At 31.5% G+C, this 473135-nt stretch overlaps 19 protein-coding genes and 2 long non-coding RNA genes across 32 annotated transcripts; 12 read left to right on the forward strand and 9 right to left on the reverse strand.

Annotated features, from left to right (window-relative positions):
• Window positions 1–7208: 7208 nt before the first annotated feature.
• Window positions 7209–47103, reverse strand: LOC130900865 (protein Gawky). Of its 4 annotated transcripts, none has more exons than XM_057811782.1 (16): window positions 46934–47103; window positions 24534–25209; window positions 22026–22255; window positions 21498–21825; window positions 20037–20258; window positions 19715–19927; window positions 18315–18607; window positions 16687–17130; window positions 16413–16607; window positions 16096–16248; window positions 15829–15971; window positions 15103–15256; window positions 14832–15049; window positions 14078–14330; window positions 8017–8136; window positions 7209–7956 (listed from the first exon to the last, which is right to left on the reverse strand). In XM_057811782.1, the coding sequence occupies exons 2-16, from the start codon at window positions 25168–25170 to the stop codon at window positions 7645–7647; spliced, it is 3915 nt and encodes a 1304-aa protein (XP_057667765.1). In that variant the 5' UTR covers window positions 25171–25209; window positions 46934–47103; the 3' UTR covers window positions 7209–7644. The 4 variants fall into 4 exon arrangements, with proteins under 4 accessions (XP_057667765.1, XP_057667764.1, XP_057667766.1 ...); XM_057811781.1 differs by having other exon boundaries at window positions 18315–18634; XM_057811783.1 differs by lacking the exon at window positions 46934–47103 and adding an exon at window positions 35931–36215.
• On the forward strand, window positions 35289–39003 carry LOC130900866 (uncharacterized). Its single transcript, XR_009060227.1, has 2 exons — window positions 35289–35501; window positions 36496–39003. It is a non-coding gene; the product is annotated as an uncharacterized LOC130900866 (long non-coding RNA).
• Window positions 47104–47589: 486 nt separating the features above from the next.
• Window positions 47590–49063, forward strand: LOC130900867 (uncharacterized). The gene is made up of 2 exons (XR_009060228.1): window positions 47590–47901; window positions 48846–49063. It is a non-coding gene; the product is annotated as an uncharacterized LOC130900867 (long non-coding RNA).
• Window positions 49064–51079: 2016 nt separating this feature from the next.
• LOC130900870 (uncharacterized) lies at window positions 51080–52129 on the forward strand. The gene has a single exon (XM_057811787.1). It carries the CDS (start codon window positions 51233–51235, stop codon window positions 51722–51724), a length of 492 nt encoding a protein of 163 aa, XP_057667770.1. The 5' UTR covers window positions 51080–51232; the 3' UTR covers window positions 51725–52129.
• LOC130900869 (N-sulphoglucosamine sulphohydrolase) lies at window positions 51101–66145 on the forward strand. Its single transcript, XM_057811786.1, has 10 exons — window positions 51101–51190; window positions 55852–56137; window positions 57245–57456; window positions 57544–57673; window positions 59239–59375; window positions 59699–59843; window positions 61083–61321; window positions 61901–62212; window positions 63432–63604; window positions 65762–66145. The coding sequence occupies exons 3-10, from the start codon at window positions 57375–57377 to the stop codon at window positions 66050–66052; spliced, it is 1509 nt and encodes a 502-aa protein (XP_057667769.1). The 5' UTR covers window positions 51101–51190; window positions 55852–56137; window positions 57245–57374; the 3' UTR covers window positions 66053–66145.
• LOC130900868 (zinc finger protein 883-like) lies at window positions 54147–57134 on the reverse strand. The gene is made up of 2 exons (XM_057811785.1): window positions 56298–57134; window positions 54147–55703 (listed from the first exon to the last, which is right to left on the reverse strand). The coding sequence occupies exons 1-2, from the start codon at window positions 56751–56753 to the stop codon at window positions 54231–54233; spliced, it is 1929 nt and encodes a 642-aa protein (XP_057667768.1). The 5' UTR covers window positions 56754–57134; the 3' UTR covers window positions 54147–54230.
• Window positions 66146–68523: 2378 nt separating the features above from the next.
• Window positions 68524–76303, reverse strand: LOC130900871 (BAG domain-containing protein Samui). The gene is made up of 2 exons (XM_057811788.1): window positions 75952–76303; window positions 68524–72708 (listed from the first exon to the last, which is right to left on the reverse strand). The coding sequence occupies exons 1-2, from the start codon at window positions 75973–75975 to the stop codon at window positions 71107–71109; spliced, it is 1626 nt and encodes a 541-aa protein (XP_057667771.1). The 5' UTR covers window positions 75976–76303; the 3' UTR covers window positions 68524–71106.
• An 816-nt stretch (window positions 76304–77119) lies between these two features.
• On the forward strand, window positions 77120–92813 carry LOC130900872 (WD repeat-containing protein 81). 2 transcript variants are annotated; one of them, XM_057811789.1, is made up of 14 exons: window positions 77120–77402; window positions 78605–79515; window positions 79837–80344; window positions 80937–81121; window positions 82042–83727; window positions 83832–84239; window positions 85083–85258; window positions 85455–85694; window positions 87037–87409; window positions 88025–88168; window positions 90356–90608; window positions 90666–90879; window positions 91830–92086; window positions 92509–92813. In XM_057811789.1, the coding sequence occupies exons 1-14, from the start codon at window positions 77302–77304 to the stop codon at window positions 92738–92740; spliced, it is 5688 nt and encodes a 1895-aa protein (XP_057667772.1). In that variant the 5' UTR covers window positions 77120–77301; the 3' UTR covers window positions 92741–92813. The 2 variants fall into 2 exon arrangements, with proteins under 2 accessions (XP_057667772.1, XP_057667773.1); XM_057811790.1 differs by having other exon boundaries at window positions 77125–77402; window positions 90666–90870.
• Window positions 92814–93765: 952 nt separating this feature from the next.
• Window positions 93766–102074, reverse strand: LOC130900873 (GMP synthase [glutamine-hydrolyzing]). Of its 3 annotated transcripts, none has more exons than XM_057811794.1 (10): window positions 101901–102074; window positions 100628–100929; window positions 97521–97638; window positions 97045–97325; window positions 96703–96884; window positions 95614–95938; window positions 95254–95524; window positions 94773–95079; window positions 94301–94489; window positions 93766–94023 (listed from the first exon to the last, which is right to left on the reverse strand). In XM_057811794.1, exons 2-10 carry the CDS (start codon window positions 100911–100913, stop codon window positions 93922–93924), a joined length of 2061 nt encoding a protein of 686 aa, XP_057667777.1. In that variant the 5' UTR covers window positions 100914–100929; window positions 101901–102074; the 3' UTR covers window positions 93766–93921. The 3 variants fall into 3 exon arrangements, with proteins under 3 accessions (XP_057667777.1, XP_057667774.1, XP_057667776.1); XM_057811791.1 differs by lacking the exon at window positions 101901–102074 and adding an exon at window positions 101191–101509; XM_057811793.1 differs by lacking the exon at window positions 101901–102074 and having other exon boundaries at window positions 100628–101200.
• A 466-nt stretch (window positions 102075–102540) lies between these two features.
• On the forward strand, window positions 102541–105644 carry LOC130900876 (enoyl-[acyl-carrier-protein] reductase, mitochondrial-like). Its single transcript, XM_057811797.1, has 3 exons — window positions 102541–103654; window positions 104715–104996; window positions 105128–105644. Exons 1-3 carry the CDS (start codon window positions 103384–103386, stop codon window positions 105583–105585), a joined length of 1011 nt encoding a protein of 336 aa, XP_057667780.1. The 5' UTR covers window positions 102541–103383; the 3' UTR covers window positions 105586–105644.
• LOC130900875 (zinc finger protein weckle-like) lies at window positions 105537–109672 on the reverse strand. 2 transcript variants are annotated; one of them, XM_057811796.1, is made up of 3 exons: window positions 109406–109630; window positions 109185–109350; window positions 105996–108082 (listed from the first exon to the last, which is right to left on the reverse strand). In XM_057811796.1, the coding sequence occupies exons 1-3, from the start codon at window positions 109443–109445 to the stop codon at window positions 107347–107349; spliced, it is 942 nt and encodes a 313-aa protein (XP_057667779.1). In that variant the 5' UTR covers window positions 109446–109630; the 3' UTR covers window positions 105996–107346. The 2 variants fall into 2 exon arrangements, with proteins under 2 accessions (XP_057667778.1, XP_057667779.1); XM_057811795.1 differs by having other exon boundaries at window positions 105537–108082; window positions 109185–109672.
• Window positions 109673–109772: 100 nt separating this feature from the next.
• On the reverse strand, window positions 109773–135041 carry LOC130902441 (neuropeptide Y receptor type 2-like). The gene is made up of 6 exons (XM_057814586.1): window positions 134961–135041; window positions 131323–131626; window positions 127749–127927; window positions 125326–125469; window positions 120193–120381; window positions 109773–110093 (listed from the first exon to the last, which is right to left on the reverse strand). Exons 1-6 carry the CDS (start codon window positions 135039–135041, stop codon window positions 109773–109775), a joined length of 1218 nt encoding a protein of 405 aa, XP_057670569.1.
• Window positions 111927–120191, forward strand: LOC130900877 (structural maintenance of chromosomes protein 5). Its single transcript, XM_057811798.1, has 6 exons — window positions 111927–112357; window positions 113333–113658; window positions 113727–114181; window positions 115109–116244; window positions 117434–118136; window positions 119019–120191. The coding sequence occupies exons 1-6, from the start codon at window positions 112085–112087 to the stop codon at window positions 119240–119242; spliced, it is 3117 nt and encodes a 1038-aa protein (XP_057667781.1). The 5' UTR covers window positions 111927–112084; the 3' UTR covers window positions 119243–120191.
• Window positions 135042–143510: 8469 nt separating the features above from the next.
• On the forward strand, window positions 143511–164473 carry LOC130900879 (uncharacterized). The gene is made up of 12 exons (XM_057811803.1): window positions 143511–143618; window positions 146287–146451; window positions 146561–146682; window positions 146750–146915; window positions 147118–147312; window positions 148455–148613; window positions 152308–152532; window positions 154060–154249; window positions 154458–154594; window positions 155630–155833; window positions 156521–156571; window positions 164238–164473. Exons 1-12 carry the CDS (start codon window positions 143553–143555, stop codon window positions 164271–164273), a joined length of 1716 nt encoding a protein of 571 aa, XP_057667786.1. The 5' UTR covers window positions 143511–143552; the 3' UTR covers window positions 164274–164473.
• Window positions 161547–438029, reverse strand: LOC130900878 (putative polypeptide N-acetylgalactosaminyltransferase 9). Of its 3 annotated transcripts, none has more exons than XM_057811799.1 (11): window positions 437868–438029; window positions 428111–428194; window positions 336468–336529; window positions 201045–201608; window positions 186273–186381; window positions 171131–171408; window positions 170214–170530; window positions 169501–169640; window positions 165784–166036; window positions 162059–162169; window positions 161547–161852 (listed from the first exon to the last, which is right to left on the reverse strand). In XM_057811799.1, exons 4-11 carry the CDS (start codon window positions 201373–201375, stop codon window positions 161583–161585), a joined length of 1809 nt encoding a protein of 602 aa, XP_057667782.1. In that variant the 5' UTR covers window positions 201376–201608; window positions 336468–336529; window positions 428111–428194; window positions 437868–438029; the 3' UTR covers window positions 161547–161582. The 3 variants fall into 3 exon arrangements, with proteins under 3 accessions (XP_057667782.1, XP_057667785.1, XP_057667783.1); XM_057811802.1 differs by having other exon boundaries at window positions 437757–438029; XM_057811800.1 differs by lacking the exons at window positions 336468–336529; window positions 428111–428194; window positions 437868–438029 and adding an exon at window positions 276715–277121.
• LOC130902454 (hippocampus abundant transcript 1 protein-like) lies at window positions 363157–389849 on the forward strand. Its single transcript, XM_057814611.1, has 8 exons — window positions 363157–363258; window positions 367639–367723; window positions 371073–371333; window positions 372572–372743; window positions 379162–379342; window positions 383928–384303; window positions 388153–388396; window positions 389683–389849. The coding sequence occupies exons 2-8, from the start codon at window positions 367654–367656 to the stop codon at window positions 389771–389773; spliced, it is 1395 nt and encodes a 464-aa protein (XP_057670594.1). The 5' UTR covers window positions 363157–363258; window positions 367639–367653; the 3' UTR covers window positions 389774–389849.
• A 3858-nt stretch (window positions 438030–441887) lies between the features above and the next one.
• Window positions 441888–448812, forward strand: LOC130900880 (40-kDa huntingtin-associated protein-like). Of its 2 annotated transcripts, none has more exons than XM_057811805.1 (5): window positions 441888–442353; window positions 442414–442663; window positions 444632–444848; window positions 445095–445313; window positions 447137–447460. In XM_057811805.1, exons 1-5 carry the CDS (start codon window positions 442286–442288, stop codon window positions 447166–447168), a joined length of 786 nt encoding a protein of 261 aa, XP_057667788.1. In that variant the 5' UTR covers window positions 441888–442285; the 3' UTR covers window positions 447169–447460. The 2 variants fall into 2 exon arrangements, with proteins under 2 accessions (XP_057667788.1, XP_057667787.1); XM_057811804.1 differs by lacking the exon at window positions 447137–447460 and adding an exon at window positions 448409–448812 and having other exon boundaries at window positions 441892–442353.
• A 4679-nt stretch (window positions 448813–453491) lies between these two features.
• LOC130900881 (nuclear pore complex protein Nup98-Nup96) lies at window positions 453492–460714 on the reverse strand. Its single transcript, XM_057811806.1, has 17 exons — window positions 460449–460714; window positions 460009–460224; window positions 459460–459867; window positions 459192–459395; window positions 458875–459071; window positions 458500–458779; window positions 458292–458445; window positions 458004–458232; window positions 457608–457938; window positions 457179–457525; window positions 456672–457043; window positions 456255–456594; window positions 455895–456088; window positions 455510–455766; window positions 455114–455452; window positions 454557–454793; window positions 453492–454496 (listed from the first exon to the last, which is right to left on the reverse strand). The coding sequence occupies exons 1-17, from the start codon at window positions 460504–460506 to the stop codon at window positions 453695–453697; spliced, it is 4965 nt and encodes a 1654-aa protein (XP_057667789.1). The 5' UTR covers window positions 460507–460714; the 3' UTR covers window positions 453492–453694.
• A 940-nt stretch (window positions 460715–461654) lies between these two features.
• Window positions 461655–463972, forward strand: LOC130900882 (serine/threonine-protein phosphatase 6 regulatory ankyrin repeat subunit A-like). The gene has a single exon (XM_057811807.1). It carries the CDS (start codon window positions 462606–462608, stop codon window positions 463584–463586), a length of 981 nt encoding a protein of 326 aa, XP_057667790.1. The 5' UTR covers window positions 461655–462605; the 3' UTR covers window positions 463587–463972.
• Window positions 463973–464748: 776 nt separating this feature from the next.
• LOC130900885 (mitochondrial import receptor subunit TOM7 homolog) lies at window positions 464749–465286 on the forward strand. The gene is made up of 3 exons (XM_057811812.1): window positions 464749–464922; window positions 465067–465115; window positions 465185–465286. Exons 1-3 carry the CDS (start codon window positions 464823–464825, stop codon window positions 465195–465197), a joined length of 162 nt encoding a protein of 53 aa, XP_057667795.1. The 5' UTR covers window positions 464749–464822; the 3' UTR covers window positions 465198–465286.
• A 500-nt stretch (window positions 465287–465786) lies between these two features.
• On the reverse strand, window positions 465787–469779 carry LOC130900884 (adhesive plaque matrix protein 2). 2 transcript variants are annotated; one of them, XM_057811810.1, is made up of 8 exons: window positions 469457–469779; window positions 468929–469163; window positions 468038–468170; window positions 467634–467821; window positions 467280–467539; window positions 466985–467207; window positions 466738–466927; window positions 465787–465998 (listed from the first exon to the last, which is right to left on the reverse strand). In XM_057811810.1, the coding sequence occupies exons 1-8, from the start codon at window positions 469478–469480 to the stop codon at window positions 465842–465844; spliced, it is 1410 nt and encodes a 469-aa protein (XP_057667793.1). In that variant the 5' UTR covers window positions 469481–469779; the 3' UTR covers window positions 465787–465841. The 2 variants fall into 2 exon arrangements, with proteins under 2 accessions (XP_057667793.1, XP_057667794.1); XM_057811811.1 differs by having other exon boundaries at window positions 469100–469163; window positions 469457–469695.
• Window positions 469780–473135: the final 3356 nt, after the last annotated feature.

Here is a 473135-nt window from a genome sequence, read left to right on the forward strand (position 1 = left end):
TGAGCAACTTAACCTAAGATGTTTAGTTATATACTATTTTTTTCTATTTAAATAAACACTAAAACTAATTTTCAGAAGGTACACAATATCAGACATAGAATATTTTTTAAGAGTTTCGAAAAGTTTTCCGGTTACCTAAACAAGAGTAATCGTGAAACTTTCATATCTCTACCTTTAAAGCACACGCCATATTTTAATATGTATAAGATCTGAATTAGTAAGTAAATCACAATGGCAGTCTCGGCCAGTTAATTTCTCACTGGCGAGGCGCTAGCTGCAGCTCCAGCAACGCCCAATGAATACCAATTCCGGCAGTTTTTTTAGAGAGTAATCAGATATTCGTCCACATTACAGTCTAAGTTGGTTTTTACTTTTTAATTGGAAACACGACTGAAAAATCTTTCAATTGTCAAAGCAAATGTAAAAAAATCAACATGATTCGTATTTATATAATGCAATTGAATCAGCATTACTTGATTGGTGCCAATAATGCAGACTTAGTTGCTTTTATAAGAAACTTGGATATGAATTCGTTTGTGTGTGTATTTCATCATTATTAAAATATGTACTTTCCACTACATGATTTAATGACAATTAAGAGTATGTAACAAACATCGTATTTCTAACAGTATTGCTAAAAATTTACATTTAAAATAAAAAAAATGTTCTCAGTATTGTGCACGATTTTTTAAGATAACTTTACACATTTTCAATATTTAAAAGTAGTGTCGATGAATACAAAAAAAACAGTGGACAATTGGTCCTCCAATATTAAACATCATAGAAAAATGACTAATCTGCTTCCATTATTGTATACATGTATTCATTACAATCACGTAATAAAATTAATTTGTAGATATTTTATTTTGATATGCCAGATGTTGATGATTTTTATTGACAAAATCTTCTAAATCGAAACCATTATGCTTGACAAAATAACACATAATATAAATATTGCAGTCGGTATTAATTTTAAGTATTTAAGTAAAATTTTCTAATCGGTTTTCCAATTAAAAATAATTCTATACTACACTTTCATTCTATTTTGAATTAGCAAATTACACCCTCTACATTACGTCTATCATTCCATGATTAAAAGGTTCATTTATTAATTTTTGTTTTGTTTTTGGTGACAAACTAGGATTCCAGTACTTGAAGTCTACATCAGAATTACTTGTACATCAATCATTGCCTTTACATTATTGGTGAATTAAACGTGATACCATTAGTCCATCCAAGTCAGCACATGTATGTATACAAATCTTCATAAAATCTATCAACTTTTCTTTCACACTTACTTTTTGTAATTGAGTATGCAGTACAGTCAAAATTTGATCAGTAAAGTTAGAATGAGTACTTAAGTTTGCAAAAAAGTCAAAGTTTGATTAAAAATGGAACAATTAAAAATATCACAACAACATTTAAAGATATGGCTTGTAATATTCGAGATATCTTAATAGTGGACAAATGGTGTCACGCTCATTATACAAATTGGTAGGAATCAGGTTTTCCACACCTAGGAAACAATTAGGCAGTAAATAGGCATAACTGCTTAATGGTAGTGGCGACACATTCAGATTGGTTGTCAATTATTTGAACACACAACATAAAACAATATATCCCTACTACCAAACTCCTTAAAAACCATTTTATATTGACACTTAAGGACTATATTATACACTATAGCTACAAAATTCAAATATTCAAATTGGCATTAAAATTCTAGTTTTAGATAGTTTTTACTGGAACTTATACATAGACTGCTTCAGGAGTTTACAAATGTCTCAGTATCTATTATCTTCCCAAAGCAGTCCAAAATTCTTGCACCATTTTTTAATATTAACAGTTACCACTTACTATCAAGACTAACTTCTCAATGAACTTATTGATAAACATTCATCTTCCACTAAGTAGTTTGAAAATTACTACATAAATAGCAAAATTTATTGCAATTTTGAGGGTCACTTTGTTGAAATAAGCAGATATCAACGATATTCAAATACTATCAAGTAAGAGTTAAAGCTCGGGTTATTAGCAAATTGACTTTTTTGGGCTATTGTTTTATTATTTTTTTTTATATGAAGTAATTTATTAAAATAACAGTGGCACTAGCATGTGAATAGATGTAGAAATAAAAAGTAGAAACCAGCTAAAAAGTATAAAAATATTTGAATTTGGAAAAATATAAACAACTGAAATTCTACGAAAAAAAATAGTCAAACAGGTCAAAAGCAGTACCTCTTCCCTTCAAGTATTACTAAGAAGTTAGCTTAAAACAGTACATATACAGAAATAAATCTGCTTAGGTTGTGAAGGATCTAAGTAAAATGTTCATGGTGAAATTATCTTGATAAATAACGGTTACATTTTAAAAGCTTTAATAATGAGAGCTCCTTAGAATATAATTTTTTATCATTTAAAAACTAAAAAGCCACTTAAGAGTCACAGCACAGTTGTGTACTTAAAACTTGATTAACTCTTAGAACCCTCAAAATATTTTCAGAGATGTAATAATAAAAAAGAAGCGTATATCCACTTACATCACATGACTTAACAGCTGTTTCAATACCGAATTACTTTAGACGCACCTCCTTAGAAACATGATTAAAAAGGCGTATAAGTTGAAAGTATAACAGTGTTTGTTTTTGTGTCTTTCAAACTCGGTGTTAAAATGTACACTGATGTTTAGCAACAGCTATCGCGTCAGAATCTATGAAGCAAATGTTTTTATACTTGAAAATACAAAATCTCTATTATTAACTTTTATTCAAAAAAGTTTGTTATTCTTAGATACGTATATCCTAAAATAGTAATGTTTTAAAAGTACTAATAGCGATCTTGTATTGAAGCCATTTCAATTTAACAAAAAAAAAACAATTGATAGTAATAAAAATCAAACATCTCTGATAAAAAAACTTTCCTTTTGACATGTCCAACAAAAAGATTATAAAAATGTTTAATTAAATGCAACAAAACAATTAATATCTCATTTTTTTCAGTCTTCACTTTTAACTAGCGTCGATTAACAAAGTGGAAATAAAAAGACTAGATGGTTGCAAAAATAATTATAGAAAGGAGAGCACCTATGTTCACATTTCCCTTAAAAGCTGCCGAAAATAGTCTCCACAAGATGAAGTTAATTTTCAACATCAAACTACACATATGAATATTTCAATAGATGCTATAGAAGTGATTGTTATATTCTTCGATCATCAGATTTAAGTAATCACAGAAAATTAGTTGACTTCAAATTAATGATATGTTATTAACCCAATATAAATAAGATTTCAAGTCCCAAAACTCAAATTATATATCCTGAGTCATTGAATTATATGTCTTCAGAAATTCGATATCTTAAGTATGTAATTATATGAGTAGGTATCCTTTTTAGTTTGACGGTTTCTCATAATGGTCATTGGTAAATAATGTCATTTCAAATTTTGATTTTAATAAAAATTTTATTAAAAATGCTCTCAAATTGTTCTATTCAAAAAATGGAATTCCGTTAGGTATCTAAAATCACAAAGATTTCATTCAACTTACGTCTTTTGGTTGTTATTTTGTTCACTTACGATGAAATTCTTTCCTCGTCCTGCTTAATACAATATTGTGCTTGAAATAGTCTTGTATATAGTTTAATTATTAATATTTAAATTTTGTTTCAGCCAAGAATCTGCAAATGATAGGAAACATTATTCTTTTTCTTAAGGTAACATTTAATGATTTATTGGAAGGACAATTAATCCACTTCCTCAAGTTTCGAGGTTAGAAAATTTTTTTATCTATCTTTGAAAGATTTTTGTACAATTTTTACCCCTCATAATTTGTCATTACAATAATTGATTATAGATTCCACTCATTATAGAAACGTTTGAAAATGAGTAAAATACAAATTTATCAGATCCTAAATAAAACAATACTGGAATGCAAACAAATACATATGGTTGCGAAAATGAAAATTTATAATGTGATAGTAGTACCACCTGAAATTATGAAGCAGAATATTGGACCAACAAGATGGAAGATGAAGGTGAATAATTTTCCTTTCAATCAAGTTTTCTGAATATGTATGAATGGAAATTCAAAGTAATGTTCAGCAATTATATTTATTAATTATATATTATTATATCAGATCGGGTCGCATATATGATAAATGATAATGTAAATTGACGAATACCTAAATATCTAAATAGATCGTGCCTGACATAAAGGGTAAGAAACGTTCAGTTAATATATGACATAAAGAAATAAAATGCAAAGAAGAAATAGACAAGTTATAAAAAAATATCAAACTCCATAAAACCATTAGAATGAAATATTTGATACACCAACGTTCGAATTTCGTATATTTGTAAAACAGAACTGTGCATTCAATTTATTATTTATTCAAATTCTTTTGGTGTGTTTTCTTAAAAATAAATTTTATAGTTATATCAAAAGGAAATTTCTTTTTTTTTAGATAAGTTGTAGAAAAATCAGTTTTTCTTCAATGAACACCATGACAAAAATTATGTGATTGTTATGTTCTATATGGGTTCTTCATAGTCTGTATCCCCTTAAGAACGCTAATCACAGTTTAAGACTAATAACATAGAAAAAAGTCTATGACTAAACATACATTACACATAAACACCAACGTTAATCTGATCTAGTCATTACGAGTCTCAAAAAAAAGAGGAGCGTAGCTTTTGATATAATTTTACCTTATACTAGGAGGTTCTAAGATAAGAGGACTACCGCGTTTTAATTTACCATTAGAGGCGCTAATGTTTAGCTAGGTCTCCAAAATGTCACTATTTATTGGGGGTCTTTAATGATTATTTATCGAGTAGATACCGTTATTAATACTATGCAGTACCTAATCATTTATGGCAAATTTTTAGCAGTTTGTTCTTTAGGCGGAAATATCGTCAAGGTTAAAATCTTATTTGCTAACACACGAAATTTTTGTGTCCCAGGAACTATGTTTCAATTTTTTCAAAACGAAACTGCGACATGCGCAATATTTTTTTCCAATTCCAATTTTACGCCGCTTTGATTATATATATATATATATATATATATATATATATATATATAATATATATATATATATATTATATATATATATATATATTATATATATATATATATATATAAATTTTGTTAGCTACACTTCCAAGGCTCCACTAGCCACTCGGTAGCCCTTATCAGCCATAATAATGTCGCATGTTGCTCCCCTTAAAATTGAGAACCCGCAACGATTTTGGCAAATTTTTGATCTATCACACAAATTCGATATATTTTTCATAAGGAAATATGTTACAATGTCGATATGTATTAAAATACTACAGTAAATACCAACACAATTAATAGGAATATTAACTAATTTTATATTATCTGGTTTACTGCTATTTTTGTCTGAAAATATGATATAATGCATTTTCTTCGTGAACAAATGAAGTAACAATTGCAATAGTAAAAATAGAGATTAACATTTCATAAAATTTTCTTCTGTTTTCAAGTACAGTTCTTGGTAAGGTGCAGTTTGATATCTATCTGACAACTATATATAACTCTGAAGAAAAGTGTAAAACACACTTAATATCAAACATCCTCATGTCAAAAAATAAATTACTAATCAAGACATTTCAATATCAATCGGAAAATATGAAAAGAAAAGTTTAAGAAACAATGTTCAATATACTCGGTGAAAAAAAAAATAGCTAATTTAGACATGTCAGTATAATTTGGAAAATGTATTAAATACTTAAATTCTTCATAAATCTAATTAAATTACATTAAAAGGTTCAAATATCCCTGCCTTGGGAGAAATTAGAAAACATTACACAACGTGTAACCATTAAAATCCAAAAGATTTATATTTATTTTTGGTCCTTAAATATTTAAAAAATATATTAATAAGACATTGTTAATTGGCTTTACAGTACAACCTTTAATTGACATTTGTAGCCAATCACAGTCATTTCAAAACACTTAGACAGATTATTTAAATTCTTCAAAAATACTTTTAGACAAGTCAATTCACTCGATTTGTAAGTAAGAATTTTGAATTTTTTTTACTTTACACATATTTTCTTAGGAAAATCGTCTACTACGAATTTGTGTGATTTAATAATTGTTACTGCCATAATAATTTCGTGAACAGTTTCAATTACAACATATAATAATGATAGGCTATTATTTAATTAATTAGTTATTACTGAAATTTATTTAAGAATAGTTCAGAACGTGCAGTCTAATTCTGATTGTGTGGTGTTACCGTGACGGTTGCCGAATTTATTTGAATCCGCACTTTTATTCAATAACAATAGTACATATAAAGGATTATTTTTTTGTATGTGTAATTCTACATGATATATAAGGAATCAGAGATCACAGGTTATGTGGGTTTAACAATTTTTATGTCATGACACACATCTCAAAAGAAACTCTGTTTAACAAGAAAAATAATATCACTCGATGTGTGTAATGAGATGATAAGACCACAAAGTAGGACAGTAGAACGAAGTTTGAAATTATAAAAAATATATGATTAATAAAAAGGTAAACAATCACAAAATGCCCTGATTTACAATAGACATTTATTGTCTTTTGTTGACATATAACGTCAGCAGCTAATATTTTCAGTAATATGTATGGTTATATGACGAAAATAAATACAGTCACAATGTTTAAACTTTAAATTTTGAGAATTATATAAGATCTGACTAGAATATGTCTTGAAAATTAGCGAAAATGATAAAATACAAGTTATAATACATATTTCATACTTCCAAAAACTGACAATTATATGAAATGTAAAACAGTTTGGTGAATATAATTTGGCTCTTTAAACCATTTTTGAAGGAAACATTATCAAATCATACTACTGTCCTACAGGAGAAACAAACACATACAAATAGTTTACGTGTAGGTACATTAAATTATTAAAAGTAACATTTATATACTAACCGTAATATACAGGAAAATATCTTATATGAAAGAACAAATTTTACAGTACTTAAAATAGTGAACTTATAATGAGTTTGGTCACATATATATTAATTAATATTATATAACTATGCATTTATATAATCTTGTTGATTGAGACTAGCTGGGTTTCTTCATGAATGTCACATTAAGTGCGTTATGAAATCTGAATTGAGCGTGATATCAAATGGAATACTATAACCGCTTGCAGTCCATAATTAATAAGTAAACAAGAATTGCGTCTAATTTGGTAAATGTCAAAATTTATTATTTTATTTGGGAACATTTATCCACAAATATACACCAAATAAAGAAACTGCTAAATTTTAAAAGGAAAATAATGTATGAATTCTACAAATTTTTCAATTGATAAATAATAATAGTGTACATTTGTTGAAATCCTTATATAAATAACTGAAAAAAAAAACAAAAAAACACCTTTAAAACAACAACTCTTAAATCACCATAAAAATTAAAAATAGAAATACATTTACAAATAACAATAAAAAAGATTGTTAAATAATACAATAAATATCATCAAAATTTCTTAAGACAATCGTTAAATTCAATATTATAAAACATTTAAAACATGCAATAAAACTTTTAGCAGAAAGCACAGAGAGATATCAACACTTTTAACTATGTTGGAATCATTTTGGTTTCATCCTAATTTTACATGGACTCACCACCTAAGAGGTCGTTAGGAAGAAAAGAATTTAGACTAGATGGAGTTCCACGTGCAGGATCGGAGTTGTCGAGTTGGGGAGCTGCCCACAAACTAGTTGAGGTTGGGTTATTTGGCCAACCGGTACTCCAAGTATCTGCCCCAGAGGGTTGCTTGCTTGAACCTCTCCAGGCTCCAGAAGAACCGCTCTGTTGACTGGCAGCAACTTGTTGAAGTAAAGTATTTGCGTCCCAATCAGTGGGATTTTCGGCTAATATTGTCGTATTACCCAAGACGCAGTTGTTGAGGGTGGTCTGAGCCTGTAGTAAAAATTAATTTGTGTGATATTTATTCTTAAATCATGATAAAAATGTACTTACTTTGATAGCTTCTTCACGAGATGAGTATTTGGCAAGTGCAAATCCTTGGTGTAAGTAAAGATGAAAACTTAGTAGTGGACCATGTTGTAAACATAATGTGCGTAGTGTCGAACCGTCAATCTAAAAATAGTTTCACTTCATTTCTCTAATAAAATACGCCAGTTATAATTTATGTATTAAGAACAGAAAGGATGAATAAATGAATTTTAGCAAAAATATTTTGCTATATATATTCTTCAACTGATTTGAGTGATTGGATTCACAAAAACATTAAAGAATAATCATTGAATCTCAAATGGATTAATCAAATTAAATCTTGTAAGTAATCATTTGGGTTGGATCCTTTTACAAAAATCTTCTTACAACATATGTTCATATATCAGACACAATCGACGAGTTTTTTTTATTTTCAAGAGGCACAATTAAAGGTGCGGTGCGTTAGAGATGGATTTTCATTTTAATAGGACCAATTTTTTTGAACATATGAACTAAACAACGTTTTTGAAAATCTCATGTTGTTTCTTATATGTCCGAAATCTTTCATATTCAAGTCTAGTACCGGGTAGGCAACTAAGAACAATACAAAATATATAAATTCCAAGCAATTTAACTTGCAAGTTCTCACATTGGTGTTAAACTATTCTCATAATAATCTTATTATTTTCGATGGATGGCATTAGCTAATTGTAAAGCTGATATTACTAACAATTAGAACATTAAATAATCTATATATATATATATATATATATATATATATATATATATATATATATATATATATATATAAACTTCTATCATTGTTGCGTCCATAAACATCCCAAACACATACACTATTGCTTCCTTCGAATTATTGCGTCCGAATATCGGACGCAACAATGTCAATCCATGTTTTTGTGGATTTTTGCCAACGTTTGTGAAAAATATTAACAAGAACAGTCAACAAAGGTTCCTACATTTCTATTTCTTTATAAAACTCAACGTCATCTAGTGATCTCTCTATGATTTTATTGGATTTTCTATTTGGAATTGGACGCAATAATATTACTAATATGGATGAAAATGTATATTGTTAGTTCATTGATTTTCCGGCAGAGTACCAAATATTGTATACACACTTAAGTATATATTTTAGAAACGTAATATGTTGTTGCGTCCGAGATATGGCAACACTGCTCTCTATTTTTAGACCCAAAATATTGTGTTTTAACGTTTCTTGTGCTTGTGAGATCGTGTTATTCTAAGACATTGTTGCTTCCAGTGTGCTAATATGACAAGGCGCATTGATAAAATATTTAGTAACTTGAGTTTTGATACTGAAGAAGGTAAGTATTTTTATAATATATATGAAATTATTACATTCGTGATTTTCTTATGACTTTTGTCTTTATAAAAATTTTCAGTTACCTCCAATTACTAATAATTATTGGTATTGTCACTCATTGTCTTTTAGTGAGTAAAAGTGATAGTTTTGAAATTTTGCAATTTAATTTAATTTTGTAGCTACTGAAAAACATGTTGTCATGTGTTAATTTTTCTACAAATATTTTTCAAATTCAAAATAGGTAAAACGCCTTCTCCTTCATTTTGTATTTTGTATTCCCAAACAAAACTAATAATTTCTCCATTATCCAAACGTTTTTTTGCTTTTTATATTTTAGTCAGAACTGAATATTACCTCAAACAAAATATTTGAATATGATAAAATTCAAATGAATACAGAGTCATCTCCATGTACACCGGAAGATCCTTTTAATGCTTCGTCAAGTGAAGATTCTCTATATTGTCCTAGTAGTGACGAAGTAAGTAAAATTTTTTTTCCATTTTCATTAAATTGTGAATATAGGTTTTGGACCTTGCCTGTGAGTAGATAAATATCCAGGCCCATACTGATTTCCCGGAAAACGTTTACTTTGTGTTGGGATTTGAAAGCGTCGAATTCTACTTTGTTAAGGGGTTTTAGAAAAACTAGTATTACTTTTGTTCTTAGTGATTATAAAAAATTGCAGAAATAGTCGATCGAAATTGCGGTGAGGGATCGAAGATAAAACCTTGTATATTATACATGGCATATTCTTGTTTTATAGTACTTTTGTCTGGTAAGAGAATTAGCATACAGCTCGTTCGGCAAACTTCCAGACGCGTACTATAAAACACTTATTATGGCACTAAGAACTTAAATAGCTATTCACTAAATTCTTTCTAGTTTTAGAAATTCTTATACATTTATCACCTAATTGGTTCACGAGATAATTCACGTTACATTTTTTTCGCAGGATAGCTGCTCAGATGTTGATGAGAATCCAGCACCGAAGAAGACTAAGAAACCTAATATAAACAAAAGCTCAACCCAGATGAAGATTACTACTGATTATGTTAATTCGCCCTTTATTGGAGTGTATGATACAGCTAAAGATAACGAATACGATTTAAATGTACCGAATACTTCAAGCAGTAGACAGTTGATTACTATTAAAACGATGGATAAAGACCAAGATTTATGTAACAATTCAAGGTAACCGAGTACTTTAAGTTGTACAAAACCAATAAAAACACCATATAAGAGAAAACCGGATCATTGTTATTATTGCGAAACTAAGGTTCTAAATTTCGGCCGCCATGTGATACGGAACCATTCAAACGAAATAGATGTAGCAAGAATTTTAGCAAAGCCCGTTAAAAGTAAAGAAAGAAAAGAGCTATTCAATGACCTTAGAAGAAAGGGAAATTATTTGGCCGACGGTGGCACTTGTTTTAAGCCTGTTAGGGAGGGTTATGTACCAGAGAGAGATAAAGTACCTTGTAACAACTGTTTAGGGTATTTTTCCTCGAAACTTTTATACAGACATAAGAAAAAATGTGTAAAGAGAGATTCTGGTAGCTCTCAAAATAGCAAACAGTTAAAACTATTCCATAATGCCAAAGTAGATCAACGACTGAAAGAGGAATTCGCGCATATGAGAGCGGACAAGTTGTCTTTGGAAGCTCAAAAAGATCCACTTATTTGCGAGTTCGGAGCTAAGTACTTAAAAACGCACCGTGAAAAACATTTTATTTACGTAACATCACGCAAAATGAGAGAACTTTCTAAAATCCTTTTGGAAATAAGAAAGTTGGATCCATCCATAACCACATTCATTTCAGCTTTGAAGCCAAAGTATTTCGACATTTTCGTGGAAGCCACAAAACGAATTGCTAAATATGATTCGGAACGAGATGTTTATCTGTCTCCAACTTTCGCCATGAATATTGTTACGTCTTTGAAACAGTGTTGCGATATTTACACTAAAAATAAAGGTACCACTTTATCTACTGCGGAAATAGAGGCGGACTCGAAAACGTTGATTCGTCTTTTTGAAACTAATTGGAGTTGTGAGATTTCTTCACATGCCAGTTACAACCTTAATCTTAACAAATGGAACAAAGTAACCATTGTACCTCTTGCCAGTGATTTGCGTTTATTAAGGAATCATCTCATCGACTTATCTGGAGAATCTTTAAGAGTCCTAATTAAAGGAGCTGAGGATATGAAATATATCATAGAAGATGATATCGACCATCAGCAATATCAAAAAAAGTCTGATATAATTCAAGCATTTAATAATCTGACATACAAGACAATATCAAAAAAATGTTAGAAGTTAGACACCATTTTGTGACCATGAATAACCCATATCTTTTCGCAATGGCGAATTCAAATTCACATTTGATAGGTTATAAAGTGTTAGCCAAACATGCTAAATTATGTGGAGCACAAAACCCATCATCAATTACGTCAACCCGACTGCGCAAACATCTTGCAACTTTATCGCAATTATTCAACTTATCAGATGGGGAAATAGAACAGTTGGCGACATTTATGGGACACACAAGTGGTGTTCACAGAAATTCCTATCGACTACCCGATGATGTTTATCAAACGGCGAAGATATCTAAACTGTTGATGGTAATGGAAAAAGGCGGAGCAGATCAATATAAAGGAAAATCTATTGATGAAATAAACATTGATATGGAAAAAAATCTTCTAAGTGACCGAGACTCTGATAATGATAGTGACGAGGATGAAAATCCAATAATAAGGGAACTGTTAGATACGTCAAAGCCATCTGCTCAAGATTTTGTTCCAACAAACAACGTTGATGGGAAACCTGTTGCAGGGACTAAAAAGAAAAAAACTCGTAAACTGGTTCCTTGGACAGATCACCAAAAAAAAGTCACACTAAACTATTTTAAAGATCATATTAAAACTAAGAAGCGCCCTAAAAGATTCGAATGTGAAGATCTGAAAACAAAATATGAAAAAATTCTAAACAAAGATTGGCTAAAAATCAAAGTATTTGTTCCAAATTATTATACTAAAAGCAGAAAATAGAGTTTATAGTGCATATAAAGGATTTCTATTATATTTTAAAAAATCAATAAAACTGGTATAAATTTAGCTTCATGATTTATTTGTACTGTTCCCTTTCTGTCCCTAGCTATTGTCTCAATTTCTGTTTTCTCTTTATCAATATCCATATTTTCGATTTGGTCAATCCATTTCCTCCTGGCTATTCTCTTTAAAATACGATCAAAAAGTTGGTAACAATTGACTTTGCACGATTTATGGTTATTGTTGGATTGCGATGTTTCACAAGTATAGTTATCACTTTCCTCTGGAGGTATATTTTAGAGGCATACCTGATCAATCCCCACATGCTTTCCATTTTTTTGAGTCGGAAAAAGTGTATACCAGTAGCTAATTATTAGAGTTATTGCGTATTTTACATTGTCTTTTCCATATTCTTAAAATCAGAGATATATTTCTACAAGGAAACTCTTTTAAGATTATATACATTTCATGTGATATTTAATGATAGTATATTATTGCGTCCTGGCGGTTTGACAACACCGCACGGATGCAGCAATGTATGGTGTAGTCATTATATGGAGCTGACAAAGTTACTTGTTATAAGGAAGCAGCATTGTTGTAGAATGAATGAAAATTTGTATATTTGAAAATTGTGAATATCAATTATCTACATATAGTCCTATCCATCTACTTCATTGGTAAACCAGTATACACAATAAGATCATGGTTAACTCTTGGTTTTCTTGAGGACGCAACAGTGTATGACTTTTGTACGGACGTAATAATGTTTATATTTATATATATATATATATATATATATATATAATCTAATAATTAACAACTTAAATAAATAACTACGTAATTAGTGACATCCTAGGTGTTCAAAATGTTGTCCATCATTTTCTATACATGAAATCAGTCGCGTGGATAGGACAGTAGTTTCAACTTCTGCCATTGAACTCTGCCACTTCATATTGCCTATCGTATTCTTTCAATCGTCTCTTGTCGTGAGCCTATTGGTGTAAACAAGATCTTTTATTGAGCCCCTAAATAAGCAAGTAAAGTCTGGAGATCTGGGTGGCCATATAAAATAACTTCCTCGTTTTATCCATCTATCAGGGTATATTTGATCTAAGAATGTCGAACCTCAATGGAAAAATGTGCCGGACAATCATCATGTTGTAAAAACATGTCATGACAAAAGGCTAAGGGTATGTCTTCAAAAAGAAGTGGCAATTCGTTTCTTAAAGTCTAAATATCTTTCTCCAGCTGTCTCGTTAAAAAAATGGTCCAATTATTTGTCACCCTAGAATCCGGCACCACAGACTTACAGACCAATGACCTTGATGTTGCATATCCTGTATCCTTGTTTGTTTTCATTAATTATTATTTCATATTGCAAATTTCACTTGCTGGTGTATGTTATATTTTATGCTGTGATTAACTGGCAAACAAATATAAACTTTGTTGAAGAATTCGTTATCATATATAAAGTGCCACTTAATTGAGTAAATTTTAAAAAAATTTCCTTTTTTATTTTATATTTTCAAATAAGCCCTAAATTTCTGAAAATAATTTCCACGTGTTTTTCAGGGCCACTTTTCAAATATTTTTTTTTCCTGAAGCTGAAACAACTGTTCCTAAAATATGGTTGGGTTTTGGTATTCGTTTGCACAAATATGTATAACCTTGATTTTTATAATTGTCAGTTACCTGAGCAGTCAAGTTTCTTAACAACAACCACTGAGATCCTCCCCAATTTCCAGAGCTCCTTTGCCCACCAGCCGCCCAAGGCATAGTGTTAACGCCTGACCAACCATTTGTTAAGCCACCAGTTCCTTTTGCTGATAAGCCCGGAGGAGGACCTCTGGATGATTTTGGTGCTCCCCAAAGCTCAGAAGTTACTGGAGTTGTGGGGTTCAAGTCGCTTAAAGCTCCTTTCGAAGTCGGTAGTTTATTCGGAGGACTGAAATATAAACACATTTAAATATATAAATTAAGGTACTTAACAATGATATAATGTATCAGTTCTTATATTTCACCTTACCCAAAATTTTAACTAAGATAACACATTGCATATGCTGGGTAACAATTACAAAAAATATATAAATTTACGCAACTAGTTAACAATGGAAATTTTATATCCAAAAAAAGTATAATTTGAAAGTAGTATTTTTGGAATTTCTCAAAAAAATATTTTTATCTGATTGAGTTGAAGTTGGCGACATTCATACTGAATACACTGTTTACAACACCACTAAACCAACACTCACTCAGTGGTGTAAATAGTGTATTTAATATTTTTATGTGATGATATAAAATTAACAAGCTATGTATAATTATATAAGTGAAGTTATGTAGGAAGTTTTGGAAAAAAAATATCAACTTTTTGAGCCTAGATACAAGTTAATCACTCTCACAAGTATCTTATTGAAATAATAGTTGTAAATATAAAAAATATACCTACCTAGTAAAAGCTGTTGAGGCTACTGATCCAGTTGGATTGAAGCTCCACGTAGATGAACTGAGGCTTAATGACTGAATACCATCAGTTACTGGAGGGCTTTTGCTGGGATTCATGTTAAATAATTCATTGTCTTTGATTGTTGCTATTGACAGAGGAGAACGCACCACTGAACCGGGTGTAATACTGGGGTCATCTTCAATTGATTTTATTTGATTGCCCTGAAGAGTACCATAGTTATAATAGAAATACTTTTGTTATATTTATACTTTACCTTCCAGGGCTTTCCAGGTTCAAATTCAGGTACAAGATCAGTCAGGGAAGGTTGAGTGGTGGTTGACCACTGTGCGTCTTTCACATCATTCGAGGTATCACTGGCTGCTGCATCTGGCCAACCAGTATCTCCTGTTCTTCCAGTCGACCATGGCCTGTAAAAGAAACATTTATCCAGTATCTACTATTGTCGTGTAATAAACGAATTAAAGTAATAAAGTAATTCAAGTGAAAAAGACAGCTACCAACTGGTAGAACTGTAAGAACTATTTACAAAAATAAGTATGTCAAGAGGAAACATCAAAATTGCAATTGAAAGTGGATAAACCTGCAAATATTTCGATATTCATAAAGCTACAAGTTCAAATCCTAAAAATCAATTCACAGAGGCTGTTATGCTTAATAAATTCAGATTTGACGAAAATCTAGTTCAAACAATTTAAAGATATGCAATTCCAGTTTTAAAATAGACCATCCTCAAGATTCTCAATTAGTTTGGACGGGATTCAAAGAACTACCTCAATTATTATGATTAAGAAAACAATAGAAATTTGCCAACACTTGGTAACTATCTTATACATGTTTGATTTTCATATGTACATCATTTATATCATTAGTTATAACAGAGAGAACAAACTTAGTATTTGTTACATTAATTCATATCATAATAATGACATTTATGCTATTCTAATTAATTGTATGGGATCTTACAATAAAAAATACTCACCCATCTGTTGAATTTAGAACAAGAGGATTCATATTGGGCGAGGTATTAAGTGGTTTAGAAACTGAACCAGGCGCTCTACTGAATTCTCCTACATCATCTTTGTCTTTATTAATCCACTGGGTGAGTCTAGATTGTTGAGGATTCTAGAACCACATAATATGAATATATTGTGTCCATCTGATAATACGTATTTATAAAAAAATCACATATTTAAATTGACCAGTTAATATCGTCAATGAAGTATAGTTATTTCAGGATGTGACTCACCAATTGAGGCTCCTTGTTAATTCCCAAATCGGAAAAATTACTTTGTAATGCATTGATTGAATCGTGCATGCTGTTTGTTTTGAATGTGTCATATATTCCACTTTGGTGTTGTTGCTGCTTTACATATGTGGCTTGTTGAGCAGCAATTTGATTCTGAAATATAGATATTGTTTCACTATATCTTACCTACATGATAGGGGCCATCCACTAATTATCACAGATTTAATTGAATTTTTCAATTATGATTAACACAAATATTCAATCTTTCCATTTGTTGTGCCGTCATTAAAAAGCATAATGAGGAAAACAATACTGACCTGTAAATTACCGATAGACTGCTTTGTTTTTGTAATTAATACAGAGAATTGCATGAAAGTGTTGCTTGGTTTACCATTCATTGTTGGGCCAGTATTGAGAGATTGCTGAGATATGAGCTGCTGTAAAGTCTTTATCTGTTGCAACAGTTGATTCAAGAGAACTAAAGTTTGTGGTGCCAATGGTTGATTAAGAATCTAAAAATTAATAATTATAATGATTTTTAATACATCACGAAATAAGAGTAATGAGTAAGTAATATAAAAATATACCCACCTGATGATTCAGATATCCGGCCTGAACTGCCATCTGTATTTGCTGCACCAACATCCTGAGTTGCTGAGTCGATGGCTGAGATTGTGGCTGGATATTTCTACCTGCGTTTGTAGAGGATCCTCCAAAACCTTGAGATCCTCCCCCTTGAGTCAATAATTTTTGTACTACTGCCGGAGCTATATTATTAATAAGAGAATTATTTGCTCCCGAATTTGACATACTGTTCAAGAGATTAGGGGCATTGTTTGCTGGAGGAAAACCACTTAATTGACCACCTGGCCCAGTGGGGAATCGTTGGCAAGCGAACGGTGGATGTTCGTAGTGATCATCGTGACGAGCATTCCAACCGTCGTTGCCACGATTATTGCGCATGGGACTAAGCAAGTCTAGAGCTTCCTCAAGATTCATGCTACGCATACGTAAAGCATTTTCAACATCCTCCTTCTGGAAATTATTTAAAAAATTGTAGTTACTAACAGTATAAATTTATTACGAAAGTCTAATTAAGATATCCACTAACAATGCTTAATACAATTGTTTCATTTAACACATAATTTTATCCTCTACAATCTAAACAAGTTCTACTTTATAATTGATGGTTCATGATATTGGAATTTATATTTTGGTAAGCTCTAAATGATTTGGAAATAAGGAAATCTTGATGAACAGACAGAAACTTAACATACTGCACAATTCTTTTTGGGTGTTTTTTTTCAAAAGTAATTCCTTGTTCTGAGATATTTAATATTTCCCACGGTATTTCTTCTTTATAAAGTTTGGAAAGATTTTTTGGAGAAAATTTTTTCATTAATTTTATACATTATGGCAGATTTTTGGTACTTTTGAGCTTTTAATTTTACAGTTGTTGTTTTCCAGAATGTGAACTTACAAAATAAACAATATAAAAAGCCCAAACCAAACTTTGCAAGAATTTCAAAAATTAATACGGAAATACTACCTATGTTAAGTATTATATCTTTTCTAAATATGCGAAGTAACTTCATATACTTGAAAAAATTGAAATTCCAAATAAAAAAAAAGGTTCCACAAATAGTACATGTGACTCATTCATATTCAAAATATTACCATGAAATAAATATCTAGCATCACTGAGAAATTCGCGTGGTCGTGATGATTTATTTAAAAATAGATTATTTATATTTTCTGAAAATAGCAATTGACACCATACCAGCTTTATAATGTTCAAGAACTCAGAACAATAATTGCTTTAATATACTAGATTCAGTTTATAGAATAAACAATTACATCTACTATCGAATATACAAACCTACTGAAGGTTTAAAAAAATGCACTTTCCAGCTTGGAAACTCATGTGAGCAAACAAAATTTGGTTGATTTTAAATTCAAACTAAGATCCAATGATGACATTCATTTTGTTCTCATTTTATGTATTATCAAATTAATAACCAAGAAATAGAGACAATAGTATACCTGACAGATTGATTGAACTTGTCAAAATATTACCACTGTTTTTTAGATAGATAGTGAATAAAAATAGTGTAGTTTTTGTAACTATAAATTTAAAGGTAACTGATACTTTTGTTAAATATGAATCCACCATTATTTGACCAACCATTGTTAATAACAAAAACAAACAATTTGCTCACCTTATGGCCCATATCAACTAACATTCTAAATTGTTTAGAGTTCCAAACCATTTCTTTGGTAAGCTGAGGCTTGTTCTGTTGTTTGTGACCCCATTCAGATTCATCCCATAAAGGATCTGGCATTTTTTGTTTCTGCCAAGAACTTGTTTCGTCCCAAGGAACACTAGGTCCAGTTTCATCCCAAGAACCGTTGCGTCCGTGTCCGCCCCACATCGCAACATCAGGCTTCATACCACGATTCTGTGACATACCAGGAGGTCCAGCAGCATTACCGCCACGGCTCATACCTCCCCCTGTGGGCAGATCTTTCCAGTGAGAGCCTATTGTGGAGTGCAAATGTATTAAGTGCTTCAAGGCAGATTTTTAAGAAAAATAATTATCTGGAAACTAACTACAAAATGTTTTGAACAATCTAAAAAACTAGAGGTACTAATGGTGAACAAGCTCTATAAGTGTTTATAAAGCTGAACAGAATTTACTTTTCAATATTTCATATTAGTGTCACCCAGGATTGTTTGCATATAATTTGATGTAAATAGTTGTGGATCATAAATATCTGAATTTATCTAAAATCAATAAAAGTTATGGCAAACAACTCCTGCAAAGATGTAAAATCGCTAACAAACTTAATTCCAATCCACCAATGGAAATTTCAATAGAACGTCTTGATAAATAACATTAAACTCAACAATCAAAATCACAACAAACATGAGGTTAGAAATTATTAGGAAAATACTTTTCCTATATTTTCCTTTATTTCTTTATGTGAATCACCAGAATTGTTTCCAAATATTTTTTTTGGATTATTTAAAACCAAATGTTTACATATGTGGTTCTAAAAGAGGAAAAAAATAATCAAACTAAAGATATGACACTCTCTCTTAAGAATATATTTGGATAGTGTTAAACTCTAAGAGAACAATTATTCAAGCCCTTATAAAATTTAGTTAAAATTATTTTTCATTTCAATTTTCAAGTTTGTTTTGATTTTTTTAGCACATATTATGGACTATTTTTCTTTGTAGGACTAGGAAATTCCACATTTAAAATATGAAACAATATGACTAATCACGTTCTTCGTCGCAAAACATAAAGAAGCAATAATGCACTTTATTTTCTGATCGCAAATATATATTTGGAACAGGTAGCTTTTTTAAAGGACTTGAGATGAAATCTTATATAGAGTGGTTACTAATTTTATAGTTTCATTTTACAGTTTGATCCCTTATTTTAGTTGACAGCTACTATAATTTAGTAGAAGAAAAGATCTACTTCAACATAATCATGATCGTGGGTGAATTAAGCAAGTGAATTATTAGTGATATTATCATTCTTTGGAATCTATCGATAGCGGCGACTATAGATTGGAAGCACTTATAAAAAGGCAAAACATAACTTACCTTGCTGAGGATTACCCCATAAAGAAGTTCCATCATCATAATTAGGCATGTTACGCCTTTGTGTAGGGGGTGAAGGTTCTTCCCAACCACCAGTACCATTACCTGGCGGTAATGTCATTTTGTTGTGATGATGTATTGGTTGAGAGGCGGCGTGTGGTGTACCTTGTCCCCAGAAAGCTTCAGCACCTGCACCATTCAATCTTCCAGTTATTCCTATAAATTTAAAGAACATTAAAAAAGAAAAATATTAACAAATACTACAGAAACATTTCCATTATATACGGATAATCAATTGTATTGAAGATGTTTCTTGATAACTCACCTCTTGGATCTCCTCTCATGTCGCTATTAGACATCTGCCTCATAGTTTCTCTTGGATCCATGATTCTCATTGCCTCCGAATTGCTTGTTCGCATGTCTCTTAGTTCTGGGCGAATTTCTCGAGGATCCATACCAGTTTGTCGAGGATCAGCAGATCGTGGATCGCCCCAACCAGCACCACTGTTGCTTGGACCTGCGCCCCAATCATTTTCTTTCTTGGGACCTAAGAAAAATTTTTTTAAAAAATATTAATGTGAGGAAAAATCAAACCCAATCCCAAACAAAAACTAATTAAAATTATCTTAGTAAAATATGAAATAATACACAGCTAACACTCTATAACCTGAGAAATGTGTCTATTTCTTTAATATTGGGTAGCATCACAACTGTGTACATTTTTCCACCCCAACCTATCAATAAGAAAATATTTGAATTTTATATTTTATACATTTTTTATTGCATTCCAATCATTTAATGAATTTTTGTTTTGAACTGTAATTTATAAATAGTTTATGTATGTATTTCCTGTATTTTAAAAATTTAAGACCATCTTTGCAACTCAAATTTGGGGAAATTAATAACCTTAATATGAAAATGACTTGTTAAGTTTGTTCTGCTCAATCTGCTTCGACCTAAAAGGCAGTAAATAATTTTCAGGATTTTATCAATGTAATTTATGAAACTTTTCCAAAACTGCACTATAACAAGATATCATTTCATCCAACTTTTGGCATCAAACTAGATTTATTTTGAGCGTCTGAAAAATATGACATTTTTCAGAAACTTTTGAAAAACATAAGTTGATATGGTGATTAAATATATTTAGAAATATGCTTCCAGTCATCTATGTAAATATAAAAATAATTTCAATTTTCACCTCAAATAACAATTCCTTAGTTTAATACAAACCAAAGACGCATTAATAAATAAAGAGAGTGTGGGTCTGTATTAATATGATGAATGATTATTTTCAAATAATAAAAAAGTAAAAAAAATCGTCGCACTTTCGGCGAAAGAGAATATAGCGCATTTTTGACCATTAGCAAAAACCTTATAAAACGAAGTTTCAATGAAAAACAAAATAAAAAACCGATAATTGTATTTATTCAGTGATTTTGTCCTAATTATTTATTAACAATTCTCATAATAATCGGTTTATGAAATTAAAAATGACCTGACATGAACTGACGTCCATTGAAGCCAATTGACGTCTATTTTCATTTGGAGTCGTCTTATGATGTCTACTGACGTCGATTCACGTCAATCAATGTCATTTGAGGTCATTTGGCCAATGAGATCACATTTAGCTACATGCTTCCTGTGAGGAGTTCTCTCTGATACAGACAGATGGACAATTTTTTTTTAATGCGCTACAAATGAACTTTCACTTGGTTAGACTATAACAGACTAATATGTAATGATAGTATAACTCAAAATATTATAGGAAAATATTACTACTAACCTCCCCACATAGCTCCATTATTAGTGTTACCACTGGCCCCACCCCATTGCGGTTGATTGGAAGGTGCACCCGTCCAAACGTTAGATGTATCAGCATCATCATCTTCACCCCAAGTACCACCTATGTTCGTAGAGGGCGTATGTCCCCATGGGGTTTTTTGTTGAGGTTGCGGAGGGGGCTGTCCGCCATTTCGAAGATTCGCTTCCCATAATTCAGTACCATTATTCACAGCCGGTTTCCATGGTGGAGGACCGCTAGAACCGTCCATCTTCAAAGGAGGCTCAGGACTGCTGGGAATGTCCCAGTTTGTATCTTGATTAACATGTTGCTAAAATATTAAAGAACAAAACAATCTTAAATGATGGTCATCTGTAAATTAGACTTTTTTATTCTTATTATTGTTATTATTTCTTCAAATGAAATGGAAGAATGTTCGTTAAGTTGCAGTGCACCAATTTGCTTTGAAATCATAGTGGTCTATTTATGCAGATGCTTGATACTTTTATAATAACAATATAAATTACTTACACCACCCCAGCCATCCTGACTGAAAATAGCTTCTCTCATACTATTCAATTGTTCTAATTGTTGTTTAGTAGAACTGTTGGTTGGCCCATTGTTATTCTGAGAATTTGAGGAAGATGTAGGAGGTTGACTACTAGGTGGTAATGCATTGTTAGTTGGTTTCGTTCCAGGTTGACCCCAACCAGTATTATTTGATTGGGAAGTAGGTGGCTGCTGGCCGTTGCTTTTGTTAGCTGTAAAAATATATTTTAAAAAATGCAGCTCATCTATCTAGAACCTAAAAATAGTTTTAACTTTTATTTGGGTTTTATTTCCTCTATAAATGAAGAGGGACACCTATTTCTTCCTCATTCCCTCATTAACCAAACTTGTTAATCCTCTGAAGATAGTATGTTACAGGAGTAATCCAATGAATTGTCATAGTTTTTTATATTATGTTATTCATGCTGATATTTGATCTCCGGTTATTTAAAAAATATACATAGTTAGGGTATTTACTTATTTGGATCAAAGTTACATAATTTTTATCAGAATCTCATCTCAACTACTATAATTATTTGATTTATTGAATCATTATTTTTATCAAATCATATTTTATCTTATCTTACTCATAAATATGTAAGTTAGGCTATATTTATCAGACCAATGTTGAAAATAACATTAATTTAAATGCAACTTAATATATTTTTATTATCATACAAAAACGTTATTCATAAACATATTCAAAAAAATAAAGGGATTCAAAATATGAAAATATAGGTATAATTCTTAGACTAGTTGTGACCAAAATGTCTAAATGTTTGTTTTCCAATAGCCATCAGGATCACATGCTAAATAACTGGAGATCCAAAAATAACGATTTTTGTATGAACAATGTAAAATTTTATACAAAAGACAATCTTGCTACCTATCAAAGGAAAAGAATTGATAACTCTTATTTGTACAACATAGTAATGGCAAAATTAATTATTACAAACCCGTAAATTTAAAATACCATAAACATAGCATGAAGCTGATATAAAAAGATCCAGCTGTTAAAGGAACGTGACACACAAATAAAAGATAATTAATAGCCAAAAGCGATATTGCTCCAACTGGTGGACATCGGTTGTGTCACTTTCTACAATTTACAATTTGAAAAATCAAATAATACTTTTTAAAAAGTTGGACAAAGAATTGAGAAAATATAATTTTATGTCAAAATCATTAAACTTCATAGCTTAAGAAAACCATTTTATTAGAATTAAATAAAGGGAACAAACAATCTTATACTTTAGAGACAGCAAAACAGCAGTTGCAGTTTTCAATTATATTACATCACTCAAAAAGTCGTGTGACTGACACACAGATGGCGCTGCCATTGTCAAATCCATATGACATTTATGAAGTACCAACTTCCAAAAGCTATGTATAAAATTTCATGACATTTCGATTAGTCAGAAAAAAGTGACAGCCATTTAAGTTAAGCTACTTTTGTTATTTTCAAAACAATTTTGTGAGTTAATTTATCATAACATCTTGATAAAAAAAAATATTGTAAAAGCGCAGCAAGAACAATTTGTTATTGGTTTGCTGAATTTAAACATGGTCGTACAGACACCAATAATGGTGAACGTTCTGGTCTTCCAATTGAGGTGGTTACTCCGGAAAACACCAAAAAAGTCCACAAAAGCCATTGGGTTTACATTATGCATGGACATATGACCATGAGAATGCTTCTTTCCAAGTGGGTACCACGTTTACTCACAGACGATCAAAAACAACACCGTATGGATAATTCAGAGCAGTGTTTGGCCATTTTTACTCTTAATAAATCAGATTTTTTCGTCGATATGTGACAATGGATGAAACATGGATCCTTCACTTCACTCCAGAATCAAAACGATCATCACCTGAGTGGACTGCATCCGGAGAACCACATCTGAAGCGTCCAAAGGCACAACAGTTAGCTGGGAAGGTTATTACTTCAGTATTTTAGGATGCAAATGGAATATTGTTCATCGACTATTTCCAAAAGGGAGAGGCGATCAATAACGAATACTAAATTCAGTTTTTGGATCGTTTGAATGCAAACATCAAGGAAAAACTGCCTGATATGTTGAAGAAAAAACCGATTCATAAGTCGATGGCAAAGATGGTTGAATTGAATCATTACACTTCCAATTGCTTCCTAGTCCAGATCTGGCCCTTAGTGACTACTGGCTATTCTCTGAACTCAAAAAAAATATTTGTCCGTAAGAAATTCAAATCAAATGAGGAAGCCTATTTGAGTCAAAAGACAAATCCTTCTACTAACACGGCATAGAGTAATTAGAGAAGCAATGAAATGATTGTATTCCTCTTGAAGTAGACTACATTGATGAATAAAATCTTTGCACATATTATACTTTATTAGTTTATCTATGTTCAATTTATGTAATACATAATTCTTCTACAGTCGAAAAGAGATGAAAGAAAGATGTTAATTAGATGTGTGGTATATACCTCAAAGTTAATAAAAAATGTAATTACCATTATTGTTGCCAGATTGCTGAGTAGGAGGAGTACCCCAGCCAGAAGTTCCAGTACTGAGGGAGCTTTCACCTCCACCTCTAAGCCTCAAAGGCGCATACAGCTTACTGTAGCTATTCAAGTCATTTGTGCTGGTGAGAGTTTGCATATTTGACATGTGGTATGCCTCATAGTCGTCATTTTCGTCGTTGTTATCGCAGTATTTTGAATCGTATTTAATGGTATTCAGTACATTGAGGTTATCGTGTAGTTCGAGGTCATCAGACTTTTGATTGGGAATGTCTCGTCCGGGGAGTAAAGCACCAAACTTACTGACTAACTTAAAGCTATTATTGTGGGTGACCATGCCATGGTCTATACGTTGCATATTTGGTACGGTAACAGAGTTCAGAAGACAATTTTCGGTCACAGATTGCATTCTAATATTAGAGTTGCCGATTGAACGGCAACTTGAGCCGGATATCACAGACAAAGCGCCTTCAATGACGCTATGGGTACTACTTGGGGAATCGGCTCGATCCCCCCAAGATGGCCCTGCAACTTGTACTGGGGGTGCGCTGCCCCTCATGGCTGACTTTTGAGGCACTTGGTAAGTAGGAAATATAGTCTTCGGCTCGGAGGGGGTAGGGGCGCGCATCTTCAACAGTGCTCCATATCAGTCTGGCCAGCCAGAGATCTGAAATAAAGAAAAATAACTAGGATTTACATCTGTTGCAATTTCAAAATCCCCTAAATATAAATTATGATTTAAATAAGATAGCCTGCAGTAACAATGTCTTCAATTCGGAGCGTCTAGCATATATTGTAATATAGATTGGTGAATGATGATAATTCAAATAATTTTTATCAAACTTGTAAATGTTGAAACAAAAATTCTAGAACGAATCTAATAATATACAATATTTATGCTAGTAGTGAACAAGGTTTATGTCATATAACACATAAAATAGTAATTAGGTTTATAATAATATTTGAAACTGAGGTTGTTGTTGTTATTGAAGAAGGAAAGAAAACAAGCTGACACAATCTTTGTTCACCTAATGAATTGTTTAATCATTATTAGATTTTTATTAGTGTATGAAGTAGCGTGAAACTTAACCGTTAACGAAATTTGCAGCTTCTACTTCGTGCTAATAATCAAGCGTGTCGCTAACAGTCACGTACAGTTAATTAATTTTTGTTCTTTGATACAAAGACTAATTATTTAATTCCATAATAGATAAACAGCCTTTTTTTCCGATAAACCATATAACTTATAATACATCTGTCTGTAATCAACATTTATTACAATTGAAATTGCTATTTTATGAAATTTTTACAATTTATCCATGGTCCAGAATCTAAATAACAACGTCCCTCAGAATACATATTTAAAAACCAATACACAGATTTAACCCTAGGATTTTCTTATTATTACAAGTTAAATATCTGTATTGGTTTTCAATACATCCTCGTAACCTGAACAATTTGAGCAAAATTCATATTTTATAAATATAACTATAAATAATTAAAATTCATAATTGCTTCTATTTCCTACAGCAGCATTTTTACAATTAAATATAGAAAAATGTTTGATTAATTGAAACAGATTCATGTGATAGGTAGGCCCAAACGAGGGTTGTTAAACTGCTCTAATGAGACGTAATGACGTCGAAACAAGTCAGTAGTTACAACCTCTCCTTACAATTGCGAGCCATTGGGGATGTTAATATCGACAAAAAGGTCGATTGACATCACACTCTTCAAATGAGTTGTAATTAAATACTCGTCGAGGCATTAGCCAGAAGAGTAGTTGTTTTCTCCATTCAAGAACGGCAAAATACATTTTCGAATTATTGAATTTCTAAATTATTTCAAGGGGGGAATAGTAGAAATCTTTTATTTTGATACATATTACACACCTCATTTACCATCGGAATATACATATATATATATATATATATATATATATATATATATATATATATATATACATATATAAATAAACCGCATAAATGTTGGTTCGCAGTCTATTGCTATGATATTTGAATGAGAAATGTCAAGGTCGACAATGAAGGTAAAACGTAAATAATATTTTACAGAGCGATAGGTTTTACTCGGTATAAACTAGCTGAAGTTTGTTTTTTCAATACTTTCGTTAAAAGGAATGTGTTAATTTTTTTCAGATCAACCAAACAAATTTAAATATTCAACGTTCATTATTATTATATCTTCTTTATAAATTCAATATTTACCTACTTATTTTATATTCAAATAGTTTTTTAGAACATTAAATGATTTCGAAAATACGTGGGCGATAGTAATTAATTTACAACTTTTTATTTAATAGAATAAAACCCGTTTTTTATTTGAAAAAAAAATTAAAAAAAGGAGAAATGTTCAATACATATACACAACATGCAACTTGGATAAGTGTTTACTTTAAACTTATGATTTAACCTAAAATTTAACCAAAAATTTTATTTATAATTATAAGAAAAAGCTAGGTTATTTTTTAATAGGAAATAGTTAATTTTTAAAACAAGTTACCTTAATGTAAAGCCAAATTTCGGAAGTTTTTATACATACATCTAGAAGAACACATTATGAAGGTTGTAATTATTGTGAAAATGAAATGTTGAAAATACCATCATTTTAAAAAGGTATAATGTCATATCGATATGTACAGATGAAAAAAAGAAATATGATACACGGTATTGGAAAAAGTTCTAGAAACATAGGCTTTTCAATAGATGGTGGCGTAAAATTATTAATCTTACAGTGGCTTGATTTAAACAGTGAAGCCACATGATAGTGGTCACCATGTTTAATCCAAACTCGGTTGATTTAGAGTTTGTTTTTCTCATAATAACGCTTATAAAATTGTAATTTATATTCTCAAATACTTAATCAAAAACTTTTCAAGGGCTCAATATTATGTTTAACTAAAAAAATACCTTATTATGAGGAGAACTAATGCTAAATCAGCCAGGTTTGGTTAAAAATGGCGGCCACTCTCATGTGGCCACACTGTCTCTATGAAGCCATTGAAATTTACCTCAATATCTTACAGTTTCACGATATGACCTACTTCTCTCCAACTCGTTTGATAGATATTCGAGATATAAAGTTCCAAATTAGCTTTCTACTATTCAGATTTTCGTGTTTTTGGATAAATTCATTTTGTTTTATCAATTCACTGTAATTGTGTTTTAGTTATGTTTGTAATTACGATTCGATTCCTGAGTGGTATTTTGGGATCTCTGTTTCCAGATATCTTTTGATCAAACGCAACGCATTACTATTGTTCATTGCAGTATTTAGATACCTTCCGATGAACAAAGCAAGCAATAGTACAGTATAGTACTTCAGTACAGTCTCGAGCCTGCGCCTAACTCCATCAAGGAATATTTATTATTTATTTCTTCAAGATAATTTTGAAACAAAAATCATTATTAAAAAATGTTTTGGGTATTAATGGGTGCTACGTGCGACCTTTTAGTTTTTAAAGCACCATTTTCCAGTCAGTTACTGTTGACCAAAAATGCGCTTAAAATGTTTTAGTGAGTGGATATGAATTCATACAGTATTTTTTTGATATGGTAATATATCCGCACCCATAGATTGGAGTGGCAAGGTTGTCTAATGAACCGGATACTCGATTGGTATGAACTTTTTTATTAGTTGATTACAACTCACTTTCGAGAAGTTAACATACAATATAAATTCTTCGTCTAATTAGCTTTTGCGGTTATAATGTGGGATCCAAAATATTTCATGTAAGACAGAACTATCGGAGACAGATTAGACAGAGATAATTGGTGTCCCAATAAGAAGAAATCATTTTAATTTGGTGCCGATAACCGAGTTCTTATTGAACACACTGCTCTCACCACAACTAGAACCCTACAATTACACTTTCTGACGTTTAGGTAACCAAGATATCGTCTTCAGAAACTGAAGGTAAACTAAGAACCGAGTTCGTGTTTATTAGCTACCCTATTCAAACAGATTCCTTGTTTGGTTCTGATTTAGACAAACATTTTTTTCTTTAGGGATAATAATGTAGTACTTTTTCTTTAGGGATAATAATGTAGTACTTTTTATTAGGAAGGTTTTCTGTGTGAAATTCGCTCATCGCTTGGGCGTCTGCCTACTATCGCGCGTGTATTCAATTTTGAAAGTGAGAATATTTATGCAAAATAAAATGGGTCGATGAAACAAACAGCTATTAAAGAGAATTTGGAGGGTACAGTGTGCAAGAGATGTCTTTATATGAATATTTTTTTCCATTTTATTTTTAGAAATTAAAAGCATATTATACGTGATAGAGAAAACTGCGATACTGTTGGGGGAAAGTGGTGAATAAAAAAAACTATTCTAAGTATCTGAATCTAAAATTTCAATGATTTTGTGTAGTTAAAACTTTTTAAATACTCAGTGAGATGTCTGTACATGATTATTTTTCCTATTTCTTTTTTTTTTTAATTAAAAGCATTATAGTATCAAAAAAAAAATCAAAATTGGTAATGAACTGTCGTAATGCACTCTCCTAGGTTCGTAACACTAAAGTATACCTCTGCTGGATACCTGGATGAAGTGGAAGAGAGCTTTAACGCGGATAAACTTACAAGAAGTGAAACGAAAGTAAAGGATGCCGACGACAGTTAAAATGCCACTACCGAATTGTTGAAAAATCACACAGAAATCGGAGCCAAACATACGGTCAAACAGAAGATATCGTATTCTCTTGCTATTTGGCCAAGGCTTAATGAAGACAAAACAAAAAAAATATCAAGATTCACGAAACACAATTCAGAAGAGATATGACTGGACATTGTACTGTTCGCTCAAGACCCCAGAAAATGGGAGTGAAATTGAACAGCTATTACATAGGGAAAAAAGATGGTAGGGTGGTTAGCTTAGTAACTAAATCTGATTCGTGAAAAATATAGGCTTCCGTTTGAACCACGTCCTATCTCAATCGAGATTGTCCGTACTAACTTAAGAGCATTAGCTTTTCTTTGTGGCATTATGTCTTTGAATTTTTTGTAATAAGTCAGGTCACAGAATATTGCAACTATGGCATTTTACACTCAGCCAAGGAGCATAAAATATACGAGATCTGGCTATTAAGTAACGAGAAGGTTATGGAAAAGGGTTCGAATGTACTCCCCTCTCCTTATCTTCGGAAACAAAAAAAGGCCCACGGTGCCAAATCTGGTGAGTACGGCGGGTGTTCGCTTACTGGCCAAATACTTTTAGTCAGGAGTCAGATTTTTTGGCACCAACCTCACACAGACTTTTGTCACATGTAATTCTTCTTCTTCCTCTTTCAACGTTAGGACTAGGTCCTGTATTTTCTTCAAGGGTTTGCCAGGAGTAGTTGGGATGCTGAGGACCAGCTTTCATACCACCTTATAGGTAGTCGTCCAGGAGGTCGAGTTGTGTCTTGTTTCTTTTCCTTTGCAACATGTAATTCCTCGTGTAAAATTTTTATCTGGGTTTATAGTCTCGGCAATCATCCGGATGCTCATTCGATCTGCACGTACAATTTGGTTGATTTTGGTCACTGTTTCCGGAGGTCATCTTCAGTGCTCTCTCAGCCATCACTAAAGCGCTTACACCACTTAAAAACACGCGCAAGAGATAGAGAATTGTCCCCATAGGCCTCTTGCAACAATTTATAGCACTCAGCCGGAGTTTTTTTCAATTTAACGAGAAATTTGAGATACGCTGCTTCTGTTTGTTTGTTTCAAACCGCTACTGCACAAACACTATAATAGTAACGGAAACGTGTTTTGAGACGTGCAAAGACAAGATATCTAGATACCCACCCATTTAGAGTGCCCTCTAGGCGCGCAGTCTCGTTATTTAATAGCCAGACCTCGTAGTCCCGTGCCGTCGCGGCCGTGCAATGTTTATATAGATGCACATGCATAAAAATGATATTTTGTAATTTATACAGGTATTGGAAATAAGTTAAAGTCTTTACATTGCAATTTCTATTTTCAGTAATTTTCTTTCAATTCTGTAAAGTATATTTCTGGCAGTTCAACGGTTCATTGACAAAAAAAACTATTATCCTGAACAATCCGATATTACACACTTCAATTAATAAGTTCAATTTATATTATAACTATAAACACTAAAGACTGAAACACAAACCACCAGACGTGACTAAATTAAATGTTTCCGCCACATTTCACAATCTTACAAATATTGTAAACAAAATGTGAGTACAATTTATTTCATCCTAACAACAATTATTATATAATTCGATTCATTTGAAATAAGAATGAGTTCCGAATAACACAAACGTTGTTAGTCATGTAAACAAACGAGGAATTTCAATATATCTATTTTTATCTTATAATTATTACTTTAAATTGCGGTGTGCTCGATAGGTATAACTCTATTTACATAAATTCGAGGTAGTTTTATAAAAAGGTGATACAATGCCTATAATAAAAACACAGAATATTAACTATAACAGAAAAATAAGGGTCATTGTTTCATTCGATTCCTAGAATACATTTTGAGCAGATTATTATTATGCCAATTCGTAATAATTATTACAAACAGAACACCTTGCAACATTAAAACAATCTGTAGTTTACCATAGATATATCTAAGCACTAGTGTACGTCTAAGATCGATTGGCTAGGCAAGTCAATTTATAATGCAATGTATTTTGCAAATGAAGCTCAGTTAAGGGATCTCAAAAATGTATAGGTTTGATGCCATTTCTATTGCCAACAAGATTCTAGTGAGAAATTTACAACAACCACAACTTTCTACCAGATAGTCTTTTAGTTTCAATCGCAACCACCAGGACTTACCGGGAAGAAGAATTTGATGACAACTTTCAGAGAAATAATTCTAATGAAGCAAGAATACTGCATGCAAATCTGATTATATAAAACACTAAGATGAGAAGTGGGCTAGAAAACATGTTTTAAAATTATTCGCCTACTGCAATATCACTGAAAACTAACCCTTCCATGATGATGCCTTCCAAAACTTCACGGAAGGAACATAGCAAAAAGCAATGCATTATGTATTGAAAGAAGAAAGGCCAATGTGTGATCATGATGTGTCTAAGTAAAAGATGGTAAAAGACAGTGTCAATGGAGATAGCTCTAAATCTTCACATAGAGTATGCTTGACATAACAAATAATTCTACTTATGTATATTATTTACCAGTTGAGACCACAACATCATCCAAGTTAATAAAAAGTTCATTTTCTTTACTATACCAGTGCAATACAATTACATTTGCTACAAAGAAGACGAATCATTATCCACCACGACAATAAGAGCTCACTTCAAACAGAAACGTTTTAGAACAGTCAAAACATCGAATTGATTGGTCGTCCGCCGTACAGTTTGTTTAGCACCCAATTTTATTCAAATTCCCGTAGATCAAAAAAAAATTGCGAAATCAACGTTTTTTTACACCTTAAGAAGTTGTTCAAATTACATGTTTTGTTTTCATTTGTCTATATCCACCCTCGTACGTCCTCTTAGTCATACAAACATTAACAAAAAAAATATCAACAATAAACAAACAAACAAATGAGAAAAACAATTGAAATAAAATTAACTGATTTGTAATGTTAACAGCAGCTAAAAACATCGGATTAACAAACAAATAACGAAAGCCATTTTTTCTACTAATTTAAAATTTAAATGTAACAGTTTCACAGAAATATTTTAATAAGCCCAAACTTATATAGGACTTTTTAACGAAATCAGATTGATTCTGTGGTTTCCAAATGGTGTGAAACTGCAACTTCGCAATTGATATAAGTAAAACGAGCAAAAGTATTGAACTCTTTGACAATTTTATACTTTCGCGGTCCCGTCGTTTTTTGGCTCTATAAAATCGAAAAATCATCCGATTTCGATGATTTTTTTAAATCTTCGTTTTTACGGCGCCCCACTCCCAATTCTCTTCAAAAGTCAACCTTAGCATTATACCATTTTTTTAATAAAAAAGGTACAAATGATTATACGTGAGAAAAGGACAATTTTAAGAGAAATTATTATTTTTAATTGTAAAAACATGATAAATCAACATTTTTGTATAAACTTTTTTTTTAAATTTGTTCGTTTACTTTGTGTAGATTATGACACAACTTCATCTGATTATTTGGAAAAAAATTATCAATAATTATACGTGAATGAATGCATTTTCATTAACATTTGAAAACCTGAAACCAATATAAGTTTTCATTTTTTTTATTCCCATAATTTTTTTCTTAAATCCGCCGTAAAAACGAAGATTTAAAAAAAAAATTCCTGGAAATCGGATGACTTTTCGATTTTCTAGAACGAAAAAACGGGGGGAGCCAGGAAAGTATTAATTACCAGCTCTCTAAATGACTTGTGCACAGAATAATAAAATTTTTCAATGTAATAATATTAATAAAGTTGCTCTGTGCACGAAACCATTTGCCGACGCTGAACTTGATACACAAGAATCAATTGGAACAAACTTCGGTTGTACGTCAAGTGTCAAATTTGAAATTATGTCACAAATTATTTATTTATTTTTTGGTGTCTCCGAAATATGAAAGCACTTCTTTGAAACCATATTTTATACTATTTACCTTCGTAAGTCATATGCATATTCCCCATTTATCTCTGAATCCAATTATATAAAAAAATTTTGTTTCAAGTAAACGCAAAAGTAAATCTAAAATTATTCATCTTACAGTGGCTTGATATAAACAGTGAAGCCACATGATAGTGGCCACCATGTTTAATCCAAACTCGGCTGATTTAGAGTTTGTTTCAAGTAAACGCAAAAGTAAATCTAAACAAATCAAAATGAATTTGAAATAAATGCTCATGGAACGTCAATTGTACAGTTTGTACAATTGTTCAGCGACTATTGTAATTGACCAAATTCTGATGTCACTTACCGATATGAATGTAACTTAACAAAAACAAGTATTATAGTATTTAATATAACTAATCAACTTGTGAAATGATATCAAAATTATATATCAACCAGAATCCCATAGTGAAATTTGGCCCTCCCAGGTTTGCAGAATGTCCCATTTTTGCACAATGTATTGAGAAAAATTAATTAAAGTACATAGTATTCAGTGAAAAATCAAATCATAAATTAATAAAAAATTCTTTCACGTATTTTTCTCTATAATTAACTATTAATATAATTTCTGTTGTTTACAGAATATTAAAAATATTGAATTTAAATATTGATTCAAAATGCGACATAATTAATTGGGATTGGTTACTGTTTATACGGACATAATTTATCTAACATATGGTAATCAATAGACAAAATACAAATATAAAATTTTTCTGTTCATGCAATTTCAACATAATAAAAAATATACCATAGAAATTAAAATCGATACATTTTATTATATTAAAAATACATTATAATTTTCATGTTTTGATTACAATAACTTTATAATACTGGCCAAAATATATAAAAGAATCATTATGTAACTATGTAGAATGTGGATGAAACAAAAAACTCGCTAAGCTAGATATTTGTTTTGACTGCAACTCTAGAGAAATAAGCAAAATTCCAAAAACTAACTTTGTGTTTAATACTCTATTTTTATGCCAACCATTATATATTTATTAAATATAATAAACCTCTCTAATTTGTGCCCATGTGACATTACAAACAAATGCTATGGTTATAAATATGTAATAAATTTAATAAAATGTAGGAAAATATGTGTGTCAGATTATATTGATGGGTTAGGTTCTATCAAACAAAAGGTTATTCCATGACATATAACATTAACCTACTTTACAAAGACGGCCACAATTAAAGGGCACAGTTACACTATTAAATTCTAATTGCAGATAAAACGTAATGTATTAATATAAAAGTAGGAAATTGGATATAAAGTTGAAAAACTACAAATACAATTGGAGAAAATGAAGCCATTTCGTTTACTAAATTTCTCATAATAGATGTGAATTGTATACGTTCTAAATAAGGCGGTGATGTACATGTACATTGTCTTATTGAAAATCAAATAACTAGATCAAAAAAGCACATGAAAGAAATGATTATAATAATGCTGGGAACATTAACATTTACAAAATTCTTTCCATAATTGTGTCAACGTGTGTAGTTTAGCAAAATAATACCAGTGAGATTTATTTTTGTACCAAATTATCTGATTTCAACTGCCTCCTTATTTTTTGTTGCAACACATTTATTTGAAAATGTATTAGTAGGTACTAAGTAACAAAAGAGATATTATGAAATATGAGAGAAATAGAGTCCGTTTATTTCCTGGTGAAGTAATCACAAATGAACTGTTTTTATCTGAAGTACTGGATGTGCTATGTAACCACCTCATTTGAAAGGATTTCAAATAGGATTTTTTTAATACCTAAATTAGATGAACTGCCCTTGAAGCGAAAATACAAAATGTATTTTTAATATGATGGATATTTATTACATTCAACTTTACTGATAAGAGAATGGTTGAATGAACGCCTTACTGAAAGATCGAGAGGTATGGACCAATATTTTTTCGCTTTGATCATTTAATTTAACAATTTTTGTATTACTAAAAACAGAAAATTTATTCGCTATCTTAGTATATTAAATATCAATTGTCTTCACTGAATCGTTTAAAATGCTCATTTAAATGCATTTTTGTACCTATTAAGTAAGTATTGCTTTTGTTAGATAAAATAAATAGATACAATTTACCTACACAAAAATAGACTTAAGATTTGTTATATTGAGCTGAATGAGAATAAATGTCAACAGTTAATGAAACAGGCAGCACATAACTGAATGAAAAATAAAGATTATAGTGTATTAATTAGTGGATAAGCATAGTTTATTGAAACTTGCACAGCCATAACAAATTTATCTTTGCAAACTTGGGGAAATGAGACTTTTGGGAGTACAACCCGTATTAATACTGCCAATATCATTTAGGAAGCAAAAATACCGATAGTAAGAAATACATGAAGTAAGTAGAAATTTGTTTCTATTTGTATTAGATGTATTTTTCTGATATTTATAATATTTAAAGTATGTTCCTATTAATTAAATGGCTTACAACAATAGTAGCAGCAGATTTTCTATTGAAAATGAATTATTTCGGCTGCATATGAGAATTATAATAAACAAGAAACTGGTTTCTAAATTTATAATCAAAACGTAAATTTTAATAAATTTTTCAGTAAACGATATCTCATGTTACTTTCATAGGTAAATAACTACTACCTACGTAATAACGAAATCATGAATCAAAGAAGGCATTATTTAAAACAATGCACAATATCGAATATGTTACAATCCCATAGATACAGAATTATAAATGGGATTAAAACTAAAAGATTATACAGTTATAATAGCAACAGCTGCTATTTATACATAATTATAAAAATAAACTTACACACAAATATGGACGCCAGGAGACCAACCAGCGAAACTTGTGCTAACGAGAGGCATCAAAATGTTTCAGAAACACGCAAGTCTGTTATCGAATGCACTTTTACGTTCACAGATAGAGAGTTAGTGTTTATATCACACAATACAAATGAGAATACTTAATATCACAATTTTTTTAAAAATTTGGCGTTAATACATGTATTTTGCGGCACCACAAACTTGTTTTAACTTATTGATCCATAATTACGTGGCAGCGTTGCTTGCTAAAAACCATCAACGATAAATACCCGATCTTGTACGACGAGAAACGATCAAGAAAAAACTGGCTAGTTTCCTCGCTTCGGTTAGGCGATGATTTGGCCTCGACCCGTTTCCAGTGTTGCCAGGTACTTCGATCGAGTAGTCTTTTATTTTAATTAAAAAATTCGAAACAGGATTTTCAAGGATAAATGTTCAAAATTTATTGAATTAATTTGAAAACAAAACCTATCTTACTATGTATAGAATTTTTGGCATTTACATGAATTTGCAAATATGTACTGGCAGATCTGGGGCATTTCTATTTTCAGGGCCGTCGCCATGCGGATTTCAAGGATGCATATTGAAGCAAAAAGAATTATACATCAAAAAAACGGATTAAGGTTATGGCAAAAAGGCACTCTGGAATATTTTGAGATTTGATCTTGTAAATATACTTCGTTGAAGCAGAATAAAATTATAATAAACAATGTACGATATACCTACATAGAAAATGTGTTTATTTACAACGATGATGATATGCTGTAAAAATATTTTCACGTTTATTCAAACATTCAGCGACAATTTTAGAGTATTGAGTAACAAGAAATCTTTTTTTATACAGTGAGCTTCTGAAGTAAGTTCCTACTTGATAGAAAAAAACCAATATATCTTTAAAATAAGGTTTGTTGGACTTAATTAAGTATCAATAAGTAGAGTTTATCGACCGGATGCAATGTTTTGGAGTTTGAGCGGAACGATGTAGCCACTAGAATGGTGAACCCGTTACAGCTCGAGATGTTTATGTTATTTTTTCTATTACCTTGCTGTAATAAACAATTGTAGAAATAGAATATTTTTAAAATGTTTTATACATAGTTATTAAAATTTCTCACTCTCGCAATAAAATATTTAAAAAAATATATTTTAATCCTGACTTAAGCGCTGAAACTACCCGACTGATCCACAACTGCGGTTTCTCGTTACTTCTACAGATATTATCCTTTTTTACAAAGGACAGGCCATATAGCTTTACAGAATGACCAGGTTACCATACATACTTTTCAATCTCATCGAAATCAGAACATTACGTAATTAATAATACTTTGCATTTCTGAAAATTTTTCTCTATAGCAAAGAAACAATTGTTTTTCATAATCGTTTTCGTTTTTATTTTTCAACATGGTCTCTTCTAAGTCTATACACTTAGTCTCTTCAAAATAAGCGTTTATATATGCAATATCATCTTCATTTGATGAAAACCTCTCCCCTCCAAGTGGAGCTTCAATGTTAAAAAATAGGAACAAGTTATTAGGGACCAAATCTGGTGAATAAGGTGGGTGATCACCCAATTCGTGAATTTTAGCTATGGCGATCAGCAAATGTATCTTCCATCTCTCTAACCTTAATCCGACGGCAGTTGAGTACCATTTGGTAAACTTTTTCGATTATATCACTTGTTGACGCAGTTTACAGCTGCCTTGAACGCTTGTGGTCAGTCAAGCTGATACGGGAACGAGCTGTCAAAAATTTTAGGTCGTAAATGATGGTGCAAAGTACACACGTACACAGTGTTTCACTACTCACTAGCTTTTACCCGCGGCTTCGCTCGCATCGAATCCATTAATAAGTATCAGAAATCATGTAGCTATATTAGAACCTGAGATACAGATCTCTGAATGTAGAAAAATTGCCAAAAACCTACAAAAATCCATAATTGGACATTGAATGTCCGCGCCTAGCTCCTCTCCAAATCAACCGATTTAAATGTTCAAAAACTCAAAAGAAAGAAGGTGTTTCAGCAGGTGTTCTTAAACCAAAACGAAGTCTCTCTCTTGAATAGAACCTGGGATATTGAGGATAGAACGTGTGTATATGAAAAACTCCCATAAGTAATGTACAGGGGGAAATCGCATTTGAGTATAACTTGAGAATGGCGAAAATTAGATGAAATCCAATGGTTGATGGCTGATCTGTGCATCAATACCTTTCATTGAAAAAAAAATTAAACAAATCGGTTGGGTAGAACGCCTGAACGGACTCGGATTGGAAATCATCAATTTTTTTAATTACCAACCCACCAAAAAACCTTCCTCGATATAGTGACGATTCTACGCAATAGAGTTTATGTTTTCGACATATGTATGAACGATTCTGTTTTGTGTTCCAACCAACTTTGTGATTGTACAGAAAATATCATTTCAATAAGCTTCCAAAAACAGTTCTAAGAACGGTCTAGATTAGTAGGATGGAACAAACTTTGCGTCTGCCAACAGGACAGTTACCTGAACAATTCTGTTTTGTGTTTCAACCGACTAGGCATCGTTTGTGAACTATTACCAGGACTATCCTTTCGATATTTGGCTAATATTAGATACAAGAACCGTTCATAACCGGAGATCGCGCGAACATATCATTTAAACGCTTTCAATAATCATTCCAAGAACGGCCTAGATTAGCAGGTTTGAACAAACTTTACGTGTTTTAACAGGGCAGCTACCGTTATAGGAACGATTCTATTTTGTGTTCCAACCGACTAGGCATCGTTTGTGAATAGTTACCAGAATATTCTTTCGATACTCGGCTGATGTTAGATACGTGAACTGTTCATAACCGAAGATTGCGCGAAAATATCATTTAAACGCTTTCAATAACCATTCCAAGAACGGTCCAGATTAGCAGGTCGGAACAAACCTATGACAATAAAATCTATCACCTCAAAAATTGTATGTTGATGTATTTTATGTAGGTATTAAAATTAGTTTTATTATAGTTAATTAATTAATAGTGAATACATGTTTACATAAATGCTCAGTTTTTATTTTATTTTAGTTCAATTAATCAATTCCTTATAATTATAAGCATATTAAACAATTAAAATCGATGTTAATACATAAATTTCAATATTTAATCTTGAAATAAATGATAGTTTGAGAATAAATTAAAAAACACGCTTTTATAATTAAGTAAACAATAAAAAAATGACTTTTAATGAAAGAAAAAAATAATTGTAGAGAAAATAAATGTCACTTTTCTAAAAGCTTGGGGTGCTTAATATAATCATAATTTCTAATTAGTTTTATTCCAAAATTCTGTTAATTTAAAAAAATGCATGCTTTTAGAACAGTGACATTAATTTTTTCTGTACTCACTTTAAACTTACTTATAGAATTTTTAAATCAAACATTGCAATTTCACTAATAGATGGCACAACAACAAAAGATTTAAGGCCACTTGACATGGTGCATGCAATTCCTCGAAAAATCAAAATATTACATAGACGAATATTGCATATTATTTGATATTATGCATTTCTCTTCCCACTGCATCATGGTGGCCACTAATCAAAATTTCAAATATAAAAGTAAACAATTTCCTAACCTCAAACCTTATTTATTATTTTGTGGGCAGTTTAAAATTGAAAATAACAAAGCTAATTAAAGCAAACAAAAAAAAGTGGCCACTGTATCACTATCAATAATTATACCTGCTTATCCCTTGCTTTTGGAGTCTGATGGACATATTAGCTAGAGAATTAGATGAGAAAACATAGAAAAATTAGTTGAGAATGGGTGCCAAACAAGGAATATACGGAGGATGACTCATCAATTCGATGTTTTGACTGTTCAAAGACGTTTTTGTTTGAACTGATGTGCGTCAAAGCTCGCATTGTCGTGGTGGAGAATGATTCGTTTTCTGCAATTGGTTTCCCTAATTTTTTCCAACACTTATGGCAAACAAATGCTAGTGTACCATTTAGAATTGATCCTTCTACGTTGCTCTAATGGAACGGTGGCGAAATGTCCAGTTATTCCGAAAAAAAAAACAGGCAACCATTTGCTTCGAAGTGCTTCGTGCGCGAACAACTTATGTTGGATTTGTCTCGTCTTGAAAAGCCCATACAGTCGATTGTTGTTTGGTTTCGGGTACATATGCATAGATCCATGATTGAATATTTCCAGCATTTCTTTGCACCAATAGACACGAGTTTTTTCGAGCGTTTGTCAAATTATGAGGTATCCAATGCAAACAAATCTTTTTGACAGCCGAATGTTCATGTAATAGCAATATCAGTTTACGCAGAGCATGGATGTTTTGGAGTTTGGACGAACTTCACGAAATTAATCTTGTAGCGAAGTTCGACTACGATTGATTTAGGAAAAATAGGAAAATACGGTGGCTCGAGATGGTTCTTCATCACCAACAATCGAAGCATGTTGATAGACACACTGCTGTTGGTTTAACCTACGGCGAAAGTTATCGCACGAAAATGTTCGCCATATAATTGACCAATTGTCTCAATATCCTGTAAACAACTCAAATAGCATTCTTATGACAACACGTTATGAGGTACGTTGATCATTAAAAATGATCATTATGATGGCAGTTTCAGATTTGACATATTCACATCAGTGTTGCCATATCTCAAAATTTAAGTAGCAACTTTCGTATACGATAAATCATAGATTATGTGTCATTATTTTACACTAATGCTGCGCGTATACATTTGAGAAAAGTTGATCAATTGAAGAATAAATGTCTTAAGCTAAGTATAGGATACTTGCCAAGCACTCCATTACATTTAAAAAGACAATTATTAAGTGATAGATCTGTCTTCAAGAGCCAAACATGCAAGTATTAATGAAAAAATCAGTATAGTAACAAACCTTGGTATTAACAATAATATTTTGGGAAAAAAAGTTACGAATATTCGTAGAATGTCTCATATTATCTGATCAATACACAATAAACATAAAAGTGAATACAAAATGGAAATAATATCAGTATACATTTACAGATGGATCAAACATTCATGGAAAAGTAGTTTGTGCTGTTTTTTGCACTCAAAAATATATAAAAATACTTTTTATCTAGATGGTTTATTGCCTACAAATACTGCAGACCTAATGACTATAAAATAATAAATATCATGTTTAAAACAGAAAATCACTTTATTAAATTTACAGGAAAAGAGCTTTAAGATCTTCAGGAATTCTGGAGCTCAATCTGAAAGCAATCGCCATAGGGAAACAGATTCATTTTCACAAGGATTAAGACACATGCAGGAATATCGCATAATGAAAGAGTTGACTATTTAGCAAAAGAAGCTACAGTATTTGGACTTATTAAAGAAAAACCACCGGTATCTAATATGCACAAAATTCTTGAGGCGAAGTTGTTAACAAGCTTACTTACTAAGCGTTAAAGGGCAAATCTTACATAGCAATCCAACCAACACCAAATAGAAAAATAGAAAAATTAAGAATAGGAGATAAACTAATCGATAACTCGTAATATTATAAAATCAAATGAAAAGGCACAAACAACAAAGCACTAACATATCAAATATTTTTCTGACTCTTTTGACTAGGTCCAGTGCCATCTACTCAGGAAAAAATAATCCTGAGAATACTTTTAAATCTGTCAGTTTAAATATTCAAATTTGTATTGTATGTACTAACTAGATTGTACGGACGCCGCGCCTTATTTAAAATTTAACGTGCTAGTGCAATAAAGCGAAGGTACTTGGTACTTTCTTCATGACAACACGTTCTATGTCAGATTAGACTTATTCATATCAGTGTTACCATATCTCAAAACTTAAGTAGCAGCATTCGTATAAAAATTATTTATAGCTTTATTCGCCTGTATAAATCCACTTGAAGTTGTTAAAATGGACTTTATTCTAGACTTCCTTATTAAACATACCACCATCTCATACTATTATCGAGTTATTGAACAGAATATTGATGAATATGTAATTAAAAACATTGTGAATGATAATTAATTAATATTTATCTAATGCAGTTATCAACATAGATCACAGTAAGGAAGACAAAATACAAATATTTATACAATACGGATAACAAAGATTTATATAATATATTCAGAATTCATAACATTAGGTAGTGCATTATCCTTTACATTCATTATTAGATAAATAAATTAATTACTAATTATAATACATAGTGAATGAGATTATCAGTTTTTTTTTAATTGAAACACCTCCCTTTTTTTAATTTGTGTATTTTCTTTGCTGAGCGGATTGCCAAGAAGTATCATAAGTTGATTACAATTGATAAAGATAAACAAAAGCGATTCAATTGTTAATGACGATTTATTATTTACAAAATATTGTTCACTAAATAATGGCAACCTGGTAATAGATTAGTCTACAATAAAACTGACCTCATTGTCAGTTACATAGTAAAATAAACTCGTTTAGGAATTACAGAATACTCAAACTGTATTTTCCACCCTTACAAGCATATGGAATTAAAACCATTTTCACCGACCACCCAATAGTTATAAGCGTACGACATCTACCAAACTGTTTTCACTCTATCTTTCAACTTCCACCTCACATTTGAATCATTGATGAAACTGAACTGATGGCAAGAAGAATGACTCCGAAAATAACGGCCCAGCTTGCAAATAATTTTCAAGCACAGTTTCAAAAAATGCATTCAAGAAACTTGGTGCTATATAGTACAAGAATTTAATTGGAAATAACAAATTTTGCTTTGGAAGAAATTTTCTTATCTATCATTGATCACCAAGTAAAGAATATTTATAACATTGTATACATCTGCCCTAAACAAGTTCAGTATAATACCGATTAAAAAAAGATCCAGTTGCCAAGCATTTTGACATGGTAAACTGACTATATTGAATATAGATCAACCTTGGTTTTTATCCAATTTTTTAATCATTAAATCACATCTAATTATCCTTGAATTTATTGTGCTAGCCAACATCTAAATATCTCAGGATCATGTAATGTTCAATATTATAATTATAACAATGTTTCAAAAAGAAAAGTTATGAATTCTAATAAAATATGTAAATACTTAATATCTTGTACAAAATAATCACCCATATCTATTTGTAAACATAGTTATCAATTTTTTTTTCATACTTTAATAATAATTGATAACCTATACAAAATTTAGATAATATAACAGATATATTGCAATACAACGTTTTTAATCTCATCTCTATTATTTTGAAATGCCGCTACTCATACATTTAGGTTCATAACAGTTACTTCTGATTTGCACGGAGGCTAGATGGCTACCTCTTTGATTTGGCAAAAAATTTCTTTTCCTTACTCAAGGACCAGCGATGGTTTGTGTGTTGACTGTACTTCTACTTTTATTTTACATAATATTTGATTCATTGACATTTACGTAAGATCAAACAGAAATAGCACTGAAATTATACGATACATATTCAAACTATGAACAAGCTCTATATATGGATAACATTTTTACGAGGGCTGTTTTTTTTCAACCTCCGATGGCTCCATGCAGACGCTAAGCGGGCAGAAGAAAGCGGACATGTGCTCTGCGAAGCTCTCGCACTACACACTCCGCCATTGTTGACATTAAGTCGTCAGTCGGCGTTGTGCTGCAGCCACGTAAACATGACCGCCATTATTGATGCTCCCGCCAAATGTGAATAGCGAAGTGTAATTGTGCTGCAGAAATCCATCGGAGAATGAGTCGTGTGTATGGGGAAAACTTTATGAGTGATGGTGTTGTGCGTGAATGGTGTCGAAAGTTTGAAGATGGCCGTAATGATGTGCATGATGAAGCGTGCCAAGGTTGCAAATCTGTCGTTTTAGATTACCTGGTTTAACAAGTTGACAGAATGGTTAAAGAAAACTGCAGATTCATCATTACTGCTTTGTGTACGGAATTTCCAGGAGTTTCAAGGTCTGTTTTGTACTCTAATTTAACTGAACGGTTAGGCTTGTCCACAGATATGACAAATGTCTCAATCTCTTCGGCGATTATGTCGAAAAGTAACCGTAAGTGTACCAATCTTTTGGTAATAAAATTATTGTTTTATATGAACTTGTCTTTTATCTGTAGCCTATCAGAGGTTGCCAGTGCCCTCGATGGTAAGTGACAGAACTAATATTTTTTCGTGGTTCATTTAAATTTACAATTAAGGATATCTACTGCATTCTATTATTCAGACAGTGCTGTAATTGTAATGAGCAATGTATCTTACCACAGCCATAGGGAAGAAAAGGGTTCCAACAATATCTACATAAGAAAAAGATATTGTCACGAACAAGCTCGCAAAATGGGTCCTTAGGCCGGCCCTGCTCAGCTACAATGAAATTTTAAAATTCGGTGAATTCGCGCGGCGCCTTTAATCTGTTTTTATAAATGGCGGACATGCTTTTGATAAACTTTTTATTAGAGAAGGCTGTTTATTTACAGTATTTCTTTTAAATAAATTCTAGGAGACTATTTATTTATTTCTTGTGTTTCTTTTTGTTCTAGAACTTTGTAGAATTTTATTTATGTGTATAAATGATTTGTGTAAACTCAGTTAGTTAATTATAAATAAATTGTCGTAGTGAAAAGAACGAATTAGTAAATGTAATCACAGAAATTATTTAAATTATATTTATAAGTGAATTATTATAAATAGTGGGTGGTGTGTAAATAAATTAGGGATGTAAGAGACAGTGTTTATTAATTCAACCCACAAATAGAAAGAGTAAAGAAATACGAAAATGAAGAAGAAGATGAAATATTCAAGTTAGATAGGATTGTGGATGATCTTATGGAACCAATAATCGATTCTTTTTCTAGTTATGATAATGAGGCAGATTCTCAGTGAATAATTATTAATTACAAAAACATTTAGAAACCTAAATATTATTTATAACTTTATATAAAGTTATTTAGTGTTAACAAATAATAGGCAATGTAATAATTAATAGTTCTGGTATACTATACAATATTTATTTTTTACAAATAATAGTATGACTGAACAGTACTTGAAATCCAGAATATACCAGCATGAATATGATTGTCAAGAACATAATAAGAACAAAAAAGATAAAATAGCTCTGGCTATAAGAACATAAATATGCAAAAAAAACCCATCAGCGAAATAATATGCATAAAACTGAATGATACAGTTAATAACCTTACAAATGTGGCCAATCTCGGGGCTCAATGTAACCATTTTTTTAATGTTTATAAGTCAAAATCCTCTGACTGGACTAGTACTTGATGGTAATAATTAGAATAATTCCAACAGTTTTTACTGTTCATGTTTTTGTTAATATTGGAAAAGTTTAGAAGTATTCATTCACTGATAGATGTATCTTAACAGGAAAACTATCTCTTTGTGTAGAATATGTGTATATGTATTTTATCTTTTGGCTGACATCTAATAATTTGAAAAGGTATCTTGTTTGCATAGTTTTTGACTTATATGTGTTTATACTAGTTTCTTTAAATGAATTTTTCTTTATCCTTTTATTCAACAATGTTCTTATTTGTTCATGTTATATAGTTTGTCAAACAGCCTTCATAAAAATTAAATAAAAAATCAAAACTTTGGCATTTTAGAAAACTCATGGATAGTTCTATTTTGAGTCCTCAACCTGCAACATCATTCGAAGAACTATTTTGAAATTTTCTATTCCACTAAAGGAACCTAATATTGCTATAAAGAAGAAATGATGACAAATACATGATTCTGCTAAACTGTATCACATATAAGTAGACATTCTTTCTATACTGCTACTACTATATAAACATCCTCTTGTCTCTGAATAATGATCAGAAACGACGCAGATCTCATCATTATTTTAAAATTTGTTTAACCAACAAATACTAAACTTTTCATAACTTCATGTGCCTTCAAATTTGATAACTCTTATGAACCTCCTTACAAAATATGTAGTCAACGACCCTGAAATTCTTAATAGATTTAATTTTACAATTCTTTGTATTTTTTGTTTTTAATTTGTGTCTATTAGGTCTATTATTATTTAGTGTGTGGTTCATCATTTCTAGACTGTATAATTTTAGTATGACTAAAATTTTATGTCATAGCTTTCAATCTAATAACTTTTTTAGTGATTTCTAGTGGTGTGATTCAGACTTCCTAAAATGGTCTTCCTAGTTTAAAAATAGGGTATAGTATCAAAAAGATAATACATGATCATTTGTTTCCGTCATATTAGACATAAGTTGACCAATGCTCAATAGCACGGTCTATGGTATTTAAGACCGTGCCCAATAGTGTATTGGTGTTGACTAACTATTAATATTGGCAAAGGTACTGTGTTTAAAATAACGCATTTAACGCTAAGATAGCAATAAACTTTATCTGTTTTTCAAGCAAAGTCAAATCCAACAAGAATTGTTTGCCAAAGTTCAGATCGAAACAAATGGTTGCCTTTTTTAGCGGTTTACGGTTATGTGTAAACAGTAACATTGCAGCAACGTAATACACTGCATTTCTTACTTTTAAATCAATCAAAAAGATAAAATTTGTTTATAGGAAAACGTAATATATATTTTCAGTTCGTTAATTATAGCAAGCAATGATCGAAAATATATATTATATATATATATATATATATATATATATATATATATATATATATATATATATAAATATATAAATTGTTGTCAAATTAAGATAAATTTCAATAAAGAATATAGTAAACAAAAAAAATGTAATATGCCTACCCCACAACACGCCATTGTATTTGTGTCAAAATCTAATAATCAAACCTTCATTACTTCCATAAAAAGATAAAAATAGATATTACCATTTTAAAATAACTCAACATTTTTATAATATACATCAAAATTAGAAAATAATATCAAGCTGCAAAGTTTTGGCAACATATATCAGTAACATTAACGAAAGACGTAAATTTCGTATACTAAGTACGTCCATGGAACTTAGCTGATATGTATATTAATATATTTACTAAAAACTTACCTATATCTTCAATATGTGATGCGATTAAATTTGAAGAGTATCACTAAAAAATCACATTAGCTAATAAATAATTGGTGAGATTAAGAATGAACCTGTGAATAACCATCACAATTCGCGACTTCAAAATACCATGTACAATAAGTGAATAGAATATGTAGGCGGAAATCCCATGTGACAGAGACGTTGCGTGAACTCTCACATCAAAAAGAGAAGGAATAAAGTATAATATGGGCAAGGTAAAAAACAAACTTTAGGGTTGAATAGGTGATCCTTGTCCCTCATTGTATTTTAATTTTAGCAATGGATAATAAACAATAATTTTTTATAGATACTTCGTCTGTAATAAAATCATAAAAATCTAGTAAAAATATTTTTGGTAATTTTCAACAATCAACGATAAATTGATTCTTGAAGGACAAAGAATTGCACATACCCACTAAATAGAGAGTAAAAAGTGGCGTTTGAATTTTATATTTTAAGCCAATGTTAAATTATAAGAAAGACACAATGATATATATATTGAAAAAAATAGAAGGTTGACATTATTATGATATTTTAAATATTTTCTCTACGCTTTATAATTAGCTAGAGTGTAGAAGACACGAACAAATCTCTATTTGAGAATTTTACGTCATTCTTATTTATAATTGTAAACCTAACCTGTTCATACGTAGTAAACACAAATAACTTTTTTGATTTAATTTAATAAAAGATGTGATTTGTGAAAATTCCAATGTTTTGTTAATATTCAAGAAACTTTGTAGGGTAGTTCCTGAGTTTTGTCAAGATATACCCTTACCACTATCTAACCATGTATAATCGTTGGGATGTTATTTAGATTCAGGCACATCCAAACAAATCACATGATTTGTTTATGTATTTTGATTTTGACTGGTCTAATATTTGGAATAAAATTCATTTTCTTGAAACACCAAAAAACATTAAGATTAAATGAATATAGCAAACAGGTAAATATTCATTATTTTATTTTAGCGAACATAATAACACTCCTGTTTGATCCTATGCCAAAGTATTATATTTTTTTTACACTATATGACAGCCGGAATTTCATTTGAAACCCTTCATGAAAAACATTATCAAAATGATTCACCTTTCAGTGTGAGCTTTTGATGACAGCAGTAATCATCAATATGAATTATTACCATTAAAATTTAACTATTAATAATTGTTGAATACTATACAGCAATAATCAACAGCTGATTGATTAAAAACATCTCATTCTTGACAACTCATTGTATTTAACATCTATTTTTATAATTTTTTTCCATGATTTGATGTTTTGATTTAATTTTTGAATTTGTATTTGATCTGAATAAAACAAGATTGAAACTTTTAACTAATAATTGATTTTTTTAAATTTTTTATCTCTTGGACCTCTTGATAGGTTTCTAAATGTTCTTGATTTTAGGTTAGTTTTTTTTATAATAATTTTTAAAATAAAAATTGAGGTTTTAACAAATTTTAAGCCTTTATCAAAATATATATATATATATGCAAATTGTCAGTGTCCATATCATATTTTGATAAAGATTTAAAATTAGTGGAAACGTCAATTTTTATCTATTTTTTAAAAATTATTAAAGAAAACTAATTTTGAAATAGAAGAGACCTGAAATCAAGAACATTTAGAAACATAAAACTGAATTGAATTTCTTATGATATAATGTATGTTTGATTCTTCTTTAATTTGAGGAAATGTCTTTAAATACAATCTAATTTAGTTTTATTAGGTATACACAATACTAATTTGAATTCATATTAGAGAACACATTTTTTTACACTATACAATTAGGAGGTACATAATTTATTATACCCCAAAATTCATGAAACAAGTATTAATTATTTTCAGTTGAAAATACTTCACGTCACAAGAACATATTTTTTGTTTTAGATTGATATTATTTTGGAAACAACCAACTTTGTTGAAAAAACAGAAAGACATACTACAATGCTTATGAAAAGACTAGGAACTATAATGAAATCTCACAAAAAGAGCAAAATAACTAAAAGAAAAGTATTGCCAAAGTAGTTAAAATGTTACCTTAGATATATTTTATTTATTAAAATGCTTTATATAATGAATTTATTGTAATATAATGTATTGTTAATTGTATTTAGTTTTATTGTAAGTCTATCTTTTTGACACAAAAGCAAGTAAATATTTTCCAAAAATACTTTACTTCCCGATATAAGTCATTTTAATATTAAGGCACTTATCATATCATGAGACCAACTTTAGTACTCAATCATTGAAGAAGATTGTCATCTGATTAGATAACCATTGTAACAATTTTCAAAAAAGCACATCTAGTTATAACAGGAAATTCTTCAGATAATCAGGAAATTGTGAATCTACTATTCTCTTTTACTATACAGTCAAATTTTTCAATCAGTTCATCCATAAATATTTAAAAGCACTAACCCATTGTATTCAACGGGATTCTTAATAGGTGGCGACATTTCAAAATAAAAATAAATAGTCTGATTTAGAATATAAAACGAATTTTATTAGAATAATATATAATTTTAATAGAATAATTTTGTACACAAGAGAATGCGCCTGTCCAGGGACTGTACAAATTATTTTCCATTATCCATTCATTTACCCATTTTCTTAATAAGCTCAAAATGACTTTAGGGTAAGATAAACCGGGTTTCTTGGTGAGTCTCTTATGTAGGTGACTGAAATATAAATGCGCTACGTATCTCTAGGATAGCTTAACTAGTTAAGCTTCTAGCTCCTGATCAATAGATCTGGGCCTGATTCCTATTTTGGGTCTTATTGAATATTACTCATTATGTCGATATTCCATTAACCTAAATCTCTAAAATTGGTGATATTGAAATTTAGGACTCGATGCCACTTCTTATAATTTTTTTCTAGTTTCATTCCTAAAGACAGAGTTGGTTTAAAAATGTTATAGTCATCAGTTATTTTATTTTTAGGTTAAGAATTATTTTTTACTTTTTAGTATAACTAACTCTAAAAGCGCGTTTCTAAACTGTATTCTATTTTTTGCTTTTTAGTTCAATTTGCTATTTTGATCCCTCTAGATGTGTTGATGGTTGCGTCTCAAGTTAATAAATGTGGTGCTGAATGCTTATGTAGTTAGCCCAGTAGCTATATCGTTCTTACTCTTATGCAAAAGATACAAAAGGAAATTGATGACTCCTGGCGAATATAATTAGATATTTTGATCGAACTATTTCATTGTAGTCAATCTCAAAATTTAAATTAAATCTGCTCGCTCAAAGTAAAGAAAAATCGTGGCCCAAAGTCACTTACCAACATACAGGTGAAACTAATAAAAGCGTGTTAAAAGATCCATACAATAACGACTTAAATCACTGTTCTGAATAAGTTGATTTTATCATACATTTAAAGGATTTATAGTTAGAATAGAATTGATATGATTAACAACTACTCCAAAAATCAGTTTATTGAAAATATCTCGTAAATGTAGAAAGTCACAAAAAAGTTCGAACATAAAATGTAGATATTTAAATTTTATATAAAATAATTTTAAATCATATTATTTTTTAAATATATGAAAGCGATGGTAAAATAACTAAATTAAAAAAATAAAATATTGGGGTTATCTGGTACACGAGATATCATAAAAAATATTTTCCATAGATAAAGGATAGTGGGATATTTTCAGTTCAGTTCAGCCCACTATCACACACATCGCTCCTATTGGTACTCTCACAGAACATACTCTATGTTCTGTGGGTACTCCTTAATGTTATAAATCCACAGATCACTAACACTATCTCTGAATAAACGTCTTGATGTTCATTTATTCTAGCCTCTTATTGGTCATTTAATCAAATGATTCGCGATGTTCATAGTAAAATGAAAAAATAGATTCCATTCAAATACATTGGAAGCGGCCAGAAACAAGCAGTAGTTTGAAGCGCAATTTCAAGTCTTTATTTTTGTTTTTCTATTCCCAACTTTTATTAACTCGATTCTTAAAATTATAATTATATTATTTTGGACCATAGAATTTACGTTTTGGGTATCTCCTGTATTATAAATTTATATATTTTATAGATAATCGTTTGCACTGAAGGGACATTTGGAGCGAGGCTAACATAAGAAGTAGAGACACAAACCAACTATATAGGATATAGGTGACCTGTGAGTAGAGGTTAAAGTATAGGTGGAGGAGGTTGTTGTATTTTTTGAACACAGCTGTCATGTGTGTATTGCTTAGATTTTAGATTGACCAGGTCAGTAATAAATCAAAATTATCTGTTTCATAAAATATAAAAATGGATAAAAATAATTTATTAGAAGTAGACATTTCTCAGTTAGAAATTGGAGAAGACAAAATAAAGGTCTGTGAAAATGATAGTGCTACATCTGAAGTAGAATGTGTAGCAGAAGCTACAAGACGATCAACTCGGAGGAAACAGCCCCCTGCGAATGATAAGAGAAGAGTACAATCCAAACCAAAAAAATTGCCAGATGATCTGAATTCTAAAATACTTATCAATTATTATTTGAATAAAAGAGTTAAAAGGCACCAAACACATTTAGAAACAATTTTTGAAGATCCAATCTCTACAGATATAATTATGAGCAGACGTAAATTTTCCAGAAGTATGCAATTTCCAATAGAAATTTCTTTAGTGAAAAATAAAAATAAAGTTAGGAAACGTAGTATGAAAGCTAAAGAGAGAGGAAGTATGAAGCCCAAAAAACTTTCAATGGAATTACTACTTGAAAAATTAGCTAATATTGATACAGAAGACAATTGTTAATATATGTACAGTTTAAAAGATATTATAACTTCAATATTTAAAATTGAATATAAACAAATTGTACAAGTGTAAATTGTAGCTCTTTTCATTATGATTAATGGAAATATGCTTATGACAACATAGTTATTCCAAATGAAAAGTTGACTATAAGATGTAAATAACTAGGCAGTATTAATGTTTTACAATTTTTAAATAGTTATTGATAATTTTAAAGTTATTTAGGCTAATACCACATGTCTATCATTTGCTTCTTGTTTATTGTGGCAATATATTGGTATCACCACTTTCTATGGTGTTAAATGTCTTAGATATCCAAAATATGTGAACCCATACTCATCAATAAGGTCAAAAATTTTTACTGATTCTAAACTTACATTAGGTAAATAAAATTTGTTTGAATATAAACTGTGAGTTAATTATTGACAAACATGTGATTTCTTAAAATTTAAAAGTATTATAAGTAATATTTAAAGAATATGTTCATTAGATGATTAAACAATCAGCTTGCTGTGATCAACTGTTCACAGAAAAAATCTATAATGAAATAGATCAGGCAGAAAAAGCGTTGAACTTTCTTATTAACTAATGTAGGTATATCATGCACTTTCTTTTGGTTTAAACAATATGAATATTTTAAATTGTTTCAGTAAAACTTTCCACTGTGTAATCATCCAAATATTAACTAGTGGACTGCTACTAACCAAACATCACTTTGGTTCCATAATCAGAATCACAAAATCTTTAGTTACTATTCTCATTACCTCTCGCATTTTTTATCTGAGCATGATATTTTTTTTGAATCCCCTAGACACCTGAAATGACTTGGTAGTGAAATTTTACGTTTAATTTGTTGATTTTCATATATTACGTCCTCCTTAGTTAAGGTAGGGCCCGCTTGGGCTAAACCCGCATTTTCGATGATGTCTCATTCATGCCCTTGAAACCTATCGTAGTTCAACCTCAAGAATTCTATTAGAAAACTAGAATGAGTTTTGATTAAATTATTATTATTATTCTAAAAAATATACCTCTGTTAATCTACAGTGGTAATTTACATAAAACTAATATTTAAAATTTCAAAAAATAATCATATTGAAATCTAGGAGGTATAATACCTCTTCTGTAACGAAGGTGTTAACTAGTATCAAAGTTTTTACCTGACGATGCTAATCCATTGTTCCTTCTCGTTTTATTATCATAAAGTATTTTACTTATGTAATTTTAACTTTGGTTATTAGTCTCAACAACTTTAGACTTTCTATGTCTACTTGCTACACTGAATAATTTTAATAATGTTCTCTCTAACAAATAAATGTCGCTTTTCTATTAAAGTTGAGCCTCAAAATGTATACACACTTCTTCATCGAACATAAGACTTCAAAAAAATTAATGCATCTCTCCTGGAAATCAGTATTTAATAATCTTATTGAAGTCTGATAATCAAATACATCCACTGTAACGCCCATATCAGTGACATTCTGGGTACTACTCTGTAAAAATGTTGCTTCTATTGAGGCATGGTCTGACTTTAATGGTTACTGCTAAGTAACACTATCTTATAAATTGTCCATTTTTCTCAATGATCAGACAATTTTAAACTTGAAATTTTTTGGTATATATTGCAGAATAGAAACTTCATTTTTGCTTCTCGCTAAAGCATTTTATCATATAATGAATATTTGTACTGCAATCTATAGTAGTAATATTCGTTTTTAACACGCTAATAGTAGCCTCATAGTAGTATGTGGATTTGTTTGATAGTGTTTGTAAATCTCCTTTGGACTAAAAGTAAGTGGCTCATTTAATCAAAAATTCGTTCGACAGATGATTCGAACCTTTTGATCTCCGTGCTGGAAATTAAGCACTTCGATAATCTTACCAACTATATCGTTATGGCTCGATATAAGTTTCGACGAGATGTAGGTATATAAGCAGCAATACCATTATAATAGGGTGGTATCATTTAAATATAGTATCGCGCTTTCATAGCATATGTAACTAAAAAGTGAAAAATAAATATCAAACTAAAAAGTTAAAAGAAAAAATCGTGGGGCGCTTCTATTCTCGTAGAATAAAAGTAGTATTTTTTTCATTAATTGTTTTAAGCTTATTTTAAAATTACTATTTAGTTTGATATGCTTTGAAAGCATGTTTTTTAGTTTTTTTAAACTACATATTTAATTGTTTGTGACTCATTATTCCAAAAGTTTTTCTCTTATTTCTATATTCTTCCTATTTAATTTATAATCTACTTTGTTATGTTTGTATGTTTTTATTTCTCTTGACGTTTCACATAAACGAATACTACACAACATTTAGGAAAATTCTTGTTTATTAAAAATATTTTCTATAATTTTTGTTTTATTTACCGTTGTTTTCCTTGAGAATTATAATTTTAATGGTAATAAAACATACTCTCTCAATATGTATATACTGTATTTTAATCAATTAATAAAAACGATAGAGAAGTATCTAAGATTAAACTATACACAATAGATTTTATACTTTATTTTAATATTTCTTCCGTGGCGCTTTCTTCTTCTTTTAATAAATTGTTTTCGTCGGTATCTTCAGTTTCTATTTCAACTAAAACTTCTTCTCCAGAATGTTGTGTTTTCATATGATCTTTAAGTGCAAATGCCCTGGCATAAGTAGCTCCACACAGCCAACAATCAAATTTTAAATTGTTTTCTCTCTTGTGGGTTTCCATATGTGCTCTAACAGCATACAGAGAAGCAAAAGGTCGGTTGCATTCTGTACAACTGAAAGGTTTAATGTGACTGTTTTTATGACCAGCCAATTGTACACTTGTTTTGAAAGTTTTTGGACAATAAGAACATTTATATGCTCTTACATCTGAATGTATAAGTAAATGATGGTTGTACACACTGTGGGATTTGAAGCGTTTATTACAGTGAGGACATTCGTATGGTCTTGTACCCGAATGAGTCCTCATATGTAGAGTAAGACAGTAACTTACCCTAAATGCTTTTCCACAAATTTGGCAAACGTGTGGTTTTTCGCCAGTGTGAATTCTTTCATGTTTAACTTTCTCATGAGGTCGGGAAAACCGTCTTCCACAATATTGACATTCATAATGCCTGTTTTGGCACTGATTACTCACATGGTCATGTAAAGCACCATAGGTGGTGAAAGCTTTTTTACAGTAAGAACATAGAAATTTTTTTGAATTATTATGAGCTTTCATGTGCATTTCAAGATTTTCTTGTGAATCAAATTGTCGATTACAGGTAGTACAAAAAAAATTGTCCTTATCAGAATGGGACTCCATATGAATTTTTTTAAATTCAAGGCCATAAGTTTCTCCGCATATATTACAAGTGAACATAGGTCGTCCATCAGGATCACCAGATCCTGGTGTGATTTCTTTACGTTTCATGGGTTCATGCATTCTTTTGTGCAATCGGAGACTTTTGAATGAAGGAAACATAGTATTGCAAATGTCACAAAGGTGTGGAGCTAGAGTGATGACCTTACTTGGTGTAGCATCTGAAGTTGGATTTATGTGAAAATTTAAATGGGTGTTAAGAGACTCTTGACTCTCAAACACTGCAGAACAATAAACACATTTATGCCTTTTTCGCATTTTACCAGGGATACAATTGTGTTTGATATAATGGTCAAATTTGGGAAATTGTAAATAACATTTAGGACATTGATGAATTTGAATTATTGAATTATGATCACTGATTTCAGCAGCCTCTTCTTCAGTTATTTTTCTAAGGTTTCCATTTTCTATTTGATAATTTTCTGTAAAAGGAGCAAGGTTGTGATTCTGCATTTCCCAAGTTGGATCTCTCGGTTCTTCATCTTGGTCATCATTGTCATCTTCAATAATATATTGTTCATTTTCATCAGCAGAATTTTGTGATAATTCAAAATTGTTTTCTTGTTCAACTTTTATGGACTGGTCTACTTCCAACTCTTGTTCACCTTCGGGATCAAACTCCTCAGTTTCCTATGAACATAAATATTATTTCAATTACATAGGTATATTAAGGAAAGAGTTATTAGAATTAATTAAAGTATCACTGCTTAACAACAATGGTTAGGTGTTATCAGTGTTAATGTCAAGAAAATTATTCATCAGAATTTTTATTTTTCAGCTAATTTAAATAATACAGAGAAATTTCATCGATAAGTCTTGATTTATAAGATTTGGAAAAAATGATGAACTAAGACTAAAATATTCTGTGGGAATAAAATTTGACTGATTTTTGCATTTAGAATAAAAATAATGAAGAGGGAATTTATTGATATGATTTACGTTCAGTGTTGTTCAAATGTATCTACTTATATTTTTTATTCTCAATTCAAATGATAAAAAGTTGAGTTATGTCATGAAGAAAAAATTGCATAATGGCATATATAGAAGAATACTTATGTTGTCATGTGAGTACAAAAAAACATTTAAGTAATGATGAAAATAGCACCGAATTTGGTTCTTAATTACGTATAAAAATATTTGCCTCCTTTTCAAGTTCTCATATATCCCTAATGGGTCATTGTATGAAGTTGATAAACTCCATCTAAAATGAAACAAGTAACTCACCAACATCACTTCTTCCCCATCATGATATTTAGCTAAATGCTCTTCAATAGAAGTAAACTGTACATTACACATTATACACATGTATGTAACTTGACCATTATCACCTTGGGTGTCAAAATTTACAGCATCTTCAGTTGTACAGTTCTCTGAATCGGTTTTACCTTGTTCTGTTTCAGTAACTTCATGAATTTCTTTATCAGAATGAACAACTGATCCTTCAGTTTCTTTCTCAATTCCATCATTATCTTGATTTTCATTTCTCCCATCCAAATTTGTCAATTGAGCATCACATTCTGTTTCTAAATGATTAGCTAATTCATTTATATTATTGAATCCTGAATTACAGATTGAACATGCTGGGTTGTTTATTACTTCGAGAATATGGTCCCTTAACAACTGACGAGATGAAAAATGTTCCCCACAACATAAAGGGCACTTCAAAGATAGCGTACCCATTATGAATATAAGTTGATTCTAATAATTTAGTTATAACATCCAAACATTGTTATTGTAAAGCTGTATGTATTAATTCGCTAAGTAATGTGTACTATTATGTATTTATTTTTGTAAACTACGATATTAGCAACAATCTTTTTCTTCTTCGTTCTTTTACTAGCTTGAACTTTGCTTCCACGAGTTTTCGAGTTGACAACGACTAACGACAAATGGTTAAAAGTAATGTGACGGCTGATATCGGCAGGACCGTAATTACATAAAATTTGGCAAATTAGTGAAAAAATGTTGTAAAAAGAACTTTATATCAATCCATTCAAAAATCAAAATGCAATGTGGTAGAAAGTAGGATAAGTTTGATAATTTCAATTTGATTATAGAACTGGTTCCAATCGAATTCACATTATATGTAAAATGTAGTCAAGCAATTGTTTTAACTATACATTAATAATAAAGCGTGATATTTAGATTCCAATGACTTACTGTATTTTTAGACTTTCTACTGAAACGATGCAAACATTTTTTACACAAAACTTTTAGTGATCTTTGTTGTCATCATCAATTTACTTCTTCATTGGTGATTATTCTAGGAACTAGTAAAAGACTTCAATTAAAATTGCAAAAATGTATCTGTTACATTTTTTTACTATTTTCATATGTGTGGATTCTAGTTTAACTAAAGCTTTGAATGCTGTTGTTATTTTGGGTAAGTAATTGAAAAAAAAAACATTAAGAACAGAGTCTGCAACTTTGATAATTCATTTTTTCATTAATTGAATATTTAATTATTTAGCTGATGATGGAGGCTTTGAAATGGGTACATACAGAAACAAAATTTGCCAAACGCCTAATTTGGATAAATTGGCAAAAGAAAGTTTAATTTTTAATAAAGCGTTTACTTCAGTGAGTAGCTGTTCTCCTAGGTAAGCAGTTTCGTAGTATAAATAGTGATAATTTTCTTTAATTTCTTATTTCTTAGACCTTTTGATATGTTTGTTTCTAAATCTTCTTGGTTTCAGGTCTCTTCTGTTTCATATTTTGATACTTAAAGAAAAGCCAAAACGTCAATTTTATCTATCTTTCAAAAATTATTTAAAAAAACTAATTTTGAAACAGAAGAGGCCTAAAATGAAAAAGATTTAGAAACCTAAATATAGTCTTAATTAGATGAAAATAATTTATTTCATGAAAATTGTTACATTGTAGTATATTGATAATTCAGTATTTTTAGTACGAAGTTAACACTTAAGATAAACTCGTATAAAAATAAGTTAAATATCTTGACAACTCTCAAATTTAAAAAATCAACATGGAAAAATTAACTGAAAAGGGAACAATTATTTGAATTAAAATATAGGTGATAATAAGTATATACCTGGTGGTTAGCAGAAAATATTAAGTTACAAACCAATTCTAATATGTACATTAAATAGCAAATTATATATCCAATTGATGCTCTTCATGATCAAGTGCCAATAAAGCAATTTCAATTATATAACTAATTTTAATCAACAAAATACATATTTCAATTTCTAAAGACTCATTAGTTCCAATTATTTTTTATATAATCCTCTTATTAGTAAATTTCAAATATATTTCTTTTTTCATTTATATAGTATCGATTAGTATATAATTTTTGCTTGAGTGAATTTTTGAATATGCATATGTTTTCCTTTAATGATTGTACAAGTTTGAAGACTCGAATAACTAACACTGTGAGACCTATCAACGTCCTGATTTTTTTTTCTATATACATCCAACTTTCAGAAATACCATTCTATAATTTCATCATAATGCCCCACTTATTTTGTGTGAGTGAATTTTTGAATATGCCTAGATTTTTCGTTAACGATTGAACAAGTTTGGAGCCTTGTATTACTAATAATATGAAACCTACCAACGTCTTTTTTTTCTACAAACATCTAACCTTCAGTAACACCATTTTATACTTTCAACTTTATGCTCCACTCAATAAAATTTTTTAAATGCATATGTTTTTCGTTAATGTTTGTACAAGTTTGGGATCTCGAATAACTAACATTGTGAAACCTATCAACGTCCCGATTTTTTTCTATATACATCCAACTTTCAGAAACACCATTCTATAATATCAGCTCAATGTTCCACTTATTTGGGTGTAAGTGAATGTTTAAATATGCATATGTTTTTCTTTAATGATGGAACAAGGTTGGAGCCCCATATTACTAACACTGGGAAACCTATTAAGTTCCTGATTTTTTCTACTTTAATCTAACGAAACACCATTCCATAATTTCAACTTAATTTGGTGTGAGTGAATTTTTGAATATACGTAGTTTTTTCGTTAACGATTGAACCTTCAAAAATACATTTATATCTACATGTAAATTAAAAAATATATTTATATGCTGGACTGTTAATGCATATGAATTAATTGAAAAGTTATGGTCACAAACTATGAAATCCTTTGACTCTTTTAGCATCTGTATAGTGTTTTTTTAATTTACAGTCGAGCAGCTTTGCTTACAGGAATGCCGTCACATCAGAATGGAATGTATGGATTACATCAAGGGGTTCATAATTTTAATTCTTTTAATAAAGTTAAGAGTATAACAAAAATTTTGAAAGATCAAGGCATTAGAACAGGTAAGAAGTTTTTCATTTATTAAGCTAATAAATAAATCTTGGAAGAACCTATTTTTATTGTTATCGAGATTTAATTATCAAAAAATATACTGTTCAAAGAGACACAATATTCAAAACATTACACAATATTCTACCATAATCAAAATATCCTCAAATAGTTCTACCTTTTAAAAACAGAGCTTTACTTCAAAAGTAATGAGTGAATAAGACAGAAATTGTTTACTCATTTAATGAGTTTGCTAAATTTTGAAAACAACTTTCATATATTCTATAATCATAGTTGTTTATAACTCTTAAATTTTTAATAAAAATTAATATTTTAGGCATTATTGGTAAGAAACATGTTGGTCCAGAAAATGTGTATCCATTTGATTATGCAGAAACTGAGGAGAATAATTCCATATTTCAGGTGGGGCGGAATATCACACATATTAAATTGTTGACTAGGACATTTTTGAATACGTCTGAGTAAGTTTAAATTTCAATTATTTTTTCAATATTATAACATTATTACTAACTTTTAATAGGTGGAAAACAGAAAGGGGTAGCCCATATTTTTACTGGCGTGTCGACGGGTTGGGGGATGACGGTACCTGACCCTTCAGAGCCAAAAAATATAATAATGTTCTATGAAAAAAATCAAATAATTTATATCTTGCAGGGTATAAATAGATTTCAATAGATATATGCCTAGTATACAGTGACACCCTTTCTTCCCCTGCCAAGTACCGAAGGTTTAAATTTAACCTTCCAGTACTTGAAAGATTACTTCAGAAACTCTTCTAATGAAACATGACTTAATCGTTTAGCTCTATTATTCATACATATTAATAACATTAGTGGGAAGGAAGGAAGTGTAAGTGAGGAAGTCATTCATGAACTTGCCAAAAAATCACAAAGGCTTATCATTAAGCTGTAAAAATCTTGAAGATTAAAGAAATAGTATGAAAACTAAAATTAAAACGAAAATAAACAATATTACAAAAATAAATAAAACTCCCTATCATTATTGTCCTTTTTTATTAATATATTGAATGGTTTTTTTGTCTTGTTACAATGTTACTCCAAGAAAGTTTCCGAACATTCTGTATCATAATAATATTTTGTGCAACCAATAATTTTGACTACGAGACTATGTCAGTACTTACTTTCTAGTTAAATAAATTAACTAACTTAAAATATGTCAAGGCTGACAATTTTGAGCCTAAGGATTATGTAGTAATTTTTTCTAAAGCTACAGATAGCACTCTCTGAAGGGACAAAACAGTTTTTTAAAGGCTACTAGACCAAAGGTTCTTCGGACTATATCCTAACCCACCGAGCAAAACTCTGGACTCGAAACTGCATATTTTGAATTTAGGATAAGGAGAATGAAGATAATGAAATAATGAAACATAAACCTGAATATTTCTTAGACATTAACAAATTATTTCAATTATTTGATTATGTGAATCCATTCTGGACTGCCATAAACACTGCCCTCACATTGTAAATGTGATTTACAATTATTCTAATCTTGAGAGTCTTTTTTTGAATCCCCAACATAGTATCAACTCCTCTCAAGATTGCCATTTTATAATAATACAGTTGAGTTTTCTTTCCCAGGATCACATATTCACAAAAAGAAAAAAATATAATTTAATATTTCATATTGTACGTATTTAGTGGACAAGGAAATAATTCAAATACTTTATATTTAATTTTTAGTCCTTTCTTTTTATATATTGCATTTCATGACCCACATCGTTGCGGTCATACAAATCCCGAATATGGAGAATTTTGTCAACGGTTTGGAAATGGTGAACCAGGTATGGGTTATATCCCCGATTGGCAACCAATTATCTACCAACCAGATGAGCTTGAACTACCTTATTTTATTCCAAATACTTGGGAAGCTAGAAAGGATGTTGCTAATCAATATACAACTATTTCAAGGCTTGATCAAGGTACTTACAAATTGAAATAAGTTAAATGCGAGATGGTAGTACAAAACTTTAGCAACTTCACCTCATATTTATTTAAACTATTTCTAATGGTGAGGTGAATTTATACACTGTCTCTTACTTAATTTATTTACACACTCACTCTAGACACTATTCATAATAACTACTTACTATTTATAATAATTAACTGGTTACTACTTGTATAATTCATTTAAATTCACCAGTTACTATTTCGTTCACTATGACATTCAAACATATGCTGACTTCTCGCTGCTAAATCTGCATGAATTTATACTAGAAAGGAATTTCTTAATAATTCTAGAAAGTAAACAAACAGACAAATAAAAACCTTATAAACAAATCGCCGCTGTGATAAGAACTTGTAGAAAAACAGTATCAAACGCTTTCCTAGATATTTGTTGCGCTTCACCAAATTTTAGACTCTTCCATTATAATCTGACAAGATCGACTTCACGGTCCATGTCATGGACATGTTAGTAATAATATATAATTTTTGCTGGTTGCTTTGATATATCTTCTGTATTAAAAACATGATGTATATTAACACAATCCCTTTTTTAGGAGTTGGCTTAATCATCGAAGAATTAAAAAACTCTGGTCATTATGATAATACTCTGATCATTTATTCAAGTGATAATGGCATACCCTTTCCAAATGGAAGGACAAATATGTATGATTCTGGAATACAAGAGCCTTTATTTATTTCATCCCCACTTCATAAAGAAAGACGAGGTCAAGTAACAAATTCTTTAACAAGTTTATTAGATATTGTCCCTACACTATTGGATTGGTATGGAATTAAAGGAGAAACTAATTCTGTTGAAGAATTTGATCATTTATATGGTAGAAGTTTACTTCCACTTCTTGTTAAAGGTATGTAGTATGCAAATGATTGTAATCCACTATCCACTTTATAAAAATTTGAAGGAACATCTGTTTTCCCATACAACTCTCTCTATACAACTCATGGTTACCACTCCTATTCTTTCAAATGCATTTTTTGGTTATGAATAATCTCAAATGAATCTGTTATGATCCATTCTTGAACTCCTGTAATGAATCAACTTAAACAATAAATTTGAATTTCCACTATAGATCCTGGTGCAAAATAAAATCTCTGAATGCTATTTCAAATATCACTGTTTATTTGGGGGCATAATGATCAAGTATCCCTTTGGCTAAATGGCTTCTCTCCCTATTACACCTAGCAAAACAGAAGAGGCATAACATTTATTTCATGATTTACGTCGACCAGTGGGGATTTTCGATTGAAAACTTGATTCTAATTCATGTAATGCTCAGGGGCTTGGTATTCTTGCTAAGTATGGGTGAAGCAATTCCGATTACTCTAGCTAGGGGAGTAAACACCTTGAACAAAACCGGTATCGAACGAGTGATGTGACTGTGTCACCAATAACCCTCCAAAAACTAGGCGATTGTAGTATCCAGACTCTGCTATTAGGGACGCTTTATTTCCTATGCTACTCTTTGGAGTAACAATGACTGAAATTTTAATAAAAAAATCATATATAGATGACCCACTTATGGAGGAACTAAAACCCTTCGCTAGGCGAGACTCATTGATCAGAATGCCACCAGTTGAAACTATGGGGCACCCAACCCCTACACGAAAAGACACCACAACATGGAAGAAAAAACAAACGGAAAGAGAAAGGCTGTAACTGACTGTATGCAACAAAAATTGATTGCAATTCATGTATTTCTATTCTTTTTACATTTCAATTATCAAAAGAGAATAGAAATTTACTTTCTATCTGCTCTTTTATTTTAATTTTTTTACTTCTGGAGAGATGTGCAATCTGTCCAGCAAGGTTTGATTTTTGGCTGGAATGTAGTTCATTTTCACACTTATAAAAATCTCAATTAATTAAGAATTGATCATTTAGTGCTAAATAATGGATCTTACAGATCTCTTACAGATAAGACCATGTCTTTTTAGCCTCCAGTCAATGGATAAATTCCCAAAGGGAAAACAAAAATTTCAAATATATTTTTTGCATTTGAATAATGACCACTTAGTGTACATTTATTTATTAATATATTTTATACATGAAATGCATTTTTCTTTTAGAACCAGATGATACATCAAAAGAAGTTATTTTTGGAAGTTATAATTTACATGAAATTACTATGTACTACCCTATGCGAATGGTTAGAACACAAAGATACAAACTTATACATAATATAAATTACTATTCACCTTTTCCTATAGACCAGGATTTATATTTGTCTCCAACATTCCAAGTAAGTTGAAAATAAATATAATCATCACTATAAATCATTAAGTCAAAAAGGAAATGAATAGATTTGGGAAAGACACATAGAAAAGGAAACCAAAAGCAATGTGTTAACTATAAAGGTAATATGTAGAATCTAAATAACAGACTAAAGCGAACAGAGTTGAAATTTTGTGTTTTTTAAACTAGAATTCGCAATGCGTTCTACTACTCAAACCATAAATGTGTGAAGATGCAATTTGAACAACGAGTAGTACGTTGTTACAGCAGTACGAGAATCGAGGTTTTCAGGTACAGATTTAATGGCAAAGCAAGCAGAGGTCAATTTTTTTGTCAGGTTTTCTATATGTATAGACCAATTAAGGGCACCGTCAATATGTAGATCAAGAAACATGATTGAATTTGAGGAACGTATTAAGTCACTGTTGAGTTTTAGAGCTGGTAAAGCTCCTTTATATGATAAAGTTAAAGTTTTCTCAATGTTTAAACAGAGACCATTCGAGTCAGACTTAATAGTAAAGAGATTTTTGCCTATGGTTAGACTGGTGTCATCTGCGAATAAAGTAAATTTACCATTAATTCGTAAGTCTGTAACATCATTAATGAATATCAAAAAAATAACTGAACCCTAAGGTACACCATTGTCAACTGGCAATTTACTTGAAACTTTTCCATTAGCTCGTACCAATTGTTTTCCATTTTCAATACTTTAGTTTATTAATAAGAACTAGCGCCGCACGTTCCGTGAGTCTTACATATTTTAATAAAAAGAAAAGAAAAAGTAATATTGCAAAATTTTTTTCTTAGGGTTTAGAATGTACCATTTTCTGACCTTTGACCTCTCATATCTCGAGAAGCCCTGAAGATATAAAAAAATTGCTTCTGGCCACCCCTGAGACTTAACCCTTTCCAACGATACCCCACTTGACTTTCTAACGTCAATAGTCTAGGAGGAGTTAGCGGGGACAAAAAAACCTTAATGTATTAAATATAAAGATTTCATGATCACAGGGCCGGATTAAGCTAGGGGCTTGGGGGGGCTATTGCCCCGGGCCCCAGGTCCAAGAAGGCCCCATCATTTGGAAAACATTTTGTATTTTTTGATGTGTTGATACCACAAATCTAACGTATTGATATTATTTTGTGAATTTTTCCGGGTTTTCGAATTCCTTAAGGGGGCCCCGTCATTATTTTAGCCCCGGGCCTTATAAATCTTAATCCGGCCCTGCATGATCAATACAATCTAAGGCATTAGTGAAATCACAAAAAACCGAAGCCGTATAAAATTTATTGTTAAGTGAGGTATATATTTCATAGGAAATCAAATCAAGATTTTATGTTTGAAAAGAAAGGGTAATAGACGGTTTTTCATTAGTCCTTCAATTATCTTCGATAGGATTGGTATAACGCAATAGGACGATAGTTACTAGTGTTATTTTTCTTGCCACCCTTGTACATAAAAACCTTAATTAATTACTAAGTGATTCACATCATGGGGTAGGAAGTCGGAAACAAATATTTACCAGAGACTTTCGAATTGCACAATCATTAGTAAGTCAATGTTAAAATCGCCGCATAGAATTCTTCTGCTCTTGGTAGACAAAAAAAAAGAATGAATTTTACATTTAGATGGCATACAAATACAAATAATATATAAATCGATAGTTTTGTTGTAAGTTATGGTAAATTCAAAAGAATTTTCTACTAGTAAAAAATCATAATTTGATACAGCTCAGAAGTCCTCGCCGGAAGACAAACAAATCGCCTACATATACATATACGGAATAGGAAGATCAGAAATAGGGAGTTCTCCGGATTGAGATTACAGTACCTATGGGATTAAATAGATATATAAAAGAGACTGTAAAAGATAAAATACAGATATCAAAAGATAAATTAGATGGAAAGAATAAGGAGACACTAATAACATAATAAACATGAAAATAGTAAAACTTTCTTTTGTTACCCTTTTTTGCTTCTTACCTTGCAGACCAGCTGAGATCCTAGTTATTTTATAATAGAGCTGAAGAAATAGATAACATAAAAATGATAAAACTTTCTTTTGTTAGAAGTAACAGAAAAACTATACAGTGTTATTATAATAAATAATATTTTAATATAGGCATGAATAAATGCATTTGGCAAATATATTTTTAATTTTTAGGATATTTTGAATAAAACCAGGACAAATGAAAACACTTTTTGGTATAAAACTTTACAGGAATATTACAAACGTCCAGAGTGGGAATTGTATGATTTGAAGTATGATCCAGAAGAACTTAATAATATTGCAAAAAAGAGTTCTCAACAACAAATTTTTAACGAGTTAAAAGAAAAATTGCATAAATGGCAAAAGGAGACCCAAGATCCTTGGATTTGTTCTCCACATGCGGTTTTGGAAGACGAGGGAAGTTTCAAACATAACCCACAATGTTTAGATTTGATTAATATTTGATGAAGTAAATTCGTTTCTCGATTTGATTTTTTAGCTCCATATTGGAAGCTGATTTTTCAAATAAGTAAAATATAGAAATTGTGGATTCTTAAACTGCTTTTTTATTTAAAACCACAATAACGTTTGATTTAATTGGAGTATAGAATGATTTTTTAGATTCCTTCTATAATCATAGATCCATGGCATTAATTTGAAAACTGGTATAATTTTATTTAGTTCTGTATCTACATTTTGTATTTTAATTGACTTTCAACATCTTTTATTTTTTATTAGAATACTTGTGATACCAGTTTTTTTCTCATTCTAAGTGTTCCTTTGATAGGTAACTCACCATCTTTTACGGTGATCAAATACCTCAAAGGAAGTAGTTTTAACATCTAACGAGTGTCCTTTGTCAAAATTAGGATTTCAATTTCGAATTTCAAAGCCAATGATTCGTGTGGAATTGCTCGGGGAAGATTTTGTTCACGTTACAATAATCGACGGTTATATGACGCCTTAAGTGAAGATTTGATTCGATCATCGGTGCGAAGGCTCCGAGCAACAAGTTCAGCAGAAAACAACTCACGACTGGTACCCAGCAGGACGTCAAGAACGAATGAATACATTGAACTCGTCGCGGCAAGTTTGCGCGATAATCCGCGTCAGTCCTTTCGCAAGAGAGCGGCTGCCTTGGGGCTTCCAAAAACTATAGTGCACGAAATATTGAAGAAAGATCTTAAATTTCATCCATTTAAAATTCAAAGTATGCAAGCGCCAATGTTGGAGCGATTTCGCACAGTGGACACTATCTTTTGGAGTTTATGAAGCCCATTTTCATTTGAATGGAAGTGTAAATTAGCAAAATTGTCGTTATTGGTCCTCTAAAAGACAAAACCCCCGCTTAAAAAATATCAACAACCACTTCACAATCCTAAAGTGACCTTTTTGTGTGCGTTTTCAAGCAGGGGAATAATTGGACCCTATTTCTTTGAAAACCGTCAAGGGCAACTAATTTCTGTAGATGGTGTTGCTTATAGGCGAATGTTTAACGATTATTTAGTTCCATCATTGAGAGAAAATCCCCACAGACACGGTTTCAGCAAGATGGCATCACACTACACACTGCTAGGGAGACCATAGCAAATTGATAAGCCGTTTCGGTGACATCCATTGGCCACCCAGGTCCTAGGATCTTACCCCATGGACTTTTTTCTGTGGGGGTATCTAAAAAGTAAAGTGTACGAAACAAGCCCGGCGACAATCTCTGAACTGAAAGGAAATATCGTTCACGAAGTCAATGGCATCTCGGCGGCACTTCTCCAGTGATAGGCAAGAAATACTGAAGCCAGGTTAAAAGAATGTGTCCGACATAACGGCCAACATTTGGACTATGTAATTTTAAAAAAATAAAAGTTGCATTTCTCTACCTTATATTGATTAAAACTAGAAATGTATATGTTCTGTAGTTTTGATGTTATATAGATTTTAAATCCTAATTTTGCCACCGGAGACCCTGTATATTTTTGATTCCATTACTTAGAGGAAACAGAATAATAATTCATTTTTCAACATGTATAAAAAGTATGACTTTACATTCCAGCTATTCAAAAAACCCCAATGGGTAGCTTAATTTCCTTGCATAGAAATAAATGGATAATTTGCAATTAAGCTAAAAGTTTGAAGAGCTTTAGGTTTATTTAACGGAATGAACATTGTTGCTCTCCAATATTTCTACCCGAAATAATTTATTTTATTAATATTTATATATATCTAGCACAATCATAGATTTAAAGGATATCAGAAGGGTCCAGAAGATGGCTGGACAAACCAACTCGGGACCGTGAACTTGTAACTGAAATCAGTAGCGATTTCTGATACTTCAAGTACTATGACCATTTCACTTCGCCAAAATTTTGTTCATTTACACTATTAACAAGAAATAAACAATTTTCGGAGCTCGATTTGAGGTCCAAAATGCCTGGAATTGAACCTAGGTTAACCTCTGTTAGATTATTTGAGCTGTACCATCCGGTGGTACATTTCGTTCAATTTGTACGAGAATAATTTTTATACATGCATCGTAATTTTTTTAAAAAATCCATCAAAGGTATGGTCAGCTAATACTTTTGATTTCAGTCCAATAATAATCAGTGATGTCATTCTTAGTAATCTTCCAAAAATTTACATTTTATTTATTCTTAGACTCATTGAAGAATTATTATCTAATGATCTCGATCAAAATATCACTCAAAGCACGTCAACTTGTAATTGATGCAAGTTGATAATTATATATCTAAAGATATTTTTTTCTAAATTTAGTCCAAATTTCTTTTTATATATTATTTGTCAAATATAAGTATTTCCAGATGGTTGAAATTTAGAATACATCAATTTTATTATTGTGCAGTTTTACTACCATTTTTTCAACATTAGAAAAATGATGCGACGGGAAGTGTATATTTATGGTTCAACTTGAGATAAATAATACATTTTATATGAAAAATCAACTTTTATTAACAAGTTAATGAGTACAATTTTAAATAATTGTAACATATATACAAAGGCAAAAATTAAAACACAAGAAACCTAAACAATCACAGTCAAAGTGCTGGACCTAAACAAAATATTTACACTGATGTTAAAATTATAAATATTCAAATTGACTGTTAAATGTAGTGCGGACTACAAAATAAATCAGTCTCACTAAATCTGTAGTGAATTATTATATTTTGCAAAAGCATCATTGTTGTTAATATAAAGCGTTTATCACAATGTAATATAAATAAGTAGTCAAACGTTGGGGTGGCATCACAAAATTTTCACTTTAATTATACTTGTATAATAATCACAGAAAAAATATGACAGATTCATAAATAATTTGAAAAAAGTTGATTTTTGTGTAGATCTTTTATATGTATCAGTCATGAATTATAAACAGATTAGATTAGTCCAAACAAAGTTACCATAAAACAATTGATTGAACAGAGGAAACAGCGAAGACAAGAAATATTATTTTTAATAGGACTCACAACTACTGGGTATTGTGTCTTTAAAGCTCATAACCCCTATTGAAGATGGCAAGTAACTTGTAATGTAAATGATAATTATTACTTAAAACGTTATAAAAGTTTAAAAAATCAATTTTCAATACAAAGACTCATGTTTAAGATACTCTAGGGTATATTTAGGAAAAATAAAAAATTTGTCTTTGTCGAAAATAATTAATGCTTTCAGTAAATCTAACAGTTACATACTTTTAATAAAAGTTTTTGGTATTGTCACATTCTATGAGAAGTAGGCATCAGTAGCTGATTTTTCACATATATTATGTGATAAATATGGTTCATAGATTCGACTAATAGACTTTTCTTCCAAATTTGCATAGATGAATTACACTCACAGTGTAAAGGTTAAAGACAGCCCTATAATCTATAGAAAAATCAATAGCGGGAGCTATGAGAGAAAAACTATTAAATGTATAGAAGTAAAATAAGCCGTCACTTAGTTTGAAAAATTAGGAAAAGTACATAAGATGTAAATAAGTGAAGTAGTTGAATGAATTTGAAGATGAAGTGGCGGGAGTACATCAATGTTTTATATTTTCAAAATTAACTATAGACTAAAACTATCATGAAAATTGTTTCAAACCAACCTTTTTATATGCATTTCATCGATTTTATGTTTTTGACAAGGCAGAAAAGTTCAGTTCAAGTAAAAAATATAAACTCAATGATCACACACTACCAGTACAATTATTATATTATAAATGTTGAAATATTTCCATTAATCTTCAACATAGCAAAATACATCTTCAAAATTGAAGTATAGTGAAGTTGTATTTTGATAAAACTGACCAAACTGGTTCTGTAGTGAACCATTACAAACCAATCTCGATACAAGGCGTACAATATATTTTTTACCATTTCCAAATTTATAAAGAGGACATGTTAATTTTAATTTTGTTTTAAACGCATTTCACCTACAACTCAAAACAATGAAATGCCTTTTGAAGATATTTAGTAGAACAACATGTATTTAGAAACCAACTTAATGTTACAAATATGTAAATATAATTTATTACTTGTTGTTTACTACAAAAAATAAACTTAGATTCGGAGATTAACAAAAAATGCAAGACCATTTGGAAGTGCTTTATCTGGCTCTTTGCCAAAAAAGTCGTCTTTGAAATGAAATATTTTTATTGGAAAAAAAAACGGTATTTACGAGAAAATGTCGTGACTCAATGAACATTGTTTTGGCAAATCGGATGAAATAGCTGTTAAGTTTATTTCAATAAATTCAATCACAATTAGTAAAACATTTTTATGTGACTAATAAATTGACGATTTCATTTTGAACACCAAAAGCAATCTCTATTTTTTTAGTAATTAAACTATTATTTTTACAATGTGATGTTACAATTTATATTAGACCTTTAGAGATTGTGTAGATAATGGTACCTCAAAAACTATCAATTCCAAATTAGATCAGTCATGTTGCCATCAACAAACCTTCACCACAACTTTTTTTAAGAACTCACTCTAAGGTCAAAACTAAAAAAATCACAATTGTTAATATAGTACGTCTATTCATCTATACCAATTAAACTTAGCCTCCATTTTATAGACCAGCATACAATATGGAAACAAAAAAACACCCTACTTGTACTAATTGTAAATGATTTTGCAAGAGATATTTTAACCCATAAATTTAAAATTTTTTTGGTAAATCTATAAGAAACAGTGAAATAACAAAAAAGTGACAGAGTAAAAACTGACAATAAACAATGTCACTTGGCGGGTTATACAAAATTCATTATATAATAATTACTAGTGTTCCTGATAAGTGAATCTCTCAATTTCTAGTAATGGCAAGCTTCTTTACACACACCTCAACTAAATATAATTACAATTATCTGTAGATATGAATATTAATGAATGTTGATACGCATACTGTTGATTACTTCAATTAAAATTTTTTGTTGCTTAGAAATTGTTTTGAGAAAAACGACATCACCCGCAACATGAACTACTTATTATATATTATACTGCTTATTGAAATATTTTAACAAATTAGTGCGGACTACAAGTTTTCTTTTCTCCTTTTTTACATTCTTCATTCTTCTGTTTTTCAACAGTATCCTGATTGCTCGGATCAACTACATCTTTATTTTCGTGTACATTATCATCTTTAGGGTTTACTAATACTGCTCTGGTTTCCTGATTAGTAGGTTCACAATTTTCCTCTTTAGAATCAGTTGTCTGATTTGGTTCAGTTGTGTTATTTTCTGTTATTTCCATTTTCTCAATGTCAGTGGAAGGTTGAGATTCTGGTATTTGTTGTCCATTTGAGTTACTAGTATCTTCGGGTTTAGTAGAGATACCATTATCAGGATTATTTGGAACAACCTGTTGTTTTTCTTCAGCAACAGCCTGTGAGTTTTCATCCACATTCATTTTTTCTTCTGAGTCTAATGAGGCCCTGCTTTCTAATAAAGAGATGGCTTGTTGTATACATTTTATAGCTTCCTTTCTAGATAGACGAATATTTTCTTGTCCTTGTGTATCTATATTATCCAGTTTTATTAAATTTCTAGTTAACATTTCATCTAAATATAAATATTGTTTGTCTTTAGATTTTCCTGTAAATTTTTCAACTTGTTCCATTAAATTAGAAACGTCCTTTTGTATTTCCTGAATCTGCTCTATAGGAGACACGCGTTTGCGTTCTGGAGGTGGAACTTTAGGCTCTTGGGTTTCAACTTTTTGAGATTGGGGAGCTGTTTGTTGAGGAGGTGCCTGTTGTTGGTGTTGTTCTGCAGCAGGCTTCTCCCTTTGTACAGGAATAGGTATTTCATCTTTAGGATGTTGTTGCTGAAAATTATGAGGAAATTTTTGACTGAAATGTTCGTCGGGAAACCCTGCCCTTGAAAAATGGTCATGTCTCTGTGGCATTTGATGTGAATGTGTCGGGGGTATATGAATGTTTTTAGGAATAACTGGAATATCTCGGCCCTCTACCTGAATTGGAATAATCCTTTCATTTGATTTTGGCTCCTGGTGCTGCTGCTGGTTGTGAGACATATTCTCGGAAGGTGTATTTACTGGGATATTAATACTAGATGTGTATCGCTTTTGAGTTTCTCCTGGTGGTGCAGACATAGATCTTTGATTTCTGTCATCAATAGGTTCCTGTTTCTGTCCTAAATCTACGGTATTGCTTTGTTGTATACTGATCTTTTCTTTTTCTGGAATTTGTGTACTTTGTGAGGCTGGAGAATTGTTTTCAGGTTGTGAGTGCTGTGGAGCGGCGGCTTCAGTTGGATTTTGTTGTGAATGTGTATTATTTTCTCCTTGATAAGAGCTTGTTTGAGGAAAATGTCCTTGAGGATCGTAAAATTCTCTAGGTTCACAAAATTTCTGAGCAAATTTTTTATCTATATCAAAATCGTCATCAAATGGAAAATGTTCTCCAAATGGTCTCCTGAATTTAGCTTTAAACTCTTCTGTCGGTCTATTTCGTGGTTTAGGACCTTGATTTAAGTTTTGAAAATGTTCAGCAAGTTCTGGATGACGTTTTGCTATGTCATCAAGAGTTGATTTCAAACTTCCTTGTCTGTTTCTGTTGAATGGAAATTCGTCTCTATCAGACTCTGCATTAAATGGAAATCCACTCTGAAATAAAAATATAACTTGTAGTTATACTATTACAAAATATGTTTAAATATCGACATTTACTTTGAATATGACCCACATAAAAATTTACTTGAATCGTCATTTACTAACAGTGTATTGGTCAAACTTATTGAAAAAGTGATATTTTAAATAAAATTAAAATTATAACCTAACAAATCAATGATGAATATTTACAGATAAGAATAAGAGAATGAACAAAAGTTAATAAAGAAGCAAACATAAGCAAGACTATACCAGGAATAGTGAGTAGGATGGTAAGAGTGGGGCGAAGAAAATAGAAGAACTATTATGACTCAAAAAATTGTTTAAAATATTATATGCAAAATGATTCATTACAATTAACAGAACACAACTATTTGAACATGCAAAACATAAAAGTTTTTTTCATTAGATATGGAAATCTGACAATCTTAATTGACTTGATAACTTTATAAGATGGAAAATTAAAACAAAAAAAAACAATAACAGACAAACGTTGTAAAGGTATTAACAGAATAAAATAATTTCTTTCATTATATCTCTATTTGACACAGGAAATATTTTCAAAACACCCTTTCTAGGCAATGAATTCTGTTCTCTTGTGAGATGTTTATCCTTTATAGGGCCCACCTTTTACCTTCAAATTTTCTCTAATATAGATTTTATCTAAAATTTCTATAGATGGATCTTGTTTTGCTGATCTGATATGCATATTAGTCGCACCTCGTATTTTTAATTACTTTTTTATTATTAAAAATCTGTTTTATAAATAAATAAATAAATATATAAAACTATATAAAGCATTTTTCTTGATAAAATATCTTAATTAGACCGATGATACATGCAACGAGACTCCCACCTAAATATCAAAACTCACAAAAAACATATATAAAGTATAACCTAAAATAGTTATCAATCATCTATTACAACACCTACTCATTCATGAGTAATTAAATTGCAATGTGTAATGGTTTCTAGAAAATATAATAATTTCAAAAACAATCTTACCCGTGACAAAGTAGAATCTATTGTTTTTAATATATTACATTTATATACTGGGTGAGATTGAAAAACAATACACCAAATTGTAAACAAAGCATCATGTTTCAAGGTTTTCTGTATATTAACATACTAAAATCAAGTAATTAAGAATATAGCTTAATATATTTTCAATATTATTAATAATAATTGCTGCCACATAAATGTATGAAATTCTCATGTCTAGAAGAAAATGCAATAAACTGAAAAATGAATAATGTAATAAGTAGGATTATTCCGAATAAAAAAGCCAAAAGAGGAAAAGAAAAGTGAAAATACACCAGACAGTTTAGCTATAATCATTATCATGGATTCTACTAGAAAAACTAAAATAATCTATCCCAAGTGGAATTGAAGTTTTAAAAATGATTTTTTCAATTAAATGGAAACTAAGATCAAACTACTTTAATTTAATTAAAATGAGGATCATTGAAGAAAAAGAATGTAGGACAGGAAAAATAATATAACCAAACAATTTCAATATAGAAGAAAAATGAGGAAATATGGATGTATAGGCCAAAGCTGTTGGTATGGGTGTTTACAATACCACCATGTACTATGCCCTACAAAAAAAACAAAGGACATAATGAAATATTAGCAAAATATAGTGCTTCAGAGCTAGAGTAAGTCTGATTTTTGTCACATTGGGTTTTTTACTGATTCTTATTTATTTTTTTCAAACTCTATCATGTCATTACAATTTACTTGATAAAACAATTTTTTGAATATAGCAATGATTATTAGAACTTGGTCCTTATGATTGTGTAAAGCCACAAATGTAACACCACTTACTATCCAACTTGGCATACCCACTGAGCTTCTATCTTAAGAAGCTCTGGACTTTAAACTGCACCTTCATGACAACATAAGCAATAAAAATTGATGCATGCTATGCTACCAAGTGACAACAAGGAGAGGAGGGAATTGAATGGCATTTCACCTTTACTTATTGCAACCAATAAGCTAACTGGTCAAATAACTACAATGGCGATACTGCAACATGAATGTAGTGTTGATGTACATTTGAATTCTAAAAACAAATTCACCTCACAACCTCACCGAAAAGAATCACAAAATTCACAAATATCTCTTAGCAAGCTATAAACATATAAAAGTTGATGGGCAACATAGTATCATAGAAATAATCAAGTGCCCTATATAGTTTTAACATTCAATGTTTTGGTAAATATTCAAGGTATAAAGTAACTGTATACAATTATTTGAAAGTTAAAAAATAATATACTACCAAGATATATCTTGGTCAAAAGCACAGGCAGATGAGGCTCATTTGATTGATTGAAGAAAAATCTCATATTTGCAACTACTAGCTTTTGGGTGCCACATTTTACATGCGAGTCGAATTTCTAGGGAAAAACGTAATATAATGTCAAAACTTGCAAGAGATTGCATTCAAATTCTTCTGCATTGTTTTGCTCTAGGTCAAGTGACCTTGAGATACTACTAATCTAAATAAGCAAATTTGGTTTAGCAATATTTTGTTTAAACCTGTAAATTTGATTTTTGTGAATGAATATTTTATATAAAAGCATAATCTTCAATTGACTTTAGTTACATTTATGCCTTTTGTAAATATCAAGATAAAAGTTTATTTTTGTGTAAATTAGGTGAATAATTAACAACAGGTATATCAATATAAAACCATGAGTAATTAACAAAAATGAATTTCATTGGTCAAAGCAAATTAGTATATTATTGTATACTAAGAATAAATGTTTTCTGAAAATAAATGCATCTATATGTTTATTTATATAGAAAAATTATTCCAAGGAACCATATCAATTTATATTTAATGAGTAGTAAAAAGTAACATGTACTAGCAGTACTCTTTTGTCAAAAAACTGGTAAATCAATCTACAAGATTCTAGAATATTCTAAAAAAGTCATTAATAAGGTTATAGTCAAAATCAGAGTGAAACCATTTAGTTACTGATTGAAATGTATTCAAAAATTAGCACAGATTACTTATTTAATTTCAAAAAATAACCAAATGAGAACTTTTAAAAAATATTAATCAAATTACAGATTTACAAAAAGATTTTCTATCTCTACATTTGGCACAAATATGCCAAAAATTTTAGATTGTATGATATACTATCATTGTAGCAAAAAATCTAAAAATAAATCTGAAATTATAGAATCATGTTGTGCAAAACCATATTTGGATTAATAAGTGAATTAACTTACATAATGAGACCTGGGAAAAGACATTTTGATAATAAAAAATCAACTTTTTACGAGAGAAAATTTAAACCACACACTTTTGATCAGACTATTTAAGCCACAGAATCATCTGGAAGCTTCCTATATATAACAATTTACACAACGCTTTGGAATAACTAAACTGTCTAAAAATATTTTCGACAGAAGTTCAAGTTAAAATTGTATAGCATTATGAAAGTGTGTCTTAGCTTATTTCATATATTTGAAGGACAACATTGAACGAAAACACTAAGAAAAAACATTAAAACTCTTTACAAGCAAACTGGTTCCTTCGAAATACATCCTTACACATTACATAACTACAATAAAAACAACTACCAGTTTCCAAAAAGCTTAAAAAATAAAACAAAATTAAAATACTAACCCACCTTTTCTCTCTTCAGAAACAGGAATATTGACAAATTACTGACAATGACAGATGACTAAGTATTGTTGCTTTAAATGAAAAATCCAAGAAAAACCACTCTTAGGCATAGAGTTAATAGCTCTATATGTACTTTGGTTAGTATTTCTAACAAAACTTTCAGTTTAGGTTCCGTCGCGGTTTCATGCATTCAAATTTTCAGCCAATTAAAAAATTGTTGAAACAAAGTTGGAAATTTTGAAATTTTCGCTCAAAGTAAATGATTGTCGATGTATTCTTCCAATTATATAAATTATGAATTAATGTATTGAATTTTATATAGTGATACTGTGTGCTGCTGTGATTATTCTGTAATACTAGTTTAATGGCAAATGGCAAAAAAATAAAAACGTCTCATATTGAGCGACTACATAAAGCCATATCTTTTTTTAAGACTTACCGTGGATTAACTGCTAGTGTTTCTTACGACGTTAGTAAAGAACTTTTTGATTACTTCTTTCAAACTATCAAAAGCACAAAATACCTTTTTTTGAGTGTAAACCACAGAACTAAACATATTTTGGTGATTTCCACTTAAGAGTTCAACTCTATTGTATTTACGAATTTCGGAAGATATGAAAATTTACGATATCTATATATCCACAGTAATGATTCTAAATTGAAATTCGGAATCAGTAATTTTGAATAAGATTTAATAATTCCATTGTCAATTATGATTCGATTTACACGTGGAATCGATTAGACAAAGCATAAAATGTCGCTTATTTACCTTTATGCATTGTCAAAATCTGTCAATTGATGGTTGACGTTAAAGTGAGTAATTAAAAATAAAAACAAAAAAAATGTAATTTATTACTTTATAAGATATAAACAAATTTACAAATAGTTCAATAGAGATTAATATTTACATTTAAAAATTATAACTGAAATATTTTTAAAAATGATTTGAAATGTTTGATGCTTTTGAGGAAATTGGAATACCCAAAAAGTATATAAAGAAAACTAATAAAGAAGATAGATTTGTTGCTTTTGTGAGTAAATTATGGCTTAAGTGAGTATATTTTATACTGTACTATGATTATATCAATCATGAGAATCAAACTATAGAATTATGATTTATACTCTTTTTGTGATGCATTCCACTAAGCACTCACGACTAGTCTTTCCCATTCCACGTAATCCAGAGCGTTATAATAATTGACCCAGTTGGAAGTAAATAAAAACAAATGGAGAAACAGACAAAATAAAATAAAAGCTCTAAGAAGTTATGTTGCAATTTGTAAGTCTTCTGTGGCAATAGTAAGATATTTGTTGATGTGTCACAAAAATGCTTCAAATGTACTTATAATATCCCACACCACATCAAATAATAAGATAGATTCTTATGGTTACAATCTTTGTTGCTTTTGAGTTTTGAAAATTTCACTAATTCTTTCAATGCTTACTTTGTACCACACCTTCACATGGGTGGTTGTGAGCCTTAGTTATGATGTGATGAGTGTTCTTGTTGCCACCACAATGATCGTATTTGCTATGTAGGGAACACACAAATATAATTCACCATGAATAACCTCTGTATTATATTAAATTATTTACCTGTTTCTCAAGATTACCTTTTGACAATTTTTCCAGTCAAGAGCTATTTTATTTTGTCAAAGTGGAGTAGCAACTGGTAATGTGTGTTTACTATGATGTGCTGTTTGAAATTTCAATTTATTTGAACACACTGAAAAATCATAAGAGTAGCTTGAATGTGAGTTTCTTCTGGAAATTCAACCAACGGTTATGTGATCCCTGATGTTTTAGATGTATTCTCTTTGGTTGTTTTTTTTTTGTAATCTTATGTGAAATATTTGTTCTTTTTTCTGTATTATGCACTAATTTCCTTTTTAAAAGCATGATTAGCCAAACATGTTTTGTTGCCATATCTAATCAGTTAAATAAATGGAACAATCAATGCTCATACTCTATCCATGTTTCAGTTCAGAGCAGGAAGATAATTAAAAATGGCTATTAAATGAGATTGGTCAGTTGAGCAAGACTTCATCAGTTTGTAGGATAAAAAAACCTTTTTGGACATTTTCACTAAAAATGTTTCTTCTTTATTTTAAATTTTTTTAAATGATTTATTATCTATAAATACATTTGAATTGTGTTATTTCAATGTGTCTTCCAACAATCTGTAAAAACATTTGTTTTCTATTTATTTTCACCTTCTTATATAATATAATTAAATTTTATTCTCTATTACAGGAATTTAATAAAGCATTTGAAGTTAACTGAGTTTATCGAAAAACCAAATTTTCAAGCATGGCCTACAGCAGAAGAAGAACTTGGTCCATCTTGGGTAAAAGTATTGATCTCTTATGTTCTAAAAAGAGATTGCAAAATATTTCCTCTCCCAAAGATTCGTTCATCACAAGATGAAAATCCCTTATTGTTTTCTTTACTGATGGAATATGTCAGTCAAACTAATTTTATCAACTTGTGGAAAAAAGCATATAAAAAATATGTTTCTAAAAACTCCAATCGTGAAACCAAAATTGTATTAACTGAATATAACATTGTTTTAAGAGAAATAGTAACAAGAATATATGGGTGTCCTATAATTAATACTTATGAGGAGAGTCTAAATGTAAGCCAGTCTGCTCAATTTCATGTACATCTCAATATTTTTCCTGCACTTTGTGCTGTGGAAACTCCAAAAGCAATGTTTATATTCCATTTACCTTATATAGAACACAATATTAATGATTGTGTAACATTTTCCCCTGCAATACTGGATAAAAGTCATACTAAGTCTCTGTTTATTGTTTATCAGTTACTTAATGTATTGAAAACTTTACATGAAAGAAGCCTAACTCTTGGAGATATAACGTTAAATGATATATTTGTAAGTGAAGATATGTGGATATATATTTTTCCTCAAATAACCTCAAACTTACATTGTGATGAAAATTTATATAAAGCTAGTGAAACAAATACTGCAAATAAATTGAATAGTATCAGGAACATTAATGGCAACAAGAACTATAGTTTTTACAGCTCTCACATTTATGATGTTGTACAAGTTAAAGATGAAAGTTTAAATGATTTGTGCCAGTTATGGATAAACGGATTAATTTCAAATTTTACTTACATATCAGCATTGAATAAATTATCTGGTGAGTATAGATATTTTTTAACTTCAAAGAAAGTTTGGTTAGATTGAGTTAATTCCTCTTTATTTTATGTTAACATTTGCAAAATTTATTTTATTTCATTACTTGGTAATGTGATACCAGTTTTTTATTTCATCTATTTTATCTTACCCTGAGTATAAATATGCATTTGTTTATTCATTGAAGATTAAACAAAAACAAGTAAGTGAATTTTTTTTAAGTATAATTGTACATAAAGAAAAAATTAGATTTTGTTATTAATTAAATTCACTCCACAATATGAGTGTTCCTCTATTAGTATTACTTATAATGTCTAGTTTTTAGGTAGAGTATTAGGAGATCCCAACTGCCATTATGTTTTTCCATGGGTTACCGATTTTACATCGGCATGTGGAAGAAATTGGAGAGACTTGAAAAAATCTAAATTTAGGTTAAATAAAGGAGACCACCAACTTGATCTCACATTTGATACCAGCCAATCTCAGGTTCCTCATCACGTTTCTGATGTATTATCTCCTATTACGTACTATGTATATATGGCTAGGAAAACCCTGAAATCAGTACTCTGTAAAAATGTTAGAACAATATGGGTGCCTGCTGAATATCCCAGCTCTATCCAAAGGATACAAGAGTGGACTCCGGATGAATGTATTCCAGAATTTTATACAGATCCAAGTATTTTTAGAAGTATACACGAAGATTTAGATGACTTATCTGTTCCTGCCTGGGCATCAGATCCAGAAGAATTTATAGAGAATCATAGGAAGGCTTTGGAAAGTCCAAATGTATCAGAGAAACTACATTATTGGATTGATCTTACTTTTGGCTATAAGTAAGTGTTGCATTTTGTAAAATGTATATAACACTCATAAAAGCCTATGAAATTTAAAACAAATATTTTCTCATTCTTTCATATTTACAAACAATCACAACCACATAGGTATATAATGGAATGAAAAGCCTGAGAAAGTTATTTCATTTGGTTGTGTTTTCTCATTATCTTAGTAACATCTTAAAGTTATTAAGCCAAAGTCACCAAAAGGTTTTGGATCATAAAAACCCCACATTTTAATAGCTAGTCTTTTTCAATATTTATACAATATGACACAAGTTACAGAATAACGTTTGGTACCTGCTTGGTACCAGTTACTTATTTTACAACATGTTAGTAATCAATGCTCTACTTAGTTAAAAATGACTTTAATCAGTAATATATTTCCCTGTACAATCAATCTAATCAAATATTACAATATATGTAATGGCTGAAAGCATTATTCACTTTTTTGTAAGAAATATAATAACAATGTCCCCTGTATGTAACAGTAATTTCTGAGATGTTTTGTATGTATATCCCTTGAAAATACGTGCAATACTCTGATCTAATAGTTGATTTATATTTATATCTAATAATATGATTTTTTTAGATTAAGTGGTAATCCAGCAATAAGATCCCGTAATGTATGCCTAAATTTAGCTGATGAACACGAGAATTTAACAAAATCCGGATTAGTTCAATTATTTTCTCATCCCCATCCACCAAGAGCCACTGATTCTCAGTATTTTGCCAAAATTCCTCCAAGAGTACTTGTGAATCAATATTGTAGACATAGTAAGTAATTTTATATATTTTGCTTCCTAAACTGATGGAATAATCAAGATCTAAAGAAATGTTACTTTTCAAGTAGTTTTTTTATACTGTATCTTATTCAACTTGTTTTTAATCTTTTAAATTTAATTCAAATATTGGGAAATTTTTTGGGAATAATTTCTATATATATCTAAATGTTTATATTGATTTGTTCCAAAGTTCTAAGTTGATTTTATCCTTATTTTGATATTCATGATGAAGGTGATCTATAGATCAATATAAATAAGCAAATTGTCAGTGTCAATATCATATTTTATTAAAGACTTGAAGAAAAGTCGAAACGTCATAATTTATCTTTCTTTTAAAAACTACCAAAAAAAACTAAGAAACAGAAGAGGCGATTCATAATTCATATTGTGTACTTCGTGATAGACATGAGTCGCTAATGAACATCTATCAGGATATAATCTGCTATCACTCTTGTGAGAAGTTATTCGACTGATCAGTGACCTTTTCGAATGTACTTTTTGTCACAATTTCAAGGTATTTCATATACTATGTTAGGCAATTTATTGATTGGTGTTTTATCTTTTACTTTAGTAAATATAGAGAAATAGAGTGAATATTAAGTGTTTGACTGTAGGCTACTTTAATATTATGCTGTTTAAAGATTTCAGAAAGCTTAGGAGTAACTGATTATATATATATATATATATATATATATATATATATATATATATATATATATATATACAAGTTTTAATCATATCAAAATTGTATTTGACCATAATTTCAGCCCCAGACGATGAATACATAAGTATTCGAAAGCTCGGAAAATATATTGAAGTTAGTCCACTTTGGTGTTTCCTTGCCACATTTCCAATAAAAAAACTACTCATAATTAGCTGGCAAAGAAATATAAATTGTTTTTGTTGTTGCAGGATCTAGAGTTCGCAACAATTCCGCAATAAGTACTCATGAATCAAACACCAGTGATGATGAAAGATTAACAAATGAAAATTCAAATAACATGCTTTTTTGTGGTCGATCTTCTTTGAATGAAGATGTTACAAATAAAGCAATTCGAAGTTCAAGTACACATCGAAGTGAATTATTGAGCATTATTAATAGACCTATTGAAACGCCTATTAATACCTTGGTATTATCTGAAACGATTAATTTGCCAAAGGATTATAAACCTGAATTTCTATTAGAAGCTTTTGAAAAAAAACATAATTTTCTCTCGAAGACGTTTTACCAAAACTACAATGGAAACATTCAGGATATTAAAACTGATAGGCATTATTCTCTACTAACCGATGATGAAATATATAGACAAAAGTTGAAATGTCGTCAATCAAACCAAATAATTAACCAAAATGATTTTATTGTAACATGCAATTATGTAGATATAATTACTTCTAGACGTATTAATGAATTAAAAGTATTAGGGTGTCTTATATTAGAAATATTTATGGCTAAACAATTGCGTCCAGTAGGCTCTATAAACTCCAGTACTACATTAGAGAATCGCTTAAAATGCTGTTTATCCATTTTGAACAGTTGTGATATACCTCCATGCATTTCGTATATTGTCAATTTATTATTACAACCAGAGAAAGAAGAATATACGGGTGTGACTGACATGGGATTACCACCACCCAGCGCTTATTTACTATTAGAACCGCTCATGCATATGACCATTCCATTTTCCAAACATTTTCCATATCTTTATGAACTCTTACAGAATCTCAAAGAATTTAAAAATGTATCTGTTGAATTAAGTATATTGTATCATTTTGATTGTGACGGTCAAATGTGTTCTGAGTATGAAAACTTGGAGAAAACAAAAATATTATTTGCTCAAAATATAGCGGAATGTAAAGTAAAGATGTGTGCCAAGCAATTAGATATTCTTCTGGATGATATCAATTATACTGACAATGAAATAGTGTACATAATTTTGCCACATATTAAAGAACTTATTGAAGACCCTCCTACTTCAGTGTTGGCAGCATGGTACCTCTTTGAACCTATTTCAAGAGTACTAGGCCCTCAGAAAACAGCAAAGTATTTATTAGATCCTATTTTAAAACTTTATGAAAATGAATGTGTCGATACTCATTTACCTTATATTAAAAAAATTGCCAAATTATACCACCACAGTTTTCTCCTATGTTTAATGGTGAGGCTAGGTTTAAAAAAGTTTTTAGAAAATTTTGTAGTACCACTTGTCGAGGCGGTTGGTGGTTATAAGGATTACGATTTAGTTGATTTTGTCTTACACAATCATTCAGAGAAAATTGCAAAAAGAAATTCTCACCTGAAGATAATAGAGTCCGACCAAATGGATGTTAATAAAAGTGATAATGGTGACCCCACTAATCAACAAAGTAGTAAACATTTACAAGGAAAAGATTACATTGTTAGGGAGGAGGTGTTTGAAATAGAAGAAGAAAAGAATAATGAGGATCAAATGAAATTTTTATTAGAACATCTTCAATTGAATGTCTCATCTGAATTACCATTTAATCATTCAACTGCAGAAGAAGCAATGGAAACGTTAATTCATACTAACGCTGAGCTAGTCTTACATTCAGAAGATGAAATTAGTGATTCTTCAGATAGTAAGTCTACTATCATTTGTCCTATAATTTCTTATTTGTACTCAACTTCAATTTTACTAAGAAATAGTATGCCCGTATAATAAATGAACTTTTTATTATTTCAGCCATGAAATCACCTACGATTCCTATTCCTCAAACTCTGTACAGTAATGTGACAAATATAACCTGTGAAGTTGGTAGCAAAAAGAGTGAAACCGAATTCAGTGAACAATCAGTGACTCCGAATTTTCCAAAAACTGAATTTCAAAGATCAAAATCTAGTACAAAAATATCTGAAATGAGCGCTGACAGTTTGGTATGGTTATCACATCGATTAGGGCCACTATTGTCAGCGAAATATTTATCTAGAAATTTGTTAAAAATGCTTACTCTTTGTTATATTGGTAAAGACAACATATCCTCTTATGTACCTGATGGTTTATATAATTTTAAGGATATTTCAATAACTTCGCATTTCATAAAAGGTGATCAAGCTACTATTAAGATCCTTGAATGCTTAACAAACATTTCAGGTAAGTTATTATAATAATTAGTATTCTACTTTAAGAAATACAAGATACAAACTTTTTACACAAAATTATTTTATGTAAGACAACTGCTTGCGATTTTTTTCTGTTAAATTAGATTCTAAGGAAAATGTATTCAGTGTAGTTTTGTATGGAATTTTCTGTAACTATTCATTTCTTTGTAATGTGTTTTGTAGAACTTATGTTTTCAGCTTGTTCATAGCAGGCTTCGAACCATTGAATGTTGACATGGAAGTGGAAGGATTGGAACTAATACTGCAATTAATACACATTAAAGTTTTAAAAGATTAATACGTTCATACAGATACTCGTCAACTTCTAAAAATAAAATTACTTCAAGTTTTTGTAGAACAATTAATTCAGTATGTACCAAATTTAAATGCTGAAGTGTAATGGAATTAATTTCATGATATATTTTAACTTTTATTATTTGATTTTGTAGAGCAGTGTAATTAACAAAATCAGCTTATAATTTATCAATTGTGAAGACAAGTGCTATATTTATAATTTATTTTTGTTAATAGTCTCTCCAATCTCCAATGAAACTTATTACTCTCATTCAGAATCATATTTAATTTCCTTTGTATCTTTTTATTTTTATCTTTATATTTTTTGAAATTGAAATATTTCTGTCAACAAGTATCCAATTGATGGAAACAAAAATGAATAGCAAAAGTGGAATTTCAATATAAAACTAAAGCGATAAAATGCACAAATAAAAACTGAATTAGCGTATTTAAGTATTTTTAGAAGTACTCACTACAATATTTATACTAGAAATGTTAAAATCACAATTTTATAAATTCAATAATTATCATTATATTTCAGCTCTTTACGGAGAACAAATAATAATATTTCAATACATTCCATACATGACTGAATTAATAACTCTTAGCAAAAAACGAATAACGCCTAATTTGGAAGGAGGGTTGATATCATGTTTGACCCTTTTGAAAAGTATAATTCCTTATCTAACAGATGGTACGCTGATGAATCAATTACAGGTATTTTGCCGTTTTTTTTATGGTAGCCACTTAATAGTTTAGTTCAGATATTTAGTTTTCAAAATTCTAAGTTTATTTTGTTTATATTAATACAGTTTAAACATAGCTGAAAATATGACGCATTCTCCAGACCAGCCAAAACTATGCTGAAAAGAGAAATTATTAAACTATACCGACTAATATCTGGTATTTTTAGGATGTGATATTAACATGTATACTCCACCCCATCATAAGATTGCTAAATTCAACAAATCATGTATTTCCTAGCGGTAGTACTGCGCGAAATACTTTGGCTAGAAAGTACTTAGATGTTATTTATATTCTCTCAATAAGGATAGGGGTTGATATGACTAAGAAATATTTATTAGTACCGGCGTTACAGAGATTCTTTTTGATTTTTGATAAGGTTTATACTAATTCTGATGAAAGCGAAAAGGTTAGTAAACATATTTATATATTATAGTAGAGCATCAATTATTCGAATACCAGTCATCCGGACGTCCGTTGGTTAAAATTTGTGTTAATGTAGCGCTCGTCGCAGTTCAGAATTTAGCTCCGAGCGCTCGTAATCCCTCTTGTCAAAACAAAAGATCGTCATTTTGTCGACAATCTTACGTTTACTGGTTAAGTTGTGATGTTTGTGATTACATGTTGTACTTTATTTACTGATAAATTAAGTTGTTGTAAATGATGTCGTCTAAACGTAAAAGTGTAGCTTTGTCAATTGTTTCAAATATTGGAAGAGCTAGATCAGGGAGCTAGTTTAGCACTTCTACGATTTCGGACATTAAAAAGCAGCATCAAACTATCAAAGACTATGCTTCCAAACTAGACAGTGAAGATGGGAGTACAAAAAGAAAATCAATGAAATCAGGAGCTAAACTTGGCAATGTATACTTAGTTTATGCAAATTAGAAGTCAAGGACAACACAATTAACTGACTGATCATTTGTGAAAAAACACTGCATATATACAAATGATGAATGGTGATCCTAATTTCAAAGCTACAACTGGCTGGCTTAAACTCTTTAAATCCATTTGAACGTTCCTACAGAAAGCAATTGCTTCAAATACTGCTTCTAGATATGGAGAATGGTTAATAATCTGTGCTAAGCAGTTACAAGATATTGAATTTAAAAGACACTGCCGGCGGATGCTTGGGCCACCGTAATAATAATACTGATCCAGATGACATTCAAGAACCACAAGAAAGCTATGAACCGGATGAATTAATAGAAATCATCAATGAAGCACCAGGTTTTGAGGAGTGTGACAATGCCAATATAAACGATTGGTTAAATTGCGACTTCGACGAACAGATTCTTTCTGACGATGAAATTGTGCATCAAATAAAGAACGATAATCAAGAAGACAGGAGGATGGAGAAGACACTGAAGTAGAAAACGATTTTCCAACCCACGATAAGGTGTCTAGGTGTATAGAGTTATTTAGCTGAGAAAAACGTGTTTGTAGTAGTCTTAAGCAAAAAAAATATCTGATTTCTTTTGTCAGCATCCTTAAACATACTGTATTGTAATTTGCAAAATTAGAGTTGTTCTGTTTTTGGTTAAAAAAATCATTCGTTTACAGTGTATATATTGATAAAAGAGTTGAATAACAGTATATTATTCATATTACAGTGCGAATAAGACTAAAATCGAGTCCAAATCAGTTATCCGGACACTGACATGCATCAATTACTCCGGATAATCGATTATGTATTTTGAAACTGATTACATAAACATGATATACAAATTAATTAAATAAATACCTTTTAGGCTTGTCATTTAGAATCAATAGGACAGTCAAACACAGAAGAAGAAACAATTAATGTATTGCAAAGAAGGGCATCTGAATTAACCGAAACCCCTCAAGCGTCCGAAGAAACTGTAGAAAAAAGGGCATTATTAGAGATTATCGACGTATTTACTAAGGAACTAGCACATACGGCCTATCTACCTTTCGTCAAACTTTTGGGTTTGAACTGCTTAGAAACTGCCTTAAATAATTATGATAAGATTTGTAAACTTTGTCAGGAATATGAGGATGAAATTAAAAATTCTAATGTTAAAACAGTTTCAACTCTTAAACTGTCAGATTTTAATGTATTTACCCCTTTAGTCACTTCTTCGAGTATTGGCAGTAACATAGGTAAGTAATTTCGCACTTTTGTTTTTGTTATTTTAAATAAATTAAATTTTACATATAAGATGGCCACATAAATAATCGAATAAGCAGTTCCTGAGAAAAGCAAAATAGAAACATTTGGAAAAATGTGAGAATAATCATTTTTTCCAATAGCTCATCTCCAACGAGCACGTCAGCTAATTTCCTCTAATTGTTTTTGAGAAGAGGACTTTATTGAGTTATTATTAATTTAGTTTTACATTTTTATTCTTCCCTGATTTTCCTTGAATTGTAACATTACTTTAAGATGAAAATCAAAAATATTTCTTATGAAATCTAGTTCTAATATTTTTACTTATTCTCTAATTTAGTAGACGAATGTCCCAGCCATCTCTAAGGATTTTAATATTAATTATAATTATATAAAACACATTGATCATTGATTGTTTTTGAAATGTTTTCTCTAATAATTTTCTCTTGATATTTTTTTGTCAATGATGATTATGATTTTTCTGATTATGTTGACAATGTTCCTATTTATTAAAGCTTTTTACTTTCTAATCTTTACATCTACATTTCGATAATAATATATAATATTGTTATACAAGAGATATTAACTGAAAATTGTTGTATTTCCAGCCCTTGTTGGGAATAGGATCGATATTCAATCTGAAAATGTAGATAGCATTAATATGGATTTATTAAGCTTGGTTAGTAATAGAATCGAAAATTCAAGTAGACATCTACGAGGAAATTGGTTAGCATATTGGGAGTATGAAATAGGTTTGCTATTTAAATTTAATAATAGTAATAATTTTTATTTATATCACTAAAGAACTCAATTCTGAGTTTCAGAAAAGTAGAATTACAATCAATAATAATACAAAACTACTATTGTAGTATTCCTTACCACCAATAAAGCTCTTGACTGTGTTTAAATTCCATATATTTGTCTGCCTAAGGTATTTGGTACATATATGACAAAAAGTACTAATCAACAGAAAATTAAAAGTAAAAGTGATGGACCACCAGAACCAGAACTCTCACAGGGATTACTATAATTTATTTCAGAAAGGTATAGAGTAATAAAACCTCATTAGGTATGCAAAGGGACCACAGAGTGACCCAACGAATATTTAAGCCACTTTCATAGTTTGGCATTGATTTCATTGTAAAATTCTTTCTTTTTATCAAGTGCAGGTAGTACCATCCGGGTTGGGGTCAATATATGGGTGTAGCATATTGTTATCCATTCACAAACATTGAAAATAATGTGCCAAAGGCGTGCCGGTAGGATACTCGTAAAAAGGAAAGTCGAATCTGAAATAGGGTTGAAATTAGGCAGAGGCCTAGAAGGTTAAACGTTACTTGTTAAACGCAAAACGTAACTGTATAATCTACTACCTAAGTAATCCCTACACAATATTTCGATATTGATACCGATTGAGCCGAACTGGACGGAATTTCCCATTTTATTACTCTATACCTTTCTGAAATGACTTCTGTTTTACAACTATTGTTACAATTCTGTTGAAATTATATGTACCATAATTTACAAATAACACAGCACTTGTAACATACAACAAAACAATGAATCATGCTATTGCCGGACTAGAAAACCAAAGAAAATAAATATATAAACAATAAATAACAATTTATTATACACGAAAAACAGCAAACATCAATCACTTTTATTGGTATATGTAGTAAAGCAAAATCTCTAAAGATTTTTGTTCCTCTGATAAAAATGTATGACAATGTAACTGAAACATTCAGTTCTTCTGTTTCCTAATTATTCGGCATTATATTAAGTTTCTTTTGGACTTTGAAGAGAACAGATTCATTAAGTTTTAAACGCTTAGCCATTTTTTCAAATGGTCAACTGTAAAAATAGTGTCAAATGATTCAACAAATTGAGGTTTAACCTAACCTATCTAAAATCGAATTTTATAGATTGAAACGCCTCTTTTTACCTATAATCTCTCCAATAAACCTTTATCATCACATATTACAACTATAAAATATTATTGAGTGGCTTTTACTCAATTATCAAAAAAATCTTACTTTCTGTTAAAACCTCAGTTGAAAGCATTGTAAGTCCAATGAAAATTAATACTAATGCTTGAGTCAGCAACTATCATAATTGATTTTATATTTAAATTTATTTGTATATGTTCCCAATTTTGGGACTAATTGTAGCGTTAGGAATAGGCTTGTCAGATTTTTTTCAGCCTATAAAGGGGAAATGCTTTTATAGGCAAAATTCAGTCCACTTAAATGCCATGTGTGAAAAAAACCCTATTCACGAAACAGTTTGAGCTAGGTATAATAAAAAATATATTCGGAAAATGTTCGGGATTTCGGTACTGGAAAACCATTTGATTACTTTCTCGTAAGCTTCAATCGCTCCCATACTCTTGCAATCAGTTCTATTAACATTATTCAGGCTTTTTCTGATTATTCGAAATTCTTCATACAAACAAGTAGTGTAGTTTTTTTCAGATTTAAAGTTAGTTTAAACATTACCTTGGAGAGAATATTATTTCCTGAAAAATCATATCGTGACAACAGATAGCCTGTAGCCAGCAGTTAATCCACGTATTATGTCGCTTGCTTGACTTTAGACAATGTTCTAATTTGGATATTGGTACATAGTGAAGGAATGGTTTTCAGAGTGCTAAATATTTTCTATTCCTCACAAATGCCCGTACAATCCCAAAACCAACATTTTCATCCTTGATGATGTTCTTTCGAGAAAAGAAAACGTTTAGGTTTATTCTAAAAAACTGCTAGGACCGGAGTTTGAAGATTTCATGAAAATTATCCGGATGTATGTCATAAGCAATATAATTTTTTATTTTCTACTTCCAACTTCCATCAGTTCAATCCGATTGAAATAAGTTTTTTATTGTTGATATATAATTATTGGTCTCTTGGAAGACCCCTGACTGATAAATACTATTATTTTAGGCCGATCAGAAAAAGACGTCCAATTGAATTTCAAGCAAATCAAACTTCAAACATTCGTTGGTCACACTCAAAGTGTAAAATGTTTGCATGTTTTGGACAATGAAAACAGCTTTATGTCAGGAAGTCGTGATAAAACTGTGAAACTCTGGTCTCTACGTAGTCAGGGAGACGGTTTCGCTACTTCTACGTGTCAATGGACATATAGTTCTCATAAAAAGTCCATTTTGTCAATAACATTTCTAGAAAGTTTGAGGTAAGTTTTATAGTTTTGATATATTAGTTTTATTTATCTTAATGTTATTTTTTGTAGGTTAGTCGCATCATGTGATAGCATAGTTCACATTTGGGATCCCTTCATGGGAGCAAATGTGGGTAATTTAGAATCTCCTAAATTTGCTCCTGTCAATACATTGAAAAGTATGCCAGCACCATCTACCTTGGTATTCGCAGCTACCACAGATGGTACTGTTAAAGTTCTAGATACTAGAGTTCTTAATTACATATATGAATTGAAAGTAAGTAGAGTAAGTATATTATTTAGTTATTTGTTTATTTGCTAATTTCTTTAGAACCTTATTACGAGGGTTGCCTTACGTTTCTATAATTGAACAACAGGTAATGTTAATGAGTTGTGGCACCACTCTATTTGTGAACATTGACGTTTGTTAGTGCAAAGCCAGTGGCAATTCAAACTATTAAAAGCAAGTTTGTGCAAAAATGGAAATCACCCGTGAAAGCTTACGTTGGATGATTTTAAAAAGGGCCTTACTCAACAAGAATTCATGAAATCGCTTTGTGCAACTTTTGGTAATGCAGCACCATCGAAGAAGACTGTTTTATCACCTCAAGAAGCTATTCAATACTATCTATCTACGATATTAGCTTCAGGGTGAAAAAAATGTTTCCAGAATTGGTTTGAGAGTATGCAAAAATGTATAAACCTTAGGGTGAATACTTCCAAAAACCAATAAAATACTTTGTTTCAAAATGGTTGGTTTCCGTTTCATTTTTTTTAAAAACTTGAGCAACCCTCGTATTTAAAAAAAAAAATATAATTCAACTATAAACTTTTCGGAAAAATGTACTCTAACAAGAATTAGTCATAGTTTTTGTGAATCATCAATTATATATGATATATATATATATATATATATATATATATATATATATATATATATATATATATATATATATATAAAGTTTCTTATTTAATTCTCGCCGCCAAAAGGCAGTCGATAAATAATCACAGAAACTTGAATTAATAAGGGGTACATAATAATATATCGAAAAATAATACCTACCAAGCTTTCTTCTGTAAAGATAATTGCTCATTATAATGAAAATTAAAGTTGAGGTTTGGAACTAATTCAATAAAATTTCAATTTATATACAGCGATAAATTTATTTCCTTTACAGTAATTAGCTAATTTATTATAATAAGTTATAATTTTCAAGTCAAAACCTCTTCTTGCAGATGAGTCCCAATCTTTCAAGTTTAATCCGTTGTTTAGCAATAGCACCATCTGGCAACTGGGTAGCAGCAGGGCAGTCGTCAGGTTTTATCACGATTTTAGATACTAGAACTGGCCTCATTATAGCGAATTGGCGAGCACACGAGAGTGAAGTATTACAACTGGAAGTTCACAATGAGGACAGTTTAGTTTCAAGTAGTTTGGATCAATCGACTAGTGTGTGGAATGCGTCAGATGGAAAACTAAAATTCCATATGAGGTTTGCTATCTTTTTCATTGTATAACGCAAGTTTTGACATGATTTTGTGTATTCTCGATACATCGTATCAATGTAAAATATAAATCCACATTTGTGGCCTACTTCTAGCTACTATTCTCAAAGTCATTTTTTCATGCTTTATTTCTAACACATCACTTATATGTATGACTGACTGAAAAAAAAAACATTTTTTGCCAAAAATCGATTTTATTCATCAATATAATATCCCTCGAGAGGCTTCAGTTTCAACAATTGCTTCTTCATTTGAGCTGAATTTCTCACTGGAAAGCATTTTGTTGAGATCAGCGAATAGACAGTAGTCATGGGGGGCAACATAACTTACAGTGTAATAGTGCAACATTAAATTCTAATGTACCTAAGCAGTTGAAGCACAAATAATTAGAATATATTTGTTGTTTTAGGGGGACTACAGAGCCTGTCCATTGTCTTAGTATCCACAATAATGAATTGATATCTGGAACAACAGGAAACCGTATAGGAGTTCACTCGTCAATAACTTGTGATGCATCCTTCTCAAATAATAAACTTAGAGGCGATTCTTTTAAGGGGCTTCTCACTTCTATGGATTATTTGCCTCTTAATCGTTTACTTCTATTAGGAGCTGATACAGGCAATATTAATTTGTTGTGTTAAACAAATAGTTTATATATTCGAAAATTTACGTATATACACAAAAGTATTTTAAATAAATAAATTTTAATAGTAATCATTTTTGTTATATCAAACAATATCACCTAACCTTTATCTATACACATATTGGCACCATATTAATCACAGCCTTTTATGACGTTAGCTTTGTGGGTCAAACCTGATCCAAAACTTAAATAACTGCATCGAGAACAGTCTGTAGGGCGTTATTATAGTACGGCACCTTTCATATAGTACTTTGGAATTTCTGGAACCATTGGTGATATTTATACTGAACACACTGTTTACACCAACACTCACAATTACACTATCTGACTCGCATTTCGATAACTAAGTTATTGTCTTCAGAGACTGAAGGTAAATTGGTTACGCGCGTCAGGCAATTATGGTGTAGTGATACTGTAAACAGTATAGTATCCCTTCCACAGCTTACTGTTTATGAATATTAAATAAGTCGTCTCATATGTATTGGAAAACGGCTAGCTTTATAGATCTACTGACAATATCGAATTAAAGGCATTATCCAACTTTTATCTATCAGCAAGTTAGTGAAAACTCAAAAATGTCCGACATTTATTCATACTTTTAGTTTTAAACCCATAATAACACGTGCTTGAGATAATACGTTTTTCTTAAAAATCGCTAGAAGAGCTAAAAAAATTACCAACTAGTAATTATTGGCATGATTAGAAAGTAAAAGAACTTTGATTGGAGTTTTTAGCTAATGAACGGTATATTTTCATCGATAATAGGTTTACTCAGATTCAAAACAGAATTTTATTTCTAATGAAAGGCAATTTTTAGAAAAGCCAACCATTAAAGCCGTACTTTCTTTTACAAATATTTTAGTCTTTTAGTACATGTAAACTTAGAAAAGTATTCTGACCGACTATTTTGAAGCATTTTCTATAATGTGCAAAATTTTTCGTGAAATAACTGTTTATCAAATAACAATAAATTATTATTACTTTGTTCTATTTTTAAGAATATGGCACACAAAACGGCGACGTGAGATAGAAATTTTAATGTGTGTAATACAAACTTATGTATTAATGAATAGAGAATAATCAAAATTACCTTGAACAATGAAACAAACTTTGATTAGATAAACAATTTGTCTTAACAAATTACATTAGTTCACAAATAATAATTACAATTAGTGAGTGTCATTCCCATTCAGTCGTTCCTGGTGGTTTTGGCGTTAAATCATATAGTACTCTAGAAATACCAGGTACTTGAACTACTTCCTGCACCATTTTTTGAACAACCTAAAAATACAAGTATGGTTTGAAACAACTGTATATGCAAAAAATAAAAATATATTACAATTGCACTAAAGGGAGAAATTAGTTCCCTAGATATTGACAAATCTAGAAATATCATAAGTGTGTGTTAAAGTAGAAAATCAATGGACCGAAATATGCTGGCCTGTTAATACATTAAAATCTACAATGTTAAGAAAACATTTCACTTGTAGTAAGTCTTAGCATTATCAAATTTGGAAACCCAATTGCTTCTAACAATAATTCAAAACCGGATACTTACATCTACAGGTATTTGTTTTCCAGGTATGGCTGGTACACCTGTCATAAAATCTTGAGTGCAGAATGGACGTAAAACAATTGATCTTTGGCAAGAAGGAATCCTCAATGCCTGATCTCTATCAAAATGTAAAGGTATTAGTACAACTGGCATTTGACTAATTGACTCAGCATGGCCACTATTGTGCAATATCTGGAAATGGAATTAATTATATGCTTAGGTTTAATTAAAATATGTATGTGGAAGGATAATGTGGAAGTATATGCACTAGGACAGAGGAACAATAGAAGGGTCAACTTGATATAGTTTTGATCGTAGATGATATAATAAATGAAAAATATTTTCGATTAATAATAAAAAACTATTTTGTAGAGAAATTACACAGAAAAATCTAAGAAGTATGATTTCAAAGACTTGAATAATCTAGAAATAATAAAAATGTATGATCAATACAAAAAGACAAAAATATACTCACAGATGTTGCTATATCATCACATTGTCTTAAAGTACTTAAAACGTTACTATTGAGATAAGTAGTTGTAACATCGGGTATTGGTTCCTTCACATTACCTCCAAATATATAACACACCCTATTTACATTTCGACATATTCTTGGTATAAGGCAGGACAAAAATGAGAGATCTTCCCAATCGGGTTCTTTATCAGCAGATATTCCAACAACGTAGTTATAAGAGCGACAATCACCTTGTACACCAACACTACGAATAGGAAGCAGTGTAGCTGTCAATTTCTGCTTACTTGAAATTTGTCTTAAATTATTCCTGCAAATTGTCAATTTATTATTAAATGAATATATATAGGAAGCGAAATGGTTTTGTATTGGTTAGGTAAAATTATAGTTTTGCATACTCTTGAAAATGTATTGTTTTGACATAATATTTAGAAGTTAAAATTAAAGCTTACGCATTTTATTGACATAGGAAAATGTTACTTACCTTTCTTCATCGCTGATAAAACCTTCTACTCTATTTAATAGTGCATGTTTCTTTTGTAACATTTGATGAAATTCTACTATAATTTTTACTAATACTTGAGTTTCAGAAAAATCATTTTCCACATATGGTTCTTCAGCACACAAAACTCTAATAGCCAGACCGGGACCAGGAAAAGGATGTCTCATTACAATTTCAGGTGGTAAACCCAAATCTCTTCCAATAGCTCGAACTTCATCTTTGTGAAAGTCTTTGAGTGGCTCAACAACCCTACCTAAAAATGATAATTCTAATTGAACTACCCAAAACATTGCACTATTTTAATTATGACATGATAAAAAAATGTTGCAGTAAAAAATATACCTTCATTCCTCAGTTTCCTGATAAGTTCAGAGTCGTTGTGATGTGTCTTGATAGTATCGGCACTAGATGAAACTAATTTAGAGGCAGATTCTATCAAATCTGGTCTTAAAGTTCCTTGAGCTAAAAATACCTCTTCTGTTTTAAGATTCAAATCAGCTACAATTTCATCTGCTATCTTAACAAATATGTCTCCAATAATTTTACGTTTTTCTTCGGGATTCGTTGTATTACACAACATTTTGGTTACCATAGTTCTACTACTTTCCTGTTTATCTACCGGAACTATCGTTGTACCTTCCATGAAATTTGATGCGGCTCTAATTACCTTTCAGAAAATAATTGATAATTATTATAATTTACAGTAACTAGGTCAGTAATTTCCTATACTGCTAATAAAAACATATCAGATTGGATAATATTTCTCAAGAATCTGATATGTACAACCTTTTCTCCCAAAATATAACTTATATATTAAATAATATAACATACATTCTTTATAAAGAATATAAAGTACAAAATTGATTTCAAAGTTCAACAATGCTTGAATTCAAATAACATAAAAGGTACTATATTCTAACATTTTTCAGTGAGGTTGACTCAACCAACCATATAAGAAACCTCGTTTAAATATTTGGGGATACTAATAAAGCTACACTCAAAAAAGTGCATAGGAAACAAGTAAAGTTCACTGATTATATTAAGTGATTCAATTACTAGTTGTTGCTTGTATTCAAAGGACCAATTTGTTAAAAATAATACGCACTCTATTTAGTTTATTGATGTATATTTCTAAGGATCGAACTAAGACTAGTTACATACTCTTATCTTTTTGACTATCCTGACTTAGTGAGATCCCCTCCTATATCTAAAGGTAGGGGATGCAATCCCCAATTGTTATATATCACAAGAATTTTGTACACTATTTTGTGAAAAAAACTGATAATAATAAAATATCACTTTTATATATTTTATGTTTTCCTTTTTCATGATGATATAACAAAACAGTTGTTTTAATAAATATAATTTACATTATATTTATAAAAATTTTTATAAATATAAAAAATATTACATTAATTTTCTTTCACTCACCTTCACATCTAATCCTATCTTTAAAAGGGAATTATGTACTTTTGAACTCTCATTTTTACGCATAAAGCCATTATCTATGTGTATAGCTATAATTTGATTAGGATTTAGAGCCTTGTGCAAAAGGGCAGCACAAACTGTACTGTCTACTCCTCCACTAAGTAACAGAAGTACTTTGTTGTTACCTACAACATACAATCAAATGTTATCTAATTAGTTATCTTTGAATTTTAAATTAAGAGAATCCATTTTTATAACTTCTATATTACATATAGATATTTCCGTAATTTTAAAATATTTGGATAGAAAGAAACTTTTTAATGGAACTGTCTTAAATACACATACCTACAGTTTTCTTAATATACTTTATGCATTCTACTTCTCGCCCTTCCATGGTGTAATTGCCTGTAAGGCCAGCAATATCGAATAAGAAGTTTTTTAACATAGTTTTACCATGGGTTGTTAAATCTACTTCGGGATGAAATTGGACGCCATACAATTGTAATTTTTCATTGAAGATACCGGCACAAAATGAGGAACTCTGTGCTACTGACTTGAAATTATCCGCTATCTTATCTATTGAGTCCCCATGAGTAAGTAGTACAGGCTGCATTTTGTCAAGACCTCTGGATAAATGCATTAATTGAGAAATAGAAACTTGATACATATAAGAGTTTTACTTCTTTTTGAATGGGATAGCAAAAGTAATACACAGGAACAATAATTGAAATCTGTCCTTTTTATTATGACTATTCTTAAAAAAACATATTTAAATTTCTTAAAGAAACTTAAAGATAATACTTATAATACCTAATACTCACTTAAATAGTAAGCAATTGGTATTCACTTCAATTGTATAGACACCATCTTCTCTAGTTTCTTTTCTGATAACAGTTCCACCAAATTCTTTATTCATCATCTGCATTCCGTAACAGATACCTAAAATCGATTAATTCTAAAGCAAATACAAGCTATAATCTTTACATAGATGTAACTCAAACTTGACACAATTGTACTTGAGTCTATTTTCAGAGATTTGGTATTTGTATACTAAGTTTAAAATTTATCACCCTGTTTGTTTTATTATTGGAATTTTAGCTACATTCAAACCAATAAGTGCCTAAATATAAAGTTTGTAACGAGGTTTGTGTAACAAAACATTTCAATTAGTCTTCTTCAAAGTACTGCCCTTATCTAGCAAAGTTGAATCCATGATTGTATTTCTGTAAGACTTTTTTGAGAATGGTTTTTATATGCTCTGCCATGCCCTCTTAATGTCAAGAATTGTGTCAAAACGTTTTCCTTTTGACAAATGTTTAATTATTTGGAAGAATCGCATGATACTAAACCTGGTAAATTAGGTGAATGTGCATATACAGATTTGTAGAGACTAAAAATTCAAAATTCGCGAATCAAAAGAAAATTGAGGTACAAAACATTATTATGATTAAGGCGAAAGCCATTGGTTCCATTTTTTAGATGCCTTTTTTAGCGCAAGGTTTTAGCAAACGTCTCAGTAGCCCAATCGACAGTTTGAATGAAAAATTTGTTCCCTTTTTGTACATTTTCATCATTTTTGTGCTTTTGTCGCAACTTCATGTTAGTGCGTTGTTCAACATTAATATTTTACAAGGAGTACTTCAAATTTAATAACCTGGAACAGATTCAAACTTGTCCATCTTGTTATAATAGATGAAAGTATGGCACATACTAGTTAAAATAGATGCGGGGTAAGTAAAATATTATAAAAATTCATTAACAACATTTTTTAATCACATCTTGCAAAGAAGGTGAATCAAAATTACAAAGCAGTGATTAAAAGTTAACTACATTGCTAAAATAATATCTACTCAATCAAGTTTGTTTGAGATGTGTACTTCTATATAATAAAATTAATCAATAATTGGTTGCATTAGTTATGCATGATATATTAGTATAGTTTTTCAAGCTCTACTTCTTGTATTCAAATACAGCTACTGAAAAGATAAATACAATAATTAAGTATTATAGATTATAATGTTTTTTGAGAAAAGGTCAAATTTTTAGTAAATAGAGATTTTGTATAATATCTACATAATCAAGTTTGTTTGAGATGTATACTTCTATATAATAAAATTAATCAATAATTGGTTGCATTAGTTATGCATAATATATTAGTATAGTTTTTCAAGCTCTACACCTTGTATTCAAATACAGCTACTGAAAAGATAAATACAATAATTAAGTATTATAGATTATAATGTTTTTTGTGAAAAGGTCAAATTTTTAGTAAATAGAGATTTTGTGCTATAAGTATTACTGAGACATATTTATATATAATAATTTATAAATATATATTTTGATCATTTTGTAGAACAAAAATGTAGGAATAATTCCACACATTGCCATTTGTCGAGTAACTATTTAGCCAATTAGTTTCATTTTTTACTTTCAATATTATTTGCAATCACAATCGTCAATAATCACCATGTTTTGCAATTATAAACATTAAAATTGTGTAATTCAATTATTTTCGAATGAATCTCAAGGTTATCTCTTAGAAATTTTCAAAACCAAATGAATTATTTATTCAACAATATATACCATTTTTGATTGTTTCTCCCATATTTCCTCTGTAATTTGTATAATAATATATTAAAACTACGTTTTTATATATATCTTATAGAGTAAAAATATATATTTTTATTAAAAAGATATACATTTTATTATATACCCTTATGATAAATATTTTGTATCAGTTATTTAATGCCAATTTTAGAAGAGGTTACAAAAGCATTGTCTTCTAGCATTTCTTGAATTGATCTGAAATTTTTATTTCAAGATATTACTGAAGATGATACTATGAGAATTAATCACTGAAGGTAATGTTCATTATATACTACCTTCTATTATTATTGGCATTTTCAAACGTAAACAATAATAAATAAATACTTTAAGATCTCTATTATCACACAGAGCAAGTACAAATGAAAAATATATTAAAACTAAGAATAGAGAGGGCTTATCAATCCTAGTTGCTTGGGTAATCCCTTTGCAGCCCCATTGGTCGCTTTCACCCTAGCCCATTGAGGCTGTCTAGAATAAGAGAATCCTGTGGGAGTTTCTAGCTTGAAAGCAAAACTCATTAGTTCAACTCCTAAGAATTTCCTTTATAAGCTAATATTGACAATTATATAGGATGAGTCATGAAATTTCCTTCTCTTTTTCACAGAAACTGCAGTCAAGATCAGCAGATCTGTGATTACTGACTATAGTATGCCTTTGCTTCTCTTTTGCTTATCTGCAGTATTTCCTTCATTGAATCTGTTTCACATATGAAACTTATGGCTTGTCTGCAACCACATGATTGGATACATTTACATTAAAATATGTAATCAAATGAGGATATTAATATGAAATGCATACAATATAAGAAAAAATTTTAATTTTGAATAGAGTCAAGATCAGCAGATCTGTGATTACTGACTATAGTATGCCTTTGCTTCTCTTTTGCTTATCAGCAGTATTTCCTTCATTGAATCTGTTTCACATATGAAACTTATGGCTTGTCTGCAACCACATGATTGGATACATTTACATTAAAATATGTAATCAAATGAGGATATTAATATGAAATGCATACAATATAAGAAAAAATTTTAATTTTGAATAGAGACATATATGCATCTGTTTTGCAATACCAAAAATATAAATCTATGAAAAAGTTGTAATACAAAGAAAAAATTTTATTTCAATTACATTGCACAATTAGAGTGGCTCTGTTTTACCAAAAAACAAATAATGTATTAAATAAATGCACTTGAAAATAATTGAATATTCTCACAATTCTAATTCAATAGGACTATATGAAATCAAAATAAAGACAAACACTAGAAACTTGTGTACAGGCAAAGAAAAGAATGAGGATCAGATTATTTAATATTCTTACCCAATACAGGTAAACCTATTCTGAATATATCTGCATCATATCTAGGAGCGTCTTCAGCATATACAGAATTCGGGCCACCAGAAATAATGATAGCTTTGTAACCAGATTCTTTGATGTTGAAAGCTGGTGTATCCAGTGGAATTATCTGAGATTCCACACATAATTCTCTCACTTTTCTATCAATAACTTTTCCATACTGTGCTCCTGCATCTAAAATGCACACTTTCTCTGAATTTGCTGCTCCATTCACATTGACATAATGACCTTCTGGGTTTAAATTGTGCATAGCTATTAATTACAGCCTAAAAACCAAAATTAATCATAACCACAATCACCGTTATCCACGAATTACTACGTTAACCAATATTAGTGAAGGATTCAACTATGTTTAAGTAAATTACTCTATTATATATACATTGTGTATATATATTTTAAAATAATTATTGGCACGTGTTAAACAACAAAGATGACGTCTATTACTTGACATTTTATACTTTTTAAACACAAATAGAAATATTATCTTCAAGTTTTGACTGTAATGTTAATTGGCAATTATACCGTACCTTTACTACTAACAAATTTAACTACTCCTGTTCATTAAATCTTATTTTTGGAGATAGGAAGAAAATTGCCTGAAGCGTCAAATGTCAATGTCAAATTTGTATTCATAGAAAATTTAGCGACCCCTCTTCTATTTTATATTAAGAATTAAAAGTTCAGAATTGTTAAAAGTAAATCACATTATAACAGTTTATCATCGAAATTGAATCTTCAATTATAGCTGTCTACTATTTCTTAAGGATAATGTGATTTCGTTAACTATCCTGTTTTGTTTGATATGAACAAGTTTGATCGTTAAGCTGTCAAAACTTACCTACCAACAAACAGATTTATTACATATTAAACACTAATAAAACAATAATCGACAATCGTCCTATCATAGTAAAAAAATTACAAATAAGTTAACCGAATTTTTCCTTATATCAATGTAAGAGTCGCCTAGTCGCCTAAGACATATATGAGTTATTAAGTACTCTCTGTGAGGCTTTGTTATGTTGGTTGCTGCTATTACAAATCTAAATATTGTTTCTAATTCTAAACAAGTTTTCTAAATAAACTTTTAATAATGCCTAAAATAAATGTAGTTTACTCCTGATCAAAATAGGTACATATTTCTTTTCATTCATTCAGACATTTACAACTCTAGGTATATTTATCTAATAGGCTACTTGCATACTATAAAATACTAGAATAAATTAAATTTGAATCTTACTTATATTAAAATGATCCTGGCAACAAAAATAATTACATTTCGCAGAATCGTTAAAATGACCAATATTTTCAAACCATTTTTGTTGTATATTCAAATTTCTTGGCATCATAAAAAAAACTTCAACAGGTGTTTTAGTCGTGGTATTTTTACATCCTGGCACAAAACACGATATATATATATATATATATATATATATATATATATATATATATATATATATATATATATATATATATATATATATATATATATATATATTATTTTTCAGATTAATCAAAGTTTAATAATAACGCTTATTTTAGGATAACCGAGAGAATAACTGTCGTTTTTATTTTGTATATGTTCAGTGTTTATTTTAAACCTATGAAGTCACGCGATATGGTGGTATTACTGATATATTTAAACTACCTAAAATTTTTTCAATTTTCAATAATATTTTTCTCTATAAATATTGATTAAAGAATATAAAAAACGTTATATTGAAAGTTGTATATAAACATCTAAAACTATTTTTTTCTCAAACCATGCCCTATTACCCTATTTCGGGTTAAACACCTGTCAAAAGTAAATTTGATAATTTTGGAACGTAGAATGAATGTTTCTCAGTGTAAATGCCCATTATTATAATTTTGGATCTAATAGTATGAGTGTAAGTATATACTTAATCTAAAGTTTGGTTTATGCACTCGAAACATTAAACTAAGCATCCTTGTTGATAATTTTTTGGGTAATTATAAATTACTTGTTAACCTATAGAAACTCCCTGATACGTCTTTTTTATCATTTAAATCTGGAAAGCTTTTGACAGTGTCTATCAGTGTTTTATCATATAAAGGACATTGCTTTTACCCATTTTTCTGATATCAGTTTTAAAAATAAAACACCACGGTGGAAATCGGCGCAATTACGTGAATAATATTTCCATAACCAAAGAAAAAGGATGTTGTAAACAAAACAATACCACAAATACAGACTAACCTAACGTATTCTGTGCACATAACCTCACAAAATTAAGGAATTAAACTAAGAAGTTAAAAGTTGGAGAACTCTTGGTTTAATTTTAATTCACTCTTAATTTTCTGCATGAACTACAAGTACCATTTCAGTGTCTTCCAACTAGTAATGGTAATTTTTTATTAAGGCTGCATAAACCAAGCTTAACAATTACATTAATATCCAAAGTCAAGAGTCCAAATCACTTATTGGGTCAAGGATCAGGTTAAATATGATAACTAAAAAATTGTATAGATAGGATGGTTTTATTCGGTATACAAAGTAATAAGTTATATTAATATAGCAGATGTAAATATTTTTTGATACAATTAAAATAGGGGTTCAGTAGTTATGTTCTACTCCATTTTTAAAATAATACATTTAAATTAGATCTTGATGTAGATTGAAATAGTAAAGTTATGTATATGTAGTTCGTAATAAAAATTTAATAACATATGTAACAGTGTAAAACATTAATATTGACTACAAAATGCCATTAAAATTAACTTTTGATACAAACGGAGATCCAGCTAAAGTTGTCTATATTACTGCGTATGATATGCCGATACCATCAGAAAAAGAGGTACTAATACAAACAATTGCAGCACCAGTGAATCCTGTAGATATAAATGTTGTACAAGGAAAATACACATTTAACTTTGAGCAAGTTGGGTTTGAAGGAATAGGAAGAGTCATTAAAACTGGTAAAGGAGTTAAGAATTTTAAAATTGGTGATCATGTCGTGCCTACAGTATATGCAGGTATAGAGTATTTTTTTCTTTTTTCCCAATCCTTCATACCAGTTATTTTATAGTACATGTATAATTTTCTGGAGATCTCTTACTAACTTATTTATTTTCTAATTCTATTTTATAATTGTGATAGTTTTTATAACCTCGATTTTTATGATTTCCAGTGTCATTGTTTTCGTTTGTTCCATTATTTCTGTGTGTCTTACCTGGTTTTGATGCTTTTATAGTTTTGTTTTAATTTCTTAATTTTTTTCCCTGTTTTTTATATGTTTTGGATTCTTCACAGCTTCTATCAACCAATTGAATAGTTGAGTATTACTAGAATTATAATATGTTTCCCTTCTCATCTTCATTAGTAAGGCTAATTGTTTTAAAACAGTTGTTATTCACTATATTGTTAAAAAAATTAGTAAGGTACATGCATAATAAAAGATTATTGATTCTATACCCTTCAATTCAGTGTTTCCCAACCTTTTTTGTGCCATGCCCAACTTTAGCCTTCCTAAAATTTTTATGCCCCCCCATGTAACACACATAAAATGAATCGTTTACTAAAGAAACTTAAATTAAAATATGTTTTAGGAAGAAATCACTAGGTAATTGTTAAGGAAGTATAGTAATTAGAAAGTAAATATTCAAAACATAGAATGAAAAACTGTAATTCAAATTCCAAATAATTTGAATAGGAATTTTTCTATATTTATTATTTTAATTTAGTTTATTTAATTTAATAAATCATTTACAGCACTTAATCCACTTTCAGCTAAATATGAAGATGCAAACGGTAGTAATAGTTTTATTGATTTTGTTGAATTTGTGTATTTGATTTTTCTTCCTCACAAAGCCATACAATCTCTTCTTTTATATTGAATAAAGTTTCAACTGACACATCATTTTGTAATTCTTCGAGTTCTTGATACTGAATATTTATTATACCATGCAAATCCACATTTAAGCTCGTGTCGACATTTTCGAATTGCTCCCTTGTGCGGCGTGGGCCCCACTGCTCTAGTTAGTTGCACCTTTGTTAATTTGACCTATCTGCTTTTAAATTTTAATTCCATTTTAGGTACATGGCGTACTCATTTCACATTACTTGAAGACAATTTGTTGCGAATCCCAAAAGATATGGACATTGCCTTGGCAGCTACTTTCTATGTAAATCCTGTAACTGTATATGCAATGTTGAAGGACTTTATAAAACTAGAACCTGGAGACACAGTTATTCAAAATGGTGCTAATTCTGCTTGTGGAGTGATTGTTATTCAAATGTGTAAAACTTGGGGTATAAACACGGTGAATGTTGTTAGGGACAGACCAAACATAAACGAGTTGAAACAATTTTTGAAAGGTATGTTGAATAACTCATATTTATATGGTATATACAAATATTGTAACATTCTCAAACAATGCATCGATGATAGTCTGTAAAAACCAGTAGTTATTTGTATGCAAAGGAGGTACTATTTTTTTTATTTTTAGACTTGGGTGCTACTTATGTGCTTACAGAAAAAGAAATCAAAGAAACTAATATATTCAAAACAGGACAACTGGATATGCCTTCCCTAGGTTTGAATTGCATTGGAGGAGATTTGGCTAACAACATTCTACGACATTTGAAAGATGAAGGAGTGTTAGTGACTTATGGAGGTATGTCTTTGGAGCCTATTAAAGTATCAACAACATCATTAGTTTTCAAAAACATCAAAATAGAAGGTTTTAATGTGACCAGATGGGTTAATAAAGAACAGAATGTTGTTAAGCTTCCTGCCATTTATAAAGATATAATTGACATGATTATGAATGGTGACTTGAAAGCTCCTCCACATGTATTTGTAAACTTTATGGATTATAAAAAAGCTTTAAGCAGTGTATTAACAAAAAATGGGATGGTTGGAAGTAAATATATTTTAGATTTTCGTACTCCACCAAAAATGTAAGAAGCTTTAAATACTGAATGATTTTATTTTTTGGAAATACATAATTTTGTTTTTATAAATTTGTTTCAAATATACCATTTATTCATACCTTTAACAGGAAGTGGTTGATATAAGTAAAATTATACTGGAAGGAAGAATTTGTCAAAACACCTTAATTTCTTGAATATAACATGTTCAGATATATGATCATGACACATTCTTATTTAAGAAAGTGGCTTGGTAAGGAATTTGAATTTATTACTCAAAATTAGATGAAAGAAATCCGAAATTCATTAAAATTAATTTTTTTTTTCTATTTCTTTGATTCTTCTTTTAACATAATTTAGATCATTTAATAACTTAAAAGAAGTCTCCATAACAACCCAATTTATTTGACAGGGGAATTAATGCATTTATTGGGTTTATAAGGATGTGAATCAGTCAAATGAAATATTAAGTAACTCAAAAATATATTCTTATAAAAATCAACATTCAAGTCTTAACAGTTTTCTTGTTAGTCAGTACAAATAAAAAAATATCAAAACTTAATATCCATCAAAAAAATATTGAACAAAAATTTATATTGACTATTCTAACAAAAATAAATATTGAAAGTGAAAGCACAGCTCTTATAAACATTTTGTTACTAAAACATAATAAAAATTTATGCAAATTACTTTTTAACCCAATTAAATTAATACTTGGCAATTTCTGAAGTATGAAGTATCAAAATTTGTGATAAATAGAGTAGTGATTTCCAAAAAAAAGAATACTTTTTAATATGAATTGAATCCCAACATATAATAATTTTGATTATCTTATTTATTTAACTCTAATATACTGTAACCATTTATCTTTAATGTAATTGAAATAAAATCATAATAAACAATAGGAAAGGATTTTATTTTGGTAGTGCTGGGAAATTTCTTTCGCTCTTTTATAGGCTACAATTTCTATTTAAAATTTTGTTCTTTGAAAACCACCATATGAACTATTTTAATTTTTTCTCCATATTATGGGGTATAATATTTTATTTATATATTAATGTAATTTTTCACATTCTTAATCTTAAAACTGAAATTTAAATGCCCTGTTCATAGGAGCAGTGGTTTCGAATTGAAGTAATCAATGTGGTAAGATACTCAAAGCGTAGTTAAAATATTGCCAGTCTTAACTTATACATTTCAAATGAACATATTTTTTAAATAAAAAAAAATATTTGAAGGATTCTCTCCTCTCATTTTTAAGGCTCCTACTAATTGGCATAATAGTATAAAGTAAAAGTTTAATTTTTTAATGAATGCTGATAATTTGCATTTGTATCTGCTCTGCTATGAAGAAAACTTAATTTTGAAGATATTTATGTAAAGGCTAGACATGAAATTTTCATTATTAGAGATTTCATTCATTATTATCATTATTACCTAAAGTTCGATTTTAACATGCAGCAGAAATAGTGCTGTTTCTTATTGTCAATAAACAATAAATAAATCTAAATAGAAAAAAAGAGGTTTAATAACTGTTACCAAATACATTCTGCTAAAATCTGCAAAGTGAGGAACCTGGGTTGGTGAATCAAGAAAATGCTGAAAATAATTATTAGAACCAAAGAAAAATGAGAAGAGGAAATGCTGATAAATTGGAAAAATCAGTCAAACAACAAATAATCAATAAGTCAAATATATAAAAATATCAAAAAAAATTTTAATTATCTCGAGAATGTAAATTAGAAAATCCCAATTTTTTTTGTATATTTCAGTATACATATATCTTTATCCTAGACTAATAACTATGAAATATCTGTAAATGAGCTTCGTATTCAGGAACTAATACTTCTTTGTAACAAATATCACAGATGGTTTTCATGAATTTATAGTTATAGTAATAATAATTTGGCCTATCTTTCAGGTAACACAAAATACTGTTTATGCTGGTATTATAATTGTTATTAACAAAACTAAACGGAAATGTTTTATATTCCTGTTCCATATCTAAAATATCATCAAACAATCTGTCCTCTGCATGACAGTCGAAATGTTTGAATAACATTTCTTTAAATGCAAATTCAGCACTACAAAGATGGCAAGCAAAAATTCTTATTTTATGTAGTTGCATATGTTGCTTAAAAATGAATTCATCTGGGAACCAAGTATTACATAGTCGACAAAAAGGTTCATGGATATACAAGTGTTCAGATAGCTCATTTTCAGTTTTATAACCACTACCGCACTTGGGACAAAACAATTTGGAATCTTCTATCTTAGAATTCTTACTAGTTTCTGAACATGATTCAGTATCAGATGTGACAAGTCTTGATTCATTTTTTTCATATGTTTCATTACCATTTTCAAAGATCACTGGAGATACCGGTTCTTTCAATTTTGTGGCATGAATTTCAAAAATAGGTTCCTTTTTTACTACTATATCTTCACTATTGATTTTCTTTTTTCTTATTATTTTCTTCTTCCTTAGTTTTTTTTTATTCACAGTCAGTTTTTTATTACTTGATTCTGCTATACTGTAAAATTAATTTTTTTTGTTAGGTCATAGTATACAATAAGCCCCCCAAAATTTGTTTTTTGTGGCAACATAAAGAGAAATTTTTTCAGAATCAGTAAAAAATAAATTTCTTATTTTATATTGATAGTGATCTGAATTTGGTTGCCTTTTAGTTTTCTAATTTGTATATTGGGTTTGATATGCAAATCCACAACTCACAAATGATATGATGAGATTTGTGATCTTTTGCCCACAAACCTATATTTCGTTTCATTTTTCGATTTGCTTTTGAAGCAGTTGAATTTGGAATTAAAATGTATCCTTCCCTATTTTATGATGATCTGATAATTTCTGAATAAAAATATATAATGTGAATGTTAGAAGCAGTGATTTTTATTATCCATCATTTATTGTTAGAAAATCTGCCAAGAATATTGGGTAGGTATAGCTTTAATCCTAAAACATTGCCGATTTTATGATTAAAACTAATTTCATTGTTTTATGATTCTTCATGTTATTACTTCTTTATGTGGTATAGTTAAATGTTTTATTTTGATGGGACGAATTGTTATTGTGGGAATTTGAGATGGCTGCCATACTGAATAACAAAAGTAGTGTTATTTTTTTATTATCTTGAGCATGACTTCCATACTAGTTTGATCACCTATTACTTTTGGATCAATAAGTGTTTTTTCTTAATAGAAAATGTGTAAAAATAAATTTTTATTGGACATGGCTTCAAGTAGGATAAATAATGATATAAACTTGTATTTAAGTGCCTTGAACTTGAATATTAACTTCTGTTTCAATAAATTTGAATCAATAAATATATAATATTGAAAATTTTTCAACAGAGTAATCAATTTCAATTTTATTGCTATAATCTTTCTCAAAACTCACAATTTAATAAATTTCAATAAAAATATAAATTAGTCTTGACATCTAATGCCTTTGTCTACTTAAAAAATATTTATTTTGACTAATTTCGTTTTTGAACATCATACTGAAAACACTTTTTTCAACTAACTAGAAAAAATTTCAATCCAAAATTTCGTAAATATTAAATTAAAAGTACAATGTTTAAAAATGTATATAATAATTTAATATATATAAAAACTTACCTTTCCAAATCCTTAATGGCAAGGCAGCATATTTCTTTACTTTCATTTTGATCATCTTCAAAAGATAGTTTGACACTATGTTTATTATCACCAATTCGGATTATTTCGTCTTGTCCACAAAATATTCTAATATTTTCACTGAGTACTAAAGATTCTGTTGGTAAATCTTTAATATTAAATGTATTATATTTTTTACAACATTTTTTAAGATCACTTTTTACCAGTCGTTTTGTCGTTTGATGAAATTTTATTAAACTGCATGCACTTGCTTCTAACAGTTTATGGATAATTTTATTCTTCTTATGCCAACGCCAATAATGTATAAATAGTTTTTTCAACTTTGAAAATTGTAATAAACATATTAAACAACGTACCATTATGTGAGCAAAGCTAATTTGTGTGCTTCCTCAAAAACTTTATGATTTGAAAGAATTCCTCAAAACAATGTTTTTTATACATAATTATCACAGAGCGTAGATTTCCAAAATGAGCTGTTTTTGGCGATCTTAATAATTATTGTATATAATTAAAACAATATCAACATTGACTTATAAAATTATTTATTGAATATTATGCATAATTGACTATTTAAAGATGAGTGATTATGGTTTTTTTAGTAGAAAGTACGGGTTCTGGATCTTCTGCGAGATGTGGATTATGTTTTCTTTTAAAAATAAGAAATATTTTCTGATTACTATTCTGTTCTGATCGGCCTGATTTCTTTTTATGAGTTGATTTAGCTGCCGATTGTTTCATACATGATGCACACATCCATTGAGCTATCTTGGTCGATTTAAACTCTTTTAGAAATCTTTCGTTTGTTACTCCATAAATTACTGGATTGACAGCTGAATTGATGAAAATTAAATATTTTGAAATGCACCATAATATATAGTACGGTTGATTCAACTAAAAAAATAGTAAATTGTTTAATTTCAGTATAATTACATGGAAAAACTCTTTCAACAAATGTTTGTTTTTAATTTAAAGCAACCTGATTTTTATTGGTAGCAAAAAGAGAACATATGAATATTCACAAAAGATATTAAATTTAAAGAAATCTCTTCAAATAATTAGTATAACTGTTTTCAGTAGTTTTTCATAATTTCTTTAAATAAATTTAAAGTAACTTTAGCAAATGTGATACTCATTTTATTTTCTCATAATAAGATATATGATAATCTATAAAAATGTCTTTAACGAAAAATTCTATAATTTCCTATATCTTGGAACAAGTTAGTCCGAATGTTACGATACGTTGAGGAATATATTTTTTGTCAGTTGCATGGTATTTATTTCATTAGGAAAACCTCAACGATGGTTTTTAAATAGGAGGCATTTTATTTTTCAAAGTAGGTATTCCCCGAGTTCGACTTTAGATATAAGCTTGTCAGAAAATATAATCGGCTTAACCCGATCATGATCTGAATGTTCGTAAAGTAATCCGGATCCTATTCACTGTTGTTCGGAAGCTGATCGAAGTAATCAGGATGTAGCAGTATTATTATATGGTTACATCCGATCTTTTATATCCTAGTATACAAGTGGGTAAATGCGATCAGCTTACAGTATGTTTCCTTCATTTTTGTGAACTTTAAAAACTATTTATTCTCACTATATTCAGATATTCTGTATGGATAGTACCTATCCAGCTCGGTTCTGTGCATTCTCATCCAAGCGCAACCTGTACGGGGTATCTGGAACGAGAGAGAAAATAATATTTTGTCGGCACCTTAATAGTGGGACATTCTTTCCCGTTTAAACTTTCTATATAGGGTGCATTCCACTAAGTACTCACGACAATCACGTTCACGATCACGATCTCTCTCGTTTCACTTAGTCTAGAGCGTTATAATCGTAAATCCAAGTGGAATGGATTACGAACCTTTTGAGCATTGAGATAAATATTAAGGAATAACTAAACAAATAAAATAAAGCGAAAGCGGTTATATTATAATTTTTATGTTATTGAATTTTTTAGTGCAGTGTTAAACTGATTTAAATTTAACGTAATCAAAATATCGATAGTAAAATATTTGGGGGTGCATCAATAAGATAGATTCTCATGGTTACAATCTCCGTTGCTTGAGTTTTGAAAATTCCGTAAATTATATTAAGGCTCGCTTCGACCCACTTCTTGACAAAGGTCGTTATGACGTCTTGAGTGACGTTTTCGCCGCGACCACAAAGATTGTATAGAATGCACCCATAGAAGTATTACAAATATGACAAGGGCATAGTTTCCGTAAATTATTTCTTATGATTGTTCTTATATTGTTCTTGTACTTTTTGTTCAATATAAAAATACCTTATTATTATATTATATTATAAAATTCGAGTAATTAGATTGCTAGTAACTCTTCAATACCAACTATTAGGCGACTAAAATTTATTACCCAACTGAATAAAGGTCTATAAAGACAGAAAAATCATAGAGAAATAAACGTGAAGTATCAGGGAAAAACTGAAGCATGAAACTAAAGCAATGAAAATTGTTTGTAGCTTGGGTTTTGAATTTGAAATTTTCACTTAAAACGGAAGTTGAGATTGAAAACCTGATGAAAAATCATTCTAGATTAGGATCTGCAATCAATTGATAAATGATTTACCTGATCTTAGATGATAGTTTCCGAAAAGCTCAATAGAAATACTAATATTAATCAATTTCCAATATTGTGAATGATGACGTCATAAAATGACTCTGCAACCGGTATTATTATTAGATAGTTCTTAAAAATGTTTAGATTTTGTATTTGGCGGTTATGAAAGTGTCAAATTCGCAATAATAATCTTTTATAAGTAAAATATTTATTTAAATTTAACGTGAAGATTGCAGTGATAATTATCAATGCAGTCATTTTGATAAGACATATTTTAATATGACATAAAATTTCTGCGTTATGTATCAACCTGGATCAATAAGAAAAATAGAAGTTAGAAACTTCGTTACTTATTCTCATGTTGAGTTATATCCTGGACCAAAATTAAATATGATAATAGGACCTAATGGCACAGGAAAATCAACTATGGTTGCTGCTATTATTTTAGGTCTAGGAGGAAATCCAAAAGTTGTTGGTAGAGGTCATAAAATATCAGAATATGTAAAACACAATTGTGAAGTTGCTGTTATTAACATCTCACTTCAAGACAATGAAGATAATAAATTTATAAAGGTGAATGTAAACTATATACTAATTTTTCTTTGAAATAACCTACGTCATATTGGACGATATTCTGATGATTTAAGCAAATTCAACATTTCACCCGAGACAAGTACAGCTAAAACACTTTAGTTATTGTCTAGCAACAAACAAAAAATAAGAGATAATCAAAAGTTGTAGTAAAACTGAGAACAAATTGGCCTTTAGTCAGAGTGATTATGTGATCAAACCTGCTCCTTATATGTTGAAAAGCACTTGAGAAACTAAAATGAAAATGAATGTTTTGTACAAAAGAAAATGTGACGAGCCATAAAAATCAATAAACTTTCACTATTTATTTTCAGTAATTTACTATAGTTGCTTTCAGCTTCCAAATGTATATCAACTACATTATAACTTTTCATGTTTATATTTGTGTTGTTATTTTTATTTATTTACGGTTGGGACATGCCAACTTTTTAAGCTTCACTTCATAGAACAAGTGGCCAAATCATTTTTAGTTGGGTGCTTTTATTTATACATAGGATCTTTTATAAGAAAATTTTCTTCATTTTCATTAAAACCCTATACCCTACAATTTTAATTAATATTTCAATCAGCAGTCACTTCATTTGAAGTTGAAAAACTCTTCAGTTTGAGCCTCTGTTTAATGTTTTCAAGTATTTTGAAAAACTTTTAGGAATTGTTATATTTTATTATGAAAAACAACTATATAGATTATAAGTTGAAATGCTGAAGGTTACATTTGTGTATGTGTTTTGCTAATTATACCATTTTTTAATTGGCACTATATATACACACTATAAGTATTATCAGAACTTTCAACTTTATTACTCACCTGTAGGGCAAATTGATACTTAAAATTTCATGATTTTTCTTTATGTGATAAGTTTCTTTTTAAATGAAACACAAAAAAGTCTTGGTGAAACGTTGTTTTCTAACAATTTATTTTCAAAGGAGAATATTTTATTTGGCAATGTTTTTTAGGTGACCAGAGAATTTGATATTAGAGATAGATCAACTTGGAAAATCAATGGTAAAACTGTTAAGTTGGATGTTGTTTTACAATGTATTAAAGAATTCAATGTTCAAGTTAACAACCTTTGTCAGTTTTTGCCACAAGACCGCGTACAAGATTTTGCCAAAATGAACAAATGTGAACTTTTAAGAGAGACACAACTGGCTCTTTGTAGATTTGATTTGATTGAGAAACAAGACATTTTAATAAAAAGTAGAGATCGACACAAACAATTGCAGGAGTCAATTGATAATAATCAAAAGAAATTGCAGGACTGTCAGGATTTAAACTCTAGGTATGTAATTGTAAAAATGCACATTTTAATGTACTTTAGAATAAGTTTTCAAAATATTATTTATACAGATTAGAAGGGAGAGTTGAAAGTTTCAATAAAAAGAAAAAGTATACTGAAGAAATTGAACACATTGAAAGGAAAATTGCATGGACCATGTATGAAGGTTCAAGAAGTCGATTAACAGAAATAAAAAAAGACAAAAAACAAGCACAAGAAATATATGACAAATATAAAAATGACATGCAACCTGTTGAAAAAGAAATGTCAGATAAAAAGAAAATGATTACAGAAGTACAGCAAAATAATAATAAAATTGCACAGGCAATAAAAAATTCAGAGTTGTCTATAAATGCAAATTTAGAAAAAATTGAATCTGTTAATGAATCAATAAAAACACTGAATGATGACATGGAAAGAAAATTGGCTGAAATTGAACAGTGGGATGAAGAGATTCAGACTGCTGTGAATAAATTAGAAGACATGAAAACTCTTCAAAAAGAGACATGTGCTAAAAGCAGTGAAAGTAAGTTGAATACAGTCTTATATTCATGAAACTCAAAAATTTTGTTTATTTAAATCGCTTTTTTGCTTATTTTTTCGGAATTATCTCTAAATACAAACTGGTCTTTAACTTATTCTATTAGTTTTTAAAAATTAAAAATCACTTAACAGTAGAGGATTATCCTTTTGAACTTTTCTTCATTTATTGGTTAGCCTCAATATTCACATGGTCTGAGTGCTTGTGGAGATTGTCTAGCTAAAAGTGTCAAAAGCTCTAATGGAATTAACAATTTTAAATACACCAAGGGATATTGATCATTATACTTAAAAGATTTCAAAAGCATTGAGATATCTGGATGTTAATTATTTTAGTACAAATTCATAGGTGATTATAAGAAGTTTCCAAAATAAATATATTTGCTTCCAAATTTACTTGTATAATGCTGTTTTCCTACTTTTATTCTGAATTATTTTCTTCTATTGTTGATATGGAGCTTCATTGGTTTGTGATACATCATCTTAGTGAAGTTTATATAGGATTATATCTAAATGTAACTTTAGAGTAGAACTCTGGTTAGGAATGCGATTAGTGTAAAATAGAAGTGGGCCTTCTTGTGGCACACCTGTTTTGATTTTTACAATTTTTGAATGTGTAGGAATGTTTCATTTTGTAATGAGTAACTCTAAATACATCTCACCTCACCTTATCAGAATTTATAATGGACAAGACAAGCTCTTATTCAATTCCTATCAATATTCTCAATTATTTTAGCATACTTGTACAATTGTATCATGGTAGTTACATTTTTGAGATTCAGAAGATCATTTCTAAATTTATTCTATTTAATCTTGACAGTCATTGAAAAATATAATTTATCTACATTATTATCACTAATGAGTGAAATTGTCTTTTTATCCTTTCTTACACTTTATTAATTTTCCATTATAGGTGAAAAAACCAAACAAATTCTTACCAATGAAATGACGAAACTATCAAAATTTCAACAAACGTACCAAGATAAAAAGGATGAATTACTTCAGAACAAGCAAGAAAGCATATTGAGAATCCGTGCTCTGGAAAACGAATCAAAACAATTGGAAAATATTAAACAAAACCGCCTCCAGTATCTTGAAAGATTGAACCCAGACGCTTACCAAGCTGTTAATTGGCTGAGAAACAATAAACACTTGTTTCAAGGAGAAATATTTGAACCTATTATGCTAGAACTGAATGTTATTGACAATCGACATGCAAAATATTTAGAAAATGTAATACCTTTAAGAGACAGAATAGCATTTACTTGTACTCATAAAGACGATATGAATTTATTGATCAAATCTTTAAGGGAGGGTAAACAGTTAAGTGTAAATGTGGTGCACTCTTGTAATAAAGAGAATAATTCCTTTGAACCTACCATAGCTATTGAATGCTTAAGAAAATATGGCTTTTACACTTACATGAATAGTTTGTTTACAGCCCCCGAGCCTATAATGAATTATCTTTGTAAAACATATCGTTTGCATAATATACCTCTAGGCGATAAAACAACAGATAAATACTATGAGGATCTGCCAGGAGAAATTAAACAATTTTTTAGTGAAAAATATAGGTATATTGTGAGCGTCTCTAAATATTCAGGTCAAAAGAGCATTAGACAAACTGAAGTAAGTTCGGATGGTAGCTTTTCACTAACTATGGATATAGTTAAAATGGATCAGTTGAGGGGACAAATAGAACAAATAAAAAGAAGCTTAACAAATTTTGACTCTGAAATCCGGGCTCATGATGTACAGTTTGAAAAGTTGAATGAGAAAATGAATGAGATCAGATCGAAATTGAAGGAAATTCAACAACAGAAACAAAATGCACAAACTATAACAACTAGGGTAGAAACATTGCAGAGGAAGTTGAAAGAAATGCAACAGCTTAAGAAAAGTCCAGACGAAATTAGGAGTGAAAGTCAAAGGAAAGGTGAAAAATATTTGAAAAGCATACCTGGGATATATTCTGCTATGCAGAAGGAAGTTGTCAAATTGCTAGAGTTGGAAAAGAAAAATGCGTTGAGTATCCGAAAAATTGGAGAGGTGAGTGTTTAATTTAATTTAATAGTATTGAAAAATGCTAACTACGGTTATTTTTTCAATATACCTGTTATATTATACGGGGGTGAAATTAGCAACCCTTCCTTTATTTCATATCAAAACTTTTTTTTAAGTTTTATGAAATAAAATTATAATTCAAAATCATTGTTTTATTTAAAAATATTTTTTATTCATTAATCTTTTTTGGAATTGAGTGAAAAACAGTAAAGATGTAAAATGTAAAATGATTCATAATAAAAGCTGGGAACAACCAACTTTAGCCAAAATACATTCCCGATAAAGCATACACTCAGATTTTGTCTATGTTAATCAAAGTTGCTATATAATGTCACTGTCATTGTCAATGACAGAAAACACAATAATTCATTTGAATTCACTTGAAGTAAAATGGGCTCCACACTTAACTGAAATTCAGAAAGTTGCCATTATTGCCAAATTGGAATATGGCTGGACTGAAAGGCTTAATCACTTTAGTATAATGCAAATTTTTTGTAAATACTTACCTGATGACTTAATCTTGGTGAGCATGGCAACAAATGTCAAGAAAATTTACACAGCTAAAAAATTGCAAAAATTTGTCCAAAGACTTGTATGCTATTTCAATAAACAGAAGTGTACTTATTCAGCAAAATGAAAATATTAAGATAACTGGAGTCTTGTTGATATTAAGAATTGTGCCTACATGTCATGAATTGCCGTACACGTTTAGAAAAAAAAAATGAATAAAAATTCAATTTTAGTCACCATCTTTTAAGAGTGATATCTCAGAAAGGGGTGGGCTGAGGAAATTTTGTTATAGGAAAGACCCATCTTAATTTCATACAAACAACCCCCTGTATATACAAAATGTGTAGTTTTGTATATGCTGTCAGTTTTATGAATACCAATTTGCTTTTTCAAATGATACTGTTCTGTCTATTCTTAAAGTTGAAATTAATGCAAGATGAAAGTCCTTTGCTAGATATTTCATAACTATATGCATATCTTTTGATTGAGAGAAATTAGTGTTAGTACTAACAAGTGCTTTTAATATAAGGTACCTAAACAAATACATGAAATTGAGACAGACTGTTAGTAGTTCTTTTGTCAAACTTGCTCTTATAGAACCCATTGTTTCCTAGTATTCATTTCATTTTATTGACTTTTGAACTTAATTTATGTTTTGTTTTAGATTCGTAAAAGGTTAGCATACTTGGAAAATGAAATCAATGACAAAAAACAGCAATGTAGAGAATCTGAGGAAAATTTGAACCGCATAAAAGAGATATATAATGATGTAATGGAGGAAGCTAAAGCATTGCTAGTTAAAGCAAAAGGACTTTCTAATGGATTGACCCCTGCTGATGATGGTTTTGATGAATTTAGATCTAAGTATGAAAGTTTAACAAGTGAAATAGATGCACTGAATGTACAAAAAGAACAATTGCAATCTCGAATTGCATGTTTAAATGTAGCCGACGATGGAGAAATGAGGGAATATGAATATAGACTCAAACAGATAGATGAATTTAGCAAAAATCTACAAAAGTTGAATGCTGATATGAATAAAATTACTACCAAGATGGGGAAGTGGGAAGTAGAATGGTTGAGTCCGTTAAAACAACTCTTATCTGAAATTAATTTGAAGTTTGCTACTGCATTTGAACGTATGGGATGTGCAGGAGAAGTCGGTATTTGCACGGGGGAAAACGATAAAGATTTTTCTCAATATGGTATTAGTATAAAAGTTACTTATCGTAATGGTGAGCCTCTGCAGGAACTAAACTCAAATATTCAGAGTGGCGGAGAAAGGGCAGTAGCCACAGCTGCATACATGTTAGCATTACAAGAACTTACACCAGTGCCCTTTAGATGTGTAGATGAAATTAATCAAGGTAAGTGACCACTTTTGTTATATGCTGATAAACCTCAATTATCATTTGTCTGCTTTTATATATATATATATATATATATATATATATATATATATATATATATATATATATATATCACTTTTGAAAAAAATTTCTTCTATGACTTCTCCGTTTTTTTTCAACTCCTTGTCCCATCCTGTCATTATTTTTTACTTTTTAGTGTACTTTTAGACCTTTTTAAAGAGTGGTTTTTGGAAAATTTTTTTTATAATATATCATTTTTACTTTTTAGTTTTGTAATAGTATTACCTAGTAAAATTTTGTAATCAATATTTTAAATATTGTTCTATTGCTCACTTCTGAACTTGCAAGAAAAATGGCCATCAGAGACCTTACCTTTTAGAATGTGATCAGGAAGCACAATATCAATTTGGTCATGTTTTGTCCGCAATTTGTCTGAAAACCTTACATAATTGGTTAAGATGTTTTAACTTTACACCATAAAATCATGAAGAAATTTTTCCATATGCAATATTAACTATAACCATCGGGATTAATCCTTTTTTTTTTATTTGTCATGATTTTTTGTCATTCTTTATTATAATCTAATTGAAACAAATTTGATTTCTTCTTCAACAGTGATCTAACTATCAGTTTGATTATTTCTCTAATTACATGATATTTGATAGTAAATTAGCAGGTTATTGTAATAGTAATCTCTTTGAGGTATATATCTCTCTATATAGGTATTCTTCTAGTTCTGTACTGTGTGACACAAAGATGTTAATATACCCAATTAACCCTAATTTGTAAAAAAGAGAAAACTAATGTTATAGTAGTAGTATAGTAAAACTAAAAGTAATGGTACTAAACAGTGTTATTTTTATAGATATTTATTTGTAGGAATGGATGCTAATAATGAACGAAGAATATTTGAATTGGTTGTAGACAGTACCTGCAATGAAGCATCATCACAGTATTTTCTAATTACACCAAAATTAATATCACATTTGAGATACGCCCCGAATATGGTAATACACATTGTACATAATGGACCATTTGTTGCTCCAGATAAAAAGTGGGGATTTTCAAAACTATGTAACCCACAAAAGATTCATATTGCGTAAACATGATTATTCACATAGTGGTATTGTATATGATACATAAAGGTGTATTTTTTGTGTTTTTCACAATGAATGTATTTATAACTCCAATTTTTTTCCTCAGAAGGATTTCTACATCAAAATGTTAATTTGCAATTACATTGAACTGGTTGTATTGTAAACTTTCCAAAAATTAGGATTTTCAATTTTTTATGATTACACCGATAACAAGTCCAAAATTTGAGATAATTGAGGTAATAATTATTTTAATTTTAAGTACATAAACACTTACTTAGGATTAAAAAATCAGAATTTCTTGTAATACATTTACGATGTTAAGTCATGGTCACATTTCGTTTTGAAGTGTTTAATTCATGACAAATTATGTAATGACGTTCACAATCTGCAGTTGTTACTTTTTGTGCATAATTTTGTTATTGTTTAAAGCTATTGCAAGTTGACCAATTTTGGATTGGTAGCTAATTTTATCCATTATTATAACACTCATTTGTTAGAGGTATCTTTAAAAAAAATCATGTCTTTATGGTAGCCTCTATAGACGTTTTCAGAAAGCTCTTACAACTAGGGCATATATATTTGAATTGAATAATTAAGGAAAAGCAAATCTTTGAAATGGCAATTTTGTGGCGCGATTGGATTTGATATTTTCGATATATTCGAATTCTTGAAATAAGAATAATTTTTACTTATCTGTTTAATATCCATTTTACTATAATTTCAGCCAATAGGATTTTTTGTCATCTTGGTCTGTAAGCACAACCTTTTGTACAGATGTCTCTCTATTATCACTGTGAAATTGTGATATGAATCTTATTAATATCATATTTAATTATATATTCTACGTTTTGTACCTATATAATTTTTTATGTAAGAAACTATTTGTGATTTTAAATTCTTAAGGAAATGTCTATATATGTATATCTGTTTTTAATAAAACTTACTTGAAATTTTACATCATTAGTAGACGCTGTAATTTTCTTTTCCTTGATAAGTTGATGTCTATACATGATATAACCTGTGAATGGTAATCTACATATCATAAATACAATAGTTACAATGAACATTGTAATAGCAGCTTTCTTCTTATAATTCATGTGATGATCGTTTAACTTCTTTTTGGTAATTCTCTCATATTTGTCTAACTAAAAAATATATTAAACATCCAACAAAATTTTTAACATTTGTATAAAACATTAAGACTATTATTAAATACAAGCAAATATAAATTTTCGAATAAAATAGTGTTTCATCTAAGTAAACATGACAACAGTGTTAACTGATTTTTAAACGAGCTTCATCTTTATCTTTATAGCTTATGTACAATGTCTTAATATTCCTGTATTTTTTTTCTAAAGCTTTTTCCGAGTTATTATTAATTATTTATTTAAGAAACAACTAATCAGATTCGAAATAAATTCTAGACTGATAATATAAACTTAACAACTAAAAAGGTTAAAAATGCAATACAAGCAAAAACTATATATATATATATATATATATAAATATAAACATTATTACGTCCGTACAAAAGTCATACACTGTTGCGTCCTCAAGAAAACCAAGAGTTAACCATGATCTTATTGTGTATACTGGTTTACCAATGAAGTAGATGGATAGGACTATATGTAGATAATTGATATTCACAATTTTCAAATATACAAATTTTCATTCATTCTACAACAATGCTGCTTCCTTATAACAAGTAACTTTGTCAGCTCCATATAATGACTACACCATACATTGCTGCATCCGTGCGGTGTTGTCAAACCGCCAGGACGCAATAATATACTATCATTAAATATCACATGAAATGTATATAATCTTAAAAGAGTTTCCTTGTAGAAATATATCTCTGATTTTAAGAATATGGAAAAGACAATGTAAAATACGCAATAACTCTAATAATTAGCTACTGGTATACACTTTTTCCGACTCAAAAAAATGGAAAGCATGTGGGGATTGATCAGGTATGCCTCTAAAATATACCTCCAGAGGAAAGTGATAACTATACTTGTGAAACATCGCAATCCAACAATAACCATAAATCGTGCAAAGTCAATTGTTACCAACTTTTTAATCGTATTTTAAAGAGAATAGCCAGGAGGAAATGGATTGACCAAATCGAAAATATGGATATTGATAAAGAGAAAACAGAAATTGAGACAATAGCTAGGGACAGAAAGGGAACAGTACAAATAAATCATGAAGCTAAATTTATACCAGTTTTATTGATTTTTTAAAATATAATAGAAATCCTTTATATGCACTATCAACTCTATTTTCTGCTTTTAGTATAATAATTTTGAACAAATACTTTGATTTTTAGCCAATCTTTGTTTAGAATTTTTTCATATTTTGTTTTCAGATCTTCACATTCGAATCTTTTAGGGGGCTTCTTAGTTTTAATATGATCTTTAAAATAGTTTAGTGTGACTTTTTTTTGGTCATCTGTCCAAGGAACCAGTTTACGAGTTTTTTTCTTTTTAGTCCCTGCAACAGGTTTCCCATCAACGTTGTTTGTTGGAACAAAATCTTGAGCAGATGGCTTTGACGTATCTAACAGTTCCCTTATTATTGGATTTTCATCCTCGTCACTATCATTATCAGAGTCTCGGTCACTTAGAAGATTTTTTTCCATATCAATGTTTATTTCATCAATAGATTTTCCTTTATATTGATCTGCTCCGCCTTTTTCCATTACCATCAACAGTTTAGATATCTTCGTCGTTTGATAAACATCATCGGGTAGTCGATAGGAATTTCTGTGAACACCACTTGTGTGTCCCATAAATGTCGCCAACTGTTCTATTTCCCCATCTGATAAGTTGAATAATTGCGATAAAGTTGCAAGATGTTTGCGCAGTCGGGTTGACGTAATTGATGATGGGTTTTGTGCTCAACATAATTTAGCATGTTTGGCTAACACTTTATAACCTATCAAATGTGAATTTGAATTCGCCATTGCGAAAAGATATGGGTTATTTATGGTCACAAAATGGTGTCTAACTTCTAACATTTTTTTGATATTGTCTTGTATGTCAGATTATTAAATGCTTGAATTGTATCAGACTTTTTTTGATATTGCTGATGGTCGATATCATCTTCTATGATATATTTCATATCCTCAGCTCCTTTAATTAGGACTCTTAAAGATTCTCCAGATAAGTCAATGAGATGATTCCTTAATAAACGCAAATCACTGGCAAGAGGTACAATGGTTACTTTGTTCCATTTGTTAAGATTAAGGTTGTAACTGGCATGTGAAGAAATCTCACAACTCCAATTAGTTTCAAAAAGACGAATCAACGTTTTCAAGTCCGCCTCTATTTCCGCAGTAGATAAAGTGGTACCTTTATTTTTAGTGTAAATATCGCAACACTGTTTCAAAGACGTAACAATATTCATGGCGAAAGTTGGAGACAGATAAACATCTCGTTCCGAATCATATTTAGCAATTCGTTTTGTGGCTTCCACGAAAATGTCGAAATACTTTGGCTTCAAAGCTGAAATGAATGTGGTTATGAATGGATCCAACTTTCTTATTTCCAAAAGGATTTTAGAAAGTTCTCTCATTTTGCGTGATGTTACGTAAATAAAATGTTTTTCACGGTGCGTTTTTAAGTACTTAGCTCCGAACTCGCAAATAAGTGGATCTTTTTGAGCTTCCAAAGACAACTTGTCCGCTCTCATATGCGGGAATTCCTCTTTCAGTCGTTGATCTACTTTGGCATTATGGAATAGTTTTAACTGTTTGCTATTTTGAGAGCTACCAGAATCTCTCTTTACACATTTTTTCTTATGTCTGTATAAAAGTTTCGAGGAAAAATACCCTAAACAGTTGTTACAAGGTACTTTATCTCTCTCTGGTACATAACCCTCCCTAACAGGCTTAAAACAAGTGCCACCGTCGGCCAAATAATTTCCCTTTCTTCTAAGGTCATTGGATAGCTCTTTTCTTTCTTTACTTTTAACGGGCTTTGCTAAAATTCTTGCTACATCTATTTCGTTTGAATGGTTCCGTATCACATGGCGGCCGAAATTTAGAACCTTAGTTTCGCAATAATAACAATGATCCGGTTTTCTCTTATATGGTGTTTTAATTGGTTTTGTACAACTTAAAGTACTCGGTAACCTTGAATTGTTACATAAATCTTGGTCTTTATCCATCGTTTTAGTAGTAATCAACTGTCTACTGCTTGAAGTATTCGGTACATTTAAATCGTATTCGTTATCTTTAGCTGTATCATACACACCAATAAAGGGCGAATTAACATAATCAGTAGTAATCTTCATCTGGGTTGAGCTTTTGTTATTAGGTTTCTTAGTCTTCTTCGGTGCTGGATTCTCATCAACATCTGAGCAGCTATCCTGCGAAAAAAATGTAACGTGAATTATCTCGTGAACCAATTAGGTGATAAATGTATAAGAATTTCTAAAACTAGAAAGAATTTAGTGAATAGCTATTTAAGTTCTTAGTGCCATAATAAGTGTTTTATAGTACGCGTCTGGAAGTTTGCCGAACGAGCTGTATGCTAATTCTCTTACCAGACAAAAGTACTATAAAACAAGAATATGCCATGTATAATATACAAGGTTTTATCTTCGATCCCTCACCGCAATTTCGATCGACTATTTCTGCAATTTTTTATAATCACTAAGAACAAAAGTAATACTAGTTTTTCTAAAACCCCTTAACAAAGTAGAATTCGACGCTTTCAAATCCCAACACAAAGTAAACGTTTTCCGGGAAATCAGTATGGGCCTGGATATTTATCTACTCACAGGCAAGGTCCAAAACCTATATTCACAATTTAATGAAAATGGAAAAAAAATTTTACTTACTTCGTCACTACTAGGACAATATAGAGAATCTTCACTTGACGAAGCATTAAAAGGATCTTCCGGTGTACATGGAGATGACTCTGTATTCATTTGAATTTTATCATATTCAAATATTTTGTTTGAGGTAATATTCAGTTCTGACTAAAATATAAAAAGCAAAAAAACGTTTGGATAATGGAGAAATTATTAGTTTTGTTTGGGAATACAAAATACAAAATGAAGGAGAAGGCGTTTTACCTATTTTGAATTTGAAAAATATTTTTAGAAAAATTAACACATGACAACATGTTTTTCAGTAGCTACAAAATTAAATTAAATTGCAAAATTTCAAAACTATCACTTTTACTCACTAAAAGACAATGAGTGACAATACCAATAATTATTAGTAATTGGAGGTAACTGAAAATTTTTATAAAGACAAAAGTCATAAGAAAATCACGAATGTAATAATTTCATATATATTATAAAAATACTTACCTTCTTCAGTATCAAAACTCAAGTTACTGAATATTTTATCAATGCGCCTTGTCATATTAGCACACTGGAAGCAACAATGTCTTAGAATAACACGATCTCACAAGCACAAGAAACGTTAAAACACAATATTTTGGGTCTAAAAATAGAGAGCAGTGTTGCCATATCTCGGACGCAACAACATATTACGTTTCTAAAATATATACTTAAGTGTGTATACAATATTTGGTACTCTGCCGGAAAATCAATGAACTAACAATATACATTTTCATCCATATTAGTAATATTATTGCGTCCAATTCCAAATAGAAAATCCAATAAAATCATAGAGAGATCACTAGATGACGTTGAGTTTTATAAAGAAATAGAAATGTAGGAACCTTTGTTGACTGTTCTTGTTAATATTTTTCACAAACGTTGGCAAAAATCCACAAAAACATGGATTGACATTGTTGCGTCCGATATTCGGACGCAATAATTCGAAGGAAGCAATAGTGTATGTGTTTGGGATGTTTATGGACGCAACAATGATAGAAGTTTATATATATATATATATATATATATATATATATATATATATATATAAACTAGTTAACTAAATATATATGAATTGGAATGAAGTCTTTGCCAGCTAGATTATGAGCGTTTTCGTAGTGGAATTGTGGCAAAATTAAACACCAAAGTGTACTAGCTCTAATTTAATTCATATTGCAGTGAAATTATGGTCAAGTACAATAGAAAAATTTTAATTTTATTAATACTCTACTTACTTTTACAAATATAGAAATGTAACAGATAAGTTGAATTGTCATAGGTAGCCATACCATTACTGTAATTATTACGTACCAATATATATTAATTACCAGGAGGTTCTCTGAGCAATACTTTTCTAAAAAGTTCAACCATTGACGTTCCTTAAAAATATTTTTCGTTCTAATAACCGACAAATGTTAATCAAAATAAATTCTTTCAACTGTTGAAACACAACAAACCTAATCTATAGATGCGTTTATTAGTAGTTATACTGTGTTACGGTTGAGTCATCTATATTTATATGAGCAAATGGTTACATTTTTCATTTTTTTTTGTGGCCATAGAACATCAATTACGCTTACGAAATAAAATTATTTTCAGCAAATCAAACATTTGATCAGTTTTTGAATCCCTACATACCGATCAAAAGTTTTTGACAACCCTACAATTTAAGTGATACACAACAAATAAAAACAATACGACCTATTTTGATATTCATATTTTTATGTAAATAAGAATATAGTATTAATAAAACTAAGTAACTAAGTGTAACTGTTAAATATTTAAATTTTTAATTCATCTATGTAACACCCTTTTGCTTTTATTTAATCGGTGCAAAATTTTGGCATTCTTTGTAACCATTTCGACAAATAATCGTCGACTATCTGGTTTCAGGATATTCCAAAGATGTGAAGTCGAAGTAGTAAGATGTCCAATTTGTCCGACAACAACTCAATCGGGTTGAGGTCGGGTGACTTTGACGGCCAAATCATTACTTTCAGTACATTCTTCCTTTCCAATTCTTTTAAATACTGTTTGTACAGCTTCGAGGAATTCTTAGGATCGTTGTCATGCTGAAAGATAAATTTTCTGCCTACCAGAACATACTACATTTACCTTTACTATTTTTTATATCCTCCTTTATTTAAAACCCCATCAATTTTTACTAGGTCTCCAGTTGCCCTTTCTTCAACACATCCCCAAACCATCACCGACCCTCTGCTGGATTTTACAGTCGGGATTACACATAGATTTAACATCCGTTCTTCCTTTGACCTGCATACAAACACTCTTCTGTTAGACCCAAAATCCTCAAACTTAGATTCATCCCCACTTTTCATGTGTCCAATTTTTATGTTCTTTAGTCCACTGCCACTCTTAATTTTATTTTGAAGTCTTGAATAAGGTTTTTTCACTGCCACTCTTTCAAAATAGCTAGGTTCTCTTAATTTCCTTTTCACTATAAAAGTACTCAAAGGCAGCTCCCTAGATTCATTGATCTGAGCTGAGATCTCTGAGCCCGTGAGTCGTCTGATCAATAAAATTCGTTAGCTATTGGTTGATGCATATTTTTTCACGTTGAAGTATTTTAAATTCAGCAACAATGGTACGGTTACTGTTGTCCAAACAATGCACATTTTAATTTGAATCAATTTGCGAGATCGAAAACAAAATGAACTTCATTAAAAGATGCCTTGGTCCGAAACGTATAAAACATAGCACGTTCTTGCGTCTCACAGGGTTAACTGGAACTAAACTACAATCGTAAACACCGAAGCAATTATTCTCAGCTGTAGAATGCACAAATCAGACGATACTTTCAAGTTTTAACTTGTCGCACTCATCGATCAAATATGAACATGCTCCCGTTTCGACCTTCGCTCGACATTATGGAAGAGAAATTAGTTGAAGTGTATTTTTTTGAAATTAAATGAATGGTAGTGTACATAGAAAATTATGCTACCATTGAAGGTTTCATGTACCTAGGTTTTGCTGGTCGTTAAATATTCTATTTCTATGGAAAGGAGGAGTTGTCGTAGAAGTTTAATCCTGGTGAATCCATTTAATTTAGACAGGTGTAGTTTACAACAGTTGTTTAAGATACCTTAAATTATCGATTGTTGTTGTTCTACTATTTCATAATAGGGTGTTTAAATATTGAAGGTCACTTTAGTCAAATTCAATTATTTTATTACTTTGAATAAGACATTCTCAGCTTTCCATCACAGTGCATAAGGGTCCTCTATACCTATAATTAACCGTTCTGAATTTATAAACACCCTAAGTAGGAATTTTTGGAGCCGTTGCAACAGTTTACCTTCAGTTTCCGAAGACTATAACTTGGTTATCGAAACGCGCGTCAGACAGTGTAATTGTAGTGATTGTGTAAATAGTGTGTTCATTATAAACAGCCTACTCAATGTTGATTTAATTTTTCATGGTGGAAGTGAATAAAATTGAATAATATCACCGTTTGCCCACTAGAGTCCATATAAATATAGGCTACTCACATTGTAGAAGTTTTTTTCCGATATACTTACTATAAAACCAATCTCACTTAGTAACAAATGTATTTTATTCTTTTAATCATGTTTGTAAGAAATATTTCTTTGAAGATAACACATATCAGTTAAGTATATGTCGAAAAATTTTTATATACCTTGTATTTTCTGTTGAATACCATAGGTAAAGATAATACCAAACCAATAATCCACATAATGGCTATGAGTGCTTTGGCTCGTTTTTTGGTAATTCTTGTTTCTTTTGGTAAAACTATTGCTGTTAGACGATCATAAGTAACTGCTGACATACTAACAACACTAGCCAATAATAGAGAACCTACAATAAAATAAAAGTATATGACAACTTAAGATTACAAGGTTTTAGAGCCTATTTATTTAATAATAACACCAACTGAAAGAACAATTATGTCCTATATTCTTATTGAGTGTAACTAGTTTTGATAGTTTGATTAATTCTTTCGTATATTGGAAAAAATCTTAGGAGGTAGTTTGGTCTAATTAATACATCCTGTAAGATTATCTGCTGTTTCTATCTCCACTTATATTTGTCTTTGTTTCAGCAATGAAATTGGGTGTCCATCATATTTACAAATAACAACTGTAGTTGACCTTTTAGGAAACATCGAATATCCGGTCCTTATTAATATGGATTTTGTTTTGGAACTTCATCATCAATACCGTGACATTATTTAGATACACGTTCTTGCTTAATCCACGCTATGGATCAAGACGGCATCAATACGAAGCCTATATAATAAGAAGCTGTTGAATACAATTTTGGTTAGGTTAGGTCGAACCAGCCTGTGCAGAAAGTGGTAGAAGAGGTGTGAAGATATTAGAGAATCATCAAAAAATGACATCGGATGATTCAAAATTTTGGAGATGCTGTGAAAGAATTAAGAACATCTTAAAAATAATGATGATTATAGACACTACTGGGCTGGAAACTGTAGATTTTAGAAGCAGCAACATTTTCTAAAAGAAAGACAACAGAAAATCAGCAGTGGAAGTAACACGTGAGAATGAGCCTGATCCTTCACGTTCTAAGAAGCTTTATCTCCTGTGGAGTTTTGTAATGCCGTTCTGGAACGAAATTTGATGCTACCAACAGAAGAAAACAATGAAGATGATCTTTATGGCAAATTTGTGTTGACAGACCTTTTTAGGATTCACTGATTATTAAATCCGAATCTATAGAAAAATGATGGATCAATTTTACTGAAATTGAAACACGATATCATTTCGGCTATCGATAGAATGTCTACGAATAATTTTGATAGTTTTTCGTCTCATTTACAATTATTTCGTAAAGTTGAGATTTTGAATTATTTATAAAACCTTAATACAAAATTGCATACCTCAACGAATAAATTTGAGCATTATAGGAAATTTTATCTCTTTTTGAGGTCGAAAGTTTCCCTTTCTTAACTAACTCCATTTTCAAATCCTGATACCACTTGTAAACAGTCTCCAAAATTACTAGTTCATAACCATAAACATTTCGTGACTTTCTTCAACTTCAAAGAAAACTTATGTGTTATTGAAGCTCTATGTTTTACGACAGATACACAATGTTTTTCATAAAACATTGTAAGTTTGTAAGAACTTGCTATTATAAAAATTTATTCACCATATTTTACATCACATCTCATATCTTTAAGATACCTAAAAATGCAGACATCTCTTGGTAACAACTATCGATGTATATGATAATCAAAGGTGTGGAAAATGATGTTGGAGATTTTGTGTTACGCATAGTGTTTTATAGTTCCTTTTCTTTGCTGAGAACACTGTTGAATGAATAACATATTTCGATATGCTAGAAAAATATATTTTTCCTCAGTTGGAAACAGATTTAAATCACTTCATATATTAGCAGGGAGATGTCCCACCACACTGTGAGATGATTGCTCTTATTTTATCTGTATCATCATTTTCTTGTGGCTCTTGATGGTCATCAGGATCAGCATTTTCTTGCTAGGTTTAGGACACAGCTTATTCCATGCTTTTTCAAGTGTGGTGTCTTTTACCGAGGCCCAAGCATCCGCCGCCATATGGACGGCGTCTTTTAAATTCAATTTCTTGTAACTATTTAGCACAGATTATTAACCATTCTCCATATCTAGAAGCAGTATTTGAAGCAATTGCTTTCTGTAGAAACGTTCAAACGTTTCTATCACATCCTGGTCCATTCGTTGTAGGACTGACGTTACATTTGGCGGAAGAAACAACACATTGAACTTGCCATCATGTGAGCATTAAACAACGTCTTATGGGTGAGTTAGTGCATTATCTATGAGTAAGAGCATTTTACCGTTTGAATCTGTTTTTTGTTGGTGTTTTTTCACATGTGGGATAAAAACGTTCTCATACCAGTCACCAAAAAATTCTGTTTTCATCCAGGAATTTGTTTGATTTTTGTATGCAACAGGAAACTTGCTTAAGGCCTTAAAGCCCTAGGCTGCGCAAACTCCCTTTTGGAAACAAGGGACTTGGTTGGCAGCTATTTCCAGCTGAGACCTGTTTCGTCCACATTGTAAATATTTTTGGGGTTCAAAACCACCAGCTTTGCGAAATTCTTTAAGCGTTTTCTTAGAATTGTCGGCAGATACTACGTCAGTCTCTCACCTTGTATGTCTAGTTCCCTTATCCCGTTCCTGGATTTAAAGTGCTGAAGCCAGTCAGCTGTAGCTTTGAAATTAGGATCACCAGTCCTAATTTCTATATATGCAGTGTTTTTTTATAAATAATCGGTCTGTTAATGGGTTGTCATGACTTCTAATTTGCATAAACCAAGTCCAGCTCCAGATTTTCTGCTGATTTCATTGTCTTTCTTTTTATAGTCTTCACTGTTTGGCAACATAGTCTTTGATAGTTTGCCTGCCGCGCTAAACTAACCTCACTTATATCACGATCTAGCTCTTCCAATATTTTAAGTTTTTATGTAATTGATAAAGCTACACGTTTACGCTTTATTGACATTATTTACAACAAAAACAACTTAATTTATCAGCAAATATAGTACAATATGTAATCACAAAAACACAATCACAACTTAACCAGCGAATGTGTGATTGTCGACAAAATAACGATCTTCTGTTTTGACTTAAGGAATTACAGGCGCTCATAGTGAGTAAATACTCAACTGCAACGAGCGCTACACAGTTTATTACTGATATACATCCTCAGAGATTGATCTTCCGTACTGGATCTAACGACTCTGCGTTACATCAGTGGCTTCTAATGTTTGTGAAAGACACTGTTCATATCCCTTCTCTACCAACAACATAGTTTGAACTAAAGAATCGCATCAGAGCAGTCATAGAATCCATCACTGAAGATATGAATTTTCGTATCAAATAGTCATATTAAGCACCTATAAATGGCATATAAAAACTTCAATAGTTGCCCTTTTATGTAATAGTAACACTATGTCCATATGATCATTAGTTTTAAAAATTTATAAATCGAACTCTCCAAGCAAAATGAAACATGTGATCAGTCCCTATGATCCTGTGCTATTTAGACTGGAAAAATCCAGGGCTCGCAATTTAGACAGAGGAATTTATGGTTAGCTCGGAAAGGCACTAGAATGTTCTATCCACCCGTATATAAATACAAACACTACAAGCAAGTGAATCTTTACAGTTTTAGAAGTCGTTTAATTTAGCATATTGTCGTTATATGTAACACAACTCTTTTGTAACTTACATTCTATTGGTCCTTCACCTTTACAGCCTACGACTCCTAATTGGTAATTTTGAAAGAAATCGTATGTCAGTACCACCCAAGGATGGATAGCTAGTGATAGTAAATCCGCTACTGCCATATTTCCTATTAGAAGATTAGTAGCTGTACGTAGTTTTATATTTTTACATAAGATGTATACAACCATAACGTTTCCAAATATACCAAAAATTACAACTGGTAACACGGCAGATGTCTTCAAAATTATTTCTATACAATCTTTGCATATCCAGATAGTATTGATAAATGGTATCTGTGAAACATCAATCTGAAAATATTCAAATTATAAGATACAACTTTAAAAAAGTTTATAGAGAAGTTTGTTGTGGTATTGACAGTTATATAGAATAACAGCAAAGGTTGGAAGATGCTTATAGCAATTCTTATAGCTGAAATATACCAAGGAGACAAGCCAAGTCCACATTTATTCAGTATAGGAATTGATATAATCATTAAAGAAATGAAAAAGGTAGGGTAAAGATATCACATATAAATCATATAAAAGTATGGTTAAGAAGATGCTGTAATCTTTATCTTAGACAATAAGGATTACTTCTATATGTAAAATTAAATCTTAGTAGTGGCAACTGACCCACACGATGTATAAAGACAGTAACGACATGGACACGATAATGATACCTCGAAAACATTGCTAGATAAAATCCTATATAATGAAATGAGAGAAGAGAAATATGGTTGTGGATTCAGCAAGGTACGTAGAGAAAATAAATTTCGGCGAAGAACATGCGAAATTCCTGTTAGTGGTTGTTTTCTAGAGCCCAAAAGATCTTACGACAGGGTGAACTGTTATACTGCGCTAACTTTTTAACACTTATGATCAGTGTACCCTTGCAAATTATCCTAAATGGATTGCTCCTTGATCAACGTTATTTATTTTGAAACTTAGTTATCTATTCACGCAAATTATAGACGACTACGTGATTTTTTAAGTGCACATAATCGTCCATTTGAACAGTGTATATATTTCATACCACATACTCTTTAAGCGAAGCAATATCACCAACTTATCAAGGAATGTGCGTACTTGGTGAATAAGTTCCAAATTTATTGATTCTTTGTCGGTTGAATGATTAGCGGTTTATGCGTGTACTACATGTCTGTACTACATAGCCTTGACTTACTTCAGTTAGTAAATGAATTGAAACCACTGGTGTTTTCCAACTTTTTTTGTGCTATGCCTCACCCAAGCCCTTCTAAAATTCTTATGCCCCCTTATATATACGTGATTTTTAATATTAAGAAATTTAATTGCTCAATTAAGAAACTAGGTTTTAGAAAGAAATTACTAGGAATTTGTGAACAAAACAAAAAAAAAGTGAATTTTCAAAACGTTTATCAAAAACTAAAATTCAAATTCGAAATAGTTTTAATGAAGATTTTAATTAAAATCAGAATCTTCCATTACTTCTTCAATTCCGTAAAAAATGATAACATTAATAAAAAAAAATTAATACGAAATCTACCACTAAATACACACGTGGTTGTGAAGAAAAGACATGCTTTTCAGACTCATTTGGCGTCAGTCAACTGACCCGTGACTTCTGAGAGTGATCTTGGCTTACAGCGCTATTTGTTTAACTTAACCACTTTCGGTAGTGTCCCAGCAGTGTACCACAAATTCTTTACGAGTCGCCTCAGCTTACCCTTTACAGATGCGAACAACTGCGTTGTTTAGTGAGACTTTAAAGCGTCCGAAGGTCCACGCGGAGCCTACCATCTGCCGCAGGGAGGTTAACTTAACGACGCCAAAAATACGAATTTATAATATTTCTTGACTGCAATTATTTATGAACCAGCCGATCCCGCTGACTTTGTACTGCCTCAATCGATAAATAAAAGAACTAAACTTTGTTTGTATAAAACAAACAAAAGGATTTTTTTTACTACTGGCTATTTATAAGTTTTCAATTTCATATTGACAGACACACACAGTTATGATACAGCATGTTAATCAAATTAAACCTTTCTAATAAACTATATTTTTGGTTCGGTTTTCTGGTGCGCAAATAAACAAAAATGACGGTTTTCTGACGCACAAACACCCCACCTATAATTGTCCAACCTCGAAACATGAAAACTAGATTCCGCAAACTTCCAACAACTGGACTTGCGATTTATTTATGGTCATCGCAAAGGCCAGACGTACCTGAAATTGTGAACCGTTGGAATCATCGATATACGCGAGATCAAGACATCCTCTCCTCGGTATTTTCTCTTTATGATTGTTGCCTCAATGCCATTATTGATCACATTTTCCTGGCAATTCCAGTGAATTTAAAAACTCCGTGGGATAGTTGACTACGTCATCCAGGTTCATAACGGAGTCGACTGATTTGAAGGAAATCAATTGTTCCGGAAGAAAATTCTGAATGGTCGCATTGAGATCTTCGATATTTTTATTTTCCGGCGCCAATATTTCTTGTTCGCTATATCTGGGAAAACACGCTGAATAAGCTCCTATTTTGAGTTTGTGATGTAACAGAAATCTGTGGGTAATATGATCAATCCAGTCGAGGTGTCTACTGCGACTTTATTCTTTCCATTGTCTAACAAGGGGCTTCGCAAACACATTTGCAGTTTCATCTGCAAAAATACTCGCATATTAGCAGTGTCACTATCATAAAAGATCAACAAAAAAAAGAGCACTTAACTTGAAATGTCACTATCACAAAGGTTCACCGAAGTAGACAAAGTTTGCGCGCACGTAGCGCTAATTGTCACTCACAAAGATGGAAGGATGTCTGAGGTATTGATCGACATAGATGATGGATCGACATATTAGTTGGTTGTCAAATGTCAAATATTATAGTTGCGTTCAGACATTTAATTTGTGAAAAAACATCAAGGAAAAATAAAATGTTTGTTTTTATTTAATTCCGAGCATCTTCATATCTATACACCTTGTTTTTCTTCCAATTGGGCACCAAAATCTAGCATCGCATTTAAATGGCCCAGAGTAGAAGGGTTAAACTCGTGTCGAGTCTATTTTCGAAGTGTCCACCTTTACAATCAAATAGCCTCCCTGTGGGGCGTGGGCCCCACGTTGGGAAACACGAAACACATTTCTGGTCTATTAATAAACAAAAGTGTCCAATACGATGGAAAACAAATCCGCTTTGTGCGGTTTAAATATTGGTTGTGCATTTCTTCAATAATTGGGGCGTTCATTACAGTAGGCAATTGTGGATTATTACTGCACCATCCTGGATGTCGTTAATCCTCGGAATACGGTTTTAACAGGATGGATCTATATGCTATACGGCGATAGCAAACATCGACTAATTGAAATCAAAATTATCGATATCGATACGTAAACTTTATATAAAATAATAAAATAAAATAAAAGCAATGATGTTTATATTATGTATGAACAATATTGTTATGATCAAGTTCTAAAATGAAAAAGTAACAAACAAATTAGCAGTTATATAATATTTTTTTAGGACATAACTAGGACATATTTTAACTTGGTGTTCTCCACATATTGTTTTTTGGCATTTTGAACAGTATATTGTTGTCATCTCTTCTCGTCTTTGATACATCCTCAATAATTTGTTTCCAATCATTATCATGTTTATTACCTTTTGTAATCGATTAGTTTGATGAGTCTCTTTTAGACCTTTATGTAGCTCTAGGATGTACATTAGCATGATTTGACACATGTTTTTTGGTGTATCTATCTTTGTTAGTAGTTCCAAATGATGTGTGCATTGTAGATAATAGAGTAACTATTTAGTTTTGCTTTGAAGAAGACCAATGTGCTATTGGAACTATATGCAAACAATGATATTCCTACCTGACGGTTTTTATCATTTTCGACCAATGCTAGCGGGATTATTCTTCCGAATTGTTCTAGTAAATGTTAAGTTGAAAGGCATAGAAATCAGTTTGTAACCAAAAGGTATATCAATAAATCAATTGTCCATTGTTCCATTCGGTTTGTATCATAAATCGAAGCAATTGAATTTCCCAGAGGACGCCCGTCAGTCTGAGTAGATTTGCCAATATATTTGCCAGCATTAATACGATATTCAGTTAGAAACGTCATACAATAAAACCAATTTCAGTCTGGACTTTGACGGCTTATTTGGAATGTACAACCGGATTAAAATCCTACAAGTTGCTCGTGTATTGTGACATCCTACCCAAACTTCAGATATGGGAGCAAAGACAGTAACATTCCTTCTTTCTGCTCTAGATTCCTTGTCATTAAACCTTAGACAAGCAATTAAAAAGTCAAATCTCGATTAACTCTTGGTTGCCTTGTAGGGTGTTCTACAGTAGGAAGTATTAAACATCATTTTCGTTGATACATGGTTGTCTTTCTTAGCTGCAGAAAGTATATACTCGTATATTCCAAATAGAGCTTTCAGTTCAACTAAATTTATGTCATAGAAAGTTGTGTTTGGCACTTTATAGTTTTTATTTGCTCTATTAATTTCTTGATTGGAGCATAACACTGGTTTATTTAGCATATCGTCCGACAAAAACATATGAAATACACGCAATGGATCTAAAATATGCCTTAATTTAGCGACAGGATGTATAAAATATCTACCAGGAATTTTTCTTTCTATTTTGGCTTTAGAACTCCATTTATAAATATTTTCTCTTTCCCAATTTTCAAATTCAGGTATCAAAATATGCTCTTGGGTTTCCTCAAAAGTTTTTATCAGACAATTGTTCTATAGGTGAGTAAATTATTTTATTCACATAACTTATTACTTCTTGAAAATGTAAAGGGAATTATGAGATGCTTGTCTAGGCTTTTAAGTATTATGGATTCTTCGGATAGCCTAGTAGAGTCTCTAGAAATAATAATAGGTAGGTAAAGTGTTCTATTTTTCACCATAACGAAAATACAGCTTCCTGAAATTATGATGTAGATGCAACTGGATCTACAGAAGCAGCAGATGCTCTTTTTACCTCCTTTTTAGCTCATGGAGGTTTATTGAACTTTTTATGTTCTCAAAGTTTCTCCAAGAATGTTTCCAGAGCTCCTTCTAGATCCTCTTCCGGCAAATAATCTGGGTCGCATAGCTATCATCAGATTTATTATCTGTAAACTTTTTTCGATCTCTATAGTATAGAGATAATATTATTATCTTCCAATACACTATCACCGCTTTCATATAAGCGTTCTTCAAGTTGGGCATCTGTTAGTACGTTTCTACTCTTTTTTGTGATTAGAAATAACACGCCAAACGTATTACGTGCTGAGATATAAATTATAGTAAGACCTAAACACCACCACTGGGAAAATTGTAGTAATCTATGCAGAACATTTGTAATAAACTGTGGGGAGAGAACTGCTAGCAATCGGAGCGGGAATGTGAATGGGTGGGGTTGCTATGGACGAGTTTTTGAAGAAATACGTAATTTTTACGTACGGGAGTATTTTAGGGTTACAGTAGATCATGTTATGATGTTAGTGATATGTATTGATCTTTTAATAAAACATTTTTTTTTAATGTTTGTATAATTTGATGTATTATCGGTAACTGTATCTTATGTCAATGAAATTGTAATATTACAACAGTTAACCAAGTTTTTTAATTTTTATATCAAATTCAACTGACGTTAGTCATAGCATACAGATCCATTTAAGGATATTTAGAACTTGTTTTTAATTATCTTAGTTTCATTAAAATAAGTAATAGGAAAAATTGTACCAAGCGAAATGTCTACAATTTTATTATTCGTAAAGATTCAGGGTGGCAACTAGAAATATTTGATGTTAAGTACCAAAACCTTCAACTGAAAGAGTCCGAAGAGTAGCTTTATATTCTATTAATGCATCTAAATGCTATATTATTATATTATATATGTTATCGACTTCTACATAAAACAACGATTTCTGAAAATCCTCACTTTTATTACTAATGTAGAAGTCAACTTTGGTTACAACAATGCATTTTTTAAAATGAAATTTCATATTATAATTTTAACTAGAAGGCTAAGAAATCAGAAAAAGTATAATTTGTTGAAAAATTATTAACGATTATTAAGTCTGAATATGGTTCATTCATTAATATAACAAACAATAATTATTCTAAAACATTGAAGTTTAATTTTTGAACGACTCAAACATTTAAGGTTGAAGAAAATTCTAAAATTATTAGTCCAGTGAACAATGGTAAAAATATGGTATCACCTCAGATTTCCATCCATGCATTTGCGTGAAATTTGGGAATTAAGTTCTAATTACCCTTAACTTCAATATCTATTCCACGCCAATATGTGCAAATTATTGTAGGGGGTCAAAACTACCCTTTGTCAAAATTCAATAAAATAAATAGAAGAAAGTTGAAAAAAAAATTGTAGGATTAAAATAAAGATCGCATGATGTTTCATATGATTATAATGTAAGTCTTAGTTCTACTCCAAAATTAATCTGCTTCGAAATTGAAAAAAAAATGTTTCAGTTTGTTTTAGGTATAATTCTCTTAATTTTTGAGCTAGGAAGTCAACTAAAAAACTATTTTATATGAAAATTTATAATCTATTAGGCTAACCCTTATTTTTAAAAGGGAAACGTTCAAAAGGCTCCAAAACAGTACCAACCACACGCTGCTGTGACCTTTCAAAGGTTATATCTTGGTTAATTCTGAAGTTGAAAAAAAACATTAAAAATAAACAAAATTTTAATTAAAAAAATTCAATTTTTTGTTTTCTAGAAGTTTTAACGTATATTTCATATTTTTAAGTTATTTTCAATAGAAGAAAATTTTTTTAACAAGTTTGAAAATGCTTCCTTCATTGTAACCATAATTTTTTTCGGAATCAAGCTCTCTAAATTATTCAAACTTCTTGATCCTATTATTTGTATTCAATTAAAGTGATTTATAATTTATAATAGTTCATTTTAATTAGTATAGCAATTTAAAGGGTAGAAATGACGTTTTGTTTCCATGGAATGAAGGGATTCTATCTTATTTTCGTCACCTACTTACTTCCTTCTTTTATGTTTCACAAAGGCTGATAAAATCTCTTGGATGGTATTTAAAGTTCTTTAAAAAATATGTAATACATTTTTTCGTAAAATTGCCCGCTTTCCGCTTAATCATATTTCCAAATTTTTCAAAATCTTCGATTCACTAAATAAGTTTCAGCTTTAATAAAGCAATACTCATATTAAGTCTATAACCATAAAAAATTCTTTATATTTTTTTCAAAAGATACATTTAACCTTCTTAAAGTTTTTGAGTTATTTTGAAAAATTGATTTTTTGTAACAAATATTCAAAATTTAAATCACGAATAACTCAAAAAGTATTGATCTTTCGAAAAAACTTGGAAGTAATTTGTGCTTAGAATGCTTTTTTTCTATAGATTTCTATGGTTAGTTTCAATAAAAAATTACTACCCCCTAGTTGAGGTGGTATTCACCTCCAGAGTAAAAGCATGGGGTAGACTTTGTTTATTGAGGTATTTACTACCTATTGTTAAAATTTCGTGCAAATCGATGTGTCTTGATGGAAATCTGGGATAAAAGCCGTTGTTCACGAAGCAAGAATTTTTATTTTTCTGTGGATTTTGAATAAGGTGTGATTTTAAAAAATCTTTTTCTACTTATAGTGTAAAAATCTACAACTTTTTTAAGAAAATTTTTTTAATCACATCCCTAAAGAAGTTGCGTTCTTGAACCATTGAGCTATCGAGCTATTTTACATATGAAACTTCGAATGACAAAATGCTCACTAAATGATTTATTATACAAAAAACGTTATGAAATTAGTAGAACGAAATTAATAGAATTACAAATAATATTATAAAATGACTACAATGCCAATAATTATTTGAAATATTTCATCACAGATTATTAATTTTTTTTATTATATATTTTATAAAAATTGATTGAAACTTGGTTAAAATTTGATTGATAAATTCTATATAAACAGAAAAACAACAACAAAGTAACAGGGTGGATTTCTACTTACATCATCTACATCTGTGTTATTGGTTTCGGACATTCTGAACAGGTTCATTAAAATCCTAAACGGAAAATTACAAATGTCGAATCGTGAACAAAATATCAGATGATAAGTATACTGTATTAGAGATTGAAATCGACGTTTCCATTAGGAGAAAATTGATTATTGTTTATACAACACTTTATTACCATATGTTTTTAAGACGAGCTTCACATAATATCAACATGATATAGGTTTGTCAATTAACAAAGTGGCAAACTATGGTTGTAATCAGGTGGAAAACATCAACATCAGTTGGTTTGATACCGTATATTTGATTATAGTGATTAGTTCACAGAAGCGAAAAGTACTGGGAATCGGTGAATCAAACTTGAAATATTTATTAGTTATTCAAATTTATCGTATCGTCCTCGATGATTTTTGAATCGCATTTTCAAGATTTGACTTTTACGCGAATTCTTGTTTTCGCTTCTACTGAAAATAAATGCCTTATAACTCTATATTAGGGTAATAGTTGGTTGATCGATAGATTGTGTATTATATAATACATTTTTTCAATATATTTTTTCAATACATTTTTATGTTTAATTGTATTTGTTTACAACACCGATATAATCGATTTTTTCTTGGTCTCCGACGCAGATACAAGATGACTACTTTCATGTTAAAAACCCATGCAAATTATATTTTTACTTTCTAAATAATGAATGAATTAAGTAATTTCAGCGTTTAAAATATATATATATATATATATATATATATATATATATATATATATATATATATATATATATATATATGCGCTATCACACCGCTCTTAGTTGAGATCCCAAAAACCTAATAAAAAAGTTTTGCGCGCGCACGTTATGAGGTTTTTCAGATGAGTTTTCCGGCTCTTTTGATCACTTCTTACAAGGGTTTTCCGGCCTGCAAAACTTCTTGCACTATTACACCGCTTTTATTTGAGCATTAAACCGCACGTAACAAAAGGTTTCGCGCGCGCCCGTTGTGAGGTTTTTCAGCCAATTTTTTCGTTCGGGAAAACCCTGGCGCTGGCATTTTCATATCCGACCTGTGCTGACCTTAAGAAGTGGCGTAAAAATACATAAAAATACACGATCGAACGAATTGTACTGACTATAATAAAAAATATATTTTTTGTTTCGACAAAACTTTTTCCAAAAACTTCATTCACAAAAATAAAAACAGTCTTTTTGCGTTTTAATTTTTAAAATCGTCCGGATTTTTCTAAATGTAACTGGCATCATTATTGCTTGAGACGATTTTCATGAATGTATCTTTATAGATCCTGAAGGTGCGTTTCCACTTGCAACAAAGCTGCGTACTAAACATTGCCGCGACAAAAGGGTATTTTTTAAGAAAAAACTTCAGGGTACGTACGTACGTACAGCACCCCGATCAGTGTAACGAACATAACAATTCGATTGCAAAACTGCATTGTATATCGTACGGTATCTTTTTCTAATCTTTTTGAAATGTAGCTTTTTTATATCCAAAGAGGAGGGAAATGCACTAGGCACCATCAGTGGCTACACGAAACCGACCAGTGTGTGGAGCTGTTCTACACTTGTACGACCTACTAAATCCTTTCTATTTAAGCTAAACCTTTCAACGTTTCCATACTGGACCGGTATTAGCCTTTCAAAGAATGGCTATCAAATGCTCAAGTTGAGTTTTCTGTTATTCATCAGCTGTTACTTCACGTGATTTGGTCATTGGACTAAATTATCTCGTGAGGCTCTCTATTTTTTCTCGTTTAAACCGGAAGGATCTTAAGTTCATATAAGTCACCCGTGACTTCTATCTCTGCCTCGTTGATCCGTATCATACCTTTCTTGCTACTGATCCATGATTACGACTCATTTTTCGTTCGTTTCGTTCGCGATTCTGGCTTTGTCGATGATTTTATCAGCCTTTTCCGTATTTTCTTGTATATTCTCCTGATCTCGAGAGCTAGCAGATTCTATTAGTGTAGTTCTCGCAATCGCTAATACTGCTGGTTCTGATACAAAGTGGTATGCACTGCAACTCTGCGATGCACTCTAAGAATTCTTTTGTAGTGGATCTCTTTTTGTGTAATCTCTTAATAGACCTCAGCTATTTTTTATGTGTTCTCTAGGTCATTCTAGGTCACTAGATATAGTGCTATGAAGTGCCGTGAGATCAGGGCTGCTACAAGAGAAACTGATATCGTCTGCAAATAGACATATTTTACCACATTCTATTGGCTTGCAAGAAGACATCGTTGTATCAACCTTTACAAGCTGACGGTAAGGTATAACTTTCCCCTGAAACTGCAATTTGTTGATTAAAATATTATGAATCGAGAGACTTAGAAAAATCACAAAGTTGTTGCAGTGGAGAGATGGCTGTTTAGGTCAATTTTGTTAATTAAAAACCCAAATTGATGGATAGTAAGTATTTTACTTTTAAACAGAAATGATAAAAGCCTCTTTTGGACCAATCTTTCTATGATTTTAGATTTAGATGATTCGATGCTTGATTTTTTTCTCCTCCTTTATGTAGAGGTATAATTATAGCCGTCTTAAGGCCAATTTGAAATGAAACGTTAATTAAAGTGGTGAGATGATTTATTGTGCAAACAGGCAGACTCGAAAACTTTTTTAATGAAAGTCCATCAGTTCCAGATAAGTTTTTATTTTTGATGTCATTAATAGTACTGCGAAGCTCTGCTAAAACTACGGGCATAAAGAAGAAGACTTAATTATGTTACCTCATTACTTCTATTCTTTATTGAACAAAGCTAATAAAATATGAGGTTTCATTAGATTACATCTTGAATAGGTGGAAAGTAAAAGTGCTTCTTTTTCTCCATCAAAAATTTGATTAGTCAACTTTCCACACTTTTTTTGGTTTGTTCTTTTCCAGATTCTTATTTTTTGTGGCATTTTTTACGTTTATGACGTTACAATTTTTTCGTCTGGAAATTGATGATCTTAGTATGTTTTTTTTCAATATTTTGGGAAAGGTGTTAACAGTATATTTGTTAAATCCTGTGTAGAGATAACTTATTTCTGTGCATAAAACTTCAGACTCACTCACAACCTGTTATGTTGCTGTTCTCTCATTAAGCAGGAGTTTTTTTATTTGCGATTGCAAACTCGTAGGCAAACTCGGAAAAAATTCGGCAGCGATAAATTTAGGATGCCTGGAGGACATCACCAGATTTCCTTCTCCAGAAGCAGAAGATCTCTACTTTTTTGAGCCCAGATAATATTTATTTTTCACGCCTAAGAAACCTGTGAAGAATAATTACTCGCTGTTTGATGCCGTCTTTTGTTTTTATTTATAAGCATTTCAATTAAAACAGAAGTACATTGGGTATAATAAAAACGGTATTATTTTATAAATAAAACAACAGTAAAAGATATATGATCCCAAGATCAAATGTCTCTTACAAAATGAAATCAAGTCTCCCGAAAAAGAATTTGATTTTTAAATAAGTCATTTACCTGCTGTAATTTTTTGAAAACACAAAACATAAAAATTCTTGCAAAGTTCCGTAATTTGTTTGTAGCAAGCCCAAGTGTCGTTAACCAATGAACTGAAAGTACCAGTCTCCAGTGCTACCAATATTCACGAAATAGGGATCAAGTCTTTCTAGAGATCAAATGACTAAACCTTCCTCTACATACAAAGACATTGTGTAACGTCTTGAAAGAAGTCAATCTACAGCTTCCAAAATTTTAGAACGAAAAGAAATTTGAAAGTTTACCACAAAAGGTGTACAATAACTACTGTCGATCACTCGTTGATATTTTTACTCGGATTCTCACATTACCAACAACGCACATAAACATTAACTCTATTAAACGTCGGCGTTGAAAAGACTGATGTAGGTTCTAGAATTCTTTAGAAGCCACTTAAAGCAGTAGATTCCAAACCAAAACGTTCTGCTTAATTTCCTGTTCTTTTCCTCGCGACGACCTACATGACATATCATTTGATATTTTGTATGTCTCTCGAAGTAAGTTGATAGCAAAAATCATATTTTCAATTTCTTTTCATGAATTATAGTATAAATAAGCGGTCATTATGAAATAGCTCTTTCACACAGTTAACGTCGACTCTTTTCAGAATTCGTATAACGTATTGAGAGAAAAAATTCCACAATGTTTGATCAATAATTAAGATATACATGTGTGTATAGTATCGATACAGCTCAAAATTTTTATTTTAAAACTATTTAGTGATAATCATGAAGATATCTAGTAAAACTGGTCTTATACCTAGTCCAACTAAGAAGATTAGACGATTTCAAGAGGTAGGAAATTTGCTTCTTTTCGTATTATTATTTTTTCCACATATTTACACATATTTTGTTCCATATAACTATTCATCCACTTCTTAAGGTGATGATTATACTGGCCGACAAGATTTTCGTAACACAGGCGAGACCTTTATTTTTAAAATGGAAATACCCGTCCAATAATAGAAAAAATATTTATTAAGCCCTAACACGTACCATTTTTCAATAGCTTAATTATCCCTGTTCACATTAACAGGTAGGTAATTTTATAAAGGGGCGGTTAATATCGGTAAATTTTATGGCCGAAAAAATACCTGAACTGTATTATTCAGAACAATAAACATGAAAAATTAGAATTCTGTTGAGTTTCATAGTAAGTGTTTCTCTGTTCATATTGCAAAAAGTGATTATAAAGACGAAAATGCCGAGTCAAACGCGGCGCAGTTGCAAACCTTCTCCTGACAAATTTTGCTTTATTTGTGGAGAATTTATGGTGAAATCGCAAGCAAGGCGAAAATATGAAAAAAGCCTATTTCAAATATTTTGGTACTTTAATTGGAGACCAAGACAAACAGTGATCCCCCCACGCGTGCTGTATTAGTTGTAACGTGTTATTGGTGCAGTGGATGAATGGGAAGTAAACAAGCATGCTTTTTGCAATTCCAATGGTATGGCGGGAACCTACTAACCATTTTGACTGCAATTTTTGTCTAACAAAGACTGAAGGTTATTCTAAGAAAGGAAAACACAAGATCCAGTATCTAAATATACCGTCTGCTATATGATTTGTTCCCCATAACGAAGATTTACCAGTACTGATTACGCCTTTAGATTCGCAAAATATTGTTTTAGAAGATACTGGAGACAACGTATCATCAGAAAGCTCCGAAGAACAATGCACCGACCCTATTTTTACGCCAAGTACCAGTTCCGGCGAGCCACATTTGATTGTTCAAAGTGAGTTGAATGATTTAGCACGTGATTTGGGGTTATCAAAGCAACAATCTTAACTTCCTCCTTCCCGTTTTAAGGAATGGAACTTGTTAGCCAAAGAGACGAAAATTAGAGACCTTTAGAAAAAGAAATGCTACACTTTCTGCATTCTACAGTATGGAAAATTCGTTGTGTGCGTGTACGCTCACTCGTCTGAATACAGTTTAGAAGCAGTGTTATTACACAATGGAAATTTAAAACTATACCAGCTGCTCATTCTGTGCTTGCTTTTACACAAAATTAGCTACAACAAGTGGGGACCTGAAGGTGATTGGAATTTTAATGGGACTTTAGGGAGGGTTTACGAAACATTGCTTTTTTCTTTGTCTATGGGACAGTCGGGCAGTAGATCAACACTATGTAAAAATTGGCACGCAAGAGGTGAGTTTCAACTGGAATCTCAAAATGTTAAGTTTATACCCCTTGTAGATCCCAAAAATGTCCTTCTCCTCATCTTCACATTAAACTTGGATTGATGAGAAACTTTGTAAAGGCTATGAATAACGAGGATGAAGGATGCAAATACCTTAGAGAAGTCTTTCTCCATTTGAGTGATGCCAAATTAAAGGAGGGTATTTTTATTGGCAACAAATAAGAAAATTGCTGGACTATTACAATTTTACAAAAAAGCTCACCAGACAGGAACTTAGAGCATGGAAGGCATTTATTAGTGTGGTGAGGGAATTTTAGGGCAACAATATGGATCCAAACTACCAACAGTTAGTTGATGAACTTCTAGACGTCTACAAATCCCTTAGTGCTCGAATGTCATTAAAAATTCATTTTCTCCATATTTGATATTTTTCCCCAAAAAATTTGGGAGATGTCAGTGATGAGCAGGCTGAAAGGTTTCATCAAGATTAGAACAATGGAAAGTGCAACCCCCCATAAAAGAAAAAGTAGAGCTAATTGATATTTAAAGTGATTTTATTCAAAGTTTTTGTTTTTAAAATATAAGAGGCATGTTTAATATGTGTAATATCACGTAAAAAATGTGAAATTATTTTTTAAATAAATATTAGATATTTCAACAATGAATATGGTTCCATCAATCTAACATAAAAACCTTACAATTATTTTTTCCATATTTTCGTATTTGTATAGGTCCATTTTGTCACAATATGCTATTAATTCTGTGTTACTACAGAAAAATTCTTTTGTCGACTTTTATTTTCGATTATTTCGATTATTTCGATTATTTTCATTTATTTTCGTATGTAAACATGATATTGAAATTGAGAGGTGAAAGGGACATCTTGAGCGCTAAAATATGATGATTATTTGATAAAGTGCAGTTTGCAATACATTTTTCGCATGTACTGTAACGAAATTTAATGCAACACGGATTTATGAATGAATTTATACCATGTTTTGATGGAAATTCGCAAACCAATAATACAAAGAAGGCTCGTCGTGATCATAAATAGTGACGACTACGTGCTTTGAGTGAAACCAAATAGAAAGGTAAAGAAGGTTTAACAATACTCGTTACTTGGACCGTACCCAGAGTGCTTATAATAAAGAATTTTCAGTCAACTTCCGGTATAGCTGTAAATGGCTTTAAATATTTTCATTTCCATCGAGTAGGTATCTCTGGGAATTTCATGCGTCATTACTCTGCATAAAAATCATGAATTCGTACTCGGCATTCATTGAATTTTTTAGGAATGAATTTATAACTTTGTTCCAGGAGACTCATTCTATTCAAATGATAACTATAGCTACACCAGCTCCATTTATAATGAAACCATATGCTGGATTATATAATCCTTTTCCATCTAATTGTTCTCTTCTTTGTAACCACCCCACTGATGTAGAAGCTAAAGAATTGTTGCAAGAAGCTAAAGATAGCGTGGTGAGCTAACGATTCAATATGTAGCATGGTTTTCTTCTATATTCAAAATGTTATTATGAAAATTGATAATTTTAGCTCTCTATAATTTCAATGAAACTATTAATTATAGAATTTGGATATTAAAAATGCCACTAAATCAAATTTCGAGTTAAATATAGGAGGAGAACAATTGACTCCTACAAATATTTACATTCCTCAAGTGGAAAGTGTGCCAGAAGAACTATTTCGAAGGTATGTATATATTATTTATTTTTTACAAATCATGATGGTGATTTTATTATTTATACTCCTCATATAGATACACAGACACAGATTCTAGGCCACAAACTCCTGCACCAACATTGATTAGTGGTATAACAAGATTATCAACATCAAGGAGATGTATCACACCTGATCCTTTACCGAGCTCCCAAGTAAAGGAAAAAACTCGACTTGTGCTCGATTTACGAAGAAGTCATAGCCAGGTAGAATTATTATTCCTTTTCTAAATAACTCGTTTATTTTTTCTAAGAGAAAATACAATTTGATACTTTAATTGTTATTTTGAATTTAGAATGTTTCGCCAAGTAAATGAAGAAATTTGAATTCATTGCTATAATCATTTTTTAATCATTTCTATTCAGAATAATAATCATTAAGTATAGAGTGAGGTAATATTGATTTTAGGATCACTTATCAATTTACGGTAGCTCGCCATTTTATCAAGAACCTCCATTAATTCGTATTCAACAAGCCCTCAGTAGATCTGCTAGCCTAGATGATGAAAAACATGTCGAATCGCAGAAGTTAATGGCTGTTTCTAATAAACATTCTAATTCTAGAAGACCTAACAGTGTAAAAAAAGCTGATAAATTGGATAATGTGAGTCATTTAGAACTAAAACTTTAGGTATTTTGTTTGCTTTTCAATATACCGGGTGCTTCAAAATGAATAGAATGATTTTAACACTAAACTTGCAGTTATACCAAAAAGCAACTCAATAGTTTCCGATACGAGCCTGCAAGTGATCAATTTGAGTACCATTCCAAACCTTAATGGGTATTTTTCGAGTAATGATTGTTTCAGTATTAATAGAAACGGTTACTTACGATTCTTTATGAATTCCCACAGTCCAACGGGCGGATACAATCGCGACCTTCGGTATGCCAATGAGGCACCACTCTGTTAAAAAATGAAGTTGTCGGTTCACCTAAATAAGGAATGTTAACGTTATGTTACTGATCCCTTGAAAATATTTTTAAATGAGGGTTTTCATGTTAATGTTCACATATACATCACGCCGCGTCAAGATTCTTATAAACAGTATTTTTAACTTAACGTTTGGTAATATTATCAAGCCAATTTTATTTTAATTTTATGTTATTTTAGTGTATGTATTGTCTACAAGATATCAGACTTTTATGTTGGAACTAGACGGAAGTTGTTTGAAACTATAGGGTCAAAGTATTTAGGTTTTTGGGCGATTTGTTTCTCCTCATTCAAAATCGGGGCCATTTTTTTTATAGTTTTGTCATGAAAAGGAAAAAACTCACCTCCAACAACTACTAATGCTATTAACGTTTGAGGTCGTTTTCTAGAAACACAAGATGTTAAGGGTGAATCGACAGCAAGATTAACGTGAAGTTGCGGCTCGGTGCGCAGCATTGATGTTACATAAAAGGCGAATTAACCTTTGAGGTTACTGAAAAACTCTCGCTCCGACAACACAACCCATAGAGTAACTTCTGATTGATTAAAAAAGTCTAGCCTCGAATAATGCAGACCATTTCACGTGCTCCAATTGTTGAATAACTATATTTGTAAAATTCTTACAGCGCGCGGTTCATCCGCGAGAAACGCTCCAAAGAGTTTCTATTCACAAGTGCCATGGTATCTTATCTAATGACCCTCAGTGGTTCTCATATTTTAAGTGTCAAAGACTTAATTAATGAAAATAAACTGTTTTTTGAGACTGTAATTATCAATACATCAAATTGACTACATTATAAATCTATCGACTATAGACTAGCAGCAAACAAAACGATCAGACCGAAGTTCAAGAGGAAGAAGATGATGACGATGAAGATTTCATTAAAAGACGTGGAAAAAGAAGACGAAAAAAGGGAAGGGATACATCCAGAGGTCCTCCGACTTTTCAAGCTTCACTTGATCCCGAAACACAAGTAGGTATATTTCAGCTATTTGTCAAATATTTCATTTTTTGTGGAAGCTGGAAAGAAAACTGAGAAAATTGAGAAATAATTTGGCTATTAAAAATAATATTTGAGTAAATTTTATATCGATAACAATGTATTATAGTATATAAAAATTGTCCTCCTAGATGATATCATAGTCCTATTGCTGGCGCCAGTAAGTGGAAGCCTGGTCCAAGAAGTCACACTACTTTTATCTCTTTCTACTTATTTCAACCATTGTTCGCAAGCACTTCGCTTCTATTAAGATCAAGAAGTTTTATTAATTTCTTTTATTAATATAGAAACGTTCTTCGAGACACTTTTTTAACTTTTAACAATAATTCATTCACAATAAAAGACTTTTAAATTTATACAGAAAGTAGCAAATCACTACTCTATTAGTTTAGGTTCTATTAAACCGATGGCAATGAAACAATTAATAAATCTTTATTAATTACATTGAACTTATAATTTTTTGATCCGTGTTTTGGAATCCGCTGGCCATGTGAATATTATTTATTGTTCTTTGGATTCCGCTGATCGTTAAGCATTGTCAGGGACCTTTCACATTTCTATATTCTATGGGCTAATGCTTTAATGAGGTTTGGTAAAAATTATGATGAATGATTTTATTAAAAGGAAATAGGTTATAGGAAATTTAGATCAATCCTCTAATCGTCTCCAAACTGCTAACGTTGCCTAGCAATCCACTTATTCCAACATCGAATACGTATTTTTTTCGGAATCTGCTTTTATATGTTCGAGTCGAGCCAAAAGTTGTATAGTATTTAATATGGTGAGTAAAATAAAGTGAAAGTCTTTTAGGGACCAAAAACTCGCGAATATACAACGACTTGTAGCATGGTTCGTTATTCCGACGAAGAAGAAATCCCTTGTTCCATGTTCCAGTTTCTTTTTTCGCACATCGTTTCGCAAATTTTCACAATCGACGAAAACAATGACCATAATCGCTGCCTTTAAAATATAATCACCGTATTTTTTATGTCTAAATCAGTTTTTCAACGTCCTACGTCTTCCGATGTTTCTTATCCAGCTTTCTTTATTAGTGTGATAGCATCTTAAGCCCATATCCTTGGTTCATTTATTTCGTTTATCCATCCTCTTCCCCGAACTTTTTTTTTCCCTGGTTTCCATTCGCTGATTCATCTTTGCATATGTCTAAATCAGACCTTTTGTCTATTTCTGATATCTTCCATTATTGTATGTTTAGATTATTCTGATATTATTTATGATCTCCATCCTAGATCTACCCGTGGCTCTCATTCAAATATTGATTTCAGTTATTATGTCAATAATCACAATAGCGTTTAAGTTCGTTTTTTATCCTCCTTACGTAGTATTTCGTTAAGCATTATAGATTTTTATACTATGAATAAGTTTATTGTGAAAATCAATGAACATATGCATAGATAAGGTAGATAAAAATTCAGTATTTGTTTATGAAATATTTCTTTTTCATTCTAAAGATATCTTGCTCCTGCTCAGAAGCATCAATTTGTTATACCAATTTTACTTATAAGATTTTGATTGACTTTTTTCCTTCCGGATACATTTTTCTTCTTCCCTTACTGATGTTGTACCAGCTTATGTCTATTTAATATCATTTTTCTTTTTTTATGTAGACTTTAATCGGAATTAATTACTTGGAATTATAGTCTTCTTTATTCGTTTTGAAAATGTATTATCTCTTACTAATTCTTTGTGAAAGTGCCTGACCCTTTTTTTTACAAAAAATGCGCCATTAATAGCGTTTTGTCCGTTCGTCCGTTGTCTGTAGCAGCGATATCTGCTCACAGGAAGCATGTAACGTGCTTGGGTTTTTACATTTCATTCCTGTATAGCCGTAGAGAGGCCGAAACGAAAGAAATTTTGTGCATTATTGAGAAAATAATTAAATAAAACTAACAAAAATGTGATTCTACCTGTTGCGGTCTTTATCAAAATATCTGTTTTAACCACAATAATGTTTCAGTTGATCTTCTCAATCTTCTCAAACCCTTTGTGAATCAATTTTTGGAAATTTCTCACTATAGGCATTTGTATAGAAAATTTTGCAGTAAACTATCTCTTATGCCTCTTATTCCTCTCTATTATCCCTATTTACAATGAATCTCAAAGAAAGTTCCCGAACTTTCTTATTTTGTAATAAAATAATTCATATACACTCATCACCAAAGTATTTACGTACTCAAAGTTGTTGCAATCAATCTTCTTAATCTATCCATGTAGCCAACAAGTACAAAACAATTATACTTTTTGTATATAACGCGACTTAACAGAATACACCGTTCGACATGTCGCCACCATCCAAATCAATAAGCATTTTTACTATAAGGATATATTGATATCTAGTTAGCATAGATAAACAAAATATTGCGTTACCATAGCAACGAACAATAACTTATTAGAAGTGTCAGTGTAAAGTTTGACGTCAAAAAAGTAAACCAGAGTTACGCAATAAATTAAAAGAAAAAAGATGTCCACCGAAATTGTGAAAATCGACAAATTGGAGTATCGAGCCATCAACAAGTACCTGTATTTAAAAGAGTTTAGAGGTAAGCAGATTTACGAAGATATGCTTAATACCCTTGGTGATCAATGTCCTTCGTATGCGACCGTAAAAAATTGGACTGCAAGCTTCAAAAAAGGTAAATTTTCCATTGAAGATGATGACCGATCTGGAAGGCCAGTTTCTGTGTCAGTCCCCGAATATATCGATGCAGTTCATGACATGATATTATCAGACCCTCGAATTGGGATAAAACGGATATCTGAAGCACTGAATATTTCATACGAACGCGTTCATCCTATAGTTCACGTCAACTTGGACAAATTGCTGCAAAATGGATCCCCAAATGTTTGAATGTTGACCAAAAGCGTGCAAGGGTAGAAGCATCGAGTTCGATCTGTGCTCGATTTGAAAACGATGTAGACTTCTTAAACCGAATTGTTACTATAGATGAGACTTGGGTACATTTCTACGATCCAGAAACAAAGCAACAATCGATGGAGTGGCGACACTTTGGTTTTCCAAGACCTTCAAGACCTTCAAGATCTGGAGATTACTATTCGACATTACTGATCAGGCTACGGAAAAATTAAAGAGAAAAGACGGGGAAAGCTATCCAAAGGTGTTTTGTTTTTGCAAGACAACGCCCCTGCGCACAAATCTCATGTTTTCATGCAAAAAATTCGTGATTTAGAGTTTGAATTACTACGACACCCCCTTATTCACCAGATTTGGCTCCGTCAGACTATCATCTCTTTCCTCAACTGAAAAAAAGTTGAAAAGGTCGTACATTTTCTTCCAACGAGGAGGTAATAAAAGCTGGGGATATCTGATTTGAAGAGCGAGAAGAAGGTCTAGAGACGTTGCAGGTTTCGCTGTAATAAATGTATCCAATTAAGAGGAGAATATGTTGAGTAATAAAATATTTCGACATTGAAATTTTGTTTGGTTCTATAGTAAGCTAAGAATTTTTCAATATATCCTCGTATTTTAACTAAAATAAAATTAGTTAGTGATATTATTGTATCCAGTTATTCTAACAACGTAATTTGAATCCCTTCAGTAATAAAAAATGTTACTTTGAGATCTTTTTGAGGAAACAAATGTAGTGGGTTGTGTAGTTTCAGTGTTAACGCGTTCAGATATTTTTAGGTTGCAACTATAGGTCCTGATTCTCATAATCCCAGTGCGAGGCATTCATTAGCTCCGGAAGGAGTCTCACCCCTAGAAATGTCATACGAAGAAATAAAACAGATTAAAAGTCCCCTTAAAAAATCAACAAGTTTAGAAATAAATTCATTTTTGAGCAAAGAGATTTTGAAACAACTAAGGAGGGAATTAAACGAAACTATTGTGGATTCTGAATTGGATTATAAGGTAATTAAGAAGATCATAGGATGTTTTTTCAAAATAGACCCGATATTATAACACAAGTACACCCGTAATTTGAGTTAGTATGTCTGAGTTTGCTTACCTACGTCTACGTAACTAAAAACGTATGTAAATCTACTAATGAATAAAAAAGTTAAAGCTTATAATTATTTCTGTGTTTATGTCTTATGTAAAGTAAGATGTTTATATTTTGAGATGCAAGAAAAGTACTTTTCTTTACGGGAAACTGATTTTATTTATTTTCAACATCTACATTAGTGCATGTTTGCAGTTGTTGCTTACTAATCTCAAAAGTTTGAAATTATTTCAAAAAGTTGATGAATTGCTTCATCTATCTCATCCTCTGTCGTCAAACATCGAACAACTAATGATTTCTTTGGGTTAAAAAATAATCAGAAATCATACATGGCCGAATCAGGCCAATAATGTGGATGTACTTTTCATTACCTAAGAAATTAATACGATACCAACTATTATCTAAAATTTTTAACGTTGGTGTATGTGACAATTTTTTTACATCATAATGATCATGTAGAATTGAATTTACTGCTGCGGATCTAACACCAAGAGTTGACTTAATCGCTAGATAGGTGCATCTTGCATCTTCTTCGATCATACGTCTCTTTCTCAATGTTCTAGTAACTGAAGAAGAGGGCCTACCAGCACGTGCTACATTACCAAGAGATATGCATATTTTAAACTTGCTTTACCAGCAAAACACAGTTGTTTTAATCGAGCACTTATCTCATATCACATATCAGATCGTAGCGCTCAGATTTCCTCTTAAAAATTCATATTTCGATGGCAAATTCAGTGTTGCGGCAGTTTCCTCATTGGCTTGATAGCTGTCTCAATGATGCCATTTCAGCTCCTCGTATTGTGGACCTCTTGTTTTTGCAGACGACACTGTTATCCTGAGCCCACGAAGACACAATTATTGCTCTTGACATTTATTATTATTGTACAAGACACTAATAATTCCAATGTCTGCATATATAATATCGAGCTATAAAGCTGTGTCAACTAGTTAATGATAATTTAATTTAAATGAGCACAATCAAAAGTTTATACACGGACGCACCATAATATCTTATCAGATTTCTAAATCGCAATAGTTTAATAGGTTTACTGCGTTTTTGAAATATATAAGCCCTGCAACTGTGCATTACCGGTCCCCTGGGACTGGTGGTTTGACGCGGAGGGAGAATAAAAAATATAGAACATAAACATTATAAGATATTAGAAACAGACAACAAGCATTCGATACTATATCAAAGATAACGATAATAAACGAAGATGGGAAGCAGATGAGGTGATAAGAGTTTTTCTGGATGGTACAAGCTAATACAGAGGACAAGTTAACTAGTTTCGTTGTGGAACAGAAATCTGCAAGTATTCAAAATTTCAATTGCTGTTGATTAACTTATTATAGATTCGTATATCTTGCCTCGATCTGTCATACTGCATTATAGGAATAATCATGTTGTAATATAATTTATATCATAATTTTAGAAAAAAATTGCATTAGAAGAAGCTTTGAAAACAGTTACAAAAGGTAAAGTAGTTTGTGATGAATTGGCTTTATTACAAAAAGAGTTGAAAGTGCCGCCTGTCAATGTAGATCTCTGGATTTCTCTTCCTAGAACATTTACAAGGTCTAGTGCTATATTTGAATTACCAATGGATAGTCGAACATTCAACAGTAAGTAAATAAATGTATCAGATAAAAAAAATGGAAAAAAATTCACATCTTTAAACTGGCAATCACATTCCACCGGACTATAACTGAACCTTAATCATTAGTAGTAGCATGCAATTATTGAAGCCTAAAATGTCAGTGTGTGCAGAAATATAATCAGTCTTTGTGAGATTTTGTTGAATAATAGATGACGATAGATATTCAATTTCAGCTATGACACCTATAGATTATGTTAAAGATAACGTACGAATTACTTCGGCAAGAAAACTTTTATATAATTGCATCTTTGAAAAATACAAAATAGAAATTGAGGATGAAACTGAATATGATAGACGACTACATTGTAAGGTAAATGAATTGCAATTATTGCCACAATTATTGAGAAACTGAGTTTTTTATTAGTTGGATAGATACTCTAACCTTTTTCGTGGGGTAAATTAATAAACACTGTCTCTTACGTTCTTAATTTATTTACACACTATACAATACACTTAACTTATAATAATTTACTTATAAATATCACTTAAAGAATTTTTGTGATTACTTTTACTAATTTATACTTTTCGCTACGACTATTTATTTAAAACTAACTCAACTGTGTCTACACAAATCATTTATATACCTGGATAAAATTCTACAAAGTTAACAAAAAAAAACAAAAGAAGTTATTTAAAAGAAATAGTTTAAATAAACCGCCTCCTATAATAAAAAGTTCATCAAATGCGCGTCCGCCATTTATAAAAAAACAGATGAAATGCGCCAGCGAATTCACCGAATTTTAAAATTTCATTGTAGCTGGACAGGGCCGGTTTAACGACCCATTTCGCGAGCTTATTCGTTACAATACTAAGATGAAATTTGATAGATCATAAAAGTTTATCCACTTTTACATGATATTGAAAATGAATTTTGCAAAATATAGTAGTTTGTCAAATAAATCAATGTTTCACAAAGATATTTGTCAGAATTTTGGATGTAATTACTACATCTCAGTTTGAAAAAGGACATTTTCGTAAAACGATTTCAAATACTTGTTTATGAAATATCTATTTAACTCATTCAAAGTCTAAGTAAGTAAAACCTGTTCCTAATTTCAGTACTGAAAAAATAACCGTATAAGCAAACTTACCAATTGTTATTATACAGTACAACATCGTAAATACAGAATCGCTGGGAAAGGACTGGTTCCAGATGATTGATTCCAGATGATTTTTCCGAATTTTAGATCATATGGTGTCGCTATCTAGTATCAAATACAAAAGCTAAAAATTACGATACGAACTAATTAGTCCGGATTATAGATATTCCATGTTTTAGAAGTCTGGATTTACGTTGTTCAACTGTATAAGTAATTTCTATTTTTTCCATCAATTATTGTTCTAGAATATGAGATCTTGTCTGGATCTGATTATGGGAAAACCTTTGAAAGATGAACATTTCAATTATTACAAGGATTTAATTAATTGGGAAGACAAAGACGTATTTGTATTTAAAATTTGCTGTGGTATTTTTGCTTTGTGCGAGCGTATATTAGCTCCAGAATTTTGCAGACAGTTGCCCAGCAAAAAAGAAGATCCTTGTCATGAGGTAAGTAGTAGTATCTAAACGTTTTTTTAAGTTATATTACCACCAATCATCTATTTTGTTTTATCCTAAATTATATATACGTTCCTTAAAACTAAGTTATCATCCATTGGTGTCACCCAGTCTTCTGTTTAGGTCGCTTTGGTACTTTTGGGCATATTGCTTGATCACTGTTGGTACCTTGAAATTGCTATGGGTTTTAAAATTTGCTTCTAAATAAGCAATTTATTATCTGCTGACATTTTCTACTTATAATCCTATAGGTTTTTCTGAATTTTACATCTAGTTTTTTATTTTTCTCTTTCACATGTTCCTTTCATTTCAGGTTAGCATCTAGAGTAATTTCTGGATATTTAGTTGGATTTCTATTTGTTAAATCGATTGGTAGCTCATTGCAGCTTTCGGGCAGCTTTTTTCATATTTGTTCCTATTGCAAAGAGAGCGGAATCTTTATTAATTATTGCACTTGTACTAAACCATATTGAAACTGTACAATGGACCTATTTTAAGTTGAAAACTGAACGTTAAATGTATTTTTACACGATGTGATCTGTACGAATACTTGATTAAGACTAATACGCTCTGTTATATGTTACCATAAGTTAACCATAGATCAGGCATCTCTCTTTTGAATATTATTTCATCTTTTGTACAGCGGAATTATTATATCATTATTATAATTTTTTTTAGATAGAGACGGCAGACTTCAATCTATTAGAAAAAAAGCTAAGCGCTAGAACGGTAAATGAAAAGCTGCGAACAATTTTATATAAAATAAAACATTCTTAATGACGATTTCATTCTACAAACTTTTCAAATTGTCATATCTGAAATGATGAATCAACTAATCACAATATTTGATAACTGTTAATTTGGTAATTATCTAGATTAAGTTACACCCCTCCGATTTCGTTAAAATTTTAGTAGTATGTTATATGAGATCATCCCTTCAAGTACGTTTTTCCGTTTAAAGAATCAAATAATTGTAATGATTTCTCAGTGATTGTAATATTTAAATTAATCGTAGAAACCTAACCTAACCTGCATACTTTTCTACAAAATGAAATCTTAACACAAGCAGGGGTTGCTGTTATCGAAAATTCTTCCATGGTTTTTTTTGGATGAAAAATTATTACGATTATTTGAATCTTTAAACGCAAAAAAGTACCTGAAGGGATGATTTCCGCGCCCTATATATACATATTCTTGTTCAGCGTAACTTTCTTTATAACATACTAAAATTTTAACGAAATCGAAGGGGTGTAAGCTAATCTAGATAATTACCGTTAATTTAATATAAATATTTTTACTAAAGATGTTTATAAATCTCTTTGTGCTATGAAAATCTTATTTTAAACCAGAATGAATACCCACATGTATCATAAAAAATTCATTATACCCGACTATGTAAGAGTTGTCCCCTCTTGAAGTCGACTGGGTTTCAGTTTCTGATGTATATGTGTCTTTGACACATTTTCAAAATTCATAGTTTGAAATAAAATTTTTAAGCAACGTGATTTTTGGGTAGGGAGATAATTTGTATTCTAGAAGAACACAATTACCTGTCAACTAGTCTTTCTGTATTGAGTTTTTTCTTGTAATAACAACATACTTCGTATCATAAACAACGGGTCAATGTTGGATATATATTTAGCTCTTCTGAGCTTATCTAGAGGTGTGTTGACAAAGAATAATGAAATTGCATCCTTCACAGAGACGGAGCTCACTTTCTGGAAGTCTATTCAGAACCTAGGCTTGTCATCCTTCTTATGGACGATGATTACTCTCTTTAATACTTTCCATCAACATCGTATCTACTTCCTCGTTTATTATTTGTTGTATCCGAAGAACGGTTGAGTTGCTTTATTTGTTCAGGATTTGAAATACGGATTCTATGCTTAACTTAAAGAGTTGAGGATTAGAGGTGGTCTAATCTAGGTGAACCCTATGGTGAAGTATGGTACGGGCTTCGTTTATTCTTCTTTTTTTATGACTGGACGGTGGTTCACTTCGATTTGTCTACTTCCTAGATCAAGATTAAATCGCCTTCTTTGTAGTGAGTCCATTTCCGTTACCACATCGAAGATAAGACCACAAAGATGTGTTAAAAATGCGTGGAAACCGTCTTCTCCAAGCCGTATCTCTACGTTATATGTAACTGTTCATTTGTTGGCCAGGGGGATGGGAGCTTGTTGGGTTTGAAACTTGCTTACTATGTAAGAATTTAAACACCTTTCCAGTGATCCAATGCTCATAATTGACAAGATTTTTTCGTATATCTGGCTTATTATAATTATATCAATTATTATTTTAAGTCCAACATATATAATGAGAATATACTGTACATTGTCCAATTATTTCGTTGATGACCTCGACCGCAGCGAAATTAAAAATGGGATATTAACTTGTAACCATTAACAGAAAACTTCAGCAAAGTAAAGAGCGAAAAGGCTTAATTTCTATAGAAGATAAGGTGAATCACAAAGAATATCAAATTCTTTTTTTTTTTAAATAGGATCTTTATAAAATGAATATATCTTGGGAAAAGGGCTTTCCAAAAGTTTGTTGGCCATCGTATGCTACTCCTACTTATTCTTATTAGGCAACAATGGTGGAAAATTGAATATTTTTATAATCAAATATAAAGTTACTTACCATTCTTTATCATTATCAAATCCCTTTATTAGGGTGGATTACTCCTCTTGTTCTTTATATTATAGTTTTTTGTTGGTCCTGGTTTCGTTTGTCAGCTTTCTCCATTCTTTTCTGTTTCTGCATTTGCATGGATTTTCTGCTTTCATTCCCAATCTAATATTTCTAGGATTCTAATATATTCCTCAATTTGGTTTCTCCAGGTATTTCGTGGTCTGCCTCTGCCTCTTGACCTTAGTGGTATCCATACAGTTTCAAATACGTATTTCTGTCTCCTATTCCTCTTTCGTTTTGTCTTGTTATCTTCATGTATTTGGTGTTTTCTTGGTTTATTTCTAGATCGACCTTTTTTGATGCTATTTCCAGTTTGTTGATTGCCTTCATTAGTTCTTCTCATGTATAACCCAATATTGTTACATCGTCTGCGTATGCTATAGCTTTTATTTGATTCGTGAGTACTTTTATCTTTATCAAATTGGCAACACCTTGCTGTGTATGTTGTCAACTGTCAGTGTGGGTGTAACCAAGTACACGTGTTTTTGTTTTATCAATAAAATATATGCAAAAAGAAAACGTGCTTCTGTAATGCTTCAAGAAACCTAAGATATACCAGCAGAGTTTTTATAACAGTTACAATATTTTTATTATTTAATTTTGCTGCTTTCCTAAAATCATATTGAAGAAGGGTTGGAGAGATCAAGTTGCCTTGTTTAACTCCTTTGTTTATTTTGATATTTTACTTGAGCTATCGTGTTTTGAAATATAATTTCTTTTAATATTTTTAATTTTATGGGTACCTTTATTGTTTCTAAATCTCCTATCATTTTTTGTCTATTTATTAAGTAAAACGCGCTTTTAAAACCTAGAAAGAATGTGTAACTTTCTATTGAGCTCTCATGTTTTTTAGACTATTTGGTCTATAGTGTGGATTGCGGTAATTATGGATCGTCCTGGTCTGTACCCATTTTGGTAGTTTCCCAGCTTTCTGTGTATGATTTCAGTTTATTTATTAAATTGGCTAGTATTTTGTATGTAATGTTAAGAAGTGTTATATCTCTATAGTTTTTACAGTTCTCTGTATCGCCTTTTTGTGTATTGGTATATACCATCCTATATGCAGAACCTTATAAAAATTTAGAAAATTTGTTTATTGAGTAAAATTAAATTTATTTGAATGTATATGCTATTTTTTATCACATACTTAAGATAATGGTATTTGGTCCGGTTCAAATTCTAACAATTTGAGAGAATTAAAATATGAGTGCTATTTAGAATATGAGGAGAGCTTTGGAATTCAGATGATTGAATATATTGTTAATTACCATCCTGTAAAGAACGTTCTAGAAACTTTTTGAACATTTTTTGTTTTAAGAAAAAATAGATTTTCTTGAACAGATATATCATTCATCACATAGTTAAGAAAATGGATTGTGGTATTATTTCAAACAATATGAGGGATTTAGGATATGCGGGGCTATTCAGAGAGTTTTGGAATTCAGCAGAATTCAACATGATATGATAACTTTTATAAAATTATTATATTATATTAGTAAGTATAGTTCATAATTGGATTGTGGGCAGTCAATAGGCGTTGAGCACATGGGCCTTCTGATAGGCCCGTTATGCCCAATTTGAAATTACCAAAGGCCGAAAACCCATTCAGGCACTTTGTCTTGAATCTTTTGATGTCACTAGGTAAACTGTGAGGCTTTTTGAGTGTTTGAACCTCGCATGTGTGAATACTGGGCACTCACGGATGACGAGGTCTGCAGTTTCTTTCTCCTCCATGCACCAGCGGCAATCGGGGTCCGTGATGCTTTTAGTGTGGAAAATGTGTTGTAACATACCATCCTACTTTCCTCTTCTTTCGAAAAATTCAATGAAGCCTCGGAATGTATTCGAATTCTTCCTTTACCTATCTACATTTGACTAAATTAAAGTAAATTTTAGTAAATTTGTGTTGATTTTATTCTTTATATTTGCTGATAAGTTTTTCTTTGCTTTTTTCACCGTGCTGAGAAAAAATTCCAGTTATCTTCATAGATTTCCTTTTGTTTTAAGCAAATTTTGTATAATAGACTCATATAAACTTGTATTTTCTATTTATTTGGGGAGCAGAACGAATAGAACAGATTTCTGTTTGGATATATTGAAAAAAAAATAGCTTCAGTTTTTTATATGTTAGCTTCTTTTACTCAAATCTATTCTTTCTACTCATTCCTTCTTCAGTAATTTCCTTCCTCTTTTTATTTTTTCCCCGCAGTTGCCTATAGCTGCCAAGTTGTAGTTTCAACCACACTTAAAGGGCTCAACCGGTACACCACAATCAATTTCAATTCAACTCCAACAAACATCCTGCATTTCCATAGATAAGCCCTATTGTTATATTTAATATGTATAAATCTGAGTTGTTTTAAATTTAACTTCTTTTATTCGTTGTGCTCTTTGGGACACGCAGTTAATGCGAATTTATTATTTATTTCAATAAATTTATTTGTTATTGAAACTTGTTTTCATTGTTCTTAGCAATAAATATTAATTTGGATTATTCATTTAAACGTTGCTCGTTAAAAAGCTGGTGGCGTCCAATTTTATATTAATTGTTCACCCTATCTAAGAACCAGTTATTTAAATACATTAACTAAGCCCGAATACCACTTCCCGAGGAAGAGTCTCCTGTCGGGGAATTAAGGTTATAGAGTCTTAGATAACAGTGTTCGGTTAAAAGTTGAGTCACCAGTCGAATTTTGCGCTTGTTTAAGAGGAGAAGTTATTTAGTAAGAGATGTAGAAGGTCCATCTATGTTTGGTTTAACTTGTCTCATGCCAAGTGAATTAGTAGGTATTTTCAAAGAAATTCGTTTTTCTCAAACTTTAGAGACAATGAAGAGTCGAGCAAACAATTTTAATAGAACTGAATACACTGTTTACACTTCCATTACACCAACATTTACAATTACCCTGTGTTATCGAAACGCACGTGAGAGAGTGAAATTGTGATTCCAGAAATTTCATTTTAAGGAATAAATATTTGTGAAACAAGTGTAAAAAAGAATATAGGAAGCTTTACAACAAATCATTTAATAATGTAAAACAAATAATCACAATTTTGTTCTGTCATAATTTTCCAAAGACCATTGCTGTCTTTCAATATTGGAATCGCACCTCTCCATAGTAAGTTTATTTTTAGCTTCGTTTATGGCTAAACATTTGTCACTGCTTCCATGTCGAAGTAGTTTCAGTTCTTCATCATAATCCCAATATTGATTACCTTTATTACCATGGCACGGATAAAGAATTACGTCCTGTCCACTATAATCTAGACAGGATTCATCTCTTCTTATTTCTCCTGCTTTACTGTACATCCAGAACTAAAAAATTAAACATATATTAAGTTGCTATCCCAAAATGAGCGTAAGAAAGTTCAGCAGCAATTCCAATTTACAATAGCTTTAGACAAAGTATTTTTATTCATTCTCGAAAATATATTCTTTACCTTAGAATATATCTTACTTGGATTGTACTGGGAATGTATTACTTTGAAATAATTATAATAAAATATTTGGTTGTTTCTTACCTGATTTCCTCCTTGTCGATGGCAAGGGTATAAACCAGCAGGTTTGTGCAAGTCTGAACGTCTAGCAGGAGAGTCTAAACATGTTTTTCCGCCTACGCCCAAGTTTCTTATCTACAAAGGAATATTCAGCTATGAAAAATGTAAGTGAAATAGATAATTTATTTTTTTGTTGGTAAATTGTCCTGCTTTCAGGTCTCTTCTGATTGAAAATTAGTTTTTGTAAAAGGTCAAAATTTTGACGTTTCGATCTATTTCATTTTTTTGAAAATGTGATTTTACATTGACTTCTTCGGTGATTATATCAATCGTCACATCATTTATTTATATATAAACAAACATTTAATTATAAAAATTAAAAAAGAGGTGGTTCACGTCATAGAAACGAAAAAGCTGTCAATAATAAAAAAGACAATTTGAGTAAATTGTATTCTATAAATTCCAATGCAACTATAAATAATTCATTTGATGGCTGCTATTTATTTTTGATATATGACAACAAAGGAAAATTATTTATTGTGGTTAAAGCAAATTTTTAATTTGACATTTATGTTATATACGAGGTCTGGCTATTAAATAATGAGACTGCGCGCCTAGAGGGTGCCCAAGGCGGGTGGGGTAAAAAGGAGTAGTGTGTTGGATATCTAGATATCTTGTTCTTGCACGTCACAAAACCAGGTTTCCGTCACTATTATAGTATTTGTGCAGTAGCGGTTTAAAACGAACGTGTTTTTTTTTCTTTCCGAAAACCATGTGTATTCGTGTATGTCAATCTCAAATTTCTCGTTAAATTGAAAAAAACTATAAATTGTTGCAAGTGGTCTATGGGGACAATTCTTTATCTCGTGCACGCGTTTTTGAGTGGTGTAAGCGCTTTAGTGATGACCGAGAGATCAAAATTCAAGGCAATGTTGATCGGTATCATGATGACTCAATGGATTCCAGAGGGTCAGAATGTCAACCAGACTTACTATTTATCAGTTTTGGCAACACTGCGAGAACGAGTTTGTAAAAAACGGCCGGAGTTGTGTAAGAACAACTCGTGAATTTTGCACCAGGACAAAACACCTGCCCATAACACTCTAGTGCTTTGGAAGGGACTCCTAAAGGCGCTCACCAAAGAAGACTTCCAGCACTGCTTCGATCAATGGAAAAAACGTATGGAAAGGTGTGTGGCGAAGGGAGGGGAGTATATTGAAGGAGAGCATTCGAATGTAGAATAATTTTTATAATAAAACCAGTCTCGTTATTTAAAAGCCAGACCTCTGATCTATCGATCAATATAATTATGCAAAATATCAATTCATCAACAAAAATATATAAAAATGTCTAAGAAGTGAGAAGTTGAAGAAATATAATCACATTATAAAAGAATATAACACATTTATTAATGAATGACTATTCTCTTTTTTGAGAACTCAGTTGGCCTCTTCGAGGGACTAGTTTTCAAACGATAGAAGACAAACAATTTACTCTAAGTATTAGATTTTATTCTTTTTCTTATTTATCTGGAGTAATTTTACTCGCCGTATGTAAATAATTCTTTGACACGTCAGACACTTTAAGAAATAAAATCATAATTTGAGTTACAAACATTTCAAAACGAATATGTCGCAGTAAAAATAGTAAGTTCAAAAGTGTATCGACAACATTGCACATATTATTTTTATTTCAAATGCTGCGAGATAGATCAATGAGGTGAATTGTACGTCTTCAATTTCATTTCTATACCTGATTAAACAATGTCTTCATTCTGTTTAAGTTTTCGTTATCAATGCACAATAAATCAGGTTTCCTATGAAATGTTAAATTTGTATGGTTGTGAAAAGAATACAAAACCAAACCATTACCGTGCCCAGAGATTTCAAACATTACATATCATCATTGTTCAAAGTAATCATCAATATTGTGATTAATTAAATACAATGAAAATACCATTTCTCTGTTATTCAATGTATAATTGATATTTTTATTGTACCTAAAAGACAATTTTGAATGACATTAAATTTGAAGTTCATGTCATTTCGCTATTATCCATTAAAGCCGTAGAAAATTGTAGTGTATAACTCACATGGAATGCTAATTTCCCACTCGTATGATTTGCACATCATACTCGTGGGAAATGACTATAATCCCTTGCTCGTTAAACAATATACTATTTTGTTATTCGTTTTAATTTTAGCAGTGCACACAATCAATTTGCATGCGAGAAGAATAGTTTGCCAGTGCTATTTATAATTTGAGTTTGCCAAGTAACCTTTTTGCATTCAGATAATAGTTTTAGTCACTTACACATTTTCAAATGGGTAAACAACTCTTTTTCAACGGCAACGGCGGCACAACGATATTACTTTTACCATATGAGTACTAAAATAAACTATTAAAATGTATTGGTTTAGTTTCTGTTTCAACGAGGGAATGTCATACATTTTTCGATACACTCTACATGTTCAATCTTTTTGCTTTACATGAAGACGTATGTAATAATTGTATTTTTGTTAGTGATTATTTTAATTTAATTAAAGCTGAATATCCAGTTTTTGAAAACTTCTTACATAAACGAATAGAGCACTTTGTAAGATAAATAAAGGATTTCTACCATTCACCTCTGAAATAATTTCGAAAATGTATTCAGCCGTTCTTCAAAAGGGAAAACAACTACTTTCCTGACTAATGCTTCGACGAATATTCGTTGAGGCATAAGCCAGAAAAGTAGTTGTTTTCTCCTTCGAAGAACGGCAGAATACACAAAACCTTTATTTCAATTGCTAGGCGTCTTTAATGTGGTTTATGAAACTAGTTTTAAAACACGCCATAGAATAATCAACACCTTCTATTTAAGTTATAGTTTTCTTTTCGGGTTTATTCGAAATATCGACGAATTCACAATAGAATATTTATCACATTTAGAAAAAGTATTGTTACGAACTTGACATAGACCAAGAAGTCGACCTTGTCCTCTTACAGTGACCTATGCTAAAGTCTGGCGGATGCGCAGGGCTTTTACTAGATCTGTTTACCTATTTTTTGTTACCTGTTTACGTTTTATTGTGACTGTTTTTAATGAAACAATTTCTAAGAAGGTCCCTTTATCTGTTTGCGGCAAACTAGTGATTTCCAATAAACGAAATTGTTGAAATGCGATAATACTATTTAAATGAGGCTCTAGCAGCCATAGCAATCAGTAAATTATGATGTTATAGTGAACACATCGGCATAGTAAGAAGTAAAACAAACGGTGATTCAGATAAATTGTTTGTAATAAGTGTTGGGGCGTAGTTTAGTGATTAGTTAATAGTTTGGTGTATAAAGTGTTAGTGCGAAAGATACACCGTGTGAATAAATTCACCCGCACCGTTTACGAACTGTTCAAAACTTGAGAAGAGCATTACATCATGCTCCAATTTGAAATCATTTTAAATATTCGGTTTAAATATTCCGCTAAAAGGCTCATTAGCAATACGTCGGTGCACTGACGTCAGTACATGTAAACAATTAACGGCATTGTTTAGTGTTCATTTGTGTTTCTGTTATAAAATATCATTCAATTTAATTATAAGTGGTGTATAGTGTATTATCGTTTTTAACAAATAATGAGGGAAAAAATATTTGTTTTAGGAATTTTTGATACTTCTAGCGATGAATGAAAATCAATATAAATTTATTTTCTACCACTGTCAATTACTTTTAACTTTTACTGAAACAGAAAATAAAATCAAGTGTCTTACCTCTCCTCTAGCTACAGCTTCCCCTGGAATGAACAACTCAGGATAAACATTATCCAAATACCATTTGAAACTTTTGCATCCTAAATTTTTCCTTAATTCTTTCCTTTTACTGATATCTCCGTAGTCACCTTTTTCGTCTCCTATTCTATCGTAATAATATTTGGCAAATTCGTCTAACCAAACTTCTGCAAGTCGAACTGAGTTCCTACGAAGTACGTTCACACCTGTTCTCCATTTGTACGGAGATCGTTTTCTAAAAAAAAAATAATACGTTTAAAATCTTTTCATATAAAAGGGTTAAGAGGTAAGCAGATTTACTAAGATATGCTTAATATCCTTGGTGATCAATATCCTTTGTATGCGACCGTGAAAAATTCGACTGTAAGCTTCGAAAGAGGTAAATTTTCCATTGAAGATGATTGACCAATCGGGAAGGCCAGTTTCTGTGTCAGTCCCCGATAATATCGATGTAGTTCATGACATGATTTTATCAGAACGTCGAATTGGGCTAAAACGGATATCTGAGGCACTTGATATTTCATACGAACGCGTTCATCATATAGATAACGTCCATTTGGACAAATTGTTGCAAAATGGATCCCCAAATATTTGAATGTTGACCAAAAGCGTGCAAGGGTAGAAGCATCGCGTTCGATCCGTGCTCGATTTGAAAACGATGTAGACTTCTTAAACCGAATTGTTACTAAGGATGAAACTTGGGTACATTCCTACGATCCAGAAACAAAGCAACAATCGATGGAATGGCAACACTTTGGTTTTCCAAGACCTTCAAGACCTTCAAGACCTGGAGATTACTATTCGACATTACTGATCAGGCTACGGGAAAAAATTAAAGAGAAAAGACGCGGAAAGCTATCCAAAGGTGTTTTGTTTTTGCAGGACAACGCCCCTGCACACAAATCTCATGTTTTCATTCAAAAAATTCGTGATTTAGAGTTTGAATTACTACGACACCTCCCTTATTAAACAGATTTGGCTCCGTTCGGTCGAAAATTTTCTTCCAACGAGGAGGTAATAAAAGCTGGGGATATCTGATTTGTAGAGCAAGAAGAAAAATTTTTTTTGACAGGTCTAGAAACGTTGCAGGTTCGCTGTAATAAATGTATCCAATTAAGAGGAGTTCTATAGTAGGCTAAGAATTTTTCAATATATTCCCGTATAATATTAAATGGATACACTTTACAGAAAGTGTCTGGCAACAAGTATTTTTATACCAGTTTATCGTTTGTAGGCCACTTGATATGGAGCAAGAATTGCATTCAAGGTCAATTGGTACATTGTATGACATTATGACATTAACTAAAACTATTGACTTTCTGTTATATGTAACGTTGCAAATGAGAGATTAGAAAAAATCTTCTAGTTCACGAAAATATGGCAGTACATGATGAAAAACTGTAATATGTATATGGATAATAATAACTGAAAGAAGGGTTAGAGTGTATGGCAATAAATTGTTAGGTTAGGCAATTACATCGACCTTGGACGAATAAAAAAAAATTAGTCCAAGAATATGACTCCAGGACTATTGATTGTTGACTAACTAGAGACCTGTTAGTGGAACCGGAAAATAGGGTTAACTATGAGTTTATGTCGAAGGCAACGCAGTGAATATCGAATATTGCTGTGATGTGATAACTAAAAACTACAGTACCTATATTTTTGTGCAGGAAACAATTATAGCTATTAAAGTTAGTGTAACCAATACTAAGTAACGTGCAGCTAATATGAGGAATTCATAAGATTTACAACACAGATGCAAATATTCTATTACGATTCTATTAATGTAAAGCGGTCCAAAAGTGTTGATTTTTGCAGTAAATAATTGGATATCAGTAATCCTAAATGGTCTGTGATCTAGTGGAATGATGCCATTTCTCCTCAACAAGAGGACTCGGGACCGGACATCATACACAAGAAGAAGTGGACTGAGAAATAGTTTTCTTTGTGTAGATTACATAATTTTGTTTGTTTTTTTTTCTAAATAACATAATTAATCAGCTTTGCTACCACATCATTATCCATAAAAACTTCAGCAGGTGTAGATCACCTCCTTTTGATATTTTCAAGTCCACAAAATTTTAATTGCTTTAAATTGTGTTTTCTTCTAGAAAAACTGCAATTTTAAACCTGTTTACAGAGATTTCCAGTAATTGTTTAGTTCCTTTTGAAGCTAAAGCTCATTTAAATTGTCGATAAATTATATAGTTCTTCCAATATCAATTGAAGATTATAAAAACCCTTGCCGACAATTTTGTTAGATTTACCATAAGCGTAAATATCTCATTTTATAAATTTATTATTTTTATACGTATACTTTAAAAATATGTATATCTTATGCGAGAAAGTATTCATTAAAAGGCAATCGAATCATTATAAATTGGACGGAATTATACGCCGTTATTTAGACAGATGTACTTGGAAAAATCATTATCATACCACGTTAACTTGCTACAATGGAATATTAAATTAAAAAACGTAAATAGACGAGTAAAATGTACCTGCCTTTGAGGGAGTTTGGTTTAAGCAGGGACCAGTCGTGAACTGAGCCTTTTTTGTACCCCATTCGTCGATTACAACTTCGGTAGTCTTTTATCTGACGCAAATAATCTTGTTGCCATCGAATTATCCTTGACGATTTCGTTATTGCCTCCCGTTTATTCAGTTTTTTGTGTTTAAAATCACATACTGACCAAACGCAATGTTTCTAATTTGGTATAATTGTATTCTGGATAATCTGCTACCCTTTGCTGTATTATTTCTAATGTGGCAAACCCAGTTCTCCATATATAAACTATAAATTGTCATACGTATAAAATCTTGAGTAGATTTGCCAACTGATTTCAGTTTTTCTTTACATGTTTTTTGGTACTGGAATGATCCACAGCAACCCCTTTCGTGACTACTCGAAAAATGGATAATTTATTTCCTCTAGTTAATTCAGCAATTCTTACTATGATTGCATTATCAGATTGCTGAATATTTTCCTTTTTAAAACATTCGATATAACTTTCTGTGTTTGTATATCTAAATCTTTATTCTGTCTTTATTCTCACTAGACTGTGGTATTTCATTGTCTTCCCATGGTCTGAAGAGCGGCATATTTCTATTTATTCAAAAAAAAATTAAAATCGCCAAACCACGCCAATGCTTATCGCGGACTTTCTGGTACGAATATTTCGAAGGAATTGTGTACATACGGCTTCGGTCACTAGAAATGTATTTATGTCTACGATTCGATGTTTTGATTGGTAAACAGTGGTGATGATGAGTCCACGTGGACTAACGGTTTGTTAAATATCCACCGAATTTTATACAGGGAGTAAACATTATTTTTCATTTCTTAATTAGGTATGAGTGCCGTGCGTATTCATAAAATATTGATTGTTCAACGCATAACTGTCTTCTGCAATTGATATTGGAAGAACTATACCTAAATTGGGTATATATTTTGTAAACTATTTGTTGGGAAGACTAGCATTTTCAGAGTGTATTACTATGTAATAAGAGGTTAACACAAAAAATACTTTTAGCTGAAGATTGTGTTTCAGGAGAAGGTGAGGATTTTGTCAGAAAATTTTTATGCGTTTTCGCATACTTTTCGGAGTTATTTAATAACCAGTTCAATGAGCTAATTGTCTATGTGAGTGAGAATACAAAATTTAAAGAGGATTTTTTTTCATCTATACCACTTACCTGAAAATATGTCCCACATGTGAACAAGGAATTATTTCGAGAGTACCACCACACATCCATGTTTTAAAAGAGAGTTCCAAATTTTCACCACCCCATATATCAAATCCATCATCGTAAGTACCTAATCTTTCAAAAAATTCCTGAAAAAGATAAGTAGCGTTAATTTAAAATAAACAAATGTGGTGTTAGATATAAATTACATTTTTTTGTGAGTCAGGTCAATAAAAAATAAAACTATGGAAATTGATTACATGAAAACTGACAAAATCAACGTAGTTACCAGGTGTATTTGACTTTTGATGACTTGTCCAAAAGTGGTATATTCTCGCTCTTACGGCGGCGGACCATAAACACAACGCTAAAAGTTTGGAGAGTACTTTGACAGTGGTGACCCTTAAATTTTTAGGTTCAATACACTAATATCTCTTTTTTATATAAAGATTCAAGGTTTTTGAGTGTTTTTTCATACACTCATTCATATTCAATTTTAATTCCCACAACTCTATGACATATAGCCATCCAATGGTCGGTTGCTGCCAAAAGTATATGAATCATTTATCAAGACGCAACGTCTTCTATGCTGAAGTCCGTTTTTCTGTGATTTGATTAAGTAAATAGGTAAAAGAATATCTGTGATACATTTTTTCTTGATTCTATTCTTATTCTCAAATTATTTTTAACGAAAATTCAATAAAATAATCAGATAATCTTACCCTATCAATACTAAACAATCCACCAGCCATAGTTGGACTCCATAATGGTTCGGCGGTATTTTTGTGCCTCTTCTTTTCGTGTTCTGGTACTGCGTGCCAATTAAATTGAAGATTCCAATCGAAACCGCCCACGTTTACGCCGCTGCTGTCGTGGTAATGATATTCTAAAGTATTGTCGTCGATCACGTCAATAACTGGACATACAACTGTCGTCGGATCTCTTGCTATCCTATCTAAGAGCGGTTCTAACCAACCGACTGTACATTCGCAGTGAGAATCGAGATAGGTGAGAACTTTTCCAGTAGCATGCGCAGCTCCTGAGACAAAGAACATTGATAAAGTCCATCATTTTCAAATTATATTTAACAAAGATAAGTAAAAGATTTAACACAGATTTGACAGTTTTAACTGTTGCCAATCAATGTCTAAAATTTTTGCGACAAAACACTTCATTCAAAAACAAAATAGTCAATCGGATTTCAGTGGATATAGAGTTTAACATAGCGTCAAAACAGTCCTTAATTTTCTTTCAACTGATGTTATATGAATTCTGATAAATAAGATTCCAAATTATGTCTCTCCTAGTCCTCCTACGTTTTTTGTTCCTCCATTAGTAATTAAATTGATGTAGTGGTTGAATATGAATGAAAAATGAAGTGTAAATATTTGGTGTATTTTTCATCAAAAAGATTTTATTCATATTTTATACAGAGACTAAATATAAAATATATTGCCAAACCTTTACGAGTCGAAGAATGAGAAACGCGTTTATGCCCCCAACCGAAGAACAACTAAATTATAATAAAAGATTGCAAATGCAAGCCGCCCATGTTAACTCCTTTCAGGATGGAGATGTGTGAAAAGAGAAATTTTGAATAAAATATTTAGATAATTCTTTAAGTTATACTATTATTCACCTAGCAATCTGGCTCTGATAAGTCCTTCTCTCTTCGAAGCTCTAACGATTTTAACTTTTGGTTCGTGTTCCCAATAATCTTCTAGTTGTTGTTTGGTATGCTGCATGTCTGAAAAATCATCTACCAGGATAATCTCATGGATAAGGCTTTCTGGAGATCTATCCAATACCGAATGAACGGTTCTAAGTAGTACAGACCACGCTTCGTTGTGGAAACATATAATTACAGACGTTGACGGTAATTTACTTTCTTCCAAAAAACGACCTTCTGCTTTACACCTAGAAATAAATACCAAATTATAGCTAGTATCAAGTGAATAAAAGTGTATATTAGCGCATTCATACCACGATCGTTTGTAAGTATATAAGAAAACGTTCAACTTGATATGATTATACTGCTATAATGCTAATCTTGAGCTCAAAATTTTTAGAATTCAACTATAATTAATAAGATAACGTGTAGTCTTTTTCTGATACCCACAAAATGTATATAGAGGGTGGGCACTATTGAAATAGGCATGGAAAAAGGAAAACGAATTGTATTCGAACCAATATTTATTTAAACATAAACTAAAAAAAATATAGTCTAACACACAACACATGACGCCGAGTATAATATTCATTCCTTGAGGAATATTCGTCTTCGATTGAGGTATGTTCTTGGTTCATTCAAGTATACTCGATTTATGAGAAAACTCCATTAAAGAAATAGTAGTATTTTCACATATTCTGCAAAGTTAATAACAACATTATCACAAAAGTACTAGCTACTTATGCTGTAAAGTTCCTTGGCGTTTTAATTTAGGTTTTTCTCATCACCAGAAGTTTCTGAAAGTGGGCTTCGTCAGAGAAGAAAATGTTATTAAAGTCGAAAAAACACTCGAACATCGTATCGACGAAGATTGACTCACTTTCTTTCGACGTCCCGCTACGTTTCTCCTGCTTCATGGCCACCCTGTTTGCTTAACCCATTATCCAATTAAACTTTCACGTGGATAGCGATTAATATTGTGTAATTGGTAATACGATCGAAATAACCGGTAAATATAAAGAGTTACACAGAACGCGCGTTGTTCTCCCGTGAAGCCATCCATTATATCTGAATTTCACACGCTACAAACGCTGTTACAAACGTGTAAAAATGTATGGCCCAATCTATATAAAAAGCAGAGACAGAGAGAGAAAAAGTATATACATATATAACTCAGCTTCTGAAATATATTTAATCAATTTCAGTCACAAATTTGTACAATCTGGCACAAAAAGTAAAAAAAGACCCTATCAAAATGACAAAATGCAAGTTTTTATCGTTTCGAGTAATCTACATTGATTAGTTATTTCCGTTTCCTCACTGAAAGAATATTTTTCATTATCTAACCTAAAAAAGTTTCACAAGAAGATTTTCTCTTTGTCTCTCGGACAATTCTGTCCAATTATCAGTAGATCCAAATGTAATCAAAATGTGTCAAATTAGTGAAGTTCTCTTAGATCCACTAATTTGATGTCGTTCGAATTTCTCTTAGTTAATTATTTCGTTTGATGTCACGTTCAATAAACATTCTGAGAGGCAGTAGCTAGGAAAAGAGAGTGTAGAAGAAAGCAGCTGAATTGACGAGAATAGTGAATTAAAATTAAAATTTCAACATTTTGTCAATAGAAACTTTTTCAAAGTACAAGACTATTAGAAAAGTTTATATAACAATTTCTAAAAACCCTGCAATTGATCACTCTGTTATTAGTTCTTTTTCATCGAAAAATACTACGAAGTTTTTTGTTTACTAAACAAGATTTTCATTATTTATGGATGGTATCCAATCCTGAAAATAGAAGTGAAAAGTTGAGCGTGAAGTTGCTCTAAGTAAGTTGGAGTTTATCAATAAATTAGTGGATTTTTAATTAAGAGGAGAGCAACTGACTATGTACAAATGAACCAAAATAGTTTAGCGAGTATACAAAAAATCGATAATAATAAGAAGAGACACACATACATTGGTAAATGATTTAATTTTTCAAAGTAATATGAGATTCAATATACAGAGTGAGTTTTAGGAAACGCATCAATTATCTCGGAAACGGCGTGTACGATTTTTATAAATTTTTGTCTACAAGGGTCTTGTGATACGGCCGGTATTATGGTGGTATCAACATTGTTGTCAGATCTTTTCTTTTTCCGAAAAAATAATGAACTTTGTTCTACTAACTTACTAACGCTAGACCTTGTCCCGAAAAAGGAGAGATCTGAAAACAATGTAAATACCACAATAATACCGGCAGTATCTCAAGACCTTTGTACACAAACATTTATAAAAATCGTACAAGTCGTTTCCGAGATAATTGAGGCGTTCCATACATAAAACTCACTCTGTATATAAAAAGATATAATAAGCACATGAAAACAGTTACAATGCCGCATATCAATATTAAATCAAAACTATAAAATAAGGAGAGAGGGGGACTGAGAAACAATTATAGAACAAATTAATAAAAAGAAGGCCATAGGAAAAGCATAAGAAAAGAAGGAAATGATGACTTAGGAAAACTTCACTAGAACTTATTATGTATAGGAGATGAGATATTAGTATAAAATAAATATAATCGAATAAAAGAGTACAAAATTTCAGGAGCACCTTTATCGAAATATATTGGGCGTTCAAATGTTTCAGTCAACTTCCGTGGTAAACAGAAATTGTATCAAGTTCTACATGGTTTGGATCATTTGGACTTTTCTAAAACAGGTAAATGGAACTGTTTACCTTGTACAAATATGACATTGCGTGGTCAGTAAATACTAGTAATGAAGAAATCCTTCACGTCTTTAGATTTGTTCCACGTAAACAGTATTTTTTCACCTTCTTGAATGTGCGATTTCTTTATAAATTAAGAAACCATGGGACATATAATAAAGAATCACTACATGGTTAATATTTTGTTCTGCTGATATGTAAGTGATAATATTCTTCTTCTTCTTCTTTTCATGCCGTCTTCTCATTGAATGTTGCGCCCACATTTTTAAATGCGTCATTTAAATGCAACATAAAACAATTTTCCGACGCTCAGAATTATCCATTCTCTAGCTAGGATTTCTTCTTCCTGCCGGTGCCTTTCTTTCCCTCTACTATTTCCTGTATTATTTTTTGTAGCAGTAGGTATTTGTTGTTGCGTAAGATGTGTCCTATGTAAGATGTTTTTCTTATATTAATAATTGTCAACAACTTTCATTTGACACCGATGCGTCTTAGTACTTCGTAGTTGGTAATTCTGTCAGTCCAAGGTATCTTCAGGATGCGTATATAGAGCCACATCTCAAAGCCTCAAGTTTTTTGATCATTTGAGCTTCAAGGTCCAAGTTTCCACATGTGGTAACCACACATAACATTCCATGAATCCTATTCTGACGAGGAGGTTTAGATTTCTGTTTGCAAACATTGGGGAGTACTTGACAAATGCCTTTCGAGTCATTTCAATTATGTTCTTGATTTCTTCGTCTGGATCTATTTGAGTGTTTATGAGTGAATCAAGATACTTATATTTTTGCACCCATTTTGCACACCTTCAGTGTGAGAATAGGGTTAATATTAATATTTTGGTAGTAACCTAACCAGTAGTAAAATTACTTGTGTGAAAATACGAATACGATAATAACGAAGTTGCTGATTTGTTATTTGATGGTCTATCTTTAGTATTTTATCTCTCAGTTCATCTCCCATTATCAGGTTTTGTTTTTTATACAATGTTTTTTAGATATCGTCATATCTGGAGACATGGTTGGCCATCATATCGTGCCTCCTTTAACAGTCCATTTATCTTGGAAAACTAATTTCGAACAGCAATGTCAATGTCATTGAAATTGTTACGAACTGCATTTCTTCTCGCAGAAAATATCCAAATATCAACTTTCAAAAGCTTTTATCTGAATATTGATTCCTAAGCTATGATTAGTATAATTATAGTTATCTATAATAGTGGCAATTAATTTTTTATTTCAGGGTTTCATAAAATTCCAATCTATTGTCACAATTTTTGTATCTATGCTATTTTATACGATTGAATTCCGAATGGATGTACAAGGGTTTTCTACAACACCATAGAGATTAAAATACTAGTAAGTTGATTTACGAACACACTGTATATACCATTACTATTTCTGTTTGATGAAGCATTAAAAAAATATAATATGATGGTGCTGTGTCGATATGAATCAATAAAAATTTTGTTTCTTAGAATTCTTCGATAAAAGAAATTGCATTAGAACTTCAAATATATGAAAATGAAATGTGTATATTACCCAGTTTTTGGAATACTTATACACGAATTATTATTATCAATAAAATGAATATACGAGAGATTACTATTCACTAGCTCTCATACAATAAGCTGAACATAAACACACCTGAGACATATGCACAATTCCGATCTGCTGCCAAATGAGGCTAATCTGAAACTGGCATGGTTAAATACCACTTTTTATGAACGTGGGAAGTTTTGGACGTATATGTACATTGTGATTCAACCACTATTGTCTAATAGCACAGATTCCACTTTAAGAGATTAATTAGATCTGAAATGTACACAATGTAGATCATATACAGAATGAGTTTTATGTATGAACGCCTCAATTATCTCGGAAACGGTTGTCCGATTTTTGTATTATGGTATTATGGTGGTATCTACATTGTTAGATATTTCCTTTTTCCGAAAAAATGATTATCTTTGTTATTTCAAATGGATCAACCTATACATTTTGTGTTTTTAGTAATCCTTAAAAAATAATGATTGTTTTTCATGTAATATTTTCTATACCTAAATGCTATAATTAACAGTAGTAGCAGAAAAATTACGAATTTTAGTAAACACACAGTAAATACGATTGCAGCAGATGCTCAAAATGTTAATCATCATCATCATCATCATCTATCAGCCATCTTCCATCCACTGCTGGATATAGGCCTCCTCTAGTTTAAACCATCTATCTCTATCTTGAGCTGTATGTATCCAATTTCCTACAATTTTCTTTACATCGTCACTCCATCTTGTTGGCGGCCTGCCTCTACTTCTCTTATCCATTCTTGGCCTCCACTCCAATATTCTTTTCGTCCATCTATTATCCGTCATTCGGGCTACATGGCCTGCCCATTTCCATTTCTTTTGGGCTATAATTTCAATAATGTCCTTAACGTTTGTTCTTCTTCTTATGTTCTCATTTGTAATTCTATCCCTTCTCGTAATTCCCAATATTGCCCTTTCCATTGCCCGTTGCGCCACTCTCATCTTTCCTGCAGTTTGTCTCGTGAGGGTAAGCGTCTCTGCCCCATAGGACATCACAGGTATAACACACTGCTCATATACTTTTCTCTTTAGGCTTATTGGTAAGTCTGATTTCAAGGTACTACTCAACTTGCCAAAAGCTATCCATCCTAACTGTATTCGACGCTTTATCTCACACGTTTGGTTATCTCTTACTATCCTCACTTCATGGCCTTGTAGAATTCTTCTACAATTTTTACCAATTCTCTCCTATTGTTTGTTTCTTTTTTGTTGTTATCCTTGAGTTTGATGATTTCCTTTTTCCCATCAGCTAGTCTCCTTCTAAGCACCTTCATACTTTTATTTTCTTCGATTACTTGTCTGGTTTTTTCTGTGTTATATTTCCTTAAATCTTTCCGTATTTCTTTTGAAATAGTCTTATTTAGTGTTCTTATTTCGCTTGTATCTTCCTTTTGTTGTTCTACTAGAAGTCTTCTTTGTCTAATTAGATCTTTTGTATTTTTGCTTATTTTTTCTTCTTTATCTCCATCTCTTTTACAGTATTTTTGTTGTGCTTTTAATATTGTTCCAGTGATTTCTTCATTTAATATGTTTATGTCTAGTGACTGGTTTGTGTTCAGGGATTCAGTTAAGAAAGTATTATACGCATCAATATCTTCTGGGGTCTCCCACTTTATTTGTTGTTTCTTTCTTATCATTTTTTGTCGTTCATTTCTGGCGTTTATTCTTACAGTTGCTCTTACAGCTCTATGATCACTCCCTATACCGAATTTATTTAGAACTGTAACATCTGTGACAAATCTTTTCCGCGTCGTGATAAAGAAGTCTATTTCATTTTTTGTTCTTCCATTTGGGTTTACCCAAGTCCATCGTCTATGCAATTTCTTTTGAAAGAAGCTGTTCATTACATATAACTTTTGATTGTGCAGGAAATCTATCAATGTCTGTCCTCTCTCATTTCGACCATCTATTCCAAAGCTTCCAATTGCCACCTCCGACATATCTGTTTGTTTTCCAATTTTGGCGTTAAAGTCCCCCATAATAAAAGTATAGTAGCATCGATTCTCTTTAAGTGCTATTTCTATGTCACCATAGAAGATGTCAACTTCCTCATCTGTGTGGGCTGTCGTAGGAGCGTATACTTGAATAATTTTAATTTCATACCTTTTACTTATGGAAAGTGTTATATATGCCACTCTGTCTGATATAGTCTTTAGAGTGACTATTGATTTTTCAAGTCGTTTGTTTATTAAGAATCCTATACCACCGTCAGGGCTGTTGGGATTTTCATTTTGATAAAATGTTAATATATGTCCTTAAATACAAAAAGTGGCCTGATCGCAAAACATAACATCACTTAAAAAATATATATCGTTTTGATTATAAAATGTTTCTATCATGAAGGGTTAGCAGACCTACTAACCCTTCACGTCTATTAAATTCGTCATCTAACAACTTTTGAACGTAAAATTTTCATTACGCATGTTTGCAAAATATCAAGTTCCCTGCATATTTGTCTAGTACTCAACTGTCAACGACCGTCTTCTGACATAACACAAACATCTAAAAATTTGTTTTCAGTTTTCGACGGTCTGATAAAATCATGTCATGAACTGCATCGATATTTTCGGGGACCGACACAGGCCATCCTGGAAACAGGAAACTGGCCATCCCGATCGGTCATCATCTTCAATCGAAAATGGACCTTTTGAAGGTTGCAGTCCAATTTTTCACGGTCGCATACGAAGGACATTGATCACCAAGCATATCTTCGATGGTTCGATGCTCCAATTTTTCGATTTTCACAATTTAGGTGGACATATTTTTTCTTTTAATTTATTGCGTTAATCTGGTTTACTTTTTTGACGTCAAACTTTACACTGACACTTCTAATAAGTTATTGTTCGTTGCTATTGTAACGCAATATTTTGTTTATAGATGGAACTGGTCCATGCTAACTAAATATTAATATATCCTCGTATGGTATTGCAACTTTTTCTTATATATCCATAAAGAGATGATCATCAGGATTGTGTTTTATTAGGTAAGGAATTTATTAGTTTGATTTTTGATAGCCTTGAGTTATCTGCAAGGGTTGGGTTGGGATGTTTTTAAATGGGTTATTTCGTATACGAGTATATATGCGGATACTTTTTGTATATATTCTTTGAGCTTAAACTTGGAAATTGTTCATTGAAACAAACTATATTAAGTAAATAGAGATGTGGGTACACCTGCGGCTGTATTATTTCGCAGGAAACCTATAATGTCGTCGATATATATGCACAATATCAACATACGTTTTGTTTGATAATTCAAAACATGATTTCTAATGAATAATTATTTAATATTAGTAGTGTTATTTTCAGAAACGGATCAGATAGTGTATAAAATTATCTGGAACAAGTAGAACAAGAAGAATACGAAATCTTATGTGGTCAATTATACCTTATATTTGATTAGTGACTATAAAAATGGAAAAATGATAAGATGACAAAACGCCAGACCACCAGAAATATGAAAGACAAGAGAACAGCCTATATCATAACAAGAAGTGAAGAAACCCATCCGAAATGTCGCACATACTAAAGCTGTTACCATAAATTATTCAAGACAATAGCGATGAACAGTTTGGTTTCCGAAGTGGATTTGGGATACAGGAAGCATTGATCAGTTTCATTATATTATTACAAAAATGCCGAGACCAGGAAAAGGTCCTCTTCTTATGTTTTATTGATTGTGAAAAGGCTTTCGACAAATTAAGACATGATAATCTGATGAACTTCCTTTACAGGAAGGAACCTCAAAATCATACGGGCGCTTTATGCTGCAGTGGTAAGAACTGAAACCGGTGACACAGAAACATACAGCATCAAAAGAGGCGTGCGACGACTCTTCAATATATATTCAGGAGAAGTCTTTGCCAGAGCGTTATATGAAGCAAGAGAAGGTGTTAAAATCAATGGAAAAATTCTTAATAATATAAGGTACGCTGATGATACGGTCTTAATTACAGACAGTGAACAGGATCTCCAAGTACTCTTAGATCGCATTAAAATTATAAGAGAAGACATCAACATCAAAAAGACCAAAACCATGATTGTCTCCAAAACATCCAAGCATCCTTCCATGTCTATCAACGTAAATGGTGGCATCATAGAAAATGTCGAGAAATTTAAATATCTGGGGTATTGGATAACAATAGATATAGACCCAGATATAGAAATAAGATCACGTATTTGAGCAATCAAGAAATGTCTTTCTAGAAATAAAACAATTGTTTACATCCCGAGCACTCGTCCTTAAAATCCGATATCAGATGATGAAATGCTATGTATACAGCACCTTATTATACGGAACGGAGGCTTGGAACTTTAAGGGGAACCCACTAAGGCGCTTAGAGAGAAAGCAAGATTTTTGCAACTTCTAATCAAAGAGAACATCGAGGAAAAACGTGGTCCAGGCAGACGACAGGCTTCTTGGCTGAAAAATATTCGCGTGTGGATTAGTTTAGATTCTCAGGCGCTGATAAGAAAGGCCAGAGACAGAAATGACTTTGTTGGGTCAATTACTAGCCTCGATTAGAAGAGGGCATCCAAAGAAGAAGAAGGTGATGTTATTGATATCTAAATAACAATTTTTATCTCAATTCTTTTATTTATTTTATATCTAGAATATTATTTTTTATTTTGTTAGATACATTACTATCATTTCATCAGGTAGTTTAGGTATCTAAACAGGGATAAAACGAAAGTGAAAGCAGTGTTAAGACTTGGTACAAGATTTATTAGTCACTGACGTGACGGAACAACGAATGATCGTTGATCTCGTGCAAGCAACGATATACTAAAGTAGCGTCTGATTCAATCAATAGTCTATGTCTCAACTATCTTAACCCAAAAAATATAGTTAAAATATAATTTTCACAGTCTCACAGTTTTAAAAGTATATAGGTGTTTAATCATCTTTTAAAGCTTTCTTGTTGACAAGAGTTCGTTCCAAACTCTTATAGATATCAGGTTGTAGAGTTATTTCGAAATATTCAGTGGATGTGCCGGGTAAAATTTCAATTTTTGTTTAATATTACAATTTTCTTTAAAGAATAATAAATTTCCTCTCAAAGTTTAATATAAGGAACTGAATGAAACGAAATTCCAACAACCGTAACTCAATTTAAACCCGTCTTGAAATTTGAAACAAGTAAATTTACAAAATACTATTGGATTTTGAATCGTTTCAAAATTTAAGGAGGAATTTTCAAAAAGAATAACAAAAACACAGGAAATTTTGAAATATAAGAAAATCCATAGGATTCAGAAGAAAATTTTAGTGCTTTACCGAACGATAGGTGCAATATTAGACAAAACATCGACTACAATCTCTAGGCCACAAAATAAATAATTATTTGTAGCAAATTATAGCCAACGTTTCAAAGAATTTACATTTTTGTTGTAATTGATACTAGTTTTTTCAACAAATAATCATCAAACAATATATATCATGAACATAAAAATTTAAAATACCTCTTCTCACCTTATATTCTTTTCAAACATAACTGTGATGCTATTTACATAGGACAGACATCTTTATAATTACAGAATAGATATGGAAGTCATCAATATGACAAAAACACTAAAATTGCATTAACTTGACCGTGAAAAAGCAGAAAATTGTAAAATTCCAAGAATTCAAAGATTCTTGAAGTAGAGTCAAAGATAAGATGAAAAAGAATTTTTTAAAATGGTAAATCCATAAATCAAGACTCAAAATGTCTAAGTAAAGAATATATATTGAATTATAGAAAATCTGTACGGTTACAACATATTCTATCCTGATATTCATGTAGAAGGTGATTTATTAATCCGTATAATTATCAGATTTGTGAATGTCGAGTTATATTTTGATAAAGATCGGAATTAGGTTGAAAGGTCAATATTTCCTATTCAAAAGTCCATGAAAACACGTCACAAAATAGAAAATAGTCAGTGAAACGAACATTTTATTTTCCAGCAATTGAAATTGCTGAAAATAGAACGATTTAGTTATTTTCCAAAACCGAATACAATAAAAATATTACACACAAATCTTGTTGAAAAGTTACAGTATCTGTCATCTTGTCCTTCAACAATAGCGGAACATTTCCTCATCGGTATGTAATATGCTATAACATTCTTGAGAAGCACTATAGCGACATCAATATGAAGGTTATCTCTAAAGTATTTTAGCGTTTTATAAGAGATCCCTTCTGAGAGCTAACATAAATTTGGGTCTAAGGGAGACTACTTACTACATTATATCGGAGTGAAACGTTGAGATTAGGGTAACCGAAGAAATGAAAATTGAGCGTTCAAAATGTGATATTACATGAATGTCATACAGAATAGAACAGGTGTTTGAAATTACCTCATAAACCGTCATGCTTCGTATAAAATTCGGTATAAGATTGAGATAAGTTATAAGGTTTTTTTAAATGTTTCATATTCGTCATTATACTGAGGCTTCAAAATTATACACAAAGTAACAAAGCTATTAACTAACGTAACGTCCGCGTCGAGAAACGTGATATTTAATACAATTGTCAAATGTAACGTTTTTCAAAGTAACAAATCTCCATTTACACCAAAATAAGAAGCAATAAAGAAAAATTTAGGTCATGGACGTGGAAATAATATTCCAGGATTATATTATATAACTTTCAATATTTTATCTCACTTGCATTATCCTAAACTCTTCAAATATATGAGTCTGAAGTAGAGGGCTTCCATCTTGTGCTTACAACAAATTCGTCGTTTGGAAGTAAAAAAGTGGGCACAATATGTTACAATAATCGTAGATAAAACTGTATGCAAAAAACCGGTGAATTATTACTATAATAATAATACTGGGGCTTCTACTTCTTAGATCTTTTTGTTTCTTTTTCTTGATAAATCGTCTTGATCTTAGATCTCTTTAATAAAAAATTAGTGTCAAAAACAAGTAAAAATGTTTTTACCCATATCGGTCTTTATCAAAATATAATCAAATAAATTATTCCTATTTATAATTATTCGTATTTATGAAAAAACTATAAATTTTACCTAAATTGTTTAGGACTTTTTTATATTTATTATTTGTATTTTTTGACAACTTTCTCTTTCCTATGTATGTGAACCGTTTCTAAATATTCTCTTTCCGTTGTATTTGATTTCGTTCCAAGAATTTTCATAATTGAATGTATGTTTTTATGATATTCATGGTTTGTTAATGAAGTTTTATTTGTTTTCCGTATTGATGACCTTTTACTCCATTTTCTAAATACTGAGATGACTGCCCAATCTAAATAGCGTCACAATCAATTTAAGGTACTTTTTGGGATTTTAGACTTTTGTTTAGTGAAATATTTTGATAATGTATTATCTCTTTTATAACTTATACCAATATCATTAATTAGAAAGTTGTTGGGAAAGTTTGTGCTAATAGTAAGAAAAAGTATTTTATACTTTGATGTTAGTTTCTATTTTGTTCCTTAACGCCTGTCAAGTGTTCGTTGGAAGTCCCGTGAAGAAATTCATATTTGTGCTCTTCGCAGAATTGTAACTAATAACTGATTCGAAACGCATTTCTGCGTTTTCAGCGGCTTCAGAGGCATTCAAGATCCAATTGCTTCAATTATTTCTGAACTTGAAGCTATTAGACTTTTTGAGAAACTTCAAAAGTTACTTACTACGGCAACAACATTATTGGACCCATCGAAGAAACCTGTGAATATAATTATACGCGTATAATTTTAGCGTGAATTATATAATAACAAAACCCTCTCTGGGGTTATAATAGAAAAATTCCTGCCCTATTTAAAAGAGAGTACTTAAAAAAAATGATGTTCAAAGTTTTGAATATAATAATTTGTTTTAATGTTTTCACACACTATTTTTTTTACGACTCTATTAACTAACGTAACGTCCGCGTTGGGAAACTATTAACTTCGAACAACTCTTTACGAAATGTAATTAATGTGATATTTAATACAACAGTCAAATATAACGTTTTTCAAAGTAACAAATCTCCATTTATATCAAAATAAGAAGCAATAAAGAAAAATTTAGGTCATGGATGTGGAAATGATATTCCAGGATTATGTTATATAACTTTCAATATTTTATCTCACTTGTATTATCCTGAATTCTTCAAATATATGAGTCTGAAGTAGAGGGCTTCCATTTTGTGCATAAAACAAATTCGTCGGGTCGTTGGGAAGTATAAAAGTTGGCATAATATGTTGCAATAATCGTAGAGAAAACTGTATGCAAACAATCCTTGAATTATTGTATGTAATGCCTGTGCAGGCATTTATTACAACATTTTTTGTCTCAATAATCCCATAGGGATTTTCATTATTCCCCAGTTCTCAATTATACCGTCACTGATGGAGAATGCTTCATCTGTAAATGGGACGCTTTCTAAGAAATCTCGGTCTCCCTATTGTCTTAAAACGTTAATTATTTCGAATACAAATAGTCCGAATAATGGAAAGCTAGAGATACGTACAATTTAGATTTGACATTTAAAAGTTTATATTGGTAACATTTTGATATTATACATACGTTTAACATTTTCATAATGGCAGTTACAAAAATAAAACCACAATAATTTATAACTTAATTGTTTCAATGTAAAGGCGTGAATATTTTGGATATAAAGAGTCGAATTTTCTCAACTAGTAGCTAAACTTAATTAAGTGGCGGAGCTGGCACAATGGCAAGGAACCGGCTGAGACTGTCGGTCTCAGAGCCGCGTAAAGTGCGTACTTCAGATTTCACGTACTAGGTGTAAAAAACATACTTCAGGAAGTAGTGCGTAAAAAACGTATTATTAAGGTCTTCGTAGCGTAGTGGCTACAGTACAGTTCTCCCATGCGGGAGGTCCCAGGTACTTATGTAGTACTTAATAATTATTTTTAAGGGACAAATTTAGTAACTTTAGTAACTTAGATAAGCAGATCAAGAAAGCAACTAGAATATCGGGATATTTACGAGACATTATATGGAGAAATAAATATATGAGCATAGAAAGTAAGACGCGAATCTACAAGACCTGTATCAGACCCATACTAACCTATGCCGCAGTAACAAGGGCAGACACAACATAAACAAAGAGAAAAATGAAAACAGCAGAGATGAAGATATTACGAACAATAAAGGGTACCACAGTCCACGATAGAATACCCAACACAGATACCTTAAGAGAACTGGGAGTACAAGATGTCGTTAGATGGGTAAGAGCAAGACGCCGACAATGGAGAGACCATGTAGAACGAATGGCTCCAGAACGGATTGCCAAATGGGCCAAAACACAGAAACCAGACACAAGACGCCCAATCGGCCCTCAAAACGCTGGTACGATAGCTGGACATCGGCGTCACAAGAGGGCAGATGACAGACCTGACAGGACCTCGTCCTACTACAAGAAGAAGAAGAAGAAGAAATTTAGTAACTGCACATATTCGTCTGTGGTTTTGTTAATTTGTTTTAATCTTGAAATGTTCAAAATGTTCAAAATATTAATAAACATATAATATATTTTAGGAGAAAAATTGCCATTAAATTTCTATATTTTGATAAAATTTTCGCTAGTAGAAAAAATATTGCATGCAATTCGTGTGTAAAGGCCTTTTTTCGACTCATTTGATTGTCGCAATCGTCGAAAAAAAGATATTTTACTACTACTACTTTACATACTTGTTACATAAATAGCTTTTAATTTAATTCAATTTAACAATTTTTTATTTTACCTTGACATTATAATTGTCGTTGTAAATTTTTGTTACTAGAGAAATAAGTACTGAATACACTGTTTATACCACCACAACACTAATACTCACAATTACACTGTCTGAGGCGCGTTTCGATAATCAAGTTATCGTCTTCAGAGACTGAAGGTGAACAGTTTACCTTGTCAAAAACCAAAAATGATAAAAAAACGTGTTTTCATTATTGTTGACAGACTGAAGAAATGAAGAGTGCTATATGGCTTTTAACCCAAAAGTCCACTCTACTGTAAAACCTATTGGAAAAAAACAAATTTCGGAAAATTCGGAAAGATGACTACGCTGAATCGCCATGGTGCATAGAAGACTATCATAGTTGCTAAATGGTATTTAGTGGATAACATATATTCAAAAAATGTTTCCATAAACAAATAATAAATCATAAGTCAACCTTTGCTGTAGGAAATTTAGTTATCAGCGGAACCTTCCAGCACTACCAATTCCATCTAAAAATACAACCAAATAATATATAAATGTAAATTAATGTTTTGTTAATAAGGAATGAGTAATATAATAATAATGATATACTATTATGAGATAGAATCAGTTAAGTTAAACATAAAGAATCATTATTCCATGCAGTTTCCCTGTGGTATGTTCTACAGTTATTTTGTTTGTTGATATTCTCGTTACTACGACTGGTGCTGAAAGATAATTTTCGAAACTAAAATTAATTAAAGATTATTTTAGAATCTTTAAAGCACAACACAGCCTACGTTAACTTGGATATTCTCTCTGTTGAAAATTCTATGGCTCATTCATCGAACTTTGATAATGTTATCGATACTTTTTGCGAAGCAGAAAGTTTGTAGACCAAATTTCATTCATAAATATCTCATTATTTCATTGAAATTGTGGAATACTTATACTTACTTTTGAAAATATTTGATTGACATGCACTAAATATTTTACTAATGCGACAGTTTTCAATGGTCCAATTAGTTTTTTCATGAGCCTCAGTTGGCATAGCTATGCCAATTTTCTCAACATTAAACGATAAATGATAACAAATATGTTAAAGTCTAAAACTATTGAAAATCTTCTTATTGCATTTACTAGATCGATTAAAACTCACCATTCGTCCCTTGGATCAGGCAAGCTCCTGTGCACGCTAATAAGATCACTAGCGTACTGATTGAAGGCGTTCTTCAACCATCCTTCGTCGACTAACTTTTTTACATCAGCTGAAACAATAGGGTTCATTTTTAACCTGTTGTTGATTGAGCTTAACATTCTGTCTAAATAAATACACTAATGTTTCTAAAGCTGTCCAAAAAAGAATTATGAGGTACCTAATTGCCATTATAAAATTGTTATAGGTCTTTCCATGTAAGTAAGAAAGGACGGAACAAGCACTTGAGCGCTAGAGGGAAGGCTGAGTATGGTTAACATATGGTAAAATACAACAGAGCTTATTAGTCTTTATCAAGTGTTCATACACATCACATGCTGTTAAAACGTTGAACGTTAAGTTTTCAACCTAAAAATGGTTCAGTGCAATAATAAATATCTCTCCAACCTAAATACATTATTCTTCCATGACGATGTTTCGATGCCGGATTTTCAGTGTTCTTTTAACAGCAACTTATAATGAAGTTAAAACCTTCCCCAGGTATCAGAACTAAGAAATGGATATTTTATGATTTATGTATCAAATATATAGGCAGGCAAACGATTGTGCACATGCCTTTTATTCAACAAAGTTTTGAGCAATGACTCTATGAAACCATCAAAGCTGGAAGTATTTTCAAATTTTGAAACAAAAATATGAAACCCACATCTACTAGAGAAACATTTGAGTGATATATTGCACCAATTGCCTCAATTTGTGATTAATGTAACAAAATTAGAAGCAATGCATTAAATACACGCTTATTTGCACAATTGTGTGATGAAGGCTTCCAACGATTGCTATTACATACTAATGTACGCTGGTCCGTCAATCATAAGCATGCTTATCAAGACTTTATTTACGTTTTCACTGTGTTTTAGAGTTTCTGGAACGTGAAGATCCTGATTTGAAAGAAAACCTGATCAATTTTAAAGCAGACATCGTGTATTTGACAGATTTGTTCAAAAATTTTGATGACCTCAGCTTACAATTACAAAGAGGCAGCCTCAATTTAATAAAAAACAAAGAGTGTAATTTTAGCTTTTCTTGGTTAATTGGAATATATGAAGGAAAATATTGGTCGGCGCGAATTTTCCCAGTTTTCAAACTTGTCACAGGTAGAATGCCTTCATGAAGATATTCAGACATTAGCTCAACATTTGATTCCCTGCAAGATGATTTTTAAATAAGATTTGAGGTATTCTGTCGATGGAAATACCACCATTTAATTAGATGAAACGGAAGTGGAGAATGTGATATTACATGAGGGGCTACTCGAGCTCAGCACTAATGGGGAGCTCGAAGTGACATTTAAGAGAGGGTAGAAATACCCGAAAAATATCTTGGACTGTAGGGAATTGTGCAAACGCTTCTAATCGCATTTCCTTTGTCATGTCTTGTGGAGAAAAGTTTTAGTGTCGTTACAAACTTTTCTTTATGTACTCGTTGGTGACAGACAAGCTTGACACAAATTTTCAACTTGTTGCTACGATCCATTTTACTCGTATTATAGTAGAACTGTATTATAGAAATGACAATTCAATCAAATTGTTCTAAAAAATGTCAAATTTAACTTCGCATTGGGTCGACAAACATTAGAAGATGACCCACGTGCGGGAGGTCCTGTGACAGTGAGTACTTTAGAAAACATTAAATTTGTGGAAGAAGTTGTTCTAAGTGACCGGCACCTAAAATCTATAGAAAATGCAGGATAGATGGACATTTCCAAAAGTGCTCGAAGCATCCCACATAAGCATTCAAATTTGACGAAAATTAGTTCCTAGGTGGGTGCCTCGATTTCTCAGCGCAGTGAAGAAGTAGCGTTGAGTAGAATTGGGTGTGTGATGGCTACAAGGGTATCGTTTTGATTGACTTTGAGGAATGAAATACAACCGTGAATGTAGTATATTACTTTGACTACTAAAGCAGTTGTGTTAAAAAATTATCGACAAAAAGCTCGGCAAAATCAGCGGATGTGTGTGTGTGTGTGTGTGCGTATGTGTGCTTCATGGTAATGGTTTCCAGAGCTACTGTAAACGAATGTTCTAAAAAGTGTGTGAAAATATTGAAAAATAAGTATAGTTTATTTTATCCATAACCTTTCTCTCTATGGTAGGCTAAGATTTTATTGACGCGTATATATTATAGTGCTTAGAATTCCAGAGATTTTCCTTATACTTCCGACTGGGTGTTGATTCCAAATATCTACGTAATATAATTTGTGAACGATTTCTTATTAGAGGAATTCAAACTCAAAATTCGAGTATAATCGCACGACATGGAAAATGACTCAAATTGTGGTATTTTTACATGGGAAAAACATAACTCAAGATGTGTCGAATTGAGCACACACTTTCAATTACAGCGTCCATTAGGAAATGGAAAAAAATGCGAAAAACGAATCACTTACTCACCGTTGAGTTTAAACCTACATTTCAGAACGTGAGTTTTCACGTCGTGGAGAGACGGAGAATCAGTTAAAGAAATGAAGAATGGTCTCTAAGGGATATGAAAAATATTTTGAAATATTATTTTAATAAAGGACGATCATAATAAAAGGCACAAGGAAAAATGATTGTACCAGCAGACGCGAGCAGAAATATTTACAGTGATTTACACACACAGTTTAACGAAATGTCAGACAATATTCTGCAACTGGGTAATCGGGATCAAGATTTTATTTTATTTAGTGTCAAGCAACGCTGGGTTTTTATTCTTATGTGTTCAAAACGATTCTTCAATATTTATGATAAGAGAAGTATGATAAACTAATATAGATGTAGGCGGCGTCGCAACAGCTAGGCTGCTTTTATTTCATTTCCAAGATCTATCCTACCGAACATTCTTGTTGGAGCTCCATTCGCTATATTCATTATATCCATAAACCTACGTCTCGTCACCAATAATAAACAGTTTGATGATTGTAAGTTCTTTACCTACGTTATTGAGCATCTCAGTTGCGACTTCTACTCGACGTTGTTTTTGCAAAAGATTTGGTACAAATCTAGCATTGACTTTTGTGGCAGCAATTTTTTATTCACGCTCCATACTCAAAATATTCAACAAAATATGTTAAGTCGATCCTTAAGAGATGTTGGTATATCTCGGATGCCGACACGACGACGATTTTTGATTTCCTCTCTATTTTTGATGTTATCGTCATTAATAGAGGTGGATGGGTGGTGTGCATGAGAAAAGTTTTCGACGATTTTACGACCTTCACTGAATACTTTGTGCTACTCATTGGAAACACAAAATTAATAATCAATATCACCAGTCAAACAGCTGACAAACACACTAATTGAAATATGGTGCTTAAACTTCATACGACCATCAAAAAAGGAACAAAAATGTTAAGGATTGGATTAACGCGCGCAGTTTAAATGCACCAGTCCGGGTTAAATAAAATCAGACCAAATATATGAAAATGGGAGGGGATTTTTGAGTAGCTTCAGCCATTTAAAAATGACGGTAGATCAAAACAGGGAGTTTAGATTTGATCAAGTTTAGGAATTCGAATACCTGGGAGTGACAGTGACAAACTAATGAGACGAAACCGGGGAAATAGACAAGAGACTGGCGAGAGGGAACAAAACCTTTGCAACCATTGAAAAACAATTAAGATCAAAAGATATTTCAGGAGCTGCCAAATTACGCACTCACAAGACAGTTATACAACCAACGGTACTGTGCGGCAGCAAGTGTGGGACCATGAGTAATAAAAAAGAAAACAAAATAAACATATGGTGTAGAAAGGTACTAGGAAGGATTTTTGAAGGAGTATAGGTGCAAAACAAGTGGAGGAGAAGAGCGAAGGCCGAGATCAAAGCATTGTATGGTCAAGTAGAGATGGGATATGTGGTCTGAGCAGAAAAACTCCGTTGGATGGAGCATACAGCTAGCATGCATATTCTATTTTTAAGAGAGACTCTTTGCGAAGCCCTCAACAAAATTTTTTCCTTAACGTTTACATGTTCTTTTTAGAACATGAAAGTGGTATATCGTCTTTAAAGGAGCCTCGCAAAGCGAGGAGGAGTGTGTTAGTTTCGATATTAGAATTAAAAAGTCTATGATTACTTAAAATCGAATACAACGCAGCTCTAAATACCACGATTCTTAGTATTTGCCCAGAGATCGTTTTTCAAAACGATGAATTTCTCATCCATATCATGATTGTGATAGAACACCGTTCATTTCTATGATTTCTTCTTATAGTGCCTTGCTAGGTCACTCTGTCTCATGCAATCACAATGGGGAGTTGATCCCTGTTCTCAGCTACTCTAAACTATTGTCCGATGCTATGTATGTATACTTGTCCATTCCCAAGGAGATTTGTTTCTTCTTACGCCCCTGTGGCCCTCTATTATGCCCTTCGTTATTAGATTACAATCCGATGAGGATTTTCTCTGAGGACATAACTAGGTAAGACAGTTCTCAGTGTTTAACTGTTTTCAAAAGTTCACGAACTACGTTTGCCCTGCTTAAAACTGCTCATTTCTTTGCATAGCCACCCATGATATCCTAAGCTAAGAATTCGTTTATGTAACTATCTAGAAAAATTGATTTGGTCTATCTTTTCAAAATATTTCAAAATGATTCATAAGTCTTAATGAAGACTACGGATTGAATTTATTTATTTCTTTCTAACTCGACAACCAAGGTTAAAATGAAAAGAAAGTATAATGAAACTGTACCAAAAATTTTAAATGAAGTGTGTTTAAAAATATGTATTCGCTACCAAACATTGATTACTTCATTATACAATATTGCTAGAAGTAATGTGCTCCACGTTCATACAAAATTTCATATTTTTTCTGTGATTTAAAATTTCCTTAATTCTTATTATCCTATGATCCTAAGATTGAATCCCCACCGGATATTTCTAGTTCTTTTTAAATAATTCAAATATCAAATTATTGTATAGAATTCCGAAGATACGCCAATCTGTGAATTAATCAGATTGGACAAATAATAGTGTGTGTGTAGTAAATTTTATTAGTAAATATTTATTGCTTATCTGCATATGTTTTTGTGAATTTCTCCAGGCAAAAAGAAATAATACAAACAGTTTTCTTTTCGAATTTTCTACACTAAACATATAATATAAAAAAAAATACTGATGGTTACGATACATCAGCGGAGAAAACGAAACTAGTGTATGTAAAATTTAGAATTTGTTGCTTCAACTTCCGACATCGACATCTGTTCAAATATTGATATTGGACATTTCTCCTTACTTAAAATCGATACTAAATTTATATTCATAAACTAGGCACAAATAGAAACGCTTTTATTAGAAATTGGGGGCGCCATAAAATATTTCCATAATCTGACAATCACCGTAAATATCACATTCACTTTTTATTAGTTTCCTACCATAAATGTTGAAATACATAATTAAAGGAAACTACTTTGAGTTCTTTCCAAATTATATGGAAGAACACATTTTTTTGCCAAAAATCGATTTCATTCATCAATGTAATCTCTTTCAAGAGCAATACAATCATTCCAACGCTTCTCTAACTACTCGATGCCGTGCCTGTAGAAGGATTTGTCTTTTGCAGTCAGTTTCAATAATTGCTTCTTCTTTTGAGTTGAATTTCTTACCGACGAACATTTTTTTGAGATCAGCGGATAGCCAGTAGTAACTGGGGGCCAGATCTGGACTGTAGGGTGTATGAGGAAGCAATTCGAAGTGTAATTCGTTCAATTTAACCATCGATGCCATTGACTTGTGAATCGGTGCATTGTTTTGATGAAATAGTGTTTCTTCGACATATGAAGCCGTTATTCCTTGACTTTTGCATTCAAACGATCCAACAATTCTATGTGATATTCGCTATTGATTGTCTCTCGCTTTTGTAGACAATCGATGAACAATATTCCATGCGCATTCGAAAATACTAAAGCCATAACCTTCCCAGCTGACTATTGTGCCTTTGGAAGCTTCGGACGTGGTTCACCGGCTGCATTCCACTCACATGATGATTCCGAAGTGAAGTGATGGATCCATACTGCTGTTATTTTTGATAGACTGTGACTAAACGCGGCACTCTCTTTGAAAAAAGTTTTTTCATGATCAAATGTTCATGCATAATTGTAAACACACTGCCTTCTGATATCTTTACAGCCTCAACTACCGAACACAATTTCAATTTACAATTAAATATAACCAATTTGTGTAGTTTAATGATGTTTTCTGGAGTAACCACCTGAATTGGCCGACCAGAACGTTCACCATCATCGGTGTCTATACGGGTTGACTCCATCATAGTTTCCGAAAAATTCTATAGGAAGAAATAATTTCTAAATGTTATGATATGATAATCCGAAGCAACAGTCAACCATGTTTTGTTACGACACATTTTTCATGTTGACGACGCTTAGCGCGCAATATCTACTTAAGCTATGCAAATATTTTCCGGCTTTTCCATAACAACACGACAAAAACACTTCTTAATTATTATTGCTGTCAACTTTCCGGTAATAGTTATATTGTTTTCACAGTTACAGGAGAATTCTACTAAATTCATAAAAATCTTCAAACATACACGGACTAGGCAAACTTTTTTTCAAATCACCAAAATGGCAATTATAAAGAACTACCAATGAGAATAGATAATATTTGGCCCTACAGCAAAAGATATAGGGAATATTTGACAATTATCGAATCAAAATTTATATACAAGTCGATGTTTCCGAAGATCATCTGATACTATTTTAGTTATGCAGGAGCAGATCCAGCAATATTATTGAATCCTGTATCTCTCTCTCATCAATTTCAACCTCGACATTGGCTAATATTTCGATATATGTAATGTGTATTGTGAATTATAATTCTGAATCTCGTTTTAAACTAAAACGTAGAAAAAGTTAGAGTGCACGACACGTGAGGAAATAATATATTTCTCCTTCATTTGACTGAAAAACATCTGCGCTCGGGAGAAATATGCAATTTTTCTCATTTGTTGTACAATATACTATTTATTGACGACTGCTGTATAATGTACCCATTATACTTTTGTTTGGTCAACCTTGATAATACCCATTAATCATTGCTGTCAGTGTTCCCATGATTTAGCTATAATTTTATATTGTTTTGCTGGAAAAAATGTCAATTTAGGAGATTGTCACAATGTTCTAGCAAGCTTCTCTATGCTCTAATCTGGTATAGAAATGTAGTAAGGTTACAGATGTGACAGATATAATCGCAAGCGCGATTCGTCTTTTTAAATAATCTTAGTGGAGGACTTTAGTTTTGTATACAATACTTTTGATATATCTAGTCTAATGGCATCAGGTCAGGAGATCGAGCTGGCCATTCTATGGTTGGTTCAGGCACTGCTGGACATTGATTCCGTAAAGGGGCGGTGTTGTAACTTGCTGAAACCATATTATATTCGTAGGAATTTGTGGACTTGCTAAGTCAGGATATGTGTGTTAAAATTGGCACGACATTATTTTGCACAATTCTAAATATTTATTTCCATCTTGAAGTTGTCATTTATGAAAAAGGCGACCTAAGATACGATTTCCAATGTTCTTCTTTCATCAATTAGACCAATAGCGACAATTTTGACGATTGACATGACCGTGTAAATGTGCCCTCATCAGAAAAAAACATCTACTTGGATCACCTTGTTATCTAACATTGCCATAATTTTGTTCACAAAAATAAGCTCTTCTTATTTGAGTTTGATATTATTTTTTACAGAAGTTTTTACTATAATATTCGATAAACAAATTTATGGCTAACGTTGATTAGTGAGGCTTGCTTTACGATCCGAATTATGTGGGTTTTCTTGAAACTCAAACATAATATTCAATTTAGTATCATCACTTACAGCATTTGATTTGTCAATAGTGTTTTAGTATTTTTTTGTCAAATTTTGTTAAGAAACCCACTAAAAATGGATATAAAAAATTAAAGTGTCTTTTTTTAAACACTACCAGAAATTAGAAAAGCTGCTGAACTTGCATCATTGAATTTCATTCCGAAAAAGTCAAGAAAAGCATATAATATGACCTATGATTTTTATTTGAACACGCAAAAGGAGATATTAATAACTATAGATGAATACCATCTTGTAAGATTAGATACAGAGTACTACACCTGGGAGCGTTTAAAACAGAAGACGAAGATCTCTTGCAATTACAGCCATTCTAGACTAGGTATAATTGATCAGCTGTAATCACTGGATTCTCCAGTATCGCAGCAAGAAAGAGGAGCACAATAGATCCTTTGGGTCGCAGTATATACGAGACACTAAATCTATATATACATATATACATTATTAGATACGTAATCTTTGTTAAGCTGAATACATAGATTTTTGTTTTAATGATTATGAGATATTATACGATTATTATATAATTTTCGATAAATATATGCTGTGTACAAATGAACAATAATATATTGTATGAAATCATATTTTGTTCGAATAAAATAATAGTGTTTGTGATAATTAACAACAAAAATATGTAGTAGTTGGGGATAAAGTATAGTAATCTACTCGCGTATAATGATTTATTCTACTGGTTAGCACTCGTCATTAATATACTAATTTTATAGTGGTATGATTTATTTGTCGAATACACTTGAAATTTTGATTGATGACATCAAAAATATTCCGGAACCTAACAATAAAATAGTAGTAAAAGTGTTGTCAACCTCTGAAAAGTCATTCTTCCGTCACATCGCCCTCGTACAATCAGTTCAAATTATGTATTCTAATAAATATAACAGTACATAATTCCTATTTAAATAAAATCGTATTGTGTGTTTATTATATTTACAAGCTATATTTGGTTCTTAAGCTGATTACAACAAATTGTTAATTAAAGCAGGTTCAATTAGTTCTTATCAGATTAGATAAGTCTCCTTCCTGATGATATCAAGTATAACAAGCTATTTTTTACAAAGTAGAGAATCAAAAACGAATCTAATTTCCACTTGATTTCTACAGAACAAAGTATAATAGACCAGGGTCGATAATTTTTGAAACCAAAAATAATAAATAGTAAGATTGCATTGCAAAAGGAAGAGATTATGATAAAAATAAAAGGAAAAAAATTATGGACGATCTTAAAGGAAAAGATTTAATCACACTTTTTTCACATAACCTCAAAATTTATGTGAAAAAGTAAAAAAATTCTTTATCTTTCCAAAAATATTTATTTTCCACGAAATTTTGTGAAATTTTAAGTTCCATATATACTGTAATTTATTTGATTTGAATTATTTATTTTTTCACGTTATTTTGACATAATATAGGAAAGCATCCTTATTTTCAAGCGAAAATTGTCCCGTCAGCTTTTTTAAAAAAGGTGAGATTTTATTCGTTGCAATTTCTACTTCCTGATGGTATGAAAAATATTACCATCACCATGGTATATTTTCTCAGAAAAGGCAAAAAATAAGACGAAAGAATTCGCATCCGAAATTATTTTTAAACATTACGTACAATTTTTAGTTTTTAATTAAATTTTTCCACTCTAATTCCACTAAAAAAGTGAGATTCCATTTTACATTGATGAACATAAGTAATTAGAGTCTAAAACATTAATAAACATCTAAAAATTGTACATAATGATTACACAAAAATTCGGATGCGTATTTTTTCGTGTCATTTCTTATCTTTTCTGAAAAAGCTTATCCTGGCCATCGTAATATTTTTTACACCATCATGAAATAAGGATTTCAACAAACCAAAGTCTCAAATACTTTTAGAAAAAATTGATATTGTGACGGGAGAATTTTCGTTCGAAAATTAGGACACAAAAACTTAATTTTTGACAAAATTTCGTGAAACAAAAATGGTTTTGTAAAAGGTAAAAATAAAAAACCAAAAATTCGATTTTATTAATTTTTCACATAAATTTTGAGGTTATGTGAAAAAAATTATACAAAAGTTGTACATTTTATTACCTACAGCTTTGCTATTTGACTATTTTCCATAATACTTGTAGTTTTCCCGGAAATCGAGATAAACCGTTTTTATTCTCAAAAACTTAACCTCTTTCCCTTTCCGACCTCAGATGGCCCGTAAATTATTTTTCCTTTTAATTTTTATTAAATTTTCCTCCTTTTCCAATAGGTTTCATCCTACTATTATTTTTTCACTTTTGTTTTAAAGGCTTCTACTTTGGTATATAATGCTAGTAAATAAAAATACGTGATGATGTTTAAAGCGGCTTAAACAGTGTTAATTCATATAAAGATTTCTTACAGTTTGAACTTTTACTATGGAATACGTGATGGAAAATTGGATGTATTTATTTCAAAATATTTTTAACGTGATATTGAAATATAATTTGCTGTTATAAAAACTTGAAATTATGAATGTACAATGCATATAAGTGGAAAGCAGGATTAAGAGATAAATAATTTAGATCCCCTCTTTGAATTGTAGAAGATTTCTGAAGACAAATAATGTCGTGCAAGATTGGTTTTATTTTCACTTAAATCCTTTTCTCCGTTTTCATTGAAAAAATATTAAAGTCAGTTTTTATTGTCAATTCCTGTCAATCCATTTTACTGACGTTCAGTGTTTGATGCAATGAAAATTACAACAGAACAATGGTACGTTCTCGTTCTTTGAAAGTTATAATGGGACCGACAAAACTTATTATGAAGAATTTTTGATGCCGAAAATCTTTGATTCAGCGTAGCGTGTGAATAAAATTCTAATCATTAATATTGTACAAGAATATGGGATGCTATTGTGAAACTAAATGCCGATTCATGAACTAAACGTTCCACTTCCAGTTGCGCTCACTGTTCTTTTCCCATTAAAATCATTGAAATGCTTAAGAGCATTCTGACATGAACCAATTCTATCTTTGCCGACTTCCGCTCGTAAAGCGAAATAAGAAGATAATAAAATTTATTTTCAATGGTCACATGTTATACGGTACGGGACACCCAAATGGAATAAATTCGTTAATAAACAAATGAGGTCGTGTTTGGGCAAAAGTGTTAAACACGTGGATTTGTATTTGGAAATGTTGTGTGTTTTTAGGTTTACTAACAAAATTAACATTTGAAAGAGAAAATTATTTTATTTAACAAAAGTGCTACATTATATCAAAAACTTAATAAGTAATACAGATTATTTCTCGATAATGTGAAAAAAAACGTTAATGTCAATGTAAGAGATTGTGAAAATGGTCTAGCAAACTTCTTGGCAATATGCTCCAATCTGGTATAGGTCATCTAAATTGAATGGTTTAGTTTTGTATACAATACATTTAATGTATCTCGTCTAATGGCGTAAGATCAGGACATCGTGCCTGGCCATTAAATTGCCGATTTGAAAAAATATAGTTCAAGTACCGCTGGACATTGATTTGGCAATGGAGCGGCGCTTTATCTTGCTAAAATCATATTATATTCGCAGGAACTTGTGGGTTTGGTGGATCAAAATATACCACAGTTTGCCAAAGTAGGCACGACCTTATTTTGGACTTTATCTAAATGCTTATCTCCATTCAAATTGCCATCTATGAAAAAGGAGATCTGCGATATGGTTTTTTAACAATCCCTGTCCAAATATGAACTTTTTCACGATATTGTATACGGTGCTTTTTATTTTCCTAGGTAATGTTGAACAGGGGCTTGCTTGTCGATAAGAATTATGTAAGTTTTCTTGAAACTCAAGCATAATATCTAATTTCGTATCATCACTTACTGTATTGGCAACTACTTTTTCTATCTGTCTCACATCACCAAGTTCACTAAATTGCCTTTCTATTTTGCTAATTGTTCCTTGCGATATGGGTGGCAAATTTGGCAGTTTTTCGTGAAATAAGCGAGAAATTTTTAGTTTTAATCGAGAATGTACTGTATAAATGAGTGTGTGAAAGAAAGAATTTATTTTGGATACCATTGACGATCAATGGCATATTACCATTAGAACATTATCTAGACAGGGTGGTATATCAAGGTCAACTGTATAATGAAGTGAGTGAAGTGAATGAAATGAGTAAAGTAATGCTTTTTTTCAAGAGTAGGACGGTTTGACAATTCCTACGAGTGAAAAAAGTTACTTTATTCACGAGTTTCATGTAAAATTTTTTCTACGTTCGACAAGACTTTTATCAATTTTTATTTTGTAATAGTAGTATTAAAAGTACAACTGTGAACATTATTAATTTCAAGTGAAATAACATCATCTATAACTGTATTAGTACTTTTTGGATTGTTAGAAGGATCCTGAACATTTACAATGTTGCTTGAAGTCGAACTAGTTATTCCCGTTAAAATTTTCACCGAGGAATCCTTTTTGTTTTTTATTACGTAACCCTCCGCAACTGTGTTGGATTTCAACCCACCGTGTTTCTTTGTTGAATTATATTACCACCGGAATTCACTGATAGAGAACCTGAAGAGCGTCGAAATGTATGCCCAATGTAGTGTTTTGAATTATGGAAATTCAAATATGCTGCGATAAGCGAGGGAATTTTTGAAAAGGTATTGATACCTACAACTTGGGTTTTGCATTTTCCATTTCTATACTGCAAAAAGAAATGATCTGTTTTGACATTTGTGGGTCGTTGTTTTTTATATTTTTAATAAATGTTGACTAAGTTTATTGTCAGATATTTCGCCAATAATAGTGAATCGACGTTGAGCATGAGTTTTTGTATCAGGTACTGTGATAATTAAAACATTTCCGGTATTATTAATATCGTTACACATTTTATATAATTCCTCCCTCTGCAGAGCTACTGCGAGTCCAAATATTAAAGCAACCTGAAAGATGTTACAAATCATATCTAAGCTTACTTAAAATTTTTTGCTGTCATACCTTGTGCATGAGATAATGACCGTCTGGAGGTTGCAACAGAAACTTATTAATTTCTTCTCGGGCAAATGTTTTAGATTTTTTGGGTCTATAGCCAACTGACTTATTTTCAAATATGCAATGAGTTCCTAGTATTTACAGATGTCTACGTCGTTATTTACTATTAGGGCGCCTTTCAGTTTTGAATAAGTCGACCAAAGTGTTGAAGACTTCCACATTTTGGATTTAGTTTCAAAGTAATCTAATAACATTCTTTCTGTGGAGCTGTTTATGCCTTTTTTAGTACGTCACTCCTTACAAGAATTATATTCTATTAAATACTGTTCCCTGGATTTCTCAGGGAGAAGATTCATAGTCACTGCAGTTGCCGATTCAACAACATCTTCTGGTGTATAGTTTAAACTTCTTCACTTTCACTCTCCATCACTAATAATAATACTACACTCCTTTTAATTAGACACAAAAGGGATTCTCTTGAACGAATATCAAGAAATAAAAGTCTAACAGTTTATCGGAGAAACGAATTGACATGAGAAAGAAAACGTTCACAGACTATTTTGATAGAAGAATTTTATAATTCCGTTAAAAGATGACACTTTGCGGCCTTTTTTTTTAACGCAAAAGCGTGAAAAAATTAACCGTTATGGTACTTTTTTACACGCTTTTGACCGATTCATAAATTATATTCTTTATGTATGCAAATGAATGAAAAAAAACGTGAATATTATAACGGACGTAGAAAAACTATTTATTCCATCGATATCATGCCCAAAAAGTGCAAGAGTTGTTATATCAAGACTTCGTACAGCAAGTGAATTTATGTCGATTTCTTTTAAGTGAAGAAATTCACTTTAAAAAAATAATCTTTTCACTACTGAGGTTTGCTTTACTCGTAGAAGTATTATAAATATGAATAACTATCATGTAATAACACCCCGACATTTCCAATAATTTAATTACTAGAAGAGGTGAATTGCAAATTGTCAAATTTGATGTATAAATTTATATACAAATCTTGACTTCCTATTTAAATGGCATTGTTGAAAAAAATTTTTTTTCTTTGAAAATGACAAAGTTCTATTAAAAATTACACGAGTGAAATAAGTTTTAAAATTAAATTATCCATGGTATGAAAATATAATACAGATAAAGAAACTGTGAAATTTTAATGTTAGGTCATACTAATTAGCCCTTGCTTTATAGTTACCATTACTTAATGCCCTCTTAATGCCTCAACAGTCTCATAAGTGTACCAAATTTGGTATTATTAAGTTGAAGTGTAGCAAAGAAATTATTTTTTTTAAATATAGGGCCCTATTCTGAGGTCTAATAACTCCTTAGAGATGCAACTCTGGGATAGAGGTAAATGGTCCCGAATGGTCATCTTTTGGGATCCTCTATTTATCTTTATATACATATATGAGTCGTATTTTTTAAAATAATGATAAATAACTAAAAAAAAATATAAATTCTGCATTACAGTGTCCGATTCTCTTTACCTCCCTAGCTATTCCCATTACTCGTTACACTTGCAAGACGTAAGGATATGTATTAACCAACTTCTGGTGGACAGTACATACCTATGACTACTTATCACGAAGTAGTTTGGATGAAATTTCATTATCAATAATTATTAACATTTTAAAACAATCAACTACTGAATTGTTTCAAGTCAGAAATATCCCTGTAAATTAATAAATTCAAAGGGACGCTTTACTCTCTTCATAAAAATTTTGTGTTTTTGTTTAAATTAATATATCTTTTATGTTTCATATTTTTGCGTTTTTTAAATAGTTTTACTAATACTATTTCTTTTATTTTTTTTTTGTTTTGCATTAAGAATTAGAAATATTACTGTAGCTTTGATTTAGATGTATTCTCATTGATTAAAGAAAAATAAATAAATAAAAAATATAAATTAAAATCATACCTGACAAATTTCTCGGCAAAATAACAGGTTTCCCCATTTCGCCTGCCACGTTATCCGGCGGCACAAGTACACCACCATAGTCCACATTAATATTTTTATTTTCTTTTTTTACTGAAGTCCTACTCGATGATTCTTTGAACGGCACCACTCTTTCAGGCACAATTTCATTGTTCATTAATAAATCGCCACTTTCTAAAGGTAACGCTATCTCTTCAGATGACCGCGGCGAAGAGTTGTCCGTATATAATAAAAACGCTATTGTAAACCACGCCGTAGTCACTATCACTGCTAATTTTAATAATAACGACCTCTTTCTCCACAACACTCCCATTTTTTAAGATGATTTACTAAACTACACGATATAAATGCTGACTAGATGACACTACTCGAAATGAGTTTTATCTATATTTGACTGTGAACATTTTTTGATAAAATAAAGTTATAATCAGATAACGTTCTGTGGATTACAACATTGATATGGACATTTTTGATATGCGTGCATTGGTATTGCTGATGATGTTGATAATGATTGAACCTTCCACGTTTTCTTCGATATGATCATACCTGAAACAAAATAATTTTTTTAGTGTGTTTTCTAGAAAATATTTATTTACAAAGAAAAGAAAAAATATGAGTGTGAGGGGCTATATTTTGAGATACAAGGAAACTATATGTCTTTTTAGGAAACTGATTTTATTTATGTTCAAAGTAATGAGTACCTACATGAATCAACTTTTGTAACCGAAGAAAAATAATCAGTAATCACACAAGGCCAAATCAGGAGAATAAGATAAATGTTCAATGGCTTTTACATTATTTTCACGTAAAAATTCAACTGTCTGCAGTGTGTGACGATTCATTTATTTTGATGAAAGATTAACCCGTCAATATTGACTGACGTAAGGGCTGCTGGTAAACATTTTAGGGTATAACTTAATTGTTTATAATAATACTATTCTACGAAAGACAACTGTGTACAGAACTTTCTTTTTAAATCTTTTCTTTTTTGCTATGGTAGGTATTAATGAATCTTAGTCACACACGACTCTCCCGACCGGTAGGAATATAATAAAACGGTAGGTACGTTTCATCATCAATTACTGTTTTGGAAACAATATGATGTCCATCACTATTTAAAATTTCCCGTTTTCCATGCTGTGCCTCTTAGAAATTGTTAAATCTAGCGTAGTACCCAACGGGTAACAATTTTTTTCATATGAATTTGATTATGTAAATTGAATTTACTGTCGCAGACCTTGGACCAAGAACTGCCTCACTCACTTGATAGCTGCAACTTGTTTCTTCTTCGATCTTAATACTCACTCTCTCAATGTTTCAGTAACTGATGAAAAGGGTCTACCAGCACATGCCTCATCACCAAGCACTTGCTTTTTTTTTAAGGTGACGGAGGCACGTTACAGCCATTCAAATATGTTGTCGGGGTTTAATGATACTTCTTGTATCTTTTATTTTGACTATGTAATGCTAAAAAAAACTGCGAAAGCATCAAAACAGAGTATGTGGCTAATGATAAGAGATAACTCTCGCGAGAATACGAATACCATAAATATTCATGGTATACTGATGAATAAGCGAGCAAAACAAATTTTTACAAAAAATATGAAATACCTGTATAATGATAGGGACTATCCTACTATATATCAAATACTCCCAAATTATCTAAAATCAAAAACACCGAGAACAAAACATTATCTGTGAGGTAATAATTTTGATGTTTACATAGAACGAACATCACAATAAATGGAAAATAGATAAAAAAGCCGACATTCCGATAAAAAAAATAATAGCGCTAATTAACCATGAGATTAATAATTACTATCTTGATTCATGAGATTATTAGAAGTTTACTATAAGGGTATAGGCTATCATAGTGAACGGACGTGGTGCGGAACGATAATAGAAATCGATATTGAAATCTTATCACAAGAATCGAAAGGAGGTAGATAAAATTTAACGACAAATTTCACGAGAAAAAAACCAAACAAACATTCGGTGTAATAACCGATTTAACCATTTTAGGACCGTGCTACTTGCTATAATTCATGACGTACGCCGTATGTTAAATATACGGTGTTATGATTTCAACTTGGATTTTTTTGCTTAAATTGAAAAACTATTTAGCAACAATAATTATTAATATTTGTATTCTTTGTATATGTTCCAGTATAATAGTTCTCCTCCTCCTCTGTCTTATTGGTCCGAGAAGCGGCCGGTTTCAGCCTAGCTGGCAAAGGCAATGGTTTTTAATTTTATTTATAATTAAAGTTCGGATTTTCAAGTATTCTAATTTCAAATTTTGATTTGAAGTACAGTCGTCGTTAAATTATTTATGCAAATACCTGCATTAAATTCTCCTCTAATCATGAGTGACATTGATTCAGACTCCGATTTTTTGTTCGACAATATTACATCTGACAGTAGTAGTGACGATGAAATTTCATCAGACCTTAGTAACACTTCATCTGCCGAAGAAAATCCACCTACATGGAATATAATAGTCGATACATTTGGGACTACTCGAACTGAAAATGTGCCAGAATTCCTTGGAATTGCAGGTCTAAATCCTGATGTGTTTCCTGATGAAGACGTATCTTTAAGATGTGTAGATGCCTTTTTGCCAGAGGAATTGTTTAATTTTATTGTGGAATGTACGAATACGAAAGCACAATTATATTTTGCAAATCAACCACATCTAGATTTTAAAATTCATGGTCTACAATGGCGCAATGTTACCACAAAAGAAATTAAAATATTCTTTGGATATCTACTGACTATGGGCCTGAATAAAAAACCACAAATGTATTGTGGTACGGGGTACGCGCTATTATCTAAATACTCCATGGTTTCAGAAAAGAAAGGTCTAAGTCGATTTTTATCAATATTAAGATTGGCTGATCCAAATGCTCCAAAAACAAATGATAGACAATTTTTAGAACGCTTAGAGAGAATTTCTCAACACAACTATCAACCAAATAAGAATGTTATTTTGATGAATTGTTTATGTTATACGAAGATCGCTTGCATTTCCGACAATATATGAAGTCAAAACGTTTCAGATTCGGAGTTAAAATTTTTAGTCTGATGGATATATGTACAGCTTTGAAATGTATACTGGACAAGGTCAGCAGCAGTTTCTTCATCCTGATGACGTTAATTATGCTAGATTATCGCCCTCAGAAAGAGTAGTAGTTGATCTTGGTAGAAACTTACTGAAAGAGAATGTAATTAATTTAAAATATTTTGATAATAGAGACGTGTACATTATTTCGACAAAATTTAGTGCGGAACTTGCCTAAAGAGAGAGATATCTTGAAGGTGGTAAGCGAGAATTTTTTATGAAGCCCGCATTAATTCAACAATACACTCAGTGTATGCGACGCGTCGATACAATCGATCAATTATTGCATGCCTTTAATTGCTACCATAAATCATACACCTGGTTCACTAAATTGGGAATACATTTTGTTCAACGTGCAATATTGAATTCACATTATGATTTCAAAGAAATGAGCCTAAATATGACATTATTGACCTACTCAAATTTTGTAATTGACTATTTCGGGGAGGTGCGTTTGAAATTGAAAGATTGAAAAACTTCGTAGACGCAACAAATTGAAGCTCGTGATGAACCTGTTGCTCATACTCTTTCAACCTAGTCGTCAGCGTCCACAACGAAGATGTGTTCTGTGTTCGTCAAATAACATCAGACGCGATACTAGATACTTTTGTAATTTGTGCCCTACAAGACCTGCACAAACTGCTGTATATGCCAAACTACTTCAACCGTTATAATCATTTTGTTTAAATTTTATGTAAAATAAATTACGTACAATAAATTTCAACAAAATATCGTTTTGTTTTGTATAAATTATTACAGCTTTCAGTGTAGATTCATTATTATGACGTACAGTGTACATTCGTTGGCATATAAGTATGAAAACGTACGTCGTACGCCCGAACTTAAAATCGCTGAGATTATAAAAATGTTAGCTGGGGCAGAAAAGGTTAAAATAAATGATGGTCATAAAGGAATCAAGCAAAAGCGGAGATTCATAATTCAAAAGAGAAGAATGCTTTATTTTCGAAAAATTATTAACAACAATAACAACAAATAAATACGATAAATAACATACATTGTCAAAACAAAACAAATTCAAAAAGGTATCATGAAAAATATACAAAGACCATACAAACCAGTGACATAAATTTAAAGAACAATGGTAAAAGGGGGTAGTGGAGATGAGATATTGAATACTGAGTACATTGTTTATTGTGACCATAGCAATATTTACACTTACATTGCCTTACGCGGGTTTCAAGAACCTGTAAATTCAAGACAATAATTTGATTATCAAAACGCGCGTCAATCAATGGAATAAAACTGAGGAAATAACTGGAGCAAAACAAATCCCATACAAAACGAAACAACGCGTCACCTGAGGGAAAATAAGATCTATAGAAAGCAGATGATATGTCAAACCATAGAATGGAGAAAAAAAATGTTGTTAAAGGAATGCATATATGTAAATGAATTGGCAAGATATTAAGACATGATTTTAAAGATCTATGGGATAAAATAAATAATAGAATTGATTCAAAAGAGAATAGAACTACAACGGAAATATTATTATTATATATTAAATGTTAGATTTGTTAGAATCAATTGAAATTTTTGAATGTATGGAAATACATTGAAAAAAATAGCAATTAGATGCATATACTTCAATCCAAAGCTCGAAAGAAATTATAAAATGATAAAAAGCAAATAAAACTGATAAGTAGTGGTCTGATAGTTAACGTCATATATATAACAGAGCCTTAAGGGGCGTATTTACTTGCAACAAAAGACTCCGAACGAACCACTCGCGCCGTGTACTCCAAACAAACATGCGGTCTGAACAATCTGCAACAAAACATTTGGCGCGCAGTGAGTGTTCCGATGTTCGCTTCGTTCTCACCAGCTTTTTGTCCACTGGTGATTCGTACAGAAGTCTACAATATTTATTCAAAATTTTGCACTTATACAAGAGTTTAAGGATAAAATAGAGGTTTGCAAATTTATGTATGTGATGTGATATGATTATTTCCACGTCCGATGAGGTGTTTCCTATATTACAAGTAATTGCTACCTAAGCATCATTCAAATTAATCAATTAACTGTAAACACTTTTCCCTGCTCCACTTCATAGATACGCACAGTTAAAAAGACGACAAACGCAACGAACGTTCAAGTATCCTTTGAACACCGGCGAACAAATAAGTTATTTTTGAGCAAGTCACCGTTCACCGATAAACATCCAAAAATATTTTGCGCGTTCTGTTCTGTTGGGCGTAACATACTGACTAGACGAATTTGTTTCGTTCGGAGTATTTTATTGCTAGTGAATATCCACCATTAGTCAATATACTTACATGAACTGCTAATTCTCCTATTCTCCGAAGTAAAACGGAAGTGGCAAAACGTCCTATTAAGACTAACATCAATTATTTGGGATTCTCTATTCGTTTCTTTAAAAATGGTAGTTCAATTCTTTAAAAATCGATACCAATTCATGTATTCCTATTATTTTTGCATTCAAATTATTAACAGAGAAATGAAACATTATTTTCTTATTCTCCGAATCCGAATTAAAAGTGTTTTCACTAGTAGTAAATGGACCGAAAATCTTTTTCCAACGATAAAAGCATTGAAAACGCATGTCTACTAATTTGGAGTTATAGCAGCAGCTAAAATAATATATAATTTTGCATGATTGTTTTGACGTAGGCCTTTTTGTATGTTTCGCCACTTTCTATCGTACCATGTATGGTCTAAGATCAATACAACCTATTCAGTTAGTTAACCTTCTAAATATAGATGTGGAAATTTTATGACAATGATTTATTTAGAAGCAATTTTAATTTAATGGTTGAAATGCTGTTGATTTTTTCATTTCATTGTTTACTGAATTTAAACGTGAGAATTTTTTTGAAGAAAATCACGACGAATTGATTATTTCGAGCACTATTTGAAGCATACATACCAATCTATTACTCGCTCGCTTCGCTCAAAATACTTAAAACCACAACAGAGTGCTTTCAACGTTTTAGTATTTTTGAGGTAACTACCTACGGTTGTCATTGAAAAATTTAGTTAATAGTCCAACTGGATTGTGTCGAAGTGGAGGTTGCGAAGAAAGAAAGTCTTTGTCTGCTATGACCTAAAAAGATGCTCTCTATAAAGAGATTTAGTTAGAACGAATAAGTGGTAGCATATCAAACACCTACATTGCAGTGAAGGAAAAATCGCTGTTAAAGGAAGCTTTTTTCTTCTTTATTATCCGTTTTCTCACGTTCTAACTTATTACTGTCTTTTACTTATGTATAATAAATTGCAATTTTGTGTTTTGGTGGTCTTTCTCGGCGTCTCTTGTTGTGGGATTTTCCTTATTTGAGTAGGGCTTCGTTATGATCTCTCAACCGACTTCGTCTTGTTTTGGTTCACTTTTGTTATCTATAAATTTCCGTTCGGAAGCTATAGTTTTCCACACTTTCCAAATTCGATTCAGTACTAACGTTTTCAAAATGTTCACTACCAACTTTGCATATTGACGTTTTAATGTCAAAACAATATTGAATACAGCGACTAATGTAGGCCAATCAGAGTAAACATCTATTATCTGTGGATGTAAATCTATAGCAAATTCTCCATATTCTGTCTTTTGACATTAATCGACGGTAGGGAAAAAACAGAGTATCTTTCACGAGAGAAAAGTTGTAAAAGCATACGATTAATAATAGTTCGAAAGCCTCCAAGAATGGCGTTGGTGTAGACAAAGGGTATGATATGAATGTAGCAATTCTAGATCATGATCATGAAGTATGTCAAGTTGCGATGTACAAAATAATGAAGTAAATCTAACCTTGAAAAAATTTACCACGATGCTAATATGGACCGATTGTTCATATACAATAAAGATTTTTCTCCCTCTCTCTAACATCCATATCTAAATTTGATTAAAGTAATCAGCATTTATAACAATTTTCTTGATGGCAGGATGAGAAAAATTAAAACAATTATTTTTAAAACTACGTTAAAAGTGATATTTTTAACTCACACTAACATGATTAAAAACTGAATTTTATAATAAAGCCCCGTATAAATACTTTTACCACTAGTAGTTATAATATTCCGAAGCAAAATACAATTCTAATTTTGGAAAATTTCAACGCTCAAAAGAGAAAGTACAATACATAAAAAAAAACAAATATAAATATGATTATCAGCAGTACCAAATTTCGACGCCTTAAAAACCACCAAATGACCTGGGTATCACTAGATAAAAAAAAACTTGCTCCCAAATAGACCACGTGATGATAATTAGAAGAGAGCACACATCAGTAAGTCAAAGTCAAATAGTACAGAAGAGCGTGTGTGGACTTCCAAATTTCTTGAAAAAAATTTGGAAAAATTCATAAAGAAAACATTCGGATAGAATATACTGCACGTATGGAAAATTTACTATCAGAAAATGAAGACGAAGGGGAAACTATCGAAAGGGAATGGAGTAATATAAAGAATAGTTTGCAAACTGCATCCAACAATCAGTTGGGTGGAACGAAGAAGAAAAAAGAATAGTTTAACGAAAGTTGTGGAAGTGTAGCAGAAATGGAAGTCAAAGCAAGACTAAACTGGACGAAAACAAAAAGAATTGAAGCCAGAAAACAATACAAATCATTCGGATGGAGAGTAGTGAGCTGAAAAGTAAACGCGATTAGATGAATAATTTTGTTGTTAGAGATATAGAAAACGAAACTGACAATAGAAATACAAAGCGTTTCTACAAGAACAAATTAAATAAAAGGAATAAAGAATAAACAATGCAACCTGACAGAAGAAGACCACCAATATAAACATAACATAAATATACCAGCAGGAGAATGATCAAGGAACTACATCAGAAGACATCACATTAAGAGAAGTTAAGGAAATCATAAATAAAAAGAGAAATGGAAAAGCACCTGGTGAAGATGAATTAAGCATAGAGATGATAAAGTATGGAGGAAACACACTTCATGAAAGAATATATCAACTAATTAAGAAGATATGATTTGTGGAAAAGATGCCAAAAGAAGGAAAATCGGATAAATCACTAAACATAAAACAGGTGATAAACGCTAATGAAGTAAATATAGGGGGATTACTGTGTTAAACAATTATCAACAGTAATTCAAAAATGACTAGCTATAAGTAGCACTCGAGAAATATTAGAACAATATCAATGCGGTTTCACACGGGGTACGTCAACAACAGACGCAATACATACAATAAAACAAATAATGGAAAAACTTATGTTTACTTAATAGACATAGATATGTACATAATCGATTTCCAACAGGCCTTTGACTCAATAAAAAAAGCACCTAGTGATAGCGAAGACAAATTGAGATAAGTAAGAGCGAAATAATGGTCAGCATACTAAGAACTCAATCTAATGAGTTTGTGATTAACAAACGAGTAAGACAAGACAATTCGCTATCGACAACTAAGCATTAGTATAAATAATGGGGAAAATTCATGAAGGGACTTTAATGTCAAGTGGTTGACAAATAATCGCCTACGCTGATAATATAGCACTAATAACCAAAAGAAGTTCTATAATGCAGACGATTTTAAACGAGATAGTTACAGAGAGATAGTAGATGGTTTCAAAAATCAATGAGAACAAAACAAAAATAATGAGATTTAGAAAGCAATGTCAACGGAGAAAAGTTAAAGTTGGCGAGTATGAATTTATGGAAGTAGAAAAAATTAAGTACCACGACATTATGACCAATAATAGAGGAGACAGGAGATTGAACAAATAATTAATACGGATAGAGCATACCACAGTAACAGGAAATTATTGTAAAGTACACTGATGTCAAAACGAATGAAGATCAATATATATGTAAAACGATTATTAGATCAGTAATTATGTATTCAGCGGAAACAATAACACTAACAAGAAATAATGACGAGAAATTGAGAAGAATGGAAAGAATCAAAATCAGAACAATAATGGGAGAAACAACTGACTAGCTCATTGGCAATTTAAAAAATCAAACGTCAACGAGTTAAGTGATTGAGGCATTAGAAAAGGGACAAAATCTATAGTATACCATACAATATGATGCAATGGGATCCTGGTGGTAAAAAAAGACGCGGCAGACCTAGGACACAAAGACGGAGGATGAGAAGAATAGAATAAATTGGCAGAACGTTATTTCAGGAAATAAATGTAGTTGTAGACATCTCAGCAAGAGGTTCCAGAGAGCATTTTTGCAGCGCAACTCCATTATGGTTAAGCCATTATTATTACAGTTAAAAGTATAATTTTATAAAAGATCCAATGTCGCTCTGTTCGGTGCCTGTTCGATGCCAAACGGAACAGAAGTGTCAGCCTCGACGTCGAACTCGGTACACACACGGTCAGTTTCAGTTTCGATTTTTTCATTATTCATCTTTGTTGTTGCGGTACAATAAAAATTATTAATAAAGAAACATCAAAGAAACTTACCTTCTTAAAAATTTGAATAAATTTTTGAATGTCATGATATATTGTCGTTATTGACATTATTAAAAAAATAATAAAATTGATGAAAATAACATCTACAAATTTCGTTATTAGGTAATTTTTCTACCTAAAGCAAAATCGAATTCCGTATTTTTCAGTCTATCAATTTTAGTAAATTATAATTAAATATCGCACATCAACGATTTCTAACTAATAAACCTCTTGACTAAGTACATTTTGAAAAAATTTTTTGTAATTTTTATAAGAAGAGTTTTATAAAAAATTATGTATGATATACGTGTTAAAAGTGATTTTATTTTGTCCGAGTTTTTTAGCATAACGAAATAAAATCTTACTTGTATCATACATACAACTATTTGATTTGAAAATGAAGGAACTATGAATAACACCGTATAAAAAGTTTTAAGCATTTTTTTCTTATGCTTAACATCAAGTCTCAAAAGTATTCAAAACTACGTATTAAATTATTTTAGCTGAAATGAGTTTTTTAATTAAAGTAGAACATTAGAAACAAAAAATACGCCCAAGTTAAGTATTCCAAGATTGAAAAGGATTTGAGTTATTTAATTACCCCAAAATTCATATCAAAATTGCGAGATTCCGGATTCACTTAAAAACAAACAAAGATATAACGAAGCACAGTGAAGAATTGAATGGGTAGATAATATTATCAACATATATTTGAGTATATTATCTCGTTTTGCATCTGTTTAATTATGTTTCTTCGTTATGAATATAATCCTTAGATAAGGACCATCGTTACTATGTATAATCGTAGAATGGAATTCGAAACTATGGTCGTTACTATCCGATTGAGGAAATACGAGTAGATGTTTTTGGGAAACTTCCTATATAATAGTTTAACTATCAAGCCAACAGTGATACTACTAGTATTTCCGGTTAACACAACCAGTGTATATACCTACTTATGTATTTGCATAGTTTCCGTTTTGTGAAGAGTTCTCTTGGATTACAACATTACAATACCAAATTAAGTTCTTTGATACTTTTTTTCTGGTAAATTAGTAAAATGCGCAACAAGGCAGATAATTTATTCCCTTAGATTGAGTTTTCAGAAGACTTACATCTTGTTTGCAAAGAGAAATATGTTAATATTTTCGGAGAAAGTCGGTGCATTTGATATAAATTATATAAGAATATTATACTATTCATTTCATCAATATGATGTAGTAATTTGTGTAATTATGTGAAATTTGAACTATTACACGGAATGCTGATTCGTTTTGTTACAAAAAAACAGCATATTCAATAATATTATTCATATAACACGAACTTTCGATGTTAGGAATTTAAATGCGAGAAGAATGAGAGCGTGAGGAATCACTAGCATTGAATTTGCATTTAAAAATTAAGAAGAACTTTCTCCATTAACGAACTTGAGCTCAAAATATTCACCAGACATATAGGTGGCTCCGTCAATAGAATAGGTGTAAAACTGAGAATTAATTGGGGTTTGTTTCATAAAAAATTCTCGCAACGCCATCCGTATTCAAGATAAAGGATGATGAATGAGTATTGGTAATGTGAAATAGGAGTATGTGCGATGTATTCCTTCCAGGAAATTGTTGGGCGTCTCATCGAAATGAAGCTATTCACAAAAAATTTGCTTGATTGTAATGATTAAACATGAAGCAAAGCAAAGAGCAAAGTGGACTATGAGTTTAATTTTAATAGAATTAATTCAATTGGATGAGAAAGTGTGATTAGTATGATGATTTTTTTGGTTGTATGTAAGGCAATAAGACAATTAGCAACACAGATCTCCATAAAAGTATAACATAACTGTTTTGTCCAGGATTTATCTCCGGATTTCTATATTTTCTAGTCCACCAAGTATATTTATGGTAGTGATGTTACTCTATGAAGATGAATGTTTTCTGGATCATGTTATCGTTAGTTGAAAATCGACTTTCATAGATATTTGAAGGATTCTAGGGTTCAAAAAATTGTTAACTCATGATATACCAGCAACGATATTCCCCTAAAAGCACGTTTTTTTTGTACCATATAAATTTTATGGTCTTCAACTTTCACCAGATCAGACGCCGTGATATTTCTACCTAAGGTTTATCGTTTTGGTATAGTGTATGACGGTCACATTCAATACTTGTAGGCGATTTTATGTGGAAATCTGCGAGTGGCTCTTTGCTTTGAGGTATTTATTTGTTATGTCTAGTTTAATGTGATCGATATTGGGAAAATATTGATTGTGAAATACGCGGTATTTGTGGAACGACAAACAACAAGATACCAAATCTCACATATTTTATCATGGGATTTTCCAAATCACACATTGAAAAACTAGATTCGCCATGAGGTTTATAGATTAACAGAGTACATAATGGAAAATTATTTCGAAAAGATGATGTTATTTAGATGGTGACCATTACTTTTGGTATTCTTCCAATCTGGAACAAAGTTTGGTTTGCTTTCGTTTAGGATTCTCCTTTGCCTAGTATCATACAATTTTGCTTGTTAGCATGATCATTACATAAATAAAAGCTTCGTATGTTTCTTTTATTAGAATATGATACAAGGCGATTTTTTTCATATTGAATACTTGACTTTGCTTCCCAAACTGAACGATGAGGACCAGAGTTTTGAATTTTCACAATCACGCCTTCCATTTTTTAATACTACCGTAAATTGTTTCTTGCGTCTACGATAGTCCTCAGGGTGAACCATAGCTACTGAATCAGCGTTACAATAATACGCTCGTTTGGAAGAGCACGATGCGTCCCCGGGGACTTTTCCACTGGTCCACTTTATATATTCCATCCCACATTAAAACATCAAAAGATAATTTGATAGTTTTATTCGGCACCTTTTGTTTGTTATATCATATGGGTAATCAACTGAGTCGAATTTACTCTGTATATATACTTGTTTATTTCGATATAATTACAAACCTTCTCTTATGCTTAATTTGAATTATCCTTGTTTGTGTCTAGGAATAGATAGAGTTAAAATTGATGCTAAAGTTGCTCCTTTGTGTACATTATGAAATTTTTTCAAAACCATCAATTAATAGATTACGAAGGAAACTTTGTTCTTCATATCTTCTAATAAAAACTTTCTAAAATAATCACATCTCTAAAAGTCTTGGCCCCCCTGGTTATTTCATAAAAAAATATTCTTCAATGTGCTCAATCTTATACTTTATTGTAATATATTACAAAAAAATTTAAATTTACGTAACTAAGAATATATAAATAAACCAAGTAACCAAAAATGTGCAAAATATTGAAGTGTGAAAATTTTTATGAGGTAAAATATATAATGTAATAAAAAAAAAACAATTAATAGTTCGTATGACCGCCTCTTCTTGCAATCCCTTGGCCAACGCGTCTCGGCATCCCGCGAATCAAGTTATCGATAATATGGTCAGCCACTCTTCTTGAATGGCAGCAGTCAGGTCTTGAAGGGTTTTCTCGATTGGATATTGCTTTGCCAATATAATCCCTTACATGTTCAATGGAATTCATGTCTGATGATTTTGCTGACCATTTCATTCTTTGGATATCTCCTTCCTCTAGGATGTTTTGTTCCATTTCCGTTATGATAGGGAACAATATATCTGGTGAAATTGACTCATTCCTGTTTACCTGGCCCTCTCCAGATCCTTTCGCGTCGACTATCGCTGTGGAAAGCAAATCGGAACGTTATACCATTGTTGTAAAACTCAATTCCTGTGCTCTTGAGCCCATTGGAAACGGGCACCTATGTGTCGTAGTGAAAGTCAAAGGTCTTCTTGCCCTTAGATTCGATTAATCTGATGGTACTTCTTAAAACTATCCTTTGGTTATGTTACTAAAAAGTGACTCGAACCACCGTTAGCGTTATGAATCGGATTCTTTGGATGAAATTAGCTATGTAACGGTCTTCCCTCTCTGATGTGACTCTGGGGCGCCCCGTGACCGGTCTTCGCGAAACACTACCAGTTTCTTGGAAAAGAGCCACTATCCGCCTCTCCGAAGTCCGTGACATATTCAGACGAATGGCAATGTGGAGATTAGATAAGCCTTCTTGATGTAAGGTCACTATTCTTGCTCGAGCAAACTCAGAAATCACATTACCCGGTATTTTCAACAAAATTTAAATGAACTCGCTGTCAAGTTAAATGGTTGAATCTGATTTCTTTTACATAAATTCATATATTTACGGACATAATTTTTTGTTACGATATTGTTTTTATTTTTATGATAAGGTGCCACAAAATTTAAAAAAAAATGGGCTCTATACCTAGGCAAATTTAAAAGTTTACAAGGGAGACCAAGACTTTTGGAGATGTGTAATATTCATATAAGTATATTATCCATCATCGTATTCTGTACATCATATGTATATCAATATATTAATTAAAAGTAAAGTATTGCATGGTATAATACATAGATAAAATGAATAATCATTTTTTTTGTGTTCACAATATGAATGATGGCATACTATTAATAAACTATCAATATTTATGAAAATAACTGATTAATATTTCCATTAAAGAAATTAGACGATTTTGTCAATATTTTACATACTGATGAGGCTCAATTAGGTTGCTGTTACCTATAAATAATCGGCTTGTTATATGAGTATGTAGTGCAAATAAATATTTATTTTATAAGGAATTCAACTATTATAAATATGTAAACGGTTTGAAAGATATGAGCAAATAAATATAGTACAAAAAACGTTATCAAAATAAGGCACATTACTTATCTTAGATGAGAATTAAGAGCAAATGGAGACTTGTTTACACAAAAACTGCTCTTGTGCGACTGTATCTTTCGAAAATGAAAAAACTGTTATTTCATCTTACGAAACTTGTGATTGTTTTATTCCAAACCAAAAAGAAAAACAAATAGTGCACTCTACTTTAACTCGTTTATTATTCAAAATCAACATTTAGTACTAAAAGCAAAAGTTTGTATTTCTACATACGTTACAGTTTGAAGTTCTTTTAACTTTTCAAGAAAGACTTTTATTTATTGTTCTGTACCTATAGATGTAGGTAGGTAGTCAAGAAAATATCAGCGATACCTTACATATCAGTAGCGACACATTTCGTAAATGATTACTTGGGCGACCAATTCACATCCATCCGGAAAAATAGAAGATCAAATTGATGAGATTACCGTTATAAATATATGGATAACGTATTTATATCTTTCAAGCTTTCAAAAGCTTCATATTCTGATTAAAGTGCTTCCTAGTTCAATCGCATGCAAAAGCATATACAATTTGAAGGCGAATGTTTTTAGAAACGATAAGAATCCTTTTGATTAAATTAATCTGTTTTTTCGTTATTTCCTTGACACATTAGTAGCATCTCTGCTAATATAAATCATAAAGATAATCGATTTTTTGTATTTTGATGTAAGGTAAGGGAGTGGAAAACAAAAAGTAGCAACAAACATGAAATGAAAATTATACGACCGTACTGTATATTAAATGTATTATTCAACACGGATGATCGATTGATTTTATATGAAACCACAATTCTAAGAAGGCGAGTGAGGTCGGTACATTGTTCTCTACTCAAAATGATGCCCTCTAGCATAAACCGAATAAGCAATTGGTGTTTCGTTGGGTTCTAAGAAAAACAATCAAAATTTTAATTTCAATCTTACATCTGTTCGCAACATAAGAATTACAATTTTTAAGATATTCATAATTCGCTATTACTATAGAACAAACACCATCGCAGCAAAGAGAATTAAATAAAAAAATATTAGTTATGAATATAATTAGAGTGAACCAAAAATGTAAGCCGGTTAATGAACTATTTAATTTTTACACGAATGGAGATATAACTGTTATTTCAGGTGCTATTTATTCGAGATAAAAATATCCCCGTGCAAAATACTTTGATATCAAGCAAAGAAATTCACACCCTAGTAGGTTACTTGCTTTTTATGAAAAGACTTTTAATGAAAGAGTAGCAAGTACAGAGTAATGTACTGATGTAATCAATTTTACTGTATGTTTTCTAAAATTCGTAATTTTTCTACCTCACAAATGTGGATGTACTTCTAACATGACACAAACATTTAAAGATTTGTCTTCAGTTGTTGAAGGTTTTCTGCGCCAGTATTTGGATAAATATTTTACTACACCAGTTTCGTTAAACTTTTTACTAACTTACTGACACTAGACCGAGATTTGTATCAGCACATAAATTATAAAAGAACGAGTTTATTCAATCGTAGCCGTCTAAATGTACAATAATTATTGTAACTTTGGTGGAGATACTGTAAATGTAGCTATAACAAAATTATGGCATTATGGCAACAAAATATATAGGGTGATCCATAATCCAAATAACAAAATTCATTATTTTCTGGAAAGAGGCAAGATCTGACAATAATGTAGATACCACCATAATACCAGCCGTATCATAAAAATTTATAAAAATCGTACAAGCCGTTTCTAAGATAATTGAGGCGTTCCGTACATAAAACTCACTCTGTATATATCATAAGAAAGTAGGTAATTTTGAAAAAACTGAACCAAATATACGATATATGAGAGAGGGAGGAATGAATTTTCTAGGGAAAAGTTACTTTACACAATATTTCAACTCCATACACTGATATAAAGGCGATAAATTGGGAAAGAATAAAACATCAAACATAAAAAAATTATATGTCATAACCGACTATCAAACAGGCATAAACCACAAGCTAATCTCGCTTAGAATTGAATAAAAAGTGAAATTCTAAACTCTGAGTCCACCGAGTTTGCAAATGATGAAAGTATTCAAACAATTATCTTTTGGAAGTTCTACAGAATACGCGTTTATTTCTTCCATTACCTATTTGTTTGAAATATTTTCATTTTTTATGTCCAAAAACGGCGGTAATCGCAGGGAGTCAAAAGATGTTAAGAACAAATATTATTTTATACAACAGAAAATTCCATAAACATGGCTTTACAATTAATGTACGTTTTCAGTTCATTTTAGATAAGATCTGTCAATTAATTAATATATCTTTATTCTTGGTCTATTCATGATATCTCTGTTCCGCTTAGTCTCAAATTTTTCGAGTGTATTTTCTTTTTTTTTATATTGTTTGGCAACTTGTTATATGATTCAGTTCCATCCAAATTTGTTCCTTGTTCTTGTTCATAATATATTCGACATTATAATGTATCTCTGTTTGTATTGTCTTATGTTTAAGTCACATCTATGTATATGTATAAGGACACAAACTAGTACAATTTGAAATTAAAAATTAAAAGGGATTTTGTAGAAATTAAAACTTGGTTTGACTATAGATTATTATCGGTGAATTTCAAAAAAACAGTTTATCTACAATCGTACTTTTTACATCGTACTTTTCGATGGAAAACTCGTGTGAACTATTTAACAAAAAAATTAAGGAGCATCTTGTATAGTTTTAAAAAAACTGTCAAATTCTTTGATATAAAAGAGAGAATTATGGTTTATCAGAGTTAAGTGGAAAAGTTGTGATTATCACTACACTAAAAAATAAAACAAAAGACACTAAGAAATCAAATATTATATATTCCATGTCATGTTTGAATTGTACTGAAAATTATATAGGAATGACTACACAATATTTAGAGAACAGAACAAATGGTCATAAATATACCAAAAATTCATCGACTGCTCTACATAAACACGAAAAAAATGAACATCATGAATTTGATTTAAAAAAAAACAAAAATCTTAGCTCAAGACACGAACTATCAAAAATTATTAATCAAAGAAATGATACACATAAAACAAGATAAATGTTCTGTATATGATAAAAGATATAAAAAACCTCAGCCAAATTTACTTTACAAGTTTCATTATTGTATCCATACAACCTACGAACCCAAGAAATTAGACAATTTGATAAGTGATATACCTGTGGTTGTTGTTTAGTGCTAAATTGAAAAATTTATTTTACGAAACTTGTATTACATTATAAAATGTTTTTGAAACACCTTGCCAGTCTATGACTCGACAACTTAAATGTGATTCTCTCATAAGCCATAATTCTTTCTTTTATATTTAAGAATTCAACAATTTTTGAAACCTGAATGCAATTCAAATTCTTTTTTGCGAAAACCCCATGTTTTTTCCATTTGTAGGAACGATCTAACATTATTTCAAAATGTCTAGTTTGATTCGCTGGTTTTATTATAAAAAAATTGTATGGTTATATAATATTTCTACAGAACTATCTCGAGGCTGCCAAATGATGGGTAAACTATTTTTCTTTGAAATTAATCCATAATAATCTGTAGTTCAATCAAGTTGGAATTTCGGCGAAGAATAGTGAAAAATAAATCAAACACCGTTCCTCGAGGTACACCACATGTTAGATTTTTTGGTTTGCTTATTCTGTTTTTCATTTAACCGATTGTTTCCGATTTTTCAAATAAAATAATTATGTGCTGAACATGTTATTCCAATGCCATCTAAGGTTCGTAATAGAGTAGAATAGTGGATGGTGGTTAATATCTGATTAACACTCGAAATTCTTTCTTCTTCATATTTACCTAACAACAAAATCCCTCTCTTTATATGAATAACTTATCTATATGTCAGATTTAAGTGAAAGATAGATAGAAACTAACAATATAATAACTGTAGCATTGTCACCTTCAACAGCACTCGTATCAGTTTTAATCGGTATCAATTAATATAGTTTGAAATCATCACGTGCGATTTTTGTTCAATATATTATATTTAAATAATGCCTAAAAACACGCTTATAACAATAATCAAACTAAAAAATGAAAAATAATTCTCGACATAAGAGTAAAATTAATGATGAGAAAATTATAAAATATAATAAAAGCGTGGGGTGCTTTGTATGATATTTTAAAATCAACTTTCCGTTTTGTAACCAATAGATTTATGTTGGATTTCCAGCTCGGGAACTGTCGGAATGATTTTTTCGATTACTGGAAATTAATCATTCAGTAGGTCTTCCCTTTCCATCATTTCTTTCATTCCCCATTTACTTAAAAATCTCGAAATGGCTCCCACGCTAAGATGGACGGTATAAATACGGTTTCGATTCCTATTGCTAATTATTTTTCTGTTACCGAAAATTAATCAAAATTTTCCCTTGCCTCTATTCTCCATTAATATAAAAATTATGAATTAGATGTCACTTATAATTTTTTTGGAAACACAGAGTTAGTTTAAAAATGTTATAGAAAGTAATCCACGCTTTTATAAAAATGACTTTATTCTTATGCCCAGAACTAGTTTTCCCTTTTTTGTTTAATCATTCGTAAATACGTGTTTTTAGTTTTTTTCAAACTATAAATTATTTTTTACTGTTTAATATATCTAACTCAATAAGCAAGTCTCTTAGTGTTTTCAAACTGTACTTTATTGTTTGGTTTTTAGAACAATTTACTATTTTAAACCTGTCTTTAGCATGTACAGATTTGTTGATGGTTGCATTTCGATTTTGTAAGTTCGCAACTGGCGATCAAGTAGTTCGCCCACTAGCACCCACATGCAAAGGATACAAAAAGAAATTTATAAATCCTGGCAAATCTTATTAGGACAATCAGATATTTTTATCGAATTATTGTATTGCCGTCAGTGTTTGACAAGTGTGCAACCTTTAAATTAAATCGAGGCCATTAAGTCAATTAGGTTCAAATATACAAACAAACAGGTGACACTAATAAAAGCGGGTTAAAAAGGTGTATAAAGTTTTTTCCCTAGATTTTTAGCCATAATTTCCTACCATTTTTAAATTTGAATATAATGTCTTTCATGAGGCTCTAATCATCCGGATCGATTTGCGTTAAAATTCTATTATAAATAGTATAACGTTTATACTCAATTTTCTTGTTTCGAATACCTGTTCGTTTACATACGACTTTTCTGTGATGACTTAGTCAAAAACAAGTTCTACATTGAGAATAGAACTTCATAAATAGCATATCCTACTCAACATAGTTACTGACCCATACAATAGTTGTTTATGTAGGATGTGGTTTGCCTGCGGTTTCCCCTTCATGATAACTAGAGTAGTGACCGCGAAAATCACATTCAAGCAATAATCCAACCAAGGTCATTACTTTCTTTCTTTTGAAAATTGACCGGATTGACTGTATTACTACTGGGTACATTATATTATGGAAAAATCATACCGGTGTAACAATTCCATCATTAAAAAATAGATTGAGGGGAGACACAATTTTACTACAAAAATATGAAAAAAACTAAATAGACTGTTAATCGCATTGTTTACTACTTTGATTTATCCCAATGTTATAATTTACATTTAGTTAATTGAACGTTTGTAATTTACAAAATTTTGTATTTTTTTTCATTTGTTGATTAACCAAATATTGATCTTAACAGCAAATCATCCTTTTTCTATTAGTGTAAGTACTTATAATAAATATTTTTGCATTATTAGTACTATTTATTATAAAGCTCAAAATCTTTTATAGTACATTGTGATTAACTTCATTTATATAGGAATGTTGGATACAACCTGGTGAATCTTTTCTGTTTTTCTGTCTATTGCAAGGTTTTTCCAGATCTTCATTTATGTATTGGGAACATTTTGGAACGTAGCTTCCTTCAATTTCCCCCTTTGTATTTCACTTTGTTTATATGTCACCACATTACCTTATTTGTATTCCTCTATCTTTCCAGATGGCCCAAGCATTGCAATCTTTTCGTTTTGAATACTTCCATTATTGTTGGCTATTATATAACGCTTATAATTCATTATTTGCACGTCTTTTCCACTCCACAGCTTCCACTCGGTATTTTCTGTTCCAAAATATCCAACTTGTTTTGGTGTGTTTTATTCAAAATCCAAATTTTGCTTCCATATATCTTATTATTGTTTTATATAGTCACTAACTCAATTATATTTTTAGCCAGTTTTGTCTTTAGTATTTGATGTAGTCCTCTTGCATATCATCTACCATTAGCTAGTCCTAGGACGATCTCCACTTCTTCATTGTATTTATTTAGACACCTAAATATATGTAGTTATCCATTTATTTAACTTTATTCTGTGGTTTTGGATTTCTAGTACCAGAAATTCATGTTTCATTTGTTTGGCATTTTAGTTGTCTTTCTTTATTCATAGCTAAGCCCATTTTTTGTTTCTTCCACTAATGGATTTTCTATCCTTTTTTCTTGCTACAAGAACGACATCGTCTGCACAATAATATCCATCACTAATTATAACAATTATAGAAAGGTTCTGATAAAACGGAAAAACAAGCAGTAAATTGGACAATAAGAATGTCAGAAATGTTAAAACAACTTCAATGATAATAATAGATTGATAATCACAAAAAACACTTTAAATTCAAGGTGTTTGCACGGTATAGGTAACGTAGTATAACATATATCAAAGCTACTTACACACAGGCGGAGCATTTACAATAGTTGGAAACTAATAGTTGGACTAAACGATTTTACAAAAACAAATTTACTATCACGATCATTAAGAAACCAGATTTCGAATTAATTGTCACTTGTATTATTAGATTAAAAGTGCGACTTGAGTATATTCACATCATTAACTGGTTATCCAATGCGGTTCATATGTATGGAATAAATTCAATTTTACCGTTATAATGTACTTTGTGAAAAAAAACTGAAACAAGTCGATTTTTATTCTTAAATTGTCAATTTACAATATGAAAATATTATACCCCTCCAGTACCTTCTCTGAATTATAAGCATTCCTTTGAAAATTTTTAATAAGAAAGGGGGTCGTGTGGAAAGAGATTTTAGCCCTCTGTTCAGCAATATAAAGTTTTTCAAATTTGGTGAAATCATTACTGAGAAAATTAAATTTTAAGATTTGAAATTTTCATGTTTCCATTCACTTCTTGACAATATCCGAGGCGATTTTGGAATTCTCGTTCAACATTTTGTATGACCTCGGGTTATTTTGATATTTTTTTCCGTTATCCTAATTTGTAAATCAGAAATATTGTCTGTCTATTAAAATATACGATAGAAATAAGCAGATATTTTAGTATCTGTTCTGCTAAACATCAGGAAAAAATTTTTGAACATACTAAAATATACGAGTAAGTCAAAAAGCTAAATAAATAATTAATATGATTCTAGTAGTCAATTAGGTATTTAAAGTTACTAAAAGACGTCAGTATAATATTTGTGCACGTATTTAATTCAATTATGCCTCATTTGTCCAAGATTCAAAGAATAATTATGATTATTTGTGGTAATAAAACAAGGAGGTTTGTGAAATTTTTAATAATAAACACCTTGGTCAACACGTTTCGCAGTCTACAAATAGAAAACTTGAAACTGGACATGTGGTAAATATTGAAAAGGAAGAAACAGGGCCGGATTAAGATTTATAAGGCCCGGGGCTAAAATAATGACGGGGCCCCCTTAAGTAATTCGAAAACTCGGAAAAATTCACAAAATAATATCAATACGTTAGATTTGTGGTATCAACACATCAAAAAATACAGAATGATTTCCAAATGAGGGGGCCCTCTTGGACCTGGGGCCCGAGGCTATAGCCCCCCCAAGCCACTAGCTTAATTCGGCCCTGGGAAGAAATGTTTAATTCACTAATGAAAAAAAGATGTACTTCTAGGGATTGAGGAAAATCTGCAGAAGACAACTCGAAAACTTGCCGCCGACAATGATATAAGTAAATAATCTATTTTGAGAGTTTTGCGTGAAGAAAACTACCACCCTTACAAAGTTCAGTTTAGGAGTTAAATGAAGATGATCCTGATAGAAGGTAAGAATTTTGTGAATTGATGATGCGTAGATTTGCAGTACATAAACAAAATAGTATTTTCTGATGATTTAAACGGAACGGTTAACAAACAGAGCTGTAGATATTGTTATAAAGAAAATTTTCACTGGATGTGTGAGGCTTACACTCAATATCATAAAAAAGTGAACATTTGGGCTGGTCTCATTAACAATAAAATTATTGACACATTATAGATAGATCGATCTACTTACTACCAACAAGACTGAGCTCCATCGCATTTTGCACGTTCAATTAGATATTATTTAAACGAGGTTTTTCCCAATAGGTGTATTGGAAGACGTGGAACGATCGAATGGAATAGACCAGACAATATTGCTGATTTAAAAGTTAGGCTTTTTTAGGAAACGGAAGAAATTAACAAAATAACCTTTGAGGTCATACAAGATGTACGAGAATTCCAAAATCGACTCGGTAATTTTCAAGAAGTGAATGGTGGTCATTGGAACATTTAATTCAATTGTACATTAAAAAATACATTCTTAATATTATGTGACATTATAATCTTCATTCTATGTAAAGGTTTGTAATAGAGACATTATCAAAATTTTACATCCTAAAAATTAATTTTCTCAGTTATGAAATCACCAAATTTGAAAAACTTTATATTGCTGAACAAAGGACAAAAATCTCTTTCCTACAAAGTGTCCTTTCTTATGTAAAATTTTCGCGGGAAAGCTTATAATTTAGAGGGGGTGTTGGAGGCTGATGATATTTTCATACTATAAATTGTCAATTTAAGAATAAAAATCGACCTGTTTCAGATTTTTTTCACATAATACATAACGCTAAAATTGAATTTATTCCATCATATGGCATATGACAACGATTTCAACAAACAAGTCAAAACCTCTTTCCTCATTTCAAGCACTACATATTTCACATTTACAATGATAAAATTCTTCGAAATTTAGGTCTCAAATCTTGTTTTAATGCTGCATAAAAGTAACGCAATATTTTCCTCCAACCGAAGAGTTTTATACATCCCAACGTTATAGCTCATTATTTATTGAAATTCTTTCTCCGAATATCATGAATTTTTCTGTCATTCCTCTGTCTCTATAATTTAGTATATACTTGGGTTTCTTGTCTAGGTGTGGAGACAATTATTTGCTCACTGGTCCAAAATATACGAGTGATTGTTTTATGTCTAAGGAGATGTCCAAAAAAAACCAAAAAAAAAACAACTAAAAATATCCAAGTCAACCCACAAGAGGACACCCCCTAGATGGTAATTCCGCACTTTATTAGCAAGTGCTGAGTTATACATCAGGGACAGCTATAGAGAAGGCGGAGGACCACTCGGATTAGATCTTTTCTTGCCGGAGAAGGTTGGAAAAGGTTTATACGAGGCAGCTAAATACACACACACATACAATAAGACGTCCAGACAGGCTAACAAAAAGATAAGACTTCCCAGAATCTCCCATAGAACTCAGGAGAGAGGAAGGAGTCTACGCGCGAAACTGAGACGCGAATAAGAACAATAATTTGTCGAAATGATGGGGGGCTGGGATATGTTTTTCTTCGCAACCATCCGTGGATTTTTCCGGGGGTGGATGCCTAGAGAGACAGGTTTTCTCACGCGCACGTGTGTGTATTGTGTGCGTGTGTAAGGAGATGTATGGATCTGGTTAAGTGGTATTAAGTCTACATTTTTCTAGATATTGGCCTTTTCTATATTTTGTGACAGAAGGATACGCTCAAATTCGTGACGAAACGTCGAGTTTACAACTAACAATAACGATCAAATTGGGAGATAATTATTATAAATTACCAACGGGTACACAAAACGTTTTAAATTAGTTGACCATTTATCAATTGTAAGAATAAGATGAACATTTGAATTTTTTTTTAATAAAAAATCATGAAAATTTGTCATTATTTAACTTTTCTCTATAAGTGGTTTTAGATGCATATAAACATAATTATAAATATAACCGCATACCTTTTACATTCCAGTGACGAAAAATAGTTAATAAGTAGTCAACAACCATGAAGTTTCTCTAATAAAATTAATTTTTTTGTCCCCGAGGCAAACCAACGTCACCAAGGAAATTTATTTACACGCTTATTTGTGAACATCACGAGTTCATGCTAGTGTTAAACGTTGAGCCAGTCAAGCTACTTTCAAATAGCCCATTTGATCAGAAAAAAATGTTAGCTGATGTCAACATCCACCACGATGATTCCGTATAGAATTCAGTAATGAAAGAAAACGAATAGTACAGGAGTAGGTAAATGTTGCTTCGCATTTTATGTTGTCAAAGATTGGCAACGCTACGTCAAAATATTCTTTAGTGTATTTTGAATGGCGAAATTCTCATATGCATGCATGGAACGTCTCAGTATACAACTGTGAGGAATAGTTTAAAGCCAGGGATACATCTGCGAAACGTTGACATTCGTTTGCATTCATTCAGATTCTTTCTTCAAGTGTAGATGGTAATTTGTGGTCTTTTGCATCGAATATATTTTGGTTCGAATGGTCAGCGTAGCGCACGAACGTTATTCATCATCTACCGGTTAAAAAGGACATATCAGAAGAAAATTAGAGTTGCGACTGTTTGCGAACGGTGTTAAGTTTCACATGTGGCAGTGTGGAAAATAATTTTCAGTATTTAGGCGAGAACATTTCTCTTTTTATGAGAAAAAAATTATATGAGTGTATGTCAAATTATAGTTAATAAAGTCGTAAAGCGACTAAATTATTTTTTCTTCAATATCTACTCAACAAATAAAAAAGTTTTCTAAATGAAATGAGTGTGAGTATTAGAAGTAATCTTTTAGATTTATATTAAACTTTCACAGATGACTTCAGAAACTCGACGGTGGTGTACATTTTGTTGGAACCAAATACAGGGATCCACGTTTTCCTTTTATTTCGATCTAAAAATTCCGCAATTAGGTCTGGAAGCACTGTCATACGAATAAATTACAAATATCGGTCATCTGTTAAATTCCCGCTGAAGAAATAACGATTTATAAATAATCTCCAGACAATTCCTAATCAAACAATAATTTTTTGGGGTCGGTCGTTGTATTTTGCCTGAATTCAGAAGAATTTTCCCGAACCCAGTAGCGACAGTTGTGTCGATTTACTGTACCACTTAAGCAAAGCGTTGCCTTGTCTGAAAATACTAAGAAAAATTTGCATTTTCATTACAATGATGAAGATTTCACAAAATTTTGAACATCTATCACGTGTGACGTGTATTTATTTCAAAAATGAACATCATACGTTTCATTTATATTGTGCTTTTCTTTATAATACTTTTGTATATATCCCAAGTAATTATGTGATCAAATTAAATGTTTTTTAAAAGAAAACATTGAAGTTCATTTGAATAAACTAATAAAATTAACATTTTCGAATCCTTTTTTGGCCAAGTGGCAGCCGAAGTCGAGGATGCAATAAAAGTCGACGGTATGGTACTTAAGGATAACGGAGAGGTTACAACTAAATAATATAACAGAAAACCAATTTGGGATAGAGACTGAAGTTTTAGATGAAAAAGAGGATCTCAAAAAGTATTATACGACTTTCTAAGAGAAAAAAAATAGCTTTCCTTCAAGTAACCTTGAATAAGATGTAATATTATCGTAGAGTGTTCTTAGCCCCAAATTTAATGTTTACGAACACAATACAAAGAACATTCAAGCCTTTGAGCAGTCATAGACCCTGAAATAAGTATTTTAACAAAATATTAACATGTAGGTGTCAAGTTTTACACCAAATTTCAAGGTAATTGAAGTAAACTTCCAAGCGCTGTATATCAAATATACAGTTCGAGTATACGAGGTCTGGCTATTAAGTAACGAGATTGCGCCCCTAAAAGGCGCCCTAGACGGGTGGGGTAAAAAACGAGTAGTGCCTTGAGTATCTAGATATCTTGTCCCTGCACGTCCCAAAACACGTTACCGTTACTATTAAAGTATTTGTGCAGTAGCGGTTTGAAACGAACGTATTTTTTTCTCGTGCCGAAAAACAAGGGCAACGTATCAATCTCAAATTACTCGTTAATTGAAAAAACTCCGACTGAGTGCTATAAATTGTTACAAGAAGCCTATGGGGACAATTCTCTATCTCGTGCGCGTGTTTTTGAGTGACATTCAAGGCAATGTTGATAGTTTTTTCGACATTAACGGTATCGTGATGACTTAATGGTTTCCAGAGGGTCAGATTGCCAACCAGACTTACTATTTGTCAGTTTTGATAGCACTGCGAGAACGAGTTCGTAAAAAACGGTCCGATTTTGCACCTGGACAACGTCCTGCGCATAACGCGCTATCTGTGAAAACCCGCCGTACTCACCAGATTTGGCACCGTGCGAATATTTTTTCGTTTCCGAAGATAAAATCTGCTTTGAAAGGTACCCAATTTGAGTCGATTGAAGCGGTAAAGCAAAAAACGGCAGAGCTCCTAAAGACACTCACCAAAGAGAGAAGAAGACCTCACCAGCACTGCTTCGATCAATGGAAAAAACGTATGGAAAGGTGTGTGGCGAGGGGAGGGGAGTATATTCAAGGGGAGCTTCGAATGTAAATAATTTTTATAATAAAACCCTTTTTCGTAACCAGTCTAGTTATTTAATAGCCAGACCTCGTGTATTTAGTTTGTTTAATATTAAGAATATAGACTTAACTACGGTGTCTAGATTCATATAAACATTATTTGCTTATTTTCTGATTTCTAGCTATTACACTTTTCGAAAAATATTCGTGGGACGTTATTGGAGATGACAAACAAGGCATGTATGATATTAAAGGAGATAAAATTATTTCCAATATTTGATCGTATTCTAAATAGTATTTTCAAATGAAAAATTGAAATAAATGAATTTGTACCTGGAATATTACGTTAATAAACCAAACACAAACTACTCTGTAGTCATCCACTTAGTATTAGTGAACCGAATTTTAGCTAAATATACTTCCATTATATCAACATTACAATTACAATGTGTGAAGCGCGTTTTAATAAACAAGTTATCATCTTCTTAGACTGTTTTCCCAGCCTCTGAAGATGATAACTTGGTAATCGAAACGCGCGTTACACAGTGTAATTGGTGTAGTGGTAGTGTAAACAGTGTGATCAGTATGAATGTTACCAAAGGTTGCAGAAATTCCAACTTAGTAACAAACTTCAGCTAATCACAGCTTATAATTTAAATTTATCTTGATTGTTCAATTCTTGGTTAACATTTCGGAGCCCAACGTAGTATCTTTTTATTTGGGATTCTGCCAGTATTCATTTTAGGTAGAGATCCATTCTGCACATTGTTTCTACTCTACTGTTTTCAAACCAGCGTACCGTTTCATTTAGTTTATTCACATGATCAATATTCGAAACACCTTTGGAGTATGGGAAAGGGATAGAGGTTGATGGGTCGCTATTTTCTTTGCAGTTTGAAGTAGTACTTTGTAAATGATTTTATCGTTTCAGTTGGTTTTTAAGCCAATGTAATAAAGAAAGATTATGGGGGAATTGAGTTACAGGAAAACGTATTTGGATATGTTTGAAGTTAGCTTGGAAAGGTGAGGTTCATAAATGGGTATAATCGGAATTATGAGAGTACCAATAGACAATATTTTTTGGGCCGGATATTCATTAAAATAAGATTTCTGTATAAATCTGTTCCTAACTGATCTGATTCTGTCTGAATTTAGAGTAATTGTCTGAACACTGATGAGATATTTTTGTTTGATGAAGAGGAATTGGGGCCAAATTGAATAACAGTTATTTTCAAAATTGTATAGAAATATTATCTCCATATAGTTTTATATTTTTTCAAATAGCGCATTTATGATTATGATTATCTTGACTCACTTATTTTGCCCCATGAAAATCGTTTAAATGCAATTTTGTTTTTAGAATTGAAAAATTATCACATATAAAAGAACAATAAAACTAAGTTTATCTCCAATATACAAATTTTCAAATTTCCATAATTGGACAAATATCATCTTGAAACAATATGGAATTTCATTCAGAATACGAGAAAAGATTTTATTGTAGGACTAACACATCCAAATGAAAACAAGGTTTTTTAGTTCCTTTCTTATCCAAAACGAGATGGAGATTAATCAGTCCTGTCTTTTTTCCCTTGAAAGGGATTTCCATATAATTTGTCTGATTAGCTGATTCCTTTAAACTTAATAGATTAATATTTATCAAGGGAAAAATGGTTTTATCCCATATTTATTAGAAAAATCTATGCAAAAATTGTCTTTACATATAAGTGTAATACCACCACGCTTTTTCTGCGATATATCAAATTCTTTTAACAGAAAGTAAGTCATATCTATTTAACAATTTAAAGCAGAATTATACATGTCATCCTTTGAGAATAAATGTAAAAGTGTACGACCTCTGGCACTAAAAAGGCCAACTAAACTCACCAGAAAATTATTAGTGTCCATCTAACCTTTTCCCTTCATGATAAAAAAGGTTCACGTTGATCTAACGGAATGGGGAATACGACTTGGGATGGGATCGTAAGGGGTAGGCATGTTATGTTCCTCGATATATATAGTTGTAATCCTTTCATAATTAGCCAGGGCAAATATCTCGTTTTGAACGTTTTCTGCAATTGAAGAGCAGTGGTGTAGATTTCGCTATCTATTATGCTTTGCTATCTACATAGTTTCATCACAACTAATATCAATTTCTTATTCTAATAAATTTTATTTCATTGACTTTCAATTTTAGTCATCGAGATGTGACTGTTGTACTGACAGATGAGACTGACTGAATTAATATCAATATTTTGAACTGTCAAATAATTTCGAATTGGCAACTCAGAGGTAAACGTTCAAACTTGGGTAATTTTCTGACAGGATTTGCATAACATTATATGATCTCTCGTAGTTTCTGATGTACAAAAATACAACTCACTCAAATTTCATTCTCCTTAGCGATGTTGAGCACAAGTGGTTGTAGATATTATTTTGTCGTTCAGAGATAATCTGACCAAATAAATTACCGAAGGAGTTAAAACCTCTATTAACACAGCTAATAAATTTATCGACTTACCAGATTGTTTCCGTACTAATTTACTACTTTGATTTTCTCTACAAATGGGTAAATTAAATACAGTTTAATCTTTTTTTTATTTTAAGAATCTCTATATTCCTTTAAAAGATTTATTTTACCCACCGCTGTAATTTAATCTACTAAATATGAATAATTTTAAAGTATCTAATTCTTGGGATAATTACATCCTATAATTAGTCCTCCAGGAATAGGACATTTTACGTACTTTCGTTATGGAATTAACTGGCAGCACTGGCATTGAAAGACCCAACAAAGAAAAGGTGATTTAATTTTATTGTTCAATTTCAAAAACTGTTGTTTTATTGAAAAAAGGTGGTGATGATATTAAAAATTTTAGCCACGGAAATTGATTGTAATGGAATTCACATTAAATTATGTTAGAAATACGAATAATGAAAGAGATATACAATTATATACAGTGTAATCTGGATGCCCCAAAAATTTTTAAAGGAAGTATTATTTTAACCTCCATAACAAAACTGGTTATAGTAAGTGGTAAGACTGGATAATGCAAAAGATTGTAGTAGCAAATCAAAATCCTTTACTACAGAGTGATTTTTCAAATTGCTAATGCTAACCAAAACATCCCGGTTTGACACATCAATTGTTAGAAGCTAATGTAAAACTGCTGAGGAGAGTATTTTGTCTAGAGCGACATTTCAATATCAATTCAATATTTGGATCTGTCCTTAGTATTTGTGGTGATTGGAGAGCACCACATGTTATGCCCCCACAAGAATATAGGGTTGGAAGAAAATCTGAACATTTGGATATATTTTTTATTTTTATAATTTGTATTCCAGTTTTCAATGAGTTTCTATGTGTCTCATATAAGAAAGGATGTTGAGAATAATATCAACAAACTACCCTTATGATTCCAAACGAGCGCGTTCAGGCAGAAATCTTTGTCATAAAAAGATGTGAAGAAATGGAACCTGGAAAAGAACTATAAAAAATGCAATATAGCCATCAATTCTAACAGTCAGTTTGTTATCGAAGCAGTGAGCTCCTAGTTTATCGATTAAAAACTGGGAAAAACACTTACATAGATGACATCAATAAGGTCTTTTTGGGGCTTAATCATCCGGAGAAATGGATATACTTGCTAGAAATAGAACGGACAACACTCTCGGTTCGAAGAAAAGAAATAATGGGAAAGAAAATTACTTGAGCGGATTCTTCTCGGAATGAGTCACTAGAAAAATTTCTTGAATTATTTACAGGACGCTTTCGCGTCAATAACTTCCTAGGTTTATCTGAGAAAGCATGAACTGTGAGGAAGATACTTTGGATCATCTATTTATAGAATACCGCAAACCTACGCCGAAAATGCTTTGGACGATGAACACTGATTGTGGGGTACAATTTACCATAGAGGAAAATTACCACTGAACTCAGTCAACTTATGTTCGAGAACATCAAGGAGTATACTCTAATTATTGTTACTTGAACCTAACGCAAACTGTTCATCTTGAATTTGGATGAAAACAATTCGCATTAAGATAGAAAAAGATTTTTTTCTGTTTCGTAAATATTCTTGTCACAGAAGGTATTAGAATTACAAATTTAGTTCGAAAACTTTCGCAATACCATTGTCGTAATCGATACAAGATTCCCCTACTATTAAAATTTAATTGGGAAAATAAAAAACTTCAATCGTTTAATGATTCAAAAACAATGACAAAGACAAATAGCAGTTTTTTATATTGATTGAAAAAGTTAAATGACTTTTTTGACTTTCTTGAGAAATAAATTAGAATTTATTTTTCCAATCATTCCAATTCCTAAAGGGGTTTTTATTGACGTTCTTTACTCTGAATTAAGCATTTTCAATATTAATTAACTCAGATTTTCAAATCATTAATGACTGGAAATGACTCCGGTCACTTATCCGCTGTGCCTGGTTTGGATGATAAATTTTTACTCACTTTCGCTAGTGTTGTGATAGTATTTCGTCAATAACTTGCCAAATTTGGTAATCCAGGTGTTTATCGGTGTGACTCTTAATTGGATTGGATCGTCGAGCTTCGTCAATAACGAACAAAGTCATTAAGTTCAATGGTTTCTTTGAACAGATAGATTCTTAAGAAATATAATTTGTGTACAAATGCAAACTCCTTTGATTATTACGTATGTAAATAATCGTTTTTGAAAACACTGCGTCAATATTTTCTCCAGCAGGTAAAGCGCGTCAAACAGTAACTTCGTTTAGATCCAACATATTTGTTCATGATCTAATCTATTGAGTTTTATAACTGGAGCATACTTTTAATGGAAAATCAATATCAACTTGTGTTTCAACTTATTGGTAGAATATGAGGGGCAAGTAATGATCGACTAACTTCATTCCATGCAGAAACAAAATTCAAAATCTTCAAAAAAAGCTTCCCATGCAGTAAATTAACGCATCTTCGATTACTTAGAACGATGTTAACCTGACGTATTTAGATCAGAGTTATTTGTGATGTGATTGTACCATAAAACATCGTCGACACCGTTAATTAACATAAATGCTCATAGATAAAAATAGAAGTATTAACATTAATACCATGGTATACGTGATTACATTTTTATTTTACTGGAAATTGCTGGGTGAACAAAATGTTGACACAAGATGAATTTGTGGTTGAACATTTTCAGAGTGCAAGTAAATAATTAGGGGCAGTAGCAAATAAGACCCTTATTTATTCTGAAGCTTTACAGATTGTTCTTGGTTATTTGGTTAGCCTGGCAAGTGATACGTATTTTATAATGTTGTTTCATATTGTTAACATGCAAAGGGTAATGATGGAGTTCAAATTTTCAATTTTTTCTGATTGTATTAATATGACGCTTTTTTAATAATGAAAACGGAAATAAAATCAATAATAGAGAATTCGATAAACCTAATAATCGAATCATATGATTAATATGCAAGATACGACTGCACGCACATGGAGATACAATTTTCATTTCGATTATTGATTTTGAAAGAACGGTGAAAATATTAGAATTTATGTTGAGATATTTGGAAACCAAGGTTAACAAGTACATCTTGAATAAGAAGAAATAAACAGTTGTTATGTTATAAATAATACACATTAATAAAAAAATAACACAGAGTGAAAAAAGATCTCAATCTCACAAACGATTATTATTTCAATGTTAAGATATTTGAACACCTTAAATTCAAAATGGGGATTTAAACAGATATGTAATTTTATAAATAAGTAACAGCACTCATAATGGAAAAAGTTATTCAAAAAAAGATAAAGAGAAGACAAAGATAATAGCTTTAGAAAAAGAAATTTATTGAAAAGGGCAGTAGGATTAGTACACTTGCAATCTTTAACACATACCATACAAACACAAAGTTTGTTACATAATTTTTTTCCCTTTGCTCTGTCGTTGTGTAAGAAAAAAGATGTGAGATGGATAGGAAATTAATACCTCCAACAGTAATTCTCTTTATAATATACAGAGAGAAAAGAATAATCATTTTTATATGGAGTTATTTTTCAGCTTTGTCGATAATTTTATGTACGAAGTGATGTACTCTGCAATGAAACATTCAATTTCCGTACTTTTATTTGCAAAACAAAGTTTCTCATCTGTGTAATGAGTGTAATTGTGATTACTCAACTAAACTGATTACATGAATGAGGCAGTGAAGCAAAACATCTTAACCAAGTGAACATCCGAAGATACTTATCAACATATTGATAGGAAAATATATTGCTACCAATAAAATCATATTTTAAAGTTACATTTTTTTAATTAAATTTGTGATAAATCTTTTTATTGCGCATTGTTTAGTTTTATTAATGTTTTTCGTGGTGGAAACAATGATAACTTACAAAAATCAAGATAAGAAAACATAGCAAATTGATGAATTACACGCGTGAAATGAATTAGTTGCAGAGTCAAGTTTATAGATGACAAAATAAAAAGGTGGCATTTACTGAATCGAAGATTATTTATCACATAATGAGTAATGAACCTCTCAATTATTTTGAAACTATACATTTCTCAGGCTCTATGGCTCTATAAATTCTGAAACAGGCTTGTCTACGTCGAATAAAAGCTTTCATCTAATTCGAAGAAAAATTCAACAAAAAACTAATGATATGGGGATGACAAGTAAAGCAAGTCATTTGTCGTGTACCCACACAAAATTTGTTATTTATAATACAGAAAATGTTTACTTAGTTTAGATGGCTTGTATGGGATAATTCGACATGAATTAAAATTGTTTTCCATACTTATCTATAATCGGATTATTATACTCGTCCTATTCGTATGAAAACACAAAATATTTCAGTACCTTGTCAATGTGCCTTCTAAAATCTATCTCAAATAACTGCTCTTATCTTTTCAGGATAATTTCGTACAAAACTGATAACATATAAGAATGCATCCCTTGAAATATTACGTAAAGGAAACTACTTGTTCTGCACATACCCAAGATTTGTTGTTTATAATACACGTTTCATTCATCATCTGATATTTTCTCAGTTTTAGAGCGTTGAACTCAGTTTAGATGGCTTATATGGAATAATTTAGCATCTATTTTGAGATTGTTTTCCATGCTTATCAACGAGGGCGGCTCAAATATAAACCTGAATTTCGATATAAAAAATTTATTAAGTTACAGAGTTGAAATTTTCTACAGTTTTTCTAGATAGTCTCCGTCACACTCTACACACTTTTGTCACCCCTTCGGAAACTTTTCGATATATTTTTTTCGTAACAATATCACGACTTGTCATGTAATTATTCGCACTTGAAGGATTCTATCTCCGCATTGCTTCCTAACGGCAAACCCGGCCAAGTGCCTCTTCCATTGGACCAAATAAATAATAGTCGCATGGCCACAAATAGGGAATATAAGAAGGGTATTCCAGCGTTTTCAAGATCAAAACGACCGCATACAGAACTGTATACGTGGTCTTGCAGCAACATCGCACTAAGGAATGGAATATCGGGTCGTTTTTATCTTTAGACAGCTTACAGCATGTTTTTTAGTTACTATAATACTGCGCATTTACAGTTCGTTGTTCAGTGAGAAAATCAATTATTCGTTTCATGTTCCAAAACACGGTACATAACACCTTCTCCGCTGATATTGTAACCTTCGGTTTAAATGGCGTACATTCGTCTTTATTTTTCCACATCTGAGTAGTACGTTTACTCTCTGGATTATATCTAGTGGTGTACTCAAGTCTCGTATGTGGTGACTACAGAAGACGTGTGCAAACTTCCCTTATTCGGTACTACCTACGCTGATCCCAAATTCGTCAGTCATATTGCGTACAGCGTAAAGCGCCGACATTCTCATAGGTAAGACTTGGTCGGGTGTGCCGAGCATGTGGCAAGTTTGCCATCACTCCTCGGTCTTTTCAGAAAGCGGAACATCATTTAGTCTTAGAGAGGCACTCATCCCCGACTTAAACGAGTAATTTTCGATAAATTACCGCGGATTTTACATTATCTTTGACCAAAAAACGAGATGTGCTGCGCAACAGGCACTGGTTAGATTAGTCATTTCTGGCTCCTAGCTACAAGTACAAGAAAAAGCGAGGTTCCGCGGTGCCTATTACCCTCTACGTTTCGTAACAGACTAGTCCAACATCCAGCACAGTCACTTTTATGACAACAAGTTTTTGCCGCGTTTATTAAAAAATTCCGCTTTATATTTGATCCCCTCTCGAATAATCCAATGTTTATATTGCCCTTATTTTTATTGAAATTGATAAACATTTTAGTATCTTGTCAATGAGTCATTTGCAAACTATCCCAAAAATTTGCTCCCATCCATTTCTAAGGAAATGGTGCAGAGAGCAAAGCAAACTATTTGTCCTGTACCCGCACAAGACTTGTTGTTCATAATATACGTTTTATTCATCATCATGTATTTTTTTGGTTCAATTTTTATTCAGTTCAAAAGGATTTTGTTAGATAATTTGGCACTTGTTGCTGCGTTAAGGTTGTTTTTCATGTTTCTTTATGATTCAGTGTTAATATTTCCTGTATTTTTTGGAAACATTCTAATTTCTCAAATTAATGCTCTCATCTATTTTAAAGGAAAATTCAGCCAACATACTTTTGATATTTGAGGATGCATCTTCAGAAGAGCAATTTATTTGTCTTCTACCTACAAATCCCGAAGAAAGATTATGAAGAAAATTAAGTAACAATCTTAAATTTTTTTTCATTATCATCTACAATCACTATTTATATTTTTACTATTGTCGTGGTTCAAAAGTGGAAAGTACTTTATATAAGAATATTGATTGGTTTTCGGTTTTTATACTAATCTGGATTTTCACGCTAATTAAAAGTTATAGTAATTAAGGTCATTCGCGCAATTGTTTGTGGAAGTGGTCAAACTCGTATTATCCAATTAGAGTAAAAGTTGATAACTTTGAAAAAACCGTTTTGACCAAATTAATATCAATTATGTAGCTTGTCGATTCTTATTTATGCACTACAATGATTGTATATAATATACTGAACTTATCGATGCTATTCTGTACAGTTGATAACCTGTTTTGGTACAGCTCATTACTAATAATTTGTGGAAATAACGGTACTTTAATTAATATCACAAGGAAAGCGTTATCGAACCATTGCCTTGAACTCAGGTATCAGGTCACACGTTACAAAAAACTTATTTTGCACCTTATAACTTTGAAAAATACCAGTAACAATAAAATAAATGTGGTAAATTTTCACGAGCAACAGTTTTACATTAATCATTAACATTTTTGCATATATTTGAATCATATAATATCATATTTACGTGAAAAACTGTCATAGTTAAACTAGTGGACGTGAAACAGACCGAACAGACTTGGTGTCTACCAAATGAAAAATAAAAAATGCAGGAAAGTATGACTATTATTTTGATAACTTCTTAGGAAAAAATTGCATTGAATATGTTAGAATATTGTTAGAAGTAGCAGCAAAAAATCTCTTATTGATTATATGAAAAATAATAATATTTAGGTACCAGATTCTTGCCTTGAATAAGGATTACGTTTCATAATTTATTAAAAATGAAAGTTGAGGGTTATTAGAAATCTAAGTTCATAGCTCATACTTCATATATGAATTTTTTTAATCTTGTAGCATGGCATTCGGCTTGTTATGTTTTCTTCGAACATTTTGAATATTCCTTACCTCGTAATGTATTCGAATGTATTCGAAATCTTTCTCTACCATCTACAATTAAGTTTAAATCAAAGTAAATTTGTGGTGATACTACCCTTTTTATTCGCTGGTAAGTTTTTCAAATATCTTTTTAGCTTTTTTTATTATACTGCTCACAAAAACTCTAGATATCTTTATTGATTTCCTTTAGTTTCCATGTAAATCAGTATTTTCAATTTATTTGTGGAACAGAAGGAATAGAATAGATTCTTACTTAGTTATATTTTAAAAAAATATAAATTAATTTTTTTATATAAGCACCTTTTTGTCTGTGCTCCCATTTCCTTCCTCATTTTACTTTATTCTTGTTCTACCAGATGAGAGTTTCAACCAAAACAAGATATTCAACCGGTCCACACAATCATATTCAACTCAACTCCAACAACTGGGAATCCAGTTGAGGGCAGCAACCATCCCAGATTTCCATAGATAAGTCCCGCTATTATATTAAATATATATAAATCTGAGTTGTTTTTAAATTAAAACTGCTTTTTATTCGTTGTGCTCTTTTGGAAAGAGTTAATGCGAATTTATTTTTTTTTTCAATAAATTCATTTGTTGTCGAAACTCTTTCTTATTGTTCACAGCAATAAATATTAATTTAGATAATCGTGGACAGGGATGGTTTGAGTTTTTCAATTTTTATTATTAATCTAATTCATAAAGTGTTTCCAGCTTTTCCATTTTTTTATTCATTTCTAGCGTCCTTCGTTAAAAAGCTGGTGGTGTCCAATTTAATATTAATTGTTCACCCCATCTTAGTACCAGTTTTTTATATACTTTATATGAGACCGAATAACACTTCCTAAGAAAGAGTCTACTGTCGGGGAAGTAAGGTTATAAATTGGTGCCGATTTTTACCATGATAAAGACATACCTCTAAGAGGAAACAAATAAAATCATGAATCTAAGCTCAGTGTTTCCATAAAATAGTTACAAATTAAAAATCCATGTATCTACGTCTTTACTATTCTTAATATTCAGACAAAGACATAGGTGATGCTATATATTTTGGGATACTAGAAAACTAGTAAAGTCTTTCGAGGAAAATGAATTTAATTATGTTCAAAGTGATCATCACCTACATCAAAGCACTTTTGTAGCAAGCAAGCTTCACATCTTAAAAGCTTGATGCCTGTCATCTTTTGGAATGCTCTTAAAATATTTCTTCATTTACCACGTTCCGGTTAATGAATAATCGGAAATCACGTCGTTGTTCAATGACATTATATGTTACATTATATTAACATCTGCCTATTGTCGGTCTATCTGCTATGCATCCATTATCGTGAAGCAACTTTAACCCGCGAATATTGACTTAAGAACTGTAGGAATACATTTTGTGTTCCCCCAGTTTGCTGTAACAATGTTGACCTTCAAACTTAATTGCAGTTACTAATCCTGTATCAAGAATGAAGCTGCGTACTAACTTTTTTGATAAAGGTACAGTATACGACATGTGAGAAAATGACGAATTTCTCCCTCTTTGGCTCGTGCCAATAAATTTTTCTAAGCTGTTGTACAATATACTATTATTATGGAGTAACAAAAAAATCTCATGATTTCAACATTAGAAAATTTTAGTAGTCTACCACTTCCAAATGAACTGTTTTTGCTTTGAGACATTGAATTATAGTTTTAATATTTGGTACCATTGTTTCGGAATCTGCATTCCAAATTTAATAAAGAATGTGTTTCACAAAGCGTTGTAATGAAATCTTGTAAGGGAGTCACGAGATTGCATAAATTTTTATTTTTTAGACTTCCATTGAGGGCATTAGTTATATGGTTCATACAGAGTAGTGTTAAACAGAAAACATTTGTGGTTAAAATTTAAAAAACGATTTAAAATTAACACTTAGAGAATAATTTTTCAATGGATGAAAGACATAACATAAAATAAGTAAAAGGTCAGTTCACAGTCATTTTCTAAATCAGTAGATTAAAATAGCAGCGAGAAAATATTTTACTAATTTAATTTAATGTAAATAGAATGTCTTATAAAAAGAGCTCTTCAAAAGCTGATGATCTTAAAAAATTTTATATGATTTTATATGTATTAGTTAACAGTTGAATGACAAAAATAAATCAAGAAATGTTTTCTTACAATTTTACAATATTGATAAATAGAAGTGATAACATAGAAAGATAAAACAATTTTGTTTGTGTTTAAATTTGCGGAAGAAGATTTCTGTTTTCGGATTTTTGTCGTCAATGGCGTTTTTGGGTTTTTGGAATACCGATAAGGCCACCTGGGCGGAAGCGGTAGATGCTGAAAACCTTGATTTCCTATTATGTACTCGTATTCGTTGGCCACTACTTGATCTCTAAATACCTGTTCTAAAAGGTTTTCATTCTATAAAATCGGTACATCCATTTATAGGACCGTCTTTATTCATACAGTTTTTTTTCCGGCGAAATCAATTAAAATATCTTTAAAACAAGTTTGTTTTAAAACATTAGGCTTAATGGATCAATAAAAAATTATTTTAATTCTGAAACAATGAATCAATTTCTTTTTTACGTAGAACTATATATACGTAATAACTTAATGAATCTACACGAATTTATTTGTTTCTTTCAAAATATAATGTAATCTGATATGCTGAAAACTTTTGTAATTATAGCTCCTCAAATTTCTTAGATTGGATTTATGCAAGGGCATCAGTGGATTTATTCATATTCGTTCTTGTCTACTATCTGGGAACAATCCATAAGGAGACTCATTTGTGAAGATTACGTTTCTCCTTTCATTACGCCAGTTTCTGTTTTCCAACGTCGAAGATTATTTTTGTGTGCCTATGTGAAAGGTACTTTCCCTAAATGTCGTTTGGATCTTGGATTAGAATTGAGAATACTTCTCCTTACTGTTGAAAGCGATAAAGAAGCTCCCCTAGTATCAAAACGTCTTCTTTCCAGGATTCTACAGGAATTACGAGAATTGTTACGTGCCGTAAGTCCCAGGTAATGATTGTCAATAGCGTTTGCTACTCTGGATATTCCAGTTTTTCATCTTTCGAGTTGAAAATTTCGACAACAGATCCAGTTTGGTGAAACCAGCATCGAAATCGAAACAACACTCCGAGAAGACTCTTCGATAGATTATTTTCTTCGTAAAGTTAACCAAACAAGAATTTTATACCGTCCTGCAATATTTTTATGAAAAATAAATATACGTAATTTCAGACTGTTCACCACAGAGTAACATAAAATAAATAAAAAAAATTCCGGAAAACAATACCAAAATAAAACTTAATTTTTGCTCTCATTATAGCATAAAAATACCATTTCAAATTGATTGGATTCGTTCGGATTATAGGGTGATTTAAAATTATCCGTAGCTCTCAAATGGTGGTGTATATTTTGTAAATTCAATGAAGGGTATTAGATAAGGTAAAATCTTCATATTTTCGTCGATCATTTGATAGCATCGAAACTCTTTTTATAAATGTTCATACTTAGATACGCTATTAGAAGGTCAACGACTCATTAGAATACGGTTTTATCAATATTAAGATGTGCTACTTATAAATTTTTCAATCATACATTTAGATGTCCGTGAATATTTTCATTGTCAGTAAATTTAAATTTTCACGATATATAGATAAACCGGTTCTGTTTTATATATATGTTGATTGTAATGTCCTTGCATTTATGGCCAACTGGCTGGTAATTACCGTTGTTAGGAAGATACTTGATTCTTCGTTATCGCATACTCGTACCATAAAAGAATAAGTATTTTCTACTTGATTTAGTTTTTTATGGATAAATGCGATAAACACGATTCGAAGAATAGCGGACGTATTAGCCTTCAATATTTTTTTTTTATTTAAGAGACGTGTTTCTTCATTATTATTCTCAATTCTTCTAATGTTATTAACTTATATGGTGGTTACAGTGTGTTGATTGCTACCGTTTGAAACGATCCACTTTTGTTAACATATTAAATTAGGAACAAGTTATGCGTATGTAATCCAAAACAAACGATATTTCAACAAAAGCTATTTGCTTTCATGATTTTCTTAGTCATGTGAACAATAATGATAGATCCGAATAATTTTTTCGTCCGGTCAAGGAATGATATTATTGTTTGCAGTAACATGTCAAGGAATTTTCTACGTGTATTATCAAGACAATAGTATACAGTGTGTTCCGCGACTTGATGCAAAAAATTCGGCACAGAGTAGATGACGTGAAAATAAAGCTGTGACTAAAAAAATTACTCATGCGACCGCTAGTTTCTTGGTTATAGGCCTTTATAGTTGCGAAATTAGAACTCATATTTAAATTTATAATTATTAAATTTCTTCGAGACAGGAAAAAATGGAAACAGAAATATAGAAATAAATGAGAGAATTGAAGCAGATGATAAATTATATTGGAAATACCAGCCATAATAGATAGGAATCTCCAACAACAGTTAAAGTAATGAGTCTTAACAAAGAAAGACGACGGAAAAATAAGAATAATAAAAGAAAAAAAATACCAAAAAGAATTATAAGACTAACAAAACTACAAGAATATAAATATCAAACACTTCTTCTTTTTCTTCAGGTGCCATCTCCATTTAATGAAGATTGGCGACAATTTCGGCATACTTATTTCGATCCTGATTGCGAATTAAAGATGATGTGTTCATACCAATTCAATCGCGCATGTTTTTTAACCAAAAATCTTGTCTGCGACCAGGTCCACATTTTCCTTCGTGTATATCATACTTGTTGTTACGGTATATGTGGTCCAGATAAGCGGTCTTTCTTTTCTTTATTATTGTAAGCAATTCTCTTTCCTTTTCAATACGCCTAAGCACTTCATCGTTAGGTATATGTTGAGTCCATGATATTTTTAGTGGTCTACGGAATATCCCCATTCCAAAAACCACGAGTCTGTTTATAGTATCCACGTTTCTGCTCCATACAAGCGAACTGAGTGTACGTACGCCTTTTCAAAACGGTAACTTAATGGTAACTACATGGAGGACATAGTGTATTGAAAGCACAAAAACTAAGACGGACATATACAAAGGAATCCTATAATATATCGTATATATTGATTCGAAAAAGTAGGCCTTATATTTACAAATGATCATTCTACCGAACTACATATATCAATGTACGTTCTGTGGAAATTATTTATTTTGGACAAATGAGATCGATAGTTAGGGCCTCATATAAGAGAAACACAATCTAGTTTTGGAAGAACAAATTCATTACAAAATAAAGATTGGTAAGCTGCATAGAGTTTCTCAGTACTCTACCTGTGATAATGTCACCAAGATTTAACTTACTGTATTCGCTGCCAAAGAACTACGCCTTGGGAAATTCCAGAAGTTACGATAATATCTATGGAGTTGAAACTATGTGAAGTAACTAAAAAGTTTTTCTATCCGTCAGGTATGATATAACGAAATTGGTTAATGAAACAGTTAATCCAACATTGGATATCTTGATAAGAAGAGTACCTTGATCCAATTGATCAAAGGCCTTGGAAAACTGGGTATAAATGCACATTAAATTTGAGAATGAAAATCTACCACGAAAAAACCATCCCATTTATTACACGTGGATCATATGATCAAATACAATGTCTTGAAGCAGAGTTTCAAGTATTTATAGATATAGATGGATATAATTATAATTAGATCCATTTTTCATATCACATGAAATTAGCCAGATGTTCCGAGATATTAAATAAAAAGCACAATGGTTTTGACCCATACCCTCGAAGTAGGAATGCAAATAAGACAGATTGTCTATTGTATCCCTTAAAACTTGGGAGGGGAATGGGAATAATTTAGAACATCCTTCCAGTTTAATGATTATTGTAGCAGTAATTATTAAATACAATATTGAAGAAAAAGTAGATCGCTTTGAATTATATTGATAATTAATTAATGACTGTTTCACTAGTATTTGTTATTTGATGATATTTTCAGAAAATTAAATAATAATCATCCCTCAGATTTTTACAGTCGAGGAAAAGCCAACAAAGTTAAATTTATCTTGAACAACCGAAAATATCCGTATAGTTTAAATGGACATTCTAAAACTGAAAATTCCAAGTTTATCTGAAATTTCTATTGTTATTGTTGTGATAGGGATCGGTGTATAATAGTTTGAGTTCAATTTGTCTCTGTTCCAACATGTGAATACAAAACATTTCCTATGATTCAGGTAAAATGTTTCTCGTGATATGATTTATATAAGTGTATAAGATTTTCCAAGTGGAATCGATAAAATCCCATTAATGCCAAGGGTAAATTAATGTTTGATATTTTATTATTTACAAATGATAATTATTATTTTTTTTTAATGGACATATGTAAAAACTATTTTTTTGTTAATTATTCAATCAACATACTTATGCAGACTCTGCCCAGTCTTGACGACCAAGCTTGGTCACCAAGACTGGGCCATACTGAAATGCCAGGGCTGGGCCAAGCTTAAATGCCAGGATCGGGCCAAGGTTAAATACCAAGACTTATTTTTTTTTCTACATTTAATCTTACTTTTATTGTAATTCACATCATAATAATATCAGTTAATTAGTTACATAAAAATACTCATTAATTCAACCACTTAAATTATGATTAATAAACGCTTTTAGATTGCACAAGTCTGTACCACTATCGTTAACCTAAGTCACAGAACTGATGTTCACACTTAAATTATTTAAGCTTTGCCCGTTCACAATTGAGTTAGTTTTTTTCTCTATTCAATGCACGTTCAAAGACTTTGAACTCGAAGATACGCATCAGACATGGTTACTTTTTGTAGTAATAAATAATAAATGTGATAAGAAACACACACACTGAATAAACTGGAGATCGGATTGATCAGACCCATAATAAAAAAAGTATGGCTGCCGACGGGTGTTTATCGAAAATACTCGTATCACGCTGAATATCCGAAGCTTGGGTCCCCGAGGCTGGGTTAACCAGGATTGGCCCAACCTTGGTCCAAGCTTGGGTTGTCAACGAATGGCCAAGGCTGGGAGATTTAGCTTGCCGAAGCTTGGGTAATCATTGGTATGTCCAAGGCTGGGTCAACCAACCTTGGCCCGAGACTGGGTTGACCATAAATGGCCAAGGTTGGGACACCCAGCCTTGGCTGGAGCTTGAGTAATCATTGGTATGGCCGAAGCTGAGTTAAGTAGCTTGGCCCACACATGGGCCAATACAGGTACGCCGAAGCTAGGCTTCCCAGGACTGGCCCAGGCATGGCCCCTTTTTCAACTCTAGGGTTTCCTGTATGGGTAGTTATTTTGTGATGATGATGCAAATTTTTGTGTTAAAGAACTGAAAATATTACGTTAAGCTTATGGTGGATCAACTTTGGACAAGGAGTGGCAAAACTTAATAAACGCATTGTATTTTCACATATCTAAAGGGGCATTTCTAAGTTTTGTTTTACATAGTTTCAAAGAGTAAATCAAGGTGACGTCCTCCAATCACTATACTTATACCGATTTCTGGCATTTGTCATGACTCTTTCAAGCATACTAGTTATTAGCGATGTTTAAATCCTTGAATCTTCACAACACAGGATTTCAAAGAACCTAGATAATCCCAAGAGGACAAATCGAAAGATCGGGCCAGACACTACAAATCGCCCATGAGTGAGATGATGCGTTCTGGGAAGTGTTCAAAATAGACGTAGTTGCTCTTGAGGAGTGTACCGTTGCACTACCTAACGTCTCCCAACTCATACTCCTACAACTACTCATTTAGCCGTGGGAAAAATTCCTAGTACGTGGCTACCTATTGACTTAATTTTCCTTAAAAAGCCTGGGCTCAATAATTGCACCCACGCTACATTGTGGGGTTTATCACTAGGAAAAATCAAGGGACGATATCATAAGCGTTCCTAGAAGAATTGTAGTCACTTTCTGACAGATTCTATACTATATCCAATGGAAATGTACGTCTTCGTCGAGAATTATTCACAGAACAATCCTAGAGTAGACTGTTGTGCAGAACGCCTGCCTCAATGTTCTCAGATGATCTAATTGGCCGAAGGGCTCTAGTCTTAGTTTTGTCACACTCACAGATTGTTTATATATAGCGAGCCACATAATAATTTATTTCCGGTTTAGAATAGGGGTCAACGGGACTAAATTGAAGAGACTCCGAAGAGCATGCTGGGTTTAGATCAAAGGAATTAACGGTAAAATCTATTGCAAGATGGCGACTGAACAGTGCCTAGACAAAACTTTACAGTACCGTTTTTCGAACGAGACTACTAGTGCAACGCTACAACATCAACCGATTGATTGGCGAGCTTTTAAAAAAGGAGTTATGCTACGAAAAAAGTCGAGACTTGGGGGAGCTTCATTTTCAATTGAACCTCACATATGTGATATGAACTATTACTAAATAAAGACTACTAATTATGTGTTGATAAGTAAATTAATATAAAAGAGTATATTTGTAGGAAAAAATTCTGCACCACAATAATGTGAGCGATTTCCTCTCAACTCGATAACTACTAGATGGGGCCCCCGATTCCTATTTCCAAAGCTTAAATTTTCACCTTGATCCGTTTCTAGTTCATAAAAGGCAAAAAGTGTCAGTTACAGAAACGTACTTTGAAAACCATTCGATCGGTACGTTTATGAGGTATTAGTTTCTAACAAGGTCAACAACAAGTGTGCTTTGGTTGGTCTAAAAGCATCGTTGTATATTATAGTATCCATCAACAAAGTCATCATAACAATCAGATATGAAAGGGCATGATATAATCGAGTCAAATTGAAGGGATAAATTTTTATGTGAAAAATATAGACTTGAATTTGAGAGACGTTAATCAGTACTTCTCGGCAACACTAAAAATATGAAAAATTAACGAGCTTAACAGCATCTTAGTATTTATCCATCAGTCACGTTTTGTATTGTTCAATAGCGAATAAATGCAAACACTTCAATTCAAGTGAGTACATTTAGAGATTGGCAGAGCCGTAGATTTTATTTTATGTAGCTACTGAGAAGCATGGTTATTGAATATTTGAGCTTGCGGGAAAAATGTTAATTCAACTTTGAGGATATTTGAAGAAACAAAACGATTAGTATTAAAAAATATTCAATCATTGAGAAACGTTGATTATATGATTAATGCGTATTTATTTATCATCTTAGGATGACTTTCTAGTCTAATAAAGAATAATCAAAGAAATGGTTTACTATTATATGAGAACAAATATCTACATACCCTAAAGGTTTTTTTAATTAAAATAAAACTACTATTGAAGTCCAGCTGCTATTCTTTTGAACTCAATCTACTACATTGATTATTCCGTTATGGTGTTTCTGTTCTTTACATATTCAGAAACATTTATATCTAATTATCGTCAGCATAAGCGTTGTCTTCATCATTATCGTTATAATCATCGTTATAATAATCGTTTTCATTAAGCATATAGCTTTAAATGCCTCGAAAGTTGATATATAATAATGATATTTCAGTTTATTCTTTTTAGTTTACTGAAGGTGACGCCGTAAATGCGGACAAAACGTTTAGAAATTATTTAAGTAGAGTACGGCACAATGACCTGGAAACATCAATCATAGTGACACCGACTCAGGAATCGTAAATTTTTCCCGACATTAAACGGAATTGTTTGTATATAAAATTATATTGATATAATTGTATAGGGTTCCATAATATGTATTTGTTTACTTTCCTCAATCCGCATAAATTAAACGAAATATATCAATCTCATAATATTTTACTTACTAAAAAACATTTGTTTGAAGCTCCGACACCAGAAAATAGATAAAACAATGAACAAAATCTTTTGCCGTGATCAAAGTAAAATCTAAAACTATGGAATTGATTGTAACCAAGGAAAAACTCTACGAATAGATTTTTACAAATAACGACAGGGTACCAATATTGATAATTTATCACCCTTACTATTAATTATCGCACTAGAATCTTGTTTAGTAGAACCACAACTGGTTTAAAAGTTGTTTCTTGTTTGTAAAAGTAGAATTTTTGAAATGTTGTTTCTTAAAAACATTGCAAAAAACTCGTTATGTAAATAATTCAATCCAAGATATACAAGTATAATTAGCGATGTTTAGAAGGTCCATTAATTTCCTCTGTTTCTAAATATTTTTGATTCTGCTCTTACGGTTTTAATACATAGTTTGTTTATATTTTACATTGAGTCGACTATTCATTCTTCTAGCTAAAAAGGGAAGCAGTGTGCCTAAATAGCTGCTGAATCATCGTAATTTTTACAAATGGTATGCTCAACCATTGCAATAAAAAAAAATAAAGATATAGCAAAAATATTATCGTTTTTTCTAGTCCAAAACGCCAAGAAAAAAAATTCTTTGGGTTAAAATAATGTTGGCAATAATTTTCGGGATTTTATAATTTTTCTAAAAAATTCTTCTATAATTTGTTTATATTATATATTGTAATTTATGACCATCCAAAGTATATTTCAATAATTCTACTACACGGGTAAGTGATCAGAGGTTTCCACTTGTGGATATTACAATTAACCATAATAATTGAATCACTTGGAGTCGTAATATCATTATATAAAATATTACGATTTATAATTAGATATTCAAGAGCCAAAGTAATCGGTTTTTGGCATAAATATCTTAGATAAATGTTCTCGTCCAAAACTTCCTTCCCACTTAATAAAATGAAAAGAGCTTACAGTTTATCAAAGCTGTGATGCCAACACTGTATAAAATTCAGAATACCTTCAGCATCATACCAATCTATTTGCACATAGTAGCCAGCTTTTGGTTACCATTCTGGTAGTTTAATAATGAAGAGTTTGATGTGGTATGAGGTGGTCGCAGAGAATATCATTTTCTACAAATTTCGAAAAATTCACGATTCATGATAAACGATCTAGATACCTCTTTAATATATTTTATAGGTAGCAGATTTTCTGTTACGATTGTTGTTAACTTTAATATGTCAAGAGTAGTACTGCTACGCATTTCGACTTCATGAGAAGCACTCGTACTAGTCGTAATATTCATTTTCTACATGAAATAAACAGAACTCAAAATAGATATTCACAAAATGCACAAAATCCTTACCACACCCAGTGTGCACGGTTGATGACCTGGCGAAGGAAAGCGGGACAACTCCTCATAGGATCACAACTTTTTATAGGTTCTAAAAAAGCCATCAGGTCATAGTCATAAAAAAGTGGAAAAGCCAGAAGGAACTAGCAAGATGAAGTAAGACCCCAGGTCTGAAACAATCGAAAAGATTTATTGCTTATTCTATCAACTGATCCTGAAAAGCACCTTCACTAAACAAAGATGAATCAATAAGAATTCTATGGATACTGTCCAGAATAGCTGTTGAAGTATAAAGTAGATAGTGCAATAATTCTTGGATCAGGAGTTTGTGTACTGATTCAATTATGTAGTTTGGGAATAAAAAGAGTGAAATCAAGTAAATATGGAAGATTTCTGGTGTTTTCTTCCCAACAGCTTAGGTAAATGTTAATCACTATCACGATACAAAGTACCAAAAAAACAATGTTCGGTGACTATTCTTGGCGTCTTCTCTTTGTGCGGATTTTCGTAAACTTTTTCCTCTTCTCTCACTCCGTTTAAGTAAATGGTTCTTAGAAAAGGCAAGTAGCTTAACGGATCAAAAACCTATTAATAAAAACCGTTCCAATAATTACCAAAATTATATCAATAAAAAATTACTAATTCAGATGGGACGCCTCTGTCTACCATTTGGGATTAATATAAAGGGTGTGTTCACGGGTACGTTGCATAAAAACAATTGAATTGGAAATATCAAATGTCAAGATTCACATTTATTTTTTCAAGTGTCATTGATGTCAAACATTGTTGGCCAATAGGAATTTTAAGGCAATAATTCATGACTGAGTATTTTTAAATAGGTGACGGTCGTACATACCACACATTTTTATATAAGAACCGTAAGCAATAAGAATGTGAAAATACATGATTTTGACATTTCTCAATATAAGATAATCTAAATTCACAAAATATCTTATAAGTTACAAATATTTTTTCAATTCAATATAGTTTAATTTACCTAATGAGAAAGATACGGAGTGTGACACTATTTTCGATATTTTTTTGTTTGTTGAACGTTGTCTACTACATTTCCATCAACAATCTTAGTAACATGAATTTTATATCAATAAAAAAATCTGAAAACCATTTTCGGCTCATTATATTCGAAAAAAGTGTATTACGAACGACCAATTTGGGGCCACATTTTCGAGTATAGTTGTATAAATAACACCAACAATGTTTGCTTCCAATGTGTGTCAATTGTTGTGGCCAGAGTATAAGCAGCAAATGGGGCACGTAATAGAGTCTTGAGTGTCTGTACCTTAGTTTTATTACATGTGGCAATTCTGTTCCAAGCTGTCAATTGTTGTTGGTTCATCACAATAAACCAACGGCTTCACGTGGCTTCCCTGGAAATAATTGGAGGTGTCCAATCACACGATTTATTTATCTATTAACGACAGAATCATTGATGGAAATCATTGTACCGCCAAATTTTGATTTCAATAGGTCGATGGTTACAGTCACAGTATAGTATGTATTTTTCCAAAAAAGGTGCATGTATATGGAGTCTAGTGTAGTATGGCTTCACTACAGATATGAAAATTTTGTTTAATAACAAACCTGTTGAGCCAAAAATGAGCCTCGTGGCTGTGTCCAATTTGAAGATAAAACATCAAACTCCTCAAGAACCCATTCCACGAAAGATCGATGCGAGCGATGGCCTAGTGGCTTTAGTCCTATTTTTCGCACTTTCATTCACAGCACAATTTTTTTCGACGTCTTAATCAATTAGAGATTATGGGTTATGAAATCTAGCCACAGTTCGAGACATGAATTACTCTTTATATATTGTTACGAATGCGTCCACTGTTATATACCGTGAAGCCGGTCCAGTTCTATTATGTTAATAGATGTTACAATATTTTTTATGTATTTCAAACTTAAAACGGCTATAAACTGCAATACTTATTGATTGGGAGCTTGCGGTATATCCTGGAAAACCAGCATCTTTCTGAAAGGATTTTCATGCAGTTTTCGTCAATAGATAGAATTCCTGAGGTTCAGATATATATGTAATTAATCAAGTTTTTGTGTTATTTGATTGAAACATAATGATAATTGCTGGAAGTTCTGGGAGCTTTCATCGAAGATGATGTCTAACCCCTCTTAGTTACAACAGAATAATACACGCTGAGTAATTCGTCTTTTATATTCCCTGATGGTATGTATATTATTTAAGGAAAGCTTACTGTACCCGTTTTATTCTGTTACAAAATGGTTAGAAAATGCGATGATAGGGAAGCTTTATAAACGAATACACCATTTATTTTAATCAATTTATAACATTATTATTAATCTTACGCAATTCATGAATATTATTTTCACAATAACATCAAACCGAATGTCTTAAGTCTTACGAGTATCGCAAAATGAAGTGTTGGAAGTTCTAAGCTAAATTTGAAAGGAAATATCAATTTTGTACATACAAACATTTGAGTATGATTTTATGATTACAATGTGTATCTAATAATATTCTTCTGATATGTTCTAGAAGTATTGTAGATATTAAATATAATACCAAAATATGCGCACCATGCTGATGAGAATCTACATAAGCTAATGTAGGCATTAAATGGCCGTAATAACTGTAATCTCAGAAGACTTGAATTAATAATGTTCTTAAATGTTTTAAGATAATTTCAAAATTATTTCACTCAATAGTATTTCAGAGCTCTCAATGTAATGTAATGTCAATAATAATAAATAATTTATCCATTATTACATGTATGTATGTAAATAAATAAAATATGTTTTGATATAAAAATTTTAATTTCATAAAGTATATTCGACATAGTTTTGCTTTACTTTTGCTATTTTATTTCTATCCCAACAGTATAATATGAATTTGCAAGAATGCAATATTAATCCTCAAAAAAATTTTATTGGAAATTCTGCAGACTTTTTGCAAATTCTGATTTATTAAAACAACGGAAATTCCAAAGGATTCCGTTGTTCATTAAAAATTCAATTTCATTCCAATCTCAACTATCTTCAATTGCAAGTTTTTTGTTATTTATCTGTTCAACTTTCTTTTTTCTGTGACGTTTTCTGAAATTGTCCAAAGTTGTAAACTATAAGGACTTATTCATACATACACTACTTGTTTGAAGCAGGTTATGGAATAATTTTCAAAAAGAAAGACATGTTATAACTGATACTTTGGTATGGTAATAATATGTTTCCAATCTACCCCTAAGACAAAAAAAAACATATTGCACTTGGCATTAATTCATAATAAACTTAATTTTCGCATAGGTCTTCAAGACGAAATAATTAATTATACAAATGCTCCCATAGATTCAGGTTGCTCATTACTTATCAACTGAAGTTTATGTTTACTATAACAATATCTATATTTATTGGAATTCTAATCCAACAGATAATACTTGAATTAAGAATATATCGAGCACACCCTGCTTTTCCATACATCACCACTAAAACATAAATTATAATTACATTTACAGTACCACAGATATTGATGATTTAATCATCTTCGACGAATGTTTCAGAAACTAATGAATAGGTACTTCCACGGAGTCAGATTGTAAAAACCTTTCATCACCATAAAGGCCATATTATAGATCATACAAGCTACATAAGTTTCGAGATATGACAACACTAATTGTGACATTTTTAACGGAGAACGTACTAAAATGTGTTGTCATAGAACTATTTGAGTTCTTCACAGGTACTTGAAACATTCATCTTAGTCAAAATATTGAATTAAATCGCAAACAGTATCGAGCGATGATTTTTTATGATTTTCGACGGGGATTAATCCAACAGCAGTGTGCCGATCAACTAGATTCGATTTTTGGTGATGAGAATCATCTCGAGCCGCCGTGTTTTGCTGGTTTTCCGAATGCAATCGTGTTCGCACTTCGCTACAGGATGAATTTCGTGAAGGTCGTCCAAAATTGGCTGTTGTGCCAGAAAACATCGAAGCTGTGCGTAAACTGATATTGCAATATCGTCAGGTGAGACATACCGTGAGATTGAGGCATATTTGGGCATTAGTTCCACTAGCAAACATTCAATATTGCATTAAAATTTTTATGAAAATTTTCTTTTTTGTAAAGTTAGGAAAAATATTGATTTTTGTTAAGTTAAATCAATATCAGACATGGGATAGGTATCTCTTCTCGCATTTTAAAGTTATTTTCTTGCTTTCCTATCATAATGGATTATGGACAGACCTTTACGTATCTATCAAATTTACTGAAAAAACATTTTTTTCCTGCTCGGAAAAATCGGTTTTAAACTGTTTAATGTAGGACCTTCACGATCTAGATAACATTTCCCTTTATTTTTCAAATCACATTTTTGGAAATACCTACATATGTATGTTGATATATGTGGAATAAACGCATCTTTTTCCTCTTTCGAAATAACTGGCTGACCGCTCACGGATTTCGTGTGTCTTATCTTTAATTTATTTTTTATCGTATCAACTGGCATTCCAAATTATATATCAACTTTTCTTTGTGACAAAAGTCCACTTATCACATCTTCTAAAGCCCTATGCAATATGTCAAGAGTATAATAGACACATCTTTTACATCAAGAGACTCGTTTTGATCTTAACAGCATCTGAAAAGTAGGGTTATATGAGTATAACTCATAATACACTTTCAAATACAATACGGCCCGACTGCAACTACGCCATATGTATATTTCTAACATATTTAAACACAATGTTTTTTATTTATTTATTATAGAAATGAGTTATACATAAAAATACGTACGTAAAGAATACAAATCAGGATATTTCATTTTTTTTATTTGTATAACTTAATCTATTATAGCATTTAGAATTACATAATACATTACCTTTTCGACAAGCACATTTCTTTGATTGACATTTACCCTTACAATTACATTTTTTAAAACCTTGCCCATGTCCTGACGATTGAGAGAAACTTCTTCTATTTTCAAAATGTTAGCAGGGCACTCGATAAACTCTGAACGGCTATAGTATTTTGAAATCACTCCTTGTTTTGTTCCCAAGCGGTAAAACCCATCTTCTGTAGCTTTAAGTACTACAGCTAAAACCTAACCTAATCTTACCTAACCCTACCTAACCTAACCTAATCATAACACTGTCATCGAGCATATGGCCTGAATCACAATACTCCGTATATAAACGGTCTATGAAATACCATATTTTTTCATACGGTCTGCCCAATTTATACGCCCTAGGTCATATACACACGGTCTGATTTTATATATAGAGTGTAACATTTTTACACCAGCAGTGTACTCAACGTTTATTATACCTTAGAAATACACCATATTTAGATCGAAAAAATGTATTCATAAGAATATTTTCGTGATTATGTTTAAGTTATGTGAAGGAAAATCACCCGTCAATCTTATTTTTCTGTTGAAGAACGTATGAGGTAGTCGAAGCCCAGCAGTATGATGGATAATCTACATGTCTTCTTTATTTTGAGATTAAATTTCTAATCATCGATTTGTAAAAATATAAATATGGTTTTGTATTGTCATATATACGACTAAAAGTTTAGAAAATAAGAAAATTATGAAATTTCGCGTAGCGATTTCCTTACGGAGACGGAATCACCGAAGAAAAAACGTCCCTGAATAACGAGCAAACCTGGGACATGCCTAAGGATGATGCACTGAAAAAGTTTGGCATTGAGAAAAAAATTTACCCCAATACTAAGTTGTACACGCAAGTGAAACCAAAAAACCTTAAAGATATGCCATTAAATGGTATAGGAACGGATCTAAAGCATCTGAGAGAATTGGAATAAGAGTGTAAGGGCCCAGAATGAAACAGTCTGAAAGTCCGGGTAACACACCAAGCATTTGTCAAGCAGAAATTCATGCAATTGAAAAATGTGTCCAGTTCAATCTAGAGAGGAACTATAGCAATATCATCATCCTGTCCGATTGCCAAGCACCCATTAGAGCTCTAATCTCCAATAAAACGGGCTAGGCGAGAAAAATAAAATTACCTTACAATGGATTGCGGGACACATAGGAGTGAAGGGAGATTAAATAGTTGAGAAGCTTGCTAAAGCGGGAGTAGATAAGCCCCTTATAGAATCTGAACCCTTCTGTGGTATCAGCTACAGAACAATAGAAAAAGCATAAGAGAAGAAGGTACATATAAGCAAAACCAATTAATGGGACAACCTACAGGAGCTGAGACAGGCAAGGCATGCAGATTTTGTTGCACAGAGGACGAAGCCTCCACCCACATTCTCTCGAAGTGTGAAACACTACGGAACTCCAGAGCACTACACCCGGGATTGTATGAAATAGAAGACGAAGCAGCTACAGCCATCCCAGATTGTGGACTTTTCAAAGGGAGTGGGACTAACAGATCAGCTGTAAACACTGGGTTCTCCAATATCGCAGCAAGAAAAGGGGGACATAAATCCTTTGGGTCATAGTGTATATGATACTACAAAATCTACATACTCTCATACAAACATTTCTTTACAATGAAATTAACATTTATTGAATGGTGAATAAAAACTTTCCGCTGTAAAGTTTTCCAACGTAAGACGAAGAAAATAAAATTTATTACTTCTTACTATTAGAATCACAAAATACAATTAAAATAATTTATGTTAAATATCTATCACAATTTTCTGTTACGTGACCTTGTATCATCTTCTTCATCAACATTGTTAATTGTACATACCGAACAGCAGCTACTAAAAAAATTCGTGTTGTACGACCTTCTTTATATAAGTGCATTAATACCGGATATCTGCTAAACTCGGCTAAATCGGTTTCTCTTCATCAAACGCCACATTTCTTGTTAGCAAATTAAAAACGGAAAATAGGATGCCGTGATAAATTTAGGTCGTATAATTCGGGACTTACGCCCCCATGATATTGATTTTATATTGAATATACGACAATAAGGTTTTTAATATTTCTTCTATGGTACTATAAGGATGACACTAACAATAGCTTTTATGGTAACATTTCCCTCGAATTATTTATGTAGAAATGAAAATAAGTTTTATATCTTCAACTATTTCAAGCAAAGATATTTAGCATTGAATTTTTTGCTGGTAAATAAAACGTGATCATTTTTTTTTTCGTGTCAAACCGTGACACCTGTAAAATTTTGTATTTAAATTATATAGAGTGAGTCGGTATGAGATTTCATATTTGAGGGCATAATTCAAATTAGATATAGTTTATATATAACCTATAATATTTGTGGTATTTTACTCACATTAGCTAACTCTCCACTAGCTTAGGTAATCTAAAAATAAATATAAATAAGTGATTTCCCTACATAACCAGTTCACTATAGCCAAATCGATTCAAGGGTTTAACCGTGAAAGATAACGGACAGATGAATTACTTTTGTATTCATAATACTGTATGGTTAGAAGTTAGAATTATTAAGTATTCTGTAAAATTCTAAATAAATATATATATGCATAGTAGATAAATAGACTAACAATTTTTATTGCATAAAAAAAACTGTTTTAAATATTTAAATTTAACAGATCCTTAATTGTAGTTTCAGACACATTTGTTTTGTATTTAAATGATAATAATTGAATGAAATTGAATAAAAGTGAATACAAGATTTGTTTATGTTTAATTTTTTAATTAAAATACTTTTAGCATTGCGACATCTAACCTTTTGTACATGTACACAGGCAGACAAATAAATTATTCATCAAAATTGCAATAAAATTTTTAGGAAACGTTCCCAGTATTCGCCGTATCTTTTGTTTGTTGTAAAGGGTACCTTATGTAAGTAATTCAGTGTTAGAATGGGAAAAACAAGGAAACTAATCAAGAAACTACGGTAGCTGTAAGATCAGGTTTACTGACGTATAAATCAAACGTGACGTAGAAACAAAGTCAAAACACCACGCTTTTATTATAAGTTATTTTGGACAAGATGCTTAATATAATTGATTTAACTGATTTGCACAAGAATTAAAATTAGATATGGATATGGAGATAGAATAAAACTATAAACTGAAATACAGCATCTTTTCAGAGAAAGATATCCCAACCTGTTTCTCATGTTGCGAAATTCTATGAGGAAATTCAGGAAAAACGGTCATGTGAGAAGAGCAAGTCTATCTGACAAACTACTACATGATTTTTCGAAAAACATAGAACAAATTTAATAATAAAAATTTCATGTGATAAGATTACACACTCAAATATCGAAACTAATGTGCTACTAGTTTTTCAATAAAATCCTAATATTAATACCTGCATATATCTAATAATGATGAAATTTGCCAGATGTTTGATATTTTTAATTGTGAACGTACTCAGAACGTGTTGTCATACGAGTGCGATTTCGGTTGTTTAAAGATATATGACACATTCATCTTGGTCAAAAAAATGGAATTAAATCGCGAACATTTTCGTGTGATGATTTTCTATGACTTTCGATGTGTATTAAACTAGCAGCTGTTGTCGATCAACTAGCTTTTTGGTAATGAAGCAACATCTCAAGCCATTGTATTTCTCTGGTTTTCTATATTGAATCGTGGTCGCACTTTACGGTGGGATGAATTTTGTAAAGAACATCCAAAACGTGCGTAAAATGATATTGCAATATCGAAATGTGAGATTGAGGCATACTTGGGCATTAGTTCCACTCGCAACATTCAGTATTGCATAACATCGCTGACTTTGTTCGCATTGGACATCGAATAGTTTGTCAATCGCTCAAAAAGAAGCTAGTGTCAATTGGTGCAAAAGAAATGCTGTAAAACATTCAATAGCATTGCTTCAAAAGAAGTCTATAAGGTCGTGTTAGATGACGAATCATAGATCTATGTATATGAACCCGAAACTAAACAACAATCGATTGTATGGGCTTTTCAAGACGAGACAAGTCCAACAAAAGTTGTTCGAGCACAAAGCACTTCCATTAGAGTACTTCCATTGTCAGAAGTGTTCGAAAAATTCAGGGAGGAGACGCAGAAAACATATTCTCCATCACGAAATGCGAGCTCTCACAAATCAGTTCAATCAAAAACGTTTCCGAACAGTCAAAACATCGAATTGAAGGGTCATCCGCCATACTGACCTTGTTAGGCATTCAATGGTTTTTTCTTATTCCCACAGATCAAAAATAAATTGCGAGGTCAAGGTTTCTCTACATCTGAATGCTTCGGCAATTGGATCAAACGCTTGCAAAAGCAAGCATTTGTTTTTATTTGTCTATCTCAAAACTTAAGTAGCAGCCCCAGTAGTACTTGAACAAAGAATCTAGTCAAATGCCCATGAATAGTGAATCTTTCGAATATAAACATTATAACTGACTTTGACATACGTATTCTTTCCTAAGGAATTTATACTGCTTGGTCTTTTTAGCAATAGATCCGTCGCGGTTGATCGTAAACCATCTTGTATAGTATTACTATTTTTTTTGTGTTTTGTGATTATTTTCGACTTGAAAAAAGTAAAAATACATTTGGAAAAGATAAAACATTATGAATAACTTTTCTTTTAGAAGATAGATAAACAGACTCTCGCGAGGCGTCTCCTAGAAGCTCTCGACATAAGTCGTGGTGAGCGGAGGCGACAGAAGTGCTAGCCATCCACACTCTCAATGTATCCTATATTCACGTACTTCAACCTCGACGAGAAGCGGAGCGTGTAGCCTCGTAGAGAACCTGGAGCGGGCATAAATATCGTTTCTAATGATATATAAAAGTATATTCCCAATAGCTACCAAACTAAACTCTGTCATGATCAGAATGTAAATCATTTTCAAAGACTAATTGTAGTTGTATCAAGAAGGAAGCCAAAAATTTATTTCTTAGTAAGTTGGTTTTTAAATATGTTTTTCACTTACCATACCTTGCGAGCTTTCGAATATTTATATTAATTTTAGGTGAATGAGGGAGAGTGGTAAAATTTTAGAAATAATGATAAAATTTTTCTTCCTCTTTCATAAAATGTTTCAGCGTAACTTCGGCATGATTATGTTATTAATCGAAGTTTCATGAAAGTGAAGAATACGTTGTACAATAAACGTCCGGAGTTTCCATTAGATACTCTGTATTAAAATCGTTAATGCAATCAGTTAATAAATCCAAAACAATGCAGAATAATATGAACGGAATAAAAAAAATATGAACATTCGTAAAACTATTGTGTATGAGTATTATTGATCATATTACTCCCATGGCAACAAAGCCATTCCAGTTATCAGTTACATGTGGTTTTGATTAACTAAATTTGTATTGTTTGAATTATACAGTTATTAAAGAAATATGTTAAACAACAGTGATATGGATGAATTGGAACAGATTTTTTAGAGTGAAATAATTTCGTTTGAATTGTTATTGAATCCCGCTAATTCACATGCGATGAACCAACACAATTTATGTGTGTTGTACTAAATATATAAAACTATTGATTTAATTCCAAAATTTCGATCTAATCATCAGTGTTTTAGAATAATTACAAACATTTTTTGAGCAAGCAAACATTTAGAAAAAGATAAATACTTTCGAGAGTTCTTAATTTTATGTCCAGCTACAAATTCGCTTTTTCAAATCATATTAACTAATAAGGGTCGTGATAATCCTTTTTTCAGATAAACAACATGATTCTTATAGTAAAGTTTGCTGGATAAGTATCATTTTAACATCGTGAAAAAATCACGAAGATGCTAATGAAAAGTTTAAGCATGTTTTCAGAAATAAATGGAACCAAAATATTCATGTAATACCCAAAACTAACATAGAATAGAGGAGTGATATCTTGCTAGGAATGAAGCAGAATTTAAATGAGCTAGAGATGATTAAGTTGGTTTTAAGATAGTACAAATAACCGTACCTTAAGGAGGTGAGCCGGGTACTGACTAGACTCATATTTTTGTGATCAACTTTACTAAGAGTCTCTTTCAAAACAGTATGGATGACTTTTATGGGGAATTGCTAAATGGTACCTAGGTCTGTGAATAATCCTTGGGGGCATACATTGTTGACAGAGAAAAGTGGATATGGAATTCCAAGCCCGCAATACTGAATATTAGAGTCACCTGGTAAACGAGTGGCCTAAGGATGAATGCTTGGTTGGAGCAGGTTTCTGTGGAAGCAGATTAATATCGCTTTGTTAACACACTGCTATCTTCCAAGCCAAAATTGGTGTCTGTTATGTAATAGTTTTGCTTACATGTATTTGGAGTACTTGTTTCTATATTAGATATAGTTGTTATATTCTTTTGTGAGGTTTATATGTAAGACTAGCCCTACGATACCTACCGCCCTCAATAACATTTACTTATCTTACTCTAGCTTATTCTATGTACCAGTAAGTAAGAAAGTAAGAAATCGGTGGATACTCAAGGCGTAAGACAAACATAGATGTGGCTTCTGTCTGTTTTACCAATCTATTACTCTGTTAAATAAGGCGTGAAATATGATAGTTGATACAAGACACCGTCATCTAAGATGCTCTATGCTTCAAGCTTCACGAACGATATGGAGGAAATGGAAACTGCAGAGCCTTATTATTAGCACTTGCTCAGTACTCACCCGTGGACGCCTCAAATATATGGGCAAGCCTGACAGTGAGGCCAGAGACGTTAAAAAGTATCAAAATATCTTTTTTAAATACAATGGCCTCTGGTAGTTTCAAGTGAAACTAGGAACTCAATGTAACGACAAAAGATGAGAATAGCTCTATGAGAACAAAGTTTTACTTGGAATTTTTATATTATTAACGCCAAATATTGTGTTTATTGAAAGATATCGTTAGTTGATGTTATTATAAACTGAAAGTATGAAGCAAATACATTTATCGATTTAACAAATTAATTATTCTAAATAATAATGTAATGAACGTATCCGAAGCAAAAAAAAATTTTATCAGACTACCTGTTGTAAATGATAAGCTCTTAATAATCGTTAACAGGATGTTAAGAGAGATTGCTTGAAAAACCGGATATAAACTGACGCCTCCTACAGTATATGCGATACCGTAGGCCAGAAACTCCTAGAAAAAGATTGTAGAATAATGAGTCAAACAAAATAAATATTGGGTTTATAGGAAAGTTATAGTAATTCATCTCGCAATATAAGCGTTGTTCCGTATGTGGTACTTCTGTATCTGGAATTGTATTATAGATATTTGCTTCTCTGTTTAGTTTATTATTTATGCTATTATAGTTACATTACTTGCAACATGAAAATTATGACAACAGAAAAGAGTTGGAAGAGTCTTTATAAATTTTTATTTATTTTTCTTTTTGATAATACTGACTTCCTCACTTTCCGTTAATTGATATTCAATCACAACATTTTATCGTTAAAGCGCGATGATACTTGGGTATTAATTGTAAAAAGTAAGAAATCAAATTGATGTGTTAACATTTTCGTGCCATTATTCAATAAGGACTGATGAGGAAATCCGTGAAGGCCGTACAAAAACTGTGAATGTGTCTGAAAACATCGATATTGTGTCTCAGTTGATTAAACGAGATGATTAACTGACATCAAGGCTAACGTCGATTGGTCAACCTTTTATGGGGTGATGTAGGTTCTATTTTGTAGCCTACTGATATGCAAGATTGTTTAAACTTGACCTCTGCACACATATATGATGATACACAAATGATGGACTAGCTAGACAGCTTATCACATATTTTTACAGCCTTACCATTTTTTTGTCCTGCATTTTGTTCCAGATGCGAAAATCCTTCTTTCTTTCAATTTCCATATATTTCTTTAGCTAATTTATTATTAATCCTCTTTTTCCTGCCTCTCTTACAATTTTTTCCAATGAGTTCTCTAGACTCTTTCGGTCTCTTGCTAATAGAGTGAAATCAAAAGCATATGCTAGTACTTGTATTGATTTATTAATGATACCTCCATCGATATTACATTCCCTTAAGAATCCGTCACCCTGCCTTACCCCAGCATTTAGTTCAAATTCCTCTGATGGTCCGTTTGTGGTCCTTACCCTTCCCTAGAATTTAGCATAGTCTTTTTCACCAATCATATTAACTTTAGGGGTACTTATAATTTTTCCATGTCCTTTATAATCGTCTTCCTTTTCAGAATGTCGAATGCTTGTTGAAGTCGATGAATAGCATTTGCATATTAATGTTGTGCTCATATCTTTTTTCACTTGGTTTATAGTATGTATGGCATCTACTGTTATTTTTCCTTGTCTAAAACCTTTCTGATATCCACCTATTTTTGGTTCCACTACGTTTTTCAGTCTATCAGTCTATCGCTGTGTGATTTTTTTATGTTGAATGCCTGCCTGAATGCTCTTAAAAATATCTAATAGAAGATGCATGTTTCCAGTTCATATTATCAATAAGAAAATACTATCACAGCAGTTAGAATGGGCAAAACTGAGCTTTTATGATTTCTTCATCTTAACGTTTATGTATGAAATCATCTACGTGTTTTCCCTAAGATCTTGCATGAAATATAATTCTAATATCTTTTGAACTGAACTCAAAATTTTATTTTGATAACATTTATTATAATATTAAGAAAATTACTTGGAATGTTATGATGACGAGTTAATAACTTAACTGAGCATTATTTTACTTGGGGACCTCCTCAATCTTGCTGAATGCACACAAAAGGTAGAAATATCTCACTTTCATCATTTGAAAGAAACTTCAATAGTCATTCATCTTCACATTTTGATTCTAGATCATCCTAGTTGTGGGCTTCCATAAACTGTACGTATCGACGAAAAAAGTTGAAAAACTTTTATATGAAAATGTTCAGAAGATTCCGCAACAATGTTCGCCAAAAAGCCTGATATATGACAGTTCTTCCACCTTGACAATGAAACCATCTCCGTTTAACAGTTTTTAGCTAAAAATCACTCCGCGCACTTCCTCGCCTGATCGGGTTCCGTGTGACTTATCACGTTTGAAAAGTACAAAGATTATATAACATTTAAACGTCATGAATATAAGGAGGAAGCCATTTTACAGATGAGTACAAAAATTTTTGGAAGAGTAGAAGTACAAACAACGTATTTCTTGCAATAAAATATTTTTTAAATCATATTTCCAGTTATATTTTGGTCCTCTATTTTAGGTACGTATATTCAAGTATTTATCTATCCATCTAATATCTCTAAAAGATAAGGGATATCAAAGATGATATTAATTTTATGTTAATTGTAAAATCTTGTCCAACAAAGTAATATTTCAAAAAATAATGAGTGAACAAGAAATTATTAAATTACCAGTATTAGCAACATAAATAAGCATCTACTAATTTCGAATATCATATTGTGTCATAATTTCCTCAATAAAAAACAAATTATTCGTCGTCGACAAAGTTTAGAATTGTATTCGCATATGATGGCTATTATTCATTCAGATAATTTATATTATACGCCTTCAGCTTGTTGAATCATTTACTGTTAAACAGGTGATAAGGTTTATACCAAGAATTTTTCACTAATTCTAGATTTCATAAAATTCTGACAAATGCTTTTTTGGATACATTTATATTCAGATAAATATCTGCCTGATTAAAATAAAAAAAGGAGAAAAACATAATTATATTTATATATTTGTTTTTGATTAATTTATTCAATTATTTAGTATATCTTGTTAGTAGCCAGAATGATGTAGCAAATCACATTACAAAGATTTTCCCAAAGTATATTGAATCGTATTATTTTTAATCTTCAAACCAGGTCAATAAATATATTATTGTCACTTATAGAACACAACACGCTTGATGCAATACTAAATACAACGATTAAATAATTAAATGTGATTTAGACTTTCTCAAATTAGTGTGTATTTCTAGTAATTACGAACCAACGTACATGCTCTGTTTAAGCTAATCGTCAATAAGGTCTGTGATTTGTTTCGATATCACTTATAAAACCGCGTTTGATACCGAGTGAACCACAGTCTACCCCGATGTTTGTTTTTACCTAATTAAAGCTGCGTTCATAAACCTCACAACTTTTTTGTATACCTATGAAAATATATGATTTTAGAATGATTTAACTATTTTTACTCAAGCTATCATTCTAGTCACGTCTGTAAATCTAGAAAGGTCGAGTCGGCAGAATCACTCGTTTTTTTGGATCAGAATTCAGTGCTTATTTAGTGCTGATAACAGATATTTGGTGCTGTGATAGGTGGATCAAAAACGAGAATACTGCTAATTATTCAGCTAGCAGTGTACCGTTCGTGACAACGTTATGATACAGTTGCACAGAAAGTCACATGAACTAATAATTTAGTGCTCAACTAGTGCTGCCTGTATAAACAAACAGATTTTTCGGTTTTTTAGTATAACTTACTACCGACATATGACACAAGCAATCATGATCAGAGCTAAAAGACGACTTAAGATCAGCATTGGTGAAATTGAAAAGAGTTACTATTTAGTGCTAAATTACTGCTGCCGGTAAAGCCAGAAAAATGTTTAGAAAAATAATTTTCTAGCTTCCCACTAAGAAAATCGTAGATTTTAAAGAATCGGAAAGTTTCAGATTTTACCCTGTTTTGTGAAAATCGAGGTTTCACCAGATCTCGACGTTGTAAGGTCACAGGAAACTACCCTGACTACCATCATGATATTGTCACTATGTTTGTATGTGTGTGTGTGTGTGGTTGTGTGTATGTCACTATTTAGTGCTCAATTAGTGCTGTCGTTGTAGCGGATGATTTTTTTTAAATCAACTACTGCTATTTGCTTATACAGGCACTAAATTATTAGCTCATGGGTCTTTCGCTGCAACTGTCTATACTAGTCATTATTTACTATCACTACCAAACCTATAATGTCGAGTGAATGAGACTAAAGTAGTAAAAATATAAGATAAACATCTGCACACTGCAAATCTTAATTACCCAATTTGAATTCTGCATTTTCAGTGTAAATAAGTGTGAAAAAAACCATACTGAGGAGGCGTATTGCTTCTATTCTGTGAAGAGTCTGAGCAGTTTAGTCCTGCCCAAATCATCACATAAAATCAAACGGAAATTCACTAACGCGAACTTCTAATTCGGTGTGAGTTACTTGGTTTGAATTGGATTTAACCCAAGTTCTAATTCGGTGTGGATTTGGTTTTACCAAACTTTTAACTTGGTATGAGTACTCGGTTTGATCTCGGTTTGAGAAAAACGTTTGTTTTCATTTAATGATTAAATAAATTCGCTGTTCTTCGTTCTCAAAAAATATGGAATTAATATCAATTCACAACGATTTACAATAGAATATACTATTTTGAAAACGTTCAAAAAATACATAAATTTATCCACTAAAAATGTTAAATAGACTGTCTTAGGGTCAGATTACTATTTTTTTTTGAAATATTTGTTTACATTTATAATCGGAGGGAAAAAGGGTGATTAATTACAGATATCTGTATATACCCCCTTACAATAATCAACGAGTTTCAGTATTTCTAAAAAAATCTAATGATAATACCAACTATCAGGCTAGAATGTTCCCTATGGTCTACTTTTTTTTTATTATATTAAAACATTTTGAGTATAATATTTTTAAAGTATTATTATACTATATGAATAAAGTTATATATGGTTTCATATTAATTCCAAATCACAACAATAACAGTCTACATGTATTATTTAAGTCATCCGCTACAAACGTTTGTGTACGTGTTTTTTAAACCTTGAATTCAGTGAATAATAAATACCGTATGACAGGTAACAAACGAAGAAATTGTAATTAGTAAAACTATGTAGTCGCAGTCACTGAACTGGCAGCTAGTGTTCGACTGTTAGCGAGAACTTGGATGTCGTCGAAAATTGACCTCCGGTACGGCCCGATTAGAGAGAAATCATATTTATCATTTTAAATTGTCGTATGATACAAATTAATCTAATATAACTATTAATTATACAGTGACATAGAAATCTAAACACCCAATAAATATTGTTTTTTATTTCAGATATATTTCACGTTATCATAAAAGTTCTGATAAAATATTAGAATTGGAATATTTTTTCTTGTCAGTACTGGACGAACCGACTCATTTCTATATCAAAGTACAGAATTCATTCGAGACCATTGGTTGGAAACATTGTCTTACAAGAATTCACCAGTGTTTATCATGCCTAGAGTGTAAAGAAAGATCGATAGAGTTCGAATTGGGGAAGGTAAGCTGTGAATACTGTTTTCAGCATACAATTTCTCATCGATAAAGACAATCGATGGACTTTATAATGTGAAGTATTTCTATACGGATAAAGTTTGGTTTTTTTTGTTACCTAGTTATCGGATCTGCCGAGACATACATGATGATAAAGCAAGAGTAATAATCGCACCTTTAGTCTTCATCAAGAGCAATATGAATGCACAAAAATCCAACTTTTTGGTAAAATAATAGTTTGTACCTTGTACTAATTCTATTACGCTCAAATTCATTTTCTACCTTGACCTTAGAGTGTCTCCAACTTAACACGCGAGAAACACAATCATTAGAAAGTTAAGAAACTTACAGCCACCTCTTCGAGCTCTTTGACAAGAGATAGAGGTTGTATGGAATAATCATGTATCTATGAATATGACAAGATTCATTACGGAATATGTCACAAAATCATGAAACTTACTATTATCCTAATCCGAGAAATCAATGCAAAATATTACTGAAATAACAGTATATTAAATATAAGCAGTAATGTAGGTCATAATTCACTTGAAGTTTGTAGAAGGAGTCGCAGGTGAGAGCTCCCATGACTAACTATCACCGCAAGTTAAATACTATACTTTATCTACGACTGTAACAATAAATTATGGAAACAAGTAAAGAGAAAGAACTCATTTTGTTTATTGATAAAATTAATTGGGAAGTTTCAACAAAAACTCAATATATGAGACTGAATTATGCAAGTTTATTGTTTATTTTTGTGTTTGTTCCATATATGTTGATGATGTACCAATAGGTTGAGGTGTTATTGAACTAAATATTTCATTCTGTCTTAAAGACTTTTCGGAAAATATAACCCGGGTTGAGGTAGATTACGAGCTGATTGTGAATTCTAGCCTAGAACGAGATTTAGATCACAGTTTCCTAACGTTGGGTTCAATTTTCAATGGAAATTTGAAATTTAAACACAATCTCCAAGAACTTTTCGAGTTTTATCACTTTTTTGTGCCTTAGTTCTTCTGTGATATTTATTTAGTTATATAATAGATTCTATATTTTTAGTATGCAATTAACAACGGTTAACCCCTATTTTGCACTAAAGTTTAATATCAATAATCTAATTTTATCAGTAAAATGTAGTAGACAGCCATTTAAGGAGAATAAATAACTTTTAAAACGTCAAAAAACACTAGAAAAATCTATCGCATTTAACCACCGGTTTACTAGAGTAGAAAGGATCATAACGACATAACGAACCGAACGTTCAGACCATGATCGAGTGAACTGGATCATAATTTTTGCAGTCTTTTAATCTTTTCGAAATCATCAAGGTATCTCTGAATTCAAATTATATTACAATTTGAGTGATTTTATTAGAACATTGAGAAAATGTAGTGAGACTTGGTGTAATTTTACGATTTTCTAATATAAATCTTACTTGGAAAGTAATTATACTCAACTGCCTATTATTTATCAATAACAATTTTTGAAAATTATTAAAAATTTTTAGATTTTGATTAATTTTGTTTTATTGTAGAATAACAAAAAAATTAATGGAAATATTTGATAGATGGCGCTATCTACGTCGTTTCCAATTATACTTGAGTCTAAAACACTGAAATCATTTATTCGAATAAATTTAGTGAGTCTCTGGTTTAGAATAAGACGAGGATTTTTTGTAAAAATAAAACCTGGAATAATTCACAACTATGTCATAATAACTTGTTAGAAACAGAGAGTCTTTGATTCATTTTACAAAAATATATAGTAAAATTGTTAATCAAATTTTCTATTACTGCTTAGTCAATTTTATAGAATGTTTTGTAATTTTTTCAATCTGAATTGAATTATTTTGCTCAGTAAATTCACTAAATTGTTGTGCGTTAAAACTTCCTATACATATTTGGTAAGATTAGCAAAGACATTTTTAACAGTGTAAGTTTTTCACCATTGCTCCAAATTTATTAATGCCAATTTGTTGTGTGCGATATTTTAAATTTGAAATGTAAAGAATAATATCGTAAGAGATATTTTGGGAGGACGAAGATTTGAATATTTTTCATACACATTTTCCGTAACAATAAATTTTCTGGTAAGTTTTGCATATTATTTGATCATTGTCCTCAATATATGGAATTTGCGAATAATGTAATTCTGCTGCACGACAAGCACCTAAAATAAATTATGATAAAAACGATTAAATTATTGTGAGATCCACTACCTTTATCACACCCCATATTTCTCAACACTTTCTGGGCATTATGCATTTGCTCACAAACCAAAAAAGGTCAGATGTTTTTAGATTTTAGATCGAAATTATTACAAATTATTTTGAAATTTACCTATAACAATTCTTGTTAGAGGCCTAAATAGTAATTATTGTTCAATTATAATTGATGAGCTCTACTTGTACTGTTTATAGTTAGGTTAGTTCAGGTTAGGATAGGTGAGGATTTGTTCACAAAATGGAATCTAGGATATTTCGATCTTTGCACAAACGCTCAATGCTTAGAATGCGCTGTAGGTGTCTTGCATTTGCTCAAAAACCGACGAGGAAAATTATTTATGCGATTGAGAAAGCGTATTCACCCAAATTTATATTTAATTTCGGGAAATGACCGAATTAGAATATCCACAATGCATTGTGGACACTTGATTTCGGGTAATGGATGAATTAAAATACTCCAACAATACGTGTTGAGGGTATTTTTATTTGACCACATACGGTGATATCAGCACTCGTCTTATTTCTGAAGGTGTATATCCATAAAAAATTTGTTCATTATCTCAGACCCTGAATTTAGATGCTTAGCTATTCAAAAACCAACCAAAAATGACAAATAACTAGGGTTCACACCAGCAATGAAAATTTAGTGGTCCAAAAGGACCACCTAAGTTATGATTTAGTAGTCCAAAAATATAATGTGGTAGACAAAAGTAAAAAAATTAACATATGCATGCTACACACACTTTTATACATATTTTTACGGCATATATAAATTCTTTTATGCAAAAACAGCACAGTAAATATAAAACATAGGTTTTTTTAAAAATATTTTGGGCGACAAATTTGTCGTCGATGTGTATGATTTTGGCGACATTTCTTGATGATTTGGCGACAATTGTCGCTATGTCGCCATGCTGGCGTGAACCCTACAAATAACATATTCAAGAAAACAAAAGACAGATACTACAACCAATTAAAAAAGTAAACAGAAACGAAACATCAAAACATATGTACATATGTACAAGGACTTTCCCAACAATTATCAAATTATTTCAATAAATATGATATTAGTATAAGTCATAAAAGACATAATACATTATCCAAATATTTAATTAAATCAAAATCTGAAACACCAAATACCAAAAGAAGTAATATCATATATCAAGTGCCTTGTACTAAGTGTGACGTTGTCTACATAGGGAAGACATCTCAGTATTTGGAAAATAGACCAAGAGGTCACTAATACGATAAAAAAATAGAATTGCATTAACTAACCATGAAATATCAAAAAACACAAATTTAATTATAAAGATTCAAAAATTCTTGAAACGGAATCTAATACACGAAAAAAAGAATTTTTAGAAATGGTTCACATTCATAAGAACGAAAATGCTATAAATGATGAAAAAGATCTAAATAATTTAAGTCAAATTTATAGCTCTATTTTGTAAATTGTAATAAAACTACAAATAATTTAACTGAATACTGCTCCATATTTGAGATGTAAGGACTAAGGAAAAGTTAATTTTTCTTATTAGAACAAAGTTCTATTTTGATTTTATTCTTATTTTAATATTCACGATGAAGGTGATCTATTGATCAATATAAATACGCAAATTGTCAGTGTCAATATCATATTTTAATAAAGACTTAAAATTAGTCAAAACTTTTTTTTATTTTCAAAATGATAAAAAAAACTAATTTTATAACAGAAGAGACCTAAAATCAAGAACACTTAGAAACATAAACATATGAAAAGGTCTAAGAAATAAGAAATTGAAGAAATTTACAATTATTAGGTATGAATTTGAAATGAGTTATTGTAATTCATATGGTTTTGTTATATATACTAATAACTGCTTGCAAGCAGTTGAATAATTATAATATAAGTTAATAAGATAAAATAAGTTTTGGGGTATTCGAGTTTCTATGTCACTAAGCATATTATAACAATAAAAATAAACATCGGAACCGTCGTCGGCAAGATAAATATATAAACATCATAAGAGAAGTGTCTAAAAAAGTTTAAAAGAGTTTAAAAAGATCTCTTTGATTGGTTGGAATCATATGTTTGACTAAATTCTAATGAAAACTATAAAATAGAAGAAATTTATTTTTTCTTAAATAGCCTAGTAATCTTTTCTAAAAATAATACTACAAGAACAATAGTGCATTATATTAATTTTGGAATCTAGAAGGGAATTTGCATTATTCTATATTAAATAATAATGACAATAAATATATTAATCAATATTAATTGAAGCACCCTATATATCATTAATATTACAAAAATGGTATTCTCAAAAATATATTTTATATCTTTGGATCTATTTTCTATTTATTTGAGTACTTTTTTAAATGTCTTCGGATAAGTACTTGAGTTTCTTTTCTTAAAAAAGTAACATAAATACTCAACGGTCGATTTAGTGATAGTATATACATTGTTGTCAAATCTTCGGTTTTTCTGTAACTATAACGAACTAACAAAAACTAGTAATTAATTTATTTTTAAATATTCTCTTTTGTTGAAGCATTAAGATTCCCGTTACTGCTAATGTTATCAAAAGTAACATTGGATCGTTCATCTGAGATTTCAATGATATTAGGAAACAGCAATATGCGTAAAGTCAATAAAAAACGTAAGGTGACATATAGAAATGAATTTTCTTACATATTCAATAACAATACAGTTGAATTAATTAAATTTAACACATAGTAAAATTAATCCTTATCATTGTAAAAGACTTAATATCAAATCTTTAGCAAGTATGTATTTGTGCAAATAATATTAATTTCACGTGAACATTATCATGATTATTGTTTGTGATTGAGTTTGTTTAATTAAAGATTCGAAACAAAAAATACATCCATTATAATTAAGTGATTTGAGTTTGAGAAGGATTTGATATGTTTTTGTATCACTAAATTCAAATCCAAGTTGTATTGCGACTCACAAACAAGAAAGCGTACGCGTGGATAATGATGCAACTACTGTATTTGGTAAGATGAAATATGTTTAGTTCAATGAAAAAATAGGAAGGTTTTAGTAAGAGTTGCATATAGAACATATTTATGCAAAACAGAATTCATCCATCCAAACCGAAATTTATTCACATCTCACAAGATTGTGGTTATGACACGAGGCTTGGCTTATGTGCAGCTATACGTAAAAAAACTTTTGAATCGACGGGTTTTTCACTACATAATTTTCTTTCTCATGGATAGAATTTTTTTATCATGTATTTTCACACTGAAAATCCTTATAACAGGATTCACAGTAATAAACCAAGGAGCATAACTAGAATACAACCCGAATCCTCCTAAAATCCTCATTTTTTTCGAGAATAATGCTCTATTTTTCAAGCTAATGAAAATAAAAACTGAATTGCACAACTATAGCACCGGCAATAGAAAATCTGCTCCGGTGCGAAACAAACAATGCCATTGTTGTCATTATTAATCATAATAACCTTATGACACATTAAAAATACGACATCGAAGTTGTCTTTTTGATAAAAAAAGGAAAATTGCAGTTTGTCAGGAAGAAGAGATAAGTCGACGAGGAATCAGGAAAAGTTTTGTTATTAATTATTGAAAAAGTTCCATTCAACATGAATCAAACAGGAAAAAAATTTCACCAAGAACTAAAAGAAGAATTTTTGTTGCAGAAAGCAATATCTTAGAAAGTTACATCTGCGGTATGTGGTGTAAATGTTTCGCGGAGTACGAATGAAATAATATTTAACAAAAATGAGTACATCGTGCGTCGAAAGTTGCCTCTTCCACGTCATAAAATAATCAGGTTCAAGTTTGCTCGCCAGAGAATGGACCACAAATGGACTTTTGTACGTTATTCTTCAAACATTTTAAGAACTTGTAGATAATGTTTTCTTATCAAAAGACCTTCAAATTATAGTGCTGATGGATTTATTTGTTACTGTTGCTTTTTAAATAAAGATCCCCATTATTTTAGGAACGCGGCACTTGTAATGTTTTGGACTGCCTTTACACAGTTGGAAGTTTTGTTATTAGCGTATGCGGCAACAAAAATAGTAGAGAATACCTCAATAACATCAAATTTCTTTTTTGATTAACAATGATTATTCCAACAAAGTACGTATTCATGTCAGTAGAGAATCATTAGCCCGGTTTTAAGAAAGAAATATCGAACTACTGGAGTGGCCCTTGTGCACATGAACCTGTTGAAAATCTATGTTAAATTATGGTTGGTCAGATTTACGCTGAAAATAAACAATATGCCAAAATAAATGAAATAAAAAATGCAATATAGAATTTAAGGACCAATTTAGAATCAGATTTATAAATTATGTCAGTTGTTGGTATAACTTCAAGAGTTTATGAGTTGATACAAAAAACAAAGGACCGGTTTTCAATATTAATTTTTATATTTAAACGGTTTTATGTATGTTATTTGTTATGTGTGGGGATAGACTTATGCGCTATAATCGTTTCTAAATCGTTTTATTTCTCTTTTTCATTTGTAATTCTATATACCTTAAATAATATAACATTATTATCAAAAAAAAATAGTCTATATACAGTTAAGTAAATTTTTAGCAGTTTGAATAATTTGATCGTAGTTTCTATAGGATAATTGAATAAAGGAATGTATGCACTTGTTGATTGATGGCTTGATGTATATTGAAGCGTATGGATTTAGTATTGTTCGTTTTGTTTTTGTATAAACATATAATGATAAATATATAATCTGCAAAGGCTACTGTACCAATTTAACAAAACAGCAAAAAAGTTCAATATGATAATATTAGCGGCAAAGACAAAATCAATGGTTACTTCCAAGACACCGATCAGATGTAAGCTTGTGGTGGATAACAAAATAATACACCAGGAAATGAAATTTAAATATCTGGGAATCGAAATATCTGGACACGGGGACGTGGAGACGGAAGTAAGAAACCAAGCTACAAGAGCCTCAAGAGCAGCAGCATACCTAAATGACACAATCTGGCGAAATAAATACATTCGAACTGAAGCAAAAGTCCGCATATACAAGACTATGCAGCAGAGACCCGACCTGAGACCTCTAAAACGAAACGTATATTGGAGACTACAGAAATGAAAATAGTTCGAAGAATAGCGGGAAGAACACTACTGGATAGAGAAAGGAGTGAAAACATAAGACGAACATGCGGGATAGATAACATCAATGACTGGGTACTGGATAGAAAGATAAAATGGAATGAGCACATTGACCGCATGACGGAAGAACGAATTGTGAAAATATCAAGGGACAAATCACCAGCAGGATAAAGAAGCCTTGGAAGACCTAGGAAAAGATGGAGTGACAACCTCCCAGGTGACTGAGCAGAGGCAATGATGTGAAAAAAAAACAGGCAATGATGCTCATACACAGCAGGAAGAAGAAGATATAATAAGGTAAAAGATATCCAGTCTTTAATTGGGCACCCCACAAGGAAGTATATACAGTGTAACTTTTAAACTTGTTTGATCTATAGCCTCTTTCAATATTGATGTATATGAGTATTTCTGTTTCTAACTTTTTCGAAAAATATAAAAAAGGAAATACAAAAGCAATTGAAGTAATCAAAATAATTTCCTTGAGAGGGATATTTTCGAAACGCCCCCCAAATACACTAGTGTCCATTAGCGACCCCTCAGTCGTTTCGTTACTAGATGACATTTATTCACAAATATTGAAAATATTGAATGAAATCATTAAGTAATTATTACTGTTAATAAGGATTGAAATTTAATTATGTAGAAAACTATTTTGGTAGACAATCATAGGATATTCAAACCTCGTATTACCGCGAAACCAGTGTTAGTATTTATAAGAAGTATATTTAATTGATTCCGATCATTCTTTTACCAATATGTTCATTATAACTGTGAAGTGTTAGTAATTATGCAATAGGTAGTTACACTTTTTGTATATGTGTTTATATATATTTCGAAATTGTTCGAAACAATATAAAAGTATAAATCAATAATATAAAATGGTATTGCAGGATTTCGAAATCGTGAGAACAAATTAAAAAAGAATTATAGGTGTAACATAAGCAAATTCTCATTTAGCATCTAATGTCAATGTGAAGACGTAAGAAAGCAGAGTTGCCAGTTATGTTTTATGGTAATGTTAAAGTCATTCCAATATCAATTGCAGATTAAAAAAACCCTTGCCGACAATTTTGTTTGATTTACCATCAAGAATCGAAAATTCCACTTTAAAATTAGCTTTTTATCAAAAATTATAGATCAAACTTCGGATTTTTTAGCGACATAATAATCAAATTAAGTGATAGTGGTCTTTTAAAACGTTATTCTGTTCATGACAGATCAGGGTAATAAAGATAGAAACTTCAATGATTTGTTTAATGAAATTAAAGCGTTACAGTTGTTTTCAATAACTGATGATACCAACCCCTTAAGTATTTTAAAATATATATTTGAAAACAATTTAATCTTCACCCTTCCAAACGTAAGCATGTCACTAAGAATTCTTCTGATATTGCCTATATCTGTAGCTGCTGGTTAGCGATCTTTTTCAAACTTAAAAATCATTGAAAACCATTTAAGATCCACAATGCTTCAAGAAAGGTTGTCTTGGCTAGCAATATTAGCAATTGAACATGAAAATTTTTATGGTATATTTGTTAACTATGTAATTAATGAATTTGCAACAGTACTCTCAGAAAATATCGCTACTGCAGTAGCTATTTTCCAGTTTTTTTACTATATCTAGCTTTTGATTTTTAATCTTCTTTATCTCAACGTTTTAAAAACGTTGCAGCCTTTTTTATTAAATAACCCCACCATTGACGTCATTAAATCTATAAAATTCTTAGGTTATGGACAATTCCTTGAAATGGGAGTTACATATTGCCGCCTATTTAAAAATTAAGTTCCTCCTGTTTTGCGCTGAGATCAGTTTCCAAAGAATTGAACTTATCCACCTCCTTAACAGTCTATTATGCCCTTATTGAGTTGCAACTCCGATTTGCCCTTACCTTCTAGGGTACGTGTGGTTCGAGCGAATCTTCAAACTACGAAACAGAGTTGTTAAATATTTACTCGGACTAAACAGAGGGCTCGCTGCAAGGACTTCTTTAAAAGATTAAAAATTCTGACTCTTCCTTCCTTATTCATGTTCGAATCTGTTTGCCTAAATCGTAAGCAGGCTTCTAACCACTTAGGAACGGAACCTTTACCTACTTTCAGAATTAGTTGAGGGCTCAATATTTTACAATGCAAAAAAATGCACAGTCACTTGTCAATTGAAATCAAATAGATGTTTTTTCCCGCCTTCCGCAAAAATTTGTGGGCATATTAATTATTACCTATTACTATTACCTTTAATTTTGTTACTCATTGTGGTTTTATTCTGTATACTGAAATTTTATTTTTGTATCTTTATTTAGTTATTTTTGTTTTTTTTTAGTTTTCACATGCTTTAGTCTGCAAATTGTAACAATTCTTTGTTAATAAAGCATTTCTCTCTATCTCTATCAGAAAAATCTGTATATTTTTTAAAATATTTAAATATAAGTAGAAAGTAGACGTCAGGCAATATTTCTATTATTTCTTTCCAAAAAAATGTGATTTCCAGTTTTGTTTTTTTTTAGTATTTATGAACAGCGTGTGTGTACCCCATTAGTTAAGTAAATGCTTTAATATGGTTCTTAACAAGAATTTATTTTGTTACGATTTCTTTCTCTTTGTTTCATTTTGATATTTTAGTTTACAAATAAATATGACTTTTAAAGTTTAGTTTTTTGTTTTAATTCAAGCACTTACCTACCTACTTACCTTCAAAGAAAATGCCAAAAACATTTTTAGTACATATATTCCTTACGGGGGCTCTGACTATACATCTATTGTCTTTTACCCTTGTTATAACAAATCTAATTGGTAAATATTGAAAAAATACATATTAATACTTATACTTTGTGTACATCACTATACGATCATTTTACAAAATCAACTAAAAAGTTGGATATTGATAAAGAACAAGAATTAAAGTGGTAAATCGGTTGTATATCATTATAATCAAGCGCAGAAATCTTTTAATTTGACTTTTCATTTAAATGACAGGTTAAATACAAAAATTGTACCTATTTAGTGTCAGCATGTCCATAAAATAATTTTGAAATGTCTATTTATACGTTAAGCTATGAAGAATTAAATAAAGGCACTGTGACGGATTATTAATAGCTGAAGCAAAAATAACCAAAGAAAAACTATGTAGGGTTGTTAATGCTACCCAAAAATGTTTCAGAAGCACGATATTTTACCAACTCAAGAATTTATTTTTTGTTTATTTCTATTTTGAAAAGCCTATAACCAAGGGGAACATGAAAAGCGATAAATAACAAAAATGTGCATAAAAATAAATTAAAAAAATAAAACTCATACCCCTCTGTGGTTCTAGTTATTATTATATTACAAATATCGCAATTTTTTAAGGTAATATTGATTTTAATATTAATTTTATTGTAAAAATTATTTCATAATTTATAGTAGATAAGTTCACAACATTGGGCGGAATATACCAACAATGAAATTAAAAATAGATCTTTTTACATTGACATTAAATATACATATACTACACCTATTAAACTGAAAAAAACATACCTTGATATGAAATCTATATTCCTAGAATATCCACTTGGAAAAGAAGCTCAACTATTTTTTATTGAAAATATCAAAACAGGTTAATCCGAAAAATGTTATGAACAACGGCGGTTACTTAGTATACACATTACGACACAATAAATCAAATTTGGAGTCATACTAAGGTTATAACCGTGTTAAGTTGAATAGTTTATCGCGTGCAGCGTGTGTTTATTAGAAAATGCTCGCGCACTGATGCTTCCTGCGACAATATCACCAAATAACTGTACACCAACACTGCTATACCAATACTAGTGAACTAAACCATCAAAGAGCAAAAGACGACCCGGACTCACTCGACTCATATCAGTTTTATGTTAATGTGCACATTTAGACCGTAAGTATGGATTGAAAACCTGCGGTCGAATGTATTCGATAAGTTAGTACAGGGGGAATGGAAATCGAAGCGCTAAGCCGGTTAAAGAAAAAAACACGAAAATATGTTCGATTAGGAGTATAAGAAATAATTGACAAAAATAATTGACAATTAAAAGTTTTTTTCGATTGAAAATAGACCATGAAATATCAAAAAAATTTACATTAAAATTTAAAAATTCTAAAATTTTTAAAACGGAATCAAATACCAAAAAAGAGAATTTTTAGAAATGACTTACATACATAAGAACGAGAAAGCTATCAATAATAGCAAAAATCTAAACAATTTGACTAAAATTTATAATCCTCTATTATAAATATTTTTAAGATATGGTACAAACAAGGAACAATTATTTATTGTGGTTAAAACAGATTTTTATTTGCATTGTAGGTGATCTATTGAATAATATGATTATGCAAAGTCAAGTATATATAATTTTCCATTAAATTGTAATCAGTTGCTGATTGTGTATAGGTATACGAGTACAACGGTTTTGCTCGGGTCTGTATAATCCTCAGCGTTTTATTTACCCATATAGGATTTTACGATGGGCCCAGTATAAACCCAGACTTTGGCCAAGTATGTACAGCTTTGGCCCTAGCATGGAAGCCATTATTGGCTCAGACTTGGTGGGACTCTGGGACGATAACAATGTCCCTCGCTTGGTTTGCATGCCTGGACCAGACCTGGTTGCTTAAATAAACCCAAGAATGGTCTACAACACTGCTATTTGCTTGTAAAAATAGATTATTAATATATTGTCAATAAAATTATAGTTATATGACAAATTTATTATTATAGTTTTTTAGAATGAGTTGCTGTAAAATCATTTTTATAACACGCTTTTTCTAATTTCACCTGTATGTTTGTAAGTGACTTTTCAATATTTTTAAGATTTATTTTTTTATTCCACATACTTCGTGAACATTTAAATAAAGTGTTGAAAATAATAGTTTCAGTATGTTAGCGTATATTCAATTTTCAATTGTCTAGCTGTTGATCTGTATATAATATAGTGTTCCAAACGAATGGAAAAAACTTTCATAGATTGGCCATTTTTAGAAGTATAGCTTAGAGTTTAGAGTTTTCAGTAGAAAATATAGTTTAAAAAAACTCTATCATTGATAATCAAACTGGAAGGTTAAAAATAATTTTTGGCATGAAATGTAATTACTGATGAGAAAATTATGCCACTATTAAAAAAGCGAAGGGTTGCTTTGTCTGGCATTTTTAAACTAATCGGAATCACCATTTTGATTGAGTTAGATGAACGGGGAAATGGAGAATAAAGGAAAGGGAAAACCTACTACGAGTAATTGTCACTAACAGGAAAATAATTCGACCGAGAATAGAACCCAGATCTATTGGTTATGCGTTAGAAGATAACCAGTAAAGCTATCCTAGAAACATGTTCGGTAATGGGTAATGTTGAAAATAAGTAGTCCTTGATCCTAAAAATTAGATTTTATTGGCTCACGAAGATTTTTCATACTTCAGATTGATAGACATATAATTAATTATGTTCGTTCTTATAATTTGAAGACAATTTATTGCAAATTTAAATACATAAATTTCACAATTACTATAAAATGAGGTGCTACTACTTAATTGTGAATAAAATCAGAATTTATTATTAGATTTTAATGGAACAACGCTCATTTATTTGTTTCTTATGCTCATAATAAAATGATGATTTTTTTAATTTTGGATAATCTATAATGGATGCTTTGACAAATTTTTTTAAATAAAATGTGTTCGTCTCAAAAATTTACTGAATATTCCTCAAACTACGAGAATAGCGAAAATTGTTAACAACATAATTCAAAGATTATATATTATTCCTGATCCTTGCGTGTTTTTGTGAATTCAATCGAGAACTGGTTCTCGAGTTATTGCAGCTCTTCTTTTTTCTATAATTATAACGGTGAATTTCGAGCATCAGTCAGTTATGGAAGATAACAATTTATAGGCATTGAAAATTTTACCTTATTTATACAATACACATTTTTTTCAAATTTTAGTGGCTTGTATTGATGCATTTATATCATAAAACAGAAAAATAAATTAAATTCATCTGTAAGTAAAATAAAACGACTTAATATCGAGCCTAAAAGTAGGGAAGACCGAGGTGGAGTAGGGTCCCTAACTTTAATATTTATTTATGTAATATAAAGGAATGACACAAAATTAGAAAAATGCATAAAAATAAAAAACAAACTATTCCAGCCAAAATACAGGAAAAATGTCCCCACCAACGAGCTTACGTTTACGCTTACCATGCTGACAGAATTCACAGACTCGTAGTTGTTACTGTTTACCCTCGCACCAGAGATGTGATCATACTTTTTGCTATGAAAGATGAAGTTAAATATTAGTCATTGCAGTTTAAACATCATACTTCTTTGCATTGCTTGGCCTAAACATCTCCTCTATTCTTTTTTTCTCGTTTATAACGAGATAGATTCTCTTTAACTTTGTTATTATGTTTTTTCAACATGATTCATTTCGTTTATGCTTCACTCAGCTTTTATTTTATACATTAATAAGTGTCAAATGTAAAAGGCTAAATCCGAAGCATAAAAAGTATGTATTTGTGCAATTTTAATTAATTATTTTACTTATTTTAATTTATTATTTTGGCTGAAGTGAGCTTTATTCAATCAAAACAGAATGCTATGAACAAAAAATACATCGATTTTAGGAAAGTGTTATAAGTTGCAAAATTATTTGATTTTAATTCAAATCAAAATTGTATCACTCCCAAACTAAAAACGAAGGAAAGTGAATAAAATAATATTTTAAATCAATGTGTATATTCATCAAGTGATTTCTCTGCCATGTACTTCAACTGATACTGAACATAGTTAAGGTACTTGATCTAATATAATCCTATAAATTATATTACCCTTCAACAGGTTTTAAAGACTTGATGATAAACGATTCAAGAATCTCTCGATTTCTATGTACTTCTTTCAACAATAATTTTCTTGAAATATATGAGTGATAGAACAATTTTATGTTTATTTCCTCCATCATAAGCCATATTTACAATTCAAACATATTTGTATCAAAGGTAGCAAATGGTTTTACAAAAATATATCGGTGGTTGATAAATATTACAGATAAGCACTATTAGCCAAGATCTCAAGTACATCAGTGTTGCCACAATTTAAAAGCTGAATGTAAAAATTGAACTAGAAAATGTACTAGATTGTAACAACTTCAAACAAATTTAATAAAATTATAGGAAGATGTATAAACGTAAGTTTGAATTAAATTTTTTTTCCAAAAATGCTATAGACTGTGTCAATTATTATTTTAAGGATGAAAAATTTATATAAAGTTTACCGATACAATTAGCAATGCAGTACAAAAATCTCACGATCTAAATATAAATCAACTTGGTTCTGTTTTCTAATTATTGTTACAATCTAGTACAATTTCTAGTTTATTTTATTAAACGAAAATATAAAATAACTTTATATTTGCGAACGCAGGGAAAATGTATTAGAAAAAAGGAAAAATGTACTATCGTATAAAATACACTAAATTGTACTAAAATTGTACAATTGTACTAGCTCTGGTAACACTGGTCTCGACACAGATTTTTACAAAAGAAATAAACTTTTCAATGAGAATTTTAAAGCTGACAAAAACAGGTTCCATTGTTCGACCTATGGTATTTTTATTATTAGTAATCATGTTACAATATTATAAATAGGTAGACAGACACCTACGCGTTTATTTACCACTTTTACATAACTTCATAATATGCGTCAAATCACATAACCCATGATAAAGCAGGTAACATAAAATTGATATGTTATAGACGATATCAAATGTAATGATAAGCTTTTTTTATTTTTTGCTGTTAGTAGCATATACACAAAATGAATTGAGGGCTACTGCTACGTGCATTACTGCTTTTTGACTTATTAATAGTATCAGCGTTTTCCGTGCAAAGAACGTTATTTAGTGATTTTATAGTTGAGAAAGGGTTTTGCCATAGAGAAAAAAAATGTTTGTTATTGAGAATTATTTTCTTTCGAATGGGAATAGTAAACAAGGGCTACTAAATTTGGAGTTAGTGACGGAAAAATATCGCGAGCAGTAGTCAACGTATTTATGTTTAGAAATTACGTCTTTCTAGTAGACTGTTATGGAAACGAAAGGGAAAGTCTTTAAGGCCAGTAAATATGAGAACGAATAATAACCATGGACATGTCTTCAATCAGGTTATATCATCATCCAGCTTAGTTTTCGGCGAACTTCAGTGAGGTTAATTATCAGTGATACGTTGATTCGGCTTTTGTTCAGAAACGTGCCGTTCCAATCGGCAAACCAAGATATGAATGCCAGGGTTGTGTATTGAGGACAATTTTTTGTTACGATGTATGGGAATCAACATTTATTAGATGAGATGTGTTTATCAACCAAAATTTCATTCATTTGGATGTTCACATTAATAAGAAAACAACTTTTCATTCGAGGTCTGGTAATCAATTAATAAAACTGATGCTGTAAGTAAAAGTTATTTATTAGAAAACAAAATTTCCTCCGAAGTAATTTTTTTTCGCATTATTATACCGACTCCAGCAATGTTTTTCAAAAAGATTCCCTGTCTGGATCCTCCGAAAGTACCCTCATTATATTTGTGTGGATAACCTCAATCAAGTCAAATAGCGTCTCCGCCCTGAAGCCGGTCCTGTCTAGATTATTGTGGAATTCTAAAATTCGGCGAACGCAAGGCGCCTTTGATGTATATATTAATGCTTCTAAATGTTCTTGATTTTAGTTGTTTTATAATTAGTTTTTTTTGATAATTTAAAAAAAAAAAAAAATAAATTTTGTGTTTGATAAAGACTTAAAGGAAAAGTCGAAACGTCAAAATTTATCTTTCTTTTCAAAAAAACTAATTTTAAAACAGAAGAACATTTAGAAGTATTTATATATTTTTTAGATTATAATAAATAGACGTAGTGAACATTTCGGAATAGGAGCTAATCGAAGAGTTTGAAGTTAGTTGAGTGTTAGTGATAAGTGATTTATTATAGGTTAGTGTAGTGTATTGTGCTTAGATAAATTAAGAACGTAAGAGACGTTTATTAATTCACCCCACTGATGGAAATCGTATAAATTACGCTTTCGATTTTGGAGAAGCGGTGACAGGCAATAGATTTGGAGAATACGGTACCTCATGTACGGTCTCACTGTATGTTTGTTCGGCTTGAATCTTGTGTTAAAATCTGTGTGAGGCTCTCGCAGTCAATATTTATTTCGTCTGTTAAGCACTTTTACCACTTTACCGTGAATTTCAGTCGTCGAATCGCCCAATTTCGAAGAAAATGTGATCGCGACGCGTTGCTTGAGATTTCGCTTCTCCATTTTTGTGACAAGCACCACTAACCCTTATGTATAAAACACATAGCTGGGGAAGAGCCAATGAACCAAGATTATTATGAGCCCATAGCGCAATGGTGCATATTTAACATTTATTCTATAGAAATAATGGAAACAATAATATATAAGTAAATAGTAATATATTCCATTATTTATCAGTATACATTAGTCAGTACTGTATTATACAAATATAATTTTCATTCTAGAAGGACGCGGTTGTTCTATCGATCGATATTTTTTTAGCTATTAGCTTCCTGACCAATTCTATTTGGTTAGTGATTGTGAAATGTAAATTTAATATTGAAAATGTCAAATATTATTAAAATATTTGTAATTAGTAATCACTGAATAGAAACTTGATTACGTATGTAAATATTTTAACAAGAACATCACCAATCTTACTCAAGCATTTTAATGATTCTTGTGGCATTTACCTTAGTGTAAAAAATGAAAATTTCATTACGTAAGAGATTTGAAAAAGATATTTTTTAGAATCAAGATTTTTAATAAAGGGTCGTTTTCATATTCAATAAATAAAATAAGAATCAATATTGATCTTAATATAGGAGAAAGCAATAACAAGAAAAAAATCTAACGCGCTTACATTCCAAATGATTCTAACAAACTTATGGATCTACTAGATACCTTCAGAACAATTAATATTTTTTCATAGCAGACTATCCATACATAATCGGCATTATCAGTTATACCAATGTAAATATATAAGGGAAGAATATTCCACCTATATAGCCACAATATTGACTTCCACGAATGAATGATTTATTTTTATATGTAACGTGTTTTTTATAAAAAATATTTTCGACGTTTCCACGTAACTTCAGTCTTCACTAAAATAAACTAGAGTGCATAGAAATTAGCCTGCTGTTGATTTTTGCTTTAACTATAATTTTTTTTTAATTATTCATCAGATCGAAAAAAGACCATTTAATATGCTTTAATGTGAGTATAAATTTATAAGTCTTATCGTTTATATACGTAGCAACCAGTATACAAATGAAACATGTTCAAGTGATGATTGTAACGAAAATAACAAATTATTCAAATATTAAAATTATTGCGTTTGTAACAGAAATTTGCATATTATTCGTTTTTTATAATTTCAATGGTGTTGGAGGCGACTTGGACTGCTCGTAATGACCGCTTTATTGTATCAACAGCGTTATGAACGAAGAGTTTTAACGACTGATATACGATAGATATATCAAGAAGATTTTAGCAATTCCTATGGTACCCTACGTCGACTGCATTGGAGACGAATTTGTATGACTACACCGCCAGTATCGAGCAGGATTACACTGCAGAAGTCGGTTTTAGGGACATAGAGTGGCTAGCATACTGTCTTGACCAAAATCTAATAGAACATTTATGGGATGAGCTAAAAAGACAAAAATCGAATTAGACTTTATACCTTAAACTCGATCCCAGAGCTTATTGTTGCAGTATAAGAAGAGTAGCTTAATATCTTAGAAGAAGCAATAGCTAACTCTATTAGATCTATGCCCAATCGTATGAGAGATGTTATTAGGGTAAGAAGAGGTCATACCCATTATTAATTGTTAAGTTTTAAATTGTCAATAACCCTGTTTATGTTGATAGTAAAAAAAGCTTAATTTGCTTCATTATGTTAAACATAGGAAGTTGAAATAAGTTTTCATAAATTTATACTCACTTTAGATCATATTAAATTATCTATCAAACAGCATATTTTTATTGATCTGATGAATAATTTAAAATTTAAATATATAGTTGAAATCAAAAGTTTACAGTGAGCCGATTTTTTTTCAACGCAAGTATATTTTTTGTAACTAATGGATCGAATAAATGCTAGAGCTAAACCTTTTACTCCGCCTCTCATTTATATACAATGAAAAATTATCAAAGAGATCAATTATAATACCAAACTTTATAAAACTTACTTTGTTCGTATGTATGTTTGTTTCTTTGTCTGCTTCGATAATATACGATTCAATAAAAAAATTGAATTGAATTGAATTGAACGATTGAATATTCTATTTTGCATTTTGATATTATATAATATAATTTACAATTCAATTAACTTGATTTTACGAAGATTTTTTGTTAAATGAATCATTTAAATCAGTTTTGTTCTGGAACACGGTTTGCAACTGTTGTACGAGGTCTGGCTATTAAATAACGAGATGCGCCTAGAGGATGCCCTAAACGGCTAGGGTGCAAGAGGCCTATGGGGACAATTCTCTATATCGTATGCGTGTTTTTGAGTGGTTTAAGCGCTTTAGTGAGCGCCGAGAGAGGGTCAGACTGTCAACCAGACTTACTATTTGTCAGTTTTGGCAATACTGCGAGAACGAATTCGGAAAAAACAGCCTGATTTTGCACCAGGACAACGCACCTGCCCATAATGCGCTATCTGTGAAGCAGTATTTGGCCAGTAAGTGCACTCCAGTGCTTAAACGCACGCCGTACTCACCAGATCTGGCACCGTTCGACTTTTTTTACTTCCGAAGATAAAATCTGTTTTGAAAGGGACCCGATTTGAGTCGATGGAATCGGTAAAGCAAAAAACGGCAGAGCTCCTAAAAGCACTCATCGAAGAAGACTTCCAGCAATGCTTCGATCAATGGAAAAACGTATGGAAAGGTGTGTGGCGAGGGGAGGGGAGTATATTGAAGGGGAGCATTCGAATGTAGGATAATTTTTATAATAAAACCAGTCTCGTAATTTCACAGCCAGACCTCGTATATCGAATATAATTAAGGAAATGGATAAAAAATATTTCCTCTAAAGCTATTTTCAGTCTTAAAAACTGAAAAGGGTAAAATGAAAAATATTATTATAAAAGACCACTCTAAAAATATTTTAATAAAGGCCGTAGTCGGTGGAAATGACAATTTTTACCTGTTATTTTATTAAAAGAGTCCTAAGATCAAAACGATTCGTCACAAAAAACGTTCAAGGAGTAAAAAGTAAAGAAACATATTTTAATGTTATAATAGCTGTGAGTATTATTTATTAGACAGTTATATTACTTAATATAATTAGTAAGTTTTACGTAATAAGTAACAACTCATTTGTTAGTCAAATGTTCGTAGTCAAGGGTCTCACCTTGTCTCACACTGGTGAAATATCAACCCGGTGGTTGAATATTCACTACATTCCAGCTGTACGCAATATTCGCTTTAGTCAATCTCCACGACACCTAGTAGGATATTGTATGATTCGCAACATACAGTGAATCAGAAAAAATAACAGCTGACTTTTTTCGGAAATAACATGCGGTGAGTGAAACATAACATAATTTTCTAAATATGATATATTGTAGATAGAGCTGACTAATCTGGTGGTTAATGAACATTAAGGTTGAGGTTAAACAAATCAACAAAAGAAATTCTATTTAAAGCAACGTAAACATGTTGAATATTTTAACCACAAATCAATCAATAATTATGACTCAGATAACGAAAACAGGCAATTTACAGTGGGAAGTGAGTAAAGTGATAAAATCAAATAGTGCGTATTTAAGACATTTTTATTTATATAGAAAATTGAAAATTAGCAATATCACCAGAATAGAGTTCAAAAACTAATTGGTGAAGGTCATCATGTTTGGAAATTCTTTTGCTCGTATTTGTGGTGCTCGAAACCACGTGTGTGTATTCCACATTTGTTATCAGGTGTCAAAAAAATTCTTGTGGCGATCAGTACCTTGGAATGAGTTGTAAATACAGCTGTGGCGCATCCAAAACCGTCACCAGTGAGTCAACGATTTAAGTGTATGAGTCAGAAATAAAAGGCAAATCAGAAGTTTCGGTGTAAAGAAAGTCCAACTTCCAACTGAAGTTTTTCATTATTAAAGCATTGATAAATGACATTGTTTGCTGCGATAATCGGTTATGTAGCAACACAACTTTTTGACAACATACACCACTTTAATTTATCGTAGTACATTTGTTTGGTAGAAATTAGTGACTTTTGATTTGTTCTCAAGATCTACCCAATAAATCTATCTTACTAAACATGCTTTGACGCTAACATACAAGAAAATTGTAATTTGTAACTTTGATAATTTAATTTTCTCTTGAAACCCCTGGTAACGAGTTATAATTAATTTTTGCAACTAAATCTGCTCCAATAGAAAATAATTCTAAACCAGACAATCGATACTGCTTCATATTTTTGTTTTTTTTTAACTCATGAGGTCTCTTTACCAGGCCAAGAGTCCACTTCGCTCTCGTTTAGTTAAGCTGCTGATAGAATTCGCCGATAAATAAAGAGAAAGTATTTGGAATCATAGAAGATGGAATAGATAGATAATACATTCTGAATCCTCAATGATTTTGTTTGTACCGAAATCTAGAGTAAAACACATGATCACAGGTTTTAATCGCTCAAAACCGGTTGAGGTCTAAAAGTATGTTTTAAAAACAAACGAATTGACAGCCCACTATTTTGACAAAACAATTTTATAATTGCGTTAAAAAATGACACGTTACGGCACTTTTTCTAACGCAAAAGAGTGAAAAAATGAACCGCTACGGTACTTATTGACCAAGTTGGAAATAACATTCTTTATGAATGCAAATGAATGAAAAAAAAAAACGTGAATACGTCGTTTATCCAACAAACTGTTACACTTTTATTTTTTGATATTCGTTCAAGAAAATCCGTTTTGTGTCTAATTAAAAGGAGTGTAGTATTATTATTAGTGATGGAGAGTAATAGTGAAGAAAGTTTAAACTGCACACTAGAAGATGTTGTTGAATTGGCGACTGCAGCGACTATGAATCTTCTCCCTGAGAAATCCAGGGAACGGGAATATAATTCTTTTATTGAGTTGCGTACTAAAAAAGGCATAAACAGCTTCACAGAAAGAGTGTTACTAGCTTACTCTGAAACTAAATCCAAAATGTGAAAGTCTTCAACACTTTGGTCGACTTATTCAAAACTGAAAGGCACCCTAATAGTAAAATAACGACGAAGACATCAGTGAATACTCGAAACTCATTGCATATTTGAAAAATAAGTCAGTTGGCTATAGACCCAAAAAATGTAAAACAGCAAAAATTTTTAATGTAAGCTCAGATATGATTTGTAACATCTTTCAGGTTGCTTTAATATTCGGAATTGCAGATGAAGTGTAACGATATTAATAATACCGGAAATGTTTTAGTTATCACAGTAATTAATACAAAATTTCAATGTTGCTTTACTGTTTTTGGTGAAATATCTGACAATAGATTAAACTTGGTAAACATTTATTAAAAATATAAAATCCAACGACACACAAATGTCAAAACAGATCATTTCTTTTTGCAGTATAGAAATGGAAAATGCAAAACCCAAGATGTAAATACCAATACCTTTTCAAAAATTCCCTCGCTTATCGTAACATATTTGAATTTACCTAATTCAAAAAATTAAACTGGGCATACATCTCGACGCTCTTCGGCTGTGGTGATATAATTCAACTAAAGAAATGGTGGGTGGAAATCCAACATAGTTGCGGACGGTTACGTAGACGACTCAATAAAAAACAAAATGGATTCCGCAGTGAAAATTTTAACGGGAACAACTAGTTCGACTTCAAGCAGCATTGTAAATGCTCAGGATCCTGTCAACAATCCAATAAGTACTAGTACAATTATAGACGAAGTTTTTTTTTCTCTGAACTCGTTAAATGTTGCCAATTCAAATACCAATAGTAATGTAACTTCTTCTTCACTCAAATTAATAATGCTCACAGTTGTACTTTTAATATTATTATTAGAAAATAAAAACTGATAAAAGTATTGTCAAACCGTCCTACACGTGAAAAAAAGTAGTACTTTACTAACTTGTTGCATAAATAACTATTTCTGACTGCGATAAATCAATGGCATGTAGAAGATCTTGAAGGCGACAAACATTGTAGATAAAATTGTTCACATTGATATTGATTTTCAAATTAAAACTTCGTTTTCCGATGATGTTTATTCTTGGTTGTGATAAGTGGAATTGTTGCATTTAGAATGAGGACAATCCACAAGTTTTTGACGAAACACCTTTACATCCGCAGAAAATTATAGTTTGGTACGCGCAGTCATTTGTCTATATGTCATTATAAATGATATAGAGATATGATTAGTATTTTTTCCAGACCTAAATCAGCTGGCAATAATTTCACGTATTTTTCTTATTAATTGGTCATTAAGGTAGTGTGATTATGTAAATACACTTGTTTGATTTAAACTCATGTAATTGTAATACAACACGTAGGTATCAAAGGTATCTGATTCAGTTATATGACTTTACAATGTTTTTACTACATGCTATGTTCATTCACTAAAATATTTGATAATATATTCAATTCAACTTTTAACTAACGTTTACTCTATATTTATATTCAGAGATAAATATCAGAAGATAAACTTTATGAGTGGGTGACCACCGATAAACAAAATCTATTTGTCTTTTCTCATTATTTCATAATTATAAAAATTACAATTAATCAACGTAGCAATGGAACTCAATATAACATACTTACTTTTCTTTTTTAAAAGTAGTAATAGTTTTGAATATTAAAATTTTGAAAAACATAACGTGCAAAGAATTGCAGCTGATGTTTTTTGATTTTATTGTAAATTAATATTACGTTTAAATTCCATGCAAAAGAAATCAAACAGGCTACGTAGTAACTCCACACTAGCTGGATTAAACATAAACAGCAAAAAAATAGTTCTTCTTCTTCATCGTTCTTTAGGACTTAGTCCTGTGTTTGCATCAATGGTTCGCTAGCTGCAGATGGCATGATAAAGACCAGCTTTCATACTATCTTGTAGGTGGTCGTCCTGGTGGTCGGATTGTATTCGGTTTTTCTTACTTTGCAATCTTTGCCAACCTGTCATCTAATATTCTGTCCACGTGGTCCCTCCATTCCCTTCGCCAATTTCTCGACCACCTCACTACATCCTGGATGTCCTATATCTCCCTTATTTCATTATTTCTTTTGTGGTCAAATAATGTGTGTCCTGCTATTGAACTCAATAGTTCTTAAAAGCCACATTACATCTCTCAGGTACCCTGATATTAATGACGCCTTTGTTGTCAATGCTTTCGCTATTTGTTCACACCTATACAGTAGCATTTGTAAGTTATCTTCGACTTTTGAAATAATCGCCTTGTTACCAGCATAACATACTATTTTTATTTCTTCATTTCCCATCCGGAATCCTCTTCCAGCTTGCTTTACCTCGTTTATAATCTCATCCACTATGTTGCTGAACAAGATCAGGCTGTGGCTGTCTCCTTGTTTGATACAGGCCCCAGGATTCTACTGCTCAATTTATTTTTCATTCTGATATATTTGTATTGATCGGTGCTCAGGTCTTCGACTACTTTCATTGGGGTGAATCTCCTTCTCTTCAATAGAGTTCCCTATCAAATGCTTGGGTGAGATCGATGAAGTACATTGAACTCTATAGCCTTTTCCGTAAATTGATCACAAAAATAGCATTTATAATAGACCTGTTCTTTCTGAATTCCTGTTGTTCTTCAGAGATACCAAACGACAAAAAAATTACCACATAGCAAAAACGATTCAGAAAGCACCATCTATTTAGAAGGAAAAAAAATATAGCGAATGAATCAATTTGACTATTAAGAAATCTATAGGAGAATAGGTCTAGTGCAAAACGTTTTGTAGTCACTGTATAATATATGGTCTTCGTATATCGAGAACAACAAGACAGATGGCTACGAGATATGTGCAAGATTTTTTGGCCAAGCGGAGGTAATGAACAACTTTGGAACATAACTGAACATACACTACGGAAACCAGCAACAAACATATCCAGACAAGTTTTAATATATAATAATATTGGCAAAAGAAAAACAGGTAAACCTTACGAAAACGGCAATAAACTATTGAAAAAGAACAGGAACAAATAAGCTCAACATGGACAAGGGCTACAGATATTGCCAGAAACAAAAAAAAACGGAAAGCACTCGTGAACAAATTGAAATGAATCCACGAAAACGGCGCATGGGGATAGCGATCTCATCGTTTTATAGCAGCTACTGCAACACGTCAAGTACTCCACTGGGACCTATATTATGATGAATATTGCATTCAGATACATTTATAGTGAAGTTTCCACTCCATAGCACACTGGTAATGAAACTGCAGATCACTACGCCAAATAGCTCCCTATCAACTTGAAAATCTAGTCCTGCTTTCAAATCATGTCAATCTTAAACTCATAAACCTTATCCAGGATTTTTGATACCATTAGACAACTACACAATATGCATCTATCTACTTTTTACCTCTCTCCAACTTTAAACCCCGTCATTTGATGTCTTTGGAGAATCGTCTTGTCGTAATTGATATGCTACTATGTCTAGTCAGCATATATTCACCAAATCCATTACATAACAGTAATTTGATATGAAGCATAACACTCCAATTCCCCACAGAGGGGAATATAATAATTGTTAATGAATTATTAAAAACGAAAATTACTTAAAATGTTCATCAAAAATTAGACTCAAGTTCTTCTATTTTATGTTTTGAAATACTTTTTTATATTTCTTTGGATAAACTACAAATTAAAAGAATCAATTAAAGTTAATGATACAATAAATACAACTTCAGTAATACCAGATAGAAACGAGGAACCTTCAATCTTGTCCAAAACACTATTTTTACAGAAATTGATTCACTCTTATTAGGGGACTAATTCAATTTTTTGCTTCAGAAGTATAATCAAATTCTGACATTACCAATTTCATTACACTGTAGCTACGCTCTGTAATTAGTGGTTTGGGGGCGAACAGATGTCGGGAAGTTTTTATTTGCAAAAAGGGCAACTGATTATCGATTTCTAGTGCAAATCAATTTTCTAAATTAGCGACAAGAATAGGATTAATTATGTTAGGCCTAAAAATCTATATTTTTTTTTTAATTAAGTTTGGTATGTTACAAAAGCTTTAGCTCAATATTCCAATCATTATATTAGCTATAAATCATATAGTGTTCATAGTTTATGTTCTTAATTTACTATTTTCCAGTAAAGATTCATCGAAATTTTTGTAAAAACTAATTCAAATAAATTCAAAGACAGGATGATGTCCTGAAAGAGAATGTTGGAAGAAATCAATTGGTATGAATCAACTTTGAATATCTCTAATTTTTTTTAACAGCATACAGTTTCCATCAGAACTTTACGTTAATACACAGGGTTTTCCTGAACTTAATGCAAAAAATTCGGAACGAGTAGATGACGGGAAAATAATGCTACGAAATAATAAATTATTCCCTTACGACCCTTCAATAAACTTAGAAGGCTCATTATATGCAGAAAACATCGTAATTATGGCAGAAATTAACATAGAAAAAAGAAAAACAATGATAATAAACGAGAAAAATGTGAACTAAGTTAAACTAATAGCAAATAAAGTCACAACTTTTGAATATTTTGAAAACAGTAATAAGAGATGACGGTAAAATCGAAGATAGGGTTAAGAACAGAATAAAAAAGCAACAAATCTATATTATGCATTGAATAAAACACTGTTCAGTAAGAAGATATTTAAAAAAGCTTATACAATACAATAAAAATTCCAACACTAACGTATGGAAATGAAACATAAAGAACTAATAATAAAATCGATAGGAGAGTATACCATTGAGAAAGTACCTACGAAAAAGAAAAGGAAAAACTAGGGTGGATTTAACAAGAAGCAATCAATGAAAAAATAAATAAGAGAATCTTAAACTGGTTTGGACATTTAACATGGATGGATTAACAAAACAAGTTAGGAAAGCAAGAACTAGAGGAAGAAGGAGAACGGGTAGCACAAGAAAGACATGGAATGAGCAGATATCACATATACGAAAACAGAGACAACAGACAATAAATCAAATGATGATACTAGCAAAGGACAGGATAAGATGGAAGAAACAGGTAAATGGATAATAAATCCATTTCCGTTGCCTTTGAGACGGTAAAAGGAAAAATAATTTCATCATAAACATGGAATAGGTGTGAAGAGGGGAAAAATTGTTCCAGTTCCAAAAGGTATCTTATAACCGAAATCATTAAATATATGATACTCTTAACAATATGAATCAGAATCGTGGGGAGAAAACCTTTGGAATTCACTAAAAAATGATTTATCATGTCATTATATTACCGTTATTTAAAAGTAAATCATTGTCTACTAGAAAAATTCAAGAGTACCAATATTAATAATGACTACGTTGAATTTAGTAAAAATCTATGAGTCAAAATCAGAAGAGATATAAGTTGCAGTCATTACAACCACATGAGAAAGGTGGAACAACTGAAAGTAATTGAACCTAAAAAGTAAACTACTGGCATATCTAGAAGCATACTCTATCCTATAAGATTTCCTCTCTTAACCAAATGGATGATATTAGGGATGCTTTGGGGCTGGTTGTTCTCAGTGAGGATATATTTACTCAACTATTTCTAATTTTTACCTAGTTATGATGATCTACCTCCATTTCTACAATAAGACTGTCTGTCAGCTCTTGCAAAATCATTGTGTTTAAAACCCGGTAAATTTCCAGTGATGTGGAAACTGGATGTCCAATGTTTAGGATGATATTCTTCCACAACGTGAAACTATCCATATGTGATGAATACGCATGGTTTTTATCCTGATAGATCTTTAATTCCAAATTTGTTGAATACAATATTCTGACTGCAGTACTTTTAGATAACGCTAATCAGGTTGATGTTTTCTTTTCTTAGACCTTTCATCGCATGGATCATGGTATTCTTCTCGTTAAGCTGTCCAACATTGGTTAAATTTATTTATTTACCGATTTATTTTTGTCATACTTGACGAAAAAAAAAATGTTCCTTTTGAAACCCCTGTCGACGTAATTCACCACTTTTCTAGATAGTTATTTGTAGTTAATAAAAACGAGTTCTCTTCGCTAGGACATTGTATCGTTTTTTTTTAGAAATCGATAATGAAAAATTTTTGTAAGCAAAATTAATAGTCGAGTATGAGACTTGCGTCAGAACAGTGAAATCAACTGATTTGTTAGTAGTCGTAAGAAAATAAGAAACACATTTATTTATGTTTATTTTTCTTATTATGTGCAGCTTTCTCGATTAGTTATGAAATAAAAAGTTATAAAACATCGATTTCTCATTGTATAAAAATTAGCAAAATATTAAATTACAACTGAAATATTAATAGTGCTTCTTAGGTGATAATGTGTTGAAAAACAAAGTACTTTTAACATTTATGTAAGTACTTGCATATATTTCAAGTACTGTTAGTCAGGAAGGAGAGTTTTTTTGTTTATCTGGTATCTGGCGTTTTTTGAAATATCTCGAGAAGCTATAATATTCATTATCAAAGGAGTTTTAAAATCTACACATTAAACCAGAGAGATTCTCAGTCAAGAATCCTTTAGAATATATCAGTAAAGTCAAGAATACAGAAATTAAAGGTAGAAGAATTTCAATCTCCTTTGATAAAGTTCATTATTTCCTAAAGTACCGATCCTGTAGACCTTGAGGTATCTTGAGAACTTACTGAACTGTAATAATTTTATATACCGATATTAGAGCAGAATATCGGAAATTAACGAAAAGTGAATGGACTAAAACTATTTCCAATACAAAAAAGAATTTTACAAACAAGCAGGAATAGCTAAGGGTAATGTTTGTCACCTTTTATGTTACCTTCTATAAGAAATAGATTAGCCAAGAGCTGAGGATAAAGTACAGGTATATGGAAAAAAAAGCAAATTAAGATTTCATCTTAGAACTAATTCAAAAAATGTCCAAGTGATAAATTTACTTTGAAATTGATAATAATTGATAGTTACCCTTTTCAATTAACTTCAATTTCAATTTTCAAGTTATTAATAATGAGTATAGAGTAGAATTTAATGTAATGAGGCTTCATGTAATACTTTATATAGAATTCATTTTAAAAATTTTTGGAAGGATAGATACATCTTATCAAGCTTCAGCAAAATTAAACGAGTTTATCTTTGCTATTGAAGTGAAAGGAATATTACAAATATGAAGTTTGTGGTAGTGGACTATGTTTCCAGAAAAACGAAAGATCTGACGATAGTTTCTTTTAATAAGTAGATGGTAGGTGAATACACAAAAATGACTAGTGAAGTGAAATCTTTTGGTTTTCCCCTCTAATTGTAAAGTTCACGCAATTACCTACAAGTATCACAAAACATGTATGAAAAATAGTTTTATAAAAAATAGTTATCTAAAAATTGTGTAGTTAGTTCAAAGATAACAGTTAACATAAGGACTTCTCGGAAACTATGATTGGGTTAACCGATCATGTTCGAAAGCTAACCTGACTCACGTTCGGAAACTGATCAAGTTAATTGGGTCATGGTCATTTGTTATGATCCTTCCTACCCTGGTAGACAGGTGTACTATTGATTCTTATGAGCAGCGTCTTTGATAGTTTTTTATACTTTCGGCATTTCTGCATGAAAATAGCTTGATAGTTTTAACTTTAACTTTAATACAAAATCTGCCAGGGGCGGTAAATCTGTAGCCATTGCTCAATAACAAATATTAAACAACTATAATCTATTATACAATTAAATAAATATCACAGAAGAATTAACTCACAAAAAGTAATACAAATCAAAAGTTGTCGTATATTATGGTTTACATTTAAAATTTCCATCGAAAATTGAACGTAACGTTCTGTGATCTAAATATCGTTCTGAATTAAGAAAATCGAACTACTCGGGTTATAGTTTCCGAAAAATCCTCTAGAGGGCATCACATAATTAACTTTGCTAGCCAATTTAAAATTAAATTTGCTAATATATAATAGTAAAAGTAAAGGACATTTCTCAACTAAAACTTCTAGTTCATACAGAATGTATTAAAATCTACTAACGATGTCATACAGGGTGAATCTTTTGAGTCTACGTCGGAGATAATAGTTAATACTAGATTTTGGCCAATTGATTGTACTTTTCACTGTTCACTTTAATTTCTTCTCTAACCGAGAGCACTTGTAGATCCCTAGCATCTTCAGAACTTTTGACTGAAATTCCTCGATAAAATGTTGTCGATATAGACGCCGAACCCCATAGCTGTATTCCATATGTACAAATAGGTTTATGTATTGTCTTGTATATCAATAACTTATTCTCGATAGATAGTTGTAATTTTCCGACAATTCCAATATAGTTGGTCTGAGTTCAATCTCAAGATGGTTTCTTTTAGTGAAGAGGTATTTCCTCCAAGAAAGTTTCCTAACCAAATGGATTCCAAGATATTCGCTTTTTTCCCTATACGGAATTTCATGTTCGTTCATTGAAACGTAGAGACAGTTTTCTCGACTGTTTGTGAAAGTCACGTGGATGGATTTAGACTCGTTAACTTGAATTCATCATATTCTTAACCATTGTTGTAGCTTGTCGAGATTTGCATGTAAAATTTGTGATGCAGTTTTAAGGTGTAAAGCTAGTAAAGCAGTCAACGCCAGTGTCATTAGCATATATTGCACTAAGTGTGGATGTGAATAAATCAGCTACACACAGAAGATATAGTAGCGGATCTAAAACGGTGCCTTGATGAACACCGGCGTTGATTAGATGGATCTAGTACTCAACCATAAAATACCGATCTTCAAGGTAGGATTTGATTATAAGGCGATAATTTAGGGAAAGTAGTCTTTATATTATATATTATTCTTTGTACTTTCTCGATTGTAGCATGTTCCTCTCGTAATTCAAATTGATGTTTCGGAATGGCTTTTTTAGGTAGTTGTAGAAGTTTGGTTGTAATCAGGTCATGACCCATGGAATTGCTCTGTTTTATGCTTTGCGAAGGTCACTGCTTTTTCGCTATTGCTTTTCAACCAAGATCCCCAGAGCTGAGGATGATTGTGCGTATAGCTTTATTCTTACTTGAGGCAGCAAAAATATTGTAAAAATAGGAAATAACAAAGAATTCTGCCGCTTCCATCAGCCTCCCATTGTTAAAATAAGTTTTATTATATTAGACAATAACATTATAATAGAATTGTTGTATTGAAAGCTTTTAAAAAAGTACTATGCAAGTTTAAAAAAATGTTTTTTGGCCACAACTCACATTCTATAAATCATGTAAGCATAGATTATCACTTTATTCCATTAAATCCACTTCGAAGTTAAAACTTTATTAATTTTTTTATTTATTTAAACAGTTTTTAACTGTAGGGTGAATGCACATGACGGTTGCTAGAAACTTGTTTAAAAACACTTTAGTCATATCCATAATGTTCGAAATCTTGCCGTAACCAAATGTAGAAGCCATAATCTGATTTTATGAAAATGACATAATGTGAATGGTCCTTCTGGGAAATATACCTGCCGCATCCGGCAAACTTATTCTATTAACATAATAGAACAGGACGAGCTTCACGGTCTATTTCAGTGAACGAGTTCATAATAGAAGTTACAGACGACTGTTTATTACTTCTAGAACAAGAAACAATTTCATGAAAAACAATGACGTATCTGTACTTAAGGGTTGAGGTTAGGGTTATCAATTCCTCGAAATTGAAAGTTAAGCATTAATGAACCATTGTTTTCTGTTACATACACCTTTTTCAGTTATACACGTAATATACATCTGCAAATCGTTTTTAAATTTCCTGTAATAGTTTTTGAATTTAGGACACTGTTCTTCCGGAACAGCCATTATACGTATCGGAAGCAATAACAGGCATCAAGGAAACAGTATACGCGATACAACGGTAATAAATTCAATTTTTTCATAAAAAAATGCGGAAGGATGGAAAAATTCAGTATATTTTTGAAGACTCACTATCCAATAAATGCCAAATAAATATTGTTTAAGTAGACTGAACAAATTTTCTCATAATCACATAATCATATTTGGAAGGATATTCCATAAGGCAAGTAACGTTTTGGAATTAGAAGAAAACTTGTCCATTTACATCTGAAGGACCGACTGAAATTTTACTTTTCGTCCTACAATTTTATGTTCGCAGCCGCGCATCACGTTCCTCTCAAAATTGCGCTCGTATTATGAAATTTGTGTTTCAGGATATATCTTCTGAGAGTCGAATGAGATCCAACAAGTTTCATTAATCTTTTCCTCAATTTTGGTTATTGTAATTTTTGTTGGAAATATCACACAATTAATTTTACGTACACATTTTCCTCGTCCATATTCTGTACTGAAATCTCTATGATTCCAATTTCAACCAGCTTTTAATGGACGCATCGTGATTCAAAAATGCTTTCACAGCAACAATGCCTTGTGCCTATGATACAGGGGGCGTAAAATTTTGCCTTCGCTGCCCTGCACACTCACGCACTGTTTATATGGGACCGAGATAATTAAAGATAAGCGAATGATTAAGCGATAACTTTTTCAAATGAGAATAGAGCTAATTTATCATAACGAGTAGTGAATGTATGGAAATGTCTAAGAAAATTTGTTTATTTTTCAGTGGCTGCAATAGTGAAAAATTATCAAAATTTGTAGGTAATAATAATTTTTTATCAAATAGAATACTTAAGTGTCGACTTTTTATTAAAAACCAACACTCTGTATAAGTTGTGTAACAAATCTTATTGTTCTAGTTTGTAACAAAAAGACATGCAGTACATCATTTTATGGTGAAATATGTGTTCAATTTCCAATTTAATTAACTTCTGTAGATAGCAAACTAGTAATTAAAATATATCTAGGTCATCGCAAGATGCAATTTGGAAACTTCGTTGGATACAGAAGCTAATTCATGACTGAATTTCATCAGGATATGGATTTAATAACGACTAGATATTATTGGAGGAAATTAGTCTTTTCTCTTTATAGGATATCATGATATCTGTTTTATCAACTTAATTATTATATGAATCTGACAATGATCTTAATTAGGGCTATAATTGATTTGACCCTTATATTTTAATAAATATCTTAGTTATTGGATTAACTTGAAATGTTCAAATTGATTGATATACAGTATGAATACTGGTTCTACTTTGTTCTTATATTCGAAGTGTCCTTAAACCTATATAATAATGTCTAAAAAGACAATTGAACATTTTAATTGTAATTACTTGTCTATTAACCACTAAATAAAGAGTTCACTTTTTGTATTATCTGTAGCTTATTACGTTTGTGCATTCTCCTTAAACTGTTTTAGGAACTTAGGTCATTATTAAAGTTTCTTCTGTTATATAAACGAATTGTTGATGTCTTGTCTCTGATCAAGTGATGGTTGTAAATAATCAAATTTGAAACAAACCAAAAAAATTATCCACTATTACTAAACGAACATAAAAATTGTAAGACACTTTAATTCAATTAAGAATTGAATTATAATTATAAAGAATGGAGAAACAAATAATTACAAGTAAAATATATAAGATCTTGGTTATAGAATTATTCTAGAAACACACTGTCTTATCCTTCTGTCGAGTTGACGCCAGATTCAAGGTACAGACCAGAGCCGTTAACATCAAGGTTGAGTAAAATATGTTATAGAAGCTTTTGAGCATGGCAATAGAAGTGAAAAAGTATCGAGAAAGTATCCAGAAGTCTCGAATTTCATTTCGTATGGGGTACTGTCCCAAAGTGCTTGGAGTCAAGGATAAGGAAGGCAATATTGTGAGACAGTATTGAACACATGGAAAGAATATTTTAAAGAGTTACTGAATTCTGAGAATATGAACAATGAAAAGGATCAAGAAGACACTGAAATTGGGAAAGACCAGGAAATAGTAGAACCGAAGACAACTATGGAAGAAATTGAAAATGTAATGAGGAGATTGATTAAGGGGAAGGCTGCTGGAGGAGATGGAATACCAGTAGAATTAATAAAATACGGTGTGAGACCAATGATGCTCCTCCATAAAATAATAATTTAGGTCCGGAGCCGGGAAATTATGCCCAAAGAATGGAAGGAAGCAATGAAAGTCCCCATTCATAAAAAAGGGAATAAACTAGAATACTCAAACTACAAGGGGATATCTCTACTGAACTGTATTTGCAAAATTTGGTCGAAAGATATATTAAATAGATTAAGAAAATGTGGAGATGAAATAATCAGTGAGCATTTAGCAGGATTTATGAGTGGGAAATCAACTACTGACCAAATATATGTTATGAAAGAGCTGGCCTCAAAATACTAGGAATATGATAGAGATTTATATATACTATTTATTGACTTTAGGAAGGCATATAATAGTCTAATAAGATCAAAAGTAAGGGATATGCTCAGAGAGAATAACATACCAGAAAAGATAATAAGGCTTGTAAAAATGTTTGTTGAAGGTTTAAAAGAAAAGGTCAAACCTCTGATATCACCACAAGAATAAGACAAGGAAACGGATTGTCCCTCTTTCTATTCAACCTTGCTCTAGAAAAAGCTTTGAAAGCAACTGAAGCTATTCCAATAGGAGCAAATATTGGAGGGAAAATAAGTATTTTAGCTTATGCTGATGATGTAGCTTTAACAGCGGACAGTAAGAGTGACTTGAAAATAGTGGCACAAATATTCTTAGAAGAAGCACGAAAAGTTGGATTGGAGGTAAATGAAGATAAGGCTGAATATATAATGTAGCAAGAGCCCAATCATTCAACGCTGGACGTCAAGTACCTAGGATTTACTATGAACAGCAACAATAAAATAGAAGAAGAAATACAGATGAGGTTAAATGCAGCCAGTAGATGTTTTTGGAGAAATTACTTAAAAGTAAACTGCTGTCAAAACATACGAAAATAAGAATATACACAGTCATAATACAGCCAGTTTTATTGTATAGAGCTGATGTGTGTACACTAACAAAACACACCCAGAAGAAGTTAATAACATTTTAAAATAAAATATCCCATTTTTTGAATAGGGAGAATACCGAAAAACAGAGAGCTAGGGGACCAGTTCAGACGACCAGATAATGTGCCTGTGATAAGAAGTAGAAGAATTAGGTGGCTGGGCCATGTAAGAAGAAGAAATGAAGAGACAACAATAAGAGGAGTGTGGAGAGTTCAACCAGAAGGGAGGCGCCCACTGGGAAGACAAGAGCAAGATGGAATGACCAAGTGGGTGAAGATGTAAAGAGACTTGGTGGAGAAGTAGACATGGCTGAAAATAGAAAATTATAGAGGCAACTTGTTGGCGAGGCCAAAAATCAACTTGGATTTGAGTGGCTTGTTAATAATCAACAATAAGGAAATATTTCACAACTAGCAGTTTTTGTTTTATTGAACTATATATCTAATATCTACCTGATACTCTTTTAGGATTAGGTTATTTGACAAATTTTGAAAAAGTGGTTTGAACGATACTTATACCTCTAATTTTACATGCATTATCACATTTGAAATGAAGAATTTTTGATTTAAATTACCCGATAAAACGGTCATTATCAATATGGCGATGCATTGACGTCAGTAAATAGTGAGCTTGTGTCCAGTTCAAGGCTTTCTTTAGTGTTTCATTTGTTGTTGTGTTTTAAAATGTCTTTTGAAATTTTAAACTTCTAAAGTTTTATATATTTCCTCGGTGTATTGATACTTCCTTAAAAACAACCAAAAATAAAGCAACGGAAGAAGTGATTAAAATTTATTTGAAGAGATCCAGGGTCCTTATCTCGACTACAACTTTATATTTGTGTATATCACTTCGATGTAAGTTTAAATTGTTAATTCATTTTTCTAGCTTTATACTGAATTTTATCGAAATAATGAAATGAGAATTTACCTTAGTAACCCAAATATCATAACTCCAATGTAAATACATGAAATAACAAGCCATCAAGCGAATAGTACGTTGTTCTTAGGTTAACATAGTAAGAAATACAAATAACTGTGGTTATCTTTTTTTTACATATTCTTCCTTTATTTCTACACCATTTTCAGAATTTCTGACTAATGCCACTAAAAAAAATATGATGCATTTTTACAGTCAACATATTCGTACATCGCCTGTTTAATTTCATCGCTACTGTTAAATCTTTTATCTCTTAATCGGCCTGCAGTTTTGTGATCATATCAAGTCTATATGTATGGTGGTGTTTAATCTTTGTGAAGCCCCATTAGTGTACAGTAGCCTTGGAAAGTGAAGCAGTGTAGACTGGAGCAATGTCATGGAGCAAGCGCACACCTCGGCTGATTTTGTAGCGACTTTTTTCGATAATCTTGGTCGCAACTGCCTTATTGAGTCAGAGTAATGTGTCGCGTTCACGGTTATATTTGAAATCCATCACAAGGATACCCTAACAGTCATAAAATATAGTAGTCATCAATTTTTTAGTGCCTTTAGTGACACTTGCTTTTTTGGCATGGGTTCTTCTTTCCGATGCTACGCGGTGAAACCTCTTTTGGATGTCGGATCATTATAAAAGACCATAGTTCCATCACCTGTTACAAATGATCGCTGACAACATTCTACTCGACGTTGCTTTTCCATTTCGCTGAGAATTCGTCCCACCTTGCACTAATTTTTGTAATATTGAAATATTCATATATTATCCTTAGAATACTTATTTTGATAATGCCGGTCTGTGCTGTAATTTCTTTTGTCAAGTGACCGCAAATAACTTTCATTCTGTTTGGATTTGGGTTGATGTTAATCTATACTTTTCTAGTAAACATTTTATAACAGAGCGTAACTCAATTTGAGACATTTTCCAAAATACATAACTGAGTGGTCGTTCGAGCTCTACTATAATAAAATTGATCGAAGCAGCAAGTTTAAACTTTGTGTAAAGCTTGTTGAGATTTCTCACTGACACGTGCGGTTGTGCTCTATTTACTATATGAGGCTGAATACTCATGAGACGTAATACATATATACTTACATTTAAAGTCTATTATTTCTAAATTCAGTAATACATAAATCATTGGATGCAAAGGAAACTGCACAATAATTGCAGCTAGCATTGGCAAGTTGTAACTATACGCTTTCCATTGTAAATGAACAAAAAATAATAATAAAACATAACTGAGTTTAGATAAAATTTGTAAATTCGTCTATGAAACAAAAGGAAATAAAATTAATCGCCCACTGCCAGCCATAAGGAAGTTAATTAAATGGCTTTAATCTGACTGCATCGGACGTTCACCACTTAGTGACATCACTCATAGCTGATTGGTACACCGTCTGTTTCTGATCACATGACATGATGTTTACATTTAATTAATTTCTTTTATTAAAATTAATATGTTTGTAACAAACAAAAATGGAAAGCAGGAAGTCGACAGTCAATGTATTTATTCTGATTGAAGCCTGAATTTGAATATGCTTGGTTTAGCCAGATGAAGCTCGGTGTATGTGTACATTTTTAGATAAATTTAATTTAAAACATAAAATTTCATTAATTTCGGGCTTTATCTGTCTAAATATAGCATTATCTAAATGTTTGTCAATAAATCTGGAGTTGTACTAAGAATAAACGAAAAGTAAGGAAAATATGATATGTTGCAAACAATATATTTTCGAATATGTAAATTAATAAACAGATATTTTACGTCACGACAATTGTAATTGCACGAAACGCCTATCAATTTACACTTTGTATTCCCGTTTTATTTACAGTTACCTCTCGTGTTCCTTGATCCCTGTTACTGAATGTTAGCTAGTTGTCGTAAACTTTTCATTTTTCATTTCATCTGATACCTCTGAAAAATCGACAAGTTCCGTGTTGCATGGTGTAAATAAATTCTTAGTGAATTTCGTGTTTAACATACGATTTAGCATTGTGTAATTTATGATATCATACATCAACAATCACTGTTAAAATATTCCTAAAGCCCCCTCGATCTCTATCAACGCCTGGTATTGGTACTTTGACCGTGTCCTCAACTTTACTGAATTGAGGAATTTGAACGATCATTTCTTTAATTTGAGATATTAAATATTCTGTGCCAGATCTTCCGGGTTTGGTTCATTCATTCATTCATCATTGGTTCACCAAAGCGAAATTGCAAAATACTTTCCGATCGATCTGATCTGTAAAATTTTTTTTATTCCAATAAATCTGAAAATTATTTCACAATTTCAACAATTCAATTTGGAAACTTGTTGGTCCTCGAATAAGTAGAAAAATTATGAAAGAGACAAGGTCAACAACATAACGGCTTATATTAACACTAATTTACGTTACCGATATCCAATAAAAAAGCTAAATCATGCATCTTTGACGCTTGATGTTACCGTGTATTCATATAACCTATCGATACTACATTTTTTCCACTATTGGTTAACCAATAAATATGTATACCTCATTTGTTTGGAAGTTATGGCGACAAGTCTTTTTGTTGATAAATAAATAAATAAAAAATAAGTATAAATTGATACCATCTAGTACTACATGACACGGAAAGATAGTTGATTAGTAACAATTCCCTGTTAACTATAATTTAGGTTTCTAGTAATAGTTTTTGTCAGTCTTCTTCAAATAGATGTGATTTGTTAGTTTCTTCACCGGATTATTGAGATGTTGGATTTATTTGATATGCTTAAATGTAAATACGGTTTTGTTTGTGACGTATCATAGTCCATCCTTTATCATTCTGAGTAACTTAGGTAACATAATTATATAATTATAGAAATTTGCCTTTTCAAAACTGAATTCCGTAGCTCTATCGTTGAATTATTGTTTGATAGATTTGGAATATATTACTTCTCCACTTCATTAGAATAAATTAGTATGAAATCTGTAAAGTAAACGTTTTAATGATAAATTCCTGAAGATACTTTGTATTATAAATTGACATTTAGGGGGAAATATAATACAAAAGAGCATTCCTCAATGAATAAGGTTCCCCTCATATGATAACTGAATATTAACGATTAAATTTAAGGTCAAAAGATCAACACACCTTATCGAGTAATTATCACATCCCTTTACGCTTCCGGTCTACTTATTTCTCTATCGAAAACTGAATTTTACACATTGAAAAATTAATTTTTAATCGATAAATAAACGACATAGAAAAACTACAAATTATAGAACCGTGTCTGTTCCCGATAAATTTCCTAAACCACCAAACGAATTTGTCAAGTTTCTGTATGGATTTGTGAAAATAAGAAGATGATAATTGTTGGAAAAGATAAAATAAGTCTGAAATATTTTGTCAAATAACTTTGAGAAACTATACATGATATTCCTCGTCTGCGATAGCCTATATCTGTCTTTCATGGATTGATTACTCTACTAAAATATCTTCTAAAAAATGATCACTTACAAATGTTAATTGGAAAGCTATTTAGACGGATATATCATCAATTCCTACCTTAATATGGTAACTACTAAAGCATACCATGTATAGTATATAACATAATTTGAATTAATATTTTAGTTGTCGCAAAATAAGTTTTGACACGATATAAGGCACAAGTTATTAATGGTGTGTATAAAGAGATGTTTTGCTTTTATGATTATAATTTCTACACAATTTTTTTTGTTTATAGCAGTTTATAGTGAATCAAAAATGGAGAAAGTTTGACCAAACAGAAGTTTTATAATAATTCTTATTTTGAATTAGGTACCCCGTATAAATAAAGTTATTTTGTAGTTTCCATAATTATTTTAAAAAATCCAATTATGTACTTGTATAAGTTTTAGCATTAATTTCGCTGTGGTTGAATTTTAAGCTTGATAAATCTATTCCGAGTTCAATACTGATTGTTATTTAGATTTGAATCACCTTTAACGATGTTTAATCATTGGAAAAATTCTATTTGCGGTAAGTGGTAGCTTCATTCCAGGTTGATTATATAATTGGCTCTCAGATTTCCTGTTCGTATAATTAAATCTTGAAAGATTATTATGACAATAACTGCAATCCGAGATAAAACGACGATATTAATTTCAAATTTGAACCTTTATTTCTTAAATTCATGTTTTTTTACATAACAATGATGGATGAAAGAAAAATACAACAGCTACAGCTACAGTTATTTTGGCATGTACAACCGACACCCTTCAGTGTTTTATCTGATGTAAAGAGAATATACAGGGCTTCGCTGAACATAACATTTTTCAACTTCAAAATTGTATTTTTTACATTCTCTTTTCTTCACCTTGCTTTATTGTTTGATGACGGCAATCATTCGACACAAGTTTGAGGTACTTAAACAACTTGAATCCTTTTTTAATTCTTACTCGAAATAGTAGTATGTTCTATTGCTACTTTATCCATGACAATTAATATTAGCACTATAACTACAATGTGAAACTGAATATTTTTTGCACAAATACATACTTTTGGCAATCGATACTAAACATTTCATATATATTGAGGATTATTTCGTGATGATTTGTCTCTTGATTTAAGGGCTCTTTTCGTAGAAAATCACTTTAAAATAACAAATAAAAATTTGAGGTTGTGACCTACTTCAGCCTTATAATATAAGTATTTTTGTTTCTTAGATAACGTTTTTTTTTCAATAGATTCAATGAATTTTCTTTTGAAAACGAAAAAATTAATAAAGAATAATACAATGAAGCTTTTCAAAAATTCTTCCAATCAAAATATCCCGAATTTTTTTCATTCCTAACCTAACCTTACCAAACTACCATCATGGAACTATAATGGGGTCTTAGCGTTATATTTTTTAATTTTAATTATTGTAGTGAAAGCATCGTATTGCATTGAAAAAAATTGAGACTTGACAAAATTTCGAAAACTTTCATTTTAAATAAAAGAATATACTATGTGATTAGAAATAAACGAGAAGACGTAAAGACTTACATCATCCCTGCAAATAACTGCAACATCAAGCATATAAAATGTTATTATTAACTGTACAATAAATTTGCAAGGAATTATTATTTATTCGCATATTGTTTGTAATTTTATTAAAACGATTTCAAGGTGAAGGTAAAAATTATTTTCTCATTATTAGATGAATACAATTTTCTGATTGCTAAGTAAGTTCTTTGACGTTATATATTATTGTTATTGACCTACAAATGTATATTGCATCAACAATAACCCAAATTTGTTTAAATAATTTCACATGCTATAAAATTAAATAGTGCCGAAATCTAAAATATTCGCAGATGAACAGAATATTTTATATAAGTTGAAAATAACCTTCCACAATATAATTATTGTTTTCAGTTTAATTGTAATTCATAAATGCAGTATACGCAACTCACAAATGCTTAAAAAATTGCTTCAAAAAGGTCCGTTTTTAGCACCCCTCTATCATTTGCCGTAAAATAAGAATTTAAATCGCAGGTACTCTACATCTCGCACTAAAAACTGTATCATTCCTTCAAAACTTGAGTTATTGTGAAAAAATTCTATTATTCGTCATACCACTTACCTAACTGTCTATTTGAACAACAATCTCCAGCCTGAAATTGGTACTTCTCATTTTATTTTTCCAAAACGTTTATTCAGATGGATGCTTCAAATCCTCAGAAGAGGACGTTTTAATGCTCGAGGTGTTTCTGTATCGATCTCAGCAATAAGTAGAAGAATCTCTAATACAAGCGATTTTTAAGGAGAGTACCTTTGAATGCTGCGCATAGGCAACAGAGATCAGCTTGGGCCTTGGATTAACTATCACTGGTGTAATAAACTGAGAAACGCGATCAACACATATCAGTCTTGATATGAATTTTTGTATATTCATTTCATATTTATCCATTGACGCTCTTGTATCAACGGCCTATCCAAGAAACTCACCTCTCGAGTATGAACGTTTATGGTCTGGGAAGGAATTTGGTTTAATGACCGGACTAAGTTAACTATATTGGATGGAAGCATGATAAAACCGATATATAGGGCTCAAGTGGTCAATAATAAATTTCCACAATTTTGTGCCGCTATAGGTTCCCCGTTCATCGAGCTGCGGAGGTTTTAGAAGAAATAGAAAATCAATGTTTTCTTCATCTACAGCTTTTACTGGATCGCCTGATCTACTCGTAAGTCCTATAGATCATGCTTGAGTTACAAAAAGCTATTGATGACCACCATTCGCGATCAGAAACGATCCAGAAGCTTATAAATCTTCCTCCACAATTTTTGGCAACAATAGCACAACTTTGATTGAACAGTTTGGTTAGATGCATGCCAAAAATATGTGCAATTGGGACAATTACTTTTTGTTTTAGTTTCCAAATCGGACTCAATCAATATCTTTAATTTATGAATAGCGATTTATATAACGCAACTTGTTAGTATTATCATCATTTTCAGGAAAGTTGTTTGACCAGAATGTAACATCACTTTTCCCATACCTGCAATATCCTAACGGCTCCTTCATGGATTTCTTAAAACTTCTCATTATGTCAACAGATTAGATATTCAGCCAACTAGCAGTAACATAATTAACTAATTCCATTGTTAGATTTAATTGAATATTTAAATTAAATGTAGCAATAAATTACAAACTACCAGAGCCATGAAATCTATCTTCATGACAATATGAACTTTTCCCAAGACCAACGGAGTTAACTAATTTAACACAATTAAAATTTCATCGTTTAATACCAAATTTAATCAAATGTGAGAATCGTTTGAGAATGGTGGTTTTAAATATAAAGGTAGATTAAATATAATTCACAAAATAATTTGGTTTGAGGTAATATTTATAAAGTAACGTTTATATTGTTATGATATATATTAGGAAATAGGAAACAAATGAAATAATAATTTTATCAGATAATTGTGTGCAACATTAGAACAACTATGCAACAGATAAAAAATTTATTATTTGAACGGATTATCACCAATAAATAGCAGTAAGTGACCTTACCACTTTATAGCCCTATGTTGGCCTTAGCCTCCTCAACAATGGACCACCGTAGCAATCCGTTTGAAGATCGTTTGCGACATTGTTCAACCATTTCATTTTTGACCTTTTTCTTCTCCTCGTATTGTACACTATAACATTCAGAATCTTCTCGGCATTCTGGAATCTTTCTTTCGAAGAAACAATTGGTTTCTTCGAACTTTGAACAGTTTTTTAGTTTTGCGATATATCGCATAGCTCATTAAGTGAGTAATGAATTTTTAAATATATGCCGCCGCGAGTTCCGATTTGTTTTATATAATCACACAAGTTGAGTTTCGAATAATCAGGTATATAATATTAAATATAGTTTGTAGAGAATTTTTTGTGAATGTTTCAGCTTTTAATGTTGAAAAGAACAAAACCTGAGCGATGTCAGATTAGAGCCCAGGTGTAATGCGAATCAATTTTTTTGCCTCGACAGGATTTTTTCGTATGATTGATATTGCTCATTAATTTTGTCAAAAAAGCGTGGTTCTGAGCTGATATATCATATTTTCATTCAGCACTTGTCAAATAGAAAATAAGTCAAATATGAAGGGAGAAAAGAGAGAGTTTCCAGAAAGTATAAATATAAAATCGTGAAATTCAAAGAAATCAGTACAATAACGACCGTGGAAATGCTCAATCAAAGGAGAACCAGCTGCACAAAACATCAAAATTCATAGTTTGTCTAGATTCTAGATAAAAGTAAATCGTTAATGTCTCTATAGTTGGCTTTAGACAAAATTACATGACGTCATGAGTCAAATAGTTTGTTTGATATTTGCAAACATATGGAGTTGTTTTATTCCATCTCCACCATCTCAAATTGTTAAAAAATAAGTTAATAAGGTTTTGATAAAAAGAAAAAAATATCAGGTTAGACACCGCTTATTCAATAAGGCGAATAGTCTTTGCGGACTAGTTAGAGCAAAAACCCATTTATTGGAACTTGTTCTTCCCATCATCAGGGAAACTACATTATACATTATACTATGTTATAACATGTGTGTTAAATATATAATATTAAAGTTGACTTATGTTCAATTTGAGGATGAGTTCCTAGGTGTTTTCTTAACGAAGTAAGTCATAGCAAAAGATCGAGGAGTTGCGTTTCACATTGACTGTGTATGTTGTAATTAATATTAGGTTAAAAACTTTTGAATACGTAAAAATATTCAAAATATGTAATTGAAATTGATTTAATCAGCAATGCATATATTTTCACAATATACCATATGATGTTAATTATTAAAACTGATAATTTGACATATACATGTATGAATATTTACCGACCTATCTATAGCCCGGGTTGGATAGCAAATGACCGGCCAGAAATGTATTACTTGATAATAGACCATGTATTGTGTGATTTATGATAACTAATTTGAGTCAATTATTTATTAGTGTGCGACTGAATAAGATCGATTATTTTCAAATCCGACACGGGGTAACTCACCTGTCGTTTTTGAAGTACAAACAAACCGAGTGGATTCTACAATGGTCCGATAACATTATCTGCTATTATGCACCAGAATATCATGGGAGCACCATCCATTACTGATCCATTTAAATCTAATAAAACCTACCCAAAAAAGGTCCTCGTCCAGAGACCGTGGTTGCTTCCGTGCCGTTGATTGTATCAAAGTTGGACCGTGTATACTTATATATGAATATATGAATTTGTGAATATAAAAAATATATGTATAGTTAGAATATGTAAAATATATATAAATCTCTGTATAAAAGTTATATAATAGAAAGGTTTTATAAATAAAACAAATAAATGCAGAGTAAGCCCGTGAGAAAACCTTAATCTGGTTCAGACCACAAAGGCTCAAGGGTAAAGGGTAGGTTGGGGAAACGCTCCTAGTACCCGATCAGATGATCGGTTGACCATGATATATATATATATATATATATATATATATATATATATATATATATATATATATTCCTTAAATTTCTTATTTCTTTGAACTTCTGATATATTAATGCATCTAAATGTTCTAAAACTATCAAAAAAAAACAAAATTTTGAAACAGAAGAGACCTAAAATCGATAGTTTTTAAAAGAAAGATAAATTTTGACGTTTCGACTTTTCTTTAAGTCTTTATCAAAATATGATATTGACACTGACAATTTGCTTCTTCATATTAAATTTATTAGAATTTACAAAATAGAGCTATAAATTTTTCTTAAATTATTTACATCTTTTTTATCATTTATAGCTTTTTCGTTCTTATGAACCATTTCTGAAAATTCTCTATTTTGTGTATTAGATTCCTTTTCAAGAATTTTTGAATCTTTATAATTGAATTTTTGTTTTTTTGATATTGTTCGTTAATGCAGTTCTATCTTTTGTTCTATCGTATTGATGACCTTTTAGTCTATTTTCTAAATACTGAGATGTTTGCCCTATGTAGACAGCGCCACAAGGGCACTTGATATATAATATTACTTCTTTTGTTTTTTGGTGTTTTAGATTTTAATTTAGTGAAATATTTGATCCTCTATGACTTATACTAATATCATATTTATTGTATCAATTAGTTGTTGGAAAAGTCCTTGTACATATGGTAAGGAGAAATGTTTTATGTTTTGATATTTCGTTTCAGTTTTGTTTTTAAATTGATTGTAGTATCTGTTTATCCTTTTCGTGAATATGTTATTTATCATTTTTTCCGGATAATTATTTTTTGCAATGCAGTTTTTGCTTTTTGACATTCCCTAAAGCATCTAAATTCAGGATCTGATAGTTGGACAGATCTATCAGCCAATCTTATTTTCACTGATCTTTTTTGTGACATAGATGACACGAATTGAAGATTGAATATCTTTAGGATCAAGTTGGTTTCGTATACTATTCTGTTCTTATGTTATTGTTAATTTTATATAATGTGAAATCAAGAAAATTGATTCTATTATTTTGCTCAACCTCGATTGTGAATTGAAGTTTTTCATGATAAGAATTAAATTTTTTACTCATGTTTTCAATTTGATTCTTTGGTACAGCAGTAATGCAATCATCTACATATCGGAAAAAGAATGAAATATTTATATCAAGTTTGCTTAAGACAGTTTTCTCAAGATCTTCCATTACCAATTGTGCTATAAAACTTGAAATGGAAGCTCCCATAGCACAACCATCAATTTGTTTGTATATTTCATTTTCATATTTGAAATATGTTGTTGTAAATGTGAGTTCTATAACTTTTATAAATTCATTTTGAGGTATTTCTGTATATTCTTTAATTTTGTTCCATTTTTTCTTTAATATATTTTTCAAGATGATAATAGGAATATTTGTATATAAAGAAACCACATCTAACGAAATAAATACATATAAATACATAATTTTGATACTTTTTATTTTTTCTTTGAAATCCCATGTGTTTTTAATATAGTATTTGTTTTGATATAATTTTTTTTTTAAATATGTTTCAAATAATTAGATAATGGGGTGAGAGGAGTTTGAATACTTGAAACAATCGGTCAAAGGGTAATGTCAGGTTTGTGAAGTTTTGGTAAACCATATATTTTAGGGGGTAAGGCATTGTGAATTTTCAATTTTTTTGCGACTGATGGCGAAATAAAAAGTTGTTCTTCCCAAGATCGGATTAGATCATTATTATATTTTTGATAAGAATTCGTACGGTTTTGTTTAATTTTTTTGTAAGTTGTCTTATCGTTTAATAATGTCATCATTTTATTATTATAATCTCCTGATTTCATGATAACAGCTTTATTAGATTTATCTGCTTTCAAAATTTTGAGATTTTTATTTTTATTTATGAATTCTTTGGTTTTAGTTATATTTTGAGGTTTGATATTACAAGTATCAGATCTTATTTTATTTTGAATTTCGTTATTTAGATGATTGGTGTTGCATTCAGTATTACATAAGATATTTCTCACAGGTAATTCTTTGTCACTAGAAATATCTTGTGCAAAATAGGGACCTAAAGATAAAACTTCTTTCACTTCATCTGTTATGATACTATCAGTTAAATTCTCGACCCGGTTTGATTTTATTTCATTTCTATTTTCAGGAATTGCTTGTTGTTTTCATTGTTGTTTTTAAATAAGACTTTAAGTCTGTATCAAAATATTTTGATTTAATTAATTTTGAAACTGAAGAAACCTAAAATCAAGATTTAGAAACACACACGATACGTTTCTGCAACATTTTTGATTTATTTTTGTTTTGTTTTAAAATTCGAAAACTTTCGCAAATCGGTAAAGATCAAAAAGTCCCCGATTTGTTTGCATATTCCACAAGTTGTACGCGCAGTGTGGATGATCTGTATTGAAGATGAAAGAAATACGAGTATATAACAAGTTTTCGCTAACAATAAATCTTCATTTTCAAATGTTCTTTATGGTGAATACATGGTTAATAACTGATGCCCACAACAAACTTTTCTTCCATATTTTTCCTTGTGGTGTAGAGATTTGATTCTCTTGTTTGCTTACCTAAAATTTGGTTGTATCTTCGTCTTAAAATTATTCACTTTTCAAGTGCGTGGTCTCAACCTAGCATAACGCTCAAATTTGTTGGGTTTGCCATTTAAAAAAACAATCAAATGTCAATATTCTGATAAATAGTTCATGACACACAATAATAGTATGTGTTAATATACGAATAATATAGCTTATTGATTTATATCATTTTTTCTTTGTTATACTTTAGTACGTGTAAGCTAAATGACATAATAAATGTTAAAAATCTACCATTCGTTCAAGTACAGGATCTGTAATGTGAATTAGTTATAAGTTTTTATTCTATTGGTAAATATTATTTATTTTAGATGTAATCTCAGAAAAAAATTATTTCAAATTTTATTTAATCCGATTAATTTCACAACATCACCCGTACTAGAGAACATCCAAGTTGACGTACCAAGGTTGAACCACTACTTATATTACAGTAACACTGTTACTTCTTCATACTCACACTATCCTAATTACTACGAATCGTCTACCATCGAAAATCGTATTAGTGGCAATGGTAGTAATAGTTAAATTGAATCCTAAAAGTTCCTTTCACTTTCCTACGGGTATTGTTAATAATACATCGGTAAAAAATGCAGTTATTTGACCCACGCGATGGCAATTCCTTGAATCAGAGGTCATGTGGAGGTTATAAGATGATGATGGTACAAAGTAGAATGTTCGAACGCAATCAGAGAAATTGGAAATGACCATAAAATCGAATGCAGTGGTGGGTATATAAGAACGACGATTTAATTTATTCACTCTTCATTCATAAAAAACAATAAAAGTACGGTTTTTTAGCATTAAACAGGTCAGTTTTACGAATACATACAAAATAATAAATTTTAATGCAGTAGAGTAGTTTGGAACAAATTTAGAACAAATTTTTTGTTTAGAAAATTTCATTAATAATAATATACTAATATTATGAAAAATTAGCAACCTATAGGCAACGTTATGATATTGCTGGGATTTATATTATTATTCCTTCGGAAATAATGTCAAGGAATAATCCAAAAACATTTTCAGTTATCGTTTCTCTTTTTTATCTTTTATGTTGTTAATACACTGCGTATATCAAAGCCATACGGAGGAATCTGGATGTTGTTGATTGTTGTTAGTTAAATTGTAGGAAAGACTTTCATAATTCCTAGAACTAACGTCTACAGGAAGGATTATTAGAGTTTATTATTAAGGTTATTCATGTTATTTATGTAGTATTAGTGCTTTCTGATGTCTCGATTCAAAGGCAACGTTAATTAGAATCCACAGTGAATGGGGACTTACAGACATAAATTTATGAATAATTTATAATTGAAAAATGGATATATTTCCACCTCAAGTCGATCTAGAGACCAAGCCCTACCTAAATATAAATCCTGGATGATTTTAAGTACATCTTAGACACACCCTTTTCTTTCATGCTACAAAGAATCAACTGTAAGTTTTTTAATAACATTTTTTGCATCTAGAAATACTCGTTGTTCTAAAAAAATAGTACTAAATTTAATTTTCCCATTGACTAAGGTTATCATAAATTAGTCAAGTGGTAATTGAAATATTTCCAATATTATAATTGAGTTAATCAGTATTTAGTTACAAACTGCTTCAGCAATATCTGAAAATGCAAACAAAACCCCAAATAGAGTTGGGGCAGTTGTTGTCACTTCTCATAAACTTCCATTGAAATGAAAATTACCTGACGTAAGCTCTGTATATACAGCAGAAACATATGCTATCCTACAAGCTTTGATCGAAATTCAATCATCAAACCTACAAATAACTAACTCCTTAAATGGCTCGAGTTCCTCAAAACATATCTATACAAACAGCCCACTTGAACTACAAATTAAAATTCAATTGCATCTCCTACAAAACAACAACTTAAATGTAAGATTTTTGTGGATGCCCTCTAATCAAAGAATACAAAGAAATGAAGATGCTGGCAAACACGCAAACGACGCTACGGTATGTAGTGATGTACATATAGTGCGGTTTATAGTGACGTGAAAGCATACATCAAAATGAGAATTAATCTTCAGTGGCAATCCGAGTAGCAAGGATCATTTTAAAAATTAAAACAAATAAAGGATAAATAAAAAACAGTGGCCGCGATTATGCAATAATCGCTTAAAAAAATCATAGTAACTAGACTAAGAATAGGTCACATTAGAAGTACAAATTGTATCCGAGTAGTAATCTTTTAGAAAGTTCATTAGGGGTGCGGGAGGCACGTGGTTACAATTTTTGATTATTGTCCAAATGACAATTTATACATTTGATTACTTCAATCGTTAGTATATCTATTCTTCTGTTAAAATATGATTGAAAGGTTATTAAAGTTATTATAACTTTTTCGCAATGGAAAATTCAAGCCAAAAATCGATTGTAAGAACTTACTCCCGATTTGGGTCTAATTGTTACACCTTAGGGGTACGATGTAATGTTAAATTAATGAACAAAATCTAAGAGTTATAAATTGTGAGCGCGGTGCGGTGGAAATGAAAACATTATTATATTGTTAACTTTAGCCTTTAGTGAAAATTTACTTGAGTGCTGTGAATTACCTGCTCCAATCGCATCTGACGGTCCAGCACGAAGAAAAAGATCCGTGTATCTTATTCTAGGAAACACGAACATCGGCGGAACTAAATTTCCAGCAGCATTTATGTCAAGTACAAGGGTTGATGTGATCGCACCGACCTGTTTTTGACCACGGGTAGTGAGTATTGTTTTAGGCTTCTGCACCGTCGTGATACCCGTTTCATATGCGCAAAGCAGTGAATTCATATTTTTGGAGTAAGCGCACATTGGTAAGATAGCTTTGGACTTCTGTTGGTAGTGAACCAAAATAAATTTCTAAGATTTTGAATAGATAAGAAGTTAATGTAAGTTCTGTTTCTTGTGAGAATACTAATCTAGGTTTAACGTAACACAATGAACAGCTTTCGTTGTTTTGGCTTTTTCTGACATATCTGGATGAGTACATCGGATACAAATTGAAACATTTCATCACTTGCTTTACGGATGCTCATTTTATTATGCAGTATTTCTTCTGCAGCAGAGTCATAAACTTCTGGACTAGTTGTACCTCTATCTGTTTTTCTTTTATAGTTCCTCATTCTTAAAATAAAAACAAATAATATTCAGTATTTTTAAACTATGAAGACGCACGGTAAAATACAAAGTGTGGTAATTTTTTAGGATAAATTGTTACAATGGATATCGATAGTAGAAAAAAAAAACAATATTGCAAGTTAAAGGTAGATATATTATCAACATTTAAGGTTAAAAATTTTGAGAAAATAAAAAACATAAACATCAGGAATCAAAAATTTAATCTTTAATTAATATGTTATATTTCTAATTGCTAATAACCAACATGTTTAATGCGAGAAACAACAAAATATCTTTGCCCAAAAGTCTAGAACAATTTCAATTTCACAACCATACTTAAATAAATCAGAAAATGGTTGTTTCATCACAATATTTATTTTTTCTTCTTATCTTCGTATATACAAACTTTCCATGATTTTATAAAATGGATAAATCACTTTAAAAGTGAAACAATACTAGATAACATGCTTCGGCACTTCGAAAAAATGAATTATCCCTTGAAAATGATCGTTCACTTAAATTGCGATTGATGATAGTAACTGAACTTATTTAGAGATAAAACTTCCCATAAATCACCGAACAGTTTTCATTCTTTATCGTATTCTTAATATACGTTTTAAAAATTCTCTGGAAAAATTTTTAAATAAATTATAGTACACTCGGTCTGATATGATTTCTTCAGTTACGTTCATGAAATTAACAGTTAGAAAGCCGTTTGGGAAATAAAGCTGCGACATAAATTTTTTAGTGAAAGGAGGTTATTTATTCGAAAATTATTAGAAGGGACTTATTCGACTGATTACTTGCCATCAAACCGTAGTTATGTAAACTATTTGAATAATTTCTATTTTTGATATATTTGCTTTAAGTAAATTATGTCTTATTGTCATAAGCCTGTTTGGAACAGGCAGAATGTGATTCTTTGCTGCTCGATCGCATAGTTTCCGGTGAAGTTCTGGCAGTACACCCCGAAACGAAACGCCAGAGTCAACAATGGCTATAATAAAATGGTTGAAAATAAAAAAAAGCGTGAAAATGAAGATGCTTACTTGTCTGCCTCGTGGTGATCCATAAGAAGTTCGTTCCACCGGGATAGATCTGGAATCAGGTATTCTTGATAATAGATCATTGGAAAAAATAAAGTTTCACTCGACCATATTATTTTTATTTCTTTCTTGTTGATATTTAAAAATATATTATTACTGGACTACTATTATTACAAAACCAGTATCAATTATATTTAAGAAGTTTCGCAGTTACTGAATTTACATCAACTTCCGAGAGATGGGTGAAATATGGTGAAATAAAGTGAGAAGAGGAAATTCCGATGGGCCTTCGCGTTGCATTAATGGTTTCTCTAAGTATTTTGTAATCAACAATACAGAAATTAGATGCGCTTCATGAAATTCTCCTAATTAGGATGAGTATACACCATGTTGTGGTTCACGGATAATTGCTTTGCAAAATGTTAAAAGACCGAAAATTCGTATCATATGAACATGAGGGAGTAATTTAAATCGTTTGTTCATGAATAGAATATAAGAAGACGCTATTCGCTGGCAAATTCAGATAAAGTTGTATCTAAAGCATAATTCCATCAAAGTCGTGATCATATGAGCCGATAATTTTTGGTTTGTTGCTTAAAATTATTTGATAAGTCTATAAAAGTAAAGTTGAAACCGCTATTGCCGAAATAAATGCTTCGTGCTACTGTCACTTGAATATGGTTGCCGTACCTCTCGCCAACTGTTTGCGAGTCACTCAAAACAAATGATGATGAATGCTGACTACTAACATAGTACTATAGTTGTTCCAATATCAATTGCAGTAGACAGTTATACGATGAACCATCAATATTTCATAAATATGCACGGCACTTTTATAAAATTCAGTAAGAATCTAACTAACCGTCAGTCCACGTGGACTCATCATCTCCACTGTTTACCAATGCAAACATCGAATCATAAAGATAAATGCATTGCTATTGGCCGAAGCTATCAGACAATGTACACTATTTCATTGTAATATTCCTGCTAGACAGTCTGCGAAAAGCAGTGGCGTGGCTTTCATTTAGAATTTCACCAAGCCTTCTTTAGACCATCGGCGAATGAAGACAATGAAATTGCACAGTGTAGTGAGAATAGAGACAGATATGAATTTGATAATCTGATAATGCAATCATAAAAGAATTACTGAATTAACTAGAGTTAATAAATTTATGGTTTTGGCTATTAAATTTCTTTGTCCAGAAAAATAAATAGGATAGAAAAATGGCTCAGTTCACGTCTGGTATCATGTTTAAACCAAACTTCCTTACAGGCAGATACATTCTACTCGTCTATTCACGTTTTATGATTGAATATTCAGTTGTAACAAGTTAACGAGTTATAATAATGATTTTTTTTTCCAAGTAGGACTACAATTAAACTACAATTAGGTGCATCTAAATAACAGCGTATGATGGCGTCCAATTTATAATGATTCGATTACCCTTTAACGATTACTTTCTGGCATAAGATATACTTATTTTTAAAAGTATTTATAAAAATAATTAATTTATAAAATGAGGTATCCACGCCTATTGACAGTGGAAGAACTATATAACCCAAATCGACGCTCGTTCATACTGTTGATGCGACTAAACAGATACTCGAACATTTTCAATGGAACGTTTTCGATATTCCGCCTTATGGTTCTGGCTTAACACTCAGTGACTTTCACTTTCTTACAGAACTGAATACGTGGCTAGAAGAGCAATGCTTCCAAACCAAGAAGATCTTCAAAATAACGTTAATGCCCATTTGCATACATCGGCAGCAAATTATTTTAAAAAGGGCATTAGCAAACTCACACTTACTCCAAAGACATGATAAATTATATCTAAATCTTGGTAAATATGTTGAAAAGTGACCTTAAGTCTATAAAACTTTTGGTAATAAATTTATTGTTTTATTTGAGTTTACCTTTCATTTATAGCTCTTGAGATTCGAATACGAATCGTATTTCCATTCGGAATGGACACAAGTACGTAATAAGAGTGTTCGAAGTCACAAATATCGAAAAATTGAAGAACATAAAATTGATAAAGGTTTAGAAATACAAAGGGAACACAGAAAGTGATGCTGCTTTTTCAAATTGAATCCATGCGGACATTAATATAATCACCTTTGTTATTATTATTTTTTTTACAATCCAGTGTATGTTTTAGCGAATGAAATACATGAAACTAAAAGCATGCGGTATCGTGCGAGTATGGTAATTGAAGCAGCACCTTCTACTCCTATACATTGTGGACACATGAGAATTGTTGTATTGCACTAATAGTTTGGCATCGCAGAACTTCGTGGTGATTCATTTTGAGTTCTAAATTATCATATTATAGGACCTATTTTTCGTTCTTTATTATAATATTGAAGCAATACGTTGTATTTGTTGTATTTCAACTTGAGAACTTCTAATACACATTTCAACATGCGCAGAAACGACATTGCTTTCCGGTAATCCTTATGCAATCAGTATTTGAAATATATAGAACAAAGACAGCCAGAAAGAATTAAGGGGTATGCATTGGGGTATCATATACACTCCGACCCAAAGAATCCCAACGGATACTCTATGTTTACAGCTGATCTGTTAATCCAGAATGTGGGATGGCTGTAGCTGCGAAAGATCTTCGTCTTCTATTTCGTATGCTCCTAGGTGAAGTGCTCTTGTGTTACATGGTGTTTCACACTTCGAGAGAGAGAGAGAGAGAGAGAGGTTTTGACCTGTGTGCAACAAAATCTGCACGCCGTATTATCTGTTAAGTGTAGCATCTTTAGGTGCCTTGAGACGACAGTGCCCCGATATAGGACTCCTGTTAGTATTTCGTAGATTTTTTTTACTTAGATTGATACATTCAGCAAATCTTCTCTGGTTATAGTTTTCCAAAAGAAACTTCCTGATTCAACCCCTATAGGTTCTCCCAATAATTGGTTTTGCTCCTATGCTCCAATACTTTTTCCATTGTTTTGAAGCTAATTTGACAGAAGGGTTCGGGTCCCATGAAGGACTTGTCTGGGCTCGCTTTAAAGAGCTTATCACCTATTTCATTTCCCTTTACTCCGGTAAGACCCGGTATCCATTATAGGGTAATTTTATTATTCTTGCCTAGCTCGTTTACTTTTTATAGGCAACGAGTTTGGATTTCATAATATTGGAGCTCACAGCTGTAATGGCTGCTTGGCTATCGCAGAAGATAATGATGATCTCCTGTTTGCGATAGGTTCTTTCTAGATACGAGTATAACTGGACACATAACAAATATAATATACCATTTTGCGATTAATGTCAACAAGTTGAAGAATTGTAGAAGAATTAAAAAGGATCCAACCCTCTTATTTATTTTGGCAGAGCCATTTCGTTTTTTTTTAATCATTTATTATTATAAATTTGGCTCTGCTCTATTTTACTAATCTAGAATAGAATATGAATCACTAAATTAAAACACAAGTTTTTGTTCGATATTCCATTTATTATATTATTATTTATATAATTTATTTATAATTACCATAAATACTTAATCGATGTAATAGATACATATCATATTTTTCGGCGGTATTATGCAACTTTGTACATCTTAGTGTCCATTATCGGAAGTTTTATTTAGCTACTTTATTCAGATGTTTTTAAAGAGATGTTAATGCGATTTTAATGCTTTGCTCAACACGGAAATATTCAATACTCTCAAATGGAGTAGACCCACACTTTAGTCGACACATAATTTTGATTTGAATCAAGTCGTGAAAGTTGAGAATCCCAAAAGTACAAATTGAGGAAATAGTTATCAAATACTATCATCATTACACCGCAAATGAATGAAAATATTTATCATGTGTTTTTATAGTTTATGTTTATCAAAACCACTTCAATGAGATTTAAGTGATTCATTCATAACAAATACATTCAAATTTATTCTGCTACGTTAGAATTTTAATGGATATATTTCGTTTATTAATATGGATGGAAGATGATGAATCAAGAAACTTAATACTAAAATAACAATCGAAATTCCTGGAATGAGATTGAAAAGAATTAGTAACAGGATTAATTCAACGTTTTCTGTATTATCATTATACTTTTCTACCCCTGATTGAAATTAAGGATTGAAAGTTTCTGCATCTAGATTTTATTATGTGTTTATTTAAGATTTGTTGCAATTTTCTAGTTTTAATCTGGTTATAGTATAGTAAAGGGGTAACTACTCTCAAATGATGCCGTAGCTAGAGTTTAGCAGATGCACCAGGTATTTTTTCTAGGATACAAGTACAGGGTTTGTCCGAAAAGTAATAGGACTGAGTCGATTTAAAAAAATTTATTGAGCCAATCGTTACAATTCTTTAAAAACTTTCAAAATAGGCTCCTTCTGCGTCGATGCAGCGCTGCCAGCGCGATTTCCAAGCATTGAAGGCGTCACGGAAGGCATTCTCCGGAATAGCCTTGAGAGCCGCGGTGCATGCTGCTTGGATCCCCTCTGTCGTCTCGAAATGCTTGCCTTTCATCGGCCTTTTCAGGCGAGGAAACAAAAAAAAGTCCGGGGGGGCACATCTGGGCTGTAGGGCGGCTGCGGAAGCGTTGGAATGCCGGCCTTAGTCAGGTAGCTGTTCACAAGAAAGGCGGTGTGAGCCGGGGCGTTGTCGTGGTGCTCCGTCACAATGTCATGAACCACAGATTTTGGTAATATCTGGGCAATCAAACGAATACTTAGTCGACGGTCTGTGTTCAAAACTTTGCGCACACGAGTCACATTGTCGGTGTTTGTCAAAGTCGAAGGTCTTCCAGCACGGTCTTCATCGGCGACCTCTTCCCGGCCCTCCAAAAAGGCCTGTTGCCACCGAAACACACCACTTCTTGCTAAAGCAACATCTGGATAAGCCTGCTTGATCATATCAAACGTCTCTGTCGCAGATTTACCGAGTTTCACACAGAATTTAATCGCGTACCTCTGCTCTAACGAACGCTGCATTTTCGGCTTGCACAACTCACAGAAACACGTCGCGCGAAAATGCCTGTCCTGACTCTACAGGTGCTCGGAAACAACTGACCAGCCGCTCGTTTGTTAGCTAGGAACGCCCTCTACCGAATCCAGTCGGTGCGCGCACGCTCTGAAGTACAATCGCGGCGGAAGAAAATCAGTCTTATTACTTTCCGGACAAACCCTGTATGTTTCCCTTTTTGTGACTGTGCTAATTTCTAAGAAAGTCTTTGTGTTTGTTTACAGCAATCTAGAAACATGAATCATTTGATCATTTGAACCATAAGTGTTCAGAGTGCGAGGAAGTATTCGCACTTTAAATTCTATAACATTACACCTGGGGCTTATAAAACATAAAACGAAGCTTGTGGCAGCTAAATCCATCCCAAATCCATTCTAAGTCCCACTGCAAGAAAAGAAGTCACAGTAGACCTTTGAGTCGCATTTTATGACACCCTCAATTACACATAGATACCTACACTCTTGTGAAATTAATTGGTTTTTTGAGTAGTATTTGAGTGGTAGTTTTTTTATAAATATATCCACAATAAAAATGGATGAAGAGCTAAAATTATGCCATATGTCTGTTTACTTTCTAGGAAATTATTTACCTTGTAAATGTGCATAATGTACATATCTAATCGAATTCGAATTACTAGAAACAAAATGTCACTTATTTGGCTTATTCGACTTAAAATAATAAATATTGGAAACTCAATAACTAGTTCGGATTTTCTGAATATATGCATGATTGAAAAAAGTCATACAATTATATATTTTACGTTCTATATTATAGAATGAACGTGAATTTATCAAAAAATTATGAAAATCCCTATATCTTCTCGTTGAATTAAGAATATCAACCATATAAGTGTTTTTGTATTATTTTGTATTAATTAACAACACTAGAAGAAATCTATTACTCGTAATTCTATTATGGTTAAATTAACATGATAAAGATATTATATAGCTTAAATTACCTCAAGAACGCGAAAAACTAAATTCATTTTACCGATGTATGAGAGCAGAAAACTGGAGTCAATTTCAATGAAACAATATTATATCCATGATTTCTTATCTTTAAACACGTGTTTGTTTATTTTAATTCGCCGTCTGCTTCCAGAGCATCAGAAAATACAGATGAAAGAAAATGTATTAAAATAATATAAATGATTGACGAAATAAAGAAAAACTAGAAACTAGAGAATACATTCTGTTCCTTATAAATTTTTAAATACCATGCAATAGATTCAATATAACTAAGAATCACACTCATTAACGTTCACAATTATGTAACTGTCTCTAATGTTGATATCAACACGCAAGATGGTCTTTTATAAAATAAACTAGTTCAACACTTTCAATTTCAACATCATTTCTATTAGAGGGTGATTTAAAAAGATATCTACCATTTTTTATGTTTCAAAAACTATACCCGATTTAACTGAAATATTATATTTTTGTGTCCATGATTTCGTGATTTTTTTCTATTTGAGGGAAGGGAGCAAAAAAAGATACTTGGAAATAAAATAATGTAAATAAGAAAAAAATGTATTTAAATGTAAACTTTTGCTATTTTTGGAATGTTATATAAGAAAACAAAATTTAATTCTAAAGATATTAGTATAGAAAAATATTTTTGAAGAATCATGCATTACCCGATTGTGCACCAACGAATAAGTTGAACTGAACAAACATTTATTCGGAATATGTACATTTGTTGGTAAATGTTGCTAAATATTCGTCTCGACATCGGAACTTAAGCAAGTATTTACCTTCCTAATTTTTTTGACTTGCCATCTCATCTAAATTATAGATCCGATGAGGATGAATTTTATATTTTTCCATACAACTGATGAGATTTTCCACAGCTAAGCTGTTAAGCTCATTGCGTGTGAAGCTAATGTGGGTTCTGGGCTCCTTAAACTTACCTAGGTCTTGGTGTCATTTCAGAAACAAGTACAAGAAAACATTATTTACTTACATTTGAAGGAGTGACTCAAATTTCACTTTTTTACATAGTTACCATACAAATTGTCATAACGGTGAACAAGAAATGAGATACAACAACACCCTACTGTCGTCAAACCTTGACCTTGAAAAACTTTCAATTTTAATGAATTAAGAAGGTTTTGAGTGAGGTTTGTCCTTGAGGTCTATCAAATTAATGTAAAAACAAGATTTTAAACATCAATTTTTCTAGGCATTTGCTCGGTGCAGCTCTGTTAAGGTTGGCAGAATCAGAATCAAGAAAATCAATCAGAAGTACTCCTTCTCCAAGTTAAAAAGCAGCCATATTATTCCTTGATGACAAGGTTTGCAAACATTTTCTTTGTTTTGGGAAAGTACCCTGACAGCTTGTACTATAAATTTGTCTCAAACCTCATCTTTGTGGTACTCTACGATTATGGCACCCATCTGGTACAAAACTTATCGTAGTCTAACTTTTACTTCACAATTTCAATCTATGTAAACTAGTGAATATGTTAACTGGACATCAATTAAGATGCCGCGCATTCGGATACCAAAATATACGTTACTGCCGTTGTCAGATGGAATGTTTTTTACTTTAGAGTAAGTTTTTGGTGAAAAAGATACTAAAAGATAATAAATTGTATTCTCATCATGCTGCATTGCTGGAATAGTGAAAATTAAGAGGAAAAAGATAAGACCGTCTGTTCCATTACAAAGAACGCCTAAGCCTGCTTTTCCAATTACAGTGAAAATAATCGATTATTAACCAGGGGAAGTCAATCATCAAAATCTGAGAAATATGATTTGTTAGTTTTTCACGTTAAAATTTCACAGTAACTCTGTATGGGGCATATTTATTGGAGTGATAAATTTCATTCCTTACTGATGGATTGCGCTGATTAGAGAAAAACTACATTCTTATAAATAACAAACAATCGCAATGAATCACTCCGTACAATCAAAATCAATGAATTTCTTACGTAGTAGGTATCTCAAATATAGTTATTAATTTATAGAAAGCTTTAGTTGTATCATCAGAAATTTGGTTCTGTAAAATTACTCACAATTAACATTTAGGAAGGTCGCAGATTTGTTTGAATACAAAGAAGCCCCACGTATTGAGTGACATTTGACTTTCACTATACATTACACACCAACGTCAACGTTGCAGCGTAATCCACCTTTTGTTCACAAGTCTTAGGCCAGTCTTTGGAATAAAAAGAAAAACATTAAGAAATCTGTCTGCTAGAAAGATGCTAAGAGTGATTTTTTGACAAAATTAGCTCAATTAACATGTATTTGGTACACAATCGTATATTTCATTTGGATGAGTTGGGGACAAGTGGAAAATTTGCCGTGAAAAGCACCTGCTCAATCAATTTTCTACAATCTTGAACATATTGAGAGAAACTATTTGGGAAAGTGAAAGATCGCGTTCTAATATATAGTGTGTATCCTAAGTATTTAATAAGATGCATACATCCGTGTTATAAAACTGGACTCATATAGGTACGTGTTCCTTCCCACTTTTATTTCCAACATACCCTAAAAGAAAGATATCGTTGGCTTGAGTTGCAAACCACGTAACTCCGTTTTTTTCTTATATCAACATTTTGATTCCATTACATACATAATTTCTGAACGTACCAAACAAAACTCGTGAAGGCTCAAAAAAAATCTGCTACAATTTAGAAGTCTAAATAGAAAACCTTACAACTTTAGACCCCCATTTTGTTTAAGGCTAGCCGCAATCCGTATTAATTTCCTTATACTGTTTTTCTTCAATTATTTTCGTGAAATTTGATATCTGACCCCACTATTTCTATTAAAAAAAGGGCGTCATTCAAGTTTTTTGTGTCTACTGTAAAATTTGGTGTTATGGAGTTACGATTTGCGAATTAAGCTGACGATAATTATTAAGACTTCTCTTAATAACAAGGTAATTTCCTACAATACGCAAGTTTGATTAAGTGTATTCGTATTTTGGTTTTTTTGATATACCAGAAAACGAATTTTCAAGTCTATGATGATTATGCTATTAATAGTGTACTGAAAACATTTCCTTGTTGAAGTAGTTCATTGGTTGATGGACGCCAATTTAAAACGAAAGCAACAATTTTTATTCACTTACACTAATCGATATGAATTATTGTAAGTTATAATGTTCGGAAATGTTTCCGCTGTCAGAGGAACTAGGTTCACTGGTTGAACCAAGTTGGAATTTTGAAAATTCTCGACGTTTCAGCTCCCACTTTGAAACCATTATCAAGAAAGGGTTGAAGATAGGGTTGTTATTCGTTCATTGGTAAGAAGTAATCCAATTCCGTGGTCTCAATCTGCCTATTCAACGCACCTCTTTTTTGGTTTATTCCAAGGCATGCCTACATATGGAAGCTTCACCAAAGAAATGAAAAGAGCACCGTGGACACTAACATTATATATAAATTTCGTCCTGTCCTGTTGTCCATTGCGTAATTGTTACTCTTTCTTGTCACTACAGTTCTCATGATTCCAAAATTTCATTATATTTTTGAAAATCTTTCCTCTCCCATCATCTACACGTATCCGTACGAAATCCACTTTTTTTAAATGTTCTATAATTGTTTCTTTCAGGTTCATATACCAACGTACCCCCAATCATTCAATTGTAGACTCTCAGTTTTCGTTGTTTCCTATTTCAGTATTCCAAGTGATTTATTCTACATTTTATTTCTGTATCATCTGTTCCATGTTTGTCAAAAATAATAAAATAATAATATTCTTAGGTCTCACATTTCGCTATATGTTGTTTGTATCCTCTCTTATACACAAGTAATGTGTCTTTTACACTGTTCGCAAAATGGAATACTATGGAATTTCACAAAGCGGTGTTTTTCGGGCGGCGTCTTTCACATTTGATATATGTGGCGGAATTTTTTTAGTAGCAGGCGGCTTATTTACAGTATTTATTCTAAATAATTTCTGGGAAAGCCTATTCATTTATTTCTCTTGTTTGTTGTTGTTCTAGAAACTTGTAGAATTTTATTTAGGTATATAAATGATTTGTGATTCAAGTTATATTTATAAGTAAATTATTATAAGTTAAGTGTATTGTATAGTGTGTAAATAAATTAAGAACGGAAGAGACAGTGTTCATTAATTCACCCTACGAATAGAAAGAGTATAAATAAATACAAAAATGTTACAATACGTTTATCTGCGGTCCCCATTTTCCCTATTCTTCCTTCAGTTTGCGTGCCATATATTCTAATTCATCTGTGTCGTTTGCACATATTATCTGATCTGATCATCTGCAAACTGAAGAAGGCATTTTTTCTTTCAAGTTGTTAGGATTTGAATATATATTTTAAAAAGTGTCGGACCTTGTTTCAGGCCTGTGTTGATGGTGAAGGATTCCAATACTTTATTTCCGATTGTTACCACAGACTTCATATCTTTATACAAGATCTGGATGGCCTTTGTGAATGTATTATTAAAGTGGGTATTCTCAAGAGCTTTTGTAAATTTATGCTGGTATCTTGTTACAAGTATGTAATAACAAAACTGAAAACGCACATAAAATACACGAATCTGGTAAATTAGCATTTATACATCGAAATCGAATTGCCTATGTATTAATACTAATGTTGACTAAATTAATAAACGAACGTAAATATAAAATTTGGTCGGTTGTAATCATTGTACGAACAAAATATATCAATGTATTTATAAACAAATTATTATGAGGAATGATTAAGAGAATTACATATTCAAATTCTGTTTCATTACTTAACGGAGACTTCTGACAGAAAAATTACGTCGCAAGAACGTCTGAGAAAAATTAACAAGCCCATCTCCTTTTCCTGATTTCTTAAGGTTATCAATCGTTAGTTAATTGATGTTTTTTGTTCTGTCTCTAAACGTACAACTCATGATCATCCCACGACCTTCAGAGATTTCTAAAATGGAAGTTAACTCATCATAAGACAGAGCCGGATTTCAATTCATTCAAAAACAACAAGAGTATAGGTCGTTTAAATGAAATGGCTAGAAAAATGTACGAGTGACCATTATCTACTAATATAACCAAAATAAGAAAGTTAGGGAACAGTAACAGGATAGTAAGTAAGTAGTAGAACATACTATTATTAATTTTGATAGTTAGATATAAAAGTAGAACAAAATTAATTCTGAAACAAATGCATATATGTAATACTTCTGTATGGATAATTTCTGTAAGTGGAAGCTGTTCTGACTAAGGAAGACAGAATGATAACGCTTCTGTATCCTCCGAGGTTCCAGCTCAGTTCTGCGCATTATCAAGCATGCGCAGTATAGATAAAGTGTCTCGAACGAGAGAAAAAATGATTATAGTCGACATCGTAACGTAGGGACGTTTTTCCCATACCAACTGTCCATATAGGAGTATTACAAGTATGGTGGAAGCTGTTCCGACTAAGAAAAATAACTTAATAGTGGGATGTTCCTTCCCATTTAAACTGTTTATATAGAAGTATTACATATATGAAGAAATGGATGAAAAGCCATGAATAAATTCCTGATTGTTGCTGCTGGCGAAGCAGACCAGAACAAAATATAAAAAATACTGATACCAAAAGAAAGTGTAGAAAGTATCAATTAGAATAAAAAAAAAGTTTAAATATAAAATCTAATCAATAGATATTAAAGAGGAAGCAGGTGAGTGGAGAATTGAGAGAGAGAGAGTCTAAAATATATTACAGCTAGTGTAACTATTCATAACAACAGGAGCGTGGAAAAATTATTCTTATGAATTATGCTCTGGAACCAGACTGAAATTTCAAGTTCAGGAATTATGAAATATATCTGAATCACCAACAAAGGAAAGAAAAATATATGTTTGGAGAAAAAATGTTTATCTTTTTCAGAAATGTATACATGGCATATTTGGATGATACTGCTGACTGTTTTTTTTTGTTTGTGTTCTTTTGAACTTAAAAAATTAATAGTTCCTTTTAAATAAAGGATTTTCGGAAACTATGATCCTGGGAGAGAGAGAGAGCAAGAGCAATTTTGGAATTTGAAACTCAATCTATGAAATCATTTGATTTTTCATGATATTTTTATTTCATATTTATATCTCTATAACTTCTCTTAGTTCATATATTTTTTTTCTGTTATATAATAATGTACACAATAATTGTTATTGAACAGTATTTACTCACTCACCTAGATCTTACGTTGAAGTTTGATATCAATTAGCTATTTTTATGTTGTTGACTTAAACAATCTTGCCTCAGTACCTGTCAATTTCTCTGTTCATAAGAAGTAATGATAGATAACGCATACATGTACCTTCTTGTAAGATAGGCTAAAAGTGATCCTAACATACAAATATTTCGATCAGTTTCCGAACAACAGTAAAAGTGATTCGTGATTTCGAACATTCAGATCATAATCATAAATTCCGAAAAGCCATATCTACAGAACGAATCACTATTGCTTGTTTGCTAATTATTGCTTATTTTAGTGCTCACATATGTTAACTTACACTCTAAACCCAATAGATAGTGCAAAAAACCACTACTTCCACAAGAAAAACAAAACTTGATATAGCACTCTTACATATATTTAGAAGGATTTATAATCTTATTATGAATTATATAAAATTTGAGAGTTCCGTGATCAATTGAGAACTATATCATACACATTACTGCATTTTTACTTTACAATCTTTTATGGTGGAGAAGTGTCTACGGTCTACATATACATCGATTGTTTGCTAACTACTGCTTCTTTGTTATTCGCACATGTTCCATTAATGTGCGGTTCCAATTCTTATGTCAGTGAGGCAGAAGCTAAATGAATAAGAACAGAAAAAGACAAAACTGTGAATATTATCATGAAGTTGCAGTTCTTTGAACGGTATTCCCATAATATATATATAATTTTTTGAAAATGAACTTAAGTACCAGTATACGAACAAATAAGTAATACTTTTTTGAATATTAAAAGAGTCACTATTTTAATTATTTCACGAAAACTTATGATAGATCACATTGATCAATTTCAGGTGTTATCTCAGTAATTGAACCATTCCAAATCAAACTTGCTATTTACAATAAAATTAATTAAAAAAAGATGTGCTCTCATATACTTATAATAATTGTTGTGTTTGTGGTGGCTGGTAAATGTGACTGCAGACTGCAAATGAATATTTTAATTTTAATTTAAAATAAATAAATCGAAATTATCAGTATTAAAAAGAATAATCGCTCAAATAAGTTTATTGGTAACAATCTTAGAATATCCTTGGGGCATTTAAAATAAACTCTCTTACTAAAAAGATGAGAATCGTGACTAAAATATTCGCTATAGGTAATAATGAGAAAAATGATATTGCGTTTTCTTTAATCATATTTATTAACTGAAATTTATTGTGACCAATTCCATTAGTTTCCAAGTTCATTTCAAAGTTTTTTAGTTATACTTATTATTAGAGATTTCTGTAGTAATTTTAATTATTTCAGAAACTAAGTGAATTCCCATTTCCGTTGTTTGGCGAAAGCTAACGTGGTGAGGTGATTTTCTCAATCACCTCACCACGTTAGTATCCCCAGCTTGTAAGGGTTGATACAACGATGTCTTCTTGTATGCCAATAGAATGTGGAGTGCTCCAACGATCAGTACTAGGCCCTATTTTGTTTCTTCTGTTTATAAATGACATCGCCTATCTAGACATCAGTGGTAAAATATGTTAATTTGCAGACGACAATAGTTTCTTTTGGAATAACCCTGATCTGACGGCGCTACATAGGATCATATCTAGGGACCTAATCACCCTCAAATCATGGTGCGATTCTATCTTCTATGTCTCGGCGTTTCTAAAACTGAAGTTTTATCAAATACATTGGTGCCTATTTTATTAAATAACGCCACCACGGACGTCGTTGAATCTATAAAATTCTTAGGGATTGTTGTGGATAATTCCTTGAAACCGGAGTTACATATTGTCGCATTATCTAAAGAATTAAGTTCCTCCTGTTTCACGGTGAGGTCAGTTTCCAAAGAACACTTCCTTATTTATTTATTATGCCCTTATTGAGTCGCATCTCCGCTTTGGGGTGCGTGTGGTGCGACTCAATTTGAGCAAATTTTCAAACTACAAAAGAGAGCTGTTAGATATTTACTGGCACTAAACAATAGGGCTTACCGCATGGACTTGTTTAAAAAATTAAAACTTAAGACTCTTTCTACCTTATTCATCTTTTAATCGGTTTGCTTAATTCATAAGCACGCTTCACCAATTTCAGATCGTTGCACGGCTATCCACTTAGGAACGCCGAGCACGACCTTTACATACCTAATCAACGATCAGAATTAGTTAAGGGCTCAATATTTTACAATGCAAAAAATGCACAATCACTTGCCAATTGGTATCAAATCGATATCATCTTTTCCCGCATTTCGTAATAAATTGAGGGCATAATTACTGAAAAGTGCCTTCTACTCTGTAAAAGACTTTTATTCTAATAATATTTAATTCCGGACATGCAGCATACTGGTTTAATTTTGCTGTGGACTTCTATACTAATTATTACCTATTACTATTACCTATAATTTTGTTACTCACTGTGATTTTGTATTTGTATTTTGTATATTTAGATTTTATTGTATTTGTATCTTTACTCAGTTATTTTGTCACGCCATATATACATGAAAGAAATTTCAATGTAATGCAAGAATTTAAATTTCCATAACAAACACTTCTTCAATCGTAGTAGTACGCATGTCAAAAATCAAAATCTACACCTTTTTTTAAAAATCTACATGCAGCACAGATATCTAAAAATCACATCCGAATTGAGTAAACACGAGGAGTCTCTATTTTCAACTTCAAAACGATAAATCTCGACTCCTAGTGGTCCGTTGATTTCCATTTTTATACTTTCCAATCAAACATAACATTCACAAACAGATTTTCCCTCTCTTCACTTGCCAATCAAATATCAATACATTGGTCACGCCACCCAGGTAACTATGACCAGCTGCTTACGTGAGTGTATATATGTATTTGTTAGCCTTTTAGCCTATCTTCGACAGGAATACAACTGTTTTACATTGTGATATATTACGTAATACCCTCAATGTTTGTGATGTTACTTTCTTGCGTGTTAATTTCAAATTTCGATCTATTGGAGAGCGAGGATTATTTTTGAAGCTGTTTTTTTCTTTATTATTATTATTATTATTATTATTATTGTCACTATCGCATATTTATGTTTTAACAAACACAATTAAATGAGAATTTTGCAATGTGCAGCTCCTAAAGTATTAAGATTATCTAATTTGGTGAAGATTTTTCCCCGATGATACATACCTAGCATCATCGGGGGAAAATATCACTTCTTTGTCTCCTGAGTAAGGATTTACAAAACAATTACTGTACCAATCGTGCAAATCGCAAATTATTTGATTGTGAGTAGATATCGCACTCCTATTTCCATAGTGGCATATTCCAAAAAAATGAAAAATTGACATTTTCCGTCCAGTATATACTTTAAGATGATATTCACAGGATTTAATAATAATAATATCATTAGTATTAACAGATTCCGCGTGAAGCGCTAATTGTCACTATTACAATAGTGCACAATACTGTATGCACCATGGACAGTGCAGTAAGCCGGTATGTTAACTCATTTCGTCGAGAAATTTTAGAAAAATTAAAGTGCCACAACCTACACTGATTTTTATAATATAAAGCATCTTCAGAAGCAGATCGTCAATAACTTTGACAGAGATATAAATGGTATACAAGTTTTATCTTCAAATATAAAAGTCTTGAGATACGAAAAGGAAAAACCCTTTTGCTTTGACGTGAGAACCTCCTATCAGAGTGATAATTTCGAACAGTTGGTTATAAGAAAAATAGGAAAAAAAAATGACTCTATTTTAGTTCTGAATCCGGCCTACACAACTAAGCCAAAGATTAACGCAAACAAGAAGAAAGACTTATTACACTGGTCTGCAATGAAATCCTCCTTTAACAAATTATGACGCTTCTGAATCTGTTACCGTTGGTCGATTTTTTACATCACGTCTAGATTTATTGATACGATTTTTTTTTTAAATTTAAAAGATTTGGGTTGGTTTTTAAATTTTTTTGCGCGTCAATACTAGAAACAGTGTATATATGTACAAAATAAGTTTTAGCGAGAATTTTTGGTTAAAAAATGAAACTGTTACTAAAAACACAGTGAAATGTCATGACAGATATTGTTAAATCTATATTTTGGATTTTCTTTCAATGAGCGAGATAAGAGTTGGTTGCCAAAAGTATATTGCAACAGCTACTCGATATCTTTGAGAAATTGGCTCGAAGGAAGCCACAAATGCATACCGTTTACAAGACCAATAATTTTGAGTGAGCCTGAGAATCATGAAAATGATTGTTGCAATGCAAAGAGACCAATTCCACGTGGTGAAGGCACTTCACCTCCAGTTCCACCATTTAATGAGAAGGTGAAAAATAAAAATATTTCTGATCTTCAATCTCAACAGAGTCTTCTTTCTGCCTGCACATCTTCATCATTATACACTTTGCCTCGATCTTCCAGTCCAAAATAATTTTAATCTAAAATTCAAATTTAGAATTCAAAATTCTTCGCTGTGCAATATTATTTGGATTTATTTTTATGTAAGGGAGTATAATATAATATAATAAATATAATATCAAATATTACATAAAAGGGAGATTAACTTTAGTTTAAACACAACTTTTGTGAGCGAATTTTAATTTAAACATTATCATCTTACATTAAACAAAAATTTTTAAAGCTGTCTGTAGATTTTACTTTACATTTGATATCACTAATCAGTAAATATTCCAATATGCCTAAAAACCGAATTAATTGATCCAGAAAGCATTCCATTTACATTTGATTTTGTTTTGGATTTCCTGTAAAATTAGCATCAATGAGCTTATGCCACTATTAAAATAGGGGTGCGATCTGTTAAATAAATGTGTCATCGTAATTTTTCATAAATCGATTGATTTTGCGATTTTGTTTAGTTAAATTTGTTTGACTATGATTCAAATGAAAGGCGTTGTTTTATTCTTCGGTAATTTCGTTTGGCGACATCCTAAAATAGAAATTGTTAGATATCTCATCCCCTCGTGACGCTCTATGATATGCAGTGTTTCAAAAATTCATTTCAGTACATATTATAAGTGTTTATGTTTATAACTGTCCTCCACCTCGAAACTATGACAAGACTAATGGAACGAATTATCTTTTAGATGTTTTCAAAGCACATTTGGTATATTAAGTCCGGTCCTTTTTCAAATATTTAATGAATGCTATCGAAATGCGGATATGCCTACATTTAATACTGACTTGATCTTCGCAATCGATTTCGGTTTAGTGAAGGTTAAACTCAAGATAAAATTTTCATGATTCACTAATTGTTTTTATTTATAACCTACTACAATTATGTGTGATAACTAATAGTATTTAATTTATAGACATAACTTTCGAGAGAAGGATATAAAAGGTTAATCTTCTAAGAGGAGTATGATAAGATAGAGTACCTAGTCGTAGTTTTTCTTAAAATGAGAAAATTGTCTAATTTTTTAGCCAATTTAAATTGGCTACTTCACCCTTTTGTCATAGAAAATAAACGTTTTAGGTAATAAAAATTTCTATTAAATATAAAATACTTTTTCACAACAATACAAAAAAAGGAAGAGTCAATTCCACAATACATAAAAGTATATTTTGATAAAAAATCCTTTGAGAGGCGATTGAGCAAAAAAAGCATTTTAGATTGAATCGATATGAAGTTACTGCTAAGAAGAGACAAGAAAGACTTCTTAGAAAAATTTATTGTTGCGTTTAAAATAACCATTATAGGACTTTCAACGTCAGTAGCTATTTTATATAAATTCTCTTATTTTCAAACGATTCCCCACTAACATATTTTCTATTTACCACCATTTAATAACTTGATCCGCAATTTCATAGAAAGTGCACTAACATTCAAACATGTTCAAAGTTTGTTGAAACTACTGGAGTTCATTAACAGAATAAATAAACACATGCAGTAGATATATTTGATCAAACCCATGAGGAGAGTTTCAAATTAGTTTAGGAAATGGAAATAATACAAAATAAGGAGATCAGAAACACAAAAGGGAAAAATTGAAAATTAAATGCAGTACAACTTTACCAAACTCGAACAAAATTCAGAAAGACATTAAACTTAGGAGAAACTCGAAGTGAAATTTTGAATACAAATCTTCTGATATTGGTTTGCTATATGAACCGCTCCAAACATAAAGAAATTAATAGATTCCAAGATTGTGTTATGACATACCACGATTTTCAGTTGTACATTAATTTTTTCCTTGTTACTAATTGTTAATGTATTCTTTTGTGTGTGCACTTTGAAACAAACGTTACTAATAAGTGTGCTTTTCTCTAACATCATTTGGAACCAAAGAATGCCTCGGCATCCTTTCAATAAGGTTGTTGAAGTAACCTTGAACGATTTTCCTCCACAGTTTGAGTGAAAATTCTTTCAATATCTGTGTTAGTGGTTGATAGTAGTTTCAGGCGCTGTGTAACTAGTCTTAAGCATGTTCGATGGGAAAGAGATCGGGAAATAGATGGAGCAGTGCCTAATTCGAGACACCAAAGTGTTTTCGAGCACTATTGCTCAATGCGGTCGAACATTACGGCTTTAAGAGAAGGAACTGAGTACATTTTCATTCACTTGTTGCGAATAAATCGGTACAGTGATGTTTTTATAAAATATTAATAACTAAAAAGCAGCTGTGCCACCTCTTGCACTGATCTTCGTTTCCTGGGCACTTGAATCCGTACACGACTATCAGGAAACAATCCATACTATGACACATTGTGGACAATTAGAAGCGTCATAAAACGCGTATGATTTTTCTTATCGAAAGCTATCGTGAATTTGAGTCTGTTTTAACTGGAAATGAAATACCAGAAGAAGCTATTACACGATCCGACAAGTTCTCAGAAACTTTTTATGTGTAGATAAGTCAAAAAACGATGTTACGCGGACGTGGCAATTCTTGGTTGTCTACTTATAGGTCTTTATTCACGTTCAAAGTATCCCCATATTTTCAGATAAGAAATTACACGCCGCGGCAACTTCTGTGCAGACTACCAGACTCATTCACGCCAATAGCTGTAAGTTTACGTTTAGGGATTTTTTAAGTGGAACCAATAAATGAAAAAGAATACAAGAGAAACAAATTTATTTTCAGTTTGAAAACGTATTAACAAAACTATCAGATAAGCAAGTGAATATGAATTCGAAATTTGCATCTGACGAGCAGATTATATTACTAAATCTGTAGGAATATAAAAAGATTGTTTTATTGTCTAAAAGTGCCAAGGAAGATAGATTCCAACGTTTTAATTTTCATTGAAACAGCAAATGTTTATTTACAATTCTGTTGAAAAAATATGAATTGCATTGGATATTTTTAAATTGATAATTCTAGGCTATTGAATAGGTTCCTATAATCGAACGAATACTCACAACAAATAATACTGAAGAGCAAACACTTACCGATATGAAATTGTTTTAAGGCGGCATGATATGTGAAGTTAACATATTCTTCCATCTTCTTACTAGAACAAAAAATTATCTTATGAAACGATGTTTGATAACTAATTTTCAATTGAATTTTACTCCATAAAAAAGATCAAAGAATTAATGAAATATCTACTAATATATCGAGCTGACAATCTGAATATACCACGAGGGCCGTTTGATTTAAGATGAAATGAAATGAAAAAGTTACTTTATTATTAAGAATGTTCTATTTTTCAATATAATCTCATTTATCTCTTAATTTTTGATCCTTTTATTACGCAAAATACTTGTATATCTATGCTATCACCTCTTCATTTTTCTCCTGTAAATTTAAAAAACTAACTTCCAGGACTGCTTAATAAAGTAGGGACGCCACTGGAAACAAATTATTCAATCAAATAAGAAGTATCTTTAAGGATGTCACTCATAGGATAATGAATAATACAATATTTGGGTTGGCGACAAAGTAATTTCGGTTTTGTAGTAGAGAATAAAGCAATTTTTTTAAAAAAGAATAGTTTTTAATCAATTAAAAACTTTTATTTTGCTCAATGTCCTTTTGCATCTTTCTTTCAGCTTCAAGATTCCGCGTTAATAAAATTTCTGGTCCTTATCAGCAAAAAACTGAACCAAGTGCGATGAGGGTCGTCATCATTTGTGACGAGTTCAAGGAATACTGCAAACTTCGAAATAAATGATAATCAGATGGTGCCAGATCAGGACTGTATGGGGGATGTGGCATCACTTCCCAATCAAGCTCCAATGGTTTCCCACGGGTTGCCAAAGATGTGCGAGGCCTTCCATTTTTATGGTGGAAGAGTAAACCTTCCCGGTTTGACAATTCGGGATTGTTTCATCCAGTTTCATTAAATGTTGACAGTAAACATTGATTGTTTTGTTCCTTGGAAGCAGTTTAAAGAACACAACACCTTTGAAAGCCTACCAAACTCACAGCATGAGCCTTTTTTGTTGTTTTTCAGCTTTCGACGTGGTTAGTGTTGGTTTATTATGTTTGCTCCATGATCTTTTTCGAACTATGTTACTGTACAAGATCCATTTTTCATCAGCAGTGATGATTCTTTTCAAGAAAGGTCAATTGATTTCTTTAACTTCGTGAGGTACCCAAATATCTACCTTCTTAACCAGCCCAAGACATTTTAAGTGTTTTTCAATTGTTGTGTGCGATATATGTCGAACAGTTATGAGACGATCCTCTTCAATTATGACTTTAATTAGATCATAATCAACTACAGTAGGTAGACCAGAACGTTGTTGATTTTTGAGGGAAAAATCTCCAGCACGGAATTCTGACACTTGCGCTCTGTAGAGCAATCAGAGCAGTAACCATAAACTTCATATATTTCTTTGTGAGCCGCATCAGCGGCAACAACTTTTTTATTACTTCGAAATCTGCTGCTTGTTTAATGGTGTTACTTTTTCTTCCAGTATTTTTCTCCTTAATGGTTTTGTTAATTTGTCACTGTGTATGAGAATTAGAGATTTAAAAAAATACGATTCCCGGAGAAAACAATTCTATTTCGTTAGTCCTTAGATAATAACTTGAGTGAAGATCAAAGTTCAAATTGGTAAATAAATAATGGAGCGTGTCCTTATTTCTCTTCATATTTTGGAATTTAATAAAATGTCGATACACATAAGCGTATATGCAGGTATACTCCTTCATAATTCAAATGTCTTTTAAAGTCCTTAATATCAGATAAAATGAAACACAAAAAAATATGAAAAAAAGTTAAATAGATTTCAACTTGGGAAACGTTTCTGTTATTTCCAGTTAACAACACAAATAGTAGAAATGTGCTAACTGGAACATCCAGGGATGACTCGGAAACTGTTCTCTAGGGAAATTTTGCAATTCAGTATCGTCTGTTCGCAACATTGCACCATATCTCAGTGGCACCCAGTTTGCCAATATCGTAAATTGTTCAACACAACAGATGGTCATTAACAAAATGAAAAGTGAGTTAGTTAATCGTTACAGCTAACACTGTTTAGTACATTTTTAATGAGATATCTTCTTCCAAACTCTACCGGTTGTCGACGGTTGTTTGGCTCGTGCACTGGTTGTAGAAAGATAAATATTAAGTGTTTTCTATTTTCATATGAATATCTGATCTGAAATTATCTCTTTACAAGGAAAAATATTCCTTCCATACCTCCTACAATTTTATAGACCAGTGTAATACTTGATACTCTGATGAACCGGGAAATCTGAAGATGAGTAAGCGGAACATATTAAAAGAAATATGAAGCTCGTCAGAAAAAAAATTGATAAGAACAGTTCATTGAATAATGAATGCAAGCAGGAGCAATCTATAAAACAAAACTCTGTGTGAACAATTATATTGTTTTCGATATGGTACTTTATGTTACTGGTTTTCAGAGGATCAGATTTCGGAATTAAAGTGATTAACATTTGTTTCTTGTATCCTAGATTATCTAGAAAAAAAAATGACTTGTTTGAAACACACCTATATTATAATCATTTGGTCACATGAATGTTGTTATCAAAACAGAAATACGGCTCTCCCTATTTTTTCTATAAGCCATATCATCCTTATTTTTCAAAAATATATGGAATCTGGACACACGTACTTGTAGTGTGATTCAGTGCATGCCGTCATTGAGACAAAACAAAGGAATCGTGAAATTTATCTGCCTAGTGATTATTTGGCAGTAACTAGAGAGGCTCGACGCAATCCAAAGCCGTATGAAGCAATAGACTAGGAATATCCGTTTTTTTTGCTCTTGCGTAGTACTTAAGATACTCTTCTATAAGACAAGTTAGACAAAAGAATGACCCTACGGTAACAGACATTAAAGAAAGTATATATGGCGATGGAAAAATAACTTTGATGGACGTTGGGAAGATTTCCAAGTAAGAATCAAGGAAATACTAGTCATAAACAGTTATCTACAGGTTCACAACCAAACATTTAAAATAACTTTTCCAAAATGGAAACATCTTGAGAGACGTGAGGTATGAGAGATATGATTTTGTACGGTAATTTGCTTTTTGGATACCTTCTCCAATATTTAGTTTATTTTTTCTGCTGAATTCTAAAAATAATTTATTAAAAATTTCTGGCATGATTTTCTATTGAAATAATTAACCGAACAAATTATCTCAGCCACAGTTTTTCTGGTAATATTTTCTCCTATCATTTCTAAAAAAAATTATAAAATTTATCATTTATGCTTTTAAACAACATTTATTCATGATATAAATATATTTTTTTCATATGAATCCTATAAATTATATATATTAAATACACGCCGTTTTAAATAGCAACTGAAAAGTTGAAGAAAAACAAGATATATTGCAGACTGGCTCGTCAATAATTGCCCATGCAAGAATTTCAATTTGAAAATATCGTTACTTGACAACTTGAAAGTAATTTTACACGATTATGATTCAGCAATTAGTTGTAATCAAAAAGATTTCAATTGAGAAAAATGATCAGTATAATTTTAAAATAATAGTTTCGATGTACTCATGCTATAATTTGGATTTACCCAGGTTTTTAAGCAAGATTACAAATTCTCCATATATTTCGTGCACATACTTGTCTTACGATAACATACATAATTACACAAAAAATTAAAACATGCAATAAGAAGAGATGTATGAGTTTAAAAGCGTCAACTCAATAAAAAAAGTTTTAAACAGCTCAAATCACAGAAAAAAGAGCAACGAAATTGGAAAAATAGAGCAGTCTCAATTCTCTCTTTACTGTGTCACATGTTTACATCCCTGGAAAGAAAAATACTATCAAGGACAACCTGGACAACAAACTAATCCCACAACCTACCGGCTTTAGGGTTAGTCATGCTGCCGATAAGTGTAGTAATAATGGTGTAATATTCATTGACCTGCCAGCAGCATATGATAATACCATAATACGTTACTTAATAAACTAAACAATCTAATTCTTTATGGAAACTCACATGTACTATTGAGTTTTCTCTACGTCACATTTAATCAGAAAAAAGGCAAATACGAAAGCAGAAAAACGACCTGCCGAAGAGGAGTAAAAACTTCAACGCTGAATTTGTGTTTCTTAACGGGAAAATATTCTGCTCCCGTGTGGCACAACTCAGTCTACTCATAACAAGTCATGTTGCCTTAAATGAGACTCATGGAAAAATACGTATTACTGTAAAAAATGTACCCCAAAAATGAGTTTACGTTTCCTTCCATCGGAAAATTTGCTATCAATGCTATTGAGAGGACTAAACAGCAAGTTGACAAAAAACATATCATGCCCGGCCAATATCCAGCGCCATGGCACTTGGCTTATTAAAAAAGCTTCGTTTCCCTGAGCCCATTTCAATCGCTACAAAGACCCACCGTTTCTAAGCTTAAAGAGCATCGTATTACCGAGTGTACCCGAACCTGAAGAAGAGCTATCGGCGAAATATGGCCTTCTTTCCCGATTTGGCGCATCCTTGGGAACTGGAGCTCTTTAATGTAAAACGATGGCAGCCAAGTGAGAATTAATCACCACGAAGGACATCTTCGACATCTTATGTAACTGTGAGGCCGTTTAAGATTTAGCTCATTAGCTCCATACCAAACTTGACTTGAGACATATAAGGAAGCAGAAAAAGAAAGAAGAAGTATATATGATCTAAGTCAAAAAGACTTATATACCAAAAAACACCAGGAGATAGACGATAAACGTGGTAAACGCAATCTTCACTAACGATAAACTGAGACGCAGCAATCGGTAACGAAAGATAACAGAATCGCTCAAAATGCGATTATTGATGCATGGTGAAGTATGATAATAAGTTGTTGTCTTTTGTTTTTATTTTATTTTAAAAGTAAAGTTCAATTTAATGTGTTCTTACTCAATTTCTTGGTGGTGAAAAAATTTTACTCATGAGATATACAAGCGTTATGACACATTACTTTTAATGTTCTAGAAAATATGACTTCTTCTCTACTATATTTCTAATACCTAATTTGGTTTGAAGATTAAGATCTTTGAATAAATAGCTTATTATATACATGCTTCATATACTGTCTTAGAAAGATCTTACAGCTAAATACTAAAAATGATAATTAAGTGATCTGAACCATAATCACGTAAAAACTTTCAAACCAATTCATTCTATAGCTATATTTAGAATGCTTCCAATTTAATTAGTTATTAAAAGCTAGTTATATTCTTGGTTATTCACCGGATGACATTTTGATATATACGTTACAAAACTTTGCAAGCTTTCTCTGCAAGCAATTTCCACTTGAAATTAGGAACCCACATCCTGATTGACTTAGACCACCACTTTACAATATCTGCTGTGCGAATGTGCTCTAATAAATTTTCTACTAACATGCGGAACTAAAGCATTATGGTTTCAGTCCGGTTCAACATTAATTTAATTTATAATTGGCACTGGTGCCTTAAATATGAAGGTCCCATATTTGCTCACATAATTAAATTTGGATGTAATTTGTTTTTTGAACTAATCCAACTGTGTAATTTGCTTGTGTTCAAATAGAGACCATTCATTTCAGAGAATAATTGCTATTTATTAATTTCGGATATTTGTACTTCTGAGTATGTTTACTTAAAATAGTTTATAATTGAATATTACTAATACATGATGTTATTTTATCAAATATCAACGGAATAAAGGTATTTGAAAAATTGTAGATAGAATATTAAAGATATTTCCAAAATTAAATAACATAAAAAATCTACGCAAAAGAAGCAACATTTCATTTCACAAAATGACAAAAATATGTTACAGTTAAAGCCCGATTTCTAGTTTTCACAAACCCCTTTCATTAAAACTAGTTTTTACTAATCACAACGCGTTAAAACGAGTTTTTTTAAATTTTTGACTAGGAAATACTAGTTATGACAAGGAATTACTAGTTAAAAGTGTTTTTCATCATTTAACAGAATGATTGGTGTATAACTAGTTTTTACCAGGAAACTCTACTAGACAGTGTTTCCGTTTTATGGTAGTAGAACATTAAAAACTCATTATTTTCAGCATACTGAAAAATGAGTCACGTGAAATATAATATTTTCCTGGATTTTTAAATAACATTCAACATTGCTGCTTATACAAACAGCGATTAGAAACTAACCGTACCATGAAATTGGTCTACTAACTTTTATTTAAGCTGCATTAGTACACTGCTACGAACTCATGTCCGCCCTGGAGCCGGTCCTACTTGGATATAGTAGAATTCTAAAATTTGGCGACGGCGTTTGTGTGGCGCGATTTAGTTCAGTTTAAAATAATTAGTCGTAGTGAACAGAACAAATTAGCAAAGTAATCGAAGAATTTAAATAGATTATTTAAGTTAGTTAAGTGATAGTGAAAAGTGAATTATTTTAATTTAGTTAAGTGTAGTGTATAGTATTTAAATAAATTGAGAATGTAAGACATAGTGTTGATTAATTAACTCCACGAATAGAAAGAGTGTAGATAAATTCGAAAAACATTACAATACAAATAAAGAGAGGATTTAATCTCTCTATTTCTCTATACATATTGAATACAAATTATTATAAAGAATATATAGGTAGTGAAGCAACTTATTCTGCTATACCGCCATAGATGTCGTTACTGGTTTCGTCAAGGAACATATTTTACCTATTATTCACTGTAACAGTGAAGTAAGTCACAAATCTCTTATATAATGAAGTCAGTCCGGAGTTAATTCACTTATATTGTGACACATGTTCAACAATTCGTGAGAGTTTTCTTTAGTATTTGAAAAATAAGTTTTTTTGTAGTATTATAATAGCATTAAGTCGAACATAGAAGATTTTAGTGGTTCTGGATCTGAATACAAGCTTAATTACATACAGGATCTGGTAAGTAATAAATTGATTCTTTGTTTTTATAACCTCAAAATGTCGTGACCAAGTTAAAGTTTATTAGCTTTATGAACAAAATAAAAATTATAGGAATATAATTCCTAAAGTAATTTCTATAGTTTTTGTTCTTTCGTTTTAAGATTTTTGTATTTGTTTCAGAAACAGATACGAGCACACGCTCTGATGAAAATAGTATTCAGCCAAGTCTATCAGATCCCGGACCGTCTAAGTCTAGAAAAAGATCACTCCTTAAAGAAAATTGGGCAGTTAATAAAAGGAAGTTATTACGTAACAGTGGAAAGGATTATATCACTAGAACGGGAGATGCCAAAATTGGTAAAACGTTCGAAAATATTGACTGTAGTTGTCCTAAAAAATGTTTTAGGGTATTTACATAATGTGAAAGACAATAAATGTTTGAATCATTCTGGAATTTAAAAGACTTTAATCTGCAAAATTCTTATCTTTACGCATTGGTGCAAAAAACGAGAGTTAACAGCACACGCTCCAAAGATCTGTCACGTGCAGGAAAAAACGTATCTTTTAAGTATTTTCTTGAGTCCAAAATAAAGACACACTTAGTATGTAAGAAATATTTTTTTTGTAAGGACTTTCCAAATTAGTGATGGAAGATTATATCGACTCATGTCAGAAAGCGATTGATGATTCTGACATCATAGCTCACATCCAAAGTTTTCCAGCATACCAAAGCCATTACACCCGAAAAAGTAATCCTAACCGAAAGTTTTTAAATCCTGGGTTAACTATCCGAAAGATGTACGCTCTCTATAAAGAAAAATGTCGTACTGAAATGACTGAAGCTAAAAAATATAAATACTATAATAAAGTTTTCAACACCAAGTTTAATCTGCATTTTGAATCACCGCGACAGGATACAAGACTTGTGACAGGTTGAATTTTAAAATAAAATTCAATGACTCCATTGTTTTTATTTTGATTTCAGCTACAGAAGATTTGTAGACAGAAAGGTTATTTAGTATCTCTTGGAATCATGAAATTGATTAAGAAGCAGATCTGATAGTTGGAGGAATAATTGTAGACTATAGTGATGGCCTTCCAATAGAGAACAATGTGCAGTTAGTATACAACAAATAGTCACCCTAAAAGATGTATTGAAAAAACAAAAAACAATAGTTAAGTTAATTGGAACAGAATGCATGAAGATATTTTGAGATCACTTGAGAATATTAATTAAAACATTCATAGAATTGATATTTTATTAGGACATAGATACATCTTATTATTGTCCAATAACTCTTTGATATGTTCCTGTTACATAAAATAATAAGGCTGCAAATATGTTTCCCAAGGGTTGTAGATCTTTGTAATAATTTTTCATATAGAAACCAATTTCATCGAACAAAAAAGAACTAGCGCCTTACTCAATCTGAACAACTAATTCAAGTGTTCATCAATTAAAGAAAAAGGAATATCTTTTATGTATTCAAATTTATTTGTTTCAAGTTTTCAAGTTTCAAGATACTATCAATACATAAAACATACAGTTTTATCACGTTATTAGTTTTACAACTTTAGTCCCGAAGATTACCGAAAATCCAATTCTATACGAAAACGCGATCTATTGTAGTACCGAAAAGTGATTCTGGGAATATTGTTCGCATTGCTTTCAAAGCTCTTCTACAATGAGAATTCTAATTATCAGAGTCCACAGGCAGAATTAGTTCTACCTTTGTTTTTTTTTCAGCGGAAGAAATGTATTTACTTTAGTCGTGGTTCATAATTCCCCCTACCAACTAATCCTCTGCCCCTTTTTCCGAACATCAACCAGGCACTGTTTAACACATTTCTTCTGGTAGGGCTTCCTCTTTCGCCCTTTGGGCTCGCTCCTTTTTTTCTCTTACTTTTGATGCGCATAATTACTTGATTGTATTGAGAAAACAGATTCCAGAGGTTCACTTCTCTTAACATCTAGTGAAAGCTCGCCGATGTGTAGTTCCAATTCCTCTTCCTTCACAATAGACTAACGTGAGCAGAGCAACTTTCTGTACTCCATCCAGCAGCAAATTACTCTACTTAATCTTCTGCAAGTAGCGCGCAACTTACCTATATCTGTATAAAAATTGTGTTGGATAATACCTAACTTTTCCATGGAACTTTTCTAACGAAGGCTGCAGTCTTGATATCAAACGCTTTGTACACCTCCCTCTCTCATCTCGCTCCTAAGAATTCTGCCATTTTTCTATATTGCGAGTCCTTTTCTCCTTTATTTTATCGTCACTCCGAATACCCCCTATGTCAGGTATATTTTTTCCAAAACAAGAAGTTTTACCAGCATAACTCCCGCAATCACCATTATAATTGGCTCCGAGACCGTCCGATAAGCAAAAGCGACTCTCAATGCTACTCTCCTCTGCACCTGTGCTGGTCTTTTTTGGCTTTGCCGTTCGTTTCAAGCTACTCACCACTCACTCGATAAGGACCAATGTTCATGATCCTTTTTTCGTCTTATTTAGGAACAAAGCAAGCAGCAAAAGTGCCGATACATCGTCAGCATCACTTCCATTCGGAGCCGTCCCTCCGGGGACGGTGATGAATATCTATTTTTTCTGTCCAGTGCATTTTTCTGCAGAAAAAAGTAGATTCAAATATAAATTAGACTCTTTCTTCCAGTCTTTGTAATGAATGTAAACAGAATTCTAGGCGTTTCTGCTCTAGGTTTTTCTGTGGAGAAATGTATTGATAATGATTTGAATGATTTACACTGATTATTTTTAAATCCTCTAGTAATCTTCGAACAGCATATGTCAAGTTTACGTGATGTGATTTTTAACCCGAACAATCAATCCACAACAATTATCAACATTTATTAATACCATTTTCTTCAATATATAGCAATACCAAAAACCGATACAACAAATTAGTTTAACAATAACCAGTATTTTGCATCTATGTGGGAGTGAAAGGAATTACAGTGAGCGTCAATTTGGTCCAAGCCGGAGAGTTCTCAATAGATACGATAAGACGAACCTAAAAGGAACACAGACTGCCCTCACCGGACCAGAACCGTTCAATTTCTCAGGAAGAAACCAGTTTAAAGCAAAATTGAAAATAATAAAAAATGAATCAAAGATAAGTTTATGTCCAATCTTACATACGAGGCAATTCCTCGGAATTTATTACTGTGAAATATCAAATAAATACATCGAACTATTGAATATTGAGTAATTTGGAAAAATAAAAATTAAAAACACGGGCAAGAGCATCAATGCTCTGAAACTGAACAAGGAGCTGTAACATTTAAGTTAAGCCTTACTCCAGAAGAGTGGGACACAATAGTTCTTTTAAGTCGCAGTGCATCAATAAACCCCTTATATATCATTTTAATCAGTATATTTTACTAATTTTGGAGGGTTTATATCTCAATCAGTTTTATGAAGTCATCAAGCTACCCAGGTCTTGATTTACAATGAAATTTAAGATTATGTAAAGAAAGTTGTTGAAACCTCGGTGTATGGTAATGGCAACAAACAAAAATTAAGTGATGCTCAAAAATATATGTTTTCTTGGGCATCCATAAAGATAAAGTTTTTGTATTCAATATGATAAAAGTAATATCATTTTATCCCACGATACCAATTTATACCGTCGTGAAGTCAATTCTTTTGTTATATTTCGAAGCTTCTTTATATCGGCAAGTCTAAATTCAAAATTTTCCCGTCCCGTTGAATTCACGATACTCGAATATTGTTTCCACATCAGCTTACTTCATATTTCACATTCGATAATAAAATATGAAAAAGTGAAAAAAGCGTTAGTGATAATAATAACACGGTGTTCTTTAAGAAAACTCGTTTTTGTGTCTATAACTAGATTATTTAACAGTACACGTATAGTACGGATGAATTGGCATTGAATTTCAAAGGACGTATTCAACAAGATTTTAATTTTTTTTTATTCTCACATAATCAATGATAGAAATTCCTTTGTTCAATTTATGGCTCAATGTTTTCCTCACGCATTATCCGCGTAAGAAAGTGATTCGAAAAAATCTTGCTACTACAATGTACATAAATGAGTTTTTTATCCAATCTTGTGGTGTCTGGTCGTTGACAACTTAATCCTTGACATAAACAAGGCGGACTTGTGAACATGGTGTGTACGTGGTCTCATGTCAAAGACCTTGCGACACGTAAATCTGTGGAGTCAATCTGAAAAAGATGGTACTCCTAATTATAACAGGTGATATATCTAGGGGTCACTCTGGATTCAACTCGGCATTGATACGTGGATACCAAAATAAAGAATGCTACATTCATGCACATTGATGGTTCAACTTTTTTCTCACCTACAATGTGGCCCTGTAAGGGGAACGTAGTCATAACGACCGAAATAGTGTGCTCTTGGATTGTGCTGCACTACAAAAAATTCTACTGAACTGTTGAGTGATGGCTGTAAAGTCCAGCTCGCTTGAGTGCTCGGTTACTCAGACAAAAAAGTCAACGACGAACTTGATTTGATCGCCAGATAGGAATCAGCAAAACCACCAATGAACCCAGAGCCTATTCTTGGTGTAGCTCAGATCGTAGCTGCGTATTCAGGAATGAAATAAGCTAAGGCACACATGAATGGATATTCTGTTTGTCTTACCAAACTACTGCTCCACTTAAACAGGCGCGAATTTTGATAGGTGACTGGCCTTTTAATCGAACTCGCCATCTATTTTTATACGATTCACAAAGCTGTTGATGCGTCGAGAAAGAATAAACTGCGGACCAGATGTCGATACAGGTTTATATTTTATAAAAAATATCTTATAAAGTTTGTTGTTCGCAATGGAAACACAACTTCTGTCAGTAACTGAACCTAACATCAAGTCTTCCCTCATGGAGCGAAACTTAAGTTTGCACATCCATCGGCAAAGATTTTAAAGGTTTCTCGAAAATACTTTTGTATGTAATATCAATTATAGATATTGTTCAAAACAAATATATGTCATATAAAATATTTGGAGCTTTTGATCTATAGGAACTGAAATGTGGAAAAAAAAATATTTAATAGTCTTTTTTCCTACCGAGAATGATCTTGGAAAAGAGTACACATAACGAGTATAGACCTGATGAGTAACGTCTGTTCAATGATAAAGAAAATGACAACGAACTTTTCTTAAATTGACTGCACTATCACGCTTGCAAGAGCTACGCATTAAAAACGTTGGCTTCGTACATATATAAGAAAATAGATAAAAGACAAAAAGTTTAAATTACAGCCTGACAGGCGTGAAATAATATTGAAGGCTTCGACGACAAGAGAACGAAATAACTTAAATATTTATAGTGTTCTGGAATTTTATAGTGATCGTAGAGCCAATTCTTGTAGGAGAAAAAACGTACGACATTAAAAAAGGAAATATTGTTAGGGTTTCAACAATTTCTTCCAGAAATCAAAGAGTACAACTTTCTACTGAAAATTATCAATAATCAGTCGATTGCTGCTTCTATAACCAATCGAAGGACCTAAAACCTTGATTCTCCAGGCCGACCACCAGAGGTCTACGTTAGGCGTGACAAAAAATGGTGGTTTACAAGTGTAAGCGCGGATCCATGAAAATTTATTTGATTTCGATAGCAAAGAACTAAAAGGTTGGTTTAACTTCCCCTATCAATATTGGCAGATAATATTTGAAGAAGTTCAGCGACTGTTACTTGTGAAAACTTGCATCTTCGATATTCAGTACGTCGATACTTGCCGTTGCCGCGCCGGTCGCCGTCCTGTCCGTAACGCTAGTTCAAACATGTAAATTAATATGACTTGTGGTGTACGTGCTTGCAATATTGTATGAACATGTTTGAATCCTCACCAATATAAATACGTATGTCAAAGATAAACGTTACGAATTTGTTTCCGGAATTTCATAAAGAAAAGTGAATCGATAGTAGTGATTGCCAGTGTCGAAAAAGTAAGTACCTTCCTACCTACTTATTTGCTATATGCATATTGTTTTATATTATATTTTATTTATCCTACAATTTATTTTAAACAAAGAATGGAAACAAATCTATTTTTACTACCTACATTAAACATACATTATTTATTACAATATAAATTTTATATTGTAATAAGTATATGTGTAGTATTCAACTACTTAGATTAGTTGAATTTGAATTATTATTACTTTATTGCCTATCTAATTTATTTATAATTAAGTTTGGATATAAAAATATTGTTTTTCTACGTCCATTATAATATTCACATTTTTTTTCATTCATTTGCATTCATAAAGTATATAAGTAGTATTATTATTAGTGATGGAGAGTAATAGTGAAGAAATTTTAAACTGCATACCAGATGTTGTTGAATCGACAACTGCAGCGACTATGAATATTCTCCCTGAGAAATCCAGGGAACAATATTTAAAGGAATATAATTTTAAAGTGGAAGTCTTCAATACTTTGGTCGACGTAGACATCAGTAAGTACTTGAAACTCATTGCATATTTGAAAAATAAATCTGTTGGCTATAGACCCAAAAAATCTAAAACATTTGCCTGTGAAGAAATTAATAAGTTTTTGTTGCAAGCACCAGACGATCATTGTCTCATGCATAAGGTATGACAGCAATAAATTTTAATGTGAGCTTAGATATTATTTGTAACATCTTTCAGGTTGCTTTAATATTCGGAATCGCAGAAGCTCTGGGGAGGGAGGAACTATATAAAATGTGTAACGATATTAATAATACCGGAAATGTTTTAATTACCACAGTACCTGATACAAAAACTCATGTTCAACATTGGTGTTATTGGTGAAATATCTGACAATAGATTAAATTTGTTAAACATTTATAAAAAATATAAAAACCACCGACCCACAAATGTCAAAACAGATCATTTCTTTTCGCAATATAGAAATGGAAAATGTAAAACCCAAGTTGTAGATACCAATACCTTTTAAAAAATTCCCTCGCTTATCGTAATATATCTGAATTTACCTTATACAAAAAACTACACTGGGCATACATTTCGACGCTATTCGGCGTCTCTGTTAATGGATTCCGGAGGTGATATAAGTCAACTAAAGAATCGCGTTGGGTGGAAATCCAACACAGTTGCGGAGGGTTACGTAGACGACTCAATAAAAGACAAAATGGATTCCGCAGTGAAAATTGTAACTTCTTCACTTCAAATTAATAATGCTTACAGTTGTACTTTTAATATTACTATTAGAAAATAAAAATTGATAAAAGTTTAGTCGATTTTTTTATGTCTACGGACCTAGAAAAATTTTTTGTATGAAACCCGTGATTGAAACAACTTTTTTCACTCGTAAGAATTGCCAAACCGTCCTACTCGTGAAAAAATTATTACTTTACTCATTTGGGTGAATAACTATTAAAAACTTTTGTAGAATTTATAGAAATATATTAAAATATAATAAATAAATAAGTTCAGCCGCTTTGATAAAACTCTATTATGAATCTTAGCGGTCTATTGCTTGTAACAATAAGAAACAGTTCGCCTCCGGAACATTTGCTTATTTCATAATGTATATAATAATTGATTAATCATATTATTTAAATCCTAATTATGACAACTTTGTTGTCGAAACCGCTTGGATTATAAACTTTGTATATATTATATATTGAGTGTAAAACTATTTAATCTTTGCTTTCATAATCATATTCTGTTAGAATAGCCATATGGGTGATTCCGTTCTAACTGTGATATTCAATGTCCTGTATTGTTTTTTTGTACTAGTCATTAATTAATAATCAATTAATAAAAATTTTGTGTTAATTGAATAATTCTTAAGATATTTAAACATTATTTTTATACAATATAACTTGCCACTTAAAGAAAACTTATACTACATCACTTGAATGTCAGTACCGTGTCATGTCCATTCCTAGAATTTACCGATAAATTATTATTTTTTTTTGTCGTAACAAATGATTTAAACTAATTACCTTATAAATTCTAATGTTTATGATCAAACTGAGGAAAATTGATGCACTTGTTGTTTAATATCTTAAGTTACCATGTCAGTACCGTGGATAAATGAGTCAGTACCGTGGAACTCAAAATCCGACATTTGTGTCTTGCTCGTGATACTTTGAAGTTGTAGTAAATTCCTCTTAGAGTTTTATTTTTACAGTAAAATAGATGAATAATATGCATAAAAAAGTTAGAAAAGTTAAATTTTAAAATCTTGAAATTTTGAATACAAAAAATCACAGTTAGAACGGAATCACCCATATCCTAATAAGTTAGATCGCCATAAGATTACTAAAACCAAGTTTTTTTTTATTTACATGTAGGTAATTCCATCAAAGGCAGACAAACGATTTCTCACATGCATTTTATGCAACAAAGTTTTGATCAATGATTCTATGAAACCATCAAAGCTGAAAGATCATCTAAAAAGATGTCTTCGTGACAAAATAGGTGAAGATTTCCAAACATTGAAGGAAAAAGAAGAGAACCACCTTGCACAGTATACAATATCTCATTACTTATAGCAAAATCTCAAAAGAATTTCTCTTAGTTACAACACTGTAGAAGACGTATTGATGAACACCGATGTTGAAGTTTCTTGTGTTATTATCTGCAAACACCTCATTTTTCTATTCAACTGGACAAGTCAACTTTATATGGCAATGAAGCATTATTATTGGTATATGTTCGATTTGTTATGGATGAAAAAATTCATGAAGAGCTACTCTTTGCGAAAACTTTGAAGAGGAACATTAAAGGTTATTCAATATTTAATATTCTGAGATATTTCTTCAAGGAAAAATCGATTTCGCTCCTGCCATGGTCGGGCGATATCGTGGGTTTATAAACTATCAGACTCTCTGACAACATCTAGTAGAGAAAAAAAATTGAGTGATAGATTGCACCAATTTGTGATTATTACAGTTAACAAAATAAGAAGCAATGCATTGGATACGCGCTCATTTGCACAATTGTGCGATAAAAATGATGAAGACTTCCAACGGTTGCTGTTACATACCAAAGTACACTGGTTGTCGAAAGGTGCTTGTTTCTCAAAATTTTATTTATTTTTTTACTTAGATTTCGACAGATTTAATCGAAAAATTTAATGACTTCAACTAATAGTTACAAGGAGACAGCCTCAATTCAATGAAAACAAAGTGTGTAATTTCCGCTTTTCTGGGTAAATTAAAATTTATGAAGGAAAATATTAATCGGCGCAAATTTTAACTGTTTTTCAACTTATCGCTTGTAGAATACCTTAATGAAGATATTCAGACATAAGTTCAACATTTAATTGATATTCTATAGATGGAAATACCACCATAAATCCATTTGATGATACGGAATTGGAGAATGTGATATTACATAACATATAAAAGTGTATCAAAAATTTTGGCTATAACTACACGAAAAATCTTCCGGACTGTGGAGAATTGTGCAAAAGCTCCTGATCGCGTTTCCCTCGTTATGTATTGACGAAAAAAGTTTTAGTGCTGTTAAAAATTTATTAACAAAAAAGAAGCAGGTTAAATATCACAGAATGGGGAGATTTGCGTTTCTTTCTACAAAACTAAAAACAAATATTCATAATTTGTTCAATTTTATATTTCGATTGTTATAACAATAATGATTAATAGTATTATTATTTACATCTTTACATTGGTAAATACCTACAATACAAGAAAATTTACTACATTTCTTTTTACCACCCCGATTGAGAAGTTTTCTAAATAAAATTTTTGAGAATTGACTGGTTCTTGTGCTGTGAAACACTGTAGATTTAAAAAAAAGTAGTGTTGAATGCAGTCACTCTTTCGATTGGCCAACTGTGCTCTATGTGTTTAGTTGATTTTATTGTCAAATAATTAACCCTAAAAAAATCAATTCTAGCCTATCATTCTTCGAAAACTGTTAATTCGTTGAAACAAGTAACAACATAAATAAATCTAATCTTCACTTTTTATCAAGATTTGGAAATTGGCAGTAATGTAGCTGCAGGTTTACCGGATGCAGCAAAATTTAGAAAGTGGTCTATGAAACTAAAAAGTTTGGGAACCAATGCCCCGAAATATTTTTTGAAGCTTTTCAGATTTTCGAATACTGATAGACGCTCCAGGTATTCACTAACTTCGTAATAGTACAAACCAATTCCTGATGAATCCACGAAGTAAGCAATGAAAACAATTACGATATAACTACATACTATTACTATTCCATCATTTTCTGCTACTGCACAACAATTTTCCCGTGAAAAGTAGATTGCAGTGTTGAATTTACTACGAAAGAGCTCAGTTTGAAAAATAGCAAATCAAAGTCACGTATTGTTTTCCGATAAATCGCAGTCCTGTGTTGCAAGCTCAGATAGACATGCAGGAGTGTGACGATGACAAAGCGAGAGGTCCTCAAGCTTTTATTTCCGAGCGAATTCAATTTGAGGGAGGATTAATTATAGCGTTATATCTATTGAGCTAATATTCGTCCAGTATCGAAGCTACTGGTTTAAGTATTTAACCCGATAATAAGGGAGAGTCAGCCATGAAAGGGATGGGTTGATTTTTGTCAAATATCTGCCAAACGGTTTTGATTGCAGAATTCATATTTTGTGAGTGATTATAAGACATTTGAATAATTAATTTCATGTCTTCATCTACTATTTTAATGAAAGATTTTGGAAGAAAAATGAGGGAAAGGTTAAATTGTTAAATCGTCCATCAAAGCTTCAAAGCTATCTCACGTTTGCAGCTTATCTGCTTGGAATTGCCTCGTGTAAGGGTTATTAAGTTACAGAAATTATTTCAAAAATTCTCTTCCTCCTTTTCCTATACACAAAGGTGCTCTTGTAATAATTCGATATCACCGTTTTCGATTTTTATATATTGAAATGATTATATGTACTCGTATTATTAATGTAATACATCAAGAAGATCACAAAACAAATTAATGGTATTTGATTTATTGCATACATAATTGTTCGTATCAATGAGTCTGGGTTTCGTCTTCACTTCTTCTAAACGACGACTCAACCATTGTTATACTACTTAGAGATTAAGAGCTCCATAAACCTTGGTGCATACATTATTATCGACGAAGTATTTCAACAAATGCTAAGGAAATTCAGAAGCCGTTGGCTCATTTATCAATATAAAATCAGTATATACAAATATGGCGTGCGCTAGAACCCAGATTGCAGAATCAGATGGTATAAACATGAAGAAGACATAGTTTACTGCTAGTCCGGTGAAGAAGTGAATGGGCCAGCTAAGGAATGTACGTAGAAACCCATTTTCGACGAAAGGCAGCCCCCTTAGCTTGCGATTGGTTTGCTGCATGGAGTCATAGGCGTAGACGTTTATTTTTCCAACTATTATTTTATTTAAATCATCATTGGTGGTTATTAAGTGTTCAATATTTTTTGGTTCGAAGTGGTAAATATTTATGTTTGTGCTTGAAAGAAAAATGTATTAAAAAATTATCGTACAATAGAATCAATATGCATTAATTGGTGCATTACATGAGTAAAATTACACACATACTCGTATAATGTTAAAACTATTCATTATATTTTGACATCCCATTTATCGTCATTAATATTGAAGATACAAGAATGTTTTATTTAACGAAATTTTATTAATTTCCATGGAATTTTTGAAATCTCTCACAAAAGCTGTCATCATCTTTCTCAAGTTAAATGAAACACCCTGTATTTTTCAAGTAGCATTTTTATTCGGCGGGTGTAATTTGGGCGCTAACCATCCTTCTTTACCTATCTGACTAAGAAGATAGATTTTTAAGTAGGTTAGGTTAGGTTAGGTTCGGTTAGGTTAGTTAATCTCTTATTTTATATGTAATATGTACTTAAGTACTAAATAAAAATATAAAGAAATATAAAATTTACATTATTCTGTAGAGGGTTACAAAAATGTTGTGAGGAATCTGTGCTCGATTTGAAAACGATGTAGACTTCTTAAACCGAATTGTTACTATGGATGAGAATTGGGTACATTTCTACGATACAGAAACAAAGCAACAATCGATGGAATGGCGATACTCTGGTTCTCCAAGACCTAAGAAGTTTCGTGTCCAAAAATCTGCAGGAAAAGTTCTTACTGCAGTTTTTTGGGATTGCCATGGAGTAATCAGGATTAATTTTTTTTTGGTAAGGGAAGAACAATAATTAGAGATTACTATTCGACATTACTGACCACTCTACGGGAAAAAATTAAAGAGAAAAAACGCGGAAAGATATCCAAAGGACAACGCCCCTGCAAAAAATTCGTGATTTAAGGTTTGAATTACTAGAACACTCCCTTTATTCACCAGATTTGGCTCCGCCCGACTATCATCTTTTCAGACCTTAAGTGATAATAGGTCATTTCTCTTATAAGAAAATCTAAAAATACAAAATATATCTTATTATAAATATCGGTGATTTAATAAATAACTGTATTTCATAAATCATGTACTTCAGTCGGTTAGCGCCCAAAATACACATAGGATTAAAATGACCCTTCGGTCTTGGCGCCTAGTTTACATGTTGTAAAAAGTACATTAATCCTTTAGCGCCCAAATTACATCCGCCCTTTTTATCCCTCATTTCAATAATATATCAATACAGGGTTCAAATTGGTCAGAAAAACAGGCAAAACCTGTGAAATGGAATTTTAAAATAGTGAGAAACAAAATAGTGTGATGATTTCCCCGCTAATTTGCTGATCCCAAGTCACCCGATCAATTAAATGGGCCAATGTCAACCTTCCCCAAACACATATGCACCGACAAGCTTACAAATCGCCATGTAAACAAAGAATTTTACATTTAACGTGTATATAAGAATTTTTGCACGCGACACAACTTTATCTTTACCAAGAAAAATCTGAATTTTTTTCGAAAGTATGAAAATTTTTTTACCCCATCCGAAAGTAGACACATTCGCACACCCTTCAGCAAACTTTCTTCATAGGTTATCGATAGTCCATATTTATAACTTATACATGTTCCGTTTAAAGTTGGCACAAATTTATCCCATCCATCGGAGAAAACGAACCCATACGGTGTAAGAGACAAAAATGACTGTTTCACATCAATTTTTCTTACTGCCCAGAGCTCTGCCAGGAAGATAAAAAAGTCAGGGAATGTCAAAATCACTTTGAACCCTGCAATAGTTTGTTCGCGATAAACAGTTCTTGAGATATTACATATATTTGGTGGATTTTCGCAATCACGTTAGTGATGTTAGCACGTTAGCAGAAAAAAAAGTTTCCATGTGATGCAACTTTTCGTATTAATTTGCATTTGTATAGGTCAGTGATAATAGCTAAAATGTCATTCTGAGTACTCAAATTTTTCTTTAAAATATAAACCGAGTATTCTAAATCTATTTAAATTAGTTAACCTCATTTTAGAACCCATTTATAATGCCTCCAAAAGGAGTTGGAAATAAGGGGCTAATATTCATAGTCACGGGAGAGATCATCTCAAAAGTCAGTGACTTGATGAGAAGCAGAACAAGGATATATATTCATAATATTATTAAACAATTCAGTATTGGACTGTATAGTACGCAAATAAATTATTTGGGAACGTAACTAAACAAATAACGGCTTGCAAATAATATTTTTTTATCATGTTATAATTCTCCAACTTATTCATTGATTTTAAATGGCAGTACGCCCCTGCCACAGTGTTCGGCCCTACCTCAAACCATGACAACAACGAACACCGCGCATCGTCCGTGCTTGTAGTGGCCCATTTAATTAATAATCGGACTCTCCTAAACACTGATTTTTCGATAAACAAGTTATCATCTTCAGACATCGAAGGTAAAATTTCCTTAGATATCTGAAGATGATAACTTTGTTAACGAAACTCGCATCAGGCAGTGTAGATTTGTGTGTTAATCCGAAATCTCCCGACGCAATTTGGATTTCAATTTTTAAAATTGGAAAAATGACTGTTTTTGTCAAAGAAAGTCTATAGAAAGACAAATGACAGTCTCCTGAGACATATAATAGTTTATTTCGGGACATTCCTTAAAATATTAGACTTACATTATTGTGGCTTGAAATGAAAATTTGGCATTCGAATTTTCCAATTATTTATTAATAATAATTATTATCGCGATGTTGTCTGATATTTATAATTAATTTTTTTTAGAAATCACTAGAACTAATCTTTCAATTCTCATCAATTAAGAATATAATACCATGCAGCTTTGACTGTATGGCTTGTACTCATCTGGTACCCATTGGAGTAGTAACATGAGATCTTAATATCTATTACTGGCTAACGGCATGAAAACGAGCCCGTTTCATTTGGTAGTTGAGTTCAATTTCCTTGAAACGTAAGGTGATGCTTTATTTTTTATGGAGAAAAAAATCAAGTCCTTTCCATCCATTCATCCGTGTTATTCGTAGACTTCCATATACTTAATACTTTAGTTGGAAAACTTTTTTATTAGTGGTTTTATGAAAAAGAGTTATTCGTGAAAAAAAGTTCTGCATGATCCAAAAGTTAAAATACAATAATCAGACATTAATTTTTTAAAGCAGTATACGAGGTTTGTCAAAAAATTTTAAATTTGTGCAAGAGAAAAGTATCTTTATTTTTCACAATTTAGAAACTTACTTATAAAGTAAAGTTGTTTTGAATTAAATGTTATATTCAAATATACAATAGCCATTTATTATGAAAATTCAGGTTTTGTGATTATTTACTAATCATTCCGTATTAATTATTCTAGCTAGATACAATTTATCTCTTATCTGTTAAAATTACTAGGCATATTTTTTAAGTAAGTACCGTTTTGGAATAAAAAAAGTGCAGATATCGAAATAATTTTATTTTTACACGAAAGCCTGTACCCTAATATACTTTTCTACATAATATCCGTGAATATTGAAGCACTTGTCATAACGTGGCACCAGTTTTTGAATATCCTCCTCATATAATTCTGCCACCTGACTTGTTAACCACTGTATCACAACTGTTTTGACTTCGTTATCGTCTTGAAGACGCTGACCGCCCAGGTGTTTCTTCAAGTGTAGGAACAAATGGTAGTCGCTGAGCGCCAGATCAGGGCTGTAGGGAGGATGATCTAGAGTTTCCCATTGAAAAGATTTGATGAGATCTTTGATCCGATTAGCCAGACGTGGACGGGCATTGTCATGTAGCAAAACGATACCCTACTCTCACCCATTTCCTTACCATTCCATCACTCATAATGTTTTGTCCGTAAACTTACAGATTTCACGATGAATATCGATCGGTTTTATGCCTTTAGCACTAAAAAATCGTATAACAGCCCGTACTTCACAATCGGCGGGACTCACGATTGTCGGAGGCATCTCAGTAAAGAAAGTACACAATGTTCAGAATCAGACTGTAATGGCGTCAGTGCGTAGACAAGAGATGTAGGTAACCAGCGCGCTTGTGCGGAACGCCGACCTTGGGGTTGCGGCGACGGAATCGCAAAACGGTACTTATTTAAAAAATATGCCTCGTATTATAATCTTTCTATTTATTACTTTTTGAACAATCTTGCAATTTACATACGTAATGAATGCATAATAATTATTTATTGTAGAAATTGAAAAATCCATACAAAGAATATTTATTAAACAGAAACAAACAAAATTAAATTTTATTTCGATGTTCTACAGCTTCGACATATCCACCTTCTCTTTGTGAACATTTAATTGTTCTTTTATCAAACTCTTGTATTACTTTCCGTGTCATATTTGGATTAATTTTGTGGCATTCTTCAGAAATAATACTCTCCAGATGGTCTACATCAGGGATGGGGAAACTTTTTCTTGGCGTGCCGATTTTTGTTTAAGAAATATATAGCGGGCCAAGTTGTAGCATTACATTATTTACTAAAATAAAAGTATTACTTTAATTTTTCTGAAACACTTATTTATTTTGTGCAATATTAGAAAAATAACATTTTCAATTGCAATTAATTGAGCTCGAGTTAACTGCGAAGTAAAAGGTTGAGGGAAGCTGGACTTTGTGGGAACGAAGACAATTTTTGCTTAGTTTCATTATTGCAAACGTTTGTTCGCACAAATAGCTTGTACCAAACGTAGCCATTATTTTCTGGGCATGGGCAACTATATTTGGGTATTGTGTCCAAGATAAGGACTTATAAAATTCCAATTTGTTGATGTTCAAAAATAGTTGCTACAAATGGGTAGCGCGTTCGACGACAGACGCACCTACTCGAGCTTCATTTTCGGTTTTCGCTCATATCCCCATCCGCGCTCGCACATGTTGTTTTATGTGCGACGCGCACTGCCAATTGAAGAGAATGTAATTTCTGATAATAAGAAAGCTGTACTTGAAATTTTGTTTGATGGTCGCGGGCCGGATTTCAACGCTTTGCGGAACGGAGACGGCCGCAGGCCGTAGTTTCCTCATCCCTGGTCTACATCATCAAATGGTCTTCTCTGATAAACCTGCTGTTTTAAGTAACCCCATAAAAAAAGTAAAGGGGAGTCTAATCAGCAGACCTAGGAGGCCAAAAAATATCTGAATATTTGTGAATCACCTACCCATTAAACATATTTTCAAGGAGTACTCTAACGTTTAAAGTACTATGGATGGACGCACCGTCTTGTTGGAACTAAATTGTCATACGTTCTTGTAACTTTCCTTGGATCAGAACGCAGAATTCAATAAGAGTATCGTAATTCCTTGGTAGTAACGTGAGTAAAAATTGCGGTTTGTATGCATTATAATCATATTCTAAAATTCAATTTTTCCAGAACCGTGTTTATGGTTTATGGTTAATATAGTCAGAATTCGTGAAAAAAACTAAAGTGACGACAGATACAGGAATCACGGTTTGTTTCTATCCAAAACAATCTATAAGACAAATAACGGTTTGTTTTTAATAAAAACAGTGTTCAACCAACAAATGAGAATCTGTTTTTCTAAAACACAGTCCCTAAAGACAAATTATGGTTTGTTTTTGAGAGAAAATATCTTTAACTACAAATTTCGATTTATTGTTGAGAAAAAGAGTCTCTAAAGATAAATGACGGTTTGTTTTGTTTTTGTTAAAGACGGTTTCCTAGGATATAGAAGAGTTTGTCTTATTAACCTAAAGATGAATGACGGTTTTATTAAGACAGTCTTTTATCTACAATTGATAGTTTGATTTTGAAAAACACATTTTCTAAATTCAAATAAAGGATTGTTTTTGTAACAGACATTTTCCTACAATATATAATAGTTTGTCTTTGGTACAAATTAATCTTTTTTGAACAAATCTATATATTTGAAGTTCAATATCAACCCTTAAATCTCGCACTTTTAGGATTAATTTTACATAGAGACATTTATTTTCAACTAAATAACCAATAATAGCATACAATGTAGCTTTCTCATGTCTGACCCTCAAAAATTCTGTCAGCTTTTGCTATAAATTCAAGTTTCGGGTCGTTATTATTAAACTCAGTTTTCAGCGAATAGATTGGATAAGAAATGACTAATTCCTTAATCAAAAAGGAATTGTACTACGACCAAATACAAGATCATCTATCAATTGAAATGAAAAAGGTAAATTACAGTAATTAGATTGACCTATTCAAAGAAAAAAATTCAAAGATTCATTGTTATATGGTGTTCTTTTTGTTTATAATAAAATTTTTAAGAAATATGTTTCAGGTTGATAATTTGCACATCGCGATTGGCCGCAATCTTATATACTAAAAAAATTCCGATTTCCATTCCGAGTTCGTTCAGGCGTTCTACCCAACCGATTTGCTTAATTTTTTTTCAATGAATGGTATTGATGCACAGATTAGCCACCAACCATCGGATTTCATCTAATTTTCACCATTCTCAAGTTATACTCAAATGCGATTTCCCTCTGTACATTACTTATGGGAGTTTTTCACATACACACGTTCTATCCTCAATATCTCAGATTCTGTTCAAGATAGAGACTTCGTTTTGGTTTCATAACACTCGCTGAAACACCTTCTTTCTTTTGAGTTTTTGAACACTTGAATCGGTTGAGTTGGAGAGGATCTAGGCGCGGACATTAAATGTGGAGTTATGGATTTTTGTAGGTTTTTGGCAATTTTTCTACAACCAAACATCTATATCTCAGGTTCGAATATAGCTACAGAGTTCGTTTTTATTTAAGAACACTCGCTGAAACACCTTCTTTCTTTGAGTTTATGAACACTTAAATCGGTTGAGTTGGAGAGGAGCTAGGCGCGGACATTCAATGTGGAGTTATGGATTTTTGTAGGTTTTTGGCAATTTTTCTACAACCAAACATCTATATCTCAGGTTCTAATATAGCTACAGAGTTCGTTTTGGTTTAAAAACATTCGTTGAAACACCTTCTTTCATTTGAGTTTTGAACACTTATATCGATTGAGTTGGAGAGGAGCTAGGCGCTGACATTGAATGTGAAGTTTTGGATTTTTGTAGGTTTTTCTACATTCAAAGATCTATATCTCAGGTTCTAATATAGCTACAGAGTTGGTTTTGGTTTAAGATCGCTCGCTGAAACACCTTCTTTCTTTTGAGTTTTTGAACACTTGAATCGGTTGAGTTGGAGAGGAGCTAGGCGCGGACTTTCAATGTGGAGTTAAGGATTTTTGTAGGTTTTTGGCAATTTTTCTACATTCAAACATCTATATCTCAGGTTCTAATATAGCTACAGAGTTAGTTTTGGTTTAATAACACTCGCTGAAACACTTTCTTTCTTTTGAGTTTTTGAACACTTGAATCGGTTGAGTTGGAGAGGAGCTAGGCGCGGACATTCAATGTGGAGTTATGGATTTTTGTAGGTTTTTGGCAATTTTTCTACATTCAAAGATCTATATATCAGGTTCTAATATAGCTACAGAGTTCGTTCTTTTCTGTTATAATGATTGAAGCCGCGGGTAAAAGCTAGTAGAACTTGAATTTGATGTTCTGGAAATTTCTTTTAAAATAATCACAAAATGTACTAGCTGAAATTCCTGATGATAACCATAAGGATCGGTTAACCATATATTAAGTTATACAATGGCTTCATTAGGATTTATTGTAAATTGACCGTCCCTTGACGGGAACCAACGTCATAGTTAATCGATTCCATATGTCCTTTAGACACTTAATTCAATTAACTTATCAAATTACTTACCCTTATTGTTGTATTGATGCGACTCTAGCGACCATAAATATAATTAATAATAGTTTTTGTATACAATAGGATTAGTATTTAAGACAGCATACAAACGCATAGTGTGTTCTTAATAGTCTTGAAATCCAACGAGTACAGTAGTCAGAATATTGAAGCCACTTTATTTATTTATATTTAATGTTAATGAATAGTTTTTATTATTGTGAATTGATTTATTAAACTAGCTTTTGTTGAATACACCATCTACTTCTCTTAATTAATTAAATACCTTGGGATGGAGTTTTTTATGAAAAAATCAACCATCGTAAAGTCTTATCATCTAAAATATGAGCTCTGTAATGAAAACTGTTTGAAAGATATTTTGAGTTCTTTAAAGGGTAGTTTTCATTATTTAGTTTTGAAATTGTATATAAAGAAGTACACAACGTACAATTAACTCTAGAAATTAATGTACATAATTCTACATTAACTCGTATTTGAAAATATTTGTGGAAGTTAAAAACTTGGTATCAATATTAATTTAATATACTGCCAGTTCTAAACGTGATCATTATGTAAACAGTCTGAAGATTTACTGAAGTGTGATATTAGGACTCAGCTTTTTTCAAGGTCCAATTCTATAGGAAGGCATCACTAATACTCTTATTATTACAAAGCTTTATTTAAAAGACTCAATAGGTTAGATTATTATTTTTCTGGGATATGTTTCAATAAATATGATAGCTGATCAGTGTAGTGAGTGATTACTTCAAGATAACATTGTTTTCTCATCGAACCAAGGTAATTATATAGATTTATCAAAATATATTTGATTCTAATTGAAATTTTGAATTTAAATACAAATATATATGTAATTATCTCCAGCTCACATTTGATAACAATCATCAAATGATTAACTAAATTAGTATATAATAATAAAGGAAATAGAAGAAAATATAACACTTATAGAGGAATATCACTCCTTGGCACTAAAAAAAAAATATGATCAAAAGAATCTCGAAATTATGTTTCACAAGCGCCAAACAGAATTTCACAATATCACACTTTGATGATATAAATAATTTAATGCCATAATAGCTTAAATAGAAAATATTTTAAACAGCACAAAGCCTACGACAAATCTTAAGTTAGAATTTAGTTATTACGTACATGAATGAAATTATCAGGAAATGTACCAAAAAAGCATATAATTACAAGTATTGTACATAAACAAAATAGATATATCGGAAGGAAGTGATGCCAACAAAAAAGAATACCTATAACAGAACCTCCTAATGCTGGAAAGAAATTGAAGATAAACATACAGGGTGTTTCAAAAAAAGGTCATCCCGTCTCTCGGAAAGATAGAAAACTGAAAATATTTGTGGCTTGCTCTATGAAAAATTTTCTTGCGATTTTGCCGTAACTACTACCGTATTGAAATTTCATACGAATATTTTTTAGAAGCTTATTAATGCAATGAATTTGTATTTATATCTGACTGTCATAGAGGGCGCTAGTTACACGGTTCCTACCTAGTAATATTGAACATAACTTTTTCAACATTATATATATTAAGCAAAATTTCAAATTACCGTTTTCGATTATTAATTGTTATTAATATTAATTAGTGAGCATTATGTGAATTAAAAATTTTTTTGTTGCGTAAATGAGACCCCATCAATAAAACGGATACATTTAAAAAAATTGGGACTGATGGCTTTCGTTGCTTGTAGCCTTTCACAAAAATCCAGTCTGATCAGTATAGGATCTTATTTCACAAAGTTAAATAAGTATTGGCACTGAGCTATTGGGGCCTTAGTATGAAACAAACAACAATTTGATGGTCATGTATTGCTGTTCTGGGTCTTAAACTGTTGTTTGTTTCATACTAAGGCCCCAATAGCTGAGTACCCATAATTATTTAACTTTGAATTTCACACGGCAATAGCATTTTCCCTAAGTTTGCATATCATTGATAGTTATGACTTTGAGTTAATAATAATTACATTTCTTGTTATTTGTTGGATTAGACATTGTTTATCAAAATGTATTCAAATTTTCATAAACTGACATGTTATTAACCTTAGGCGAGTGTTTAGGAAAATCTAGTGCAGCTGTTAAGCGTTATGTAGAAAAGTTTCCTCGAAAAAACTTACCAAATAAAAATACATTTAGAGCTATTGAACGACGTTGTCGAGAAACTGGGAATGTGTGACCTAAAAAAATAAATTCTGATAGGCCAAGAACAACAAGAACCATCAATAAAGAATATATGATTTTAAATTAAGTTGATCAAATCCAATAGTTAGCTTAAGGAATGTGACAAGACAAACAAATACGTCTTCTTCAAGTACTTGGAAGATACTTAAAGACAAACAGCTACGTCCTTATCATTACAGACAAGTCCAGACTTAGAGCCTACCGGTTAGAGAGGATTTCTGTCAAACACTACAAGAAAGGACCTCAAACAAATTTTTTTAAAATGTGTATTCTTTTTATGGACGAGGCCACTTTTACGCAACGAGGTATAATTAACTGCCATAATGCACACAACTGGTGTGATGAGAATCCACATATCAAACACTCAATTAAAGTTAATGTTTGGGCAGTATCTTTAGGTAATAAATTAATAGATTATGAGATTCTATCTGGAAAAGGAGCAAAGATCTTTATTTGTTATGCACGATAGAGCTCCACCGCTCTTTAATAAAAGGTATCGTAATTGGTTGAGTAACCATTTTCCGAATCGATGGATTGGGAGAGGTGCAAAAGCTCCGATTCATTGATCTCCTCGGTCATGCGATTTCAATCTCTTGGATTACAAAGTTTGGTCGTATCTTAAAAAAGAGTTCATACAACAGAGGTAAATTCAACTTAATAATTGAAAGATAGAACTCTTAACCGTTTAGAAGATTAATGGATTCTTTAGAAAAAAGGATAGACTTGTGTACTTGTGAAAACGGAGGACATTTTGAAGACCTATTCTAATTGGATCATATTTTATGTTATCAGCCTTTTTCCAAATTTTCATTTTTTTGTTTAAGACATTTATCACTACTTTATCCACCATCGGTTATTACGTCGTAATTTTCAAATCAAAATATTCCGAAAGCGGTACATAGTATCGAGTTTAATGAACAGTATCTTTTTGGTGTAAAAATAAATGATGTTCAAGTTCACTTGAAATTTTGTTTAATAATATAGAGAAAGATATGTTCAATACTACTTGGTACGAACCGTGTAACTAGCGCCTTCTATGAGGGTCAGACATAAAAGCAAATTTCTTGGATGCTTGGTTTCTTAGAAGTTACTCTTAAACCAAACGTCAGACATATTTCATACCGACTGGTGCCCTGCTAATATTAACAAAACATCACACCCCGTGATGTTGTCGTTATCGCCTTGTGTCACTTGTTAGCTTATCAACAAAACGCCCTGCCCTACACTGTTATCACCTTACACGTCTTACGAAACACGTACGTCAGCCGATTTTTTTTAACTTCTACCGGTATTGCTTTACACACCGTCGGCTCAACAAAGCCTATATTTCAGTCGTTATCGCCTTACACTCGGCTCACTTCACTTCAACATACACCAATTTTGCCGTAATCACCTTACATCTCGTGCCAACTTACACCTCGTTCGACTCTCAAAACACGTACATATATTATCTTGCACGTGACCTCGAACATACCCCGTATGTTTTTCTTTTCAACACACCCCCAATTTTGCCGATATCGCCTTACGTCAACAACAGTCGCATATTTTTAACACATCCCGTATGCTGCGGTTAGGCACCCGACTACGTTACTCCCCGCCTGCAAACAATTCGTTCGCGATACACTATAAAATCGATGTATTAGAATTTTTAACTTGAAACAATAATTTAAAAAAAAATTCTTTGGATTATTAGCCAAACACATTTAAAAAAAAAATCATTGAGTGATTACGTCACCCACCTGATAATAAATATTGTGGCGGTTTTGTGATAAAGAAATTTCACCTCATGTTTGGTTATCATTACGCGGTGGAGTCGGAGCCCCCAGCAATGAGCGGTGGAGTGGGCGGTAGAGCAGCACCCATCTGAAGTGACCCATACTCTACTAATGTGTATAATTTTTCTTTCTTCAACGCCCTTTATCTTGAATACGGATAGCGTTACGAAATTTTTTTAGTGAGCTAACCCCAAATATTTTTCAGTTTCATATACTATCCTAGAAACGGGATCACCTTTTTTTGAAACACCCTGTATAACTATGAAAATAGCTAAACATTGTATCAGAGATTGCGGCTATACGATAGCAGCAATAATAATTAGGAAGAGTAAAACGTGGAATGGAGAGAGAGCTCGTAAGAAAAGAGACATTTTGAGATTAGTGCGATACTACACACTACTAATTTCATATATAGGCTATTATACTGTTTATAAAAGTAAACACAAATTAATATTAAATTATAATCATAGTAGTTTGACAATAATTCGAGACAACGTACACAGTAGCTCTTATTTTCTAGACCCTATATACCCGGTATAGCATTTCCAAGCAAACTGTGTATTCTTTAGAATAAGCATACAAAAAACACAAGATGCTTGCTTTTTGGCGAAGCGCTTATAATTGTCCTTAGTTGAATTGGTTTTTAAATGCACCTGTCTACAAAAAATGTATGTCGGCTTTTTTATCTGATTGAATTTGTAGCTTCCGGAGCTACACTACTTTTACTTTTAAAATAACCAAAAACCATTCATGGTATACAATTGAGATGACTTGTAAGCTCTGGAAATAAGGGCTAATTAACCCAATTTATTTTTGGGCGTATATTATTATACCCTTTATTAGCATGTTGCTCACAAAATGGGATTTCTTCCATTTACAGTACTTTACAAGGCATAACATAAATTATGTCGTGACCCGACATAGGTTCCCATGAGAAGATGCTGATGCCACATATCACACAGTTGATTTCCCCGAATCAACGTTGCTAGAGATTCAAAAATTCGCTGACGTTACGAAGAGAAGCCAAACAAAATTCAGTTGTATACTAGAAACACCTCTTTTATTGTTAATTCGCTTTCAATTATTCATAATAGTAATAATAAATATTTTTAGAAAGCTACTTCTAGCTATCAAAATTATCATTCATATAACGAAATGATTTGTTGAAAGTTATTTTTTTCAGTTTTAACCAGCTGAAATGGTTTGGAAATTTAAATTGACCGTGGAAGTTCCACTGGTTTTATCTTTCATTAGCTTCCAGCTGGTAGGTGAGTACATATTGATACAGGGTGCGGCAGCATAACTTCCTTTTTTAAAAAGTTCGCCATTTAGTCGGTAGATGTCGTAACGGAGTGCTAGTGGTCTCGTTCGAGAGGGGGGACTATAAAGTTTTGTCCCGGCACAGTTCAGTCGCCATCATGCGTTGGAACAGTGAGCAGCGTGCGTTTGCCGTTGAGGTTTACTTTTCGAGCGGATGTTCTGTGATCGCAACCCAGCGCGCCTTTCGGAATCGCTTTAATTTAGCCCCCTTGGCCCCTGTCCCGGACCGGAAATCAATTGTTACGTGGGTCACTACGTTCAGAAAAACTGCAAGTGTGACAAGACGAAGAACTGGAGTCCCTCGGCCCATTAGATCACCGGAGAACATTGAGTTAGTTAGAACTTCAGTGTTGCGATCACCACGGCGTTCTGCGCGCAAACATGCGTCTGCCCTTGGACTTTCCGATCGTTCTGTGAGGAGAATACTTCATGATGATCTTCATTTTCATCCATACAAGATGGCAATTGTGCAGGAACTTTCTGAACGTGACTTCAATTCTCGGAGGAACGCGTGTGAGGTTTTTCTGGAAGTCGTTCCTGAGGACGCTATTGTTTTTTTTAGTGATGAAGCCCATTTTCATTTGTGTGGATCCGTAAACAAACAAAACATGCGCTACTGGGCTGATACCAATCCTCGACAATTGCATCAACGGCCTTTGCATTCACCTAAAGTCACAGTGTGGTGTGCAATTTACTCACGTGGAATTATTGGTCCCTGGTTCTTTGAGGAAAATGAAGTCACAGTGACAGTGAATTCGCACCGGTATGTAAACATGTTACAGGAATTTTTTTTCCCACGGCTAGATGAGTTGGACTTAGGGGACACTTGGTTCCAACAAGACGGAGCAACGGCACACACTTCAAGAACATCGATGGCTGTTTTGAGGGAACACTTCCCAGAGCGCCTTATCTCAATTAGGGGCGATTTGGAGTGGCCAGCCCGCTCTCCCGATTTGACCCCTTGTGATTATTTCCTATGGGGTTTTTTGAAATCCCGTGTGTATGTGAACCGTCCAAGGACCCTACAAGATTTGAAGACGAACATCCAGGAAGAAATTGCCAACATAACGCCTGCTATGCTGGCAAGAGTCATGACAAACGCCAGAAATCGGTTTACTCAGTGTATGGAGAATGGGGGACGTCACCTAACTGATTTGATGTATAATGTATCCCTTATTGGATAACTTTGATTAAGCCAACAATTTTTTACTGATTCTTATAATTATTAATCATCTGTATCGTGTTATCGCTTGTTAATCTAACTAATGCACTAAACATCAAATCATACATACCAAAATGTACTTACAAATAACAAACAACCAAAGCACTAAAAATATATTATTTTGTATGTAGAAGTGATGTGGGCATTCCTTTAACAAGACCTATGTTACGGCGAAAAGATTTTTAGCACTTGCGCTGCATCTATGTCAACTAGAATTTCTTTTAAGCCCATGAGATAAGCAGTGAGAAGCTTGAGCTCGTTCGGACTTGTGGGTCTGTCTTGATTTACTTAAAATAGGAAAAAATGAAAAGGAATTGAGGACACTAAGCGATCGGGAACTCCTGCGAGCTTTCAAACTAATGAAAATGGACAAACATGTTCGTTGCTCGTTACACGAAACAATCTAATCAAACATTGCTATTATCTAATATATAAAATTCTCGTGTCGCGGTTTTTGTATTTGAACTCCTCCGAAACGGCTTGACCGATTCTCATGAAATTTTGTGTGCATATCGGGAAGGTCTGCGAATCGAATCGAACAACATCTATTTTTCGTCCCCCTAAATGTTAAGGGTTTAAGGGTTATTTATTTTTTAGATAAAATTTTCTTGGCAAGATTTTTATTTGTTTTTTGCCATAAAAAAATTCATATTACTCTCAATTTTTCACTCGTCTACGATCAACCCCTATTTTTCCATCGCGATTTTTACTTTTTTTATTTTATCCACATATCCGCAATAGGATTGCAAGATGGCCATCGAATATAATAATTATAGTACGATAAATTCTTATTTACAATTTCAATTTTCTTTTTGTATCGATCGTAACAAAGACTGTTATACGTATCATTTTGATTTTTCTGTGCAACTGTCATGTTAATTTTACTCTCATCGTAAATTTATGATTAAGTTCAAGTGCAATAATTATTTATTAATAACTGAAAAGTCAGTTTTTACTCTCATGTAAATAAACACTTGTTGTGAGCTCCCGGTAACAACGCCAACGGCCATTATCGTAGCTGTACATATTTTACTTAACATTTTTTGAAAATAGTTTTAAATGAAAACAGAAACGTGTACGTGTTTAATAAATATGCGTGTTTTATTATAGGTAAGTCAAATAATAAGCAAACGAATACAATAACAAGTCATTATTTTTCACAAATAAGTATTTTAACTTGATTTATATATATGTTACATGTACAGTCAGCAATGCCAGCAAGACCCAAATTGATCAATTTGAGTCGTCGAACAATCAAATCTAGAGTCGTGCAAGATATGAAAGCACGAAGATCAGGCGAACAAAACAATGCAAATGTGCGTGTGAGCACGACGCAGTTATGTCAATCACAGTCACAAGGGACACGAGATCAACAGAGACAATTAGAACGAAGAGAAACGCGCAAATTCATAGTCAACAGACGTAGAGGAATTGACCAACAACGCCAACAAATTCCTCGAGCAATAACATCAGATTTATTTCTTCGACTACCATTCCAGTATGAGCCTGATGTAGAATATTATAGAATTGATAGTAAAAATATGAATAATTATTTTTGATTTCTAGTCAGCTATCAAGAATTTTAATTTGAAATATATTTGTTATTTTAATAAAGGATACTTTATTAACCTAAATAATAAGCGTTTTCGATTATAAGTACCTCCTTATACACTTATAGTATGTTAGTTATGTTTATTGAACTAGAAAAATATTTCGTAAATATAATTTATAAAGCAGAACAACGTTTGCCGGGTCAGCTAGTATATAATAATATAACAATATTATCGATATGTTCGCAATTATGAAGTATTATGGAATCCTAAAAAACTAAATTATTTTTTACTAAAAAAATAATTTTGTCATTGCCTGGACTACCGAAAAATATGCTCAGTGATGCATACAAATTTTATGTTAAAACAATAAATATTTGAATTAAAAGCGAATAATTAAATTTTCAAAAAATTACCCAGTACATTCAAATTCAAACAGTTTATATTCATAAATTGTAAAGGCTGATCAATATGTTGATGCAATTAAGATTCGTATTTTTAATTAAATATTCTTGTCTTCCGTAGAAGCGGTTTTGTTGAATCTTCTCATATTCCGTACATGTTATGTTCTTTTGGCTCACGACAAAACAGAATGTAGCCGTTTGGGAAACAACAACAATGACACCATTATCCAAAATTTGGAAAAAGAGGTTCAGCCTTACGCTAATATCGTCATGATGGTTCGAACGGCAACAGAACAAACATTTAATTTATTGCTGTGTATGTTAGTCGGGCCTTGGTCAGACAAGCTTGGAAGAAAATCGTTTATCATCCTTAGCCAAGCAGGTAACATTTCAGAAGTTTATTACCTACGTGCACAACTAAGCTGAAACAAAGATAAATGGATTAATTTATTTCATAACTTTGTTGTTTAACTCAATTTTGAGGTAGATATGTGCGATTATTTGATTGATATGAGAAACTAGAAATAACTAAGCAACAAATTAGATTAGACATATTCGATTGAACTAAAGCACGAAATCCGTTACGATAAATTAATTACTTACAGCAAATTTAAAAGACTGGAGAAATAGAGTCGTAATATTTCTTAACTAAATCTATTGTTACCGTCACAAAGTTGACTTGTTAATATACGAGGTTTGATAATATTGATAAGTCAGTTTTTAAGGGCACCTCAAAAAACCAGTACTTACAAATTTCAAACTTGGGATACATTGTATAAAACCCGTACCACAACTACCTCACCTAACCAACATTGGACGCTGGCATGATTAGACGCATCGTGTGATCGTAGTAGTTATTCGACGAATGTGTTGCTTTCAACGTTGGTATTGGAGCATTGGCCATGGAAAGTCGGTTCTATTGAGTCGCCTCAAAGAAATACTTAACATTGGAAAGAAGTTGGAACCAACACTTGCGATACAACCACACACACTTCTTGTTCTCATGCGCGTGAATTCTTCGTATTTGGTATGAAAAATCAAAGTTGCCATTATCATCTAGTTTATTTTAAAACAATTTCTGATGTATGTTATTCATCACTTTTTGGCCAAATAATCTGGTGAACAATCGAATTTATGGAAACGCGACATCAATATCGGCAACTCGCACATATATTTTCACACATTTGTTTGGAGCGCTGCGTCCAGCCTTCATCCAATGTTCAGCCAACGTTGGAAGGTGAATGTTGGCAAAAGCTTTGAACGCATCGATGATTATCGGCTTAAGACTGCGATCAATTTTTATTAGTATTGTAATTATTCGGTATGGAACGAACTAGAGGCGTCCAACGTTGTGTGTGGCGGCGGCATCATCATTATCTAATCCGAAAAATGGTAAACAGAAACTCAATATAATGAAAGTTTCTTATTTGTTTTCTTACACCGATTTTTATTCACTTATACGGTGATTATGAATAATGTGAACGACAATTTACATTAGTTTCGACGTTAGACGATTAAAATGTTCATTTTTCTTCACGCTGGGTCTATATCTAAGAACATATCAATTCTTATTGCTCTCCATTCTCTGAAACGTGCATTATAAATGATGTTATTTTGTAGGAATGGCGATTGGTATGACTTTATTATCTATCAACAGTTGTTTTGATACATCGCCTTGGTATTTCATGATAAGTGATATTCCTTCAATGCTAACAGGTGGTGGAATAACATACTTCACAGTAGTTTTAGCATATATATCTGATATATCTACTGAAGAAACCAGGGGCATTAGGTTGGTAATACAATACAATAAATTACTCTGAACTGTTAGTAGTTTTACCATTAATAATAGCTAGTTATAACATTGTTTATTGTGCAACAAGTGGGAAAAGTTCAACTTTTCTCACGAGTGGTGGAAGTTTGTGCAAACACACAAGTGAGAAAAGTATTTTTCCCACATGTTACTGCACAAATTGAAAGAATAAAAGTGATGGAACTTAATGTAATGAATATTTTTATGATTAGTAAAACCAAAATAATACCTAAGTATCCTCCTAACTGTTAAATATTATTTAAAATTGTAAATGATTGTGAAATTTTTACAATTTTGTATAGTTAAGCCCGGAACGTCATTTCTTTTTATTAAATTTTCTGTTATGTTTATCTTAGATGTTGAGGGTTGATCGTTCATATTCGGTGTATTTTTTGTCTCCATTTCTGTAATGGGTTCGAGTGGTTTTTCAATGGAGTTATCGATTTTATTAGCAACGCTAATTTTATTTTTAATAGACTCTTCGACTGCCACTGTACTGGATTGCCTTACTCCATGACGCTTTAAGATTAATATGTCCCCTCCTGCATTACTAAAATTTTTACCGAAGAACGTCTAAAGCAGTGACCTGTGTATAGATGGGGGTTTCCTAATTTTAAAAAAATTACAATAACCATACTACCGAATTTGTTAATGCCAACTACCTGTCTAGTACATTTTCCGTATTGGAAATTTAAAAGTAAAGATTTTCTGGCAAATCAATCGGTCGAAGAGCAGCATAATTTTTATATATCTCATAAAATTTTTCCGTTATAGTGAACGTTCTTGTCCCTTTTGATTTCGTGTTATCTAATTTCATAAGTAAAGCTGAATTTAAATCCTCTGAATTATCGATTCTTAACTTCCACAACTCCTCTCTACGACATGCCCCTGCTACGCTAATAAAATATTTAATGATTATTTCATTCTTTTTGTATACTGAAAAATCCACTAATTAGAAAAATCTATATTAATTCAAGAAAAAAATAATAAAATTAAATTTTAAAAATACTTCCTTCTAAATAAATTTACCTTTATTAGTAGATATTCCTTGTCTGGGCTTCATTTAAAAATCTCTTCGTTTAAAAACTTTCTTTTCAAAGAAATGACGTAATTTCTGATACGTGGATATATAAGTGTTATTGTTTATACTGATAGTACTTCGTAACATTGAATATTGTGAAAACTCTACAAAAGTACAGTTTCCGAAAAAGATTTTAATTTTGTATTCCTTCTCCATTCCGGTAATTGCTCGTATGCTTCATTTATTTTTTTCAAATTTCCAGCAACAAATCTGAAGTTACTTTTGCTGCTATTTTCAATATCTCTGGCAGAGTATTATCAAAATCGTCATTACTGTCAGTATCAATATTATTCATCATAAATTGGTATAATTATGTCCTACTAAAATAATATTTCACTAGCTGTTACCCGCGGCTTCGCTCGCATCGAATCCATTAAATAAGTATCAGAAATCATTATAATAGAAAAGAACGAACTCTGTAATTATATTAGAACCTGAGATATAGATCTTTGAATGTAGAAAAATTGCCAAAAACCTACAAAAATCCATAACTCCATATAGAATGTCCTCGCCTAGCTCCTCTCCAACACAACCGATTTAAGTGTTCCAAAACTCAAAAGAAAGAAGGTGTTTCAGCAAGTGTTATTAAACCAAAACGAACTCTGTAGCTATATTAGAACCTGAGGTATAGATCTTTGAATGTAGAAAAATTGCCAAAAACCTACAAGAATCCATAACTCCACATTGAATGTCCGCGCCTAGCTCCTCTCCACCTCAACCGATTCAAGTGTTCAAAAACTCAAAAGAAAGAAGGTGTTTCAGCGAGTGTTATTAAACCAAAACGAACTCTGTAGCTATATTAGAACCTGAGATATAGATCTTTGAATGTAGAAAAATTGCCAAAAACCTACAAAAATCCATAACTCCATATAGAATGTCCTCGCCTAGCTCCTCTCCAACACAACCGATTTAAGTGTTCAAAAACTCAAAAGAAAGAAGGTGTTTCAGCAAGTGTTATTAAACCAAAACGAACTCTGTAGCTATATTAGAACCTGAGATATAGATCTTTGAATGTAGAAAAATTGCCAAAAACCTACAAAAATCCATAACTCCATATAGAATGTCCTCGCCTAGCTCCTCTCCAACACAACCGATTTAAGTGTTCAAAAACTCAAAAGAAAGAAGGTGTTTCAGCAAGTGTTATTAAACCAAAACGAACTCTGTAGCTATATTAGAACCTGAGGTATAGATCTTTGAATGTAGAAAAATTGCCAAAAACCTACAAGAATCCATAACTCCACATTGAATGTCCGCGCCTAGCTCCTCTCCAACACAACCGATTTAAGTGTTCAAAAACACAAATGAAAGAAGGTGTTTCAGCGAGTGTTCTTAAACCAAAACGAAGTCTCTATCTTGAATAGAACCTGAGATATTGAGGATAGAACGTGTGTATGTGAAAAACTCCCATAAGTAATGTACAGGGGGAAATCGCATTTGAGTATAACTTGAGAATGGTGAAAATTAGATGAAATCCGATGGTTGATGGCTGATCTGTGCATCAATACCTTTCATTGAAAGAAAAATTAAGCATATCGGTTGGGTAGAACGCCTGAACGGACTCGGAATGGAAATCATCAATTTTTTTAATATATAAGATGGAAATTGCGATTTTTATCAAACCACGAATGAAAACTACCTTAAGAATTTAAAAAACTCCTATAATCTGACAGTTGTGTAAAATTTTCGTCGATTTTTATTGATTCTCTATATAAATTGTGTGGTGGTGTGGGCAAAGTGTCGTGAGAAATAATATTTCTCACAATGTGAGCAATATGTGATTTTGAAATTAAGATAGGTATGAGAAATACGTCACTTTTCCTAGCAGTTGTAGAAAAAATATATTTTTCTATAGAATGGTCTAAATTCTCCCATCGCATTCATACATCAAAACGGAGAATTTCTCATGCAGTAAGAAATATGATTTTCTATGACTTCCAACGTGGATTAAACCAGCAACAATATACCTATTAACTTACTCCAACTTTCGGTGATGAAGTACCATCTCGATCCGCCGTGTTTCGCTGAGTTTCCAAATTGAATATTGCAAGATCTTCATGTGAAATACCGTGAGGTTAAGACATACTTGGGCATTAGTTTCTCTCGTGTACATTAAATATTACATGAAATATTGGCTGTCAAAAAGATTTGTTTGTATTGGAAACTGTATAATTTCATGATCGCACCGGAAACTAAACAACAATATTTAGTATTTCAAGGTATTTCAAGACGAGCCAAATCTAAAAAAAATATTCTGAATGGTACCCCAGTATTTGTTTACCAGAAGTGTTGAAAAAAAAAATCAGGAAAACCAATCGCAGAAGAAGAATCATTCTGCACCTCGACAATGCGAGCTCTAATACATCAGTTCAAATAACTTGGTTTCTCTACACCTGAAGTAGCTGTTTCGCGTTCAATCAAATGTTTTGGATGTTTCTCAATCGAAATGGAAGAAAAGCCTAGACAATTGCTTCAAACGCATGCAAAAGTGTGGAAATCTTAATGGAGAAGGCATATCCATTTATAAATATATATTTTAATTCATCTATATCAAAGCTTAAGTAGCAACCCTATATTATATCCCAAGTCAATCATAAATTGTTGTATGTCAAATTAATATAGCACACTTTCTATGTTGACGATGAAATGCAGATTACAGTTTGGAAAAACACCTCGAGACAATCAAGCATTCGATTTTTCTGATAATTGAGTGAAATGTTTTTCGGAAAATACTCTGTTATTAAGAAAATTGAAACCATCAACATTATGGTCCCGGTACCATAAAGTACTCTTATTATTGAAAACTATAAGCAAATCTTCACACATTTTTTGACATAAAAATTTGAAAGGAATGTTTCAAAATAGTCAAAAACCTTAACCCTTGAAGAAATTGAACAGTTTCTACAATATGCACTAGACGGAAAGTATTTACTGAAAAACGTATGTTTGACTTTAATATCAGGCTGCTTTCGTTATTGCTCATACAGGGTCTTGACGTTGTGATGAAGCTCAAAACTTAAAAATTGATGACATGAAAGATTTCAATAAAATTACCCGATTCTGAAACCAAAGTTCGCAGAAATTTTACGGACACAGGAGAATTTTTTTAATTATCTAATAAAAAATGTTAAAAAAATTTGACACATTGGTAAAAAAATATAACGGCATTTTTGCAGCTACCGAATCAAGAATTATATAGAGCACACTGTTTCCGAAAAACATTTGTGACTATTTTAGTTTATGTAGGTGCAGATTTTTTTACTCGAAAGCGCCAAGCTCACAAAATGAAATGTTTAAAAGTTTGATAAAATCTAATCAGCCTTTGGTATCACTAGAACCTGAATACATAAATGCTGTAAGCTCATTAAGTTTCTTCATCAGATTCAACCCCGATTAATATTTCATTTAGAGAGAATGTTTTGAAGCAAAATGACCTACAAGGGATTACTTACCAAAGTTGTTAAATTATACATGTTATTTATTATTTCAAGTGAAATATAGAGAGTGTTTCCTAAATAATGTCGGTTTGCAATGTTTACCCATCGTGTTGGTTTCAATCCAACGTTCAGAAAACTCTTCGGGACCTTGGTAAAACCATTCTTAGGGCTTAGATGCAAAAAATTGTCACACTGCATTTTCAAAATCATCATTGGATTCTCGTGTAAGAATTTTACCATGGTTGCAAGATGTGGACTAGATGAGGAACCAATACCATTAAGTCCTTTAATCTTATTCCTCCTATCTTCGCACTATTTTGTTTAGCATAATCTTGTTGTAAGAGAACCTGGTTTCGCTTAACGAAACCTGGATATTTCTCCGATATAACTTCATATAATCGCATCAGCTATCCATTTCATTTGCAGGACAACGTCCCTGCACACAAATCTCATGTTGCCGTGCAAAAAATTCGTGATTTAAGGTTTGAATTACTAGAAAACCCCCCTTATTCACCAGATTTGGCTCCGACCGAATATCATCTCTTTCCTAAACTGAAAAAAAGTTTAAAAGGTCGTAAATTTTCTTCCAACGAGGAGGTAATAAAACCTGTGGAGGTCTGGTTTGCAGAGCAAGAAGAAACAATTTTTTGAAAGGTCTAGAGACGTTGCAGGTTCGCTGTAATCAATGTATCCAATTAAGAGGAGAGTGATATGTTGAGTGATAAAATATTTTGAAAATTTTGTTTCGTTGTTTGCGACGGTTCTGGTAATTCTCCTCTATATTCGATGTTTCGCTTGAATCTCGGTTAATTCGACAACTTTTATAGATCTAACCTAATTATTTTAAATGTTTTATGGTATCAACAGTATCCATCTATCTATGGTATTTACTGCTTACCTTATAACCTCAATATCTCACACAGATGGACGACCTAAGCGCGTCAAATCTCCACTATTAAAATTATTAAACCAATCCAGCACTTTTCACTCATTAACTGTGTTTTTCCCTTCAATTTTACATGATTTCTTTTGTTCAATAACATCTTACAAGACCAAATTTCATATTTATCGCACTCTACACTATTCACATACACAGGTACTAAAGTGGAGATTGCATCCCCTACCCTTTGATATAGAAGAGGATCTCACTAAGTCAGGGTAGTCGTAAAGATGAGAATATTTAACAAGTCTTAGTTCAATCGTTAGAAGTATACATCAATAAATGAAATATAAACTGAATACAGTCCTTATCATTTTAACAAATCGGTCCTTCGAATACAAGCAATATACTATAAAAACATATTATTGAAAGAAAGTTGTTTAAATTGAGGCGTCGAAATTTCCATTTCCACATATGAAAACCGACATTACTCATGAGACAACCCCTGTATAAAAATGAGTTAAAGTATTATACGGTTCAATTCTGAACCTGGTTTTGAACACATCAGTAGAAAAAGTAGATTGTACAACACGTGAAAGAATGACATATTTGTCCGTCACTTGTTCAACCAACAAGCTTATGCACTCAAGAGAAACATGTAATTTTCCTCATTTGAAGTATTATTATTTTTATAAAGCAACGATATTCCCAAGAATTATGACGTGAAAAATAATTTCAACAATACTTATCGATTTTCTTCTGCCTCTGAATCACAAACAAAAAATGAAAAAGCGAACAATGATTTTGTTACGTTCTAATGGGTACAAATTCGATTAGTATTGTGAATACAATTAATTAACTACTTCAAGAGTAAATTAATTAATCACAAGCATCCTTTATATAGAATAAATAGTACAATACATTTAAATTGTTATTTAATATAGCAAATAATGCTGTTTAATCCAATTATGAGAATTAATCAATTCAATTTGTGTTTTTTAGAATGGCTATATATGAAACTAGTACAGCTTTGGGAACAATCATTGGAAACGCTATGAGTTCGTACATTTTTTATGCGACAAATTATGCAACTATTTTTGGTTTAGCAGCCGGAAGTACCATTTTAGGAATTATGTATACTATTATTTTTATACCAGAATCTCTACAACAACTAGGAAATAGAGTAAGTTACTGATTGAAAATAAATTTCAAAAAGAAAGACAGGTAATAGATGGCAGTTTAAGGGAAAGGTTGACTTTTCAATAGATAAACTTAGGTTACTATATAACACATTTATTTCCCAAAGCAATCTCCTTTAAACTCTACACACTTAATCCATCATCCTTTAGGAAGTTCCGTAAAGTGCACGTTCACCTCTACCATCACCTCTTCATTTCTCTAAAATCTTTTTCTTCCAAGTAGTCTTTTTGAAATAGGAAACAGAAAGTTATGAGGGAACTAGATCAGCTGAACTATCGTGATTTTATTGCAGAAATGCGATCTTATTTGTTTCAAGTTCGGTATTGTATTCCAGCAAATTAGCTTCGTATTAGTAAGATAATGTGCTCTCTTTTTCAAAATATTCAAAGAAGATTATTCCTTTTGCTTCCAAAAACATTTGGTCTTAACTTTCGTCGCCGAAGAAACCATTTTTTACTTTCTTGGGAGCACGTTTCGATAACCAAATTATGGTCAGCAGAATCTTAAACCTAGTGACTTGACCTACCTATTTAATACTAAATTTTCCCGCCAATGAACTTCCTCTTAAGAAAAAAATAACTCAAACCCCTGTGCCTGTTCTGACATATACTGAAAACACTGTTTACGCAAAGACGATAACTTGGATATCGAAACGGGCGTCAGAAAGTTAATAATTGTGAGTGTTGGTGTAAAGGTGGTGTAAATAATTTGTTCATTATGCTTATCAACAACGGTTCCAGAAATTCCAACTTAGTTCTGACATTCAACAATCTCAATCCTTCAAAATGCATCCAAAAGCAGATTAGTCAAGAGTTTCATTATTTTGGCAGGGTATGGTATAATATTTTGGCTATATTTAATACGAAAAAGGCAAATGTACATATTTCATTTTGAAGCTCAATTTAAAATATCTATCCATAAAGTTCACTTATGAAATACTGGACACTTACCATTTTAAGCTACATCAGTAATATGCTGATTCTTCCAATTTATTTACCACTTAATATCGAAAGGATTGAGGATGTGGCTGTACTCAACGATTACGATAAGAGAATTGGAGAAAGATTGATTAACCGCCATAGGTATGATAAATCGGGGAAACGTGTATTTATACATGAAAAAATATATCAAAATTGAATTAATTGCAATTTCCAAATGACGTTCGATACTTTTGAAGCAATATTCACGGTTTTTCTTAAACAGTGCTCTGTAATTAAATAAAATACCGGCTTCACTAACACAGGCGTATTCGCCAGAATTTATGTAATTGATTCAAATATTAAGCTCTTATTCAATTTTTCATATTTTACTCATCTTCATAATAGACAGTTTTTGAAAAGTTTATCCTCTAATCACGAAGTGTAGACTTTTTTGTCTGATTTACAGAGAAGCGAGTAAATTTTTTATGTTCCTTAAAATATTCATGCTGAAAATGGACAAAGAAAACCAAGTTTATAAAATGGTATAGCAATGATCTGAAAATGTGAAATAAATAAAAAAAAAAGATAAATTATTTCTTCTCCGTTAAGATAGACTCTCACTTAGAAATTATACCGATTATTTTAAAGTAAAACATAATCGAATATGTACTAGGTGTTTAAATTAAGTGGAGAGACTCGCAACGTTCCGTTACATACGACAGTGAAAAATTAAAGCACGCGAAAGAGTGACAGGTGACCATGTAGTACGAGTTTGAGTGAGTAAGCTAGACACAGAGCAACAAAAACTTTTGCAAAACTTCAATGTGTTATATCAAGAGACCAGATGAGTTGATGGAAGATGAGCCCTGCAAGAACCACCAATGTTAACAGAATTCGAGAATTTTTCCGTTTAGATCAGAATTATCAGTACATAAATGAATTTGAGTCACACCACTGTTTATTAGATTTTGACTCAAAGAGGTTTGAGCAATTTCAATAAATGAATGTTTGACTAATTTTCCTTTGCCTTCTCAACCATCAGAAGCGATGTCATTTTGTTACACAACAAAACATTCCGAATGTTTTTTCGAGCTCTAGTACTTTCATGAGAAATGGAAGATCCGTCTCCTAATAGTATTACTTCGAAGGAGATAAAATTCCAATGTAGGTCTACTCGAATAAAATTAATTAAAAAAATAGTTTCATCCCTTAACTACTAACACTAACGATTCACCGTAAGTTTTCAATACCCAAATCTAATGCAAAACCAGATGGTTCATGAAATGAAGCACGTTCGCTGGATAACTTCCACTATTTAGACATATAGCAGTAAATCCATGTTTTAATGTCCCTAAAGTAAGCAAAGAGCTATATGAGCAGACAGAAAAAATAATAAGCGGAAAAGTAAGTGTTAATTAAGTGCCATATTACGAAATTTTCCGCGGTGCAATTTTCTAAGAAATTGGCTGTTCTGTTAAATTTAGAAAAATTCTCCGTTGTTCAATGACTTTTTCCCAGTTTTATCTGCAGAGCACTATCTTTGGTGAAGAATTATAGACTTGTGTAATAGGCATTTAATTTTATAGGCCCTACCGAGGCCATAAAAATCAATAATTCTTCATTAATGATAGTGTTCTGCTGAGAAAACTTGGAAAGACATTATTTTTGGTCGTTCTGGAATAAGAATTTTTTTTACAAAATATTTTATCATCGAACAACGGAGCATTTAATTAGCATTTAATTATGGAAGCATTCTACTTCAATTATCTATTGATTCAACTTACATTTCTTTGCTAACGTGTTTCTAAAGTTCACAGAACAGCCAATTTCTCAAAAACTGCACAGCGGAAAATTTCGTAATATTGCATTTAATTAGCACTTACTTTTCCACTTATAGTTTTTGCTGCCTGATCATTTTGCTCTGGTAAGTTTAGTGACATTATGTTTCATTTGTTGTGAAGAAACGACGCAGAAACTCCTTTCGATTGCATGTAAGCAGCGTCAACCACCCAAGTGATCTCGAGGTTGTGTTTGATATCTGAAACTAGCAAACGCAGCACCTACTACGCCGAGAGCTATTTCATACAAAAAATTTCATGCAGAATATAACACGCGATCTTTTGAACTGCCTACTGTCAATCGGTGTTCTGCTAATATGAGATCGTGAATTTCTGTCGCGTTATTCTCCTTAATCGTCGTTTTTTGGGGAAACTGAATGTGTCTTATCAAAAACCGACGAGCATGGATATTCGTTAAAGCAATTTTTGACAATTGGAATCAATATAGACCGCAAGCAATTGCTTTTTGATTTGCTCATCGATTTTCTATACAAAATCGAGAATCTAATAACCGACCGAAGTTACTCTTCTACCATTTTTCTAAAATTCGCAAACACATGGTCAAAAAAAAATTATGTGTCCGATCCCTTTGAAATAACAATAGTTGTATGCTATGAGTAAACGATCTAGTTAGCCTAGACCAGTTCCATGCATAAACAAAATATTGCGTTACAATAGCAACGAACAATAACTTATTAGAAGTGTCAGTGTAAAGTTTGTCGTCAAAATAGTAAACCAGAGTTACGCAATTAATTAAAAGAAAAAATATGTCCACCTAAATTGTGAAAATCGAAAAATTGGAGTATCGAGCCATCATCAAGAGAATCTTTACTATGGATGAGACTTGAGTACATTCCTACGATCCAGAAACAAAGCAACAATCGATAGAATGGCGACACTCTGGTTCTCCAAGACCTAAGAAGTTTCGTGTCCAAAAATTTGCTGGAAAAGTTCTTGCTTCAGTTTTTTGGGATTACCATGGAGTATTCAAGATTGATTTTTTTGGATAAGGATAGAACAATAACTGGAGATTACTATTCGACATTACTGACCACTCTACGGAAACAAATTGAAGAGTAAAGGCGTGGAAAGCCATCCAAAGGTGTTTTGTTTTTAAAGGACAACGCCCCTGCACACAAATCTCATGTTGTTATGTAAAAAATTCGTGATTTGGGGTTTGAATTACTAGAACACCTCCCTTATTCACCATATTTGGCTCCGTCCGACTATCTTTCCTCAAATGAAAAAAAGTTTCAAAGGTCGTAAATTTTCTTCCAACGAGGAGGTAATAAAAGATGTGGAGGTCTGGTTTGCACAGCAAGAAGAAACATTTTTTAAAGGTCTAGAGACGTTGCAGGTTCGCTGAAATAAATGTATACAATTTTGAAATTTTGAAATTTTGTTCTAGTAGGCTAAGAATTATTCAATATATCCTCGTATACTACACAATGCTAAATATCTCTTGTGATAACAGCGTCATCTGGAAGTGAGGCTAAGTACTTATTGGACTACCTTCGTATATAGAGTTCTAAATTTTCTACTCTTCAAATGTTCTATATAACGAGTGATTCATTTACAAAAATGTGACTTTGATTTAGCACGGCGGTAGACAACCTCGAGTACCTCATCTTAAAACATGTATATAAATCTCTCTAATGTTTATTTTGATATTTTTAATGGTAAAAAATGATAAATTTTATTACATTAATGATTTCTAACAATAACTACCTGAATTTTAGTCATTAAGTAGCTAAATCCATCTTTCGTCATTTTACTGAAGATGTGAATTTTTCATTTATATTTGTTTCAGGAGCAGATAAGGAGAACGAATTTGACCAATTTCAAAGAAATGTACCAAACATTGACAAAAGCACGAGAAAATAACAGAAGAAGCATCATTCTCATTTCAATATTAGTTCTAATACTCATAAACTTCGTTGGCAGTGGGGAATTTGGAGTAATGTTTTTATTCCTAAGAGAAAAACTTAATTGGAACGTCACCAAATACACTCTTTATCTAAGTATCACGACAGTTTTTTCCGTTTGTGGAACAATGATGAGTATCTACATAATACACAAGAAATGTGCGATGCGAGAGACTTTGTTGGCTTTAATCGGTCTATGTTTCATGTTTATTTGTGTTTTACTACAGGGTTTGGCTATTTATGATCATTTTATATATATCGGTAAGTAAATTCCTCAAACTCTCCTCAACTCATTTCTCAACTCAAACTACTCAACTTTGTGATAAATTATAATAAAGTTATCTCTCTTTAAGTATCCTACTTACTAACATCGAAATCTATGAGAGTCACAACAAGCGATAATCAAGAAAGAAATATTAGTTTAATTGGAAATGGAAATTAGAAATTTTTTTAAGCTGCAGATGCATATGATTAACTCACCAGTAGCTGTTTTTCTTTGATTTTTATATATTTCTTATAGAGTTTGTGCAGCTCTAACACTATGAATTATAGTGCATCCTTATTTGTAATAATTGTCATATCTCGTGTTTCTAACATCTGTTTTCTAGTAACTGAATTACGAGTATAGCTCCAAAAATGAGAGTGCAAAATTTGAAAGAAAATTGATTATTTATTGTTAATTAAATGCCAAGAAAAACTGTTTTGTTCCTCAATTCTGTCCGAAAAATCGAACAGAAATACCAAATATATATTAATCTGGCAGTAACAATAGTTGAATATTAATGAATAGACCAAAATTTTTGGTTAAAAGACCCTACTAAACAAATTTATTTGCTTTAACATTGTTTATCGATCAATAATTAAACCTAAAAGTTTCGAAGAATGTTTTTCCAAGTTACTTTTTCTCGTATAATTTCAAAGACAGCAACTTATTGATGTAAACTTAGTAAGTTATTTGCTTCTCCGTATTTATTATACTCAGCAAATATGAACAATTAAACAAACAACCAGTATCAAAGTTTACTGTCCGTTTTCGGCATTTTGTGTACACAAAGTTTAGGAGTTCTAAACGGATGCTGAGAACCTAAATGTGTGTCGATACGTAAAACGATACACAAACGAAGGAAACGATGCTTATGTAATTACCATATTAACCATAACAATACTACAAATTCCCCTCAAACTCCTTAGTTTATGGAATTTTTTTTGTGAGACTAACAGGTTTGCTGAAGCATTTCAATTATTTGAAATAATGCAGGAATAGCCCCACAGGCGTTTCACATAGATTTTCTCAGGAGGATGATGACACTATAGAAGTAGAATTCGCTACATAATTGCCTTGTTATGGGATATTCGTCGTTTTCCGCTTTAAGAGAAACATGAGATTAAATATTTGGTAAGAGCGCGTTTAAAAGTATTGGTTGAAATTAAATTATTATAGATAAATGTTCCATGCAAAAGGATTTCTTATTTCCATACTATGTGCGTTCTTTAAATTGGTGCACTGTGAACAAATAGTTCATCAGTATCATGTAGCCGGCTCTGGAAAAGTAAAATCTTCTAAGAAAATGTATGTGTGATGAACAATACAACGCAGAAAAGGATGAGAATTTAATTTAGAACATTTCATTTTTAAAGTAATCATAATACATCGTAATAGTACATTAACATTTCCATAGCAACAATATATTTATTATCGGCATTATTTTATTTTCTGTCAGTTTAATTCATGTTAGTTTTAAAAAATGTAATGGAAGAAAATCCAGATATTCCTAGATACATATTAGATCTAGCAGCACAAATACTGATTTGTTAGCAGCAAAATCCAGATCAAGATATTATTACGAACGGGTCTCAGACCTAGAGCCGGTCCTGTTTCGATGTACTGTAATTCTAAAATTCGGCGAAGGCGCTGGCGGCACCTTTAACTTATTTTTTATAAAACGCAGAATCCGTTTCTTTTTTATAACCGTTTTTATAGCCAGCAGCTTATTTACATTGTTTCTTTTGGTTTATTTATTTATATGTTTTGTTTCTTTATGCTCTAGAAGTTTGGTGAATTCTATTTATGGTATATAAATAAGTTTATGTAGCGCAGCTTAGTTCATTTTATAATAAATAGTCGTAGTGAACAGACCGAATTAGCAAAGCAATCTAAGAGTTTAAAGTTAGTGTAGTATATAGTGTTTACATAAATTAAGAACGTCAGAGACAGTATCTATTAATCAATGGTACGAATAAAAATCGTAGAAATAAATAAGAAAAATATGAACACAGGTATCAATTTTTCAATGAATGACGAAATCTCGAAAAAGTTTACTGTAAGTGATGAAGTTTTTCCAGTTTACTTTACCGGAAAAGCCATAAACTCAGTTGTTAAGCTATAAAAGAAATAGTTATCATCACCAAATATCCATTTTAGTGTTTGCGATTTTTGACGCATGTCGTAGAGATAATTTAATACGTTTGAGTTTAGACGATGTGGATGGTGCTTTATTGTTATGATTTTGGGAGATGGAAAAAATCAACTCAAGAAGTTTTATCATTACCAATAAGGAATGTACATTCGTGCCCTGTACACTTTACCGTAAATATGCAGATCTACGGTTAAAAAATAGGAACATCAGAAGATTATTTGTTTCATAACGAAATAGTATGTATTAGGCCCAATATGCTGGATTCCATACCATTAACACTGTCCCGAAACTTGTTGTAAAAGATCGAAACTAAGAAATCCCGATGAATACACCAAACATGGGCTAATGCGCTCTTCAGCAATTATGTTGGTGGATGGCGTTCTTCAACGCAGCAGAAGGATACATAGAAGAATCCATACAAAGAAAAATAGAAGTATCACAACAATTGTTTAAACCTTCTCATTCCATTCCAACAGGAAAATCAACATATTAAGTTTTAAAGAATGAAACATCGAAGGGGCTAAACTTCTACAATAATACAAATTGTACAATAAAAATTAGATACTATTAATACCAACGATTCCTGAATATACTAATTATGTTGTTGTTTTCAGTATTTCAAGTATTATAAATAAAAAAATTGTTTTTCTCATAATTAATGCCACCTTCACGTCTTTGTGCAAATAGATGAAAACAAGGTGTTTTCAGATAAGTATAATTTAATTTTTTTTATGGTTGGAGGACGGCGAGTCAAATAATATACCATATACCATAATAATAGCCCGACGAAATTTTTTGTGACAGATCTCCTTGTTTACTCAGCATCCATCATTACATGAGAATAGTTTAAAAGTATTGTTGGATTTGCAAACAAATATAAAACTACTATGTGAATTTTCTCAATGAACAAGTTTGGAAAGCAACTACAAATTTTTGGCTTTGCAGAAGGTTGGCAAAACGTGAGGCCTGACCGTTGTCTTGGCTCCGTAAATCATCTACGCATCAGTCGTGTGCTAGGACTCCTTGAAAAAGAAAAATAAAACTATGCCTATGCTAATCGATAAAGACCTCGAAGAGGTTTTGATCCTATTTAATAACAGATGACTCTCTCATAATATAACGAAAGACCATGAACAAATACAAGTGTATCTAATAAGACAGCCAACAAGCTCTTGCATCACTTGGGTCGGTGGTTGTCACGTCTACTATCGAGGCGTCCCTGGACATCCAGGGAATTGAGCAGTTTCTCCATAATCCATACCCGCTAATTCCATCAAAAGTCTAATGAACCGAAGAGTCAGAAACAGCTTTCTGAAGAAGTACACATCGAAATCAAAGGTACGGGTACAATAGCCCTCAAAATCCAAATTTCTCCTGCTTTGTAGAGCAGAATTAAAAGTTAAATTATGTTTTCTAAAAAAAGTAGTATCACGAAGAATTCTTAAACCTATGACGATTATCAGCTCATAATAATCGTTAAGTATATCCTTAATCAAATTATATTTCCTTATGCATCTTTCAATACTATTTTGGAAATGGATTAAACGATTTACTAAGAAATAGAAACTGGCCTTTGAGTTGGATGCAATTGAAAGAATCGACCGAGATATACCTGCAACTTCATATTCCTGCATACAGTATCAATTTCTAACCTAATTCAATTCCTAAAATATGAATGATTAATAACTTTCAGGTGCTTTCTTAAAAGGGGCAATTGGAGGAGTTTCAGTACCAATGCTAAGGACATTAGTATCAAAGTCAGTATCTGTTGATGAGGTGGGTAAGGTATTTTCCACTATTATGGCAACAGCTTATCTTATCGGCCTAGGAGGAGGACCTTTGTACTCGTTTGTATATAATGCTACAATATCAATTAATTCTGGAATTTTCAACTATCTTTCCGCTGGAATACATGCTACGAGTATTCTATTGATGATGTAGGTATATTTCTAAATCTAAATTATTATTTATGCTATTCTCTATGACGCATTAATCTTTGGTATAAATTCTTATAGAAAAAACCAGCTATTCTCCTAATATAATACAAGGTAATACTTACATTTCCCGAATATACTCAAAAACACAATACTGAAATCCATACTCCAGACACAATAATTTGAACGGACAGTTCTAAAGATGAATACGAAATATATTCCTGTTTTTCCGCTTATAATAATATAGTTCCGGAAGCAAAAAATGTTTGCTCTGTATGCAGAATCAACGACAATCGAAAAAGGATTCTTCTGATGCCCGAACCGGTAAATGCAAGGGGTAGTCTTGATTTCTGTTTCTTAACTCTGTTCTAGACCATTTAAATAGCTCAGCACCACAGCACTAAAGATTATGTAAGGTTGGAACAGTCAACCTTGACCTAGATTGGTCGTAGTTCATTCTGAGACTTGAAACCCATTTCATTATCCTGTATTTTCCACAATTTGTTAAATTAAGTTAAGTACCTAACTACCCTCTTTCTTTTTTTACCATATTTTAAGCCCAGAATGAAGTTTTTTCTACTTTCTTCATTTCTACTTCTTGTATTTCTCCGAGGCCATCTACTGTGTCGTCTTTCAGCATTTTCCGTTGTTGTTATGGGCGCTAGCAGAGTAGATGCCTGATCCTCACTTCTTCTCCGTTACACTGTTTGCCTTATTTATCCGTTCTCACTTTTTCTAGAGTGTTGAATCAAAAGTACAATGCCCTGCGCTCAATCTAATGGTCTTCTATTTAGAGTATTTTGTGAATATTTTATTTTGTTTTCTCTACTCAATAATAAGTTTCAGCTACCAAGCAGAGGTTCACTTTAATGTCACGTATCCGGAAAAGTGACAAAAATATAACAATTCAAAAATTTTTAATATAAAAAACTGCCTTTCTTCCTCTATACCAAAATGGTCATTATATATTTCATTTGGACAAAGGAGCTCATTTTGGGGCACAAGCAGTAAAAGAGTAGATATCTAAGCTGAAAACGCATGTAAAATCGACAATCATTGTACCCTTAGTACCATTCCAGGATATTAATGACGAATGAAAGGAACTCTTTCGAAATGAAAGGAATAAACCTAATATTATTTTTCTTACGATAACAAAGCTTACCTTGTATTATATCTCAACCAAACCATATTCACCCAATTATATTTATCATAGATTTGTGATTTATATTCGGAAAAAGTATGCGTCAATTTTGAGATACATTGCTCCAACTACTCTAGTTTTTTTTCAGGCTTATCCTTAAATTAGAGACACAAATAGCATCAAGTAATACTCCAACTGTCACAGAAATAGAGGACACCGATGGGGTCATTGAAAAGTAATATATTGTTCATCGATTATTAGTTACATGAACATACGTTGTTTTAGATGTTATATTATGAAAATAATAAATATGATGATCTTTTTTTAAAATATTGTTTTTATGTTTAGATTCCAAAGTCGAAACGTCGTACTACAGCGTATGTCGACTAGAACATTGAAATCATTCAAAATCATCTCGGCAGTCTCTTCATGTACCCGAATTTGTATTCCATAAGAAATCTTACAGCAGATGCAAAAGGTGTAGAAAATTGAACCACACATTAGCAAATTAGCAAAGCAAAATTTAAATATTTAAGGTGTAAGGCATTCAATTTTTAATAATTTTTTTCACGTACTAACATCATTTTCTCTAATCCTTTGCTAGGGTTACCGCTTCTGTCTTCGTTAAACCTTGTGGTGGTTCCATGTGTATGATGATCTTACGGTCCAATTTTGCAATTTTCCATCTTCTTCACTCCCCGACTTTCTTGAATAGGCTTCAAATTTTTCTTCATCTTATATAACCTTATACATCGGCTTAAAACTTCTATCTATTCCGTATTTTCTCTATTATACGTAATTCCCGGAACTATTCTTATATACTTTGTTACCGTTGCTTGTATTTTTTTAGCCTCTCTTTGATTATCCAGTTTTTGCGGCGGAAAGTACACATCGGTGCTTACACCTATCTTTGCCTTTATAGATACCTTCAGAACCATAAAAATGTATTTTCAACATCGTACATTCGCCTTTCTATCATTTATTTCTTTAGCTTCATTTTCTTAGCAATCCATGTTTACTCTTTAACATGTTTTACTATATTCCACGGTATATCCTTTCAAACTATTCCAAGATTTTTGGTAAGGTTCCTACTCGTATACCCAACGTACCGGGTGGTACTAAGAACGGCCGTCAGCCATATCTCAAAAACGGATTATATCAAAACTACAGAGACAAAAATTATATTAGAAGTGGCCTCGAAAAAGCCGTAGAAATTATAAATTATAAAATTTACCAATTTTATATTTTCAAATCAATTTATTTAGCCTATCTTTCCAAAAAAACAGGTGGGGGAAAGTGGGAATCTTGTTATGAGAAAATGCCTGTTCTGCTTAGCCGATTTTTATAAACTTGATGTTGTCTGAAAAGTTTTTTTCTAAGAGATTCAATACCCAACATGAATGCTAGAGAGCGTTGTTACATATATTTTAGACATTGTGATATATCTTGACAATAAATATAAGCTTAGAAGTTTAGGTAGGTGTTTTAAAAGTAAACTAAATTAACATTCAAATAAAGAAAACCCCATGTCGTATATTTTTGGATATTGAAAATTTGTTCTGGATGGAAAGTTTTCATATTGGCCTACCTGCAGTAATACAAAATGTTTATTATTGCCGCTAGATGGCAATATATGCATGTAAGGCTTAAACTTGTCTTATTACATCTTCTAGCATACCTTGACTGCATGTTATCGATTCTAACATAAGCTCAATTGCCTAGACTAATGCCCTGATCAAGCATACTAATCCAAACTGTTCAAAAAAATGCAAAACGAACGCTCTTTTGAAGGTATACTGTTCTTATCTTATATCAAGTTTGAAAACGATTACATTTTTGATAACCTGCATCAATATAAACCGTGAAGCCGGTCCTGTTCCTATATATTCTAGCAGCCAAAGTTTGGTGGACACACCGGGTATTTCTTGGAAGGTCTGCTTATTTATATGTGACCTATACCTATACATTATGTTTTTGTGGCCTGTTTTTGTAGAAACAATTCTAAGAAGTCCTTTTTGTTTGTTAACGGCAAATTAGAAATTTCCAGATAACGAATATTCTAGAATGTAATGATAGGATATTAAACACATACCGACGACTAAACTAAACGGTTTATTTGAATAAATTAGATGTTACTGATTAGTTTATTGTGTTAAGTGTTAATAAATAGTTTAGTGTGCAGGCGCTAGGGAATAGTTAGTGTATAAAAAAGATATATCGGGTGTTTTTCGTTAAAAAAATTAATTTAATTAATAAGAAGAAAATTAAAATACGTTTTATTTTTTAATCGTTTCCACAAATATAACTTACATACAAACTGGCCCTCTTCAGAAAAAAGGATTACTAAACGTGTAATTGCAACAGTTTGTATCCATTGGCAAGAAACAATTTGGATCGAAAGAAGGTTGGTAATTTCAAATTCAATCTCTCACGAAGGTTCAAAATATCCCTATTCACTCAGAAGGTAATACATGAAAACCTCTTAAAGCGGTCGCATTGAAAGATTATATAGGTCGAGATAGATCCGTTTCATCTCTGTACTTCTTATACTTAAACTTGAGCATCGATTCGATTGAATAAGGAATCTGTAATAATAAATACGGAATGTAATCATGCCAAGACTTATTGTATGTAGGTACATGCAATTTTGTGCGAATTAATATTGAAATGTTCGGCAGCATAACTTCCTTTTCATAAATCTCATTACACGCATTGTAGGAGTCGGGAGTTTTAATTTGATATTTACAATATAATTTGCATACCTATAGTTTTGTTTTACGTAGTGAGAGACAGAAAAAGTTTCGTTGGTTTCTATGTGGTTTGAATAAAGACATATTCATGAGTGTCTATTTATTAGGTTTGGCCTTGATATAGGAAATACTTCTCTGCAGGGTTGAATTTGTGCTAGTGGTGGAGTGATGTACTGCAGTAGACTGAAAGAATAAAGTAAAAAATTGAGAAGAAACTAACGCCCGGAACAAATTCGCAGAATGTGGGTAGGCTAGTGCAGCTGCGATTGTTATATTTGCTAACGTCAGCCAATTGGCTGGTGAACCGGTTCATCAGATTACAGGAAAACTGTAGAAAACCTGCAACACCGACGATCAACGAGGTGGAATTCGTATATGGTTTCACTAATTAGCTGTATCGGCACTTGTATTGGCAGTATGTACTGTTTTCAAAACAAAAGTTTTTGAAGAAAAGGTCGGGTAAGGAATTTTATCAGTCCTCAGCAAAACGAACCAAGCGCTCAAGAGAGAATATAGAAAAAAACTTTCTCGAAACACAATGGAAGAACCTCACGCTTGTATACGAGACTCATTGGATTGAAAATTATCATGGGTTGTTTGAATTCAAAGAAATCTATAAAGAGAAAGTTAGTAGACGTTAGTAAATTTTACATGAGCATTTGCGGATTAAGCTGTTTTGTTTTTGTTGGGATCTCAGGCCAGATAAAAACCATTTTTACTTCGATAATTAGAAATGGGTGAAACCAGAATTCACAACTACGAACGTAAATTAAAGTCAGTCATATGAGTGAAGAGGATTCAGCCGAATTACAAAAATCGGGTGGCAAGGTTATAGTCCTTATTGGTATACATAAGACGTATTGTTCATTAACTATTTAGAAGAGTAGAAAATCAGTAACAGGAACTATCACTGTACATTATTTGACCGATGGAAGGGAAAAGTTTAGATTCTAGTCAATAAGAAACAGCCCACAAATGGAGCATTGGACCCGAATAATGCACTATGAAGACGATGAACAAAATCAATGAATTCAACTTCGAATGCCTTCCGGATGCACCATGGTTACAAACGATTACTGGCTACTACGTAAGAAATTGCTCAATCGAAAAAATATCAAACAGGAGCCTATTTTGAGGCCGAAAAAATATTTAATCACATAAGTATTTATAAAACAGATTTAAAAAGGATGCGAAAACTTTCAATTGCTTTTATAGCTCTCAAAGGAAACTATTTTGATGAAATAAGACGAAATTGGCTAGAAAACTTGGTTTTTGTTAGTTAAATCGTTGGATTATTAATATAAATAACGAATTTATTCCATTTGGCTTTCCCACACTGTAAAATACAATTGTGAGTATGTCAGATGTCATCATCAGAAATGCATAAATGTGATTTCGATAAATTTTGTGAAAAATGAATTGATGAAACATTTTCATGTTTAATAACGCCTCGGTAAAACATCAATCTTCTATACGATTCGCAGATTTCTTCAATCTGAAGATGATTTATAGTCACTAGTTTCACCAGGACTAATCACCAAAAAAAGATTGATGTACCCTTGTAACTCACTTAAATAATTTGATATTCAGTTGAAAGTTTTCTTCCAAGAAAATATTAACAAAACTTCATTTATCATTTTGCTTGTGCCATAGGATGACTTGCGAATTGTCCTAGAGATGTGCGAGTATAATAAATCTCTATATATGTATTAGGGAACAAAAAGGATAATTTATTTGTGTACAAAATCGTTATACGGTACCCATAAATAACGAATCAGCTAACTTTATACTTTTGACACGTTTTTGCAAAAAATGAGCTGACAGGCGAGTCGCGGGCACAAATAATAAATCAATTAAAAATAGTACAATACCTTCGGCAAAAGACATTGATGAAATATTAACATCCATTCATATTGGATAAATAATTGAAACAAATTACATTATAAAGCTGAGGTAATGAACATCAACAGATAATGAAGTTATGGCAGAGGAAAGTGAAAACGTTTTACAAAAATTTCAATTAAAGAAAGGTAATAGAATTATCCGGAGAAGTCATTCTTTTATTATAGAATAAAATAACAAGTCACATGTTAAAACATTTTAATAACTATCAGATCGCGATAAAGAAAAGTTTGACTCTCGTTGCTCCACACAAGGTATGAAAACTCGCTGATGCGGGAGGGAAAAATGAACCGAAGCGTACTCTCTTAGTTCGTTAGCACACTAATACGTTTATACATTTGGCGATAGGTAATACTAAGGTCTATGATGTCCAGCCAATCACAGAACAGCATAGACATTTGACATAATGTAGTGAAGGCGTAATTGATCTGGGGCGGATACCTACCAACAACAACTTGTTAATCTCATTGTAGCACGTGTTTAGTCAGAAAGAAGCGTTTTCGTTTTGTTCACGTACAGAGTTATTTTGATACTTGAAATGGGTGTTTAGTGTCAAATTGTGGTCAGACAACTAAAACGTTAGGATATAAATATTTACTAATGATGTTAAAGTTGTACTTATTTTAGCTTTGCTCTTCATTACGATGCCCAATTAAGGGCTGTCTGGCTAGCCCGGACCGGTTTTATGAACAGCATAACAAGAAATTTAAAAATATGTCAAAAAATATCAGCCCTTTGTGCTTAAAACAAGATGGCAAAGATTTGGGATTTGTAATGTCTAGTACCATCCCTACATTTTCATTTTTGTTAATGTTTAAAAATACATAAACACTATTTATAGCCTCCGCAGTTATTGGAGACTCCATCGACTTTTGGCTCCCACCACAATCACCTCTTCAACAAAACGTTCAAACACCGGAAAAATGGAAGGTAGGTTTAATATGTGTACTTATAGACATACTTGCAAGTACTCCATCAGGCCCTATTAGAGTATATGGACAAAGAAGACAGCTCTTCAAAGAGATAAGTTTGACAACCACCATCATAAAATTCTATAAATGACTATTAATATTACGAGAAATCGATTTATCATATCTATTTCATGCAGAAACATTTACTTCCGGAGATACCAGAAGTGGCCATTATCTCAGGAAAGTAAACAGATATCGAACCATGGATGTTTGTTTGATAGATCTCATCAAGATCTATCTGTGTGTGAAAAGTTATGATGATTGACATATTATCAAAAGAGTTTCTGTGGAAAAAGTATGCAAATGCAATATTTTCACGAAAAATCAATAGATAAAATGGAAATTTAGTAATTTTTGTTAGGTTAGGTAAGGTTAGATTAGGTTGTGTTAGAGACTGAAATAAAGGTAAACAAAAATACTTTTCTTCAATCAAATATTTTAATTGTACTTTTACATTTGAAAATCTTCTATTAATGAAATAGATGGGTGGTCTATTTTTGGTTCAGATTTACGACATTCTCGTCACCATGTATATTCTATTATTCTGTCCTTCCAATCTTCTGAAGGTACATTCCTATCGCGAAAGAATGCTCTCAGAGGTCACCAGCTGGCCTCAATTCTTTGGGTAAGAATACCGCTATCAAAAACAAATCTTTCTTTGTGATTGACCCACTCACGAGTGTAGCCTTCATTGCTGAGGCATCGATAGGCTAGCCAGCCATCTGTATGGTTTTTATGTTATGCTTCATGGAGCGAAGTGCTTTTTGATTAGATGAGGAAGAGACCTCAGAAGTTCTTTCATTGTCTGGGCAAGCTTCAAATCTGATGTCTTTCTATCTATTAGTAATCATGCCAAGCAGCCAGTGTCGCCAGTGTGATAATGTCTGGAGCAGTGCACTGCTGCCATCTACTAATTGAATTTAATTGATTTTTAATAAAAATGGTGCATTTGCATACTTCACACACAGATAAATCTTGATGAGATCTATCGAACAAAGTTATCCATGGTTTGATATCTGTTAGCCTTCCTGAGATAATGGCCACTTTCGGTATCTCCGGAATTAAATGTTTCTGCATAAAATAGATATGATAAATCGATTTCTCGTAATATTGATAGTCTATGTATAGAGTTCCATGAGGATCGTCGTGGGATGGCTTATCATAGTCTTATCCAGAAACTGCACTTGTGACTTAGCCTTGAACTTCTCAAGCTATCGATGAAGTACCAGACCTTCCAGTAGGATTATCAAAAGGTAAAACAAGTAACAATTATTCATTTCTTTTTTGTCATAATCAAAATACGTTTGAGAAGCTGACTTGTTGAATATTGAAAAAAATTGATAGAATTTTGAAAGGTGTAGATGAAAGATTAAAAGATGCTGATTTTTTGTATAAAATGTCATACAAACACTAAAAAAATACAAAAAAAAACGATGTAGTAGTAGTTTTATAATAATTATATATTTATCTAGGGCACTGTCGCCTCAATGAATACCTGAAGACGTTACACTTTGCAGGTAATTCCCCCTACAGATTATATTGCTCAGAGGATGAAACTTCTATCCACGTTTTCTTAAAGTGTGAGATACTACGGAACTGTGTATTAAATAAAAAACGATGCCATCCCATACTCTAAAAGGAGTGGATTGATTGATCCCAATATCGAATCAATAAAGAGGAACGCAATAGATCCTTCAGGTCGCGGTGTATATGATATAATAATATATATTTTGTATTTATTCGAATGCATTGAAAAACTGTCGTTTATCTCATTTTTTGTTAAATTTCTTAAGCCCCACTGTGCCTATAATTAAAAATGAAAGTAAATTTAAGACCAACCGAATTATTTTTCGAAACAATTCATTGGAGTTGTATCAACCAAAACGATCATGATCGTGAAAATAACTGGACGCAAAATTTGTATTCGAAATATGCCAACAAAAGCAGAAAGGAAACTGTCGTTTAAAAACGGTAATGAGCTAGGAGATGGAGTTGTGGATAATCTATAACTCCACATTATAAACCAGTGATATGTTTGTGGAAATGTGGGAGTAACAAATTATCCCGAATTGCTAACAAAAATAAGTTTCACTCCAATAAATGTTCTGTATTTTTTAAAAAAAGTGAATATAAATATCAAAATTATATTGTGTTACTTCATATTGAAACTCCACTTGGGAGCGATTGAAATAGAAGTCGAAGATCTCTGGAAATTAAAGCTATCTCACATTCTAGACTTTTTATTAAAAGGACTGGGATTAATGGATCAGCCTGTAAACACTGGGTTCTCCAGTATCGCAGCAAGAAAAGGGGAAACAATAGATCCATTGGGTCGCAGTGTATAAGAGACTCCCATTTTATATATACATACATATACACTCATATTGAAATCACGAGTAAAAAAATTGATATTTCGTTTCGTCTTTGTACAAGGTGAACCAGTAAATATCTCTAAACATCTACTAATGGAGTTTAGATACCAACGGATGAAATCGGATCAAGACACTGTTATTTCGTGGTTTCGCTAGATGTCATAGCTTACCGAGCTAACAGGATTAGACCATAGACAAAGTAATTCTAGACTGCGAGTTGCATATAATTATTATATTGACAAGTTGTGACAATTAAAAAAAATGGATATAGACACATTTACATATAAATAAATACATAAAACATAAGATTTTCAAAAATAATATTTGTTAGTTTGATGATAAAAAAAATTCAAATCAAGTATTTCTTATAGTTGTTTATTGGTGACCATTACGGTTCTGACATTCCCTTAATCTGAATAGAAAAACATGCCATTAGACTTGTGTTTTTTTTTTCAAAGATATTGAATATTCCTTTGTTCGTGTATTGTGGTACAGTGTCACCTTTGAAGAAATTAATTTGTTTTTAACCTTCCACTCCATTCGAAGAATTCAATACAATATTCTACAATTGAAGTTGGAAATCAAAGTGAATTTAGTAAATTTGTGGTGATACTATTATTTATATTCGATAGTAAGTTTTTCATCTTTACATATAGTGCTCACAAAATTCCAATTATCTTTAATAATTTTCTTCTATTTTAGCAAATTTTGCCCAGAGCCCCAGAACATGATTTTCAAAAAACATTTTATTTTTCGTGATTTTCGCATAAAAATATTGCTCGTTGCTCTTATATCTATATTAGTTCTCATTAGATTCAAAAATGTTTAAACATAATTTAAATTGATTGAAATAAAAAAACAAAATGCTTTGTTTATATTTCTACTCAATATTTATAACTGAAAAATATTCAGTAGTGGAATTAGCCGTTCCCACAAATTTCATAGGATTATACCACTATTCTTGAGATCAATAAAGTATTCAAAGCTGACAAATGTTACATTAAAGTTTAAAATAACATCTCCTATCTGCTTGATTACGTCCATAATCCAATTTTATTATTGTAATAGTAAAATAATAGAATATTTTTATCTGTCTTCTTCTTCTTCTTCCTGCTGTGTATAGGCATCATTGCCTGTTTTTCTTCACTTCATTGCCTCTGCTCAGTCACCTGGGAGGTTGTCACTCCATCTTTTCCTAGGTCTTCCAATGCTTCTTTGTCCTGCTGGTGATTTGTCCCTTGATATTTTCACAATTCGTTCTTCCGTCATGCGGTCAATGTGCTCATTCCATTTTATCTTTCTAACCAGTACCCAGTCATTGATGTTATCTATCCCGCATGTTCGTCTTATGTTTTCACTCCTTTCTCTATCCATTAGTGTTCTTCCCGCTATTCTTCGAACTATCTTCATTTCTGTAGTCTCCAATATCCGTTTCGTTTTAGAGGTCTCAGGTCGGGTCTCTGCTGCATAGTCTTGTATATGCGGACTTTTGCTTCAGTTCGAATGTATTTATTTCGCCAGATTGTGTCATTTAGGTATGCTGCTGCTCTTGAGGCTCTTGTAGCTTGGTTTCTTACTTCCGTCTCCACGTCCCCGTGTCCAGATATTTCGATTCCCAGATATTTAAATTACATTTCCTGGTGTATTATTTTGTTATCCACCACAAGCTTACATCTGATCGGTGTCTTGGAAGTAACCACCGTAAAACCGAATATAGCTCATAGACCCACAAATTTTTATCTGTGTTGATGAAAATAGCTTAGCATATTTCGCACTCAACCCAATCCTATTCAATGTCCCTTTTGGTTGAAAAATAGTATCATTTCATTTCAAAATTTTATAGAAATATGATAACAGATTCAATTCAATTATTTTGTTCAATTTCATAACTATTAGGAAAAAACTAAAAACATAATTAACTAGTAATATTTTCGTTTCCAATGATACGCCACTTGATACGCCACTGTGCGCAACTCGCTTTGGGCCAAATGGGAACAGACAAGTTTTGAAGGTTACGTGGTCTCTCTTTTTCCTAGTTTAAGGATATGTCGAATATCTCCTTTTAAAAATCTCTAGTTCGATCTAGTGCATAGGCAGGAAACTAAAAACTAGCTACCAGATCAGTTACAGTTAAAAAAAGCTAAAAAACGCTCCTTGGGCAATAATCAAACTAAACACTAAAAAAGAATTCTTGGCGTAAGATGGAATTACTGACGAGAAAATTAATTGTTCTATTATAATAGAACTAATACGTTGAGTTAGTTTAAAAATATAAGTTGCAATTTCATGTTGATGCTCGACGCTGGCTAACATCGTCAAATGAAGTCAATTTTGACTGGAGCGTATCTTAAATTAGTGCAGCGTCAAAACTAAACATCGTTCAGCTTTTTAAATGGGGTTAAGTGCAAAAAAAACTATAATTATTAAGTGAATTATCTATTGACAGAGGTGGCATATTTTAGTGCTTTTTCGGTACTCTGAAGTTTGACACCGCGTGTATTTAAGATGGTGCTCCAGTCAACATTACACAACGTCATCTCATTTGACGATCTAAGCCAGCGTTGAACGTCAACATGAAAATGCACCTGTAGAAATCACTTCACAATTTTAGCATAGTGATATTAATTTTTCCTATATCTTCTACTTTGTTTTCTTCCAGTAGAACTATGTCGATGTAACCTAATCCTTAACTAGAGCTGGGTGATGGAATCTTTGTTATAGAAACGGCCAACGCAAGAAAACCCGTTTTATGTTCGGGTTGGTAGCCGTTAAAAAATCATTCGATTTTTGTGGTCGTTAAAAAATATATATAGATAGAGAACAGAACAGAATACCTGACGCTGACGTACACACTTTCTGTCACAAACTACTGACCTTAATGGAGTCCCCTTACCTCTAAAAAGCATACTAATTCTATGTGGCGTAACCAATTTTGATTATTCCAGTCTGTGTGCTGGTCAAGAATATCTTTAGCCAATTTCTGATTCTTTTGGTATATTCATTCATATAACGGCACCAACCAGAATAAATAAGTCTAGTTCTAGTACTATAGATTATGTCGTGTCTTCGTATGATCCTGAATCCACCTTTAATTCAGGTCTCTCCGATCATGAGGCAGTGTTAACAAAATTTTCGGTAAATTTCAATACTAAAAATGCTTCTCGGAAATTATGCCGTATCTTTTCGAAAAAAAGTTTTTAAAAAAATCAAACACCGTTGTCAAGCAACTGACTGGAACATGCTCTCTTGTGATGTGGACTTAGAATTTTCTAGATTCATAAAACTACTAAGTAGTCTGGCATGTAATTATTTTCCCCGCAGACGTATTAAAAATAAGAGATACTCGCTAATACTCGTAATGTTTCTACAGAAACGTGGTCAAGTGTAAATGATCTAAGAGAGAAGGCTTCTTCTTCGAGCATAATTTCTACTTCGCCTGAAACCTCATTAATTACTTTGTGAATGTAGCCAAAAATTTATCAAATTCTGTAACTCCTTCTCATGGTGCGCTTCCATATCTCCCTGATGGTAATGCTTACTTACACAGTTTCTTCTTTATGACCGGTAGTTTTAGCAGAGCTTCGCAGTACAATTAATGACATCAAACATAAATACTCATCTGGAACTGATGGACTTATGTTAAAAATGTATTCGAGTCTGCCCGATTGCACACTAAATCACCTTACCACTTTAATGAAGGTTTAATTTCAAATTGGCACTTTTCCCAATTGGAGATAAAAATCAAGTCGAATTATCGCCTAATTGCACACCTTCACACGTTATCATAGAAAGATTGGTCAAAAAGAGGCTTTTATCATTTCTGTTTAAATATAAAATACTTACTATCCATCAATTTGGATTTTTAAGTAACAAATGCACAAATGATGCTATATTCTCCCTCCTCCCTCTACTCTAGCCTAAACAGCCATCACTCCACTGCAACAACTTTATGTGATTTTTCTAAGGCTCTCGATTGTGTTAATTCATAATATTTTAATTAACAAATTGCAGTACTAACGCTTCAGGGGATCACCTCTCGCATGGTTCAAGTCAAATCTGACAAACAGAAGTCAGCTTGTAAGATTTGATCCAACGATGTTTTCTCGCAAGCCTATAGAATGTGGAGTGCCCCAAGGCTCAGTACTAGGCCCTATTTGGTTTCTTCTGTTTATAAACGACATTGCCTATCTATCAGTGGTAAAATATGTGTATTTGCAGACGACACTAGTTCTATCTTCTCTGTATCAACGTTTCTAAAATAGAAGTTTTATCATATAAATATACATTACTCTCTTTTTGGTTGAATAAAACAACCGTTGACGTCGCTGAATCTATAAAATTCTTAGTGCTTATTGTAGACAATTCCTAAAAAATTAAGTTGCTCTTGTTTTGCGCTGAGATCAGTTTCCAAAGAACTGAACTTACCCATCTCCTTAACAGTTTATAATGCCTTTATTGAGTCGCATCTCCAATATGCCCTTCCCATATGGAATACGTATGGTGCGACTCAATTGGAGCGAATCTTCAAACTACAAAAGAGAGCTGTTAGACAGGGACTTCTTTAAAAGATTAAAAATTTTATCTACTCCTTCCTTATTCATCTTTGAATTCATTTGCCAAATTTTTGTAATCCAACGATTAAGTTAAAAAACAACTAATATAAGAAGTCTGTGATTTAAGCTAAATTCAAACAATTATTTAAAAAAAAAGTTTTTATCAGTTGATCAGTATTTCCACTTTTACATTCTATTATAATGTATACAATTTAGAAAGTTAAACACAAATACAAAATATCTAATGTTTATTCCTTCCTCCACAAGATAATAGAGAGTAACTGTGTATTCATACTGCAAAAAATGAGATAAGATAATATATAATAAAAACAAAACGACGTAATATAAAAGCTTTATTCGCGGTACAGATCCTGAACATGTTCTGTCATCAAATGTATCCTCGTACGATAAGGATTTTCACCCCGGACGCGTACGCATTCGTCCTACTTGTCATGTTTGTTATATTCATCAAAAATCGTACTTGTAATTAACAAAACGTTGCAGTTGACTTTTTACTTATAAATATCAATAATAAATGTTCGGACAGTTATTTATTAGGAAAGTACATTAATATATACATTCTGTTCTCCTGGCTATTTTTAAATCTAAATTAAAATTTTATATGTCTTACAACTTTGAATTCAGTGACAAGGATTCAGATCAAAGCTAACTATCAACAATAGGTTATATTGCGATACCAAATAGATATGCCACAGGGCATAAGAATGTCGAACTAGACTTATAAATCTTTCGTGGAAAATTGCATGTTCAGAACATATTCGGAACAAAATATGCGCATTTGAAATTTTCAGAAGATGTTCAGGGTTTATTCAGATTGTGTTCAAATTAATTACCGTGAACAAAGCTAAAATAAAAAAGGCGTTCGCACAAAGAAATAACATAATTTGAGACTTCACTAAGTGCTGTACCCAATTAAGAGGCGTTTTGCGCATACGAATGTATTTTTCGGCATCCATATACAAAAAAAATTAACCAAGCATCTGAAAACATCTTCCCCTCAATCCTATCTACCAAGTTAGGGAATTTTAACATACTAACATAAAATAAAATTACTTAAATTATTATTAATTTGCTTTTCAGTCATTTATAAATGCAATCGGGCAGTTCGGTAATGTGAACTTTTATTTCTAATTTTATTTTTTATTATGTTATGTTGAGTTATCTTATTTTTATTTCTATATGAATTCAACTTAACTTAGTGATGAAAAGTAAGCAATGAAATGATTGAATGTACTCAATTTAAATAAACAAATACTCATAATAGTGTCCATTGACTTTATGACAAGATTCTCACCGCGATCGAAATTTCCAATGATTTGGGATGAAATTCATCTAAATTCATTTATCATACGTGTTTAACTCCTTAATATCTGCTAATTTGGTCTTAAAAACACCGATTTTCAAGAATCCCACTAAAAACAAGTCCAAAAATTGGTCATTTCATAGTTTTCATTAAACAGCTGGCGATAACGACGAATGGGTGTTACAAAATGGGAAAGTGTACCATATTTTCATTAAAGAATTCGATATATGAACAAGTACAGGTTTAGAAAATGGATTATTCAAGTGTGGCATTAATTCTTCTCTCAAGATTTCCAAATATTGTACATTATTAAGAATCCCATCGTGGATCTTGGTCCCACAACTTGATTTGCTATAACCCCTACCAGAAAATTAATTCATTCCTTATCCAGTCTTTATTCTCAACAATATAATGTCGAAAATATTAGTGATTTCAGCGCGTCCTTTAACATGAAATAAGATTCATCAGAAAACAGAATATTTTCCACTAAAATGTTTTCAATTTAATCCATAATTTGTTGACAAAACTGCGGTCTGCTAACAATCATCTTCCAACATTTCTGAAGGTTTGTAAATTTAAATATAACTATCATCTGCCTGGTACAGATTTTAGAGTTCCCATTAACAGTCGCTTCGATATCCTTACTAACGGATTATTTAACAAGTTGAGCCCTGGTGTGGCCCATAAGCCCGCAAATGAACTTTTTCTACACCACGACGTATTTTATTTCAAACCTCCTCTGTCCAAGGGAACGTATTTAAATATATTTTATAGTTTGGTTATACCGTTCTGGGTCATAGAAACATTAACCTTCACTTGGTCAATTTTACATGATTAACTCCATTGTAATACAGAAAACTTCACTTTTCATATTTTTTTTTGACTTTTTCAACATAATTCAAATAATATTTTATCAATTTTATTTATTTGTGCTACCTTCATGTTATTTTGATCTCATCTAATATTTCTCAAAATACATCGTACATTTTTCTACCTTTTACATAGAAACATAAATCATCGTTAAGAGGATAAAAAAGCAAAAAAATTCGAACAGAAAGTGCAAAATATGTACAGTCTATAGGACCGCTCTGAACACTGAGGAAAAGTTTAGCTTCAACTTTCTCTCAGACCTAAAAAACATCATTTTTTGCACATTTTATTTCAAATAATGTTTTCCATTATTTTCATTATCCTCTTTACATAGATATTTTTCCTACAATACTCCAATCATTTGTAAAATATCTCCAAAAAAAATGGTTTTGTTCATTATCGGATATTTTGGAATTTCCAAACCTTTTTTGATTTATTAAAGACCACAACAATACTATTTGTTTAATATGTACACTGTTGGTTTTGCATAAAATTACAATTAATATAATCATCAGGAAACAAACTTGATTAAATACCATAGCACATAATGTCCTTCTAAATTTCTTTTTTTTTGTTATTGTTTCAACAGCCATACAAATTTGAAATCTAATTTTGACATTGATACAATGCCGATATTTCGTGTTCGTAATATAAGGTAAATTGACTTGAAAACTCTAAGGAAAATCGGTCGATAAAGTAGTATTTGCATTGAAAGGGGTTACGATGAATAAAATATCCAACAAACAAAGGATTAAAAAGATAATTATCGCTTGATTTTTGAAGAAAATTAACAGTTTCGTGTTACCTTTGAAAAATAACTAACAAAACAAAAATATTATGTACAGGATGAATTTATTATAGAAGGTTCTTTTACTTTTTGCTCCCGTCACATACAATGTATTTAAACTGAAACTGTATTTTCCAAATATTGTAACTACTTAAGAAGTGAAATCATATTCTGCACTCTTACCTATATACTACAAATTAAATTAATGAAAAAACGCCTACTAATTAGATACAATTCACATTCAAGCCACGATCGATTACACTGTTACATTTCGATAACCAAGTTATCGTCGTCAGAGACTGAAAGTTAACTATTTTTTTATCTCAGTTTACCTTCAGTCTCGGAAGACGATAACTTGGTGTGAGTGTTGGTGTAGTCGTGGTATTCAGCAAGAATTGTCTAACTATGTAAAGTTAACTCATGGTTGTAAAATCTTCAACTATTTAACAATATTTTCCAGTTGGAGACAGGGAATAATCTGATAGCTCTGAATCTGGCATGTGGTAGTTATTCAAACTTTAATTTTGGAGATGGTTATAACATATTTGAACATTTTTGTTTATTTCCCTTCTTAAAATTTTGAAATAACGGAACAACAGATGCCATGACCTGCCTGCACATGAAACGGTTTTTGATTGTCAGATTTTAAATGACGATGCTTGGATAGGGGACATTTTTGCTTTGAAACATCTTCATCACACTGAGAATGAGCACGATCTTGGACACAATTTTTTCATATCTCCACTTTTAGAAGATATCCGATGTACCGCACTTTTAAAAACGCTTATCATGTCTCGTATCTTACAAAGTTTTAGTAGACGATCTGGTGTCTTACGGTCTTATATAAAAAAAGAATAATACTCACCTAGAGTAGAATCAAATTCAGTTTATAGTGGTTGGGCTGAGAAGTTCTCATTATTACAAATAAGGATACTGAAATTTCTCTGCTGCTAACTGCCATACAAATAATAAATAAAGAGGCGTCTTCAAACTTGGAACATATACTTTGTAAAATGTGTATATTCTAATACAGTGATATTATGAACAACAACATCTCTACATCAGGCTAGATAAGGACCAACTTTCTAAGATGAAGTCTTTTTTAATTCTTACGGGTTCGAGAATCAACAAAACCATACGAAACAACATCCGTTTTTAAAATCGCCGTCATTTTCATCACGACTATATCAGATTTGCAAAATAGTTTTGTATAATTTGTGTCCAATCCGTATCTTTGGACGTGATCAAAGCCTCCGAACACGTTAAAAGGATTTCACTTTTAATTAAAAACCACCGTGAAAATCCGGAAAAAATGACAGACGAAATTATAAAGGAAGCTGCTGTTGTTGCAGAGAAAGTCGTACTGGAGGAGGACATTAAATTAATACCGCATATTACGTGGAAACAACGTCATAGAAGCAATCATCCAGCAGAAAGCCCTTCAGGAATACTGGAAGAGGTCTTTAGTAATACTTGTGAATCAATTGCTCAGTTTTATTATTTTTTATAAAGAATGAAATCGAACTTTGGCAGCAATTGTGGCACGATAGGCTTAATCATGACTAAAAACATGGCTAAGAAGCAACATGACAGAAGATCGCCTTAATGGTCTGGTCTTGATGAGTGTACACACAGATATAATTAATAAAAAGCTAAATAATTTTAATGATAAAGTGGTTGAAAGTTTTGCAAAAATCCCTGTAGGTTATGTTTTAATTAAATATTATTTTTGTTAAAAATAATTATTACTGTGTTTAAAAGTTTGATTTAGTTATTGTGCTGTCGAGGGCTTGTGAAGTTTTATACATTGATATTGATATTTGAACCGTTCTTATTACGATCGTCATCGAGCCAAAGTGTAACGCTCTCTACTCTCATATTTTTTATCCTCCATAATATTGCCCCATTGCCATTCCCCCTTAGTCATAAGCTGGCAACGCCCTTGAAACGAAACAGGTATCATTGAAAATTTTCTTATTACTAAGGGAATACAATCACAACATCAGGCTTTAGAACGATGAAGCCGAGCCTCACATTTTGCATAAGGAAATAATATCATTGAACTTGACACACTTTAAAAGCATACGCTGATAAACCAACAACATCGCTGCAATTAACGATAAAAAATTTAAGCAATGTCAAAAGAATTTGTCTTCACCATTTATAACAGCATGATACAATATTACAATTTTTAGAAACTCAAATTATATTAAGTTAAATTACCAGAATTTCGAAAATAATCGATAATTTTAAGAGAAAAATGTGGCGGTTTTCATATGTGAAAATCCTTACGCTTCTATTTAACTATGTCGCAACTTGTTAGGACTAGACTCAATTCTATGAAGAGTACAATTACTTTACTTTCTTTTAATCATTCTCTCTTTGCTTATTGACGAAACAGTACGTTTTAATAGTGGAGTGGATCGTTCGCGCTTAAGTCGTCCACCTGCGTGAGATAATGAGGTTTCCATGGAAGCAGTAGAAAACCTAACATACTACCAGCACTAGCTGATTATCGGGCTCCCTGGGACCTTCCAAAGTTGTCCAATAGTGCCACACGAATTAACCGAGTCGAGTAGCTGTATGCAGCTCCTTGACAGAACCCGATACAAAGAGAGGTCGATTCGAGCGGAAAGTTTCATTGTGAGATGGTGGAATCATATAGAATTAGTGTACTTTGAAATCATTCCAGATGATCGAGCTGTCAATTCCGAGGTATATAGTGAACAGTTGATGCGAATATCGGAAGTCTTATCGGAAAAATATCCAGATTCAGTTAACCGAAAGGGGGTTATTTTACAAAGAGACAATGCATAGAGATATATTGCAAAAGTTACGCAGAATAATATCGAAGAACTTGGTGGTATTGAACTCTTACTACATCCAGCATTATTAAAATTTTTTGCATCTTGGCACTAAAGAATGGTTTTACTAAGGTCTCAAAGAGCTTGCTGAACGTTGAGTTGAAACTATAGAATACGATGGGCTACAATTCGAATATTTACATTTACTTTTTGTATCATTATTCAATAAAAAAGTGTCATTGGAAACGGACATTATTTATGTTCACAGAATATCTAAAACTACATATACATTTCTGCATTTTCAGCCCGTTCAAAGGAGTTGAAAAATCAACTTCTTCGTCTGTTTATAAACTTAAGTTATTTTAATGTAATCAATAGCGGTTTTTAGACTTTTTAAGAGACTTCGTAAGATGGTTACTATCGCAACAGACATTGTTGGACCGAATAAAAAACCGATGTCATCAAACCATATCTCCATGCGTCGTAACCATAATCAATCCGTTATTTCTATTGTGAAATATTGGATGCTTCTAATTATATTTTTCATCGCTTACCACAAGTATAAAGTTTTTTAACAGATTAAAATTCCAAAAAAAAATTAACAATTATGATACAATATAAATTGAAACCAGTAAAACGCGACCTATAAAGTATTAACTCTATACTCAACGAGAGATTAAAGAAAAAATTCAACCTAAAAACGGAGAACATCAATTTGGGTTCAGACAAGACAGAAGTACATGACCAAATCTTTCTGTTACCTTGAATCCCTGAAACTGCCTAGAACGCTGAGAAACTTAATAATGATGGCTATGGAAGATTCGAAAGTCGACAAAAGTATCAGAAGAAGACACAGTAGACTTATATAAACAAAAGAACTAGATTCACGGGTTGAACTGCGTTGGGATTTTAAAAATTCTCGACGTTCTGTCTCCCACTTTGAAGCCATTATCAAGAGATGTCAAGAGTGGTCTAAATCTGCCTACTCCACTCAACGAATCACCTTTTTTTTCCTGGTTGATTCCAAGCACTGGAAATGAAAAGCTGGATCGAAAAAATATAAAATGATTGAAATCATTTTACAAATTTGTTTTATTCTTTTTTTTAAGGAGGGTTGTTTTTGCTTCTTTCCATGTTGTGCCTCTTTTCGGAAGTGTATTACCTATTGCTTTGTCCCATGTCGCTTTTTGTTTTTACCTACTTTTGCTTCCCCATCTAGTCTTGACTCCTCCATTCTTTGACCCCACTAACTCAACTGTCTTTGTTCAACTAATTCCATAAGTGACATAATTTCCGGATCTTTTCCTATTTGTTCATTTGTTAACCTATCATTTTTTGTTACACCTCTTAAATCTTTCATCTCTGCTGCTTGCAATGCACTTTTTTGTCTACTTGTAAGAGTGAGATTTATAAACTTTTAATTTTGTACTTCTTGAGACTTCTCTTTTATTTATTAGGCAGTTGTTTATGCTGTAGTATGTTTTTATGGCGTTTCTAATTCTCTTGGCAATTTCTGCGTCTTCATTGCCTGTATTTTCTATTTCTGTTCCAAAGTATTTAAATGCTGTCACCTTTTTAGTTCTGTCTCTCTATTTCTATGTTTATTATTTGTTGTTTGAGTGCCATTACTGCAGGCTTTTCAACAATTATTTTCATGCCAAATTGATTCAGTGAATTATTCCAAATGTCAAAGTTTGTCTTTAGATCTTGGTATATATAGATATTTTCACTATTTGCAGGTTTTTGTATCTAACGCACATTCTCTTTGAATTGTCTGTGCAGATATTTATTATATCATCTAGAAATACGTTGAAAAGTAATAGACGCAATAGACGATCTATAAGACATATTTCGTCAGGATCGATGTGTCTTCTTCATTCGCGTGGACTGTAGAATTGGGAAGTTTTTGTATATTTCCACGGAAGACCAAGATTTCACGGGATAATAGGTATCCTATATATCGTTGGCGAGTTCACAAAAATGCGATGTCCTCTCATACATTTACGTAATTTTGAATAGTGAATAAGAAATTGTTCATGATATTGTTCTGATGACATTATTTATACTGTTCTCTGCTTCGTTTGTCTAATTTTGATATTTGCTTTGCAACTTTAATCTTGTTCTCTTGTCCACTATTCCATTTTATCGATATTAGCTACATTTTTGAATTTCTTCACATGATTACGAGTATTTTGCTCCGTTTTTATAATAAATTATATAATACAAAATAGAAAAATTAATTAAATACGTAAGTTACTAAATAAGTTTAAGTATAAAATGATGTATAAATTGGAATTCTACACAAACATGTTAAAAACCTTGTAATAAATTTGTTATAAACAAAGAATGCACTATTCACTATATTGTAAACTTCATAAAGGAAAAAAATCGTACAAGTACCCTCAAGCAGTTTTTTACACAAGCAATCAGCTAGTTATTTGAAGTTATTTTCTACCACGTCTTCGCATCAAGCTCTGATTAAAAAACACAAGTACAAGTACCCTGAAGCAGTTTTTTACACAAGCAATCAGTTAGTTATTTGAAGTTACTTTCTACCACGTCTTGGCATCAAGTTCTGATTAAAAAACACAAGTACAAGTACCCTCAAGCAGTTTTTTACACAAGCAATCAGTTAGTTATTTGAAGTTACTTTCTACCACGTCTTCGCATCAAGTTCTGATTGAAAAACACAATACCCTCAAGCAGTTTTTGTACACAAGCAATCAGTTAGTTATTTGAAGTTATTTTCTACCACGTCTTCGCATCAAGTTCTGATTAAAAAACACAAGTACAAGTACCCTCAAGCAGTTTTTTACACAAGCAATCAGCTAGTTATTTGAAGTTATTTTCTACCACGTCTTCGCATCAAGCTCTGATTAAAAAACACAATACCCTCGAGCAGTTTTTGTACACAAGCAATCAGTTAGTTATTTGAAGTTATTTTCTACCACGTCTTCGCATCACATTCTGATTAAAAAACACAAGTACAAGTACCCTCAAGCAGTTTTTTACACAAGCAATCAGTTAGTTATTTAAAGTTACTTTCTACCACGTCTTCGCATCAAGTTCTGACTGAATAACACAATACCCTCGAGCAGTTTTTGTACACAAGCAATCAGTTAGTTATTTGAAGTTATTTTCTACCACGTCTTCGCATCACATTCTGATTAAAAAACACAAGTACAAGTACCCTCAAGCAGTTGTTTACACAAGCAATCAGTTAGTTATTTGAAGTTACTTTCTACCACGTCTTCGCATCAAGTTCTGATTGAAAAACACAATACCCTCGAGCAGTTTTTGTACACAAGCAATCAGTTAGTTATTTGAAGTTATTTTCTACCACGTCTTCGCATCACGTTCTGATTAAAAAACACAAGTACAAGTACCCTCAAGCAGTTTTTTACACAAGCAATCAGTTAGTTATTTGAAGTTACTTTCTACCACGTCTTCGCATCAAGTTCTGACTGAATAACACAAGTACCCTCAAGCAGTATTTGTACACAAGCAATCAGTTAGTTATTTGAAGTTACTTTCTACCACGTCTTCGCATCACGTTCTGATTAAAAAACACAAGTACAAGTACCCTCAAGCAGTTTTTTACACAAGCAATCAGTTAGTTATTTGAAGTTACTTTCTACCACGTCTTCGCATCAAGTTCTGACTGAATAACACAAGTACCCTCAAGCAGTATTTGTACACAAGCAATCAGTTAGTTATTTGAAGTTATTTTCTACCACGTCTTCGCATCACGTTCTGATTAAAAAACACAAGTACAAGTACCCTCAAGCAGTTTTTTACACAAGCAATCAGTTAGTTATTTGAAGTTATTTTCTACCACGTCTTCGCATCAAGTTCTGATTAAAAAACACAAGTACAAGTACCCTCAAGCAGTTGTTTACACAAGCAATCAGTTAGTTATTTGAAGTTACTTTCTACCACGTCTTCGCATCAAGTTCTGATTGAAAAACACAATACCCTCAAGCAGTTTTTGTACACAAGCAATCAGTTAGTTATTTGAAGTTATTTTCTACCACGTCTTCGCATCAAGTTCTGACTGAATAACACAAGTACCCTCAAGCAGTTTTTGTACACAAGCAATCAGTTAATTATTTGAAGTTATTTTCTACCACGTCTTCCCATCAATTTCTGATTAAAAAACACAAGTACAAGTACCCTCAAGCAGTTTGTTACACAAGCAATCAGTTAGTTATTTTAAGTAACTTTCCATAGATGAGATTTATTTTCATGAAATTTCACTCAAAGAAGTAGAGGCAACTAATTCGAGAAGCGATGGGCAAGGCTATATACGCTGTTATTGCACAAATAAATGCAGTTGTAGAAGCAAGTGCTCTTGTGCAATTTGTGAAATTCAAAGTGTTTTAAAAGTTTAAATTACTGCAATAAATAAGATTTAAATTAATAATTCAGTAAGTTTTTTATTACTGTTATTTTATTCGCCCATTTAGAACATAGTGTTAAATTAAGTTTTTAACTCCTATTATTTTCCTTTCTCATTTTGAATGTACTTTGTTTTAAGTCTTTCCTCTCAGAAAGAGAGACGCAAAATTTATAACGACTGAATTACGGAGAAGAAAATATAAATCTCGAACATTTTCAGCATTTACCGTTAGTGCATGGTGAATGTCGACACGTACCAGATTTTGGCGTTTCACCGTAACATATACACAAAGTGAGTGCTGTTTAGTTATTTATGGAAAAACGTGTAAAGGTACAGAAAAAGCTTCTGAAATTTGGTAAGTACTTGTCAGTATCCTTGAATAGAAGTCGTTAAGGAAAGATTTTAGGTGATGATCAAAGACGCCACAACCAAATTCCTGTAGAAAAAACAAAACCTTTTGACAGTATTCCTCAGTGCTTGTCCTGTATTCCGCGGCGCTTTTCTCAATGACCATCTAATTTGATATTGATTGTTTGGTTTCGTGATAAGATATCGATCAGCAAAATGTCTTTTATGTCCCGAAAAACATGAGTTTTCGAGGTGTTAAAATTTGCTAAAGCTTAACTTTCGTTGAAGACTAAGTTTGCCTCCAATCCATTGATTACTGTTTAGTTTCTGGATTGTCGTACGATATCCAAGTTTCACCCCCCCCCCCCCCGTAACTACCCGAGAAATAAAATCATTACGGTCTTCATATTACCGTGTTAAAACTGAAGTGCACTTCCTATCCGTTGATTTTTGTGATGTGTGAGAATATTGGGTACCTAACGTGAGCAAAGTTATCGAAATTTCTGTTTTCAGTAAAAAATTCATGAATTGGTGATCATGAGATCGGCGGGAGTTTCATAGCAAGAACACTAATTGTAAACTTTCGGTTTATCTTAAGCTTCTCTTCATTTGCATGAACCAGTGCATCAGTAACCAAAGACGGGCCACATCATTCTGCATAGTGCAATTGATTACATCCTTAATTGAAATGTCTGACTCATATCCTAATCATTGAATCACTCATAGCATTTTGACCGTAATCATTATAAATAACACGTTTACAGCAGCGATCTGAAAATGGCGTACATTTCTTTTGCTTGAATCAAAGCGACTGCCACGTATGTTCGGAACTGTAATCGCAGCGCTGCCGCGGATAAAAATAAAAGCGGAACTACAGTACTTGTATTTTATCACAAATCACAATGTTTTTATAATAATTTTAACCTTATCACATTGTACACAATGTTACTCAGCTTTGTCGTAATTAGCATCTATTATTATTGAAATCATTCTTATTGACCAATTGCACTAAGATTTACATTTACATTTATATAATGTTTTCTCAAATTTTTTAATGGTTAAATTTTTTATTTCATCCTTTATAGTTGTATAGGACTAAAAATAGGTTTAGAGGGAAAAATTTACGATTATTATTTGAATAAATTGACTTTTTTATTGACTTCTTTCACGATTATAAGCCGCGTGCACGAACTAAGTATAGAAGCCATTTTACATTTGAAGCCTCATCTGGTTAATGGCTCAATAAATAATTTATTTTATATAAAAATCCAAAATTTCATATTTCCAACTCAAATTTGAGCCCGCGATGATTTGACTGCAATGCGACGACCTAGCAACGTCGTTGTCAATGCATTTCTGTTAAAAAAATTCATTTATGCAACCATAGTTGATTTAATCAATAATATTTGTCACCAATTCCATTAATATAATATAAAGCTTGACTTCAAAGTTGTCTAATATTCTGTTTCATATAAAAAGTAATGACGAAACCATCACTGGAACATTTTCAGATGATGCAGCTATACTTGCAATCCATGAATATCCAGTTACAGCGTCTGCAATAGTTTAAACACAACTAAACCATGTCTAAACAAGGCCTGATGACACAAGTGGAGATTCAAAACAATTGAAGAAAAATCCACTAGAACTGAATACCTAGGAATACTCTTTGATTCAAAACTTACTTGGTAACAAGATATTTTAAAAAACCGAAAACAAAAAGCTGTCATAAAATCTATATGGACTTATGGAATCCAGCTATGGGGATGTGCAAATAAAACGAATACTACATTAATTCAAAAAATCCAATCCAAAATACTACGAATGATAGTTGATTCTCCATGTACGTGTCAAACCAAACTCTCCATGAAGACCTAATAATCCCCTTCGTACAGGACGTAATTGCAGAACACAACACAAAACACCATAAAACGCTAGAATTACACAGTAACCCCTTACTCCATCCCCTCTTAAGACCCCTAGCGAATAGAAGACTTAAAAGAAACTGGCTAGCTGATCTAACCAACGAATAAAGAGGTCTCATCACTGGAAAAATTCTTATCACGCCAAGAAGGGCCTTAGACAACCTACTAGCTTATAGAACTCTTATGGTTTTGATTGCTAATAAATACTAAACAAAAAATATATATTTCTTTAATTTCTTATTTCTTAGACCTTTTGATATATTAAGGCTTCTGAATGTTCTTTATTTTAAATCTCTTCTGTTTTAAAATTAGTTTTTTTATCATTTTGAAAATAAAGATAAATTTTGACGTTTCGACTTCGAAGTCTTTATCAAAATATGATATTGACACTGACAATTTGCTCATGAATATCAAAATAAGGAAAAAATTAACTTAGAACTTTGTTCTAATAAGAAAAATTATTTTTTCCTTGGTCCCTACATCTCAAATAATATATAGCATTCCTCAATTAAATTATTTGTAGTTTTATTACAATTTACAAAATAGAGCTATCAATTTTACTTAAATTATTTAGATCTTTTTTATCATTTATAGCTTTTTCCCAACTTTCCCAACAATTATCGAATTATTTCAATAAATATGATATAAGTCATAAAGGAAAGAATACATTATCCAAATATTTTCCAAATATCCAAACTAAATTAAAATCTAAAACACCAAAAAACAAAAGAAGTAATATTATATATCAAGTGCCTTGTGGCGCTGTCTACATAGGGCAAACATCTCAGTATTTAGAAAATAGACTAAAAGGTCATCAATACGATAGAACAAAAGATAGAACTGCATTAACGAACCATGAATTATCAAAAAAACAGAAATTCAATTATAAAAATTCAAAAATTCTTGGAACGGAATCTAATACACGAAAAAGGGAATATTTAGAAATGGTTCACATTCATAAGAACGAAAAAGCTGCGAAAATATATGCAAATTAAATTTTTTAACGCCGGAAAACTATTAAAAAAGAACTTCATTTATCGAAACTACATTTATAAAAATATGGTTACAATCAATTATACATATATGGTTGTTTTCTTGGTTTACTATGCATTTTTCCTTTTTAAGTATTCCAATTAAAATAATTGCATCTCCATGGTTTTGCGCCTATAATTATTTTTTTACATTTGGAATTTTCTAGATCGTAATTCGTGATATTATTAAATATTTCATCTATTTTTTCAATGAATCACGTATTGTCTTCAAGTACGTGAAAGTAAGCTCACTTTGTGTTGAATAATGTGTGGTAAAAATGGAGCTAATTTTGTATCACAGTTCTGTAGTCTATCGTTTAATATTGAATATGAGTTATCTTTTATTTAAATATCCATTATTCAAATTGTATATGAAAATAGCTATTTAACGACTCCTCATAAATGCAGCATTTGCATCTGTTTATTCGAATTCTCAAATATATAACATAAATGGATATTTTATGTAAACAGTTCCATTGAAAAATGAAAACTTTTCTAATTCCATAGCTTCTTTATTTGCATAATTCAACAAAGTTTCAGTTGAATTCTGGATCTGTGAGGTAAACACGGAGTTGCCCTGATTTCAACTGTGCAAACAAATGAGTGGGAGAAAAGGTGATTTTATTCTTCGTAAATTCATATATTTATGTACGCTTTTGAAATTCAAATTTGAACATTTCAACTGGCGTTTTGTATAAGTAATATTCATCGATTGAGGGAAAACCAACTTTCATAGGACACTCACATACAAAGTAGAATCTTTCAAAGGTAACCATTATCTTACTTTCTACGGTATAAAATAATTTTATGAGAATCTTCTTTATCAGAGAATTTCATTATGTCCTGACTATCCTCCCAAATTACAATGTAACACGACTACGTGCTCGGTAGAAATAGGATGATTAATTTTTATTAATATCTGCTAACATTTTATGGTCGAGAAAGTTGATAAAGTTTTGAGTACATAGTTATTTAATATATAATAATATGAAAAAGCATGTGTATCTATGGATGGATTTATTTTTTATGAGATGTGATTAAAAGCTAAGCTCAATGAGTTTTCTTAACATGCTTCTTGGCCATAACTACCTGAATAATAAAGGGTGTCCGGTGGCAGAATTTCGAATTTCTCCCTAACGATTGAGCGGAGGAGCGAGGAGGGGTCAGCGTTCGTGCGGGTTATTTAGTAGCGATGTTGCAGTGAACGGGTAAATAATGTGCGTTTGCATTCTAAACTTATTTCAAAACTAATGATTCGTGTGGAATTGCTCGTCCAAGATTTTGTTCACGTTACAATATTTAACGGTTACGTGACGCCCCAAGTGAAGATTTGATTCGATCGCAGAAAACAACCCACGACCGGGAACAGGCAGGACGTTGAGAACGAATGAAAACATTGAACTCGTCGCAGCAAGTTTGGCGATGTTCGGCGTCAATTCTTTCGCAAGAGAGCAGCTGCCTTGGTGCTTCCAAAAATTATAATGCACGAAATATTGAAGAAGAATCTTGAATTTCATCCTTTTAAAATTCAAATTGTGTAATCGATTACGCTTAATAATCACAATATGCGTAAAAATTTTTATGAGACAATGTTGAAGCGATTTCGCATAGTGAACACTATCTTTTGGAGTGATAAAGCCTATTGTCATTTGAATGGAAGTGTAAACAAGCAAAATTGTCTGTATTGGTCTCCTAGAAGACAAAACCCAGGCTTAAAACATCAACAACCCCTTTACAGTCCCAAAGTGAGGGTTTGGTGTGCGTTGTCAAGCATCTCGGCGGCACTTCTCCATCGATTGACAAGAAATACCGAAGCCATGTTCTAAGAATGTGCCTAACGTAACGCCCAACATTTGGACAATTTAATTCTTAAAAAATAGAACCCACATTTGTCTACCTTATATTGATTAAAACTAGGAATGCATATGTTTTGTACTTTTTTTGTAGTATAGATTTTAAATCCTAATTTTGCCACCGTGCATTTGTAGTCCCCTTGATCGTACTCGTTCTAGCCCAAAGGGTTCTCTTCAATTGGATGACCCTCAAATCAAATCTTAGGATATATCTCCGTGCCTCAATATAACTTGTCAATTGTAGACTATGCGTATCTTAGTTTCCTCCTCTATTCAACAGAACTAGAAATCCTTGAGTCTGACTCTGTTGTATCTATGATAACCGGCTTCCTTATACCCTATAACGAAGCCAACCAGAGTAACTGCCTTTCATTTACTCAGCTGCAGTGTTATTTCTCCTCCCAGTCTGAGGAGCTTAATTCACATATGAACATTTTGGTGTTTACTGCAGCTATATGACTACAGCCATGCCTACCAGTTTACGTAGTACCTTAAACCTTAAAAGATTTCCAAGGCAGATTCGGCTCAGCGGTCACAGTGGCTGCACACTTTACCAGATCGTAGCTTCTATACCTCCCTTCCACCAGCAAGCACATTAAATGCCTTGTAGGTATGGAAAGTAGAGTAGAACTCTCTCTGTGTATAAAAAGTGTCCGTACTATTGAGAAACTTTGAGATGGCTCTACTGTATTAATATTCGAAAATTTGTATGGATGGTGGAAGCGCAATTTTCAAAGCATCTCTTCGCGTACAAATATAAGTAATGAAATTGTATTGTAAATGAAAAATGGAATTTTTATATAACCTCTCGAACAAGAATTAAAAACACAAGTTTTCATCATTTTAATTAATTAGTTAATTTGAATTTCGAATGGTGTTACGAGTCTGATAGATGTATCTTAACAGGAGAATTATATCTTCGAGCGGAATATTTATATATGTATTTTAACTTTTGACTAACGTCTAATAACTTAAAAATTCTTGATAAAGATAAAATAAAAGATCGAAATGTTGGCATTTTAAAAAACTGTTGGACAGTTCTATTTTGAGTCCTCAACCCGCAACACTATTTAAAATTAATTTTAATATTCAAGGTAAAATATGAGCTAATTTTAATAATTTTCGTTTTACTACGTTATCTATCCACCATCTGTTTTCTCTTCTTTCTAATATTATCTTATTAAAAACATTTCCTTTTCAGATTGTCTCCGAATTGCTTGCAAGCGCTATTGTGAAAAGGTATTGAACTATTTTTCGCTTTCAGTCGAACACTTGGGTTGAGTTCCATGAAAGAGATTACTCTTTACTTGTAGTGTTCCAGATTCAACTTTGATTCGTAATCGGGGTTCTTATCTTGTGTAGCAATTTGGGCTGCACTAAAATATGGTCACCAATTCAGTACCTTTCAAATGAAAGGATGTCCCTTAACCTCTTTTGCGCTTAAATAATCTTGCTTCGACTTCAGTTTTATATACATCCATCAGTGTAGTATATATAACATTTTACAGGTAAGCACACCTCATTTTGTTTCGAGGTAATTGTTAGTTTACTATTATTGTCGGTTAAGTAACATTGTATTTGCAGTGTCTCGAAAAACATTGATTCTGAACATTAAGTTTTATCCCAGAGAATTACCAGGGAGCCTTAAGAAAGACTGAAATCTATCTAGGATTATGACATTGAAAAATTGTCAATGGTTAATCAATGACTCACCTTTTCTAAAAAGTCTTTAAATCAAAGCCAAAACATCTTGGTCAGGGTCAATGTACTGAATCAGTGTGCGAAGGGAAATGTATGGAAAATAGGCCAGTTTTCTTTTTCATCATGACTCGCCAAAATACAACCTCTGGTTCTATAGGAAAATGCTAAATTGCTCAAAGAAAAACGTTTTAACGCCATTCCTGAAGAAGGCCACAACATACGGTATTCTAGAAAAAGCCTATCAAAATTTCAACCTCACACGGATGTAACGTTAAGTCAAGTGTAAATACCTATAGAAGATTTTTTTAAGAGTATCGGAATGTATGAATTCTATATTCATTATAATGAATGATGTATATAGTTGAATGCAGTTGACAAGAAAACAAAACCAACAACCTGCTTCCTGTTAAAATTAGTATTTCTACAATTATCAGTTTTTCCTGTATGTTTCCATGAATAACTTTTACCTTATGTAAAGTTATGCTTTCAGCACGTGACAATCTGTTTTCTTCCACATTTCAATAGTGCTATAATATGTAATAATAGAACATCACATGTCTGTCTTTTGAAATCACTAACATCAATCCATCATTTTCAGCACAAAGGAATCCTCTTAAAATTTTACAAAATATTGAATAATTGGAATGAAGAACAATTTTTGTTTCTCAATTTTGTTCTGAGATTGGAAAATACCATCCTATTATATGTTCTCGTTTTCAATTCATACGTTATTTCACGTGAACCCGTAGACTTTAAAATATTCATAAAAGCAAATACAAATATATCAGTGACGTTACGTGGATTTCCTCCAATCGGTTTGGCAATAAAGTCTTCCCCCTATATTATACTGGGCAATTTTTACTATCTTGAGATTGCCACCAACTCCTTTTGACTAGTTTTTGTTCCAATAAATTAATACAGAATACAACTATATCAGAAGATGCATTATTTTCAAAGATATTTCTGTTAATACTAATGTCATCTTTCCAGTGGTCACGTAACATCCAATTTTGTTATCATAGAAATTGTACAATATAAAACTGTTAATGGTACCTTTGAAACATTTGGTGAAATGGCGTTTACAAATAAACTTGATCAGAATAAAAATTGCCGCTCTAAAAAGACTTTTTCGCCGTAATCTATATATAAAAAAATTAATCGCTGTTCGTTAGTCCCGCTAAAACTGGAGAACGGCTGGACCGATTTGACTAATTTTGAATTGTGGTTCAGAGAAGGTTTAAAATGTGAATAAATTTGAAAATGCTCGGAATTGAACAAAAACAACATTTCTTTTATTCCTTGATGTTTTGTCAAAAATTAAATTTTTGAACGCAACTATAATATTTGACAATTAACAACCAACTGATATGTCGATCCATCCTCTGTGTCGATCGATACAACAGACAAAGAGTGCATCTTTGCGGTAACGATTACCGCTATGGTGCGCCAGAACTTTCTTTACTTCGGTGATCCTTTGTGATAGTGACATTTCAAGTTATGTGCTCTTTTTTTGTTGATCTTTTATGATAGTGACACTTTACATGCGAATATTTTTGCAAGAAGATGAAACTGCAAATGTATTTGCTATGTAGTTGCCAGACATTGGAAATAATAAAGTCGCAGTGGACACCTCGACCGAATTCATCACATTACCCACAAATTTCTGTCACATCACAAAGTTAAAAAAGGAGCTTAGTCAGCGTGTTTCCCTGATATTGCGCAACAGTTCAATAACCGTAATTGGGTGGGTGAACGAGCAATATTGGCGTACAAAAATAAAGATGTCGAGGATCTCAATGCGACCATTCAGAATTTTCTTCCGAGACAGTCGGTTTCCTTAAAATCAGTGGACACCGCTATGAACCCGGATGACTTAGTCCCAGGGAGTTTTTAAATTCACTGGAGTTGCCTGGATCACCACCTTACAATTTGCAGCTAAAAGTAGGATCAATTATCATCATATAAAAAATATAGTTTATTAGAAAGCTTCAAATTGATTAACTGTGTTTGTCTGTCAAATATCAAATTGAAACCTTATAAATATCCAATATTTCAGGAAAACTCTGTTTTGTATGTAAGCCACATTATGTGTAATTCATCGAAAATAATAATAAAACTTCATTCATACCGAGCATTTTTTTATATATATTTTAATAAAAAAGGATTCCTTTTGTTTTTCAAAGTTTATTTTATCCAAAAGTTGAAGTCCTTAAATTATCGATTGAGGCAGTACGATGTTTGCAGGATCAGCTAGTGTATGATAAAACCAATAGTAAGAGGCAATCAGGATATTGCTTTTGATTTTGTAGAGCTCATGTCTATGAATTGTTGGGGGTACTGTTTTTGTTAAGACCTTATGTTTGGATTAATACTTTCAGATTAGTTTTAATCTCATTTCACAGGAAAATTATTTGAATCTGACAAGCCCTTTGGCTGTACTTGACCCGACTCTTTCACTTCCTTGCAGTTTCACTTAATGCCTAACATTTCGGACGAGTTTTTTTTGTGTCCCTTTTTCTTATGTCGTCCCCCGCGCGACGCCCCTAAGCACACGCCGTAAACCTATCTAGGGCTCTGTAGTTGAACAAACTATAATTGATTGATGGTCTATGTGAAATGAACAACAATTACACACATACTCACGGAGGATGAAATGATTCAATCAATAAATCATAAGCCCCGTGGCGAAGGGTATTGATGGCATAACAAACGGTACAGCATACACATACATACAACACTAACAAAAATTGGACCGTACGGAATACAAATAATGGGTGACGTTTAATGGTGATTACCAACACTTCACCGAAAAATTTATAACCCATAATTTATAATTGTAGCTATAACATAAAAGAGACGAAAATTCCAACACCTGCCTCAAATTATGGAGAGAAATAATAATATATCATTGATATATACAGCAACACATTAATATTCTAATGACAATTTGATTCAGTATATCGTAGCTGCACCTATGGTTATCCATCATGAACTTATGCGTCTGAAACTCTTTAATCAAGCAATTTTTTTTCCTATGTATATCGATTGCTTTAATTTTAACTGATTAGACAATTATTATTAATAGTCCAGGAGGAATCGACGCTTGAGTACCGAAAACTATTCCACCTCAATTTTTTTATGCGATTTTCTTCAAATTGCCCCTAATGATGATATAAATGTATGTTGCCACGGGGCAACCCCGTGCTATATTACTTAAACAATTGAATAGAAATCTAGAAAATTACTTAATTTGTTTTTAAAATCTACATTTTTACGGCCGGTTTACGAGAAAAAATATGGGAATAAAAAAATTAAAACTATGGTTTCAGGGCTTTAAATGTTCATAAAACAGCACCCATTCGCGTTTAACTTTTTTTCAAATGATAAAATGAAGTTGTTATATTTTTCTTCATAATCTACACAAAAAACGAACAAATGGAAAAAAAGAATTTATACAAAAATGTTAATTTATCATGTTTTTACAATTGACCTTTTCTCACGTATAATCATTTGTACCTTTTTTATTAAGTAATCATTAAAGTTATATGAACAAAAACATTCTCAAAATCACTTATTGCAATCAAGTGTACAATATTAAAAGTTAACGTTGAAAAATTGAAAATGTTCACTATTAAAAAATGGTATCTTACTAAGGTTAGAGATAAAAAATAAATAAACAAACATTTTTCAATTTTTTTTTTTTCGAAAATGTTCGTTTTTGTGTAGATTAACAAAAAAAATATATGAACTGCGTTCGATGCTTTGTAAAAAAGTTATGAACGATTATATCTCAAGAAGTGCATTTATGATCACATTTAAAGTCATAAAACTATATGAAATCTCTAGGTGAGATATTTCTCATATTTTTTTCATAAGTGAAAAAATTCATCGAAATCGGATGATTTTTCGATTTTCAAGAGCCAAATAAAAAAGGTCATATGGCTTTTTATGATAAGAGAATTTTTAAAGATTCGAAAAATATGGGTACTTTCACCTATGATAAATAAATTGAAAAAAATATAATAAAATATAGATTATATTTTTTTTATTTCTTTATACGATAGTTAATAATATTCTTAATGGAGATTTAAGGAAATTACATGGGTATACCTGTTTTTTCACGCCTTTACAAGAATTGTATCTCTCTAACTAATGCATTGCATCGGCCTCTCTGTGTCCTAAATCATTATTTATCATTTAACTTAAAGACTATCAACTTTATCAAGATTGTTATACAGAGCAATGTTATTAATAAATAAATTGTCTACAATTTGTTATTAATAAATTTTTTCTGGAATCAATTTTACAAAAGTTATTCAAACATTAATCGGAACATGTGATTAAAATCACTTTTCTATTATTTTATATTTTGTTAGTATTATCATAGTAATTGATGCATTTTTTATCAATAATAATAAGATGTAATGATATCTGAACACTTTTTTTGAATCACAATTATCTATAAAAAAGGAAAAGATATTGGTACATACCTGTAAGCGCGTGAAACTAATAATTAGAAAACAGGTATAAACAATGAAATTTCCTTAAATCCTATTAGGAATATTATTAACTATCGTATAAGGAATTAGAAAAAAAATATCATCCACATTTTTTTTTTCAATTTATTTTTCATGGTTCGAAAGTGCCCAAATTTGATATTTTTCACTAAAAATATTTAAAAAAAATTGTCCGATGGAAAAATAATAATTCCTTGCAAATGTTTCACAATTTTGGTTTAAACAATATGTATTGAATAAATTCAATTTTACCGTTATAATGTACTTTGTGAAAAAAACTGAAAAAAGTCGATTTTTATTTTTAAATTAACAATTTACAGTATGAAAGTATTATCCCCCTCCAGCCCCCCTCGAAAATGTTTAATAATGTTGCAAATTGTTGGAAAGGGCTTCTAGTCCTCTTTTCAGCATTATAAAGTTTTTTTTTTAAATTTGGTTTTTATAACTGAGAAAACTAATTTTTAAGATGTAAAATTTTGATAATGTCTCTATCACAAAACTTTACGTAGAATGAATATAATAATGTCGCATAATATTTAGAATGTATTTTCCAATGTATTTTCCAATTAAATATTAAAAATAACCACTCTTCACTTTGAAATAACCAAGGCGATTTTGAAATTCTCGTACAACATTTTGCATGAACTCAGGGGGTTATTTTGTTAATTTCTTCCGTTATCCTAGCTTTTCAATCAGCAATATTGTCTGGTCTATTGAAATATACTTTAGATTTCAAATAATGCCGTAAGAAGTAATCGAGAGGAGTCAAATCGTGGGATCTAGCCGGCCATTCGATCGTAACGTCATCCAATCCACCTATTGTGAAAAAACCCGTTTAAATGAAACGTCGTTTCATCGGAAAAACTCTTTTATTTATGAACTGCAAATCTGCGTTTATTCTGTTTATCATCAATTCACAGAATTCTTGCCTTCTATCAGGATCTTCTTCATTTAATTCCTGAACTAACTGAATTTTGTAAGGGTGGTATTTCTCTTTATGCAAAACTCTCAAAATAGATTATTTACTTATATTATTGTCAGTAGTAAGTTCTCGAGCTGTCTAAAATAAGAGCTTGGTGGTATTGAACTCCTACAATGACGGTCATCAAATAGCAAAAATGTTGAGTTGGCCCCACTGCGAACTGAATAGTAAGCAACTTGTCCATGTCCGCATTACAATTTTATTTTTCAGAATTAGTGAATCATAGTCAAAGTATAAACAACAACATTTCACAAAAAATTAATCCCTTGTAATTTCTAAATAGAAACGGCTACTAAAACGTGTGAACAATAAAATATGTGGCAACCGTGGCTTTAAGATCAACCATCAACAAGTTGATTTAATTTAAAGTAAAAATGTTTTAATTTTTTTTGTGAAATTGTTTCTATGTTTAATAAAGCCTACGTATTTGTGTGTTTGGTTTCAAAGTTGAGAGGAGGGAATGTCCAGAAGAGATGCTATCCAGGAAACAATGCTTTTGACAAATACTTCTCAGACTACACAAAATTGCAAAGCACGGTGTAACAATGAGACGAAAAAGAAATTGATACTTCGTAGTGAATTATACAAAGAATATACTGTAGACGAAACGGTCAAGAAGAATGGTTACACTATTTGAAATCCAACGGGATTAATATGGTCCCAACTAAAAGACTGACAAGAACTAATAAAATTTCACGCAAAAATTCCTCCTCCGTTATATACCTGATGATGAAAAAATGTTCAAACATTAGCACCAAGAATTTTAGAAATGTCACAATTCGCGTAAAAAGAGTAGAAAACCAATATATGCAATATGTACCAGTTTTAAATAGACTTTTAATTTATTTAAACATCAGTGATTCACAGGAAAAAGGATGAATGTGGTGCTAGTCCTTTGGAATAATTGTATTGTAGTAAATGTATTATAAATCAAGACTACACGGGAAAAACTTGTTGAATCACAATTTAGAATTTTCCAGATAATTGCTATTAATTTAAAAAAATATTCATTCCCCAGTATGATTTTACTGTTATAAAATATTCACTGTGTCGTATCTACATTATGGCGACAAAAACAAGAGAGAACAAACATTGGTCTTAACAACTTTATCTGCCAAAAAGCTCAATGTGTAACATTCATGAAAAAGTGATATATAATTCTTACTCTAATATCTAAGTTACAAATAAAACTTAGAAGCAACAAATTCATCTTTATATTTAATTTTACTGATTCACTGAAATTATATTCGCTTGTTGTATTAAGTACAACTCTGTACAATTCTACGTTTGTGAGCCGATTATGGTTTTACAAAGTGAGAACATCTATGATTAAATTTTCGCTGTTTGATGACCGGTATTATACCACATCCGGCATTTTGAACATTGACGACTGACATTATTTATGAGACAATCTATATATTAAGTACCAAATGTAAATGCTCATTATCAAGCCTCAAAGTATATATTAGTGCAAAAATATTGATTTTACATAAAAACTATTATGCTTATTGTAGTAGAAAATACATCCATTCTACGTAATTTTTTCAAGCTAGAGAAGGATTTGATGTGCCTATGTAGCTCAAAATTCAAAGCAAAATTGGGTCGCGAGGGAAACTAACAAACAACGAAGCTGAATGGAGAAAAGAATGAAAACAAACTTTGCTTAAAAATTTTCTATAACTATTTAGTTGGAAAGGATTTACTTTAATAGAAAACAAAATGTTCGAATTTTTCTAAAAACATAAACAAACCTAGTAATTACAGTTACAAAAATATTTGTTTTGGTAGATATTAGAATTTTCAGAATTTACTCCCATCCTTCCCCTATAATAGAGCTTAAGAAACAGTTTGTGTGGGCTTTAGATAAACAAAGCGATGGATTTAACTATTTACAAAGAGTCTCATCATATTTACCCAAAGCTAACTGAGAGGAATGTGTTTGTTAGATACAATGTAATAAAATATGAAAATTAGGATTGAAAACTAACTTCTATCGAATTGGTGTAGTTAAAATAAGTTAACAGAAACTCAAGAAATCTTTTATAGCCTTTGTGGAAATATTATATATATACTCTTAACGAAGGTTAGTTTTTCCCAAAGTGTATTTGAAGTATTTTTCTAAAGAATCGGGAGTAGTAATCAAACGAAACATTTGTCTCGATAGATATTCCTCATAATATTGATTCTGGCCACTGTTGGACATTGCGGTAGCAATTGCTTGTCTGGATCAACTTCGTAAAAGGATGCCGTATGACTTCATTTGGCGATAAATTGTCGTTAAACCAAATTGATCATAGTATTGCGAAGAAACCAGCAATGACCAAAAATTTAGTATAATAAAAAATTATCAATTGGTTTAAAACGCTTGAGTGAACATTGAAAGCTCTGTGCATTAATACGAGATGTCTCTATTTTACTGTCTAGGGATTTTCTCCAAATAGTGACTGTTGTTTGAAATCGTGAAATCTATTTTGGAATGTGAATAAGTACTTCAAAACCTGAATTCATCTGTATGTAATAATAAGGCAACTTCTTTTATTCAAAAATTTTTGCAACCACCTGTTAAAAACCTTACTCAATTATATTTTTGTCACCTTCCCTGACAAATTGACAGTTTTATTCCTTTGAATTTGAATTACTTTTGAAGATATCCAAACAATCGTTTGAATTTTTCATGCAACCGAGCTTTTGACCACGAAATTCACCTCCAGATAGCTTTTCCATATCTAACTTTTCATGCAAAATTTAAGCCAATAGATATATCATGTATTTTAGCGATCTCTAAGTACTGGAGTACGGATTTTATTGAGCGTTCTGGAATCGTTACAGTGAATAACGGCCCTTGTTCAGAATTATTCGTGTTTATGAAACCAGTTTTAGAACTTTTAGGATACTATTCACGTCACTTTTTATCGGTTTCTTTAATCGTTTTTCAACGTAGAAAATAATACTTTTTCTTTTCATTTACCTAACAAAGAAAACATTTTTCTCTATACGATTATTGATGTATCAGATTTTGACAAATGACAATGGAAACTTCGCGGAAACTAATAATATAATGACCGTAATCAGATCAACTTTCTTCAAGCCGCTCTCGTACATAAAAAGATACAAAATTTAGACGGTATGGGAGTTTTCATTAAATTCATTAAATCAAGTACTCTATGTAGATATTTTATTGAAAACTTACTTCTTAACGTATCTTTGAATTCGCCCAGTCTTCGAAATACTTTTATCGCTTAGAAAACTTAACAAAAACGCTCATTTTCTCGTCCCCTTTTTCACGTTTAATTCAAAAGCAACATCGCCACTAATACAATAACGGGAGTTTTCGTTAAATAATGCTTCCCAAGTAACGATTGTGAAGCTTCGGCTACTGAACGTCAATATGTATCAAATAATTTTAGGTACTGTTAATTTAAAAAAATATGAACCCAATACAGTTATGAATTATATAGAAAACTAAGATGTTAATTGATTGACTTACCTCAACCGTGTAGTTACGGTGGGACAGCAATGAACGATCTGTTGGATATGTATAAAACACGTCCATGTCACTCTGGACCATTACCTAAAATTATTAAAAAATATTACGAATGAGCCATGACCAATTTGTTTTCAACACAACTTTAAATAATTTGATCAGCAGTGAGTCGCAGCGCAGCTCGTCATAGTAAAATGCTGCTTCCAGTTGCCCATAATGACACCGGTTTCGCCTAACCAAAGGATCGAAGCGCATCGCGTCATAAGGCTTAAAATCGACGGAGCGTTTTGTGCCGAGTCGGCTGCTGCCTCGGCGGCTCTGTTACGACACTTCTGTTGCATAAAACAGACGGTGCATCGTCGACACGGCGGCCGAGGCGACCGCCGGGCGTACCATGTTGAGTACCATGCAACGAAAGCGTTTTTACGACTCTAATCGGCATATCAGTACGTGTTCGCGTATGTGGTGAAACAGACGACGAGCGTTTTTTAATTTTTGAGAGTCTCAAGGTTTCCAGATTACAAAAACAATGGAAAATTTGGACATTGACCGATTTATTAATGAGGTTCATATAAGACCTGCGATTTGGGATATGCGTTCAGATGAGTATTCCAACAAAATGTTGGGAAGAGGTAACGGAAATTTTTGTTGGCGAGAATGCTATCCAGGAGGAAGTAAAAAAGAAATATAGGTAATTATATGAATTAAAATTTTATTTATTAATTTAAAAAAAAAAATCAGAAACAATCAGCATTCTCCATTTATTAGCCATTAAACCAAATGTGCATTCAAATTGAAAATCTATAGTTAAAATTTCTTTTTTCAAAAGATAAATTTGATCCACCGTAGGGTCTAAGTAAATTTTCAGAGAGGAAAGGCTTCATCGCCTACAAATGGATAGTCTATCAAATCTCCTTCGATGGGCGTAGCTGCGGGTATGTTCAGTGTATAATTTATCATTTTTTCATAAAGTGTGGAATTTTTAAAAATTCCAGAGTCGCTAGATTTTCCATATGAGCCAATATCAACAAATGTAAATAAATAATTGCTATCACACATTACAAAAAGCACCATTGAAAAATACTGTTTATAATTAAAGAACATAGAGCCGCTATTCGCCGGTTTTATCAATCTGATATGTTTTCCATCGATCGCTCATATACAATGTGGAAAATCTGCATATTTCTTGAATCCTTCAGATATTTCGAGCACAACTAGACAACAGCACACGACTGTGATTTTTTAACTTTGTTAGTCGGCAGTTGCGGAGACGCGCGTGTGTTTTGAGCCGCTTTTCCGCCGAGTCGGTAGCCGACTTGGCACAAAACGCTCCGTCTGTTTTAAGCCTAAAACAAAAAATTTTTGTTCTTAGCATTGAAACACTGATAGTGCTGTATGTTAACATTATAAACATAGTTATGGTAGAAAGTACTGCACAAAACTGATTATTTATGCTGCTTATTGGCTCGTTTGCTGTCAGATGCTGTTTGCTGTTTGCTTCCTAAATGCATATTCTTATAAATATTACTATAATTATAACTTTACGGCTTCTTAGAATGAAAGTTTGTGATTGATAACTGACAAAAATATTTAGAATTCACTCTGTCAAACCATTGGCATGTGTGGAATTATGTAATGCACAAAAAATATGTTGTAAATTATGAAATATAGAACTTAAAGTCAGCTAGGCGGACTCCTGCGCAAAAATTCAACAAGAGAAATGGATTGAGGAAGACAGCACACTTATTATGCGAGGATCAAACAATATTTCATAAATACGCACGGCACTCATACCAAATTAAGAAATGAAAAATATTGTTTACTCCCCGTATAAAATTCCACGTGGACCCATCATATTACCAATGAAAATATCGAATCATAAACATAAATGCATTTCTATTGTCCGAAGCCGTATGTACACAATTTGCAATAAGCATTGGCGTGGCTTAGTGATTTTGTTTTAATTCATAAATTTATTTTAGTAAATAGAAATATGGCGCTCTTCAGACCATGGGAAGACAATGAAATTGCACAGTCTAGTGAGAATAAAGACATAATAAAGATTTAAAAAGGGAAAATATTCAGCAATCTGATAATGCAATCATAATAAGAATTGCTGAATTAACTAGAGTAAATAAATTTTCCATTTTTCGAGTAGTCACGTAAGGGGTTGCTGTGGATCATTTACAGAACCGAAAAACATGTAAAGAAAAACTGAAATCAGTTGAAAAATCTACTCAAGATTTTATACGTATGACAATTTATAGTTTATATAAGGAGAACAGGGTGGCCACATTAGAAGTAATACAGTAAACGGTAACAGATTATCCAGAATACAATTATACCAAATTAGAAACATTGCGTTTGGTCAATATGTGATTTTAAACACAAAAAACTGATTAAACGGATGGCAATAACCGAATTGTCAAGGATAATTCGATGCGTCAGATAAAAGACTACTGAAGCTCTAACAGACACATAATTTATCGGGAGAAAACATGGTTGGGTTGACAATAGTAAAAATTGCTATTTGAATGGACTTTGTTCTAAAGGGATTATAATAGTACACGCTGGAAGCAAAGACAGTTTCGTGCCTAATGCTTTATTAATAACTGCTAAAAAAATTAAAAACTATGCAGCTGATTATCATGAAGGTATAACAGCAGAATTATTTGAAAAGTGGTTTAATGAACAGCTTTTAACTAACATTCCACCACGGTCAGTAATCGTTATGGACAACGCATCCTACCACTGGCGGCAACTCCTTAAGATGCCGAATATAACATCATTAATTTTGACTTTGCCCACACTTCTATTTTCATTCTTATTAGAATATTTCTCAACACAACAACTTACACTGTCTAAGGCGCATTCCGAAAACCAAATTCTCGTCTTCAGAGAGCGATAATTTAGTCATTAAAAAGCTCATTAGACAGTACAAATGTCAAAATTGGTAGGTTTAGTAAACTGTGTTACGATCTTCACCAACGGGCAACGGATCCATAATTGTGAATTTGTAATTTCAAATTCATATATCAATGAAATTTTCAAAGGATCTGTACAAATAGATAAATAGACATAGGTACTGTTGAATCGTACTTATAATTCTTTCCCTATTTTCTTCTCTACATCTCTTTTCCGTCTCTTTCCCATTTATCTCTACAATACTCCGGTTATGTGGTATAACTTTTGTCATTTCAAACATCCTATATAATTTTGCTCATATTACGTAAGTTATATCTTTAATATCATGTGAAATTAAACTAAGTATCCATTGTTGTGAAACGGTACGGAGGTAAGTAGTTTGATAATTTAATCTGTCCGCATTATCGCAACCATATAATTTTATCCTAAGTGCACTTACTAACAATACATTAATGTCCTCTGTGAGAGGTACTCAACGAGATAGGTTTTTACATTTTGTAAGTGGAGCTGGTAGATTTGATGTACATTTCTGACGTGTGCAAATGTGATTGTAACAGCATTCGTAACAGAATGCTTTTAGTATCGTTGATTTAATATGTACCCACTCAAACAAGTAAAGTTTGAATTAGAATCATATCGGACAGTTGAATTAATTACTAGAGGATGTTTGAATTGAATGAGTCCATATCATCAATCAACTCAATATATATAGACTTCCGTTCACTATATGGCTCTAAATATTTCTTACTAACTCGATTTGTCAAGTAATGTTAGCTTTACTTTTTGAAGAGTGTATTTTATATATGCAACGCTCAAAGACCGAAAACGGCCAGTGGCCGTTTAAAACAGCCACAACACGTTCTGGCAAACGCAAGGCGCGCCCTGTTCTGATATAGCCCGAATGAAATTATTTTAGATTTAGGAGACATTAGACATAATTATTTGGTAACAAAATAGTACAACACTCATTATTTGAATAAATGTTTTATGACAACGTTTTTATATATGTTTTATATCCATATAGTCAAAAGTTAATATAAATCATCAACAGTCATTTTAAAGTAAAATAGTATATTACTAAAATCAATCTTCGCTGCATATCCACCTATTTGTTTTTGCTCGAGGAATTGTTGTGGCATTTTGAATTGCATTGAACTTTATATCTGAGGCAGCTAGGTTAGGTTAGGTTATATTACCTATTGACTATATGGATATAAAACATTTATTCAAATAATAATAATGAGGATACAAAATGGGAAATAGAGAAGTTAAAATCCTGTGCTATGCAGACGATGCAGTACTGTTGGCGGAGAACGAGGACGATCTGCAAAGGCTACTGTACCAATTTAACAAAACAGCAAAAAAGTTCAATATGATAATATCAGCGGCAAAGACAAAATCAATGGTTACTTCCAAGACACCGATCAGATGTAAGCTTGTGGTGGATAACAAAATAACACACCAGGAAATGAAATTTAAATATCTGGGAATCGAAATAGCTACAAGAGCTTCAAGAGCAGCAGCATACCTAAATGACACAATCTGGCGAAATAAATACATTCGAACTGAAGCAAAAGCCCGCATATACAAGACCGCAATCAGACCTATATTATTCTATGCAGCAGAGACCCGACCTGAAACCTCTAAAACGAAACGGATATTGGAGACTACAGAAATGAAGATAGTTCGAAGAATAGCGGGAAGAACACTAATGGATAGAGAAAGGAGTGAAAACATAAGACGAACATGCGGGATAGATAACATCAATGACTGGGTACTGGTTAGAAAGATAAAATGGAATGAGCACATTGACCGCATGACGGAAGAACGAATTGTGAAAATATCACGGGACAAATCACCAGCAGGACAAAGAAGCATTGGAAGACCTAGGAAAAGATGGAGTGACAACCTCCCAGGTGACTGAGCAGAGGCAATGACGTGAAGAAAAACAGGCAATGATGCCTATACACAGCAGGAAGAAGAAGAATGAGTGTTGTACTACTTTGTTACCAAATGATTATTAATAAGCAGCATTATATTACGTGAGCTAATGTCTTCTAAATCTAAAATAATTTCATTCGAGTTCTGACTATATCAGAACAACCACAACGCGTTCTGTCAAACGCAAGGCGCACAGGACGCGTTGTGGCTGTTTTAAATGGCCACTGGCCATTTTCGGTCTTTGAGCGTAAAATATATACATTTATTTTATGCAGTTGCTTGGAATGTACATTGATAAGTGTAGATAAAAAACTCACTTTATTTCTGCCTACTCTTATAGTTCAACACTTAGTTTTATTGGGTATTGCGGTAATAGCTTTATTCCACTTGTTGGTCCAATAAGTATTATTGCCTCCATTCCCTCACATTTTATAGGATCGTTTCGGCCACTTCCATTTCCATCCCAATCTGTTTTCTTATCATTCCCAACGTCCATGTTACTGCTAGGCCGTAAATTAGGAGAGTCCTATTTTCCTAAGGGAAGCACTAAACACTCTTATATTATGTTATAACTTATATCTTTTTACGTTTATAGTTTGTTTTGGAGAAGGTTTCCATTTTCAATTCTATTTATGGAGATACTTAATAAAATTGAATAATAGATACGAGGGCGATTAGAGGAAACCAGGACGTCTAAATGTTAAATAATCCATTTAGATTAAACTTGGAAACCCAAAACAGAGACCATAGTTTTATTGGCCGAACAAGTGCTTTCTTAAAAGTACGTATTTTTGTTTCTATTTTATCTAACGAGACATATCAGCTGAAGATATTTCTTTGAAGTTTCAACCTGAGTGAAATTTTCTTTAGGTTTGAGCTATCGCGCAACCTACATTACAAATATATTTTTATACAGAGCCTTTCATGCAGAAGAGTGCACATATATTCGGTTTAGAGATTTACTTCATTAGCTATCTCTAACCATTTACAAATCATTCCGAATAATATTTACCCAACTTTTCCTTGGTTTCTTGAATTATTAATTCGTGTGAAAAATAGAAGACATGAACGGAAGAACAAATAAAATAAAAGAAACTGGAAGAAAAACAGAAGCAGAAGAATGAATGGCCTCCCTTGGCTACGAAGACAAAAGAATCGTAAAAACAACAAAATATCAGAATCAGACGTAATAAAGAACTATTCGAGAAGAGAGAGAGAAATGCTTTATTGTAAAAAAATGTTACAATTTGTAGACAAAAGCTTGTAAAAACGTAAAAGTAACTAAATAAAGATACAAATAAAATAAAATTTCAATATACAGAAGAACACCAAAATGAGTAACAAAATTATAGATAATAGTAATAATTAGTATATAAATCGTAAATAATTCCATAGCAAAAATTAAACCAGTATGCAGCATGCCAGAAATTAAATATTATTATTAGCATCGTTTACAGAGTAAAAGGTACTTTCCAGTAAATTAGCCTTCAAATTATTGCGGAATGTGGGAAAAGATGATATCGATTTGATTTCAATTGGCAAGTGATTGTGCATTTTTTTGCATTGTAAAATGTTGAGCCCTCAACTAATTCTGAACGTGGAGTAGGTAGGTAAGGTCGTGCTCCGCATTCCTAAGTGGATAGCCGTGCAGCGATCTGAAATTGGAGAAGCATGCTTAAGAATTAGGCAAACGGATTCAAAGATGAATAAGGAAAGAAGAGACAGCATTTTTAATCTTTTAAAGAAATCCCTGCAGTGAGTCCCACTGTTTAATCCAAGTAAATATCTAACTGCTCTCTTTTGTAGTTTGAAGATTCGCTCCAATTGAGTCGCGCCATACGTATCCCATATGGGAAGGGCATATCGGGGATGCGACTCATTAAGGGCATAATAAACTGTTAATGAGATGGATAAGTTCAGTTCTTTGAAAACTGATCTCAGCGCAAAACAGAAGGGACTTAATTTTTCAGATAAGGCGGCAATATGTAACCATTTTAAAGGAATTGTCCACAGCAAGATAATTATAATAGATTATTAAAAACATGTAAAAATTTTCAAAGAAATGGAAGCTAGAACAACTGTTTCCCCTGTTCACCAAAGGGGCCGATCTGCAATATAGAGAAATTATGCTTTCAAACTTCACATACAAAATATAAACCACAATAATAAGGAAAAATAGTGGGACACTTGGAAGAGAGACTCGAAGAATACCAACAAAGCTTGAGATGAGAAAATTCCATTATAGACGCATAAACTATAACATACTTATTGGAGAATTGCTACTAATACATATTATTTTCATCACGCATCAGTGCAGTTAATGGTATATGCAGATGACGATGACAAGAATTGACAAAGCAGAAGCAAAAAAAGAGGATTAGTTAGAAACGAAGAAAAAGCGTAGAACGTGATAAGCACAAAAAAAATATATTGAACCACCATACAGTTTTAAAAAAGTGAAGAGATTGATGTACAGAAGACAAGAGTTTAAGTACCAAAACTAAGATAAAAATCTACAAAGTAGTCATTGGACATGTTGTCAAATACGCCGCAGAAACAATGTGTCTCACCAAGGACGTAAAAGAAAGGAAAATACAATATTAGAGCCAAAAAAGAATGAAAACAGAAGGTTAGTGAATCAGGAACTTAGTTAATGGAAGAACAAGACTTCCAGAGGCTGAAATGATATGTATACGTAAAGAAATATGGGAATTATTTTTTCTCCATATTTCTCAGATAAGATAACAAGTTCCTTTATATGAGTATTAAAGCACTTCCCCAGTTTCATGAGATTGAATTACTTTTTGGAATGATTCAGCACGATAAGTCACCTTTTACTTCCTACTTAATCGGAAACTCTTCTTTAGAGGAGCATTTTCCTACACCACACAAAAGCGGTATAATAAAGGGCATTTATACTTCCTGACCTTTTCGTTTCCATATATTACTAAGAATCCAAAATGCAGACTCTATTATTCTTGCATATTTCATAAAGGTATCTGCACTGCATTTTAATGTATTTGATGCAGCGTTCTATCTTCCAGGGCTGTTTTTAAAATAACTGAACAAATATTCTATAATAATGCTAAGATCTAGTTATATTGCTTTGAAAAATACGTTTGACGATTTCTGACGATCCATGAATATTTATGTAGCTTACAAATTTCATCTCGGTCGAAAATAAACTTTTATAATTTTGAGTGGTGATCTATGATATCCCTTGATGTAGTTTAACTCATTTACAGTTATTTACAGCCAAAAACATTTGGCGATGCAGTTAAAACTAGTAAGACTTGATTGAAATATTCTGGTTGCTTCCTTACTAGCAAAGTTGTAACTGAAAACATCGATGATGCATTATAAAATTAATTGAAGGAGATCGTCATGTCACATATCGTGAAATCAAAGCTTATCTAATAGTCTACCAAAATTCCGTACGTGCATTTGGGTGATTATCACGAAAACACTGATAAATATATCGTTGTGAACTAATTTCTTGCTAGAAACTTAACAAATCCTTTCGAATAACGTTCATTGATGATTGATTGATTTTTTTTCATTACTGAAATTGACACTTCCGAATATACGGTGTCAGTCATTAGGAAAACACAAAAAAAATTCATAGTACTAAACAAAATTCTATAGAAAATGTTTAAATAAATGGAAAAAGGGAATAGATTATGGATTTCAAAAACGGAACAAAGAATTTGGATCGAATATAAAATATTTATTCTACATTACAATATAATTTTTAAAACAAGAAATTGGTTTACCTGTACTATGTAAACCGTTTTATTATTTAGATGCATAACAAATACGATGTATAATCAAACCGTACGGTGAATTATTTTATTAAAAACAAAGTTAACAGGTAACACAAAATTTAAATAAATCTTCAATCTCCTCAAAGTTGTTCTAGAAGGCTTCTTTGGGAATATCTCTCATCTGCTTGGTCGTGGCCTAATAGAACATTGTTTATTTTCGAGAAGAGCCAGAGGTTAGATAGTACTAAATCTTGTTACCTGCGGAGTGTAGGTGGACAGGAAGATTTTAGCATAAAAAAACTGGCAACTTGTGATACGTCGCGTTGTCATGATGAAGAAGAAAGTCTTTAGTCCATTTTTCAGGTCTTGACGTTTCGAAAAGCTGTCAGTGTATAGTCAACCGCCTATTTAAACAAACAAATTTTCCATCTTTCTGTATATTTTCATCAGTTTTTGAAGTCGAAGGTTGTCTTGATCGTCTCTCGTCCATAACTAACTTTCTTCATGTAAATCACACATAATTCTGGTAAAAAATCTCCAAAATTAGTACATGAACACCAAAGAAAAATTTCGACGTTTCGTGGGCTTCTGTGACACCTTTTTAAATTTGTTAAAAATCCTTGTTTCCAGGACAGCCACTTCTACAAAAGTTTATCTCAACACATAAGGGTATGAAACAAACTAATTGAACTAGATACAGTCTAAGTAAGTGTTATTATAAAAATTCATTCATCGTTTTTTTTATCACTCCTCGGATCTATTCTCATAATACTAGACTCACGTCCAAAGTTTATTATTGTAATTGTTATATAATTGTTATAATAATATACAACTTGCGTCTAACAAAAAAATGACACATCAAACTTTACTCCAATATTATATGAATTGTCAACATAATGAACTAAAAATAAATTAAAGCTTTCATAATCTGTTCTAATGCAAACAGTATTATGTGAATTACTTTGTCAAAAATAAAATTTAATAAAATATACAAAAAAGAATCCACTTTTCTGACTTACTTTTTCTTGAAATAAACTATCATATTCAGTTCAAATTCAAACACGGATAACTTTGTCAGAAAATTTAGATTTAATACTATACACAAAAAAGAATCGGATTTTCTGACTTACTTTATCTTGCAATTGAACACCTAATCACTAAATCAATATTATACTAAAACCAAAATAAAACGAATTTAAAAGACAACGTATACAAGAAAAGACACGTTTTTATACCGTCCTTTTAAGGAAATCAAAACGTCCTACACCGGCGAAGTCTTACGGACTACTGATAGTGACAATTGACGTAATTTTGAGTTTTCCACAAAACTCTTGGTTATGTTTCGATCGAGATTATTTACCAATTCCAGACTGTAACAAACAATGGCACTTTTCAACAGTCCTTTATAACTTTGGAGAAATATATTGAATAACGAATTGGAGGGATAGTGGAAACAGTGGATATCTGAATTTAGGGTCGAAGCATTGGCGAAGTTTTATTAGTTTAGCGCGTGCTCGCAGGCTTTTCACCCTTTTGATATACTGGATGTATTATAAGATCTTTTTGATTTTGTTGCAGGAAAATGTATTGCGGCGTAAATAAATACATCTACAGGGTTAGTCGTTATAAATCACACAACACGTAGGAAAAAAAGATTTATGTAAAAAGTGTATCGTTATGATTGTATTTGGTTATCTCGGTCGACTATCTTCAATCCTGAATGTTTTTCATTGAAAACGACCCTACGCAATTAGGACATCAAATTTTATAAATTTACTATGTTTAAAACTGATAACGCAACCTACATTCGTTGGAATTTATGATAAAACATAAAATGAGTTTGATCATAAGATATAGTGAAGTGTGTTCTTCAAAAAAGGTAAAACGTTGTTGCATTCTGTGTCAAAATAGACTTTAATCAATCTGGAAAATAACCTTTCACAGGGTATTATTAGTTCCTCGCTACAGTGAAGAAATGGCCGGCGATATATCAATAATTTCAGTGTTTTTGAATCTAGTATTAAATAAACGAAACTTTAATAAGTATTAAAATTGTTTATTGGAATTTTTGAATGGAATAGGTGCATTTAACTGTTAAAAACAAAGTGCGTATGTGATAAACCATTTTAATGTAATCTAATAAAAATAAAGACAAGTCAAATATGACAAGGATACATCAAATAGTTTTCAGTTAACGGGCACAAATAGTTTGAAAATTTTTTAAGATCCTCTAATTCAGCAACTTGAAAATATATTTGCACTTGCGCTGAGGGATTCTCACTGAAATTTCAGTCATTCTGGACATTAGCTTCTGTTTCACAATCGTATAACTAATTCACCATCATTTACTACCGTAAAATTTTGCTGAATGCAATCGTGACGATTTCAGCTTAACTTACGACGAGCATTCGGGACTGCCAAAGCTGTGACAACCAGTGATACCATCGAAAAAAATCACCAAATGGTACTAGACGACCATCGGACTAAGGTTAGAGAGAGGAAGCTATCGCCACATCAAGAGAACGCATTTGTCTTATAATAACCAAAAAATTATGCCTGCTTAAGGTATACGCACGTTGAGTGCCGCGTTTACTCGGTGGCCCAGAAGCGTATGCTAATTAACATTTTTGACGTCTTATTGACATGCTTTGAGCAATATGAGTCGGATTTTTTGCATCGATTTAATTCGAATTTAAATCGAATTAATGTCTTAGTTTGACATTTCATTTGACCCACCATATCAAAGTGAAAACAGATGAGCTGATATTTTCAGCTCAATTTGAAAAAAATCGGAACATTTACAAAAGGAAAGCTATAAATATCTTTATCATATCAATATTTATTTTAGTTCTTTACTCAATGTTTGGTAAAATATTAAAGATATGACAAAACAAAACAATAATAATTTAAAGAAATACATTAGCTTAAAGTTTTTTTTTTAATTATAATTTTTAATGTTTATTTGTTCCAATTCCATAAACTACATCAATAAATGTTTTATTGTTCCCAATAAAACAGACCCAAAATAAGTGATAGCCACCAGAAAATCAACTTGTGTCACACTATCAAACAAAAACTAAACACGCCAATATGAAATATTCCTATGCACTCGGTAGTCAGTTTTAAACAATTACGTGCTGACAGTGTTAAGGATTTATAGAGAAAACTTGAGCTGATATTATTTGATCCTAATTATAGTTTTTTTTTCAAACTAAAAATAACATTCACATAGTTACTTACTTCTTCTTAAAAATAGAATATGATTATCTTCAATCTCATATCTTGCTCTTCTTTTTCTAAAGTAAGTTTTTCTTGGATACCCCAATAGTCTCATTTTTTTAAATCTATTTTCTATATCCGCTTGGCGCAAATACCTACAAAAATACTTTGAATCAAAAGAATTGAACTATTCATTTCCTTGATAATTTACTAAAAAAACGGATTGTAATCATAAAAATTCGAATTAAAAACATTCAGTCATATTCAAGATTCATATTATGTTTGTTTATACCTGAAAAAATGTTTGTTTTACAAATAGCCAATCGAATAACGAGAAGTACAAATATGCTCTGAAACATTCAGGAATAAGTGACAAAAGTCATTAAGTACATATCATGATATATAGAAAAAAATTTAGAGCATAACAAACAAATTTGGAAAAATAAATCATTAATCCCAGAATTTTTAAAAATGCTTATTTTAAAATGAACATTAGTTAGTTGACAAGACAAATAATTCAATACTTATCAAAAATAAAAAAAAGGCCAATAAATGAGAGTACGGAACCAATTGAAAAGGAAGAATGATATTAAAAAGGAAGCACAAAATCAATTAAACGGGAAGAGCCTAATCAACTTATACAAGCTAAGTCACTTGGAAGCAAATGACGCAAACTCAAAATAAGTGAAAAGCACGATTAAGAAAAAAAAGTACAAAACTAATATTAAAAAACAAAGTCAATTAAAAAGGAAAAACGAGGTCAATTACAAAGGTGGAACAAGACAAACTTTACAAAAGAAAAAAGTTACAATAATTGAATAAGGTAGAAGAGTTCAATTATGAAGGAAGATAAATTCTGTGGAAAATAAGGATAAAGACCTATAGACTTCAACATTAGCAATTAGTACCACAGCTCTTTTATTCTCAAAGTAATATTCACCTGCATTCTTTACACTGACAAAGAAGTTCAATATGCTTTGTCTTCTATAAGTGAAATGAATCAGGTTCTTGTTATGTTTTATTTTTCAATCCATCAATTTTAGTCCCAACAATTACCAATTTTCTGTATCAGTGAAGGTACTTAAAAATTAGGTTTCTTCATGACCAATCAAATCTAGAAGTACAAATATATCTATATTTTCAATTTCAGTAACGTCTTCACCAGAAATCAAACTCTTTGTTTTTGAGTTCTGATATGTTTGTGCTAAATGCTTTGCTCCATATATTGAATCCTGTGATCCCAATTCTTCAAAAGCTTCTTCTCCATCAAAGAATATTAATTTTAAATTTAAATCATTTGACTGAATTGATTTCAATTCTTTATCCATGACTTTTATCAGATTCAATATCATAGCACATACAAAACAACAATTATTTATATTATATTATCAGGAAATCTAATATCTAATATGCAAAAATGATAGAACTGTTTTCCTATAGTTTCAAGCTACATTTAGAAAACAATCCCCAAACATAGATAACCTTTATGACCTTTAAATCTATATCCTACAAACTTTGGGGATTTAGGAAAATATGAATGGGTTAACTCCCAGATCAATCCAAGTCAACTCTATTAAGATCTAAACGTTTGGAAAGTAATCTGAATCACACATACACTGTTGTTCGGGAACTGATTAAACTAATGCCAAATCCTATATGCTAGGAGAATCTTTCGACCCTAATATACAAGTGATTAAATGTTATAAAGTGACGAGTTGTTGTGTTTTTTAACTTTTAACACCCCTTATATAGTTATTTTTTATTGATTCTTATAATTGACAGGTTAGTGAGGCTTGCGGTTTTTATACTGCTTACAAAAAATTAACGCAAGAAAATAAAGTAATGAAACTATAAAAATTTTTGTAGGATTTTTATATTCGAAATTTCCACCAGAAATCGAACGCGACGCCGATGTTCAGAAACTATTCTGGTTAGGATCCGCAATCAGTTGTTAGCACGATCTTCGTCATAGATCAACCGTAAGACCGTAACCCAGGATCCTATGGATGGTTATATGAGTTATGGCTACTACTACCTTATGTTTGGATTAAATATATTTATTTTCATTGCCACTTTATGATCTATAAAATTGTTTATTCTATCATCTCTAATAAAAACTAGAAAATAAAAAAAATTCTAATAATTCTTTGAATTTATTGAAATTATGCTTGATTTTTATAAGCTACAGAGAGGTGAGCAGTAGTCATATCCAAGGTGAAAAAAGTAAATATAAAGATATTTGAGGTTAAATATATGTTTTTATGTACGTCTTAGCTTCAAGAAATCACAAGTAAATAAATAATTTAAATATAAATTTAAATTAACGATTATGGATTTAGATTTTGCTAACAACGATGTGTTGGACCAGTATATAACAATATCAAATAAATTGAAAAAGTAAGTTTTCATTGAATTTATAAAGTATTTTATTAGATAAGTGTTGTCTTTATCTTTTAGACGATTTCTTAAAAAACCAAATGTTGCAGAAGCTTGCGAATCTTTTATTGGCTTAGCTAAACGATGTGAAACTTTGGAGTTACCTGTGTATGCAGGATTGAGTTGGATAGCTGCAGCCAGATGTGAAGGATCTTTATGTAATAACACTGGTGAAACAACTTGTTTGACTCAATCCGCTCGTCAGTTATTAAAAGCTGAAGATAGTGATAGACAAATCATTTGTGAAACATTGTTTGGTGAAAACTTACAAGTAAGTTATAACCAATTAAGATGGAGATATTTTGACATTGAATAGTAGGTGTGAAAATACTTTCTCAATCCAAATAAGATATAATCCCTTTTCTTGAACAACGCTTTAATAAAATAAATACATGTAATAATAATAATGGCTTAACACCCCTAATGGGGTTGCGTCCCAAACATGCTCTCTAGATCGTCTTTTTGGGGTGGATCCATAGTTTATGTCTACATCTTATCGCTTATTTCCGGCTACAACTTCCTATTTTCAGTCATTTTCTGCAAGTTTATAACTCCAACTCCGCTTAGGTCATCTACCACTTCTTTTAACCATTTTGTTCTAGGCATGTCACATCTCTTTGCATCATTTTGAATGCTATAGATTTTGTTCTTTTTCTCCATACATATTCCAACTACTTAATTCGCTGAACTTTGTTTTGTTTTACAATATCTTAACTTCTGGGTTCCTAAATTAAACGCTAAGTTTGGATTTACCTTCCACAACTCCAAACTTCTATATACACAGTGTTTCTATATTCATGTGACACAACTCAGAAGATGATTGCTCATTTGAAATTAAGATTGGCCTATAACAAAATTTCCTCACCCTTAAAAGATGGTAACTAAATTTTTTTTCTCAAAATTTCAATAAAACTTTACATTTGAACTTCTGTAATTTTGTGCATTTGCAAAATACTAACCACAAGTATTTGTCCAATATTCCTGTTACATTATACACGGGCTTTTTTTGAAAATAAAGTTTTATGAATTGGAATGATAACTTGAAATCCATGTTTTATTTAAAAGTATTTTCTATTTTTGTCCCAAAACCAATAGAGAAAAAAATAAACACTAATTTATATTTTTTTAATAAAATGAGTGGAAAACAGTAAAAATGAAAAATGTAATACGATTTATAATAAATACTGAAAATAACCACATCTAGCCAAAATACATGAACGTGGCCAATGTGCCATGAATTGCTGTATACATTCAAAGATTTGAGTTGAATTTCTTATTGTGTCACACTCTATTTGAATGTGATTCCTCAAATTGTTAATATCAACTATGAGGGTCTCGTACACTAACGATTTAGGTAACCCCATAAAAAGAAATGACAAGGATTCAACTCTGTAGATAGAGGAGCACAATGTTGGGGCCCTCCTTGACCAGTCCAATGATTGGGATATGTTGCATCTAAAAGTTACCTAGCTGTCCAACTGAAGTGTACTGGAGCAACATTTTGCACTAACCACATGTTTTGTCTGATATTCTAAAACTTGATTGAAAACAAGGTAGAGATAGTCATTTCCAGCATTTATTGTGAATCACATTACATTTTACATCTTTCTGTTTTCCACTCAATTTATTAAGAACAGTATAAATTACCGTGTTTTTTTCTCAGCTGCTATTTTGGGAAAAAAATTTAAGAATAAAAAATATTTTTAAATAAAAAAAGGACTTTGAGTTATAATTTTATTCCAGAAAACTTCATTTTGACAAAAAGTTTTGATATGAAATAGAGTAAGGGTTGCTAATTCCACCCCCGTATAATGTAACAGGAATAATAAAAAAATACCTATGATTACTCTTATACGAGTGTACGAAAATTACAGAATTTCAAGTTTATAGTATTTTTAGGGTCATGTCTCGGAAAGGAAGTTTTGTAGTAGAAAATACCCATCTCAATTTCATATGAGCAATCACCTGAATTTGGTTACATGAATTTAGAATCTTTGTATATAGAAAAGGGTTCAAGAAACCGTCCTTTGTATTTGTAGTATTGTGGTGGCTGCATATACATATTTATTTCTTTGAGATAAATTTGTTGTTTCTTATTGTTAACTATATAACTGTAGTTTAAAATTAATTAAACATATATCAGTAAGAAAATATTCAAAGTCAGTATAATCTAAGTGGATCATAAAATTAATATTAATTCTATGGTTGTGATGATTAGTTTATGAATGTTTTGTTTTAGGCTGGTTTAAGCTGTTATGCTCACGCTGCAAGTAGATTTGGAGAGAAAAGTATTTTTCCTTTATGTATAGATTTAGAAATTGTTGACTTTTTGAAAAGAATTGATAAAATAGAATATATTGAGAGTTATCTGAAAGATGCTATTGAACTAAGTAAAGGTCATAGTTATTCAAATATTCATTGCTTAGAACTGATAGCTTCTCATTTTATAAAAGTTGGTAAGTCTTATTTGTGCTAGAAATTAATTCACTCAGGGTTTTTTATTTGTACATAAACTTATATAACATTAGTTAAACTGATTCTACCTAATTAAACAGTATACTTTAAGGAAGTATGACCAGAGATTTTTCAATACTTTACTCATTCATTTATTTATTTCTGGAAATTTTCTTATCAGGTCGAACAATACACTGAAATTATGATTTTGTTGAGTCTAACAAAGTTCCCTAAATTATCTTTTTTAGGTGATTATTTGGCAGCACTGGAAACCTTCTTTGAAATCTCTAAATTAATTGAAAATTCTTTAGTAAATGGTTCCAAATCGGATAAATTATTGACATGCGAAATAAACTGTGTTTTCTTATTGCTAATTCTTCGACCAAGTCCACAAAAATTGACACCGAACTTAACTAAAATCTTAGAGAAATATACTTGGGATGATTTCAATGATGGAAGTCTAACAGGTATCCTAATCGTAATTATTATAGTACGTATAAAAGATTAATTGAAAAAAAATGGAAATAATAATTTACAATAATTTAATTTTAGAACGCCCTGTAAGTAAAGAAACATTTTCATATGTAATAAACACTGAAGTTGCAGAGTTGCTATTTGCTTAATAAGTGTTATGTACTCACAAATATTTGCAAATTTATATGTTTATAATTTTGGATGTCATGAATTTAGTAAAAATATAAGCCACATGTTTGTTTGGCCAGAAAGTGAAATATCTTGTGGGTCTCTGGAAATTTCATCTTGCCTAATAAAGACTTACTCTACAAACTTCAATAACATATTAGGATTATTGGTTTATTTGAAACTTGTTCAAATTACGGAAATTAGAGCAGAAATGAAATTTTTGATAAATGGACAAAGCTATTTTTTCAATGACTCAAATTTTGCCATTATTGACTCAAGTGCAAAAAAAATCAAATAATTTTTTGACCAGATGATTGGTATAATATAATCAAAACATGTAAAAAGAAAGGGCAAGTTCATCTAATCCAAATGACTCACCAAGATTTTTTGTCAACAAAACCTTTAGAACAATCAATTATTAACAGAAAAGTAACAGTGATGGGGTTTCCAGAAAATTATCTTGAAATACATTGGATAAAGTTTGAAAGGTTCAAACCTCATCTCATACAATTCAAATGTGTCTATAATGAAGAGACAAAATCTAAAGCCATTAATATAAAATAATCTGTAGTAAACCGCAAAGTTTGAATATAGATCAGCCTAAAGGTAGAACTGTGACAAAGGAAAAATGGAGAGACAAGATGGACCGGCTAAAATCATTCCTCCTGCTTAACTTAATGACTATAAAAACTTAACAATAGATCGAAATGACAAATCCTGGCATAGAGCTGATGAAGAAGACATTGTTTATAATATTTCTGAATTATCCCAAATAATAATGCCACTAACATAAAGCTGCTATGAATTAATCACAAAAAATAGAATAACAGAACTGCCAACATTTATGTTTATGGACAAGCTGTGATAAAAATATATAATAACTAACTTTTTCTGTAATAAAAAATACTTAAAAATTTAAAGATTAAACTTAACTTATCATTTTTTTGCCTCTCCACCAATCACATAAAAAGTAACATTACTAACGATTATTATTTTTTGGCTATTTGTTATTATTATTTTTATATACCGTTAGAGAAAGCTTTATCTGTATTTATGCATTCTACATTATATATTTGAATTTATATTATAAAAGGAATTTTTAAAAACAATATACATTACTTCATCGCGTTTCTTAACTTTTTGAGCGGCTCGTATAGACTTATCCTGTTGCGAATATTAAATAAATAATTTTGAAAAAGAATTAATAATCAAATGTATATGAGCAGAAGTTCTAGGTAGTGTTGATTTATAATTGTCTTATGACTGTTTTTCAAAGTTGAATAGGTTATGTATTCAAATACTAAGTTTTGAAATATAGAGAATCTGAATTTAGACAAATAATTATTATATGTGCTGATACAAATTCTTCACTTGTAAGGTAAAAAGTGAATTTTGTCAAGGCTGTTTAGTAAGAAATTTAATTGTCGTAAATCATACAGGGAGGTATAGATTTTGTAACCAAAGAAATATTTCAAAAATTCGATTTGACCCAGATAAACCTAATTTTGTAGATTTTTTTGTTTGCTTCTTTTTCTATCATTGATTACTTACACTCATTTATAATTTATTTGTTCTTGTATCGTTGCAATATGAGTGTTATCGTTGGACCTATTGTTTCGATATTCACCCTCCACACTTTCTGTTTAAGGGAAAAGAGCCCAGTTACCAAGGATAAATTAGGTACGAGCAAAGCAAAAAACTTGTGAAGGAACCAGAGAGAGCACCTCGTCCAGGCGTTTGTAAGCTCTGGCGACCCACATCGTTTTTGTTAGAAATACTAACCCCCTAACGATTCCCCTTCCGATCGGGCCAATGGCCCACTTGTTACTAAAAGGGTAACAGCGTTCCTGCACTAGTGACAGCAGCCCTCCTACACAGCAAAGAATTGGGTTCAAAACAAAAGTTACAGTGGTGACTGTTCTGGGAAACTATAGAGACATTCAGAGAAGATCTGCTGAATGTATAAACCTAAGTAAGAATAATCTACGAATACTAACAGAAATCCTATAGGGACACTATCGCCTTAACAAACATCTGAAGATGCTAAACTTAGCAGATAATTCGGCGTGCAGATTTTATTGCACAGAGGACGAAACCTCTATCCGCAGTCTCTCGAAGTGTAAAACACTAAGGAACTCCAGAGCACTACAACTGGGAGCGCTTATAGCCATCCCACATTCTAGACTTTTGAAAAGGAGTGGTATTAACTCCTTAACTATTAGCTGTAAACACTGGGTTCTCCAGTATCGCATCAAGAAAGGGGGACACAATAAATCATTTAGGTCGCAGTGTATATTCGATGTCCCAAAATCCATACATACTCTGGTGACCAAAATCATTAAACTGGTGACAACTTAGTTTTCAAACGCATTCATTACATTAAGACAGGTTGTTTTTCAGCAACTTGATACAAAAACATTTGGTTTAAAACCTCATGAGGTAACATATGAGTGACTTTTTATTTTTGCATATCTCCAACAAGTTGAAATTGCAACTCTGACTGGCCCATAAGAATTCCTGACTTTAATCCCTTTATATACTTGTGGAATGATATTGGTTAGGCTAGGACTAGAGCTTTATCATCTCCATCTGGAAGCCCAAATTAGATTTTATAAGACTGGCGGAAATACGAGATCATTATGCAATTAAATTTGATTAAAAAGATGCCTCTGGAATATAAAATAATAATCAGAGTAAGAGGAAGCAATACATATCCAAATAAAAGTTTGAATAGTGTATCATAATTTGACAAATCTTTAAAATATATTGAAACTATTCCAAAATAATCTATTTGACCTAGTTGTGTCTGTTAGGAAAGTAAAGTTTTTAAAATTATGAGTTAATTTTTTGTGTATCTATATATGTAATTTATTTATTAACATATTACATGAATTATATTGAATCAAAAATTTTATTTCAGCTTGCAGGATGTCCGAAAGTATGTTCTACCTTCTTAGATCACTAGTAACAGTTTGCCAGTCATTGGATAGGAGTAGTTTAATAGATTTGGAAACAGATTTTTGGAAAGTCTTATCAAAAGAACAAAAGGAACTCTTGAGGATCTTGTTGAAAATATATGATGTATGAATGTGTATTTATTTGACTTGTAAATTGAATGCATCATACAAAGTCTAAATTGGGACCAACAAATGAAATGAAAATTAGAAAAAATTGAAAAATTCTTTATTAAAAGAAATATACAAATATCAATTTTCCAAATTATAAAAAAAATGTACCACACAACACTATAAAAGTATGAATTTTAATGTTAATTGCAAAAATATTTTCACGTTTCTAATAAAACTGTTTTTAAAATCCAATAAATTTCAATTAAATTTTCATGTTGATATGTGTACACATTATGTTATTAGTTTCAAATGTACACTCCCCAGCAAAAATTTTGATTGTAAATCAATTTATCCTTTGCTAGCCAAGAAATTTTTATTCAGATTTGATTTGATGAGTTTTCACAGATACAGTCTTGATCTCAATTCCATTGAGCATCTATGGGCTGACCGGCTTTACCTATAGCCTTCAAACAGAATTTGTAGCCTTTCCTAGAAATGCTTCCAAACTTCATTAGTTCAGTACAGTATAAACTGAATGCAGTAATTTTTACACAGGGAGGCCACACTAGATATTAGTTCATTAAAATTTGCTACTTTTCCTCAAATTTTCATGTTTTTGTTAGTTCTCCTAAAAACTTACATTTCGATTCTGACTTTTTGGGTTTTCATAACTTCACTATAAAAGTGTATCTCCAGTAAAAACACAGATAATGTGTTTAGAACAGAACAAATGAGTGTTCAAGCTGAGTCTAATTGACACCAGCTGATACTGATACACTTCTTAGGTTACAAATTTCAGTAAAGATTCTTTGTCTCAATGTTGCAAATTCAAAGCTGAATAAATTTTTTTGAAATACCATTTATATTTTTACCACTTATTATTACTATAAATAAAATTTAACAATTATAATATTGGACTAGCTAGAATACTTGCAAAAAAGTTCAATAAACAAAATTGTGAGTTTTTTGTAACATTTTGCAAAAACGTGCATTTGAAATAAATTATAAATTAGCCACTTTTACAAGGTCATACATGTATTATAAATACTCATTGTTAGTCGAGATGCTCAAAGCATTCCTAAATATTATCAAAAAATCAGAGTTATTAGTTTTCTAGTTATTAACAAAAAATGAAAATAAAATGGATCCACATATAAAAATGAAATTGCGAAATAAGTTCTGCAATAACAGAAATAAAGAGAAGAAGACACATTCATAAAATATGATAAAGATTTTTTGTACTGATCAGATTTTGAGTGCGCTCATAAATATAGTAAAGTGACTCTTGTTTACGATCAATATTATGTCTTAAATTATGTGAAACCAAAGGAATTCATATTGCTCACAATTTATATTTCAACTTACCTTAAGTTGTACTCTAACCTATTTAAAGTTTATGAAGGTTTTGGTAATAACGTACATTATACAAATAAAAAAAAATGTTGATAGAAATAAAATATTTTTTGTAGTTATTGCTTAGAAAAGTTGCAATTTTCATAGTTTTTTTTTTCAAAATTGTGTAGGACAGAGATGATTGATATTACAGTACTCTATTATGTATCAGTGGAGCAACCTATCAAAATTATCACATTTTAAACAAACTGTTTTCCGTAAAAGTTATATTTTAGTCGCACCAATTAAATGAGGAAACAGGGAAAACTACTATGCTGAAATAGAATATTTCTTTTCTTCAAATTATACAATTAAATATTTAAATCCCTTTTAAAAGCAATAAAGTTATTTTTATACTTTTTTCAAATCATTTTCTGTGATATAACACAAACGAAAAGCGACACTTAAAAACAATTTATATTAAAAATTTGACAGAAAACTTTTGTTGGTGGTACTCTATAAAATAAAAATATATTCATTCCATTCAACAAAATATAAAATTGTACATTGAAATAATCTTAGTTTCATATTGATATAATTTGGAGGTACAGAATATCTTACCGGAATCTACAAGAGTGTACCTAATATAAATCATGAAAATTAATTATTATAATACTGAGCTATTATTAATCATATTCAATTTTTTTTATTTTTATATTTAAAATAATATTAACCTATGATGTTATGGTAGTTTTTATGTTTGCTATTCTTAATTTCGAATGGTTTTGCGGGTTGAGGACTCAAAATAAAACTGTCGGAGAACTTTTTTATAATGCCAACGTTTCTATATTTTATTTGATCTTTGTCAAGACTAAAAATATATGGTACATTATAACTCAAACGTTGATGAAGATAAACAAATAATAAAAATTGTGAATTAGATATGATTAGAAGTAAAATAATAATTAGGTAGTATAACAATATAAAAATCTATATATTTAAATATATATTTTTAGCCTTGATAAAGATCAAATAAAAGATCGAAACATTGGCATTTTAAAAACTCTTGGACAATTTTTTTGCAAGTCCCCAACCCGCAACACCATTCAAAATTACATACTAGGAAGGACAATAATATCAAGAAAGGCTATTCTCAATATTAATGTTTAATATAAATGATATGTATATGGTCATTAGGCTGTAGTTGCTTTGAGACACAGTTTTTTTGTGAGGATATGCTGTATATAATTGAGATTTCTTTTAATTTCAATACATTCCTTTTTTCAATGATGTATATCTGAAGATAATTATTCCATATACATTTACATATAACTTCATACAATAAAAACATAAAATAAAAACAATAAATAATGACAACATCAAAAAGCTTTGGTAGATGGGAACATCATATGGTTATATATTAGAAATGAAATAGTGATATTTTATAACCACAAATTTGTTAAGTAAAAAGTGTAAAAATCACACACACACAACTTAAAATTAATTGAACGGTTGTTTAGTAAATAAATACACGATAATGACCAACTTGTACATACATACATCAGAAGATACGATTACCAAATAATTTAAATTTCCATTCAAATGATATTTGTTATATTGATTTTGTTTTTGAAAATAAATTTAGAATTTAGAATAAATTTAGAAGCAATAAATAGAAGTCATTTTGTTAAAATAATTTGGAAATACGATATCGGCTTTAATTTTTAACTTCGATAGAAACAGGAAATCTGGCTGAAACTGTAATCTTAGAACTTTCTTGAAAACAAAGTTGTTTCAATCAAACAATTGACATAACCATTTATGGAGAAGTAGAAGATGACAAGTAGCTAGAGCAAATAAGCTGCGGGATTTCTTCAGACCGAGAACTGAAACCAATATATAAGTTTAATGACATACCGGTAAAGATGATAAATCTCCAATTGGAACACGAACTAGACGTCAACCATGAAAGAGGTGGAATGAGAATTTAGAGCCAGGAAGAGGAAAGATATCGAAGGAGAAGAAGAAAAAAGTTGTTCTTATTACTTTTGTAATTATTTTTAAATGTATAATGTATAGTCATTATTGAGTATGAGTAGCAAAAAATATTAATTTCTTTTTAGGAGACTAGGTATATATTCCCAATTTTTCTACGATATATCTTCGTTTTTCGAATTAGTAATTTCATTAGTGATTACAGGTAGGTACATGAAAATGTTTATTAATTAAAGAAAGGACGTGTTAAATTTATTTCAAGTTTCTGTTTCATTTTCTACGCAGTTATAAAGCCTTTATCTAGTGCCAAATTTTGGATACATTTAGAATACGAATTACAAAAGAAAACGCCTTTCTTACCTTTGTTTATGTTATAGAGAATAGGTATATAAGTTTGCTTAAATAAACAAAAAAAGGTGATTGTTTTTTAAAGATAAATAATAATTTCACTATAGATTCTTGGTACAAAAAAAAAGTAGGTAGTAGAGGGGTGTTATTTTTCAAAACAAAATTTATATTCTGAAGATAACAAATGTAGCAAAAAAAAGTAAATTCTTTGAACGATGAAGAAAGGGTCTGAGAAGGTTCCACAATTTATCAAAATATCGATCGTAAATATTACATTTGAACCATAAAATAAACATAAGATTTTAAAAATGGAGTAACAATGAAAATGTGTCACGTATCATATTCTGTGATTTTGATAGTAATTTCCATTGACTTAATTATCATATTGTTTTTCAAAGATTCGTTTAAACAAACTTTGTGTTTAACAAGAAAACAATTATAAATTAGAAAAGAATCCAATTTTTAAGAGGTGTTGAGACATATTATTTTGTAGACTGAAAATATCAGCATTTCCTTCCTTTTAGACACATTTTTGTGTGGATAAAGTTTGCAAATGCATCATTTTCACGAAAAATAATTAGATAAAATGATAATTTTAATATTATATTTTTTTTTGTAAAGTTAGGTTAGGTTGTGTTAGAGACTAAAATAAAGGTAAAGAAAAATAATTTTCTTCAATCAAATATTTTATATGGACTTTGAAATCTATAACTTTTACATTTGAAAATATTTCATTATTTCTTCTATTAATGAAATAGATGGGTGGTCTATTTTTGGTTCAGATTTACGACATTCTCGTCGCCATGTATATTCTATTATTCTGTCCTTCCAATCTTCTGAAGGTACATACCTATCGCAGAAGAATGCTCTCAAGAGGTCTCCAGCTGATCTCAATTCTTTGGCTATGAATCCCGCTTAAAGCAAGCCGGCTCGGCTAGTGTTTTCTAAATATAACAACATTAATTTAATAAATCCCTGGTGTTAAAATACAAAAGTTTGATTCCTTGATCTCAACGGAGCTTTGAGAAAGACTAAGCAAATAAAACGAATTAAATATTTAGATATTATTATATTAAAAGTAGGAAAAATTATAATACGTAAATAATAAAATAATTGAGAATAATAATGTGTTTAATGGAGCACCCAAAATTTTAGTCTGAAAATATACTGGAAATACTTTTTTACTAAACAAAGGTTTTTGAAAAAAAAACAATAAATGTTAGATAAATGTGTATACTTTAATCAAATAAAAAAAACATAGACTAATAACAATTACTTTAATCGGATTTTTTTATAAAATGAAAATCAACTTTTGACAATATTTCACAAAATGACTTTAACGACACATCACCTACATATTTCGGTTCGTTTCATCTATACCTATTATTATTATATTATTATATAGTAGAAATAAAATGTTTTTCGATAGGAGGCACTTATTTTTAAAACAACACTAAAAATCATCAACAGTTTGCGCCTATTTCATTAATTATATATAAAGCTTCGTTCTGTTTAAAATCCGGAGGCATATTCAAACATTCGATAAATTCCAAATAAGAATTTTTATAAAAAGTAGAATGAGTTTTTTTACAAAAGGCTTTATAAACAGAAGCGCAACGTTTCGACATTTCAGCTACGCACAATTTCTGTAAATTATTTTTGGGAATAAAAGCCGCTATTCGATTACCAATAGTTTGCAAACTCATTTGTATCTTTAAATTGTCGTCGAAGGTAACATATCGTTCTTGTAAATCGATGAAATCTTTAAATAGTCCCGCTTCTATCGACCAATTTTCTATATATTCGGCTCCCTCTTCGATTTCACCAATTAGAGATTTAATGATATCATATTGTTCGTTAATGAAAAGCGAAGGTAATAGATGTTCGACAAGAATATTGTTGGCTTTGCAAACATCTTTAGCATAAGCGAAATGATTGAATGCTTCTAAGTATCTTTTAGAGGATAACGTTTTTTCACCTTTTACTGAATGTATCCATTCCGCGGGTATATGCATATTATTCACTAAATTATTTTCGGATTTTATTATTTTTTTATCAATGTCGGGAGAAAGATTACGGTCCAATATATTCCTAACAAGATATTCTTTCAAAGTATTATCTTCCAAATAAAGTAAAACAAATATCGCCCATTCCCATTTATCCAAAGATTCTAATTGATTCGAAAAACTTGTACAGAGTTTAGTTTTTTCGGCATCGTCCATTATACCAATGTCCAAAGATAGAAACAGTTGCAACAATAACCAGCTAAAAAATAATTTTAGAATTATTATTTAAAAAAAAACTAACAATATTTTCATTCTTTACCTTAACCAATAATCGAGATAATCATCAGTATGCGTTGCAGAATTAAGTACAGTACTTAAACGATGCACTCTTGACTGATAAAGTACTAAAATGTGAAACAGCAAATCAAATGTACCGTTCTCCTCATAATCAGTTCTGTAAGGTGGATCTGGTCTCTCCGCATAACCATACTCTTCAAAAGCTTGTTTATACAATTCTATTACCATTTCAACAGGAGCTCCTAATGGTGAAACATACCTACAATTGTTGTAACTTTTGATATACTCAAAAATATCTCATACCTTCAATGGGTAGGGAGCTTCTATTAATTTCCCATTATTATATATGGGGCGAAAATCTTATTAATTTAGAATTCCATTCGATTTTAATTTGGATAGGTTTACAGAAATTGCTTATACTATGATATTTTCCTCTTTAACTCAATAACTAACTAATATTAACTAATCAAACTTATTCACTGCATCTAAGAATATTTACCAACTATTTTTAGCAAAACTTAACACGGATGTACAACAGTTCGATTGTATCATTCACAATAATTTATCGAAAAATCTTACCACATGTGCATAGCAAAAGCTCTCTTCCAATCAATATTCTCAAAAATGTTTATGTCATCTTTTACAGGCGTACCAGAAAGAAGTAGATAAATATTTTTCATAGTGTTACTGATATGATCCGAACTCATGGATTTATACCAACTTTCGATTTGTTCTTGTAAAAACGTTTTCGTTCTATTTGTAAGACTCAATTGCGATATTATTAATGATAAATTGGGGAATCTTTTTTCCAATGCTACATTTGCTGCTTCGTTGATTTTAAAAATTGTAAGATTATCAAAAATGTCCTTTGCAGAATCGTTTGTTTGAACTTTGCAATAATCGGTATTTACTTTTAACCTAAAATAATAAAATTTTTCTATGCCTTTCAAAAAAAAACTTGACAAATATATTTACCATTCACTCAAAAGGTGTCTTCTGTTAGATACTGTATTTTCGGTGGGTCCCCAAAGGGCTTCCGCCAAAGTCCAACAACTATGTAAATATTTCATTTCTTTATTACTACTATATTTATCGAGTAAGTTTGAAAATAATTTAGATTGTTTCTTTAAATAAGAATGATTTTTTGCAATTTTATATGTTGGTATTTTATTAATGTCTCTAGTGTAATTACTTTCTTCCAAGACAATTTGCAAAGATTCATTCAAAATTTCCTAAAAATAAAAATAAGTAAAATATAATTTTTTCAAAAAAATAGTTTATAATATTTAAAATTAAATATATTACGCTTTACCACCTACTTAAGATGAAATTCAAATAAGAAAAGAAAACAAAAACTTACATTAATTGCGACAAACTTTCGATTTGTTCCGCATTTAACATCGCTAACAACTAATTGCGTTCCCCCTTCGGGTTTTGGGACTAAATTGTAAAATTTGCAACCTTTGGACCATCCCACTTTAAAGGATTTTCCTTTAAAAACACCCAATTCTTGATATGTTCTCATTTGCTGCAAATCCAAGTCCACATGTGTTTCTAAAAAATATTTTGCTCTAACTACAAATAAAATTATAAAAAGTAAAATGGCGGGCATAAAAAATGATCAAAAGGAAAATATAATCATCAAAAAATTCAACTTTGTTTTGTTTTCATTCAAAATTAGTGAGTCTGAAGTCAACAAGAACTTTTTATATGTACTTACCTTTGAAATTATAAACTTTATCTATTTTAGGTCTCGGTATGATCCTCTTCTTCCGAGGCATAACTTCTTCTTCTCTGACCACAGGTAATCTTCTGATTTCATCAGGAATATCTAAATATTGTCTAACTATAGAGACGTGGCTACCGCTACCATCCGAAGATCTATCATCATCAGCAAATAAAGTCGATTTCATAACTTGTATACTTTTGCTGGATGTAAAAGGATCATGTGGAATTTGTAAAGGTATCATGTGATAATCGTCTTCAGAAATATTGTCAACATACATGGAAGTCTCTATAAGATCTTCTTCGTCATCTTCATTCAATCCAAATTTTGATAACTAATTCAAAGTAATAAAAATATTTTTTATTGATCAATATTTTATGCATATGGATATTTAATCACGAAATTACTCACCTTTTTTTCTTCTTCTTTTTGTGTTGATTTCTTTGTTATTTCTTTTTCTATTGGTTTCTTGGTAATAACGGCAGAATTAGGTTTTAATGCGGTCTCCAGTATTTTCTTTTCGTCGTCTTTATTATTGATTTGTGCAGTTTCTTCATCACTTTCATCAAAACCATATCTAGAGAAATGGTCTATTTTAAATACCCACGAACCTGTCTCTGGTCGATAATCCACAAATTTAGCGTCTTTATTTACGGTTATTTTACGCAATTTCTCGGCGAAATTCATCTGCTGTAATTCTTGAACATCTTTTATTAGAATATTAGTTCCTGGCTTTCTTGGATAGACGTTGTCCAATGTTACTTGTGCTTTGCGATTTAGTCCCTATAATATGATAATTATTATCAATAAATTTGATAAGAAAAACCAGATTCAATGTATTAGTAAATCAATTCAAAAAAGAAAAAGGTGAGGTTCTAATTACAGACTTTTTTTGCCATTAATCCATAGTATATTTACCTGTCCTATTGGTGGTTTCTTATCATCATCAGGATAAACATTAATTTCTCTGTATCTAAAATGCACCAACTCATCAATGTTTAAACCTGTCACATCCATTTCATCAGGATAGTAAACATTTCCATAACCTTTTCGGCCTATTGTGAATCCTTTTACTATACATTTACCATTCTCGTCGACATATTTAGACAGTTCTTCAGGAGGAGGTAGAGTGTAATATTCCGGACGTGTACAAATTATATTACAAGGATAACATGTCTTGGGACCGTCCCCAGAGCCTTGAGGGTCTATTAGCTCAGAGTCCACTTCAACATCCACCATAACCTTGTTAGTCTTTGTATCATTTTCTAAAACAGAAATAATATCTCTTGCACCTCAACTCATCCCCCACGATTAACTGAAAGCAGAAAATAAACACTTATGACTTACCTTGTGAATTATTTTTGATCGAACTATCCAATAAGAAACTTTGTGAGGCGAGACTTGAATCACTATTGACAGTGTGACTGAAATTCAATCTAAGTGGAGATTTCGTTATTTCGGACTGGACATTCTCATTTCTATTTGCTTGAGGATTGAAGTTTTCATCATTACAGGATGAATTAATATGTTTTAATATATCCATCCTCATTAAAACAGGGGAAGAATTACTCTCTGTGGAACTGGGACGAGATTTAAGTACCAAACGTCTGCAGTTAGTTTTTACATAATCTTTAGGACTGTCATTTAATGTAGGTGATACACCTTCAAATAAACTATCCTGGAAAAGAAAAATTGAAAGTAATATACATTGTTCTGAATATATTATATTCAAATTATTTTTACCTTTACACTTCTGATTGGTACCACTTTCAGTTTTGATGCACTGGAACTGTTAACTTTCTTAGAAGCATCAAGTAGAGATTTTAATTCTTTTGGATCAGTAGCCGATACTGAATGAGTACTTGTCTTGAGTTTGGGTTCTAGTCCGGCTAAATGAGGTGCATCTCCAAATGGATCTGCTGTTAACATTGCAAGATTTGTAGAAGGCTGTTGTTCTACAGAAGAAAACATCCTACAAAAAAATCAATATTTGCCATATTCATTAGAATAAAATAAATTTAAAATATTTACGTTGGTTGATTCTGTTGAGATTGTAAGTTGAATCCAGTGTTTGTTTGGAAAGTGTTGCCACCAAATGAATTCAATCCAGTAGAAGGAGTGCTGAAAAATCCTCCTGGTTTAACAGCATTATTTCCAAAAAGTGATGTTGACTGAGTTTGCAAGCCTTAAAGGAAAAATTCAATTAGTATTGAATGAGAACTTTATGAACATCACTTACTTGTGCCTAGAGTACTACCAAAAGCGGGAGTGGCATTAGTTCCAAAGGCAGGTGCTGCAGGTTTACCTAGTGTACTACCAAAAGTATTAGTTCCAAAGGTATTAGTCTGTCCAAAGCTTGGAGTTGCACTTGTTTGTCCAAATAAGGGTTTGTTAGGTTGAAATAAACTTGAAGCTTGGGTTGGGGTAGTTGTAGAAAACGAAAAATTTGGAGTTTGATTAGTACCAAAAGCGCCAACAGTAGGTTGGGCTGGTTTACCAAAAATAGATCCACCTGTGTTCTAAACATGTATATATTTTTAATCAGAAATTTCCAACAAAAATGTTTATATAATGATTATTAAAATTTATCACTTTATAAACAAATTAAACCTACTTGTGTGTTTGTCTGACCAAAAAGTCCACCTCCTGTACCAAAAGCTGATTGTGTTGTAGCTGTATTTGTACCAAAAATAGATGGGGTTGCAGTTCCAAAAGTTTTAGGCTGCTGTGAGGCTCCAAAGGGATTATTTGTTTGTGTATTATTGGCAAATCCAAAATTAAGAGAAGGAGTACTTGTGGTTGCGGCGAACCCTTCGAATAATATTTAAAAATATTACATGTCTAACTTTATTAGAAGTGTTTATAAAAACAACACATATACCCAACAAAGAAATGTATGTATCCTTTAATAATTTTTTTTGTAATATTTACCCGTTGTTGGTTTTCCAAACAGACCTCCAGTTGGTTGTTGCTGATTTGCCATTCCAAAACCTGAACTCTGACCAAATGCTGGCGCAGTTTGTCCAAAGCTGGTAAAAGCGGGTTTAGAAGCATCAGGTTGTCCAAACAGCGATGGAGCTGAGGATACTGCTCCACCAAATGGTGTTGTGCCAAATGCACCTTGTTGTTGTGGTCCTAGAAGTTAAAACAAAATGTTTTTCCACAAAAAGTAATAAACAAATATATACTTTATGCATACCTTTTCTGTTAGCTAAATAATCTTCATATCTCAATTCTTCAAAAGATTTGTTTTCATATTCCTTCATGCAGGTGATACTGTGATGTTTTGTGTTAATACTAGTTGCGACACTATTTTTCATCATAGTATCAGTTCCTGTAACTGGATTGAATTTGACACTGCCAGTCCCAGTTGCCTGTGCACCAAAAGCAGTTGAGGAACCAAATAAATTGGTCGTAGAAGGTTGAAATATATTTGTACTTTGTTGCTGTGCAGCTTGTTGACCAAATAAGCTAGGCTGTGCAGGTTGGGCACCAAATCCAAAACCTGCTGGTTTGTTTTGTTGACCAAATGTTGAAGATGTATTAAACAAGCCACTAGAAGCTGCCTGCTGCTGCTGTTGCTGTTGTCCAAACAGACCGGTTGATCCTAAAACAAACTCGGCAAATGTAGTTTTTCAATGACTGAAAAATCTGTATTTCATAAATGATCTATCAGTTTAAATGGAATGTAAACATTACATTTCAGTTTTTTCAAATTGTTAATTTTTTTAACATTGTTATTACTTACCAAATGCTGAAGGTTGTGTAGAAACGGGAGTTCCAAATCCAGTGTTTGCATTTTGGAACAAATTTGTTGGTTGAGCTTGTGTCGAAGGAAACAATGACGTTCCTGAAGGTTGTCCAAATGCTGAAGTTGAAGGACTACCAAAAGTGTTGGCTGGTTTTCCAAATAATTGATTTGTTCCAAACGGATTGGCTGTTGCTGCAGAAGATGCTCCAAATCCTTTTAAAATCAGAACAAAGTTTCGATAGCATAAAACATTAATAACTTTTCTAGCATAATACATTTATTCAGTACTCATTAAGAATTTTATGCAAATATTAAAAGAGTAGAGTCAGAATATTATAGACTTTCCCAACAATGTAATAATTCATGGTTAATCTTAAGTTACTTCTAATTTTCAATAACGTAAGTATTAAATCATCCTTAATATTGAAAAAACTTACCGAACGATGTATTAGGAGCAGCGGCCCCAAAGTTAGGTTTATTTAAATTTCCAAACATCGCAATTTCTTACTTTGGGTTACAAATCAAATCGAAAAATTCTTCTAAATGTTGATATATTTCATGTAAAACCACAATGTAAATGAATGAAATCTTTTTTTAATTTGTTTTTATTATACTTTACAATCTATATCCATCAAATACTTAATAAATTGGATTACAAAGATCAATGAGTATGCGCCAATACACATATTTTTCTCTTAGTGTTGCCACATCGAAAGGACAATATGTAACAAAATATTTTTGAATCATTTGGAGAAAGATATAAAGTTTTTCACGTAACTATAATATGTAGAAATAATTCCAAGATTCATAAGCACGGAAAAGTATTGATAATCCTCTATTCAATTTAAAAGATATTCAATACGTTAGTAAACTTAATCAATAGAATTTTGAGGGCATTGATGAGGAAATATTTTTGTGTCTAGAATAAATAAATTTCAGATAAACATCTCTACATGGATAAATATAGAAGATGTAAACAAATAGAAAAAATACATATTCTATTATTTCAAAGAGTTTTCCTGAGAACAAAGTGAAATTGGTAGATCTGGCATCTCTGTTTTCTCTATATATGTCAAGTAAAGGCGTGTTTTCGTGCAGCGTATAATTCGATTTAAATTTAAAAAATCGATCGACAAAAGCCGATATTTACAATAATGAGAATTGATAATCAGCTAGTAATTGTTATATCATTATATTTCATACTGATAGGGTCTAGAATACTATAATACATAGAACTAAATAGACACATAGCAATCTTAGTCGCTGGCGACTAGCGAATAACTCTTCAATCTCTCGATAGGAGCTGATTTTGTGTAGTTTTGATTAGTAATGTAAAAAGCAATGGAGAATCGACAAATATTTTATAACCATTTATGAGTTAAAAAATCAATTCGCAACTATTATGTTCAGAAAAAAAATCGCAACATTAACAATATTTGCACATTCACATATTAAAAAAAGAAGAAGAAACTCTCAAAAAGATACTTTCACTTCAGTTTTTCAATAAATAAAAACCGCCGAATTTGTTGCTGCAGTCGATTCGAAATTATATAAAAGAGCTAAATTAGGTTCCTAACCATGTTAGTCTAATTAGGATAAGAAATATGTTCCGTCTTGTAAGAAAAAAGTGATGTTTTGTGTAGCTCAACAACGTAATCGAATGCGAAATTATTTATTTTTTCTTAACGGTTCATTGGAATAATGCATTGCTTTCAAATATTACCTGCTTAAATATTGGTACAACATTTGTTGTCCCATCCTCAAGTTTTTTCACCAGTTTTGGTATTTCCAAAAAATAATAAAATAAAATGGAATATAAGAATGTCGGCTTTTTTTAAAAACTACTATTATTTATTGCTTCCGTAGATTATAACCATTTTATGTCCTATTGGTGTGCCTATTGAATAAAATATAATATCGGAAGCTTTTAAAGCTATATTATTAAGAAATTCATAAATTTTGTTGAATATTGTTAACCGAAAAAGAAAAACATTTGTTGTGCACATGTTTGAATTCTAATACCAGTCTTAAAGATAGTCATAAACCGATATCTAATTTTTATTACTGTATGTAGCATATTATTTTTAATCCTATCGTAAATAGAGGAAATGGTCTTAGTCGCCTTTCTCATAAATATTATACTTGTATTTTATTACTTTTTGGGAATTCCAAAACTGGGAAAATATACCTGAGCGCGAGACAATAGATGTTTTATCAAAATTATATTAGATAGGTTAACATGGTCAGCATTAATAATTTTTCACAATATAGAAGAAGCAACTAAAACTGTTTTTAGAGTACTTTGTTTATTTATAATAAAATATTGCTAGTGTGACCAATGTTTTTTCTACACATTTCATAATAATATAATTATTGTAGATTATAGAATTGAAGAAAGGATTTTAATTTTCGGTTAACAATGTTTTTTCAAATTCCTTTTGAAACTGGGAGGCTGAATTTGGGTTGTGGACGCCATTCGATAGAGACCGTAGATAAATAACCTAGAGATAAATAAGATTTGTTTATAGTTTATGTATGCGTGTTTTAAATATGAGTAATAAATTAGGTTAGACTAAATCGATTTTATTATATAAATGGCATTACATGAACCATCAGAGATTGAATTGCGTAAAGTTCTTAAAGATATTCAAAATGGAAATCACACTATTTTAAAAGATTTCTTAAAGAGTTCACCCAATGTCCATTGGAGTTCAATACATATCGATAAACAAGGAAATACAATTCTTCATTTGGCTGCTAGATTAGGAAATATTAATGTTATCACGTATCTTATGGAAAATTTTCACCCGAAAGCAGTAAATTGCAAGAATAAAGATGATAAAACTGCTCTACATGAAGCTGCCCAATTTGGACAATTTGAGAGTTCTAAAATACTTTTGAAATATGGTGCAGATGTTAACGCTCTAAAAAGAGCTGACTGGACTCCACTAATGTTAGTTTGTACGAAAATAAATAGCAACGAAAATTACAAAATTTTAGATCTCTTTTTGAAAGGAGGTGCTTTAGTTAACTATAGGAATAAAGATGGATGGACGTGTTTACATTTGATTTGTAGAGAAGGTAACGTAGGAATGTTGGAGCTTCTCGTCAAGTCGGGATTGAATTTAACAGTGAAATCAAAAAATGGACGAACTGGTTTGCATGTGGCAGCTTTACATGGACATTCAAAAATTATAAATATATTATTAGACTTGAATAGTAATGTTAACGAAATTGATTCTATTGGCAATACACCATTGCATGAAGCAGTTTTAGGAGGACAACTAGACATTTGTAGAATTCTTATTAAAAGAGGAGCTGATATATCTTGTAAGAATAATCTTAATCTTACTTTATTACATTTAGCATCCTCACAAGGAAATATAGAAATGATTAGTTTTATTTTAAAAGATTTAATGATAAATATAAACGAAACATGCAAAACTGGTTTCACGCCTCTACATTTTGCAGCCAAAAATAATCATAAAGAAGCATATGAATTTTTAATAAAGCAAGGTGCTGATACAAATATACTAGATAAATTTCATAGGAAAGCATCAGAATATTTTTCTTGATTAGTTAAATTTAATTATTTAATATATATCTTAAATTTTATTACAGTTTTTTTATATTTAAGGAAATAGATCATAGTTAATTGGGATTATGTGAAAGATGAAAAACCAAATAATTTATTATTATTAAGACAAATAATTCTCCTGTATTATGCAACAATGTTCTTATTTGTTTTTGTTATATAGTTTGGTTTACATACAGTGTGTTCTATTTATTTATATATGCGTGTATACATATTTATATTGTTAGATTATCTGATTATTGTTTCACTTTTTATTTCATAATTTTCATTACTTGTCTACCTTCATCAACGTTATAGTTATAGTGTATCATATATTTTTACTTTGATAAAGATCAAATAAAAGATCGAAACGTTGACATTTTAAAAGAACTCTTTTTTGGGTTCTCAACCCGCAACACCATTCGAAATTAAATGCATTAAAATAAACGTAATTAGTTCAAGTTTTAATGAATTTAATATGTATCCACATGGTTATTAATGAGTTTTCTACTGGTTGGATTTGGTGTCATATTTAAAGAAGATAAGAGTTTCATCAAGAAATTGCAAATATTAAATCGAAACTTTTAATGAATTAAAAATGTTAGAATATATCATTAGAGTTGTCATATAACTACCATGCACAGCAACAAACTTAGTGCCTGATAGTAAATAATAAGTTCCTATTTCCATTGTAGATGACATTTCAAACTATTATAATTATTACGTCGAAAGTTTCTCACTTCATTAACATGAAGTGTGGTTACTTGTCATAGAGGCGTCAAATATTTCTCACGCCAATAAGAATTAGGTTACATCAATGAATTTATTACATTATGTTCTGCAGTTCCAGAAAATATGATCATATATTTATTTTCATCCAAATGAGTCGATTTATTAGTTTTTTTTTATTAAAAACATAAAAAATATCAATTAGCCTGACTGCGAAATTCGTGCCACAGATCAAATGCGTTTGTAGCTTCCAGACGCTGTTAGATTTAATTTGGTTCCTAACTTTAATAAGTAATTTCTAAATTCTAGTCATATTATAGGACAAAGAGTTTGAATTACCTAATCATGTTAAATTATATTTAAATAGCCTAATGCAACTAACTTATAGCTGAATATAACAGCGGAAGGAGACCATTCTTATAAGAAATTATGTAGCATGATATCATAGATTTTACATATACATTGAGGTTAAGTTTATTAGAGAGGTTAAAAGTTTAATTATAAAAAAATGGTTTTTTCAGAAGATTCCAAGCAAAGACTCTCAACTGTTATTGATTTAGCGAAAACAGTTTTTCATTACGGATTTATTCCTACCGTTTTATATCTAGGTATATTTAAATATTACTATGTTGATTTAGTCGGAGCATAAGGTGCTTCAAGAATCTTGTTATGATATTATGTTTTTTAAGAGATATATACTTATTAGTAATGTAGATGTTATATTTGTTTATTGACATATCATTTTCTCATAGGTTTCAAAAAAGGAGCCGATCAGGGTATGCCTGAAATTTCCGTAACAAAGTAAGTAATTCAAAATTATGTACTATGTAAGACCGCCAAACATACAATAAATAAATTTTTTATTTATAGCATATTTTGGTAGGAAAACAGAAGAATTCCATAGGTAGTGGATTAGAAATAAGAAATATAATATGATGTGTACATACTGTTTCAAATAAAAGATGAAATAAATATTTTCTTTCATTCAACTTTCTCCTATGGCACCTGTTGTGGCAGTTTTTCAAAAACAGAAATTTATTTAGACATTGTATGAGAAATATATAGGATGGGTCTATTCATATAATTATAATTTTGTTGACAAAATATACCAAATAGAAAAAAAGGCATTTTATAGTAATTCATGTATTGTTTTGCATTGTTTAATATAAATATCAAATTGATAATAATATATCTATTTATATGAGTTTATATAATATTTGGATCAGTAATGAAGGCTAAAAGGATCATTTCTAATATTCAAGTTAACGCATGTGCTTCAAGTTTTTCTTGATAATAACTTTTACTTTAATCATTTTTTCCAGTTTTATTTTCATAATATTAATACTATAATAATGTGATATGACTAATTTTTGTTGGAAAGTGTCACTCACTATTGGTTAAATAATATAAATTATACTTTTTAAAAATAAAATATATTGTAAAATTATAATTAAAAATAAAACATCAAGTGATTATATTGGATGAATTAATATTTGTTAAATTCCCAATCACATCTTCAAACAATTTTCAATAATAAGACCTTCCTGCTGCTTCTGTAGACCTAGGATAACAGTGAATAAGGGCATCACCATTGTATCCCGTGGGACAGGTACAAACTGCAAGGTGACGTCGGGCATTACAGTTGGCGTTTATTCCACATTGGTTGATGCAAGGATTTTTACATCTGAAACAAATTGATAATTTCAAAAACTATTTTCTGTTAACTTTCAAATTCCAATTATTTGTATGACTTGAAATCTGCACTACACTTGAGTGATATTCTCAAAAAAAAAACAATTTTAATAGTAATCAGATGATGTCTGAACTGACATTGACAATTTATATATATGCATTTTTTAATTGAAATCAATATTTTTTTGTGATACATTTTTAAATCTTCAAATTAAATGGACACAAAGTCCAGAACACTGAACCACTTCCAGAAGCATTACAAGAAAATTCTATTAGTATTATCTGGTGCTATAATTATTTATTTTGTAAACAAATATATATACAAAAAAATGTTCGGCAGTTCGAAGCCGAAAAAGCGCGAGCCTCTCAAGGACTTTCCGACGATAGAAGATATTCAAAAATTCATAGAAGAACTTCCTTTCGATGCAATTAAAATGGACAAAACAATTACTTTAAAAGATCTATTAGGTGATTTATCAGATTTTAGCGAAGACGAAGAATGGAAAGAATTGATAGCCAGCGTACATGAGATGTATAATGATGGTCCAAAAAAGAATCAATTAATTGGCGACGGTGATAAAACTCAAGATTTAATATCGCAGTGTAAAAAATCACAATTCAAATAATAAATCCGTTTACTTAAATATTTGTACAATGAGAAATTTCATTCAGAGAACAATTATTATATTATGTGCAAATAAAAAGTGAAGGGATCCGTTAACGCTACTTACTTATAATCTATACATGCTTGGCTATCCGGGCATTGAACATCATCGGTACATTCTCCGGGGAAACAAGCTTTCAGCGGATCCCCAATGTATCCTCGAGGACATGTACACACAGGGCGTTCGTTATTAGCTCTATCAAAACCTGGTTCGCAATGCGCATTGGAGCCACATGGATTCGGTTCACACAAATCTCCTAAAAATATTTAATGAATATGTGGCTCGGCATTCTGTTTGTATCGATATTACTTACTCGGTTCAAAAGGTCTGCAACGGATGAAGGGATCGCCAGTCATATCTTTAGGACACGAACATACAGGAGTTAGACCTCTGAGTTCACAATTTGCGCCAACTCCGCAAGCCCCTTCGCAGGGACTTTTGCAAATTCCATAGAAACACGCAGGCTTCGAACTAGGACAATCTACGTCTCCATAGCATTCTGGTTGACAAGAAGAGTAAGGATTGCCAAAGTAATTCTAAGAAAGAAAATGAGTTTATTATAAAAAATATACGTTTAGATAAATATCATTTAAGGTAGAATTTTTAACCTTAGGACACTTGCAAACCGCTCTATGATTACTAATAGTTTCACATTCGGCGTTTTTGCCACATTGACTCAAACAAGGATTCTGACATTTGAATTCGATGCAAGCAAGTGTTGGACCGCATTCCGCATCACTTTCACATTCATGGCGACATCCTGCCAAAGGAGATCCGTGATAACCAGGTAAACACGAACAAGTTGGAACTTCATTTTTGACTTCACATTGGGTATTGGGACCGCACGGACTAGGATGACATAGTTCCTCTAATAAGAAAAAACTCAGATCAATATAACTTTGATCCGCGAAATCGATTTCGTTTTTTTATTATTAATAGACTCGTTAATACCATAATCTTACCCGGATCGAATCTTCGGCAATGAGAAATTGGATCTCCGGTATATCCAGGAGGACAAGTACAAATTGGTACTCCTCTTCTTGCTTCACAATTGGCATTGGTTCCACAAGTACCAACACAAATATCTATGCATTTGCCGCTTCGACAAGATAATTGTCCCCTGCATTCACTATCGTCCAAACATTCTTCTCTAAAATATATCATAAAATTTTATCTACTTAATGCATTTTAAATTAGTAACTCATAAATCGTACTACAGTACTAAGTCAAGTACCTATCATCAATTTCGATTTTTTTCACAGCTCGTTTTTAGTAGCTAACGAATTCATTTACTTGTCTATACGGCATAATTTCAAATTTCGATTAATTTCTTTCCCTTTATAGATAGTACTTTTACAAAATTTACCTTTTACAATATGAAAGAGGGTCCCCAGAATGTCCTCGTAAACACGAACATACAGGACGTCCTCCTACGACTTGGCATTGGGCATTTTGTCCACAGGTACTAGCAGTGCAGGTTGTCGAGGAATATGAACTGACTATAATAAAATACCACTTCAATTTTCGAAATAATTGCATTCGAAAAAAACGGAAATGAAAGATATAGATAATAAATTTTGAATTAAAAATATAGATGAGCAAGCTAATTGCCCCAGTCCACCATTTAGCTCTGGAAGGCTGGAATAAATTATTCTGCTTAGGTTCAATGAAACTTTCTTTTTAACTAAACTTTTGGTACATTTTATATTTCTAAAAAATTTGTATTAAGAAGTAGAATTTAGTAGAAAAATTAATTTTTTGCGATATGAAACAGTTATAGATGTAATTAGACTTCGATGATTTCTAGTAGGGTATTCGTTTTGTTATAAAAAAATATGTCAACATCCCTATTGATCCCTCCTATAATAATATAAGATAATTATTTTTTCAGCAGCTCCATTTCAATAACACGCATGTAAATCTAAATAAATTCCTACATAGGTTACCTTAATTCTTCAGTTGGTGTTTGAAGCACAATTTTGAAACTCGTGAAACCCAAACATTTATCTGGTGCTTGATCGGCAACGGGAAAACGCGAATGTGTCTGAAGCATATATTTAAAAAACGGCAATTTGGAATGTGCGTTCGAAGTTTTACGCATCCATGTGCTCAAATTGTTGAGCACAATTGGAAAACAACTAATATATATTCACCTCCACTAAAAACGTGGAGGTGAAATTTTATAGATGTACAATATTTTACGTTGACGTATTTTTTTCAAAACAATTTGTTGATTTTGTTAGTAATGATTAAAAACCTCTATAACTGTCTCCAGATTGAAGATAAGTTCTTCCGTTTCGGTCGGTAATATAAACATTATTGTTGTTTGAATATCTATATCTGTAATCGGAGTAAGGATTTCCATAGTATGTTTGTTGTGGATAATCGGCGGTAAGTACTTTGTATTGTCTGTAATAAGTAGGCTCACCTAGAGCGATCGTAAAACAATTCAGAATCAGCACTACGGTAAACGGATACATCAAATTTCGCATCTGAAAAAAATTTATATAAACAATGAAATCTTTAAATAAAAATCGAGTCATAACATTCAAACTATATTTGCATAGAAAAAAAAAACATTCTAATTTATGGACAGGTTTAACCATGACGTCCATCTAATATTTTCTTATATATTATTTATATTCATATTAGTAATAAATATTCTATAATCATGTTATCTTTTTATCACTATTTTCTGGTCCAATGAAATGTCGCCCTTATTTTTCCTCACTCATCATTTGTTATTTAATTCGATTAAAAAATACATTTTAAATAATTTAATTACCTTGGTATTTAGGCAGTTGACCATATCACACAAAATATAAACCTAAACTAAAAATCCTGATCTGTGTTAGCAGATTATTACAAAGCTTGATCCCCACTATTTAATTATGTTGATTTTCTAGGATATCCATTCTTTTGCACAAACATGTGTGGGATTTGTTACGTAACAACAACCAATTGTTTATTAATAAATTATTCTTATTTGGTGACTTCTTGACATACAATATATTTTTCGTGTTTTTTGTGAATATATTAATGCTGGTACCAACCGATACCCGACCAATAATTGTCTAAGAGATTATCTATTATCACAAGCCCCAATGAACTCCTGACATTCTAATTTTTTAAGAGCTTATTATAATATAAATATTTCTCATAGTTCTGTTTGAAATATTGAAAAATTCTTACATGAAATACGAGATAAAAAATTACATATTTTGTTTCTTTTTCTGTAAAAAGAATATTCAAATATTGTTATTTTACATTTTCATTAAGTAATTGTTTTGTAATAAACACTTTTAAAAGAAATTATATTAGTTTTTAAAATGCATTTGTTATTAATCTAAATAAATGTTTTGAGACGAATCATTTAGCTGTACAACAGTTATATTACGTATAAGTAGGGAGATTATATTAATCATACAACCTTATAGCTCTCCTTATTAGGTTCAAGGTTTTTCATTGAATATATTATTGATGTTTTTTTTTTCAAGTAACAGAACGCACCTCAAACAGGATTTTATTTAAAAAAACAATACATATTTCATTTTTATTATCTTCAAAGTTTGCCATCTGTTTATATAGTTTTCAAAAAACCGTAAAAAACGTTTTTTCTCTAACAGAGTTATTGTTGCATAGTGCAAGACTGTTGAGAAAGTTAGAGACGAGAAACGTTCAAGACAATTCGAAAATGTACAAAAATCGGATAAAAATGTTCGTTCAAACTCACGATCGGGATATTGGAACGTTTGCGTTTAACTTTCTAGTCCTATCAAAGTTCAAATCCGCCTTACTCAGCAGACTTAGCACCATGCAACTTTTGGTTATTTTTGTGCTAAAAGGAAAACGCTGAGAAAACATTGAGAAAGCCACGACCGGGCATATAAAAAACTTCCTGAATGCTTCTGATCATGAATTCAACGTTGGGATTAAAACATGCTGTGTCGATATAGATTAATTACAATTTTCTGTTGCTTTTTCACTTTCCTCTTAATACAAATAATTCACCGAATTTCTATTGTCACATCGTATGTTAAAAATTGAAGATTAGGTGGACTCAGAGTTACGTAAATTTCATTTTTGAAATGTCAGAATCGCTGTTTTTTCGATGTTAAGAATAATTCAAGATTCTCGTAAGTATTCAGGATGGAATCTAGTAAATGAAACAAGTCTTGTCTTAATAGTACAATTGAGAGATTATTATACACAGTAGAACCTATTTAAGTCGAACTCCAGGGAAAACTCAAAAAAATTCGAGTTAGAGAGTTTTCGAGTTATAGAGGATTTCGAGTTAGGCGGCACTGGATTCGGAGTTAGGGATGGGAAATGCAGAAAGGAAAAAGTCAAGTACGTGCATGTAATTTTTTTTGCTTCAAATAAGGTTGTTCCCTATCGATAGCATTGTCTAGGGTACAGAGGGCGGCAAATTCCTTTTCTTCCGAATTATTTGTCTGTTCTATAGAATTTATATTTTAGTGGCAGCGATTTACATTTTGAAAAACAGCGAGGTTTCTTCGATTTCCCGATAACTAATGGTGACAACTTTTCCGTACCGGTCATATTTGCAGCAAGTAAAATAGTTAAACGTTCCTTGCTGTGCTTCCCACCATGGCATTTCTCATTTTTAAACGTAAGAGTTTTGTCTGGAAGACATTTGAAAAATAATCCCGTCTCATCGGCATTAAAAATATTTTCAGGCTCGTAATCACTCAACAAGCTTTTCAATCTTTCACTCACCCATTTGTAGCAAGTACTAATATTAACACTTGCACTTTTCCCACAAACTTTTTTGAACACAAGGTCGTGCCTCCGTTTAAACTTCTCCAGCCATCCGTTACTTGCTCTAAAATCATGAAATCCTAATGACTTTGAAAACATTTCAGCCTTTTCTTGTAACAAAGGTCCACTAATTCATATATTTTCATGACGATACTGCTTAAACCATTGTAATAAACACTCAAAATCGGGAAACTCTGAAGTTCGTCGTCTTTTGCAAGATAAACTTTGGCCACTCTCTACTTTTTTCTAATATCTTCTTCATTTTTTATAATTGTTGAAAGTGTACTTAACGGTATACGAAATTGCTCTGCAACGTCCTTCTTTTTTTGACAAATCTTAATTGCTTCGAGCACTTGTAATTTTTCAGCAAGACTTAGCGTTCTCAGTTTACGTTTTTCACTCATTTTTTCTCAATTTTTATTTGTGAACAACCGTTGAAGTTGATGTTAGTTGCAGTAAATCCAAACTAAGTCTGATAATTTTACAACGGCCCACAGAAATTCTGACGTCAACTGTAAATTCCATAATTGATAATCCTTATAAGATACTTAGGTACGGTAACAATTTTATATTCGAGATGAAGAGGTTTCACTTTATGTGTTCGAGTTATGGATCAATAATTATTTCGACTTATAGAGGGTAAAAATCTCGAGCAATGGAGGTTTTAAGGCTTGAAGGGAAGGGAACGGAACTTTTCTTCGAGTTCAGGAGGTTTTCGACTTAGGGAGGTTCTACTGTACTACTCATAATACTGTTGTACTATGATTTAAATGTTTAATTCAAAACACTGCTTCAAAAAATCACTTTAAGTATTTGTAGATAAATGTTATCATATTATAACTAATAATAACTAAATTTTTTTTGTTATATTAATAAATATTCTTATCTACTATATAAAAATAAGTCGAGTTTTCCTTCCTGACGCTATAACTCCAGAACGCACGAACCGATTTCCACGGTTTTGCATTCGTTGGAAAGGTCTCGGGCTCCGTGAAGTTTATAGCAAAGAAAATTCAAGAAAAATTTCAACAGAAAAGCGGGAAAATCTTTTTTCACATAGAGCGCCATCTCTGATACATAGCATATACTACAAACCAATATTTTAAGTCGATCATGACGTGACATAGCTTTGGCGTTAGCATCATCTGGAATTGCGGCGACTCTTCTCCGATGGCGGTCGTACTGCACATTCTGCGCTTAAGTCGCCACTCACTTTAAATACAATTGATACTCCAACATGCAATATTTCCCGATCCAGTGCAATGGGAAAATTGTTGATGCAATGCAAGCTCATTGTTTGGGATGAGTGCACAATGGCACATAAGAAATCACTTGAAGCACTTAACTTCACACTGAAGGATCTTCGGCGAAATAACAACATCTTTGGCGGCTTGATGATACTGTTGACAGGCGATTTCAGGCAGATGTTGCCAGTAATTCCCCGTGGAACGCCTGCAGATGAATTGAATGCTTGCCTGAAGGTATCACCTTTATGGAATAACGTAAAATCATTAAAGCTAACCACAAATATGAGAGTTCAACTTCAAAATGATCAAAGTGCTGCACAATTTTCCAAACAATTGTCAGCTGTTGGAAATGGAAAAGTCCCAGTTGATGCGACATCTGGATCAATTACTCTTACCAACGACTTTTGCCGATTTGTAGACTCTCAAGTAGCTCTT

This window comes from Diorhabda carinulata, chromosome X (genome assembly GCF_026250575.1).
Source record: "Diorhabda carinulata isolate Delta chromosome X, icDioCari1.1, whole genome shotgun sequence".
NCBI lineage: Eukaryota > Metazoa > Arthropoda > Insecta > Coleoptera > Chrysomelidae > Diorhabda > Diorhabda carinulata.

Bases quoted from the DNA above. Each gene is read 5' to 3' on its own strand.
- LOC130902441 (XM_057814586.1), bottom strand. From the start codon at position 135,041: ATGTGTCAAATCATGCTAATGTACATCCTAGAGCTACATAAAGGTCTA. The intron at 131,627-134,960 runs GTAATAAACATG...GAATATTTTCAG, and splicing joins AAACTAATCGATTACAAAAG to ATTGATGTTTCACAGATACC. The intron at 125,470-127,748 runs GTATATAAAAAT...AATATTTTTAAG, and splicing joins TATTCAACAGAAAATACAAG to GAACGTCAATGGTTGAACTT.
- LOC130900877 (XM_057811798.1), top strand. From the start codon at position 112,085: ATGTATCAACCTGGATCAATAAGAAAAATAGAAGTTAGAAACTTCGTT. The intron at 113,659-113,726 runs GTATGTAATTGT...TTATTTATACAG, and splicing joins TGTCAGGATTTAAACTCTAG to ATTAGAAGGGAGAGTTGAAA. The intron at 114,182-115,108 runs GTAAGTTGAATA...TTTCCATTATAG, and splicing joins ATGTGCTAAAAGCAGTGAAA to GTGAAAAAACCAAACAAATT.
- LOC130900880 (XM_057811804.1), top strand. From the start codon at position 442,286: ATGGATTTAGATTTTGCTAACAACGATGTGTTGGACCAGTATATAACA. The intron at 442,354-442,413 runs GTAAGTTTTCAT...TTTATCTTTTAG, and splicing joins ATATCAAATAAATTGAAAAA to ACGATTTCTTAAAAAACCAA. The intron at 444,849-445,094 runs GTAAGTCTTATT...TATCTTTTTTAG, and splicing joins TTCTCATTTTATAAAAGTTG to GTGATTATTTGGCAGCACTG.
- LOC130900875 (XM_057811795.1), bottom strand. From the start codon at position 109,561: ATGGTACGTTGTTTAATATGTTTATTACAATTTTCAAAGTTGAAAAAA. The intron at 108,083-109,184 runs GTAAGTTTTTAT...TTAATTTTACAG, and splicing joins GCCATTAAGGATTTGGAAAG to TATAGCAGAATCAAGTAATA.
- LOC130900882 (XM_057811807.1), top strand. From the start codon at position 462,606: ATGGCATTACATGAACCATCAGAGATTGAATTGCGTAAAGTTCTTAAA.
- LOC130900868 (XM_057811785.1), bottom strand. From the start codon at position 56,753: ATGGGTACGCTATCTTTGAAGTGCCCTTTATGTTGTGGGGAACATTTT. The intron at 55,704-56,297 runs GTGAGTTACTTG...TTATGTTCATAG, and splicing joins ATGGGGAAGAAGTGATGTTG to GAAACTGAGGAGTTTGATCC.
- LOC130900884 (XM_057811810.1), bottom strand. From the start codon at position 469,480: ATGGTCAACTGCCTAAATACCAAG. The intron at 467,822-468,037 runs GTAAATTTTGTA...GATATATTTTAG, and splicing joins CCTCTTTCATATTGTAAAAG to AGAAGAATGTTTGGACGATA. The intron at 465,999-466,737 runs GTAAGTAGCGTT...AATTTGTTTCAG, and splicing joins CAAGCATGTATAGATTATAA to ATGTAAAAATCCTTGCATCA.
- LOC130902454 (XM_057814611.1), top strand. From the start codon at position 367,654: ATGGTTTGGAAATTTAAATTGACCGTGGAAGTTCCACTGGTTTTATCT. The intron at 379,343-383,927 runs GTAAGTTACTGA...TATTTGTTTCAG, and splicing joins TACAACAACTAGGAAATAGA to GAGCAGATAAGGAGAACGAA. The intron at 388,397-389,682 runs GTAGGTATATTT...GTTTTTTTTCAG, and splicing joins ACGAGTATTCTATTGATGAT to GCTTATCCTTAAATTAGAGA.
- LOC130900871 (XM_057811788.1), bottom strand. From the start codon at position 75,975: ATGTCTTTTCCCAGGTCTCATTAT. The intron at 72,709-75,951 runs GTAAGTTAATTC...TTTTTATTTCAG, and splicing joins CTTTTCCCAGGTCTCATTAT to AGTGGATTTCCATTTAATGC.
- LOC130900879 (XM_057811803.1), top strand. From the start codon at position 143,553: ATGAAGATATCTAGTAAAACTGGTCTTATACCTAGTCCAACTAAGAAG. The intron at 148,614-152,307 runs GTAGGTATATTT...AGATATTTTTAG, and splicing joins CACTTGATCCCGAAACACAA to GTTGCAACTATAGGTCCTGA. The intron at 156,572-164,237 runs GTAAATGAAAAG...TTTTAATTTTAG, and splicing joins AAAAGCTAAGCGCTAGAACG to CAGTGCACACAATCAATTTG.
- LOC130900870 (XM_057811787.1), top strand. From the start codon at position 51,233: ATGGATAAAAATAATTTATTAGAAGTAGACATTTCTCAGTTAGAAATT.
- LOC130900881 (XM_057811806.1), bottom strand. From the start codon at position 460,506: ATGTTTGGAAATTTAAATAAACCTAACTTTGGGGCCGCTGCTCCTAAT. The intron at 459,396-459,459 runs GTATGCATAAAG...TTTAACTTCTAG, and splicing joins TTATTTAGCTAACAGAAAAG to GACCACAACAACAAGGTGCA. The intron at 456,595-456,671 runs GTGAGTAATTTC...ACTTTGAATTAG, and splicing joins AAAAAGAAGAAGAAAAAAAG to TTATCAAAATTTGGATTGAA.
- LOC130900872 (XM_057811789.1), top strand. From the start codon at position 77,302: ATGTTTGATGCTTTTGAGGAAATTGGAATACCCAAAAAGTATATAAAG. The intron at 79,516-79,836 runs GTGAGTATAGAT...TCTAGTTTTTAG, and splicing joins AGCATTGAATAAATTATCTG to GTAGAGTATTAGGAGATCCC. The intron at 88,169-90,355 runs GTTTGCTATTTA...CTATTATTTTAG, and splicing joins ATATTGGGAGTATGAAATAG to GCCGATCAGAAAAAGACGTC.
- LOC130900885 (XM_057811812.1), top strand. From the start codon at position 464,823: ATGGTTTTTTCAGAAGATTCCAAGCAAAGACTCTCAACTGTTATTGAT. The intron at 464,923-465,066 runs GTATATTTAAAT...ATTTTCTCATAG, and splicing joins TCCTACCGTTTTATATCTAG to GTTTCAAAAAAGGAGCCGAT.
- LOC130900878 (XM_057811799.1), bottom strand. From the start codon at position 201,375: ATGGGAGTGTTGTGGAGAAAGAGGTCGTTATTATTAAAATTAGCAGTG. The intron at 186,382-201,044 runs GTATGATTTTAA...CTATTGTTTCAG, and splicing joins TTTGCCGAGAAATTTGTCAG to CTGATGTAAAAAAGTTAGTC. The intron at 162,170-165,783 runs GTAAGACACTTG...ATTCCTTTGTAG, and splicing joins AAGCTGTAGCTAGAGGAGAG to ATAAGAAACTTGGGCGTAGG.
- LOC130900873 (XM_057811794.1), bottom strand. From the start codon at position 100,913: ATGCACAATTTAAACCCAGAAGGTCATTATGTCAATGTGAATGGAGCA. The intron at 96,885-97,044 runs GTATGTGTATTT...TGTATGTTGTAG, and splicing joins GTATATTAAGAAAACTGTAG to GTAACAACAAAGTACTTCTG. The intron at 94,024-94,300 runs GTAAGTATCCGG...TTGTATTTTTAG, and splicing joins GAAAACAAATACCTGTAGAT to GTTGTTCAAAAAATGGTGCA.
- LOC130900876 (XM_057811797.1), top strand. From the start codon at position 103,384: ATGCCATTAAAATTAACTTTTGATACAAACGGAGATCCAGCTAAAGTT. The intron at 103,655-104,714 runs GTATAGAGTATT...ATTCCATTTTAG, and splicing joins CGTGCCTACAGTATATGCAG to GTACATGGCGTACTCATTTC. The intron at 104,997-105,127 runs GTATGTTGAATA...TTTTATTTTTAG, and splicing joins GTTGAAACAATTTTTGAAAG to ACTTGGGTGCTACTTATGTG.
- LOC130900869 (XM_057811786.1), top strand. From the start codon at position 57,375: ATGTATCTGTTACATTTTTTTACTATTTTCATATGTGTGGATTCTAGT. The intron at 57,674-59,238 runs GTAAGCAGTTTC...TTTAATTTACAG, and splicing joins GTGAGTAGCTGTTCTCCTAG to TCGAGCAGCTTTGCTTACAG. The intron at 61,322-61,900 runs GTACTTACAAAT...TCCCTTTTTTAG, and splicing joins TATTTCAAGGCTTGATCAAG to GAGTTGGCTTAATCATCGAA.
- LOC130900865 (XM_057811781.1), bottom strand. From the start codon at position 25,170: ATGCGCGCCCCTACCCCCTCCGAGCCGAAGACTATATTTCCTACTTAC. The intron at 17,131-18,314 runs GTGAGCAAATTG...AATAATTTCCAG, and splicing joins TAGTTGATATGGGCCATAAG to AAGGAGGATGTTGAAAATGC. The intron at 16,249-16,412 runs GTCAGTATTGTT...TCTATATTTCAG, and splicing joins AGTCTATCGGTAATTTACAG to AATCAAATTGCTGCTCAACA.